Source organism: Capra hircus, chromosome 10 (assembly GCF_001704415.2).
Source record: "Capra hircus breed San Clemente chromosome 10, ASM170441v1, whole genome shotgun sequence".
In the NCBI taxonomy this organism is placed as follows: domain Eukaryota; kingdom Metazoa; phylum Chordata; class Mammalia; order Artiodactyla; family Bovidae; genus Capra; species Capra hircus.
Genome location: NC_030817.1, coordinates 19,836,351 through 20,383,558, shown reverse-complemented (window position 1 = coordinate 20,383,558; position 547,208 = coordinate 19,836,351). Strand labels below are relative to the sequence as shown.

Here is a 547,208-nt window from a genome sequence, read left to right as displayed (position 1 = left end):
CCACAGTCAACTCCAGGTCTTATTTTTGCTGACTGTATGGAGCTTCTCCATCCTCAGCTGCAAAGAATATAATCAGTCTGATTTCAGTACTGACTATCTGGTGATGTCCACGTGTAATCTCTTGTGTTGCTGGAAGAGGGTGTTTGCTATGACCAGTGTGTTCTCTTGACAAAGTGCTGTTAGATTTTGCCCTGCTTCATTTTGTACTCCCAAGGCCAAACTTTCCTGTTACTCCAGGTATCTCTTGACTTCCTACTTTTGCATTCCAGCCCCCTATGTTGAAAAAGACGTCTGATGTTAGTTCTAGAAGGTCTTGTAGGTTTTCATAGACCCATTCAAGTTCAGTTTCTTTGACATCAGTGGTTGGGGCATACACTTGGATTACTGAGATGTTGAATGGTTTGACTTGGAAATAAACTGAGATCATTCTGTCGTTTTTGAGATTGCACCCAAGTACTGCGTTTCAAACTCTCATTGACTATGAGGGGTACTGCATTCCTTCTAAGGGGTTCTTGCCCACAGTAGTAGATATAATGGTCATGTAAATTAAATGCACCCATTCCTGTCCATTTTATTTTACTGATTCATAAGATGTTGATGTTCACTCTTGCTATCTCCTGCTTGACCACTTGCAATTGACCTTGATTCATGGACCTAACAGCCCGGATTCCTAGGCAATATTGTTCTTTATACCATTGGACTTTACTTTCACCAGCAGACACATTCACAACTGAGTGTTATTTCCGCTTTGGCCCAGCCACTTCATTCTTTCTGATTGTTGCTCAGTCATGTCCAACTCTTTTTGACCCCATGGACTGCAGCATGCCAAGCTTCCTTGTCATCCACCATCTCCTGGAGCCTACTCAAACTCATGTCCATTGAGTCAGTGATGCCATCCAACCATCTCATCCTCTGTCATCCCCTTCTCCTTCCACCTTCACTCTTTCTCAGCATCAGGGTCTTTTCTAATGAGTCAGCTCTTCACATCAGGTGACCAAAGTATTGGAGCTTCAGCTTCAGCCCCAGTCCTTCCAGTGAATATTCAGGACTGATTTCCTTTAGGATTGACTGGTTTGATCTCCTTGCAATCCAAGGACTCTATCCACTCTTCCCCAGCAGCATATTGGACACCTTCTGACCTGAGGGGCTCATCTTCCTGTGTCTTTTTGCCTTTTCATACTGTTCGTGGGCTTTTCATAGCAAGAATACTGAGGTGGTTTGCCATTTCCTCTTCCAGTGAATCACCTATTTTCAGAACTCTCCACTGACCCGTCTGTCTTGGGTGGCCCTACACTGCGTGGCTTATAGCTTCATTGAGTTACTCAAGCCCCTTCACCACGACAAAGCTGTGATCCACGAAGGGGGTTTTGGAATACTATGACATTAAAAAAAATTGAATCCCCCTGCCCCCCACCAAAGAACTTTTCTTTTTGTAAAAAATACTTATTGATGCTTATTACATTAGAACTTAAAGCATCCAATACTAAGGACATTATTTCTAAATGAATTAATAAACTCATTACATGTTAACACATTTTTATTTAAAATGGCGCTTTCAAATTTTAAAAGTTGAATAAAACGTGAACTGTCTGCTTCTGCGTACCATGTGTTGTATTGCATTATTTTGATTGAAGTATATGAAGAAAATCTGACTTCTTACATATATGTAGCTAAAAAAGAGGAGTATTTGAATAGCCTTTTCAGATAATTGTTAATATTTTTGTTTCAGTGCTTCACTAAAATGTGTTAAGTGGTAAGTTCTTAAAGGTTAATCTCTTCTGAGCCAAGTGAGATGAGTGTTGATAAAGTGGTTTATCAGCTGAAAACCATCCAGTCCAGAGGCTTATGACTCATTTTCTAAGACCTTAGACTTTTTTCTTTTTTTCTATTTTTGCAAATATGGGGCGGGAGGACAGGAGGCAGAAAATACTTCACTTGGATAATATCTTTCGCTTTCTGAAAACTAAAAAGGTATCCAATGCCACGAGTTCTGACATGTTCTAGTTAACATCTCTTTCTCAACCTGTATTAGGTCACCCTCTGGGAATGCAGGTCAGAAAGAAAACCTATAGGTTATGTAGGCCATGGGTGAGAGGGCCAAAAAAAAAAAATTGGTAAGTACTGAAGCAGGGAAAGCTCTGGTGTCTCCAGGAATTAGGCAAGCGTTGACTCATCTGCCTGTGGCCAACATAGCAAGCATAATTGGGCCTAAAAAATGGAACATCCTCAGCCCGTGTACTTCTGCAGAGCATGAAGAATAAAGTCAAATTTAGGGTGCTTTTTTTTTCATAATGAAGTTTTCACGAGCATCACTTTATAGCTAAAGCTGCACAGAGTATGTTTTAGATAAAAGTGTAAGATGCCTTGTGAGCTAGAATTAATGTGGAGAGAGGCTCTGAAGAGAGGCAGATTGCCTATTCAAATATGTGTGGGTTTGGAGTTTGTTAGGAGTTGATATTGTCAGGACGTAAGTTTTTTAGGAACTTGATTTTTTTCTCAGAATCTGAAATAACCTCAGAAAGCAGCTAATGATAATGAAAGTAGTAGAAGGCCAATATGTTGATGAAAATGCCAATGTATTGATTTACAGTTCTAGAGACGGGCATTCTCAGCCTCGCATCAGAAGGTTCGGTCATCAGAAGTTAGTTTATGGACATAGAGCACAAGGACCTGTCTAATTCTGGACATCGTGTTTTTCCTGGCTTGGGATAGCACACTGTATATTTCTTTCTGCTTTTCTAACGATGGAATGTTTATGTCCATCAGTGTTAGTGTCCTCACTCTGCAGTAAACACTGTCAAATTTTGGTCTTTGGCTTCCTTTTTCTAGGCTCCAAGCAGACCACGTTTCTTCTATTGTCACATTCTTGCTTCATTCAGGTGTGTTAACACGACTGTGCCAGGTCCCAGCTTTCTCACACTCAGTGGATTACTCAACACCTTGCCCTTCCTGCTTTGATTGTGGAGAACTAGTCTTACCCACTGGTGTGAAGTTTACTAGTTCGAACATGGGCAAGTCGCTTTACCTTACAGTTCAGAAGACATAACTTTACTACACCTCCTACTTCATTACATTTCCAACTAAGAATAATTATCTTCTCCAAATACACCATTAATTTGGGGAAGGGAAAATTGTCTGCCTCATGACTTTTAGACTAGGAGCAAACATGTTTTAAGAGATTAAAAGCAAAATCTAATTTTTTAAAAAATTGAAGTTCAGACTCTGTTTAGCTTGAAAGGGACAGTTGTAAGTTGATCTTGGATAGTCAATGTTCCAAGAATGTGGAAGATAAATGACACAAACTGATTAAACACAATCTAATAGTGAAAAATTAAAACGATGCTGACATGTCTGTGGCAAAGAGCTGGAATATTGGCATACTCTTGCCAAACTAAAGATTCTGGAAAGTAAATTATATTTCCATTGCAGATTTTAGCAAAAGGACTCTATATAAAGCTGTAATGACTTTCTTTGAAAAGTGTTTATTGAAGTAAGCATGTGAGCCCCCATTGCGTGCCAGATAAATTCACAAGAAATCCGCCGAGTGTTTTTATCATCTTGTAAATGTGGAAATTGAGGGTTAAAAGATAGTTTTCATTCTTTTAGAAGTGGTTGACCAGTTTTCCCAGCACCACTTGTTAAAGAGATTGTCTTTAATCCATTGTATATTCTTGCCTCCTTTGTCAAAGATAAGGTGTCCATATGTGTGTGGATTTATCTCTGGGCTTTCTGTTTTGTTCCATTGATCTATATGTCTGTCTTTGTGCCAGTACCATACTGTTTTGATGACTGTGGCTTTGTAGTAGAGCCTGAAGTCAGGCAAGTTGATTCCTCCAGTTCCATTCTTATTTCTCAAGATTGCTTTGGCAATTCGAGGTTTTTTGTATTTCTATACAAATCTTGAAATTATTTGTTCTAGTTCTGTGAAAAATATGGCTGGTAGCTTGATAGGGATTGCATTGAATTTGTAAATTGCTTTGGGTAGTATACTCATTTTCACTATATTGATTGTTCTGATCCATGAACATGGTATATTTCTCCATCTATTAGTGTCCTCTTTGATTTCTTTCATCAGTGTTTTATAGTTTTCTATATATAGGTCTTTAGTTTCTTTAGGTAGATATATTCCTAAGTATTTTATTCTTTTCGTTGCAATGGTGAATGGAATTGTTTCCTTAATTTCTTTTTCTACTTTCTCATTATTAGTGTATAGGAATGCAAGGGATTTCTATGTGTTGATTTTATATCCTGTAACTTTACTATATTCATTGATGAGCTCTAGTAATTTTCTGGTGGAGTCTTTAGGGTTTTCCATGTAGAGGATCATGTCATCTGCAAACAGTGAGAGTTTTACTTCTTCTTTTCCAATTTGGATTCCTTTTATTTCTTTTTCTGCTCTGATTGCTGTGGCCAAAACTTCCAGAACTATGTTAAATAGTAGCGGTAACACCGCACACAAAAATAAACTAAAAATGGATTAAAGATCTAAATGTAAGACCAGAAACTATAAAACTCCTAGAGGAGAACATAGGCAAAACACTCTCAGACATAAATCACAGCAGGATCCTCTATGATCCACCTCCCAGAATACTGGAAATAAAAGCAAAAATAAATGGGATCTAATTAAAATTAAAAGCTTCTGCACAACAAAGGAAAATATAAGCAAGGTGAAAAGACAGCCTTCTGAATGGGAGAAAATAATAGCAAATGAAGCAACTGACAAACAACTAATCTCAAAAATATACAAGCAACTTATGCAGCTCAATTCCAGAAAAATAAACGACTCATTCAAAAAATGGGCCAAAGAACTAAACAGACATTTCTCCAAAGAAGACATACGGATGGCTAACAAACACATGAAAAGATGCTCAACATCACTCATTATCAGAGAAATGCAAATCAAAACCACAATGAGGTACCACTTCACACCAGTCAGAATGGCTGCGATCCAAAAATCTGCAAGCAATAAATGCTGGAGAGGGTGTGGAGAAAAGGGAACCCTCCTACACTGTTGGTGGGAATGCAAACTAGTACAGCCACTATGGAGAACAGTGTGGAGATTCCTTAAAAAATTGCAAATAGAACTACCTTATGACCCAGCAATCCCACTGCTGGGCATACACACCGAGGAAACCAGAATTGAAAGAGACACATGTACCCCAATGTTCATCGCAGCACTGTTTATAATAGCCAGGACATGGAAACAACCTAGATGTCCATCAGCAGATGAATGGATAAGAAAGCTGTGGTACATATACACAATGGAGTATTACTCAGCTGTTAAAAAGAATTCATTTGAATCAGTTCTGATGAGATGGATGAAACTGGAGCCGATTATACAGAGTGAAGTAAGCCAGAAAGAAAAATACCAATACAGTATACTAACACATATATATGGAATTTAGAAAGATGGCAATGACGACCCTGTATGCAAGACAGGCAAAAAGACACAGCTGTGTATAACGGACTTTTGGACTCAGAGGGAGAGGGCGAGGGTGGGATGATTTGGGAGAATGGCATTCTAACATGTATACTATCATGTAAGAATTGAATCACCAGTCTATGTCTGACGCAGGGTGCAGCATGCTTGGGGCTGGTGCATGGGGATGACCCAGAGAGATGTTATGGGGAGGGAGGTGGGAGGGGGGTTCATGTTTGGGAACACATGTAAGAATTAAAGATTTTAAAAAAATAAATAAAATGTGAAAACTTTGAAAAAAAATAAAATGTCAAGTCTCTTAAAGAAAAAAAAAAAGATAGTTTTCAGGAAAAGATTAAATCATGGTCCTCAGATATAAAAATGTACACATGTTCAAGACTTTATCTGGTGCATTAATCTGGAGAACTAACTGCATGTTGTAACACATTCAAATTTAAAATGTTTTAAAAAGAGCACAAATAAAGGAATAAAGGAGTAAAAGAATGTTGAATTGTAAAACAGAGACCTTTTTTTTGGTTTTGTTTTGAGAAGGAGTTCATTGAACCTCCACTAGACTGGATAGAATTTACATATCTTATTATCAAATAAGACCTACATTTTATAAAGTTATAAACTAACTCCCAGAGTCAAAACCTGGTACGACAGCAAAAGTGCTATGGGTGATGCAGTTTTCCATTGATGTTCATGTTTTCTCTACCTTATTTTCAGTAATTGGCCTGAGATAATACACTTAATAAGTGGCATGATGGAGGTAAGATTGGGGAAAATTCCTGGCGAGCGGGGGGAGTTGTCCAGGACATTCAAATTGCAAGGGAATCCCTGAGGAAATCCTCAGTGATTCAGTCTTGAGGCAGTGTTGACTGTGGCAGTAGCTTTTGTGGAAGCAGACCCACGCCTGGTGTCTGTGCATAGGGAGTTTATTGAGAGTGCTCTTCAGGAACAGTACAGGTGAGGGAACCAGAAGCTGGCTTGATGAACTGTTGATGTAATTACAACCAAGGAAGGCCTTAGTTAAAATCCATGGGAAGACCTGGAGCTGGGGTGGCCCTTCTGAGATGTAAGGAGGATACGTCTTGGGGTGGCAAAACTCCTGACAGTGGGGGGAGTCATCATCTCCATCCTGAAGTGGAATTCAGGCAAGCACCACAGTGCCCACCTCAGTGCTTGGCCGGCTCCTATCCACGCGTCTCCCTCCTCGACCACCCTCCTGACCAGCACCTCTGCTAGTCTAGTCTAAGGATAACCCCGACTCCCTCATTCTTGAGAGCCCTGAGTCTCGGTCTCGGTCACCATGCTCTTCCCCAGCAGTGACGGCTGTACCTGACTGACCATTTTTCATGTAAGTTGGGTGAGGGATTACCAAGAGACCCCAGTGCATCACCCGGGTGCCAGGTGTGTCTTTTCGGCTCCCATTGCATGGAGGAGGAGCCCTGCCTCTCCTGATTTCCTTTCCACCAAGGGAAGAACATGATGGTGATTTCTTGCTCATTGACTTCTTAGCACAAAGGACCCAAAGTGACTGGGTGATAGCCATAGCTTAAAACTGAATGGGATTCTTGCTGAATCCTCTGATGGACGATTTCCACCCTCAGAAACCAGGTACTTTAGATCCACTGAGCCTAAAGTTGTGGAAGCAGGAAGCACAAATTCTCCAGGTGGGTCATCAGTAAAGATGGTTAGCAGGGCCATTCCCATTTCTATTTGTTGGTTCCAAGTCTGGTGTATTCCACCAACTGGGGTCACTAGAATGGTCATGAATTTAGGATATACCCTGCATCCTAAAGGGTGGTGCCCCATCCTCACAGGATGTCATTTCCAAGCTGGCACCTCAGTTGCACCTTTAAAAGGTCGCTCAGTTGTTCTATCAGACCAGCATCTTCTCCAGTAGATGACAGGGCCAGTGGACTGTGGCCATGTGCCCGCTGTTTCGCTCTCTTTGGCATAAAATCTCGTGGTCCTATTCAGTGCCATGTGAATCTGACACTCTGCAAGCACTCATTCAACCATCATGCTGATGCCCTGCAAGCAGGAGAGGCAAAATCAATGCCCATAACATGTCAGTGCTGGTCAAGGTAAAGAGTAATAACTGCCCCATTTAGAGTAAAGGGGCGCAACGTAAACAACTTGCCGCCAGGTGGATGCTTGTTCTCTCCAGACTGAGCGACTGGACTGAGCTGAGCTGAGCTGCCATCATGGCTGCTCATTTCATGCACACATCTTGCCAGCTCAGCGCAGCTCAGTTCAGTTCGGTCGCTCAGTCATGTCCAACTCTTTGTGACCCCATGGAATGCAGCATGCCAGGCTTCCCTGTCCATCGCCAACTCCCAGAGTTTACTCAAACTCATGTCCACTGAGTCAGCGCTGCCATCCAACCATCTCATCCTCTGTCGTCCCCTTCTCCTCCTGCCCTCAATCTTTCCCAGCATCAGGGTCTTTTCCAGTGAGTCAGTTCTCCGCATCAGGTGGCCAAAGTATTGGAGTTTCAGCTTCAACGTCAGTTCTTTGCCAGCTCAGGAGTGACTAATGAAGAAGGTGGTAGATACCAGCTGGCTAGATCACTTGTGCCACTTGTTGGTTGAGTGTCTCATCCACAGTGGAGGCGCTCTGGTGGCTGTTGACACTGTTAAAGGCCTTTATGCTCCTGCCCTTTCTCATAGAATACCCTTGTGCCCTCGTGCTTGTCCCTAACCACTTTTATCTTTCTCCTAAATTTCTGACCGATCAGTCAAGCCGTTTGCTACTCCCATCAATTCATGATTTTTTTTTCTGGCTTTGGACTTATTCTATTTCCACACAAAGTAGAGGATTGGATAGCCTAATTTTTGCCTTGCAGTGGTTTTTCTTCATCCCTGTTAAAGGACCACCGTTGCAGCAACAGTCTGCTGTTGGCTTGCATCTACCTACCAAATGGACTCATCCGTGAACCAAACTTGGCTTTTTTCCTTTTGTAAGTCTGTTAAAAGGGACACGTTTCCATACCACCAGCCATAGGTCTGAACTGAGGGAAAGGCACTCACGCAGCAGTAGTGAACGGTGTGGCAGGGAGTCTGGACCACCTGCTCGTGAAGCCCACCCATGCCCTCTCTCCCTGCTCCGGTCCAAAGCCCTGTGTACCACTTCCATCTTCAAATGGGTTGCTGCTGGACCTACTCAGACTTATGTCTGACAAGTCACATGGCCAAACAGTCTCTACCAAGGCCAGCAGCAAACCAGGAGCTGGTACAAGTGCCATGGCCTTACTCCAGAACCCTATGTGTCTACATTGTGCCTCTCCAGTCAGGTCTACCATAAACCCTATACAGCATCTTGTCCCATCACAGGTACTTTGAATATCGTAAGATCTACCAAGCTGTGTGGACCAAGTGGCAAGACTGCTCACATCACATCCTGGCCTGCCTGTGGAGTCACTGTGCTTTGGGCCCACTCAGAGCTTTCCATGTGACTTGAAGCCAAGTTTGGTTCACAGAGCAGTATTCCCACAATTGGACTTTAGAATCCACATTGATCTGTGGGCATTTTGAGTCTTGTTTAGTGATGGGAAAAATGAGTTCTTTATGTCAAAGGGGGTGTTCCAGCAGGTTCCTGAATTTTTATAGGCTTTATCTCCTATAACACTTGCTCCTTCTTGCTCATCCAGTCTGACTGACATCGATGTGGACCAATGTGATTTTCTGCAGCATGTCTACACAGACAGCTTCCTTCAGACAATCTTTAAGATGGTGTACAGTGTTACCCACCTCCTGTGGATGCATACTCCTTCTGGCATTCATCTGCAATAGCGATGGATAAGAATACATGTGCCAGAGTGACCGTATTCCAAGTGTTTGCATTTGTCTGTGTTTTGTAGGGACTTGACTAGTGACTCAGTTGGGAAAGTGAGAGCCACTACCCTCTCTTTTATATCTCTTCTCATCCCCACAGGTCAGCTGTGTCTTGGGTGGAGGGATGGATCGGGGGGAGTTTCATGGGTTTCTAGCTGGCCTCTCCCAGTGTGGTTGACTAGTTTGTTTCCCTGACTGCCAACTCTGTCCACTCTGATTATACATTCAGGGACAAGGGGAAAGCCCTAGGCAGGTCTCAGAACCTACTGGGCCCACTCTAAGTCAGACCTTCACTAGGACTCTATTTGTATTTTATTTACATGATCCCCATTTGTCTCCCTGACCTGCAATCTTTAATTATTTTTATTTTAAATTGGAGGATAATCGCTTTACAATGTTGTGCTGATTTCTGCCATACAATAATATGAATCAGCTATAAGTATATACCCCCTCCCTCTTGAACCTCCCTCCACCTCCCTCCCCATCCCACCCCTCTAGGTCATCACAGAGCACCAGGCTGAGCCAGCTCTTTTGCCCGTGGTAACGTGTGCATGCGTGGTAACGTGTGCGTGCATGGTAATATGTGCGTGCGTGGTGACGTGCATGCGTGGTAACGTGTGCGTGCATGGTAATATGTGCGTGCGTGGTGACGTGCATGCGTGGTAACGTGTGCGTGCGTGGTAATATGTGCGTGCGTGGTGACGTGCATGCGTGGTAACGTGTGCGTGCGTGGTAATATGTGCGTGCGTGGTGACGTGCATGCGTGGTAACGTGTGCGTGCATGGTAATATGTGCGTGCGTGGTGACGTGCATGCGTGGTAACGTGTGCGTGCGTGGTAATATGTGCGTGCGTGGTGACGTGCATGCGTGGTAACGTGTGCACGTGGTGACGTGCATGCGTGGTAACATGCATATGTCAATGCTGCCCTCTCAATTCGTCCCACCCGCTCCTCTCCCCACCCTCTCCTCTCCCCACCCTCTCCTCTCCCCGTTGTATCCACAAGTCCATTCTCTCTTTGTCTCTATTCCTGCCCTGATGATGGTTCATCAGTACCATTTTTCTAGATTCCACTGCTGCTGCTAAGTTGCATCAGTCAGGTCTGGCTCTGTGCGACCCCATAGACAGTAGCCCACCAGGCTCCCCCGTCCCTGGGATTCTCCAGGCAAGAACACTGGAGTGGGTTGCCATTTCCTTCTCCAGTGCATGAAAGTGAAAAGTGAAAGTGAAGTCGCTCAGTCATGTTCGACCCTTAGCAACACCATGGACTGCAGCCCACCAGGCTCCCCTGTCCCTGGGATGCTCCAGGCAAGAATACTGGAGTGGGGTGCCGTTTCCTTCTCCAACACATGCATGCATGCTAAGTCGCTTCAGTCGTGTCCGACTCTGAGCAACCCTATGGACAGCAGCCCAGCAGGCTCCTCTGTCCACGGGATTCTCTAGGCAAGAATATTGGAGTGGGTTGCCATTTCCTTCTCCCTAGATTCCACATATATGTGTTAATACATGACACTTGTTTTCCTGACTGACTTCACTCTGTATGACAGACTGTAGGCCTGACCTGCATTCTGACAGGGATCACAAAGATACTTTGGGTGCCCAACATCAGTATCAACTCGGATTCTGTTTCTGTGTCCAGCCGGTCCTTAGAATCTCTAGTTTTTCACCTTGGCCCTCAGGGGAGGACAGGGAGTCATCCTGAATGTGCTGTTGTGCTGTTGCAGGACGCTTCCTCCTGAGGGTCTGGCTTTTCCTGCTCTGAAAGCTGACGCAGATGCAGAAACTGCACAACAGATTTTAAGTTCTTACTGAGGTACTTCCCTCAGTCCCCTTAAGTTCATTTGACTGTATAGACTGAATGATAACCTCGTTGCCTGCCTGCCTAGACTCTTGCCCTTCTGAATGCCATGTTCTCCAGCCGTTTCCATGTTCCCTCTGGGTCAGGCTCTGCAGCCGCCATGCTGGCTCTGCTCCTTGTCACAATCATTGCAGCCACCTTGCTTCTGATCTGTGCCCTTTGGCCTCTCTTAATCCGAGACTCTGTCATCCCACTGCTATCAAGGAATCTTGCTCTATAGCAGTGTCCCCTGGCCTCAGCCCTGGCCGCAGAGAACCACCTGCACTGACCTTCTCAGTTGTGCTGGTGCCTCTCTCACCAGCATGTCTTACTCTTGCTAAACAAAGTGCCCTCCCGGCCCTCCTTCCCGTGGAATATAGCTGGTGGGTTCTCTGACCCTTTGTAATAGACCCATTTTAGCATGCTCACTTCTCTGGGCCTTGGGTCCCTTCTCTACCACTTGCCATGGCAATCCTGGCATTTCTCTTTCACTTAGGATGGATTATTGCTTTTTCCAGACTTTGGGGAACCAACCTAGCAGCATATTTGAATAATCTTTCAGGGGCTTTGCCAGGGTATCAATCTTCTGTCAAGGAGCATGTTCTCACGTTGATGACGTCTCTCTCTGCCAACTTCATATTCGGTTTCCCTTGATTCGGCAGCCCCCAGGCCCAGTCCCATCTATATTCTCCTAGCTTCTGTCAGGCCACACTGGCGGGGCTCACAGCTCCTTCATCCCATAGTCCTTTCTTCCCTTAGCAGCCTCAGCACATCCCTGGCCAGGTGATGTTGTGACCTCACCAGTTACTGACCAGGCAGGGGAGGGCTGTGACTTGACCAGTTATGAGCCCAGGAGGGGAGGAGGGAACAGATTGTCTTCAAGCGGCAGAGACAGACTCACACCTGCAGGCCAGTATTTGGGGGTCTGGCAGGGTTGCAGGGTTGTCAAGAACATCAAGTTGAACTGCCGTGCAGGTACAGCAGGGCCATCATCCGGCCCCACAGGGAGCTCCAGACACATCATGATCCCTCTCTAAGTCTCGCCTGTTTCCCTGCCAGGCCCTTGTCCTTGGCTTGCACACCTGCCAAATCAAGAATTCAGTCTGCTCTGGAGCTCTGTTCCTCCTGCTGCTGCCCTGGGCCAGGCCTCAGCTGCTCTGCCCTCTGGCTGAAGGAGATGGAATCTACGTGCTACCAAGCATACCCCTCTAACGTGTCTCTTTGCCTTAAATAGGCAAGTAATTGTCCTCAGCCTCTTGCTGTCTTCGGTTGTCGAGACGGCTCATCCTTGGAGGGGTGAGGGTGCATGCTGGGCAGAGAGAATTGTGATGCAATCCCAGCGAGGCCTCAGCCCGTCCCACAGGAAGCTCTGGGGCTTCGATGGTCCTTCTGAATTAGCTCAAATTGAGGGACAGAGGGCCACCCCTGCCAGCACTGATTCATTCCTGCTTGTGCATTACCTCCAGGAGCTGACTTAACCTTGGTTAGTTACTTCCTGTGGAAGCAGGGCAGTTCCTGGGGAGAGCTTTAGGTTTGGGCATCCACTGACCTTGAGTATAAAGAGAAGAGCTACCGACAAGAGAATGGCTCCTGGAAGATGAATTGACAGGATCTGCTGACCCGAGAGCATGGAGGGCTTTCATTGAAGAAACATTCAGCATTGCCTCTGTGCTCAGCCTTGTGCTAGATATAGATTAAGGACGTGAAATGTCCTTGACCTTGAGATTGAAAACAGACACCAATGGAGGAGTCAGGATGTGCCAGAATTTCAGTCTGCTGCCTGAGCGGAGGAATGTGGCTAAGCAGTAAAGGAACCCTTTGGTGTAGTTGGAGCTTTCTCATTAGCTTCAGAGCTTGTATTTTTCCTCCCTCAAGAGACGCTCAGATCCCCGACAGAAACAGAGACAGATTTCCTGGAGCGCTGGGAAGGACAGAGCTGCTGTGTTGGAACCTGACCCATCAATGGCCACACACACACAGTCCACTCCCCTGCTGGTATGTCCTGTCTCCCTGAATTGCACCACGTGTGGGGACCGGACATCTCAATGGTGCCCTGCAGGGACAGTACGTCCCGGCAGAGGTAAGGCCCTCCCAAGTGATAGGGATGGGCTGAGAGGCCTCATCCTCTGTCCATGAAGGAAATGCCAAGGAAGCCCCGGTGTGTGCTAAGTCACTTCAGTCACGTCCAACTCTCTGCGACCCCATGGACTGTAGCCTGCCAGGCTCCTCTGTCCATGGGATTCTCCAGGCAAGAATACTGAGTGGGTTTCCATGCCCTCCTCCAGGTATCTTCCAGACCCAGGGATGGAACCCGTGTCTCTAATATCTCCTGCATTGGCAGGTGGGGTCTTTACTACTAGCATCACCTGGGAAGCCTGAGGAAGCCCCCAGTCTCTGTAGACACAATGTAGGAAGCGTCCCCACGTAAGCTGCCACCAGATGGCAGCAGGTGCTCAGCCCAGGCTAGGGAGAGGGTAAGTACCTCGGTGTGTTGGGGTCCCAGAAGAGGGACCAGAAGAGGTAGGAGGAGCAAAGAACAACTAAAGACAACGCTCTTGGAGTCTGTGAAACCAGGGGATCGACGTGTGGGTAGTTGCCCTGGCTACGTGCTCCTGGATTCACACATTTCCTGCTTGACGTCTGTGCCTCTCGCGCGGTCCCCTTGAGTCCCTGCCTGTGGCTCAGTGTGGACTCTGCAGTCACAAACCTTAACGTCATGACTGCCCCTTAGAGCATCCCATGTCTTGCTGAGTCTTGCTTTCTCTCCGTCCTTTCGCTGAGCCTCACAGGAGCTGTCCCTTCAGCTGTGAAGTTGGACCTTCTCCCAGGACCCATGGGGACACTGTCTCAGCCCCTCAGTCTCTCGTCTCAGGAGAGAGCAGAGGGGGGCCTCACCCTGATTCCACCTTGGCAGGCAGGAACAGGTGACCGTGATAAGTTCAGGTGGCTTCCTGCTGAGCACTGTGTGCTTCCTACACCTCAAAGTCCTGGGCGGTTTCCTGGTGATGACACAGGAGCAGCCTCTGGGCCAGGGAGGAGCCTCGGTGGTCCACCCCCACCCCCACCCCCACCGCCATCTAGAAGCCCAGAGGGAAACCACGCTCAGTGACTGGATGGAGTGTAATGTCAGGCACTGATGCAATAATGAGGGGAGCAGGGTGGACATGGCCCAGGGGCACAGGGCCAGGGCCAGGGGAAGCCCGCACCCCAGGCAGGGAGCCACGCAAGAAGTGGGCGCTCAGACCTAGCGGCTGGAGCTCAGGCTGGCCTCCTGGAGCTTTTGTGGCCCTGCCGGGGCATGACCACACGTATGATGCCAAGAAACAGCTGCTGAAGGAACAGATTCAAAGTCAGGAACTGTCCTTCCCCCAACTCCTACCATCCTGTCTCCCCCTGGCCCTTCTTGTCAGAGCCTAGGACAGAGGAGAAAGGTCATATGTGGAGCGGGGAGAGGGGTTAGCTCAGAGATGACCCACGAGCCACCAGCTCTGCCCCGCATTGCTCAAGATAGGCCCAGGGTGCGTTATGCCAGGAAAGAGGGGCGTCCCCCACAAGGAGAAGGGGGTGGAGGTTTGCAGGCTCCTCACAGTAGTGAGCAGGGGTGTGCAGGAGAAGAGCGTGTCTTCATGGAGGTGTGGGGAGGCTGGAGCCCCAACCCTGCCCTCCTGACCACAAGCCAAGATCTGAGGGCTTCTCAGCGATCACACGGGCTGGATGGGGGCCTCCCCCAGGGAAACCCTGGACTGTTTGCAGCCAGAGGAGCCTGCTGGGACGTCTGACCCCAAGTAAGACCCCAGATTCTCTGCTCATCTTTGGGGGATCAGGGTTTGTGATCCAAATTCATTTGATTGAAGGAAAATAAAGTAATATGAAATAGTTAACAAACCCAGGTTTGCGAGGAAAGATCCTTCTGGCTCAACTGATGGCCATCCACTGACGTGTGTCCGCGACACGTGGACCTCACCCTCAAGCCCTTTGCTGCGTGAGTGGTCATCTGGGTGCTTCTGCGTCAGTAACCGCCTTCTTTGGCGAGGTGTCGGGAATTCAGGGCATGATAAATCCTCTCCAAACTACATAAAAACCACAGCTGCTATTTATCAAGAGCTTCTCTGTGCCAAGTGCTTACTCCTGGGCTCCTCAGCCTCAGCACTGTGACTTTTGGGCCCAATATATTGTTGTGATGAAGGCTGAGAGCAGCCTGGTAGAGAACCATTGATTTATACTAACTCATTTTACCCTCACCACCCTGCACTGTTACCCCTCCTCATTAAAAAAAATAATAAATTACTTAAAAACATTGTGGTGGCATACACAATACATAAACTTTATCATCTTAGCCATTTTTCAGGGCACGGTTCAGTGGCATTAAATGCATTCATCTGTGACGCAGCAGCCGCCACCATCCATCTCTAGACCTCCTCCATCGTGCAAAACTGAGACTTTACCCATTGAACACAGACTCCTCATCCTCTCCCAGCCAGCCCCTGGCCACCGCCCCTGGGCTTTCTGTCTCTATGAATCTGACTGCTCTAGGTACCTCATGTAAGTGGAATCATACAGGATTCATCCTTTCACCTAGGATGGTGTCTTCAGGGTTGATCCATGCAGTAGCATGTGTTACAATTCCCTTTCTTTTTAAATCTGCATGATCTCTGTTGGATGGATACATCACATTTTGTTTATCTGCACATCCCCCAGGAGACCCTTGGCTTGTTTCCACCTTTTGGCTATGATGAGTAATGTTGCCATTATTACCCCCTTTGACAGAAGCAGAAATGGAGGCAGAAGGGGTGAAGAAAGTTGCCAGAAGTTCCACAGCTGGTAAGTAGCAAAGCCGGGACCACAGCCAGGCCGTCAGCTTCAGGGACGGTGCTGTTGACCACGATGAGCCCAGCTCGATGCATGCGGTCAGCCACCGGGAAACACACCTGCTTCCGTTGTCATCTGATCAGCTCAGACCCATTACTCTTTGCTGGGAACTGACTCGGGCTGAAAATTTGGAGAGATGGAAGGGTGTTGGGAGTTGGAAAATGATAATTTTTCTGGCTTCCGCATCAGACTTTGAGTCTTATTTTATCCTTGTAAAGCCTAGGTCAAATCAAGAGGTAGAGAGAATTCTTCAGTAATGAATCCTGTACAAGAAGTTCCCAACATCTCTAGGCTCCCACTGTCAGTAACCACACAATTCCCACTCAGTTGCCTGATAGGGGATGAGGACTGGGGCTCATATACTTCCAGGTACAAAGAGAACACCTACCCTGCATTCCTGTAAGGTCTTCCATTTGAAAAAAATCCCTAAACAGGCTCATTAATAAATTCTTCCTTGCAGGTTGATTCCATGGCATGAGCATATTATAAAAGATGCATGCGCTCTCTGTAGGGAGGGAATAGAAATAAGGCATCCTGTTGTTTCACCCAGTGCTTAACAAAAGTGTCTAACAAAGTTTACAGAATTTAGAAGTGAAACACTAGTGGTTTGGGTTTTTACGTAGAAGTCCACCACCTTTCTGGGTGAGTCAGCTCTTTGTCTGGATGGCCCCTGTGTATCAGAGCTTCATAAGAAGCCCCTGACTTCTTCAGGTCTGCAGATTTCCAGACACCAGGTTTCTAAAGCATAGAACAGCCCATGGTTTTACCACTTCCCTCGGTGTCCGTACATTTTATTCTGGGTGAAGACAGGAAAAGGCCCCTATGAAATCTCACCACCACCAAAAGCAGGAAATGTATGAGCCGAGTCCGCAGTCCCTTCGTCTTTGTGCCCACGGCTGAGAAGACTGGCCTGGTGGGCTGGCTTCCTGCCTTCTCTGCTGGATTCTGGAAGATGTAAATGACACAACAAGAGAAGACAGGCTCCTACCCTCCCTCCCTCCACTCGGTGTCCACATGGCAGTTTGCAGAGAGAAAGCAAACAGTTGTTCTTTCTGTCTGCAAATCGTCTGGTTGCAAGGCGAGAAAGTAAAAACTGCAGTTTGCTGTGTCATCTCTGCAACTCTTACAAAGCCCGGCATCTGGAAAATCTGGTAGCCTGGTTGCAGCATCATGAGTTAATGGAGGCCCCCATACCACCTACATCCTGTGAAATATGAGGGCCCCCTAACCACACAAGACACCTTGTGCTGGTGGGCTCTTGTCTCCTGACTCAAAAAATCTTCCCCTTCAGCCCAGGACATGTAGGGCCTACAGTTAACCTGTTGTGGGAACATACGGAATAAATATGTGGTTTTCGTCCCCAGTGCCTGACAGATCCTCAGAACCCTTGGAACTTGCTGTCTTATATGCTAATGAGATGATTCATGGTGGTGGGGGTGGGGGCGGCGGGGATGATGGCTTCGGAATATGGTCTGGTCACCAGAAAAGTCAACCATGTGATTAGAGGGTTAGAAATTTCAGCCCCACCCCTCACTCCCAATCCGAGGGAAAGGAAATGAGCTGGAGATTGTGTTCAATCACCAGTGGCCAATGAGTTCATCAATCATGCCTGTGTAACACCACCTTCATTAAAAACCCTAAATGATGGGGTTTGGAGAGATTCCAGGTTGGTGAGCACACCAATGGGCTGGGGAGGGGTGGGGGGCAGCGTGCCCAGGGCGGGCGTAGACGCTCTTCACAGCCCCCATCTTGCCCTGTATGTCTCTTCCATTACATTTGGCAGTTCCTGGGTTGTAGCCTTTTATAAGAAACTGGTAAATGTAAGTCAAGTGTGTTTTTGTGTTCTGTGAATTTTTCTAGTGGATTATTGAAGCTGAGGGGAGAATTGTGAGACCCTCTGAACTTAGAGCTAGGGGATCGAAAGTACAGGTGGCCCCTGGGACATGTGAATGGCATCTGATGTAGGAGCCGTCTTGTGGGCCTGAGCCCTTCCCTTGTGGGCTAACTCCAGGTAGTTACTGTCAGAATGAAACTGAGCTATTGGACACCCGGTTGGTGCCAGAGGTTTGCTTGTTGGTGTGGAAAAACCCCTCACTGTTTCCTATTAAACTGTAATCTGTTTCTACTCCTGTTTCCCCTCCGCGTTGCATGTTTCCTGGAGGCCTGGGTGGTCAGCCTGTTACCTGCACCCACTGACAGCCAACCACACTGACACTCGAGGCGTGATGGCTCTTTGCCTGGTATTTAGCGAATTATATTTAGCAGCATCCCTGATCTCTACCCACTGGGTGCTGGTAGCGCTAACCCACCCACAAGTCTCTGACTTTCTGAACAAATGTGATCTTTCCCTCCTCCTGAAGCTGGATCTTAAGAAAGGGTCATCGAGTCACAAGGAGAGACCTAGGATCTGGTCCTGGCTCTGTTCCTAACTCCCTCCGTGACTTTGGACCTCACCTCTGAGGTGGCCTCAACTGTAAAGTGAGGGTCTGGCCAGATCAACCCAAGTTGTGTTCAGCAGTTTGAAATGTGACACTGCTGGGCATGTTTCCTCCGGAACATGGAAATTCAGCTCGTTAAAGGTAGTAAGTCAGGCTTTGACCTGTTTCTTGTTCCATTAAGGCCTGAATTCCCCTCTGTATGAATGACTTGACCCCCGATCTTCCATTTCACATCCTGAGGTCTTCAGGGGCCTGACAGGGGGTCTGTGTTGGGGTCAGATGCCACTGACAACCTGAGGAGAAGCCACCCTGTGACTCTGGAGTTAACTGCAGTAAAGAGTCTCGTGGGCTGAGTGAGGGCACTTTTCTCTGCCCAGAATGGTGCCTTTGCAGGATGTACATGCACGTGTGCGTGTGTGTGCGGGGTGGGGGGAGTAATATGGGAGCCCAGAGTCACCGCAGGTGAACACCCAGGCAGGGTGGCCTGAAGCCTGGCCTCGCTGCCTGCTTGGTCCCTGTGGGGTCAGCAGCCTCACGGTCCAGCCTGCTCTGGGTGACCACATTCTGGAGGCAGCGGTCACCAGGCGCTCACCTTTCTGGGGTTCTGTCCTTCAAAGAGAGGCTTCTATCCTTTTCAAAGATAGAAAATCTGAGCTCAGCAGGCAAGAATAACACTTCAAGGAAATTCCATTCTCTGAATTAGACAGTACAACACAGAAAGTAGAAGGAATTAGAGTCAGTTGCAACGGTGTCTTGTGCTGCCTGTAATGGGGGTAATGAGGATGGAAACACTCGTTAAGAACTGAGGAAAAAAAAAAAGCTTGGTGCTTAGAACTAGTCTCAGCCGTTTATATGAAGCATTTCATTTAATTCAGAAGATAGTTGTTAAGAACTGAGGGAAAAAAAAAAAGCTTGGTGCTTAGAACTAGTCTCAGCCGTTTATATGAAGCATTTCATTTAATTCAGAAGATATTGTAATATTTACTCCCATTTTACAGATTGGGAAACTGAGGTTTTAGACTTGGAACATCTTTCCCAAACATGCTTTCAGTCAGTTCAGTTCAGTCACTCAGCCGTGTCCGACTCTTTGCGACCCCACGGACTGCATGTAGCACGCCAGGCCTCCCTGTCCATCACCAACTCCCGGAGCTTACTCAAACTCATGTCTATCTAGTCAGTGATGCCATCCAACCATCTCATCCTCTGTTGTCCCCTTCTCCTCCTGCCATCAGTCTTTCCCAGTGTCAGGGTCTTTTCAAATGAGTCAGTTCTTCACATCAGGTGGCCAAAGTATTGGAGTTTCAGCTTCAGCATCAGTCCTTCCAATGAAACATGCTTTAATGATGCTTTAATGATGAATAGATCTTCCCTGGTGGCTCAGAGGTTAAAGCATCTGCCTCCAATGCGGGAGACCTGGGTTCGATCCCTGGGTCGGGAAGATTCCCCTGGAGAAGGAAATGGTAACCCACTCTAGTATTCTTGCCAGGAGAATCCCATGGACGGAGAAGCCTGGTAGGCTACAGTCCACGGGGTCGCAAAGAGTCGGACACGACTGAGCGACTTCACTTTCACTTTTCAATGATAAATAAGCTTTCATGATTTCATCCTCCCAGGCCTGCAAACCCTCCCCTATAAACTCCCCTATCTTCGGCAGCAGGCTCACTGCAGGAGCATGAAGGTAGCCTTGTTCCCCTGTGTTGGGCCCTTTCATCCCCATCCTTAGTTACTCTTTACCTAGAATCTAGGCTAGACCAGGCCCAGATGCACAGATGAATCAGACACATCCCTGCCCTCGAGGAACTCTCAAGGCTGGTGGAGGGCCTGTCTGGGTTTAGGAACACCTGCCATAGAGCTGAGAATTGAGAAGACCAGAGGGACAGTGGCCAGGAGAAGGTGATGCTGGAGACCAAGGGCAAGGAAGGGGACTGGAACATTCTCCGTGATGAGGAGCACCTGGGACAGCAGCTCAGGGTGGTGGGAAGCCTGCTGTCCTAGGGGAGGCATAGGAATTCACCCAGCTGCCAGGATTCAAGGTTCACCTCCACCGCTCACTGCCTTCAGGGTGGGGCTGCTTACCGGCCCCCTGAATTCAGATCCCCCCTACCAGCTGCACAGTGGGGAGTCTCTGGCTTAGGGCTGTGGTGGTGAGATGAAGTGAGAGGGCAGAACAGTGCCTGCCCAGAGTAAGCGTTATGCGCACACTCCTGATGTTGTGACTGTTATTCCCTGGTGTCCCCAAAGAAGCCAACACCAGGCAGCAGACTTTCTGAATGAATGAGTCACTGAGGCTGGAAAACAGGATCAATATGCAGGTGTATACGTCACAGGCTTGTGAGCTGCAAGAGTGAGTGGGATGGAGCAGAGCCCCAATAATAAAAATATAGGTATAATTTATGGAATTTCTCCTATATGCCAAGGACTTTGCATTTATTATTTCTCCTCTCTCCCTCTCATACACACACTCCCCTCAAAGATTCTAAGCTGTCATTAGGGAAGGGGTGGCCCAGGGAAGTGGTTAAGAATTTGCCTGCCAGTGCGTGGGACACAGGTTCGGTCCCTGGTCGGAGAACTCGGACTCTGCACACCTTGGAGCAACTAAGCCTGTACATCAGAACTACTGAGCCCAGAGCCCTTGCGCTTGAACAAGGCAGTCCAGGGTTCTCTCTGCAACTAGAGAAAGCCTGTGTGCCACAACAAAGACCCAGAGCAGCCAGAGAAAGGAAGCGTAATTATTCTCTAAAGATGAGGCAACTGAAGCCAAAAGATACCTCTTCTTTCCGTCAGGATGTTGTCCTCTTTGCCTAGAATGTTGGATATTGATGGTGATGCTATAACTGTTATTTAGGAAGATAATGTTCTCTGCTGCTGCTGCTGCTAAGTCGCTTCAGTCTCTGTGCAACCCCATAGACGGCAGCCCACCGGGCCCCCCTGTCTCTCAGATTCTCCAGGCAAAAATACTGGAGTGGGTTGCTGTTTCCTTCTCCAAAAATGTTCTCTATGGGGGTTTAATAAAATAAACCAAACCAAAGGGAAAGTAACTTTCTTTTGAAGATGCTCATGAGAAGGTCAGGTGGGGGTGCTCCAGAGGGCCCAGGCAAACTTGCCCATAGAGGCCGATTTGGCTGCCTGGACCCCCAAGTACTTGTTCAGGTGGTGAGGGGTGGGGAGGAAGAAGCTCTGTCAAGCGCTAAGGTATGAGGCAGGAAAGAGAGTCTGGTTTCTTTTCTAGAGTGAGTCCAGCCTGAATTCAAGGCTGGCTCCATCACTTACCAACTGTGCCATCTTGAACAAGTTACTTAATATTTCAGTTCAGTTCAGTTGCTCAGTTGTGTCCGACTCTTTGCGACCCCATGAATTGCAGCACGCCAGGCCTCCCTGTCCATCACCATCTCCCGGAGTTCACTCAGACTCACGTCCATCGAGTCCGTGATGCCATCCAACCATCTCATCCTGGGTTGTCCCCTTCTCCTCCTGCCCCCAATCCCTCCCAGCATCAGAGTCTTTTCCAATGAGTCAACTCTTCCCATGAGGTGGCCAAAGTACTGGAGCTTCAGCTTTAGCATCATTCCTTCCAAAGAAATCCCAGGACTGATCTCCTTCAGAATGGACTGGTTGGATCTCCTTGCAGTCCAAGGGACTCTCAAGAGTCTTCTCCAACACCACAGTTCAAAAGCATCAATTCTTTGGCGCTCAGCCTTCTTCACAGTCCAACTCTCACATCCATACATGACCACTTAATATTTCAGAGGTAACCTAAATGGAGATAATGATACCAATCCCTAGAATTTAGATAAAGATTGAAGATAATGTATAAAAAGGCTAATCAACATAGGCAAAGGTTAACTTTCCATCATCATTAATGCAAATTTTTAAATTATGAAAATTTTAAATTCTTGGGCAAATATTTTAAGCTTAGTAATGGACAGTATTGGCAAGGGTATGATCAAGCAGGCACCTTCATATAGTTTTGGTAGGAGTATAATTAGTACAATAGCTGCAAAAGACAGCTAGGCATTAAAAAACAGTTTTTTAATGCATATACCTTTTGATATAGCAATTCTACTGCTCTGAATTAATCTTATGAATATATCAATTTTAATTAGGATACTGGATTGATTGCTATAGTACCCAAAATAACAGTGGCTTAAATACGGTAGAGACGTATTTCTTTCTGGAACATAACAGCTCAGCTTATCTAAGGCCGGGATGATGTGTGTAGGAGAACAGGAGGTTGTGATTCTGCGGTGTTGAGAGGTCTAGGTTCCATATTTTTTGCTCTACCATCTTAGAATGCTGCCCTCAACTGCATGGCAGAAGGCAGTGCCCCACTACATGGGAAAAGAATGGGGGACATACCCCTTCTCTTTAAGCCACAACCCTAGAGTCCAATTCATCACTTCTGTCATATCCCACCACCTAGAACTTAATCATGTTCATACTTAAATGCAGGGGTGTTGGAAAATGTACTCTTTATTCTGGCTAGTCATGTGCTACTAAAATCCAGGGGCTATATGACTAAAGAAAGCAGAGGAGTTTGGTTAACAGGGACCACTGAACAATCTCCAATACAACACTCATATACGTAGGCCTAGATGTAGGCATAAGAGTATTCATTGCAGCATTTTTTATAATTGAAAAACCCTAGAAACAGTCTAAATGACATCTACAAGTGCAAGATTGATTGGAGAATGATACATTTATTCAGTGGAATATTATACAGCTATTAAAAACGAAAGCAGCAGATATTTATCTACTAACGAGGAAGGACGTCCAAGGTATAGAAAGTGAAAAAAGGGAGTTGCAAGACTATATAAAATATGAAGATACATATGTGTGAATGAGGTGTTCACAATTAATGGAAGTATATATTTCAGAGCAAAATGAAAAGGGCAGTTGGGCAAATTTCATGTTCCATTTCTCATCCTTCCGACTAAAGTTCTTACCATGTGTATATAAAGTGGTTTACCAGTTGGGGTACAAATACGTAGATTTTTTTCATTTCCAGTATGTCATGCAGGTGCCCACCTGCTGGAAGCCCAACACCTTCTTCTTGAGGCCTCAAGTTGTCCTGTGGACTTAGGGATTCAGTTCGAAGGGCCAGCCTCCTTCCCAGTGTCAGGCAGAGACTGGAGTGTGGGTGCTGCCTCTATGACTAACACGGCATCGTCGTGACACAAGAAGGTCCTGTGCCGCCCAGTGTGACCTGCTCCGGGCCCTGCTGGGATGATATCCAGCCTGTGCAGGTCTGGACATACGGTCCCCAAGGTTCCAGCCTTTCTACGTTACAGTCATGTATTTTGCTGTTGTTTCCTAAGCATGAGTGTTTTACGCCAACTTTCGCAAGTTGTGGGATTTTCTAGCCCAAGACACACACGAGAGAAATGGTCTCAGGCCTCCTGTAGAAAGATACTGAATTAGAGTATATCAGCTCTTTTTTTCTGATGAACTTCTCCTTGGGTCTGTGATTCCTTTTGTCAACAGGGAACCTGGGTAATGACCACCCTAGTCCATTAAAAAGTTCTAATACTATAGTGAAGTGAAACGAAGTGAAAGTCGCTCAGTCGTGCCCGACTCTTTGTGACCCCCATGGACTATACAGTCCATGGAATTCTCCAGGCCAGTTCTGGAGTGGGTAGCCTTTCCCTTCTCCAGGGCATCTTCCCAACCCAAGGGTCGAACCCAGGTCTCCCGCATTGCAGACAGATTCTTTACCATCTGAGTCACAAGGGAAGCTGATCCCTTCTTCTCCAGTGGATCTTCCCGACCCAGAAATCGAACCAGGATCTCCTGCATTGCAGGTGGATTCTTTATCAACGGAGCTATCAGGGAAGTCCAATACTATGAAGCATTATCAAGCCACATGTTTTTGTCTGTCATAATACTTAGAGCCCCAGTTTTTTAGCTGCATGATAATGTTCAAAAATTAAAAGCATGACTTTCTTACAAATACAGGATAAACCCATGTCCAAAACTTCATTTAGTTCACTCATTAAGAGGGGAAACAACAAAACTGTGAGGCAGGTTCTCAGAGCTCTGGAGTCATTGGGGTTTACATAATTGCACTGAAGAAGGAATATTGGCTACATAGGTTGGATACAAATCTCATTAACATCCTCCAGGCAATTAGTCTTCGCCTTTGAGGTTATCTTTTCTTCTAGACAGGAATCATTTGCTACACAACTCTACAAAACAACTTTTAGCTTCAGGTTCTGAACCCTTAATTAATAGGAAATAGAGCAGTCAAGCAAATAGGACGTTCTCCTAGAATGTTCAATAATTCTTGGGTGAGCCGATTAAACAGTATTTCGGTGTGGTATTGAAAGGACACACAGATAACCCCTTAGCCTTGTTTTCAGGTTCTGGGTTGCTTTTCTTAATGCTGGTCAGGTAACCCTTACAGCCACAGTACCTAGTCAAGGGCACAGCCTCGTTGCCCTGGGGCAATGACTAAACATACCCACCATTGTCAGGAAGCCCTCGAGAAGGCACCGAACGTGGGGGTAGGGTACCAGTGGAGAAGGGCCAAACTTTCCAGTCCTGTCCACAAGGTCCAGTGCTTTGACCACAAGGCCGTGCGTGCGTGCTAAGTCGCTTCTGCCATGTCCGACTCTTTGGAACCCTACGGACTGTAGCCTGCCAGGCTCCTCTTTCCGTGGGATTCTCCAGGCAAGAATACTGGAGTGGGTTGCCATTTCCTCCTCCAGGGGATCTTCCTGACCCAGGGATGAACCCACTTCCCTTGCAGTTCCTGCATTGCAGGCAGTTTCTTCACCACCAAGCCACCAAGGAAGCCCCGACCACAAGGCCCTTCCCGGTTAATCAGACAGTCCTCCTGCCGGTCTGCTCTGCAGGTTCCCCACGTTCTCCCAGCTCAGGGCCCAGAAGAGCGGGTCCCTTCTCTAAACCCCTTCATGGCTCTGGATGTTCCTTGTGGCCCTTTCTGCCAGTGACTTCTCTATAATTAGGATGCACAAATGTGCTGTCATTTAAGAGTATTGGCTTTTTTTGTTATTTCCTGCCACCTCTACGGCATCCACAAGGTGCCCGGCATGTAGCAAATGACTAGCAGACGTGATTAATACACACCTCCGTGTAGCATCAGAGGCCCCAGGTGCCTTCTGCAGACGTGCTCTTCCCTCCCTCTCTGCCTTTCCTCCCCTCCTCGACTGCCCTTCTTGTCGCAGCTCTTCTCCAACCAGCCTTTGAGACTCCATCCTAGGCTGCATCCTCCAGCGAAGTTTATTCTCCAAACTCACAAGGCATTTTCCTTTCCCAGAGTTTTCTCTGTACCTGGGCCTCCCCATCCCTCTGCACTGTCACAGCTCACTGACACTTCATGCTGCCAGCCCAAGGGTCTTGGGCTCCCAGAAGCACGGGCCAGGTCTTAATCACCTCTGTGCTCATCGCAGTGCTTTGCACCTAGTGATGCTAAGCGAATGCTCCTGGGCTTAAAGAATAGCTGTGTGAGTTCAGGGGTGGCTGCTCCTGACTTTGGCAGCAAATTCTTCCTGGTTTGTTGTTGGCAGTGCTCCAGGGTCCTTCCATCACCTGCAGGAGTTGGGCCTCAGAGGGGTTTTGGGGGGGCACCTGTTGTCTGTCCTCTCTTGCATTCATGGGGGGCCTGTGGTCAATGGTCAACCTCAGCTGGAGCAGGTCCCTTCCTGCTCAGTCAGCAGCTCGTCTCTTTCTCGGCTGGGGGAGGGGGTTGGGTAAGGCAGCTGCTGCCTTTGCTGTGGGGCCATCCTGCAGCCGCACAGGACACGGAGCCTGGACCTGATGCAGAGGAAAGCGTCCCTCAGTGTACTTTTGGAAAGCACATTGACGCCGCTGAGCTTCTGCTCAACAAAGGCCCCCCTGCCCTTCCCCTGCAGCTGGCCTCTCCAGGGGAGGCAGCAGGGCTTTGCGGCAGAGGAGCCCTAGATACAAGTTACTCAGCATGTGGTCCATGGACCGGCAGCATCAGCATAGCCCAGAGCTGCTGAGAGATGCAGAATCTAGGGCAATACCAGGCATCCTGAATCAGAAGCTGCAGTGAGGGAGATCCCTGAGTCTTGGCAAAGGCCAAGAAAGTGTGAGAAGCAGGCTCTGGCCAGCCCTCGGGCTCATCAGTGAGTGATGAGCCCCGCTGGCCCAGGCCCAGGAGCTGAACTTGTGACACCTGCCGTGGAAGGTCCTGACCATTCGATCGGGAGTGCTCTAAGGTCCTAACACTGCAGCTTGGACGGTATTTTGATTGCTTTATGGCAGGAGACCGGAAATGCTCAAATGCTGTTCTCTTCTTTATATGCAGGGAAGAGTAATCAATACCCTACTTTATTAATAGTTGGGCTGTAACCCAGTATCCTCTTTGCAGAGCTGCAAAGGTTAGGAGCCTGCAGCCACCATCCCTCATCCCACTCCTGAGTCCCCATCTCAGGATGCACAGGAAGACAAAGCTGAGGGCAGAGCTGAACACCAAGGACCGTCATAAACTGATGAGGATGTGGGTTCGGTGAGCCACAGCCCTCCCTTGGAGCACGGGTGGGGGTGGGCTGGGCGCGACAGTGCACCCACACCTCCAGGCAGTCCCTTGGTGCCTGCCGGCAGAGCACTGAGTCCTCAGTGAATGTCTTGTCCTTGTCTGTTCAACTGTCCATAGAAACTTTCTTTTGAGATACTTTCATTTTCCTGAGCTACTTTCGTTCTGCCGGCAGAGTGCTGAGTCCTCAGTGAATGTCTTGTCCTTGTCTGTTCAACTGTCCATAGAAACTTTCTTTTGAGATACTTTCATTTTCCTGAACTACTTTCGTGTCCGACTCTTCACGACTCCATGGACTGTAGCCCACCAAGCCCCTCCACCCACGGGATTTTCCAGGCAAGAGTACTGGAGTGGGTTGCCATTTCCTTCTCCATGAACTACTTTACTGAGGTATAATTGACATACCATGAAATTCACCCATTTTAATTGTACAATTCAGTGACTGTCAGAATCTTCACAGGCTTGTGCACCGTCCCACAGTCTAATGTCAGAACATCCCCACTACCCCAGAGAGGAACCTGATGCCCGTGGCAGTCACTCCCCTTTCCCACCCCTGGCTCCTGGCACCACTAATCTCTTTCTCTCTCCCCTTCTCTCTCATCTCCTTCCCTAAATGTCCACAATAGTCTGGGTTCAGTCACTTTTCTCACCCAGATTTCCCAATTTCCCCCACAGGGCTCAGCACGGGATGCTTTCTCCTATCAGGGGAAGGAATGATTTAGAAATACCTGGAATTTAGATTTCGAAGATAATTTAGAAGTTCTTGGCACGTAGTAGACATGTCATACATATTTTAGAAGGAAAACAAAATATCTGCCTTTTAAGTGTTTTCTGTGCATTTTGTGAGCATTTTTGTGCATTAAATGTTTCAAGTGTGTGTTGTAAGAAGGGGGAGCGGTGAGCTCAAAGGAATGAGACCTTGAGTGGGGATGTTTCAGACCCGGTGGCCTCCACTAACCACCATCAAGCATGCGAGAGCTGATGAGCTCGTTGCTCACCAGGACATGGAGCCTCCTCAAACCCATCAGCAAGTCATCAGAGCTAGAAACATGCCACTCAGCTTCCACCCCTGACTCCGGGCCAGGGCAGTGATGGGGGTGGGGGTGGTCATAGAAGGAGCTCCTGCCTTGCCTGGGCCTCCTGCTGTCACCAGCCTCTCTCTGGCTCCACAGTTTCCCTGTTTCTGCAGCCTTCCGGGCCCTCTGCTGTGGAAGTTTATTGCTCCGATTGTCAGGCATCTGCTTCAGCCCTTTATTCAGAAGTCAGAAACCTCCTCCTCCCTTTGGGGAGCACTCACCTCCCTGTGACATGTATTAAGTGATTGCCTTTCTGCTTCAGTCTCACCCTTTACTATGATGCCTTGGGACTTCATGCTTTCCCTGCTCACCTATGCAGAGAGGAGGCATTAAAAGGACTCTAAGAAGGTAAAAACCTGCCTAGGGCTTTCTGTCTCCTTGCTTCCCCTACCCTCAGCTTTCTTGAGATATAATTGATATTCAACATTGTGTAAGTTTAATGTGTATGACGTGTTGATTTAATACACTCATATCTTGCAAAAGAATTACTACCATAGTATTGGCAAGCACCAGTATCATCGTTGTTATTTTTTAAAACTTTATAGAGGTATAATTTACATGCCATAAAATTCACATATGTAAATTGTACCTTTCAATAATTGCTAGTATTATTGACAGTTGTGCAACCATGCCACAATCTTATCTTACCACATTTCCATCTGCCCATAAAAAAACCAGAGCCGGTGAGCAATCGCTCCCCATCTGAGACAACCACCAGTCTCCTTTCTGTCTCTGGATTTATCTTTTCTGGACTTTCATAAAAATAGAAGCACGCAATCTTTGTCCTCGTGCGTCTGGCTTCTTTCACTTAGTGTAATATTTTTGACGTTGTTTCATGTATAAGCAGGCATCAGGACTTTGTTCCTTTTTTACTGTTGAATAGTATGCACTCCAGGTGGAAATACCACATTTGTTTATCTATCAGCAGCAACACAGTCCCTATTCAGCCGCAGCTGAATCCATTAGCAGTTTTTCCAACCCTAGTTGAACCAGCTGAATTGTATCCCCCTCAGAGATACCAGGGCTTCCCAGGTGGTTCAGTGGTAAAGAATTCACCTGCAGTGGAGGGGACATGAGTTTGATCCCTGGGTTGGGAACATCCCCTGGAGAAGGAAATGGCAACTCACTCCAGTATTCTTGCCTGGGAAATCCCATGGACAGAGGAGCCTGGTGGGCTGTAATGCACAGGGTCACAAAGAGTTGTAGAGGTCGCAAAGATACCAACGGCTGAGTGACTAACCAGCAACAGGGATACCAACCAGCTGGCGGCCCCTCCTCAGAAGTCTGGTTCCCAGAACCCAGGATCCCTTCTTTCAATTTCTAAGCTTAAATAATTTCAATATCTTCATTTTCTTCCCCAGTCCTAGGGTTTAGTGGCTGTTTCAGGCAGTTGCTAACTCCGCAACCCATTAGAATTCTCTTTTTATCTTCCTGGGTCCTCAATTAACAAATTTATAAGAGTTGAATTCTAAAGAAAGCTGAGCACCAAAGAATTGATGCTTTTGAACTATGGTGTTGGACAAGACTCTTGAGAGTCCCTTGGACAGCAAGGAAATCCAACCAGTCTATCCTATAGGACATCAACCCTGAATATTCATTGGAAGGACTGACGCTAAAGATGAAGCTCCAATACTTTGGCCACCTTATGTGAAGAGCCCATTCATTAGAAAAGACCCTGATGCTGGGAAAGATTGAAGGTGGGAGGAGAAGGGAACGACAGAGGATGAGATGGTTGGATAGCATCACCAACGCGATGGACATGAGTTTGAACAAGCTCCAGGAGTTGGTGATGGACAGGGAAGCCTGGCATGCTGCAGTCCATGGGGCTGCATAGAGTCAGACACAACTGAGCAACTGAACTGACTGACGCATAGAAACTCTTTCTCGAAATTCCTCACCATTCATGGAACTGCAGCTGTTGTGATTTCAACCTGTGGTCCGAGTGGGAACAAACAGCCCTGCTGCCTCCTGCCTCCTCGGTGCCTGTCCGTCCAGAGGTGAGCGTGGCCGTCAGGTGGACCAGTCAGAGTCCTTCCCTGTGGTTTTGTTTAATTGAAGCTTCGCTAAAGGAGGGAGTGCTGTCTTCTCTATTGGTGATGTGGGTGATGGTCAGCCTGGGAGCTGTCTGAGCCTGGACAGAGCAGGCCTGAAAGGACACAACTGGCAACAGGGGTGGAGGGGTGCAGATCTGAGAACCTGCAGAAAATGCCTCCTCTGAATCCTGGAACCCCAGTTCCAAAGGGTGATCCATGGAGCGGCCCTGATTCTGCTTCTCAAGCCTGACTGTGTGAGCCAACCTCAGTGTCTTTCTACTGAACTCCACCCCCTCCCTTCATGCCCCTAACCTAGCCAAGCTGGAAGGAATTTACCAGGCACAGTCTATGCCTCCTTGAAGGCACAGCATTCCTATAAATTATTTTGAAATGCTTCTGCATGGAAGGTATGTCCCTCCTCACCCATTTATTTATGTTTCTAATCATTTATTTTTGGTGTTACTTTGCAGTCTGTTTTTTTGAATTTATTGAAGTATAGTTGATTTATAATGTGTTAGTTTCTGGTATACAGCAAAGTGATTCAGATACATATATATATTCCTTTTCTTATTCTTTTGCATTATGTTTTATCACAGGATATTGAATATAGTTCCCTGCGCTACACAGTAGGTCCTTGCTGTTTATCCACCATTCTCTATATAATAGCTTGCATCTGCTAATACTAAACTCCCAATTAATCCCTCCACTACCCCTTCCCCTGGCAACCACAAATCTGTTCTCTAATCATTTCTTTATATCAATATGGACTCATGGAAATTTATTTCATACCTTGGGTTATAATCTAGCCCTATATTTTTTGTTGTCAAGTTGTACCAGCTTTGCTCATTGGGAGTTCTTTCACTTCCCCGCTCTGTCCCTTTTATAGAACCCCTCATCTCCACCCTACCCCCATCATTGTGAGTTGGGTAATTTTTGCTTTATTTTGCTTTTTCAGTACTTCCTTACTTTCTGGCACTACAAGCTACTTCAGGCTTATCTTGGAAATTTCCTGCTGCAGTCCTGGGATCAGCCCTTTTTCTCCTAGGAGCCCTTGTTCCTTTTATTAGAGACTAGTTCTAGCCTCCAAGATCAAGGGGCCAGGTGTGCTCAGGTAGTTAGCATTTATCCCTACATTATAGAGAAAGAAACTGCGGCTTGGCGAAACAAAATAATTAGCTCAGAGTCACGTGGCTACTTTACTCCTGCCTCTCATTGGAAAGCATCTGTCCGCCTCCCCTTCCTAATTATTAATCTCGAACTAAGCACTGTGTGTCCAGGGGGATTGCAGGCGAAGAGAGGTCATACCCGTGCTGTTTCTGCTTCTTGTACATGGTAAAGTGCTGCGCTCACATGGGTGTGGTTACTGTTATTGCTGCCTCATGTTGTTCTCTTACGAAAGAGTCTCTGTGTGTGTCTGCTCTGGAGCCCCAGGCACATGCCATGGGCTGTTAGGATTTTTTTCCAGCCTCCTCTGTGTTTATCCCCAGCTGGACCCAAGGTGCTCAGAGAGTCTCCGGCAGGCGCCAGTAGCCCTGGGGTCACAGTGGGTCAGCACCACCGCCTGCCATCTGGCCTTTCTCTTCCACCTGGGCTGCAACCCCCTGCCGGGGTGGGAGGTGGGGCTAACGCCTGGAAAGTGCTAGAAGGCTGTGCCCCATGATGAAGTGAAGACAGGAGACTTGAGAAATGAGAAGCCAACCAGAGAGAGGAAGTGGGAGAGCTGCGGGCCCACAGGCAGGGCTGGGGTCTCTGCTCCCGGCTCGCTGACACCTGCCCAGGGCGGGCTGCCTACTCAGGGAAGCCTGGACACCCCTAAGTACAGCCTTGCAGCCCCTGAGCTCATCACTCCTCCGTGGGCCCCTCAGGGCTGGGCAACCCCTCTCCCAGTAATTCATTCCCTTCCAGCCAGGGCTTTCCTTGGCTTCTCGTGTTTTACATAGAAGAAAGGCTGTGTCTAAGCCCTGCAGCCTTTGAGAGGCTCCCAGACTCAGACCAGCTCTCCGCATCCATCACAGCCATGGCCCTGCCCTCAGCCCAGAAGGTGGCCAGAGGACTGAGTACCACAGCACAGAGCCAGGGGTGGGCAGAGATGGCGCACACACTGGGCGTCCGGAGCCCAGAGCTCTGGGTTGGCTGCTGTGAGCAACATGGAGACCAAACCCCTGCAGGATGGGCATGCACTAGGCAGGTGGCACCACAGAAGTGTCCTTTCTCTGCTCAAGCCTTCTGTAGTATGGGACCACCTTTCTCTTCCTTCCCTAGTGTCTCAGCTGGTAAAGAATCTGCCTGCACTGTGGGAGACCTGGGTTTGATCCCTGGGTTGGGAAGATCCCCTAGAGAAGGGTTCAGTTCCTGGGTTGGGAAGATCCTCTGGAGAAGGGAAAGGCTACCCACTCCAGTATTCTGGCCTGGAGAATTCCATGGGCTGTATAGTTCATGGGGTCGCAAAGAGTAAGACACGACTGAGTGACTTTCACTTTCTCTTCATACCAAGGGGATACTCCAACAGAAAGAGAGCCAGGGACTCATCAGGCATGGGGGAGACAGACCAATTTTCAAGCAAAGTTTTGCCAAGAAGATGGGGAGCTGGAGGCCAGTGGAAGCAGCAGCTGCAGAAGCCTCTTGGCAGAAAGCAGTGTGGAATAGTTCACCCCCTCCCAGCAAGAGGCCCTGACCTGGGCTCAGCGGCTCTGAGAGGGGGTCCCAGGGCTCTGGCTGAAGGCGCAGCTCTCCTCCCCTCCCCCTTTGGGGGTGGAGCCACCTCCTTGGCTCAGAGCGGCCTGAAGAGCATCTCCTGCAAGCCCGAGGTCGGGTGCAGAGACTGCATCGGCACCCACCCAGGGCGCATGCCGAGCCAGCCCCCTGTGTTCTCTCTCCTTCTCCAGGACATGTATGGTTTCATCCACATGTTCTTCCTTCTCCAACCATTTGCCAAGAGCCTGCTGTGTGCCGGGCACAAAGTCAGGTGCAAAAGCACCGTCCTTTCCCAATCATGCAGGAGTGCCACTTGCCACTAAAACAGGTGGTTCTCAAGGGCGCTTGGTGTGGACTTCCTCATCTTTGAGCTTTGGCTTCTCTGGTGGTCCCTGTCCCCCAGCCCTTATCTCACAGCACTACGCCAGGGACTGACTTTTCACGTCGCAGGGTATAAGCAGGGGCAGAGGAGAGTCTGCTGTGACCAGCCGCCAGCATCTGTGGGGCTGGGAATAACAGAGCCGGGCAGTCCCATTCTCGCTCGCCGTATGGCCCCGGCTGCTACCTTCCAAGTACCCTATACCTCATAGCACTGAGATGCAGCTGGGACAATAAGGAGGGGTCCTGGGGATGGAGACCAGGGCGAAGTTCAAGCCAGAGGAAGAGTGAGTTAGGATGGAGGGAGGGGTGTTGTCTGTCCCTCAGGTGTCAGGGTGGGAGCTGTCTTCTTGGACACTGAGGACAGCATCCTTATGTCTAGGCCCACTCCCTGTCCGAGCTGGGCAACCATGCGTATGGAACAGAGGCCCTGCAGGGAAAGCTCACACATTCAACACACAGCACGAGGAATGAGCAAGCATCTGGGGACAGAAGAATCCCATGTCTGGAACCCTCTTCTATCCACCCTGTTAAGTTCCCAAGTATCACCTCCTCAGAGAAGGTGTCCTCAAGCCTGTGGTCTGTCTTTCCTTTCGTCACACAACTTCAGAGATGACTCTGTGTTCCTCTCCTCCATGGAACTGATCTGTTTTTTAATTATAAACGTTTAGTGTGATTATTTGACGGCAAGTGCCAAGAGAGCAGACCTCTCTGTGTTTGCTCATCCCTGCACGTAGCAAGCGGAATTTCTCGGCAGTTAATAAAGGGCACACTTCAGGCCCCCCTGCTGCATGGTCCCCCGTAAGGGCTGGGAGTTTCAGAACGTTCTAGTGGAGCAGGATGCAAAGAGGCAAGCATTTCTATTCAAACACGGCATGCCATTGCCCATGGAAGCCTCAGAATAAAGGAGCTCAGTGTCCGAGACACCGAGAATATGTTGTAATTTCTCATTATAAATATTCATTTTGTACTTGATTTTTATTTGTAAGTTTTCTTACAGAAGGTTCCCAAGCCAGTGACCCCACAAAAAGCTAGATTTGCCTTTGAGAGAATTCAGTAGCATTTTATTGAGTGAATAAATGATTGAATCAAAAATAATTAGAATAAAATACTGGTGTAGGATAAAACAGTTCACATGCATCTGCTCCCCTCCTAGCCTCGAGGACTGCCTGGACATTCCAAATTTAGCCTGACAGCTCAGCTGGAGGGGTCATCCACCCTGCCGGATGCTCTGAGCTTTGAAATCTTAGGAACCGGAGTCCATGAGGAGCCCGGGGACTGGGACCTGGCTTCCCAGCTTGCCCTGCCAGCTCTCCTGCCACACTGCTAATTGTATGACGTGGCTTGAAAGAGAGTGGTGAGGATCTGAGTTGGCTGCTCCTCCCAGGGACATTCAGACCCTGGGGGAACAGTAACTGGCAGTATCCTGGACCAGTCTCAGTTTTCCTCTCTCTGAAATGGGTCAAGAATCCTACTTTTTATGGGGCTATTGTAAGGATCAGAGTCTCTCTTGAAATCCCATGCAGTTAATATGTAGCAAATGCCAAGTAACGTCCACGCCTCTCCCAATATTCCTTGGAACCTCTCAATTGCCACCTGATGGAGGCAAAGTTTGATCCCATGGAACCAAAGAGTTGGCTCAGTGTGGGGTGGTTGCCCACCTGGCTCACCACTCAAAAAATAGCTTGCCTACAGATTGGAACTCGCTTGCCCACGTGCCTGAGGTGGGTCAGTCCAGCTGCCCTTCTTTCTGTTCCTGCTAGAGTCTAAACAATGGAGAAGGAACCGTGTATCTCACCCAGAGAACTTGTCATAATTAGGGAACGCTGCAGAGTTGCAAAAGCCCCTGTTTCTCCAGGTGGAACGTTGCTCTGCAAGTTACAACACAGAGGAATTCTGCCGGTAGGGTTGTCAAGGAACTGGGCTTTTGTTTGAGGCTCATGGCGCCGTTTCTGCAGTGCCAAGAACTTGGCTAGCCAGGGTCCTGAAACGAGAGAAAAGAGAAGAATACAGGTCCAAGAGTTTTCTGGGCAGCAGAGGGAACAAATGTGTTTTATGGTTATTCATTGAATAAATGATGGATTTTCACTCTTGCAAAAGCATTTTAACGTAGCTGGCTATTTAGGCTATTTCCAAATTTTGTTTTTTGTAGATATTGCTGCCACCAATATTCTTATATATATATTTTGACTCTATCTCTGACTATCATTGGACTATATTTCTAGAAATGTCTTTCTGGTTCAAAAGATATGGATATCTTGCTAAGTATTGCTGCTTCCACCTTTTGGAGGCCCATTATTAAGAGAATACCCGCAACAAAATAGCAGGCTTGCCAACATTGTAAATCATTGTTTTGTGATCACTGTTGATCTGCTGGGTCCCAAATTCTTTTTTCCAAAACGTCATTTGGTGAAAGCTTTTAGAATCAGCTTATACTTTCTGCTTTATTATTTCTAATGACATTTTTCTCAGAAGCCTCACTCTTTTGATTTTCCTGACCCCTTACTCATTTGTCCTGGAAATATACCCCAATTTGAGCTGGAGTCCTGTGCTCAAAGTTCACCCCAACATGTTCGTCCAGAGCTAGTTTTTCTAAGGGCAAATTTCAGCCAGGTGACATTTACTAGGTGCCCTCAGCCTGAGCAAGACATCACTATCCAATGTTGACCTGGGCCATGTCCAGGGGAAGCTGGGCATCCTGAATCCCATGGGAGGCAGGTAGATACCCATGATGGGGGCTGGGCAGGCCAAGACAGGCAGGGTCTGGGAGACACTTGGTTGAATAGATGATGGCAGGAACTGGGAAACTGAATGTCAAAGGCAGGACTCCAGGCATGAACGAAGTCAGGAAGCTATTTCCCGTAACAAGCAGGCTATTGCAGTGAGTGAGAAATGCAATAGCTATGATTTATTGTTTACTGTTTGCCAGACATTTTTATATGTATTTTAGGTATATTATTTTCCTCAATTCTTACAGCAGCTGCAGGGGATGTATACTACAGATGGCCCTGACTTAAGATCGTTTGACTTACCAATGTTTCGACTTTACTGTGATGCAAAAGTGATACGCGTTCAGTAGGAACCGTACTTTGAATTTTAAGTTTTGATCTTTTTCTGGGCTACTGACACGAGGTTTGATCCCCTCTCCTGATTCTGGGCGGTTGTGGCAAGCTGCATCTCCCAGACAGCCATGTGGTCACGAGGGTAAACTACTCAGAACCTACCACCATTCTGGACCCAGATAACCATTCTGCTTTTCACTTTCAGTACGGCAGTCGGTAAATCACATGAGGTATTCAACACTTTAATGCCAAATAGGCTTTACTGTTAGATGATTTTGCCCCAAATGTAGGGTAGTGAGTTTGGAGTATGCTTAAGGTAGGCTGAGCTAAGCGATGATGTTTAGTAGGTTAAGGGTACTGTATGCTTTTTCAACTTGAGGATATTTTCAACGTACAGTGGGTTTACTGACCATAACCCCATTTCTCAGTATAGAAAGATCTGTATTTATATCCCCATTGTACAGAAAATGAGGCCGAGAGAGGTGAGATCACTTTCCTGATGATGTCACCCAGTGAGTAAGGAGCCAACATGGGGTTTGAACTTGTAGAGACATTCCACCCGTCTCTCCCGAGGCAGGAGCAATGGCTGAATGAAGCTGCAATTAGTGGCAAGCACAGAGGCCACTGTGTCAAGTGTGTAGGGCAGAGCCATCCCCCAGAGCTCTTCAGGGTGGACTCTCCAGGGTTTATAAGAAGTAGGTCCTACAACTGTGCAAGCAAAGTTATTCCAAAATCCTCATGATCTTTACTTACATTCTTCTAGCCCAATGATAAGGACTACAGGTCTGCCTTCAAAGCCCTTGGGAAAACTCCTACCTTCCTAGTTCTGTTCTCTTTTCCCTTCTATCAGACTTTTATCAGGTACATTGACACACCCTCTCAATAAAGTCTTCCTTGCTTTTCCCATCTAATTTGCTCCCCTTTGCCCATTACAGAATGGGTTCCTTTGCCCAAGACAACAATCATTTTGTCTGGGCAGGTTCATTCTTTGGAGAGCTGGGGGCAGGAGCAGGGGAGGGAGTGAAAACTCACAGGTGGAACTCAGATCCACTGGAATGCTGAGGGGGTTGGGTACAGCCCAGGAACATTCACATCCCCTTGCATTACAAAACCGGGAAATGTGCCCGAAGTCAGTGGCTCCGCGCTGCGCACGCAATTAGCAGCCAAGCCAGTAGCTATTTCCTCACCTCTTTTCCTTGCAAATACAACCCTGATTTGATTTAACCAAGGGACCAGATTCAGATGGTGAAAGCCAAATTCAGTGATTGTGCTGTGTTTAGTCACTCAGTCGTGTCCGACGCTTTGTGAACCCAAAGACTGGAGCCTGCCAGGCGCCTCTGTCCATGAGGATTCTCCAGGCAGGAATACTGGAGTGGGTTGCCGTGCCCTCCTCCAGGGGATCTTCCCAACCCGGGGATCGAACTCAGGTCTCCCCCACTGCAGGCAAATTCTTTACCGTTTGAACCAAATGTGGTTAGTCTTAGCCAATAATGATCTTCTGCTCTCTTTCACAGGCTAATTGATTTATCAGTCTCCTTTGCAACTGGTGGAGCCCTGGGATCTGGTTTGGCCAAGGATGCGGTGGTAGGCAAAATAACAACCTCAGAAAGATGTCTGCATCCTGATCCTCGGAAATTGAGAATATGATTCTTGATAAAGGGGACTTAAGGTTGTAGAGGGAGTTAAGACTGCTAATCAGCTGACCTTTACATCGAGAAAGTATCCTGGGTTATCCAAGTGGGCCCAGTGTAGCCACATGTGTCCTTTAACATGGAAGGAGGAAGCCGAAGAGTCAGTATCAGTGTGATGCAGTGGGAGAATGGTTCAGCCAGGCATTGCTGAATTTGGAGATGGAAACAGGCCACAGTTGCCCCTAAAAGCTAGAAAAGGTAAGCAAATGGATCCTGCCCTCGAGCCTGCTGAAGGAATGCCGTTCTGCTGACACCTTGGTTTTAGCCCAGCAAAAGGCATTTCAGACTTCTAGTCTCTAGAACTAGAAGGTAAATATGTTGTTTGAAGTCACTAAATTTGGGATAATTTGTTGCAGAAGTCTTATGAAACTACTACAGCCACAGAAAAGAAACTCTGTTGAGGGGTTTCTGCAAAAACTTTTGCTTTTCTGATTAAAAAAAAAAATGACTGGTTCCATTCTTTCTGCTTGAAAATAGACATGATAGCAGGGGCTGTGGCAGCCCTCTTGTAACCATTAGGTCACAGCATGAAGATGAAAAGACATGTTTAGCTGAGAGTCAAAACAAACAAACCTGGGATCTTGATTACACTGTTGAGTTACCAAAATAATCTGAGAACTGTGAACTTCCACACTCTTTGTTGTGTGAGAATGACACTGTTTAAGCCTTGTCAGTTGGATCCTGTTACTTACACAGTCCATCAAAATTTTTATTGTAGCAGAAAATGGGAATGAATCAAAAGAAAAAGGAAATACCATATTCTGAGCACTTACTGTCTGTTATGCATTATAGAAAGTACTTATCTGATCTCACTTATATGACCTAAGCTGGAGGGGAGACAAGGAGGTGGAGGATACAGAGCCCATTCCCAGCCCCAAGGCTTTAGGGAAAAAGCTAGGTAGGCCCCAGATCTCAGCCCCTCCTTGGAAAGCCTGATCCTTACCTCTGGAGTCTGGAGAGGAAGTGGGGACTTCTGGAAACCCTCACGCCTGAGGAAACAGCCAGACCATCCTGGGCAGGGGCTGAAATATGGACTCCCGCCACCTGACCTCAGCTTGAAGCCATAGACTGATTTCTGAAGGGCTCCCTGAAGCCGCTGAAAATCTAGAGAAGCAGAACTAGGGTGTCTCTGTGACCTTCTCCAGAGACTGGGGAGCAGGGAGGGAGGGTGGGTCTTGTTCTCTCCAGGCTGAGCAGAAGGCTGCAGTTCAGGGCAGGGTTATGGTGACGGAGACACAGGGCTGCAGCTCCCAAGGCTGCTTCCGCAGATGCTAGGGGAGCCCTTTCACACTGTGTACCCCCCGGAGGGGCAGGCGGTACTGAGACTGCCCCCGCCTCAATGCTGGCCAGCAGTGCGGTTGGTAATAACAAAGCAGTCACTCTCCCTTGAGTGCCTGGCAGCTGTAGGTCATAGCTAAGTGCAAAGTAATTAAATAGGAGCCCCAGAGTCCCTTCCTGCCGGGCAGGATGGGAGCAGGACAGAGATCAGAGAACAAACCTAACACCTGTTTAACACTGTGATACATGATTTATAAGAAAGGTACATATTCTTTGCTGTTTATCCTCATTTCTGGCCCAAAGCTCCTAAAACCCTTGAAGTTTTCTGTGAAGAGAGACATAAAGGTGTCTCTTGTTATGTTAGTGAGGTGATGTTTGGACCTGAGGATGGTGCTGCTGGTTGCTGGGAGATCCGATCACTTTCAGCCCCATCCCCCTGACCGTGGGGGAAGGCAGAGAGGCTGGAGGCTGAATCAGTCGGTCTTGGCAAATGATTTCATCCAGCGTGCCTATGTAATGAAGCCTCCAAAGAACCCTGAAAGGATGAGGTTCGGGGAGCTTCCTGGGTTAGTGACCATGTGGAGATACAGGGGGACTCTCTATTTTTGAAGACATGGAAGTCCTTCCCCCATCCCCTCCCCTACTCGCTGCTTCCATCTGACGGCTGCTGAGCTGTAACCCTTTACAACGAATAGGTGATATGGTGAGTAGAATATTCTGAGTTCTGTGAACTGCTCTAGCAAATTATTTGAACCCAAAGAGAGGGTCGTTGGAACCTCCAATCTATAGCTGGTCAGTCAGGAACATAGGTGACAACCTGGAATTGTGATTGGCGTCTGAAGTGTGTGTGTGTGATGGGGAGGGCAGTCTTGTAGGACTGCCCTTAACCTGTGGAATCTGATGCCACCAGTGGGTTGAATGTCAGAATTGAATTCAACTGTAGCACTCCCAGCTGGTGTGGGGCAATTGCTAGGATGTGTGGGACTCCGCCCCACTCCCGCAACAACACACGTGTTGAAAATTGGTGGCTAGAATCTTCAGTTGGTGATCAGAAGTGGGATCACAGTGAGAACACTTTAAATACTCTTGTTAAGGGTCTGCTGTGTGCCAAGTATTTGAAATTACAAAGAAGAATGAGAAAAGTCCTGGCCTTAAGGACCAACAGTAGATGGTTTCTACTACTAAACAGTAGCACTGTTTCTACTGTGGAGAAGCAGTAGATATGAGTGAATCCAGCCGGGCAGAAGGTGCACAGCACCATGAGGAAGACAAAATAAATTCCTGAGGGGACAGAAAGGGTTACAAGCTCGCTTCAACCGAGAGGTCCTGGAGAGCTTCCTGGAGGAGGTGCTATGAGGAGGAGGCCACAGGGAAGCCACTCTAAGTGGAAAGGATTGGCACAAGAAGAGGGAACATGGGAACCCAAGGGCAATCTGACTGCAGCGCAAGGCCCAGGTAGGGTGGCAGCTGATTGTTGAGCTGAGGGGACAGCATAGAGCCAGATGCTAGTCTGGAACGCTGTGTGACAAGCCATGGAGAGCCATTAATAGGGAAATAACCTGAATAGAACTATGTTTGGGGGATTTAACCTGGCTGGAGAAGACGAGGGAGATCCGAGAGCCTTCCCGAAAGACAGGAATGCCTTGCGATCTTCTAGCCAGAGACGGAGAACGCAAACAACTCAGGGGCAAGGGGCAGAGGGGACGATGAGGGCCGACGCTAGCCCTAAGGCGCCCACCATGCCCGCCAGACTCTCTGGTCCCAACAAGTAGGGACCAAAAGAGCTTACTTTGCTGCACAGAAAGTCATACCTTCGTTCATCACCAAGCAGCGCTTTCTTTGACAAGACAAAACAAAGTTTAAAGTTCTGGAAAGTTAAAGCAACATAAAATATAAAGAAGAATTCTGTCATTAAAAGAGATGTTTCTGCTTTAGACAGACCCAGAGTGATCTGTACTAGGATTGAGCATTGAATGCAGGGGGTGGACATAGAGCCATGTCCCCCCAACCCCTCTCCACTTCAAGTCTCAGAATGCCTGAGTGCTCTCTCTTCAGGCGTGCACATCCAGCTGGGAGGTGCCCTTGACTCTGTTCACGCATGTGTAGACTCAGCTCTGACGCAGCTCTGAGTGTGACACAGCTCTCACACTCAGCTCTGACACCCTTCCTCAGGGGGCCATTGGTGGAAACACATCCTCTGATGGACGGATAGTGATAGGTGACCAGCACTGCCACCTCTGAGACTAGCAACCAGCGGATGCTAGGGTGTGTGAAGCTGAGCTTTTGCAGGCATTTTTCTCTCTCTTGGCTATTTCAGGTCTTCGTTGTGGCACATGAAATCTTATTGCTTTATGCAAGGTCTTTTCATTTGCAGCGCACAGAATTGTGGCGTCTGGGCTTTGTAGCTCTGCAGCATGTGGGTACTTAGTTCTCAGACCAGGGATCAAACCCGCATCGCCTGCATTGCAAGATGGATTCTTACTACCAGACTACCACGGAAGTCCCCTGCAGGCATCTTTTGTTGAGCTAAATGACCCAGGGTTACCAGAGTCTGAGCTCATACCACTAGTCACATGACAGGCCAATAAACTGAGAGATGGGTTAGCGGGGCAAGGAATAGCAACTTATTTGGAAAGCCAGAAAACTGAGAGGTGGTGGACTGGCATCCCAAGGAACCATCTTCCCTAAGTTAGAATTCAGGCTTCTTATGGACTAAAAAAGGGTGGGATAAGGTCCTGGTTTTGGCCAGACTCAGAGGAGATGTTTTTCGTACACAGGTGGGCTTGGTCAGGATGTTTCCTGTGAGCTAAACAGAAGTATTTTAGCTTAACGCTCATTACCTGGGAGGCAGAATTCTAGAGATGGGCCATTATGTATAATTTAAGCTTATACACAACATCCCTCTAATGATTAGCCTGTAATAGAGGTCAAAGTTCTTCCCTGTTACACTCCCACTTAAAATGGACAACTAAATGGTTTTTGGTGTATTCATAACTTGCACAACCACTGCCTCAATCAACTTTAGAAGCTTTTATCACCCAAACTGAAACTCTGTACCTACTCAGTTCAGTCACTCAGTAGTGTCTGATTCTTTGCGACCCCATGGACTGCAGCACACCAGGCCTCCCTGTCCATCACCAACTCCTGGAGTTTGCTCAAACTCATGTCCACTGAGTCAGTGGTGCCATCCAACCATCTCATCCTCTGTCATCCCCTTCTCCTCCCACCTTCAATCTTTCCCAGCATCAGGGTCATTTCAAATGAGTCAGCTCTTTGCATCAGGTGGCCAAAGGATTGGAGTTTCAGCTTCAGCATCAGTCCTTCCAATGAATATTCAGGACTATTCTCCTTTAGGATGGACTGGTTTGGTCTCCTTACTGTCCAAGGGACTCTCAAGAGTCTTCTCCAACACCACAGTTCAAAAGCATCACTTTTTCAGAGCTCAGCTTTGTTTAGTGTCCAACTCACACATCCATACATGACTACTGGAAAAATCATAACTTTGACTAGACAGACCTTTGTCAGCAAAGTAATGTCTCTTCTTTTTAATATGCCGTCCAGGTTGGTCATAGCTTTTCTTCCAAGGAGCAAGCATCTTTTAATTTCATGGCTGCAATCACCATCTGCAATGATTTTGGAGGCCCCCAAAATAAAGTATGTCACTGTTTCCATTGTTTCCCCATCTATTTGCCATGAAGTGATGGCAAACTGATTCATGTACCCACTAGCTGGTCCCCGTTTCTCCTTCCCTCCAGCCCTAGGCAGCCAGTCTACTTTCTGTCCGCAGATCTGTTGATTCTTAGCACGTCGTATAAATGAAACGAAACGGTGCTATCTGCGGCCTTTAGTCACTGGCTTCTTTTGGGCAACTGCGCTCTCCAGCTGTATCCACATGCAGCATGAGTTGGTAGCCTCTGTAGCCTAATGCTCTACTGGGTGAAATCAGCACATTTTTATCCATTCACCTGGTGATGGATGTGGGTTGCTTCCATTTTTCAGCAGTTGTGGACAGTGCTGCTGTGAACATTTGTGAACATGTATTTTAAGCAAAGATGTGAAGGGGATGAAGGCATTAACCACACACAGCTGTGCAAAGGCCCTAAGTCAGGAGCCTGCTCGGTGTGTTTGAGGAAAAGCGAGGAGGCCGAGATGGAGGGAGATGAGGCTAAGAGAAGCAGGTGGTGAGTCAAGGGAGGTGCTGGGGGCTGCTGTAAGAATATGAGTAACGTGAGGATTGCTGGGTGGCCTTGAGCTGACATCTGGTTAGTCCTCTGTGCTGTATCAGTGTGTTTTCTGAGTTCAGGGGAGGATGAGGCTGGACTAAAGGGGAAGAAAGTGAGGAGAGCTCCGAACATGCCAGGAAGGCCCAGGGGGCAGAGGGGAGAGGCCACAGTCCCCGACACACAGGAGGTGAAGCCTGGTCGACGCTGGGATGTGCCTGAGGCAAGACTGGGCACCTTTGAGTTGGACAGGCTTCCCCATTGCCATCCTCCCTGGATGAACGCTGATGTTTCTCTATCCAGAGTGTGCCTCTGAGAAGCGCATCCTTCTGTCATCCGAGGTGGGCTGCTACTGTCGCTCACTCAGGAGGCCCACACCTTCTGACATCTGCCCGCCCTCCCTCTGACAACTGCCACCCCCTCCCTCCCTCCCTCACTGTAGCTTGGCTTTCAGCCCAGGAACTCTTCGAAACAGTTGTTTTGAAGGCAATCTGCTAAGATGGTTTGAGAAGCCCCGTTTTCTCTGCCCATCTTGAGGGGGGACGACTCCTTCTGCCACTTGGTCAAATTAAGAAGCGGGGCTGCTGTCCTTTGACATGACTAGCTTCCCCGTCCTTGGCCTCAGTGACTGTTGAGCAATGCGTACAATTAAAGTCAAAACCCTGGGTTTTCCCTCTCCAGCATCCACAGGCTGGAGAGAGTGGAGCCTGGGTCTCTCTGCGCCTAAATGATTCGGTGGAGTAAGTGTTGCTGTCCAAGCGAGAGAACGTGAAACCTGGAGTACCAAGCGTCAGTGCTGTTAGCTGGATACTCAACCAGACACTGAGTCGGGGCACTGTGCCTTTAAGACAGATGAAAACACATGGGGGGGTGGGGGTGGAGCCCGGCCCAATTATCCAGGTGCTGGGAAGTTGCTGGGGCCTGCCTTTTTTGGGATCAGGTCTTGGTGGTTCTGGTTTGCAGTTCTGGCAGCACCAGCCCTGCTTCCCTCCTTCCCTGCCGCCACACGGTGAAGCTTTGGCAGCGGTGAGCACCCTCCCACCCACACACCCACAAGCTCTCTGTCTTTCCAAGCCCAGTGTTGACAGCTATCATTTTCAAACTCCTCTTCAGGCCTTTTTTCATCTTCAAGTTCAGGCTCTTCTGTGGTTAAAATTATCTCTTCTACATTCTCCCTTTCCTACCTGTCAGCCTGTGCTAGGGGAGCAGCCGAAAGTAAGGAAGAAGGCTGACCTTTGGGGGTGAAGGTGAGGTCACCCAGTCTGTTGGCTGAGCAAGTGTTTCGAATCCTGTGTATGTGTGTGTGTCTGTCTGTTTGTCCTGAGCTAGAATTGGTGACTCTCTGAAAAGAGAGTCCAGGCTTCCCATGCCTCCAACCCCAACCTGGTATTCCAGCTGCACACAGTAGGTCCTTGATAATAATGGGCAAAGATTGAGAAAGGCAGAGTATTAGCAGGAGAACTGGCCAGGGAAGTTAAGACACTTGGGTTCTAGCTCCGACTTCAGCTGAAGCATTTTCAAAGCTCCTTAACTTCCCCAGCTTATCCACTTTCTATCAAAGAAGTCAATAATTCCACCCTCACCTCCTCTGGCTACTGTGAGACCGATGAGATAATTGAGCAGACATTTTCTTCCAAGGACCAAAGAATAGAACCAGCTGGGCAAAAGTCATAAGGGGGCAGATTTTAGGTCAAAATCAGGAAGAAGTTTCTATTAACCAAAGTGCCCTCTAGAGGTCCCCTAATTGAACAAAGACACTTCTGTTCTGGGAACTGCTCAAGCCAGACAGATGGATCCGCTGACGGATGTCTGCAAGAAGGGGGCTGACCCCTGGGCTGTAAGGTCCCTTTGAAATGTGAGTGGCTCCATTTTGGTGGACGTAGAAGGGCTTCGGAAAGAATCCGCATGAGGCTGGAAGTCTGTTGGCTTTTCTGCACATTTCCCAGGAGCCTGGCCAAGTTCAGGTATGGAGGGTGGGCACCAAAAGCCAGGGGAGAAGAAACTGCCAGCCTGGGCTCTGGTGTCACAGAATGGCCTTGCCGTTCTAGCAGGAACCCGGAGTCCAGAGCTTCTGCGTCTCCCGAGTGCCCTGAGCAGACGCAGGCCCTTTCTGCTGGGGTCCCGGCCGTGGGCCCACTCTGGTGCGAACCACCTCTCTGGACTTTCAGAGCCCAGGCTCCTCTGGCTGGGCCACATGCTCCCAAGGGAGGCGGCCGATGCTAGGACTGGCCCCTCAGGGGATGCCAGTGTCCAGAAAGGGAGGCCTGATACCCTCCACTCTGAAATCAGACCCTGTAAAGCTGGTACAGGAGGGGCCTCCCCAGGAGACAAACCCATCCTTCCTCCCTGGTGTTTCTTGGCTATAAATTTTGATCAAAGAAAACATTATCTTTCACATCTTTCCAAGCCTACCCTTCAGCTCCAAGACTAAGAATTAGACCCTCTCCTTTTACCTAATAAGGGTCCTGTGGGGAGGATTCTCTTCCATCCCACAAGAATTGACTCAGTGTGACTGGGTGGACAGCTCCTGCCGTCAACGCCCCTGAAGGAGCCCGGTCGTCTTTTCCCTACCATACACACAGAGGGTCTCTGCTCGCCCATCTGCCACGCAATGGAAATTTTCTTCTGTAACTTGGGGAGGATAAAATATTTTTGGTAGGGAAAGGTTCAGAGAAGATGAAGGGGTATCCGACATCCCTTCTCTTGGTTGGTCCTGTGGACTGGCATACAGTCCAATTTGGGAGTTGGGGGTGGGTAGGGATGTTACGCGGAGAAGGCAATGGCAACCCACTCCAGTACTCTTGCCTGGAAAATCCCATGGATGGAGGTGCCTGGTAGGGTGCAGTCAATGGGGTCGCTAAGAGTCGGACACAACTGAGCGAGTTCACTTTCACTTTTCACTTTCATGATTGAGGAAGGAAATGGCAACCCACTCCAGTGTTGTTGCCTGGAGAATCCCAGGGACAGGGGAGCCTGGTGGGCTGCTGTCTGTGGGGTCGCACAGAGTCGGACACGACTGAAGCGACTTAGCAGCAGCAGCAGCAGGGATGTTACGAACAAGGGCTGTTGGCCTTTCCCAGTCAATAGAAATTGATGAGAGGCCAGACCAGAAATTCAAGCAAGCCTCTACTGGGGCCCCTGCTGCAGCAGGAGGGAAAGCACAAACAACAGATTCCCTTGCTTGCTCACTCCAAGAGGGGAAGGCGAACTTGTTCCTTATATGGGGTGAGGGTAGGGATGTGTCCAGGGGTCGGGCAGAGGCTTTCGTCCACCCTTTAGGTGTTGGTGTGTGCAAGGGGTATGCTTAGTACCCTGCTTTTGCTCCAGACTCCTCAAAAGTAGCAGTTGAGTTGTTGGAACTTTTTCTATCCTTGGGGGCCGGAATTTGCCCTGACTGTGCGTGCACACAGTCATTTTTAGTCCCATACAATTTCTTTGTATTTTGTTGCTTTAGGAGTGGTGTTTCGGGTGCAAGCGCTGCAGCAAAGGGCCCTGGGGCTCAGCTTGTCTCGCGGAGGGCAAAGGTTGAAGTTGAGGAAACCTTGAACACAAGTACAAGGGCTCTGGGGCTCAAGAGGTGTGCAGCTGGGACTGCCCTACTTGAAGTCCAGCTCCCTCTGGTGCCCAGAGGACTAGACGTGTGAGAACACCTGAGATAGTCACAGGTGTTGATGTGCACACGGTGGATACCAGCAAGGGGGAACTGAGTGGAGAGTAGAGATGCTGGGCAACATAGGGAGGGATCTGGACCCCTTGGGAAGTAAGAAAGGAGAGAGAAAAAGTGCAAGCTGCTCAGAGAAGAAGCTTTGCCATGAGGGAAGGAGAGTAACTAGAGTGGAACACATGTTTGGTTTAGATGTTTGTTTGTTTGTTTTTTCAAATATGGGAGAGACAGAAACATGGTTATAGTCTGAGGAGGAGAAGCTCACAGGGAAGCAGAAGATGAACCATTAGGAGAAGGGAGATAATTAGTGGATTAAAGACAGGTGAGGGGAGGGAAGGGATCTTGAATGCAGAAGGGATTTTCCTGAAACAGGACAAGGGAGGAGGAAGACAGGAAGGAGGTAGAGATCTGCCCAGGAGCCTTCATCTCAGGCATGAAATGGGAAAGTCCCTCACTGTGTCCTCTGCAGGCAAGGGGCATGAGGAAGGGCCAGGTCCGAAGAGGCCGCAGTGGGGCGCGAGGGGGGTTCAGGGACCTTGGGGCTTGAGGATGTGCCAAAGCCACCACAGCCAGGTGTGAGCCTCAGCTGGGGACTCCATAGATGGGACAAGGGGAAATGGCCCGAGAATCACCAGGTAGCACCAGTGAGTGCAGACATCCAGCACCCAGGGACGGCTGGCCTAAAGACTCCAGAGGCCCACTTCCAGCTCTATTCCCAGGAAGCCATAATGGATGGATGTTGGGGAAACTGGAAACTCCTGGGGTTTCCACTGTCTGATTGGTGGATCACCTGGCTTAGAGGTTGATGAAGGCGGGGAAAGCTGGCTAAAGACTCGCTGTGGCTCTTGGGGAGAGCAGAGTATGTCTTATTGTTTTCTTTATTTTTGGCTGCCCTGGGTCTTCACTGCTGCGTGCAGGCTTTCCTGAGTTGTGAGCAAGGGCTGTACTCTAGATGAGGTGCTCGGGCTTCTCATTGCTGTGGCTTCTCTCGTTGCAGGGCATCGGCTCTAGGGTGCTGGCTTCAGTAGTTGTGGCCCACGGGCTTAATTGCCCTGGGGCATGTGGGATTTTCCCAGGCCAGGGGTCAAACCCATGCCCCCTGCATTGGCAAGTGGATTCTTAACCACTGGACCACCAGGGAAGCCCCAGAGTATGTTATTAATTGCACCACCCACTGCCCCAGAGAGCAGATATTGAAGGCAAAGCCAGTTGCTCAAGACTCATCAAATTGTTTCCTTGAGACGCAGCTGCTGCTGCTAAGTTGCAGTCTAGTAGAAAAACGATGAGGGATTAGTGCCCAGGATATTAGGAGGCCAGCCTGACTCTCGCGTCTGAAAACTGTGGGACTTTGCTTAGGTCATTGGCCTCAGTTTCCTCTTCTTCTTGGGGTGTATTTGTGGTGTATTTGTGGTCATGTTGTGTGGTGAGGGAGCAGCTTCATAGAATTAGAGCAAGAAGAGTGAAGAGTCAGGTTCTCGTCTCTTCTCTCCACCCCACCAGTAAGCACAGATTTCCCTCCTCCCAGATTTAGGAGGAGGACCTGCATGGACTGGTCCACCTAGAGCCCAAGGGCCCTGTGTGCCCCCTGACAACCCCTCAACCCTGCTGCTACCATCAGACACAGGCAGCAGGGGTGGGGAGTCTGTCACCCCTTGCTGTCTGCTCAGGTAGCTGTATCTACTTCTTTGCTGCTGGTCTCCAGCTGGCTCCATGACCAGCACAGCTCAGGCTGCTCACCGACCGGGTTTCTGAACCCAGAAGCATTCCCAGCTCCCTGGTGGCGGGCAGCTTGTTCTCTGCCCCTCCAGGGATCTGGGATCGATTTAGCCTGTTTCCGTGGCAGCGTGGGTTGCAGTGGCAGCCTCTGCCTCCCCGCGAGGCTGGTTGAGTCACGGCTGCCCACGCTCACCCTCCGCAAGCCTGCCGGGAGCCTGGAGAAATCGGCAGGGGGTTGCCAGAGCACTCTGCAGGGCTGGTGGCTTCCTGCCCTGGGTCTCAGGCCCAGTACAAATAGAGCGCTGGGCACAGGGCCCTGGACCGGGCTCACCCACCCAGAAACCTGGCAGGCTCTGCCCTCGAGAGCTGTCAGATCTGCTCTGACTGACTTCAGAGTGGATACTTTCTTGGCTGCTGCCAGCAGCTGCAAGGCCTCATGGGAGAGACCTGCAGGTGTTTGGACTCCAAGTCCAGTGTTCTTTTCACCGCCCAACAATCGGCTCTCAAACTTGTCTTCCTCTGCCCACCTCAGCACCCAGGTTCCTTCCGGCTCTCCTCCCACGACCTCCCTTTGTGATACCCATCAGCCTTCTCCTCTGAACAACAGGCCTCATATTGCATTCTCTCCCAGGTCTTCTCCTCCCTGAAACTTACCTTTTCTTCCTCCTTTCCCCTTTTCTGATCTGGGTAAGCTGAAAAAAACAAAACACAAAAAACAAACCCGAGATCATTTTGTATCATTAAGGCTAATAGCAGTTACAGGGCTCATCTCAAAAGTATTGCTTTTTATCCTTGGCTTTGAGAAGCCGAACATCTGTCTAAGGCAATAGTTTCTCAGAATATAATCCTTGGACCGGCGGTATCTCTGGGGAGCTTGTTAGAAAGGCAGAGGCCCCACCCCAGTGCCCTGTGTCACAAACTCTGGGAATGAGGGCTGACAGTCTGTTTGACAAGCCCTCTAGCTGACTCAGACATCTGCTGGAATTTGAAAACCCTGGTGTAAGGAAGTGGATCTGTAGCCATGGGGTTGGAGTGTTTTGGTCCACACCTCTGTCTGTGGTCACACCACAGCTGCCAGTGTCTCGGTTTTGTTTTGAATTCATTTTATTATAGGTCTTTGGCTGCGTTCTGGGTCTTCGCTGCTGCACACTGAGTTTTCTCTAGTTCCGACGAGCTGGGGCTTCTCCCTAATTGTGGGGTGCAGGCTTCTCATTGTGGTGGCTTCTGTGATTGTGGAGCCCAGGCTCAATAGCTGTGGCACATGGGTTTAGTTGCTCTGTGGCATGTGGGATCTTCCCGGACCAGGGATTGAACCTGTTTCCCCTGCACTGGCGGGTGGATTCTTAACCTCCAGACCACCAGGGAAGTCCAAGTGTCTCTGTTTTGTGTGAGCCATACTGAGGGGATTGGGTTAGGCAAAGACCCCAGTTGCCCAACGCTGGGGGCCCAGAGTTTTCCTTAATGACGTCCTTCATCCAGATAGTTTGCATCAATGGAGAGAAGCTGGTGTGTCTTTTCCTATGTGGAAAGGGCACCATTACCCTGCCTACCACAGAGAGGGCGTGGAGGCGGTGAAAGGAAGCCCGCTCATTGGAAACAAACAATCCAGCCATTGTGGCCAGGGACGAGAGGCCCTTAAGCACATTTCTCAAGACCTAAAGAATTCCAGCAGAGGAAAAAGTGCTGGTGATGCTTGTTAATCAATGCACATTCCTCTTCCGTCTCTCAGTTCTTGGGCACCTCGGGTCTTAGCTGCATTATGTGGAATCTTTCGATGTGCACATGGACCCTTCGCTTTTGGTGCAGGAGCTCTGGAGTGTGCAGGCTCAGTAGTTGTGGCACTCGGGCTTAGTTGTTCCACAGCATGTGGGATCCTAGTTCCCCGACCAGGGATCAGACCCAAGTCCCCTGTATTACAAAGCAAACCCTGTATTACAAAGCAGATTCTTAAGCACTGGACCACCAGCGAAGTCCCAAGCATGAGGTCACTTTGACCCAAGTTGGGTCAGGGAAGCTATCCTGGTTATGCCCAGGGAAATACTCAGATCCAAAGTTGATGGACCTCTCTGAAACACGGGATGATATGCAAAACAGCTGAAGGACCTTGTTAAAGTTCCTGGTCTGGTGTGTCTTTCTTCTCCCCACACTGCTGCTGCTGCTAAGTTTCTTCAGTCGTGTCCGACTCTGTGCGACCCCATATTTGGCAGCCCACCAGGCTCCGCCGTCCCTGGGATTCTCCAGGCAAGAACACTGGAGTGGATTGCAATTTCCTTCTCCAGTGCATGCATGCATGCTAAGTCACTTCAGTTGTGTCCAATTCTGTGCAACCCCATGGACAGCAGCCCACCAGGCTCCTCTGTCCACAGGATTCTCCAGGCAAGAATACTGGAGTGGGTTGCCATTTCCTTCTCCACTTCCCACACTATTAACTAACAAATCTTTGTATTTGTGCAACATTGCAGTTTTCCAGTAGCTTTCCTGTGTGGCTAAGACCTAAAAGCCCTCCAGGCACCCAGCCTGAGGACTTGGTTAGCTTCTGGTGCTATGTTCACTTCCGGTAGGGGGTGTGGGATGAATCTTTTGTTATAAGGCTAGAACATCTAGTTCTCTGTGCCTACTCTACCTGGCAGCACATTCCCCCACCCAGCTGCCCCAGGACTGCCTTGCAGGGCAGGTAGCGCTTCCAAAAGGCATCTGCAGAGAGGATGGGAAGGCTCTGCTACAGCAATGATGGACACAGAGCGGTGGAGGATGCCTACCTTCCCCCGCAGGCAGGAACGGGACCCATTATTTTGAGCTTGCAAGGGAACACAATGACATAAGCTTCCCATCTGGCTCCCCAAACACTTTGGAAACAATTCCATCACAAGTCCGTTAGTTTTATGGGGACTCTAGAGACAGGCCAAAGTTACCATTTATCCTCTGGAATCTCCATCACTCTCACTCAGGCTTTGTCACTCTGTGTGCCCTTCACCCCTGCCAGCTGCCTCACTCCTGACTCTGTCCTTTTCTCTCTCACCTGCCTCCCTTCCCCTTTTGCAAACCTCTCCCTAACGTGGGTCCAGCTAGGGCACCATTCAGTCTAACCAACATTTTCAGAGTGTCCGCTCTGTGCAAGATCCACACCGGGGGCTGGAGATTCAAGGACAAGCAGGACAAAGCTAGAACCTAAGGAGCTTGCTCTCAGTGGTTTTAGACCAGTGCTGACACCTTCCTCAGATACCTGCTTTCATTCTGTTCCACCTTGCACCCTCTTCCTTTCACAGAACACTTGTCCTCAGATTCTCCTGTGTGCCAAGAATGTAAGAATTTCTATGCATTCTTTCACTTACACTTTCACATCAGGCAGGTTCTAGTATGTCTATTTTCCAGATAAGGACATGAAAGCTTAAGAGGTTATATGAATTGTCCAAGCTCACACAAGAAAGGGCCAGCTGGGATCCCTTCAAGATGGACTGCCTTCAAGACCCAGCTTCCTCCTATGCTGCTGCATTGTAGCCACCAAAACTCACGCAGTTGGTTATCCACAATCAAAACAGAAAGAACAAAGAAATGTCCAGGGCTGTAGCTCTCTACTTCTCTTCCTTTTGACAGTTGCGGGGGAGGGTTTGTTGTTTTGTTTTAAGTCTAGGGATTTGGAGATCATTGTCTCATATTCTTCAGTCAGTTCAGTTTAGTTCAGTCGCTCAGTCGTGTCCGACTCTTTGCGACCCCATGAATCGCAGCACGCCAGGCCTCCCTGTCCATCACCAACTCCTGGAGTTCACTCAGACTCGTGTCCATCGAGTCAGTGATGCCATCCAGCCATCTCATCCTCTGTCGTCCCCTTCTCCTGCCCCCAATCCCTCCCAGCATCAAAGTCTTTTCCAATGAGTCAACTCTTCTCATGAGGTGGCCAAAGTACTGGAGTTTCAGCTTTAGCATCATTCTTTCCAAAGAAATCCCAGGGTTGATCTCCTTCAGAATGGACTGGTTGGATCTCCTTGCAGTCCAAGGGACTCTCAAGAGTCTTCTCCAGCACCACAGTTCAAAAGCATCAATTCTTTGGCGCTCAGCCTTCTTCATAGTCCAACTCTCACATCCATACATGACTACTGGAAAAACCATAGCCTTGACTAGACGGACCTTATATTCTCAGAGTTTTAAAAACTGGATGTTTTGATCATTTCTTCACTCTCTAGGGGGCTTCCCTGATAGCTCAGTTGGTAAAGAATCCACCTGCAATGCAGGAGACCCCAGTTCAATTCCTGGGTCGGGAAGCTCCGCCGGAGAAGGGAAAGGCTACCCATTCCAGTATTCTTGGGCTTCCCTTGTGGCTCAGCTGGTAAAGAATCTTCTCACAATGCGGGAGACCTGGGTTCGATCCCAGGGTTGGGACGATTCCCTGGAGAAGGGAAAAGCTACCCAATCCAGTATTCTGGCCTGGAGAATTCCGTGGACTGTATAGTCCATGGGGTTTCAAAGAGTAGGACACGAATGAGAGACTTTGACTTTCACTCTCCAGAGCGCAGCGGAAACCTCTTCTGACACACCACTTGAGCACCGTGGTCTGGCCTCTGTCTCCAAAGTCATCTCTAGGAGTCCTGGAAACAGCATGGATGCTGAGCTGTCTTTTCGCATCATTGGAAAGGGGTGTTCAGGGGTCGAAGAAATGGTTCACGCTGTCAGGCTACTCTCAGTCTTCACTCACGGCCCTCTCTCACTCTGACCCCCTTGGAAGGGCAGGAGACGTCGCAGACCCCCATGGAGATTTCCGAAGGGTCCCACCCCTCCAGGGCTGTCTGTTGGGTGTTGTGTGATTTGCATGTTGTGTGTGGTTTTCAAGCATTCTTGTAAACTGGCCAAATATCTACGGCAGGATCCACAGTAAGATTTTCTTATCCTGGTGTTTAAAACTGTCAAGTCTTAACTACTTTTGAAGCTTCATGTTGTGTTAGTCTCTCAGTTGTGTCTACTCTTTGTGATCCCATGGACTGTAGTCTGCCAGGCTCCTCTGTCTATGGGATTCTCCAGGCAAGAATACTAGGGTGGGTTGCCATTCCTTTCTCTAGAGGATCTTCCCTACCCAGGGATCAAACCCAGGTTTCCTGCATTGCAGGCAGATTCTTTACTGTCTGAGCCGCCAGGGAAGGCACCATGGCAGCCACTCGCCTCCCAACTCAAATCCCCTGTGCCTCTGTATGGACAGACAAGGAAGTCAGGAAAAATGTAAGCACTCCCTGAAAAATCACTTGGGGTCACTCTGCTTTCCCAGGCAACTTTGGTGCCAACTGTCTCCAAGAACAGTGACTCAGACTCTATCACATCACTCACCACCAAGGCTCTGCAAAGCCCTCACACTGAACTTGGTTTCAAAGGCAGCCTTGGTGAGGTAGTGATCCTGACTCCGTTAACCGCAGCAGGAAGAGGGCAGATGCAGAGCTTAAGGGGTGGCAGCTGGGGATCCAGGAAAAGGCTGGAAGTCACATGTTGACATCAGGAAAGTCTCCCAGAAGATAGTGAAGCTTAGGACATAAGCCCAGGTTCAGAATAAGGACCTCTGCCCCAAGAAGTCCAGTTCTGGAAAGACTGAGTTACCGGGGAGGTTACAAGAGTGGGAACTCATAACGTGCAGGGTGAAGAACCATGCTCAGTATCAACAATCCAGGTGGAGATTTGTTTTCTCATCCACAGCTTACTTTTTAGAACTGGGGCTTAATACCCAAGTCATAGGAACTGCAAGAGTAACTCAATGCTGAGTGTCAGGACCTGAAGTTGTGCTACTGAAATCTCTCCAGCTAAAGGCAGAAATACTGAACACAGGTTTTTGTCTGTCCTGTTCTTCCCCAGCCCCACCCACCCCCTGAGAGTACCTAATTCACAAAATTACCTTCCCCACACAGCTACTACAAAATCAGCAGCTATTTTGTGTGACTTAACTCGCCCCTCTTGGCCCTGATTGACTGGCCCAAGGGTGACCTCTGACCAAGGCCCTTTCCAGGGATGTTTAAACTTGGGACCCAGCACCTTGAGACACCTTCTCGGTGGTGACTCTAGCAGACCCCTATCAGAGCCCAGCACATGTCCCCTCACTCGTCTCTGTCCAGACTTCATATGACTCGTCTCCTATAACGGATTCTCTGCTGACCAGCGCATTCTCCAAATGGCTAACGTCCCTTTGAAAATCTGACATTCCTGCTTCTTTTCCGCATATGCCTTGCTCTAAAGCCAAAAGATTGAGAATTGACTTAGTAATTTTCTTCATTGGGTTTCACACAGCTTCTTTCAGAGGAGTCAAAGATTCTGATTTCACTCTGAAGCTAAAGGATTCCTTTCAACACCATGGCTCTCTTGCCAACCTCTGGAATCTTTCCTGGTACCCAGATTCTGAGTGGCCCTTTTTATACCAGATACCTGAGCCAAACCTTAGCTAATTTCAGTTAAACTCTTCAAGTTGGGAGCTAGGTGAACTTAAACTGTCTTTTTAAAGAAACAGACTGATTCTGTAATAGAATCATGTTGAGTTATTTTTGTGCTATGCACTTATTTCATCTAGTAGATTATAAACATTTGGGGGAGACGTAAGTGTTAAACATCTTTGCATCCCTTGGCTCGTAACCAAGCACTTATTATATATTCAGTAAATACAAGTTTAATACGTAAATGAATCATTCAATTTGATTTATGTTGAATATAAAATTAATGATTTGAATGTCATTAATCACATAGATAATCCCACTAGGATACATTTTAAGGTATACTGTTATATATTAGAATGGCTTTATTTATTTTTATTTTTTATTGAAGAATAGCTGATGTGTAATGTTATTAGTTTCTGGTACATATTATTTTTCATATTCTTTTCCATTATGGTTTATGACAGGATATTGAATATAGCTCCCTGTGCTGTATAACAGTGCCTTGTGGACTGCAGCCTGCCATGTATCTCTTATGCCTCCCACATTGGCAGGAAGGTTCTTTACCACAAGCACTACCTGGGAAGCCCCATTTGTGCCATATTTTAGAATCAGCATGTAAGATGTCATATGGAATTTGTCTCTTTCTTTCTGACTTACTTCACTTAGTACAATACTCTCTAGGTCTATCCATGTTGCTGAAAATGGCATTATTTCATTCTTTTTTATGACTAAGTAATACTCTTTTGTATATATTTACCACATTTTTTAATCCATTTATCGGTAGATGGACATTTAGGTTTTTTTCCCATGTCTTGGCTATTGTAAACAGTGCTGCTATGAACATTGGGCTGCATATATTTTTTTGAATTATAGTTTTGGCTGGATATATGCCGAGGAGTGGGATTTCTGGATCATATGGTGACTCTATTTTTAGTTTTTTGAGGGAACTCCTTACTGTTTTCCATAGTAGCTGTACCAATTTACATTCCCACCGGTGGTATAAGAGTGTTCCCTTTTCTCCACACCCTTTCCAGCGCTTGTTATTTGTAAACTTTTCAGTGATGGGTGTTCTGACTGGTGTGAGATAGTACCTCATTATAATATTAATATGCATTTTAGAGTGATTTTATAATAGACCCAATATTAATAAAATTGGGTAAAACTAATTGGCACTTTCCTTTTACATATAGCATACCCCTCTGCTAAGAGACCAGTTTCCAACATGTGTCCTACATCAGGAAGATCTGCTATCTTCCCAGTCAAAAGCTGTTTAACCCTTTGATGGAACAGGGAAATCTCACTGGCAAAGCAGAAATGGACGTTGTTGAAGGGAGTGGGGTTGAAGTGGGGGGCATACCTTGAACTGTCACTGAGTATTTGCTCTGTCTGCTGTGGGCTGGGGCTCAGTTAGAAGCAACTTATGAGGGCTGTCCCCCTGCCCCAGTCCAGAAAGCAGGGGTCATGGCACCCCCGACAGATGCTCAAGGAAGACCCCATTGGAAGTGGGCCCAGAAAGGTCCTACAGAAAGGTGGTGGGTCTGGTAGGTCAAGAGTGGGGACAGAGCAACCCCGTGGAGAGACGTCATAGCCCCAGTATCAGTGTGAGCCCCAAAGCCTGGGACACAGGGTTCCCCCAGCCTCCGCTTTGCTGCAGCTAGACTCCTACACGTGGCAGGACAGATCTCCAGTGTGAAGTCTTCGTGTGGTCCCCAGATCTTCTGTGTATCAGGAAGGAAAGGCAGTCTACTCTCAGAGGAACAGAGGTATAAGGGCATAGAAATTTCCACTGCCTTATAGCCAAGAGAGGAAATTAGAAGGCCCAGAGCGGAGCAGAACGTGTTACAAATTTACGCCTTGACTCTGCTTCTTGCTGGTGACCTGGGTGAAAGGCACACACACGCACAGATGACCCTATAGGATTGCAGGTGGCTCAGGGGAAGCATAGAGACGCAGAGAGACACCGCGCTCCCGATTGCCTCTCCAGGTCCCAAATACCCCGCATTAGAGTAGGTCAGACGGCAAGGTGGCGAGGACATTGGTTGTCCTGGCCTGCCCACTGTTCATTCCACCCTCTTCTGGTGACACTTGATTATTTTCTGGGAATCCATTCTTCCCCCACCCCCTCAAGTCCTGTGGCCTCATACTCCTGTTCTGGAAGTGGATACCTGCCCTTCCTAGCCAAACAATGGGTTTTGTCTCCTGGCCATGGTAATGATTTAGGAGAGTGGTGTGTGACCCAGCCCCAACCAGTCAGCCCAAGGTAGATGGCTGAAGTTGGAGAAAGAGGCACCCTTTTCCTGTGAGGGCAAGCCCAGAGATTTGAGGGTGAGTGGAGAAGAGACAGGTGCTGTGTGGGGAGCTGGGGCCCGAGAATAGAACCAACATGGCGGAGATGGGAGTCAAACGAGCAGCCCAACCCTTATTCAACAGATTTCCAAGCCAAGAAATTCCCTATTCTTAAACCCCTGGAGAAGGTAACGGCTACCCACTCCAATATTCTGGCCTGGAGAATTCCATGGACTGTATAGCCCATGGGGTTGCAAAGAGTCGGACACGACTGAGCGACTTTGTTTTCAAGCCAGACAGAGTCGGCTCTTGATGCAGTCAAGAATCCCCTTGGTGACTACAACAGCCACTGGTCCCATCAATCAGAAAAGGAAACAAAAGGAGAGACCATTACTGAGGTGCCAGCCTGGAAGGGCTTCACTTTCAGGCCTTTTCCATTTTCTCCCCTGAGATCAGTTCACACAAGGCAATTCTCCTTGAGAGGCTGCCTGCAAATCCCCAAAACCAGAGGGCCCTCGGTTCTTTCCCTACCTCCCTGCCCCTGCGTCCTTGTTGAGGGAAGCCACCCCTCCCTCCACAACGTCACAGGAGATGGGTGGGTTTCCATGTGTGCCCTTCACCTGCAGAGCCATTTTTAGACCTTGTTTTCTATCGACCAGGAAACTGCTGAAATTAGAAGACATTTGAAGTGGCTCTTCATCAAGCCCCGAGGAGATTTCTGCAGTTGCTATATTTGAAAGCCCGGCAGCAGGTTGTTTGGGCTTACGTCCTGCTGTTATGTAATAAACATAATGTTAAGCTTTAGAAGCCTGGAACACGGGGTGGGAGGGAGGAGACCAGTAGCCTCACAATGATGTGTGCCCTGCAGATGCTTTGTAGAGGTTGAAGAGAAGATAATATAGTTTCTGCGTTAAATGGTGTTAAAATCACAATGTGTGCACAGCAGGCTTGAATTACTATGTAAATTCCTGAAGGAAACATTAGGGGGGAAAAGACAGAAGAAAGAAAAGAGGTTGCGTATTAATATATGGGAAAGTGTAATCAACAGCCAACTAGAAGCTGTTTTTAGTAAGATAAAAAGACTCAGAGATGTAGGCTGATCTGCAGAAAGGAGATTGTATTGGTTTTCCAGGCCTTGTAACAGATCACCATACATGTAGTGGGTGAAAACACTATGAATTTATCATCAGAGCGTTCTAAATCAGAAGTCTGATCATGGTATGGCTGGGTTCTCTGATTAGGGTCTCACGAGGTGAAATCAAAGTGTCCTCCAGGCTGGGACCTCACTTGAAGTGTGAGGTTCTCTTCCAAGCTCACATAGCTTTAGGCAGAACTTACTTACTTTTCAGTGTAGGGTTAAGGGTCCCTTCTCTTTTCAGCTGTTGCTGGGAACTGTTCTTAGCTCTTAGAATCCTCCTACATTTCCTCACCGTGTGATCCCTTCCATGAAAGTTGCTCAGTCATGTCTGACTCTTTGTGACCCCATGGACTGTACTGCTGCTGCTACTGCTAAGTCGCTTCAGTCATGTCATGTCCGACTGTGCGACCCCACAGACGGCAGCCCACCAGGCTCCCCCGTCCCTGGGATTCTCCAGGCAAGAACACTGGAGTGGGTTGCCATTTCCTTCTCCAGTGCATGAGAGTGAAAAGTGGAAGTGAAGTCGCTCAGTCGTGTCCGACTCTTAGCAACCCCATGGACTGTAGCCCACCAGGCTCCTCCATCCATGGGATTTTCCAGGCAAGAGTACTGGAGTGGGTGCCATTGCCTTCTCCACATGGACTGTACAGTCCATGGAATTCTCCAGGCCAGAATACTGGAGTGGGTAGCCTTACCCTCCTCCAGGGGATCTTCCCAACCTAGGGATCAAACCCAGGTCTCCCACATTGCAGGTGGATTCTTTACCAGCTGAACTACAAGAGAAGCCCCTCCATAGGCCCTCTTGAAACATAGCTGTTAGCTCCTGCAAGGCCCCAGAAAAATCTCTCTCACATTTCCAATCTCTCTGACTTCTTCCATCTGTGGCTGCTAGACCCTCTTCAAAGGCTTACCTGATTAGGTCAGGCCCACTCACCTCAAGGAAGGGGTTCACACAGAGTATGCACACTAGGGGGTGGGAGTCTTGGGAACCATCTGAGAATTCTGTCTATCTTAGTGATCAAATTTCCGTACAGAAGCAGAGACCCCCAAACATGTAATCTCTTCTTTTTTGCATTTATTATTTATTTGGCTGGGGTGGGTCTTAGTTGTGGCACGCGCGATCTTCATTGTGCCATGAGGGGTCTTTCCTGGCAGTGCAGGGACTCTAATTAGGCGCTCGGGCTCAGGAGTGTGGCACGCGCTCAGAGTGTGGGCTTGGTGATTGTGGCACGTGCCGAGAGTGTGAGCTTGGTAGTTACAGCACATGGCCTCAGTTGCTCCGCGGCATGTGGGATCTTAGTTCCCCAACCAGGAATTGAACCCATGTCCCCTGGATTGTCTTAACCACTGGACCACCAGGCAAGTCCCCAAAACATGTAATCTTAATATGCTACTGACATGGACTAAATGTTTACATCTCACCAGAATTCATATGTTGAAGGCTTAACTCCCCAACATGATGATGTTCAGAGGGGAAGCCTTTGGGAGGCAATTAGGATTATTTGAGGTCACAGAGTTAAAGCCCTCCATAATGGGATTGGTGTCCTTGTAAGAAGAGGAGGATAGACCAGAGCTCTCTCTCTCTGCCAAGTGAGGATATAGTAAGAAGGCAGACATCTATAGGCCAGGAAGAGGCCCTCTCCAGCACCTGAACTTGCTGGCACCTCAATTGTGAACGTCCAGCCTCCAGGACTGTGAGAAATAAATGTCTGTCTGTAGTATTTTGTTAGAGCAGTCCGAGCTGACTAGGATGACCGCAACACTAAAGGTCGCACTAATTTACCTCCACATGAGTCTTCTGAAAACAAAGTATTCACAGGCTGGGAAAACATTCAGGATCTAGAGCCTTCCCAGGACGTTCCTTCTTCGACACCTCATTTGTTGTGCCTTTATTCATTCAGTGACTGAGGGCCTCCTCTCCCCCTTGGCACTGTGCTTGATCCCAGGGCTGTGTCTGGGGTGAGACCAGTGAGGTACCTGAGGACAAGCTGCAAGGGGTGCCCGTTTGCACAACCCTGAGGGTAACTGCCCCCTGAGATTCAGCAGACTAGCTTCACAAGGACACAAAATTTCCCCTAAAGAACACAGTTAAGTACAACTGGAAAATTGACCCCTTCTGCCCTTAAATGAGTCCATAAAGGTGCAGAGTCATTTCTAACACTATCAAGATAAAATCTGATGCTAGGATAAATTCAGTGCTCCATTTCATTGAATCATAACTCTGATGAAAAACCACCACCACCTGATGCTCCATCAAAATGTTTGTGCAGTTTTCTCACATCCTGGGGAGACGCCATGGGTCCTAGGAGCATCCTTGTGTCTTTTTCACCTCTTGTTCAAGTTTTCTTTCTCTTATTTGCTGTTTCATCACCAGCTGGAGCGCCTGTTGGAAGACTTGCATGAACCTCCATTTTTCCCCTTACTTCCATCCACAATGGCTCATCTGCTGAGCCAGTCATCAGAATCTGACTTGCCGTCCTGTAGGTTGTCCAGAATTTCATCTGACTTAGAAGCCCCTGGCTCTGTTCTGAGTGCCCTGGGAGCCTGGCCAGTCTATGGCACAAAGGCTAGCTGAACCCCATGACCTCAGCCCTGAAGAGAGCACAGGAGAGGAGAACACCCCCACAGCATCTTGCCTAGGACCTTTCAGACTCTTTGGTGAACCATCCTCTACTCACTATTCTCTGCTCCTCAGCGGGGAGGGAAAACAAGCCACCTGATTACAGTCTTGGGGCTGGGAGCCCTGCATGTCCTTGTTTAGATAAACTTCCTTAAAGAGCCAAGAACAGCCCTGAGTTTAATTTCCTAGGGTGTTTCTCTGTGCTGAGTGCTTAACTAGAGAGAAGGTTAAACAGAGTACTGAGCTGATGGCAAATACGCAAGACTGATTCCCCAACCTCAGCCATGGAAGGGATTTGAGGGGCTGGATCTTGGGGCCCCGTGTGCTGCCACAACCCAGATCTACATCCTCTGGAATTCTTGCACAACAGCAGACCTATTGTGAGGACTTTCTTTCCTCCTACCCTCATGCCCCAAGCAAGGCAGATGTTTACTTCCAGCACTAAAAGAAGGAGGGCGTGTGGGCAGACATGGGAGGAATGCTAACCAGAGCTAACCCAAGTCAGATCAGCAGACTGGCCACTAGCCAGCCTCTGCCTTGCCCTCTGGGGACAAGCTGGGTCTCTGTGCCCTGGTCTGTAGGTTAAGGTTCTGATTCAAGGCTCCGTCACTTCCCCTCTGATGCTTTTAATATTATTAATCATCCTTTTGCTGAAAAGGTAACTCATACAACAAAAGAAACCTGAGACGGACCCTTACCTAGAGGCTGCCAGAACCAAAGGAGTTTCATGCATTTCTCTTCACCTCAGTTTCTTCATTCAAAAGAGGAGCGGTAATTGTATTCGGTTTGCAGGATTTTGTTTTTAATTAAAAGTAATGTATACCAGGCACAGTGCTTGGAAACTACTACCCCCTTAAGAAAGGGTTGCTACTGCTATTACTGTTACCCCCCCCTCACAGTATGTGTTGTTGATCTGGGCTGTGAGTTTGAGAACTAAGATTGCGTGTAGGGTTGATACCAGTGATAGTACGTGGCATGGCAGAGGTGTGCGATCAATGAATAAGTCTGGAATTTGAGCAAGGGGCAGTAGCCACCAGGAAGTACAGAGCAATTTTCTGCTCTATTTCCTGGGTCAATGGTTCTTTAATTATTTGTGTTCCAGACACATCTGATGGGACTGACATATTCAGACAACTATGAGTCAGCGATAATTGCTACTCAATCCCTGTTATGAAAGAACCGTGTCTACCAGTATCTGTAAAAGTAACCACCGTGGTCCCACCGTTTATTTGGATACCCTTTGGCACTGCGGTTGGGGGTAGAATGCTTACTGCCCTGACCTCCCTGACTAACGTACACAAGAAGAATTCTCACATGTTCATTTAGCCACCATATTTCTTGGCGACTAGTCTGACAACATACCTTGTACCTTTTCCCAGCACAACAGGCCATTGCCGGGGCTTCCCCAGTGGCTCAGCAGTAAAGAATCCACCCGCAATGCAGGGGATGCCAGTTTGATCCCTGGATTCGGAAGATCCCCTGGAGTAGGAAATGGCAACCCACCTTTAGTACGGACACAGGAGCCTGGCGGGCTATAGTCCATGGGGTCACAAAGAGTCGGACACGATTGGGCGCCTGAGCGTGCTTGCACAGGCTGTAGCCGTGGTGTGTTGGTCCGCAGATCTCAGGAAAGCATGGAACATTGCCCTTGGAATTCCAAGATATAGCTTTGCAGTCTCTATTCATCAATAATCAACAATCCTGAAGGTCCTTGACATGTAGTCATTTGTAATTTTACTAAGCAGTCAATTTTCAAAAATTAGCTATTATACGAGTAATATATGAGTATATATATTGCAAACTGCTTATACAGTAGAGAAATATACAATGGAAACCTGTAGAGGTAGTCTTTACTTGTATCAGTCAAAGTAGGACGTGTTACACTGCAGTAACACACACACACACCCCGCCACCCAAACTCTCAGTGGCTTATTGCAATAAATGTTTATTTCTTATTCACAGCACATGTTTTTCACAAGTTGGCTACAAGCTCTGCTTCTTGCTTTTTTCACTCCAGAACCAAAGCTGATGGGAACACCTAGCCTCTATCTGGAACACTGTCAATCTGGTGGCAGATGACAAGACAAATGAGGCTCTGACTTCTAAAACTTTGCACAAAAGTGACCAACATCACTTCTTTGGCCAAAGCAAGTCACATGCCATTCCCGAGGTCGACAGTGTGGGACTATATCTTCCTGCAGAGAGGAGCACAGCTGGGAAAGAAAGTGGAAAGTTTGGGGAATGAGATGACATCTCCTTCTACCTCCTCTTAGGATGACTTTCCGCCCAGAGGTAACTGCTCTCAACGCTTCAGTTCCCTTTCTGATAAATTTGCCTGCGTGTGTGTGTGTGAATGAAAATATATATGCACATAAGCATAGAATGTTCGCATCTTGTTCTGCAACTTGCTCTGCTCCCTTAGTCTGCCTCAGAAACCTTTACATGCAGTGTATATAAGCCTATCCCACTCCTTCTAACAACTATACGGTACTTCATGCCATAATATGTTTAAATTCTTGGTGTATTTTTGAATGTCTTCAAAATGTTTTTCTATTACAATTAATGTTGTGATATTTATCCTTATGCACATGTCTTTGCACATATGTGTATTTCTGAATAATAGGTTTCTAGAAATTAACTGTTAAAGCAGAGCACATGTACCTTACAATTTCTGATAGATACTGCCAATTTACCTTGAAAAATGCCTTCATCAGGGTAGACAGATGTCAGCAGTGTGCCTGATCTTCCAAATCCTCAACAACTCTTAATATTATTTTTAAGCTTTGTTTTTTTCTTTGTTGATCTGGTGAATTTTCAAAATGTAGTTCGTCTTTTTAATGCATTTTCTTGTTTATTGGTGAGGTCAAGTGTTTGTATTTATTGGCTAATTTCACAGTATTTTCTTTTAGAGTTGTCTATTTCCACTCTTTGCTCATTTTCTAGTGGTTGTTTTTTCCTTCACATTAGAATATGTTGAACTATACTTTTTCTCAGTATTAATCCATTCATCTTGTAGCTGGAATGTGTATCCTCATTTCCCCCTTATTTGCCCCTGGCAATCACCTTTCTACTCTCTGCTTCTCTGAGTTTGGCTTTTGAAGATCCTACATGTAAGTGAGATCATATAGTATTTGTCTTTCTCTGTCTGACTTATTTCCCTTAGCATAATGCCCTCAGGGTCCACCCATGTTTTTGCAAATGGCAGGGTTCCTTCTTTTTTGTGACCAAAGAATATATATACCATATTTCATTTCTCTATCCATCCCTCAAAGAAGCTTAGGTTATTTCCATACCTTGGCTATTGTGAATATTGCTGCCGTAACTGGGAGTGCAGACATCTCCTGGAGATGATAATTTCGTTTTACTTAAATATATACCCAGAGATGGAATTGCTGGATTATAGGAAGTTCTATTTTTAATTTTGGGGGGGGGGGAACTCTACACTTTTCCACACTGGCTGCGCCATTGTTTTTAATTTTGTTCATGGCATCTTTTTGTTGCAAAGTTTGCCATTTTCACATCATCGAATCTCTGCTTATTTAAAGTTTCCAGGTTGGAAGTCTTGTTAAGACTTTCCTTAACTCAGAAATTCTCCTCTATATACAGATATTTTAAAGTTGATGGTTTTGTTTTATGTTTAGCTCTTTACTCATAAGGAATTTATTATTGGATCAAGTGTGAGGTAGGGTAGTAGAGGCTCAATTTTCTCTGCCCTAAAGCAGGTAGCTTATCACCCCAATACCATTTATTGGATATTTCCTCCTTTCTCCAATTGGTTTGAAATGTACCATGAATTAAATTCTTAGCATTTAAAAAGTGTGTTCTGTATCTTAAGGCATCAGATTTTATGGTGGAGCTGGTGTACAGGTGTGCACACCTCAGGGAGTGTGAGGTTAATTATAGCACCCATGGATTGACACAAACATTTCCTGCTCATTGTAATTATGCTCACAAACATAAAGACTTCCTTATATGTAATGAATGATTCTGATAGCCTGACAACTGCTGATGATGCTTGTCAAGGTACTACCGACCTAGGTCCCTGGACTGTTTAATCAATAGAAATTGGTAAGAGGCCAGACTAGGAATTCAAGCAAGACTTTATTAGAAGTGAAAACAAAGACCAGCTTCCCTTGCTCACTCTCTGTGGAGGGCAGGCTGGTTCTTTAAAGGGGACGAGGCTAGGGGTGGACCTGTGTGTTGAGCCCAGGGAGGTTTAGGCGGTCTGCCCACCGGGTTGGTGGTGCCATGTGCAGGGACCATGTGCAGAGCCCCGCTTTTGCTCTCTGCACCTCAGAAATGGCAGTCGGTTTGGGGCAGCAGGTTGCACCTTATTGTTGATAATTTGTCCCAGCTGCGCATGTGTGCAGTTATTTTTAGTCCTCTATAGTTTCTTTGTGTTCTGTTGCTGGAGGAGATGTTACCCAGAGGCAAGCCCTCCAGTAAAGGGCCTCAGGTGCCAGGTCCCAGGCTATCTCAAAGGGATCTAAAGAAGTGAGCGACCATCACAGTTAACTGGAGTCTTATAGTAATAGACGGGCTTCCCAGATGGCGCTAGTGGAAAACAAACTGCCTGCCAGTGCAAGATATGCAGGAGACGCAGGCTCAGTCCCTGGGCTGGGAAGATCCCCCGGAGGAGGGCATCGCAACCACTCCAGTACTCTTGCCTGGAGAAACCCATGGACAGAGGAGCCTGGCGGGCTACAGTCCATGGGGTCACAGAGAGTCAGACACGACTGAAGAAACCTTAGCACGCATGCCAAGTAATAGAATTATTACAGTTTTTAAGGGGTCATTTTCATTTTTCAGTTATTCTTCAATACATTTTACTTAGGGTCTGTTTGGGTTTGGCGATCCTCAGGAATTCAGGGATTCAGTAGTTCTGGGGTGAGTCCCTAGAAGCATTTGGGCTCTACTGTGCCGGGAGCTTTCCTGGTGCCCAAGATTTCTCCTGCAACTGATTTTACCTTGAGGACAGGAGTGGGTGAGATTTTTCCAAGTGTTTCCATACCACACAGTTAGTGAAAGAAAAAGCTGCCCTCTGTGCATCCATTTTCCTCACCGCCGGTAGCTCTTGATCCAACGGCAACCTGAGTGGCCCTTCTCCACATTTCAGAAATGCCTCACGCCGGTCTGGCCAGAGGCATCTGAAGATGCCAGGCTGGGGGCAGAGGAGTGTGGGTAGTGTTCAGAGAATGGCTGACCTCAGAAGGCAGACGCTTTGAGCCTCCCGTGCCCTGGGGGGTGGACTTAGAACAGACAAGTAGCTGATAAGTTGACAATTGCCAGTAGGAAAGGGGAATGGGTCAGAGGCCCCACATCCCGCTCTCCTCCCACTTCACCCGCCCTGGCTGCTTGGTGTCCCAGGACGAGCCACTTCATCTACACCCTGAAGGAAGATCAGATGATAACTTGAAGCAAGGCGAGCTGCCTGGGCTGAGGACACAAAACTGAAAACTGCGTGGAGAATGTGGAGAACGCCTCACAGGTAAAGGAACTGCTGGCTGCCAGTCTGGGCCAGGGATCTCCCAGCCCTGGGCTGCCTTCCAGCCAGCCAGTAGGTGTCTTCTGCTTTCTCTAGAGAGCTTTCACCTCTGGAGGGCTCCACGCCTGGAGCCCAGGCCTGCTGTGCCCCAGCCAGGGTTTCTCAAACTCTTCCTACTAAACCAGCATCCCCCCCCCCCCGCCCAAGGCCAATGTGATTTCTCTGGCGTCTCCACCTTGATCTTTAACACTGAAGCAAGGGTGTCTTCTACATCAAGTGTCTATGCTTGTTTTGATATCAAAATTGCATTTTCAATTTCATGCCTGACCTCCCCTCCCCCTTCCCATCAGGTCCCAGTATAAAACTCAAGGCTGCTCTGTACTTCACAGGGCTCATCATGGTTGTAATTAGTTTATGATGTTTGCCCAATCATGTATTTGCTGTCTTTCCCACTAGAGTGTAAGCTCCAGGAGGGTAGTGGCTGTGTCTGTCTTGGTGGGAGCATTCTCAGGGGTTGGCTGTGCCTGTTTGTGGCCTTTAGCCTTGGTGGTTAGAGCCTTCTTACGATTAAGCTCCTGCTTCCTTTCACCAGAAGAAAGGCCTGATACCTCACAAAGGGGTTATTGTTCTCGGAGGGTCCAGGTGAGAGGAGCCATCCATCATTGCTGGGGCCCAGCCCGATCACAATTCCTGGCCCCCTCCCAATGAGACAATGACATCATCTCAGAATATATACAAAGGACAGCCTATTCTGTCAGTCTGTCTGTGGAGAATTACTTTAAGCTCATTCCTGCTGTATTAGGTACATAATATAACTCAGAGTTTCCCAGATTTAGTTCAAGGGCATAGATGATTTGGTTAGACATTTGATTTTTAGAAATGTCATTTCCAGGAAGAATTTGAAATATGTCTTCCTGAGGGTACAAAATTACCTCGATTGGGGAGAGGAGCTGATTTCTCAGATAAGTAATTGTAAATTGTGTCAACCTCCCTCATCTATGGGTCTAGTTCTCCCATCTCTTACACAGGGATTTTCTGCAACAACACTTATCTTTATTGCTCTTGATATCCACAGAGCACTGTTAAAAAGATTTATTGGTTAAGAAATGCAAATTCCTTAAAACAGCAAAGTGCTCGCTCTAAGTTTCATGTGAAGGTGTGATTAAACAAACGAGTCAGCATTTGAAGACAGTGCTAATGAAAAGTAGTCTGAAATCTGAATTGTGGAGTAGCTATTTTTATCATAATTGCTTACATTTATTTGCACATATATTATGTCACTAAACTGAGTTCTTTGTGTGAATCAGCTCATTTAATTCTCACAGAAACCATCTGATAGAGGGAGAATTTGATGCCCGTTTCATAGATGAGTAAACTGATATTAATAATTGGGAGGGAATACGTAACTCTCCCAGGATCATGCCTAGTGGGGAACTGGGCCAGAGCTCTGGTTCTGATTTATACTGTTCTGTGGTCCAGGCTGTTACCACTGGACAGGAATAAGTGTTACCCAGTCGTGTCTGGCTGCTCACAGCTTGAAAATCAACATGCAAGAGAGAGAATTTGGTAGAAAGGAAAGTTGCTTTTAATCAGAGTGCCAGCAACCTGGAGAGATAGTTGATTCAGGGGCTCCCAAAACCCAACTCTGGAGACTGCTTGGCTATGAAAGTTTTTAAAGTGAAAAGGGGACGCAATCTCAGTTAATCATTGAGATGGGAGGTCATAGTTGTTGCCATCCCCCACTGTGTGCAGGCTTCTGTGTAGGTTTGTTGACTTCTTGCAATTTTCTTCATATGCTATTGTGTTCACAGTTTGTTTGTGGGCTTACTGAAGGGAAAGCTAGGGAGGAGATCTGGTCACCTGATAATTATTTATTCTTAATTTCTATTTCTTTGATTTGTGGAAAGAACCAACAAATTAGGTGAGGTGCTTCCCTGGCGGCTCAGACAGTAAAGAATCTGCCTGCAATGCAGGAGACCTGGGTTTGATCCCTGGGTTGGAAAGATCCCCTGGAGAAGAGAATGGCAACCCACTCCAGTATTTTCGCCTGGAGAATCTCTATGGACGGAGGAGCCTGGTGGGCTATAGTCCGTGGTGTCAACTGAGCGACTAACACTGATTGTGTGATCAAAATATTTGAAAGATGTGTGAGGGCCAGAGATGAGGAGAGCATGGGGGTGCCTGGTTTAAGGGTGGTGGCAAAACAGAAGTGTGCCTCCTGTAAAGAGTTCTTTTCGGGCAAAAGCTCCTGACACAAGCAGTGGACATTTGTGTCTAAGAAAGAAAAAATTTTCACCACTCCAAGTTCAAGTGCTGGTTAAACCTGTGTTGCTCAATCCAGGGCCTTACAGGTTTGTTTCAATTATCCAGTTCATAATGATCCTGTCTAAGTGGCTCATTGGTTCATTCACTTTTTTTAGGTGATGGAAAACCTGTTTTTCCTCTTTAAAATCTTATGTTTATTACAACTTAACAACCTCCAACTTTGTTACAATTTCACAAATACAATTTTCAGAAGTGAGTTTGGCCCATTTTTAAAATGCTTCAAGATCCAAATTTCCATTTGACCAGTCATCAGATAGGAAGTTCTGACTAGTGGTACTCTTATTTTTAAAAAAATTTTTAATTGGAGGATGATTGCTTTATAGTGTTGTGTTGGTTTCTGTACCACAGACGTGAATCAGCTGTAAGTATACATATGTCCCCTCCCTCCTGCGCCTCCCTCTCACCCCCTCTGCCCTCTCTATGTCGTCACAGAGCAGCAGGCTGAACTCCCTGCGTTCCGCAGCAGCCCCCACTAGCTGGCTGTTTTACGCATGGCGGTGTGCATGTCCCAATGCTGCTCTCTCAATTTGTCCACCCTCTTCCTCTCCCGCTGCGTCCACAAGTGCATTCTCTTCATCTGCATCTCTGTTCCTGCCCTGCAAATAGGTTCATAGGTACCATTTTCCATGTGTTGATATTCAAAGTACTTGTTCAAATTCCTGGTCCAGTAGTTATCTTGCTGCAAGCATTTATCTCATTTTATTCTTCCAGTCACCCTCTTGGTCCCATTTTTTTCAGAGAAGGAAACTGAGGCTCAGACTAGAGAAGCCCGAGGTCACACAGCTAGTGGACTAAGGATAAGGGTTGACTGCAGATCTGACATCACAGCCTGAGCTTTTAATCCCCATTCTTTAGTATCTTTCCAGTGAGGGCCAGGGAGTCTGGAGATAGGGGCTGTAGTAATTCAGGAAGATTCCATGGAGGAAGTGGAGGATGAGTTGGATTTTGAAGATTACATCAGACAGATGAGAATTACACTGGGGAGGGAGTAAGGCAGAAAAGCAAGCAGAGCAGGCTCCCTTGCTTTTGTGGAGGAGGTGAATTAGGCCATTTTGCGGTTGACATTGCCAATTAATTTTCAATTCAACACCTGCCTTGCCATTAGAGTGTAATCTTATTATAGCAGATCTCTTTGCTTTCCTTTTGTTTGTGCAGATTTTACATGCAGGGGTTTTAAGTCAATCAATGAGCATCTGTGCTGAAAGGAATTATATTGTGTGCATAAAAATAGTTGCTCAATTCCTCTCTGAACCAAGAAAAACCTATCTAATTCCTGTCTTAGAGGTAGAGTGATGTAATAGAGGAATAAAAGCAATTACCTAACTACCTCTCCTCTATTTTCTAGTCCATTCCACAATGTCCAGGAAAATGAATTTATACTGTTTGGAGGAAAAGCTGAGATCAGCATAACTAGTCTGAATTCAGCATAGAGACAGTGTCCTTGACAGTCACGCTCAGTGTGCATAACCGTGCAAGGTATTCCAACAGCAGAGAGGAACCAGCTGAGAAACAGGTTTGAACTTTAATTTTCCACATGTGACATCAAGATATACTACTGTCCTTTTTTTTTTTTTTTTTTTTTCTGCTGCTTTATCATCCCACCATGGAAATGCCTCATACAAAATATTCTTTCTGAAATATCTGGACATTTTTTCCAAGTCACTTAATTTTCCCCAGGTTGTTGACTCTGTGTTCTTGTCTTTAAATCATCTACTTCATTCACCGTTTCCATCTTTCTTGTCGTTTTTGCAGAAAGTAATTTTTTCAAAGACATTTCAATGCACAGTAGGGGGAAATTACTTCATTTTTATTAACATCTCCAAAAACTTTCCCCGTTTCAGAGAAAGCTGGAGTCAACTGATTTTCTCCTCCGTATATCTGGGCAACTCAGTTTCTCTATTTCTATACAAAGATAAACTTCACTGGTAGCAGCCACCTAGCCATCATTGCTGCTGCTGCTGCTAAGTCACTTCAGTCGTGTCCGACTCTGTGCAACCCCATAGACGGCAGCCCACCAAGCTCCCCCGTCTCTGGGATTCTCCAGGCAAGAACACTGGAGTGGGTTGCCATTGCCATCTCCAATGCATGAAAGTGAAAAGTGAAAGTGATGTCGCTCAGTTGTGTCCAACCCTCAGCGACCCCATGGACTGCAGCCTACCAGGCTCCTCCGTCCATGGGATTTTCCAGGCAAGAGTACTGGAGTGGGGTGCCATTGGGTGGGGCCAAACCTACCCTCAGCTCCAACAGATAGCCCTGCCTGGCCGAGGCTCCTGGAAGTCCAGTTGTCATGGTCACAAGATTTGGCTCAGAGACGAGCCAGTCAGTGCAAAGCTTTGAGCTGCTGTTGGTTGGTTGGGAGAGACAAGCTTTCCTATTACATGAGAATAAGCGTGAATTCCTCCTACAGTCATTAGGAAGCTAGCCCTAAGAGGCAACAAACATTGAGTATAGAAAAGAGAGGTAGAAAGAACTTGAGTCCTCACATCATTATAGTCATCAAAATAGTCCCTTTACCTCTGGGCTCTCACTTAGCCATTAAATCTCTTCTTGTTTGTGAGTTCCAGTTAGGTTTTGTTACTTACAACCAAAAACCTTTTATCTAATATACCTGACTATTGGATTGAACAGAAACATTGTATTACACCTCAAAATGCTAGACTTCTGTGCTTCCACTGCAGGAAGCACATGGTTTGATCCCTGAGCAGGGACGTTCAGCAGGCCACGTGATACAGCAAAAAATAAAGCAGGTTATCCAGTCTACCCATCTAACAATAGAATATTGGGTAATTAAATTGCATCTGCTGATAATGTATTAGCTAGAACAGATGAGGCTGTTGTAACAATGTCATAACAATTGGAAACAATTGTGTGCCTGATCAGCAGCTGGCTTTGTTCTACATGGTTTCATTGGCTTTTCAGGAACCTGGGTTCCTTCCATCTTTTGGGTCCCCCATCCCTTAGGGCCTCTCATCACCCTCATGGATCTGGCAGAAGGAAGAGGAAGAAGAAGAGGACAACCCTGCTTCTTTAAAGACTTGGCCCAGAAATGGGACAAACTCTTTCCACTATCCCTTGATGAAAACTGGTCACACGGGCACATCTAACTGCAAAGAAGCCCAGGAAGAGGAGATGGATTTTGGGTAACTAGTTCCTAGTCTTGGCCCAGTTAGGATATTTTAGGGGATTTCCCTGGTGGCTCAGTGATAAAGAATCTGCCTACCAATTCAGGAGACATAGGAGATACTGGTTTGATCCCTGGGTCAGGAAGATCCGTTGAAGAAGGGAATGGCAACCCACTCCAGTATTTTCGCTTTGGAAATCCTATGGACAGAGAAGCCTGGCGGGTTACAGTCCATGGGGTCGCAAAAGAGTCGGACACAACTGAGCGGCTAAACAACAAGGAGATTAATAAATATGTAGGAAAAAGCCACAGAGCATTGTGCATAGTCAGCCCACGCTTTCTAAGGTCCCACGTCTCTAATGCTTAAGCCCTGTCTCCTTCTGTTCTTGCTCTTTTCCAGGCATGTCGGTTCATTCATGATGTTCTCAAATGCAAATACACCCCACCATCCCCTGACGAGTGAGGTGGATGTCATCTGAAGTTCTTGGAGGGAGACAGAAATGTAATCAAATTCCTCCATGGACATCAGTTCTTTCCTCCGAAATTATCTTCCCTGGTAGTAGGCTCACCTTACTCGCTACTCTTCTCTATCACAGGCTTCTTTTTCACCATCTCCAGTCCCTGAAAATGTCTTCATTGCCTGAGCAATTCTACTCTTGCCCTTTGTTATATGTTACATGTTTGTTATATGTCCACTCAGCAAAACACAAACCTGATATTAACCCTAAAACCAAACAATATATTTTTTCTTTCAGCATACCCCTCAGGGAAGTTGACAAATCCATTCACTGAACAAGAAAGGTTCTCTTCTTGGGGCAGGGCTGGGTGGAGAGTTGCCAAATAAGAAACGGAATTCTATGTAAAAATTCATTTTCATAGAAAGACTGGAAGGATATTTCCAAAATGTTGACAGTGTTTATTTCTAGGTAACTGGATTGCTACTAGTCTTTTCCCTCATGTGTGTTCTTATACTTTAATTTTTGTTTCCCTACCTTTCAAATTTTCTATTGTACATGATGTATTTCTTTAAGCTAAAAAAAATAATAAAGAAAATTTTGTTTTGTTCAGTTTTGTTTATCAGGAGGGAAATGCAAATTAAAAGCACAATGAGATACCACTTCACCCCAATTAGGATGGGAATTCTGGGAAAAAAAATAGAACAGAAAATAACAAGTGTTGGCAAGAATAGAGTGAAATTAGAACCCTTGTGCATGTTGATAGGAGTGTAAAGCGGTGCAGCCACTGTAGAAAATAGTATGATGGTTTCTCAAAAAAAAAATGAAATATAGTATTACCGTATGATCCAGCAACCCTATTTCTCCCCACACAGAAGAATTGAAAGCAAGGTCTTGAAGAGACAGTTGTACGCCCATGTTCATAGCAGCACTGTTCACAATAGCCAAGAGATGAAAGCAACTACATGTCCATAAATAAATGAATAAGTAAAATGTGGCATAGATGTATGATAAAACATTATGCAGCTTTAAAAGGAAGGAATTCTGACATGTGAACACAGATGATCCTTGAGGATATTGTGCCAAGTGAAATAAGTCACAAAAAGACGTTGTAAAATTCCATCTCTGTGAGATAACTCTGTGTGGGTGCTAAGTCACTTCCTTCACGTCTGACTCTTTGTGACCCTGTGGACTGTAGCCTGTCAGGCTCCTCTGTCCAAGGGATTCTCCAGGCAAGAATGCTGGAGTGGGTTGCCCTGCCTGCCTCCAGGGGATTTTCCTGACCCAGGGATTGAACCCACATCTCTTGTGTCTCCTGCATCAGCAGGTGGGTTCTTTACCACTAGCACCACCTGGGAAACCCATACGAGGTACCTAGGGGTGGTCAAATTCACAGAAACAGAAAGCAATATGGTTGTTGCCAGGCACTGGGGGAATCAGGGATGGGTTGTTAGTGTTTAATGGGAACAGAGTTTTAGATGGAAAAGGTGAAAATGTTCTGGAGATGGATGGTGGGGATGGTTGCACAACAGCATAAATGTACTTAATGTCACTGAACTGTACACTTAAAAATGATTAACATGGTAAATTTTCTGTTACATATATTTTTCACAATTTTTTAAGAGATGAATTTATGTTTCCATAGGCAATTTTACAAGAATTCTTGACTTGGATGGCTTGTGATCTCTTGAAAACCAAATAGTTCCCTTGTTTGGGTTTTCCACCTACACAGTATGCCTTTTTAAATGCATTTGTAAAAGAAGAAATACTTATTATACCCATATTACATAAGGCTCGTTAATAAGATATGACTTCTCCAAAGTTTTGCTATCTAATAAGTGGGCAAGACTGGTGAGCAACTAACTACAATCCACAGGGAAATGCAATAGTGGCCAAGTGTAGACAGGTGCTGTGCTAAGTCGCTTCAGTCGTTTTGACCCTATGGACTGAAGCCCACCAGGCTCCTCTGTCCATGGGCTTCTTCAGGCAAGAATACTAGTCTAGAGTGGGTTGCCATGCCCTCCTCCAGGGCACCTTCCTGACCCAGGGATCAAGCCTGTGGCTCCTGCATTGCAGGCGGATTCTTTACCACTGAGCCATCAGGGAAGCCCAAGGATGGAGGTACAGGCAGTGAACTCTGCCTGGGTAGTTAAAGAGGCTTTTCAGAGAAAGATGTGTTTAAACTGGACCTTGAAGAACTCCTAGGAATTTCCTAAAGGAGAAGAAGGGATGGACGTAGGAGGCACTTTGAAAAGTGACCTAGAGGTGGGGGACAGCATGGGACAGAAGGAAATCAATCACCCCAGTCTTAGGGCATCAGGGGACCCTGAACATGCCTGGCTGAACACTTGCAGTGGGGCAAGCTCAGGCCTGGACCTGGCAGTGTTGTTTTTCCTGGAGAGATGACCCAGGATGTGGACTGAACTCAGAAAGCAAAGTCCAAGCCAGCCATGTGTCAGGGCCTGAGCTGAGACTCTGGCTGTGTGGTATGATTCTAGAGGGACATGGAGCAAGCCATGGCTTCCAGAGCAGAGAAATGCTCCCCAGCTGTTGGTGCCTGATTGCATGCCACTGTTGGCTTTGCAGTCTGAGAAGGAAAGGAGTAGAAGTGCTTTTCATTGAACGTAAAAGCTTATGTAACGTTTCCTGTTGGCATCTTGAACTTGGCCAATCTACTGCGTGTCGCCCCCCAATACCCATGTATGTGGACGATGCAGGGCGATGGTGTGCAGGTGATGCGCAGCTGGCCCAGGCGGGGGTGAACAGAGCGTGAACTGGAAATCCACGGGTGCCACGTCAGTCATTCTGAGTCGTGGGATGTGGCTGGGTTTGGGGGAGGAGACCGGTTTGTGAAAAGGAGACAGAGGGCTTGTAGAACTATGTCTTGGGCCTGAGAGGTGGTCAAGGTCCATTCATTCACTAGTTCATTGTCAGCCGATGTGGGTCATTCTTGTCACTGCAGCTGCTTCTGCTCTTTGAAGCCTCTGCCATGTGTTGGTCCTGCCTGCTGCTGGGTACTCCTATTTCAGGCAACCATAATGATGGTTGTCACACCTCTTCTCTGCATACGCAGACTCCCCTAAGAGGAATTTTAACCCTCCTCCCAAGGCCACAAGAGTGTCCAGGATCCATGAACATTCACAGCCAGCTCTCATCTGGCCATGGCGGAGGCACGTGTAGGGGACAAGTCATGTGGAGAATCCTACAAACATACCCGATCTCATTTTTCAAGTTCCCAGAATCCTATCACTTCCCTGGGGTCAGACCTTGACTCTCTTACCCAAGTAGCGCATAAACCTCCACCCCCTTCCCTTCTTGGAAGCCTCCTTAATTCCCCAGGTGGGCCTGACTCACAAGCAGTTGGAAATTCCCTGCCTGGGGACACCCAGGTCTGGGAGCACGAAGCCCTGGCTGCCTTTCCTGGAAGGGAAAGGGAGAAGTTATCTTTCCATTGTTTTTGCTGATATAGGTCAGAGGAGCACCAAAGATAAGTTATAACTAATTTCTCAATATCTCACTTTGTTCACATGGATGGTCTCACTTGCCTGAACACCTGGAGACAGGTGAGCTGTGTTGCTCAGTCAGGTGGAGCCACGGCCCTCCCACTTGTTAGCCTGTTCCTAAGTCTTTGTTGACTCCCCAGGATGTAACTCGTGGATACTTTTTGGTGGGCCGTGGATGGCTACTTCATTTCCTTTTATTTAGATTCACTGCTGCTCCTGTATAGCACCTCCCATCTCATCCCAGCTCTCTCTTGTCCTCTCCTAGTCATTCTGTATCCTCAGGCACAGAGCCCCAGGGCATCTGATCTGATTTTAGGGCAGAGTGCCACTGATGGAACAGGACCTAACATTAGCAAAGCAATGACTGAGGGTTGGGAATCTAAAGTATGGACCTCCTTTTGATTTTGTTGTTTAGTCACTCAGTCGTGTCCAGCTCTTTGAGACCCCATGGACTGTAGCCCACTAGGCTCCTCTGTCCATGGGGTTTCCCAGGCAAGAATACTGGAGTGGGTTGCCATTTCCTTCTCCAGGGGGATCTTCCTGACCCAGGGATCAAACCTGAGTCTCCTGCATTGTAGGCAGATTCTTTAAAGCCGAGCTGCCAGGGACTCTCCTTACACTCAAACAATTCTAAAACTAGTTTTGAACTAGGAATCCTGGCACACCTGACCCAGAGGAGTACTGTCATTTGTGACAAGCCAGCTGTCCCCAAGCCCCGGTCAAGAACCCCTGGGATCAAATGGCCTGAACTCTGCTAAAGGGACAAGGTCCTTCTTTTCTGGGCTCTGATTAAGTGGCTCAACGGAAGCACTTATCTTTGTTCACTGAAGGAAGGGCCTTGTTGGTTAGCTTTTTATAGAGTGTCCTTTAAGGAAGTTCGCAACCTGCCAGATGCTCTCTGTCTGATTTTCCATCTTGTCTGGGTTATTAGTGAAGCTGAAGCCAATCTTCCCCCTGATGTCCAAATGCAGGGAATTGATGAGCTCTTTACAATGGAAGATTTGTTAACATCAGGGCCATTCCTTCGGCGTCATTTTCCAGCCACTCCCAGCAATCTTTGAGCCTGAACTCCACGTCTGGTGTCTGGGATGTACGTCAACAGTTTTAAGGCCTCTTCTGCTTGTCAGATCCTGCCCTCCTTGCCCACCTTTCCCAGGTTTGGAGGCTCTGCCCTTTCGCCTCCTCCTGGCTGTAGCCCCCGGAGAGTTTGCGGGCATGTCACCGTGCTTGCTGCAGCAGCCTATGTGCAGAACAGATACAGCATCCCACAGTCTGATTTATGCTTCCCAGATCTATCACATCAACCGCATACCCAGGCAGGCTGATATTTTAGGAGCGTGAATCAGAGTGTCTGGCAGGGTGCCCTCTGCAGCCGAGCTCCGGCTGCAGGCATAATGAAGTTGGTGGGGAGGGGGAAGAACTCAACTTATCGGGGAGGAAATGTGTGTCAGTAACAAGTCTGCCTGGCAACAGCACCAGGAGAGATCCCAGGACCAGAGTTAGCATTTCCACATTGGTGGAGCAACATCACACAGCGCAATTTTCCTCCTTAGTGGGCTGACAATTCTCTTAAAAAAAAAAAAAAGAAGAAGAAGGAAAGTAGGTATTTTGGAGAATGCATTCTCCAAAAGATATTCTCTAACCTGCCACCAAACGGGAAGACTGTGATAAACTGAAATGTCACCCAGCTGAGGCTGTCCACGCAGATGTTATATGAATAGTAAGAGATGAGCTTCTGTGATGGAATGAGAGGCAAGAAGATGAAGCTGAAAGAGGCAGAACTGACTGACTCTGTGAGACTCAGTGTAGGACTCTGCTTGGGGATAGGGCTCAAGACTAGGGACGTAGGGAAATATTCCTTTATTTTTTCCCAATCTCTTAGGTATGTGCTGCTACATATAGTTTCCTATTTCTCAAGGAGTCTATTCAGAATGAGGGAAAAAATGGAACAAGGACTGATCTGGACATCTGGACATGTGTGACTATGTCAAGAGCAGTGGTTCTTTTTTTTTTTTTTTGCCTCGACATTCCAAAGCCTGGAGCATCCATAGACACCTGATAGCAGCTTCCTACAGGTGTGTTGAACCAAAAACAGAGGCTCTGTACTTTGAGTGCCCTTGAGTGTATCTCTTCTCCACTCCAGGCATCCTTTTTACCATCAGGAAGATGAACCGATGATCTCTTAGGGATCATCCCTGGTCCAACACTTTAGGCCCCCAAGGTCAAAATGAGTTTTACAGTTTTTTAAAAGCAGGGACTTAAACATATTTCCATAAATGTTTATATCTCAAATGCCTGATCTTCAGGTTCAGCTTTATTATCAGTGTGTGCATACAAGTCTTCAGGCTTGAATGTTCCCATGAATACATCATTCAGTGGTATCTGGGATACATTTACATTTTTAGCATCAGTGTAATTCTATTTGGTTTTATGCCATAGGAAATTCAAGCCTGATTCAATTAAGGGGTTTCATAAAATGAGTTTTTAAAAAGGAAGGACAATACATTGCACATGTTATACCATTGTAGTGTGTGTTGTTATCCAATCAGACATGTTGGGGGGTGGCTCGTGCTTTGGTCCAAGAATCTGTTAGCAATACGTAAAGTTGAATATTTTACCATCTTATTTGGAAGCATGGAATTTAAGAGCTGGAATGAATCTTTGAGGTAGGCAGGCATCACCTACTAAAATAAGGGAAGAGAACTTTGGGTGCGTTTTTGCATACCTCTCACCTCCTAATGTAACTTTCATATTGTTGGCCTTAAAAACATCAGAAGAGCCCTGGTTGCTAACCTGGGAACGAGGCAAGGGTCGGGAGCATCAATGAGAATTGCATCCAATCTGAGCATGCGTCCCTTTCATAGCAAGATTGCAATTCCTGTCTGTCAGAGAAGGGGCAGAGGTAACCGTGCAGATCTGCACAAAGGGAGAATTCTTCCCAGGGAACAGCTGCAGCCGCCTGGTTTCGCAAAGCACGCGCTGAAGAGAAGCAACCTTCCATGGAAATAGAGTTGAAGTCAATCCAGACTTAACGCTGGGGAACATTGAGTCAGTTCAGACAGACTGGGGAGTTAGAGCAATGAGCTAAAACATCTGGTCTGAGTAAGCAGGTGTGGTAGCAGTAGAACCCAGAAGGGAAACTCAAACCAAAAAGGATGAGAAGCCAAAGTTCTGAGATCACCCAAGAGAGGTATGAGGCGAGAGCAGAAATCACAGGGACACTTTCCTAAGTTCTCCCGAGGTTGTGTAGTTGCAGGGAGGCCCCTAGTCTTACCCAGTCAGAAGTGTAAGCTGTAATGGAGAAGGCAGGACTCACCATCAAACCTGAGGACCAGGGGAAGTTGAATCCTGGGGACTGAAAAGAGAAGCTAGAGGCAACTGGGGGAATGGAGGAAAGGGAAGGGTCAAGGCAGCAGATTCAGAACAAAGGCAGTTAGCCTTAAATTCCTGGAGTTCTTTTGTGTGATGTTTGATCCATGGCTAGGGGGACCATTCAAAGGAGCTACATCAAAGTTTGGACAAATAAAAGGACTCACACAGGATTACGACAGAATTATTTCCTTTAGACAATGTCCTTAAATATTAGAAGTTAATACCAGAACCACAACTGTATGTATCTTCATTTTATTTTGTCTACAGCAATGATACCCCAAAACTGGGCCCATCTCTTGGTGGGTGTCATGCCAAGAGACAAAACAGAGCCAAGATTTGGAGAAGGAAGAATTGATTATTCACAGCAAGTAAGAACACCAGCTAAGTTTTAAGCTTAGGGTACATGCCTGTTTGGGGCTTCCCGGGCACTCAGTGGTAAAGAATCTGCCTGCAATGCAGGAGCTGCAGGACATGTGGGTTCAATCCCTGGATCAGGGAGATCCTCTGGAGGAGGGCATGACAACCTGCTCTTGTATTCTTGCCTGGAGAATCCCATGGACAGAGGAGCCTGATGGGCTACAGTCCATAGGGTCACGAAGAGTCAGACAGGCCTGAAGTGACTGAGCACGCACGCGCACACACTTGCATATTGATGAAGGGGCTTGAGCAGAGAGAATTCAACATTGAACTCGGACAAAGGTTGACAGAGTCCAAGGTTTACTTGACTGAAGTCACAACTGTCAGAAAAGGTCATTGTCACCATTCCTTAGGTTCTGCCCTAAGGAGTCTTAAGTCAGTAGTTACTTTGTTCCACCTAAGCAGGGTCCTGAGTTTGTACAGAACTCAAAGATGTGTATTAGATTGTGATACATATCCCTTGAGAAGAAGCTTGGACTCTGTTTTATTGCTGAGCCATTGCTTCTTGAGTGCTTTTCATTTCTTTGTTCCCCAGAGATCATTAAGTACTGAGACCTGCTCAAGGGCAAGCATTGTAGCAAGGCTCAGATCACAAAATGGCTTCTCTTATGTCAAGAAAGCCATGCCTGATTCTCTTTCTCTGGGGACCACCCCACCCTATCTACCAACAGTAACAGAAAACCCAGCAGAAAGGAAGTTTAACCGTAAGAAATGTTCGTTATCTGATAAAACAGGAAGCTAGGTGAGATATGGCAATTCCAGGGTTCTCCCAATCAGGGTCCCCTAGCCTCTGCAAGAACCTAATTCACTCCATCCATCCTCTCATCCTCAGAGTGGTGTTCTCTTAGGATGGCTCTTCTCACGGCTTCTGCAGTTTCAGGCATCCATGTAGACAATACTGTCCAAGACAGAAAAAAAAAAAGAAAGTCCCGCATTTGTGTAATTTCTTAAGAGCAAGGAATCCCTTCCCAGAAGTATCTCTCACAATTTTTCCTCACATCTTTTCAACCATAATTGCAGTACATTCCTATGCAATTGCCAAAGCAATCTTTTGGCAAGAGAAGCTAGATAAACAGGCTAGCTGAGACTGATGAAGATTCATTCGTTAGGGCCTTCCCCTTACTACTTTGAATGGGATTTTTTTTTTTCACTTTCTCTTTCAGATATTTCATTGTTAATGTATAGAAACACAACTGATTTTTGTATGTTGATTTTGTATACTGTTCAGTTCAGTTCAGTTGCTCAGTCGTGTCTGACTCTTTGCAATCCCATGAATGGCAGCACGCCAGGCTTCCCTGTCCATCACCAACTCCCGGAGCTTACTCAAACTCATGTCCATCGAGTCGGAATGCCATCCAACCATCTCATCCTCTGTCATCCCCTTCTTTCCTGCCTTCAATCTTTCCCAGCATCAGGGTCTTTTCCAATGAGTCAGTTATTTGCATCACGTGGCCAAAATATTGGAGTTTCAGCTTCAGCATCAGTCTTTCCAATGAATATTCAGGGCTGATTTCCTTTAGGTTAGACTGATTTGATCTCCTTGCAGTCCAAAGGACTCTCAAGAATCTTCTCCAACACCACAGTTCAAAAGCATCAGTTCTTTGGTCCTCAGCTTTCTTTATGGTCCAACTCTCACATCTATACATAACTACTGGAAAAACCATAGCTTTGACTAGATATACTTTTGTTGGCAAAGTAATGTCTCTGCTGTTTAATATGCTGTCTAGGTTGGTCATAACTTTTCTTCCAAGGAGCAAGCGTCTTTTATTTTCATGGCTATAGTCACCATCCACAGTGATTTTGGAGCCCAAGAAAATAAAGTCTGTCACTGTTTCCATTGTTTCCCCATCTATTTGCCATAAATTCTGGGATTGGATGCTGTGATCTTCATTTTTTGAATGTTGAGCTTTAAGCCAGCTTTTTCACTCTCCTCTTTCACTTTCATCAAGAGGCTTTTTAGTACCTCTTCCTTTTATGACATAAGGGTGGTGACATCTGCAAATCTGAGGTTATTGTTATTTCTCCCAGCAATCTTGATTCCAGCTCGTGTTTCATCCAGCCTGGCATTTTGGGTGATGCACTCTGCATATAAGTTAAATAAGCAGGGTGACAATACACAGCCTTGATGTACTTCTTTCCCAATTTGGAACCAGCCCATTGTTCCATGTCCAGTTCTAACTGTTGCTCCTTGACCTTCATACAGATTTCTCTGGAGGCAGTTCAGCTGGTCTGGTATTCCCATCTCTCTCAGAATTTTCCACAGTTAGTTGTGATCCACACAATCTAAGGCTTTGGCGTAGTCAATAAAGCAGAAGTAGATGTTTTTCTGCAACTCTCTTGCCTTTTCTATGATGCATCGGATGTTGGAAATTTGATCTCTGGTTGCTCTGCCTTTTCTAAATCCAGCTTGAACATCTGGAAGTTCTTGGTTCATGTACTGTTGAAGCCTGGCTTGGAGAATTTTGAGCATTACTTTGCTAGTGTGTGAAATGAGTGCAGTTGTGTGGTAGTTTGAACATTCTTTGGCATTGCCTTTCTTTGGGATTGGAATGAAAACTGACCTATTCCAGTCCTGTGGCCACTGCTGAGTTTTCCAAATTTGCTGGCATATTGAGTGCAGCACTTTCACAGCATCATCTTTCAGGATTTGAAATAGCTCTACTGGGATTCCATCACTTCCACTAGCTTTGTTCATAGTGATGCTTTCTAAGGCCCACTTGACTTCACATTCCAGGATGTCTGGCTCTAGTTGAGTGATCACACCATCGTGATTATCTTGGTTGTGAAGATACACGTTGTACAGTTCTTCTGTGTATTCTTGCCACCTCTTCTTAATATCTTCTGCTTCTGTTAGGTCCATACCATTTCTGTCCTTTATCGAGCCCATCTTTGCATGAAATGTTCCCTTGGTATCTCTAATCTTCTTGAAGAGGTCTCTAGTCTTTCCCATTCTGTTGTTTTCCTCTATTTCTCTGCACTGATCACTGAGGAAGGCTTTCTTATCTCTCCTTGCTATTCTTTGGAACTCTGCATTCAGATGCTTATATCTTTCCTTTTCTCCTTTGTTTTTGGGTTCTCTTCTATCACAGCTATTTGTAAGGCCTCCTCAGACAGCCATTTTGCTTTTTTGCACTTTTTCATGGGGATGATCTTGATCCCTGTCTCCTGTACAATGTCACAAACCTCCGTCCATAGTTCATCAGGCACTCTGTCTATCAGATCTAGTCCCTTAAATCTATTTCTCACTTCCACTGTATGAAGACCTACAAGACCTTTTAGAACTAACACCCCAAAAGATGTCCTTTTCATTATAGGGGACTGGAATCCAAAAGTAGGAAGTCAAGAAACACCTGGAGTAACAGGAAAATTTAGCCTAGGAATACAGAATGAAGCAGGGCAAAGGATAATAGAGTTTTGCCAAGAGAACGCACTGGTCATAGCAAACACCGTCTTCCAACAACACAAGAGAAGACTCTACACATGGACATCACCAGATGGTCAACACCAAAATGAGATTGATTATATTCCTTGCTGCCAAAGATGGAGAAGCTCTATACAGTCAGCAAAAACAAGACCAGGAGCTGACTGTGGCTCAGATCATGAACTCCTTATTGCCAAATTCAGACTTAAATTGAAGAAAATAGGGAAAACCACTAGACCATTCAGGTATGGCCTAAAGCAAATCCCTTATGATTATACAGTGGAAGTGAGAAATAGATTTAAAGGACTAGATCTGATAAATAGAGTGCCTGATACATATTAATAAATGTATACCTATAAATGAATGTGCTTAGTCACTCAGTCATGTCTGACTCTTTGCGACCCCATGGACTGTAGCCCACCAGACTCCTTTGTCCATGGGGATTCTCCAGGCAAGAATACTGGAGTGGGTTGCCATGCCCTCCACCAGGGGATCTTTCCAACCCAGGGATCAAACCGGGGTCTCCTGCATTGCAGGTGGATTCTTTACCAGCTGAGATACTATTTTTATTTTAATAATCTTGAAGTCAATTTTGGAAAAAAGTCAAATTTCCCATGTATAAGGAACAAGCTTGGTGCCCTAGACTGTGTGTTAGGAAGGCAGCTATGCTCAGCCCTATATCACCAACACCATACTAGACTTTATGTTAGGGACCATGGCTCCCAACCTTCTGACTCTCACTGGTCTCATCACAGATCAAGGCACACTAAAGGAAAACTAGTATCTACTGAGTTCCAGCTCTTCGAGAAGAGTCGTGAGGAGTGCATTTCGAACAGTTTCAGCCCACGTAAACGCACTGTGGTTCCCCCTCTCAGACTGGCTCTCTGAGTTTCTCCCCTCTAACTAAGCTGACCTGGCAGTGGAAGCAGACACTCGATAAACACATCTGACAGAAGCTGCAGGAAAACAACAGAGAAGGCCCTCTGTCTTTGGCTGTTATGACAGCGTCAATAGCGCGTGCATCTTGAATAGTTTTCCCTGAAGTGATGGTGATTCTAGCCGCCCGTTCGGTACAGCTCCTCTCTCTCCTCTGTTCTCATCAGTGACCAGTGAGTGATGACAGGTCACTATTCCATTTGAAACTCAAGAGCCAGACTTCTGTAGCCCAATGCTGTTTTCTCCTAGCTCAAAGATGAGTCAGTGTCAATGAATTACAAGGGGGATCTGATGAGTATGGAGCTTTAAAGGCCCACCCTTCTCATATCTCCAGTTCCCACCCACTTTACCTTTCTTCCTTTTTCCGCACTGCCTCAAATTTTTGCCTTCTTCATCCTCCTTACTCTGTGCCCCCTGTCTGTGAATTTGGGTAGGATGAATTCACGCAGCCAACCAGACTTCCCTACCTCAGAGGGGTGGAGCGCATTTCCCAGCCACAGAAGAAAACCAGCTTAGTTTTCACAATACATCAGTTTTCCTCACTCTAAATTACCTTGAGACAGTAACCAATATGGCCTCCAATTTTTATTATTTACAACCTTGGATGCCATTCTTGGTTGTTTATTCCACAAGCTACACTCTCTGCTGGTTGACTCATCACGGGGATGCCAGGTACTCACCAAGTTTGTTCCAAGGGAACTAACATGTGAATCCAACCCTTGCTCACCCCTTACTCAACTGCTGAATGAGCCAAAGAGAAAGTTTTTTGTTTTGTTTTGGCCTTGAGCGGCATGTGGCATCTTAGTTTCCCCTAAACATGTATTGGAAGCACTGAGCTTTAACCACTAGACTGGCAGGGAAGTCCCAAGAGAAAGGATTTTTAATTGGGTCCTGTTTTGATGAGATTTTACATGTTACCTTTAAAATAAACACATAAAAACCTTCCTCTTCTACTCTCCCAATTTGTAGCAAAATAAATAAAAGAAAAGAACACTGCAGGGAGGGAGACAAGGGGAGAAGAGTTTCTCTCAGCAGCTACGCATTAACTTGGAAATTTATAGATAATTTCAAAGAGGGGGAAATTTAGAACAAATTATGTTTCCTGTAAAAGCAGCCATCGCCTGTATTTAATGGATATGTGGAAGAACTTTTTGTCTTCTGTGCCTGGATTTATTTGTTTCAATTATCTTCATGGATGTCAATTTCAATTTTTCCTCATCCCTTGAAAGAGAGGACATTGTTTATTAAAAAGGAGATCCAATTCCTTTCTAAAGTATGAGGTGCCTGTCATGTCACTAAAGAAAAGTGTCTGTAAGCAGCCCTCTCTGCAGGGGTGGACATAGGATCTTCGCTCAGATAAGATGATTAGATCTCAGCATCACATCTGATGGGTACAAACTTGAGTGTCATACCCTTAGAGCAACATTTCTCAATCCAGTTTGCACATTCAAATCACCTCTGTGTGTGTGTGTGTATAGAGACACATACACACAGATTTCCTGGGCCTCACCCTGGAGACTCTGATTCAATTGGCCTGAGGGCCAGGCATTGGTAGGTTTGAAAAGCTCCCTAGTGAATCTCCTGTGCATGCAGGTTGAGAACCATTAGCTCAGAGTTTTGAGAAGGAGTTTTCTCCGATGCCCCTACCTGGATTTGTTGCCCTGTGAATTAGATAACTTTCTTCTAAAATTCTAAAGGAGATTCTTGAAGTTGGTTACCTGTTTGCAGGTGATAACAACCAACAACAAAAGAGAAAGGAAGTATAACACCTAAAGATGATAGGAAGGACTCTCCTGGTGGTCCAGTGGTTAAGAAGCCACGTGCCAATGCAGGGGACACAGGTTTGATTCTTGGTCTGGGAAGACCCCACATGCTGCAGGGCAACTAAGCCCATGCCCCACAGCTACTGAAGCCTGCTCACTCTAGAGCCCGCACTCTGCAACAAGGGAAGCCGCCACAGTGAGAAGCCCATGAACTGCAGCTAGACAGCAGCCTCTGCTCGCAGCAAGGAGAGGAAGTCTGCGCCCAACAGTGAAGACCCAGGGCAGCCAAAAATAAATTCAGTTCAGTTCAGTCGCTCAGTCGTGTCCGACTCTTTGCGACCCCATGAGTCGCAGCACGCCAGGCCTCCCTGTCCATCACCAACTCCCGGAGTTCACTCAGACTCACGTCCATCGAGTCCGTGATGCCATCTAGCCATCTCATCCTCTGTCATCCCCTTCTCCTCCTGCCCCCAATCCCTCCCAGCATCAGTCTTTTCCAATGAGTCAACTCTTCGCATAAGGTGGCCAAAGTTCCTTCCAAAGAAATCCCAGGACTGATCTCCTTTAGAATGGACTGGTTAGATCTCCTTGCAACCAAGGAGGGGACTCTCAAGAGTCTTCTCCAACACCGCAGTTCAGAAGCATCAATTCTTTGGCACTCAGCTTTCTTCACAGTCCAACTCTCACATCCATACATGACCACTGGAAAAACCATAGCCTTGATCAGATGGACCTTTGTTGGCAAAGTAATTTTTCTTCTTTTTAATATGCTGTCTAGGTTGGTCATAACTTTCCTTCCAAGCAGTAAGCGTCTTTTCATTTCATGGTTGCAGTCACCATCTGCAGTGATTTTGGAGCCCAAAAAGATAAAGTCTGACACTGTTTCCACTGTTTCCCCATCTATTTCCCATGAAGTGATGGGACCAGATGCCATGATCTTTCTGAATGTTGAGCTTTAAGCCAACTTTTTCACTCTCCTCTTTCACTTTCATCAAGAGGCTTTTTAGTTCCTCTTCACTTTCTCCCATAAGGGTGGTGTCATCTGCATATCTGAGGTGATTGATATTTCTCCTGGCAATCTTGATTCCAGCTTGTGCTTCTTCCAGCCCAGCGTTTCTCATGATGTACTCTGCATAGAAGTTAAATAAGCAGGGTGACAATATACAGCCTTGACGTACTCCTTTTCCTATTTGGAACCAGTCTGTCCATGTCCAGTCATGTCCAGTTCTAACTGTTGCTTCCTGACCTGCATACAGATTTCTCAAGAGGCAGGTCAGGTGGTCTGGTACTCCCATATCTTTCAGAATTTTCCACAGTTGATTGTGATCCACACAGTCAAAGGCTTTAGCATAGTCAATCAAGCAGAATTAGATGTTTTTCTGGAACTCTCTTGCTTTTTCCATGATCCAGCAGATGTTGGCAATTGGATCTCTGGTTCCTCTGCCTTTTCGAAAACCAGTTTGAACATCAGGGAGTCCACGGTTCACGTATTGCTGAAGCCTGGCTTGGAGAATTTTGAGCATTACTTTACTAGCGTGTGTGATGAGTGCAGTTGTGCGGGAGTTTGAGCATTCTTTGGCATTTCTTTTCTTTGGGGTTGGAATGAAAACTGACCTTTTCTAGTCCTGCAGTCACTGCTGAGTTTTCCAAACTTGCTGGCATATTGAGTGCAGCACTTTCACAGCATTATCTTTCAGGATTTGAAATAGCTCAACTGGAATGCCATCACCTACACGAGCTTTGTTGTTAGTGATGCTTTCTAAGGCCCACTTGGCTTCACATTCCAGGATGTCTAGCTCTAGGTGAGTGATCACACCATCATGATTATCTTGGTCATGAAGATCTTTTTTGTACAGTTCTTCTGTGTATTCTTTGCCACCTCTTAAATAAGGGTGATAAAGAAGTAAGTTCTGGAAAGTTAAAATATTAGAATTTGAACGCTGGGTAAACTATGATGCTTGTCTCTCCTTCCCTGCCCATCCCTACACGCATGCATGCTTGCATGCACATACAACACACCCGTGAGCGAACACACCCAGAGTGACATACTGTAGCTCTATACGCAAAACCCTAGCTTTGGCCAACCTGACACAAAGCACTGAAGCAGCTGATGTCTGTTTGTCAAAATCCTCTTCCTGCTCTTACTGGGCTGCTGGTGGCCTCTACTTACTGACAAGTTCTATTCCATCCTAAGTTTGGAATTCCAACACATGTTCTCAGAGAAATGGTGTGATTGCAGTGATGAAGTTCCTTAGTCAGCTCAGTACAGCTTGTTAAGCCATAATACATCTGAACCAAAGTGCACAAAAAATTCTAGGGCAATCATTGTGGATTTAGAGCACTGACAATATGTGTCAACCCTGCTCAGTCCTGCGATACCAAGGTGTTCCCTGAAAGAATAACGACAGAGGCAGGAATAGTGACATGAAATGGTAATGATACAGGGAAAGAGCAGAACCTTGAGACCTAAGGGACGGATTTCAACACAATCCCAGGCAAAATTCCAGCAAGTTATTTTGCAGGTATCAATAAGCCAATTCTCAATTTTATAAGGAAAGGCAAAAGACCCAGAATAGCCAACACAGTACTAAAGAAGAACAAAGTCAGAGGACTGACACATCCCAACTTCAAGACTTACTACAAGCTACAGTAATCAAGGCAGAGGGGTATCGGTAAAACAACTGACCAATAGTCCAGCGAGACAAATCAAGAGCACAGAAATAGAACCATATAAATAGAGCCAACTGATCTCTGACTAACAACCAAAGGCAATTCAATGGGAAAGAAGAATCTTTTTGATAAATGATGCTAGGTAACTTCTCTCATGATCCGCTGGTTAAGACTTCACCTTTCAATGCAGGGGGTTTGGGTTCAATTTCTGGTCGGGAAGCTAAGCTCCCACATGCTTGGTAGCCAGAAAATCAGAACATAAAACAAGCAATATTGTAAAAAATTCAATAAAGATTTAAAAAATGGTCCACATCAGAAAAAAACTTAAAAGTAAATGATGCTGGAACAACTGCACATCCACGCGCGCACACACAGAAATTAACACGGATCTGGAGCTGAGAACTTTCACAAAATGAAGTCAAAGTGGATCGTGTTGCTGCTTTCAGTCACCCAGTTGTGTCCTACTCTTCGCGACCCCATGGACTGCAGCAGGCCAGGCCTCCCTGTCTCTCACGATCTCATGGAGTTTGCCCAAGTTCATGTTCATTGCATTGGTGATGCCGTCCAGCCATCTCATCCTCTGATGCCCTCTTCTCCTTCCCTCAATCTTTCCCAGCATCAGGGACTTTCCCAGTGAGTTATCTGTTTGCATCAGATGACCAAAATAGTGTAGCTTCAGCTTCAGCATCAGTCCTTCCAGTGAATATTCAGGATTGATCTCCCATAAGATTGACTGGTTTGATCTCCTTGCTGTCCAAGGAACTTTCAGGAGTCTTCTCCAGCATCCAGTTTGGAGGCATCAATTCTTTGGTGTTCTGCCTTCTTTACAGTCTAGCTCTCACAATCGTATATGACCACTGGGAAGACCTTGACCATGCAGAAGTTTGTTGGCAGAGTGATGTCTCTGCTTTTCAACACACTGTCTAGGTTTGTCATCACTTTCCTGCCAAGAAGCAATCGTCTTCTGATTTCATGGCTGCAGTCACTGTCCGCAGTGATTTTGGAGCCCAAGAAGAGGAAATCTGTCACTACTTCCACCTTTCCCCTTCTATTTGCCATGCAGTAATGGGGCCGGATGCCATGATGTTAGTTTTTTTTAATATTTAGTCTTAAGCTGGCTCTTTCACTCTCCTGCGTCACCCTCATCAAGAGGTTCTTTAGTTCCTTTTTGCTTTCTGCCATTAGAGTGGTATCATCTACATATCTGAGATTGTTGATGTTTCTCCCGCCTATCTTGATTCCAGCTTGTAACTCATCCATCCTGGCCTTTCTCATGATATGCTCATCATGCAGTTTAAACAAACAGGGTGACCACAGACAGCCTTCTTTCTCAATCTTGAACCTATTAGTTATTTCATACGGGGTTTTAACTGTTGCTTCTTGACCCGCATACAGGTTTCTCAGGAGACACGTAAGATGGTCTGGTATTCCCATCTCTCTAAGAGCTTTCCACAGTTTGTCATGATCCACACTGTCAAAGGCTTTAGTGTAATCAATGAAACAAATAGATGTTTTTCTGAAATTCCCTTGCTTTCTCTATAATCCAGCGAATGTTGACAATTTGATCTCTAGTTTCTCTTCCTTTTCTAAACCCAGCTTGTATGTCTGGAATTTCTTGGTTCGCATAATGCTGAAGTCTAGCATGCAAGATTTAAAGCATGACCTTACTAGCCTGGGAGATGAATGCAACTGTCTGATGGTTAACTCATTCTTTGGTAATACCCTTCTTGGGAGTTGGGACGAGAACTGACCTTTTCCAGTCCTGTGGCCACTGCTGGGTCTTCCAGATTTGCTGGCATAATGAATGCAAAACCTTGTTGGCATCATCCTTTAGGGATTTGAATAGTTCTGCTGGAATTTCATCACATCCGCTAGCTTTATTAACAGCAGTGCTTGTTAAGGCCCACTGACTTTGCACTCCAGAAAGTCTGGCTCTGGGTGACTAACCACATCATTGTAGTAACTGGTTCATTAAGATCTTTTTAATACAGTTCTTCTGTGTATTCTTTCCATCTCTTCTTGATCTATTCAGTATCTACTAGGTCTCTACAATTTTTATCTTTTATTGTGCCCATCTTTGGGTGGAAAGCTCCCTTGATGTTTCCAATTTTCCTGAAGAGATCTCTCCTGCCCCTTTTGTTGTTTTCTTCTTTTATTAAACACTGTTTATTGAAGAAGGCCTCCTTGTCTTCCCTAGCTGTTCTTTGGAACTCTGCATTTAATTGCATGTTCCTTTCCCTCTCTCCCTTGCTTTTCACTTCTCTTCATTCGTCCACTATTTGTAAGACCTCCTCAGATAACCGCTTTGCCTTCTTGCTCTTCTTTTTTGGGGGATGGTTTTGTGTGCCACCTCCCCCAGAGGTCAGTATTATGGACCTCTGTCCATAGTTCTTCAGGCACACTCTTAACTAGATCTAGTCCCTTGAATCCATTCATTACCCCTACTGTGAATTTACACAGGATTTGATTTAAGTCATACCTGGCTGGCCTAGTGTTTTTCTCGGCTTTCTTTAGTTTAAGCCTGAATTTTGCTTTGAGAAGCTGATGATCTGAGTTACAGCCAGCTCCAGATCTTGTTTTTGCTGACTGTATACAGCTTCTCCAACATAGGCTACAGAGAATGTAATCAATTTGATTTGGGTACTGACCAATTGGTGACGTCCATGTGTAAAGTCATGTCTTGTGTTGTTGAAAAGGATATTTGCCATGACTAGCGCATTCTCTTGGCAGAATTCAGTTAGTCTTTGCCCTGCTTCATTTGGATCATAGTCCAAAATGGATCATAGTCTGAAGTTTAAAATATAATAGGAAATTCAGGTGAGCTTGATGACTTTTTTGATAAGACACCAAAAAGATAAAATCCCTGAAAGAAAAAAATGATAAGCTGGGTTTCATTAAAATGAAAATGTTTTGCTCTGTGAAAGATACTGTTAGGAGAATGAAAAGACAATCCACAGACTTGGAGATAAGTTTTGCAAAACATACATTTTGTGGGATTGCATCCAAAATATACAAAGAGCTCTTAAAACTCAATAATAAAACAAATGACCCAGTTTTAAGTAGACAAAAGACCTGAACAAACACTTCACCAAAGAAGAAATGCACGTGGCAAATATGGTATGAGAAGATGCTCTATGTATGTGTGTGCATTTAGTTTGCAAATGAACTGCAAACTAAAATAATGAGACATCACTGTATATCTATTCAAATGGATAAAATGCAAAGCACATGCAACCCAAACGCTAGTGGGGATGTGGAGCAACAGAAAATCTCATTCATTACTGCTTTAGAAGACAATTCAGCCGTTTCTTACAAAGCTAAACAAAGTCTTACCATATAATCTACCAACGGTACCCTTTGGTATTTACACAAGAGTTGAAAACTTGTGTCCATACAAAAACCTCCACACAAATGTTTATAGCAGCTTTACTCATAATTCCTAAAAACCTAGATCAACCAAGATATCCTTCAGGAGGTGAATGGATTAAAAAAAACCCTGATACATCCAAACAGTGGAATAGTATTTAGCACTAAAGAGAAGTGAGTTATTAAGCCAAGAAAAGACAGCAGAACCTTAAATGCACATTGCTAAGTGAGAAAAGCTGGTCTGAAAAGGCTCTACGCATTGTATGATCTCAACCATATAACATTTTGGAAAGGACAAAACTATTGAGACTTTAAAAAGATCAGTGGTCACCAGAGGGAGGGATGTCAAGGAGGACTACAGGGGATTTTTAGGGTGATGAAACTACTCTATATGATATTATAGTGGCGGATGCAGGACATTATCCATTTGTCAAAACCCATAGAACTACACAATATAAAGAATGAACCCTAATATAAACTGTGAGAGTGAGAGTGCTAGTTGCTTGGTCATGTCCGACTCTTTGCAACCCCATGGACTGTAGCCTGCCAGGCTCCTCTGTCCATGGAATTCTCCAGGCAAGAATACTGGAGTGGGTAGCCATTCCCTTCTCTGAGGGATCTTCCCCACCCAAGGAGCAAACCTGGGTCTCCCACATAGCAGGCAGACTCTTTACTCTCTGAGCCACCAGGGACTTCAGTTAATAAAAATGTATCGGAATTTTAAAAAATGTTGGTTACCTGTGTGTCTTTCTAAATTTGATACACATCAACACTGAGTAGGCCAAACAAACATATTCAAGTCCAGTTACCTCTTTGAGGTTCTGGGCTTTTCCCCTGAGTCAACAAAATTCTAAAGTGAGTACCAAACAACAAAGCTTTGTTGAAGTATGGCGGGTGGTCAGCTAGGTATGCCCATCTTCAAGTGACTTACTCGCTCACATGAGGCAGCTCTTATAAATCCAGGTTCCTGGAATATCATGAATTATAACACGTCATTGACCTTTTAGGCCATTCATGAGTGGTCAAAACTATGGTGAGACTAGTTTGCTATGTTAGTAATCCACGTTAAATGCCTGTTTGAAGATGAGCCATCAGCAGTAGGAGATGGAAGAACAACTCTCCATGGGACCAAGCTGTGGGTCAGTCAGAAAAAAGACAGATCTGCCTGGCTGAAAAGAGAAAAAAAAAGTTGTGTGTACAGTTTTAAATATGTGTATAGTTTACAGATAGAATGAGGGTGGTTTTTTGAGAAGGAGGTCGCTGCATTGCCAGGTAAGGTCCTCATCAGTCCACTCCAGATCAGCTGAAAGCATTTCACCTTCCATGCACTGGGTTCTAGGAGACAAAATGGTCCATGACATTTGCAGAAAGTACATAGATAGCTAGTGTTAGTCGCTCCGTCGTGTCCGGCTCTTTGCGACCCCATGGACTGCAACCTGCCAGGATCCTCGGTCCATGGGATTTTCCAGGCAAGAATACCGGAATGGGCTGCCCTTCCCTTCTCCAGGGGATCTTCCCTACCCAGGGGTTGAACCCGGGTCTCCCACATTGTGGGCAGATTCTTTACCATCTGAGCCACCAGGGAAGCCCAGATAAAAGTCACAGAAGAGGATTCTCTGCAAAGAGAGAGAGCAGGGCATCCACTGGAGGAAATAAAGCTTTCAAGGAAGAGGGATGTTTTGGAGGAGCCTTGAAAGACTGGTAGAATTTTTATAGAAGGAAATCAGAGTGAGGGGGACAGTCCAGATCAAAAGGGCATTGTGAGCAATGATCCAGATCAACAAGGACGAATGTGAGTGATGTAGTTTGGCTGAAGGAGGGCACACACAGAAGGATAATGGAAAATGTGGCTGAAGGGCGAGATCTAGATGTTAAATGGAGATTTCTGAATGTCAGGCTAGAGTATTTGCATTTAATTCAGTAGGCACTTAAGCATTAAGCACTAGATAGGATGCTAAAATTTTCCTTCTCTTCTCTGTCCTTGGACCCAATACTTACGGAAAATTTCCTTCTTCTCCTTTATGTTTTTCTTTCTATCCTTGTTGTCTTCGGCCACCCTTATTCTTCCCTTGCTTCTCTTCTTTCTTACTCTATTTCTGATAAATTTCAGGTCTCCTTCCATCCTACTCCTCTCCTCTAGGCAAGCAGCGATGGCTGCAGCCAAATCTAATTCCATTCTCCTTGGGCCTATTCTTTTTTCTTTTCATCTAAAATTTATTTACCAATGAAGAGGTGTGGGATGCATGTCATCACTATTTTCAATGATTTCTGTAAACTTTGAGAATAGGAGTTGTAGTCTTATTCCAATATATTTTAATTCAGCAGACTGCATTGTTTTAGTTGTGTAGATAAGTATTTTTAATTGATCTGCTTGTATTTGTTTTATAAAATCCAATTACAAAATTGAATGAAGCATTAAAAATTATTAGTATAAGAGAAAATATATAGTGTAAAGAAATACTAAATAAACATCAGTTCAGTTCAGTTCATTTCAGTCGCTCAGTCGTGTCTGACTCTTTGCGACCCCATGAATCGCAGCACGCCAGGCCTCCCTGTCCATCACCAACTCCCGGAGTTCACTGAGATTCACACCCATTGAGTCAGTGATGCCATCCAGCCATCTCATCCTCAGTCGTCCCCTCCTCCTCTTGCCCCCAATCCCTCCCAGCATCAGAATATTTTTCCAATGAGTCAACTCTTCTCATGAGGTGGCCAAAGTACTGGAGTTTCAGCTTTAGCATCATTCCTTCCAAAGAAATCCCAGGGCTGATCTCCTTCAGAATGGACTGGCTGGATCTCCTTGCAATCAAGGAGGGGACTCTCAAGAGTCTTCTCCAACACCACAGTTCAAAAGCATCAATTCTTTGGCGCTCAGCTTTCTTCACAGTCCAACTCTCACATCCATACGTGACCACTGGAAAAACCATAGCCTTGACTAGACGGACCTTAGTCGGCAAAGTAATGTCTCTGCTTTTGAATATGCTATCTAGGTTGGTCATAACTTTTCTTCCAAGGAGTAAGCGTCTTTTCATTTCATGGTTGCAGTCACCATCTGCAGTGATTTTGGAGCCCAAAAAGATAAAGTCTGACACTGTTTCCACTGTTTCCCCATCTATTTCCCATGAAGTGATGGGACCAGATGCCATGATTTTCATTTTCTGAATGTTGAGCTTTAAGCCAACTTTTTCACTCTCCTCTTTCACTTTCATCAAGAGGCTTTTTAGTTCCTCTTCACTTTCTGCCATAAGGGTGGTGTCATCTGCATATCTGAGGTGATTGATATTTCTCCCAGCAATCTTGATTCCAGCTTGTGCTTCTTCCAGTCCAGCATTTCTCATGATGTACTCTGCATATAAGTTAAATAAGCAGGGTGACAATATACAGCCTTGACGTACTCCTTTTCCTATTTGAAACCAGTCTGTTGTTCCATGTCCAGTTCTAACTGTTGCTTCCTGACCTGCATACAGATTTCTCAAGAGGCAGGTCAGGTGGTCTGGTATTCCCATCTCTTTCAGAATTTTCCACAGTTGATTGTGATCCACACAGTCAAAGGCTTTAGCATAGTCAATCAAGCAGAAATAGATGTTTTTCTGGAACTCTCTTGCTTTTTCATGATCCAGCAGATGTTGGCAATTTGATCTCTGGTTCCTCTGCCTTTTCGAAAACCAGCTTGAATGTCAGGGAGTTCATGGTTCACGTATTGCTGAAGGCTGGCTTGGAGAATTTTGAGCATTACTTTACTAGCATGTGAGATGAGTGCAATTGTGTGGTAGTTTGAGCATTCTTTGGCATTTCCTTTCTTTGGGATTGGAATGAAAACTGACCTTTTCCAGTCTTGTGGCCACTGCTGAATTTTTCCAAATTTGCTGGCATATTGAGTGCAGCACTTTCACAGCATCATCTTTCAGGATTTGAAATAGCTCAACTGGAATTCCATCACCTCCACTAGCTTTGTTCGTAGTGATGCTTTCTAAGGCCCTCTTGACTTCACATTCCAGGATGTCTGGCTCTAGATGAGTGATCACACCATCGTGATTATCTGGGTCATGAAGATCTTTTTTGTACAGTTCTTCTGTGTATTCTTGCCACCTCTTCTTAATATCTTCTGCTTCTGTTAGGTCCATACCATTTCTGTCCTTTATCGAGCCCACTGCTGCTCAAAAATTTGGGTTGTATTAACAAACACTGAAATTTAGAGAATGAATAAAAGAGGTATATTTGTAGGCTTACTCCTTTTCAAAAAATTTTAAAAAAAGATTTTTATTGGAATACAATTGTGTTGCAATGCTGTGTTAATTTCTGCTGTACAACAAAACGAATCAGCTGCATGTATACATTTATTCCTCCCTCTTGCGCTTCCCTCCCACCCACCCCCATCTCATCCCGCTAGGTCCTCAGAGCACCTAGCTGATTTCCCCGTGCTGTGCAGAAGCTTCCCACTAGCTAGCTGTTTCACACATGGTAGTGTATCCCGTGCTCTCGCCTGGAAAATCCCATAGACAGAGGAACCTGGTGGGCTGCAGTCCATGGGGTTGCTAAGAGTCGGACAAGACTGAGCAACTTCACTTTCACTTTTCACTTCCATGCATTGGAGAAGGAAATGGCAACCCACTGCAGTGTTCTTGCCTGGAGAATCCCAGGGACGGGGGAGCCTGGTGGGCTACCATCTATGGGGTCGCAAGAATCGGACACGACGGACGTGACTCAGCAGCAGCAGCAGCAGTGTATCCATATCAGTGCTATTCTCCCAACTCATCCCACCCTCCCCTTATCCCAATGAGTCTGTGTGTCTGTTCCTGTCCTTGGGTGTATTTTTTAAGGACTTTTTCTGGATATTTCTAATAGTCTAACCTAACATATGCCACCAAATAAACAGCTCTCTGATCTCTGACTTGAAAAAATCTTTCTTAAATCCGCCAAATTAGCAGCTCCATTAAGAAATAAAAGAACTTTTGCTTTGTGGTTATGAGATGACATATCAGTTTGGTGGGCCCAAGTTGGATTTGTTCCTTTTATTTTCTAGCTGCTGTTGCTGCTGCTAAGTTGCTTCAGTCGTGTCCGACTCTGTGCGACCCCATAGATGGCAGCCCACCAGGCTCCCCCATCCCTGGGATTCTCCAGGCAAGAACACTGGAGTGGGTTGCCATTTCCTTTTCAAGAGGGTGACAGAAATATAAACTTCAGAAAGAAACCCAGCATCCAGCCGTTAGGTGTAGCCCTCACCAAAAGCAAACAGCCTCTTAGTGGGAATGTTATTATCTTTATTTTATTCTAAGCATTTATTGGGCATCCAGTCTGTACCACTGCTCTACAGGTTTAAGGGATAGAATTTTATGTATATATATAAATGTTTCTACCATGGCTTCCCTGGTGGCTCAGAGGTTAAAGCATCTGCCTCCAATGCAGGAGACCTGGGTTCGATCCCTGGGTCGGGAAGATCCCCTGGAGAAGGAAATGGCAACCCACTCCAGTATTCTTGCCTGGAGAATCCCATCAACGGAGGAGCCTGGTAGGCTACAGTCCATGGGGTCGCAGAGAGTCGGATATGACTGAGCGACTTCACCTCACCTCATAAATGTTTCTATGTAGCTCACCTTCTAGCGGGAGATAAGAAGAAAACATCACAATGGTATGATGATGTCTGGGATAGTACTTCTCAAGTTTAATGTGTATGCAAAATTACCCAAAGATCTTGTTAAAAGTATTTTTTCTTTTAGTAGGTCTGGGGTTGGGCCAGCCTGCATTTCTAATATTTAGTTAAGAATTTACCCATGTGCCATATGTAACTGTTAATGCATACTATTTATGTTCTTTGACCTTAATGTGTTTATTTTTTCTTTACTGATGTGTAGAGACTCTATATGACATACATCATTTCAAATTTTCACCGTTTATCACTGGTATTTAGATAATTTATAATGTTTTTAACATGAGGAATTGTTTTTAAAATTTGTGTAATTGTAATTAATAATCTTTTAAAGTGGCCTGTATGTTTTATGTCATATATTCAAAGATTTTTTACCAATACAAGATTATTTTTTAATCCTCTTACCTTTTAATCCCCTGGGAACTTATTATGATGCATGGATTGAGGTAGAGATCAAACTTTATTTTTATCCCAAATAACTAAAAGTCTCCCCAAGCTGCTTATTCTATGATGCTCATAGTCAGGGTCACAGGTGATGAAGGTGCTCTGGCTAAGCAATGAGGGAAAATGCTGATATCTTCCTGAAAAAGATCATACCTGGGCTGAATCTGAAGAATATGTAGGAGCTAGCCAGACAAAGACTGGAGAATTGAAGTAATTCATTCCAGCTACAGATTAGAATTTAAGAGAGGAAATGACTAGAGACAAGTCTCAAGGGATAAGCAGGGTGGTCTTCAATGCCATGCTTAGAAATTTGAACTTTATTTTGAAAACAAAAGGATACTATTAAAGTTTTTAAAAGAGAAAAGGTAACATGCAGAAATTTGCATCTTAGAAAGATTAGTCAGGCAGCAGCTTGAAAATGAATCAGAATGGGGCAAACCTGAAGACAGCAGAGCCCATTTCAGAGAAAGCTGGCTTTTTGTGAAGGTCTCTGCAGCATATCCCTTGATTAATAAAAGGTTGGACCAGGTGTGAAACCTATGTATTCTGCATTTAATTATTTATTCATAGCTTATACAATGGAGAAGGAAATGGCAACCCACTCCAGTATTCTTGCCTGGAGAATCCCAGGGACGGGGGAGCCTGGTGGGCTGCCATCTATGGGGTCGCACAGAGTCCGACATGACTGAAGCAACTTAGCAGCAGCAGCAGCTTATACAAAACCAACAGACAATGTACAGGGAAGTATGAAACCTGCCAATAAGTGGTTTTAATAAGTAACTATTTTAAAGCCCAAATCTAGCGAGCATACTTGAAGTCCAATAAGCTCCTCTGAAACCTGAGTGTGCAGTGATTTCTGTCAGTTCAACTATTGACCCACATAGTTAGAGGAAGTCCGGAGGTCCTTCTCCCACCCAGGACAGGAATCTCTTCCAAAGCACACCCAACAGATGGCCTAAAGAGCCCCTGTGTGAATGCTCTTCACCTTCAAAGGGAGCTCCCTGGCCTCCTGTTTTTCTGTTGCAGATCTAAACATAGAAAGTTCTTTCTCATGCTGAGCCAAATTCTTCCTCTCTGTAACTTTCACCAGCAAGGTCTTCTCCCTGAGTCTTTTCTTCCTCAAGGAGACACCATTAGTCTTATAGAGACTAGGCATTAGGAAATGTTATCATAATGCCATCATAAAGGCTGAAATGTTTAAAATATAGGGCTTCCCAGGTGGTGGTAATGGTATACCAATGATTGCACAGTGGTGTAGATAACGCCACTGAACTGTGCACTTAAAAATAGTTAAGATGATAGATTTTGTGTTATATGTGTTTTGTATGAATTTTTAAAATTTTTAAACAATTTAAAAAAATTTTTAATGATTTTTAAAAAATACTAGTAATACCTGACCAGTTAAAAGACCTTAAACTTGAAATGTTGATGTTTTGAACGTGAAATGTGGGAGGTTCTTCAGAATGGTACTGAATTTTTCTTTGGCCTCCTTCTAACTAACTCTCTTATTTCCCTCTCCTACTATTGTCATGGTCTACCCTCATCTCTTCTGTCTTTTAGCCAGGATCTCAGTTTAGCTTTAGAACCAGGTCTTTCTGTCTTTGGTTCCCCCTTAATTCTGATGGTTCATTGGATCATGTGAACTTGCTTTAGGAAAAAAAAATCTAAATTAGACTCATTAGCTCTATTATTTCACAGCAAAAATTATACTTTAAACTCAGTTGTCCTCATGTTGCTGTAACACAGCTCTAGAGGAGGAAGGACGTTCTTTAATGTTTTCATTCCAAAATAACAGGAGGAGTTTCATTTTTAAAAGAGGAATCTGAGAGAACACGCATGACCTGAGGGAACCAGTTATAATACAGGAGTTTCTAACCAGCCCACCTTGTTGTTCAGTCACTAAGTCGTGTCCAACGCTTTGCGACTCCATGGACTGCAGCACCCTAGACTCCTCTGTCCTTAAATTCATGCCCGTTGAATCGGTGATGCCCAGCTTGCTAATCCATGAACCAGTTATCTGGTTGTAAGACCAGCTTCAATTATGTAACTTAAAAATTTTTGGTCTGCATGAGATGTTTACTATACAATTTTCTTGCCAAAGAGTAAGCCTGAGTTTTTCCATGGGGATGGAATTTGTCATGGCCTCTGCTCATGCGGCAAGCCAGTCCCCGATGCGCTGCTGTTCCCCCAGCAGCTAGGACCTTGAGTCTGCGAGGTCACCCTGTACCCACCACATTCAGCCTCACAGGCTCTGCGGCAGCTGCGTCGGCCACAGCCTCAGGAATGCTTGTCATTTACAGCCGTAGATAATTTGAGTGTGAGGGGGTCAACTAGAAGACATCTAACATAGCAGTTGACCGCAATTTGACAGAGCGCATTTAAAATTTAAGGCTCTGAATGACATACAATCATGCTTCTATCTCTTCAATGTTAGATTCCTTTATGAAAAATACCAATTTTTAAGTTTAATACAATAGTTTGACTGCTTATTCCTTTTTCCATTTTTTTTCTCTTTTAAAGATTAATGTAAACACCTCAGAGAGATGCATGCTATTTTCCCACAAAGACATACATTACCTTAATTTTTATATTCTCAGGAAGTCTTGATTAATTCTTTTCAAAACCACGCTCTCAAGATCCATCATATGTATATCCCTTTCCTATCTTATGATCTTTGCAAGTGGTATGCTTTTCAAAAAAATTGTTTGAAAGCAAAGTTCAACTTCTAATAATGGTACAGCAACTTGGTTGGACTAACTCTTGCGTGAGCAATAATTATAATACCTGAACAAAATGTTTTAAAAAGCAATTTTTATTACACTGGAGACTGGTCAAAAGTAAATGGAGAGCAGTCTGCCCTTAAAAACAGAAAATATACCTATGAGATTTGCAAGTTTACAACTTTTTACCTGAACATATTCATCAATTCTCTGTCTTGGGTTGTCAGGGAGAGAGCTTAGCTGGCAGAGCCAGAACTAAGGGGGAAATCCTAGAAGAGAGTGAACTGCAGGTGTGAAACCCCAAATCTGTCTAAAACATCCACCCAACTTCTTGATGAAAAGAAAAGAAGGAATGGAGGCAGGGAGGAAAGAAAAGGGAAAAGAAAAGAATAAAAAGAAAAAAGGAAAAGAAAGAAAAGGCATCGGCTGGAAGCTGAAATAACTGGCAGAGAATTCAACTGTTGTTGAGGGCAGGAAAACAGTGTTTGGAATTTGAGTCTAGCCAAGTTGATAAAGATTACTCTTCAAAAGAACATAACAGAATCAAGTTTCCACATTGTACATTCCTTTATAATCAGCATCCTATTATAAATCACTAGATATGCAAAGTAACAGAAACGTGTGACCTATACTTAGGGGGGAAAAAGGAACTCTGAGATTATCTAGATGCTCTTGTAATAAATAGATAGGACTGAGGCAACCACTGTAAAAATGTTCAAGGAGTTAAGAAAAAAATGGTCACAGTAAATAAACAATATAGGATTATTACAGCAGAGAACTTGAAACTAAAAAACAGAACAAAATGGAAATTTTAGAGCTGGAAATTACAGTAATTGAAATGAAAAATTCATTGGATATTTTTAACAGCATTTTGGATGTAGCTGAAGAAACAATGAACATGAAGATAGATCTTAGGTATTATTCAATATACAGGACAAAAGTCCCAAACATTTGGAAATTAATCAATATATTTATAAACACCCATGATTTATTTCATAAGGGAAATTTCAAAATATTTTGAACAGAAATATAATGAAAATATAAGATCTCAAAGTTCATATGGTACAGATAAAGAAGTACTCAGAGGGAATTTTGCATCTTTAAGTTCATATATTAGAAATTAAGAGAAAATTAAAATCAATCATCTATTCATATACTGATTAATGGATATATAAAACGTAGTGAGTCAATACAATAAATATTATTTGGTGGTTAAAAGGAATAAAGTGCTGACACGTGCTACAACATGGATAAACCTTGAAAACATGTTTAGTGAAAGAAGCTGATCATAAAAGACTGCATACTGTTGACTTCGTTTATGGGAAGTGTCCTAAATAGGCAAATTATACAGGTAGAAATTAGGCTACTGGTTCTTTAGTGCTGAGGGAAGGGCTAGCAATGGGAGAGGTGACCAACAAAGGTAGGATTTCTTTTGGGGGTGGTTAAAATACTATAAATTTTTTTAAAATACTGTAAAATTTACTTGACTTTGGTTGTACAACTTGGTGAATATATTTAGAACCATCGTACTGTACACTTTCAGTGGATGAATTGTATGTAAATTCTCAATAAAGCTGTTACCAAAAAAAAAAAAACTAAATCTTCAAACATAAGAAACTAAAAACAAAGTGAGCAAATTAAACCCAAAGTAAGTAAAAATTAGGAAATAATAAAGATAAGAGCACATGTCAATGAAGAGATGAACAATAAAGAAAATAAGGCCGAAATCTGGTTCTTTGAAATGATTAGTAAAAGTGGCAAACACCTAGCAGGACTGATAAAGAAAAAAAGAGAAAATATAAATTACCTATATGAGGAATGGAAGAGAGACATATAAGTCCTGTAGACATTGGGTGGCTGCATAACTGTATATGTATAGGTGCCAAAATTCATTAAACTGTATTCTTAAAATGGGTAAATTTGATTGGAAGCAAGTTAAAAATTCATTAAACTGTATTCTTAAAATGGGTAAATTTGATTGGAAGCAAGTTAGACTCCAATAAAGCTGTAAAAGAATCAATAGATTAATAGAACAAAGAGGAAAAGCCATGGGATTCTATCAGTTGATGACAGTTCTCCAGACTTCAAGAGAGAGGACCCTTACATTGGTTATTTGGCCGTTGCTTGTTAGGACTGCCCCCATCCATCTCCATCATGAGGGGCTGCATGTCTTGCAAAGGCCATGTTGTCTCCTCCCATCAAGGCACCCCATGATTTGTATTACAATCATCATCTCCCCCCTGCCTCTGTCCTTTTTGTTACTTACAAAGGTCCAGGCGGGGACATCCCTGGCTGCACAGAGACTTGGCTTTCCAGGGCGTGCAGGGCGTGCGTGTTCAGTCCCTGGCCAGAGAGCTGAGATGCCACCTGATTCACGGCCAAAAACAAGACGTAAAACAGAAGCAACATTGTAACAAATTCAGTAAAAGGGCCCCCATTCACTTTCAAAAGGGCCCCCGTCAGTAAAAAGGCCCAGGTGAGCCAAGGCCCAGGTGAGCCTGAAGATTTGCTTGTGCCGTCCACTTCCGTCTTAGCAGGATTCCAAGAACTGATCACTGACTACAGCTACTATAGTTTATTGACCTTGTGGCAACAAAACCACCCCATCCCGTCCCATTCAGGGGCTTCGTTTTCCTCCTGTGGCGGTGACATGCTATAACAAGACAAAGTCCAGTGTCTGCCTCTGTGAGTGAACACCTATCCAAAGAGGATCAAACAGGCAGAGATGGCCCTGTGGGAACCTCACCACAGGTCCATGACAAACAATAGGAAAAGTCTGAGATTTTCTTCAAAAATATAACCGGAAGTCACAGTTAGTTCCTACTGAATAACAGGAAGAAAAGGTGAAAATGAGTTTCCTTTATTCCTATGTTATTTAAACTGTTGAAAACCATGAAAGAGAAGCCTCTTCATGTATGATTCTTAAAGGGTTTCTTAGAGCATAATACTGCTCTGTGTGGCTTGGTGGTATCTCACCTTATCCTGGAAGATACTGCTTCTACCAAATTCTAGCCTTTGCAATGTTACAGATTCTGGACAGAATCTTGAGGCACAATAAGCAAGTCTTTCCACATTTTCCCATGTTAGACTAAAGCCCCAGTGGGAAGAAATTGTAAGGCAGTGGCGTCCAGGGTTTAAGACAATGGACTTGGTGTCAGACAAACGTGTATTCCAGGCTGTTTGGTGAATGATGAAGTGACTGGCCTTGGGCAAGCTGTTTGATCTTTCTGAGCTTCAGTTCTGTATTTCTAGGGTGGATATAATCTACCTGCCTCATAGGGTAGCCAGGAAAATCACAGATAAAGTGAATTTAAGGGCATATGATGGTGTCTGACAAAGAATAAAAGACCTCATGATGCTATTTTTTTCCTTCGTGTTTATATTTTCTGCTAGGCAAATTGGCACTCTAGAACATTGCTGGTAGGAATGTAAATTGATACAGCCATTCTGGAGGACCATTTCTGTTTCCGTTTTTAAATCTCATGGGCTTCAACTCTGCAATTGCAGTTCTGGTGTCTGCATTAGAGAACTCTCTATAAGTGCATATTTAACTGAAAACTTCAATTTGGTGTACTAATAGGCTTTATTAAATGTACTTATAAGAAACATTTTTCTTAGGTCCTACACTGTGTCATCCTGAACTGAAAGAATGCTTAGATTTATTAAAGAATCAACAAGTTTCTCAAGCTTCCAGGAAAGTCAATCACAGTCTCCTGCTATTGTAAAAATGGAATTTTTAATAAGCTCTTAGAATCATAGATTGGAGAATTTTTTAAATCTTAAAAATAATATGGCTTAAGCATCTCCCCTTATGAGTAAGCAAACTGTGGGACTCACTGAGATAAGACAACTGCCCCCAGCTATCCAGCTAGCTGATAATGGAAGCCCAATACAAACTAGTGCCGTCACAGGTCTTGGCTCTCAACGCCCGCATTGTCCTTTACATCTCGCCCGAGCACTCATTCCTCCTTACTGTCAGTGCCGCAGGCATAGCTAGGTGTCTATTTAATATCTCATTTTTCCTTCCGAAGATTAAAAGCACTAACTAACCAAAGGTTCTTGCAGCCAGACCTAGTTCTGGCCAGTGAAATACAAATGGAATCGACTATTAGTAGACGGCTCGAGTACTAGTAGAGAGTTTTCAGGAAAGTTATTATTTTCCTGATTAAAAAAGAGCAGGATATATAGCTGGGATGCCATTTCTTTGCCCTTCTCCATATTTCCTCCAGAAACAAAGATATGCTATCTGGTGTCACCTGACATCTTGTCCCTATGATGGTAGAGAAAGAATATAGACAGAATCTAGGCAGAAAGTGAAGAGAAACTAAAAAGCCACTTGATGAGAGTGAAAGTGGAGAGTGAAAAAGTTGGCTTAAAGCTCAACATTCAGAAAACTAAGATCATGGCATCTGGTCCCATCACTTCATGGCAAATAGATGGGGAAACAGTGGAAAGAGTGTCAGACTTTATTTTGGGGGGCCTCCAAAATCACTGCAGATGGTGACTGCAGCCATGAAATTAAAAGACGATTACTCCTTGGAAGGAAAGTTATGACCAACCTAGATAGCATATTAAAAAGCAGAAAAATTACTTTGCCAACAAAGGTCCGTCTGGTCAAGGCTATGGTTTTTTCAGTGGTCATGTATGGATGTGAGAGTTGGACTATGAAGAAAGCTGAGCACCGAAGAATTGATGCTTTTGAACTGTGGTGTTGGAGAAGACTCTTGAGAGTCCCTTGGACTGAAAGGAGATTCAACCAGTCCATCCTAAAGGAGACCAGTCCTGGGTGTTCATAGGAAGGACTGATGCTGAGGCTGAATGTCCAATACTTTGGCCACCTCATGCTAAGAGCTGACTCATTGGAAAAGACTCTGATGCTGGGAGGGATTGAGGGCAGGAGGAGAAGGGGAGAACAGAGGATGAGATGGCTGGATGGCATCACTGACTTGATGGACATGAGTTTGGGTAAACTTCGGGAGTTGGTGATGGACAGGGAGGCCAGGCGTGCTGCTATTCAAGGGGTCACAAAGAGTCGGACACGACTGAGCGACTGAACTGAACTGACTGAACTGAGACGTTGGTGACACTGAGAACCCCCTCACCAGCCTCAGATTGGCTCCTCCTGTTGTCTCTTGTTTGGTTGCTTCTGCTGCTGCTAAATCACTCCAGTCCAATTCTGTGCAACCCCATAGACAGCAGCCCACCAGGCTCTGCCATCCCTGGGATTCTCCAGGCAAGAACACTGGAGTGGGTTGCCATTTCTTCTCCAATGCATGAAAGTGAAAAGTGAAAGTGAAGTCGCTCAGTCGTGTCTGACTCTTAGCGACCCCATGGACTGCAGCCTACCAGGCTCCTCTGTCCATGGGATTTTCCAGGCAAGAGTACTGGAGTGGGGTGCCATTGCCTTCTCCGTCTTGTTTGGTTAAGCTGCTGCAATCCTATTTTCACAATTCCTTTGCTTCTGAAGGAAAACACAGATTGTGGAATATAAATTCTACCATACCTAAATTCACTTTGCCTTATTCACTCTTGTCTCAGAGGAGGAAGGGACCATTTTTCTTTCCAAATGTAACCATTTCCATCTCTTTCTGTCTCCTTTCATGTTCTTAAGTCCCCCTGTCTCTTTTAATCTCTACTCCTCACTCTAAAAACATCTTTTAAATTTTCCTTCATCTTTGGCTCCCTTACAAAATACCATTCTTTTGCTTCACTTCACAGCTAAAAATCTTGGGAAAAGAGACTTCCAAAGCCTGCCATCTCTATGGCTAAAAATGAATTATGGGGGTACTTCCCTGGTAGTCCGGTAGCTAAGACTGTGTATTCCCAGTGCAGGGGCCCAGGTTTAATCCCTGGTCAGGGAACTAGGGGCTTCCCCTGTGGATCAGCTGGTAAAGAATCCACCTGCAATGTGGGAGACCTGTTTTTGATCCCTGGGTTGGGAAGGTCCTCTGGAGAAGGGAAAGGCTACCCACTCCAGGATTCTGGCCTGGAGAATTCCATGGACTGTATAGTCCAGGGGTCGCAAAGAGTTAGACACGACTGAGCGACCTTCACCAGGGAACTAGATCCCACATCCACAACTGAAGTCCCTCATGTTGCAGTGGGGACTGAAGATACCACGTGCCACAGCCAAGACCCAGCACAGCCAAATAAATAAGCAAATTTAAAAAGTTAGTTATGAATACCTGGATCCAACCCACACCTTTCACTATGCCTCCTACCTGAACTTTGGTAACACTGGACATTGTCGGCCCACCTTCCCCACCTTGGACTCTGGTCTCTCCTGACTTGCTGACATCACACTCCCCCATCTCTCTGACCCTGTCGCCGCCCAGACTCTTCCCTGGCCCCTCCTTCCCTGTCTTGCCTTGGATGCTGGTGCCTTCAGGTGTCCTCGTAGACTCTCTCCACCTTTCTTTGGGAAATCTCTCTCACTTACATGGCTTCCATTACCTGCTATTTGCTAACTGTCTACAAAACCACTTACATGACACCCAGTTGTTTTTTTCCCTGAACTTTTAGTCATCTTTTGGATGCCCTCCAATACAGGAACTTCCAGCTCAGTATGTCCAAAGCCAAAGCCACAATTGCCCCCATCCCCCTGACCAAATTCCCTTTCAGTAAAGTGCATCGTCATAAATCCAGGTATTTGAAGAAGAACTTTAAACATATGGTCAATTCTATTATAAGCCTAAACTTTTGAAATAATTCTTAAAAATTTTGTTGTACAAAATTAGGCAATGAAAACCATGGAGAAAATGAACACAACATTCAAAGTTTCCATTGCTGCTAAGTCACTCTAGTCGTGTCCGACTCTGTGTGACCCCATAAACGGCAGCCCACCAGACGCCCCCATCCCTGGGTTTCTCCAGGCAAAAACACTGGAGTGGGTTGCCATTTCCTTCTCCAGTGCATGAAAGTGAAAAGTGAAAGTGAAGTCGCTCAGTCGTGTCCAACTCTTAGCGACCCCATGGACTGCAGCCTACCAGGCTCCTCCTTCCATGGGATTTTCCAGGCGAGAGTACTGGAGTGGGTTGCCATTGCCTTCTCCGAAAGTCTTCATTAGTGACATTTTAAAAAGAGATAGAAACATAATAAAAATCATAGCATGTTCTTAAACATGTTCAGCGGTTGCAAAACACATAAATAATAGAATAAATGTACTTTCCAAAGACCTAAAGTTTCCTTGTGGACATGGCCTTCAGAAGGCTGCAGTTTGTAGGTTATTGTGAAGTGGTAGACGGATGCTTACTGGAAATCGGGCAGAAGGTTGTACTCAGATATGGACGAGTGTGGCTCCTAACCCATATGGTGAAATGAAGCAGCTGGTAGATGCTTGAGGGTACGAGTGTGTGTGCATACGTGTGTATCATGTGTTTATTCCTAAACTAGATGCAATTTTCTGCTTTCACCTACTGTTTCCTGAGGGACAAGTATGCTCAAAATGTTCCCTAATATCTCAGTAGGGTCAAAACAAATTTGAATTTTCAAACTGAAGACTATAGTTGAACTACTGTGTCCTAATAAACTCTATCTTTTCATCCACAAAGACACCTGGTCGCCAGTTCCCATGCATTTAGCTCCTAATCGCACCTGTTTCTTCTCCATCCCTGCTGCTCTAATCCAGATGTTCGTCACCTCCCATGGCAACAGCCGCGCGTGTTCTTTGCGCTGCACGGCCCCATCCTGCCCCCGTCAAAGGCCTGGGAACTGCCACACCTGCAGTCGCATATCTGAGCAAACATCAGTCGGTCAGGGCTTCTGTTACCTAGGCCACGGTCCTGATCCGCGAGCCATTTGTTCGTTGTAAGATGCGACGATGATAGCTTTCCGGTAGAGTTGCGCTGAGGATTAAAGGGGGAATCTATATAAACAGCACCAAGCATATAGAAGACATTCAGCAAGTGATTCTTCTTCTGCCCCTTTCCTATTTCTCCATTTACAAATAGAATTTAGGAAATTGCCAGGTGGTCCGGTGACTAGGGTTCTACACTTCCACTGCCAAGGGCCTAGGTTTGATCCCCGGTTGGGGAATTAAGGAGAGGTGGCAAGAATACACAGAAGAACTGTACAAAAAATATCTTCACCACCCGGATATTCACGATGGTGTGATCACTCAGCTAGAGCCAGACATCCTGGAATGTGAAGTCAAGTGGGCCTTGGAAAGCATCACTATGAACAGTACAGACAAAAATAAAATAAAATAGAAAAATAGGACTCAAAAATATTAAGAATATGTGTAATGACTACACTTCCTGTAGCATTTAGCCAAATCCTTTGAGAAGGGCTTAGAAGGCCCTCTCAACCTGGATCTGGTAGGCACAGCTTTTAGTCTTGTATTCTTTATCGCCAGTCCAGCTCCCAAGTCACCTCCTTTTTGAAATCCCAGCTGCCTCCCTCACCCAGAAAAAAATTTTGTCTTGCCCTACGAACCCCGCCATGCAGTGTACACACACCTCTGGAATGGCGTCTCCTTAGATGTGTGTAATAGATGCTATGTGTCACCTCCTAATTACCCAGAGCTCTCACCCCATTCTCCTTTACTAACAGAAATATTCAGCTATCTACTCCTGCCTCCACGAGACTCAGGGATGGTAACACCATTCTCAGCATTCAAGGTAGAACCTGACTAGTGTGTGCCTATAAAATTTATCATTCCCTTTGCCTGTGATGAAGTTTGAAATGGGCACATGACCCAGTTCAGTGAACTAAGACATGAAGGTGGAGAAGGCAATGGCTCCCCACTCCAGTGCTCTTGCCTGGAGAATCCCATGGACGGAGGAGCCTGGTATTTTGCAGTCCATGGGGTCACAAAGAGTCAGACACGACTGAGCGACTTCACTCTCACTTTTCACTTCCATGCAGTGGAGAAGGAAATGGCAACCCACTCCAGTGTTCTTGCCTGGAGAATCCCAGGGACAGGGGAGCCTGGTGGACTGCCGTCTCTGGGGTCGCACAGAGTCAGACATGACTGAAACGACTTAGCAGCAACAGCAGCAGCAAGACATGAAGGCACATCTGCTAGGGAATTTGTGAGAAGTGTTCTCTTTTCTTTAAAAAAAAAAAAGGATACAGGAAGAAACAGTTTCTTTCTTCCTTTGGATGTTGTGATATCTGATGTTATGGCTGGAACTGTTGCATTCATATTGTCTCTAGCCTGGTTTGGACACGAAAACACATAAAGCAGGGCAAATCCAAGAGTATTACAGAGAAGAGGAACTGAAATTCACCTGCTGTACTTCTGAACTATTTAACAGTTGATAAAATAAATATCTTCGCTGTTCAAGCCAATCTGAGTTAGGTTTTCTGTCGCTTATAGTGCAACATACCTCGATAAAAATTGACATTAGAATTATTTATGAGTCTCTCTCCCCAGTGATGTTGAGAACCCCAAAGAACTTCTTTGATTTTATATCCCCAGCACTCGGAAGCACATGCCACATACTGGATGCTTAGCAAATATTTCTTAGATATATGTATGGACAGATGGATGGATGGTTGGATAAATGAATCTCCTTGCATCCTGCCTGTTTTGTTTTCCAGTGTCTGCTTCCTTCTCAAATATTCTGCTAATTATGGAAACTTGACATTAGACAAAAGATGTAGGAGAGATAAGGTGTTTTGGCAGGAAGTCCAGAAAGCCATAAACAGAAAGGCAGCCAAGATTGGTATCCTGGGCATGCCTCAAGGTTATCCAGGTTCTCGTCAATGTCCTATAGCTGCTTCCATTCTCAACTCTGGCAACAGCCTAGAGAAGATAAGCTATATATAGGAAGTTGCCCATGCATTTAATCCAAGTAGCAAGGTCAACTCTTTAACAAAATTGGAGAATGATGACCTATATTCCCAAACCAAGTATCAACAAGCAGTCGCTGAAGGGTCTGAAACACCAGCCAAAATTTCCTTGCAGACAGTAGTGTGCTGTGAACCAGCTCTATGGAAGAAAAGCTGTGAATGGTAATGTTTGTCCTCTATGTGTAAATTCACCCCCCATAGCTGATTTTAAGTAACCAAATGCTGAGCAGCTGGCTTGAGGGTATAAACTGGCTCCAGCACACTCTATCTACAGGGCAGCAGCAGCTCTGCTCAAGGGGCAAAATAAGCATTGGCCGGGGCCCTTGAATTGCAAACCACGTGGGGCTCTGGTTCCCTCTCAGGAATGGCACCCCCATCTACCCAGGTACCCAAGGGCAAGAGTCAGAGCTACTCAAAGGGCCCCTCTGCCCACTTCTAAACAGTGACCAGATCTGCTCTCTTCCAAAATATCCTTCAAACCCACCTGTTGACTTCCATCCCCTCCACTCCTGCCAAATCCAGGTTTTTATCATCTCTGGCCCACACCTGATCTTTTTTCTTTTTTTGTAAATTAATTAATTTATTTTAATTGGAGGCTAATTACTTTGCAACATTGTAGTGGTTTTTGCCATACATTGATATGAATCAGCCATGGGTGTACATGTGTTCCCCATCCTGAACCCCTCTCCCACCTCCCTCCCCATCCCATTCCTCAGGGTCATCCCAGTGCACCAGCCCCGAGTGCCCTGTCTCATGCATCGAACCTGGACTGGAGATCTGTTTCACATATGATAATATACGTTTCGATGCTATTCTCTCAAATCATCCCACCCTCATCTTCTCCCACAGAGTCCAAAAGTCTGTTCCTAACATCTGTGTCTCTTTTGCTGTCTCACATAGAGCTTCATCGTTACCATCTTTCTAAATTCCATATATCTGCATTAATATACTGTATTGGTGTTTTTCTTTCTGACTTACTTCACTCTGTATAATAGGCTCCAGTTTCATCCACCTCATTAGAACTGATTCAAATGTATTCTTTTTAATGCCTGAGTAATATTCCTTTGCGTATATGTACCACAGCTTTCTTATCCATTCATCTGCCAATGGACATCTAGGTTGCTTCCATATCCTAGCTATTGTAAACAGAGCTGCGATGAACATTGGGGTACATGTGTCTCTTTCAATTCTGGTTTCCTAGCACACCTGATCTTGTTCTCACTTCATCCACTCTTGCTCCCCTGAGTAAGTGTAGTCATCATGTAGTGCCTAACTCATCCTCTGAAAATGCAAATCTGATTGTGCTGGTCCATTGAAGAGAACTTCCAATGGCTCATGTAGCTTTAGGGCTACGCCCAATCCTCAGCACTCTAGATGCAGCCCCACAGGCATGGCCCCTCTTTCACCAGCATTAACCCAATACCCTGGCCCTAGCCTACTAGGCTTCAGCCTCTTTTGTGTTGTTATGTTCCCTGCAATGAGTCTGCGCTTTTTCATGCCTAGATTTATGCCTGGAGCCTGTTGTGTGTGTATGCTGGGTCTTCGCTGCTGTACACAGGCTTTCTCTAGTTGTGGCAAGCAGGGGCAACCCTCTAGTTCCAATTCGCAGGCTTCTCATGCTGGTGGCTTGTTGCAGAGCACAAGGTCTAGGCACACGGGCTTCAGCAGTTGCAGCATCTGGGCTCAGTAGTTGGGGCATGCAGGCTCTAAAGTACAGAGGCTTAGGTAGTTGTGGCACATAGGCGTAGCTGCCCTGCAGCATGAGGAATTTTCCCAGCCCAGGGCTCAAGCCCATGTCCCCTTCACTGGCAGGCAGATTCTTCACCAGTGGATCATCCAGGAAGTCTGCCTAGAGTTGTTATATGTGTTTTTTGCCTTCCCTGGAAAGCTCTTCCCCTCCTTTCTTTATCTCCTCTATTCCTACTCATCCCCTAAGCCTTAGCTTAAAATCACCTCCTCCAGGAAGCCCGCCCGTAGATTCTCAGACGAGGGTCAGATCCTCCTGTTACAGATTCCAAAATATCCTGCATTTCTGCTTTCCAGTTATCCATTACCTGTCTTCCCCACTGGGCCATCAGCTTTCCCACTGCTTATAGTGAAAAATGCTTGACTCTGAAGATGGCATTTTCCACAGAGCAGCCAGAGTGGTCCTTCTAAAAGGCAAGTCGGTTCTTGTCACTCCTCTGTTCAAAATTTTGAATGACTTTGCAGCTCTCTCAGCATAAACTTCAAAGTCTGCACCAGAGTCCGACATCTTCTGTCTGTCTCGTCATCTCTTGCTCTGCTCCAGCCACACTGGCCTCCTTGCTTTCTTGACTGTGGTAAACGTAACCCTGCCACAGGACCTTTGCATATGCTGTTTCTTCTGCAAGAAAACCACAAGGCTCACGCCCTCATTTCCTTCAGATCTCTGCTCACATGTTACCTTATCAGAGGCACCTTAGGGGCTTAACTTACTCAACTCTGATATGTGTTTTCCAACACCAACAAGGAATCTCTGATTCTTAGCAGACACTGATTGGGTGTCCTACAAATTAAATTAAGTTCTGATACCATCTAACTGGAGATGGTGTTATAACCCACAGGTTAAGGGCTCAATCCCACAAGACTGATTCCACTTCACAAGCCAATCACAAGTTCAGATGGTTACCTGTGCTTCTGACTGAATGGCTATAAACTGGAGCTTCCTACAGCTCCCTCCTCAGTTATAATTAATTTGCTAGGGTGGCTCCCAGAAGGCAGCAAAAACACTTACCTACATTTACCAGTTTATTATAACAGATATTATAAAGAATAAAAATGAACTGCAGATGAAGTGATACATGAGGTGAGGGCTGGAAACATCCCAAGTGCAGGAGCTTCTGTCCCCATGTAACTGGAATGAGCAGCCTCCTGGCATGTGAATGCATTCACCAACTCCTAAACCCATCAAATCTCTCTCTCTCTCTCTCTTTTATTGAAGTATAGTTGATTTACAGCATTGTGTTTGTTTCAAGTACACAGCAAAGTGATTCAGTTCACACACGCACACACACATAGATGTCTTTTCAGCTTCTTTTCCTATATAGACTATTACATAATATTGGGTATTGACCTGAGCTCCTCACTAGCTTCCAAATCTCATTGTTCAAGTGTTTTTATAGAGCTTAACCTACAGCTCCCTTCTTCCTAGTCCCAGAAGTCAGTGGGAGGGGTTGAAAGTTACATACCTTCCAATCTTACCGTCTTTCTGGTGACCATCCCCATCCTGAGGGCCTATCTAGGGGCCCCACACTAAGTCACCTCATTAGCATAAACTCAGGTGGGCACAAGAGGTCTGCCTTTTGAATACAAGGGAAACTCCCATCACTCATGACATTCCAGGGATTTTAGGAGATTTGTGACAGGTCTTGGGAACCAAGACTAAATATATCTCTAAGTATACCACATCCCAACTCATCAGTGTCACTCCCCCTCGCCCTGCTTTTTATACCTTCTTAGCCTTTATCATGCCTGTGCACTCAATTGCTCAATCACGTCTGACTCTTTGTGACCCCGTGGACTGTAGCCCACCAGGCTCTTCTGTCCATGGGATTTCCCAGCAAAGAAAATTGGAGTGGGGTGCCGTTTCCTACTACAGGGGATCTGCCAGACCCAGGGACTGAACCCATATCTCTTTCATCTCTTGCACTGGCAGGTGGATTCTTTTTCCCTAAGCCACTTGGGAAGCCTTTATCACCCCATGACAAATGATTTACTCATTGGCTCATTTGTTTATTGCTGGCTCTTCCCTTCTAGGAGATGAGCTCCAGGAGCGCAAGGACGTCCATCTATTTCTGATCACTGTTGTGGCCCTGCCATCCAGAACAGCACCTGGCTTAACAGTACTTCCTTATAATGATGTGTGCAATTGCTGCATCCTGGAAAGATTCATGGGAGAATCTCAGAATGGCTCTGGTACACTGCTGTTTATTTTTAGTTACGCAGCCCTCGGGTGATAATTTACTTGTATTTTCTGGTAAAATCCTTCCAGCATTGGTCATTCTGCTTTTCCACTGTTTCTTCTTTGTGTGGAAAGAGAGTTCCCCCGGGTCATAGTTCTAGCACTTACCATGCACAGTTAGGAGCAGCTTTTGAGAAGAGAAAATGGAAAGGTTCAGGGGCCCTGGAAAACCTGCCTGTGGTTTGCCAGCCACTGAGAAAGAAGAAAACAGTTCAGTACCAAAGGTCAGAGGCACAGTTTATTTTATCTTCTTTCCCTCAGAAGAAATTACTTTTAAAGAACAGGCCCAGGTAATTTCTATCAGTGCATGCGTGCTAAGTTGGTTTAGTCGTGTCCGAATCTTTGTGACTCTATGGACTGTAGCCCGCCAGGCTCTTCTGTCCATGGAATTCTCCAGGCAAGAATACTGGAGTGGGTTGCTACTCCCTTCTCCAGGGGATCTTCCTGACCCAGGGATCTAACCCCACATCTCCTGAGGCTCCTGCATTGCTTCAGATTCTTTACCAAGCCACCAGGGAAGCCCATCAGGGGAATTTGAAAGTGAATAGAGTAACACTCCTGTTTTTCTCAGGATGAGCCAATCAAAAGAGTTTCCTTTTTTTCCTTCTTATCTTAAGGAAAGGAGAGTATCCAAGGGTAGGTGCGGCTTTCCGGGGTTCCTTTGAAAGGACTTGAAAGAAGCAGATCAGATTTGGAGACGGAGGTGGTTCCTGTCCATTAGGAAGGGGGAGAAATCCAGTCAAAGATGGAAACAGAGGTGCATCTGATTTCTAACATTTCCAGGAGAAATGCCAACTCCTGGCTTGCCTAGAGCAGAACCGCTGCCTGTACAGAGGCTGACTGGGTGCTTCTTGGGCCAATTCTACTGCCCTTGTCCTTGTCAAACTTTGGTTCTGTTCTGACTTGCTGCTTTGGCTGGAGAAGTCCTTGAATGTCCTTCAGGCTCTGCTTTCCAATTTGTAAAGTGCAGCCTGGACTCTGTAGAGTGGAATGCTCAAGTGCACAGGCTCTAGAACTCAACAGCTGGGGTTCTAATCCTGCCTCTGTCAGGTACCAGATTGCTGAATGAGGCATGTTATTCAACTCTCTCACGTATAAAATGAGGAAGAGATGTGCCCATCATTTAAGGTTGTTAGAAGGATTAAGTGATGCCTCAGAACTGTGTCTGGACTTCCAGACTCCTCGGGCAGACTTGGGACAGACAATGTCAGGACAGGCAGGGTCTGGATCCTGGAAGCTATGTGTGTGGTTCTTGTCACCAACTCACGTGTCCCTGGATGAGCTTCTTATCCAGAATCTTTACTTTCTGTCTTTACAAAATGATGGGCAACCATTGCCAACACACCTGCTCAGCGGCTTGTCTGGGTGGGAACGAATCAGTGGGAGCAGAGAAGGGCCTTCCCAGGCAGGTGTAGGGACCAACAGAGAAGCTTGACAATGGCGTGCAAGCTCGCCCTTGGCCTGACTGCGCGTTTAGTCCTAGCGTGGGGACAGGGACAGTAGTGCCACATGACGATGTCAGGAGATAGGCACACATGTCAGAGATGAAGATTCCCAGACTACAGCCAGGATATGTGCACTCTGGAGACAAAAAGGAAAAAGCAACAAACTCCCAAGCATGCTGTCCTATGGCACCAACGCATGTTCTCCAACCACCTGAAGAATTTGCTCGCAGGATAGCAATGAAAACAGTGGCCTTCCTTGTTGGGCAAGGACTGGACAATGTTTGTGAATAAAGAAAAAAAAAAAAAGAGCAGGGAGAAAAGAAAGCTTACAGGTTCCATCGGAAAATGCCATATGTCTCATGAAGGCAGCAGAAGCTCTGGCTGTTGTTCAATGGGAGGGGCTGGTTGCAGAGCATCAGGGAGTGCTCAGGGCCCCTCAGAGTGCCAGCTGTGGTCCCAGAGGGCAGCATGAACTAGAGCCAAGGGAACGAGTGATGCTAGGCTGCGTTCCAGGAAGACCCCAGCTCTGCGGCAGGAGGGAAACACATGCTGAGCCTCTGCTGCTCCTTACAGCTGGCAGGTTACATCCCCCTGCCATGGGCGCACAGCTGGCCTCTCCTGCACCTACTACAGGCAGAGCCTGTAAACACAACCGCTGAAGCCATCACGCTGTCCACTTGGGGAAGAGACTTGGATTTTAATCAGAGATGGTTGGAGTACATTAGTCACTCAGTTGTACCTGACTGTTCGCAACCCCATGGACTGTAGCCTGCCAGGCTCCTCTGTCCACGGAATTCTCTGGGCAAGGATACTGGAGTGGGAAAAAAAAGAGGAATACTGGCATGGGTTGCCATTCCCTTCTCCAGGGGATATTCCCAACCCAGGGATCAAACCCAGGTCTCCTGTTTTACAGGCAGATTCTTTACCATCTGAGCCACCAAGGAGGCCTGATGGTTGAAAGACCCATAAATAAATGTGAGGAAAAGGACTCAGAACAAAAGTCCAATGAAGGAGAAGAGGGAAAGGATGGGGATAAAGATAGAAGGAGGCTGCATGCAATTCACAATGGGAACAACTTGTGCTGGTCGCTGAGGTGGAAGCAACTCAGTCCTGCATGAATTAGCAACTCAGGGAAGCTGAGGACACAAGTACAAAATAATGCCAAGACAGCTGTAAAGCAAAATCAACTAGCACAAAATAATGAAAAACTCCAAAGAGGGATTACACAGAAGGAAGAATATTTTAAGCAGTTAGGGAAGGCTGCTAGAAGAAGTGAGCTCTGAGCAAGGCGGAGTTGAGAAGGAGATGAGAAATGTACACTGAGAGAGACAGAAGGTTAAGGCAACATTTCAAAGGAGGTCGACTTTCTTCTTTTAACTGAAGTATAGATGCCTGAGCGCTAAAGAATTGATGGTTTTGAATTGTGGTGTTAGAGAAGACTCTTGAGAGTCTCTTGGACTGCAAAGAGATAAAACCAGTCAATCCTTAAGAAATCAACCCTGAAATATTCATTGGAAGGACTGATGCTGAAGCTCCAATACTTTAGCCAGCTGACGTGAAGAGCTGACTCATTGGAAAAGACCTTGATGATGGGAAAGATTGAAGGCAAAAGGAGAAGAGGGCAACAGAGGATGAGATGGTTAGATAGCATCACTGACTCAATGGACATGAATTTGAGCAAACTCCAGAGATAGTGAAAGACAGGGAAGGCTGACATGCAGTAATCCCTGAGGTTGCAAACAGCTGGACATGACTTAGCGACTGAACAGCAGCAACGTAGTTGATTTACAATGTTGTGTTAATTTCTACTGTAGAACAAAGATTCAGTTATACATGTATATACATCTTTTATATGTTTTCCATTAAAGCTCATCACAGAGTATTGAACACAGTTCCCTGTGCTTGTAGGAGCTTGTTCTTTACTTCATTGTTTGAATCTGCTAACCCCAAATTCCTGCTCCATACCTCCCTCACACTGCCTCAAAAGGAGGCTGAGTTCTGCAATATGATGAATGGGAGAGACAAACTTGGATGTGAATCCCAAAGCTTGATTTACAGCTCTGTGTCCTGTGGGTTCTCTCAATTTGACTTCCCTGCATCGCAAAGTAAACATTATAATACCTTCTTCTCGGGTATTGTGAAGAATAAATAAGATAATGTATACTCGAGGGGACAGCATTATGCTCAGTATGCAGTAGGCACTTAATACCTGCTAATTCCCTTTCTCTTTCAAGACTTTCATATAAGCCCATTGTTCAGGCTTCAAGCAGCATAAAGTCGTGCTCTTTCGCAACTGGTAGAGGTCATTACTTGCTCCAGAGTTATCCTAAGGTCTCAGGTTCTAAAAAGAAAGTAGCTAAAAAGAGAGTGAAAATATAAAAAATGGAGTTGTGACAAAGCAATCATTGTACTGGAACTTCCTGCTTGTCTATTTCCTCCAGCTTCTTGAGAATGGAAACCATGTGTTATACGCCCAGCATTCAGCCCAGTGTCTGGCACACAGTTAAACCTCCATAAATATTTTCTAAATGAATGGAGACAGGTGAGGAAAAACGGAGAGATGACCAAAGAATTCGATGTGATTATCTGGAAAGCATTTTGAGAAACTGAGTATAAGAACAAAAAAACAAAAGCATATAAGCAAGGGAGAGAAGAATGTCTTTAAAAACTAAAGAGGATTAGAAAGACCACCATAAATACATGGTAAATAACAAAAGAAGAGAGCGAGGATGGAAATGAGAGAGACAAGGAGAGAGAAAGAGAGAAATTGAGAAATCACCCCCAACTGGTAAAACCCACAGGGATTCTGCGACCTAGAGCAGCTGGGTCCTGTGTAAAAGTTTAGAGAAGGCAAAGGACTTTTTCAGTTATAGGAGGAAGAACAAGGAAGACACATCCTTTTGTTTGCTTGGGGCAAGATGTGTAATGATATCAGAAGATAGAGAAAACAGAGCTACGGGGCCTTGCAAGCCTCCTGCCTCCTGCGCAGAGAGGAAGTTCTTTGTCCTGGAAGGGGAGCTGCACGAGGTGGGGAGCCAGGAGTCCAGAGCTCTGAGCATCTCAGGTCGATCTGCGTCTCTCAACCCAAGTAAGCTATGTCATCCCAGATGTCAGAAGGAACTCATTGTAGATAAACTTGCTGCCCTCATCTTGTCATCTTTGACAGGCCCCAAAGACCTGGAATGCTGCTTTTTAAAAAAATGATGTATCTGCTTATTCTTGATTGCACTGGGTCTCCATTGCTGCGAGGGCTTTTTCTAGCTGCGGTGAGCAGGGGCTACTCTTCATTGTGCTGCGTGGGCTTCTCATTGCAAGGGCTTCTCTTGTTGTGGAGCACAAGCTCTAGGTACTCGGGCTTGAGTTGCTGCAGCAGGCAGGCTCGGTAGTTGCGGCTCTCAGACTCTAGAGCTTGTACTCAGTAGTTGCAACACAGGTTTAGTTGGTCCGTGGCATGTCGAATCCCCCTGGACCAGGGATAGAGCCCGTGTCCCCTGCATTGGCCCGCAAATTCCTATCCGCTGTACCACCAGGGAAGTTCTGGAATGCTGCTGTTAAACTCAAGAGGAGCAAAGAATAAAAATATGAGATCTCAATATAGCTCACTCCAGTTGTTTGCAAATTATGTTTCTCAGATCCCTCCTGAGGCTTTTTTTTTTTTAATGCAGTCTGAAATTACAGAAATCAAATATAGAAAATGAGTCCAAGCAAAGATACCCTGGGTGTCATAGGGAAAGGAAACTAGGAACACCTCCATTTTGTCCCCCTCTTTCCCTGGAAACGGAGCACACCCCCAAGGCACTCTAATGAACCCTAGAGTGAAAACCACCTCTTTAGATCAGGAACGTAGACATTTGCTGAATAAATCATTTGTTAGCTCCTTTAGAGGAAGCAGCAGGCCCTGGAGGCTAGCCAGCAAGGGTTGCCTAGGAGAAAATAAGGACAGACTAGCCTCACTTCCTTTTCCATAGGCTACGGGTGGAATGCTACAGCAGATTTCATCTTGATTTGAGCAATAAGCATCTCAGCATCTCTCATGATAATCTTACAAAGTGAAGTCTCTGTGATGACGCCACTGGGTGGATGCTACACTATTAAGACCATCCTCCAAAGCTTGTTGGTTAATGGGTTAATACAAACCTTGGGGGAATTTCTTTCTTTCTTTCTTTCTTTTTTGATTTTGACTTAAAATTTTTTTTATACTTGAAGGGTAATTGCTTTATAGAATTTTGTGGTTTTCTGTCATACATCAATAAGAATCAGCCATAGGTACACCCATGTACACCCATGTAAAATGTACAGTTAGTTTGTTCAACGTCACATTGCTAGCAAGTGGAAGAGTGAGGACTATGCCTAATGATTGCCAAAAACTTGGCTATTAGCCAGATGAGGATATTGGTGACACTCATGACGTGAAACTATCAATGATAAGTAATAAGTCAGATAATACAATTGTCATTCAGAAGGTCAACAGCTCAAAATGATAGACCACATTTAAAATAATAAATGTAAACAGAGTGAATAACTGAAGGTCTGAAACAAAACAAAACAACAGCAAAACAAACTCAGTTACATAAATCCAAGATGAGGAAGATATGGCTTAACAACCGTGCGTGTACAAGAATAACGGGTTTTAATTAAAGACGGACTTGTTATGAGTAAATGGTGAAATACAGCAGCCAAAAATGTTAACATGAACTTGAGTCACATTAATAGGCTTAGAGGGTCCCCAACCAAGGCACGTCCAAGTCTGCTGGGACCTGCAGTGTTCGTTGCCGTATCTATAGGATTCTGTGCTGGGAATCACATTATAAGAGGGATGGTGTTAGAAATTCAGCTGAGATGGTTAAAAGTGTGGAAGTAATCTGGGAATACTTATCTTAGAAAGAAGTAGGCAGTGGGGATAGGAGAGCTATTTTCAAGCATATAAAGGACCACTTGCTCAGGTTGCTACTTACAACAGGAGTGTTCTGTGCTTTAGTAGAGAGAACCAGCCTTAGAGACACTTTGGTTTTGTATGTTTTCAACACTTATGACCAATAAGAGCCCCAGGACCTGGCTACTAGATGGAGTTTCCAAAGCTAGACTTTGAACAAGTCTTTGGAGAGTTTCAGGTAAAGATGGCAAGAAGAGCTAATTCCCTGATTAATATGCAATAGTAAGCAAATAATAAAACCTACCGTTCCAAACAAAACCAACCAATGAAACAATAAACATACAATCAAGCTTCACGAACAGCAGCAAAACAAGGAGCCATGCAACTTCTTGCCAGAAATTTTTTAAAGGCTTAAGAATAAAATCCAGTTAGCCAGGGGATGAATAGCTAAACTAGTAAAAACACACACAAAACCCCTGCACAGAACTCAAAGCTAAGTGACAATAGAACAGTGTTTACCATGTTCTCTGAAAAAAAAATTGTGATTTAACAATTTTATCCAGGTTATCCTTCAACAACAAAGACAGTAGGCAAATAGTCTTAAGCATGCAAGAGCTCAATATACTTTACCATGGGTTCTTCTTGAATAATTACTGATCAATAAAGTTGAAACGCAAGACACTAGAAGAGGACTCAAAATAAAGTTTAAAAAGGAAAAAGAATCAGAAATTAGCATTGAATCCTATGGATTTATTCTATAAATGTCAATGTAAATGTTAAAACCTTGACAGGATAAATTTAATATAATCAAAATTCAGCAGCATTCAGAGGGGAACTGGGAACAAGCTATGAATGTATACTAGGAAATCAAAAATATCTAAAATTAAAACAGTTTAAGAGCACTTTAACCTGTTAAGTTTTGTTTTGAATAATATTTTCATCTCAATTGTAGGGATTCTTTGAGGAAGCAAGATCTTGAGTGGTGAAGATACATTTGTCTGAAGTTTGGCGCTTTTCTCTTTTCACTTCAATTTCATTTATTTCCTTTTTTTGAGTAATATTAAATTCAATGCTTTGCTAAAAATAGCATGGATAGTGTGGTAGATACAGCAGCTTGGACTATTACATCGCTTCAGTTTCACTCTACTCCGTCTTCTCGTTCTTCAGGGGTTGGAATGATACAGTGAATCTGTATTTGCAGACCCTTTCTCTCTCTCTTTTTTTTTCCACATCATGTGGCATGTAGAATCTTAGTTCCCGGACTAGGGATTGAACCCGTAACCCCCTCTGTTGAAAGCACAGAGTCTTAACTACTGGACTGCCAGGGAAATCCCTCTTCAGACACTCTTGCAGCTCCTGTTCCAGCAAAATTTAGGAGTCACAAATCAGATGCACTTCTGTAGGATGAATTCAGGACAGAGTTCAGTGAGGATGGGTGGTGACACTGGAGCTTCAGCAGTTGCATTATGGCTGTGGAGCCCACAATTCCGGTGGGGCTCTGACTCCTGCGTTATAGCTAAGGCAACCCCGTGGTTCCTGGAACCAAAACTGAGAAGCAAAGTAATCACTTCCTAGTGGCTGGATTGCACTGGGATAGTATATTAATTTCCTGTGGCTCCTGTAACAAATTGCCACAAATTTGGTGCCTTAAAACAAAAGAAAATGATTGTATTATAGTTCTAGAGGCCAAAAGTCTGAAATTAGTATCCTTGAGCTGAAATCGAGATAGTGGCAGGTTATTCCTTGCTTCTTCCATCTTCTGGTGGCAGACAGCCTTCCTTGGCTTGTGGCCACATCACTCTAATCTCAGCCTCTGTCTTCAGTTGCCTTCTTTCGGTCGGTGTTAAATCTCTCTCTCCTTCTGCTTATAAGGATACATTCACTTGTATCCATGTCTTTAGGGTCCACCCTAATAATCCTGAATAATCCTCTCTCAAGATCACATCTGTGGAGTCTATTTCAAATAAGGTGATATTGACAGGTTCCAAGGATTAGGATGTGAATATATTTTAGGACTGTCTTTTAGTATACAATAAATGGCATGATCCTGGAGCCTGAATTTGGGGCAGAACCTTCCTGGTTCTCCAGACTCCTAATTGTGGCAGAAGTCGACACTGCCTGACACACCAGGTCTAAAGCATTGTTCTGGAGGTCATACTTGAGAGTCCCAAGCCTGCAGCCTGCTCCCAGGGTCTTTCCTGAATTCTCTTTTTACCCAACTCCCTGTACGCTTAAACCACAAGAGCTTTGTATTACATGCAACTGCTAATATGATTGTTTACATATTGTTTATGTATGATTGTATACTTTTATCTATATATCTATACAGATGAGCTAATCATTCACTCTACTCCAATGCACAAAGAAAAGACACCACTTTGTTTTATTTTTAAATTTTTTTATAAAGTAATTTTATTTATTTATTTATTGGTCATACCATGAGACATGTGGGCTCTTAGTTCTCCAACCAGGGATCGAACCCACACCCCCTGTATTGGAAACATGGAGTGTTAACCACTGGGCCACCAGGGAATTCCCCCACCTTGTTTTAAATAAATGCTCTGGTGTTGGTTGTAAGCTCCTTCAGTTAGGTAGTAATGGTTGTTGTGGTGGAGGGAATACAAAGAAGGAGGCATTGAAATTTTACTCCAGTCTAGTAAACAATATAATGAACAAGTTTATGGAGTTCACTGAGGAAACGTCTCAGTCACTCAAGTACTTCTCGTTCCTCTCCAGGGTGGAGTCTGTGGATTGTATGGTTTCATGGTGGCATCAGCAGGGAGGGAAAGACAAAAGTCCTCCAGTCCACACTCAGCTCTTTGGCTACCAGGGATCTCTGCTTTGCACTGGCAGTTGTAAGCTCTTTCCTAGACGGTGGTTTCTGAGACATCCACCACTGGCATTTGTGGTACTGGCCTGTAGCCTCTGCTCTTGAAGTCCCACACAACTAGACTTCTGTCTACTGACTCCAGTCCACAGGTCTTCTGTATTCCTGCCCTCAGACATGTAGGAACTTCTGGGCCCCTTGCAGGACACACCAGGCTACGAGGGAGGAGCATGTCTTCAGGCTGAACTATCCACCTGGGCCCCACTGGAGGTGGGGGCGTGCGATGCTGCTCTAGAGACTGACAATGTCTTTGTAGGACGGATGGGGAAGCCCGCTGGTTCTTGGACTTCTGTTAGCTATCTAGATACTTTAAGATTCCCTCTGTGTACACAAGTTTGGTTCTAAGGCAGGTTGAAAACCAGAACCTTGTGTCTGACCTCTCATTCTGTCTGACCCTTCTCCTAAAATTCCTGGAGTGAGAATTGGGCAGGTTTGGGAGTTTCTTTTTTATCTGCAGCACGTCTGTCTACTGACATATTCTTCCCAGGGTAGCCATTGCATAATGGAGAGAAGTCCCCTGCAGGCCAGAGAAGAAGCTCTGTGATCTAGTACTCATGTTAAAGGGGGAGATGACATGGCTTAAAAATCCTTTTCTCTCTTGATTACCTCTGACTTTCTTGAATATTTTCTTGTTTGAACTCAAGAGGTCAGGAAAGTTAGCTGTCATCAATTCTCCCTGATCCAGGTTGTACATGTTCTTCCCCAGAAGCAATAAGTTATTGGAACTCAACAACTGAACTCTGATGAGGGAAGCCTACTGGGGAATCAATTAAGAAGAAAATTAGAATGGATTAATCTCATATTTTAAAATATTGGCAGTTAATCTATGCACTCAGATATGCCTGTAACATCCACTAAATTTTCATTATGGTTACTTTTAGATTGAAGCAATTGGTAATTACTTTATTCTTTGTACTTTCAGTTATTGCTAGGATTTTAAAAAATGCTTTAATAAAAATATTCATAACAATTTGGTTTGAATCCTTTCTCTGCAACACTATATCAAGAACTGGCATCATATTGACCCTCCATAATTCAGTAGTCACAAATTCATTAACTGGTGGGACTTCTGCTATGCTCCCGGTTATACATTAGGCATTAAAAATGAAATAAATAAACATCATGTTTGTCTTCTGGGAAATCACAGTTTCAAAAAGAATTCTAAGTACACAGCTCTAGCACAATCTGATAAGTATGATGACACTATTTCTTGACTTTACGTGTCATGAAGACCTGACTCAATTTCATAACACATTTCATTAAACATCCACATACAAGCCGAGCTCTAAGCAAGGCCTGGGGACAGAAGCACATCATTTCAGCTGGAGAGCTTTCCACCAGGAGGTCTCAGGGCTTTCATGTTTCCCCTGAAAGTCTGCAGGACAGAGTTCATAGGCTGGAACTCTCTTCACCTTCAACCTCTTGCCGATTGGTCTACCTGCAGGAAGCAAGAGCTGTTGTAAGAAGTCAGCAGCAATGGGTTCTGTGTCATGGATCAAAGAGAACAGGTGGCAGGATGGGTGGCTGTGTGTAGCTTGGTAGGATCTCCAGCCACCAGGGAGGAAGTGACTAAGGCAGGGAGTCCGAGTTCTGCTCAGTTCTACACAAGATGATTCTCTTCAAACCTGGTCTCCACGTTGAGCTGACTCACCAACTTCCTCCTCCCACGGAGTTAGAGCTGCCCCTCTCCCAACTGCAGTGCTGAGCTCTTGTTTCAAGGTAGATTGTCAGAAACCTGTTTCATTTCTCCCTTCTATTTCTAGGCCTGTCACTGACTTGTTGAGTCATATTTGGCAAGCTCAGAATCTCTCATTTCCCATTTTATCCATCTGGATAATACAGTTTATAAAGAGTTCTAGGCATTTTGTTTCAAAAAAGGTATAAGCATGTACAAATAATAGTGTTGTTTACCAGAAGGTTTTTATCGGTACATAGTTCAATTAAAATATGATCTTACTGCAATAAAAATATTTTTGTCTATTTTATTCTTCACTGGTGTGAAAGCTCTTTGAAAACAAGGACCATGTGTTTATATATTTCTATTCCCAGCACTCGGCACAGTACTGTATAATGAAGCGTATTATTCTCTGCCTGATCCTTGAACCCAATGGGAAATCCATGCATGTTGATGAGTAGCCTGGAAGTGCGGTGAAGCCTTGTGATACATTTGGACCCCTTTTGAGATGTAAGTCTAGAGCTCTCATCTGTTTTTTAATGGTATAAGCCAAAAAACAGAACCCCCCCCCAAAAAAAGCAAACAAAAACAGTTAAAAACCATAAAGGAGGCCCTTTAATATCTCTTTATTGAATGAATGTACAGCTGAAACTCTTCTGTCTCAACATTAGACAATTAATTCATTCCTAAGGAGTGCCAGAGTTCTGGAGAAATCGACACCATCTCACAGTATCTGCAATGGTCCATTTAATACCAAATGCAAAGGGAGAAAATAGAAAGAAAAGAAAAAGGTAAACACCATGACCATCTTACTGACAAGGAAGAGTATCACTTAATACCATGCTCTTGCCCCAGCTCAGGGTAAACATGCCCAGGCTGTCTATTTAAATCACAGCAGACCAACTACTGTAAAAGCCTCAACATGGTATCTTACAAACAGAAGATACTGTATTTATATTTGATGGTAGCAAGAAGGAAGCAAGATGAAATAAAAGTAAGATACTGTAAGGATGTCACCATAAAAGTTTTGCTAGAACTTAATTGTTTCATAAATATTTAGGGACTTGGATTATAAATGTGATTTCTAAATTTATACTCATAAGCTTTTTTTTTTAATCAAATGTATTGAAGAGGGCAACCAAAAGTATAATCAATGTTTCTAATTTTATGCAGCTTTATTTGTAACTTTTAAAAAAATGTGCTTCTCCTTAATAGACTGAAAGTGCCTTAAGGCTAGATACATGTTTTGTTTTGATGTGTTCCTTTTTTGCTCTCAATAATTTATACTGACCACAGGGGTTTACTTTCACTGATGCTTTAATATCAGTAATTTAAATATTACTAATACAGATGAAGGAGAAGTATCTAATTATGAATAAGTTATCAAATGCCTCTCATATATGAGATTGTTCCATTTTTCAGTGATTTATCTAATCTCTGTAGTAAAGCACATCATAATCTGTATTGTCTTTTTTTATTGTATAATTTTTTTAGTGACTAAACAACAGCAGTTTATTAATAGAGTATAATGATTTAAATATGTTTCAGGTATACAGCAAAGTGAATAGTTATACATGTATCAACTCTTTTTTAGATTCTTTTCCCATATTTGTCATTACAGAGTATTAAGTGGAGTCCCCTATGCTATACAGAAGATCTGTATTAGTTATCTATTTCATATAGAGTATATTGAGTCTTGAACTAGAATATAGACTATGCAAAATAAGAGACAGACATGTCACACCTACTTTCTGGTTTTGGAATGTAAGGAAATCACTCAATTGGACAGTGAAGATTAGAAGTCTATATATTTGTTTAATTTTGCAGAATTTTAATTTTTAACTATTTTTAAAAAGTTGCCAAAGAGCTGCCTTAAAATGTATAGTTTAATGAATTATTATATGGCTGACATTCTTATATCCAACACTAAAGTCAAGAAATATAACTTGACCAGCCACCTCAGAAACCCTTCTACGTATCCTATCCTAATTATAGTTTCTTCATTCTTTCTCACTTTCCTATCCCAAGTAATCACTGTCCTGAATTTTACAGCAGTGCTTTTCTAAAAGTGGTCTCTGGACCAGAGGTTTCATCACTACCTGGGGAATTGATAGAAATGAAAATTCTTAGGCCCCACCAGACCTACTAACTCAGAAACTCTGAAGGTGGAAACCAGTAATCTGTTTTATGAGAAATCTTCTAAGTGATTCTGTTGTGTTTTTAGAGTTTGAATTGTAGCAGGGTACAAGATTAACATACAGAAATTGGTTGTATTTCTTTACGTGCATGGGTGTGTGCTAAGTTGCTTCAGTCACGTCATGTCCGACTCTGTGCTACCCTATGGACTATAGCCTTCCAGGCTCCTCTATCCATGGGATTCTCCAGGCAAGAATACTGGAGTGGGTTGCTGTGCCCTCCTCCAGGGGATCTTCCTGACCCAGGGATTGAACCAGAGCCTCATGTCTCCTGAATTGGCAGGCAGGTTCTTTACTACTAGTGCCACCTGGGAAGCATTTCTTTACACTAACAAGAAATTATCACAAAGGAAACGTAAAAATAAATCCCTTTTACAATCACATAAAGAAAAAAAACTTCAGAATAAACCTGAATAAGGAAGTGAAAGATTTATATGCTTCAAACTATGAAACATGAATAAAGGAAATTGAAGATGATTCAGGAAGTGAAAGATTTATATGCTGAAGACTATAAAACATTAATAAAAGCAATTGAAATAGAAAGCTATCCCATGCTTCCAATTGGGTTGGAAGAATTAATATTGTTAAAGTGGTCATATTACCAAAGGCAATCTACAGATTTAACACTGCTGCTGCTGCTGCCAAGTCACTTCAGTCATGTCCAACTCTGTGCGACCCCATAAACTGCAGCCCACAGGGCTCCCCCATCCCTGGGATTTTACAGGCAAGAACACTGGAATGGGTTGCCATTTCCTTCTCCAATGCATGAAAGTGAAAAGTGAAAGTGAAGTTGCTCAGTCATGTCTGACTCTTAGCGACCCCATGGACTGCAGCCTACCAGGCTCCTCCATCCATGGGATTTTCCAGGCAAGAGTACTGGAGTGGGGTGCCATTGCCTTCTCCACAAGCGCTATCAAATCACCCACGACTTTTTAAAAATAATCCTAAAATTCATACAGTGTGGTACTGGCACAAAAGGGCTTCCTTGGTGGCTCAGTGGTAAAGAATCCACCTGTCAAAGTAGGAGATGCAGGTTCAGCCCCTGAGTTGGGAAGATCTCCTAGAGAAGGAAACGGCAACCCATTCCAGTATTCTTGCCTGAGAAATCCCATAGACAGAGGAGCCTGGTTGGGTGACAGTCCATGGGGTCACAAGAGTCAGACATGACTTAGCAACTAAACAGCAACAACAACAATTGGCACAATTGGATATGTGGACATATGGATCAATGGGACAGAATAGAGAGCCCAGAATAATCCACATACTTACTGTCAGTTGATCTTTAACATAAGAGGCAAAAATATACAATAGGAAAAAATACAATCTCTTCAGCAAGTGGTGATTGGTAAGTTGGACAACTGCATGTAAATCAGTGACATTGGAATATACCCTCACATCATATACACCATACAGTAAAATAAATTCAAAACGGCTTAAAGACTGAAATAGAAGATATATGATATCATAAAAATCATAAAGAACATAGGCAAAACATTCTGACATAAATCCTACCAATGTTTTCTTCAATCAGTCCCCCCAGGCAATAGAAATAGAAGCAAAAATAAACAAATGGGACCTAATCAAAATGACAAGCTTTTGCAGAGCAAAGGAAACCATAAACAAAATGAAAAGACAACGAATGGACTGGGAGAAAATATTTGCAAATGACACAATGGACAAGGGGTTGATTTCCAAAATATACAAATAGCTCATTCAATCAACAACAACAACAAAATAACTCAATCAAAAAATGGGCAGAAGACCTAAATAGACAGTTCTCCAAAGACCAGATGGTCAACAGGCATATGAAAAGATGCTCATTATCACTAATTATTAGAGAAATGAAAACCAAAGCTATAATGAAATAGGTAACAGCTCACAGTGGTCAGAATGGCCATCCTTTAAAAATCTACAAATAACAAATCCAGGAGAGAGTGTGGAGAAAAGGGAATCCTTTTTCCTATGAACCACCCTACACTGTTGATAGGAACGTAAACTGGTATAGCCACTATGGAAACCAGTATGGACATTCCTCAAAAAACTAAAAATAGAATTACCAAATAATCCAGCAATCCCACTCCTGGGCATGTATCCAGACAAAATCATAATTAAAAAAGATACAGGCACTGCTTCATAGCAGCAGTACTCACAATAGCCAAGACATGAAAACAGTTCAGATGTTCACAGACAGATGAATGGATAAAGATGTGGTACATGTATACAATGGAATACTACTCAGCCATTAAAAAAGAATAATGCCATTTGCAGCAATATGGATGGACCTAGAGACTGTCATACTGAGCAAAGTAAGTCAAAGAGGAAATATTGGGATGGACATGTACTCACTGCTATGTTTAAAATAGATAGCAGACAAGGACCTAATGGATAGCACATGGAACTCTGCTCAATGCTGTGTGGCAGCCTGGATGGAAGGGGAGTTTGAGGAAGAGGAACACATGTGTATGTATGGCTGGGTCCCTTCACTGTTCACCTGAAACTGTCATAATATTGTTTGTTAATTGGCTATACCCCAATATAAAAGTTTTTTTAAAATGAAAGACAAACACCACATATTACTTATATGTGGAATCTAAAATATTACACAAATGAACTTCTCTGTGAAACAGAAACAGACTCATAGACATAGAGAACAGACTCGTGGGGGAAAGGGGGATTGGGAGTTTGCGGTTAGCAGCACCAAACTATTCTATAAAGAGTGGGTAAGCAACGAAGTCCTACTGTATAGCACTGGGGAATGATATTCAATATCCTGTGATAAACCCAATGGAAAAGAATATGAAAAAGAATGTGTGTGAACACATATATATGTTTACATATATGTATGTATGTATATGTGTATGTATGTATATATATGTATACATATATATATGGATAACTGAATTACTTTGCTGTACAGCAGAAATTAGCACAACATTATAAATCAACTATACTTCAATAAATAAATTTTTAAAAGAAGCTTGAGAACCACAGTTTTACAGTAATCCCTTCCTTGTTTCTCTTGATAGTTTCATAAACAAACATGCACCCCCAATACTGTCCTTTATTCGCACCCATCTAAAAAGTGATTCACTTATTTCTGACTGTGTTGGGTCTCTGTTGCTGCGTGGCTTTTCTCTGCATGGGCTTCTGATTGCTATGGCTGCTCTTGTTGGGGACTAGGGGCTCTAGGCGATTGGGCCTCAGTAGCTGAGGCATCTGGACTCAGTAGTTGCGTCTCATGTGCTCTAGAGCACAAGCTCAGTATTTGTGGTGCACGGGATAAGCGGCTCCGCGGCATGTAGGATCTTCCCAGACCAGGGATCAAATCCGTGTCTCCTGCCTTGGCAGGTGGATTCTCCACCACTGAATCACCAGGGAGGCCCCTAGTCATGCCCATTTTTAAGATGTAATATGTCTTTTACATCTCTTTTAATCTAAGTGCTTCCCCTTTAGCCCTTTACTTTCAATCCCAAGATTTCTTTTCCTTACAATTTGAGTGTTAAAGAACTCAAGCCATCTGACCTGTAACATTTTCCAGGGTTTGGACTTTGCTGATGAAATACATGAATTTGAATTTGAATACATGAATTTGCTGATAAATACATGAATACTCACGCTTCAGTGCAGCATACACAACCTGTCCTCTGTATTTCCTTCGAATTGGCAGCTGGATCTAGGAGCTTAACTGGACTTCAGTTTGATCTCATTGGCAAGCTTATAGGGAGTGTTCTCTTCTTTCATCAGGAGTCATATGAAGTCTGGTTGTCCCTCCTTTTGTGATGTTGGAAGCTGATGATAATGTCTAGCTCCATTAATTTATCAGGGTCTGAAAAATGCTATCATTTCTTTATTTATTAGCTAGAATACTTTTACATAGATATTTCTGTCATCTATTAATCTGAAGGTATAATTTATATAGAAAAGGCAATAAATGTTTGATTCTTTCCCATTTTTTAAATTATATTTGAGGATAGTAAGTTTGTTCTCCACTATTCTCCAAAGTGATCAATTATTTTTTAATATCATTATGGCTCATGGATTTCCACATATTTGATAGGTTTAAATGCATTATGATTACAATCATTTTTGAAACACAAATCGTCCCAACCTGAGCCAGTGTGAGTCACTTTAAGTTGACTCCTGAATCCTTCTGTGAGGGCCTAATAGACTTTGATACTTTCCTTACTATCTGGAATAATAAGATGTTCTAGATCCATCTTGTATCTTTCCTACCCTGGACCTGAAATCCCTTATTAAGAAGCCCTGGCTCCTTTTAGTAAAACAGTATTTCATGACCATACCCGGAGCACTAGAGGAGCTCACTAGAGTGAGACATTGTTTTTAGAACTTTACAGTAAACGGAGAAAGTTATAAAATATGTGTGTGTGTGTGTGTTAGTTATCTAATGCTGTATAACAAGCTATTCCCAAACACAAATGCTTAAAACAATAAGCATTTCTTATTTCAAATAGTTTCTCTGGATCAGGAATCTAAGAGGAGCTGACCTGAGTGGGTCTGACTTAGGATCTCTAATGAGGTTGCAGTCAAAATGCTGGCAGGCCTGCAGTCATCTGAAGGCTTGACTAGACTAGAAGATTCACTTCTAAGGGAGGGCATTCCAGACTAGAAAATTGGGGCTGGCTGTTGGCAGGAGGCCCCACTTCCTCACCACATGGTCCTCTCAAAGGGCTGCTTCAATGTCCTCAAGACATGGCAGCTGACTTCCCTCAGAGTAAATGATCTAAGAGAATGAAGCAGAAACCACTATATCATTTATGATCTAGCCTTGAAAGTCGCATTCTGTCCTCACAAGTTATTCTCCTAGTGACACAGGAAGAGTCAGGGGAGCAGAACCGAGGACAGAATCGCTGGGGACCATGGTTGATATTTGAAGATAAAATACCTCATATACTAACAGTGACACTTCCATTTCACATTTTAGACTCAGGGTTTTTTTTTTTTTTTTATGCTATATTATATCTCCTTTCTTTCACACTGAGAATCCTAGCAATTAGAGCTATTTCATAATTGCTCTTTTGTTTCTAGGTTAGTTCAGGTCTTTCAAGAGCAAAATACTAAGGTAGGATTAGACATGTAAAAGATTTTGGAGAAGAAACGCCTGGAAAGAAGGAAGGGGAGGAAATAAGAGTAACAGGGACAAGCTCCAGATAATGCAAGTCTAGGACCTGGGAAAGGGACTGGGAAAGGAAGGAGGACGGGTAGGAAGAGCCTCAGACAACAGCTCAGTCTAAGAGAGTTTGGGGCAAGCAGATGGGGAGTCCTTAAGCCAAAAATGTGAGTTGGAGTCCTGCATTCAAGCAGAAAAAGGCCTACGCTAATATGCCACCACGCCCTCCTCTGCAGTGCTCATTCATTGGCTGAGAGGAGGGGGCGCGGCGGTGAGAGGGCCAGAGGGTGGAAGCTGGGGCTGTCAATCAACTGTATCCAGGAAGTAGGAGATCTGAAAAAGTAGCTCGATTTCATGGATGATACAGCTTTATCCCACATTACACACAATGGACTCAGAATAATAATATGTATATTCTCACTGCTGATATCATCACTGAAAAGAGTTTTGTAAAATGCTTTTGTACGTGTGTTGCAGGAAGGGCGACTGCTTCCAGGGCCTGTGAGTGGGCTCTTTTCTAACACTTAGAAATGAATTGTTCGAGGAGACAGTTGTTCGAGGGGACAAAGCAAGAAACTTCATTGGGAAGGGACGCCCGGGCAGAGAGCAGTGGGGTAAGGCGATCCAAGAGAACTGCTCTGCCACATGGTTTGCACTCTTGGGGTTTAAGGTGGTGGGATTAGCTTCCCCGCTGTCTCTGGCCAGTCATTCTGACTCAAGAGTCCTTCGTGGTGGAGCACTCATCGCTCAGCCAAGATAGACTCCAGCCAGAAGGATTCTGGGAGGACATATGGATTGGCATCTCCTCTCTACTGTTGACCTTTCCCGAATTCTTCCTGTTGACCTTTCCCGAATTCTTCCTGTTGGAGGTAGCTTGTTAGGTCTGCATTCCTTACTGGGACTTTCCGTTATAAGAAAACTCATACAAGTGGCTATTAGCTTCCTTTCCAGGATGGGCAATTTCAGTATTTCCCTTAACACATGCTCATTCCAAAATCCCTCTTGAAAATTATATCTGTGCTTATGATTCAGAATATAGTCATTGCATCCTCTTCTAACCCTCATTTAAGATGCTTATATATTTACAAATCCTTCTGCCAGACTAAATTTACAGACAGCCTCTTCTTTTACTATTTCCTCTGTCCTTAACCATAATCAGTAAAGTTAACCTGATTTCAGTGTATCCTTTTGTATCTGGAGATCTGGTGGCTCAGTTGTAAAGAATCAGCCTGCAATGCTTGGAGACCCAGATTCAGTCTCTGGGTCAGGAAGATCCCCTGGAAAAGGGAATGGCAGCCCACTCCAGTATACTTACCTGGAGAATCCCACGCACAGAGGAGCCTTGGGTGACAGTCCATGGGATCGCAAAGAGTTAGACACGACTGAGGGACTAACACTTCTGTATCTGAGCAAGAATCTGAAATTCTGACTGTAGCACAGTCTGGTTATTTACACTGTTCTAAGTAAAATGTAAATAGGTCTATGATGCTTGGTCACAAATGTGACCTCAAAGCCCAAACTGGATGATCCAGAGCTGATCTGATGGCTCAGTGGGTAGGTGCCTGACCTGTACCCATTCCTATGCTGAAATAACTCGCACCCCCAGGGTCAAAGCAGGAATACAAAACCTATGTGAATTTTTTAGCTAAAACATGAGATCTTGAGGAGGATGTGCTTTCAAACAGGCTCCACCCAGGACACCTCGCTATCAGGAGAGTATGGGGGCCGAGACAGAGCATGGGTTCAACCCTTCTGCTGTTGGAAGTACTTCAGTTGAAAAAGTTTGAGAAGCACTGATCTATATATAGCTCAGGTATTATGGGGAATCTTTCAGCTCTTTAAACATCATTTAAATAACAATAAATGAAGATTCATAATGAAGCTGGTGCAGCAGAGCATTTATTCTGGGATCACAGGTTTTAATCTGGGTATTTTGTCTTCCTTCCCCTTTCTTATTCATGGCCCCAGAGTTTTCACAATTCAAAATGGCTCTGTAAATCAGTTAAGTACACCAAGACAAATCCAGACAAACTCACATTCGTGATGAGAATCCCATTAACATCCCTAAGATGAGGGCTTTCTGCAAGAAACTGCCATTGAAGTAACTTTCGGAGAGTTCACCCTTAGATGTAAATATGGAAGTTAACAAAGGATCTCTGGCCTTCAGTATGAGAATGACTGATGCGCGTTTTTCTCTCATTTCCTTCATCTTCACCAAGAATTGAATGAGGCTGGCCTTCCAGGTGCTGGTGGTCTGGTCCAGTGTGATCACTAGGCTGCTGTGGAGTCCACTGTGGGGCGTCTTGCTGGGCAAGGTGGCTGTCCCTTGGCATGAGGGCAGCAGCTCCCCAGGCAGAGGAATTCATGTCCAGGGCAACCATGCTCACTCCCAGTACCTTTGTGTTCAGAAGAATAAGAATTTTTTTTTTTTTTTTCTAAAAGCAAGTGGACTTCTGGCGTTGGCTCCTGATTTCTCCTCTGGGCTAAATTCTTCCCACTCAAACTGAACGCCTCCCACCTGCCAAGAAAGAAAAAAATATTCTAGTGTTTAACAAAAAAAAAATTCAGACTTGTAAACTGGAACATGGAGTGATTATTTTCAATACAAGAAGTTTTTTTTCATTTTTCAAGGAGAGAATTTGCCAGTAGTTTCCTTCAAATAAGCGATTTCCTTGGCATGTTTGAAAGGAGATATGATTGACAATGGCATGGTGCAAGTGGAGCTTTGGGGCAACACAGCCCATACATGTCATCGGAGTGGCCTTGCCAGACAAGAACAACAGAGATCCAGGTGAATCAAGGTTGCATTAAAATAACGTTTCTAGAATCACAGTGGAGAGAGAGAATCTTTGAATACCCAATGTCTGACTCAAATGTTATGCAACCAAGTTTTGTCCTTGGGCTCATCTGTTCAGTGAATACTTCTTTAATTCCATTTGGCCTGCAGTTGCAGTCAACTGTAGGAGTTTAGAGTATAAACCTTGGAGGTTGACTGCCTGGCTTTAAGTCCCAGCTGTGCCTCTTACTCTTTCTGTGACCCTGGGAAAGTTTATATAACCTCTTTGAGCCTCTGTTTTTTCATCTGGAAAATGGTTCACCTGAGGATTAAGTGTGATAATATATTTAATATGATAATATATGTAAAACCCAATCTGCCAGGTATATACTAAGTTATTAAATACTATTAATAACTGTTAGATTAGTAGGATGCCATTTCCTCAAGCTCAGCAAAGAAGTATTCTGTTCTGTTCTGATTATGTGATCCATGAACAAAGAGAGGGCTTAATATGAAGTTTCTCCTGATACTGAATTAGCACTGAGAGAACAATACTATGTTAGCCAGTTCAGTTCAGTTCAGTCACTCAGTCGTGTCTGACTCTTTGTGACCCCATGGACTGCAGCAGGCCAGGCTTCTCTGTCCATCACCAGCTCACTGAGCTTGCTCAAACTCATGTCCATCGAGTCAGTGATACCATCCAACTGTCTCATCCTCTGTCATCCCCTTCCCCTCTCTCCTTCAGTCTTTCCCAGCATCAGGGTCTTTTCCAATGAGTCAGTTCTTTGCATCAGGTGGCCAAAGTATTGAAGTTTCAGCTTCAGCATCAGTCCTTCCAATGAATATTCAGGACTGATTTCCTTTAGGATGGACTTGTTTGATCACCTTGCAGTCCAAGGGACTCTCAAGAGTCTTCTCCAACACCACAGTTCAAAAGCATCAGTTCTTCAGCACTCAGATTTCTTTATAGTTCAACTCTCACATCCATACATGACTAATGGAAAAACCATAGCTTTGACTAGACAGACCTTTGTCAGCAAAGTTAGTTAGATGACACTCCAAACTGCTATCTTCAGCTAATACCTCCTTAAAGTTCAAATGATCAATATTAAGCAGCTCATCCAGAACATCACTTCTGCAAGGAACAAAGGGCCATTGACTCCCCCAGGGGACTTTATGGAGATGCTTGTTAATTAAAATTAGAAAATCTTCAAGTGGTGTATCAAGATTTTTCTATGATCAAGACAGCTGGAAACAATGGTAGGTTTTTAGATATCCTGGGGAAAGTTATTTCTGTTGTAACCTATACAAGTGGTTCTCAAAGAGTGGTCCCTAGATTAGAACCAGCACCATCAACAGGGAACCTGTTAGAAATGCACAATTTTGGACCCCATCCTAGATTTATGGCTTAACAAAGGCTCAGGTGACACTGATCTATAGCATGGATGGCATATAGAGGCATAGTCCCCATTGTGCTCTTTAAAAAGTACTATTTTTATTTTAGTCTTTGGCTGCGCTGGGTCTTTGTTGTAGCATACACAATCTTTGATCTTCACTGTGGCACTCGAGATCTTTAGTTGCAGCATATGGGATCTAGTTTCCTGATCAGGGCTTGACTCCTTGCGTTAGGAGTGTGGAGTCTTAGCTACTGGATCACCAGGGAAGTCCTTAAGCATTCGTTCAATTATTTGAATTCCCTGGAGGGAAAATTGGGGCTCTGCCTTAGGAGATCTGAAGACCCTCAGGACAACAAGAAAATAAGTTTTGAGCTTTCATAATCAGCTATCCTCTCTGACATACGCATGCTCAATAACCACAACATAAGAAATTTCCCCCAATGAGCAACACAGGCACAGTGTCTGTAGCCAGAAAGCTCAGCCTTGGTGTAATTGCCATTCAACTCCTTTCAGACCATGTTAAAATGTCCAATGGACACAGCATGAAAGTCACATGCTATCTACTTATTTATCTAGTTATTCTACCATGCTACATTTCCTGAAAAGTAGATGACCAAAAATTTGTATACCATGGCCTGATTAGCTTCGATCCCTTTGGGTTGCTGTCAAAAAATCCTTGGGAAAAAAAATCCTATCTTTAGAAAAAAGACTTTGAGATGGCTTTCAGTAGGCCATATATATGATAAACCAATTAAAGAAAAAAATAGAAAATCAAAAACTCTGTAGAATTTCAGGCCTATGCAAATACTAGGACCCTAGGATTATGTGGTTGTTGTGGTTATGCATTATTCTTGCCTCTGAGCTGTGGAGAAATATGGTAGTTTAAATAATTCACATTATCAGTATAAAGCACAATATTTCCACTCTTCAGAGGAGATGCTTTCCTGGAATATAAGTATCAGAATTCACACATGATGTTACCCGATTGCTATACTCTGTGATTCTTTAATATTTCTGACAGAAATTTCTCTCTTTACTTCTTTAAAGTAAACCTGAAAGCTTAGTCATCAATATTCAGTGTAGATGGCCATACAGCGCGAGATCAACCCATGTTACGATTTGTCCTATTTTATCACTGTTGTGGCATTATTCAGTGTATGAAACTTGGAAAAGTTTCCTTTTTAAAAATGGAACTTCGTTTACCTTTGACCACATTGCCTAATAAATTGAAGTTAGCTCACTACAAATCTTCATTGAATGAGGTCATTTCCTTAATAGCATTTCTGACAGATGGCTATTGCTGTTAGTAACAGCCATTGACATCCTGGGAATTTAAATAGTCAAAGCAATTCAACGTGAATTTATTTAGCAATCTATTGTGTGTCATAAATGGCATGGCTTGAGCTTCAGTGCATTCTGGGCGTTCCCAGATGGAAAGAGGATTTGAGCTAAAAGTAGGCCAAGACCAAAACACAGTCCTGGTCCAAGTTCCAAAATCAAAAAGTCTGATTTGGAAAGGTAGAATGATGCAGACCTTCATGAGCAACAGACAGCACTAGTTCTTAAGGGTCAAGTCTGAGTCCGAGATCAGGCCATCTGTTCAGATTGCTGGAAGTTATAACTGGTGCAATGTTCAGAGAGATTAGCCGGAATTAGCTGAGTTCACAGCTTCTATTCATAGTTGGATTTCAGTTCTAGCAGGAAACTGGTTTAGAAACTAGTAAGGTAGGGAGGAAGGCTATAGCTGGATGTATCTATTGCTGCCCAAGGACTAATTTCATCGCCAAGCAAATTAGTCATTGGATACATCCCCAAACAAATTAGACGTGGGCCATAGATGACTTTCATGCTCCATGTGGCAGACACTGTTACATGCCTCTCTGGTATCCAGGATCTTTTTATTCCTTCTTCCTTGTCCTGGCCAGCAATGAACCCAGCCCCAGACAGCGGATTTTGAAAGGTCTAAGAAGCGAGTTAGAGCAGTCATGTTCCCAGTTTTCCTAGACTCCCTTGCAGCAGTTTGTCATGTGGCCCAGTCATAGCCAATGAGACAGAGGAGAAATTTATTTAAGATGCTGTGGGGAAAACTTTTGCTTTTCTTTTGGAAGGAACAGGACTGGCACAGCGCTTCTTCCTGATTTGCCTGCAACTTGCAACTTAGAATAAAAGGCAAAAAGAATCATAGGAAGCCCAGCCCTGCCAAAATTGAGCCAGTAAACTAATGCCAACACCCATTTTTGTCCAGACTGCTGTGATGTAAGAATTATAAACTCCTTTGTACAAACTATTGATAGATATTCTGTTTTTCACAATGGAAAACATTCCTAATGGATACCGCACTCACTATGGAGATGGAAATCCTAATCACTATCACATTCAGAGACTGGAGTTGAGCATACGTGTGGCAGAAGATGGGTACAGACATGGCACACTGAGCTTGGGGCCAGGGCCATGGAAAGGAGAATAGCAGTGATTCTGGTTTAAGAACCTTGTAATAGGGCTTGGGAGACCAAATTTGTTACATAGTCTGATCAGATCCCATCTGAAATATCTGCTCTAGTTCAGAGGACCATGCCTTAAGATGGTCATTATCTAAGATTAACCTTGGATAATCAAGATATAGGGAAATATATCATAATAAAAAAGATTGAAATAAGAAAATTCTAGCAACAAAGATCTTGATAAGTGGAAGGCATTCTTGCCTTAGGTGAAGCATGTGATGTACTTCACCTTTATGATACTTACCGACAATTTAGCAATCTCTAGACTCACTCATCACTGGTCACAATTCTGGTTACAGCCCCTAATAGCCATATGATCTTGACAAGGCTGTTAAATCTCACTACCTCTCTAACAGAAACATGAACTATAGTTGAAAACGTTATACTTAGCATATTGGATTGGCCAAAAAGTTTGTTCAGGTTTGTCATATGTTGTTGCAGGAAATTCTAAATGAACTTTCCGTCCAACCCAGTATAACTGCAATTTGCTGAGAGAGTAGAACTCAGATGCTCTCACAAAAACAAACAAGAAAACCTCACAGTCTCACACCCCAAAACCTCAATATCCTCATCCTTAAAATGAAGACAATAGTAGTACCAACCTCATAGATATGTGTGAAAAAGAAATGAAATAATCCATGTCATACATTTAACTCAATGCCTGGAACACAGTGAATATTCAAGAAATATTGTTGGTATTATTTTCAGAAGTAGTTAAGTACATGGACTCGAGTCAGAATACGTGTGTTCAAACCCTAAACTCATCATTTTGTGGTCACAGGTAAGTCTGTTTCCTTATCTGTTAAATGGGGATAATAAGAGCCACAACCATCAGAGGAAGATTATAAGAATTAAATAGTGGAAATGAAGTTTTGGGCACAGTTAAATGCCTGATAAACGTTGGCTCTTATTATTAGCTATATCTTGAGCAATATAAAAACTGGATTGAATTCTTGTTCTCAAAATGCTCATCATTTTACTTTCTAAAAACTAATGAGAGAATTCAGTAGTGGTGCATGTGCAAGAAGAGATCAGGCAGGGGAGTAATCAGCTGAGGTTGGCCAGGTTGGAGGGAACCACGGAGGAAGGGAGATTTCAGGTGGGTCTTCTGTGATGGGCAGAGTGGATGTGGAGGGAATGGAGAGAGGATGGGGAATTACCAGCAGTCTTCATTTTCAGGAGACTACTTTATATACGTAATTCATTTTTTCCTTCCCCTGGCCTCATCTTTCTGGAATAAACAATGTTTTAATAATGTGCCTTAGAAAAACACAGCATGTGAAATAGTTTCTTATTTCACAATTGCTCATCTAAGCACAGCCAGTGATTTTTTTTTAAGTCATCATACAACACACAGTTCAGATCATGTCTAGCCTAAGAAACATAAGAACAAGGAGTCACAGAGCTCAGGGATGGTGTGGAGAACCAATTGGACTTTGACAACATGTGTAAATGATGTTTAACGCCGACGATAACAGAGAAACGCGAAGCATACAGCTGCTCTTCTTTTTTCTGTGAAGTATGGGTTATAACTTTGGAAAGGAATCTATCAAGAGTTCTTTGAACCAAACAAAGAAATTTCCACTTCTGGAATAAGGAGTACTGGCTACAAGACTTTGGTAGAGGACTCAAGGACTTCCTAACTTGGCCATGCCTATCTGGCTAACCTGATCTCCCAACTTCCTTCAAACACTCATAGATGCCAGGACTGGGTTAGTCTCTTGGTCCCATGCTTTGCTCATTAGTAGCCAATGCCTGCCCTTGAGAAGGTGCCACTGGCAGGAACCACACCCATTTTTTTCCATGTGCTGTTTTGCCAGCTTGGACTCCTCTTCTTGGACATCTCTATTTTGCTAAAACTTAAAAACCCTGTAAGAGGACTTTTCCTTCCCTAAGAGTCATCACTGACTTCTCTCTTCTCCAAACAACAGCATCTCTGTCATGATTGGGAATACATGTCTTCCAAATAATGGGCTTCAGGACTGATGCTGAGGCTGAAACTCCAATACTTAGGCCACCTCATGAGAAGAGTTGACTCATTGGAAAAGACCCTGATGCTGGGAGGGATTGGGGGCAGGAGGAGAAGGGGATGACAGAGGATGAGATGGCTGGATGGCATCATCAACTCGATGGACATGAGTTTGGGTGGACTCCGGGAGTTGGTGATGGACAGGGAGGCCTGGCATGCTGCGATTCATGACTCGCAAAGAGTCGGACACGACTGAGTGACTGAACTGAACTGAACTGAACTGAGGACCCACTTCTCTGGCCCCAACTCCTTTCTCATGTTTTCCTTTTCCTTTTCTGTATGAGACAGTTGCATCAGAGAAGAACAATGCAGGCAAAGCCCAGAGGCCCTAAAGAATCTGGAATTCAGGTTTGTGGGTTAATGACTTGATGGTTGTGTCCACCAGGAAACAACCCTAAAAAGCAGAGTGTAAACCAGTTTCTCCATGATCAGAATGATAGCCATACTTTTGCTCCATGAATACAATATCCTATTACAGTGTGACTATCTTTTCCTGCTCTTGCTAGACATCTCAAACCTTAACTGATTTTGACATATCAGTCTATTAAGCTAAGTGCCTAAATGCCTAACTTGTCTGCTTCAGGGTGAGGCAGCCTCCTAGCTGTAAGACAGCTGAACCAGAAACGTTCTCTTCCCTCTTCCCCCTAGAAGATGATGGATGATGGCTGTGCCTTTCCTTTATGATCCTAACACGCCGTTACATCGGGAAGCCTTCTCTGATTTGTGATTGACAGGTTTGCTCAGGGAGATAGCTGGCCTAATGGCTGCCTTACAGATGAGAACAGAAGTCGTTTGGAATTTATCCCACTATCACTGAGCTCTGGATCACAATTTCTTCTTAGCATATGCAAGATCTGTTGCTCAAAGAAGTCATCTCTGCTATTTATTTTCCCCTCAAACACTTCAAGCTTCAGTTCCACATCACGATTTATTTGTATGCCAGGAGTTGTGAGATAAACAGACATTTGAATTATGAGCAACTGGAGATTATTAGGCAGTGAATTTTCCTCTTTCTTTCATTGTGAGTTATCTCCTCCTAAAACGTATACCTGGTTTACTATCGCAGAGAGTTCCTGAAAGGCTGGGAGGAGGAACTATTCAACACATCAGCTTCCCCTGTAGGTTGTGGGCTTATTAATGGCAGGGAGCGTGTTAACTTTCTTCTATATTCCCAGAGTTTTACACTGGCCCTGGGCTCTACAGATGTTTGCTGTATAATCTCTGGGATGGATTAAGATGGCACATACTCTTTGCTATCCCTCTCCTCTACTGCATAGGCAAGTGACATGACTTCTTGATCAATAGAATATGGCAGAAGTGACATCATGCCAAGTCCAGGCCCAGGCCTTCAGGGGTTTCCGCTTCTTGTCCCCCAGAACACACTGAAAGCCTTGTCAGGGAAGTCCCACTACCCTGAGACAGCTTTGCTGAAGAAGCCAGTTGGCAGTCCCAGCAAAGTTCAGCCTCCCAGCCATCCCTGCCGAGGTACAAACTTGTGAATGAACACTCCAGACTACCGGTTGGGTACCATTTGCAGCAGAGAATAGCCTGGCTAGGCTCTGTCAGAATTCCCTGACCCACAAAATCATGGGATATTTTTTAAAATGGTTGTTTTAAGCCTTTACATTTTAGGATAATAACTTGTTATACCATAGTAACCAGAGCAGAATCCTGGAGGAAGCTCCACAGAGTTTATTCAGCTCCCCACACATCAACTCGTGTCTTTATAGATGTCATTCACCTGGCTAGAGCAGGGTGGCATATATCCGAGAAGAGTTGGGCTGATTCACTCCAGCTACTTACATGGTTCAATAAATGTTGCTTCTTATCTTGTGGGCTGCTGGACAATGTGGAACAGAGAACCAGACCAACCTTAGGATACAGAGATTGCAAATAGGATTATATCTGACATTTGGAACCCAAGAGGACTCAGTCATCCTAGGTTTTTCTTTTAAGTGTTGGAAGAGATAGCCACTGAATAGAAATAACATTTCTATCAGGATGGGATAGATGGAAATTAGGCAGAAGACCCAGGCTATTCATGTGATGATGGACTGAGAGCCTCTGGACTAAATGGACATAATGACAGAAGGCAGATGCCTTTCCTTTCTCATCTTAAAGGTAGGTCCAGAGAAAGATGGTTGCAAATATCCACTGGGGATGGGCTGAAGAATAAGAGAAATTTGAGCAGAAAATGAAGAGGATCTAGTCATTCTCTGTGTACTTGGAATCTCTGGTTCAAGTAACAGGAAAACATTTTACCAGCATTTAAAATCTTTCTGAAAACAACTCAAGGGTAAAATACTGACAGGATAGTGGCTTAATAAGAAAACCCTTGGGCAAGGTATTAAGAAATCTCCATTTCTGTCCCAAAACCTTGCAAATGATTTGACTTATTCTACACTCTATTTTCTTCTTGTAAGATAGGGCCTTAAGGGAACTTATGAGGGCTAAATTGTGGGAGAGGCAATTAAGAAGTGGCTTAGAAAGAAAAAGAAATAAGGTAGGATTAAGAAATATCTATCAACTTTTGAGAAGTCTGGAATACACACTCTTCAATAACCTCTTTAAAAAAAAAAAAAGATAAATCACTCTCTTACTATTACATAACGCCAATAGTCATGTATGGATGTGAGAGTTGGACTATAAAGAAAGCTGAGCGCTGAAGAATTGATGCTTTTGAACTGTGGTGTTGGAGAAGACTCCTGAGAGTCCCTTGGACTGCAAGGAGATCCAACCAGTCCATCCTAAAGGACATCAGTCCTGAATATTCATTGGAAGGACTGATGTTGAAGCTGAAACTCCAATACTGTGGCCTGATGTGAAGAATTGACTCATTTGAAAAGACCCTGATGCTGGGAAAGATTGAAGGCAGGAGGAGAAGGGGACGACAGAGGATGAGATGGTTGGATGGCATTACTGGCTCTATGGGCATGAGTCTGAGTAAGCTCCGGGAGTTGGTGATGGACAAGGAAACCTGGTATGCTGTAGTCCATGGGGTCGCAAAGTATTGGACATGACTGAGCGACTGAACTGAACTGAATGCTAATTATTAAGTTTATGTAAGATATTAACTGTGGGGTCTTCCCTGACTATCCAGTGGTCTTCCACTGCAAGGGGCATGGGTTCAATCCCTGGTCAGGGGAACAGCCCACATGCCATGAGATGGTTGGAAGTCATCTACCCAATAGACATGAGTTTAAGCAAACTCTGGGAGATAGTGAGGGACAGGGAAGCCTGGTGTGCTGCAGCCCATGGGGTCTCAAAGAATTGGACAAGACTAAGCAACTCAACAACAATAATGTCATGAGAGATGGCCAAAAAAAAAGAAAAAAAAAAACTGTGGTTAGATAATGAAAGACAGTAAATGAATCGGAGAGACACATAAACCACAATATTGTCTAAGAAGAATTCAACAGTCAGACTGTTTCTGCTGTATCTCGGACTGGGTGTAATCGCCTTACAACAAGATGAAGGTCAGGCCAGCTGCCCCTCTGGGGTTTGGGGACACAAAGGAGCCCCAGGAAGTGGCCACAGTGGCACTGGTTGAGAGCAGCTTTCCTGGGCTGGTAGGCAGCTATTGTCACTGAGCTCAGATTCCTAAGTACATCCTCAAAAGAAGTCATTTCTTTCACCTTGCAGGCAGTGCCTGTGGATACAGCAGTGAGTCTCAGACTGCACTCTGTCTAGCTTGTAGGGTGCTAAGCATGTCCAATCCTGGGGGCCACCCAGGTCACCTAAGTCAGAATCTCTGACCCCGGGGCCTGGGAACCTACATTTAACAGGCACTCTGGGTGCTGCCTCTGTGCATCCCACAGTGTCAGGCCTGCTGCTCTGAGCTCCGTTCATGGGTCTGTCCCCACACACACTGCACGCACTCTAGCTCGGTTCATCAGTTTGCAGTTCCTTCCTCCAGGAACTTCCCATCCTTCACTTCCTCCATCCACTTGTTCACCACGTGGGCCAAGATCCATTGACTTCATGAAGCTATCCCCAGCTTCTTGTTCTCTTTTCCATAAATTCTAATTATGCTACTGTTTTATCTTATTTGGTAACCTGTTTGATATGGATAGCAAATTGCCCTTTATGGCCTAATTCCATTAATTCATGCCCAGGGAAGAAAGATCTCACCTTAAATAGTTCCCCTTCTCTGACAAGACCTGCCTCCCAGCCATCTTTTATTTTGCGTAAGTGCTTTTACTTTTTGTCTTCCAAGACAGAGGAAGGATGGGCCTACATGCCACCCCCACCATGGCACTGGGTTTCATTGATTGGACTTCAAGAAGTACAAGCTTTCTTCCATCACTATTGATTGTTCTGGAGGGCTTTTTATCCCTACCTTATCCTCCTCAGCATGAAAATCAATTGAAACTGAAGACTTAATGTTTCTGTTTTCTCCCCAAGTACATAATAATGTGTTTAAAGGCTGAAACTTAGACTTAACACTTCTTACAAAACTCTTCTATCCTGAATATTTATTGTTGCCTAAGGACCTCTTCAACAGGAACTGCCACCTCTACAAGCTTGTCATGGCCCCTCTATGACAATTTGAGCAACATGACCCTGGGCTCCTGGTCACACCTGATTGGGTTAGAGGCAGGCACCAGATCCAAAGCTGGGTCAGCCAGATCCTTCTCTCTCCAGGCATTTTGTAAACTCAGGAGATGCTTGAATTCTGAATTTACCCAGAAGGTACTTCCCTATGTGGACCAAAGAAGTTGAGGAACCAACCCACAGAAAGAGGGCAGGAGGCTCTAGAGGGAGATGCAGAGAGAGAAGCACGTGAGTGATGGAGAGAGCATGGATGACACTGTACAGCTGACCCCTGAACAGGACAGAGGTTAAGGGTGCAGGCCCTCTGAGCAGTTGAAAATTCAAGTGTAGTTTATAGTCACCCATTGATATCTGCAATTGCTCCTTATCTCTCGGATCCAACCAACTACAGATGGAGTAGTCCTGTAGTATCTACTACAAATAAACCCACATGTAAGTGAATCCCTGTAATTCAAACCCGGTTTTTCAAGGGTCAACTGTATTACTACCCCTGGGTTATCTTCTGGAACACAGAGTTTTTGGAATAAAGTTCTTATTTTGTTAGCTAGTTCTGGAGGCTTCACGACCCAGATAGTCATGATGATGTGATCACTAACCTCAAACCAGACATCTTGGAATGTGAAGTCAAGTGGGCCTTAGAAAGCATCACTACGAACAAAGCTAGTGGAGGTGATGGAATTCCAGTTGAGCTATTTCAAATCCTGAAAGATGATGCTGTGAAAGTGCTGCACTCAATATGCCAGCAAATTGGGAAAACTCAGCAGTGGCCACAGGACTGGAAAAGGTCAGTTTGCATTCCAATTCCAAAGAAAGGCAATGCCAAAGAATGTTCAAATTACCGCACAATTGCACTCATCTCACATGCTAGTAAAGTAATGCTCAAAATTCTCCAATCCAGGCTTCAGCAATACATGAACCATGAACTCCCTGACGTTCAAGCTGGTTTTAGAAAAGGCAGAGGAACCAGAGATCCAATTGCGAACATCCACTGGATCATGGAAAAAGCAAGAGAGTTCCAGAAAAACATCTACTTCTGCTTGATTGACTATGCCAAAGCCTTTGACTGTGTGGACCACAATAAACTGTGGAAAATTCTGAAAGAGATGGGAATACCAGACCACCTGACCTGCCTCTTGAGAAATTTGTATGCAGGTCAGGAAGCAACAGTTAGAATTGGACATGGAACAACAGACTGGTTCCAAATAGGTAAAGGAGTACGTCAAAGCTGTATATTGTCACCCTGCTTATTTAACTTATATGCAGAGTACATCATGAGAAATGCTGGACTGGAAGAAACACAAGCTGGAATCAAGATTGCTGGGAGAAATATCAGTAACCTCAGATATGCAGATGACACCACCCTTATGGCAGAAAGTGAAGAGGAGCTAAAAAGCCTCTTGATGAAAGTAAAAGTGGAGAGCGAAAAAGTTGGCCTAAAGCTCAACATTCAGAAAACAAAGATCATGGCATCCGGTCCCATCACTTCATGGGAAATAGATGGGGAAACAGTGGAAACAGTGTCAGACTTTATCTTTTTGGGCTCCAAAATGACTGCAGATGGCGACTGCAGCCATGAAATTAAAAGACGCTTACTCCTTGGAAGAAAAGTTATGACCAACCTAGATAGCATATTCAAAAGCAGAGACATTACTTTGCCGACTAAGGTCTGTCTAGTCAAGGCTATGGTTTTTCCTGTGGTCATGTATGGATGTGAGAGCTGGACTTTGAAGAAGGCTGAGAGCCGAAGAATTGATGCCTTTGAACTGTGGTGTTGGAGAAGACTCTTGAGAGTCCCTTGGACTGCAAGGAGATCCAACTAGTCCATTCTGAAGGAGATCAACCCTGGGATTTCTTTGGAAGGAATGATGCTAAAGCTGAAACTCCAGTACTTTGGCCACGTCATTAGAAGAGTTGACTCACTGGAAAAAACTCTGATGCTGGGAGGGATTGGGGGCAGGAGGAGAAGGAGGCGACTGAGGATGAGATGGCTGGATGGCATCACAGACTCGATGGACGTGAGTCTGAGTGAACTCTGGGAGATGGTGATGAACAGGGAGGCCTGGCGTGCTGTGATTCATGGGGTCGCAAAGAGTCGGACATGGCTGAGCGACTGAACTGAACTGAACTGAACTGGAGGCTTCAGGAAGTCTGGAAAAACAAGGAGGACAAGGGAAAAGGGATTTGTGGAAGGTTTTTAGGTAGCCAATCCATAAGCTCTAACAAAATGCATATTGTCTCATTTAATCCCACAAACAATCATGTGATTTTTTTTTAATCCACCCTTATTACTACTCCTGTTTTAAAGGTAAGAAAACAAAGGCTTAGAGGCTTTATCCCAAAGCCACTTGATTACTGAGGGTGGAGGTGGAGGTGGGATTCAGGCTAGATCCTTCTGTCTCCACTAGGCTGAAGTGCCTTTAGGTGGGAACCAATGGGTGCGACACTTTCATTTTTGCTCCCCTAATGTCATTCTGGGCTAGGGGAATGTGAATGAATTCTACAGATCAATCCTGAATCTTTGAGTTATCCCCAGGGCTTCCCTTGCGGCTCAACTGGTAAAGAATCCGCCTGCAATGTGGGAGACGTGGGTTCGATTCCTGGGTTGGGAAGATCCCCTGGAGAAGGGAAAGGCTACCCACTCCAGGATTCTGGCCTGGAGAATTCCATGGACTGTGTGGTTCACTGGGTGGCAAAGAGTCAGAGGTGACTGAGTGACTCTCACTTCACTTCACTTGGCAGGGACTGTGATTTGTACTGCCCTCTAGAGGAAGTACGAAGGAATGCATAACTTCCCAGCACCGCTAGGGGATGGAGCCAATTGTTCTGAGAGGCAGAAGCAGCTTGGGGGCAGCAGTCCTGAGAGTTCCACTGCCAGCAGGAGCCCCTCAAGTCGGGTGGCCAGTGCCACGTGCTATGATCAGGATCCACTCTAACAGTGCCAACATCAGCCACCATGAATGTGCAGCAGGAGATGACTGTGAGAAGTGTCTGCCCTACCAGAGGAATTAGCGTTGCCTTAGCAACCCACTCCAGTGTTCTTGCCTGGAGAATCCCAGGGATGGGGGAGCCTGGTGGGCTGCTGTCTATGGGGTCGCACAGAGTCGGTGACGACTGAAGCGACTTAGTAGCAGCAGCAGCAGATATCTGAGATGGGGCTGTGGAATGGGGGTGACGGTAGGAGACAGGAGAGATGAGGGGAAGGTGGAGACCACACTTAAAAGGGCAAAACCAGTGGGAATGAAGAGAGTTTCAGGAAGTTTTTTCTTTCTCAGAAACAAAAGATTCTCGTCAAGGAGTATAGAGACTCCTGAAAGAGGATAATGCATCAACACATAAACATTTAGTCCAAAGGGATGGGCCCTTAGCCCTCTCCTTTTGAATTTAATTAAATAATACTAGAGTTGAGTTTGAGTCCAGAAATCTACACCAGAATCCAAGGTCTAGTAGATCTTCCTCTCCTTCACGGGGTGATAATTTCTTTGCGGATCTACAGAATAAAAAACAAATTACAAGGATTATCCTCAGCCATTTCTCATACTTGAGTAAATGTACTAATCACTACTCCTCACCCCACCTTCCCATCGATGAAAAGAATCAGTGGAATGGAAAGAGACTTTTAAAAGCTTCATCACTAAAAAGTGATTTGGGAAATTCAGGGTGAGCGCCGAGCTGTCTTTCTGTTGTTCAGTTTCAGTTGCATTCTACTCCTTGTGACCCCATGGACTGCAGCACACCAGGCTTCCCTGTCCTTCCCTATCTCCCTGAGTTTGCTCAAACTCATGTCCATTGAGTAGATGACGCCATCGAGCCATCTCATCCTCTGTCATCCCCTTTCCCTCCTGGCTTCAATCTTTCCAGGTATTGGGGTCTTTACCAATGATTTGACTCTTTGCATCGGTGGCCAAAGTATTGGAGCTTCAGCTTCAGCATCAGTCCTTCCAATGAATATGCAGGGTTGATTTCCTTTAGGCTTGACTGGTTTGATCTCCTTGCAGTCCAGTTCAGTTCAATCGCTCAGTTGTGTCTGACTCTTTGCGACCCCATAAATCGCAGCACGCCAGGCCTCCCTGTTCATCACCATCTCCCAGAGTTCACTCAGACTCACGTCCATCGAGTCTGTGATGCCATCCAGCCATCTCATCCTCCGTCATCCCCTATTCCTCCTGCCCCCAATCCCTCCCAACATCAGAGTTTTTTCCAATGAGTCATCTCTTCTAATGACGTGGCCAAAGTACTGGAGTTTCAGCTTTAGCATCATTCCTTCCAAAGAAATCCCAGGGTTGATCTCCTTCAGAATGGACTGGTTGGATCTCCTTGCAGTCCAAGGGACTCTCAAGAGTCTTCTCCAACACCACAGTTCAAAAGCATCAATTCTTTGGTGCTCAGCCTTCTTCACAGTCCAACTCTCACATCCATACATGACCACAGGAAAAACCATAGCCTTGACTAGACGGACCTTAGTCGGCAAAGTAATGTCTCTGCTTTTGAATATGCTATCTAGGTTGGTCATAACTTTTCTTCCAAGGAGTAAGCGTCTTTTCATTTCATGCCTTGCAGTCACCATCTGCAGTCATTTTGGAGCCCAGAAAAATAAAGTCTGACACTGTTTCCACTGTTTCCCCATCTATTTCCCATGAAGTGATGGGACCGGATGCCATGATCTTCGTTTTCTGAATATTGAGCTTTAAGCCAACTTTTTCACTCTCCACTTTCATCAAGAGGCTTTTTAGCTCCTCTTCACTTTCTGCCATAAGGGTGGTGTCATCTGCATATCTGAGGTTATTGATGTTTCTTCCGGCAATCTTGATTCCAGCTTGTGTTTCTTCCAGTCCAGCATTTCTCATGATGTACTCTGCATATAAGTTAAATAAGCAGGGTGACAATATACAGCTTTGACGTACTCCTTTTTGTATTTGGAACCAGTCTGTTGTTCCATGTCCAGTTCTAACTGTTGCTTCCTGACCTGCATACAGATTTCTCAAGAGGCAGGTCAGGTGGTCTGGTATTCCCATCTCTTTCAGAATTTTCCACAGTTTATTGTGGTCCACACAGTCAAAGGCTTTGGCATAGTCAATCAAGCAGAAGTAGATGTTTTTCTGGAACTCTCTTGCTTTTTCCATGATCCAGTGGATGTTCGCAATTGGATCTCTGGTTCCTCTGCCTTTTCTAAAACCAGCTTGAACGTCAGGGAGTTCACAGTTCACGTATTGCTGAAGCCTGTATTGGAGAATTTTGAGCATTACTTTACTAGCATGTGAGATGAGTGCAATTGTGCGGTAGTTTGAACATTCTTTGGCATTGCCTTTCTTTGGAATTGGAATGCAAACTGACCTTTTCCAGTCCTGTGGCCACTGCTGAGTTTTCCCAATTTGCTGGCATATTGAGTGCAGCACTTTCACAGCATCATCTTTCAGGATTTGAAATAGCTCAACTGGAATTCCATCACCTCCACTAGCTTTGTTCGTAGTGATGCTTTCTAAGGCCCACTTGACTTCACATTCCAGGATGTCTGGCTCTAGATGAGTGATCACATCATCATGATTATCTGGGTCATGAAGATCTTTTTTGTACAGTTCTTCTGTGTATTCTTGCCACCTCTTCTTAATATCTTCTGCTTCTGTTAGGTCCATACCATTTCTGTCCTTTATCGAGCCCATCTTTGCATGAAATGTTCCCTTGGCATCTCTAATTTTCTTAAAGAGATCTCTAGTCTTTCCCATTCTGTTCTTTTCCTCTATTTCTTTGCATTGATCGCTGAAGAAGGCTTTCTTATCTCTTCTTGCTATTCTTTGGAACTCTGCATTCAGATGCTTTTATCTTTCCTTTTCTGCTTTGCTTTTCGCCTCTCTTCTTTTCACAGCTATTTGTAAGGCCTCCTCAGACAGCCATTTTGCTCTTTTGCATTTCTTTCCCATGGGGATGGTCTTGATCCCTGTCTCCTGTACGTCATGAACCTCATTCCATAGTTCATCAGGCACTTTATCTATCAGATCTAGGCCCTTAAATCTATTTCTCACTTCCAATGTATAATCATAAGGGATTTGATTTATGTCATACCTGAACAGTCTAGCGGTTTTCCCTACTTTCTTCAATTTGAGTCTGAATTTGGTAATAAGGAGTTCATGATCTGAGCCACAGTCAGCTCCTGGTCTTGTTTTTGTTGACTGTATAGAGCTTCTCCATCTTTGGCTGCAAAGAATATAATCAATCTGATTTTGGTGTTGACCATCTGGTGATGTCCATGTGTAGAGTCTTCTCTTGTGTTGTTGGAAGAGGGTGTTTGCTATGACCAGTGCATTTTCTTGGCAAACTCTATTAGTCTTTGCCCTGCTTCATTCTGCATCCCAAGGCCAAATTTTCCTGTTACTCCAGGTGTTTCTTGACTTCCTACTTTTGCATTCCAGTCCCCTATAATGAAAAGGACATCTTCAAGAATCTTCTCCAGCACCACAGTCCAAAAGCAGCAATTCTTTGGTGCTCAGCCTTTATGGTCCGACTCTCACATCCTTACATGACTACTGGAAAAACCACAGCTTAGACTATAGGGACCTTTGTTGGCAAAGTGATGTCTCTGCTTTTTAATATGCTGTCTAGGTTGGCCATAGCTTTCCTTTCAAGGAGCAAGTGTCTTTTAATTTCATGGCTGCAGTCATCATCTGCAGTGATTTTGGAGTCCAAGAAAATAAAGCTGTTTTAAGGTCCTGGGTACATATGAGCTAGCAGTGTTGCTCTTTCTTACCTCTTTGCTCTTCGGTAAAGGCTAGATGACTTTATGATCCAGCTGTCCTGCTTGGTGTGCCCACTGGGGGACATGCTCCTCACACGCGTCCCCTGCACTCAGAAACACATCAGGTGTGATCCCTCCTGCAGAATCTCGCTGTGCTCTCCTTGCAAGCCTTGAGGCAGCTGCAAGCTCAAGAGACCCTGCAGTTCCTGGGTCCTTGTGAATGCTGCTTCAGCTCAGGCTGGCAAGGGAACAAGCCAGATGGTTCTAGGAGGCCTCAGCCTACCACTTCCAAGTTATGAGCAAGGCTCTTTTCATTTCTAGGGATTTAAAAAAGACACAGGAGTGGAGAGAGACCTTTTTTCCCCCCACCTTCTTCCTCTGACACATCCTCAACCATGAAATCTGATGAAAGGACTAAAGAGACAAGGGTGAGTGAAAGGAAATTTCCAGCTCCTAAGAGAATATTCAAGTTATTTAAAAGAGCAAAGAGTTCCCTGAAAGAAGATGCAATTGGAGAGGTGAATAAAAACATTTCAAATGATCCAGAGATGATTTCTTTTACAAATGACTGCTGGAGTCATATGTGTTGATGTCTATACAGAAAAGGGTCAAAAGGATGGAGGAACTAGGACTTTGAGTTCTCCTGGGATTTTTACCGAGCCATGGTAACAACAACAACAAAATCAGAAAACCAGGAATGGTGTGAACAGCCCAGTGGAGTATGTTTCAAAGGAAGATACCTATGAGAGGGATGAGAATATTTGTGAGGGTAATTTTAATTAAAATGTGATTTAATATGAGATATCAGCAATTATAAGCCACTGCCCCATTTATGACTCTATTTCTGACCTCTTCTCTGACCCTTGGATTTCTAAATCTCAAGCTTTAAGCATGCTATAATCTTCTGGTACAAATTTGAATATGTCTCTGCCTTGATGAAAATCCTTCAATGGCTCCCTGTTGCCTACAGAATAAAGCACAAGCTCCTGAACATGTCACACAGAGCCCCTTGTGACTAGCCTTTCTTTTCTCTCGCTCACACGGGTGCCTAAACCCTAGATTGTCTCCATACCACAGGCCCCAGTATCTTCATGGGTCAAAAATCTCAAGGAAGCTTCCTAACAGCAAGATGCTTTTTTCCCTAATATCAGGTAAAGTCACTTAGCAATTTGGCCTTTCCATCAGGATGCAGCCCTAATTCACCTTTGCTGTTAAACCTGTTCATTTATTCCATAAACATTTATTAAATGCCTTGCTTGTCTTAGAAACTACGCTAGAAAGTGGGGATTTAAGAGTAACCAAGACAAGACACGTAGCCTTCCTAAGAGTTTATACACTGAGAAGACTCTGTGTATTAGTTTCCTGTTGCTGCTGTACCAAATTACCACAATTTTCCTGGCTTAAAACAACACAAACGTATTGTCTTGCTGTTATAGAGGTCAGAAGTCCAAAGTGGGTTTCACTGGGCTAAACCCAAGCTGTCACCAGGGCTTTTCACTTTCATGCATTGGAGAAGGAAATGGTAACCCACTCCAGTGTTCTTGCCTGGAGAGTCCCAGTGACGACGGAGCCTGGTGGGCTGCTGTCTGTGGGGTCGCACAGAGTCGGACATGGCTGAAGCGACTTAGCAGCAGCAGCAGCAGGGCTATAATCATTCTGGAGGCCCTAGGGAACAAGTCATTTCCTTTGCCTTTTTCTTGCTTCTAGAGGCTGCCTATACTCCTTGGCTCATGGCGCCATCCTCCCACGTGGAGTGTGATCACCTCTCTCTGCTGACTGTTTCCACGATCGATTGGTACACCTCTGATTCTGATTCTCCGCCTTCCTCTTAGGATTGTATTAGAGCCACTTGGATAATCCAGGATAATCTCCCCATTGTGAGATCTTTAACCACATCTGTAAAGTAGCTTTCTTTTTAAGATTTATTTAATTTTTTGGCTGTGGGGGGTCTTCGTTGCTGTGTTGGGCTTTCTCTCGTTGCGGCAGGTAGGGTGTGACTAGAGAAAACCCACACAGTTCTAGCTGTGGTGCGAGGTCTTCTCATTGTGGTGGCTTCTCTTGTTGCGGAGCAACACGGCTTTAGGGCACCTGGGCTTCAGTAGAGGTGGCAAGCGGGCTCAGTCGTGGCTCACAGGTTCCAGGGCACAGGCTCAGCAGTTGTGGTGCCCGGGTTCAGCTGCTCCACAAAATGTGAGATCCTCCTGAAGCAGGGACTGAACAGGTGTCCCCTGCATTGAGGTCGATTCTCAACTGCAGGACCACTGGGGAAGCCCTGTAAAGTAACTTTTGCCATGGAAGGTAACCCAGTCACAGGTTCCAGGCATTCCGACATGGAGAACTAGTTTGCCTACCTTACTCTGTTAGCCCTTTTACTTTGTCTTTACAACAGCACTATTTGCTCATTCAGGAGCATGCATTGAGTGCCTACTATGTGGCAGACACTGTTCTAGGTGCTTGAAACACAGCAGTAACAAAGCAGACTTTCTAGATGAGAGATAGACAGTAAACTAGCAAACAATTAAATGTGGCTGGGAGTGATAAGGACTCCAGAGAAGAAGAAAGTTGAGCGAGGAGCCTAGGAAGTGTGAGATTGGAGTGGCTGCTATTTCATAAAGGGTGAGTGAGTGTAACAGTCAAGTACCAGTTAGGAGAATGGAAACCAGGATTGATAGTTCAAAAAAAAAAAAAAAAAAGGAATTTAACATTGGGGAACTGTTATACAGGTGATAGGAGGGCTGAAAGGCCAACCAGGATGATGAGGCAATGCAGAGATTCTTAACTAGAAGGTTGTTGTCACCTTTAGGCTAAAGATATCACCAGAGCCAGGGATAGTTCTTACCCAGTACAACCTGGGGCCAAAGAAGAGATACATTAATATCTGCTACTAAGACACTGCCTGAGGCAGACAAAGAGGAGAAAGTTCTGCCCTTTCCATGTTCTTACATTCCTCTCCTGCTTCTCAGTGGATGAACCCAGCCAGCTGAAGGGCCCAGACAAGGAAGCCTGCGAGAGACAACCCAGCGGTAGGGGGGTCCACTCCCAGCAAGATATCACAGGAGGAAAGACAGTAGCCAAGAGCAAGACAGCCAATGACCAAGCAGGTTACCTTGGAACAGACACCTAAAGGAACTCAGAAAGTGAGTCAAGCAGACACCTGGGGAAACAGTGTTCCAGGCAGAGGGAAGAGCAAAGGCTAGTTTGGCATTAGGGTGCCTGGTGAATTCAAAGAACAGAGATGCGGGTGTGGCTGACATGGGGTTGCTGGGGGTGGGAGGAAGGAGTTGAGGTCAGAGCTCTAGATGGGAGAATAAACAGCTCTCCAGGCCAGAACAGGAACTTTGACCTTTTCTCTGAGTGTGATGAGAAAATCTAGAAGGCTTTTGAGCAGAGAAATGATCTGATCTGAGTTGCTTATGCTCCACATTCTGGTCCTGTGTATCAAATGAAATATTGAGAGAAAGGGTAGGAATCGAGAGATCAGTGAGGGAGACTCTTGTGATAATCCAAGTGAGAAATGACTTGAATCAGAGAGGGAGTGTGGCAGAGGAAGATGATTGCATTCTACACACATTTTGAAGGAAGAGCCAACAGAATTCGCTGCAGGTCTAATGTGTGCTCTGAGAGCCAGAGTAGAGTCAAGATGACTCTTAGACTTTTGCTCTGAACAAAACCCTCTGAATCTCTGGAAGGCTGCCCTTAAGTGAGGTGGGGAACCTGTAGGAGGGCACCGGTGTGGGAGGAATGTCTGGAGCTTCCAAGTTTTAGGCATGTGAAGCTGGAGATACCAACGGCACAACCGATCTGAGATGTTGGGTTAGAGGTGCATGTTCAACTCCAGAGTCTGGGAAGGTCTCTGAACTGGAGATGTGAGTGGAAATTTCTGGATTGGAAATTTGGGAGGTGTCAGTATATAGATGGTTTTTAAGCTATAGGACTGGTAAGATTGCCATGAATTATTAAGAGACCACAATGAGAAGCTGTCTAAGGACTGAGTTCTGGGGACTTCTATGTTTAGAGGTTCAATACTGAGAAGGCCAGAAAGGTAGGAGAAAAATAAAGACAAACTCTTTTTTAAAAAAATTAAATTTATTTGTTATGTAGAAAAGACTATTTTTAAAAAATTTATTGGCTTATAGTTGATACACAATGTTGTGTTAGTTTCAGTGTATAGCAAAGTGATTCCGTTATATGTTCACATGTATTCATTCTTTTTGAGGCTCCCCAGGTGGCGTTAGTGGCAAAGAACCCACCTGCCAATGCAGGAGACATAAGAGACTTGGGTTCCATCCCTGGGTTAGGAAGATCCCCTAGAGGAGGGCAAGACAAACCATTCCAGTATTTTTGCCTGGAGAATCCCATGGATGGACAAGACTGATGGGCTACAGTCCATAGGGTTGCAAAGAGTTGGACACGACTGAAGCAACTTAGCATGCACACACTCTTTCAGATTCTTCACTCATATAAGTTATTAAAGAATATTGAGTCCCCTATGCTATACAGCAGATCTTTGCTGGTTATCTAGTTTATATATAGTAGTGTATATAATCCCAGGATCCTAATTTATCCCTCCCCTCACATTATTATTTTTTACAATTTAAGTATAGTTGATTTACAATGTTGTGTTAGTTTCAGGTATCCAGCAAAGTGAATCAGTTATATATATTCATATGTTCATTTTCAGATTCATTTCCCATGTGGGTTATTCCAGAATATTGATTAAAGTTCCCTGTGCCATACAGTAGGTCCTTGTTGGTTATCTAATTTACATATAGTAGTGTGTATACGTCACTGATGACAATCACTCATGACAAACTTAATCCAGAAGCCATGTGAAATGTTTCAAGGATAAGCGTGATCAACTTCTCCCCATAGGATGAGAAGTCAAATGAGGTGAGGATAGGAATTGCCTACTGGATTTAGCAATGAGGCAGTCACCAGGGACCCTGCGAAGATCTGTTTTTCCTGGAGTGGTGAATGAGTAAGGCTGCTCAAGAGAGGATTCCAGACAACGGGAGGAGAGGAATAGCAAGTGTGAGAAAAACTTTTGACGACTCCAGTGGCAAACTGAAGCAGTGGAAAGATACGGAATCTAGGACATGTTTTATTTTTTACCAGGCAGCATGTTTATAAGCACTCAGAAATGATTCTACAGAGGGAAATTTTCCTGATGCAGGACACAGAGGTGACAGTTGCTGAATCAATGTCCTGGAGTCAAAGAACGGGTATATAGGTGGTGAGGTTAGCCTTGGCTAAGAATATTGAGAATTTATCCTAGGTACCAGAGGACAGAGATTACATGCAGACAGATACAGGTGGGTTGGTAGATAGGGAGGGATGGAGTGTGTGCTAAATTCTCTTCTGATTGCCTCTATTATACTAAGAAAAGAAGCATGGCTGGGGAGTTCCCTGGCAGTCCAGTGGTTAAGACTCTGCTGTGCTTCCACTGCAGAAGGTGAGGGTTAGATTCCTGGTCAGGGAATTAAGATCTCACAAGCTGTGCTACTTGGCCAAAATGTGGAGAAAAAAAAAAAAAGAAGCAGCGTGGCAGTTATCTGTAAGTAATAAGCCAGACATTTGAAGGAGGAGGAGAAAGTGTGAAACGATCCTTTAGAAGAGTAAGAGAGTGGACAGGAAGTGTAGTAGTTTTGCTAAGGAATGTTCATTGATTATAAAGTAGTTGATGTTTCAAACATGTAATAAATACTTTATCTGAATGGGAGAATGAGGTGTTCTAGTTCAGTTCAGTTGCTCAGTTGTGTCCAACTCTTTGCGACCCCATGAACTGCAGCACACCAGGCTTCCCTGTTCATCACCAACTCCTGGAGCTTGCTCAAACTCATGTCCATCAAGCTGGTGATACCATCCAACCATCTCATCCTGTCGTCCCTTTCTCCTCCTGCTTTCAAACTTTCCCAGCATCGGGGTCTTTTTCAATGAGTCAGTTCTTTGCATCAGGTGGCCAAAGTATTGGAGCTTCAGCATCAGTCCTGACTGGTTGGATCTCCTTGCAGTCCAAGGGACTCTCAAGAGTTTTCTCCAATGCCACAGTTCAAAAGCATCAATTCTTTGGTGCTCAGCTTTCTTTATGGTCCAACTCACACATCTATACATGACTACTGGAAAAACCATAGCTTTGGCTAGATGGACCTTTGTTGGCAAAGTAATGTCTCTCCTTTTTAATATGCTGTCTAGGTTGGTCATAGCTTTTCTTCCAAGGAGCAAGCACCTTTAATTTCGTGGCTGCAGTCACCATCTGTAGTGATTTTGGAGCCCAAGAAAATAAAGTCTATCACTGTTTCCATTGTTTGCCCATCTATTTGCCATAATGTGATGGGACCAAATGCCATGATCTTAGTTTTTCAAATGTTGAGTTTTAAGCCAGCTTTTTCACTCTCCTCTTTTACTTTCAAGAGGCTCTTTAGTTCCTCTTTGTTTTCTGTCATAAAGGTGGTACCATCTGCATATATGAGGTTATTGATATTTCTCACTGGCAATCTTGATTCCAGCTTGTGCTTCATCTAGCGTGACATTTCGCATGATGTTCTCTGCATATAAGTTAAATAAGCAGGGTGACAATATACAGCCTTGACATACTCCTTTTACAATTTGGAACCAGTCCACTGTTCCATGTCCAGTTCTGACTGTTGCTCCTTGACCTGCATACAGATTTCTCAGGAGGCAGGTCAGGTGGTCTAGTATTCCCATCTCTTGAAGAATTTTCCACAGTTTGTTGTGATGCACACAGTCAAAGGCTTTAGCGTAGTCAATGAAGCAGAAGATGTTTTTCTGGAATTCCCTTGCTTAGATGTTCTAAGACACCTAGTATTCAGGTCAATAGAGTTATATCACCTAGGCTGAAACAATTAAACCCTAAGAGTGAAATAGCATTAGATATAATTTAATCTTGAGTGATTTGAGGGACACTTTGGTCCTTCTTTATGCGTGAGTCATTTCTCTGAATATCAGTTAGTAATACCTTGTAGATGTATAACCAGTAACAGAGGTTATCATGTGAAATGATAATAGGCTGGATAAACTACATTTTAACTGTAAAACATACAAATGTGAATCCATGTTTATAATATTAAAAAGATATATTTTCCTTGCTTGGTAAGACTTTTGTGTTAAAATTCATTCCATATTTGGTATATTAGGGCATGTTGTTGGGTAGAAGTGAATAACCAGAGGAAATGAATTCAACTGTCCATAGAGTTGAAACAAACTAAGAAATGAACAGGGAGAGAGTTCTTATCAGAGGAAAGGTTACACATCCCTGGAGCATGTCAGGGAGGGGGCTGGGCAGAGGTGGATAGAGAGCCAACGGAAGGAGTGGACAGGGAGTGACTGAGCTCTAACCTGTGCTTGACAAACTCTCTTTTCCTTTCCCTCTCCTGCTGCCCCTTATCTGTCATTTGGAGACTCCAGGAAGGTCAGGGAAGATGCAGACGGAGTGCCTGATCCAGAGAGCCATGAAGCTGGAACCTCAGCTTTGGTGGATTTTGCCTTTTATCTTTCTCAGAAATACTGGTGAAAGTTTTGCCGCGAACTATTTAGGGGTAAATAGTTGCCTAGGGTCTCGAAAGAGTAGTTTCTGGTCCCTAGGACAATCTCTACTATTCCACCATGCATGAAGGTTAGGGAAATTATCTTTGTAATTTGACTCTAATACCTATCTCTTGAGCCTGGTAAGAAACATTGAAAAAAGTTAATAGATTTGGCTAGCACTTGGGTCAGTTATTTCAAAAGTATCAAATGGCTATCCGGGAGTCATAAAACAGGTGGCCTTGAAATTGTACTGTGTTTGTGGATTCAGATTGGCAGCCATCCTTTAAGGGCAAAATTATGTTGAAAGTTGAGCCAGGGTGAATGAACAACAGCCTATTTACGATACAGTGCTATGTTATGAAAGACAGTTCCTGAAAACAGATCAAGGGGATTGATGGTAATACTCCAATGTGTTTCTTTGTAAAAATTTGATGTTGAAAATACTGGTCTGTGAATTTAAGACTCACTCTTCTTTCCTTTCTTCCTTCGATTTTTCCTTCCTGGGTTCCTTCCTTCTTCCCTTCCTTCCCTCCATCTTTCCTTCTTCTGGTTACTTTTGGAGGGGGTGTGGATGTATTTAGTTTGGGTTTTTGTTTTGAGTTGGCATATTTATTAAATAACAAGAAATAACTATCTGTTTTCAGTTAGTGTAAAAGCAAATAAAGAACAATGGATCCCCTTTGAAATTATTGTAACATGGTTAATATTTTTTTTTAATACTTGAGAAAAGAGAACTTTAAAAGTAACCTGTCAGCATGTAGCTGAACTTGGTGAAACTCAGCTACTTTAAAATGAAACACTTATTTTAAAAACTGTTTGACATAAATGGAAAATATCTTTTGTTACTGAAAATTTGTATAGGTCTAAGAGCCATAGAATTTTAAACTGTAATGACCTAACATGTAGACTACATCTCATTTTAGAGATGAAGAATCAGAAAGATTAAATAACTTCTCTAGGAGACTCAATTATTAGCAACATAGAAAAGTTCAAATCCTAGTTTCCTGTCTTTGTCCAGTACTTTTTTTATCACTATATCACTAGGTTTCTAATATAAAAGCTTTCAGTGACATAACATTAAAGTTTGCACCTAACCTAAAAGAATCTTTATGGGTTTCTAGTTCTAAGGGACTGATTTAAATAATGGTTTAAAAATTATTAAAAAATAATGGTTTTCCCATATTTATGTAAATAGTGATGAACTTTTTAAATTGAGCTATAATTCACATACCATGAAATCTATTTTTACTCATTCATTTTGATATAAAAGTTTAAGCTTAACTTCTAGTTACAGTATCCATTTTACTTAGGAGTGAGTATATAAAATCCCCTGGAGAGGTAAACAGCATTTTCAATATTCTTGCCTGGAAACTTCCATAGATTGAGGAGCCTGCCAGGGGCTATAGTCCATGGGGGTCGAAAAGAGTTGGGACAGACTGAGCGCGTGTGTGCACAGACACACACACACAGACACAGACACACACACAGACACTCTTATACTCCCCTAAAGAAAAATTTCTACATTTTGGAGTAGGGATGATGGCGTCTGAAGAAGCTTCATGATTCCCCCTCTCCATGGTGAATAGGGTTTTTTTTTTTTTTTGAGACAAAGATGGAAAAAGAGAAAGGAGTGATTATAAATACTGAAAAACAGATAATTCTGTGTAACAGAAAGAGGAGGACAGTTTAACAAAGTCAAAAACAAAACTATGCAGCAGAAACACAGTCTAGGCCCAAATACTTTCCAGGGAAGGTGAGGGTACTGAGGTACCTAGGACAAGCATAGCTTTTTGCGTTCATTCCCGCGCCCCCGACATTAAATACTTATGTACCGAGCCTGTGGAAGCGCTGAGGATAAACACAAAGATGGATAAGGCAGATCCTCGAGGAGCTCAGCCTGGTCGTGGCAGTGGCGAAAAGGAGTTAGGGTGGGGTAGTGGGGTGAAGAGGTGCGGCGGGGAAGAGTGTATGGAGTGGTTGGAGTAGGGTATGGAGTCGGTGGAGGTTGGGGGCTGAGGTTAAGACAGGAAGGTTGAAAAACTGAATATATGGTAGGAAATTGGGGGTTCACAGATGTGCTGACTTCTGTGGCAGAAATCTGTCCCAGGACCTCTTAAATAATTAGCCTCATTTGCCAAATTTGGCCAGATGTCATGATGCAGGTAACCCTCTCGAAGAGGTTTAAAAGTCCTTTTCCCGCTTCCAGCCCTTGCTTTCGGCACCATTATTAGGGCGTCGGGCAAGGGAAGGTGCAAACCTGCACCCACGTTTGCAGCCTGGGCTCTCTGCAGGAGACAGGAATCCAGGGCTTTGCCGTCGTCATAGCAACTAGGAGTTCCGCGCTCCCCTGCCCCCCCCCATCTTCTAACTCGTTCTTCTTCCCCCGCCGTCTGGGCTGAGTTGTCACTTATCTCGCGAGATTTGAGCGCAGCTCTGAACAGCACAGCGGTGATCTCACCCGAGACTTGGGGAGCGACGGTGGGAGGGAGCGAAGGAGGGGAAGGAATGGGGCGGGGGAGCCGGGAGGGAAGGGGAGGGGAAGGGCGAGTGCGGCGCTGCCACCGCCGGCAACTTTGTGAGCGAGTTCACTGTATGCGTGAGCAAGTGAGCGAAAGTCAGAGCGCCGCTGAGTCCCCGGGAGGAGGGTCCCCGGGGAGGGCCAGGTCTGGGCTTCAAAGGCCGTCCACCCCTCCACCCTGGCCCCCCACAGGCCGCTCCATCCTCTCCCGCCTTCGTGGCTCCCTCCCCATTTCCTCCCCCACCAACCCTCCCGGGCCTTCTCGCCCCCCGTCTTGCACTTACCTGTCCCCTCCCCCCCACTTGGCACGCACTTCCCCTTTCCCCAGCGTCCACCTCGGACCTCCCCCCCACCAGCCACTCTGCACTCACTTTCCGCGCCGGCCGCCCCCTCGGCTGTTTCTTTTTTGGGGGTTAGGCGGGCGGGATGGGGGGCGCTGGACCTCGGAGGCGGCGCGAGCGGGGCCCCAAGCGCCCAAACAATAGTTGATGCCCAGGGACTTGGGGGGTGCGCCTCCGGCACCACCCCCCCCCCCATTACGCCGAGAGCGCAGTCCCCCGCCGGCTTTTCTCCAGCCTGCATTCCGGGTCCCCTTCTGATCAAGGCTCGGGAGTTGGGCTGATTGCGCCTCCACCTCCCCGATCCCCACCCCCCCCTCCGCGCGGCGCCCGACCTGGCCTCGCAGCCTGCGGTTATCCGCAGAGGAGGCGGCGAGTGAGCGCGCGCCGACCGTCTACACGGTTTCTCTCTCTTTTTTCCCCCCAAGGAGAGCGCGCGGCGGACGCGCCCGGACGCGCGGCGGCACCGGGAGGCCGGGCCGAGCGGTAAGTGGCTCCGGCGCCCGGAATTCGGGGAGGGGAGTTGGGGGGTGCAAGACTCTTGACAGCCCCTACCCCATTTCTGGCTAGGACGCGGGTCCAGGGCACGGAGCAGTACACCGGGAGGCCGGTCAAAGTTTTTAATTTCCGATTTGGTGGCGTGCTGATAGCGCAACCCGGCGGGGGCGAGTCCGAGCTGCACCGCGCCCGGCGCGCGCGCGCGCGCGCACCTCGGAATCTGAATCTGCACAACTCTCCGCCAGGCGCCTGTGCGAGAGGCCGGGAGACCCGCGCCCCGGTACGGGCGGCTGCGCCCACTCAGCCGCTCTCGTTTCCTCCCGGCTGACCCTTCCCCTTCAGTCACCTGGGTGAGCGCTTTGCACGCTGTGCTGGAGGGACAGGCCCAGAGGTTTGATCGTGAGAAAGGGGGAAGAGCAGCTCGGTGCCCGTGGGTGGTTCATTTCTCTCCCGGGGGTCTGGTGGGGAGCGAAATCCTAGGATGCTCTAACCTGCTTTTTCTTGGAGCAAGTAAACCACGAGAGGGCTGAGGCGTTGTGAAGGTACTGCAAAAAAGAACTTTTTCTTCTTTGCCCCATCTGTTTCCAACTTCGATCCTGACCTTAAAAGAAATTTGCCAAGCTCCCTATCGCTCCACGGCATTTCTAGGTGGACAAGTAATCTTGTTGGGCAGGTTGAAATTTCATCGGTTCACCATTTGGAGAACATAGAGACGAGGAAAGTGGCTCACTTTCAAGGAAGATGTTTAATTGAGTTGTTGGTATTCGTTTTGAAGAGAAGCAAAGCTAATGGACCCTAAGATGCATTTATCTTACAAATTTTATTTTTCTTGACGGGTATTTTAGAGGCAGCACTCAGTGAAATTCTTACTACCTGCTAAACGATTACGTTTGTAAACTGGGAGCCTGTGATGCGATGCAAATTTCAGAGTAGAGGTGTCGACTTTCATCAGGTTCCAGGTCTGTCTGGATGAACTGGAGTTGGCGTTTCCTCTATAAAGCAAACCTTTCATGTTGAAACTCTGACTCAGACTCTTAAAGCCATTGTTTTTATACTCGTACTCTGTGGGAGTTAAGTGTCAACTTTCTCTCATTTTCTCATATGGAATATTCATCCCAGGCAAAGATTCTCTCACTTAATATTTTGGGAAAGTACAGGATAAAGTCCTGTAGAATCATTGCCTGCACCCAGTTTAGTAACAGTGTTAATTTTCTGTATAATCCGGATTTAATGACCTTCACTTTCCTCTTTTTCATTTTTTCCAAAGCTACGATTAAGCCACCTTTACCAGAATTAAAAAAAAAAAATCTGATGGAAATAATATAGAACAGTGGTAACAGGAGTAGTCTCAAATAAAAGGTTTTCATAAAGCAGTTTATGGTCACCGAAGTGTGTTAGATGACGTGCCAGTTCTTAAGGAGAAAATTAATGTTAAAATATTTTTCCCATGAAATAAATTATTTATACTTAGGCATTAGCAATTAACAGTGCATTTAAAATACTTTGGGTGATGATTTGCACATAAATGGTTAGGAGCAAAATAAGAGATTTTGAGGGGTGAATGGTATTTATGGCTGTTAACTTATTTTCTTATCCCATTATGCTTAAGTAAAGGACTCCTGAAGTTGACTATATCATTATTCTCTAGTCGAGTGAGGGAACAAGTTTGGCAGGTGGCTCGAGACAGTCAGCAGGTGTTGCTGTTAGCTTCTCTGTGGTTGCTGGTACTGCTCCTTGAGTTTGAAATTGCTGTTCTGGTGCAGTGAACTTTTTAGATCTGAAGTGTCAGGCAGAATTAATTGTGACTTCATCATAGGATTCTGTGATGAGGTGGATGAACTCCTGGTAATAATTGCAATACTAATTGCAAAGCAGCTCACTCAATTTTATAGTAAGAGTCTTTTAACTCTGTCCTTTCACTGTGATTTCCTGGTTTTCTTACTTTGCTTTTGCATTGAATTAGATGTGTAATTTTGGTGTAGGTCTCTCCACCCCTATCCCTGGCCACATCTTGAATTTTTTTTAAAAGAACTATTGAGAAATACCTTTTAGTAACTCTATTGAAGCCATAGATTGAAGATTGCTGGAGATAAGCGATTTTGCAGAGACTTTGGAGGACCTTGGTTGACTGTGAGTTGGGCCGTGTATCTGTTCTATCAGTTAGAGTTTTTCAGTGAATGGCTGTTTTCTCTCTTTGAGCTGTGAAACAGGAGCATGAGGAGAGGCGGAGCATGTTTAAGAGTACAGATCCTCTCAATCTTTGCAGTTTAGGGGAATGTATGTAGTGATTGATGATAAATGAATATATGCTTCCTATTGGTCCTCACTGTCCTGCCATCATTTCTGTTGGTCCATGTCAGTGTACATATGAAGTATACCTAGCCCGAAGATCTTCAGGTGACAGTGCAGATTTGAGCCTTTTGGTAAACTGATGAAATTGGACTTTCTCTAAAGAAGACAGACTAACTCATCCCCATAACGTAGAGCTTTGTTGTTCAGTTGCTAAGTCTGGAGTAGAGCTAGTCCTCTGATATAGAATGCATCTTTCTTCTTGTCAACTCAGATCACAGAATTTTATATCTCCAATTCAGAAAAAAAAATTTATCTCCATAATATCACTGTATTCCTAATCTTTCGAGGTTTGTAGTAAGTCAAACAGTATTTATTGAGTGCCTCTGTCTGGGAGGCATGCTGTTGAGTTCTGTGATTCCAGTGGTGGGTAAAACTGTTCTGGGGCTCGAGAAACAGTGCAGTGGAGCATTTATAGTGACCTTCCCTGGTTTGATGTTCTGATACCCTGAGACCCCTATAAAAGTGTTGCATAGCTGGCAATTATTTTTGAATTATAACATATTTGAATTAATTTTGGAAATAATGGGGCCCAGTATTTGTCTTTAGGCTTCCCTGGTGGCTCAGACGGTAAAGTGTCTGCCTACACTGCGGGAGACCTGGGTTTGATCCCTGGTTCGGGAAGATCCTCTAGAGAAGAAAATGGCAACCCACTCCAGTATTCTTGCCTGGGGAAATCCCATGGACAGAGGAACCTGGGGGGCTACAGTCCATGGGGTCACAAGAACGTTTGGGCTTCAAATTTTCCAGCTATGGGATAATAAAAAGTAATCAAACCTTTTCCTGAACTAACTTTCTGAGAAAAAATGTATTTTTTTTCCCCCCGCAGTGAAGCTTCATCTGTTTGCTGCAGAAATTATTGAGAATATGTGCATGAAAGAAACTTGTAAACCATAGTTTTATTTGCAATCACATGTTCGTTCTTTCTGACGAACAGATTCGTAGATTGTTAGAAGGAATTTTGAGCGTAAATCATTTAGCTCTTCTCCATTTTCCAGATGAGGAAACAAGCCCAGAAAGTTGAAGTGATTTTTTTGAAGAGTATAGGAGAACTGGTCAGTGGTCACACAGTGACTGGAAGACAGGTCTTCAGATTTAACTATTCTTTTGTTTGCTGTTGTTCACCCCCCCCATCTTAGAGTCTATCATGTTAAAATTTATTTACTACTTTTTCCCTCCACTCAAGCATTCAGTATTTATTAAATGTCTAAAATGAGAAGAAGCAAAAGTTAATGAGACAAAATGCACATGAAGGTTGAAAAGCCATGAAACACTGCATTGATGTAGTGTTTGGTAACTAAGCTTTGCTGCTACTGCTGCTGAGTCGCCTCAGCCGTGTCCGACTCTGTGCGACCCCATCCCTGGGATTCTCCAGGCAAGAACACTGGAGTGGGTTGCCATTTCCTTCTCCATTGCATGAAAGTGAAAAGTGGAAGTGAAGTTGTTCAGTCGTGTCCAACTCTCAGGACCCCATGGACTGCAGCCACCAGGCTCCTCCGTCCATAGGAGTTTCCAGGCAAGAGTACTGGAGTGGGGTTACTCAAATTACGAAGTTGTGGAGAAAGAAATTATGAGTTGGTTAAAAATATTTACATCATAGCGCCTGTAGTTTTTTTTTTCTTTTTTAACTCAGAGGATAATATACTTGTATACACTTTAGAGAAGCCAGATTTAATTTGTAGTTGACCATTTTTTCTTTAAACTCATTTTTCATTTGTAAAAAAAGTTGTTGTGACCCCCTTATTTTTGTAACCATGGCAACTTCAGGCCTTGTCTCTCAGCTACAGGTAAGGGTTATTGGGAGGTGAGGCTAGGGAGGATTTGTTAGGTGGAGGTGTAATTGCACATAAAACAGGAAAATGTTGTAGAAGCTTCCTGTTGAAAATGTGAGTGATATATATATATATATATAGCCCCACCCAGCTTCCACTGGGGTAATCTGAGCCAGGAGAGAAGAAACATCCCTGCCACTTGGGTGACTGCCCTTTTGATGAGGGACTCTCCCTTCCCCCAGGAGGGTAGAGCGTTGTGTTATTGCTTCATCGCTCACACAAAAATTTGTATCTGTTCCACATTCAGGGCTATTTAAAATAGGGGTGTTCCACTATCACTTGAGATTGACAATCTAACAACTTTCTATCTATTGCACTTGTACAGTTTGGGTCTGGGAAATAAATTGGCCTAATTGGATTTTTGTGTTTTTTTCTATGCTTAGCTAATTGAAAGAAAAAGAAAAAAAAGCCAAACAAAACCCACACACTTTAATAGCACTTTGTTTTTGAAGGGTTTTATACAGACTAGGTTAATTACTCTTAGATGATAGCTCATTTATTCGTTCGGTGGGTTTTTGATGAGCACTGGAGCGAGCTGTAGAAACATGGAAAAGATCCCCTTTACCTTGGATCTCTTAAACACAGATGGTTTGAGTGAGGATAAATAACACAAGTGTGCCTGGGCTCGTAATCACCTGGGTAAGAGAATGCATAGGGAGTATCTTTTGAGGTTAGGGACTGGTCCACATCCACTTTCTCGTTTTATTTCTGCCTGGGAGGAGTGATGTAACTCCAGCTGTGAAGAGGACGTGAGTGTTTTCTTGAGGATCTAGGGAGATGACACCAAATGACACGGAGGAACGTCAGGGGCTTCTTCTGTTGGATTTTAGTCAATAGCAGTGCCTTGAGAGGGGTGTGCCACCGGGGCAGGTGAAGCTGTTTCTCTCGGCCTCTGCAGGTCGGGATGAGAATTTTCAGCCTTTGGCTTCCTAATTTGTTACTTGTCATGTTGCACCAAGTTCTCCCTCTAATTAGAATTGTAGTATGCCTAACTTTAAATTGTGGGAAACGGGCAATTACATAATGTTAGATTTCCCTTTTTTTTCAGTTCAGGAGAGGCATGGGGAGAATGTTTGCTTGTTGGAGAATGCTGACCTGGAGATGGAGAGTTACTGATTTGCACAAACACAGGGATCACTTAGAGGCGACTGGAGCTGACTGACCAGCCAGCTGTGGTGGCCACTGGCTTCCTTTTTTTCTTTCTCCTCCCCTAGAGTAGGTCCAGGTTAAATGATTTTCAGAGACACGAGGGTGAATTTTGGTTATTCCTCTTTTCTCTATTTTTTTCCAGAAAGCCTTTTACCAAAGCTGTAAGTATAGTCTGTAGCCATTGATTGTTCCTTTGCGGCTCAACGTCTTGCTCCCTTTTAGAATAAGGTCCAGACGTCTCAGAATGAAGCTATTAAGAAGTGAAAAGCAAAGGGCTGTGTGCTGAATGACCACATTCCTATAGTTAAGACTTGACTCTGATCAGTATCATTTATGTTGGGTCCTATATTATTTTTTTCTAATTCATTTTTTTATATTCTCAATTATTTGCCTAGATAGAAATTATAGTTTGATATATTCTGAGATCTTTGCATTTCCTTTTACAGTCTTAGTTCTCACAATTGACTGACTATTGGTTTTTATAAGTTTCTTTTTCTTTTTTGATGCTTTCAGAGAAACAACTGATGACTAAACTGTGATGTTTCATGTTTTTAAGAACAGAGGGTACTTATATGGAGATACTTATAGGAGGTATATATAATTATACATTAATAGAATGTTGTAAAATTTTCACCCAGTTTGGCTGTGATTCCTTGTTTCTCCTGTACATACTTAGGGAAATAAATAGAAAGGAGTATCTTCCATATTTTTGCAAGAAATGTAAATATGTGACTTGTGAGAACCATACTGCCTTTTCTTTCAGAGACTGAAAATGAGTTGTTCTTCCTCTTGAAATGAGGGCTAGTGTGTAGTCTATTTAAGTCCTCCCTTTCCCTTGACCATACTTCTGGCTGCCCCAACGAAGACCTCAGAAGCTTCTGTCAATATATTTTGCTAGAGTCTAATTTCTGAGTAGCTGGAATTTCACGTGTAAAGAGAGCGTGCTCTGTGTGCATAGATATGTTTGGGATGGGGTTTGACTCCTGGCTCAGAATGTGCCCTTGGGAAACCCGTTAGGAGGCTTAAGACTAAATGTGGTTCCTGACCCTCATCTCTTTTCTGGTTTGAGAAGTGCCTGCGATTCTTCCAAGAGCCTCAGTGTTACTTTATTTATTTATTTTAATTAGGATCTTAGCACTGATATTTTGCAATAGGAAATGGGATATAATAATGGCATGACAAAATAATGTTTCAGTAGGTACATGATAGGTTTTGGAGAGCTATAGGATTCACAGAAAAGGCTTATTAAGAGAGACTCAACCTAATAATCACTTTCAAAGGGATTGTTCTGAAGGCTGTCTTCAAGGGAGCATTTAAAAACAGTGATTTTTCAAGGGTTTGGATCAGGTGTGTAGGGGAGGGTGGCGGCTCGCAGTGGGCTGTGGGGTATTTCTCAGGGTGGATGGGTGGTTTGAAGAAACTCAACAGGTGACTCTTTTATGCTCCTCCCCCACTCAGTTGAGAACACAATGACTTTTATATCATGTTTGGATTTATGCTTGACAATAAGGTGCATGTGGAAGCTTCAGTTTGGATGGGTATAGGAGAGCCTCCGATCATGTGTACTGTCCCCTTGGTTGAAAAAGACAACTTGGAAGAAATTTGGAAATGACTGCCAGCAGCTGAAAGGATCAGGCTGCTTAGAACTCCTGCAGTGGTGCTCGAACAAGTAAATCCAATTTGGTGGTTGCCTGTGGCACTTACTTTTATTACTGGGGTAAAGAACACATAGCCTAAAATTTACCATCTCAGCTGTTGTTAATACAGTTTAGTCTTGTTAAGTATATTCACGTTGTTGTGAAACAGAAGTTCCGACTGCTTTCATCTCACAAATTGGGAACTATACCCCTTATACAACTTCTCCTTTCCCTTCCCCCATCCCTGGCCATCACTGGTCTACTTTCTGTTTCTATGAATTTGACCTTTTTGATACCTCATACAAGTGGTATCGTGTGGTATTTATCTTTTTGTGACTGGTTTATTTCTCTCAGCATAGTGTCCTCCAGGTTCATTCCTGTTGCCACGTGGTAGGGTTTCCTTCCCTTTTAAGGCTGAATAATATTGTGCTTTGTGCTCAGGCGTGTCCAACTCTTTGCGACCCTGTGGACTGTAGCCCACCAGGCTCCTCTCTCCATGGGGATTCTCCAGGCAAGAGTACTGGAGTGGGTTGCCATGCCCACTTCTAGGGAATCTTCCCAACCCAGGGATCTAACCCAGCTTGCCTGCAGTGCAGGCGGATTCTTTACCATCTGAGCCACCAGGGAAGCCCCAAAATACCAGAGTGGGTAGCCCATCCTTTCTCCAGGGAGCTTTGTGACCCAGGAATCGAACTGGGGTCTCCTGCATTGCAGGTGGATTCTTTACCAGCTGAGCCACCGCCAGCTGAGCCACCAGGGAATATTACATTGTATGTGTGTATCATTTTGTTTACCTGTCCATTCATAGGTGTACACTTGGGTTGCTTCTACCTCTTGGCTATTGTGAATAGTGCTGCTATGAACATGATGCTCACGTATCTCTTTGAGACCCTGTTTTCAGTTCCTTTGGCGATATACTCAAAAGTGGGATTTCTGTATGATATAATAGTTCTATTTTTAATTTTTTTGAATAACCTCCGTACTCATTTTCATAGTGGTTATACCATCTTACACTCCCACCAGCAGTGTTTCAATGTTATTGCCCTTCTTTGCCAACACTTGTTATTTTTTTATTATTTTTTGATAGTAGCCATTCTAATGGGCAGGAAGTAATGTCTCACTGTGGTTCTGATTTGCATTTCTCTATTGATAAGTTATGTTGAGCATCTTTCATGTGCTTGTTGGCCATTTGCATATCATCTTTGTAGAAATGTCGTAAGTCCGCTCATTTTTTGATTAGGTTATTTGAGTTTTTGTTGTTGAGTTGTAGGAGTTCTTTATATATTCTGAATATTAGCCCCTTGTCAGGTGCATGATTTGCATATATTATCTCCCCTTTCGTACACCTCCTTTTTACTATGTTGTGTCAGTTAATGCATAAGAGTTTACAATTTTGATGTAATCCCATCAAAAAGCAATCCCTTTTGCTTTTAGCATCGTATCCAAGAAGTCTTTGCCAAGTCCAACGTCATGGAGTTTTCTGTGTTTTTGTCTAGAAGTTTTTTAGTTGTACTTCCTACATTTCAGTCTTTAATCCATTTTGAGTTAATTTATTTATATAGTGTAAGAAGAGGATCTAACTTCCTTCTTTTGTGTGCAGATATCAGGTTTTCTCAGCTGAATATGTTGAAGAGACTGTGCTTTTCCCTTTCAGTGGTCTTACTATCCTTGTTGAAGACCAGTTGGCCACATTCTTGATGGTTTATTTCCGGACTGACTTCTGTTTCATTGATCTATTTGTCTGTCTCTATAGTACCAGGGCTCCCTCGTAGCTCAATTGGTAAAGAATCTACCTGTAATACAGGAGACCCAGGTTCAATTCCTGGGTCAGGAAGATCCTTTGGAGAAGGAAATGGCTATTACTCACTCCAGTATTCTTGCTTGGAGAATCCCGTGGACAGAGGAACCTGGCAGACTACAATCCATGAGATTGCAAGAGTTGGATATAACTTAGCGACTAAACCACCATGTCAGTACCACTTTTAGCTTTTTAGATTAGTTTTGTAACATATATTGAAGTCAGGAAGTTTGAGTGATACTTATTTTTAACCTACGCTGTTGTAGGTGTTGAGAAATAGAGATGTAATAGAGAAATTGGGAAAACAATTCAAATAATTCTTCATTTTTGGGGAGGAGACGAGACCCACTTGAAGAATTAAGTAAGATGATTTAAATTGCAGAATGTAGGTGAGGCTGTCAATTGGCAACTAGTATAATAAGACCTATAGTCTAGCACTTCCTAGTTTACAAAGTGTTTGCACAGATCCTATGATTTGGGAAAGCTTCAAAAAGGTGATGAACCTTGAACTGATCTTGAATATTGAATGTGTTACCTCAATGGGTATAAATACTCAAACCATCTGTGTCAGTTCTAGCATTGTGCTAAAGAAAATTACCACCAGAGTCTTTTTAATGAAAGCCTCTGATAGTAATCTCAAGATTTTCAAAGGGGGTCAGTTATTATGAGACCTTTCACTATGTAGTATTTTCTTCATTGACACTCTTTTGCCTTTCCCATTCCAGTCCAGTAATTGCTGATTTTCCGTATCTGCTCAACGAATAGCAGTGGGCCACACAAAAATAGAATACTTAGCCACAGTATTGTTGTATTTTCTAGGATGTACAAAGAACATAAAATTAACCTGGCTGAGTTGTATAGGCTGAATTGAAGGAGAGAGACTGGATCCAGAACAGCAAACTCAGTGGCTACTTTAATAATTTAGGCTGCGTAAGACATACTTTCTCACCTTCTTAATAAAAGTATAAGGATATTTTGGATAAGTGTATTACTTGAGGGGACAATTGGTAGAATTTCTATGGAGGAAAGATGTACTATGCTTGCATATACAAGGCAAAGCATTGTTTGGGCATCCCCGATGGTGCTAGTGGTAAAGAACCTGCCTGCCAATACAAGGGACATAAAAGACGCGGTTTTGATCCCTGGGTCGGGAAGATCCTCTGGAGGAGATCATGACAGCCCACTCCAGTATTGCCTGGAGAATCGCATGGACAGAGGAGCCTGGCAGGCTACAGTACACAGGGCTGCAAAGAGTTGAACACAACTGAAGTGACTTAGCATGCACTCATGCACGCACAAGGTATTATTTAGTGGTGACCAAATTAATCTAAGTCTGCATGGGTGGGTCTGGAAGGAGTAATTTACTTACTAATTAACTCATAAGTATTTATTGACTCCTACTACATGCCAGGTCTTCCCCTATGGCTCAGCTGGTAAAGAATCCATCTGCAATGCTGGAGACCTGGGTTCTATCCCTGGGTTGGGAAGATCCCCTGGAGAAAGGAAAGGCTACCCACTCCAGTATTCTGGCCTAGAGAATTCCAAGAGTCAGACATGACTGGATGACTTTCACTCACTCATTCACTCACATGCCAGGGGCCAGTGGGTGCTTCTAGTGGAGAAAGGATGCACAGCTCCTGCCCTCATGTGGCTGATAATCTTCCAGTGATTGATATGGTCCTTCTCAGTGATCCATTCCTCTCATCTGATTGGATTTTTCCTTTTTGCCAAAAGCCACCTGTTTTACTTTTGATGCAAAACAATTGTAGCTGTTTATTATGAAAATAGTCCTACATTAAATATTCTTTGTGTGGAGGAAGAAAAAAACACTAGACAGTTCTGCCTCTTGGTTTCCAAGGAGATCTGTCTTGGCTAAATTTATTTTATCCAGTGCTTTTCTAAGTAACAGAACTAAAGGAAACAGGCTTTAATGAATTTTGCTTAAGGTTTTCCTGAGGACCCAGATAAGGTTTTCAAATCTTGTTTTTTTTCCCCCCTACCTCCAAGCCCACTCCAAGGAAATCTAAACACTTAGTTTTGGCTACTTCTAGGTTTTTCCACCAATTGTCAGGTCTTTAAAGAGTCATAAACCCCTTTTGGGCTTCCCTTGTAGCTCAGTCAGTAAAGAATCTGCCTGCAATTCAGGAGACCTGGGTTTGGTTCCTGGGTCGGGAAGTTCCCCTGGAGAAGGAAATGGCAATCCACTCCAATATTCTTGCCTGGGGAATCCCATGGACAGAGGAGCCTGGTGGGCTATAGTCCTTGGGGTTGCAAGAGTCGAACACGACGTAGCGACTAAACTACTGTACACCTTTTGGATCTTCAGTCATTTGTTCATTCATTTAACAAATCTTCATTGTTCATTTATTGTGAACCAGGTAACCGTTTCATTTGTAGTAGGAAAGTTGAGGGTTGAATTAAACTTCCTTTGAGGTCAAATGTTAAAATTCTGTGAACATATTATGTGAAAGTGAAGTTGCTCAGTCATGTCCGACTCTTTGTGACCGCATGGACTGTAGCCTACCAGGCTCCTCCACCCATGGGATTTTCCAGGCAAGAGTACTGGAGTGGGGTGCCATTTTCTTCTCGGGGGGGACCTTCCTGACCCAGGGATTGAACCTGGGTCTCCCGCATTACAGGCAGACGCTTTACCATCTGAGCCACCAAGGAAGACTGTATTATTATGAGTTAGTGAGATTAGGGCTTTTTTGCAGATAGTAGACATATTTTTCAAAGAGCTAACAAGAAATTTAGCATTTTTGTTTTTAACTCAAACATTTTAGTGAGAAAATGCTATAACGGTGAATAATTTTAGTATTAGTTTCACTCTGAAAATAATCAACATTTTAACTCAGCTGAGAGTCTGTCTTCATCATTTTGGCAAGAGACAATCCGGAAGCTAGTCTTTCTGATGTTACTGGTAACACACTAGAAAGTTAATTCCAGTTTCAGATGACTGGTGTAGTGCCAGCGTGTAGAGATTTAGGAACGCTTAGCACCTCTTCTCTTAAGTGCTCCCTTCTGAGTCTTTTGGAGCCCTGGTCGCTTTTGAGTGAGGTGGTCTTGAGATATGGTGGCATCATGTCCCTGAACGCAGAAGAGTCACGCAGGTCTCCTGACCAGTGCTGCAGTAATAAGCTGGCAGTTGCCCTTGCTGCCAGATCTATAGTGTTCAGATAACCTAGTGTGAGATGTCATGGCTTTCTACAATGATCTTTTCGTTTTAATTTGTTGTTGGAAATGCAGCATAGGACTGATGATGTGTTATAAGATTGAGTTTGGGTGTGTGCGCGCTTTGTTGTGTCCAACCCTTTGCGACTCAATGGACTGTAGCCTGCCAGGCTCCTCTGTCCATGGAACTTTTCAGGCAAGAGTGCTGGAGTGAGTTGCCATGCCCTCCTCCAGGGGATCTTCCCAACACAGGGATCGAACCCAATAAGATTGAGTTATGCAGATTAAAATTTAAGAGTTTTCTCTCATGTGGGATTGTGGGCTATTATAAATCTGGTCTCCATCTTACCGAAGAACATTGGAAGATTTGTGTCGCCCTGGCACTGTGAGTTTGGCCATTTTCCCTTCACTTACGAATCAGCAGTGTTCAATGAACACCTTCTAGATGGCAGATACTGTTCTCATCCCAGAATATAAGGGAAGCCACCAGAGGGTTTTGTCCAAAGGGATTTGATCTGACATGTTTTTAAGAGACAGAACGCTAATGTGTAGAGAATGGAATGAGGGGTGGGGGCAAAGGTGGAGACAGGGAGAAGGTCTAGCAGTGACCTGGGTGAGATACGATGGTGCAGTAGCAGAGGCGATGAGAGGTGGCTGGATTTTGGACTCATCTCAGGTGAGGCTAACATAGTTTGGTTCACAGAAGGGTGAATGATGTGGAGTGAGAGAGAGTGGAGTCAAGGGTAACACCAGGGTTTGGGGCCTGAGCAACTGGGATAATGGAGGTGCCATGTATTGAAATGGGGAAGGCTGGAGGAGCGGGTTTGGGTGGGGAATCGAGCTGAGTGGTACATATTAGGTATGAGATAGTGTGGACCAAGTCAAGTTGGCAGCTGGGCAGGCCTATTAATCCTCACAAGCTTCACTTTTCTCTTCGGTATGAAAAAGGGAAAGTGTTTGCCTGTCTCAGAATTCTTGAGATCAAGTGAGAGAAAAAAAGAAAGTTCAGACTGCTGAAGTAATGTCCTTTGGTGGTGGTATTATTTCTGGAAAGTAGACTGGTTCCCATCTTATATACTTTGTGGAACTACTTATGTCATAGGCCAGAATGTAATTGGGGAAAGTTGGCATTTTCCCTCCGAAGGCTGGCTTTCTCTGTGGATAGGTGGAAAAGCATTCTCTTTGATCCTGTGATTCCTGATCCTTTGATCTTGTGATCTCTTTGATTCTGTGATTCCTGAGCAGCTCTTGGGAGAACTTGGTGTCAGGGGGCTTCATTTTGTGTAGAGCCGCTGGGGTGGTAAATGGGCGTGTGGTACCAGACTTGCCCCTTAGTTAACAGAGCTTTCTGCAAAAGTGACTTTACTTAATATGTGGGAGGATGTTGTAGGGGAAAAGAACCCCAGCTCCTTCCTTTCTCAAAGTCTTCATTGTTTTATGCTTTCTATAACTTTGAACAGTTAATGAATTGGGTCTAATAGACCCGATTTATAAGGGGGACCATTCTCTGTGTTTCTTTCAGAATGCCTGTTTATGTAATCATATATTTTTGGTTGCTTAAAATTTTCTTACAGTCACATAAAATATGTTAAATGTATATTTGAATCCACTGAATTAAAATTTGTTTAGGATCTAAGTAAAAGTGTTGAATGTGGCTCATGCTGAAGCTCCAATACTTTGGCCACCTGATTTGAACAACCAACTCATTGGAAAAGACCTTGTGCTGGGAAAGATTGAAGGCAGAAGGCGAAGAGGGTGACAGAGGATGAGATTGTTGGATGGCATCATTGATTCAATGAACATGAACTTGGGGAAACTTTGGGAGTTTGGGAGGGATTCCCATTGGAGAGGGACTCTCTCCATTCGGGGGCTGGTGAGGAGCGGGTTTGGGTGGGGAATCGAGCTGAGTGGCACAGGGAAGCCTGGTGTGTTGCAGTCCATCGGGTCTCAAGGAGATACAACTTGGGGACTGAGCAACAGCAACAAAAAGACCATCAGTCTTATATTTCAGTGAGAGGTATTCTGAATGTATTACGCATCTTTCTTGAGAGGTAGTAGTAAATAGTTGTAGGTTTGAAATACAGTATTTGCTGATAATTGATATTTTCCCAACAGTTAGGGTGTTGTTTAGGAACATCTTCATTTGAGAGATATGATGGTGGTTCTTGGTTCTTTTGATCCATAAGGCAGTTTGAGCAGTAATGCTACTGCTGTTTCTTCACTGCCCTCCTGGTATACACACTGCATTTGGCATCAGCGGTGTGTGCTTGTACAGCCATTTTAAAAGGGTGCCTTTGAGAGCCTGACACATGTAGCAAATATAACTTGATGAGTAACTGACAGTCTTTGGGAACGTGGTCTAAAAAATATTCTAGGTGTTCCACAGAAAGGGGGTAGTAATGGGTTTAACAGTGAAGCAAGGCATCAGGCGAAAGAGGAGAATGAAAAAGCTGGTTTAAAACTCAACATTCAAAAAACTAAGATCATGGCATCCATCCCATCGCATCATGGCAAATAGATGGGGAAAAAGTGGAAACTGATGGGTTTTATTTTCTTAGGCTCCAGAATCTCTGCGGACAGTGAAATTAAAAGATGGTTGCTCCTTGGAAGAAAAGCTATGACACACTTATTATATTAATGAGCAGACATCACTTTGGCAACAAATATCTGTTATAGTCAAAGCTATGGTTTTTTCCCAGTAGTCATGTTCTGATGTAAGAGTTGGTCTGTAAGGAAGGCTGAGAGCCAAAGAATTGATGCTTTTGAACTATGGAGCTGGAGAAGACAAGGAGATCAAACCAGTCAGTCCTAAAGGAAATCAAATTGGAAGGACTGCTGCTGAAGCTGAAACTCCAATATTTTGCCTACCTGCTGCAAAGAGCCAACTCACCGGAAAAGACCCTGATGCTGGGAAAGATTGAGGGCAGGAGGAGAAGACAGAGGTTGAAATGGTTGGATGGCATCATCGACTCAATGGACATGAGTTTGAGCCGTCTCCCGGAGATAGTGGAGCACAGGGAAGCCTGGCGTGCTACAGTCCATGGGGTTGCAAAGAACCGGACATGACTTCGTAACTGAACAGCCAAGGCATCAGGGGCCAAGCACTGTTTTTCGGTAGGTACTGTGGAGGCAGAGATTATTTGGGTAGTTCTCTGGTTATCTTTCAAGCAAGAGGACATCTCTCCATGTTAGAGTTTTTATCAGGTCTTCAGATTTATAACATAAGTTGACCCATCTGCTCAATAATTGTTAAGTTATGTAATCTTTTTTGCTTTTCCTAGCATCTGCTTACTATACATTATTTGAGCATCTGAGAAACTGAACTATAGGTATTCAGTACAGAATCACTTGACATAATTGTCTCATAAAACCTTCAGTCTTTGTCTTTCCTTTTGAAGTACATTTTAGAAAGCTTGGACTTCCCTGGTAGCTCAGACAGTAAAGCATCTGTCTATGATGTGGGAGACCCGGGTTCGATCCCTGGGTTGGGAAGATCCCTTGGAGAAGGAAATGGCAATATACTCTAGTACTATTGCCTGGAAAATCCCATGGACAGAGGAGCCTGGTAGACTACAGTCCATGGGGTTGCAAAGAAGCGGACACGACTGAGCGACTTCACATTCACGTTAGAAAGCTTAGATCAATTGTAAGAAATAATTTAAATAGTATTTGTATATTTAGTTCTGTATCTTTTCCATGCTTAATTTTTTTCTCCTAGAAGGAACATGACTTCCTTAAGACTTTCTCAGAACTTTTGGGATTTCCAAATCATATATAATGGCTTTTTATTTGGACCCTAGTTTCAAAATCATTTTTACTGGGGAGGTAATCTCTAAGCTTCTGAAGTCACAGTACCTATGTATGCACTACTAAGGTTTTTTTTTTTTTTTTTTTTAATAACCTTTATTGTGTTATAATTCACTTACTGTACAGTTTTCCCACTTGAAGTGTACAGGTCAGTCAGTTTTTTTGTAAGGTAACCCCCACCGTAAGCAACTTGAGAGGATCTTTCTCACCCCGGAAGAAGCTCTAGCCCCATTTCTCCGCAGTCCCGCCCACCGCCCCGCGCATCCCTAGGCTGCCACTCACGCGCTGTCCGTTTTCCTAGATGTGCCTTTCCCGGACGTTTTCTATCACACAACGTGTAGTCCCACGTGCCTGGCTGCTTTCACCTCGCTTCATCAAAGCTCTTTAGCTTTGGTGGCAGTGGTACAGGTTTCAGATCTACAGAAACGACAGCCTGTGCTGGGACCAGGGAAAATAGCAAAGCCTCCCTTAGCTGTGTGTGTCTGTGGAGTGAGGAGTGAGCTTTGACGCTTCTGTGAACAAAGCCGCCCTGTGCTAACTCAGCACTGCGCTCACTGCCCTCCCTTCCCTGCCTCTGCCTGACCGCTGCCTGCCTCTTTCATGACCTTTCCCGACACCTCTTAGGAGCCATCTTGGATTCTGGCCTGCCTTTTGCCTTGGGTCTGGTCCGGGACCAAGCCTTGCCTTGGCCTTTTTTCCCCCTTTTGAACTGACTGTTTCCTACTTGTCCTTTTTGTTTTATTGCCACCATCTTATGCAGACCCGTGACCTTTTTTCAACAGTTAATTTATTTTGGCCACAGTGCACGCATGCGGGCTGTTCCCCAGCGAGGGACTGAACCCGCAAATCCTGCACTGGAAGCCCAGAGTATTAACCAGCAGACTGCCAGGAGGCCCCTCAGGCCCTTGACCTTCACACCTGGGTGGCTGTAGCAGGCTCCTCTCTGACCGGCTTGACTCTTGCTGCCCCAGACTCCCGGCATCTTGCCTGATTATTCTTTCTAATGGACCGCTCAGGTACACGTGCCACCCTGGAGGAATTTAAGTGGTTCCAGTACATCAAACATACTGTCCTGCCTGCTTTATGACCTTTCTCTTGGGTCGCTCCTTCCCTGTTCATCTGATTTCTTTGCCCTCTCCAGGACTCTGTCTCTGCCGTCACACACGGGACCTCTACCTTCTCCACTTCCCAGCTACCCTGACTTCCTTTGAGCCTTTGTCACTTTCGATTTTAGTTCCATTCAATTCACAAGGTAGGTGAAATCAGTGTGCTGAGGTGACTTAGCATGCAGGTTTATTTATCCATAGCTTTATCTCTACCCACTCCCTGCATATCTTGCCCCTCACCATTATCTTACCCTCCTGTCCCCTCAGGCAGTTCTACCCTCTGAACAATTTTATCTGCGATTTTCTCGTTCTTCAGAGCCACCTCCTTCTTTGCCGTCTGTCTGGTTGCTGTTGCCTTGCCGTCTGTCTGGTTGCTGTTGCCTTGCCGTCTGTCTGGTTGCTGTTGCCTTGCTGTCTCCCTTGTCTGGAATGCTGCTCTACTGTATTGTACACTTAACGAGCTTACAGTTTAATTATTAACGCATACACCCAGAGAAGACTCATCCCTGAAGAAGGAGTCATCCCTGTCTCAGGGATTCAAAATGAGTCATAGGGTAGGGGGAGAGTTTACCCTTGTCTTCTCAGACCCCAGACAGTGGAACAGTGAGTTAATACAGGTGTTTGAATGAGTATCAGAATAGACTCGTAGTTCCTAGTGGAACTGCGTGCGAGTGGGCCAGGCTGTCTGTACACCGTTGCGTGTATAGGTGGGATCATTCAGGATAGGGTCATTGTAAAGGCTTTCACACATTTCACAGGGGCTCAGTGAGATGCATGTTCTGTCTCCCTTGAGGATCAGAGTCATCTGGACAGCATTTTAAGTGCATGGATTCTCAGCCTTTGGAAAGTTCAGATTGAGCTGTGAAGCCAGGCTTAGAAACCTTTGAGGTAGTTAACAGCTTTAGGCCTAAGAGCCAACAAGTGTTACATTTGTTGACCAAATTTTTATTGAATGCACGCTTTGTGTGGCAGGGTAAAATTGTGAGTTTTGCCTTTATTGGACATTGGGTCAAGGGATGTGTGCAGACAGACACTGAAAAACACTGCCTTCTCAGGTAAGTGTAGATTCTTTGAAGGTAGGGACCATTTCTCATTTTGTTTGTTTATATGTCCCAGGGCCCATTGAGATTCATTCTCAGGTGGTAAACGGATTCACCTGCTGTTTCCTGATTTACTCCCCTGTTGTAAAATTTGTTATGTTCTTTTAACCAGTAGTTTCCGTTCAGCTTAACTCTTCTGATGACAAGGAACCCCTCTGTTCCCAGTTGCCTCATGGCAGGTTCGGCCTTTTGATTTCGTTGCATCCCAGTAATGCAGGCTACATTGTCTACCATTTATTGAGTACCCAGTGTGCCAGATGCTTCGTGTCACGCTATTGCTACTCTTTATAACAAGCCTGCAAGATAGATATTAGGACTCTGAGTGGGAGCCAAGATGTTGAGTTCTTGTTACAGAATTTTTTCCTACACATATCAACAGACACTGCAGCATCCGCTGAACTGAGGAATTGTCTCGTATAGTCATCTTTTGGGACCAGGTCGTTGTAGTCATGATTTGGCTGTGTGAGTAGCAAGCATCTTATTGTTGGAATGCCAGAAAGCCTGTCTGCATGTAATAGGGTTGTTGTGACCATCACTCTGTGAGTTAAACTTGTAATTTGTTTTAAACACTGTGCCCCGCTGATGATGGAATCTGCCTACCCCTGTCTCTGAAGAAAGGCTGGTTTTTCTCATGTAATTAAAAAAAAAAAAAAATCACGTAGTTTTGGCTGTGCTGGGTCTTTATTGCTGCGTGGGCTTCTTGTGCTGAGTGGGGCTGCTCTCTAGCTGTGGGGTGCGGGCTTCTCATTGTGGCAGCTGCTGCTGCTGCTGCTGTGGGGCGTGGGTTCTAAGTGCGCAGGCTTCAGTGGTTGTGGCACGTGGGCTCAGTAGTTATGGGGCTCAGGCTTAGTTGCTCCGTGGCCTGTGGGATCTTCCCAGACCAGGGATCAAACACATCTCCTACGTTGGCAGATGGATTCTTAGCCACTGGACCACCAGGGAATCCCCGCTGGTGTAATTTTTAAGTATGGTAGGTAGTTTATAGTTTATCATTCATCTGTGGTAGAGAGTCAGGGATAGTTCTTTGTATCTTAAGCAGTGGTCTGGGTTTGCTCGACCTGGCATGTGACCCATTTGGTGGTCTCTTTCCCTGTATCCGTTGTAGGACGTTAGCCTGTCAAGGGCACCTCCACAGTGCTCCATTAACAGTGGTTATGAATATCTCCATGGCTTTCCTGGTGGCTCAGAGGGTAAAGCATCTGCCTGCAATGCGGGAGACAGGGGTTCAATCCCTGGGTCGGGAAGATCCCCTGGAGAAGGCAATGGCAGCCCACTCCAGTACTCTTGCCTGGAAAATCCCATGGAGGGAGGAGCCTGGTAGGCTACAGTCCATGGGGTCGCAAAGAGTCGGACACGACTGAGCGACTTCACTTCACTTCATGAATATCTTTAGCTGAAATCTGCCCATGAACTGGTTTTATGGTGGGTTCTTTACTGATACCATATCATTTTATCCTCTTGGAATTCCTTTGAGGCAGGTATTATCAGTATTTAACAGATGATGAAGCTGGAGCTTAGAATGTTTAAATAACTTGTATTGTTTGAGACTCTCCTCTGTTTGCACTTTTCTAAGTGACTTGGGCATGGTTTACATAGGAGTTACACCATTTCTTTCCATTTCTCTCACTTCCTCCTGTTGCTTCATCAAGAAAACTTGGGTGGTGCATGAGTGAACTTTTAGCAGTTGAAAAAGAGCGAACATCTCCAACTCCTGTCCAAATTCTCTCCCTTCTAGTGGAGTCAAGATAATAGTTGTCATTGAATATTCTCTCTTTGGACAGTTTCCTGAGATGTGGGAAGCCACCTCACAAGGGCCTCCCACCTGCCAGAGAAGTTGCAGGCTCAGGGTTCCTTCTATGTCTAGTACAAGTTGCTGGAGGAAATGTAAATATTTATAGTTGTGGCGAAATAAATATAAATCTGCCCAGAGTTCGTAATCACACATGTTTTTTTTTTTCTAGTTAGAAGACTTTCACTTTACTTCCCAACTTGAAGGCATGACCAGAAAAAGTGAGAAATGTATTTTCTGGGTGAAATGCTTTCATTCATCTTTCAGCATGAGTTCTGCTGGGAAGTCATCATCTTGTCATTGACTTCCGCCTGTTTCCCTAAAATTATCATGCTATCATCACGTCGGCATCTGTTTTGTTTTGAAATACGTGTCCTTTAAGAGGCTGGAGACATATTAGAAATACATAGATTAAAGAGAGGTTAATGGAACTGAAGTTAATTGAAAACACAGAAACAGATGTAAGATCAATCTTAGCAATCAAGTGTGTTTCTGAGAAACACACGTTCAATTGATCAAACAATTGAAGTCACTAGTAGAAGTTAATTTAGTTAACTTAGGTCATGGTGAAAGGGGGGAACATTTTCACTGCCCTGCTATAACTTTTCTGTTGAGTTGTGGGCTTTGTATGTGTATTGAATCCAACATACCTTTAAACTTTGCGTTCAGGTCATTTCTCCAAACCAAATATTTGATATTTCTCTTTCATGTTAAATCAGTCTGCAAGATTTTCTGCTTTGGTTTATTAGATAAGGATTTGGGGTGGTATAATAAGGTGGTTGGGTTGAGTTTATCTTAATCCCCTGTTTGCTTTTGTATTTAGGCTTATTATTTAATCTTAAGGACAAAGATTCATTTTAAAGAGTGTTATTGAGCTTTGGTTCTACCAGGGCCATAATATGCTTACCAAGTGGATCACAGAGCCCCAAGGATGTTTAGTGAGCTCGGTTTCTGGTGCTCTGATTCATAGCAGGATGCCCAGGGATCTTAGGTCTGTTCACCATCCCCGTCTTGGCTTACCGCTGCTGCAGTGAATCACCTGCAGTAGTTCCCCTTGTCTTCAGGTTACAGACTTTTCATGTTTAACCGCTTTGACTTTAACTGCTTTAACTACCTTTAAAATAATGATACACGACTGCAGTAATCCAAGTTCACTAAGGACGTGTCGCATTCACACCTTGATTTGCTCACCATCAGTTGACAGAGTCTGTTTCTAACTATTACCCAAATATTCACCATTCACTCCACGACTGCTGCTTAAGCTTTTTTTGTGTGTCAGGCACCTGCCGTGGACAGGCACTGTGGTGAGTGTTATGCAAATAACTTATCAGTCCTGTTCTCAAGATGCTGCCAGTTTGTTGGGGAGCTCAGAAAGAATAAAAGAAAATGTCCAGCAGGAGACGAAGGAAATCATTTCAATGTGTGGTCTTCCTTTTTTATTTTGAAAGCTTAGTAGAAAATTGGGAGAGTACGAGAAAGTTTGAAGAAGAGGAAAGTCATCCATCATTCTGCCACCCAGGAAGAACCACTGTTAACTTTTTCTTGGTCCCTGTCTTTTAAAAAGTGGCTTCTGAAAACAAGTAAAACAGAGATTTTTCCAGTAAAAGAGGGCTTTTGGGTGCAGTTTGATGGGGAGTAGGAAAAGAGGCTTTGGGAAAACCACAGGATTTCCAGCGTTGGGGCTGTGACATGGAACACAGCAGCCTTGGAGAGGGGTGTCTGGGAGTCCTCATGAAGAAAACACTGGGGAGCAAAATCAGAGCTGCTTTGACCTTAAATTTCTTTTTGAATGGTTTCCAGGTATAAGCGTGTTGGGTTCTGACATTTTGTAAGGTGGTAGTTGGCATTCCAGAAGCTTTTCTCCCAACATTTTCATTTTAATCTGTTCTACACCTGGCAAGCCTAGATAGCATATTCAAAAGCAGAGACATTACTTTGCCGACTAAGGTCCGTCTAGTCAAGGCTATGGTTTTTCTAGTAGTCATGTATGGATGTGAGAGTTGGACTGTGAAAAAGGCTGAGCGCCAAAGAATTGATGCTTTTGAACTGTGGGTGTTGGAGAAGACTCTTGAGAGTCCCTTGGACTGCAAGGAGATCCAACCAGTCCATTCTGAAGGAGATCAGCCCTGGAATTTCTTTGGAAGGAATGATGCTAAAGCTGAAACTCCAGTACTTTGGCCACTTCATGCGAAGAGTTGACTCATTGGAAAAGACTCTGATGGTGGGAGAGATTGGGGGCAGGAGGAGAAGGGGACGACAGAGGATGAGATGGCTGGATGGCATCACCGACCCGATAGACATGAGTCTGAATGAACTCCGGGAGATGGTGATGAACAGGGAGGCCTGGCGTGCTGCGATTCATGGGGTCGCAAGGAGTCGGACACGACTGAGCAACTGAACTGAACTGAACACCCGGCAAGGCAGAACTTACTCTCTAGAACGGGATGTGAGAGATGATTTACAAATTACAGTGTGTCCACTGCCTGCCCAGGGTTTAAGGCTGAGAGAGTTTATAACAGGAGAAGCAAAGAAAGAAACAGTGTTCTTTTCCAGGGTCATTTATGTAGTAGGTCTTCTTTTGGATATATTGTCTCATTGAATTTCCTAGTTAAGGTTTGAGGAAGGAGTTTTCCTCATTTTTATAGTTGAGATTTAGAAAATTCAGAGGCTCAGGCACTGGTCTGTGATACACAGTGTTTCATAGTAAGTGGCAGTGGTTCATATAGGCTTTGGGAGCAGATATTGGGTTCCATCCTACCAGTGTGACCACTGGTAATTTCTCAACCTCTTCCTTTTTTTTCCCCCCTACTTTTATTTGCATATATATATATATATATATATATATATTTTAGTGTCATTTACTTCCCAGGCCATAAGTTCTTGTTTCTTCTGGGATATCTTTCTCTTCTGTGCAACTTCCTCTCTGTTTTAGAAGCAATCTGCTTTTTCAGTAAGGATCATCTCAGTGTGGCAGGGTGAGCTCAAGAATAGCAAACCATTTTTGGAGGTCATTTAGGGCTGCTTCTCAGCCTCTTTCTTCCTGTTTGAAAAGGGGACAGTGCTGATGCTTAACTCACAAGGTCAAGATGAGATGAGACGCTTTATGTAACACCCTTCCCAGAGGTGGGATTTAGTACCAACAGTTGGGAGCTCTTAGGAGGGCAGTGGGGTGGCAGAACACACAGCGCCTGGCACATAATAGATATCCAGAGATGTTAGTTACCCACCCTTTCTTAGAACCCTCCCAGCCTTTCTGTTTCACTGGTCAGTTTCCCTTGGATTTTTAAAGACCCTGTGGAAAGATACATTTCACTTGGGTTGTAATGGTGGGTTCTTGGATTTATAAAATATAATTAATTTCATGTGCATTACACAGGAAAATCCCATTTCATCAGTGAAAGTGAAAGTGAAGTCACTCAGTCGTGTCCGACTATTTGTGACCCCATGGACTGTAGGCTACCAGGCTTCTCCCTCCATGGGATTCTCCAGGCAAGAGTACTGGAGTGGGTTGCCATTTCCTTCTCCAGGGGATCTTCCCAACCCAGGGATCGAACCTGGGTCTCCTGCATTCCAGGCAGACGCTTTAACCTCTGAGCCACCAGTAGTTGTCTTTTTTTTTTTTTTTTTTTTAAATATTTATTTGGCTGCACTGGATCTTAGTTATGAAGCATGGGATCTTTGGTTAAGACATACAAACAGCATATGGGATCTAATTCCCTGACCGGAATCAGACCGAGTCTTGGCACAGAGTCCTAGCCTCTGGATCAGCTGGGAAGTCCCCAGTAGTCTTTGAAAGGTCATCCTGAACATTTCTCCTTGGTGTCAGATGTGGGGAGGTTAGGGTTAGGAAAGCTAAGAGCTCAGGTCGGCGGGGAGGGGAGTGTGAACAGAGGGAGGAATCAGCTTGCTTATTTTCTCAGTTTAATTTGCTCCTTGCCAGCCTCAGCAAGGTCTGTCTTGTAGCCACGTGTGGCTGGGATTTCTGACAGTGAGCTGAGTGTGAGAGGGCAGGATGGGAACTTGGGACATACTTGGTTCTCCTTGCACACTCATGCTTCACTCACATCGTCAGTCAACAAACACTTGGTTGAAACTAGCATGTATTAGGGCACTGTCTGTGCTTGGGTTCAAAGGTAGCATCCGTTTTCATGAGAGCAAGTTAGGCTAACCGATGAGTAACAGAAAATTACAAGTCTCTCTCTTTTTTAAGTATTCTGTAGTTTTTTAAAAAAATTGTCTCTTTTGACTGCCCTGGGTCTTCACTGCTGCACGTGGGCTTGCAGGGCTTCTCGTTGCGGTGGCTTCTGCTGCTGTGCAGCACTGGCTCTAGGTGCACGGGCTTCGGTAACTGCTTCTCATGGGCTTAGTTGCTCCTTGGCATATGGAATCTTCTTGGATCAGGGATCGAACCTGTGTCCCCTGCATTTGCAGATGGACCCCCATCCACTGCGCCACTAGGGCAGTCCACAGGTTTTAAGTGCCAGGATAGAGGGAGCTTTGTCAAAACATTTTAACATTTTTCTGTGTTTGCTTCTTTTGCTAAACCTTGAAGGCCAGGGCTGTGTGTTTTGTGATTTTGCATTCCCAGAACCTAAATGCATGCCTGAATAAATAAATGTAAGTTCAAAGCTGACACTGGGGTAAGATAGTTTATAATGGTGCATTTCAACTGTCTGTATATTCGTGGAAATCTCAACCCTATGAATAAGTACTTGACTTATCGGTAGTTCTTTTTTTAGAAGATAGAAGATAAAAATTGTCACTGATTCATACTTTCGGTGAAAGTGGCTATTTTGTCTTGGGGTTTTGCCATGATGAAGAGAATATTATGGCCTGGATTTTTAGGAAGAGATTTCACAAAGCTCAGAGAACAGATAGTATACCTCTAAGGCCAGTAGAACTATAAAAAGGAGTATGGTTACATCCAGATGGGTGGGGAGCTCCAGGAAACAAAAGTTGTGATTGTAGGATTTCAAATCCTGCTGATAAGCCAAAATGAGACCCGCCTCACAAGTCAGCACATCTGTTTAAGGCCGTTGCAGAAGAAACCAGATTAAAAACAAAACAAAACCAGCTTTATTGATATATAATTCACATACCATACAATTAGCCCATGTAAAGTATACAATTCAGTGGTTTTTAGTGTATTCATAGCTATGTGCAGCCATTGCCACAGTCAATTTTAGAACCTTTTCATTGCTTCGAAAAGAAACCTCCTGCCCTTCAGTAATCATCCAGCCACCTCTCCCACTCCCCTGCCCCTGACCTAAGGAGCTTGCTAATCTACTTTCTGTTTCTATAGATCTGTCTGTTCTGAATGTTTCCTATAAATGAAATCATACGTGATCTTTTGTGACTTCTTTCACTTACCATAATGTTTTCAGGATTCATTCACCTTGTAGCATGAATCAGTACTTTATTGCTCAATAATATTCCATTGTGTGGATATATAACACTTTGTGTATCCATCAGTTAATGGACATTTGGATTATTTCCACCTTTAAGGTATTAAAAATAATGCTGATATTCATGTGTAAGCTTTTGTGTGAACATATGTTTTCATTTCTTTTGGGTCTATACCTAGGAGTAGAATTTCCGTATCATATGGTAACTGTTTAACCTTTTGAGGAATTGCTAAGACTGTTTTCCAAAGTAGCTGTACCCTTTTACATTCCCACCAGCATGCATGAGGGTTCCAGTTTACCCGCATCCTTGCCAGCACTCGTTGCTATATTTACTGTTTGGCTTTTTTAATGTTAGGTGGCACTAGTCGTAAAGACTCCACTTCCAGTGCAGGAGATTAAGAGATGTGGGTTTGATCCCTGGGTCAGGAAGATCCCCTGGAGTGGGAAATGGCAACCTACTCCAGTATTCTTGCCTGGAGAATTCCATGGACAGAGGAGCCTGGCAGGCTGCAGTTCATAAGGTTGCAAAGAGTTGGACATGACCGAGTGACTAAATTTTCACTTTTTCACTTCAGCCAGAGTGAGAATGGTTTCTGTCCTTTCAAAAATATTGGGCTTTCAGTTCCCATAGGGTTGTGGCATTCTTGGTGCCAGGGGCACAAAGTTGAATGTCAAGTTCCCAGTTTAGGAGGTCAGCTTGCAGCAAGTATTCTTTGTACACACACACACACAGACATAAACATATATATATATACATTTTTTATTAAAGTATAGGTGATTTACAGTGTTGTGTTAGTTTCAGGTGTACAGCAGAGTGATTCAGATATATATGTATATATTCCTTTTCAGATTCTTTTCCATTATACGAGATGGTGAATATAGTTGCAAGATAGTGAATGTAGTTCTCTGTGTTATACAGTAGGACCTTGGTATTTATCTGTGTTTTAGTGTATATATGTTAATCATAACCTCCTAATTTATCTCTCTCCACCCTTAACTTTATTTTCTGTGCCTGAGAATCTGTTTTGTAAATAAATTCATTTGTATTTCTCTTTTTTTTAGATTCCACTTATAAGTGATGGCACGTGATTATGTCTTTCTGTTACTTCATTTAGTATGATAATCTGTAGGTCTATCCATTTGCTGCAGATTTCTCCCATCGTTTTTGAATGGCTCAATTGTGGAGGAAACAGTCTGATAAGTAATTGTCAGCTGTATGGAGAGTGCCTCTAAAGCTGGTTGTGAGATGCTTTGTGACATTGTGATGGAGAGTGGAGGACATCTTTGAGGAGGTGGTACTGCTTCTCAGATCTGCACAGACTGAGGGGAAGTGGACGGGGTGGGGAGGGCAGGTGCTGAGACTTGGGTGTAAGAGAATTTCTGCTGTACAGAATGAAATGATTATGAAAAAGCTTTCTGGAAGTGGGAAGGTGTTGCCAGTGTTCGGCCTCATAGTGGAAAGCTTTGCATATCATGCTGAAGAGTTGGGAATTTAACTGTCAGAAGAAAGTCTGGAAAGATTTTGAATATCCAGGAAGCAGAATGGTCAGATTTGCATTTAAAACATTTGCCAACACATAATGTGGAAAAGGGCTTCCCTGGTGGCTCAGATGGTAAAGACTCTGCTAGCAGTGTGGGAGACTCTGGTTCGATTCCTGGGTTGGAAGGATCCCCTGGAGAAGGGAATGGCTACCTGCTACTTTATTATTGCCTGGAGAATTCCATGGGACAGAATTCCATAGCCTGGAGGGCTACAGTCCATGGGGTCATAAAGAGTCAAGCACGACTGAGCGAGTAACTCTTCATATGTGGAAAATAAAAGTACTCATCTGAACCTTGGGAGACAGTCAGTTCTTAGAAGAGTGAGGTTAGGGATTAGCTGGACCAGAAGACCAAGGAAAGGAGCAGATTTTTGAGGAATTTGGAGAGACTGAAGCAAGTCATTCTGTGCTAATCTTGTTTTCTCTCTAAAATAGATTTTAGGAAGGTTTGATAGGTTATTAGTCAAGGGACTGCAGTCTTTTGATTGCAGCAGAGTGTTCAGTTTAACAAAATGCTGTCCTGGTGAAAAAGATGGAGAATATGAAGTGGCTATTTGATGGGTTTGCAGCTCACTGAATGCTGCTGCTGCTGCTGCTAAGCCGCTCAGTCGTGTCCGACTCTGTGCGACCCCATAGACGGCAGCCCACCAGGCTCCCCCGTCCCTGGGATTCTCCAGGCAAGAACACTGGAGTGGGTTGCCATTTCCTTCTCCAGTGCATGAAAGTGAAAAGGGAAAGTGAAGTCACTCAGTCGTGTCCGACTCTGTGCGACCCCATAGGCGGTGGCCCACCAGGCTTCCCCGTCCCTGGGATTTTCCAGGCAAGAGTGCTGGAGTGGGGTGCCATTGCCTTCTCCGAGCTCATTGAATGAGTTGACTTAAAAAACGGTAGATTTAATAGATGTGTTATCAGCTGGGAGGGAGCTTTTCCTTCTGTGATGTTGCAGTCTGTACTTGCCTTTTGTTGGTTTTGACTTTCAGCTTTTTTTTGGCTGCTGCTGGATCTTCGTTGGTGGGTCTTCAGGCTTTCTCTGCTTGGAATGAGCGGGAGCTCCTCTTCGTTGCAGAGCATGGGCTTCCCATTGTGGTGGCTTCTCTTGTTGAGGAGCTCAGGCTCTGGGTGCTCAGGCTTCAGTAGTTGTTGCTTGTAGGCTGTAAAGCACGGGCTCAGTCATGGTGGCACATGGGTTTAGTTGCCCCACTGCATGTGGAATCTTCCCATACCAGGGACTGAACCCATGTCCCCTGCATTGGTGGGTGGATTCTTAACTACTGGACTACCAGGGAAGTCCTCAACTTTCATCTTTGACTAAAACCGTTTTCTTGTTGACAAATATACTCATGAAGTAAAACTAGAAAGGTAGGTAATGTTGTAGTTGACAGAATCAAGGTTTTCAAGTATGCATATTCAAAGGAGTGACATCGGTGGGAGGAGGGCAGAAGTTTTATCCTTTAATGTTTAAAGCACACAATACATAAGAACATAACAGATACACAGTATAATAGATATATTATATCTATTATAGTCTATCTGTCGGAGAAGGCAATGGCACCCCACTCCAGTGCTCCTGCCTGGAAAATCACATGGACAGAGGAGCCTGGAAGGCTGCAGTCCATGGGGTCACTGAGGGTCGGACACGACTGAGCGACTTCACTTTCCCTTTTCACTTTCATGCATTGAAGAGGGAAATGGCAGCCCACTCCAGTGTTCTTGCCTGGAGAATCCAAGGGACGGGGGTGCCTGGTGGGCTGCCGTCTTTGGGGTCACACGGAATTGGACACGACTGAAGCAACTTAGCAGCAGTAGCAGCAGCAGTCTGTGATATTAAAAGTTTCATGTGGGAGAATGATTAGGAAAAAAATGTCTAAAAAAACCTCTTTTGTCAGTGACAGTGGAAAAGGTTGAGAAACACTGCTTCAGAGAGAATTCGAGGTTTGGAATGGTAAGCAAAATCTTACAGAGAAGGATATGTAGAGATACCCTAGAATTTGTACATTTAGTAACAGAAACTTGAAGACCTCATTATAGGATGGGAATATTTCTTGATGTATATGTTTATGTGAAGGGAGAAAAATTAGAGTTAAGTTTCTTTGGTAATCTTATTTTACCTTAAACTCGGTATAAGTTGAGTTTATAGGCTGATATCGTAAGACAAAAGCTGATGTTAGCCTTAGGCTTCATGTGTAAAAACAGATGTTATGGGTTCAGTGTTCTGTTGTACTTAACACTGGCTGGAACCTGATCTGGAGATGTAAAAAACTTGAACATCCAGAGGGTGATCAGAAAGATGGGAGGTCTCGAAACCAGGTTGAGAAGTACGCAACTAGAGCAGCAGCTGGTTTGTTGCTTAAGTATACCATGACGACTGTAAGAATTTATGGCTTGAATCCACAAGCATAATTAAATTGGGCAAGGCCGTATCATTAATATATTAATTAAATCAGTGTTTATTGAGTGTCTGCTCTCTGCCAGGCCTTGTTTTAGGCAGTGGGGGCTCAGTACTCAGTAAAAAGCACAAAATGCCTTTGTACTTACGAAATTTGTAGTTTAATGAGTAGAGACAGACAGTAAACAAGGTAGACCTGGTATGTAAGATAGTGTGTTAGATACGGACAAGTCCTAAAGGAGAAAAAAAAGAGAGAGGGAGGAGGATGTGAAATATTGGGGAGTGGTGGAAATTCTAGATAGAGAAGTCAGGCTGGGGAAGGCCTTATTGGGAAGGTGACTGAAAAGAAAAACTTCTCTATTGTAGTATGAACAAGCATAGAGAAAAGTGGAAAAACAACAAGCTTGCAGTGGGGTGAATTTTTACAAAGTGGATACAGCAATGCAGCCAATGCTCACATTAAGAGCAGACTATTATTCGTCTCTCAGAAGTCCTGGTTTCCCTTTCCCAATCAAAGCATTACCCCCTGACTGCTAACACTGTAGCTTACTTTGTTGGGGCCAGTTTCTGCGCTTTATTCTATTCATTTGTTTGAATATTTGTTTGGCCGCACTGGCTCTCGGTTGCAGCAGAATCTTCTGTCTTCGGCTGCAGCCTGCAGGCTCTTGGTTGTGGCAGGTGGTCCTAGTTACCTGACCAGGGACCAAACCTGGGCCCCCTGCACTGGGAAAGAGAAGTCTTAGCCAGTCCCTGGACCACCAGGGACGTCCCCGGGGCTTTATGTTAATATGATCATGCATAATACATTCTTTTGTTTCTTGCTTCTGTCCCTCAACATTGTGTTTGTGAAACGCATCCATGCAAGTATGAGCAGTTCATTCATTTTGGTTGCTGTGGAGCGTTCCTTTGTGTGACGTTACCTCGTTTGTTTTCCTGTCTTCGGCTAGTACGGCCATGTACATTCCCGTATGTGTCTGTCTGTCAAGACCTCCATGGGGATGTAATAGGAGTGGAATTGTTGGGTCATGGGGTATGAGTATATTCACTTTCCTTGATACCGAGAGCAGTTTTCCCCTAGTTTGTATGTCTCATCGGCGGAGGCCGAGAGCTCCACATTCTTGGCAGCACTTGATATTTCCTGCCATTTAACTTGAGCTGTTCTGGTGGATGTGTAAAACTATTTCGTTGTGGCTTTAATTTGCATTTCCCCAGAGACTAAAGCAGCTGAGGACTTTTTCATGTGTTGTTTGACCATTTTGATGTCACTTTTAGGGGTGATGGGAACTGTGTCTTCATTGTGATGGTGAGAAGTGGTTGAATAAGGACCAGTGGGGAAGTCCTCCCCTGAGTTTTGATACCTCCCATCAGCCCCTATTTCCATGATCACCAATCAGTCTCCAATCTCACTGACTTTTTTTTTTCTTATTTTCACCAACCTTGGTAAAGAATCTGCCTACAATGCCAGAGACCTAGGTTCGACCCCTGGGTTGGGAAGATGCCCTGAAGAAGGGAATGGCAGCCCACTCCAGTATTCTTGCCTGGAGAAATCCATGGACAGAGGAGCCTGATGGCTATAGTCCATGGGGTCGCAAAGAGTCAGACATGACTGAGCAACTTTTCAAGGACACATTTTATGATCAAGACTGATAGGCTTATGCTCGTGGCCTAGATGTGGAGTGTGAGGGAGGAGTCAGGAATGCCATTGGGTTTTATTTTCTTTACTTTTCACCTGAGCAGCTGGAAGAAGGGGAGTTGCGATGTTGGAGATGGGAAAGGTGTGTATCTGAAGCAGTTGGTACCTAGACTTTGACATTTTACGCATGTAATGGACGTGAGTTTGAGCAAGCTTCAGATGACGAAGGACAGGGAAGCCCGGCGTGTTGCAGCCTGTGGGGTTGCAAAGAGCCGAACGTGACCGAGCGACTGAACAACAACAATTAGGATTTTATTTTTAGCATTTTATAAAGAAAGGCCATTTATATACAAAAAGAATAGGAAGGACATAACTTCAGAATAAAGGGCAACCCTTTAAATAAGATAGATTATGTAAGACTCATGAACAAGTTCTTTTTTTATCCCCTCATTTCTCTGAGGACTTATAAATGCCAGTATTGTTTTGCAGGCCAGCTTTGGGAATCACTGATTTGTGGTATTAGGTTCCCATCCCTTGATTTTGATAGTGCTACTAACTGAACATTGTATCTCTGTCCTTAAATTTGCAGTAAAGATTAAATGGGGTTAGACTCTAAATGAACTTCCCAGGTGGCACTAGTGGTAAAGAACCCATCTGCCAGTGCAGGAGGCATAAGAGATGTGGGCTCTATCCCTGGGTTGGGAAGATTCCCTGGAGGAGGGCTTGGCAACCCACTTCAGAACTTTTGCCTGGAAAATCTCATGGAGCCTGGTGGGCTGTATAGTCCATGGGGTCGCAAAGAATCAGTCATGACTGAAGTGACTTAGCACGCACGCATGCAGACTCTAAATATGAGAAATCATAAAAAACATCAAAGTAGGCCATGTGTCATTTCTAGCCCAGAAAGACTTTCTTTTTTTTTGCTTTAAAGAGGGAGAACCAGATGCATCCAGAAGACACATATGGCTCATGTGTAATCATAGTAAAGCTTGGTACTCATCATAGTAACTTCTTTGCTCATAGACTATGAAACGATTGTTTCAAAGATTTTGTTGTGAAGTAGCCTAACTCTTAAGGTTTGTAGTTTTAATTTTTTTTTTTTTAAAGCAAATTGATTTGCCTTGTCCTGAGGGAATATTAGACTTACATTTTAACTTTTCTATATTCCCATTCTCCCTGAAGTGAAGTGAAAGCAATAGTTGCTGAGTCATGTCCCATGTTTTGTGACCCCATGGACTGTAGCCCACCAGGCTCCTCTGTGCATGGAATTCTCCAGGCAAAAATACTAGTGTGGGTTGCCATTCCCTTCTCCAGGGGACCTTGCTGACCTAGGGATCGAACCTAGGTCTCCTGCATTGCAGGCAGATTCTTTGCTGTCTGAGCCACCAGAGAAGCCACCCATTCCTCCTCCCAGCAGTGTTAAAAAAGTGCACTATAAGGTATTTGATGAAAGCAGTTTGGGGCAGCGGGAGGGGGATGTGGCCCTGTAGTAACAGAGCTGAAGCTAGCTGCTCTGAGCGCCTGTGTACCTCTGCTCCAGAGCCATGTTGGCATTGACTTTGGTGGACTGTCTCGAATCTTGTGCTTTGCTTTGAATTGAATGCATGTCAAGTTGCTTCAGTCATGTTCAACTCTTTGCAACCCTGTGGACTTTAGCCCACCAGACTCCTCATCCATGGGGTTCTCTAGGCAAGCATACTGAGGTGGCCATGCTCTCCTCCAGGGAATCTTCCTGACCCAAGGCTTGAACCTGGGTCTCCTGCACTGCAGGCAGATTGTTTAGCATCTGAGCCACCAGGGAAGCCCACTTTCTATTTGGCAGAGTGTTGAGACACCTTGTGAATAGTATCAGTGTGTAAGTGATCTTTTATATGAAAGTTTTGCCTGTGACTCTTACCTGAGAAAGATTTTGTGCACTCTCATATACAGAGTTATTTGATTATTCAAGGATATTGAATGTCCTTTGTGAGATCCCGTGGCCATCTTAAAGAACAGTATTAATAACAACTGATTACATTTCCCCTCTTTGCTAACTGATTTTATGGGACTTAATGTCTTTCTACCAGGAAGAGAATTTTAGCATGCATGATCACTTCTGAGCATTTCCATTCTGCTTTTGGTGTTAGGTAATAATGTATTTTAGTTAGTTGATGTGCCTGTGGTTTTAACATGATTATCTGGCCCTCTGAGGGATGGGAGAAAATAAGTGAAAAGCTCATTGTTGCTCTGTGAGTTGTTCCTTGGCATCAAGTGCTGATCGCTTTGGCATTCAAACACAGCATTGGATCACCTGTCTGCAGTTTAGGAATGTTCTCAAAGTGCTACCTAACCCTACAGGATGCTCCATAAACTTGAGCTGATATAGGAAGTGATGTTTATTATATTTTTTTCTCAAATAGCTGGCCAGGTTACTGTCATCAGACTCTTTATTGATAGAAAATTAGTTAGGTAAATCATTTTCCTCTTTTTGCATGGCAGAGGTGATGAAATTTAAGAGAAAGTACATATAAGGAAAGGTTGGAGGTGTTGATTGTGGATTTGAGCCTTGGCTCAGAGCAAAGTTCTTTTTGATTTATAGTGGAATATTCTGTGGATTCCTTGTGTCCCTCAGTCTCAGCTCTTGTATGGGGAAATAATGAAAGGAATATGTGCCGTGTGAATTGGTCAGGGTTTTTAGTTACAGAGTCTGAGATCTATTCTAGTTCGTGTTAAGCAGAAAGGGGTTGATGAAGGGTGCTCGGTAACTTAGAAAATCATCAGGCAAGCTGAAGAAAGAGACTGGGTATGGCTGGCTGTCCGTCCTGCACTGTGAAACCCGTCCTCCCAGGAGGCCCCCGCTTGAGTCAGTTCAGTGCAGTCGCTCAGTCGTGTCCGACTCTTTGCGACCCCATGAATCGCAGCACGCCAGGCCTCCCTGTCCATCACCAACTCCCGGAGTTCACTCAGACTCACGTGCATCGAGTCGGTGATGCCATCCAGCCATCTCATCCTCTGTCATCCCCTTCTCCTCCTGCCCCCAATCCCTCCCAGCATCAGGGTCTTTTCCAATGAGTCACCTCTTTGCATGAGGTGGCCAAAGTATTGGAGTTTCAGCTTTAGCATCAGTCCTTCCAATGAACACCCAGGACTGATCTCCTTTTCTCCCCATATTACTCCGAAACACCATTCTGAAGGAGCCCCATGTGGTGTGGTTGATGGAATGGTTACTGACTTGAGTCTTTGGACTCTTTAATCAGTATAAGTTGAAAAGAGGCCAGAAGAGAAATTCAGGCATGGCTTTGTTGGGACTTGTGAAGGTGCAGAAACAAGGAAAAGGTTCCCTTGGTTGCTGTCCAAGGAGGGCAGGGGTGAGGGTAGGGGTGGAGCAGTGTCAGGCCGGAGGGCTGTCTCAGGCGGTCTGCTCACTCCCTTGGTGGCACTGTATGCAGGGAGCCTGCAGGGCCCTGCTTTTGCTCCTTGCACCTCAGAAATAGCAGTTGGTTTGTGGCTTTTTGTATTATTGTTCATAATTGCCCCAACTGCACATATGTGCAGTTATTTTTAGTTATAGTTTCTTTGTATGCTCTTGCTGGAGGAGACTTCTGTCCAGGTTTAAGTATATCCCAGCCTGTCTCAGAACTAATTAGTAAGTCCGCCTGTACCAGGGGAAGAGGATGCAGGAAACAGTGCTCCATTCCCAGGATTGTTTATTTGCTTTTTAAAATTCTGCAGTGAGAAGGTGGGCTCTTCAGGGAACTATTAAACTGTGGTGAGAATGGACCAGAGATTTCACCCCTCCTGAATAACAAATGCTCATTACAGCACCTATTTGAAATAATATCATAGCAACTAGACTAATGGGTTCCAAATAACTTTCAAGGAAGCCTACTATTTAAAAACATAACTTTTTGTTTAATTGGAGGAAAATTGCTTGACAGTGTTGCATTGGTTTCTGCCGTACAGCAGTGCAGATCAGCTGTAATTATGCACATATCCCCTCCCTGTTGAGCCTCCCTCCCCCCACCCCACCCTTCGAGGTCATCACAGAGCACCAGGCCAGGCTCCCTGCGTCATACAGCAGCTTCTCACCAGCTATCCATTTTACACACTACAGTGTAAATATGCTGATGCTGCTTTCTGTGTCAGTCACACTCTCCTCCACAAGTCTGTTCTCTGCATCTGCATTCCTTCCCTGCAAATTGGTTCATCAGTCCCATTTTTCTCGATTCCATATATATGTGTTAATATATGATATTTGTTTTTCTTACTGACTTACTTTACTCTGTGTAATTTGGGTTTATCCACCGCACTAGAACTGACTCAGATTCGTCCCTTTTTAATGGCTGAGTAATATTCTAGTATGTGTGTGTGTGCATACCACATCTTTATCCGTTCATCTATTGATGGACATTTAGGTGCTTCCATGTCCTGGCTATTTTAAATGGTGCTGCACTGAACATGTGTCTTTTAGAATTGTGGTAAGAACCTGCTTTTAAAAATTGAGGGTAGTGATGCATCAAGAGTGCATAAGACGCACGGTTTCACTCTTGTGTTACTTTAGAATTTCTTTATTAGTCTGGTCTAACAAGAATCTGTAGATAAGTAAACTCGGGATGAGTATATTATCTTTTTACAGATTCTTTTGCTCTTGGTGACCTAGTCAAGACCCATTCTTGTAGATATTTTGATCAGAAAGGGAGAGTGGAGATTTTATACACAGGTCAGTATGAATTGACTGTTGTTACTAGGGGCTTCCCAGGTGGTGCTAGTGGATAAAGAACCTGCCTGCCAACCAGCAGACTTGGGTTCAATCCCTGGGTTGGGAAGATCTCCTGGGGAGAAAATGGCTACCCACTCCAGTATTCTTGCCTGAAAAATTCCATGGACATGGGAGCCTGGCGGGCTACAGTCCATGGGGTCCCGAAGAGTCAGATACGACGGAAGTGATTTAGCACACACTGTAACTAGAGGACCAAATTAAAGTGTATGGATCTGTGATAGTGGGTTAACAGAGTCACAAAGCATAGCATTATTATACTTTTTGATATAGGGTTCTTTACCAAATGTTTGTTTTCCTAAAATGGACTTATGGACTTATCCCTAGAGGGGACTTAGAAATGATTTGGATCGGTTGAGAAAACCACGTGCAGAGCCTTGCTCAAGGTGGAAGAGCAGGGGTCCCACCATGGTAGGACAAGCTCAGTACCTCCTGGGTTCCTGCACTGAAGTTTAAGTCCTGGCTTGAAGCCAGGCCATCTCAGTGGGGTTGTTGGGTTGATTAACATTGGTGCTTTTTTATGTGTCAAATGAGTACTTGGAAATTTCTTCTTGAGTTTTGAGGAATATGAATCACAGAGATAAGCATTTCGTTCAGAACAGCCCTTGTGAGGGAGGGGAGCACACAGCGAACAGGCCTAACTGAAGATGTCAGTTTCGCTTGTAGAATGAGCTGCAAAAGTGAAGGGGGTTTACAAATAGCTGTCTTCTGCTTATTCTTCTGTGTAAGTTTGCTCATACACAACTCTCTGATAAGGAGCTTATTTCATACATCATTTTTACAGGGTGAAAGTTACTAGTAAAATGGAATATGGTTCACTTCTCAGCTCCTTCAAGTCTTGGCTCAGAGATGTCTGTGTAATGAGTCTTACCCTGACCCATCCTATTTAAGGTTGCAACACATCCTCCCTCCCTTCATTCACTCCTGAATCCCTATTCGGCTATCCTGGCCTTTTTCTTTTTAAGACTACAGATCCCCTCTGATAGTAAATGTATATCTCCCATATAATTTGTCTCTGTGTTGTGTTTATTGCCTGTTGTGTATTTCCTCCATTAGACTACAAGCTCTGCAAAGGCAGACTTTATATATCCCCCGTATACAATCCAAAGGCAGATTATATATCCCCAGTAGGAAGAGTCAGTAGTGCCTGGTAGGAGACAGAAGTTCAATCCCTGAGTCGGAAAGATCCCTTGGAGAAGGAACTGGCAACCCACTCCAGTATTTCTTGCCTGGGAAATTCCATGGATGGAGCAGCCTGGTGGGCTATAGTCTGTGCGTAATAAGTTGCTTCAGTCGTATCTGACTCTGTGCTACCCTATGGACTATAGCCCACCAGGCTCCACTATTTATGGGATTCTCCAGGCAAGAATACTCGAGTGGATTGCCATGCTCTCCTCCAGGGGATCTTCCCGGGCTGTAGTCTGTGGGGTTGCAAAAGAGTGGGACACAACTTAGCGAGTAAACAACAACAGACCATAGTATATATTCAGTATATATGTATTGAATGAATGAATTTGGCAAAAGCAGCTACTCTTTAGGATTCCTACTAGTAAAATGACAGAGCCTCAATCCCAGTGATTATTTTATTTGTGAACTCATTGGGAATGGCAACATCTTCAGTTGATATATAAAGAAAATAGATTATTTTAAGTGTGTGAGTTGTGTTACATACAGTGTTCTGAAGCCTTCTTGCTTATTTGGCAGTAAACAAGGAGCTTAGATTCAGATGAAAAAAATCATTACATTTTCAGCTTGAATCAGTGGAACAAATTCTTTACATGTTAGAATCTAGATAACTGATAAAACTGCACACAGAAATTCTCAATTGTAGGTTTGAACAGTAGCTGGTTTTAAACATGATTAACTTAAAAGGTTTTCATTTTCAACACTGAGACCAGAAAAAGGGGGGCAGGTTTCAGAGTCTCAGGTAGCCTAGTAATTGCTGGTAGCCTCCTGGGAATTTTTAGGACATTGTGTCATTTATAAATGCTCATTTTTGTTATTTGAAGAGATATTTGACTTTAGAAATTCAAGAGAAATAACGATGTTAATTAGGGAACTCAAACGGGGGTTCTGTAATAACCTAGAGAAGTGGGAGTGGGTGGGAAATGGGAGGGTAGACTCAAGAGGGAGGGGACATATGTACACCTGTGGTTAATTTATGTTGATATATGACAAATCAAACCAATATTGTAAAGCAATCATCAGTCAATTTAAAATAAATATTAAAGATGGTAATTAATATCTCAGGAAGTTGTTAAGGAACCTAGAAAATACCTTAGAGATCGAGTATTCTGACTTTTTATATAAGCTTAAGGCCAAAGGCTGAATTATTTGCCCAATATCATACAACTTATGAGTGGCAGAATTGGTATAATTTTTGTCAACAGTTTTCACTGAAGTATCTTTAATAAGAGAGGAGTGTATAAATCTTTCTTTGGAGGTAACCCAGGAAACACTATTATGGATTTATTTAGAGATTTATATTTTTTTCTTAAAAATTTCAAAAATTTATGCAGGCATTTTAACTTACACAAATTATTTTCTCTTAATGTGTGTAGGCTTTGTGTGTATGTGCATGTGTGCAAAAATGTGCTTATTTGAGGAATCGACATTTGGAATTTGAGCATATGAACAGAATGAAAGAACACCTTAGATTATTATTGTCTTAGAAGTGTTAAAAAATCAGAGTTTTAAAGAAAACTAACAGGGAAGTAGCTCTACTTGATCTGTTCTGAAGGTAAATATATGGGGAAATTAATTATAGTGCAGTGGAAATATTTTATTTAGAAAATATTTTAAACCTTAACTTGAGAAGATCGGATTGCTATTTTTGTCGTTTCAACATTCTGTGTAAGTGCAGTCAGATACGATTTGTATCTTTGTGCTAAAGATACTGGTTTGGAAGGGATCAGTTTTTAAAAAGAGAGAGATGATTTGTATATAGAATTTGAACATATTTTTTCCCTGACCATAAAATTAGACTGCACTTATATAGAAAAAGACAGCCGATCCCACCCTACCGTTCCCCAGCAGGGAATACTCTGAAGGTTTTTAGTTCTTGATCTGTAATGTTAATTGTTTCTTTTGTAACACAAGGTTAAATGAGATATTTATTATGCAGCCAAATTGTAACTTGATTTTAATATGCTCTAAAATATTGTTTCCACAACTAATTAGATAGCAGGATGTAAAAGAAAGATCACAGGGCTGGCATTCAGGAGGTAGTGACTTAATTTTACAGGTAAAAGGAGAGTTTTACAGTGATGGTAGGATATTGGGGTCTCTTCCGGCTCCCAAGAGTTTATGAGCTCTATTAGCTTGTAAGATGCTTAGTATCTCCAAAAACGTTCTTTCTAAAATTTAAATGTACAGATAGCATGCACATTTCAAATTGTTCATTGTCTCCACACAAAACAGTTCTCTCAAGATGAGTATTTTGAGAGCCAGTGCCCCCTGGTTTCATCTGGTCAGGGGGTTTTCCTATCTGACTTCCGGAGGCATCACCATGCCAGAACTTGCTGATTGGTCACTGGTGGCTTGTAGCAAATTTGTCTCTGCGAAGCAAGGTGGATTCTGTGAGCCTCTTGGCAATTTTTAGGCCACCTCCTGAAACACAAAGAACTTTCAGACTGGCCTGCAATCTCAAGGAACTGGAACTTGGGAGTCTCTGAATTTTTATTTGATTTTCATTAATTGCAGGTGTTGGTGTCTGGAGGCCTGTGTGACAAGTGTGTACACGATGGTCTTGCCATGCTAGTACCACCTGAAAGACGTGTTGTTGTGTGGGTTTGCAGTTAAGTCTGTGTCACACTAGAGAGTTTACTAGTGCTAGATGGAATGGCAGCAGTCCCCTACAGAATTACGAATTCACATCCCATTCTGGCAGAGGTATATGTTTAGAAGTTCAAATATGGTATCTGTTGGCAGGCATGACTCGACAGCTAGTGAGTGAGTGGGCAAGAATCGCACTTCGAGTGCAGATAACCAGGCTGTGGTCCCTATCCCAAATACGCAATTACGGCTTGGTACCCAGGAGAGTCACTTTTCAGAAATCATAGCTCTGAAGTGAGAGAGAGCTATACAGCCCCCGAATTATTTTGTGATCTCGTTTTCATTTTTCACATCTTCTTGATTTGAAGTTTTGAAGAACTTGGCAGAGTGCTAAAATATAGTCTGGACAGAATAAGTCCAGGGTTCCCCAAAGGCTGACTTTGAGGCTGAAGAAAGCCCTTATTCCCCCTTTCATTTCACTAAGGTATGACTGTATTAGAGCAGATGGGAGTGAGCATTTGAGCTTAAGTTGTGTGAAAACTTCAGCAGCCAATTGGCTGACTCTTAGGGTAAGGCAGGAAGAACCACCCACGTTTTCCATTTTGGATTTGAGTCACAGAGAACAGGTTTCTTGCAGAAACCATTTGGCTTTAACAAGTGTACGGAAATTTCATCTTCGATCAAATTGATGTTTTTATCTTCATGGTGCATGTTTCACGTTAATTATTTCCCCTTTACACTCCATAGGTTCAGTGTTAAATTTGAATCTCCTGTAGAACTGACTATAAACTGACTAATTTCCCAGGATTTTTGTCTAAGAGGTAGATGAAAAAGAGTGTACTTTCAGGTAAGGATTAGTTTTACTTTATCTTAATAATACACAGCTCCTTTGACTGAGGTTTAGTTTTCTCCTACCTACCCTCCTCACATGAATAAAAGTGTAGGTGAACTTTTTTAAAGGTGGCGAATTGAGTTCTACAGACAGGTTTCCACCTGTTTGTGATGACCTAAGAGGTGTCAGTCGGCTGACTACTTAGAGCAATTAGAGAAGCAGTATGTAATGGTGATTAAAACACACACGTGTGTTCATTTAAAAAGGCTTGTAAAACTGTTTTAATTTTTTTTAGGGGGAGGAAACCATCTTTCTGCTACTTACCACTTCCTTCCTCGGATTGATGGATCAATCTATCGTCTGTCTTCTATTTTAAAGCTTAAAGACATGGATGGTTTTAAGATTAATTTTTCTATCTCTGTGGCATCCCAAAGTACTATTATAGTTCTGGGCATGAGAATAGTATTGAAAAAGATAAATAATTTGGAATTTATAAGGCTAGTATTTAGGACTGAGTGTTCCCTAGGAAGAAAGAGAATTGTGCAGACCGAAACAACCCCTCTGACCCTCCCAACCCAAATCCAAAAAAGTCACATGGCCTAGAAAAAATATGCTTCGTTGGGATTGTCTTAGTGGTTCTGGATGCAAAGTGAAGTGAAACGAAAGTCACTCAGTTGTGCCCGACTTTTTGTGACCCCATGGACTGTACAGTCCATGGAATTTTCCAGGCCAGAATACTGGAGTGGATAGCCTTTGAGAATCTTCCCAACCCAGAGATCGAACCCAGGTCTTCCGCATTACAGGCAGATTCTTTACCAGCTGAGCCACAGTGAAAGTGCATTTCTGAGATCAATAATTTGGCTTTTTAATCTGTTACTTAATTTACCTAATTGATTTTGAGGTATGGAATCACTTCTAAATTAATTTTTGTACCTATTTAGAACGGTTACTTTACGTTTAAAATATTTAAAACTCACCTTTAAGTTGTTGGCATCATTTAAAGAGGAACAAGACAATTGAGTGAATAATGCAAAAATCACTTAGTAATGCATTGTAGGGTGGCTTTTGGTCCAGGTTCAGTTTCCTAACTATATTACCAGTTAAAAGAAAGTTTGCAAAACATTAACATACCAACAAAGCAGCAGCTCAGTAGAAAGACGCTGGCTTGGGATTTAAAACAAGCTGCGGATGACATGTGGATAACATTTCTTTCAAGTGCATCCTGGGATCAGCCTCCCCTAGACCTTCATAGTAAGTTCTTATTTATATATGGCTGTGCTGGATCTTTGTCACTGCGTGGGCTTTCTCAAGTTGTGGTTAGCAGGGGTTACTCTCTAGTTGTGATGTGCGGACTTTTCATTGCACTGGTTTCTCTTGTTGCAGATCCAGGCTCTAGGTCCTGCGGGCTTTAGTAGTTGTGGCTCCCGGGCTCTAGAGCACAGGCTCAGTAGTTGTGGCTCAAGGACTTAGTTGCATCTCCTGCACTGGGAGAAAGATTCTTTACCACTGAGCCACAAGGGAAGGCCTGTAGTAACTTCTTAAGTAATTTCCCTGCACTGCTCTTTGTAAAGTTGGATCTTGTTACTGTCTGCTTAAAACACTCTGCTGCTGCTGCTGCTTCTAAGTCGCCTCAGTCATGTCTGACTCTGCAACCCCATAGATGGTAGCCCACCAGGCTCCCCTGTCCCTGGGATTCTCCAGGCAAGAACACTGGAATGGATTGCCATTTCTTTCTCCAGTGCATGAAAGTGAAAAGTGAAAGTGAAGTCGCTCAGTCGTGTCCAACTCTTAGCGACCCCATGGACTGCAGCCCACCAGGCTCCTCCATCCATGGGATTTTCCAGGCAACAGTACTGGAGTGGGTTGCCATTTAGAACATTCTAGGGCCTCCCTATTACCTATAGCAGTGATTTTCAAACTCAAGACATCTTTTATACTATTAAAAATTGTTAAAGACCCCAGGAAACTTTTGTTTCTGTTGATTATATCTCTTCTTATATACTGTATTAGAAATTAAAATGGAGAAAAGTTTAAAACACAAGAATGTACAAGCTTACATTCTCATTGTGATTCTCACAAGTGATGACATCATCAAGTCATGCCGCTTCTGGGAAATGCTCGAGAGAGAGGGAGAGTGAAACAGCATGGTATCATTGTTTGAAAGTGTGATTTATAGAGATATAATTGTGGCGCTGGAGAGTCTTGAGAGTCCCTTGGAGTACAAGGAGATAAAGCTAGTCAATCCTAAAAGAAATCAACCTTGAATATTTATTGGAAGGACTGGTGCTGAAGCTGAAGCTCCAATACTTTGGTCACCTGATGAGAAGAGCTGACTGATTGGAAGAGACCCTGATGCTGGGAAAGATTGAGGGCAGGAGGAGAAGGGGACGACAGAGGATGAGATGGTTGGATGGCATCCCCGACTCAATGGACATGAGTTTGAGCAAGCTCTGGGAGATGGTGAAGGACAGGAAGCCTGGCATGCTGCTTGCAGTCCTTGGGTTTGCGAAGAATCGGGCACAACTTGGCGCCTAAACAACAAAGAAGCTTACAGTGTAGGCCACCCTTTTTAGTATACAGTTCTCTGAGTTTTGACAAATTAGTATGGCTGTATAACCACAGTGAAGATAAAGAACATTTCTGTCACCCCCAAATGTTCCGCTACTGTTAGCCACAGCTCCCTCTGACCTGTTTTCTAGCTCTGTGGTTTTGCTTTTGCCTAAATATCGTGTAAATGGAATCATACAGTCTGTAACCTTTTGAATCTGGCTTCTTTCATTTAACATAATGCATTTGAGATTCATCCATGCTGTTGTGTGTATCACTAATTTGTTCCTTTTTATGACTGTCTTACTCCAGTGTATGAATATTTATGTTCATACATAGACAAACATTTGAGTATGTTTGTCTACTTAACAGTTGGAGGACATTTGGGTTGTTTCTAGTTTTTTGGTGGTGGTATGTCTTAGTATTGTTACTAAGATAGTTTTAACCCCGCCGACTCCCTGAAAGGATCTCTAGGATGTCCCGGGGCCCAAGACCTCTCTCTGAGGACCTCTGGCTCCCCTGAACCACTTGCTTGCTGGGTGCAGCGTGCTCTCTGTTTGGAATGTCAGGATCTTGCTCAAGGGTCTGTCCTGTACTGCTCTTTCTAAGCCCGCTTCCCACCATTACCCCTTCATGCCCCAGGGCTGGGCTGGTCACCACCACCTTCTTGGCTGCCATTTGAGGACATGCCAGCTGCTCAGCTTCTTGAGGATGATGTCTTTCCTCTACATCCTAGCACATGCTGAGTACACAGAAGATGTGCTGTTTGTTGGAAGGAATAAATATTGTAACAGTCCCTTACAGGTATAAAGCATTTTATTGTTTATATGAGGCTTTCCCAGGTATGATGACTTTCATCCCTCATTTCAACTCCACTGAAGCACATAACACATGAGCTTTTTTTTTTCCTAGACAAGAATATTAAGTCTTAAAGCTCTAGTCTTAACCAAACTGCACCTTGGAGGAGCTTTTAATAAATGTACCAGTGCCTGGAGAATCCCATGGACAGAGGGGCATGGGGGCCTATGGTCCACAGGGTCACAAAGAGTTGGACACAACTGAAGCAACTGAGCACGCACTAATGCTCCAGACCAATTAAGTTCTGATTTCTGGAGGTGAGGCCTATTAGTATTTTTTCAACAGTGTCATTGTTGAATCTCATGTGTAGCCACGGTAGAAGAGTTTGACTCACTGTGTAGTCTTAGTGGTGATGTAGTCGAGAGTAGAACCCAGGTTGACTCCCATTCTAATGCCTTTTCCTCCACATAATGAACTCTCACATGAAGGGAAGCACTGCAGAGGTTTAGGGAGCCTCAGGATAGACGCCAGCGTTTCAATTTATGGAGAGACTGTAGTGCAGGAGGGCTTCCCTGAGAGCTCAGTGAGTAAAGAATCTGCCTGTGATGCAGGCGATGCGGCCTTGATTCCTGGGTCGAGAAGATCCCCTGGGAAAGGAACTGGCAACCCTCTCCAGTATTCTTGCCTGGAAAACCCCCCGGACAGAGGAGCCTGGCAGGCTACAGTCCATGGGGTCGCAAAGAGCCAGACACGAATGAGTGACTAAACCCACACACATGTCGCCCAAGAAGCTCAGGATTTAGTTTAGTCAGGGAACCATGTTTCTGTTTTGACTCTGCATTTATTAACTGTAGATTAGCCAATACTTGAATCTGTTCTCACTTGTAAATGAAAGATACTACCTTAAGTTCTAGAAGCTATGGTGGGGATCAAATTAGACAGTGTGTTAAAGGATTTTAAAGGATTTATTTAAAGGACTATAAAATCCTTTTGTAAACTATGAAGTGCTGTCTAATACTAATTTTTACTTGATTTTAGCCTAGTGTATTTATTGGCTAGCTTTCCTAGGGGTTCATAAATTGTACAAGTTATATATAAATAGGGTCTCACTGAAATAGTCAAATAACAGAATTATGCAGAGTAAAACCAAGAGGTCATTCTTGGTCGCATACTTTCAATCCTTGGTGTACACAATTAAGTGCATAAATATGTATGTATGTAACGTAAGTTATTTTTTCAGTTGTCTTAACATAACTAGAGTCTTACTTTATATGTTTTTCTTTTCTAAAATCTTGACAACATGTCTTAGATCATTCCATATTAGGATATATAAATCCTTCTCCTTTTTATAGCTGCATATTTTTTTCATACATTTCCAAGTTGATGGACATTTGGCCTGCTTTCCACTTTTTTGCATTTATAAAAATGCTAATTAACATTCTGAGCTCTTATTAAAACATTAGTTTATTATTATTCAAAGATTTATTCTGTTTTTGATATTGGGAGATGAAGTAGTGAGTTTTTATGTATGAGATCTTAGACCTTACCTACTCAAGTCAAACTAGGACTAAAGGGACTTCTCTGGTGGTCCTCACTCTCAATGCAGGGAGCCTGGGTTTGACCCCTGGTCAGGGGACTAGATTCCACATGTCACAGATAAGAGATCCTGCATGCCACAGCTAAAGGTACCATGTCACAACGAAAATCAGAGCTCTCATGTGCCATAGCTAAGACATGACACAGCCAAATAAATACATGAATATTATTTTAAAAAAGAATAGAACTAAGCTTCTAAAAAACCATCATGGTAAAGTATACTAGATCTTGGGGAATTTTTTGTGTGTTCTTGTATATTTTATTTTTATGATATTCTTATTTCACTATTTGGATAGACTTTTAAAGTCTAGTATGTGTATCACTTAAATTTTAACTCCTTTGGTTATGATTTCTCGATACTTCCAGCTGTGATTTCAGAAGTGCTTTGTATCTATGACATCATAGTTTACTTTCTAAATGACTTACATATATATATTTTAATACCAGTAATCATTTACATATATAGAAATAGTTTGTACTCAGCAGTATCCCATTTTGTAGAAAGTATGTATCAATAAAAATAGTCTATTAATGCAACAAGACAAATGCTTATTGATGGTATTTTGGAGTGAAAAATACTGCTAAATGGGAAGTGGATCTTGAATTCTATTTATTATCTAACAGTGACCTTGATAAAATAATGCTTTTCCTCACTGGTAAAATAGGTCACTTTATGCTTAATCAGCCATCATTCTTGAGGAACATTAGTATGAATAAGAAATACTTGGGAGAACATTTGGCACAGTGATCTAGATGAGTTGCAAAATGAAATTCTAGTAATACTTCCTTTACGTTGAGTAATCAGGAGAACATTTCCGGAAAGGTTTGGTTATTCATGACAAATTAAAGATTAACATGATCTGTCTCTATTGATGAAAGTACCAGAAGGCATCTTTCAAGTTTTTTCATACACACTGAATATATTTATGTGCTTATAAATTTATTCTAGGCATAATTGAATGTTAATTTAAGGGGCCCCGAGAGGTTATTTCTCAGTGGTGGTTATTATAAACGGACTTTTAGCAGAGATACAATTTTACCTACAGTCTTTGTGTGCTCTTGTGTCTCATCTTACTTGAATGATAAAGCGGAACAGGTCTAGGTGCATAGTCTGGAGCCCACTGATGGTGTCAGCTCCTTATTCCCTCCTGGGTCTCCTTAATTTGTCTCTCCTGTTCAAATCTGAAATTTGGTGACCAAATGGTGGAAACAGATCTTTTGGTGAACTCTTGGCCTTACAGACTGAAATCTGTATTTTATTAAGAAGTGAGAAAACATGATAAATCACAGTGACGACACTGTCATACTGTCTCATTCCTGGTTTTTCATTTATAAGCCTTTTTCTAAAAGAAATATATTTGATGATTGACTGACAGAAAGAGTGCATTGGCTCACTCTCCCGTGAGGACTTACTCCCTAAAAATTAGCCTGGCACCCCAAAGTGGGTTTAGACCACAGGAAGCAGCTGAGTGGCGGTGACTTTTGGTTGCTATTGATCATGCAAGCAGTTTCAAATCAATAACCCTAGTGTAATCTACTCAGAGCAATACCTTTAAAAAAATGTTCTCAGATTCCTCTTTTCCTCCTGTTTCTAGACTTTCCAATTTGTTTGTCTAGATCCAGAAACAACATTGTCCTTTATTGCCGCCTACTTGGAGCTGCTTTCTGAGATAACACACTCCACCCTTCAGAGGAATTCATTTCTTCTTCCAAAATTAGGGATGTGTTATTTTTATCCATGCCCCGTATTTGGATTTCCAGCTTTTAGAATTTGAATACTCATGTACATTCTGCCCTCGGGACTGAGCAGCACTGTCTAAGGAGTTCCCTTCTCACCCCCCTGCTTTTCAGTATGGGAACATCGCATTCCTGGTCTCGCATTTGTTCTGCGTGTGTATTTCAGTGTGATCTTAGCAAGTTCATTCAAGCAGTGGTTGAACTGAGGTTAAGTGTATTACGGTTGTTTGGCAGGATATGGCCATAAACACTTCTCTTAAAACACAGAATGGCCTGGGGTGACTGTAATGTTCAATTGCATAATCACAGATTACAAACACAGGAATGAGCACGTGGGCTGCATACATCTTCAGTGAGGAATTGCCCCACAGGATGGAGTCTACTTTAGAAACTATCTGTAGAGTTCCCTTAAGTGTTTTCTCAAGACAGTTATATGAATATTATGCATTTAATTGGAATGCTTCTGATTGGGTAGAACTATGAATAGTTTCCAGGGTTGCCAGAAAGTCTTCTACTTAACATCTATAGGAATATTGTACATATTTTTCTAAATTTTATCAAAATTTCTCCTATCCCCTTTTTCCTTCCCCTCCTGATGTTTTTTTGCAAAAGATACCCTCAAAAGTAATTCATGCTCTACTGAGTGGATGGAGGGGAGTCCTCAAATATTGATAATGTGTCCATTCAATGCATTTCTGCTGTGAATGCCAGTAACTGGTCTTTGGAGCTCTTAGGGACTATAGGAAAATACTCCAGGTTATTGTGGGCAGCTGAAGAACTGAAAGATAGGCAGCAAGGCCTTTTTGGGCATATTATATATTTTTGGAAGCTGATGGGAGTATATTGAGAAAGTTTTTTTTTTTTTTACTTCCTTAATTACCACTTGTATTTATAGGAAACTGAATGTATTTGGTATGGACTTGGTGTTTCTGTAGTCTTAACTTTTACTAAATGTTTTTATTGAACTACTTATTATTCTTCAGTTTATAAGTAGTTTTTAATTATTTGTAACTGCTTACATACATTTCTTATGTGTTTTATTCAAACTGATTTTTGTCTCTAAACTTGTTTACAGAAACCAAATTCAGTTAAAAATATTTCCTTGCTAGTGGCCCCAGGGTTGGACACTCTAGGTTTTTATTTCAAGTGTTTATTTTAACTTAATTTTAATTTTTAGTAAATAAGTAATATGCCTGGTTTAAATAGTAAAATAGTTAATAGTAATACAACCTTGGAAGAAAAAGTTCTGTCCTCCAACCTTTCTGCCTCTCTTCAAAGGCAATCATTTTCAAGTTTTTGTTTTTGTTTTTTAAGCTAGTTCTTTTTGGCATTTATTGCCATATATCTAAATAACTTATTTTTACTCTTTTCTGCTTGAGTTTTCAATTCCTTTGGGGATCTTTTATTTTCTGGATTCTGTGTTGTCATCTTTCCTCGTTCATTTCCTCACTTTGGGAGGGAGATATGTGTGTGTGTGTGTGTGTGTGTGTGTGTGTGTGTGTGTGTGTATCCCAATATATACCACTATTCTTATACCCACAAATAGGGCTTAAAAATAAAAGTTTATTTTCTAGATTTTTTACATCAATTTTGTATTCTGCAATCTTGCTAAGCTCATTTATTAGTTTTAGTAGTTGTTTTGTGGATTCCTTGGAATTTTCTATTAAAAATGGTCATAGAATCTTCAAATAAATTTTACTTCTTTTTGGTCTTTATGCCTATTATTTATTTTTCTTGCCTTATTGCGATGGCTGGGATCTCTGGTATAGGATTGACTAGAAAGGGCTAAATGTGAGCATTCTTGCTTAATCTTGAGTGAAGACAGTTCAGTCTTTCACTTCTGCTGTTTTGGGCCATGGCTCATACTTCTGTTGCTAATGAGCAAACCTGCTCAGTTTTCTGGTTAAGCAAACTTGCTTTCTAGAGTGATCATTAACTTACAGGGGTCTCTCATACTTTTTTATTAAAATCCCCTAATAGGATTAATTGTTTAATAACCTACTTTGTCCCTTTACTGCTGAGTCACTTCAGTCGTGTCCAACTCTGTGCAACCCCACAGACGTCAGCCCACCAGGCTCCCCAGTCCCTGGGATTCTCCAGGCAAGAACACTGGAGTGGGTTGCCATTTCCTTCTCCAATGCATAAAAGTGAAAAGTGAAAGTGAAGTCGCTCAGTCGTGTCTGACTCTTCGCGACCCCATGGACTGCAGCCCACCAGGCTCCTCCATCCATGGGATTTTCCAGGCAAGAGTATTGGAGTGGGGTGCCATTGCCTTCTCCACTTTACTGTGTCCCTAATATTGGATCTGGTGTTTCTAATGTTCTCCTATGAAGGGTGAGCGTGGTCTGTAACATTTCATTGAGAGTTCTCAGATGACAGTTTCTATTGATCTTTACTTTCATTATGTTTCTCCCTTAAAGAATTTTCTAGTCCTTAAAGAATTTTCTAGTCTATAAGTTTGAAGGAGGCTGGCTGTCTGCTATTAACTTGATGACCCATATTTTTAATACAGAGATTCATTCCTATTTTCGGTTATGCCTAATCAAATCCTCTCATTGAATAAACTTTAGGCTCAAGCTGGTAAATTGCCCAGTTACTGGGTTTAAGAATTAATTCTTTATAAAGACTCTAAAACCAATTCCTTTTGTTTGCAGCTTCACTCCTTATGTAGTAATCCTTTGTTGAGTTCTGTGGCTTGAATAGTCTTTCTTCTTCCCAGCCTATTCCTGTATTTTCTCCTTATCCCCAGTAGTTAGGTTTCAGCTTTCTCCAGTTTGCTAAGTCAGTTTTTTAGTTATGCATTGGTTTTCCGTCTTTCAAATTTTTGTTGGCATCTCTCTTAAATTATTGTTTCTTCTCCCATTTCGCTTTTATTGTTATTTCTTGAGGGAATGGAGGTAAGCATATATCTGGTCATACATTTTTATCCTTTAGGGACTTTTTGGTTTTAATACAGTAAGTCTTTTGATTGGTATATATTATTTTTAACCTGATCTTTAGGTTGTAAAATACTAATTCAGTGTTATCTTTTGCTGTCGGTGGGGAAAAAAAAGTGTGTAGGTGGATCCATCATGTATGAGCTACTGACTTGAAAACTAACGTATTTCCTTCTGTGGATTTCATTTACATTAGAATGTCTTAGTGGTGTTTACTTTGTGCTTGGTTTGGTAGACATTGAGTAGTAATTTGTGCATTTTCCTTTTTCTGGTTTTCATTGTCATTTTTTGTTGAATGGCTAACAATTGCATAAAATGTTATAAATGATTATCTTCTGGTTTTTTTGAGAATTGTTGCCATATTCTTTCAAGTGCCTTCTTTTTTGAAAATGAACACATTAGGTCTGTTATGTAAAATAAAGAGTTCATAGACTTAAGATTCAAAAGTCACTGAATTTCTGGCTTAATCTGGGTAAACCATTTACATACATTTTCAGTTTCTTCAATTGTACATGGGAAATGTAAACTTCATATGGTTGTTGACAAGGAAGTATTCAAAAAATTACAAAGTAGAATATCTGTCAGGGCTTTCCAGGTGGCTCAGTGGTAAAGAACCCACCTGCAATGGAAGAGATGTAAGGAGACACGAGTTTGACCCCTGGGACAGGAAGATCCCCTGGAGGAGGAAATGGCAACCCACTCCAGTATTCTTCCTGGGAAATCCCACAGGCAGAGGAGCTTGGCGGCCTACAGTCCACAGAGGTTGCAAAGAGTCGGACTCGACTTAGTGACTGAGCATGCACCCAGGACAATTACCTAAAGTGGTGTATTGAGTGTAACTGATGTGTTTTGGGGTAGTTAGGAATTAAACTGTTTGTTTTTATACTCTCTGGTAGATGAATGCTTCTTGCCGATAACTTTTAGTTGAATATTTTTCACAGTGTAAAACTTATGTTTTCATAATACTCATTTCGTAATATCTCCATGCCCAGATCCAGTCTTGCATGAAAACAGAATAGACAGCTACCTAGATGCTATTTTTGTTATTACTTACAGGATGCTCAGAAACTCATAGGCCTCTAACTTGCTCCGTGTTCAGCCTGGTACTTTGGGGTGCTTTCCAAAGACCACTGTTCAGAAGAAATCTCTCAGTATCTTGAGAGATGCTGTTTGCCAGTGGTGTGCTAGCTCACTGTAGTTTATCTGGAGGACAGGACTTTAAGGGAGTAAGATATAGGTCTGTTAAGTTTCTTGGAAGGAAGAGTAGAACAAATCTAAAACCTTAAGCTGTGTCATAAATTATAGGCCTCGATAGAGAGCCGTAGCTGTTACCTTGGGAAGCAAGGACATGATCTCAAGCGCAGTGGGGATAATGTGACTATTTTGTAGTACTTTTAGATCTAACCCTGTCTGATCTTTTAAGCCTCATCATGCTTCTATGGTTATGGCCATGAAAAGAAGTGAAAAGTCGCTGAGTCGTGTCTGACTCTTTGCGACCCCCATGGACTATACAGTCTATGGAATTCTCCAGGCCAGAATACTGGAGAGGGTAGCCATTCTCAAGGGATCTTCCCAACCCAGGGATCAAACCTAGGTCTCCTGCATTGCAGGTGCATTGCAAGCAGATTCTTTACCAGCTGAATCACAAGGGAAGCCCAAGAATACTGGAGTGGATAGCCTATCTTTTCTCCAGTGGATCTTCCGGACCCAGGGATAGAACTGGGGCCTCCTGCATTGGAGGCACATTCTTTACCAACTGAGCTATCAGGGAAGCACATAAAATATATGGCACTTGAAGACCAAAGATGTAAATACTAGTGGCTTGGCAATACTTACACATGCTGCTTATGTAAGCCATTTCAGGTGTGTTTCACATGTGAGGAAAAAATGGAAGTTTTCCCAGTCTTAATTAGGAGAACTGGGAAAAAAAAAGTTAATAATTGGCTATTACTGTAGCACAATTGGCCTTTGGACAAAGTATAAAGCATTCATCCGTGTGTCACTTATTTAATAAGTTTCGAATCCTCCCCACTCCCCCACCCCAGCACTTTTGTTCAGTGTATTTAGAAGCAGCTGCCTTATAGAGGAAATGGTAAATTTATAGTGATTTTGTTGATTTTGGGTTAATGGTGATCAATATATTAGAAATAGGTTTGATTCTTTTTTTTAATAGAAAATATAGCTATGTCATATATATATATATAACACAGTCATGTAGCGATGAACTTTTATATTTGTTGACATAAGGTCCTGTGGCTAAGATACCATGCTCCCAATGCAGGCGGTGTGGGTTTAATACCTGGTCAAGGAACTAGATCCCACATACTGAAACTGCATTCCCATGCTGCAGTGAAGATGCAGCTAAGACCTGGCATAGCCAAATAAATGAATACATATTTTTTTAAAAAGGTGTAAACAACTTTAGTGCTTGAAAAGTCATGAAGATACTGGTTTTAGAAGCTGTCTAAATTCATTGCATTGCTTTTGCTTATGGGCTTTTTGGTCCTAGAAATATTCAAAATAACCTGTATTATAAAGTAGCATAACCTTTATTATAAAGTAGCATAATTATTATTTTAAAAAGTAACATTGCTTTTGATTAAACAGACTTACTTTGGTGGCCATGTGATTGTATGGATTTCTGATGGACTTTGTGTTTGCTAGTCTGGTTGCTCCTTCTTGGTACCCTCATCTCTGTGCATGAATTTCTGGAATGACCACCTCACTTCTGTCCTGTGCCTAATTCCTTCTTTTTGAATCCATGATATCCAGTGGTTTACTGTGGAAAATCATTGCATATATATTTTAAAGACCAGGCAGTATTGAATTCTGTTTTATTATCTTCTCCTTTTTTTTTTTTTGGTTTGTCTTAATTGTTTAAGGCTCTTCTTTTTGAAAAGTCAAAGTAAATGAAAAAAGAAAAGCATAGTCTTTGAAGATTGTCTTTGAATTGCTTGAATGTGCTTCACTGTCAAAATGTTCTTATTTTAAGAGGAAACCCATCCTAGTTAACTTTTTCCTCTGTTAATTAAGCAGGATTTTAGTCAAGGTACACTTAGCAGTAATTATGTTTTTGAGTTGGGTGGGTGTTGGAGGAGAGTGGTGGTTCTGTCTTCGAGGGTAATGTCACTAGAGATAAGGGGCACCAGAGACAGGAGGTGTGCATAATGAGCAGACACTGTTATTATGGAAGTCAAGTGTTCTGGGTGGTTTCAGCTAGCCTTCCTTTGCATGGGTGGAAGAAAGCAGCAGAACTCGGACAGAATAGGCTATAGAATTTGGAGAAGCAGTGAAAATGACGTTGCTCTGAAGGCTTTGTCCCACCTTTTGTCAACATGTAACAGAGAAGCTACAATGGCCTAAACAAATTTACCTTAGAACTTGTTCAGAGAGTGAAGGAAGGAGGGAAATGTGCTTACCCAGCAGCCATCCAAAGGTGACTCCGTTTTGTTTGTGGTCAGTCACTCTAAGAACACCATCTTTTATTGACTTTTCTTTAGGATTCACGAACAAAAGAGCTATGTAGAATTGCATCAAGTTTCTCTCTGGATGAGGGTTTTTATTAAGAAGAATGAGTTGGTAGATGTTTTAGCAATTTTAAAAGTTCTTGTCTGTTCTTGACTTAATTAAAGGGGAGAGTGTTTTAATTTGTTCGACAACAAACATTGAGTGCCTGGATGTGAAAAGGACCATGCCAGTTCTCCGGGGAAGACGACCAGTGAGATGCAGTCTGAGTTCTTAAAGAGCTATAGCCTTACAGGGGAATCAGACGTGGGCAGCATGGTAATAGTGATGAACACCCCAAGAGAGACTGTCTGAAAACTACAGGGCCTCAGAGGAGGGAGAGAGACACACATTTCTTCAGTGAGTGAGGGGGTAACAGGCTCACTGAAGCTCCGGATAGGCCGTGGTACTTAAGCAGTGTCTTGCTGGGTGGGACTGGGACATCCTAAGAATTCTGTAGACTGAGGTATGGGCACATGTTGAGGATAAGACTTTCAGACTTGCCGCAATGTCTAGCATGGAAAAGTAAATAATAATGATAATGGAGATACTGGTGTAGACATGCCCATCCCCCTTTCCCCAGTCCATTTCCTGGTTTTCGGTTCTTCTGTATACCTTTTCTGTGAGGCTTTCCTCCATCACCAGGAGGAAGAGCCCTCCTCTGGGCTCCCTGGGCTCTTTGTTCACGTCAGTTTTTCCTCATACAGACTGATAATTCCTTGAAGATTATCCTTCTTGCATCCCTGGTGTTAGGCTCATCTTTGTTGCTGAATAAAACTCAGCTAAATCTGATTGAAAGGGAGGGTGGTAAATTCTCAGATGTCATGCTAACTTTGTTTTCATCGCTCTCCTGAGTTACAGGTATTAGAAATACCAAGAGAAAGAGAAAAAGTAATATGTGAGATGATACTTCGGTTGGTTGGGTTTCTGTGAGAATGAAGGAGAAAGATGATTCTGGATTTGGGTTACTGGGATGATTTCTGTGAGAGCTGGGCTTGGGGCCTGGCCCTTCTGGAGATGTCACATGTAAGTTGACCAAGGGGACAGGGCAGGCTGGCTGAAAGAACAGCATGAGCTGAGGACACAGATGGGGTCAGATGGAAAGTAACACTGTCAGCTGTGAAACGTGAGCCTCTCAGCTTCCTGCTGTACCCAGCAGTGCATTTTACAGCACAGAAAACCTCTTGAAAGCCCTGGTTTTCCTTACAATCTGCCAGAAAGATGTATGAGCAGGCAAAACATTTGCCCTCTTGTGGTTTGAATTGAAGGTACGTTCCTAACATATGAAATGGAAAATTCAAATGCTCAAGATACCTTTTTTGGTAGGAAAAGTGCTATTGAAGGGTAGACCCATTTGATCTAAATTAAACTTACCCTCCAGAAATTCTTTAAAATCTTAGAACAAGGAATCTCACATGTAACGGGCAGTTAGCCAGCCTGACTTGAGTTTCCTTTGCCGGTCTCCTTAGCCCAGTAGAGACTTTGAGATTGCTGTCTCAACACAAGCAATTGTGTTGTTGAGTTCAGCTTCTTGCTTTTATCTGGGAACATTCTGCTTGTGATGTGGGGATCCAAAGGTATTGAGGGGAGGCAGGGTTAATCGGACCCATGGAGAAGAAAATGCTAAAGAACTCTTATTGTAAAGGAGGGCTGTGGAATCCAGGGAGAGAGAGTCTTCGTTGAGAAACGTCTTCCAAATTGGAAACTCTTTAAAGTGCTTTAGAGGCACAACCCCAAGTACTAAAACATGATGACTTGAAACTGCTGATGCTCAAGACTGAAAGCTTTTCTCCCTCATTAAGTTCAGATTATAAGTAGTCGTGTTTCTCAGAAGCACCCAGCAGGGGAGGGGCAGTCTTCCCCAAGATGGTCAGGTCATGGTCACTGTTTTACTGGCTGATTATCCTGGGGACCAGAGGCCCCAGCTTCGACGGAAGGAAGGACTAAAGGGGAGGTATGCCTAGCTGTCGTGCGTGTAGCTTCCATCCCAGAGTCTTCTCTATGCAAAAGTTTTCTACGGATTCCCTAAGATTTTAGGGCTATGGATGTTTAAACATAACCTCCATGAGGTTAGGGATATGATCTTATTCCCTCATATATGCCCAGGGTCTAGAATAGTGTGCTGTCAAATAGAAAATATAATGTAAGCCCCCATATATTTAAATGTTCTAACCACCATGTTAAAAGAAAGAGATGTTTAATGTTAACAATGTGTTTAACTCAAGTATCCAAAATATTATCATCTGAGCATGAAATCCACATACAAAATCGAGATATTTTATATTCTTTTGTCCACACTGAGTCTTCAAAATCAAATGTCTAGCAGACCTAGAAGACAGACTTGTGGACACAGATGGGGAAGGGGAGGATGGGACAAATGGAGAGAGTAGCGTTGACATATATACACTGCCATGTGTAAAACAGACAGCTAGTGGGAGCTCAGCCCTGAGCTCTGTGATGACCTAGAGGGGTGGGATGGGGGTGGGCAGGAGCGTGGTCCAAGAGGGAGGGGTACGTGTATGGATATAGCTGATTCACGTAGTTGTACAGCAGAAACTAACACAACATTGTAAAGCGATTATACTCCAATTAAGAAATAAATGTTAAGAATCCGGTTGTCTGTGTGTACAGCATGGATCAATTTAGACTAGAGCTGTTTTGACACATTGATCCATGTGTCACGTGTTTTGACACATGGAGTGTTTATGACAAGGTATGTGTCTGCCTGCAGTGTGGGAGACCTGGCTTTGATCCCTGGGTTGGAAAGATCTCCTGGAGAAGGAAATGGCAACCCATTCCAGGATTCTTGCCTGGAGAACCCCATGGACTGAGAAGCCTGGTGGGCTACAGTCCATGGGGTCGCAAAGAGTCAAACACGACTGAGTGACTTCACTTACTTATGCGAACATATGTTTGAAATGATTGTTTTGTATGTAACCATTCTCCCTCTCCAGACATTATTCTTTAGTAGGAATGAGTCATCATTTTCTACTCTAGTGCACAGAAAAGAGTCTTATCTCTTATACAGAGGGAGAGTGACTTAACCAATGTAATAACCCTTCAGTGCATACGTTATTGAAATTAGCGGCTTTCTTGTTTCTCAAGCTATTAAAATAGTTGGTTTTATTGTGCTTTGCATGGAAATAAAACCCTAAAGCAGATACTTTGGGTATGATTCAGTGTGTTATGGTTGAAATGCTGGAGAGGAATTGAAGTTAATTATCAATAAGATTTTATGGAAACTTTGCATTTCAGCACCCTTTTGGAGAGAGGCCACTGCTGATCACTTTTGTTCCCAAATCCTACTCTGCAAAGTGTTAATGAGATATCAGTGCACAGTACATACTTTATCCAAAGTGTTCAAATATTTGAATTTGTGAGAAATACTTTTAGTTTGCAGAAAATGGCATTTCTTGAGAAAAAGACCAGCCTAAAATATATAAAGCTTTCCCCAGAATCAAAAGATACATGCAAAGTATTTTGTTTACTGTTAATCAATTTAAGATGATATACCAAGAATTTGAAAAAAGTAATGTGAAAGTTATTCAGTAAGAAAGTGTCTCTGCAGGTCTTTGTCACAACAAAATCCACTGCCTTGATTTTAATTGACCCAAGCTGTGAGCAAAGACGTTAATTCTAATTTGTGTTGCATATTTGGGAGATTATTCACAAGGAATTTTCTACGAAACCACATGATTATCATCTACCCTCTGCCTAAGAATTTGAGAGTAGCTCCTACGCATACTTTGCCTTCTCTGTTCATAGTCTGGGAACGCTGTGAATTCACAGAAGTAGACTTTTAAAGTGACTGAAGCTTACCCTTGCCGTGCCGCATTCCGGACTCCAGAGGCACTTCAGTGGAGAGTCACACCCGCTCTGCACCACTTCAGGGTGCAGAGTCACCCCCGCTCTTCTTTCCTAGAAGGGAGACTTAGAACCTGAATGAATGGGGAACCTGGAGGTCCTCTCTGCAGAAGGTGGTGGGCTCCTGACGACACTCGAGTGCAAGGATGACAGGTGACCGAGGGTCTGGGACAGCAGCGCCCAGCCCTGGACGCACATCAGAACCTCCCCGAGGTGCTCTTAGGACCTCACAGCTGCCCAGACCCATCGGTTTCACATCAAAGTTTCCCTCATGCTGCCTACATTTCAGCCAGGATTTAAATTTCTCATCAGATAGCTTTCTTGAATCTGTAATCACTTGTTTATTAGTAGTGATTTCTGATGAGTCTCCAAACTAGTCAGGAAGGTTGGTTGGTTTATTTTCAAGGCAGGGATACTCAGTACAGGATAAAATAATGAAATAAGCTGGCTCCTCTGCAAGAAGTCTTGAGGCAAAGGGACCCTGAGGATGTGGGAAGGTGGTGGCAGCTGGGAAGAAGAGGCCATGTAGGCAGAGCTTAGAGGCAGTCAGGGTGCAGAAAGAGATGGGTTGTACAAGGGGTCTTTCTGAGATGGCTCGTGGACTGTGTGTGGCTTTACACCATCTGGACACTGTGCACTTGCGCATAATTTATGTGCTTCCCTCTAGCCATTCTTTGAATAAGGAAGAGACATGATTGATGACCGTTGCTTAGAGAACCTTTTACTTCTATTTGGACAGCTTTTAAGACAGTACCATTTGTAGGAGATCTGAAATTTATTTATAAAGTGGTAGCTTTTTCCATCACTGTTTTATGTTGGCTGAGATACAGAAAGGTACTTTAAAACTCCCATTTCACATTTCCAGTAGATGGCAGGGCACAAGCTAGACACCTTGTGTTTCAGAATACTTAATGGCATTTCCTTTTTTTGTTTTAGTAAAGAACAGTATTTTGTGGTATTCTTAACTTGTTAACCATAGATGAAGGCATCTGTTGATTCAGAGAAAGACCTTTGTTTATGTTCTTAATGTTAAACTGAGATATGTTATCAGGAGCCCTTCCATCCCTCAGTTTGATACGCAGCATGGTGATGCTCATAGTTCATTGTTCAAAGGGCCCAACTGAGAGTATGGAAAGGAACTGATGTTCTGTGGACCAGCGTGGTCAACGATACTAGCTTCTGGTTTTTAGTACTACGTGCAAATATAAGTCCTTTCACAGCATTTGTCAAGACTCGAAAAAGTAGATTGGAAAATAAGTGCAATTTAAAGGTGTGTAGAGGGATTATTTGTAATATTTCTTAGGGACCGAGGTTTCTTATCCAGCACTCCTTCTGCTATACCACGTTTGTATGAAGCATGACACTGAAAAAAACAGTCCAGAAACTTTCTGTGATAAAGCCTGAAGATTTAAAATTGCTATAGCACTTTCTTCTGCAATAGTTAAAAAAAAATGTAAATATTTCTCTCCAGATGATGAAGACCTTTACTATAGAAAACTTAGAGACTGCAATAAAGTGTAAAAAAGAAAATAAAGATCATGTAATTCTATAATGCAGCAATAGCTACTATTAAAAATTTTAACTATTTACTTTTAGGGGTGTGTGGGATGGGAACATAGTGTTTTGTGTCCTGTTCATTAATTTATTATGAGAAATTTCCCATATAAAATTATGTTCTACAGAAACATGATTTTCATGGTTATTTTGTTGCCCAAATATTTTCTTTATTTTCGAGTTTTGATTGAAACACCATTTAGAAATTGACTCGGATGCCTTTTCCCCTCCATGACACCTTTCCTTCACAAAGGAAGTTGAAAGATCTCCATTGGGCATCCACGGAATGTTGATTTTGACATCCCTGTTTCATTGAACGAGTCACTAGAAAAGATTCTGATGCTGGAAAATGGATGGCATCACCGTCTCAATGGACATGAGTTTGAGCAAACTCCGGGAGATGGAAGGACACGGCCTGGCGAGCTGCAGTTCATGGGTCACAAAGAGTCGGACACGACTTAGCAGCTGAACAGCAACAAAATCATACTGACTGTAACTTGCCTCATGTGATATTTTGTCTACATCTAATTCTTTAACATTTATTGAACCAGTCCTTTGGAACAGGTACTATGCTAAGACCCCACAATACCGTGGTACTGGAAAGGAAATAAGAAGCAGAACATCAAAAGACAATTTTGTACCTTCGTGCAGGTGTGTTAGTCTGTGGGCTGGAGAGATGCAGACTTGACTCAGATAGTCCCACAAATAAATGTTAACTTACAACTGTGATATGTGATTTGAGGGAGAGTTGAATGGTGCTTACTTTTTGACAACAGGTTTAATAGGACCGAGGTCCTTTTGTAAAGGCTGGTGCAACCAAGAGATTCCTGGTCCACTTGAAAACCTCGCGTGCTTTTGATCCTCTACCATGGGTGGAGGGCACATGTGGTGTTTTGTGCCCAGCTCTGACCAAGTGGACAACGCTCTAAGGAGAGGCCCACTCAGGAGAAGATTTTGGAAGGGATTTCAGTAATATCTGACTAGAACTCTAGCAAGTGTTGAGGGGAAATGAAGACCCAGAGCAGACATTGTAGCCGTTGTCTGGTATGTTGCCATTTATCAAGGCTGGTACAAAGGATGCTGGTAATTGATGGGTTTCCTTTTCATTCTAAGGTTTCACACTGTTTAAGGTTATCTGAAGTCATTCGATACCTGCTGGGGACCCAGAGGACCCCGAGGCGGGTGTGCAGCTCATGGGAATGTCGTTGTCCACTCCTCTCCCCTCCAGTGGCCCATCCCGTCTCCAGGCATGAGGAAGCCACAGAGGCTGGAGGACCTGAGGGCAGGCTGGGACTCCCAGTGGCCCGTGTCCTCCTGCCGATGCTTCAGGAATCCTCAGAACCCGTAGGCTGAAGTCTGGATGCCTCACTGTGGCAGACGGCCATCTCGCCTCCTCTCTGTTAACCTCTCCTCACTCTTTGTCACTGCGCCTCATCTGTCCCAGGGGTGTAGAAATTCCTCATGTGCTGTGACTTCTTGTCTTTTGCTCCTCTTTCCTTTTTCTTAACTCACTTTGTCTTTTTCTTAAACACTTCTCTTTACTGCTGAGTAAGTTCTTAGCTGCTGCTGCTGCTAAGTCGCTTCAGTCGTGTCCGACTCTGTGCGACCCCATAGACGGTAGCCCACCAGGCTCCCCTGTCCCTGGGATTCTCCAGCAAGAACACTGGAGTGGGTTGCCATTTCCTTCTCCAATCCATGAAAGTGAAAAGTGAAAGTGAAGTCGCTCAGTCGTGTCTGACTCTTAGCGACCCCATGGATGGAGCCTACCAGGCTCCTCCATCCGTGGGATTTTCCAGGCAAGAGTACTGGAGTGGGTTGCCATTGCCTTCTCCTGAGTAAGTTCTTTAGGACCACTTAAAAGTTAGTGTCTGTAGCATTGTCTTGGCTTCCTGGAGTGAGCTTGGGGCTTCCCAGGTGGCTCAGTGGTAAAGAATCCACCTGCCAGTACTGGAGACCCAGGAGACCTGGGTTTGATCCCTGGGTTGGTAAGATTCCCCTGGAGAGGGAAATGGCAACCCACTTCAGTATTCTTGCCTGGAAAATTCCATGGACAGAGGAGCCTAGCGAGCTACAGTCCACGTGGTCACAGAGTGGGACATGACTGAGCGGCTGATCGCACGTGAATAAGTTACTTACTATATAGCATGTGCCTGTGTTACAGTGCTTCTGAGATGTTTTTTGTTCAGTTGTTTAGCTTGTGGCAGATGACCATCTTGCCTCCTCTAGACTGCAAAGTCCTTGGAGACCGGGACTGTGAATTCTACTGTATTTGACTTTTCATTGCCAAAAAAGGCACTCAGTAAATGACACATCCTGGGCATTCACCAATTTTTGAGCGGATGAATTTGATTCTAATTTGCTTTACCGTATTGATGCCTGCCATATTGTGGCTAAGGCACTTAACATCCGTGAGGTAAATAGTTGAGATTTTGATTGGTTGAGTAAAACTTTGAGAAGTGCAAGAGTCTGGATTTCTTGAATCCTTTATTATAAAGATGCTAGTAGAGAGGCTATTATTATATTGTGAGACATTCCTAGTTTTGACAAGACCACTTTGTGTTTTGGGTGACTTTCTTTAAAGTCAAGAGTTATCAAATTATTATAATCATGTTTTCAGGAATGACCACATTTTAATCAGGACTGAAAAAGGGTGAAATGGGGCTAAGAGAAAATTGAAATTCTTTTTTTTTAAGGTAATTGTGGTTAAAAAGTGATAGACATTTATAGAAAGATACTAGCATTTGGGAATGAAGGAAATCAGTAGTAAGAAATGTTCCAAATTAAATTGGGTTATGCTATGGACAATTAAAGAGCAGCCTGTATTCTAATATGGTGTGGAGCTCATACTTTGCTAAAGCTAATTTTAAGATGCTATCAGACCACATTTAGGCTTGCAGGATTTGCTTTAAAAAGAGCTTCTTAGTTCAACACCAGTGGTCTGCTTAAGCTAGGGTTGATCAGACTCTGGAAAATCTGATACGCTTAAAAAAATTTTTGAACATTGATGTCTACTAAAAAATCAGTTGTTAAGTGCAGACAAGAATTTTATAGTGTGATAAATGAAACCTGTTCCTAGTGGCAGATTTCTAGGGCAGTTATATCTTCAGAAAGCTTCTTGGTGCCTCTGTGGATCAAGACTGGTAATGGTGAAACTGATCAGATATTCCCACAGGTGGAGCTTAAGATTTGCTACCCAAGTTGTGTTCTTTGTTCCCTGCCATCCTAGATTTCTTCACGAAGTTTTTCTGCTGGACACTGATCCTTTTTCTCTCATAGCTTCTGGCTGATTCTAAGCAAAACAGGGTGAACCTCTCCTGCTGCCCTATGTAGCTTCAGGTCCTCTGTTCACCAAATTGCATCATATTCATTTCTAAATGTTGATTCATTAACAACTATTATTTTGTAGATAGAGATTTTATAAATGGGTTTAAATTCTTAGATTATCATAGTATTGATCTCTTGTTCTATTAATGCATTCTCTGGACTTGGAAGATCGATATCCAGATTTTTGTTTATAAGCAAAAACATTTGACTTTTCTTACCTCAGAAACTCTCTGGTTTGATGGTCCCCCCTTTTCCAAATCTACTCTCAAAGTATATATTACATATCCTATGTAAAATGTTCAGTTAAAATCAGCAGTGAATAGAATGACAGTCATCCAAAAGCAGATACTTTAGTTGAATATTTGAGTTTAATGACTTAGATTCATTTTTTGGATAAAGTATTATTTATTTGTTTGTTTATTTTGTCTGTGTTGGGTCTTCATTGTGGTGCACGGGCTTCTCACTGTGTTGGCTTCTCTTGTTGCTGAGCACAGGTTCTAGGCACGTGGGCTCAGTAGTTGTGGTTCTTCACAACTGAGTTGTGTCTTAGTTGCTCCAATGCATGTGAGATCTTCCCAGACCAGGGATAAAACCCATGTCTTCTGCATTGGCAGGTGAATTCTCAGCCACTGGACCACCAGGCAAGTCCCTGGATTCATATTTGAATTTAGTGATGTGGATTCATATTGCAAACAAACCTAACATTTTAGATATTTCTGAAGCTTATAGTTGAATAATATGCTCAAAGCACCTTCTAAAGTTAAGGTACCTTCCTTTCTGACCTCTGAAGAGAGGTCACCTGTTATTGACTTCACCTGATAAGTAGTAACTGGAAAGTTAGTTAAGAAAATTTGTCCGATTTTTTCCAACTGACTTAAAACGAGGAAATTTATGTTAGAACTTGTTAAAAAATGGTTTTCACCTTTTCAATTATGTATTAAAGGTTTGGGAGGTTTCATCATGTTTTGTAATTGGACTGATTGTATGATATGATGCTATAAAGTATGCAAGAGAAACCACACGAGGGCATAATTATAGCCAAATGTGTGGTTATCTTGGTCTTTTTTAGAGGTGGAGCCTTAGGAAATTTTTCTCAAAAAGGATCCTTAATGATATGTAATTTCATCAAATTAATAATACTTCAGATATTATCAATAAAGTAGCTTTGACCGAATAGCAGAGAAAAGCATGCCTGATTTTGGCAAGTGTGAAATTCCCGCTCACGGAGCACATGCTAGTGGTTTTGTATTTGCTTGCACTGTCCCGTTCCCTTTCTTAATCCTATGTGGCTCATTTGTTGTTAAGTCGCTAAGTTGTGTCTGACTTTCGTGACCCCATGGACTGAGGGATTCCTAGGCAGCTCAGTGGTAAAGAATCCGCCTGCCAATGCAGGAGAGATGCAGATTTGACTCCTGAGTCAGGAAGATTCCCTGGAGGAGGAAATGGCAACCCATTCCAGTATTCTTGCCTGGAAAATTCCATGGATAGGAGGAGCCTGGTGGACTGCTGTCCGTGGGGTTGCAAAGAGTCAGACACGACTGCGTGACTGAGCATGTATGCCTGTGTTCAAAGAAGCATGCTGTGTGCTCTTGAAAAAGCACTGTCAGAGTCCTTTTCCCTTTTTGAATTCTGTGTAGCTCATTTGTTGTTGTTGTTCAGTTGCTAAGTCAAGTTTGACTTGGCGAAACCATGGACTGTAGCCGGCCAGGCTCCTCTGTCCGTGGGATTTCCCAGGTAAGAATGCTGGAGTGGGTTGCCATTCCCTTCTCCAGCAGATCTTCCCTACTCAGGGACTGAACCTTTGTCTCTTGCATTGGCAGATGGATTAGCCTGCCCAGAGTCACCAGGGAATTCCCCATGTAGCTCATGCTGTGACTGTTAATTCCTCTAATGTGAGCTGTGCCTTTGGATTGATAGTTGACAATGACTCCAGAGCTGTCCCGCTGTGGACTACATTAGGATTCCTTTTACTGAGACCCCTCCTTTGGACTTTATCCTTAAGGCCAAGACTGTGTCCTCCTGCCCCTTCCAGTTGTTCCAGAGTAAACTACTTTTCCCAGTAAATTGAGAGGTTTATATTTAATAAGTGCTGCTACTACTCATGTGCTAGGTACTTGCCAGGCACACTTTGTGTGTTATTTCAGTAAAGCCTTTTTACAACTTTAAGATTAAAGAATTAGTCTGTGTATTTCCATCATGGAGTAGTAATCTGTCCAGGGACACACTAAAGGTAAGCCTGAATCTTGGCTTCCTGTCCAGGTGTGATGACGAAGCTCATGCTTTCCCCACTGTCCCATGATATCCTGTATGTGGAGAAAGGAGCGCAGTGGCTAGGAGACCATTTCTTGCTCCCTCCCTCCTAAGCTGCCAGGATCACTTTGGTCTCAGTGGGTAGGCGAACATTGTTATTAAAAATATCTACTCATAATCCACCATCTCTCCATTCACCTCGTAAATATTTATGGAGTACGTGTAGTGTGCAACGTGCTGGTTGAAAACTTGGAGATCTGCTGGTTACCAAGCCCTCTCTGCCTTTATAAAGTGTTAGTCGCCCAGTCATGTCCAACTCTTTGTGACCCTGTGGGCTATAGCCCACCAGGCTCCTCTGTCCATGGAATTCTCCAGGCAGGCATACTGGAGTGGTAGCTGTTCCCTTCTCCGCAGGATCTTCCTGATCCAGGGACTGAACCCTGGTCTCCCACATTGCAGGCAGATTCTCTACCAGCTGAGCCACCAGGGAAGCCCCTGCCTTCATAATGCTTATATCAGTTACTCAAAAAACCACTCTACACTGGGTGTGGGGTGGGAGAGCATGTCTGCACTTCTTAGCCCAGTGCCTGACTTAGAGGAAGCTCTCAACAAGTGTTTGCTCTTTTGCTCCTTTTAACGTAAGTTTTATGCCTTCAGCCAACTATTGTCCTTTGTTCATTTCTGGTTGTGCTTTGAATTGTTGACTTGGATCTTTGTGTGTGTGTGTGTGTTTTCCCAGTTCAAGATCAGTCTCTTAATCTTTAGAAACGAGCATGTTCCACAAAGAGATTTGGTCTAAGTGATCAGTTACTCTGATTTTGAATATTAAACAGGTGGTATGGGCTACAAACTTTCAGTTAAAAGGTGAATAAATTCTGAGGATAAAATGTATAATGTGGTGGCTATAGTTAATAGCACTGTATGGTACAGAATTTCAATAATTGAATTTTTTAAAAAAGTTCTACTTTCAGGAAGAAAAAAAGCTAAATATGTGACGTGACAGCTAATGAACACAATGGAAGGAATCCTTTCGCAGTGTATATAAAACTACCACATCGTACACTTTAAATATCTTACAATTTTAGTTGTTGATTATACCCTCTTGAGTTAGAAAGAAAAGATGGTATGGTAAAAATAGAGTGATATTTTTGCTAAAAAGTTGTCTTTTTAGTTCTTGTATTAGGCATTAATCCTAATTACATTGTATAGGTAGGTATACCTTTGTGTTGTTTTGAGTAGCATTGTCAGTGATTTGCCTTATATTAAATGTGTGTTTTTTAAATGGTTTACTCTCTTTGAAAATGTGATGTAATGAGTTAATACTGAAACTCCTAAACTAGAGCATGAGCCTTTTAGATTCTGTTATGAAACTCATTGTTTGTTGTTGTTGTTGAGTTGCTAAGTCATGTCTGACTCTTTGCGACCCCATAGACTCAGCACACTAGGCTCCTCTGTCTTCCACTCTCTCCTGGAGTTTGCTCAGATTCATGTCCATTGAGTCAGCTTTGCTATCTAACTATAGCATCTATTTTTCATGATGGAGAATTTTGAGTTAGTCCTAGGTTTGGAGTGTTTCTTCTGTAGGATATCTCATATCTTTTTGATAAATTCAAGCTATTTCCTGATAGATTTTCAAGGTAAACTCAATTGACAAATTTCAAAATGCCCATTTAGAGCCAAGTCTGTTTCTTGAACCAGTCTTTCTATGGCTAATGAATGATTTCAGACCATATTGAAGAGAACTAAATCACAGCAGGATCCTCTATGATCCACCTCCCAGAATTCTGGAAATAAAAGCAAAAATAAACAAATGGGATCTAATTAAAATTAAAAGCTTCTGCACAACAAAGGAAAATATAAGCAAGGTGAAAAGACAGCCTTCTGAATGGGAGAAAATAATAGCAAATGAAGTAACTGACAAACAACTAATCTCAAAAATATACAAGCAACTTATGCAGCTCAATTCCAGAAAAATAAACGACCCAATCAAAAAATGGGCCAAAGAACTAAATAGACATTTCTCCAAAGAAGACATACGGATAGCTAACAAACACATGAAAAGATGCTCAACATCACTCATTATCAGAGAAATGCAAATCAAAACCACAATGAGGTACCACTTCACACCAGTCAGAATGGCTGCGATCCAAAAATCTGCAAGCAATAAATGCTGGAGAGGGTGTGGAGAAAAGGGAACCCTCCTACACTGTTGGTGGGAATGCAAACTAGTACAGCCACTATGGAGAACAGTGTGGCGATTCCTTAAAAAATTGCAAATAGAACTACCTTATGACCCAGCAATCCCACTGCTGGGCATACACACTGAGGAAACCAGAATTGAAAGAGACACAGTGTACCCCAATGTTCATCGCAGCACTGTTTATAATAGCCAGGACATGGAAACAACCTAGATGTCCATCAGCAGATGAATGGATAAGACAGCTGTGGTACATATACACAATGGAGTATTACTCAGCTGTTAAAAAGAATTCATTTGAATCAGTTCTGATGAGATGGGTGAAACTGGAGCCAATTATACAGAGTGAAGTAAGCCAGAAAGAAAAACACCAATACAGTATACTAACACATATATATGGAATTTAGGAAGATGGCAATGACGACCCTGTATGCAAGACAGGAAAAAAGACACAGATGTGTATACCAGACTTTTGGACTCAGAGGGAGAGGGAGAGGGTGGGATGATTTGGGAGAATGGCATTCTAACATGTATACTATCATGTAAGAATTGAATCGCCAGTCTATGTCTGACGCAGGGTGCAGCATGCTTGGGGCTGGTGCATGGGGATGACCCAGAGAGATGTTGTGGGGAGGGAGGTGGGAGGGGGGTTCATGTTTGGGAACGCATGTAAGAATTAAAGATTTTAAAATTAAAAATAAAATAAAATAAAATAAAATAAAATGCATAACCAACAAAAAAAAAAAAAAGAAAAAAAACATCAGAGATGCATTAAATGTTACCTTGGTAGAAATATTCATTTTGAGAGTAGTGTATGATTCATTTTATGGCAGCGCAATTTCCTACTTGGACAAGTACCACTGACCTCTCCAGTCCTTCAAGTCAGAGATTTTAGTTGACTTTGATTTTATTTTTCTCAGTGACCCCATGTGGTTATACCTATCCTACTAGAAAGTAAAGTGAATTTTCTTTCTGTTCATTTCCTATTTTTCTCCTCGTTTTGTTTTCTTCAGTGGACTTGAGTGTAATAGATATGACTGTTTAGAGTTCTAGGAATATTACCCATCCGTGTGTTGTCAGGGTTCTAAGTCCCTCAGATTCCCCCTTTTCCCTGTGCCACTCGGCTAGTTCAGGTCCCAGGCGTTTCTTACCGAGAAAATTCTAGCAGTTTTGTTATTAGCATTTCTGTATTCACTGCCTGCTCTCTTGCAGGCTGTATTCCATTCACTGTTGAAGTTTTCTTGGGGAAAAATATATATGTGCCCGTGTGTGTCTGTGTTTGCACACGTCTATAGGTACATGTTTGCTTCTGATTACGACACTCCCTAATAAACCTTTGGTCCTTCCGTTGCCTCTAGGGTAACGTAGGCTCTGTAGCAGGTTGTTGGAAACTTTGTGGAGTGGTTCTAGCCTCTCATCATGAGCAACCCCTCAGTCCTCCCGCCCCTTCCAGTTGGTTCCAGAGCATGAACCACTTTCTCTGCAGTTCGTTGGTAGTGTTGCTTTGTTGGCATTCTTTGCCAGGTGTGGTATTCAGACTTGGTTTGATGTAGGCAGCCTTTTAAAGGTATAAGCCACTGTTTCATCTTGTTTGAACATCTTGTCTGAGTAAATGATGAGGCAGTTCTACTATCTAAGGTGCAAAGTTTGTTTTCTGCTTTACAAGGTGTGAAAAATTCCCCCAAAGAATATATATATATTTTTTCTTGAAAGGCTTTTGGCATTAACGGAATTAAATGACTAAAATTCAGTTCTTTAGATTAATTTGTTGAAGGTTATTATTTTCCAATTTAGGTAGTATCTGAACGTTCTGAACTATTTTTGTATATAAAATTAAGTTTTCTAATTCATCCTTAGAATGGTAACATTCTCTTTTGCTGTGATAAATGTTCATTTATTTGTAACCATGTGAAGTGATGGATGGTAACCAAACTTAACTGTGGTAATCATTTCACAATGTATACATATATCAAATTATTACATTGTACATCCTAAACTAATACAATGAAAAAGTGAAAAAATTAAGATGTTAGTCCACCTCTTTGCAACCCCATGGATTGTAGCCTGCCAGGCTCTTCTGTCCATGGAATTCTCTAGGCAAGAATCCTGGTATGGGTAGCCATTCCCTTCTCCAGGGGATCTTACTGACCCAGGGACTGAACTCGGGTCTCCTGCACTGCAAGAGGATTCTTTACCGTCTGAGCCACCAGGGAAGCCCCAAACTAATACAGTATCATATGTCAGTTATGTTTCGGTAAAACTGGGAACACACACACACACACACACTCTCTCACTCCGCTGACCTGCCTTTCTCTGTACAATGAACAGATCACAAAGCTTCGTAAGGAATTAATATCATCATAAGTTAAAAACAATAGTCACTTATATTTCAACTGCCTGATACAATAACAGGTCCTCCAAGTTTGATTTGAATGCTTACTTTTCTGTATTTAAAAGCAAATGTCCACAACACAACAGTAACTTTGAATGACATGCCATGTGATAATAACTAGCACAGTTTATAGGGTGATGAGATTCAGTGGTCATCTCTGTAATCATTTGATAATTGATCCCACACAAGTTCATGGATGCCAGAAACGATGTTGAAGTAGGCATCTGGCCCCCTGGCTTTGTAAAGGACGAGGCCAGGGCTAGAAGACAGCCATTGAACGGACAGTAAAGCCAGTTCATCTCCTGTGGCTCTTGGGGAAAATTTCCAGCAGCCTGGAGAGTTTAAGTGTTTCTCTGTATGTTTGATGTTTAAAATGTGTTGCCACGTTTTTGTTTACTGAGATGCCATGTGCACAGCAGCCTTTCCTGTCCTTATTTTCCCCCTGATTTCTTTTATTCTGCCTCTTCTTTGCCCATTGGAAACTAATTCGGTGTTCTTGCCATTGAGTTGGCCTTTGACCTACATGTTCTTTTGCCGTCTTTGAATTTGTACCTGCCAGCGCTTTGGTTTATATTACTGCTGTTTTTACATCCTCTGCCCTGCCCCATGATTTAGGTTGTGAACTTTTTGAAAAGAAAGTCTGTATTTGTACTTACTATCGTGAAAGTGTGGTTAACGAGGCCTGTGTGAATAGTTTGGTAACTACTGCTGTCTCCTTTTTCCCAGATCTGGAATAAGTAGCCATCTTTAAAATACATAACATGTAAGGAGGCATTTTTGAGAGACCTTCACATGTGTGATGAAAAGTGACTGAATATAACTCTGTGTGTGTGTGTGTGTGTGTGTGTGTGTGTGTGTGTATAGATGTATGTATCTCTGTTTGATGTTTCTCATCTGTACACTGTGGATCATCTGTCTGCATCCCTCTTATCCTGGATTTCTTAGTTCCGGAGAGCATTCCCATGGACTTCTCTCCATCATTTTCATATTTTCTTCTTGATTTTAATTTTTAGAAGCACCCTCTTTACCAGCATGATGTACCTGCTGTTGTGTATATGTATATTGAATTTGAAAAATATTATCCAAAAGTAATCTTAGTCATAGGGATCTCACACCCCACTTCACCTCTTTTCTAAAGAAAGTTGCATAAGTCTTCACCTTTATCAGTTTATGCTTCATTTTATATCATGGAAGCAATATCATTTTAATTTTGCATAATTTTATGGAGATCATAGAAGATGAGTTTACTGGTGAACCCTCCCCAGCTGTGTGGCGTGTTTGCCCTGACTGTCCCTGTTTGCAGTCAAGCTGCCCCTCTGCTCACACCATCATTTTTTCCTGTTGACCACCTGAGATGGTGACTCTGAAGCTGCCCTTTTTATTCTAAGTGAAGCTTATATTCCCTTCATTATACACACATACCCCCCGCATGTTGCAGTGAAGAGACTGTTTGGTTTCATATGAAGTCAGTAAAAGGAGACAAAAGTGATATATTTCTAACTTTGTCAGAAGGCCAAAAATTCCTGTTTGGGAGGTTGGCTTTTAGGGATGTAAAGATAGTCTAAAATTTTTCTAAATTGACATTTGAATGGCTTACTTAAATATCATTTAAGCGCACTGCAGCACTGTTTATGGAAGCAACCTAAGTGTCCACTGACAGATGAACAGGTAAAGCAGATTTGGTGCAGATACGTACAGTGGAGTATTACGCAGCCATCAAAGAGTGAGGTCATGCTGTTTGCAGCAATATGGATGCACCTGGAGATCGTCATACTGAGTGAAGTCAGGCAGAAAAAGACAAATGTCATATGATATTTATACGTAGAGTCTAAAACACAATGAACAGACAAAACAGAAATAGACCCACAGACAGAGAAGAAAAACTCATTTTTTCCCCAAAGGGGAAAGAGGGGAGGTTAAAGTAGGAGGTTTGAGGTTAACATATACACCCTCCATGTGCTTAGTCACTTCAGTCATGTCCAGCTCTTGTGACCCTATGGACTGTAGCCCACCAGGCTCCTCTGTCCATGGGATTCTCCAGGCATGAATACTGGAGTGGGTTGCCAGGACCCCTCCTCCGGGGGATCTTCCTGACCCAGGGGTGAAACCTGTGTGTCCTGCGACTCCTGCATTGCAGGTGGATTCTTCACCACTTAGCCACCAGAGAAGCCCAACATATACACCCTACTATATAAAATACCTGGAGGAGGAAATGGCAACCCACTCCAGTATCTTTGCCTAGAGAATCCCATGGACAGAGAAGCCTGGTGGGCTACAGTCCAATGGGGTCGCAAAAAGTCAGACACAACTAAGTGACTAATGCTATATATAAAACAGATAACCAGCAAGGACCTACTACTTTATAATACACGGAATTTTACTCAGTATTTTATAATGACCTATAAGGGAAAAGAATCTGAAAAAGTATGTGTGTGTGTATATATATATATATACACACACGAAAAGTGAAAGTGAAGTCACTCAGTCGTATCCGACTCTGCGACCCGTGGACTGTAGCCCACCAGGCTCCTCAGTCCATGGGATTCTCCAGGCAAGAATACTGGAGTGGGTTGCCATTTCCTTCTCCGAGGGATCTTCCCGACACAGGGATTGAATCCAGATCTCTTGCGTTGCAGGCAGACGCTTTAACCTCTGAACCACCAGGGAAGCCCTGTCTACACACATATACATATATATATTCTGGGATCAGGGACAGGTAAAGGTGACTCACCTTTTATCTGAAAGCGTTTAAGGTGTGTTCACAGGGCATTTAAAGGGGGGAAAATGATTCCCCTTCAAGTTTATTAAGCAACAAAACATTGTTTAATTTCATTTTAGGTTAAACACTTTCATTATAAATTTCCATAATAGAGTCACCCTCAATAGTAGGGGCCTAATATATTCTTGTTAAATGACTATCTAATAACTGTAAACTGTCAAATGGTTACTTGTTTTAAACTATATTTAGTGTTGCAAGGGCTTCCAAAAAGATTGCATTATTTGATCCTCATGTAATCTTATGGGTTAAGTGGAAGAGGGATTTTCTTCGTTTTACAGAAACCTATTAGAATTGCTTACATGTCACTGAAAGATGACTCCAGGGTTTGACTTTAGGACTTTCACTTCTAATTCCATGACTTTTATTCAACGCTCTGTTATTTTCCTATGTTTATCTGGAAATATTTCAGTACTTCATATTATGATAGTTATTCATTTATTCAGCAGAGTTTTATTGAGGGCACAGTTCTAGGCCTTTGGCTGTATCTAAAGACAAGGTTTCTACTCTAAAGGAAGACTGTTAATAAATAAGTTGCTGAGGTAATTATCATTCCTGTAATAATAATGATTAGCACGTGGTAGGTGCTCAATAAATGTTTATTGAATGAATGAGTGAGCAGAGTGATCAAAAGGAAATAAATGAGTGTTGCATTATATATGGATAGATTAATGAAGGAAGGTCTTTCTGGGACATGACATCCAAACCAGGGAAAGAGCATTTCAGATAAAAAGAGCAACACAGGCAAAGACCCTGAGACAGCAGAGAGCTTGTTTTTTTTTTTTTTTTTTAAATTAATAATTTATTTTATTTTTGGTTGCACTGGGTCTCTGTTGCACACAGGCTTTCTCTGGTTGCGGCAGGCGGGGGCTCCTCTTCAGTGAGGTTCGGAGGCTTCTCATTACTGTGGCTTCCTTGTTGCAGATCACATGCTCTGGGGTGCGTGGACTTCAGTAGCTGTGGCACACAGGCCCAGTAGCTGTGGTGCCCGGGCTTAGTTGCTCCACGGCATATCTTCCCAGACCAGGGATGGAACCCACGTGCCCTGCTATGGCAGGGAAATTCTTATCCATTGCACTGCCAGGATAGTCCAAGCTTGGCTTATTTACGAGGATGCCAAAGATGGCCACATGAAATCAAAGAGAAAGGGATTAGTTACGTAGGGCCTGGTAGACCATGGTGAGCAACTTGAGTTGTACTGTCGTGTCGGGAGATAGCTTTCCACGCGTCTCGTGTTTCTGCACTGTCTACCCTTGTTCTGGATGGCCTTTTCAAGGATGGTTTGTATGGGCATCAGCCTTGGAAGATAGAGAGTGTCTCTGTCCAGAGCAATAATCAAGCACACTGTTGCCTAGTGTAGTAAAGACACCGTTTCCTCCTAGGGTAAAGGTCAGATGGGCTTACTGCCCATTGTTAAAGACTTAGGTTCATTAAAATCAGGGTTCCTCTCCTGCTAAACAACCCACTGCTGTGCAGCTGCTCTCTGGCCTTCTTTGTGTTAGCCGCCTTGTGGGAAGCTGATCCCCGAAATGCTGAAACTCTGGCTATTTGCGTTGCTATGGGTAAGGAAGTCTTGTCTCTGACCCAGGAGTCTCCTGTCTTCTGCCAGCATCCGCACAACTGTGGCAGGCTAACTCGTTAACTTGAAATTAGGGCAAAATCTTACACCCTTCACATTTCTTAGCATCTCAGAACATGAAAAGTCCTGGGGGATTTTCAGCAGAGGAATCAAATATAGTTCAAGTTTTTAAAAAGTCAGTGTGACCACTGTGGAAAGTAATAATGGGTAGAAAGATGAATGAGGAATCTGGGGCAGCTGTCTTGAGAGAACAGTGGCTGAGACCGGTGTGGTGACCGAGGAATTCTAGGTGGTCTTCAGGAGTTGGAATTTATAGGTCTTGACAGAATGGATATGGGATGTGAAAGAAAGGGGTGGAGAATAAATTTCAGGTTTTTGCTTTGAGGAAATGAATAAATAGATAGAGGTAACTTGAACTGAGATGGAGAAGCTTCATGATGATAATAAGCCTGTAAAAGGACTTATTTCTCTTGGCATCACCCCTTTAGCCTTTTTTTCCAATCACTTTATTTGCTTGACTCTGTTTAGAAGTTTTATGCTTACAGTTACAGGGAAAGGAAGAATAAGAACTTGTTTGAACAACTTAGGATCAAAGAACTACTGGTATGTACGTTCCTGGGAAGAACATTTTTCTTGTGTCTTCACCAATTGTCAAGTTTGTTAATATTAAAAAATTCAAGTTCTGTAGTCCCTGAATAAGTGGGTTGTCTCAGTAACAAGAAATTAGGTTAGCTTGGGAGGATTTATTTTTCAAATAGGCGTATTGATTTTTACCCAAAATTCATTATCTTCGAGTTTACAATGAAACTCTTTAGTGGGTTTCAAGGTTTTCTCTTTTTGACATTAAAGTAACACAGTTTTTTCTTATGTATTTTGGGCTTTTCTCTTTTAATTCTCAAGGATAATGACTGCTCGCCTTGTGATCACAGAAACTTAATACAATAGGATGGGAGAAACAAGTGCCTGTGGATTAATTTATTCAGTTTGTCATTCTCACTGAAAAATTCCTTGGGATAACGTCTTGTCTCTTTAATGTCAAATGTGGATTTCAACAGCACCTGATTGCTTTTCATAAAGAAACTTAAAAAAAGCCTTGGCCCTAAAGAGTTCTTTTAAATGCCTTTCCTTTTCCTCTAGTGGGATTTATCTTTGTGTGTGTGCTTTTCACATGCTTATTGTATTTACAAGGTGATTTTACATTTCTTAACCTTTTTGTATGGTGCACAGTTTTAAGCTGCAACATAGAACTTGACTGAGTTTTGAATTATCTTTGTATCATCCACCACATGTCCTCCTGGGCTTCCCTGGTGGCTTAGCTGGTGAGGAATCCGCCTGCATTGTGGGAGACCTGGGTTCAGTCCCTGGGTTAGGAAGATCCCCTGGAGAAGGGAACGGCTACGCACTCTAGTTTTCTGGCTTGGAGAATTCCATGGACTGTATGTATAGTCCATGGGGTTGCAAAGAGTCGGACACGACTGAGTGACTGAACAACAACAATTTATACTCTACGTTGGAAAAACTTACTGCAGTTTAAAGATAAACTTAGAAAACGTGAGCTAAGATCACAAAATCATTAGTGATAATCATAAGACTTCTTCAGGCAGTGTGACTTGTTATTAAAGACCTCAGTAGACTCTGGAAATGCAGTTACAATGTAGTTATTTCTGACTTTTTGAGAAGATAAATACAGTATCTTTCGTTTGTTTTCTTTTTAGGGATACCCATCTTTTGAGGTTTATACTATTTTAACTCCCCCGCCCCCCACCTCCCCCACCCCTCACCATGGCTGATCCCAGGAAGTAGAGTGGTATTTAAGCTTCCCAGGATGTCTTGGTCCTTCCTTTTGGAATAGTATTATTCTCCTTTCCTATCCTGTGATATAAATTCTTTAAAAGGATTTGACATTTTATCACTGATTTGACGTTTCATGCCATGCACTAAGTCATGTACAGTTGCACCATATTTAGGCTGTGGTTGGAATTTCATGAATAGATTGCTGGTCTTCTCTCTCTTGTCCTCTGATTTCAGAACAAAACCAAATGTCAGTTAGTAGTAAGACTTTACCGGAGCCCTCTGAGGGCAGGTTTTACTGGTGACTGAATTGAACCAGCATTTGTAAGCCTATGGAATGTGATGGAAACTCTTCCCTTAAGGATTGCATTACTCTGGCAGTTGAAGTCTCAAGTATGGCCCAGGTTTGTGCCTCTGCCCTCTGTCCTTTCCTTTAGGAAGATTTTTAATACCTCTGGTTTTGGGCCTCTGTTCCTCCTATACCCTGGAAACCATTCTGGAAATGGTTCAGAGGCACAGAAGGAAGGAGTCTTTCCCTCAGAATCATTAACTCCATCTCTCCTCCCCGTGTTCTCTCATCTGTCTGAGGAATAGTAGAGGGCTCTGTCTGAAGCATCCGAGTCAGACCTGGCTTTGCGTTTGAGCCCCTGTTTGTTAGTTGTGTGACCATAGGCAACATGCTTAACCTTTTTATGCCTCAAAACTCAAATGTACAGTTGAGGCTGAGCTAAACCATTGGGCTTTGTGGTTTGGTGAAGCACCGTGGTGTCTATCAAGAAACTTGTGTGCAACGTTGCAAGTTCACGCTAAGCACTGGAGCTGGGTCAGTACTCGAAGCTGCTGTGTGTCCCTCTGGGATCCCACCCTCCTACCTCCTCTGGAGGGGACTGCTATCCAGAATTTTATGTTCAGCACTCCCTTGCTTTTAAAAATAAGTGTATCTAAAATAAATAAATAAATAAATAAAAAATAAAATAAAATAAAAATAAGTGTATCTGTACACAATATAGTAGTCCCCCCTTATCTGAAGTTTCTCTTCTTATGGTTCTAGTTACCTCTGATTGGCTGTGCTCTGAAAATATTAAATGGAAAATTCCAGAAATAAACATTAAATGGAAAATTCCTTTAAATGGTGAAGTTCATCAGTTTTAAATTGAACACTGTTTTGAGTAACGTGATGAGATCTGGTGCCGTCTCGCCCTGGATGTGAACCATCCCTCTGTCCAGCATATCCCTGCCTGTTAAAGTCGCTTGGTGGTCATCCCAGTTATGAGATTGACTCTTGTGAAACTGCAGTGCTGTTAAAGGGTCTCTTATTTTACTTGATAATGGTCTCCAAAGTACAGGAACAGCGATGCTGGCAATTTGGATGTGCCAGAGATGAAGGGCTTGCTTTACGTAAAAAGGTGAAAGTTCTTGATGTTAAAAGGAAAGAAATACAAATTGAAGTTTTGTGGCAACCCCATGTCAGGCATTTGCTTACTTCGAGTCTCTGTGTCATATTTTGACAAATCATAAAATTTCAAGGCTTCCACCAGCAAAGAAAGGATTATGATTCCCTGAAGACTCAGATGATGGTTAGCATTTTTTAGCAATATTTTAAAATTAAGCTATGGTAATACATGGTTTTTTTTAGACATAACACTGCTGCTGCTGCTAAGTCACTTCAGTCCTGTTCGACTCTGGGCGGCCCCAGAGACGGCAGCCCACCAGGCTCCCCATCCCTGGGATTCTCCAGGCAAGAACACTGGAGTGGGTTGCCATTTCCTTCTCCAATAGACATAATGTTATTGCTCACTTAACAGACAACAGTATGGCACAGATCTAACTTTTATACGCACTAGGAACCCAAAATGTATATGGCTCCTTTACTGAGATGCTCAGCTTGCTGCCGGGGTCTGGAGCTGAATCTGCAGTGTCAGATGTATCTGTGTAGGGGTCGGTGCTATCCATGGTTTCAGGCAGCCACTGGGGGATGTAAATAGAGAATAGAAAGAGAATAGAAAGAGACTACTGTGTGTTTTTAGCTTTGCCTGTTTGGGCTCTGTGAAAATGTTGTCTCTGAAGAGTGCTTTATCACTGCCAGTGAGTGTAGAACTCTTGGATCTCCGCCCATCTTTGCTGATGGGCATGGAGTTGGGGTTACAGGTTTTGTTTTGTTTTTTTTTTTTTTGGTGGTGGTGTCTGGCTGGTGTAGGGTGATTTTTTTTATCTATGATTTTTTTTCCTTTTTTGTCTATCCTAGGCTTCCCTTTTACTGGTCCTTTAGAGCAAGGCTTCTGATACTGGGTCAGAGGTAGGGACAGTGTGTGACATCCCTGGGGGATGAATCCAGTAAGGAAATAGAAATTGATAGGAACCAGATATACCATTTTATAGGAAGGCAAAGGGGGGAACCAGGACAAATCTTACAATATTGGATTGGAATTCAGGGTGTCTGTATGAACTCATGGTTTTCAGTAGACACGGATATAGAAAGAAATGAAGAAGTAAGTGTGTGTGTGCATTTAAGTGTGTGTTTCCATTCAGTTAGATGACCTTGAAATAGTGATAACACAATTGCAGTGTGCACACCCTGATCTTGGTTTCCAAATACCATTTTTCCCCACTAAAATGGTTGAAATTATCAGACCTAAAAATACACTTTTTGGTAACTATCATCAAATAATTAATTTGGCCAAGAATTTTCAATGGACAGCAATCAAGTATTGGGTAAAAGTTTGTTGAGAATTAAGATATATTTATATAGTCTGAAAATACCACTTCAAAAAATACTTATTAATTACAAAGAGGAAAAGAGTCACTTTACAGTGGGGAAATATGGCACATAGCACCCTAATCAAGTAATTTAAGTTTGCACTATCAGTCAGGGGAAAAAAAAATGGAAATAGCATACCACCTGGTAGGGTACAACAAGAAGAAGGAACTCTTCTCTGGTATTCCTGCTGAAAAGTCATAACTTGAAACTAGTCATCAGGAAGTTATCAGACAAACCCAAAGGAAGGGACATGCTACAAAACTGGCCTGACATCCTCAAAATTGTGGAGGTCATGAAAGTCAAGGATAGTGTGAGGAATTCTCGATTGAAACAGAGTATCGAGCTTTGAAAAGTCAGTGCAGTGTGACATCCTGGATTGGATCCTTTTACTAAAATGGACACTATGGGGTGGCTGGAGAAAGTCAAGGCTGGTCTGTGGATTAGGTGACCGTACTGTGGATTTGGTGACTGTACTGTTAATTTCTGGGTCTTGATGGTTGTAGTTATTGCAGATTTGGAGGAGAATGTCCTTGTTTATAGAAATGACTCAGCAAACTCTGTAGGGGTGATAGACCCATGATGTTCACTGTTAACTCTCAAGTGGGCTTCCCTGATGGGTCAGACAGTAAAACGTCTGCCTGCAATGCAGGAGACCCGGGTTCGATCCCTGGGTCGGGATGATCCCCTGGAGAAGGAAATGGCAGCCAGCTCCATAACTCTTGCCTGGAAAATCCCACGAACGGAGGAGCCTGGTGGGCTACCGTCCATAGGGTCGCCAAGAGTTGGACATGACTGAGTGACTTCACTTTCTTTCTCAATTAGTTTAGGGAAATTAAGTTATTCTCATCTTGCAGCCTTTTAAAAAATTTTTTGGTAGGTTGACCTGAGATTATTAAAGAGAACAAAGAAGACTTCTCCTGTGAGCTTACTTTTTCAAAACTGTTGGCTTATCAAGCCAGTCACATGTAAGGCTGAAGAGATTTCCTTTCTTGTGCTGTCTTGTCTGGCAACTGCCCTTCCTGTGCGGCTTCCTGTTATATCTCGATTTGTCTTTTGGTATTCCGGTTTATATTCACCATCATCTCCTTACTATGTTCTTTTCCCGGTTCATTATTTATTTCTCTTCACCTGTGTTTTGCTTTTGTGACAAAAAGCAAAACACTCCTTTCCAGGGAAAGTATGATTTACAGAAACTTTGCACTTTACTGTGTTGTAATTCAATGATAATGCTGTATTTAATTTCAACTTATTTTCTGTGTACTGTTCTTTTCTCCTCAATTCTCTGGTGAGCTGTTTAAACTTTTTGCTTCTTCTTTTTTTACCATACTGCCTCTGCCTTAGTGCTGAGCATGTTCATGTTCAGACTTTTAACAAAATATATTGGGCTGGTTGATTGCTGTCTTAGAATTTAAGTATTCAGAAAGTTTAAGCAGGTTTAGGGGAAATTGACGAATTCAGTGCTCTACTGATCCACAATCTAGCCGTCTTGTGACTGTGTGTGGTAATGGTTAGACCCCAGAGGTTTAGGATAAAGGCCCTAGTCTACAAATTTGTGTGGTTCTAGATAGGAGTAGGATGCTGTGGGGGAGAGGGTTTATTGTCAGAGCAGCCTTTTAGCTCAGAGAACATTCCATATAAGTTATCTATTTGATAGAATCTGCCCTTCCTCCTTAGTACAAAGAATCACAGTGTAAGGCCTTGAATTGTGCACACACCGCACCCCCCACCCCAGCCCACCCCCTGCTTTCTTTGATGGAACTAAATCCGTCATAGGGCTTGTTTTCCTTAGATAGGTTGGAGGACAAGCTTTTCTTCAGCAGTTACACTAATTTTCATATTTCTCAGAATGATCGAGGAAAAAAGCTTTTAAAACCCAGAGTGGTAGTTACATTGCACTTAGAACACTCCCACACATACAGGCTTTTCTTCAGCATTTTTTTTTTTTTCTTGCTGCTTTTACAGTGTAGGTGGCCTTCTCTGGATTGCTTTGACAGGAAATTGAGCAACCTTTCGTTTTTGGAACAGAATATATTTTACTGCTGAGAGAGAAAGAAAAAAAAAGGAAATGTTTATGTTTTGAAATTTAATTATGAATTTTTGTTTAAAGGCCGATTTAAATCTAGAAAAATGAAAGGAGGGCTTAAATTTAAGATTGTGCACTAATATTTCTGAACCTTCCTATTCATTTTTGGATTTTCCTTTCTTCCTTCCCTGGAGAAAGAAAGGAAGACCCCCAAATTACTTTGCTTCATAAAGCTGGAGCCATGGATGGATGTTAAGAGGTTTATCACTGCTGTTCTGCTTTTGTCTGAAGCTCTCTTCCTTCCCCAGGGGTCTTCTTTTTGTAGGGGAGGTAGGATGGGCTCTACATTGAGTTAACAGGCATCTTGAATCTAGACTGTGTGTGAGCCCTGCCTTTGGGAAAGCATGTCATTCAGCAAACCTTCCTCATCATTTGGCTTGTTTTTGGATGCTCAGGGCTGGGTGGGAAGCTCCAGATTGGAACCCTGCCTTGGGCACACTTTCTACCTGGACCCCTGAACCCCCTGGTGCTTTGAGTTAGGAATGTGAGTCCACCCATCAGCTACCCAGGTGCTCGCTGCCTGGGGTGATTTGGGTGAGTTTGAGTGGTTCCTTGATAGCACTGGGGACTCAGGGGAAGAAATCAGACTGTAATTAGAATATAAGGAAATGTCGTCCAGTTGGAATGCAGCAATCCTGGTGGAATCTTTCTAAGTGTGTTTGGAAATCACCTCCTTTCACTTGAGTTTGAGGTTGGCATGTTTGTTCATGTAGCTAAGTAAGTTATAAGTGTCAGCTATGTTTTGTTTATGTAATTAGCTGGTTATAGCTTATTAATTAAGATTAAAAAAACAGAATACATATTTCAAATATTCCAGGCTTCCTTTCCCATTCTGTATGTGCAGTTTATAGGGCAGGCATGTGAAAACTGCAGGTTTTATTATCTGGGGTATCTGGTGCTCAGAATATTCTTTATAGGTTCTTTTTCCCACAGTCTTTGTCTGACGTTTATACCACTGGTTATGGTAGGGTAGGAAGGACCCGTTGCAGGGTTTTCTGGAACTCTGTTCTGCTGTATTATGTAAGACCATAGTGCCGGGACTTGGTAAGCCCTCATTGAGTGTTGTTTTGAATGCAGTTAACATAAGTTTTGAAGTCCCTTTATATTTGGCGGAATGAGTGATGGGAGTCCAAGGTGACAGGTTTGGAAGAGAAACTTACCACCTTGTCTTCAACAGGAATTGGAAATATCTGTGAGTGAAATTAAGTTTTGATTCTTCTTACTCTTCTAGTCTTCCACTTTATATGTTAAGGAACAGGGTTTGGAAATTAACCCAGTTTGAAATAGTGTTCACTTCCCCAAACATTAAAAAACGGATTTCTTGGAAGCTCTTTTGGACATGTGTAGTCTGACTTATTTTAATATTTTTAGAAATAGGTACATGTACTGGGACTTCCCTGGTGGCTCATACTGTAAAGAATCTGCCTGTAATGCAAGAGATGTGGGTTCGATCCCTGGGTTGGGAAGATCCTCTGGAGAAGGGAATGGCTACCTACCCTAGTATTCCTGCCTGGAGAATCCCATGGACAGAGGAGCCTGGTGGGCTACAATCCATGGGGTTGCAACAGACACCACTGAGTGATTAACACTTTTCACTTTTTTCACCGTGGGTTTTAATGTTGGGTATGTTAAAGTGCCACATTCAATGTGCCAGCAAATTTGGAAAACTCAGCAGTGGCCACAGGACTGGAAGAGGTCAGTTTTCATTCCAATCCCAAAGAAAGGCAATGCCCAAGAATGTTCAGACTACCACACAGCTGTACTCATCTCATACGCTTGTAAAGTAATGCTCCAAATTCTTCAAGCTAGGCTTTAACAGTATGTGAACCGAGAACTCCCAGATGTTCAAACTGAATTTAGAAAGGGCAGAAGAACCAGAGATCAAATTCCTAACATCCACTGGATCATAGAAAAAGCGAGAGAATTCCAGAAAAATATCAACTTCTGCTTCATTGACTACCCTAAAGCCTTTGACTGTGTGGATCACAACAAACTATGGAAAATTCTTCCAGAGATAAGAATACCAGACCACCATATCTGCCTCCTGACAAACCTGTATGAAGGTCACGAACCAACAGTTAGAACCGGACATGGAACAATAGACTGGTTCCAAATTGGAAAAGGAGAATGTCAAGGCTATATACTGTCACTCTGCTTATTTAGCTTCTATTGCAGAGTACATCATGCAAAATGCTGGGCTAGATGAATCACAAACTAGAATCAAGATTGCAGGGAGGAAATATCAATAACCTCAGATATGCAGATGACACCACCCTTATGGCAGAAAGTGGAGAGGAACTAAAAAGCCTCTTGATGAAAGTGAAAGAGGAGAGTGAAAAAGTTGGCTTAAAGCCCAACATTCAGAAAACGAAGATCATGGCATCTGGTCCCATCACATCATGGGAAATAGATGGGGAAACAATGGAAACAGTGGCAGACTTTATTTTCTTGGGCTCCAAAATCACTGCAGGTGGTGACTGCAGCCATGAAATCAAAAGACGCTTACTCCTTGGAAGAAAAGCTATGACCAACCTAGACAGCATATTAAAAAGCAGAGACATTACTTTGCTGACAAAGGTCCGTCTAGTCAGAGCTATGGTTTTCTAGTAGTCATGTATGGATGTGAGAGGTGGACCATAAAGAAGGCTAAGCACTGAAGTTTTGATGCTTTTGAACTGTGGTGTTGGAGAAGACTGTTGAGAATCCTTTGGACTACAAAGAGATCCATCCAGTCCATTCTGAAGGAAATCAACCCTGAATATTCATTGGAAGGACTGATGATGAAACTGAAACTCCAATATTTTGGCCACCTGATGGAAAGAGCTTAATCATTAGAAAAGATCCTGATGCTGGGAAAGAATGCAGGCATGTGCTACAGTCCATGGGGTCGCAAAGAGTCAGACACGACCGAGCAGCTGAACAACAATGTATGCCTGATGCCTGCAGCCAGAGGAAATGTCTTATGATTCTAGTAGAGTTTATATATAACTTATATGAAAGGACCAGTGAGAGGACTGTGGAATTTCTAAATCATCAGAGTATTTGGTTGCTTTGGAACAGATTTCTCTGTCTCATCACTGTTGACATTTTGGGCTGATAAGTGTACTGTCCTGAACCTTATAGATTGTTTAGCAGCAGACCCTGGCTTCTACCGATTAAATCTGGTAGTGTATATCCCCTTCCTCTGTTGTGAAACCAAAAATATTTTCAGATATTGCAGGGTGTGCCTCAGGGTATAGAACTGCCCCTTGTAGAGAACTGCTAGGCAAGTCTATCACCAGCTACATCAGAGTCACCTTATTGGGGGCACTTCTTAGTCATACAGTTTCCTGGGTTTCTCCCCAGACTCCCTGATCAGATTATGTGGGGTGAGGTCCTGGATTGGCAATCTATGTAGAGATTGAATAGTCAGGTTTAAGAATTTGTTATGCAAAATGACACAAAGGAACTTACTTACAATACAGAAAGAAAACAGAAAGAGACTCTCAGACATAGAAAATGAATTTATGGGTTGCTGGGTTGGGGCGCGGGGCATGGGATGGTTAGGGAGTTTGGGATGGTCATGTACAAACTGCTGTATTTAAAATGGATAACCAACAAGGACCTGTTGTATAGCACATGGAACTCTCTCTGCTCAATGTTAATGTGGCAGTGTGGACAGGAGGGGAGTTTGAGGGCGAATGAGTACATGTATATGTATGGCTGAGTCCCTTCACTGTTCACCTGAAGCCATCACAGCATTGTTAATGGATTATACCCCGATTTTGTGGTATATAAATGTAAATTTTATATTATACAGTACAAAAAGTTCAAGAAAAAGAATGTGTAAATTTAAGTGGCTATTGGTTGGCTTAAATTTAGATATATGTTGGCTACACGTAAAGAGATTACAAATTAAAGAGGGTTTTAGAGGGAAAGTATAACATTTCACAGTTACGACTTGATTGGTAGCTATGATTTCCCCCTTTATTACTATTTTCAAAATTTGAGAATAATCTGATCATACTGAAGTTCATAATTATTTTACTCTAGGTTTTGTGAGAATACCTCAAGTTGGAGTTGGAAGGAAGATTTACCACGACTTTGAAGTGGAATCAGGTGAGTTGGTAGATTAGTTACAAAGGATCACTGAACTCAGAGTTTATTGTTAGAAAACCTGCCACTTACAGCAAAATTTTGATTTGGTAAGTGTGGATTCTGTATCTTTCCCCATTGTTTTTTCCTCCTCTGTTGTTCTATAGCTGAGAGGCAGAAACGAGGAAGACAGGAGATTCTTGGGCAGTTTTTAGTCATTGATTTCTGAATTCAACATTTTCCTCATTATAGAGTAAATTATTTTTCTGGCAACTTAGTAATATTTTTGTTACATGACTATTTTCATTCCATCAGCATTTCAGAACATCTGTGTTTCCTAAAATTTGATGGGAGGTTGTACCCTAACCTGTGTCTAAATAAGAATCGTGTTAACCCTGATGCATTAGTTTATAATTTGAAACACCAAGCTCCTGAAACATTAAGAGATGGCTGGATGAGCTGTTGGATTGACATTCGCCATTGATTCAGAGTGATTGCCTTTGTTTACTGCTGGGTAGAGACCCAGTTCTGTCCTGGGTTTATCCCAAAGTTTAGTGGATATTTTTTGAACGCTTTATTTCAGTTGTCAAGGGACATTCTCATTGAACAAAATAACAGTTTAATTTGATAGAAAGAGACTTTTCTATAGGCTGAAATGCTGTAATATGCTAAGCTCCTATATTCAGATAAAACAAGTGATTTGGCATTAGGTAGGTTGCTTTGGTTTTGTTACTTTGTACTTAACCACCTTCTTAGCCAGATGCTGAAACAGTGAATTTGGAATTTTTTTATCCACTGCTTTGTCATAGCATATTGCCTAAGGAGCCAGCTTTTCTGGAGTACTGCTTTCTATGAAGGACTGTCGAGGTTATCTGAGCATCTCACCTCTGCAAACCTTTGTGCAGAGCTGAGGGCTTCTTTTCAGATGCCTGCTGGGTAATTGGAGCACTGATTTCAAAGTGGCTTGCTATTTCTGACCTTCTTCAAATTTCAGGAAGAGAAAGGGGAAAATGATTATCTCTGAAAATGTTTTTCAAGTACATTAGGACACTTTCCTGTTAGCATTGATTTGACCATTCCCAGAATCATTCTTTAAGAGGTGGGAATCCAAGAAAGATTTTTAGATCTCTGTGATTTTTAACTGTTTGAAGAGCTCGAGTTTTTTTTTTTTTTTTTTAATCAGTAACAAAACTGAATAACTACTTTTGAGAATGTAGCTCTTTGGAACCATCAAAAACTGCTGAATGGTGAAGCAAACAGCCTGCAGGGCTGCTCCACGTAGGGAGCTGTAGCTCATGTACTTTGCAAAGGACAAAAAAAATCAGAGCATGTTGTCGAGCGCCCTCTGGTCCTCGCCTCAATCTTGGAAGTTCTTTTTCAAGATTTACTTTCTTTTCCCTCCTCAGTACCTGTGTACTATTGAAATGTGCACCTTCAGTGCATCCCTGTATGTCTTAAAGTATTTTAAACACTCTTAAATAAGGATCAGTTCCTGGTTGGTACACTTGAATATGACAGTTAGTGAAAGTGTTAAGTTTGAGAGTTACTGTGAGGCCAAGCTTGTGTAGCTTTTATGGTGGAACAGCCACACCCTGTCTTTTGATTTCGGTTGAATTTTTAATGGTGGTCATATCTGATGATGCTGGTACAGGACATCTGTTAGGTGAGGTGGGAGAGTCTTCGCTTATGCATTCATACACGCTGGAGCTACTCAGACGGCAGCGGGGAAGAAGCCGTGATGGAACAGCTCTCCAGACCTGCTGGTGGCCTGACTGTGGCTTTCGAAATCCATACTCCTTTCTTAACTTCTGTTTAAGGAATATCCAAACCATTCCCTTCCTGCAAGATAAAAATCCAGAAAGGCAGAAAATACCCAAGAAAACCCAAACTCACAATACCTTGTACTGTACTTTATATGTGGTCCTGTGTGTATCTTGGAGAAGGAAAATGGCAACCCACTCCAGTATTTTTGCCTGGAGAGAACCCCATGGACAGAGGAGCCTGGCAGGCTGCAGTCGATGGGTCACAAGAGTCAGACACGACTTGGCGACTAAATCACCACCATGTATATCTTATTAAGTGCATCATTTTTATACTTTTTATTTATGCTTCGAGTAGTGTTGTTCTGGAATAGAACTGGGAAAGCATACTTTTTTCCTTTCCTTAAATTAAAGAAAAAAAAATGCTGTGTTTTTTCTAAATACCCAATGAGAAACAGTAATGTTAATCGAAAGTGATCTCTTTACGCTAAAAACATTTGAAACATTCGAATAATTTTCTCCAGTATATTTTTCTTTGGATTTTTCCATTCTTGTATGGACAGTTATTTACTCATAGCTGAGTGAGATAGTACTTACATTTTTTCCCTTTGTTGCAGTGTGGTTATTGGATGCTGGGCTTCTGCTTTTCATGAGAGAATCACTAAGGACGTTTTTCAAAAAAATAATTTGTTTATTTTTAACCTTGCTGGGTCTTCGCTGTTGCATGGGCTCTTCCCTCACAGTGAGCAGGGGCTGCTCTCTCGTTGCAGTGCGTGGACTTCTTGTTGCAGTGGCTTCTTTTGTTGTGGAGCAGAGGCTGTAGGGTGCCTGGGCTTCGGTAGTTGCAGCACGTGGGGCTCAGTTACAGGCTCAATAGACGTGGCACACAGGCCCAGTTGCTGCGTGGCATGTGGGATCCTCCCAGGTCAGAGATCAGACTTGTGTCTCCTGCGTTGGACAGGCGGGTTCTTTACCACTGAGCCTCCAGGGAAGCCCCTGAGAAAATTTTATAAAGTTCTCCACTTCTTTTTTTTTTTTTTTTCTTCAAAATAAAAAGAACACTGGTCACATTTACTTAGACTAATAGCTTGTGGATATCAAACACAAAAGTAAAGACATCCATTTTGTTGTTTTATGGGAAGTCCCAACCTTTTCGTAAGTGTAAAAAGGAAAGAAAAAAAAGTTAGTGATTCTCCTAGACTTTCCTCGGTGTTCTGTGGAGTGGTAGCAAGAAATGTAATAATCAGAATGCCTTACATTGGTCATCAGGATGATTAGACTGTTGATAGCAGATTCACAAATGAGTTAAAAAATGGAAGCTGGGAAAACATTTTCTCCCTGGCTGTCTGTCCTGTAGATTCCTGTCTCATCCACTGAGCACCCTGTTTTCTCATTATTTCTACAAATTATGTCTACCTTAAAACATGAGAGAACTGCTCTTCAGATCCAGTACAGTTTCCTCTTTAAACATAGCCCAGAGACAGACGGTAGATTAACTAATGACAGGAGTTTGAATATATTAATGCAAAGAAGAGCTCAAATATTTACCTGAGTAGATTTGTTAGATTCTGAGGCTCATCCTGAATTGGAGTTTCACAGTGGGATTGAGGGTACAAAAGGGAATCAATATTTTCAAATATATGCCAGCTTAAATTTTATTTTTTAAATCTTTATCTTTTTCTGAATTTTTACTTTGTATTGGAGTATGTACATGCATGCTTATCACTTCAGTCACGTCCAGATGTTGGTGACCTCATGGACTGTAGCCCACCAGGCTCATCTGTCCATGGGATTCTGCAGACAAGGATACTGGAATGGGTTTCCACGCCCTCAATCCCAATCTCCTAATTGATCCGTCCCCCATACCGCTCCCTTTTAGTAACCATAGGTTTGTTTTTTAAGTCTGTGAGTCTGCTTCTGTTTTGTAAACAAGTCATTTGTATCATTTTTTTAGATTTTTTTCAGAGAAATACTAGCTGAAATTTTATTAACTAAAAGTGCAAGTCGCTCAGTCATGTCCGACTCTTTGCGACCCCATGGACTATACAGCCTGTGGAATTCTCCAGGCCAGAATACTGGAGTGGGTAGCCTTTCCCTTCTGCAGGGGATCTTCCCAACCCAGGGGTTGAACCCAGGTCTCGAACCCAGGTCTCCTGCATTGTAGGTGGATTCTTTACCAGCTGAGCCACCGGGGAAGCGCATTAACTGAAAGCTAACTATAATGTAATACGAAGGTAATAAAAATTTAGAGTAGCATAGGAATGAGTGCAGAGTTTTCCTTTTATCTTTGGCCATGACTAATTTGACTTGAATTTTGTATGCCCAGGCATCACTTCAACATTATTTGATTATGCTAATTTGTTATTTAAAGGCTTCTTCTTTGTTCTTAAAAAAGAAAACATTTTAACAGCCTGTAGAACTGTTGTGTGACCCCTTCACATTTGCTAATCCTAGCATCACCTTTTTCTTTTCAGTCCAAAAAAGTTTTCGCTGAATTCTTGACCTTTATCTTTAGAACCTGAGAATACAGTGTCCACATCTAATGGAGCATTGCCTCTTCTGAATTCATTCTAGGGATGAATAGAACCCATGGGAATAGGAATTAAGTTATCTTTGGAGCTGTGTCTTATTTCTTAGTACCTGCTCATATTCTCAAGGCCCTGGATTTGTATGGATTCGATTCTTTACAATGATACCATGTTACCCACTTTGTTGACTGTCTAATAAATTAAAATTTGCTCATAAAGATTTGAGCTTCTTACATAAAGAATCAGAGAATAGAGAAGCAAGAACACGAACTGTGTGTGAGCGTGAGTGGAGGTCAGGGTAGGAAGTATGCAGAGCTCTGCTCCGTTCCTGCCTCCCCTTCCAGGCTTGAAAACTAGGGGTGAAAGTGTTCTTGAACACCTGGCTTCTGGGAGTGGATCACAGGATGGAATGGGAGGTAAAGCTTGGGGAGAGCTTGCACCTGCCATTTCTTCATGATACCCTGATGCTTCTCAAAGGGCTTTGGAAACTCTTAGGTGGTGGAGTCTTAATTTAAAACCTGGGCTTTGTTTTAATGTTTGTCAGGGAAGCCTGGTGTGCCGCAGTCCATGGGGTCGCAAAGAGTCTGACACGACTGAGGGACTGAACTGAAGAATCTTTTAGATATAAAAGGAAATCGTAAATGTCTTACCAGTGTTTGAGTGGCTTTTGTCAAAATCCCATAAAAGCCAAATTCATATCGTATCACAGGTGAAGTCTTATGTGTAGCGATATCCAGTAATGCTGTGCTTTGGGCATTTTGGTACTCCTCCTGGGAGGAGGGCTTTATTATGTCTTTTTGAAAATGGCTTTTAAGCATTGAAGGCTTGAAGAACTACCATGTTCTGTGCAGTTCACATCTGCGTAGAACATGCTAGAGTTTCTAGTGAGTCTATGAGAGGTTTGGGTGTACAGTCCTTCCAAATAACATCACCCTTTTCAGAGCAGGGGATGTTTCTCAAACTGTTGTTTGTCTCTGCACATGGCTAGCTCTGTGTTCTTCCCGTAATGGTTTCCTTAATGAAAATGGACCGATCAGTGCTCTGGAGGCATCTTCAGTAGGTAAATAATGAATGGTTGCTCAAAAACTAATAGACTTTGATTTTTTTTTTTCATGGAGTCATTTAAAAAAAAAATCTAACTCAATTCAGTGACTGACTGCTTTCTGCTACCGACTGATGTTTTTCTCCCCAGTCAATTGGAAAATTAATGGTTTGAGAAATGGACCAGGTAACATTTGATGGGTAGAGGGACCTCTGGGCGTGTTCTGACCTTAAAGCTTTCATGGTTACAAGCAGTAGGATATTTATTCTACTGCTATTGCCACTTTTTTTCTCTCTGAATTTATTAGTGGAAAAGTTAATTAAGTGTATACCTATTTAATGCCTAATATATAGAGAGAGCTTTTTGCTTCGTGTTGACCAGGAAAAAAACACACACACAAAAAGAAACGCTTTGTGTTTTTCTGGAGGGGGAGATAAGATATAATGAAAAATTGTCATACTAAATAATCAAATGTAATTAGGCCTTTAGTGGAAGTAAATGTAAAATGCATTTAGGTGTCAGCAGAGGGAGAATTAAAATCCACAGAGGTGGCATCATTAGAACTGGCATTGAGAGACCTGTCCATCTTTCCATCCATCCATCCGTCCATTTACCATCCGTCAATACATCTCCCCAAAGAGTAACATTTGTTTCTTCAAATAATCAAAGTAATTCATATTTACTGTGTAAAATCTGGATGTTTGTAAAAGGCCCAGATGTCAAAGTAAAAATCGCCCAGTTCCTACCAGCTCACTCATCTGCTTCCACCAGAGACAGCTATGCTGCTGCTGCTAAGTCGCTTCAGTCGTGTCCGACTCTGTGCGACCCCATAGACAGCAGCCCACTAGGCTCCCCTGCCCCTGGGATTCTCCAGGCAAGAACACTGGAGTGGGTTGCTATTTCCTTCTCCAATGCATGAAAGTGAAAAGTGAAAGTGATGTCACTCAGTCATGTCCAACTCCTAGCGACCCCATGGACTGCAGCCTACCAGGCTCCTCCATCCATGGGATTTTCCAGGCAAGAGTACTGGAGTGGGCTGCCATTGCCTTCTCCGAGAGACAGCGATATCTGCAAGCATTTTCACTTTTTATTTGTGAGCTTTTTCAAACATTCACAAAAACAGGACAGCACAGCAAGCTCCCGTATACCCGTCAATCTAGCTTCAACAAGTACAGGCATCTTACCTTTCTCATTCACTTATCTTCTTCCTGTTTTTATGGTTTAAAAACTTTTTGTGTGTGTATTTTAAAGCACAGACCGAATATTGTACCATTCAACCTACAAAAATATCACTAAGTTTTTTTTTAACAGAAAATGACTTTAAAGTGAGTCACAATATCATTTCCCTTAATGAAATGAATGATTATGATTTAATACCATTTACGTCTAGTCTGTCCTAGAGTCCATGTTCACCTTCCTCCTTTGTCTCAGAATTGTCATCTTACAGTTTGTTGGGATCAGGATCCCAGCCTGAGGAACGCATTGCACCTGTCACTTTAAAGACTTTCTTAATCTGTAACACTGTCCCTTGTTTCCTTCTTGTTCGTGTAATTTATTGTAGAAGAAACTGGGTCATTTGCTTTTTAGGATTGCTAGCATTTTAAGAATTTTCTTTCATTTTTGTCCTACGTGGCTGTATGTTTTAAAAGCAAAGCTGGGATCATGTTTTGCATGCTGTTTTTAACAGTAATATAAGGAGGATATTTTGTTAATTTTTACTCTGTGATTATTTTTTCTTTTCTGTTAAATCTTATGGCATTAAAATAACTAAAAATGAGAAAGATGCATTCGATTGTATTTAAAGTAAATCTTACTTTGATTATATGTAGTTTTACAACAAATTGGTTATTTCTCTTTTTCCTTCCCCTCCCTCCCCCCTTTCTCCCTGCCTCCATCTTTCCTCACTTTAGCAGCAGTTACAGATAGATATAACATTGGTGAGGTGGTTCCCTAAATTTAGAGCCATTTTATTTTCCCTGAGGAATAGAAATGCATGGTTGTATAAATGAGATGGTTCACTGACAGGGTCGCAAATAAAGAAAGTAAGAGGTGCCCATGCAAGGCCCTGATGTTCTGGAGAGTCCCCACCAGAGGGGGACCCTCTTTGTTATTGTTAGTGTAAGCTGATCTTTATTAAAAGTTAGGTTTGCATTCTCACATTAATGTTTGTCACTGGTGGGAAAGGATTCTTAGTGGTTAAAAGGGAGCATGACTGTTTTCATTTAGTGATGTTAACATAATTTTGTCATTTCTACATTAGGTCCTTTTTCAGTTACTGCCAAAAGTTTTTAAGCTGGGAAAAGAGTATGTATACAGGCTCCCACCAGTAATAATGTGTTATACCAGCTGAAGCTTCATGTGGCCATTAAGTTGACAGTCTTCTGTTCTTCATCAGATAAAACCCCAGCTTTATTTATGATGTTTTGGTTGCTCCTGGTAGTTTGTCTTCTTTTATACTTAATTAGATTTTAATTTAGCAGTGTTTGTGGAGATATCTGCAACACAGAGATATTGTGCCTTATTCTATAATCCTGCTATTTGATAACCCAGTAACATCCTTGCAAGGTGTTTTTTTAAAATTAACTTTTTAATAAAAGTAATAAATGAGTTTATAAGATTTATTCCCTGTCTACTCTTGCTGGTTCCCCAGAGGCAAACACTTTGTTGATTTGGTATTTATAATATAAATGTATTTTGTGTTTTTCACATTAACATGTTTCAGGGGATCTGTCCGTGCTGGTTGAAATAATCTAGTTCATCGTTTTAAACTGCTGCTTATGTCATGTGGACTAATCATGGGAAAATACCATAGTTTTTCTGCCATTTTCCTATTGCTGATCTTCTATATTGTTTCCAGTAGTTTCTGATTACAAATGAGGTTGCAAAGAATATCCTTGTCCTTGGCACTGTGTACGTGGGCATATGTTTCTCTAGGCAGTTGTCAGGTCATGGGGTATTGTAATAGATACTCCCAAATTGTTTTAGTACCAGAGTGGCTCCCATCAGTAGAGAGGGTTTAATCTAAATATATGTTCTTTAATTTCACATATTTATCTAGAGAAATGGGATGGGGCAGGGGCTAAATTTGAAGAGCTGACTTACTTACAAATAAGTAGACCTCATTAACTTCTACATTTGGTTATAAAGTTTTAAGGGTAGTTTTATTTATTGGACTCTCTTGCTGCCAGATGTGAATTTATACATACGGAATTCTACAGTTAAATAATGACAGGTAAATTGTCATAATGGCTGTTGAGCTTCTGTATAGAAATAACAGCTCATTTTAGAATCTGCATTGAGGACTACGTTCAGTGCTTCTGAGGATGGATGGCTCCTTCAGTTTACTGCTCACCCTAGTTCTAACTGCTAAGGAATGTGTTGAATGTTCAGGGTAACACCTACCTCGTAATGGACTCTGCAGGAATGCATAATTGAAGAGAGCCGCTGCTGCCACAGGAAGACATAGCATTCTTTGTCCTGTGGTTTCCCTTGAAGGACTTCTTAGAGAACACTCTTCAGAGTAAAGAACTTCTATGCCCTTTCCTTTCCTTTGTCTGGCATGACAGGGAAGATAGATTCAGTTCCTTTATTCCTTTGCTCTCTTAAGAAAAGAATATAGCCATTATTTTATTAGGTGGTTATGTTCAGGAACTCGGATTTTTTAAGTCAGTTTTAATATTGTTGTTGTTTAGTTGCTAAGTCATGTCTGACTCTTTGCGACCCCATGGGCTATATCGCCTGCCAGGCTCCTCTGCCCATGGGATTTCCCAGGCAAGAATACTGGAGCAGGTTTTCATTTCCTTCTTGCTCCGGGGGATCTTCCCAATTCAGGGATTGAACTCAGAGCTCCTGCATTGGCAGGCAGATTCTCTACCGCTGAGCCACCTGGGAAGCCCGTCTTAGTATCATGCCCCCTCTTTTTCCACAGTAGTTGTCATGCATATTCTTTTTAATGTCTAAAAAGCCCTGTAACCAGAGGTCCCATCGGGATGCTGAGCCTCTCTCTCTTCATCTATCAAATGGGCTCCTAAGACACGCACCTCGAAGGGTTATAGGGTGTTCGGTGCCAGCACAGTGCCTCCGAGGAAGTGAGCTGTCCAAATCACGTGGTCTGCCCTTCCCCTGAAACATACGAGGAAACCAAGCCTCAGAGTGTGAAGTGACGTACATTCTCCCCTTCAGTTTGTCTTAATGGCTAAGATAATCTCTGCCGCACATTGCGTCACACTGTGTCTCTGCTTCTTGAGGAAGTACAGTGGTAGCTCCCACGCACATCTTGCTTCTTGCCTGGCATTTCCTTTTCTTCTCTCCACCTGTCAGGCATCTTTCCCTCCTCTGAGACGTGTTCAAGTTCCTCTACTGAGGGAGGCTGTTCCGGCTCACCTGGCAGATGGATATTATCTCATGTCCTCATCCCCTGAGATGTGTCTTTCACTGTGGACATTTGAGCTCATTTGAAGGTTTCTTGGAAAACTCGTCTCTCTCCCCATATTATGTAGAAAGCACCTGTACCATAAATGCTGGTTATTTAGGGGGAAATAACTGCTTTAGAAGACAGCTATATTTGTTAGCAGCACAATGTTATTTCTGTGTTTTGAATGGGAAAATTTCAGTGGAAAGAGATAAGCTCTGAATGTGCATCACACCATGCTTTTATCATGCTGCTGCTGCTCACAGACCTCTGTTCTGCCTTTTACACAATCATCTTTCAGCCCAGTCAGTTTGAACTAAGGATTTTATGTTAAATAAACAAGAACAAAACTCTCCTCTGATCGATCATGTATCATTGCCTATGGATAAGTTTGCCTGTGACTTTCCCCCAGTGTTCCCATCTTTTTTTCTGTGCTGTAAAAAGTGGTCAACAAAATAAGAGCAAAATAAAAAGATCAAGTAGAAATATGCACCTGTAAGGATAGCTTGCAGATGTTATATGTGGACTAACCAGTACATAAAAGTGCACGTGAAAGCCAAGTTAGAAACTTTTTTAGTCTTGAATATGAATGAAGGCACAATTCAGCGAATGTTTCATTGTACAGCATACATATTTTAATTTCATTTCAACAAGTTGAATAAATCCTTTTCTCCTTGACTTGAGAACTACTCATATATGACGCTGGCTCATATGTAGGCCACTCTGGAAATAGGGAGAAAGTAATGTGGGTAAGCTTCTTCTCCCAGTGCACAGACCACATGGGTCTGTTGATGTGTGAGTTTGTGTGAAAAGACTGCAGTGCCTTAGTTTATATTTGGGGTGTGAAGAGATCCAGAAGGAGCTCTAACTGTCATCTGTGCATTTTGCACCTTAAAAAATAGGGGTTCACAGAGATCAGTGTCTGCCCCGTGTTCTATTGCTTTATGGTGTGGAGTGTAGACTTAAGGCTCTGAGTTGGTGGAAATGGAACAGCACTCCTCATGCTCTGGGGACAAATTCATTAGCGTTCCTTTACTCGTTCAAGGACCTCAGAATATTTCCTAAGTCTTTTGTCTTTTGAATGTTTGGAAAATTAGATGTTGATGGGGTTGGAGACTAGGATGTTTTTCTTTGGACACTCTGTTTTAAAAAAATTTTATTGAAGTATAGTTGACTTACAGTGTTATATTAATTTCTTCTGTACAGAAAAGTGATTCAGTTTTTTGTGTGTGTGTTTATATATATATATATTTTTTTCCATTATGGTTTGTGATAGAATATTGACTGGAGTTCCCTATGCTACACAATAGGACCTTGTTGTTTATCCATCCTATTATGTATAGTAGTTGATTTCTGCTAACCCCAAACTTGCATTCCTCTCCCCTCCCTCTTGGCAACCACAAGTTTGTTCTCTATATATAAATCTATTTTTGCTTTGTAGATATGTTGATTTGTCTTGTGTTTTTGATTCCACATATAAGTGACACCATCTGGTGTTTTTCTTTCTCTTTCTGACTTCATTTAGTATGATAATCTCCAGGTCCATTTGTGTTGCTGCAGATGGCATTATTTCATTGTTTTTGATGACTGAGTAATATTCCAGTGTGTGTGTGTGTGTGTGTGTGTGTGTGTGTGTGTGCGTGTGCGTGCGTGCACGTTTATGTACATACATTTTTCTCTGGATATATGCCCAACAGTGGGATTACTTGATCATATAACAACCCTATTTTTAGTTTTTTGAGGAACCTCCATACAGTTTTCCATAGTGCCCGTACCAATTTACATTCCCACCAACAGTGTAAATAAGTGATATTTATCTCTGAAAAGCATTTCACGGCCATTCTGGAAAACATTTTTGAAAATCCAGGGGTGTTTCACCTTTTCAAGTCTTGACATTAATTATGCCTAACTTTTACCGTAAGGGCTTCATTTTATCTTTATAGTCCCTGCAGCTCCAGCACAGAGCAAAATGTTGGAGGGTCATTTATCTAACACGCCTCCATGTTCCTAACCAAATCGCCAGTGAGCAGCACTTCACCCATCTCTGCTCCTTGCTTCCCTTTTCCATATCATTATGAACTAAGGATCAGAGGAAACTCCTAGAACTGTTTGGATATTTGAAATACAAAATTCCATACTAATGAAAAATTGAGCCTCATCATTTCAGTCTCATGGATTGAACTCTTACCGTGTGGCAAATACTCTCCAGATTCCTTGAGGACAGAGCTGAGCTGGCTTGGCCTCCACCTTTAAGGACCTAAAACCTAGCAGGTGAGGCAGGTATGCGTTTAGGTGCAGTAATGGAAGTATTAGAAGTGCTGAAGCAATACGTGTACCCTTGGTGTTTCTCATTAGCAGTATGTAGAAGGATATGGATGCCATGAATGATGAAAGTACAATCACAAAGTAATTAGGTTTTTTAAAATTAAATCTTATGTTTCAAATAATTATTACATGCCCATAGAGTAAAATCCAAAAAGGTTACACAGTGAAGCTAAAGTGTGTAGATTTTATTTGGATTTCATCAGTTTTTCTGCTGATGTCCTTTTTCTCTTCCCGGATCCAATCCAGAAATGTCATATTGCATTTAGTATGTATGCTTTTTAAAGTTTGAAGTGACGTTGCTCAGTCGTGTCCTGCTCTTTGTGACCTCGCATTGTAGTGGCTGCAGTCACCATCTACAGTGATTTGGGAGCCCCCCAAAAATAAAGTCCCTGCAGATGGTGACTGCAGTCATGAAATTAAAAGATGCTTACTCCTTGGAAGGAAAGTTATGACCAACCTAGATAGCATATTAAAAAGCAGAGGCATTACTTTGCCAACAAAGGTCCATCTAGTCAAGGCTATGATTTTTCCAGTGGTCATGTATGGATGTGAGAGTTGGACCGTGAAAAAAGCTGAGTGCCGAAGAATTGATGCTTTTGAACTGTGGTGTTGGAGAAGACTCTTGTGAGTCCCTTGGAGTGCAAGGAGATCCAACTAGTCCATTCTGAAGGAGATCAGCCCTGGGTGTTCTTTGGAGGGAATGATGCTGAAGCTGAAACTCTAGTACTTTGGCCGCCTCATGCGAAGAGTTGACTCATTGGAAAAGACTCTGATGCTATGAGGGATTGGGGGCAGGAGGAGAAGGGGACGACAGAGGATGAGATGGCTGGATGGCATCACTGACTCAATGGATGTGAGTTTGAGTGAACTCTGGGAGTTGGTGATGGACAGGGAGGCCTGGCGTGCTGCAATTCACGGGGTCGCAAAGAGTCGGGCATGACTGAGAGACTGAACTGAACTGAACTGAAAAAATAAAGTCAGCTACTGTTTCCAGTGTTTCCCCATCTATTTGCCATGAAGTGATGGGACCAGATGCCATGATCTTAGTTTTCTAAATGTTGCGTTTTAAGCCAACTTTTTCACTCTCCTCTTTCACTTTCATCAAGAGGCTTTTGAGTTCTTCACTTTCTGCCATAAGGATGGTGTCATCTGCATATCTGAGGTTATTGATATTTCTCCTGGCAATTTTGATTCCAGCTTATGCTTCATCCTGCCCAGTGTTTCTCATGATGTACTCTGCATGTAAGTTAAATAAGCAGGGTGGCAATATACAGCCTTGATGTAATCCTTTCCCAATTTGGAACCAGTCTTTTGTACCATGTCCAGTTCTAACGGTTGCTTCCTGACCTGCATACAGATTTCTCAGGAGGCAGGTCAGGTGGTCTGGTATTCCCATCTCATTAAGAATATTTCACAGTTTGTTGTGATCCACACAGTCAAAGGCTTTAGTGTAGGAAGTGAAGCAGAGTAGATGTTTTTTGGGTATTGAAGAATATGAATCCTTATACTGGTGTAGCCACTGTGGAAAACAGTATGGCGTTTCCTTAAAAAACTGAAAATAGAACTCCTCCATGATCCAGCAGTCCCATTTACTGGTATCTATTGGAAGAAAGCAAAAGCACTAATTTGAAAAGATATATATTCACCCCTGTGTTATCGCATTGTTATTTACGGTAGGCAAGATATGGAAACAACCTAAGTGTTCATCAATAGAAGAATGGATAAAGAAGATATGGTATAGATACACAATGGACTGTTACTCAACCGTGGAAAGATGAAGCTTTGCCATTTGCCATAACTTGGATGGGCCTTAAGGGCATTATGCTAAGTGAAATAATTCAAAGACAGATACCTCATGCTTTCACTTATATGTGAAATCTAAAACACAAAACAAAACAAACAAGAAAAACCGAACAAAATCCAGACTCATAGAGAACAGACTGGCAGTTGTCAGAGGGGAGGGGATTTGGGTTGGGCAGATTGGGTAAAGGAGGTCAAGAGGTACACGCTTCTGTGTATAGAATAAGTCATGGGAATGTAATGTCCGGCATAGGAATATGGTCAATAATACTGTATTAACTTAGTATGGTGACAGATGGTATCTAAACCTTTTGTGGGGATTATCTCATAATAAATACAAATGTCGAGTGACTATGTTGTACACATGTGACGAATATAGTATTGTATGTCAACTATAATTCAGTTAAAAAAAAAAAAACGCAAATGCCATTCAGCTAAAACGGGACCCTGCCAAGAATAGAAAGAAAAAAAAAGCACTACCATCTGTCACACATTTATGTCTTTTTGGTATAAAATTATTTCCCCCACTAAAAGCCACCTCAACATGTCTTCACATCTTTGATAAGTATTCCTAAACTATCCTCCATAGATGTATAAATTTACATTCCCATCAGCAATATATGCCTACCTTCCTCTTTCCTCTTTCTGGTAGTGTGTGAATAAACCTTTTGATCCTTGTCAGTTTCATAGCTGAACAAGGGGATCTCGTTGTGGTTTTCCTGTGAATTTTTCTCGTTATACATGGGGTTACACATACTGTTGGGTATTTAAGAGTGGTTTTTCTTTCTGTGAATTGACTCTTGTGATCTTTTGCCCATTTATCTAATGAGATAAACTCTTTATGTAAAAAAAAAAAAAATTAGCTCTTTGTGATAGGACCTGCTGATTTTTTCGCCTGGGTTTATATTTTGTCATTTATTGTAGCTTTTGCCACATGGCAAACTTATTACTTTTGGATAATCAAAATTTGTTCATCTTTTATTTTATGGGTTTTGGATTTCATGTCCTACTTAGAAGGGCTTTACACTCTCAAAGAGGATAAACAATATCTCCTGGTTTCTTTTAATATATTGTAATTTTCTGAATGTTTACATTTTTTGATCAATTTGGGGTGAGTTGTGAGTTGATACCCCATTCTCTTGTCTGTACCATTTATTCAGCAATTTATCCTTTTTGCCTTGATTTTGAATGTCACGTTTTTTCCTATATCAAACTCTGTGAAGTATTTTTAGAATTTTTATTTTATCCTTGGTTTTATGGTCTATTCATGAACCAACTTCACACTTTCGTTACATATTTATAAGATATTTTACTATCTGGCAAGAATTAAAGCTGGTTTCCTTTATTACTCTTGTTTTTAATTACTCTCATTATTCTTGCTCATTTATTTTCCCATATGAACCTTAGATTCAGATTCTGAACTTTCATTTGTGATACATTTACACACTCATTTAGATTTTTCTAAAGCATTGATCCTCTAGGAATTTTTTGGTATAGTGCAAGTATTTCTTGTCTTCTTCATTTTTTCAGTTGAAGTAAAATTGACATATGACGTATTACTTTCAAGTGTACAACATAGTGATTTGACATTTACATGCACTGCAGAATTATCACCACAGTGTGTATAGTTAACGCCTGTTACCATACATAGTTCCTTTTGTTTTTTCTCTTGTGATGAGGACTTTGAGGATCTCTCTTAGCAACTTTCAGGTTTGCCATATAGTGTTATTAACTATAGTTATGTTGTATGTTACATCCCCTCACTTGGTTATTTTATAAGTAGATGTTTGTGCCTTTTGACCCTCTTCGCCCATATGACTCTGCCCTTGCCCCCTGCCTCTGGCAACCACCAATCTGTTCTCTGTACTTAGGAGCTTGGTATGTTTGTTTTTGTCTTACATTCCATGTATAAGTGAGATCATATGTTATTTGTCTTTCTCTGACTTACTTCACTTAGCACGATGCTCTCAAGGTCCATCCGTTTTGTTGCCAATGGCAGTATTTTGTTTTTATGGCAGATTAATATCACACACACACACACACAAACACACACGCGCGCGTGCATGCGCCTCATCATCTTTATCCATTCATGTATTGATGGGCAGTTTGGTTGCTTCCGTATCTTGGCTATTGTAAATAATGCTGCAGTGAACATATCTTTTCGAATTAGTGCTTTTGCTTTCTTCAAGTAAATACCTGGATGTGGAATTGCTGGATCACACGGTAGTTCTCTTTTCAGTCTTTTTGAGGAATCTCCATACAATTTTTCCATAGTGACTACACCAATTAACAGTCCCACGAGCAGCGCACAGGGTTCCTTTTTCTCCACATTCTTGCCAGCACTTGTTATTTGTTGTCTTTTTGTTAACAGCCGTTTCTGATAGGTGTGAGATGATACCTCATTGTGGTTTTGATTTTCATTGCTGTGATGATTAGCAATGTTGAGTATCTTTTCACATGTCTCTTGGCTATCTGTATGTCTTCTTTGGAAAAATGTCTATTCAAATCCTCTGCTCACTTTTTAATCGGGTTGGTTTTTTTTTTTTTCATGTTGAGTTGTAAGAGTTCTTTGTATATTTTGGATATTAACCCCTTATTGGGTATATTCTTTGCAAATATCCTCTCCCATTCAGTAGGCTGCCTTTCATTTTGTTGATAGTTTCCTTTGCTGTGCAGAGGCTTTTTAGTTTGATGTGGTTCCATTCTGCTTTTTTAAAAAGCGTATTTTAAAAAGATTAATTAGTGATAATATAAAGGGCAGTCACTCATAATCTTATATTCCTTCCTATCAGGACAGACTACTGTTCTCATGTATTTTCTTCCGTTTCCCCTACAGTCTTGATGATGATGAGTCATGTTTAGCGTCTTTGTTTCATTATACTGTGCATTCTGCAAACCGTAGCTAAACATTTTAAAGAACTCACCCAGGTGCTGGGACTTCCTTGGTGGTCCAGTGGCTGAGACTCCATGCTCCCAGTGCGGGGGGCTCCCAATGCTCCCGGGCCGGGGAACTAGATCCTGTATGCCGTTACCAGGATGGAAGATCCCAGGTGCTGCAACCAAGATCTAATGCAGCCAAAAAATAAATAAATAAATAAATAAATAAATAAATAAATATTAAGATGTAGGCATGCCTACCTAGAACCTTCCACCTGCATCACTTAGCATCTCCCCTATGGAAAACAAGTGACTGTTCACAGTGAGGCGCTGACTCCAGGGGCAACGGCAAGCACTGCTTTTTGCGGTACGTCTGTCGCCCTCGTTCTTTCTTTCCCTTTCAGTCGTTAAGTTCTGTTGACCATGTACACTCTTGCAGGACTGGGTCACAGCCCATGCTGAACTCTTTTAATTTGACTCTCCACCTTTGTAATTAAAAAAAATCTTTGCAACTTAGTCATTCTTTAGATCAGAGAAGGCAATGGCACCCCACGCCAGTACTCTTGCCTGGAAAATCCTGTAGATTGAGGAGCCTGGTAGGTTGCAGTCCATGGGGTCTCGAAGAGTTGGACACGACTGAGCGACTTCACTTTCACGCATTGGAGAAGGAAATGGCAACCCGCTCCAGTGTTCTTGCCTGGAGAATCCCAGGGAAGGGGAGCCTGGTGGGCTGCCATCTATGGGGTCGCACAGGGTCGGACACAACTGAAGTGACTTAGCAGCTTAGCAGCATTCTTTAGATGAACGTGTTAGAACTGACTCTTGACCCTTTCTGTGCTGAAAGTCACCGTCCCAGGTGCTGTTGCTGATGGTGGGTCCTTTGATGAGTGTGTTGGGTACGGAAATGCTTTCTGCCCTTGTGGTCCTCCTCCTGTTCCCTGTCCTGCTCAATCAGCCTGAGGAGTCCTCTTCACAAAAACAAGTCGGTCTCCATCCACTTCAGCCCTCTTTTCTTCTGCTCTTCATTCCTTTTGGGAATGCAGTTTCTTCATCCTTACCTTGGATCTCAAATCTGTACCCGTGTATCTTTGAAACCTCTCTTTCTATACCAGAGGAGTCCTTCATTCAGCAAACATTTATGCACAGTGTGGTGGGGAGACATGATTGCTTTAGTACCAAATAACTTGAATCAAAATTGCAAAGGAACACAGAATATTGTTTTGTGCAGAGCCCTAGGAAAAAAGTCCCCTTCATTATCTCAGCATCAAATTGAAGGGAGAAGGGAGAGAACCGCCTGGTAACCTGGGAGTTAAGGGAAGCTAGGAGGTAGACTTGGAGTGTTTAAGCCACCCAGCAGTGATCACATTGGGTCACACTCTGTGTGTCTCTGTCTGCAGCACACGTGCCTCCCTTGCGGACCAGCTAGAAAGAAAACTGTGGGCTGGTTACTATGGGAATTGATGGGTGCTGCTGGCAGTGGGAAGTGGAAAGTTCTTAGAATTGATCCAGAAATCCCAAGAGGGCAGAATTTCCCCACCTCTGGCTTCCCTACGTACTTTTCTTTGATTTGATCAGCTCACTCACTTTTAGCTTAGGGAGGACATTTCCAGCAGCTTGTCCCTGGTGTCCTAGGGAGAGTTTGAAGGGGGCTGTCCCAGGCAGACTGCAAAGAGAAAGAGGGCTACACAAAGGCCTGCTGGTTTCCCGTGAGTTTCTGTTACAGCACTTGGCTCCTTGGGCTGCAGTGAACTCAGGATTGAATTGACGCTTCTGTTTCATTTTACACTGTCAAGGAATGTGCTCCAGAGAAGGAGAGAGGAACGTCAGTATGTAATTCCAGAATCCCAGTCTTTTCCTCTGTACTGCCACCAGCCCTCACTAGAAAAGGGGGTAGGATGGGTAGCATTCTGTTTCTGGTGTAGGTTTGCCGATTCTGAAATGTTAGAGATAGAAAACAGATGTTTTAATGAGGTGATACCCATATTGGAAAGGAGTGAATTCAAAGTGTATTTTGTAAGTCAACTTTCATTAATTTGATTAATCAATAACTTTAAAAAGCTCTACCAGAGTGTATGCCAGCTTGTTTTTATAACTCCTCATGAATACGGAATGCAAAGCATTGATTTATTTTTCTAAGAAAAGCATTTGGCTTGAGGAGAGAAGAATGTTAAAGGATTGTGAACATTATAAAGTTCGAAAGGACAGTTTTTTCCCCTTGACATTTCTGGTTTCAGTTCACTGTTTTCTATTGTTTCTGATTCTTTTACTACTAATGAAAACCATATCCAGGAAGCATGTTTTCATCTGATTTTAAGAGATGTTGTTGACTTCCTTCCCGAAAGGTGAGAAGGAGGTCTAGATCTCTTCAGACCTTGACTTTGGGGTCTTGGAGGGGAGGAATCACTTGAATTACCTTGTGATTTGGATGATATATTTCTAGAGGCTGTGACACTCCCTTTTCGTTCATTCAGTTCACGTTCTTTGGTGGGGAGGAAGGACTGGAAAGAAAGACCAGTCACACACAGGCCTTGCCCTCCTCAAGCTCCTGATCAGGGAGGTAAGATGATGGGAAAAATAAAGTCCAGGGAAGGGAAGGGAGTTGTGTATGAGAGGTGAATTGGTGGCAAGTGAGGATGCCTCCAGAGTTAAGCACCTTTTTTGGGGAAGGTGCAGAAACCATCGTAGAGGAGGTCACAGCCAAGGGCTAGGGCTGCACTCCACTGCCAGGATTTGGGGAAGCTCCAGCTATTATGACGTGAGCTGGAGCTTAAAGAACAAGCAGCATTTCAGCAGGTGTTTTCCTTTGTTTTTCAGCCTTGGAATCTCCCAGTGCTTTGATTTTATCTGTGTGCTGTGATTTACACTGATGAAGCACTTCATATTAAAAATGCTAGGGAGTCTAGGCTTAGGCCATAAAGCTGTCATGGGAGGGGGAGCATCCGATGGCGGAGACAGGCAGTAGTGACAGAGGGGAGCACAGGTGCAGTGGAGCCTGGAGAGAGGAAGGGTCGCTAATCCCATGGAAGGGACATGGGGGCTGAAGACCCAGGGCCCAGGAGCCAGGGTTCTGCAGCAACTTCCGTATTTGTGTTATTCTGCTGTGAAATTGGTGCAGCTCCTCCCCCTTGACCAGTGAGAAAGCCAAGGCTCATGGCATGTCAGTTCGTTTCCCAAGGTCAGCACATCCCCACTTGTTAGCACAGAGATTGGATGCACATCAGCGAATGTTGGTTAGAACCCCAAACCTTGCAAAGTAGCTTTAGGGCCCCAGTGTTGTTCAGAGTGAGGTTAGTGAGGCAGGTGACCTTGCTTGAGGCCTGACTTGTACGTGACAGAATTGAGATTTCTTTTTTTTTTTTTTTTGTCTCGTACAGACTTTATTTCAGGATAAACAGATGGCCATGACTGATAAAATTTTTAACAGAAAAATTCTACTTAATAATTAAGGATGACGACTTAAACATCCACCGTTTTGTAACCTCTGATGCAGTAGATGGTTTAAGCAGAGATTGTCAATGGATAAAACCGTTAGATGAATCCCTGAAGCCTATGAATACATTAGCTTATTTGGCAAAAGGAACTTTGAGGATGTGATCAAAGATCTTGAGGTGGGAGATGATCCTGAGTCAGGTGGGTTCAGTCTAATCCCATGAGCCTTTAAAAGAGAAGTGGTTCCACTGAAGTCAGAGAGAGTTGGCTAAAGAAAAGATAGGCAAGGCGTCTGAGCTGCTGTTGCGGCTTAAAGGCCAGGAGTCAGGGAATGTGCCAGGCTTCCAGGAGCTGACGGCCGGCAAGGAAATAGGGCCCTCTGTCCTATAGTCGAGTGGAACCAGACTCAGCCAGCCAGAAAAGAGTGACCACATGGGCAGACTCTCCCCAACGCCTCCAGGTTGGAACACAGCCAGGCCAACACCTTGATTTTGGCCTTGGGGGGCCCAGAGCAGGGAAACCAGCCAGTCTTGCTGGGCCTCTGACCACGGAACAGTGAGATAATGAACTTGCATGGTTTTGAGCTGCTAAATGTGTGCCAACTTGTTTGGGCAGCCGCTGCTTCATGGGCACAGTGGTGGTAAGCAGTCTGGGCCCTGGGGCCTTAGGGGGGACTAGGCCTTCTGCTACTCGTGGCCCAGTCACTCCATCCTGCCCAGCCTGTGTCCAGGAAAGGCACAGACTTGAGATTTCAATGGTGTTTTTTCCCAAAGCACATATCTGTGCACATAAGGAGCCCACCCTGTGGACATTCAGCAGATGGGCACTAACAAAGACTCAAAAGAGACCACACTTTTAACTAGGCACAGTAGCATGGATGCAGTTTGCAATTATAAAGGGTCAGTTCAGTTCAGTCGCTCAGTCATGTCCGACTCTTTGCAACCCCATGGACTGCAGCACACCAGGCTTCCCTGCCCATCACCAACTCCCGGAGCTTATTCAAACTTATGTCCATTGAGTCGGTGATGCCATCCAACCATCTCATCCTCTGTCGTCCCCTTCTCCTCCTGCCTTCAATCTTTCCCAGCATTAGGGTCTTTTCCAGTGAGTCAGTTCTTCACATCAGGTGGCCAAACTATTGGAGATTCAGCTTCAGGATCATTCCTTCCAATGAACACCCAGGACTGATCTCCTTTAGGATGGACTGGTTGGATCTCCTTGCAGTCCAAGGGACTCTCAAGAGTCTTCTCTAACACCACAGTTCAAAAGCTTCAGTTCTTCGGCACTCAGCTTTCTTTATTGTCCAACTCTCACACCCATACATGATATGAAAAACCATAGCCTTGACTAGATGGACCTTGTTGGCAAAGTAATGTCTCTGCTTTTTAATATGCTGTCTAGGTTGATCATAACTTTTCTTCCAAGGAGCAAGCATCTTTTAATTTCATGGCTGTAGTCACCATCTGCAGTGATTTTGGACCTCCCAAAAATAAAACAAGTGTCAGTGGGAATTTAAAGTAGATGGAAGATATGAGAAAAGGCATGGAAAAAGGTATAGTGAAGAGTGTGTTTGGTAAGAGAGTAGTTTAGTTTGCCTGGAATGATGGCTGGGTGAAGACATATAGAGAGAAATGAGTTGGAAAATTAGCTTGGAACTAACTTGTCTAGGACTTGGTATAGCTAGATAAAGAATTTGGACTCTTTTTCACATGAGATACTGAGAAACCATTGATGGATTTGGGGCAGGTGAAGATGGCTGCCCCAGAGGTGAAGAATATGAGTTTTTTTTTCACAGTGAATTTGAATTTTATCTTTAGTTATATCTTTGAATGAAATTGAATGCCTTTTAAATTATTTAAAGATAGAGCTAGGGGAAGTTAAAATTCAGTAGGAAAAGAATGTAAGTTTTACTATCTGGGAAAGCGGGCTTCCCTGGTGGTTCAGCTGGTAATCTGCCTGCAATGCAGGATCGGGAGGATCCCTTGGAGAAGTGATAGGCTACCCACTCCAGTATTCTTGGGCTTCCGTGGTGGCTCATATGGTAAAGAATCTGCCTGCAATGCAGGAGGCCTGGGTTGGGAAGATCCCCTGGAGGAGGTCATGGCAACCCACTCCAGTATTCTTGCCTGGAGAATCCCCAAAAACAGAGGAGCCTGGTGGGCTACAGTCCGTGGGGTTGCAAAGAGTCAGACATGACTGAGTGACTAAAAGGGCTTCTCAGGTAGTGCTAAAGGTAAAGAACCGTCTCCCAAAGCAGGAGAAGTAAGAGACGCAAGTTCAGTCCCTGGATTGGGAAGAGACTTAGCGTGCGTGTAGGAAAGATTGTAAAACCTGGTTGTATTTTTTTTGAACTCTAGTTCTGATTGTATAAATTTTCATAATCTTGTCAGCTTGGTGGGCTCATGGCTATGAGATGACCGGAAATGTGATATAGATCGATTTGAAATAATGGTGTTTTTGTGACTGACTTTATATACACAGAAACTAAGTCTGCTGCAGGTGAAGGTTATTTATGGGTCTGTTTCAGATCCAAAGTCTTGTATAGGGAGTCTTTCCCATGGGGCCTAACTCTGGCCAAAGCATTCAAATGAGACCCCTGTATGGCCTTCCCTGGGCTGGCTTTTCTGGTCCCAGAAGAGTCAGTTCCAGCCAGCTCTCTGGGGGCTGCTGTGCTTGTGTTACTGCCCAGAAGTTCCCAAAGGACTCTGGTTAAATCTTTAGCCAGCTAGATTATTTATAAAGATAGAGCCATTATACTGCCGTTTGGAAAGGGTAATACTTTTATACTTATTCGTAAACATTTCCTGATTTACTAGTATTAGTGCAAGGAGAAAATTTGTTTAAATGAGCTAGGGCTGATTGTAAAGCACAGTTTTTCATTGCATCTAGGAGGTGGTGGCACAGGAGGGTGTAGTCCCTAAGATTTCTCCAGTCAGGTACATGTTTTGTTCATCATTTTGAGTAGATAATGGTCTGTGGGATACAGTAAGTCCTAAATCAATGCCTGTTGAATGAATGTTGGATGAATCTTGGGCAGTTATGCCAGTAGAGTCATTGTAGGGAAAACTGCTTAAGTTTTTAATTAAGACTCTACTCTTGGGTTCTGTGGGTTTTGCTAGTGATACAGATTTTTAAATATCCTTTTGATATGTTGCTTCAAAATGTGAGTAACACTTTAAACTTCTTTTTAGATAAAGTAACCAAATAGAATCAAAGTTACTAAAAATATAAAATCTTTTAGGTTAAATTAAACAACATAGAGCATTTAGTATTGGCATTCTCTTCCATTCTCTTTAGAAAGGGTCACTACCCTAAATTAAGATATCTCCTTTCTAGCCAAGATTTCATTTACTTGACTCAGAGCCCAGAGTAGAGATGGAAATGCAAGAAGGTTTGCCAGAGCATAGAAAAGTTATGGGATTTTTTTTCTTTTCCCCTAGCAACTTGAAATTTATTTTTGTAATTCTAGTAATTAATTATGAAAAAGTGCTATTTCGTTAACATTTAATAATGAGAAATTTAAAATAAATATGTACAAGTATTAACTGATTTCTTTTTCTGATAGAGTGATAATAACACAGTAAGAGGGGAATGTATTTACTTGGGGATTTGGCCATCCTAAGAGAGCCGCTTCTGACTTTGACATTTTCTTCAAGATAATGTAGCATTGTAATATGGTATGTTGCATATGGAGATGATTATTGCAATATTCTTGGGAAGCTTCTGGACATGATCCCTCTGGGAGCCAGTTTATAGCAGCAGGTAGGGAGATAAATTTTGTGCTTACAGCTCTGGAGTTCAAAGAAAGAGTTCTGAAATTTTATTTTTGTACTATAAGGGATGTCACAGTGTCATCTGCCTCTGAAAACCTTTAGCCTTTTGAAATTCCATTTTATAATTTTAATTTTATAATTATAATCCTTTGTGTCCATAGAGAGGTGGGAAGCACTGTAACACCACACTTTGTGAACGCTCTGGGTACCTAAGAGTTGGTTGTGGGTATTACTTTCTGGCACATGAATGGTTTTAATTGATGCATTATACAGAAGACCTTAGTCGTATTGTGGGTTCTGTCCGTTTTTAGTATTTTTCATAAGGAAAGAATTTTTTAGGCTAATCAATACATTGGTTTTGAATCTGGTTAAATTTAATTATTGATGAAGAATTTTGCTTTTTGATACTCACTCCTTATAGTCCTCCTGATGGGCTTTTGCTGGGTAAACATGACATTGGCTTTTACATGGAAGCCCCTTGTCAAATTGAAGCAGAGGACGTTGCAGACATTTCATGTGCTTGAGATGATATATGCAGCAGAACCTTTGGAAAACCAACAAATATACTTGCAGAATTCCTTTTTGGACATTCTGTCATGACTAAACAGTTTCTCTTGATGGTTACAGTCTTGTTATGCTAAGCAGCTTAAGCAGAATAACTTCTGTTAAGTAGAATTCAGACTTTAAATACCAAAGTAAACTCAGAATCTTAAATGGTGTTTACAGATATCTGTAGCCGTAGTTACCCATACACTGGCGCCACTCTCTCCCACCGGAGACCCACTGTCATCCTCCTGATGCTGAAAAGAACTTTGGGACAAGACCACCACTTCCCTGGTAGTCTGGTGGCTAAGACACCATTCTCCCCATGCAGGGGCCCTTGAGTTCCATCCTTGGTCAGGGAACTAGGTCCCATATGCTGCAAATAAGACCCGGCGCAGCCGAGTAAATTGAAAAAAAAACAAAAAACAAAAACAGAACTGTGCAGGGACCCCCTCCTCCATGAGCTCTATGGAATCCATCCTTCCTTTGGCAGCTGCTGAAGTGCTGGCAGGGGGAAGAGGAAGAGCCTAGAGTTACAGTTTCTATCTCTTGGACCCATAGGAGATAAGTTACGTGAAATCCAGACAATCTTGGAATCGTGTTTCTTTGGTTATCAGTTTCTGTCCTGGCAATCCTGCTATAGTCGTTAAAACACAACAGAACAAGACATTTTAGATGTCAGTGGTATTAGAACGATTCATTTTTTTTGCATTCAGATACTCAGAACCAAGGGGTCTAGTTTCTGTGTATACTTAGCAGGTGCATTAGGGATAGAACCAGGCAATTCATGTCCCGGAAAGTAATACCCTCGACCACCTCTTGGGTGCCCAGAGTGTTCACAATAGTGTAGAGCTACAGAGCTTCCTGCCTCCCTGTGGATGCAAAGAATGACTTCATTCACTTCAGTGGGACCAGTATAAAATTCCCAATCAAATTAGCATTCATTTGGAAAAAAATGAAGTATGCCATTCAGTACTTTTCCTTGGGGTGGAGGGAGAATGCCCTGAAATCAGAGCAACTTGAGAAGACAGCAGTTTAAAAAATTCCCAGCCTCCTGATTCACAATTCTTGGGACAGGGAGTGGATATGCATCAGACGTTTTCAATGCCTGAGACTATTTCCCACTCACAGTTCCCAGGTTAGTATTTCTTTCGCTCATCCTGAAAGATCAGGAGATGTGTTTATTTATTTATTTATTTGCAAATAGTTCATGTACAATACTTAGCAGAACTGTGAGAAACCAGAGTGACCTCTTTTCCTTTGGTTCCTGGAGAATGGTGTTGACGTGAGGCCCCATTGAGCCAAGCCCAGGATGTGTGTGCCGGTCACTCCTCCTTTTGCACTGAGAGAGCAGGGTTGCCATCTTTAGAGCAGTGATCCCCAACCTTTTTGGCACCAGAGACTGGTCTCGTGGAAGACAGTTTTTCCACAGACCAGAATCAGAGGGATGATTTTGGGATTATTCAAGCAAAATACATTTATTGTGCACTTTTTTTTCTATTATTATTACATCAGGTCCATCTTAGATCATCAGGCATTGATTAGATCCTGGAGGTTGGGGACCCCTGCTTTAAACTTTACCCCAACACACCGTCAAGTCGCAGTGTTTGTTTTGCATAAGGGGATCTTGAATAATACTGGACACTTTGGAAAAATTTAAAGAACTGATGATGTGGTCCTCACCACTACATAATGGGATGCGGTGCTACGGGCCCTTATTCTGTGCCCCTAATAGCATCACCAGCCCAGCCAGCACCTGTTGATGCCCAGGGTTGTAAGGCTGAGCAAAAGCTGGCAGACACCAAGTTTAAGTGTAGCATAATTTATGATGCAAACTTTAAAATATGAGCTTTTACTCTATCTGGGGAGAGAAAACTTGCTCGTTGTTGCAGTCAGTAGAAGACAACGTACAATCTACTTGCTTCGTTGACAGGTTTTCCTTATTCCAAAGCTAGAAGGAAAATCCACTGGGGACTGGAACCAAAGGAACTGTTCCATTAACAGTTGGATGACAGATATTTCTTATCTGAATTGCTATTGCAAATACATTTTCCTTCCTGGTTATTATAGTTGTATCAAACAAAATAAGTCCTATAGATATTAGGTAAACATAAACAGAATTTTCAATTAAAATCAAATAGGTTTTCATGCCTTATTTTAAAAAGGAGTCCTTTTTGCTAAGTAGAAAATAGATGCCAATTTTAGCTCATTTGGAAAATAAAAAGGGACAAAAAGAAACCCTCATTTATATTTCTAATGTTCTTAATTAAAATTATTAAAATATGCAGGCCATATGAGAAAGTACATTGACCATTACTGAGCTGATCATTTAGATAAAGAGGCATGGCTTATATTCAGAAAACTTCAGAGGACAGAAGATGTCTGTTTGGTATTAGTGCTCTCCCAACGCTGACCACAAGGTGAAAATAGTCCCAGAAGCTTTTGTGTTTGTGTGTTTAAAGTTGCAGAAGCCTGAATTGGAAGCTTTTACCTTCTGTTAACTTTTATGTTAGCATGTAGGTAAAAGGAAACTTTGTAGGACATGATAATAGGAAGAGTAATCAGGTGACTCAGTGGTAAGGAATCCTCCTTCTAGTTCCAGGAGATGCAGAAGACTAGGGTTTGATCCTTGGGTCGGGAAGATCCCCCAGAGAAGGAAATGGCAACCCACTCCAATATTCTTGCCTGGAAAATCCCATGGACTGAGGAGCCTGGCGGGCTATAGTCAGTGGGATCGCAAGGTGTCAGACATGAATGAATGACTGAGCATGTATGCAGTGCTTGAAAATTGCTTTATTTCAGTGTTCATAGTTGAAATAAAATGCAATTTAAATCTGCTGTACTCTGTTTGCTTGTAATACCTAAAACGAGCCTGTGGTGCCTTGATGCAGTTGGGTTTTTTTTTGTTTTTTTTTTAAAAGCACTTCGAGATTGCCTTCAGAATGTCGGATACCTCCCTCAAAGTTTTGATGATTCTGCTGGTCTAAGGCTCCAGGTATGGTGTTTGGTGTTACTGGGTAGTGGAAAATTACTGTGCTTTTTCCCTTTTACCCAGCTGTTGTGGGATTTTTAAAAAAACTATACTTTGGATTTTGTTATTGTTGTTGCTGCTGCTAAATCGCTTCAGTCGTGTCCGACTCTGTGCAACCCCATAGACGGCAGCCCACAAGGCTCCCCCATCCCTGGGATTCTCCAGGCAAGAATACTGGAGTGGGTTGCCATTTCCTTCTCCAATGCATGAAAGTGAAAAGTGAAAGTGAAGTTGCTCAGTTGTATCCAACTCCTAGTGACCTCATGGACTGCAGCCTACCAGGCTCCTCCGTCCATGGGATTTTCCAGGCAAGAGTACTGGAGTGAGTTGTCATTGCCTTCTTCTAGTTGTTGTTGTTAGGATAGTAATTTAATGTCTGTTTACAGCTCACTGCAAAAGTCCATTGTTTTCCGTGTTTGTGGAGGCCCTCTGGTCAATGACGGTATATGGTATTAGTTTTGTGTTCTGTGGCTAAAGATGCTTTTGTGTGGCCTCCAGGACAGCCTTAGCAGGAGGAGGGTGGAACAGGTGGCCTCATCCCAGTTTTCAGGTGGCTGAAGGAGGTTGTCTGATGCCCTTTGGCTGTTATATGGTGGCTGCCATTCTTGTTTCTTTAAGTACTCTTTCCTTTGTTTTATTTTTATTTTCCTGATTGTTTTCCCAATGATAATAACAACAACCGCATAAATGGTTAAAATAGTGTAAGAGCTGATCTTTATTGGTCCATTGCCACGTGGCAACCAGTGTTTTAAGTGCTTCAAGTGTGTTGACCTTCACTTCAGTCCTGTGGAGTAGGTATTACCCTCTTTTTTTAGGGATGATGGAACTGAGAAATAAGTTGTAACACTTACTTTGTGGGGTGACTGAAGATCTTAAGTGTGTACAATTCTGAGTAAGGACTAAGCACTCACTAAATGACAGTTATGTCATTACAGTGTGTACCCAGTGTCACTCCTGCATATACATCGTCTTCATTAGCCATTGAGCTCATTGAGGGCAGTGCGTGTGCTATGTTACTGTTACTGCTGAGTAATCTATTAGATGTATGTCGGACTAGATTCTGGGTTTTAGTATTTGGTATCAGTTATGTAAGCGACTGAACTGAACTGATGCTTAGGTTGGAGATGTATTTAGCCCCACAAGACTGGTTGTGTTCTGAGACCTTGACACACTGAAAATGGTCTTTGTGCTACTCTAGCTGCTGGAATTCTGTATTGTGACGGTCCTGACATTTACAGCAAGAAGAACATGAACTTTCTAGATGAAATAGAGAACTTTCTGAACTTGGCTGAAGTGGAATTTGAGAAAGCTGAAAATGTTGTTGTATTAGGATGTTCTGTTTCCCTTGAACTGTAGCCCAGAGACACTCTCTACTTGCCTGCATTTCAAATTCAATTGTTAAAAAAAAAAAAAGTGACAACAGTATAAATGTAGCTGTTCACTCTCCTGATTTTCTCTTGTTTGAAGTTAGGCTGGGAGAATAAGGCCATTAGTATCAGTGGAATATTTACTCTTTGAGTCAGTCCTTTTCTTCCAAGGTGGGGAGTTCCTGATTGATTCAAGACTGTGGGCAACCTTCATGGAGGTGGAGGTCCAAGCGATAACAAAAAAGCTGCTGCTATTTTGATCCTAGGGGTTTGATGTTTAGTTTGCCATGGCCATGTTTTTAATTACCATTAATAAATAAGACTTTACCTGGAAGGAAGGGATAGGGAAATTTAGAATTCTAATTGTTTGATTACTATAGCTCAATGTGGACGTGATTAGCTGGGAGAGTAAGCTCTGTTTAGCTTTTTTCCCCTCTGGTCAAATGAAGTGATGTTAATTCTCTTGGGAAAGGTGGGTGAGATAATGGATGGAACTCTACCTGGTGAGTAGCTGACTCCCTTGTCCCTAGGGAGCTGAGTCAGTTCTTCCAGGTCTCTAGGACGTAACTAACGTAGACCTGGGGCTACAGTTCCGGCAGTGGGAAGTCTTTTGCTCAGATACAGGGCTCTGGGAGGTTGTGGTGATTTTAATAGGCAGACATGAAATATCGATATCCTTAATTCTATCTTAGGAACTAAGAATAGCTTAACTAGCAGAAAATGACAGCCCCTGGGATGTGGAGTCACCACCGCTGACTCTGGTTTGAAGGTGGGGTCGGAGCGGTCTCAAATAAGCACGATCTGCTGGGGCTGCCAGTTTCCTGCCACTGTCGTTTCCTCGTTTGTTCTGCTATATGTGCTTTATTGCTATTTGCCGACAGAAACCCTGTGGCAGTTGCTAGAAGATTGATGAAAAATATGTGGGAGAAGATGCTCATCAATTTAATTTGTTTTTGAACAGGGAAGAAAGTATCTATTATCCTGTTTAACAGAAGACTTCCATATCTTCTACTTAACTTTTTAATCTTAAAAGGGTATATGTTTACTGTAAATAATGTAAGCAACAAAACTAAAAAGGCAAAATAAAAATTACCCAAATCCTAAACCCAGCAATGTATTTTACCATTTTGTTAAATATCCTTATGTATTTTTTCTGTACACATATAAAAATACATATACATATAAACGTTTTTATTTGGTTTTATATTCTGTTATATTTTTGTTTTGAGTCATGATTGATTTTTGATCATTCCTACACTGATGTCATAGATTTGATTTATTTCTCAGGGTACCCATTTCTAGCTGTAGAGTGTTTTCTCTAAGACTCTGAACTCATTTATACAAAATCCTCAATAATCTTTGTAAGAAGAGGAGTGAGTCTATTAATTAAGCAAAACTTCAAAGAAATTACTTATTCTGGGTAGCTAAGTTTTCCATGTAGTTTAAGTGTTCATCTAGCTAATGATTACTAAGATTGCTTAAGCAATGTTGATGAAAAAATTTCTGGAGTTGTACACTTTTAGCATTGTTAAGTGTATGCTTTCGCCCTGGGAATTTATTTCTAGGAATGTTTTAATGAAATACAGACATGTGCAAACATGTCTGAAACATGGTGTTTATTCATTGCAACATTACTTATGAAGACAGAAATTTGAAAATAATACGAATGATTTATGGCTATATACAAAACTGTATCCAATAATGTAACCATAAAGCTTTCATTCTAAATATTTGAGAGAAAAGAAAATAGTTACAGTATAATAAGGGGAAATTATGGTATAATAAGGAGAAAATGCCTGTTGGGAATTGTACACAGTGCCAGTTCTATGAAGAAAAACCACTTTATTCTCTCAAATATATTTGTGTTTTTTTATAGTTAAATAAATAGGCACATGCGCTTATAATTACCTTGATGTTTGTCCTATAAAAAAATAAGGTGTAACATTAATATAGAAAAGCACACAGATTATAAGTTTTCATCTTTGATAAATTTTTGTAAACAATACACGTGTAAATATCACTGAACTTGAACATGAGAATATTGCCAACATTCCATAAACTCATTCATATTTTCTCCCATTTCACTACCCTTCCTCATCCACCAGAACTACCAGAGGTAATCGTTACACTAACTCACATCACCATAGATGAGTTTTCTCTGATTTGGAACTTTATAGAAAACTCTTTGTATTCGTTTTTTGGGCACATATATGTACATTGTTGTTGGGTGTCTCTACCTAGGACTGGGATTTCTGAGGTTGCATATGTGTCTGTTCAGCTTTGGTAGATAATACAGAACCTTTTCCTGAAGTAGTTGTACCAGTTCACTGTCATTAGCAGTGTTTGAGAATTCCAGGGGCTCCACGTCTTCATCAGCATTAGTTTTTAGTGTTTAGTTTTAGCCATTCTAGTGGGTACAGAGTGAGACCCATTGTTACTTAGATTGCATTCTCCTGATGACTAGTGAGAGTTAGCACTTTGACCTGAAGGCCCTCGGTCCTCAGGAAATTTTTTGTTAGCTATTAGATCTTATACTAGTTCAACATCATTTCCATATTAACAGAAACTGTTCATCTTCTGGTGTGAAGGACGTGTTGCTCTCCAAGTTCCAAGTTCCCAAATCAGCAGACTGAAGGCTGAGTCTTCTGCCATTTAAGTGGAGCAGTCATTAATAACCACAGCTTGTCCTGATCCTGTCCGTCAAGATTTTCCTGCTTGATGATCGGTTTAATGTGACTTTCCATTCTGTATTAAGTGAATGTTTGAAATTGTGAAATATTTCTAGTTATCTATTCTTGCCATGTGATTGATTAAAATATGGATCAAAGAGTTCAGTGTAAGAAATTTAAAGGAAAAACTTCCTGGCCCTAGTGCAGTGGTTTTCTTTAGACCAGTATATCAAGAATGACTCACCTCCTCCTTTTTTTCTCAGTAACTTTGAAAACAGTCTCACTCTACAATAGAAAATTAAAAGTAAATTTAGTAAAGATGGAGAGGCATCTGAGACTGAAGTCTGAGTCTAATTCCGACATAGAATATTTTTAGGAGAATTGTAATCCTGGAATCCAGTTCCTAGCTTTTAATATTTTCTCGGATCATGAAATGAAACTGAGAGATCCATCAAATTGTTGGTCTTAAACAAAGAGGCTTTGTGGTAAAACTGCCATCTGCCATTTTGAACTATGGGGATTGAGCAGATTCTTTGTCCTGGGCTTGGGACCAGGCATTGTCATACAGCTTTTCACATTTAATCCTATCAATACTGTGAGGTAATGTCATACCCATTTTATGTATGAGCAAGTTGAGGTTGAAAAGGTTAATGGAGGCTATATAATGAGTAAAGGTAAGTGGAAATTCCCTTAGCTTTGATTTTTATGATTATACTGATGGAAACTTTTAGTATTTAGGACCTTTGGTTTAAACTCAACAACTCTCTGTCAACTCTGTATATGTCCTGGGATACCAGTAATGTATAAAAATGGAGTGGTAGTGGTTGGATCGCAGATGAAGGCTAAGTAGAGTATTTTATGGAGACATCTGTTCTAGCTTCACTCATCCTTTCCTTATACTATTGTGTAAAGGTTTCCAAGCATCCCTCTAGATTAAAGATACATATATCAGTAAAGGTAACACCACCAGCAGCAGTGATGAAGTTAGAGAAGTTTATGGCTGAACGTCAATCTTAAAAAGAATGCATTTATTGCAATTTATTTTGAGCCCTGCAGCTCCTGTAGTGTTTTGTCTTAGGTAAGTCATATATGAACTTGGTCTCAAGAGACCTGAATTATGGTCCCTATGGAGATCTAAGATGTATTGGAGGATAACCTCAATAGGAGATCGAAAGGGAAACCCGGGAGAGGTAAGTTCAGGCAAAGTGCTATAGGAATTCATGGCAACAGGACATAACTTTTAGCTCAAGCCCATCAAGAAATGCTTTCTGGAGAAGGTGGTCTTGGAAATGTCCTCAAAGTTTGGATAGAATGCGGTTACTTAGAAATTGATATCTGATTGGGGTAAAACCACTATAGACTTAATCTTTTTTATACCTCTGAATGAACATGCTGGTCGAATGAATACTGTAAATAAAATTTAGACAGAAACTTACCTATCAGCAATAAAATGGTATGTGTTGTAAAGCCACAGTGTATTGGATGAAGATCAGGCAAAGCCCTTTTTAGCTCTGGCCTTGTCTACTTATGGCATTCCCAGGTGGCTCAGTGGTAAAGAATCTGTCTGCCAGGGCAAGAGACTTGGGTGTGATCTCTGGGTGGAGAAGATCCCCTGGAGGAGGGAATGGCAGCCCTCTCCCGTATTCTTGCCTGGGAAATCCTATGGGCGGAGGAGCCAGGAGGGCTATGGGGTCACAAGGGTTCACAACAGTTGGACACCACTGAGCGACTAACACTTTTCATGTTTTTTCAGAAGTGTATGCTGTGTGAGACAGGCCACCTAAGCCACATTTTCATACTTTTCAAGGATGCGTTTCTCCTTGCAAGGTTAATGTTATTACTGTGTTAATATTTGACTGAGTTTGGTAGGGAGCAAGAAGTAGATAGATCCTTCATGAGTGAATGCATACATGAACTGTATGAAATATGTATGAAATACTGTATAAAATATAATGTGGTACCTCTTTGCTAAGTTCATATTTTCATCATGCACAGGTGCTTGTTTAGTTAGTTACAACCTGCCCCAGAAAATCATTGTGGAGTGACTGCAACAAGTTGATATAAAGCCAAGAGGAACTGAGTATGCAGATTTGTGACTTTACATGGAAATCTTTAGCACACACAAATGATTGTGTGCCATTGTTTATGTGAATGATTGTTTACAGTGGTTGATCGTGAATGATTGTTCTTGTTCCCCTTCCCCCACGCCCACTCCTTTGCTCAAATTATTTGGACCAGGAAAAAGAAGGGCTCATTCCCACTGCCTATATTGCTAGTTTAAAATTTAAAGTTCTCTTGGTTTCCACAAAGTTCTTGGGATCATGAGATAAATTTCTAAACTAGAAATCTTTAATTGGTATTTTTTAAAAATTAAATCTGGTTGTTTTACATTATATCTTTTAGTAATTCTGAATCTTTATTGAAAAAATTTTAAATTAACTGTAATACCATTAGTGTATTTAATGTGTACTCAGAACTTTGCTAAAGATTTTCCCTTTCATTGTTTCTTTTAATCCTCATATTCATCCTATGAGATGTTAACAGATATCCTCATGTTCAGTTCAGTTCAGTCGCTCAGTTATGTCTGACTCTTTGCGACTCCATGAATCGCAGCATGCCAGGCCTCCCTGTCCATCACCAACTCCCGGAGTTCACACAGATTCACGTCCATCGAGTCTGTGATACCATCCAGCCATCTCATCCTCTGTTGTCCCCTTCTCCTCCTGCCCCCAACCCCTCGCAGCATCAGAGTCTTTTCCAATGAGTCAACTCTTTGCATCCTCATGCTACTAAGGACTAAATGATTTCTGTAAATCACATAGCTTGAAAGTGGCTGAGCTGGGATGAACCCAAATCGGTCTGTCTTTAGTGCCTGAGCCACTATAGTGAATTGTTCTTGCCTGTTTTCTCTAAGTATTTATGCCTCTTTCCTCACATATTGTGGTGGTAGGATGCATTCTTGTTTTAGTTTAAAACAACATGCTTTTGGTTGTCAGGAGTCCTTTATAAAGTAGCAGTTTTTGTTGGTTTGACATCTTTGCAATTATCAAAACTCTTTCATTTACTATTGTTTTAATGATACTTAGAAATTGTTTTCATTTTAACAGCTAAAAGGAAAAACTTACTTTGTTTTCAGATTAGCAGTTCAGTCTAAACAGATTCTAACAGTCCTCTGGGACAGAACTCTGGTGTTTAGATATTTATCCTCCTGATTTGTGTAGAGCAGCATCTCAAGTTGTCATGCGGTGTAACTGCAAGGGCTCAGGGTGCAGATGGCAACAGAACAACCCGTTTACACTTGAGGTCGGATAGCAGAGAGAATGAATGAGTGAGGAAGTGTGAGGGCACATTACCTTACCTGTCACTTACAGTTTTGCACCTGAAAAACTTGCAGTAAATGTCAAAAAAGCCTTATTGTTGTAAGTCGTTAACGTCTCCATGTTAGAAACAAAACTATCAATTTCATGTCCTGTAATACTACAGTGGATAACTGTTTATTATATGTCGGTCTGCCAGCACTTGTGGGGTTGGGTGGTGTGCTTTACGAATCCAACTGAATGATATGTCTAGACAGAACCAAATGTATAATTGTGTAAAATCACAGCTCAGAAATTGCGGCTGAAAAGCTTTAATAATTATTGGCGACTCTGTGCCATTTTAGATCACTCTGTATCCTTATTTTCTTGGTGTATTGCAGAAGAATTAAAGTTTATTTTTAGACAAAACAAATGTTTGCAAAGTGGTATGATACAAATCCAGTTTTTTTTTTTAACTGAAATGTATTTCCCATGCAAATATATTTTTCTTGATCTGGAGAATTGGATAAACCCAAGTAAGAATTATACTTTAAGCATTAAATTTGGGTCATTGGAAAAGACTCTGATGCTGGGAGGGATCGGGGGCAGGAGGAGAAGGGGACGACCCAGGATGAGATGGCTGGATGGCATCACGGACTTGATGGACGTGAGTCTGAGTGGACTCCGGGAGTTGGTGATGGACAGGGAGGCCTGGCGTGCTGCAATTCATGGGGTCTCAAAGAGTCGGACACAACTGAGCGACTGAACTGAACTGAACCGAGAAGCTTTTAGAAACCAACTTAACAGTACAAAGCTGCCACTTTTCAAAAACCATATTTCTTTTATTTAAAAAATTGTTTTGGGCTTCCCTGGTAGTCTAGTGGTTAAGAATCCCCCTGCCAATGCAGGGGACCTGGGTTCGAGCCCTGGTCCGGGAAGATCCCACGTGCTGTGGAGCAGCTAAGCCCATGTACTGCAACTATTGAGCCTGTGCTCTATCCCACAAGCTGCAACTGCTGGGCCCCCATGCTTGCAACTCTGGACGCCTGCATGCCTAGAGCCCACGATCCACTAGAGAAGCCACAGCAACGGCTCATACACTGCAATGAAGAGCAGCCTCTGCTTGCCACAACTAGAGAACGCCTGCATGCAGCAACAAGACCCAGCACAGCCAAAAATAAAATGCATAAAAATAAATACAGAAAATTTTTTATTTTTGGACTTTTAATATAACTGTTTTATTTAAAAGCTTTCTAAAATTTTATATTGGCATATAGTTGATCTGTAGCATTGTGTGAGTTTCAGGTGTACAGCAAAGTGATTCAGTTATAGACACACACACACATTCAGATTCTTTCCCCACATAGGTTATTATAGAATATTGAGTAGAGATCTCTATGCTATATAGTAGACCTGTTTTATATATAGTATCAATAGCATGTATATGTTAATCCTAAACATTTATCCCTCCACCCAAATCCATATTTCTTTTAAACTAAGACTTCTTGGCATTCTGAAAGCTTTATTTTAAAATAGCTCGAACTGCCCTGTCATCTATCTAATTTGTATTTTTTGTCTTTTTCCTCAAGCGGTTTGTTAGGCAGTCTACTTTCCTCCAGCTACCTAACCCTTAATTCTGTTTTTATTTTTAATTAATTAATTAATTGGCTCCTTGGCATGTGGGATCTTAGTTCCACTGGAAGCATAGAGTCCTAACCAGTGGACCACCAGGGAAATCCCCTCTAATTCTTGACAGGAAAGAAATCTCCTCTTCCTCTGTTGAGTTGTCCCCTCCAAAACAGGCCATTGTGTATATACTGCAGTGAACATTTTATTACTGAGTTTCACAAGTTCCTCAGATAGCCTGGGTATCAGTCTTCTTTGTTTTAGATTTGTATTTTGCATTGATTTCTCCTCAGTTTTTTAAAAAGTGTCACCTCATAATCAGAAGTTTTTAACGATAATTAAATCTATTAATTTTTTTCTTTTATGGTTATTACTTTCAGTGTCTTAGAAAGCCTTTCCCTACTGTCCAATCTTGAAAATATTCTCCTATGTTTTGTTCTGAAAACTGTGATCCATCTTGAATTAATTTGTCCACATGCTGTATTATTGACATTTCAATCTTTAAAAAGATATTACCTCCATTTTTAAACAAAGAATTTGGCACTTATAATAGTAAACATGAGTTAGAATTTTGGAATATTTTGAATATGATCATGGTGAAGCTAGGTTAGGAGATACATACAGCATTTCGGTCAAAACCTTTTTTGTGATGCATCACAACTGTTGTTTATAAAAAAATTGTTATTGAAAAATGAACATTTCTTTTGGTAACTGGATTTATCCCCATAATGAAACCAGTATTAAATGCAGATTAAGACTGAAACCTTGGCATGCATTTATTTTATCAGATGGAGATGTTGTGTTTATGTACAAGTGTTCTATGAAGCTGGCCCAGTGGGATTTGCTTGTTAAGTCAAGATATTTTATCATATTGCGACAAGAAAGAGTGAAACTGGTTTAGCTGCTTAACCTGGCCTAATTAATTGGCTTTCGAAGACACAGGATGGGGCTCAAAATTGCTGTCAGTTCCCTCAGGCTCATCTCTCCTCTTAGTATTTAAAGTTTCTTCTGACATTTCAGTAACGTCATCAATACTAGCATCTAAGTCCAAAGGAGATTCTCAAGAACTGATGTTGTTTTGTTAGTATATATCAAATTGGCCCAAAAGTTTGTTCAGGGTTTTTAGTAAGATGGTACAAAAACCTGAATGGATGAACTTTTTGGCCTACCCGATATTTTGTGTGTTTGCCGTGTTAGCATGCTGCAAGCATTGTATTTCTCAGAACAGTCTCATTTTAAAGAGGAAGTTAAGAAAGATTTTCACAGCCACAGACTTGGGAGTGGTATGTGGGGAAATACACTGAGGTGCTCTGGTAAATTTCCTGAATGGTGGCTTCTCATAAGTCCTTACAAGAGTCTTGAGTCCAAATAGGTAATAGGACAATAGACTGGTAACTCAGTTCTGAGATGGGTGTGGAGTCTTTTGAGGGAAGAGGAGGGGCTCCATGCATTGGCTGTGTGTCCAAGGTACTGTGCTGAGGTGGGTGTTCAAAGATGAGCAGGACAGGAAGAAGCTAATGTTACCCCTGAGGGGAGCTCCATTCAGTTACTGGGCTGCTGCCCATCAGTATGTACACTCAAACTCATTTTAAACTTCCTGTTTACTAGGAGACGGGAGGCTGCCCTTTTGTCTTTAGCTGAACAAGTGAACACAGTGAGGACTATTGAGAGGCATCACTTGAGGATACAGAGATTCCCGCGCAAGGCTAATGTTGCCCCGCTGCAGATGGGCTTGCGTCCATGTAAATAGCAGAGGAAACGGGCCAGGTTCATAGTACCCTTTCAGAGTGGCCTTCTCATTAAGGAAACATTAGCTTCAGTTGATAGCTCTCAAAGAAACTAGGACAGTTCCCAGGCTGCTCTTTATTTGTATAGATAAACAACAGGCATTAAGAGAACCATGATGAAAGCCACGCTAATAAAATTCACTGTGTTCTAATTGTGTCCTCTTGGCAAGATGATATTTTTTTAATCCAAGCATGGTGCCTAAAGTGGTGATTTGTATGTATGATGAACTAAATTAAATGATTTTTCTTAAAAAGTAATTGTTTTGCTTAGTGTTTGCTACTCTTTGGATTAAAATGGGTGTTTATAGTCTAAGGCATGTTGGTTGGTTTTTATGAACTCCTTCATATCATGCACAGGAACCCAATTTAATGGCCTTAGTTATTCTTTCAATATATTTTGATGCCAGTTTTCTCTGTCATATTTATTCTCTCCATTTTGATCATTGTAGTTATGCTGTGTAAATGCTTTTGATCTATTAATTCATTATTAGTATATGTAGTAGTTAGTGATTTGGTTTGGGGTATAAGTCAAACTAGCTTGGTCTTATAATTCATAGGCAAGATTTCAGGAAACTTCTACTGAAAAATTTTCTGTTTCAAACAACACTTAGCCGACAGCTTGAGCAGCTACACGAGGGGGTCTTCTGGAGTCCGCAGATGGTCTGCCCCATCAGGCAGGGTCTTGCCCCCCAGAACCCCCAGCCCCTCCACCCAAAGTGCAGACACCACCACCCTCAGCTAGCTTCTTAGATGAAGTCTGTGTGTATTTATCTAGACTCCAGATTCTATGGGTAATAAAGTCTTATTTCTGGGGGTGGGGGGAGGAAGAACACTTAACTGTCATGTGAAATCAGCTATTCCAGTCATCACCAACTTACTGTCCTGATTTATGTCAACACTGATTACTATTGGTGGGGGATTGTTTGAGTCAAAATTTTGTGTAGATATTTACAGGTAACCCATTGGATGCTAACCCACTCCAGTACTCACCTGGAAAATCCCATGGATGGAGGAGCCTGGTAGGCTGCAGTCCATGGGGTTGCTAAGAGTCGGACACGCCTTGACTTTCACTTGTCACTTTCATGCACTGGAGAAGGAAATGGCAACCCACTCCAGTATTCTTGCCTGGAGAATCCCAGGGATGGGGGAGCCTGGTGGGCTGCCGTCTGTGGGGTCACACAGAGTCAGACACGACTGAGGCGACTTAGCCGCAGCCGCAGCATCAGATGCTGCCTTGTCCGAGTGTGTGTTGACTTATTCACAGGTAAAGGACTCTCTTGTCTTTGTAGATAGCAAGTTGTTTGAATCAAGTAATAATTTGCTTAGCTATTTATACATTAATTATATTTAGAAAGAAATCCAAGGAGAAGCATTAATCATTCACTATTTGTTTGATCAGGCGATGGCATTGACATTCTTATTGTGTAATCACCAAATAGCTAATTTTGTTATATTCGATTCCAAGAACAGATGTACTTCTTAGAATAAACAGTATGCAAGGCCCACATCTAAGTGCATTATTTAGAAGCACATTAAAATCTTTGTATTTTTTATGATTTAAGAGTGATTGCACTTTGCAGTGTGTCAAATTTTCAAAATAAAATATGTGATAACTGCCACAGTGCAAAAACGGAAGAAGCAGCAAAACTTGGCCCATACATTTTCAAGTGTAATGTGTTATTTTGAAAGAGGTGTTTTCGTGTGTAGAGATTTAGTGTGTTAACTCTAGAACCAGCCTGTCTGGCTTTAGACCTATCTACTACTTGCCAGCTTTGTGATGTTGGGCAAGTTACCTAACCTCTCTGTGCTTTAGTTTCCTCTTTAGTAGGGCGGTAATAATCGTGATAATGGCATGTGTCTCATAGGATTGTTAGGAGGATCATATACGCTAATAGAAATTAAGTGCTTAGAACAGTGCCTGACAATAGTAAGGACAAATAAACAGAACTATGAAGACTAACAGATGGATGGGTTTGTTACAGAGGCTTCTCCTACAATCACTTCTTATTCTTTTAAAAAAGAATTATTAAAAGATGATTTTCTGATCAGTCAAATGATATTTGTAGGGTGACTTTCATGGTAGATATTATTTTAGAATTTGCAGGCCCTATAAAAGGAATAAAAGGCCTAGACCCACTCTGCAAGCTTGTACCCTATTTAAATAGGTACCCAAATACAGATACATACAAATGAAATTGTAATATAGCAACATGTAAATGAAAAGATATGAATCTTTTTCAACTGAAAACAGAGGCAATGAAGAAGTATAAAAGATGGATTTGGGTCTTGGAGGACAGGAACTCTAAAATTCTATCGTGAATAGTCTCAGCTTTGTGACTCTGAGGAACAAAAATCAGACACCTCACTGTGTTCATTGTTCTCTTGCAGAGCTGGTCATTGGTTTTAGTTGAGTCCCCCTGTTTTTGTGTAAACATTTCCCTGGTTTTCATTGGTAGCACTTGTTATTCCATAGTGAAAACCTGGCACTCCAGCCTGGAGTCCTGGCTCTTCAGGTCTTTTCCCATTTTCAGGCCCTTGTGGAATGCTCTGGAATGCCCATCTCTTTCACCCCAGCCTCCCTGTGACCTTATCCCAGGCTTCAAAGTCTCAGCTCCAAGATACCTCTTCCAGCCACCTGAACTGGGTCCCATGATCCCCAGCTTCAGCCTTCAGTTCAGTTCAGTCGCTCAGTCGTGTCCGACTCTTTGCGACCCCATGAATCGCAGCACGCCAGGCCTCCCTGTTCATCACCATCTCCTGGAGTTCACTCAGACTCACATCCATCGAGTCCATGATGCCATCCAGCCATCTCATCCTGGGTCGTCTCCTTCTCCTCCTGCCCCCAGTCCCTCCCAGCATCAGAGTCTTTTCCAATGAGCCAACTCTTCGCATGAGGTGGCCAAAGCACTGGAGTTTCAGCTTTAGCATCATTCCTTCCAAAGAACACCCAGGACTGATCTCCTTCAGAATGGACTGGTTGGATCTCCTTGCAGTCCAAGGGATGCTCAAGAGTCTTCTCCAACACCACAGTTCAAAGGCATCAATTCTTTGGTGCTCAGCTTTCTTCACAGTCCAACTCTCACATCCATACATGACCACTGGAAAAACCATAGCCTTGACTAGATGGACCTTTGTTGGCAAAGTAATGTCTCTGCTTTTGAATATGCTATCTAGGTTGGTCATAACTTTCCTTCCAAGGAGTAAGCGTCTTTTAATTTCATGGCTGCAGTCACCATCTGCAGTGATTTTGGAGCCCCACAAAATTAAATCTGTCACTGTTTCCACTGTTTCACCATCTATTTCCCATGAAGTGATGGGGCCAGATGCCATGATCTTCGTTTTCTGAATGTTGAGCTTTAAGCCAAATTTTCACTCTCCTCTTTCACTTTCATCAAGACGCTTTTTAGTTCCTCTTCACTTTCTGCCATAAGGGTGGTGTCATCTGCATATCTGAGGTTATTGATATTTTTCCCGGCAATCTTGATTCCAGCTTGTGCTTCCTCCAGTCCAGCGTTTCTCATGATGTACTCTGCATTAAGTTAAATAAGCAGGGTGACAATATACGGCCTTGATGTACTCCTTTTCCTATTTGGAACCAGTCTATTGTTCCATGTCCAGTTCTAGCTGTTGCTTCCTGACCTGCATATAGGTTTCTCAAGAGGCAGGTCAGGTGGTCTGGTATTCCCATCTCTTTCAGAATTTTCCACAGTTTCTTGTGATCCACACAGTCAAAGGCTTTGGCATAGTCAATCAAGCAGAAATAGATGTTTTTCTGGAACTCTCTTGCTTTTTTGATGATCCAGCAGATGTTGGCAATTTGATCTCTGGTTCCTCTGCCTTTTCTAAAACCAGCTTGAACATCTGGAAGTTCATGGTTCACGTATTGCTGAAGCCTGGCTTGGAGAATTTTGAGCATTACTTGGCTAACGTGTGAGATGAGTGCAATTGTGTGGTAGTTTGAACATTGTTTGGTATTGCCTTTCTTTGGGATTGGAATGAAAACTGACAGCTTTAGTGCTTAGTTAGCTATTAATCTGGTAGGCACTCAATCTATGTGAAATCTCTTTGCAAACTGAAGTATGGTACAGACAGAGGGAGCAACTTTGCTCTCTTTTTCTTGCATCATTTTTCACCTGTTCTGTTTGTCTTGTCATTCCTCTGTACACACTCCTCGACGTTAACTGAGAGCTCCAAGAAGTCAGAAGTTTTATGTGAATCTATCTTAGCCTGTGAAACAAACAAGAACAATACAACAGAAACAAAGCAGGGCAGCAGGAAGCTGTAATGAATGAGGAGTGAACTGAAGGATGCTCGGCCAGGGGTGGGTAACATTGGCGAGGGGTAACATGGTTCTCACAAGAGGCCCTGTGGTTAGTGCAGGCAGAGAAGCGAGCAGGACTTCAGTGTAGGTCTGGCCTGGGCACTGGTCATCTTTCTGAACCGCTTTGATGATCCACATTCTCATGCGAAAAATGAGGAAGGCAGTATTACCTTACACTTTAAGGGGTGATGTTTATGAGGGCAGATAAAGGGATGCTTGTGGAAAACCTGTCATGTGAGTTTTAAGGTACTTACTGGTTGGTGTTTCCAATAAAAACAAATGCCGGGGGAACCTCTGGACCACGTATTAGATACGTTCACGCGTCACACGTAGCTGTGGCCAGGAGGTTGATGCAGTTGGCAGGTAGGCGCTGGAGCTGAGGGGGAACCTGGCTGATTTGACAGCTTCAAGGTTTGGGGGCAACAGCCTGGGTGCCTGATAGGCCCCTGCCAGCATGAGCTTAATGAAGTGATACCTGAATCTTTGTAAGCACTAGGGTCTTCAGATTGGGGCAGGGAAATTAAATGATAAAATCGGTGAGGTAACATTACTACACTTCTGTGGGGAGTTTACCTTGGGGAGCTTTCTGGGTGGGGCCTTCCATGACTGCGTTTGTGATGAACCTTTGAACTATATATATTAAACCACTTGAGCTACCAAATTACAGACACCCCGCTACTGTCTCTTTCTGTCTCTGCCCTGGAAGTTTGCAGTAGATTCTGATAGGTCAGGATTAGTAGAAGGAGGAAGCCACGTGTGCAGCAGTAGCTTCCTGGAGCAACTTCCAGGATTTTGAATCTTTGCATTTTCTGACTGCTGAGAATCTTGGACATTTTAGCTGCCTCCAAAGTAGGCAGGTGGGCTTTCAGGTGACTGTGAGGTTGGAGACATGGCAGGAAGTCTCTTGCTGAAAGTTTTCTTACATACCCCAAGCGTAAAAAGTACACATCTCTGATATTAACTCCAGATGAAAAAAGTACACGTGTCTGATATTAACTCAGTCAGGTTCTCCAAACACTTGCAAGAGATATGTTGTATATAAATAAAAGAAGAAGGGACCCAGGAGGTGACTGTTTGGTGGGTCTGCTTATACAGCGTTAGACATTTACGTTAGGGGCTGTGTTCTCATGGTCTTGGTTAAGTTACATAAACTTTTGGGATCTTAAAGTTCGCATCTGTAAAATAAAGCTGTTGGGGGTAGTGGCCTGTTGTCATTCCCCAGCTGTGAGTATTGTATTTTCTTAAAATAAATTTACTTATTTATTTATTTGGCTGTGCTGGGTCTTCATTGCTTTGTGAGGGCTTTCTCTAGTTGTGAGGAGTTGGGGGCTACTTTCTGGTTGCGGTACGTGGGTTTCTCACTACTGCGGCTTCTCTTGTTGTGGAGTATGGGCTCTAGGGTGTGTGGACTCAGTAGTCGGGGCCTGTGGGCTCTAGACCACAGGATCAGTACTTGTGGTGCATGAGCTTAGTTGCTTCACAGCGTATAGGATCTTCCTGGACCAGGGGTTGAACCTATGTCCCCTGCATTGGCAGGCGGATTCCTATCCACTGTGCCCGCCAGGGAAGTCCAGGTTATATAGAGTTGTAAATTTGTGGGTCTTCACTACATACATGATATTTGAAGCTTTGAGTCGGGATGAAATCAACTGTTGACTGAATTTAGATAGAAAAGGGAAGAGGGGTGGAGACCAAGCCTGAGATCTGCACTTGGGTGGAAGAGGGGAAATAGGAGAGAGACCATGGCCTGTTGCCCTTGGCCTCCATTGAGCAAGGCTGTGCCTGTGCACTGCTCTTCCTTTAAGTTCAGGGGCAGTCTGTGTTGTGTGAATTTATTCCGCATCTACATATAATACATCAGCGTTGATAAATGGCTTTTGAAACATAATGCTCATTCTGTCAAGGTGCTGAGAGATGAGAGCTCTCTTTGGTGACCTCTGCTTCCCTGCTTCCTTCTGCTGCCAAGTTCATGGTTGTCTGCAACGCCAACACCTTCAAGTGGCAGCCACCCTCTAGACCCCCACATTCTTTGGGGTAGGCTGGTCGTGTTGAATGTTGATCATGAACCAGTTTTGTTTATAACAAGAACCTGTTTTTGTCTATGGTACTTGTTATTGTAATTGCATAATTAAAATGTTATGTAATCTGATTAAATGTGAGCATTATTTTTCTATAGAAATATGCTAAATACTTTGGAAAGCCTCCAAAGGCAAGCCTCCAAGAAGAATGTTGTTAAGTTAGATATGGTCATGGCAATCTAAAGGATTGCAGGATTAAACTTCTATAAGGATTTTTTAGCTTGCGTCTTGAGAGTCTTTGAGTTCGTAGTCCACTCTAATAAAAAAGGGTAATTGGAAGTTGAGGATGATGGTTTTTTTTTTTTTTTGGTGGGGGGTATGGTTTGTGTGAGAATGATAGCCTAACCGTCAATCTGGAGACTGTTCATGAAAAAGACACTGACCCTACATCAGGAAGTTGATAAATGAAAATGCATCATGTTAATGTCAAATGAAATGGCCAAGGTGGGGTGTGTGTGTGTTTATGGGCTGCTGCTTAAATCAGCCTTGTTAATTTCTAAACCAATTATTAACCTGTTACGTTGGTTAAGTGGGGTTTTACTGCATGAACTTCATAAACATCAGTTTTACAGTATGTGCCAAAAAACTTCAAACTGGTTATGTCCTACCGTCTAGGACTTGGTTCCCCCCAAAACAGTTTTATGATAACTTCAAGGATATTTATTGCTTTAGGATTTATAACATAAAAATTTGGTGCAGTCTACATGTCATATAGTGAAAAAGTGGTTAAATTGTGACACGTACACGTAGAAGACTTGTCATACTGTGATTAGGCCTCCGAGTTTCGAAGAACATCAAATGACAGAAATTTGCACCGGATAATGTTAAATTACAGAGGATAGAAAGCACTTTACATAATATCTCAATTTTAAAAGCTATTCAATACTAGCAGTTTATCTCTGGGTGATAGGATTGTGGGTGACTTTGAGTTTATATTTTATACTTATTTTGAATTTTGTAATTTTCTACTTAAAGGGGTATAATTCTTGTAATTGCATAATAACTTTATTACAGTAATGGATGACTTGAAACTTTATAAAGAGGTCTTTTGAATTTGTTGCTTTTGAGAGTTAGTGCTTCATAGAATGACTTACTAAGGAGAGAACATGAATGAGAACAGTAAAAACTATTTTTAGTCTTTAAAATAATAATTATTTGCAATTAAGTAATTAACAAGTAAAATTGCCTTTCTTTCTAAAATTAATTCCATGCAAAGTGCATATACATAAATCAAATTACTATTCATTTGTATAATAAAGATTATAATATATTGATACTTATAGAAATAAAGCCACTTTGATCTTCATAATTGCTGTTAATCTTTCATAATAATCTTTATAATAACCAAGATAGTCAAAATAGAATTTTCCTCATTTTGAAAATAAACAGTCTCGGAAATGGTTGTTTCCCTGGCCCCAAATTACACGGTTGGTAATGGTAGATTTTGAACCCAGATTTTCTGATTCTGAATCTCTTGGTCTTTCTGCTCCTGAAACTACTTCCTAGTGTTTTCTTAGTCCAGTTACATATGGAAAGAAGGGGTGGTGGGAATCTGGCTTGAAAGTCCTGCTTGTTGGTAGAAGGTGGGATAAACTGGGTGAGGAATAGGTTTCTCTTTGAAACAGAAACTTGAGAGTGTGTTTTCCCAAATGGGTGTGTATGTGGGGTGCAGGAAGTAAATATTAGAACTGTTAATAAGCTATTGGGGCTTCCCAGGTGTCTCAGTGGTAAAGAATCCGCCTGCCAGGGCACATTGGGTTGGGAAGATCCCCTGGAGTAGGAAATGACAACCTGCTCCAGTGTTTTTGCTGGGATAATCCCACGGACACAGGAGCCTGGCAGGCTACAGTCCATGGGTTTGCAAAGAGTCAGACATGACTGAAACGACTGCGCATGTAAGCACGCATGTTAATAAGCTATGAAGAAATAAACTGAAATTTACTAATGTTAAGCATTGGGGTTGAAACTAGGGCCCTTGCCTGGGGTCCTGGGTCTGAGCATGTGTCCCGCTAAGAACCCAGCCCTCCTGGGGATTGTGGGAGCCTTCCACAGCCCAGAATGTGGGGCGGGGCTGTCACACCTGTTTGCTTTCCCCCTATTGTGACATTCTGTGTTTACTTAGTAGACTTACAGATTAGGTTAACTAGTTTTAATTAAAGCAGCAGCTACAGACTTGACACTTGGTTTGGAAAGATGCCTAAAGAACTGTGGTATGAAGGTGACATTGGTAATACAAACACAAATGGGCTGCTAAGGATTGGCAAGAGTGAAGGCTTTTCTCTGCACATGCTACTGTCAACTTAGAAATGAGCTGAAAAGTGAATTTTGTGTGAGAAAGTTCAGTTATCTTTCTGTGGACTCAGTGTGCAGCTCCACAGACCCCTGAAGTGGAGGAGATGGTGCTGATGGCCAACACTAGGAGTGTTCTGAGTACCTAAAGGGAGCAGTGGATAGTGTCCACTGGGGGTTAATGGTCATTTACATGCGATTCAGTTTCTCTTGTAATTTTTTCTATTCAGCAACCATTTATGCGATATCTCTCATGTACCAGGTACATGCTACTGTGATGAAAATGGCAGTTCCCTTAAGCAACTCAACTGTCTAAAAAGGTCTCAGTCTTGCTCTAAAATTATAGAATGAGAGTTTTTTTTTAGTTGACAAGGATTCATGGAGTATCTCTTGCAATCCTGTTACTGTTCAGGTGAGGACATCTCTGCTGTGCTTTCCACGGTCAGAACCTAGGAACCATCAGAGTCCCTCCCCTGACACGGCATCACTAGTCTTCACGTATGACGTCCGGTTTTTCCTTTTTCATTTGTCTCTTTGGAATGACCTTCTCAAGCCTGCTTCTCTAACTGGCTTTTTTGCCAGTCGCCATAGCTAATACACTCCAGCCTGAAAAAACCTTTCACTTTAGGCTTCAAATCATATAAAATGGGAAATTTTTCTCAAAAGACTTTGTGAGTGAGGGTGAACTTCTCTTTATTGCTTTTAGTTTGAAAGCGGATGTCTTTGCTGGCTAATGAGACTAATAGAAATCATAGCATCGTAGGCAACAGAAAGAAGAGTGCCAGCGTGGTGGTGTCATCGGACATCACCTTTCCCTTCTGACATCTAGCAGAGAGCCGCACTGCCTGTGCGTGAGTCAGGCTTCAGTCATACACAGTCCGGTGGTTATTTTTAAGAACCTGCCTGAAAGAACCCTAAGAAGTCCCACTTTGTAAATATTAAGAACATAGTGTATAGTTTAGGCTCGAATTGTCAGAAAGATCTCCTGGAGGAGGAAATGGCAGTGCACTCCAGTATTCTTGCCTGGAGAATCCCACGGACAAAGGAGCCTGGCGGGCTACAGTCCATGGGGTCTGTTCTTGCTCAGACACAACAGAGCAACTAAGCACACATTATAATCAAAGCAGGCTTATTAAATGTTTTATCTGTTCCTGTGCAGTGTTCTCGAGCAAGTGAAACAGATCAAAGAGGAGGCTCTCCCATTTAAAAATCAGCAGACTCTCCTTATGTTTGTAACTGAATTATTTTTGTAATAATTGGTGAGAGCAATGTGATCTGAAAGTTTACTGTATCTCAACCACCCCCACCCTCGGTTTTAGTGGTGATGGTGGGATATTATATAGATAGAGCTGCTAAAGAGTAGGGTTTCTCTAAAAGTATTGAAAGTGAAGTCATAATGTTCACAGTCATCATTTATGGCAAATTAGGAGTAAAAGAAGAGTTCCACTGTTTTCACATTTCTGTGTAGGGAACCTTCAAGAAGTAAAGAAAAATAGGAAGAAAAAAGTTATCCATAGCTTCATCATTAAAATAAAAATTCTGTTTTAAGAATACCTTTTAAAGCAACACATTGGTGATTATTGTATGCAGTCGAATGGCCAGTGCTAAATCATATAGAGCATATTGAACAGGAGCATCCATGCGAGTGGGGAGGGCTGACACCTGCGTTACCCTTTTGCTGCTGCTGCTGCTAAGGCGCTTCAGTCGTGTCCAGCTCTGTGCGACCCCATAGACGGCAGCCCACCAGGCTCCCCCACCCCTGGGATTTTCCAGGCAACAACACTGGAGTGGGTTGCCATTTCCTTCTGCAATGCATAAAAGTGAAAAGTGAAAGTGAAGTCGCTCAGTTGTGTCCGACTCTTAGCGACCCCATGGACTGCAGCCTGCCAGGCTCCTCCGTCCATGGGATTTTCCAGGCAAGAGTGCTGGAGTGGGGTGCCATTGCCTTCTCCTGCGTTACCCTTTTAGTGGTTGTTACTTTCTTTAACATGAAGTCACTCAGTCGTGTCCGACGCTTTGCGATTGCATGGGCTGTATAGTCCATGGGATTCTCCAGGCCAGAATACTGCAGTGGGTAGCCTTTCCCTTCTCCAGGGGATCTTCCCAACCCAGGGATCGAACCCAGGTCTCCCGCATTGCAGGCAGATTCTTTACCAGCTGAGCCACCAGAGTTATTTTCTTGGAAATAGGCAAAAATGACTCTGTAAAAAAAAATGCTTTGAGAAAATGGAAAGCTAACACAGTGATAAAAATAGTGCAGAGACATGTATTAGGAAGATGATTTCACCACAGTGTTTTGAAACTGGGGTGGATCATTTCTGTTTAGCAGTGCAGATTAGAGCTGTTCCTCCCCTCTGCTCGCTCCACTGAGAAGAGCCTCAGTTGTAACATGAGGCTTATAGAAATGAGGCTCAGTTGCTGGCAGGTTGGGGAGGCACCAACCAGTTGTAGTGGTTGTGGTGACAGAGTGCAGACGTTCTCAATGGAACTGGTTTCCTTGACCTTTTCCTTTTGTATACACGGCTCTTCAGGTTTTCAAGCAAGTGGTGTGTGCATTAAGTACTTCCTGTTGAGGAAATGGAGGCGGTGTGGCAAGCCCTGTGGGGATAGAGAGGAGACCCGATTGTAGCAAGCAAACTTCAGATGATTTCACGATCAACGTCTGTGTCCCTGTTGGTTTACGTGCTTTGTAACATCAACAGCTCAAAAGCCAGATGCTTATGTGAGTAGCTCCGTTGGGCTCTACTGAGTACTGGCTTTTGGGGTGTTTAACAATCATACTCATTGTGGCTCAGCAGTTTATTTTGAAAAGAGATGATTTTGTGGTGTCTTTTAAAATGTTTTATAAATAAACTTGATTTAAATCATAATATGACATTATTCCATTGTCCCATTGTCTGTAAAACCCATCTCTTTGGCAATGTGCACTACAATATTTACATAATTTAGTTATATAAAATGTTATTGTAAATTTGAGGTATTTTTATGTTGGTTAAAAAAATTAACAAGAAACAAGAGTTAAGTTGCCTTTTTTTTTTTTAATGTCACACAGTTCTTTGGGTTTTAACATGTGTAGATTTGTGTAACTGTTCCCCCAACCTCAGAATGTTCCCTCATTCCCTCCCTACATGTGAATCCTGGCAACCATTGATATGTTGTTCATCCCTGTAGTTTTGTCTTTGCAAAGATGTCATTTAAATGGAAGCATTGTTGTTGTTGAGTCACTCAGGTGTGTCCGACTCTTTGTGACCCCACAGACTGTAGCCTACCAGGTGTCTCTGTCCATGGAATTCTCCAGGCAGGAATACTGGAGTGGGTAGCCATTCTCTTCTCCAGGGGTCTTCCTGACCCTTGAATTGAACTTGGATCTCCTGCATTGCAGGCATGCTCTTTGCCACCTGAACCACGAGGGAAGCCCAAATGAAGGCATGTAGCATGTCTTTTGATGCTGGCTTCGTTTGTGCAATAGAATGCCTTTGAAGTTGTCATCCAAGTTGTTGTGGGTATTGTTAGTATGTTTCTTTTTAATAGCTAAGTAGGATTCCAGCTATTAAGAGCATTTGGGTTATGCTAGTTTTCAGGTTTTACAAGTAAAGCTGCTCCGAATTTTTGTGTCTTTACATGGACATACACTTTCCTTTCTTTTTGATAAACATCTAGGAGTAAAATGGCTGTATTATTTTGTAGGTGTCTATTTAACTTTCTAAGGAAATTCCAAGCCATTTTCCAGAGTTAACTGTGTCAGTTCGCATTTGCTCCAGCAGTGCAGGGGAGAGAGTTTCAGGTGCAGCATCTTTGGCAGCACTTAGAATTGTCAGTACTTTTGTTTTAGCCATTTTAGTAGATGTGTATTGTGTCTCTGATTTTAATTTGCATTTTTGTAATGTTGAGCATTTTTTCTTGTGCTTCCTTGAAGCTTACCTGCAGCCTTGGTCATGTGCTTACTTGTAACCATTTGTATGTTCATTCTGGTGAAGGGTCTGTTCAAGTCTTTTTTGCCCATTTTTAATTGGGTTGTTTCTTTTCTTTGCTTAGTTTTGGAGGGTTTTTTTTTTTTTTTTTTTTTTTACAAAATACAAATCCTTCGTTGAACATGTGATTTGCAAATTTTTCCCCAGTCTGTACCTTATTTTTTCATTCTTTATTAATAGTATCTTTTTCAGAGCAAGAATTTTTAATTTTTAAGAAGTGCAATCTATCTTTTAAATTTTTTTGGTGGATCATTCTTATGAATTGCCTTTGCATCGTAGTCAAAAATCAACTGGCTCTATTTGCACGGGTCATTTTCTTCATTACTTCCTGTTTCCTTTAGGTTCCCTTTCTTAAAGTCCTCCAGACACAAAGGTGGGACTGTAGAATGGGCATTGTGTTTCTCATGTTGCCTTCATTCTGAAACAAGAGGCATGAAGACAGAATGCAGACAGCAATAGATGTTTTACCTATACATCTCCAGAGCCATTGGTCCTCAGATTAGAGAGGAAGAAAGGTTCTTTCCTCAGAGGTTTAGTGACTGTGGTCCCTTCTGCCTGCCACGACCTTATAACTGCCAAGAAGCAAGAAAATGGAAGCAAAGAAGAAAATTGGGAAATTTCCCTATTCTCTCCGGGGTTAGGAATCCCCTTTCCTGCTTCTTAAGGTGGAACATAAAAGGATTTGCAGATTTGCTTCCTCTGTCTACATCCTGGTGATCACTTCCAGGTGTCTGGTTGCCTTGAGTCCAGGCTGGGGTGTTTTGGAAGAAAATACAGAGAAACTCCATCGGTGGTTTGGTGATATTTTGAGTTTAGCACTTCTCCCCCATTCTGCCATCATCGTGTATTTTTCAGAGCCCTCAAATATCTGCTTCATGTATTCTGTCCAGGTGTTAGAGCTGCATTCAGGGGAGAGAATGAGAGGCATGTGCTTCAGTCATCTTACCTGGAACCATTGCCCCTCTATGTTGTTTTTTAAATACAGAATTTGAAGTAATGTTTTACACAAGTTGCATAAATCTTGAAACAATAGCTATTGTCTAGACAAAAGTTTTTGTAGACTTTTTTTCTTAAGTCTTTGTCTTGGCTGAGTTGATTTGCATTTGTAAATATGAGAACAAAGTGGAAACCTTCCAGTTTTTTGGAAATTCTGTGTTAAGATTGCAGTGGGCTCTTTCTGTTGCTCCTTTTCCCTACTGAAAAATTGACAGTTGAGGGTAAACCTTTCAGTTCCATATGCCAGTTTACGTTTAGTGTCATTTGATTTTTGTTACAGGAAAACACCTTGATGCACCTGGGAAGCCTGGAGTCATTCACTGATCTGTTTACCTTGTAGCTCTTACCTTTGTTACATCAAGAATTGATTTTAAGTCCTCAATGAGCCAGTAGTCAACTCTGAGCCCTTGCATAAGCTTTAAGAGGATTTAGGGAAGTCCGAAAAAGAGGGGCTAATTATTAACATATTCATTCTCTACTGACTTTAAAAAAATGTGGACTAAATATAATTATCTAGACAGCTGGTGAAAAACAAATATAGCTCAGTGGATTCCTAGTGGAAACAACTACATGGTCTGGAAATTAGCTAATTTATTTAAAGTAATTATTTATCAGTAGAAATTCATTAAAAATTAGGGAGGAATCAACTGTAGGTGATCATAAATATCTTGAAATCAACCTCAAGGGGCCATGTTAATGGGGTCACAGCGGGATATAGAAGTAGACAATTAGAATGGCCAAGTTGAAGGTAATTAAGATTAACTCATGTGGCATTTAAATTATAGAATAACAGTAGTGTATGAAGATGAAAGATAGCTGAAAAATTGTATGATATCCCTTTATAGATATATCACATTGGTTATTATCAAGTAAGTGAGTAAAGTGTTGGTTGCTCAGTTGTGCCTGACTCTTTGCGACCCCATGGACTGTAGCCCACCAGGCTCCACTGTCCATGAGATTTTCCAGGCGAGGATACTAGAGTGGGTTGCCATTTCCTTCTCCAGGGGATCTTCCCTACCCAGGGATCGAACCCCAGTGTCCTGCACTGCAGGTAGGTTCTTTACCAACTGAGGTACAAGGGAAGCCATTACTGGTGTCTTTATGCTTTTAGCATCTGCTTTCCACAAAATGGTCAAGTCTTAAAGCTGGATCTTGAATATTGCCTCCCTTAGTGCTTGCATTAAACTCGGCCCATGATTTTTATAGCTCCTACATACCTAGCAAAAATGCTCTTTACCACTTATAAAATACAGTTAATTTTTAGTATTTAATTTGGACTTCTCAAGTCCTTTCCTTCTGAGAATTGAGTCCCTTTCGATGAGGCAGTATTAGAGCTGAAAGGTTAAGAGCAAAGCAAGACTCAGTAGCTAGACCACATGAATTGAAGCCTAAGCACGGGTCTCCTCTGTGCCTGTCTGAACACCTTGCATGGATTATCCCATGTCATCCTTGGTAGGACCCTGTGAAGTTGGTCCTCATTTGGAGGGCGGGGAGCCTTGCTTTACTCTTAACCTTTCACCTCTAAGATTGCCTCGTCGAATGGGACAAAATTCTCAGGAGGGGATAGAGAAGTCCGACTTAAATACTAAAAATTAACTATACATTTTTTATAAGTGATAAAGATCAATTTTCCTAGGCATGTAGGAGTGTTAATCATGGGCTGGGTTTAATGATCAGCCAGCTTAAACCAAAGTAAGAATCAGAACAGTCTCGGCTTTATGATTCATTATGTCGTCAGGACATTTCTTCTGCCAATTTTCCCCCTGTCAGCTTGATGTAAGTGACCACTTTTTATCACCACCCTTTTCCTGAGTACGTGTCTTCAATAGAATTGTGCCATTAATCCAGTGCCAGAGGACTGAACCGAAAGGAAGATTTAGAAGAGTTGAGAGGAAGCAAGAATTTGGTGCTTTTTTCATATGGGACAGTTAGGGTCCTGATTGCTTAATCTTTTAAACTTCTTGAATGATATTATGGAGATGGGTCCTTATTGTATTCAAAAGAGATGATTCTTTCTCTCCATCTTCCTTCCCTCTCACCCAAATTAAGTGTCATACACCAGTTGGTTGAGTTTATACTTCTAAGAGAGAATAAGACCCTTAGGGATTGAGGAATGGTGTTAACATCCTGTCCAGATGGATATTTGTGCCTGAGTGTTCATGTTTATACATATTTTTCTTTGTGAATGTACAGGCAGCAGCCAACTCAGAGTTAGCCAGACAACTTGTGTGGTATTCTTCCTTTTTATGAACAGTTTCAGTTGATAACTAAGCACAGATAAGAGCCCTCTTCAGTGCCCACAGAGTTGTTTTGCTCTTTTTTGGTAAGTGACTTCATAGTTACACATGAACGACACACTAAATCTTTGGAGATGGGGGAAGTCTTAAAAGAGGTCGAAATTTAGGGGCTGTCAGAGTTTTCTTCTTCTTGACTTGAAGTCTAAACACTTATTTAAATAGTATTTTATCCACATTGCATAGGCAAAGGGTGAACAGTTGAGATTCGGTTTTTATTTCCGTTACAAGCAGTTGATCTTAAGTAGAGGCATTTGGCTGTGGAACTGAGAAAGGGGAATGCTCTCTGTGGCATCTTTTAGTGACGGTGAAAATGTCCCACATTCACCTTTCATTCACATTGTACCATTAGTGAGAATTTCTGAGTAATTCTCAGAAAACCAGGCCAGCCACGTGATTCCTGTTCTTTTGGAACCATTGATATCGTTGAGAGATACATATTAAAAAAATATATATATAATATACAAAACACATATATGCAAAATCTATGCAGAAACCAAGGAAGGTGCAGCTTAATTATAATTCCTTGGAAAATCTTGTAACAGCTTCAGTTCAGTTCAGTCGCTTAGTTATGTGCGACTCTTTGTGACCCCATGAACCTCATCACGCCAGGCCTCCTTGTCCATTACCAGCTCCCGGAGTCCACCCAAACCTATGTCCGTTGAGTCTGTGATGCCATCCAACTATTTCATCCTGTCATCCCCTTCTCCTCCTGCCCTCAATCTTTCCCAGCATCAGGGTCTTTTCTAGTGAGTCAGCTCTTTGCATCAGGTGGCCAAAGTATTGGAGTTTCAGCTTTAGTATCCGTCCTTCCAATGAATATTCAGGACTGATCTTTAGGATGGACTGGTTGGTTCTCCTTGCAGTCCAAGGGACTCTCAAGAGTCTTCTCCAACACCACAGTTCAAAAGCATCAATTATTTGGTGCTCAGCTTTCTTTATAGTTCAACTCTCACATCCACACATGACTACTGGAAAAATCATAGCCTTGACTAGACAGACCTTTGTGGACAAAGTAATGTCTCTGCTTTTCAACATGCTGTCTAGGTTGGTCACAACTTTACTTCCAAGGAGTAAGCATCTTTTAATTTCATGGCTGCAATCACCATCTGCAGTGATTTTGGAACCCAGAAAAATAAAGTCAGCTTAGCTGAGCTCAAAATGTGAATTCTGACTCTGTAGCCTTTTTCTTGCTCACTTGGACTGCTGGTTTACCATCCCATTCTACCCTTCCCATACATGGTTCATTTTACACATTACTCCCATGATTTCTGTACCAAAAAAAGCACATGAAAATGTGTCCCACTTAAAACATCCAAGGCTCCTCACAGCCTGTGGGAGAAAGTCCAGCATTATTCATTTGGTCTTCCAGCCCTCTGATGGGAATCTGGACAACCACATCCTCTACTGCTTCCGGGTTTGAACCTGGTACTTCTTATTTTCCCTTTAACTTTTTTTTTTTTTTTTTTAATTGGAGGGAAATCGCTTTAGAATGTTGTGTTGGTTTCTGCCCAGTTGGCAGTAAGTATACTTATGTCCCCTCCCTCTTGAACGTTTCTCCCACCTCTACCCAGTTCTACCCCTCCGGCTGTCACAGAGCCCTGGGCTGAGCTCCCTGTGTTATACAGCAACTTCTCACTAGCTATCTGTGTTACATACGGTAATGTGTATGTTTCAATGCTATTCTCTCAATTTGTCTGCCTTCTCCTCCCCGCGCTGTGCCCCAAAGTCTTGAACCCAGTACTTCTGACATACCACGCTGTCGGTCTCTCCTCAGGGTGCTGTTCCCTTTTGGCACTTTTCTGCCTCCTTGTTCTGTAAGATTGTACCCAGGAGACGACTTCCTTCTGACGCCCTAGCTTGGGTGGTGTGTCCTACCGCTGCTCTCCTGTAGCACTCTCTGCTTTTTTTCCCTCATTGCCTGCCACGAATTGAATTTGTCTGTTCATGAGAGGGAGCTATGAATTCCTTGAGAGCAGGAGAAAGAAAGAAAGAAAGTGAAGTAGCTTAGTCGTGTCCGACTCTTTGCAACCCCATGGACTGTAGCCTACCAGGCTCCTCCATCCATGGGATTTTCCTGGCAAGAATACTGGAGTGGGGTGCCATTTCCTTCTCCAGGAGATCTTCTCGACCCAGGGATTGAACCCGGACCTCCTGCATTGTAGGCAGACGCTTTACCGTCTGAGCCACCAAACAAAGTCTTAATGTTATCTGTTTCCTCAAGCCTGATACAGAACGTGACCCATGGTAGATACCATCCTCAGTTCTCTGGTGTGTGTTAAGGCAGCACTGCGTGAATGATGGAGTTGCCTTTTTAGGTAATGGGCTGCCATCACTGAAAGTGTGCTAGGCAGGAGCTGAGAGGGCACTATTACGCTCTCATTTTGGCATTTTCCTTGTTAGCTTTTTTTTTTTGATTTAATTTTTCATCTTTTATTTATCTTTGGTAGTTAAATAAGTAAAACCTTTCTAGTAACTGTTGTTGTTTAGTGGCTAAGTCACGTCTGACTGTTTGTGACCCCATGGACTGTAACCTGCCAGGCTCCTCTGTCCGTGAGGTTTTCCAGGCAATAATACTGGAGTGGGTGGCCATTTCCTTCTCCAGGGAATCTTCCGGAACCAGGAACGGAACCCACAGTTCCTGCACTGGCAGGCAGACTTTACCACTGAGCCACCAGCGAGGTACTTGTAGTAATTAGCATTATAGTAATGGCTACAAAATGCCTAATGTGTACATTAGCACTAATTTTTCCAGCAATGCTAGAAAGAGAACGCTAGTATTGCTTTCATCTTACAGGTGTAGGAACCGACATCAGAGTGAAGGAAATTAGTCTGCCGGAGGTTTTACCTCCAGTTAGTAATTCTTAGAACCAAGATTCAGATCTAGGTTTGAATGTAGACGTTATGTGCATTTCACTATGCCGTTTTGCCCATAAAGAAAACGGATGTTTGTGTAATGATTCAGCATAGAGCAGGGAGTCAATAGTTGTCTGGTCGTGGTGGCTTGACAATAGGCTTGTTGTTAGCTTGGCAAAAGTGTTCTAAATAGAAAGAAATACTTTTTTTTTTTAAAGAAGTGAGCAGAGATAAAAGTGGAAATACATTATATTCTGTTTGGTTTCTTCATTTGGATTTCATTTCTAGCTTCAAACAAAAGCTGTACCTTGAGTTAAGATGGAGAAGGTAATCCTGACTTTTCTGTAGTCAAGACAGGAGTCCCCTCCCCCACAGCATCCCAGCTCCATGGAATTATTCTGTTTTTGTTAGACATAATCCATGGTACATTATGCTAGCTATTTTGGTGGTTGGGGAGGAGGTAGGGGGCAATACTGTTTCCACAAGAATAATGTAATGTGTCTCACCTATGTCAAGCAAGTCACTGTAAAGCAACTATACCTTTTAAAAAAATGACAGCGGTATCAAGGAAAATAAGAATGCTGTTACAGTTAAATCTCTGTGTGATTCTCTGATTGTCGACAGTGGCTGCCAGAGATTAGTTTAGATCAAAGACCTCCAAATTGAATCTTACCTAACAATTCACCAGCTTACAAAACACAATGAAGCTTTTTACAAACAGCTTGTGTTGTGCCATGTTATCGATGTGTAGCTTTCCAGTCCCCCTTGCACACCGCCCCACATGTCTGCTCTCTGTGGCTTATTCTGGTAGCCCCTCTCACTCTCCCCACTCAGCTTCCAGAGTAGACCAGAAATTTCAAGAGCCAGATGTCTTGTGTCCAAAGAGAAGAAATTTAGAAAAGATTTACTTTGATTTTAAAAGGTTATTTAATAAGAAAATAGAATGTGTGACTTAGATGAAAAAAGAGAGAATCAGGAAATATGGTTTAATACTGTACATCTAGTTGAAATGGCTTTTTTTTGGCCAAATCTTACCATGTACGCTTTAAATATTCACTAGCATCTGCAGTGAAATTTGTGTTTGTCTAGTAGAAACAGGAATCTAATTAAACAGGGCTTGATTTTCTCACATAAAATGTGTGTAGGGGAGCTGCTTGGATCTGGGGAGGTTTCTACCATGTCCCATGTCACTGGGCGAGTCTTGGGCTCCTTCCAGTTTTTAGCATCCTCAGGATGAGGCCTCTGTCCACGCAACCTCAGGGCACTGCTGGTGCTCCAGCTGCCATGTCTGCAAGAGCAGGGGAAGCAAAAACTGCAGAGGGGCTTTCTGGAATCTCCTCTCTGACTTGTACTTGGAATTCCTTGGCCACCACTGTCTTCATGGAGACTCCCGTGTGGTGTTTAAGTGGGCACATTGCCAGGCCAAATAAAACCAAATTTCTATGACTAAAGCAGAAGGGGAGGGGAGTGGAAATTAGGTTTGAAAGAATTGACTCTGCCGCCAAAGGCAAACTTTATTTTTTAAGACTTGAATCTGCCTAACCATCTTTTTCAAAGTTGAAAGGGAAACATATTATTATTGGGATATTTTAAAGAAGTATTTCAGTTTGGGCGAAATTTTATTCCCCCAGTCCTCTGCTATGCTTTTGTAAAATTCCTAATATCCTTTTATTACTCTCCAATAAGTAACTTTTAAAATTATAAATATTAATAACCTGGGCTTAAAAATAGAGGAGGATTGATATTGTGTCCTTGAGATTAGGAGATACTTTCATGCCTTTCCTAAAGCCACATGATTTAGAAATAGTTATGAAAAGTCACCAGGTCTTTCTTTCAAAGCCTCTCATTTATTTATATATGTTTTTGATTCTAACAGACCTTTTATTTTTTTTCCCCTTATTGGTTATCCAATTTAAATATAGCCATGTTTACATGTCTGGAAAAGACCCTGATGCTCGGAAAGACTGAAGGCAGGAGGAATGAGGGACAACAGAGGATGAGATGGTTGGATAGTGTCATCAACTCAATGGACATTAGTTTGAGCAAACTCAGAGACGGTGAAACACAGGGAAACCTGGGTGCTGCAGTCCATGGGGTCACAAAGAATCAGACACAACTTAGCGACTCAACTAAGCTGTACTGAACATGTCTGTCCCAAACATCCTTACCATCCGTTCCCCTATCCTTCCCCTTGGCAACCTTAAGCTCATTCTCAGAACCTCTCCTTCAGATATTAGTTGTGAAAGCTCAGTCCCTCAGATGTTTAAAACTACTTAGGGTCGCTGTGTTCACTGATCTGGTAGCAGATTCTGCCATGCTCTTCTGATGAACTGTGTGTGGTCTTTCTTGTTGCTGGATGTTTTTGCCTGGTTAATTCCCTGCATGAAACCTTCCACCTACACCTCTCAATCCGGGAAAATTCTGTTGATTGTTTAACATGCACTTCACTGCTCAGCCTTTTCTGCCATCTGTGCCATCACCTCCTGACTGGTCTCTGCTGTTCATATCACCGAGAGGAAGTCCAGCAGTGATGGCTGTGGAATAAACGGGATCCTCGGAATGAAGCACTCCAGACTGCACCCGGCCTCCCCACGGGAAGCACGCATCGCATATACGCATTGTTTTTTCACGTTGCGTTGTAATTGCTTCTGTGCTTCTCTCTTGTTTGTCCATTCCTTGAGGATGGTTCCTATGTTTTGGTCATTAAAGTTATTCCTGGCATTCCTGCACAGTGTGTGGTGCTCAGCAGACATGTAATGAGGGTGGGTGGGTGAGCAAGAAGAGACAGAAAGGCGGGAGCTCCCCAGTGCCCACTAGCTCAGCCCATGGAAATACGGGATAATGAGGTCTATATATCCCAGAGGTAAGGAGCAGGACTGCTGAGCTGGCCAGGGAGCAGCAGTATTTCCATGGCTCTTTGTTTTACTGAGTGAGCTGGCCCTCTGGCAGATACCAGGGTATCATTCAGAACTATGGAATTATCTATCACTTATTCAGTTGTTCAGTCACGTCCAGCTCTTTGCGACCCAATGGACTGCAGCACGCCAGGCCTCCCTGTCCCTCACCATCTCCCAGAACTTGCTCAAACTCATGTCCATTGAGTAGGTGATGTCATCCAACCATCTCATTCTCTCTCGTCCCCTTCTCCTCCCACCTTAAATCTTTCCCAGCATTTTTTCCAATGAGTTGGCTCTTTGCATTAGGTCTCCAAAGTATTGGAGCTTCAGCCTCAGCATCAGTCCCTCCAGTGAGTATTCAGAATTGATTTCCTTTAGGATTGACTGGTTTGATCTCTTTGCAGTCCAAGGGACTCTCAAGAGTCTTCTCCAACACCACAGTTCAAAAGCATCAATTCTTCAGTGCTCAGCTTTCTTTGTGGTCCAACTCACATCCGTACATGACTACTGGAAAAACCATAGCTTCGACTAGACGGACCTTTGTTGGCAAAGTAATGTCTCTGCTTTTTAATATGCTGTCTCGGTTGGTCATAGCTTTTCTTCCAAGGAGCAAGTGTCTTTTAATTTCATGGCTGCAGTCACCATCTGCAGTGATTTTGGAGCCCAAGAAAATAAAGTCTGTCACTGTTTCCATTGTTTCCCCATCTGTTTGCCATGAAGTGATGGGACCAGATGCCATGATCTTAGTTTTTTGAATGTTGAGTTTTAAGCCAGCTTTTTCACTCTCCTCTCTCACTTTCATCAAGAGACTCTTTAGTTCCTCTTTGTTTTCTGCCATTAGGGTGGTGTCATCTGCATATCTGAGGTTATTGATATTTCTCCTGGCAATCTTGATTCCAGCTTGTGCTTCATCCAGCCTGGCATTTCTCATGATGTACTCTGCATAGAAGTTAAATAAGCAGGCTGACAATATATAGCCTTGACGTACTCCTTTCCTGATTTGGAAAATTGGGAAAGTCCATTGTTCTGTGTCTGGTTCTAAACAGTTGGCTCCCCCCCCCCCTTTTTTTTTTTTTTGCTTAATTTTCTCAGAACCTGTATGCTTATGTCTCATTGGCCTAAACTGTGAAAGTGGACTCATCTAGCTGTAAGGAGGCAATGAAAGATAGTTCTTTAATTAGTTGTCTTGCTTTCATCAGGTTAATTAGGGGTTCTGTTAGGAACGAGGAGAGTGGACACTGAGTAGCAACAAGCAGCCTCAGCTGCATTACTAGATAAAGTATTATTTGACTGAATGAATGAAAACGAAGGTGACTTGATGGAGTCAAGGCTTCTGGTGCAGATTCTGCACATTTACTTTTCAGGTTCTGTATTTTTGAACCTTAAAATCAGATTGGTCATCTATGGGTCTAGAAAATGAAATACTTGAATCTGCTTTGTTCTGTAAATCACAGTGTTAGTCTATCTTTAAGCGTGGTGGACTGGCCAGAATGGTAGGCTAATGAGATAGGTTTTGGTTGTTACGTGTGTGTGTATGTAGATGTGCAATGGGTATGTTTGGTATTTTACTTCCATCTATGATTAGCAGTCTTTTATTTTACTGAATTCCTGTGATTTTGGTTTAAAGGAATAGGTATATAACTTAGTACTTTCATATTTATAGATTTTTATTTTCCCAGAGATTTATCTGTTTTGATTTTTCACCTCTGCCCTGGTGGTGATTCTCCTAATGTGAATACTAAAATTGACAAGACATCATTTCCTAAGTGATACATATACATATACTAGTGCTACCCTTTTTCACTATAATACTCTTGAAATACAATTTTTAAAAATTATAAAAGTTCTGTTTTGAAGCTTGCTTTGAGAATGGTGCCAATTTCCAAAATTATCATCAATTGGTGCCATAATTATTTAACTGATACTTTGATAGGATATTCATGGTTTTCTTTTTATCTTTTGGTCTCTGAAAGAAAACTCTTTCTTCATTCTCAGTGAGGCCATTTTGGAAGGGATTGCCTTGTGAACGTTCTGAAGAAAAATAATGCTGTGAGAAACCTTAAAAATAGGCTTTTGTTGGCTGCTTCTTTGGAACGATGTTCAGGTACTCTGCACACCTTTGAAAATATGCTCTATTCCTTCATTCTGTTGCGCTGAGCATTCAGAAATTGGTTTCCCCCAATTATCTCAACGTGAAGAATGGCCTGCTTTTATTGGTTATGTGAAGCAGTACATTCCAGGGACCCTCAGCTGCAGGATGGCCCTTGCTTCACAGCTGCTGCTCTTCCTTTGTGGAGGCTGCCAGTTGCTAAGAGAAGGCTTTGTCTGTTGCGTATAAAATGAACTTTGTTTGGACCTCCCTCAAGCAACTTAAAGTGTGTTAGAGTCCAGCTGGACATTCCTTACCAGATGATGATTTAAATGCAGGTCAAATTTAGAACTCAACTTATATTAGTTTAAAAATAGATGTGGCCTTTAGAAAGATGACCTCTGGTACATTTGGGGCTTTTGGATCTGCTCGGCCATTTCTTGTGAATCACACAGCTGTTTTAGACTCTGAAAGGCAGTGCACAGTTAGGCTAGATCAAGCCAGTGTCCTTCTAACTTGGGATCCCACTCTTCCTGCCACACTGGTCTCTTCAGCCAATACGCATGACTTCCAGTAAATTCATGGCAAGATGAGAATATGTAGCATAGAACAGAATCTGTCTTCTGTACATTAATTTTGTTAGAGGTTTTCTAGTTTGACTCTGCAAGCTCAAGAAGACAGAAAGAAAATCTGAAAGGTTAATTTTAAGGTAATAAGACTGTTCATTATATAGTGTATCCGTCAGTTTTATTTAGTTGAGTCAGACATTTCCCTCAGGGGACAGGGTAAACGTCAGCAACCCTACAGATGAGAAAGATATGACTACTGGCAGCTTTTCTCTGGGGCTGAAAGACAGTATATCAAATGATGTTATGTACCATTTATGACATGCAAGTGAATTATTGGTTATGTAGAATATGGAGTCATTTTTTTATGTCTCATTCATCACCCCCAGGTCTAAAAGTTTACATGAAATGTGTTCAGCAGAAAAGTTAATAGGGTAGGGCTGGGGTTAGGGAGGCATTTGGTGCTAGCTTTTTTAATTATCAGAGAAGCAGATATATTACATGAATATATTTGAATTATTGCCTAAATTTTTTTGTCCAAAAAATCAAAATGGTAAGGTTAAAGTTTTAAATACTTGAGTTGTTTAGACTTTATTAAAAAATAACCATTAAGAGGAATTTTTTTAATTATGATTTAAACAGGCAAAAATCAGCATTTTTTTTAATACAGTTAAGATTTTTGTTTGTGGACATCTCTTTTCATATAGCCTTAATGGTTATCTTCTCTACTGACACCTTCGTATGATAAAGTGCAGTTTGTTTAGACCTCCCTCAAGCAGCTTAAAGATCCCAACTGGACATTGCTCACAGAATGGTAATTTAAATATTCTTTGAGGCTGATAAACCCCTTTTTAACGAATTAGTATTCAACATTGAACCTTTCGGTACATTTAGCAACATAAAATTATATATTATTTTGTGATCCACCTGTGTTAGTAATGTTATTATTTACATCAAAGCAAGTGTCTTTTAAAAAGAGGAAATGTGCTTGCTTTTTATTTAGAAAAGGGCAGAGTATATTGCATATACTCTGTGTGTGTGTGTGTGTGTGTGTGTGTGTGTGTGTAGTCCATGTTATTGTATTGATAGTAATTTACATATTTCTAATAGAGAGCTACGGTGAATATATTTTTGCATTGCACAAGTAATGTTTGGACATTTCAAAGATTACTATGTCATGCTAGCTAGGGTAGAAATGTCATACAGTGACAATGTTGAACACATTTGTGGAGGCATTTATAATTTTTTCTTTGTTGTGCACCTATTTGGACAAAAGGAAAGCACTTACTTGCTGTAGTCATTTTTCATTATAACATAGCTGAAACCAAAACAGTAGTGTTTCTTTCAAATAAGCAATATAAGGTATGAGTATCTACCTAATAATTCATCACAGGAAACCTTTTCGAAGTCAGTATTTTAATAGGAGTCAAGACGCCTGTTGCTCATACTAGGAATTTTGTTCATTTAAATTAGTAGCGATAATATTTATGTATTTTTAAATAATTCTCTGAGTGCTTAAGTAATAAACACTCCTTTTGATCCTTAGTATCATTCTTTCAAATAGACAGGGTATCCACATTTAAAAAGGAAAAGGAACCAAATCCACATGTTGGATACATTTCTAACCAACTGGGGAAAAAAGTGTCCACTACAAGATTCTCAGCAGTCTCTTATCCAGTCGGGATTTTGTTTTCCTAGTAAAGTCTTCATTACAACAGAAACTCAAGCAAAATGAAATGTGGCTCTGGGAAGCTGAGCTGTCTCTGGGAGCAGTTCTCTGAAGGTTAAATTTCAGTTGTTCCCGTTGGTGGTGATCATAATTCATTTGCTTTTCTCCCTGAGTACCTTCTTTGTGTTAGTCATCATCCTGCGAGGCTCTGGGGACCTTGTATTTCCACAAACTGACACCACACTTGTCTTCATGGAACTTAGGGCTTAGTGGAAGACACATGAGCAAATAGTATGGTCACACAAGTAAATACATTCGTGTAAACCAGTGGATGCTCTAGAAGTAAGATACCCATGTATTTCCAGTAGTATAAAGAAAACCTGATGTTTTATTTAAACACAGACAAACACACGCACGAAGCAAGAGATGGGGTTTGTGGGCTACATTTCTAGCAAATTGTACATGAACGCAAATTACTTGGAAACAGGGAAAATGTACCTGACATCCTCATTTAGCTCAGCGTGTGTATGGGGTGAAGTGGGAGAGGAGGCGGAAGAGGCATGGGAGAAAATGCTTCCAGCACAGATGAGTGGGAATTATCCAGAGTAGAACTTGGGAGGCAGGAAAATATTTCAGACAAACCCCAACCCTAGACAGGAAAGCTGAGTGTGTTTGATAAGCTTAAAGATTAATGTGGCTGGAGCATGTAATTGGGAACACAGTGGCTTCAAAGTTGGAAAGATCTGCTGGATTATCACACAAGGGCTTTTAGACCATGTCAAGGATTTTTAGGTTCACACCCAGGGTAATGAGAAGCTGTTGAATGGCTTTAGGCAAGGGTGTATCGTATTTTGCAAAGCCCACTTGGTTGCTGTGTTGAGAGTACAGTAGTTGGTGGCAAGGGTAGAGGGGGCAAAATCAAAAATTAAAAATTATTTTACTGTAGTAAGGATTTACAGTGTGTGCTCATTTCTACCATACAACAACGTGATTCTGTTACATATAGACACACACACATATAGTCTTTTTCATATTTTTTCCATTATGGTTCATCACAGGGTATTGAGTATATTCATGGGGTCGCAAAGAGTCGGACACGACTGAGCGACTGAACTGAACTGAATTGATTGAGTATATTTCTCTGTGTTATACAGTAGGACCTTATTGTCTATTCTATTTATAACAGTTTGCTGATGCAGTTTTTCTTACTGATATTATCCTGGGATGTAAGGGAGTTGACTACTTTAAAGAAAAAAGATCCTCCCTAACTAAAGCTGGAATTTTTGCTTTTTGTGTTTGGATGACCTCTAGTGCTCTTCCCCAGCAGAGTGTGAGCTCCTTAGGTCCTGAAGTTTGCTCTTATTCCCTGTGATGTGCCTATAACCTTGAGCAGGGCCTAACATGGAGAACATTCTCAGTAGATATTTCTGAACTGACCAATCGATGGCCTGAGAAAAATGCATTTCTGTTTTCTGCTCATCTGAGTCCGTCAGCGCCTTCTCTGCCACCTGGCAGTTCGGGCTGTATTTAAATCTGTTTAATGCCCACAGGCATTGCAGCCAGGTCCACATGGACCTTGTCCTTGACAACGGGCCTTTGTTTGGATACTTTGGGAATTACTGGCTACCACCAGGGCTGAAAGTGAAAAGAAATGGTATATTAGTTTAATTTTCCGGCTAGCAGCCTGATGGCACAGCGACAAAAAAGACTTGGCAGTAGGAACAAATGTGGATTGCTGGAAGTTTCAGGGGAGGTCAGGCATGCCAGAGTATAGGAACATGGTGTTGGTTTTATTAGTTCAGAAGTTTTAAATTTCAGAATAACCATTTTTTTTCCCCAACAGTATAAAGGTTCAACTTGATGTTTTATTAAGAAGAAGTGAGAAGTGGGGTTGAAGGCTACATTTTTAATGTGTAATTGAGGATTCCTTTTACTTAGGATAAACCTTTGACTTTGAAACAACTTGACAGACAAAGCTGTTTATTGGCGTGAGCATCGTTGAGGCAGATAGAAGTTTTATTCTGGGATATAGATCATGTTGATATCAGCTCTGGTATAAATGATTTCTCTTCTCTGGTTCAGCCTTGTGGACTGTGTGACAGAGCCTGGCTCCTGCATTTGGTCTTTCTTCTAAGGGGGGATTTGAGGAAGCTATGGTGCCTCTGCCCTTCAGGTCAACAATTGTGGGATAAATCCTGAAATGTGCTTTTCCCTTGCCTTTCATTACTAAGCTTCACCAAGATGGATCTGACCGTGGCTTTAATTGTACTTGTAAAGCTTGAGATACGTTTCTTCATTTTCTGTCTGATTGAAGTAGGCGTTTTCATACGTCTTCTCCCTCTTTGTTGTCCCAGATGACTGGGACTGGGATTCTTTTTACTTCTGTGCCCTTCTCCAGTTTGCAACTTAATTCTCGTTAAAAGAGCACGTCTATGATGCCTGCCCCGTGAACTCTTCCAGCAGAAATAATTACTGAACAACTACTTGTCTGGGTACTGGGTATTGTTCTAGTCCTGTGTTTGAACAATAGAAAATTATATATTTTATGTGACTATGGACTTGTGAAATTAAACTGATTGATCAGAGTGACTGAGGAGACCTTTATTTTTATCTGTCCAGGGACAGAGTCTTAACAGATGTAAAAAGGGAGTATTTCATTAAAGTGTCACTGTGAAAAGAACCCTCATCACAATATAGCTCGAGTTCATACGGGAAACTTACATTATTGCTTTCTTTCTAAAACAGTGGGAAAAAATTTATGCACGTTATTGTCAGGAGATAAGCTGATATTATAAAGCCTATATAATTTAATTCCAAAGGGTTAAGATAAAATTAAAATGTATTAACAATTCAAAAATGTTAATACATCTTTAAAAAGCATCAGCTATTTTAAGATGAATATATTTCAGTTCAACAGTTTTTTTTTTTAATATTGTAGTCTTTAATATATTCAGTTCCTTGCTTGTGTGTGTTAATTCCGCTGAAAAACTTTCATACTCTTGATTACTGATAATGTTGACAAGCTAAGCTAAGGGAAATCCATGGTTTAATATTTACCACACTATAAAGCACACTGGCTCTTGTTTTTAGGCATGAGTTGTCAATTTGGGTACTATGTGTGTCGGGGGCGGGGGTGTTGAAAATCTAGAGAATTACAGCGTTGAAAGCGATCAGTTTTAAGCCTTCCTAGTTTGGGTACCTTTACTTTTTTGTTTGTTAGCTTTTTTGCCTTACTGTTCTAGCTAGAATCTCCAGTTGTCGTTCAGTCACTAAGTCGTGTCCAGCTCTTTGTGACTCCATGGACTGCAGGATACCAGGCTTCCCTGTCCTCCACCATTTCCTGGAATTTGCTGAAATTCATGCCCATTGGGTCAGTGATGCCATCCAACCATCTCATCCTCTGTTGCCCTTTTTTCCTCCTGCCTTCAGTCTTTCCCAGCATCAGGGTCTTTTCCAGTGAGTTGGCTCTTCACATCAGGTGGCCAAAATATTGGAGCTTCAGCTTCAGCATCAGTCTTTCCAGTGAATATTAAGGGTTGATTTCCTTTGGGATTGGCTGTTTTGATCTCCTTGCAGTCCAAGAGAGTGATTTCCAGCACCACAGTTCAAAAGCATCATTTCTTCAGTACTCAACCTTCTTTATAATCCAACTCTCACATCCATATATGACTACTGAAAAAACCACATCTTTGCCTATATGGACCTTTGTCGGCAAAGTGATATCTTTGCTTTTTATTACGCTGTCTAGGTTTGTCATAGCTTTTCTTCCAAGGAGCAAATGTCTTTTAATTTCATGGCTGCAGTCACTGGCCCCAGTGATTTTGGAGCCCAAGAAAAATTTCCATTTTTTCCCTATCTTTTTGCCACGACATGATGGAATTGGATGCCATGATCTTACTTTTTTGAATGTTGAGCTTTAAGCCAGCTTTTCACTCTCTTTCACCCTCATAAAGAGGCACTTTAGTTCCTCTTTGCTCTCCTTCATTAGAGTGGCATCATCTGCATATCTGAGGTTGTTGATATTTCTCCCTTCATTCCAGCTTGTAATTAATTCATCAACTCTGGCATTTTTCATGATGTACTTCGCATATAGGATTCCCTGGTGCCTTAGATGGTAAAGAGTCTGCCTGCAACGTGGGAAACATGGGTTTGATCCCTGTGTCGGGAAGATCCCCTGGAGAAGGAAATGGCAACCCATTCCAATATGCTTGCCTGGAGAATCCTGTGGACAGAGAAACCTGGCAGGCTACAGTCCATGGGGTTGCGAAGAGTCAGACACAACTGAGCGACTTCACTTTAAGTAAGCAGGATTTTTGAATAGAAATGGTGAGCGTGGACATGCTTATCTTGTTCCTGATGTTGTGGAAACACTTTCAGTTTTTTAACATCAAGTATGATGTTAGCTGTAGGTTTTGTACAAATATCCTTTACAGGTTGAGAATGCTCCCTTCTGTTCCTATTGTACTGAGGTTTTTTTTGTTAAATCATGAGTGAGTGTTGTGTGTATTGATGTGATCATGTGGCTTTTTGTCCTTTATTGGTATATTAAATTAATGTTTTAAATATTGTTACATTAATTGATTTTCAGATATTAAATCAAGCTTGCATTCCTGGGATGAATCTCATTTGATGATAGTATCTAATCTTTTTTAGGTTGCTGGATTTCGTTTACTAATTGAATTTGTGTGTGTGTGTGTATATATATATACATATATATATATTCAAGAGGGATATTGATCTGTTTTCTATTTTTGTGATATCTTTGGCTTTGGTATCAAGATAATATTGAATTTATAGAAGGAGTTGGGAACAAAAACAAAAGAATGAGTTGGGAAGCATTCTCTTTTCTTTTTTCTGTTTTCTGGAAGAGTTTGTTAAGAGTTGGCTTTGTTCTTTAAATATGTGATGGAATTCAGCAGTGAAGCCATCTGGGCCTGGGATTCTTTTTGTGGGAAGATTTGTAATTGCTAGTTGAATTTCTTGTTACAGGTCTGTTCAGATCTTCTGTTTCTTCTTGAGTTGGTTTTACTACTTTATATCTTTCTAAGATTTTGTCCATTTCACTTAAATTATCTGATTTGGTGGTATACTACACTGTGCTTAGTAGCTCAATCGTGTCTGACTCTTTGCAACCCCATGAACTGTAGCCCTCCAGGCTCCTCTGTCAATGGGGGATTCTCCAAGCAAGAACACTGGAGTGGGTTGCCATGTCCTCTTCCAGGGTATCTTGCCAAGCAAGGGATTGAACCCAGGTCTCCTGCATTGCGGGCCAATTCTTTACCGTCTAGGCCACGAGGGAAGCCCAAGAATACTAGAGTGGGTGGCCTGTCCCTTCTCCAGGGGGAACTTCCTGCCCCAGGAATCCAACTGGGTTCTCCTGCATTGCCGGCAAATTCTTTCTTATAATCAGTTCAGTTCAGTTCCTTTATAATCTTTTTCTATAGGGTCAATAGTGATGCCTCCTCTCTCAATCCTGATTTTGTTAACTGATGTCTTTTTCATTTTTTTTTGGTCAGTCTAAGTAAAAGTTTGTCAGTTTTATTGACCTTTTAAAAGAATCGACTCCAGTTTCATTGTTTTTCCCTCTGTTTTTTCTGTTTTCAGTTTCAGTGATTTTTGCTCTGAACTGTAATTTCCTTCATTTTCATTCTGTGGGGTTTAGTTTACTCTTTATGTAAAGTGGAAGAGAATTGAAAATTTTATTTTCTAATGTAGGCCTAAGTTTAAAACCTATAAAATGGTGTCTTTAGATACATTCTCTACAGTTTCACTTTTTTTTTTTGTTTTCATTCACTTCAAAGTATTAATTGCTTGAGAAAAATTTATTTTCTTTGACCCACAGGTTGTTTACAAATTATTGTTTGATTTCCAATTATTTGGAGATTTCCTAGATTACTTTTGTTTTGATTTAATTCTTTGGAGTCTCAAATGTATTTTATTTTATTTCAGTCCTTTTAAATTTATTAAGACATGTTTTATGACATTGCAAATGATCTATCTTGCATCTTGAAAACGATGTGTATTCTAGAGTATTTTGTAGATACCAGTTAGGTCACTATGGTAAACAGTGCTGTTCAAATGTTTATATCCTTTATGATTTTTGTCTAGTTGTTCTATGACTTAGAGGGGGGTATTGAAATGTCTTATTATTTTTGAATGGTCTCTTTCTCCTTTTGGTTCTGTCCAGTTTTGTTTCATTTGTTTTGGGGCTCTGTTGTTAGATTGCATATACGTTTATAATTATTATATCTCCCTAATTAATCAACCCTTTGTCATTTTAAACTTTCTTTTTCTTCAGTAATATCTTGTCTTAAAGTCCACTTTGTCTAACAGTAATAAAGTTGGCTCCAGCTTTCTTATGATTACCGTTTATGGTATGTGTTTTTCTGTCTTTGAAGGCTTTTAGAATCAGTCATGTGTCAACATGAGAATGTTGCAAAGTCATCCTTTCTTAAAATCTGCTACATTTTCCTAGCATTTTATTTATATATATGTGAGCTACAGGAGGACCCTCTTAAAATTATCACAAAGTTTTGAACACGTGTCCAGTTCTACAAATCTCTAAACACTTTTGGATTTCCTGTAACTTCCACCCCCGTCAGGATTGAGAACAGTTTTGTGACCCTCAAACACACCATCCCTTTGTGTATAGTCACCTCTCCTCTCCCTACCCCTCCATGTCCTCTGGCAGCCACTGGTCTGTACTCTCATCCTAGAGTTTTGTCTTTTTGAGAATGTCATCTAACTTAATAAATTAGAATGTCGTGTAAATAGAGTCATACAGTATTTAGCTTTCTCAGACTGGCTTCCCTTCACTTAGCATGGCTTTGAGCTTCATTTGAATTGTTGCACGTGTCAGTGGTTCCTTCTTACTGCCGAGTCTCCCATCGTGTGGATGTGCCGGTTTGTTTATACAGTCACCCATTGCCGGCACTTGGGTTGCTTCCAGTTTGGATAATTATTAGTAGAGAGCTGCTATAAACATTTTTGTTCAGGATTTTCTGTTAATGTAAGTTTTCATTTCTCTTGGGTAGATACTTAGATGTGTGATTTCTTGATCATAGTGTATGTTTAAACTTAAGAGAAGCTTTCAAGCTGTTTTCAAGAGCAGTTGTATCATTTTGCATCCCCAGCAGCAGTGTTTGAGAGTTCTCCTTGCCTCACATCCTCCCTAGCACTAATTGCCAGCATTTTCATTTTAGCTATTCTAACAAGTTTGCAGTCGTCATGGCTTTAATTTGCATTTCCCTATCAGTGAACAATTTTGAACGTCTTTCATGTATCTGCCATCTTTGTATCTTCTTAGGTTAAGTGTCCTCTTTAAGCTTTAAATTTCCTATGTTAAGGACTTCTGAGAAAAATTGTTTTAAGTACCCTGAATATAATCATTTCTTGATAGTGGAGTTCATTGTCGTGGACTCTAATTACAAGATGGATTTGGAATTACTGAGAAGCTTTGGAGGACTGTTGAGCCGTGTTGTACTACTTCTGTCTCTTTCAGGCTTTACTTTTCTGCTGTTGGTGTGCCTGATTCTGGCGGCAGTCCCACTTCCCATCCCCTTTCTGGTTTTCTGCTTTTATGAAATGATCACGAGGAAGTCTGTTAGAATAGTGTTTGGAAAAGAGTAGTGGAGTGCCTCTCAGTGAATGTTACAGGAGCTCTTCTCTAAGCAAAGTACATAAACTCTGTAACATCTGTTTAGTGCCTTTCAAACTGGAGCCGTGAAATTAAGACAAGGGGTTTGTGAACGTGTCTTTCTATGTGCACCAAGTGTTGTTTATAAGTTGAATAAATAACTTGGAATATCTAGTCTACTGTCTTTTAGAAATACTGTGGATGCTTCTGGGCAACTCTGGATTCATTACAATCTTCTTTTTTCTCCTAGAGTAGCTGCTCTCCCATCTTTTCCTTTTTTTTCCTTTTTATTGGCCATTGTGGAATTAGTAGAGGTTGTCATAGGGAGCTTTCCTGATAAGTTAGATCCTGATGTTCATGTCTAGCCAGGACAGGATGAAGTGTGCTTTTAGTTTTCAGTTTAACCCTAGGTGAGTAGATAACCAAATATTCTACCAGGCTTATATCAATTTTTGATGATGTGATACGGCATACTTTTTGTTGAAAGGCTTCTTGTGAAAGTTAAGATACTGGCAAGCTCTTTGAATTCTTCAAATAAGAGGACCTATATGAATTGTTATTAATATCAACCTAAACTAAAAAGTGAGAAGAAAATGTGTATTCTTCAAGTGATTGTTGCATAAATGAGATGCTTATATCATGGGTTCCAGGACTGATTATTTTTCCATATTTATGTCATTTTGATGTACTTATTATTAAAAAAACTTGATTAGTGGCTTGGTGGATCAATATAAAGATAGCAAAGGAAGCTGTGCTTGTGTACGTAGTTTATATAAACGTGCATATTCTTGAGCAGATTCTCAAGTCTCTGAAGTACTTTGTTGTTTTGCATGTCAAGAAAGTTCTTGTTCGGAGAATATGTAATTATATCATGATATGACTAGTTATACAGATATTATATCTTTAAATTATCAAACACCTTTATTTTCCTCAGTTATTCTTGGTTTTCATTTCAGGATGTGAAATGGCATAGTAATTTCTTCTACGTTGCTAGAGATTTTCTAAGCAAATGTATAAACAAAAAAAGTTGCTATACTAAATTATCAGCACCGTCCTTTTATTTAAGAGACATTTAGGTCAGGGATATAATGTATTTTGGGCATCCTTTTTGTCACATTTACTTAGATTCCCAAATTTCTTTGAGGCATTCAAGTAAAACTTGTTTTTCAGAACCATTGTTCAGAATTATTTGAATGAGACTAGAAATTTAAAATTTGGACAGACTAGAAATTTAAAATTTGACTGAAGTGGAGGTTAGTAATCTGGGCTGTGCCCCACCAGAAACCTGGGATCCAGTTTCTAATCATTTTATATTAAAATGACCCTTACATTTTTTATTGGTGTAATCAGCTATCCTAAGTTTGTTGCAAATGAAAATCTGTTTAGGAACTTACTTGAAGTGATTCACTTTCTAAAAAATACTTCTTTTTGGCTGTCCTGGCTCTTTGTTGCCGCACCGGCTTCTCTCTAGTGGCGGTGAGTGGGAGCTGCTGTCTAGTTGCAGCGTGAGGGCCTCTCTGATTGCAGAGCATGGGCTGTAGGGCGCACGGGCTTCCGTAGTTGTAGCCTGCGGGCTCAGTTGCGATTCCCAGGCTCCATAGCACGGGCCCAGTAGTTGTGGTGCATGGGCTCAGTTGCTCCGTGGAATGTGGGATCTTCCCAGATTAGGGATCAAACCCATGTCTCCTGTGTTGGCAGGCGGATTCTTTGCTACTGAGCCTTCAGGGAAGCCCAAAGTAATTCACTTTTTAAAAAATGAAGAAGCCAGTATATTAGTTGAAGGTAGCCAAAATGTGTCTGTTTTTGCGTTTGAATTCCATCGAGATTAACCATAAATGGAAAAATGGATACATCCAATTAGTCTGAAGTTAAGAATTTCTTTTCATCATAAAACATTGTCAAGAGTGAAAAGGCAAGACATATAGTCAAAGGATGTTTATGTCAAACAGAGGATTCATACCCAGAATGGATAAAGAACTATGAATCAATAAAAGCCAGACCCTCCTTTCCAATTTTTACCTTCCTCTTGGCCAAGACTTAAATTTTGAATAGACAGCTTAAGAAAGATGCAAAATCATTTCTTAAAAGAAAAATGCAAATTAAAACCATAATGATGCACTGTTACATTCTCACCAGGATGATAGAAGAAAAAGACCGCTAATCCTGAGTGGAGAGCGCTGGAACTCATCCACACTGTGGTGGCTGTGCTGTGCTCAGTTGTGTCCAACTCTTTGCAACCCCCCAAACTGTAGCCCACTAGGATCCTCTGTCCACGGAATTTTCCAGGCAAAAACACTGGAGTGGGTTGCCATTTCCTCCTCCAGGGGATCTTCCTGTCCCAGCGATCAAACCTGTGTCTTTTTGCATTGGTAGGCAGATTCTTTTCCTGCTGCAACCCCAGAGGAGCCCACTACTAGTGGCAGTATAAATTGGTACCACCTTTGGATCCAGCACTTCCACGCCCAGATGTGTACAAACCCAACAGAAATGCACGCATTTGGGCCCCAGAGAATGTGTCCAACTGTATTCATAGCAGCATTATTTGTACTCATGCCAAAGTAGAAAAAATAGAAATGTTCTTTGGTAGTAAGTGGAGAAGCGTATTGTGGTGTGTTCATGTAACACTCCTAATGCTTCCTGTTTCAACATAGATGAGATTCACAATGCTGAAGGAAAGAAAACAGCATACTCCATGGCCTCATTTAAATAAGTTACTTTCCAACCTCATATTTTCTTGTGCTATAAAATGTTCAATTTGAAAACAGGCAGAACCAGTGTGTGGTGTTTGAGGTTATAATGGTTGCTGGCTTTGGAAGCCTTGAAGGTGGCTTTTGAGGTGTTGGTAATGTTCTTTCTTGTTTGAATACTGTTTACATAGATGATTTCACTATATGTTAAAGGTGTACACTTAAGATTTATATATTTATATGTGTATTTTAATTTTTAAAAAAGTTTAATTCAGAAAATCCATTGAGCATAACTGATTTTTCTTCTACACATTGCATCCTGAAATGGGAATGAGGAATTAGAATTTTTTGGTGTTAGCCATAACAGTTCCTAAAAATTGTTTTGCCTTCAAGGGCTGATGCTCTTGTTTGCCAATTTTGGTTTTACTGCTTTAAGAATTTCTATGAAATCTGAATGGTTGGAAGGGTCAGAAACAACATTCCTTAGTTATTGTTCAGTTGCTCAGTTGTGTCCGACTTTCTGAGACCCCACGGACTGCTGCACACCAGGCTTCCCTATCCTTCACTATCTCTCAGAGTTTGCTCAAACCCATGTCCATTGAGTTGATGATGCCATCCCACCATCTCATCCTCTGTCATTTTCTTCTCCTCCTGTCCTCAGTCTTTTCCAGCATCAGGGTCTTTTCCAATGAGTTGGCTCTTCACATCAGGTGGCCAATGTATTGGAGTTTCAGCTTTTGCATCAGTCCTTCCAGTGAACATTCAGCATTGTTTTCCCTTAGGATTGACTGGTTTGATATCCTTGCAGTCCAATGGACTCTCAAGAGTCTTCTCCAACACCACAGTTCACAAGCATCAGTTCTTCAGCCCTCAGCCTTCTTTATGGTCCAACTCTCACACCTGTATGTGACTACTGGAAAAACCATAGCTCTGACTATACGGACCTTTGTTGGCAAAGTGATGTCTCTGCTTTTTAATATACTCTCTAGGTTGGTCATAGCTTCTCTTCTGAGGAGCAAGCGTCTTTTAATTTTACGGCTGCATTCACCGTCCGCATTGATTTTGGAGCCCAAGAAAATAAAGTCTGTCACTGTTTGCATTTTTCCCCCCATCTATTTGCCATGAAGTGATGGGATTGGATGCCACAATGTTAGTTTTTGAATGTTGTTTTTTTTTTTTTAATCTATTTGTTTTTAATTGGAGGATAATTGCTTTACAGTATTGTGTTGGTTGTTGAGCCAGATTTTTCACTCTCCTCTTTCACCTTCATCAATATGCTGTTTAGTTCCTATTCAGTTTCTGCCATTAGGGTCATATCATCTGCATATCTGAGGTTATTGACATTTCTCCTGGCAATCTTGAACCTAACTTGTGCTTCACACAGTCCAACATTTCACATGATGTACTCTGCATACAATTTAAATATGCAGGGTGACAATATATAGCCTTGTCGTACTCCTCTCCCAATTTTGGAATAAACTATAGTGTATTTATTAATATGAAAATGTATCTGTGTTTAAAAATTTTTACAGAGAACTGAAGTCAGGTGCTGATAAAGCCTTCTTAGTCCAGAGACATCTCTGTTAGCCCAGAGAAAATATTTTTCACTTGCAATGATGCAAATCTAATTATGGTCTAACACAGTTCTCAGTTAATGGTATGTTTTTTATAAAATTCCTCTAATGCTTATTATATTGTGCCACATTATAGGTCTTTATATTTATTTCCCCTGTATACTGTAATTTTCTTGAGGACAGGAACTGTTTTATGTCTTCTAACATAATGCATTGCTTATACTAAACAGAAAATGTTGATTGTCTTTATATTTTATTGAAGAGTGATAAAATACTACAGGTTTTGAATTCTGCTGCATATTCCCCTTTTCTCAGGCAGAATTAGTTGCAATTTCTTGTATGATGATGTTGTAACATCTGTCCTGGTCAGTGGTCTTGAAATTTTATAGCCATCATAGCCTCTGACCACCAGTGAAAAACATGTGCTTTATATATATATATATCAGAGTGATGAACTTTGCCATAGTTTAACCACAAGCAGTGTAAATAATAATATTTTAAAATGGTAAGATCTGGATTTACTGTTAGTTTGATAGCATAGCTTATGTTATCCTAAGAACAATGCTGTGTGAAAGTGCTTGGCAAGTTACAAAGTTAGTACAACTAGAAAGTCTGAAGAAATTTTCTGGCAAGGTTCCTATTTTGGCTTTGATTCAGAGCCCCTATTTATATTCAGAATCACTTTAAAATGTTTTGTGAGTAAATCACTGGCCCCACGTAAGTTGATTATGCAGAAGAAACATTTTAAGATGCTAATTTCATTGATTTGGTTATCTTTTGCATGTCCAATAGAATATCAGTTCACTTCAGTTCAGTTGTGTCCTACTCTTTGCAACCCCATGAATTGCTGCATGCCAGGTCTCCCTGTCCAATCACCAGCTCCCGGAGTTTACCCAAGCTCATGTCATCCCCTTCTCCTCCTGCCCCCAGTCCCTCCCAGCATCAGAGTGTCTTCCAATGAGTCAACACTTTGCATGAGGTGGCCAAAGGATTGGAGTTTCAGCTTCAGCATCAGTCCTTCCAATGAACACCCAGGACTGATCTCCTTTAGAATGGACTGGTTGGATCTCCTTGCAGTCCAAGGGACTCTCAAGAGTCTTCTCCAACACCACAGTTCAAAAGCATCAATTCTTTGGCACTCAGCTTTCTTCACAGTCCAACTCTCACATCCATACATGACCACTGGAAAAACCATGGCCTTCACTGGACAGACCTTTGTTGGCAAAGTAATGGCTCTGCTTTTTAATATGCTATCTAGGTTGGTTGTAACTTTCCTTCCAAGGAGTAAGCGTTAGGGTATAATAAATCTATTAGCTGACAAGTTTGGTTTACTGAAAATATAAAAAAGTTTGTAGTGTATGTCAATTTGGACTGGTTTATTGTTGTGATTAGGGTAACTGCCTAAGAAGCTTGATACTATTAAATGTCTCATTAAGTATTTTTCTTAAACTTTGCTTTTATCTTTTCATATAAGCTATTTGTTGAAGTTAAAACACAATGAAATTACTAGCAAAAATTGTTGCTATCAGTTTAACAAATATGTATACTTGTTTAATCATAGAGTCCTTATTTTAAAATAATTTTAGGTTTACGGAAAATTGCAAAGATGTGAAAACTTTTAAATGCCTAACTGGTAGTTCCTTTAATTAGCATTACTATTAAAATTTAACATCTTTAATAAAATATTCTTGCCTCTGATTTTCGTTGATTAGAAAATTTTGTTTGCATGAAAATTTTGCACATTGTTATCTGTCCCTGGCATCTGGTCCTATCACTTCATGGGAAATAGATGGGGAAACAGTGGAAACAGTGTCAGACTTTATATTTTGGGGCTCCAAAATCACTGCAGATGGTGATTGCAGCCATGAAATTAAAAGATGCTTACTCCTTGGAAGGAAAGTTATGACCAACCTAGACAGCATATTCAAAAGCAGAGACATTACTTTGCCAGCAAAGATCCGTCTAGTCAAGGCTATGGTTTTTCCTATGATCATGTATGGGTATGAGAGTTGGACTCTGGAGAAAGCTGAGCCCTGAAGAATTGATGCTTTTGAACTGTGGTGTTGGAGAAGACTCTTGAGAATCCCTTGGACTGCAAGGAGATCCAACCAGTCCATTCTAAAGGAGATCAGTCCTGGGTGTTCATTGGAAGGACTGATGCTGAAGCTGAAACTCCGGTACTTTGGCCACCTCATGCGAAGAGTTGGCTCATTGGAAAAGACTCTGATGCTGGGAGGGATTGGGGGCAGGAGGAGAAGGGGATGACAGAGGATGAGATGGCTGGATGGCATTGCTGACTCGATGGACGTGAGTCTGAGTGAACTCCGGGAGTTGGTGATGGACAGGGAGGCCTGGCGTGCTGTGATTCATGGGGTCGCAAAGAGTCGGACACGACTGAGCGACTGAACTGAACTGATCTGTCCCTGGATGTGTCCATTTTCTCCTGGTTTTCAGTCTGTGGTAACTAGAATAGAATTTGTATCCTATTGTGTGAAAAAGAATTTATTTATTGTGTGAAAATTATATACATGTTAATTATGTTGACTTGGTTCACAGAGCTTTTCAGGTCTTCTGTATCTTTCTACTTCTCTGTATATTCATTATATTAATTTTTGAAAGTTTGATATTGAAACTCCAGTTAAATATCTTAACTTATCCTAAATTATCCTTAAATAAATTTTAGGATTATTAAGGATTATCTTAAAAATCCGTAATTTTTAACTAAAAATAATTGTAATATGTAGTGGAACTATGTGTAAGCTTGTTGTATATTTTCCAAGTCTCCTGTAAATATATTATTATACTTTCATAATTAAAAAAGTACTAAAAAATTGTTTTAATGTAGATTATTTCTAAGTGCAAGTGTGTTATTTTGTTGTCCTTTCCCCTAAAATATCACTTTTCCCATGCTGTAAAATGGCTATCAATCACATAGAGAGCTGTAGAACATATATGTATGTGATTTAGGCTCTATATTTATGAGCATGAATAAACTTTATTGAATCAGGACCACAGGGATCATTTAATTATAGAAACAGAAATCTACCTGGTAGAATGTTTGCAGTTTTATATTTTTATAAAGGAAAAGTAGTTTAAAATTGCATATGCCAAGTTTCTCTTCCCCTCTCCTCTTTTCTCTTGTAGTTATATAATAATGCGAGAGAGTAGTTTGTAAGGACAGAGAGGTACCACATTTTCTTGAATTTAAGATGCCTTCAATTGTAAGACATATCATTATTCTAGTATCTTGAAGGAAGAGACCTTGGGTTTTAAAACTAGTGGTATGATGCCAGTAATTATTAGATGCATCCTGATTTCAGCAATATAGAAATGAATAAAAATGTGAATTTTAGATCCATGCAAAACATTCATCACTCTACACGATTATTTTGTTTGGGGTTTAACTTAGGACCACTAGCATGTTTAGAAGTTAATGTGACAATCATTTATTTAAATTGTATTGCTTGCTTTTATCCCTAAGTACTGTTTGGTGACATGTTCTAAACAGTGTCTCTTGTTTTAAGAAGGTATTAAAATTTTCATTTAAGTATTTTCTATAGACAAGTTTGAGTACTTTTCAGGGACATAATATTAATAAAAAGCCAGATTCCTTTCATATAAGTTTAGTACTTGTACCATGTGACCTCCAAAAGCTATTTCATCATATTCCTTTCGACTCTCCTGAATTTTCAATTTTTTTCTCTACTGGTTATTCACTCTTCTTCTAGTTTATAAGCTATACAAATTGTTCTCAAGCATGGTTATTCCCCAAACCACTATGTTTTTTTTTCCCCCAATGTTACTGCTTATTTCTTCTTTCCTAGCATTCTCTGATTTACAAACTGCCTCACCTCCATCATATATTAAACAATTCTCTGTGTAAGATTTATGTCTCTAAATCTTTCTTGCTGAGGCTCTTCTAGATTTTAAGGTACCCAGGACTTTTTTCATTTTCTGAAGCTGTTTTTTTTTTTTTTTAAGTTTAGCTGTTAAACCCCGTCTTTCTCTGTACTCTATGGCTGCAGTTTTTGTCTCTGTCACTTTTATAAAATCGTCAACGCCAGATTCTCTTCTGATTTCACCTACTCTATTATTAAGAGAATATTGAAATGTAAAAGAAAAATGCTGTATTGACCTGTCTTTCCAGTATATATATAAATTTAGAGATTATAGTATGGATGCACTTTGATTCTCTGCATAGTGTATCTGTTATTTGACAGTTTACTTGTTTCCAGAGTCTTTATTTTGTTTCACTTTGTATCAGAGAGTATTTCCATTCATGTAACCTTTTGCTACTCTTGTATTATTTACGGAAGATCTGTTTCTAGGAGTACCACTGATGACTTAGCCATCAATCACAAGGGTTATGAGCATTTCGCTGAACATTAACTATTTTTCTAGGTGCCATCCCAATTTACAGGGCTGCAAGGCATTTAAATTCAGGCTTATTAGTGTCAAATCTACAAAAACAGTTTTACTAAATACTGAACCACGGTGCTGTCTGCCTGAGATTAATGTAATAGTGTAAATCAGCCATACTTCAATCAAAAATTTTCAGTGAGGTTAAATTAAAAAATAATTTTGCTAATTTAATAGTTATAGAAGTATAAAATATTACCTTGCTAATTTATTAGTTATAAAATGATGGCTACTTCATTTTTGTCTTAATGTTTATTTCTTGATTTTTAATGAGGGTGAGCATTTTCACGTCTGTTTTATGCTGAATTTCTTTTTCCTTATGAATTCTGCCCATACATTCTATCCTGTTTATCTAGTAATCTCGTACAAAAATTATTACAGAGCAGCCTGTCTTAGATTGCAGGATTTCTAAATTATCCTCTTTTTAAACTAAATGTACAGAGATATTCCTCCATATTCAGAGCCTGATGGCTTTTGCCAGTGTGATGCTTGAAGCTCTTGTATGTCTTTAAATGTTAAATGGACTTTTTTCCCCCTTCTCTCGTTACATAGAGATTTGGAGGAAAGCCTAGTAACTTTTTCCTTTTATTAATTGACCTGTTTCATTATTATGATAATACAAATTATCCTCTGGAAACAGTTCGTTGTTGAACTGTGCCTAATGCATTTTTCTGCTGCTGCTCTTTACTTAAAAAATGCTTTTCATGAGTAAGATGCAACTTAATTTAGATTGCATATGATAACTCTGGCAAATGAAAAATGGCTAAATACATGGACTGTCACCTCTTTCTTTCTTAGTTATTTATGGCTGCACCAGGTCTTTGCTGCGTGCGGGCTTTCTCTACTTGTGGCAAGCGGGGGTACTCTCTAGCTTGGTGCACGGGCTTTCCATCACAGTACCTTCTCTTGTGGAGCATGGGCCCGAGGTGCACTAGCATCCATAGTTGCGGCTCGTGGGCTTCGTTGCCCTGCGGCCTGTGGGATCTTCCTGGAACAGGGACTGAACCCATGTCCCTTGCATTGGCAGGTGAATTCTTAACCATTGGACCACCAGAAAAGGTCTCACCTCTTTCTATAGTGCTGGTCTCGTGCTGGTCTCACAACCTGACAGAATTTTTGCTGTAATCTGTGCACCATCAACTCAATTCATTTTGAACTCCTACTTGAACCGCTCACTCTTTGAACTTGCACTTCACTATGGTTAGCACATCTTATCAGTTGCTAAGTCATGTTCATCTCTTTGCAATCCATGGACTGTAGCATGCCAGGCTTCTCTGTCCTCCACTGTCTCCCAGTGTTTGCTCAAATTCCTTGCAGTCCAAGGTACTCTCAAGAGTCTTCTCCAGCAACACAAAATCCACAGTGATTTTGGAGCCCAAGAAAATAAAATCTGTCCCTGCTTCCACTTTTCCCCCATCTACTGGCCATGAAGTGATGGGACCAGATGCCATGATTATAGTTTTTTTAATGTTGAGTTTCAAGCCAGCTTTTTCACTCTCCTCTTTCGTCCTCATTAAGAGGCTCTTTAGGTATTCTTCATTTTCTGCCATTAAATAGTATCATCAACATATCTGAGGTTGTTGATATTTCTCCTGGCTGTCTTGATTCCAGCTTGTGAGTCATCCAGCCCAGCATTTCACATGATGTACTCTGCATGTAAGTTAAATAAGCAGGGTGACAGTATACAGCCTTGACATACTTTCCCAATTTGTAACCAGTCTGTCGTTCCATGTCCGGTTCTAACTGTTGCTTCTTGACTTGCATACAGGTTTTGCAGGAGGCAGGTTAGGTGGTCTGGTATTCCCATCTCTTTAAGAATTTTCCACAACTTATTGTGATCCACACAGTCAAAGGCTCGGCATAGTCAATGAAGCAGAAGTGATGTTTCTCTGGTATTCCCTTGCTTTCTCCATGATCCAGTGAATATTGGCAATTTGATCTCTGGCTCCTTTGCCTCTTTGAAGCCCAGCTTGTACATCTGGAAGTTCTCAGGTCATGAACTGTTGACGCCAAGCTTGACGGATTTTCAGCATTACCTTGCTAGCATGTAAAATGAGCATAATTGTATGATAGTTTGAACATTCTTTGACATTGCCCTTCTTTGGGATTAGAGTGAAAACTGACCTTTTCCAGTCTTGCAGCCACTGCTGAGTTTCCAAATTTGCTGACATATATTTGTGTGTGTGTGTGTGTGTGTGTGTGTGTGTGTGCGCGCGCGCGCGCGTATGTGTGTATAGTACATCACTTTAACAGCATCATCTTTTAGAATTTTAAATAGCTCAGCTGGAATTCCATCACCTCCACTAGCTTTGTTCGTAGTAATGCTTTGTAAGGCCGCTTGACTTAATACTCCCAGATGTCTGGCTCTAGGTGAGTGACCACATCATCATGGTTATCCCGGTCATTAAGACCTTTTTTGTATAGTTTCTCTGTGTGTTCTTGCCACCTCTTTTTAATTTCTTCTGCTTCTGTTAGGTACTTGCTGTTTCTGTCCTTCATTGTGTCCATTCTTGCGTGAAATGTTTCCTTGATATCTTCAGTTTTCTTTTAAGAGATCTCAAATCTTTCCCATTCTATTTTGTTTCCCTGTATTTGTTACTATTATCCTTTCTTTTACTGACTTGAATTATGGGCATTTCCTAAAGTTCCATCCACAGTTACTATCCCCTTTTATACATTCTCTTTTGTGAGCGCAGCCTTTTTCCATGTTCAGTTCAGTTCAGTCGCTCAGTGGTGTCCGACTCTTTGTAACCCCATGAATCACAGCACACCAGGCCTCCCGGTCCATCACCAACTCCCAGAGTTCACTCAAACTCATGTCCATCGAGTCAGTGATGCCATCCAGCCACCCATTTCAAACCCAGCTTAAACCCCAGCTGTAGCCCTATCTTCTCTTACCTTTCAACTCTTTTTTGACTCTGTTGTGTTACAGCAGATTCACCAGCTTAAGAGCCTGGGCAACAATGTAAATGAGTAAAAAGCAGGTCTTTGAGTAAGAAAAAAAAATGTTTTTCTACACTAAGAGAAACAGTAGTGTTATTGGGGTGATAAGTGGCCGCTGACATAGACTCAGGGTCAGGAAGGCAGTCTCGGAGATGGTGGAAAGCAGGAGCCTGCAGACCCCATGCAGGCTGTTTGGCTCTGGCCTTTATTGCTGTCGGGAATGTTGGGCCCAAAGTTACCAGACTCCCAGTTGCTCAAGAGAAGCTGTAAATCAGGATTTCCATGGTAAATACCGTAATTTTTCAAGGATGGGTTGAATTTTTGTTAAGTACTGCATGGGCCAAAGAAAATAGGCCGATGGACCAAGTTCAGTACGCAGGCTGTTAGTTTATAACAGTGTCTTTCTGTAAAGACTCTTTAAATGTTGTATGTCCTCATTAGGTTCCCCCCCACCCCGTGCCACATTCTTTTTTATTTCATTGTTCATTTAATAGGAGAACCATCCATTTGGTTATTTAAGCCAGGAACTTCAGAGTCACCATGGACATCTTCTTACCTCATTACTTCTTTATTTTGGAGGAGTGTTTTGGGTCAAGAGATGAATAAGCTTTTTATAAATTAATGGAGTTTGGAGCATGTTTCTTAGCAGAAAGGAAGAGGATAATGGGCAGAGCCCAGAATGTCCACTGGGATGGGATCCAAGGTATAGAATCCAGCTACAGAGTTCCATGATCTGATACTGATCACACTTCATACTTTTGTTTCTCAGTTTATCAGATTGGTAAGGAATCCACCTGCAATGCAGGAGACCCTGGTTTAATTCCTGGGTCGGGAAGATCCACTGGAGAAGGGAAAGGCTACCCACTCCAGTATTCTGGCCTGGAGAATTCCATGGACTGTATAGTCCATGGGGTTGCAGAGTCAGACACAACTGAGTGACTTTCACATTCTTATTTTAACCCCAAGTAATCATTTTATCTTTGACTTTTTTTAAAATGGATATCATATTTTCTTGAATTTTTTGAGGAACTTTAGTCTTTTGAAAACATGTTGGTTTTCTCGTGGTAACTTTTTCTTCAGGTTCTTGAATTTAGTATGTTTTTCCATGTTGCTGCTTTCCTTAGAGTGATCATTGTGTAGGGGAGCTAAAATAGGGGGAAAGATTATAAAAAAAAATTTTTAACATGTACGTGGGGATTTTCATAGGAAAATAAAGACCCAGAGAACCAATAGGCCTAATGTTTATATATCAAGTTGAACAATGAGTACCGATTGTGAAAAAATAACAAAGATTTGCAGGGGGAGGTTAAGGGAAGATAAGGTTAAGTTTTAAAATATTTGATTATGCAGGTTCTTCTCAACCTCGACTCCCTGTCTCTTGTGATCCCTCCACTCCCTGTCTCTGGTGATCAAAATGTTCTTTTCCTCCAGGTGCAGGGAGAGCATGTTTCACACGGGAGTTTTTTTGTCTCCTGTTTTCAGGAAGAAAAGGGGAGGTCAGAGTGCCTTTCTTGCACCTGTTGATTTTAGTGCCTCTAGCTCAGAATAGTCAGTATGCCAAAATGGTATGTTTTGGAGTAGAAAATTCTAACCCCCTGCAGTTGCTCAGGGTAGACTTGTTTGCAGTAAGTGAGGGGACCAGAAGGTTGGATTCAGCATTACAGACAGTCTCTCCACCTGTGCCTGTGGGCTCCAGTTTATGGGTGCCATTGTGGGTGGGCCAGCCACATGGGGTAGAGTGGACTTCCCCAGAAGATGTGTGGGTTCCTTGCCTTCAGAGTGCTGGTAAACCGCAGGTTATCTGGAATGGTTGTCTGTAAGGCTGTTCTCCCCCATTCTGAGTAGCTAAATATGATTACAATTTGAGTCTGTTTCCTTCCTACTTATTTTGAGTGAAAAGATCTGTATGTTGGCTGACTTTCAAGAATTTCGTAAAGAACCTGGTTATTTAGCGTTCAGGCCAGATGCACGGTTGCCACTGTGGAGAGGAAAGCAAACATTGCCTTCTGATGATCCACTGTGCTCTGAAGGAAAGAATGGAGAATTCGTGTGGCAAAATTATGGCTTAATAAATTGGTTATTGTTAGACTGACACACGTAGTATATACCCCTGAGAGTGGAAGTTTCTCTTGACGTGTCTGTAGTGGATTCGATTGCATTTCACGTCTTCTGCTAACTTGTATAGTTTGTTCTTACGTAAGTAAAGATTGTCACCTCTGCTTAAAATAGAAATCTTTTCTGCGGGCTCTGGGATTGCTCTTTTTCGAAGAGCGTTGTTAGAAAGCACACAAAATGAATTAGAGCTGAATCAGTTAGAACTGCCACTTGATGTCTCTGTGGAACTTACCATCTGTTTTAAAGGTTTTGTGCATACACCCACCTGTATAAAATGTGGACCAAGATATTCTAAATTCTGAACACTATTATATAACATTTAAAATCATGGAGAATAGATTGTATCTTAGACGCCAAATTTAAATGCATAGCTTGTGATTTTTCCAAATTGTTCAAGTTGGTTAATTTTATAAGGTATGAAAAATCTTTTGGTTTGAGGATACTTAAGAGGTTCCTGGGCACACCTTGGCTGAGTCGGCTTAGAACATGGTGTCATCAGAGATCATTGCTATCAGAGGATTGCAGATATAACTCAGAGTGTTTTACTTACATGAGTGTTTTGTTTTTAAATGTATTGTACTGATTTGAAAAGATGGAGTTTTTTTGTTTGTTTGTGTGTTTGGACAGGAGGAGGTAGAAAGTTGTTCTGTTTCTAATATATAGTTTTAAATGAATTCATAGTCTAATTGGTTTAAGTTCTTAGAAGTAATCTCACTCATCTTGGTAGTGGAGTAACAGAGTAACATTTTTTTTTCTTTAAATACATAAAGAAAAAATTTGGAAACCCATAATATAGATGGTGCCTTGGCAAGTGTTTTCAACAGACTTTAGGAATTTAAGTATGGTCTTCTTTCAATAACTAAATGACATATACACAATGGAGTATTACTCAGCCGTTAAAAAGAATTCATTTGAATCAGTTCTGATGAGATGGATGAAACTGGAGCCGATTATACAGAGTGAAGTAAGCCAGAAAGAAAAACACCGATACAGTATACTAACACATATATATGGAATTTAGAAAGATGGCAATGACGACCCTATATGCAAGACAGGAAAAAAGACACAGATGTGTATAACGGAATTTTGGACTCAGAGGGAGAGGGAAAGGGTGGGATGATTTGGGAGAATGGCATTCTAACATGTATACCATCATGTAAGAATTGAATCGCCAGTCTATGTCTGACGCAGGATATAGCATGCTTGGGGCTGGTGCATGGGGATGACCCAGAGAGATGTTATGGGGAGGGAGGTGGGAGGGGGGTTCATGTTTGGGAACGCATGTAAGAATTAAAGATTTTAAAATTAAAAAAATTTAAAAAAAAAATAAAACTACAAAAAAAAAGAAATTAAAAAAAAAGAACTAAATGAGATCTGTGGTTTTGTTAATCTGGTGTTTGCCGTGGACTCAGTATTGTGTTCAAAACTATAGAAAGTTATACTGTTATCTCTTGGAGGACTTAATTGTTTGTATCTTGGAAACATTCAACAGTTGTAAGGAAAAAAACTATGGGAAGGTTTTAATGACTATTAATGAGTATTGATCCAGCCTTCTGTGAGCTTGTAATATAATTCCTAAAAATTAGGTTTATCACTAATCTTTTTCTGAAGTGTTTAAGGATATTACTCCCTTGACTTTTTCTCTGCTGGTGCATTTAGCATTACAGTTCACTGATACTATTGCAAAGTCATACTTTGTTTGGTTTCCCTGGTGACTCAGACAGTAAAGAGTCTGCCTGTAGTGTGGGAGACCCAGGTTCGATCCCTGGGTTGGGAAGATCCCCTGGAGAAGGAAATGGCAACCCACTCCAGTATTCTTGCCTGGAAAATCCCATGGGTGGAGGAACCTGGTAGGTTACAGTCCGTGGGGGTTGCAAAGAGTCAGACACGACTGAGCGTCTTCACTATACTTTGTTTTCCTATTTATTCTACTGTTGAAATTTGGGGTGTTTGCAGTTTTCTGTGGTTGTGAATAATTGTATTTGTCTCTGAGTGACAGTTCTCCGGGTGACCATAAACTCAGGAGTGAAATTTGCTTGCTGATTGAGTATGTCCATGCTGGACAGTTTTCAAAGTGATTGTTCCAGCACATGACTCCCAGTGGATTCTGAATATTTCCATTGCTCCCCATCTTTGTCACACCCTTGACATTGTCTGACTTCTTAAATTTAGTCAAACTGATAGGTGTGTAAAGATGTTTTTGTCTTCCTTTAATTACTAAAGGCATAAAGCATTATTTATTTAAGGAGCTTTTCTATTTCCTTTTTTTTTATAATTTTTTGTCTACTTTTCTATTGGATTGTCTCTCTTTCTTACAAATTTTTAAGAGGTATATTCTAGATACTTATGTTTTGCTGGTTATGTGTTTTCTAACTTGTGGTTTATCCTTATATTTTCTTTATGATCTTTTTTTAATGAACCTAAGTTCTTTACCGTGATGCAGAACAAATTTACTATTTTTCTTTACAGTTTTTCTTTCTTATGTTGTTAACCTATTCTGAGACCATAAAATCTACATTTATTGTCTCTTAAAGTTTTTATAATCTTGCCTTTTACGCACATGTCTTCAGTTAAATTGGAAATGACTTTAACACAGAGAGTGGAATCGGTATTCAATTTAATTTTCCCCCATGTGGATAAACGTGTGCAAGTACCAATATTAAATAATTCAACCTTTCTGTGGTTATTTGTAATTACTGCTGTGTTGTAATTGATCGTTGGTAGGGTAAGTCCCTTACTACTGTTGTCTTATGGAGTGTCTTGATTCTTCTCAAGACCTTCAAAAAGACCTTTGGCTTTTCATGTAAACTTTATGTATAATCACTTTATTGAGTTCCTTAAAGAAGCCTATGGATGTAGACATGTGTATATGCATATATGTAGAAACACATACATACATCTGTCCCTCAGCATCTTGTGGGACCTTCACAGATACAAAATCTGAGGATGCTCAAGTCCCTTATATAACAAAGCATATTTGAATGTAACCTGTGCACATCCTTCCTCCCTTAAACTTTTCATTTCTAGTTTACTTGTAATACCTGCTGCTGCTGCTGCTGCTGTTAAGTCACTTCAGTCGTGTCCAACTCTGTGCATTCGGACTCTCTGAGCCCACCAGGCTCCCCGGTCCCTGGGATTCTCCAGGCAAGAACACTGGAGTGGGTTGCCATTTCCTTCTCCAATGCATGAAAGTGAAAAGTGGAAGTGAAGTCGCTCAGTCGTGTCCGACTCTTAGCGACCCCATGGACTGTAGCCCACCAGGCTCCTCCATCCATGGGATTTTCCAGGCAAGAGCACTGGAGTGGGGTGCCATTGCCTTCTGCTGTAATACGTAATGCAATGTAAATGCTATATAGTTGTGAATAACATGTACATGCTGTGGAGGGCAAATTCACATTTTGCTTTTGGAACTTTCTGGACTTTGCCCTCCAATATTTTCCATCCATGTTTGGCTGAATCTGGGTTGGATGTGTAACCCATGGCTATGGAGGGTCCACTGTATTCCCTAGCTCTGTCACTAAGAGTTCTTGAGAGTAGTCCATGAGAGCAATAAACACGTCTAACATCTGGTCTTGAATTCTTTATGTTTTTAATTGAAGTATAATTAATATACAGTTATACTATTTATTTCAAGTGTACAGCATAGTGATACTACATTTATGTACTTTATGAGTGATCACTGTAAGTTACCATCTGTCACCATTTAAAGTTACTATGGTATTATTCACTATATTCCCAATTCTGTACATTCCATCGTTATGACTTACTTATTTTATAGCTGGATGTTTGTACTGCTTGGTCACCTTCCCTTATGAGTATTGGCCTATAATTTTTTTTCTGTGGCAGGGGGTAGTGTCTTAGGCTGTTGTGGGTATCAGGGTAATGCTAGCTTTGTAGAATGAGTTTAAAAACTTTCTTTCCTCATCAATTTTTCAGAATAGTTTGAGAAGGATAGGTTTTAACTCTGCTTAAAATGTTTGGTAGAGTTCGCTTTAGAAAGTCATCTAGTCTGCTTCTAGACTATTGGGCTTCTATTTATTGGAAGGTTTTAAAATTGCTAATTCAGTTTCATTACTAATAATTTGGTCTGCTCGAGTTTTCTATTTCTTCCTGGTTTTTGGAATATTGTTTTAAAAATTTTATCAATATCTTTTCAGTTTTCCAGTTTGATGGCATATGATTGTTTGTAGGAGTCTCTTATGAGCCTTTATATTTCTGTGGTATCAGTTTAAACATCTCTTTCCTTTCTGATTTTATTTGGAGCCTTTTTCTTTTTTTCTTGGTGAGTCTGACTAAAGGTTTGTCCATTTTGTTTATATTTTCCAAGAGTCATCTCTTATGTTGATCTTTTCTATTTTTTTGGTCTCTGTTTTTATTCCCACTCTGATCTTTGTTATCTCCTTCATTCTAGTAACTTTGCCTATCTCACTGTAAACTTCAGTCTTAAAATTGGTTTTACTCTATCCCATAGTTAAACACAGCTTTGCAACATTTAGTTTGTCTCAGGGTGTTTTTTTATGTCTTTGTTGCCCCATTGATTGTTCAGTTGCCATGTGTTTGCTTTTTTTCCGGTTTTCTTCTTACTTAGTTCTAGCTTCTCGCTGTTGTCTTTGTAAAAGATACTTGATGGGATTTCACTGGTCATAAATTTGTTGAGACTTCTTTGTGGCCTTTTTCGGATTCTTTTCTTAGAAAGGTTATTACAAAACACCTTTTGTATATTTTCATTTCTAGTTATGACCTTTTATCCTTTTAAATTTAAGTCTCTTTAACATTTGTTCAGTGACAGATTAAGTGGTGATGGGCTCCTTTCGCTTCTGCGTGTCTGAGAAGCTTTTAACCTGAATGATGGCCTTGCCAGCTGAAGTATTCTCTTTTTTCCTTGCAGCACTTTGAACATATTGTACCACTTTCTTGTGCCTGTAAAGTGTCTGCTAAAAAATCAGCTGATAGTCTTATGGGGATTCCCTTGTACATAACTAGTTATTTTCTCTTGCTACTTTTAAGATTCTCTTTTATCTTTACCTTTTGACATTTTAATTATAATGTGTCTTGGGGTTTGATCTCTTTAAGTTCATCTTTTTTGGTACTCTCGTTTGCTTTTTGAATTTGGATGTCTGTTTCCTTTGTCAGGTTAGGAAAGTTTTCAGGTAAGTGCAGAAGTATGTTCTCTCTTTGGCTTCTTGGACCTGTATGAGTGTTACGGTGTTTGATGTTCCAGAGAGTCCTTTAGCTGTCCTCATTAAAAAAAAAATTCTTTTCTGTTTTTGCTCTTCCATTTTGATGATTTCTGCTACCCTGTTTTCCAGATCATTGACTTATTTTTCTGCATCATCTAATCTGTTGATTTCATCTAGTATAGTTTTCGTTTCAGTTATTATATTCTTCATTTCTGATTGGTTCTTTTTTGTATTTTCTCTTTGTTGAAGTTCTTACTGTAGTCACACATTCTTCTCTCAAGTTCAGTGAGCATTTTTGTGACCACTGCTTTGAACTCTTTATTTAGATAAGCTAATATCTTGTATAACTATAGTAAACTTACCAAAATCAGGAAATTAACATTTATACAGAAATGTTAATTGAGCTACAAACCTTATTCATATTTTGTCACCTATCTTAATAATACTTACGTCTGGACCATGATCCTATTTAGGATCCATCATTGCATTTAGTTGTTATATTTCCTTTGTTTTCTGTCATCTGTGCTGTTTGTCAAATGGTGATTTTTCTCATTCCATCATTTTCCTCTACACTTAATTAATTGAAATTCTCTTGCAAGAATGAGCTTGACTTTCTCACACATTTATTTTTGTATTCAGTTACTTGCTTTTATTAACATGGACTCATGGGTATTTGTTTTATCCTGTGAGTTATAAGGTCTTAATTTAATCTTTTATATTTTTGCTCAGTTTATCCCAAATTTGTCCCCTTCAGATTAGTTCCAAAGTCCTTTCGATAAATCCATTATCTTTTTTGAGCACGTTTTTTACACTTTGTTGTATTACAGAATGTTCTAGGTTCATCTGATACATTTCCTACCCTGTCTTTGCAGCCAAACATTTCTCTAAGTAGTCTTGGTTCCACTTATTGGAGGATGGTGTTTAGAAGCCAATATTTGAATGCTGTGTGTCCTCATTGCTACAGGGTTATCATTGCTCCTAGTCTTTGTCAGAGCACAGAGCTAGGAAATATATATGTATACACATCTCTATCTCTATCAATATTTATTATCTACTGAAATGTATATTTCAGTTCAGTTCAGTCGCTCAGTCGTGTCAGACTCTTTGTGACCCCATGAATTTTAGCACGCCAGGCCTCCCTGTCCATCACCAACTCCCGGAGTTCACTCAGACTCACGTCCATCGAGTCAGCGATGCCATCCAGACATCTCATCCTCTGTCATCCCCTTCTCCTCCTGCCCCCAATCCCTCCCAGCATCAGAGTCTTTTCCAATGAGTCAACTCTTTGCATGAGGTGGCCAAAGTACTGGAGTTTCAGCTTCAGCATCCTTCCAAAGAAATCCCAGGGCTGATCTCCTTCAGAATGGACTGGTTGGATCTCCTTGCAGTCCAAGGGACTCTCAAGAGTCTTCTCCAACACCACAGTTCAAAAGCATCAATTCTACCATGATATCTCTGATTCTAGTCTAACACCATACAGTTCATTCTGACTTTTCCCCTTTCTTTGTTTATTCTGTAGTCTCAGAGTATATAGTCAGGATACTAGTTTCCAAGGTAGCTAGGTTAATTCTTCTGTACTCCCTTAGTGTGATTACTTATACCTTTGTAATGCAGTTCACTCATTACTGATTGTGTTTCATTTTGAGTTACCTTCACATACTGTTTGATTTTGATTATTTACCTTTTTGTTTTGTTTAACATTACTGTTGTTACAAACATGAAAACTGTGCCAAAAGATATATCCAGGGACCTGTTACTCCCCCTCTGTTCTTTGTATTCCATTCTCATTCCCCAGTTCCCACCTTGGTGGTTCCATAATGCCTGTAAGATAAAACTAGTTACACCAAGTTCATAAAGTGAAAGTGAAGTCGCTCAGTTGTGTCCAACTCTTTGCGACCCCATGGACTGTAGCCTACCAGGCTCCTCCCTCCATGGGATTCTCTAGGCAAGAGTACTGGAGTGGGTTGCCATTTTAATTGAGAAGTCCCTCCATCATCTCAGCCTTAGTTTGTCCTACATCGTGTTCTGGCAGCCTCAGATTTCCTGGTATTTCTCGAGAATGACTGGCTCATTCATGCCTCTGCATATTCTAGCTCCCTGCCTGGAAGGATGCTCTATTCCTCTTCTTGTCTTGCCCATATTTAATTGTTCAAAACCCGTTTATTTCAGTTTTTCCTACTATATAAAGACTTGTTTTCCTCACCCTCCTCTCCTATTTTCATTTCATCTCTCTTACATTTAATAATTCTCTTCTGTTAAGTCATGGCACTTGTAAATATTGTGAAACTTTTGTGACATCTGATTTAAATTATTGATGTACAGGCTTTTCATCTTTTTTGTATCTGTGAGCTCCTTAAAGGCAGGAACTTTGTCTTTGGATTTTTAGCATCTAGTTTGTTTTCTTCCCTGATAGCTCAGTTGGTAAAGAATCTGCCTGCAATGCAAAAAATGGTAAAGAATCATAGGGCTTCCCTAATAGCTAGCTTAGTTGGTAAAGAATCCATCTGTGATGCAGAAGACCCTGGTTCAGTTCCTGGGTTGCAATGATCCGCTGGAGAAGGGGTGAGCTACCCACCCCAATATTCTTGGGGTCCTCTTGGACTCAGCTAGTAAAGAATCTGCCTCCAATGCCTGGAGAAGGCAAAGGCTACCCACTCTGGTATTCTGGCCTGGACAATTCCGTGGACCGTATAGTTGCAAAGAGTCGGATACAACTGAGTGACTTTCACTTCACTCATTTTCTTTCGCATGTCAGTTATACAGTGAATATGGTACAGTGAGTGGATTTCAGTTCTTTTCATTTTTTCTTTACTCTTTATTTCACTCAGGATATAATGCTGTATTGACAGAATGTGGTGCCCATGATCTTGTTATCTCTGGCATTTTTGTATTCTCGGCCTCTCCTCATGTTATTTGGGCAAAACCTTAGTAATTTAATGGCTTCCTGTGATTGCTGGGGAGTCAACAATATCTAATGACATTTTCTAACACAGTATAGAGGGGTAGTATGAAATCAAGGTACAGAAATTGTTTAAAATATGCAGACCTAAAAAGTGCAAGACCGTATTATCTGTCAGATCTGCCTCTTCACTTGAAAATCTGAAACCTTCTGCCCCTTTAACCTATTAGATTGGAATAAATTGTTATGCTGGACACAAAATCATTTTAACAGTCTTTTAAGAGCCCTGGTCAGCTTTTAAAATGTCATTATTTTTGTCCAGAGTACCAGTTCAGTAACCTTGCAAATTGTGTTTCTGAGCTGCTGCCTTTACTTTCTATTCTGTATAGATTATTCAACAGATTATGTTAAAACGTAGGGGCTTATTTCCATCAGTGTCTTGATCCACCATCTGTTACTTTCCTCTCTCCCTCTGCTTTGCATTCTCTTCTTGCCACTCATGTGTGTTCCATTTCATCATAGTTCATTCTCCAGAGTTCTGCCTGGGACTCAAAACTGAGCCAACTTTGCGACCCCATGGACTATAGTCCACCAGGCTCCTCTGTCCATGGAATTTTCCAGGCAAGAGTACTGGAGTGGGTTGCCATTTTGTACTCCAGGGGATCAAATCTTCCTGACTCAGGGATCAAACTCGTGTCTCTTGCATGTCCTGCATTGGCAGACAGATTCTTTACCACTGAGCCAGACATCCCACTAAACAAAGGGGTATTGCTTCAGGGCTGTAGTCAGTGAGAGAGAGTGCAAGGTTAACCACTGCACCCAGAGTGTTTGATGTCCTGGCAAGTGAGCTATGACAAAGCATTCACTTTACTGACCTATATGCTTTTTAAAAGAAAATTAAAATATTTCACTTTTAATTCAGGTATAACACATATAAAGACAAATGAATTATAAATGAGCACTTTGATGAGTTTTCCTAATTGAGTATAACCGGAAAACCACCATTCAAACCAGAGAATCCAGTATTTAATTAGACTGCCAGAATTTCTCCTTATTCCTCCCCCGCCAGGCTTACTGCCCCCCTCCAAAAGGTAACTACTATTCTGATTTGCATAGTTTTACCTACTTTTGAACTTGAGTCATGTAGTATACTCCCTCATATATCTGGCTTCTTTGTCTTAATATTATGTTTATGAGATTCATCTGTGTTATTTTTATTAGTTATAGTTCATTTATGTTCATTACTGTATAGCATGCAAACTGTCTGTTTTTGTAAATAGTTATATTGAACACAGCCACACCTTTTCATTTACATACTATCTCTGGCTACTTTTCTACTCCAAAGGCAGAATTGAGTGGTTGTAAGAGGAAACAGAGACCATATGGCCTGCAAACCCTAAAATATTTACTGTCTGATCCTTTGCAGGGAAAAGTTGACTGATCCCTGTGGTATAGTATGCATTATATGAATGTTCCACAAGCTGCTACCGAGTTTTGGCATTGCAAGTAAGGCTTCATTGAAAATATGTGTCTTTAGGACCTATATATGTGCATTCTTAGTAAATATTTCCCTAGAAGTGAAATTTCTGGGCCACAGTTTATATTCTGCTTTATTAGAGATTGCTAAACAGTTTTCCAGTTCACACAAGTAGTTTATGAGAGTTGAACTGCTCTACAGCCTCAGACTTGGTGTTATCTGATATTTGCATATTGGCCATTTGGATCGATATGTAATTTTGTCTCATTGTTTTAATTTGTATTTTTGTGGTAATGAATGATGTAGGACACCTTTTCATATGCTTATTGGCCATTTTTTTTATATCATTTTTAGATAATCTATCATTTTGTTGGGCTTCCCAGGTGGCACTAGTGGTAAAGAACCTCGTTGCCAATGCAGGAGACATAAGAGATGAGGGTTCAATCCCTAGGTCAGGAAGACCCCCTGGAGGAGGGCATGGCATTCCACTCTAGTGTTCTTGCCTGGAGAATCCCACTGACAAAGGAGCCTGGCAGGCCATCTGTGGTCCATAGGGTTGCAAAGAGTTGGGACACGACTGAAGCTACTTATTAGCACACACATCTTTTTCTTATTTTGTTGGAGTTTTTATATATTCTAAATGAGTCTTATATGTATTTAATACATCAGCAAATATCTTCCCTTCTGATTCTTATAATAATGCTTTTGTTGTATTTTAATGGGGGGATTGGAATATGTTACCCCAAAATTTGCCTCTGTCTTTAAAATTATTTTGGACTGAAAGAAGTCAAGATACAGCAGATACAAGAAGAGCTTTTTGTCCTCCTCACTTGTGAATGCAGGGCATGAATTTCCATTTGTGATGGTGCACCCATGTCCCATACCAGGGAGAAGAGAATGATTCTTCTAACTCCAGACACTTGAGTCTATGTAACAAATCTTACTAAACAAGTTTTATCCACCATATATTTCCTAGTCACCTTCCCACAATTTACCATCCTTAGGCATCTAACCCCCCTTTTTCCTTTGTATAGTCACTTCTTCACTGTTTATTACCCTTTGTTAAAGTGGTATATACTGCCTCTTTAGGTTTTCATTTTCTGTGGCATCCCCATTCATGTAAAAGTATTAACATCAAATGACTCTCAAGAGTCTTCTCCAACATCACAATTCAGAAACATCAATTCTGTGATCCATGAAGGGGTTCTTCTACAAACCATAACTAATGCCAGCAACATGGCAGAATCTTATATAAACTGAGAAAAGTGAAATTAGGCATGGTATTGTAGATAGATGAGAGTGGCTATCCTCAGTCTTGTCAAAGCACATCATCCCCAGGAAAACCCACAGCATCATTAGAGTTTTACCTTTTTAAAGCCCTTCTGAATTGAATGTGACTTGCTATATTGTTACTTGTCCTGAGGTCTGGATAGGGACAGATTTCTTACCTTTCAGTTTTGAATATTAAAAGACGTTCCAGGGTCTTAAAGTCCCCAGTTCTGTGGCTGTGTTTCTTTAGCATTTCAAGGTATCTGAATATTCAAAGATTTTACTAAGATGCAGTGTCAGATATCTGAATAGATATGTGCATTTACCAACCCGCACCACCCCCCAAGACCACTTCCTTAGATCCCTGAGTGTAGAAATTTAGAAATTGAAGCTGGTTTATCTAGCTTTCAATTACATTGGACTCAGTAGATTGGATGTGTATTGTAGGGGTTAGACAACATGATTTTTGAGGGTCATTTAATAGTTGCTTTTGTTTCAGTGTTACAAGTAGCAGTCCAGGGCAGTGTTAATTTGTTTAAATGCATTTGTTTGTTGGTGTTCAGATCTACAAAAGATGCAGATAGTTTTAACTTGAAGATACCTAGAGGAATTCTAATACCACAGATGTTTTTTTCTAATCTTTAAGTTCAGCTATTTACTTTTATTTTATTTTATTTTTTTAAATTTTTTATTTTTTTTAAATTTTAAAATCTTTAATTCTTACATGTGTTCCCAAACATGAACCCCCCTCCCACCTCCTTCCCCACAAATCTCTCTGGGTCATCCCCTCGCACCAGCCCCAAGCATGCTGCACCCTGCGTCAGACATAGACTGGCGATTCAATTCTTACATGATAGTATACATGTTAGAATGCCATTCTCCCAAATCATCCCACCCTCTCCCTCTCCCTCTGAGTCCAAAAGTCCGTTATACACATCTGTGTCTTTTTTCCTGTCTTGCATACAGGGTCGTCATTGCCATCTTCCTAAATTCCATATATATGTGTTAGTATACTGTATTGGTGTTTTTCTTTCTGGCTTACTTCACTCTGTATAATTGGCTCCAGTTTCATCCATCTCATCAGAACTGATTCAAATGAATTCTTTTTAACGGCTGAGTAATACTCCATTGTGTATATGTACCACAGCTTTCTTATCCATTCATCTGCTGATGGTTTTCCATGTCCTGGCTATTATAAACAGTGCTGCGATGAACATTGGGGTACACGTGTCTCTTTCAATTCTGGTTTCCTTGGTGTGTATGCCCAGCAGTGGGATTGCTGGGTCATAAGGTAGTTCTATTTGCAATTTTTTAAGGAATCTCCACACTGTTCTCCATAGTGGCTGTACTAGTTTGCATTCCCACCAACAGTGTAGGAGGGTTCCCTTTTCTCCACACCCTCTCCAGCATTTATTGCTTGTAGATTTTTGGATCACAGCCATTCTGACTGGTGTGAAGTGGTACCTCATTGTGGTTTTGATTTGCATTTCTCTGATAATGAGTGATGTTGAGCATCTTTTCATGTGTTTGTTAGCCATCCGTATGTCTTCTTTGGAGAAATGTCTATTTAGTTCTTTGGCCCATTTTTTGATTGGGTCGTTTATTTTTCTGGAATTGAGCTGCATAAGTTGCTTGTATATTTTTGAGATTAGTTGTTTGTCAGTTGCTTCATTTGCTATTATTTTCTCCCATTCAGAAGGCTGTCTTTTCACCTTGCTTATATTTTCCTTTGTTGTGCAGAAGCTTTTAATTTTAATTAGATCCCATTTATTTTTGCTTTTATTTCCAGTATTCTGGGAGGTGGATCATAGAGGATCCTGCTGTGATTTATGTCTGAGAGTGTTTTGCCTATGTTCTCCTCTAGGAGTTTTATAGTTTCTGGTCTTACATTTAGATCTTTAATCCATTTTTAGTTTATTTTTGTGTGCGGTGTTACCGCTACTATTCAACATAGTTCTGGAAGTTTTGGCCACAGCAATCAGAGCAGAAAAAGAAATAAAAGGAATCCAAATTGGAAAAGAAGAAGTAGAACTCTCACTGTTTGCAGATGACATGATCCTCTACATGGAAAACCCTAAAGACTCCACCAGAAAATTACTAGAGCTCATCAATGAATATAGTAAAGTTACAGGATATAAAATTAACACACAGAAATCCCGTGCATTCCTATACACTAATAATGAGAAAGTAGAAAAAGAAATTAAGGAAACAATTCCATTCACCATTGCAACGAAAAGAATAAAATACTTAGGAATATATCTACCTAAAGAAACTAAAGACCTATATATAGAAAACTATAAAACACTGATGAAAGAAATCAAAGAGGACACTAATAGATGGAGAAATATACCATGTTCATGGATCAGAAGAATCAATATAGTGAAAATGAGTATACTACCCAAAGCAATTTACAAATTCAATGCAATCCCTATCAAGCTACCAGCCATATTTTTCACAGAACTAGAACAAATAATTTCAAGATTTGTATGGAAATACAAAAAACCTCGAATTGCCAAAGCAATCTTGAGAAATAAGAATGGAACTGGAGGAATCAACTTGCCTGACTTCAGGCTCTACTACAAAGCCACAGTCATCAAGACAGTATGCAAAGCCACAGTCATCAAGACAGTATGGTACTGGCACAAAGACAGACATATAGATCAATGGAACAAAATAGAAAGCCCAGAGATAAATCCACACACATATGGACACCTTATCTTTGACAAAGGAGGCAAGAATATACAATGGAGTAAAGACAATCTCTTTAACAAGTGGTGCTGGGAAAACTGGTCAACCACTTGTAAAAGAATGAAACTAGATCACTTTCTAACACCGTACACAAAAATAAACTAAAAATGGATTAAAGATCTAAATGTAAGACCAGAAACTATAAAACTCCTAGAGGAGAACATAGGCAAAACACTGTCAGACATAAATCACAGCAGGATCCTCTATGATCCACCTCCCAGAATTCTGGAAATAAAAGCAAAAATAAACAAATGGGATCTAATGAAAATTAAAAGCTTCTGTACAACAAAGGAAAATATAAGCAAGGTGAAAAGACAGCCTTCTGAATGGGAGAAAATAATAGCAAATGAAACAACTGACAAACAACTAATCTCAAAAATATACAAGCAACTTCTGCAGCTCAATTCCAGAAAAATAAACGACCCAATCAAAAAATGGGCCAAAGAACTAAATAGACATTTCTCCAAAGAAGACATACGGATGGCTAACAGACACATGAAAAGATGCTCAACATCACTCATTATTAGAGAAATGCAAATCAGCTATTTACTTTTAAAAGGCTGGTTTACTTCTTTCCAGGAAAAAAAAAAAAAAAAAGACTTTTGTAAAAGTTATACAACTATTTTTAATGAAATTTCTTGTGTACTTAACCATTTTTTTCTTTTCCTGTTTTTTTTTTTTAGGTTATATATTGTTAATGTGGATGCTGTTGTCCAACTTTCTGTAGCTATGGCAGAAAAATATAGTAAGTATTGTACCATACTTCCTATGACCTACATGCTTTATAAAATTTTGACTTCTGTCTTTTAAGTTTCTCATTGGAACAGTGGGAGTATTGAAAGAAGTTTTTAAAAACTTTACCTTTCCATTTGGTCATCTGATTTTTATGTCTCTAGCTTTTATATATGTATAAATGCATCATGATTATGATATGTTAATCTTCTGCTAAACACAGAATGATCAGCTAATACTAGCAATCAGATATTAGAGCTGAGTCCATATTATGCATCCCATCTACCACCCATATTTGGGGTTGGCGAACTGACCAGCTCCAGGGTAGGCCCTGATTAGGAGCAAGCCCATCCCTGTTATGTCCATGCACGACTCACTCCTTGGGGAGGAGGCATCAGCCAGTGCTGGGCATTAACTGGGCTGAAGGCTGGCTTCAGCAATGGTCTTGTAATCTGGCTCTAGCCAAGGAGACTCCAGAGTAAGTTTGGCAAGCGCTTCTGGCAGAAGTCTTCTCATACTTAAAACACAGCTACCAGAAACGCCTGCCTCTTTCTGTCTTCTTCTGGATGTTGTTATGTACTGGTGTGAGGTCTGGTGTGGCTCCAGGCTGAGCAAGAAGTCACACAGGGTGGAAGACAGAGAAAGCAGCCCTGAAGCCTGTTTCTCCTCCAGGAGTCCAAGCATTTGAGCCAGCAACATTTCCTTTTTGTTTAAGCCAGTTTGAGTTGGGAGCCAAACATCCTAAGTGATTCACTTCGTCTCCATTTTATTTTTAGTAGTCCATTAGTTTCTCCTTGGGAAATGTGGGAGTAATTGCGAAGGGAGGCAGAATATTGCCGTCAGACTCGACTGGCAGGGTATGTTGGTGTTGACTGGCACCCTCTTCACTCTGAACAGTTCACAGGTAGTGGTTTTGTATTCAAAGACATGAGAATGAAATACACTGCTTTCAGATTTTCTCTTTTCTTTCCCCAGAGGTTTTCCCTTTTAATCAAACCATTTGGGCTGTGAACACTGTAAAGGGTCATGGACTTCTGGTCAGAAGACCATCCCTTTGTATTGGTGTATGTTTGACAGTGTGGGGCTGTCCCTGGTGTTTTCTTAGAATAGTCTATATTCAGATTTCTAATTGCTTGCTTTTGTTCTTCAAAAATTACTGTGAATCTCAAACATAAGAACTCTTTAAAGGATGGCATAACAGATATTTGTATATATCCTCCCACACCGTTCTAGGGAAATGGACTGTTTACCAATTCCATGGAACAGTTAAAACAGTGTGATCATCCTCTCTCAAAGCAGTGCCCTTTCTCCACCTTCGAAGAATTACTTTCCTGGTTTACATCTGTATTCTTCCCTTGCGTTTGTTTCTGCTTTTACTACATATAGATAGGATGACTTTTGTATAATGATTTTTGCTTTTTCACTTCAGGTATACATAGATACTGTGTGTTTTGTTGTTGAAAATCACAAGGAAGTTGAGAAGAAATTCAGGATCATGGAAAGAAGCTATAAATGCATTTTTAGACACTTGTGCAAAGACCTATTACAAGGCATTTGGGGACCCATAATGAAATGCGTTAGATTTTTATTTATTTATTTTGGCCCCACCATGCGGCATGTGGGGTCTTAATTTCCTGACCAGGCTTTGAACCCATGCCCCTGCAGTGGAAGCACGGAGCCCTAACCCCTGGACCTCCTGGGGGATGCCCCAAAATGTGTTTGATTTTAAATGGCCAGTGAGTTTAATCAACATGCTCATCTCCTCGAGTCTCATGCTTGTTCTGCTGTTGAGTTCACTGTCTCCCCCCGTGCCTGCACTCCTTTAAAGGTTTGGCAAGTGCAGGCCCTACTGAGTCATCAGTGAGCTTTTCAGAGTGTATAGGTTACGTTTTCATTTAAATTCCTCCATTCATCCTGTGTTCAGAATGCATGCTTTTGGCAAACTTGGGTAAATTTTTGCGTTCTTCTGCACTCTGACAATTAGCCATCTTCCTGACAAAACTGACTTCTCTGCTTTCTAAATTTGTCAGCTTGTCAGTTTCCACCTTGCACTGGTGGCAGCAGCTATGAAGCAAGGCGCTTTGAATCATGGTATGACATTATTTCCCATTGTGCCCCAGCATGAGTCTTGGTGGGCTTCCCAGGCAGTTCAGGTTGTAAAGAATCTGCCTGCCAGTGCAGTAGACGCAAGAGGCCTGGTGAGTTCATACTGGGTCGGGAAGATCCCCTGGAGGAGGGCATGGCAGCCCACTCCAGTATCCTTGCCTGGAGAATCCCATGGACAGAGGAGCCTGGTGGGCTACAGTCCCTGGGGTTGCAAAGAGCTGGACGTGACTGAAGCGACTTAATAACGCACACGTGTGCATGAGTCTTGGAGATGATTTCATAGCATCCTGTCTGAAACGTTTCTCAAGTCATTTAACTTCTGCATTCAAAAAACCCGTTCTTCACCCTTGGTTCTTGTTTGGGATATTGCTTCCACAGGACTGAACAGCCACTGCCCCTCAGAGATCATTAATCCTTTCAACTTGGTAGCATAGTTGCTGATAAAATGTCAGAGAAAGATTTATGACAATCAGAAGAGGATTTCCATTTTCTTTTCCTGAACAGAGTAAACTGAAAAGGTTTTTCCCCTTTAATTCATATAGATTGTATTCTCACTACAGAAAGGGAAACAATAACCTCTTTTGTAGAAATCCAATTTTATGTTTTTGTGCTTTGTAGCTGTATTTTTTTGTTGTTAAAAATGGATCCTTATTTTAATTTTATTTAAATATAACTGTGTTTAGCTTGTTTCCTCATTTGTGGGCCTAAAATCCTGAATTAAAATGTTGCCAATGCTAGAAGATTATAGCTTTCAAATGGAAACAATCAGTGAGGCCCCTAGGAAAAGAGGGAGTAAATCTCTTCCACTGAGAGATGACCAGCCTTCAAATGGAATGCCATTTGAATAGCAGGCCAGATATAGACAGGAAATGCAAGATATTTAAGCTACAGTCCCACAATATATTTTATATCCATTTTTTTGTTTGTTTGTTTAAAAAACTTGTTTCTTAAGGGGAAAAAAAATGTTATTGACATCAGTTCAGTGAACTGATATTTTTGTTTCTTGTAGAAGGACGTCTTTGTATTTATTTCTTATGTAAAGGAATCTGTAGACTTGGCTTGTTTTTATGCCTCAAAATGAAATGGTGCCTTTGTGGGGGATGCTCCACCGGGCTGAGGGAACTTCTAGACAGTGACTCAGATCTGTAATTAGGTCTTACTTTCCGCACCCTTGTTGACTTAAAAGCTCTGGCCATAGACCATTTAGTCTGGGGAAGCCATACGTGAATCATCTAAATTGGCACAAATTATCCAGAATGCTACTAAATGTTTTCTACTCTTTATTGTGATTGAGGGAACTAGAAAGGGAGACTTGTTTGAGTTTGAAGGTATTCTCAAATGTATGTATACACATTTGTGAAAGCAGATCTCATCCTTAGAGTGAAAAGCAATAGAATATTTGACAGTTGTAGGCAGTTCTCATTTTGCGGGTCTGTCCTCCAGGCTTTGTAGCCTTTCCTTTGGGAAGAAGATAGCAACAGTTGCCTATTTCCCAGCTCCAATTTGTTCTCGTTCCCTTGTCTTTCAGGAAGGGAGATCCGGTGGCCGTCTTGCTGCCAATGGTCTCAGCTTAACTCCCACAGCATGGTTGACATAGTTTAGTTTATATTATGTTTGTATTTAGTTTATGTTATGTCCGTTTTGCATCTTTTAACTTGAACCCCCTCATCAATATCTTTTATATTTAGGATGGAATTTGATATCCTTTTCTTCTCTTTCTTTTCTTTTTTTTTTTTAAAGGATAAATCAGCAGACTTACTTAGACCTGTGTCAGTTACCTGGCAGTGAAGTGGGTGAAAGTCATTTTTTTGTCTTCACTGAATAAGTTGACTTTGTTTCAGCTTATTTTAGTGAAAAACATTAAAATAATCAAATTAATTCTACAGTGCAGGACATTTAAATGTAAGTCATTTAGGAATAAAGATAAAATGAGGGCTTTTCTTAGATAGAAAGTAAGCCTTTTAATTAGTTTTTTCTCTCTCTATGGGTTTTCTCTGATGGTGCATTAAGGATCTTGTCCAGCACTTATTACCTGATTGTTTCTGCCCTAAAGAGAAAAAACAAGCACATTTAGCCAGTCAGTAGCTAAAAGAGCAGATTTTCAACTTGTAATGTGAGTTGACTTTTTAATACATAGATAAATCTTTGTTTTCATGTTGAAATATCTGTGATTGGGCCTTTCAGAGGAATGTATCTTTTGACATGAAGTAGAAGAAAGCCATGGCTCGTTGTGTAATTTTGTGTTTTGCAGGCCTTAGTACTGTTCTGCGTCTGTGGGGTCACGTGAGTTGGGCTATCTTTGTTGGTCTAGGGCATTGCTGTTTGTTATATACTGTCATAGTCATTTTGGAAAGTCAGGTGTTCAAATTATAAAATTATGGTTAGCAAATCTGCTGAGTTAAGTTGGAAGATTTTAAAGTGAGTCTCTAAGAAACTGGTTGGTAAAGTATTCCTAATTACATGGTTACTTAAGCTCTTTCCCATGATATAAATCACCAAGGACCTTCATATTAGCAATTTAGGCTGTGTTTATAAAGGATGCCTGTTCACTAAAAACTGCAATCCTGTTTGTCATAAGGACTTGTTTAGTACCCAATTAACCTTTCACTTAATCTCTTTTTAGAATTAGGAGCCAAGAGACCATGCTTCAGTACCAAATACAAGCACCCCGCCTTATGGCCCTTAATTTGCACAGTGTGTAAATGATTGGGTCATGAGCTTTTGCCTCCTGTGGGACTTCAGCATCACCTTATGGCTTCCAGGTTACATTGTGTGAATTATTTCTTCTGTGGCATTCAGTATCTCTAGTCAACAGGTAGAGTGACAGGCCAGGTCAAGAATTCAAGAGTTCTTAATGAGTATAGACATACACGGAGTTTTATGTTGATGATATCTTATCCCCACAGTAGCAGATGCCTTCTAACTCTGGAATGAAATCTCAATCTTATAAATGAATGCTAATCCCTGGCAAAAGCTTTACACCATCTTTGTTTTTTTTTGTTTTTTTGTTTTTTGTTTTTCCTCTCCCTCTTTTCAAATTAGTTAAACAGAATTAGTCTGATCTGTAGGGTTAGATGCCCTCTCTGTACTCTGCAAAACTCTGCTAAACAACGTATGAAGATATATATCGCCTTCCTCTTGAGCCTCCCTCCCACTTGGTAATCCTATTTTATTAGTGCATAGTGGCTTCAGTGGCTCAGACAGTGAAGTGTCTGTCTACAGTGCGGCAGACCAGGGTTCAGTCCCTGGTTTGGGAAGATACCCTGGAGAAGGAAATAGAATATCCCCTGGAGAAGGAAATATCAGTGGATATCCATCCACTCTGCAAGTGTATAGAGCTTGTTGGTTATAAAAATTCAAGCCAAGGCCCGGCATTCATCATGACTAAAATTCTGTGCTTTCATGATATTCTGCTAATCATTTTGGAGTCATGTCCATTTAGTTGTATTTGTTTGAAAGTGAAAGTTGCTCAGCCATTTCTGACTCTGTGTGACCCTATGGACTATACAGTCCATGGTATTCTCCAGTCCAGAATACTGGAGTGGGTGGCTTTTCCCTTCTCGTGGGGATCTTCCCAAAGGGATCAAACCCAGGTCTCCCACATTGCAGATGGATTCTTTACCAGCTGAGCCACAAGGGAAGCCCAAGAATACTGGAGTGGGTAGCCTATCCCTTCTTCAGCGTATCTTCCTGACCCAGGAACCAACCTGGGGTCCACTGCATTGCAGACGGATTCTTTACTATCTGAGCTATTGTTTGAAGCATCTAGAAAATCTGGGCAGAGGATGAGATGGTTAGATAGCATCACCAATTCAATAGACATGAATTTGAGCAAAAACTTCACTAATAGCACAGTCAGTAAAGAGTCTGCTTATAATGTAGGAGACCTGGGTTTGATTCCTGGGTTGGGAGGATCCCCTGGAGAAGGAAATGGCAACGCACTCCAGTGTTCTTGCCTGGAGAATCCCATGGACAGAGGAGTGTGGCAGGCTACAGTCCATGGGGTTGCAAGAGTCGGACAGGACTTAGTGACTAAACCACCACCACTGGGGGATAGTGAAGGACAGGAGAGCCTGGTGTGCTGCAGTTCATGGGATCACAAAAAGACAGAACTTAGCAATGGAACAGCAGCAACTCCAGCAAATTAAAAAAATAACTTTTCCAAAAATAATATGTACCTACAAGAATGCAGGAAGTATATCTGAACATAAAATGAAAATAACCGTCTTGTAGTTGTGAACAACAGGCACTAATAATGTGCTCTCATAGAACACAGAGCACCCCATTAAAAGCGGGGGTGCCCCATACCAATGGTTATTGAAGGACTGACATGCATGGTGGCACCCAGAAATTCTTAAACACCTGTAATGCCATGTGTTAAACACAATATCACCTAAACTGATGCCAAAGCTGAAACTCCAGCACTTTGGCCACCTCATGCAAAGAGTTGACTCACTGGAAAAGACTCTGATGCTGGGAGGGATTGGGGTCAAGAGGAGAAGGGGACGACAGAGGATGAGATGGCTGGATGGCATCACCGACTCGATGGATGTGAGTTTGAGTGAACTCCGGGAGTTGGTGATGGACAGGGAGGCCTGGCGTGCTGCAATTCATGGGGTCGCAAAGAGTCGGACGTGACTGAGTGACTGAACTGAAACTGCAAGTATTTATATGAACAGGTTGTTGACATTTCATTGTAGGATAAAGAGAGAGCCTCTTTAAAGACAAGCTGGGCTCTGGCCTATCCTGGTTAACTTTTGTTTTTAATGATTTTAGGGAGAGAGTTTTGGTGTCGGGTGTATTTCTCTGTGTAGGCCTGTGACTTGTTTTTGTTTGATTTGTTTAAGTGAAGGAGCCTTGTAAAGTAAGCTAACAATATAGGAACAGTAGGAGAACACTGTTTTTAAAGGAAATGTCTGTTCCCTGATAGAGAGGAAAGGCAAGAGACTAGGCTGCATATGGTAATTCTCCAAGGGTAATTGAGCTCAGGGTCCCTCCTGGACTTGTTTTTAATATGGTGTATCTCTCCTCTGCCACATTCTGTCCCATGTACCCCTTCTCTTGGCTCCCTCCCCCATCCTGTAAGGTAAACAATGCAGATTGCAGAACCCTGCACTGACTCACAGCTCCAGTATCCCGCTTCATGCTTTAGTTTACAATAAGTCCGGCTATTGTCTGGTTTTCAAATCACCACACCACAAGGAAACAACAGACATCTCCCTGGATCTGAAAGTATTTGCCCTTTGTGATGTTTTCATCATTTCTGAGGATTTGTTTGCTGGCCTGTTTCTCTGAGGCTGAAAATAACTTGGTATGTATGCCACAGCCCTCTTAGCTTCCAGAGGGCTTCTTTTAAGTGCCTGTCCTTAACAGAAGCATTCTCTCTGAGCAGTGATGCACTTCAACCAGTTGGCCAGTAATGAGCCCCAGAGTTTCTTGTCCTGAAGCCTTTGTGGTGTAAATAGAGCAAATGATGAGAGCTTTGTCCTTTGTCCTCTCTTCCAAGTACAGAGTGTAAAAGTTGTTTTAAAGTTGTCTGCATTTTGTGGTATCACTTGGTTTTGGTCCTGTGTCCCTTTAGATTTTAGCCTGGAATTCTTTGGGAAACTCCACCCCTGGAAGAAAAGGAGGATTTTTAAAAGAATTGTGTCAGCAGCTGTTAATGTTGGTAAGAACACAGTACTGTCTTTGCAGATTTTTTTAGTTATACAGCAACAGCTTGTGGCATTTTACTTTTGCGATGGCAGTTGCTTGCACTGAGAGGCTGATTTGAATTGTATTAGTCAAATAGCTTCATTTTAAATTGTTTTATAACTTTGTATTGTTGTAAAACACTCAAACTTTGATTCCCTGATGTTATAAGTGTGTTTTTAGTTTGACATCAGATTAAGATCTTTGCATTTAAATGGTTGAAGAAAGCAAATTTTAATTTGTTTTCAAAATATTTTTATTAACAAATAGTAATCCTGTCTTTCTACCAATTTTACTTATGGGTGGCTTCATATGACATTTCGATTTTGCATGACTTTTTAATATTCTGAACTATTGTCTTTTTATTCACAATCTTAGGGTTGTATATATCATTTGATTTTCTTGCATAACGCTCATTAGATTTATTTCAAATTTGTTTATTTTCAAGTCCAGTGCTAAAGCTATAAATAAATAACCCTCCTTATTTTTAATTTGCATTTTGACTCTTAACAAGTTATAACACAATCTCTCTCTGAGTGGGTTCCTGATTCTGTTAAATTTACTCCTCCCTGGTGGCTCAGAGGTTAAAGCATCTGCCTGCAATGCAGGAGACCTGGGTTCGATCTCTGGGTCGGGAAGATCCCCTGGAGAAGGAAATGGCAACCCATTCCAGTATTCTTACCTGGAGAATCCCATGGACGGAGGAGCCTGGTGGGCTACAGTCCACGGGGTTGCAAAGAGTCAGACACGACTGAGCAACTTCACTTTCTTTCACAAAGATAGCTTGATAGGTATTTGTTTGTTTCACATAAGATTTCAATGTAATCTCTTCTTGAAAAGGATTTGGATTAAGCCATTTATTATTGGTTTCCCAGTCCTCATTTTCATTCCTTTAAAATGGGTTATCTTTTCACTTCTCCTTCCACATTTCCTTCCTCGTTTTTTGATATGAAAGACATGAGGTGGACCGTAAGAAGAGATTCTGACTTTGTTCTAAGTGAAAGATGGGAATGAAGTCAAGTTCAGGTAGAGAATGAAGGGTCAACCTTACGTGGGAAGAAAATTAGAAAAGAATTCAGGTGAGAAATTTGTTGACTTAAAACTTAACCCATCGCGGAATTGCTACTTTGCCATTATTTCTTTATCTGCGTCTTTGTTGACCCAGATCATACCAGACAGCTTCCATCTTCTGAGCTAAGGTCTTTGTTTTTTCTTAGTAGATGGTCAGTTAACAGAAAGTCTGACTGACTTGCTGACTTATTAACTGCAAGAAAAAGGCTCACTCTTCTTAAAACTGCCATTCTAGTTTCCTACCAGTGGATTCCTCCTTCATGGATTCTGGGAGGAAGCCATGATATAAGTTGAATACCCCTCCCTTTTTTTTTTCAGTTGAATCTTATTCCCTGATATTATGTAGTAGATCCCTTTTTTTCTAGAGAAGTGTGAGATGTTATTTTCTCTTCAGTTTTCAAAGTAAAAGGCTCCCCTGTTGCCTCGTTTCCAGAGAGGTGATTTCCAACCATTCCTACATTGAGTTTTTGTGGAACATTAGTCCTCCGTAAATTGGTGGGATTAAAATTGTGTCCTGACATTTTGCTGCATCCTTTGAGATTCTTGGAGTCTCCAAGTGGTCGTATGAAACCACAGTCGGGAGTCACTGCGTGGGCGTCCATCCTCTCAGCTGGCACGTGGCAGGAAAGGCAGCTCATCCCTTACATCTGGCAGAGTGGGATCTGGGCTTCAGTGTTTCTCTTCTGCGTCCTCTAGTTGGCTGCTTCAGATCTTTTTGTCTTCATTCAGTTCAGTTTAGTCGCTCAGTTGTGTCCAACTCTGCGACCCCATGAATCGCAGCACGCCAGGCCTCCCTGTCCATCACCAACTCCCGGAATTCACTCAGACTCACATCCGTCGAGTCAGTGATGCCATCCAGCCATCTCATCCTCTGTCGTCCCCTTCTCCTGCCCCTAATCCCTCCCAACATCAGAGTCTTCTCCAATGAGTCAACTCTTTGCATGAGGTGGCCAAAGTACTTACTAGTTCTCTAAATTTCATTGTCAAGTCCGCTTTCTTCCAAATGTTACAAAATAGAACCAGAGCCATGATGCATTTGGGTTTGTGTCTGTTTTTGGCATTTCTGGATACTGAAAGGGCAGGGTAGGCCCCTTCTTACACGTTTTGATGCTTGAAGAACAATAAAAAATGAAAGAATAAAGAGTCTAGTTTCTTTATGTTGATATATGGCAGAAACTAACACTGTTGTAAAGCAGTTATCCTCCAGTTAAAAATGAATAACTAAGAAAATAATAACCACCAAACTGTAATATCTGTTTTGGATGGAAAATAGTGTTAAAAGTGTATACTTCTTAAAAAGAAAGACGTCTAGCTTCTTGATAAGTAGTTGCTGTCCTTTCCAGACTCCTCCTGTTTTGGTGTGTTGATTGCATGTAACCCACCACTAACTGCAGTCGTGGGATGTTGCTTTCACATCTCATCTGCAGGATAGTTTCAGATGGTTTCTTAGTGACTGTTGTTCGGCACAGAAGACGATGCACTTATTTCAGTTTTTTGAGTTTTTCCCTCCAAGTCCACAGGGCCACGTGCTCTTTGGTGCCAGGACGCTTCCTTACAGTTCTGAGAGGACTTGGCCTGTTTTCCCAAATGAGATAATGAACACAAAAATGCTCTCTAGTACGCTACAAAATGTCATAAATGGGAGAGGATACCGTTGTTACCGTTCTTCTCTGCTTGAGTGGCCAACTATAAATACTCTCTGTTCATTTCATGACCTCCATCTGAGATCTGGTTGCGTCTGACATTGCTGTTTCCAGGGAATAGCTATTTTTTGATTAGGCCGACTTTTACCTTCTTAGACCTTTTGCAGAAGAAAAAGCTCCACACATTGAATAAATGTAGTTTAACAAATATACATTCAACCAAGTGGCTAGTATTTCATAATGTTTACAAAGAAAGGAGTCCCTGCCCTTTATATACAGAATAAGTTTCTATTGGCAATGACCCTGAAGTTCTGGCCCCGTGAAAAATAACTGGTTCTGGGAGTCATGATATCTGGGTGCCCGTCTCACTCCTTACTCAGCAAGAGGACAGTTTCTCTGACAGATGGACTTGCAGTTTTTTTGAGCTTTCATACAGAATACAGCATGTGTGTGATTTAACTCCTTGCCCTCGAGCTTTTCAGTTTGTGCACGTCGATGTTCTTGTGGAGAGGGGTGTGACCTGGACCGCAGAGAACTTATAAGAATAAAGGTTGGTGGGAGGCGGGGCGGGCATTTTCTTCCTCTGCCTCCCATCGTAGCTGGAAAGTGGAAGTGTTGTGGTGAGATGCTTCTTCTGCCGCAGATATCATCTGAGCGGGTGTCTTATTCATGGGCCGATGCCAGCTCGCATGTGGAAGCTGGCCTAAAATGCTTCTTCACTGGCAGCAGCTCCTCATCAGCAATGCTTTCCTGCATTTCATAGTAAACCAGTGCTGACTCTAATGGGGAATTCTAAAAAGACCGTGTCATGGAGATTTGACATTCCTTGAAGCTGGTCAATAGTTTACCTCAACAAGCCTTTTGGAATTGTTTCAAAACACTAATCGCACGCTGACAGCAGCTTGCCCTGTTGAGGGGAAGAGTTGGGCTGATTATTGCACGTATTCTAAGACTGCTTGATTAGAGGGGCATTTCTTAGCTTACCCTGTCTGTCCTTTCCTTTCCACTGTAAATGGAACTTAAATTCCATGAAAGACTGTATTGTAAGTCTTAGAATCTGCTTTTCAGAATTTTGGATTTTGTAAAGTACAGTGTTAGCGAGGGCAGACCAGAAAAGTTGTGTCAGTTATCCTGGAAGTGATGTCTTTGTTGAATGAGGAAAAGAAGGATACAGTAGCAGTGGAAACACTTGATTAGGTCCAAGGAAAACATTTTAGCTCTTCTTAGGATACCATTCTCCGCCTTCAAAGGAGAGATATTTAAACTTGCCAGTTACTTAGGCATTTAAAAAAATTCAGTTCTCTCTTGAATTTGTTACAGTATTTCTGCTGTTTCAGGTTTTGTTTTTTTGTCCATGAAGCACGTGGGATCTCAGCTCCCCGACCAGGGATCGAACACACACCCCCTGCTTTGGAAGGTGAAGTCTTGACTGCTGGATTGCCAGGGAAGTCCCTACGTGGGCATTTTAAGTTGTTTGAAATTAGGGTAAAGTCAAGTAGTGTTCAAAAAAGAGGACTGAAATCGGCAGAGCATAGAAAGTCCAAGTTGTCGCTTCCGCAGAAACCAGACCTTGTTCGTGTTATATGGACTATAACTTCTTATCTCCATCTCTAGCAAGAATAATTCATACTCCACATGAGGTAAATTATCGCCTTTATTGGGCCATTTGTGAAAAGTTCCACCTACTGGTGAGTAAATTAACCTAGAGAGCACGCTCTGTATTTAGAATGTTTGACTAATGTAAGGAATCCAGTGTTTATTAGTCTTTGACATACATTTTAAGGATAAGTAAATAAAGGCCCAAATGCATAGTTATTTGTTAAAAATAACAAAATGAGTTATTTGGAGAGCAGGAAACAGATGGGCTCTCGCATCCTTCTTTCTAGAAAAGCTAATCCATGTTGACACAAGGCATACATCATTCAAAAGAGAGATTCTAGTCTTTTGCCAGAGATTCTTTCTTTATTTTAGGCAAGTATGGTACCGATCACAACAGCTGTCAACTCAGGTCTCTCTGTTCAGTACATTTTCCATAAGGTACCACAGAGGAATTAAGGTTCCTTCCTTGAATTAGGAACCGTAAAGGTTAGGGGAGAGGAAGGCGTTACAGGCAGCTTTAAGCAGGCCCATGGATGCGCTGTGCTGGAGGATGAGCCTACTTCCCAGCACCCAGCGCCTTCTTTTGCTTTGCCCTCCAGGCTTAATGAGCTCCTGTGCCTTCCCACAGTGAACTCTTCACCCCGTCTGTCTTGTGGACCCCTCGCCTTCTCCAGATGTGAATCCTCTAGTCCTGGCATTCCCGTCTTCCCCCTGCCCATCTCTTCATGCATTTTCTTTGCCTGTAAACATTCTTCAACTCTCTTTCTCCAGCACAAATGTTCCCACCCTCTCTCAGATCTCTCATTCTCTCTTTCTTGTTTCCAGTGCAGGAAAAACAAGAAGTGGGGCAAGGGGAAGAACTAGTCCATCAGTCTAAATCCCTTAATTCTTCTAGTGTTTTGGGAGTTGTTTGAAGGACGCTGATTTTTAATACACATGCAGTAAAATGTATAGATCTTAAGTGGCCTAAGATTTGGGATGTTTTTAGTTATTATTGGCTGTTATGAATAAGGCTGCTAGAAACATTTTTATAAAGTCATCTTACAGACATCTTATTTTCATACCTCTTGGGTAAATACCTAGGAATAGAATTGTTGAATCATAGACTAGATGTTTGTTTGACGGTGTAAGAAGCTTCTAAACATTTTTCCAAAGTGGTTGTGCCATTTTATGCTTGAGCGAGTAATAATTTGTGAGCCTTCCAGTTGCATCACATTTTTGCTAGTGTTTAATACTTAGCTTTTTGTGTGTGTGTTGGAAGGTAGAGATACTGACTAATATTCTCTGAGCTGAGATGGAACTTTGAGACTCTAAAACAAAACAGGCAGCTCCAAAACGTGCAATTACAAAGTTTCTTGTCAATTACTGGGGGGCTTCCCTGGTGGCTCAGACAGTAAAGAATCTGCCTGCAGTGTGGGAGACCTGGATTCGATCCCTGGGTTGGAAAGATTCCCCTGAAAAGGAAATGGCAACCCACTCCAGTATTCTTGCCTGGAAAATCCCATGAATGGAGGAGCCTGGCAGGCTACAGTACATGGGGTCCCAAAGGTCGGACACAACTGAGTGACTTCATTTTGTCAATAACTTACATACCTAGAGAGAAGCAAGACCACACCTCTAGGAACCAAGGTGGTTCTGTGTGGGCAGCAGACATTCTTCCAGTTTTCATATCAGACAAAGGCAAGGGTAGAGCAGTAGGGCACCAGCCTGGCTCGGGTGCCTTCACTGGGAAGACTAAAGCTACATCACCCAGAAATAAGAGGGCAGGTGGGACTGCAGACATGGGGAGCTGGCAAAATGGAGTCTGTGTTTCAGCCACACAATTGTTGGTTTTTTTGTTTTCTTTTGGTTTGCTTTGTTTTGTTTAATTTTAGCTAATTCTGGTAGGATGAGTCCTCCTGCAATGTGGGAGACCTGGGTTCAGTCCCTGAGTTGGAAGGATCCCTTGGAGGAGGGCATGGCAACCCACTCCAGTATTCTTGCCTGGAGAATCCCACGGACAGAGGAGGCTGATGGGCTATAGTCTGTGGGGACGCAGGGTTGCACACGACTGTGCATAGCACAGTAGGATGGGTATCTCATTGTGATTTTTAATTTGTGTTTTCCTGATGATTAATAATTTTTGTTTGTGTTTTCCTGATGATTAGTGATTTTGAATATCTTCATATGGTTATTAGCTAGTCATCTTTTTTTTGCATACTCTTGATTTTCTAAAATATTATTGAATTACTGTTATTGATTTGTGAGGTTTCTAAATATGTATTGCCTATACATATTTAAATAATGTATAAATGTGTGCAGATATATAACATAGACATATGTATGCAAGCATATATTTATATTCTTTTTTGATTTTTAATTGAAGTATAGTTCAATATTATATGTTTCAGATGTGTAACATGGTGATTGATAATTTTTAAAAATTGTACTCCTTTTATAGTTATTATAAAATATTGACTGTATTTCCTGTGCTGTATAGTATATCTTTATAGCTTATTTGTTTTATATATAATAGTTGGTGCCTCTTAATCCTCTACTCCTGTCTCACCCCTCTCCTCTTCCATCTTCCCACTGGTACCCACTAGTTTGTTCTCTGTATCTCTGAGTCTGCTACTTTTTTGTTACAGTCACCAGTTTGTTGTATTTTTTAGATTTCACATATGATACCACATAGTATTTGTCTTTCTCTGGCTTATTTCATTTGGCGTAAGTCCATCCATGTTGTTGCAAATGGGAAAATTTCTTTGTTTTTTTTTTTTAAATGTCTGAATAGTATTCCATAGTGTGTGTGTGTATATGTGTGTGTGTGTGTATGTATACATATATATGTATAATATACCATATCCTTTCTATTCATTCCTCTGTTGATAAGACATTAGGGTTGTTTCCATATCTTGGCAACTGTAAATAGTGCTGCTATGAAAACTGACATACATGTATCATTTTGAATCAGTGTTTTCTCCCCCCGCTACCCCCCAGTTATATACCCAAGAGTCGACTTGCTGAGTCATATCCTAGTTTTTTAGCTTTTTGTGAAACCTCCATACTGTTTTCCACAGTGGCTGTGCCAATTTACATTGCCACCAACAGTGTATGAGGATTCCTGTGTCTCTGCATCCGGACCAACATTTGTTATTTATATTCTTTTTGATGGTAGCCATCCTGACAGGTATGAGATGAAATCTCATTGTGATTTTAATTTGTGTTTCTCCAATGATTAATGATATTTAGCATCTTTTCATGTGCCTGTTGGCCATCTACAATTTCTCTTTGCAAAAATGTCTATTCAAGCCGTCTGCCAATTATTTAATTGTGTTGTTTGTTTTTTAATATTGAGTTGTATGAGCTATTTATGTATTTTGGATATTACCCTTTATTGGTCATTTGCAAATATATTCTCCCATTCAATATGTTGACTTTTCATTTTGTTGATGATTTCCTTTGCTGTGTGAAAGTTTTTAAGTTTATCTAGGTACTATTTATTTTTGTTTTTATTTCTTTTGCTTTAGGAGAGAGATATTTTTTATTCTTAATGGTGTCTGTTCATAAGCAGAAAGTTTAACCCAATTTATTTTTCATGGTTAGTACTTGGCTATGAGTTATCCAAGAAGTCTTTCCCTATTCAGTAGTGGGAAGGTGTTTTTTTGTGTTTACTTAAAAATGCCTTAGGGTTTTATCTTTACATTTAGGTTGATAACCTATCTTTAATTTTTTATCTATGAAATAACATAATTATTAAGGTGTTGTTCCCCTCCCCCCCCCCACCTCCCGTCTGTATATCGATTAGCATTTGTTTGCTAAAAGATTTTTTTCCTCTTATAGTGAGTTGTTGTCTTGGTTGATAATTCCTGGACTGTTTTTTGTTCCACTGGTCTATTTGTCTGTTCTTAGGCCAATTATATGCTGTCTTGAGTATAGTAGCTGTATTATAAGTTTTTAAATCAAGTAATTAAGCCCTCCAACTTTGCTCTTGCTTTTCATAATTGTTTTAACTATTGTAGATACTTTGTATTTTAGAAATTTTAGAATGAACTTGTCATTGTTTTTTGTTTGATTCATAAAAGCCTGCTAGATTTTGATTGGGATTTCATTGAACCTGTTTTTTAATTTGTGGAGAACAGACATTTTGATGATACTGAGTCTGCTTTCCACAAACCTCTCTACTTAATTCTCTCAACAATGTTTTCTAGTTTTCAATATAGAAAATTTTCACTTCCTTCATTTGGTATATTATGAATTTTCATTGAATTTTTTCTCATTCACTTATTCTCATATCAAATATTTATTAAGTAGATATTATGTGACTGATCTTCTTATGCTCCTCAAAATGATAGTGTTTTAAAGTTTTACGATTTTTAAAAAATTTTTCTGCCTTTCACTTGCCAGAATAGAAACCTACAGTTGCTGTTTGTAAATTGACCTTATATTCTACAAGACTCCTAAATTCACATGCTAGTTCTAATACTTTGTGTGTGTGTGTGTTACTGACATACATAGTCATTGCTAGATGTCTGTGAACAATGACAGTTTTACTTCTTCCGTTTCTATGTTTATACCTTTTAAAATTGCTTTTCCTGGTCTGACTGAACTAGTCAGAGCTTTGAGCTCAAGGTTGACTGAAAGTATTGAGAACAGATTCCTTGCCTTATTCCTAATCTTAGGGGGAAAAGTACTGTATTACTCTGTGGCTTTTGCTCTTAAAGTATTGTCATTCTGTGGTCTCCTTATTTCCAGATTCCCAATTCTCAAGATTCTCAGCCTGCATATTCCTGGCCTTTCTTCTACTTGTGACGTAGCTTCTCTGTTTTCTGCCTCATTTCCCAAGGAGTGACTTTTTTTTTTTTTTTAATTCTTCATCTTGATTCTCCTTACATCCTTCCATGAAAAATAGCTTCTTTTTTTTAACTGACTTCTCATCTTCTCATTCATTCTTTTTTAAAATAAATTTTATTTATTTGTTTACTTTTGGCTGTGCTGGGTCTTCATTGCTCTGCACAGGCTTTTCTCTGGTTGTGGCAAGCAGGGGCTATTCTTTGTTGCAGTGTGTCGGCTTCTCATTCAAGTGGCTTCTGCTGTTCAGAGCACAGGCTCTCGGCGCGTGACATTCAGTGGCAGGCTCTGTAGTTGTGGCTCACGGGCTCTAGAGCTTGGGCTCACTAGTTGTGATACACGCATTTAGTTGCTCTGCGACGTGTGGGATCTTGCCAGACCAGGAATGAAACCTGTGTCGCCTGCATTGGCAGGTGAATTCTTTTTTTTTTTAATTTATTTTTAATTGAAGGATAATGGCGTCACAATATTGCTTTAGTTTCTGCCATATGTCAACATGAATTAGCCATGGATATATAAATACGTGTGTGTGTATATATGTGTATATACACACATACACGTATATATCCCTCTGTCTTGAACCTCCCTCCCACCTCCCACCCGTCCCCACCCCTCTGGGTTGTTACAGAGCCTTGATTTGGGTTCCCTGAGTCATACAGTAAATTGCCATTGGCTGTCTGTGTTACATATGGTACAGTATATGCTTCCAAGCTACTCTCTCCATTCCCCTCACCCTTTCCTTCTCCCCGCCACCCCCCCGCCACCTGTGTCCTGAAGTCTGTTTTCTGTGTCTGCATCTCTGTTGCTGGCAGGCGGATTCTTATCCACTGTACTACCAGGGAAGTCCACTCATTCATTTCTGTATCACACATTTATTAAGTGGGTGCTTTGTGACTCAGCTGGTATCTGGGGCTGGACGTTGATGAGACCTGACTTCTGCCCCAAAGGAACTCACCACGAAGCACAGGAAGTGCTTTGAAAGATTGGGCTCCTTGGAATTCCCTGGTAGGCCTGGCTGTCTCACCTGGTCTGGTGCTCAGAGAGAAGGCCTGCTGGGGGCAATGGCGGTGCTGCCTCTTGTTGTCCTTCCTGTGCAGAGGCCCAGGACTAGGGACTGGTTTTCCTTTGCTCCTCCTCAGCATGTCCTCACTCCTATTCTCGGTTGTTGCGATGTCATCTCTCTGGGCACTGTTTCCAAGTCCAGCCAAAAGAATCAGTTCAGGTCAGTTGCTCAGTCGTGTCTGACTCTTTGCGACCCCATGAATTGCAGCACGCCAGGCCTCCCTGTCCATCACCAACTCCCGGAGTTCACTCAAACTCATGTCCATCGAGTTGGTGATGCCATCCAGCTATCTTATCCTCGGTCTTCCCCTTCTCCTCCTGCCCCCAATCCCTCCCAGCATCAGAGTCTTTTCCAATGAGTCAACTCTTTGCATGAGGTGGCCAAAGTACTGGAGCTTCAGCTTCAGATCATTCCTTCCAAAGAAATCCCAGGACTGATCTCTTTCAGAATGGACTGGTTGGATCTCCTTGCAGTCCAAGGAACTCTCAAGAGTCTTCTCCAACACCACAGTTCAAAAGCATCAATTCTTCGGCACTCAGCCTTCTTCACAGTCCAACTCTTACATCTATACATGACCACTGGAAAAACCGTAGCCTTGACTAGACGAACCTTTGTTGGCAAAGTAATATCTCTGCTTTTGAATATGCTATCTAGGTTGGTCATAACTTTTCTTTCAAGGAGTAAGCGTCTTTTAATTTCATGGCTGCAATCACCATCTGCAGTGATTTTGGAGCCCCCCAAAATAAAATCTGACACTGTTTCCACTGTTTCCCTATCTATTTCCCATGAAGTGATGGGACTGGATGCCATGATCTTCGTTTTCTGGATGTTGAGCTTTAAGCCAACTTTTTCACTCTCCTCTTTCACTTTCATCAAGAGGCTTTTTAGTTCCTCTTCACTTTCTGCCATAAGGGTGGTGTCATCTGCATATCTGAGGTTATTGATATTTCTCCCGGCAATCTTGATTCCAGCTTGTGCTTCTTCCAGTCCAGCGTTTCTCATGATGTACTCTGCATATAAGTTAAATAAGCAGGTGACAATGTATACCCTTGACGTACTCCTTTTCCTAATTGAAACCAGTCTGTTGTTCCATGTCCAGTTCTAACTGTTGCTTCCTGACCTGCATATAGGTTTCTCAAGAGGCAGGTCAGGTGGTCTGGTATTCCCATCTCTTTCAGAATTTTCCACAGTTTCTTGTGATCCACACAGTCAAAGGCTTTGGCATAGTCAGTCAAGCAGAAATAGATGTTTTTCTGGAACTCTCTTCCTTTTTCCATGATCCAGCAGATGTTGGCAATTTGATCTCTGGTTCCTCTGCCTTTTCTAAAACCAGCTTGAATGTCTGGAAGTTCATGGTTCATGTATTGCTGAAGCCTGGCTTGGAGAATTTTGAGCATTACTTTACTAGCATGTGAGATGAGTGCAATTGTGTGGTAGTTTGAGCATTCTTTGGCATTGCCTTTCTTTGGGATTGGAATGGAAACTGACCTTTTCCAGTCCTGTGGCCACTGCTGAGTTTTCCAAACTTGCTGGCATATTGAGTGCAGCACTTTCACAGCATCATCTTTCAGGATTTGAAATAGCTCAATTGAAATTCCATCACCTCCACTAGCTTTGTTCGTAGTGATGCTTTCTAAGGCCCACTTGACTTCACATTCCAGGATGTCTGGCTCTAGGTGAGTGATCACACCATCGTGATTATCTGGGTCGTGAAGATCTTTTTGTACAGTTCTTCTGCTTATTCTTGCCACCTCTTCTTGATATCTTCTGCTTCTGTTAGGTCCATACCATTTCTGTCCTTTATCGAACCCATCTTTGCATGAAATGTTCCCTTGGTATCTCTAATTTTCTTGAAGAGATCGCTAGTCTTTCCCATTCTGTTCTTTTCCTCTATTTTTTTGCATTGATCGCTGTGGAAGGCTTTCTTATCTCTCCTTGCTATTCTTTGGAACTCTGCATTCAGATGCTTCTATCTTTCCTTTTATCCTTTGCTTTTCACTTCTCTTCTTTTCATAGCTATTTGTAAAGCACCCCTAGACAGCCATTTTGCTTTTTTGCATTTCTTTTCTATGGGGATGGTCTTGATCCCTGTCTCCTGGACAGTGTCACGAACCTCAGTCCATAGTTCATCAGGCACTCTGTCTATCAGATCTAATCCCTGAATCTATTTCTCACTTCCACTGTATAATCATAAGGGATTTGATTTAGGTCATACCTGAATGATCTAGTGGTTTTCCCTGCTTTCTTCAATTTAAGTCTGAATTTGGCAATAAGGAACTCATAATCTGAGCCATAGTCAGCTCCTGGTCTTGTTTTTGGTGACTGTATAGAGCTTCTTCATCTTTGGCTGCAAGGAATATAATCAGTCTGATTTCGGTGCTTATCTGGTGGTGTCCATGTGAATAGTTGTCAGAATTATCATGTGGCACTCACTGCTTTGTGGTTTTATGTGAAGTGTTGTTTTATGTGAAGTGTTCCCTAACAGCCTTCAGCGCTGGACGGTAGTAACATGTTTGTCTCGATCTTTAGAGATGCTGTAGAATTTTATATGCATCAGAAGCTTAAAAATGGTTTTGAAATAAGGAGCTCAGTGAAAAATGTTTTTGTTGATTTGTATCTTATATTTCATTGCTGGATAGATTCTTTTTTAATTAATTACGAAAATACCTTCAAGGTGTATTGATGTCCCAGCATAATTTTTTTGTTGAAATACTCACATGGAGGCCTCTTTTCCTCTGAGGATCTGAGCAGTGGGTGGCTCTCTGCCTTGTGACTGGTCACAGCAGGCTCTGTCTTTGAAGAACACATGTCTTTGAGTGCCCTGTCTTCAAGATTCCTACCTGGAGTTTTTCATTTTGTTTTTTTCACCCAGTGTCTGCTTTTCTCTTTTTGTCAGAATGCCTCTTATTAAAAAGCTCTGCATATTTTACAAAGCCATCATGACATCTCAGAACTTATTTTTTTAAAACGAGGTACAGACTAAAGATAACATATTTTCAGATCATTAAATTTTAAAGCTATAAATGGTATCTTAATGCTAATGGAATAGATACGTGAAACATCGTTCAGTGATTTCACTGGAATGAAGGTGAAGCAATTAAATGTACTTAAAAATATATAAATTAAATTATGTATTTCTTGTTTCAGGCAATTGTATTTGCCTTAGTACCCATTAAATGTATCTGTGTAGTTTTACCGTCCTTACGCATAATGTCAGAAGTCTATAAACCCAATTATGCCATAGGAAATCTGCTATGAGCATTTTGCTCAGTGAATTTCTATCATTTACAAAATTTAAATTTCTTTGAAAGATAAATGAAATTTTATTAGATTGATTTTTAAAACTTATATCCTTCTAGAGAGGAATGTGGTGATCATAGAAGGTGTTTATATAGCAGATAAAATCATTGTATATGAGTATGTTTTATACATATATAAAAATGATATTTCTAAGTGCCCTGAAAATGTAGTTATCAGCAGTCAGTCAACAGGAGAATCAATGTTTTAAGGATGTTTTACATTAGGATGTTTGCATTTCTAATATTGTTAGTTTAAAAATAAAATTCATATTCAGTGTAAAAGTGAAATGAAAAGGCATAATTACATAATGAGACATTGCTTATCCTATCTGATCATAAGCCTTTGAGCCTTACTTTTTTGAGGTTTTTATCATTGTTTTTATTTTTAGATTCAAGTATGCTTCTTTTTTTCTTTATATCTAGTTTAAAATGCTTCACTTCTGTTAAACTTAAGAGTTCAAGGTGAATCTGCATGTGTTTTTAAGTGCTCGAGAAAGATTTGGGAAGTCCTTTGGAAGGGTGACTGTGCTGGCTCCCTTGGCCTTATAGAGAGCCCCACTGTGGAGAGGGTCCGTTTATCAGTAGATTAGGATTTACTAGATATAACTTATTCCCATTAATTGCTTCTTTCTGAAATTATAGATTTCAATTATCTTTTATGCAGAGTGTTTTTTGGTGAGAGAGCATCTTTTAAAGATGTCTTTAATATATATATTTTAAATGTCCTGCATCGTCTTGCTCTCTCTAGCCAGGTTGCTTGCCCTTATAGGTATAGAGCTGTCCACAGGGGAGCCAGGTAATTCTGCTGTGACCGTTCCAAGCCCCAAGATCACTTTTGATATTTCTCATGTTTCATTCTCTTACTGTCTCTGCCTAGATTGGATAAATAGGGCTAGATTTTACAAGGTCTGCTGCAAACATTTGATATTTTCAGTCACAAGTTGGCCAATTGGGAGGCTTCTATTTAGTTACTTGAACTAGGTCACCAGACACATTGTATTAATCCCATCGTTTCAATGGGCCATCTATTGAGTCACTCTGGTAATTGTTCCTTTTCTAAATACCAATGTACCCAAGTTCAGTTGTAGCCAAGAGTGTTAGGAGTCATTTCACAGAGACTAATGCACTGAGCTCTGGTCCTCTCGCAAGTGAAACTTGACCTTAGAGAGTTTTTATTGTCACCTTACTTCTTTCTGTGTTCCTTTTCCTCATTGTGAGTTTTTGGTTATGGTAGTTGAGGGTAATGTTTTTTGAAGATAATTAGAAAAAGAGAGGGGTGGGTTTGGAAGTAGGAAAAAGAGGTCAGACATTTGTGAGTAGCAGCCGTAGGATTGCTTCGTGATGAAGCTTTGGGGAAGAGAAGGGAAAGGATGGTCAATAAACAAACCTACTCTGTATATTTGGGCTCTTCTGTGATGCCTGGGAAGGATCTGACATGGCTGTCAAAGCTGAGGCTTTAAGCTAAATGGCTGTTCATGCAGAGCATCTGAAATGTACATTTTACTTTGTGTTTCTAATTTTCTGGCAAGATCTAGAAAGTAAGAGTCTTAATTCTGAAAGGCAAAGGCAGTGTAGATGGGGAACTGATGCAGGCATTTTTTATGTTATCCGTGAAAAAGAGAAATGCTGACTGTGTCCTGGGCTCTCTTCTCTTCTCCCCCATGGTGATACCATCTAGTTCTGTGACTTTAAATGCCACCCATATATCTCTGCGATTCCCAGTTCTGTGCCTGCAGCTCAAAGTTGCTTTTAGATTAGTGTTTCAAACTGCCTTTCTGATAGCTCTACATAGATCTCCAATAGATAGGCTCAGTATAAACTCTTGGTTTATATCTGGGATGATCAACTTATCCTGGTTTCCCAGGGCATTCTTGATTTTAACACTGAAAGTGCTACATTTTAGGAAGCCTCTCAGCCCCAGACAAAATGAGGATGCTTGGTCATCCTGTTTATAAAATGCTTCTTGCCCTCTCTGAATGTCTCTGCAGAATCATCCCCCCAGTTGCTCAAGCTAGTCATTCATGAGTTATCCTTGTTGCTTTCTCGATCCATCAGCATGTCATGTTTCTAAACCATGTGTAATCCATCTGTGTTCCTTGCTGTCTCTACCTTCAAAAGTACCCAACTCTGTCCATTTCTCTCCGTCTCTGCTGATCCTAACTTAGAGCAAATCATTTGTATTTTCTGCTGGCTCATGTGCATAGCAAGCCCATGGCATCCTGTGACCACTTGAAATTGTTCTTACCAAGGTCTCCAAGCTTCCTTACAGTCTGAAGCCTTCTGTCTTTTCTACCCTATGTCACCCTTCTGCCCCCTCCAGCCACACTGGCTCTCTTCACCTTGGACGTGTGAAGTTTGTTCCTGTTTTTTTTTTTTTTTTAAATTTTAAAATCTTTAATTCTTACATGTGTTCCCAAACATGCACCCCCCTCCCACCTCCCTCCCCATAACATCTCTGTGGGTCATCCCCATGCACCAGCCCCAAGCATGCTGTATCCTGCGTCAGACATAGACTGGCGATTCAATTCTTACATGATAGTATACATGTTAGAATGCCATTCTCCCAAATCATCCCACCCTCGCCCTCTCCCTCTGAGTCCAAAAGTCCGTTATACACAGCTGTGTCTTTTTTCCTGTCTTGCATACAGGGTCGTCATTGCCATCTTTCTAAATTCCATATATGTGTGTTAGTATACTGTATCGGTGTTTTTCTTTCTGGCTTACTTCACTCTGTATAATCGGCTCCAGTTTCATCCATCTCATCAGAACTGATTCAAATGAATTCCTGTTTTAAGATCTTTCTACTAGCTTTTCCTTCTGCCTGGTGTGTCCTTTCTTTGTGTAGCTGATTTCTTCTGGACATTTAGGTCTTATCTTAAATAACTTTCTTCAGAGAGGCCTTCCTTGACCAACCAGTTGATAAAAGTATGCAGCCAGCCATCTCAGGCATATTACTTTCTAACTTTGTTTTTCTGCATAACACTTTTCACTCTCTTATCTTTGCATTATTTATTGATTGGCGTGTTCTTGCGCTCCCCTGCTAGGATGTAGGGGAGTGACGGCTTTTCTGCTACATTCACCATTCTAGCCCCAGGCTTTAGAACAGTTCACAGGGTGGGTGTTCAGGAAATATTATTAGTTGAAGTAAAGAATAATTACCTCAAGCCATGTTAAAGGTGGCACTGGTGGTAAAGACGCTAGCAAAGTAATGCTCAAAATTCTCCAAGCCAGGCTTCAACAGTACATGAACCGTGAACTTCAGATGTTCAAACTGGATTTAGGAAAGGCAGAGGAACCAGAGATCAAATTGCCAACATCCGCTGGAACATGGGAAAAGCAAGAGAGTCCAGAAAAACATCTACTTCTGCTTCATTGACTATGCCAAACCTTTGACTGTGTGGATCACTGCTGCTAAGTCACTTCAATCATGTCTGATTCTATGTGACCCCGTAGACGGCAGCCCACCAGGCTCCCTTCATCCCTGGGATTCTCCAAGCAAGAACACTGGAGTGGGTTGCCATTTCCTTCTCCAGTGCATGAAAGTGAAAAGTGAAAGGGAAGTCACTCAGTCGTGTCAGATTCTTAGGGATCCCATGGACTGCAGCCTACCAGGCTCCTCTGTCCATGGGGTTTTCCAGGCAAGGGTACTGGAGCGGGGTGCCGTTGCCTTCTCCATGTGGATCACAACAAACTGGAAAATTCTGAAAGCGATGGGAATACCAGACCACCTGACCTGCCTCCTGAGAAATCTATATGTGGGTCAAGAAGCAACAGTTAGAACTAGACATGGAACAACAGACTGGTTCCAAATCAGGAAAGGAGTACATCAAGGCTGTATATTGTCACCCTGCTTATTTAACTTATATGCAGAGAACATCATGAGAAATGCTGGACTGGATGAAGCACAAGCTGAAATCAAGATTGCCGGGAGAAATATCAATAACCTCAGATATGCAGATGACACCACCCTTACGGTAGAAAGCGAAGAACTAAAGAGCCTCTTGATGAAAGTGAAGGAGGAAGGTGAAAAAGCTGGCTTAAAACATAACATTCAGAAAACTAAGATCATGGTATCTGTTCCCATCACTTCGTGGCAAATAGATGGGAAAACAATGGAAACAGTGACAGACTTTTATTTTTGGGGGCTCCCAAATCACTGCAGATGATGACGCAGCCATGAAATTAAAGGACACTTATTCCTTGGAAGAAAAGCTTTGACCAACCTAGACAGCATATTAAAAAGCAGAGATATTACTTTACCAACAAAGGTCCGTCTAGTCAAAGTTGTGGTTTTCCAGTAGTCATGTATGGATGTGAGTTGGACTATAAAGAAAGCTGAGCGCCAAGGAATTGATGCTTTTGAAATGTGGTATTAGAGAAGACTCTTGAGAGTCCCTTGGACTGCAGGGGATCCAACCAGTCCATCCTAAAGGAAGTCAGTCCTAAATATTCATTGGAAGGACTGATGCTGAAGCTGAAACTCCAATACTTTGGCCACTTGATGCAAAGAACTGACTCATTTGAAAAGACCCTGATGCTGGGAAAGATTGAAGGAAGGAGGTGAAAGGGATGATAGAGGATGAGATGGTTGGATGGCATCACCAACTCCATGGACTTGAGTTTGGGTAAGCTCCGGGAGTTGGTGATGGACAGGGAGGCCTGGCGTGTTGTGGTCCATGGGTCGCAAAGAGTCAGACACGACTGAGCTACTAAACTGAACTGAACCGATCATTATAGAACATTTAGCAGTGTCCCAAGCCTCAGCTCACTTGGATGCCAACATTCCTTACCAAGAGGTGACAAGCAGACACTGCCACATGTCCTCTTGGGGGAAAATGAAAACCATTATTTTAAGCAATTATGTTCTTTACACCGGGAAATTACTAATGCAAAAAAAACAAGTAAAAGGCTGGTGGGTTTCTTTTTTTTTTGGCTGGGGGAGGGGGGATGTATCTGATTTTTAGAAAACTATTACAGAGAAAGAATGTTCATCTTGCATCATTACTAAGTCATAAGAATCTATTTTCAACTTGTATGCCTCTGTAATTAAGCTTTGCGCTAGAAACCCTAAAATATTCTGAGGGAATTTGTTCTTTCAGGGTTTCTATATTTTTCGCCTGCTCCCATCACCATGGAGCTAAAACACTTTGAGAGACATGTTAGGTTAAAAAAAGTCATGACAGAAGAGGAAAAAATGTTTTTCTTCAGCTTTTTTCTCTTTTCCTTTTCAGTTCTTCCTTACCCCTCAGTCAACTGAGTAGGATGATCAGTTTGAATGTTCTTAAACGGGGGCATCAGGGTAGGAAAGGTATCTTTTCCAGAGCATTTTTTTCTCCTGGAAAATGCCAACATAATTTGATTTGTGAAATAATATGCTAAGATCAGGGAAAATGTACCAGAACTATGTAGGTGGGCAAGCCTTTTTACTTGGCCTACACCCATTTTATAGATTTATGTGGTTAGGGCTCCTGTACCTCTTGTAGTTTTTTTTTTTTTTTTTTTCATCTGGAAGTCAAATACCAGAATGTGTTCTAGTTTTCAATGTAGAACTGATTGATTCTTGGAATAAATGAAGTTCTTACCAGCTTTCTTAAAGTATGACCTTTGCACACTATTGTGTAAGAAATGTAAAGTTACCAGTGATAATCTGTTAACGGAAGGATCTGAGTTTCTCATCTCTTTAGTGGAGAGTGCATGGGCTTCAGAGGTTGCAGCACAGGGGCTCAACAGTGCGGTTTCTGGGCTCTAGAGCACAGGCTCAGTAATTGTGGCACCTGGCTGAGGTGCCTTGCAGCATGCGGAATCTTCCTGGAGCAGAGATCAAACCTATGTTCTGCATTGGGAGGAAAATTCCTAGCCACTGGACCACCAGGGAAGCCCCAGTCCTTTCAGATATACCAAGAATTAATATCAAATAATGAGAGGAGATTTTCACCCTAATATTTATGAGCAGTAGCATCTTCTGTTAGCTTGTAGGAGCATATCCTAGTATGTTATTTCTGTTCAGCAAGCGTGGTTTGGAGAGTTCTTCTCTTTAAAATGCTGCATTTTTCTAAACAATTAATATGTTTTGATATTAATTATCAGTCTAATTGTGATTTCACTGTGTTGAAACCCTCAGACAATTTCAGGAAGTTCAGATGCCTTGTTTCCTTTTAAGCAGTATTACTGTTTCTTTCTGCACAGATGAAGACATGATACTGAAATTTAAATGGATGGCCTTAAAGTAAATTGTAGAATTTAAACATCAGAGACTTAAAAATAATTGCAGTGATTAAAAAACAGTTTAAAAACATATCTGCTTTTGTGATACGGGCTAATGAGAAAAGAAAGTCTTTTTCTGTTGTATTAAGTGTTGAGCTCCTTATCAGTTAACCCCCAATTTATAACATAAGGAGAGAGTCTTTGCATTCTCGAGTAAACTCACCACAGAGGACCCTCTGTATAAAGAGCTAGAGAGTTCTTTTCTCTGTGCATTTGTATATTGATAAGAACAAAGCTTATAAATTATAACATCTTCTGATTTTATTCTTATAAAAAAATTTTAACAACTTTTTGGGTGTTTTATTTCTTGCTCCCCTTAGCTGCTGTACCCAGATTACCCTACTTTTTACAATATTAAGAATAATAAACATAGATGCTGAAAAGTTCCTGCCTCCCTCTCTAAGTTTCAATATCGGTACTCTGGATGTGTGTATACATATATGCATATCTACGCACATACATGTGTATTTATGAGTGTATATCTCTGTGTGTTTGTTAATTTTTCTATATAATGTTTGTTGTTGACCTCCCCCCCCTTGGCTTTAAATTTTGTCAACAAGTATTTCTAAATACCTACTCTGGGCCAGGCTCAATGCTGGGAGCACAGTGATGATTGGGTAAAGACCTTGTCTTCCTAGAACCTGTAGAAAACCTGGAATTTATAGTAGCGTACACAGAGAAAGATAATCATCACTGTCAACATTGTAGCACTAAAATACTACTTATTGGTGGTATTCTCCCCATCCGTGTATGTGTTATTGTTAGGTTTTTTCCCCTCTTTTCATTGTTGAGGTCCTGTTGTTCATAGTTTTTGAACTTAACATTATGTTCAGTCACAAAGGCACCAGTTTTTGTGAGTATATAGTACTTGTGGACATTCCGTAATTTATATGGCACAGGGGTGTTTAGGTAGTTGACAGTTATTTTTTATTGTAAATACTGTTGTGATGAACACCTTCTGCATACAGTTGTGTCTTTGGGATTTATTTCCTTTAGAAGTTTCAGGAGTGAGATGACCTGGTAAAGCTACGTAAGCACTTTAGAGGCTCCTGATGCATGTCCCTAAAAGTTGTTTTTTGTGTTTCTTTTTTTCAATAACTTGTTTTCACTCCTCCCAGTACCCAATGAGTACATTTTGTAAAAAAGAAAAAAACAACACCTCACCCCACAAAAACCCCACTTCTTTTCATTTGTATTTATTTATCAGATAGAAACATTTTTCAGATGTTCAGCCAAATGTTTATTGCTTTCTTTCGTGAATTGTCTATTAATACTTATTTTCCCACTTTTCTTTTGAAGTCTTAGCTTAGTATTTCATCTTGATTGACAGCGACTGTTTAAATTCAGTATTTTACAGAGTATTATGCATATACTTATTATGTATATTCAGTGCATTAAACCTCTGTTGTAGTTTTCTTACTGGTTTTTAGTTTGCCTTTTAATATAAAGATATTTTAAACTTTCATATAAGCAAATCTATCGGCCTTCTCTTTTATAATTTTTTTATTGCTTTTACACATGGAAAATCTTTCTCGTTTTTGTATCATATTTTCCTCTTGACATTTGATTAACTTTTTGGCTAAGTTCTTTGCACTCATTAATTCTGTAAGAAAGAAAGTCTACTACTGACGAGCCAGCAGGACTTTGCTGCCAAAGGTAGCTGCTGCAGGTTGTGTTTTTTTACTTCTCTGCATGGAGGGGCTGCTTACCCTATTTATTCTTCTGACTTTGCTCTGACACTCGGTACTGGTGGACCTGTGTGACTCATTGGACTATGGTTCTGTTAATCTTGGGTCCATGTGAAAGTACTTTGTTGAATATAAAGGATGGAAGTGAACAAAGTAAAATTAAATTAAACCAAAGGCATAATTGACTCTCAGTCAAGGTCATACTGTGTTTTAAGAGGCCCAGAAATGAAAATTGACTTTTTCTAGGTTGTAGCAGATATAAAGAAAGCTACCTCACTCACTTTTCCATGCTAGAAATACTATGGATTGTAATGTTAGGCTAGAATTGACTGCCAAAAAGAATGTAAAATATTATTTCTGGCTTATTTTATGATGATAACTACCAATTTTCTAATTTGTACAAGTTGTTATTTTAAAATATGTAACTCAGTTGAAAGGAAAATACTTCCAACTTGCTGGAAAATGAATAGTGCTAAACTGTATCATAGGTGGTTCTTAAAAGTATTGGTTTGTGATATGTAGATAAGTTGTCTTACATGATTTTTAAACCAAAACCCCACTTTTAGAACTAATATTCTTGATGGCATTCCAGGTGGAATAAGTTTAACCATATTTCACTGAATTCAAAGCCTGGGTACTGTATGTTGCTTTTACATCATATTTGTCCATTTTCTCTCCCACTAAATGCAAATGTTTTTAGGGCAGTAACTTCAACATGTAGAACAGTCATCAGTTATTTGTTGAGTAACAGATGCTTGCTGAGTGAGTATCAGGGCCTAGTCTGAGAAAGAGGGGAGAGAGCAGTGGTTTTGCTTGAGTGCCCACACTGTACCAGGCATTGTCCTAGATGCTCACTGTTCTTATAACCATATAGAGAGCCTTGCTTTTCTAGAGACGAACCTGATTTTTACCTTTTTTGGTGTTTTCTGGAGACATTATGAGCACTAGATTATTACAGGACTGCAGAAAACTGCCCAAGCAGACACATGGGGAGCTCCAACATGTTTGGAGGTAGAAGTGTGTCAGGAGCCTCAGTGAACCACTCCCCATGTTTTCATTTAACCAACTGTAATCAGAAGTGATGTGGATGGCTGGTGAAAGCCATGGATGCCTTGGAACTAGCTTGCACATGCTTGGAGGTGATTTGCTTATGAAGGTTTAGTTTGTGCTAAGTCACCTCTCTGAATTTTCTGAATCATTTTTTTGGGGAGATTTTTTTTTTTGGATGTGGATCAGAGTCCACTTTTTAAAAGTCTTTATTGAATTTGTTACAGTATTGGTCCTATTGTTTTTTATGTTCTGTTTTTCTGGCTGTGAGACATGTAGGATTTTAGCTCCCCGACCAGGGCTTGAACCTGCACCTCCTGCATTTAAAGGCAAAGTCTTAACCACTAGCCTGCCAAGGAAGTCCCTAAAGCATTTTGTATGTATGCAAACTAGCAGCAGACATAAATATTTTCATTTTCTATTTAATCTTAACTGCAGCTTTACTTTTTGTAGAGAGAGTCACAGTAGGACAAAAAAAATTTCATAGTTTTTCTTAATAATATACACTGTTTATAGTCTCCCCCCGCCCCGCCAGTGGCAAAGGACTCCCCATGAAAAATTTTATACCAAGATTGTGTTAGAGCATCAAAAAGATTCAAGGTTTTATAATTTAGGGCAGTAATGATCTTATAGAAATATCAGTGTAAAATACTGTGAGCTTAGTTTATCTGACAGGTTAATATAGAGTAATAAAGAGAAAATTTTGTGTTTTTTTTTTTTTTTAAACCAAAGGATTTAGACCTAGTTACTGATTCATCTCTAGAGTACTTTGAATCTGATCTGTCTTTAAAAACAAAATAGAGTTTTCTGCATTTTCCCCCTGCTGCTGCTGCTGCTGCTGCTGCTAAGTCGCTTCAGTCGTGTCCGACTCTGTGCGACCCCATAGACGGTAGCCCATCAGGTTCCCCCGTCCCTGCGATTCTCCAGGCAACAACACTGGAGTGGGTTGCCATTTCCTTCTCCAATGCATGAAAGTGAAAAGTGAAAGTGAAGTCGCTCAGTCGTGTCCGACTCTTAGCGACCCCATGGACTGCAGCCCACCAGGTTCCGCCATCCATGGGATTTTCCAGGCAAGAGTACTGGAGTGGGGTGCCATTGCCTTCTCCTATTTTCCCCCTACCAAATGTAAAATTAAATTTTGAAATTTCCAAAAGCAAGTTTCTTAACTGTTGAGAAAATGAGACGCCAACTCCCATTGAAGTGGGAAAACTGTGCAAAACTTGTAAATTTGTTTTTTGTGTGAAGATTCACTTCCTTTTCCTGAGCCAGATTTGATGTGGAGAACTTTTCCTTGAATACTCATTAAAATATGGGCTGAAAGAATAAGAGTTCTTTAACACCCAAAACTTATTCTTCATGTGAAGATTGTAAAATAATTTTTAGTGGACTCTGATTTCTGTAGGAACTAGATTTAGAGATGCATCTCAAACATCTTGTCATCTACCATTTATGTTTTCATTTGTTTCTTCAACACTTTATTCTTCCTACGACCTCTTGTTTAAATATCTTTGATTAAAATGTTGTCTACTTTTGGTAAAAAGTTAAATAGCAAGTATTTGTGAATAACAGTGTCATTAACCGGGGCTTCCCTGCTGGCTCAGTGGTAAAGAATCCTCATGCCAATGCAGGAGACACAGGTTTGATCCCTAATTTGGGAGGAGTCCACAAACCATGGACCAAGTAAGCCCATGCACCACAACTATTGAGCCTGTGCTCTGGAATTCAGGAACCCCAACTACACACTGCAACTACTGATGCCTCCACGCCCTAGAGCCTGTACTGCCCAACAGGAGAAGCCCCTACATTGCAACTAGAGAAGAGCCCACACAGCAACAAAGACCCGGCACAGCCAAAAATAATAAATAAAAATCACGTTTGCCTAGTCACATTTATTTGCTATGCTATGAATGCCAGCCACAGACATTAGAAATCTAGTCCAGTGACTTAAGCAGATGGAAAGAAATAACCCCAGAAGTCAACACTTCAGGGCAGGTGCGTGTGCGGCTCAAGGATGCCCGAGGGGACCTGGATCTTTGCCCTTCGTTCCCTTAGTGTCTTCCCTCAAGCTGGCCTCAGTAGTGTAATGGGCCATTGCTCTTCCAGGTCTCTTGTACTCCGGGAGGAAGAAGCAGGAAGCAGAAGCTGGCAGGCCTAAGGGCTTGCTAACCCAGTCTTTTACTTTTTATCAAGAGAGCTAAAGTGACCTGAGAAGTATGTTACAGACATCTGCTTCCTTCTCATTAGTCAAAACTACATTAGATCGTTATCCCTAGACCAGTCACTGGCCAAGGCACCTGAGAGTCCGCAACTGCTGTGGAGAATTCCTGATTTCTTCCCTGGGGTAGTGGAGAGGATCCCTGCCAGGGTGCTCCATGACTACCTGAACAAATTGAGAATCTCCAGTTTGGGAAGAACTGGGAGGCATGAATCGGAGAAGGCGATCGCACCCCACTCCAGTACTCTGGCCTGGAAAATCCCATGGACGGAGGAGCCTGGTAGGCTGCAGTCCATGGGGTCGCGAAGAGTCGGACACGACTGAGCGACTTCCCTTTCACTTTTCGCTTTCATTGCATTGGAGAAGGCAATGGCAGCCCACTCCAGTGTTCTTGCCTGGAGAATCCCAGGGACGGGGGAACCTGGTGGGCTGCCGTCTATGGGGTTGCACAGAGTTGGACACGACTGAAGGGACTTAGCAGCAGCAGCAGCAGCAGCAGGGAGGGATGACTGTGGGGTAGATAATGTAGTGTCTGCCACAGCTGCTGAAATGAGCACAGTGTGGAACAGGTGAGTTTAGAAGCCCTATGCATTGTCAGTTTCCTCAACCCCTCAAATTTCCTGTAATAAATTATAGTTTTTTCAAAAGTGTATTTCAAATATTCTTCTTTAGTCAGAGTCCATCCTGTTTGTGAATGATTAGTGTCCTCCTTAATATTATGATGAGAAAATTGGGAGCTTAGTCATAATACTCTAAATTTTGGAATTTTTTTGAAGAATTTTTACTTTTGGATTTCTTTTCAGTAGCCATCTAAAAGATTAATTTTGTTTTATTTATAAGTAAAGCACCTTGAAGGTGATTCTTCTTCAAGGTGCATGGATGAAAAGACCCAAAATGCATAGACAATGATCATATATATATAGATAGATAGAGATGTTCTTTTTTGTTTTTATTTTATTTATTTATTTATTTTTTAAAAAATTTAATTTTATTTTATTTTTTTACTTTATTTTACTTTACAATACTGTATTGGTTTTGCCATACATTGACATGAATCCACCACGGGTGTACATGCGTTCCCAAACATGAACCCCCCTCCCACCTCCCTCCCCATAACATCTCTCTGGGTCATCACCGTGCACCAGCCCCAAGCATGCTATATCCTGTGTCGGACATAGACTGGTGATTCGATTCTTACATGATAGTGTACATGTTAGAATGCCATTCTCCCAAATCATCCCACCCTCTCCCTCTCCCTCTGAGTCCAAAAGTCCGTTATACACATCTGTGTCTTGTTTTTATTTTTTTTTTTAATTTTTTGTTTTTTTAAAGCTTTTGTTGGAGTGTAGTTGCTTTACAGTGTTGTGTTCGTTTCTACTGTACGGCAAAGTGAATCAGCTGTGTGTGTGTATATCCCCTCTGTTTTGTATTTCCTTCCTATTTAGGTCACCACCGAGCACTGAGTAGAGTTCCCTGTGCTATGTAGTAGGTTCCCATTAGTTTTCCATTTTGTACACAGTGTCAATAGTGTATATATGTCAGTCCCAATCTCCCAATTCACCCCACCCTCCATTGCCCGCCTTGGTGGATGTCTGTGTGCATGCCCAGTTGCTTCAGTCGTGTCCGACTCTTTGAGACCCCATGGACTGTAGCCACCAGACTCCTCTGTCCATGGGATTCTCCAGGCAAGAATACTGGAGTGGGTTGCCATGCCCTCCTCCAGGGGATCTTCCCAACCCAGGGATTGAACCTGCGTCTCCTGCACTTCATGTGGGTTCTTTACCCACCAAGCCACCTGGAAAGCCCAGGCATCGGTACATCTCTGTGTGTGTGTCTCTATTTCTGCTTTGTAAATAAGATCATCTGAAGCTTAACATTATATTATAAAATATTTCTCATGAAGTTTTATGCTGTTTTTTAAAATTGCTTCAATGTCTTCATTTGCTTAACCATTTTCCAGTTGTACATTTGGTTTACTTCCATTTTGTGTTGCTATTTAAAATGCTGTAATTTACATCTTTATTTGTATGGGTTAATTTTAATGTTTTTTTTTTAAAATAATTCTCACTTTAAAATTTTTAAAATTTATTTATTTTTAATTGAAGGATAGTTGGTTTACAGTACTGCATTGATGTGAAGTTGCTCAGTTGTGTATGACTCTTTGTGACCCCATGGACAGTAGCCTACCAAGCTCCTCCGTCCATGGGATTTTCCAGGCAAGGGTACTGGAATGGATTGCCATTTCCTTCTTCAGGGGATCTTCCCAACACAGGGATCAAACACAGGTCTCCCGCATTGTGGACAGACGCTTTACCGTCTGAGTCACTAGAGAAGGCCCACAGTATTGCATTGGTTTCTACCAAATACCAGCATGAATCAGCCATAGGTTTACCCATGTCCCCAGCTATTTCCCTCCCCATCCCACGTCTCTACGCTGTTACTGAGCCCCAGTCTGAGTTTCCTGAGTCATACAGCAAATTCCCTTTGGCCATTTATTTTACTTATGGTAATATATGTTTCCATGTTACTCTCTCCGCCCCTCCCACCCTCTCCTTCTCCTGGCTCAGCTGTGTTCCTAAGTCTGTAGAACCCCCATATTTTAATGGCTTTTGAAGCAGTTAGCTAATTGTATCCTAGTGGCATTGTAGTAAAGAATTGATATTTCATTTTTTTATGATAGTAAGGTAAAATTTCCTATCATATTTTCTTTCTCTTATAAGCCAGCTCTTCCTGTTTTTTTTCCAGTTACTTTTCTAAATAAGAAAATATGTTTTGTACATTGTAAAATGATAAATTTTCACTAACATTTGTTAGCCATAGTTGTCACTTCACAAAAAAAGTTTATTAACATTTTTTGAACAATTTTGTGCAAGCTCTTTATGTAAGTAATTATATACTTTATCCCTAATGTATAGTATTCAGCCCAGCTGACAAAGAATCCATCTGCAATGTAGGAGACTCTGATTCGATTTCTGGATCAAGAAGTTACCCTGGAGAAGGGATAGGCTACCCACTCCAGTATTCTTGGGCTTCTCTGGTGGCTCAGATGGTAAGGAATCTGCCTGCAATGTGGGAGATCTGGGTTGAATCCCTGGGTTGGGAAGATCCCCTAGAGGAGGGCATGGCAACGCACGCCAGTGTTCTTGCCTGGAGAATCCCCATGGACAGAGAAGCATGGCGGGCTACAGCCCATGGGCTTGCAAAGAGTCAGACATGATTGAGTGATTTTATTTCTTTGTGTGCCTGATAATGTGCTAGACCCTGGGGGTACAATAATCAATATAACAGCTATCATGTCCATGATATCAGAAAAATAATTGTTCTTTGTCTCATTTTTTTCCCTAACATTTATGTCATTTTAAGTTGTAGAGAATTATCTAATCTTTAATAGTCAATTGATTTTCTTTTTGATTCTTTAAAATGTGTACCCAAAGCAGAAACCATTCTTACAGAAATTTGTGTAGAATTTTAAATGCCTGCTTTGTGTCTGTTTGGTAATCTTATATGTTTGTTCTTGTTTCAGTTATTTATGTGGAATGCTAACGGTTTTAATTGTACCGCCCAAATTTTCACTTGTGTATGTTGATAAAATGTACGTTATTATAATATGTGAGAAATAGTAATTTCTCAATATGTAAGTTATAACAGTTAAGTTTTCTTTAAAGAATGTTGAGAGTGAAACACTGTTCAACTTAGGGGTAGCTGGGCTAGTTGAGCTTCCCTGGTGGCTCAGAAGGCAAAGAATCTGCTTGCAGTGCAGGAGACCTGCGTTCCATCCCTGGGTTGGGAAGATCCCCTGGAGAAGGAAATGACAACCTGCTCCAGTATTCTTGCCTGGGAAATCCCTGTTGGGCTATAGTCCATGGGGTTGCAAAGAGTTGGATACGACTGAGGGACTAACACTACTTAATTGGGTTAGATGCCCAGCTGGTTTTTACTTCACGTTTTGTTTATTTTGCTTATTTTTTTCATATGCAAATGGAACACATGATTTATTACTTTAATTAAGAAATTAAAATTTCTTCAAATTAGACAGAATTACCAGCAATCCCTGTGTCTCCTGTGTTTGGGATGTATTTTATTGATAATTTTTTTTGTTTCTTCATTAGCTATCTTTTGTTCTGCGTAGGCTATTGTGTTTTTAATAGAAAATCATCTATGTCAGTGTTCATCTTTCATTTTCAGATTTTTAAAAGTATTCACTGATATATATATTTAATGTCCAGTTTTTTCCTCATATATGCCAGTGTAATTTCTGGGGACAGATTTTGCTGTCTTTATCAAAGAATAATGTTTGAGATACCTTCACTTATTCTATTATTAACAGTCTGTTTGTAATTTATTAAATTTTACTTTTTTCTTTGTTAGCATTTTCCTGTACTTTTCTGAGCTTTTGAGTTGATTTCTCAGTTTATAGATTATACTAAAAACTACACATTTATCTCAGTTTGTGATTTTGGCTTAACTCAACAGGCTAGAAGTTTTGCTTTTCATTTTTCAGCGTTGTACATGATTTCAATATGTTGTGTTTCAATATGCTCTTAGATGTAGTGATTTTGTTCTTAGTGAACACTCCTAAAATTTCAACTGTGGTCCAAGAATATAGACTATGTGTTATAAAATACAGTTGAGGTCTTTTAAATGGAAAACCTTCATGTCCGCTCAGTTTGTGTACACATCCCATAGAGAACTGGCTAGCCGGTTGGCCCCATTTTCAGGGTGCAGAGGTCAGGGCTTAATCCCACCCTCTGCTCTCGTCTGTCGTCGCTGTGTGTGCTCTGGGTCTGTATCACCTTGTGTGACTGCTCTGCTGCTTTCCCTCATCATGCTAAGGCAGGACTGTTGACTTCTTAATTCATGTCTTTCCTGATGTTTTTAAAACTGAGACTCCCCGCATTTGTCCCTTTCCTGCTTCGTTACTCTTTATAGCACTTTTCGGCATGTCGAAAATAAGTAAATTTGTTTGTTTGCTGTTGGTCTTTGTCCCTAGAATGTAACTTCAAGAAAGGCAGAGACTTTTGTTACTTCTCTTTAGAGCTTGGGTGTGATGAATAATACCTGATATAGAGTAGACACGCTGTTAATATTTGTCTCACTAATAACTAGATATGAGTATTTTCAGCTTATTTCTCCTGTATCTTAGTTTTTGCCTTGATTTCATGTGTTAGTCAGAGAAGGCAATGGCACCCCACTCCAGTACTCTGGCCTGGAAAATCCCGTGGATGGCGGAGCCTGGCAGGCTGCAGTCCATGGGGTCGCCAGGAGTCCGAAACGACTGAGCGCCTTCACTTTCACTTTTCACTTTCATGCATTGGAGAAGGAAATGGCAACCCACTCCAGTGTTCTTGCCTGGAGAATCCCAGGGACGGGGGAGCCTGGTGGGCTGCCGTCTCTGGGGTCACACAGAGTCGGACACGACTAAAGCGACTTAGCAGCAGCAGCAGCAGCAGCAGCATGTGTTAGTACTTTTTTATATAAATTGAACGATACTTTGTTTTTGAAGTTTTATTCATTTACCTGTTGGTCTGGGTCCTTGTTCCTGCTTTCTGGAGCTGTGTTGAGCCAGGACTACTCTTCAGTGCAGTGCATGGGCGTCCCATTGCGGCTTCTTATCGCGGAGCACAGGCTCTAGGTGCATGGCTTCAGCCGTTGCCTCACGTGGGCTCAGTAGTTAAGGCTCCCAGGCCTTAGAGCACAGGTTTAGTAGTGGTCATGCACGAGCTTAGTTGCTTCTCAGGATGTGGAATCTTCCCGGACCAGGGATCGAACCTGTGTCTCCTACCTTGACAGGCAGGTTGTTTACCCCTGCGCTACCAGGGAAGCCTCATTTGTTAGTACATGATATAAAATGTCATTTTATTACAAATATTTCTTTCTTTCCTTCTGGGCTCGCTTCGTGACTTGAGGAATCTTAGTTCCCTAATATAGGAGACCTGGGTTTGATCCCTGGGTTGGGAAGATCCCCTGGAGAAGAGAATGGCTGCACACTCCAGTATTCTTGCCTGGAGAATTCCATGAACAGGATAATTCATGGGGTTGCAAAGAGTTAGACACCACTGAGTGACTAACACTTTCACTTTCAACCAGGGATTCAACTCACACCCTTGGCAGTGAAAAAGCATGGAGTCTTAACCACTGGACCACCAGGGAATTCCCTACAGATATTTCTTTTCCCATAGCACCTAGCTTGATATTTTTTGTAATCGTGATACCCAATAATATTGCTTCCTCTGTTTTTTTTTTAATAGTTTTTTGTTAGTATCTCCTTTAAATTTTTTTTCTGTCTTCTTTTGATGTATACATCTTCAGAGTAACTTGTTGGATTCTGGGGATTTTTGTTGTATTACCAAATGAGGTTCTTTCAATAAAGTGAGGTAATTTGCCTTTGCTTCCACGCACGTATTACTAAGTTTTCTTTTTTCCAAATCTGAGAACCTGAGTGATGGTTTTAGAGCTGTGACTCCTTAAGAATTATAATCTGCTCTTCCTGACACATGGGTCATGATTTGTTTCCTTTTGTATCTTTATATGATTCGGAGTACAATTGCAGAATTAAACTATTTCTCATGACCTTGGATCCACATTTCTTAATCCCATTATTACGATTCTGTATGCTTCATAGTGCAGTGTGTTGGGGGTTGTTTTAGAATTTTTAAAAAGGTTAATTTACTTTTTTGACTGCACATCTTTGTTGCTATACTCAGGCTCGCTTAAATTGCAGCCCAGTGGGGGTTGCTTCTTGTTGCGGTGCACTGGCTGCGCTTTGCAGCGGAGCACAGGCTCTCAGGTGTGCCGGCTTTAGTAGCTGTAGGGCGTGGGCTCTGTAGTTGCAGCGCTCACTCAGTTGGTCCACGCATGTGGGATCTTCTCAGACCAAGGATCGAACCCAAGTCTCCTGCATTGGCAGGCGTATTCTTCGCTGCTGAGCCACCAGGGAAGCCCTGTGCCGTGAGTTTTCGTTTAGTCCTGTCTTCAGTAGCGCATGCTCCTTTTCCGCTCAACTGCTCTTTCCAAGCTCTGCATCCAGTTCCATCCTATTTTGCCTGCCAGGCTCAGCTCATCTGTTTGCTTGGTGCAGCCTGCCCTAACTCCACAGCAAATCTTAGGTACTTGTCCTCTCTACCTTTACTGCCCTCTGTGTGTTTCTAGTTACTTTCGTCTTACAATGCACCATGATTTTTAGTCTCTGACATACAGTCGGTGCTCAATAAATATTGCTATCTGTGTACTCTTTTCATTCCCTTCTTCTTCCTTAATACTATTTTCTTTGATAACTTATAGTGTCTTTGCACTTTTTTCTTCTCTATACTCCAGACCCACTTTTCTGTGGTTTCATGTGAATAAATGATTTAATTTTTATGAGTCTTTTTTAAAAATACACAGGCCTGCTTTGTTCCAACACATACTCTGCATAGAAATACAAGCAGTATTTCTTCCTCTTCCTTGTTGTCACCAGTTCTTGTCTTTAGTTTCCCTGTTCTCCTCCTCACCCCTCTCTCCACTCAATGTAGTCGTTTAACTCTAAAATAAGTACTAGTTAACTTTCACAGGTTTCTATCCCTACTATTCTATGCTTTAGTTCTTCAGTTAAAGGCACCATTTTTATTGTTTTCCTTTCATTCCCTCAATCATACCCTCTATCTCTCACTATTTAGAAAGAGTATTTAGATTTCACATTAGCAGATCTGTAAAAATGAAAATTTGTGGAACAGAATGTGGAGAAATGGGCTGTCTCTGGGAGAACATTGATTCTTTGCTACTTGTTTGTAATTTCTCTTTTGGAGTTTCTACCTGAAAATTTTCGTTTTTATCCTGGCGTCTTTCACTTTCCCAGTAACCCTACTGTCTTTCATTTTTATTTCTTTGACAGTTTTGCTTTCATTTTATTTCTCAGTTTTCGTTTCAGTTGTACCACACAACTTTCTCAGTTGGATCAGGATGTTATTTTTGTCTGTTCTCTTACTAATTCACTAGATATTGGAGACCTAGTCTTAAAGGAGACTTTCTGAAGTCATTTTCTTTGTGTGCTCTTAGGTAGAAAGATCCCTGAATACAGTTTTGGGAAGACAGTGGGTAGGCCTGCCTTATGGTTTTACTGAAGGTTCCATCATTCATTTATTTCGTAACCAAATCCAAATTAACAGCATTTTTAAAATGCTCTTGAAAATAAAACCCATCTTTTTTTCCTACTAAAATCATGCTATAGGGAGTATAAGAACACCCTAAAGAGACTTCTTGCCATTTGTTTTAGTGAATATGGTAGACTGGGGGGATGGGGTGGGTAGAGCCCTTTAGGTTGTCATTTAATTGCTATCTGACTCTTTTGTGACCCCATGGACTGTAGCCCGTGAAGCTCCTTTGTCAATGGGATTTCCCAGGCAAGAATACTGGAGTGGGTTGCCATTTCATTCTCCAGGAAATCTTCCCAACCCAGGAATCAAACCCAAGTCTTCCTGCTTTGCAGGCAGATTCTTACTGCTGAGCCATCATTGCCCAAATAAATTACCACATATGGTAAGATTTATTTCTCCTTTAATTATTCTGGCATATTTTCATGACTTTCTAACTAATCTGTCACTGCTGCTGCTGCTGCTAAGTCACTTCAGTCGTGTCTGACTCTGTGTGACCCCATAGACGGCAGCCCACCAGGCTCCCCCGTCCCTGGGATTCTCCAGGCAGGAACACTGGAGTGGATTGCCATTTCCTTCTCCAATGCGTGAAGGTGAAGTCGCTCAGTCGTGTCGGACTCTTCACGACCCCATGGACCACAGCCTACTAGGCTCCTCTGTCCATGTGATTTTCCAGGCCAGAGTACTGGAGTGGGGTGCCATCGCCTTCTCCAGTCTGTCATTACTTTTAATAAAAATTATGGAGTGTATATATTTTCTTGCATATTACTTCCAAAATCATATGTGGTTTTTTTTAATTACTATGGAACATATTTATAAAGGAGAAAAACCTTCCTTCCAAAAAATCAACCATTTTTATTTTTCCAAAGTCCTTATCCTTTTGCAAAGAATATAGCCTTCAAAAAGTGAACTTGTTACATCTTAAAATTAAGCCGTATTAACTACTATCCAACTCAATAAGGAAAAAAAGGGAAAAGTTATTTTGCCAATGATATGATTGTGTAACTAAAAAAATTAGAATCATTGAACTTTTATTAATGCTAATAAGGGTTCAGTAAGATTACTGGATATGAAATACATTTTTAAAATCTATGGCTTTTTAATACACTAGTAACAATATATTAGATAAGGTGATTACATGAATGATCCTAGTCAGAATAATAAAATATTAAAATGTACCTCAAATAATTGTAACAAAAGATATGCAATGACTTTATGGATTAATAGATTTTAAAGAAGATCTAAATAAAGAGGCTCTATATATGTTACTGAATGAGAAGACTCAATACTATAAAGAATTTAAAGTTCTCTAAATTACTTGATGAATTTGATGTAGTTCAAAATGGAACAAAGCAGCGAAACCAAGAGAGTTTGCCGTGGAACATGACAGAATGATTCTAAAATTAGTTGAAGGAGTAGAATTAACGGGGTCAGTAGGATTTATTATAATGCTAATATTTGGATTGGTAGTGAATTGGCATACAGATAGAGAATAGACCATTCAAACAGAAAAGAGACTTTACAAAGAGACCTTTCTGTCTTTGTGGTATTGATGAACCTCTGCAAGGCAGCAGTGGAGACAGGCGTAGAGAACAGACTTAGGGACACAGTGGGGGCTGGAGAAGGTGGGATGAATTGAAAGAGGAGCACTGAAGCATATACATTACCATATTAAAATTAGACAACCAGTGGGAATTTGCTGAATGACGCAGGGGGCTCAAAGCCAGTGTTCCGTGACAACCTAGACAGGCAGGATGGGACGGTAGGTGGGAGGGAGTTTTAAGAGGGAAGGTATGTGTGTATACCCGTGGCTGATTCACGTTGACGTATGGCAGAAACCAACACAGCACTGTAAAGCAATCATCCTCCAAGTAAAAGTAAATACATTAAAAAAAAACAGAGACCTTCATGTTAAAAAATTTAAATGCATGTATAAGAAAGTATGGCTTCCTGGGTGGGTACGCAGTAAAGAATCCACCTGCCGATGTAAGGGAGATACAGGAGATGCGGGTTCCATCCCTGGGTCAGGAAGATCCACTGGAGTAAGAAATGGCAACCCACTCTAGCATTCTTGCCTTGAGAATCCCATGGATAGAGGAACCTGGTGGGCTATAGTCCATAGATTCGCAGAGTCAAACATGACTGAGCAATTGAACGTGTGTGTGCACAGACACGCACACACAAGAAAGTATACCTTAAATAAAGGTAAAAGACAAGCTTTAGAATGAGGATGCTTTCAGACGTGTATGTCTCATGAAGGATTAATATCCACAGTATGTAATGTGTGCATGCGTGTATCTGTGTGCTTAGTTATGTCTGACTCTTTGCGACCCCATGAACTAGACAGCCCACCAGGCTTCTCCGTCCATGGGATTTCCCAGGCAAGAATACTGGAGTGGATTGCCATTTCCTACTCAGTTCAGTTCAGTCGCTCAGTCGTGTCCAACTCTTTGAGACCCCATGAATTGCAGCACACCAGGCCTCCCTGTCCATCACCAACTCATGGAGTTCACTCAAACTCACTTCCATCGAGTCGGTGATGCCATCCAGACATCTCATCCTCTGTCATCCCCTTCTCCTCCTGCCCCCAGTCCCTCCCAGCATCAGAGTCTTTTCCAATGAGTCACCTCTTTGCATGAGGTAGCCAACGTACTGGAGTTTCAGCTTCAGCATCATTCCTTCCAAAGGACACCCAGGACTGATCTCCTTTAGAATGGACTGGTTGGATCTCCTTACAGTCCAAGGGACTCTCAAGAGTCTTCTCCAACACCACAGTTCAAAAGCATCAATTCTTCAGCGCTCAGCTTTCTTCATAGTCCAACTCTCACATCCATACATGACCACTGGAAAAACCATAGCCTTGACTAGACAGACCTTTGTTGGCAAAGTAATATCTCTGCTTTTGAATATGCATTATCTAGGTTGGTCATAACTTTTCTTCTAAGGAGTAAGCATCTTTTAATTTCATGGCTGCAGTCACCATCTGTAGTGATTTTGGAACCCCAAAAAATAAAATCTGACACTGTTTCCACATCTATTTCCCATGAAGTGATGGATGTAATGAAATCCTACAAATCAGCAACAAGACAGAGATCTATCAGAAAAATGGGCAAAACATAAGTAGGTAAGACCAATATGAATTTGTTTATTTAGGTTGTATTTATTTATTTATGGCTGTGCTGGGTCTTTGTTCCATTGCAGGCTTTTCTTTCATTGTGCAGAGGAGGGGCATTGTCCAGTCACAGCGTGCAGGCTTCTCATTGTGGTAGCTTGTCCCATGGCAGAGGCTCTAGGGCCCACGGGCCTCAGCGGTTGAGGCACATGGACTCAGCAGTTGTGGCTCCCAGGCTCCAGAAGACAGGCTCAACAGTTGGGCATGTGGGATTTTCCCAGGCCAGGGATCAAACCCATGTCTCCGGCACCGATAGGTGTAGTCTTCACCAGTGAGCCACCAGGATGAATTTAAATTGTTATAATAGTGATCAGGGAAATGCCAGTGGAAGAGGAGCAACAGGATAACACTGGATGTGATCCTGCTGATAATTTAAAGGTGAAAATGTGGCAGCAAACGTTGTTTTACGTGTGACTGTTGGACTATAAAATTGTTACAGCCACTTTGGAGAGTAGTTTGATAGTATCCAGTAATGTTGAAAAACCACTACAGTCTAAGGTTTCAGCAGTTCCCATTCTAGAGTTCTCTAGAGAGCCTTTAACCCATGTTCACAAAGAAGATGTGAAAGGAATGGCCTCTGTAACAGCAAGAATCTGAAAGTAACCTAGGTTTCAGTCAACAAACCCAAGTATGTACACAGAGTGTAAAGCATACAAAAGTTGTTATAAAGGATCTATATCTTTTCGTAGCACCATGATGAATAAATCTGGAAGACTATTTTGTTTGAAAAAATCAAAGTTGTGAAAGGATGTGTTCCCAATGGTATCATCTGCTTAGATTTCATAAATATATGAATACTTGAGGGAAGGGTGCCTTACATCTTTCAGAGAGAAGTTGCCCTGGAGAGACTGAGAGGAGAATGGGATTGAAAGTTGATATTTTAGCTACATTTATAGACCATCTTATTTCTTTGTAAGATGAAGCAAATTTGGCAGAATCTTAACATTTGTTAAATCCGGATGAGCAGTACTCATTCCCCTTTGGGAGGGGAAGAATCTAACTGCAGCATGTATTTAACTGGGGGCTGCAATGCTATTAGCCTGAACTGGAAACTGTCAATTATGAAATATTTCCCAAACCCTCTGCCAGTGTTACTGAAAGAATAGAAAAAGATACGAACATGCAAGGTCAAATGTGAGCTGCAGAAATAGGAGCCGATTAGCATTATCTACATTGTTTTGGTCAGCAGAGAGAGAGAGGTGTATTGAAACTGAGTAACGTGGAGAGAGCTGCAGGTGAAGACCTTTCCAGAGGAATTCTACAAAAATTGAACCCGTTACAATCCCAGGGTTAGAGCCTCCAAGTAGCTGGTAAGATTGCACTTGGAGGTAGAGCTGGTTGTAGGTATGTAGTCAGGTCCCTTCCATAAACTGTTGTAATTGTAAAGACTTTGGAAACAGGAGAAATTATTCAAAACTTTTTGGCTGAGCTTGGTTCCCAGAGTGCTGGAAGCCAGGCGGAAAATGGAACCATTCTTCTGTAGAGAGAGTGAAGCGCATTCTAAAAATGACTTGTAAGTAGTAGCATCTTTGGGTCCCCCCAGTATAGGGGGAAAACCGTCTGTCTGATTTCAGTAGAAAAGGAATTTTTGGAAATAGTATTTAGTAACTTGCTGAATCACTTGGAAGGCTATATAACTAGGTTTGGGAAATGGGTAAGCACAAGGGAAGCCAAGTGGCCAAGACGATGCTCAGATCACTCTAGAAGGCGGAGGGGTGCTGCCCCCGAGAATGGCGTGTCCAGCTTTGCTTCATCACCACCAGCGCTTTCATGAGGGTGCCAGTGCATTGTGGCTGCCACTGACGCCACCAGCTTTCATGTAAATGGATTCACAGCCTCCTCGCTCTCTGCAGACACTGCCTTTCAATTCAGAGTCCAGGGTGTGCATATCTCATTGGCCGAGAGGCAAGTTATGTTTGTACCCTGTCTGTAAGAATGACTTGATTAATTGCAGTATAGCACTTCTGAGCTTCTGTTGTGGAAGGCAGACTTGGCATAAGGCAAGGAATTTCCCTGGATATAGGAGAAGATTACTCAGATGCTGCTGCTGCTGCTGCTGCTGCTAAGTCACTTCAGTCGTGTCTGACTCTGTGCGACCCCATAGACGTCAGCCCACCAGGCTCCCCCATCCCTGGGATTCTCCAGGCAAGAACACTGGAGTGGGTTGCCATTGCCTTCTCCAATGCATGGAAGTGAAAAGTGAAAGTCAAGTCGCTCAGTCGTGTCCCACTGTTAGCGACCCTGTGGACTGCAGCCTACCAGGCTCCTCTGCCCATGGGATTTTCCAGGCAAGAACACTGGAGTGGGGTGCCATCACCTTCTCCGACTCAGATGCTAGGCAGGCATAATTATAGTTCCCCTTATGTCCAGTTTCCCCAGGTGAACCTGGGTCCCCATCCAGTCCGCTCCAGGAAGGTCTGCTTAGTAGTCACCAGGCCCTGCCCTCACACAGACCGTAAATGTAAAAGGATAGCCAGTGATAGCAGATAGGAGACAGAGCCTTCCACGTGAGGACTAAGCTCACAACAAACAGAGGAAAAGGCAATTGGGGAAATACAGACAATGAATATGAAAAGAACACTTTAAAATTAGTCTAACGTTAGCAGGGGTGAGACAACGTATCATAGTCATTAAACAGGTTTTTTTTTTTAAAACAGAAGAAATAGAGGACACAAATTTTTTTCAAATTTGAGTCCAAAAATCAATATGAAAAGTTAAATAGTCTTGTTGGAAAATGAAGTTAAAAACTTACCAAAGTACCTAAATGAAAAGAAATGGGGCAGAGTGTGAGAGAAAAGATAAACTGTTGAGAAAGTACAGTATCCTTTAAGTAGAATATTTACAAAATGAAAGCAAAAAAGAAAGAAAAGAAATTATTACACATCAAATAATAAGATTTCACTTCACTGAAAGAGATGTGTTTTAATACTGAAAAGGCCTGTTGGATATCCAATACAAGGACTATAAAAGGACTTGCTTTCCAAAGGCCACTCCAGTATTGAAAAGATGATCCTAAAAAATCACTGGAAAAGAGATTGTATAAAAGATCAGGAATCAGAATATCATTGGACTTTTCAATTCCAACAGTTGAAGCTGGAAGTTAATGAAATAATACCTTAAAAATTCTAATGGTAAACATTTTACTGTCTAGAATTTTGTTGTTGCTTAGTTGATAAGTTGTGTCTGACTCTTTGCAGCCCCATCGACTGCACCATGCCAGGCTTCCCTGTCCTTCACCATCTCCTGGAGTTTGCTCAGACTGATGTCTGTTGAGTTGGTGAGGCCATCCAACCATCTCATCCTCTGTCACCCGCTTCTCCTCCTGCCCTCAATCTTTCCAAGCATCAGGGTCTTTTCCAGTGAGTCAGCGCTTCGCATCAGGTAGTCAGAGTATTGGAGCTTCAGCATCAGTCCTTCCAAGGAATGTTCAGGGTTGATTTCCTCTAGGATTGACTGATTTGAACTCCTTGCAGTCCAAGGGACTCTGAAGAGTCTTCTCCAACACCAGAGTTCAAAAGTATCAGTTCTTCAGTGCTCAGCTTTCTTTATGGTGCAACTCTCAGATCTGTACATGACTACCAAACCACCAGTCATATTAAGGCTGGACATGCCAGGACACAAAACTCCTAACACTTAAGTACTTCTTAGGCAGTTGCTGAATGAGGATAGGGTCCATCAAAATGAGCGAGTAGAGAAGGTAATGAGATCTGGGAAGCATGGAATTCATCCCAAGAGAGGAGAGAGGGAACTGTCAGGACGATGATGGTGATGGTATGTTTCTGGAGATGCCCGAGCAGTAGCCCTAGAGATCAGCAGGGCTGGAGTGGAGTGTGAAGATGGAGAACTCTAGGAGGGTCTAGATACAAACATGCAAGGTCTCCAGCTCTAGGAGGGTCTCCAGGAAAGAGACGTGGAATCGATAGGGCACTTGTGGCTTTTGACCATGTGAGAAACAGTTATGAGAAGAAGGGGGTTTTTCTTAGTTTTTGTTTTTTGGCGGATGGTGTGGTTTTGTTTTGTTTTGTTTCTTGTTGAGTTTTGAAAGAACTAAGGGTAGGTATATAGAAACTAAGCAAATGGAAAAAAAGAAAAAAAAGCCATCATTAACTCCAGGAAAAACAAAGTAAGCAATTGAGCAAACATAGCTATAGTGAAGTAAATACTGGTGTATAAGTGTGATATAACTATGATACACACATAAACACATATTCATCTCTACATGCATGTTTACATAATATAGAGCAAGGGAAGGGGGAGCACACTTTCTGGAAGCATGCTTATTTCTCATCTTCCAAAACAGAGCTCCAACAGAGAATATCTAATGTCAGTTAATCAAGAAATAGCACCTGAGTCTGTGATTTAGGAACATGGAGACACTGGAGGAAGTGGTACTATAAATTGAAAGTGATTGCTCTTAGGGGTAAAGACGATGGAGGACTACGGTTTGGTTTTTGTTTTTACCTTAAATGCCTGAAGTTCTGTTTGCCTATAACTAGTATGTGTATTACTTTGTTTAAAATGTAAGTGAAAAAATACTAAGTAAATAGTGTAGTAGTAACTAGGTAGCACAGGTTTTCCTTCTTACAGAGGGTAAAGTCACTTCGTGGTTTTTGCTGTACCACTTGTTTTCCTGTATCTTTAAGCCTCTATTGAAGGCTTAGATACATAAAGTTAAATAAGGTGCAGTCCCTGGCTTGAGATACTTGTGGCTTAGGGGGTGTTGTATCAGGAAACTTCAAAAAAAACAGCAGGATGTTCTCTGGGGACCAAAGATATGGGGGGAGTGTTGGGGAGTTTAAGAGGAAGAGTGGATGCTCGTAGCTCCCAGGAATGGGAAATACCTGGGGCTTGTGGAAGGAACAAAGGTTAGAGAGGCTGGTATGAGTGTGAGGAGGAGTCCTGAGTACAGCAGAGGAATATCTCTTAAGATGCTGAGCAGCAAATCCATTTGCAGATGTTAAAAGAGACGTTACAGAGCCCTGCAATATGACTGTTCCCTGGTTTACTCACCGTTTTTTCTTTTCCTGAAAGGGTTCTACCAGTTTCCATTGTTTCTAGCAACACAAGGACATCTCTTAACTGTAGCTCCAATAACAGTGGGAGGATGCACATTCCTAGAATTTTTCCTAATAGGTATGAAATGATGCAGTGTTGTTTTGATTTCTATGTCTTTTGTAGCTTATTATAACCCATGATGATTATAACACTAGTTAGGCTCTTTTCATGTAATTGTGCTCTGTTAAGAGATTTTTTTGTTTTACTCCAACATATTCTTTCTTTTAAGCCTGCTTTTATGATAGTTTTGTCTAAAAAATCCTTCGAAATCAGTTGTTTTGTCAAAAAAACTTCAAACTGACAGTCCTTTGATTTTTTTTTTTTAATTGCTAACAGAGCTGGTATTAGAAAGGTGAGTGCAGAGTGAAATCATACTTTCATTAAAGTAGAGGATCCCTCTCTTGATTTTTAATCATCCATAAATTACCTGCAGTCCTCTCAAGGGATACTGTTTAAAAAACAAAAGGGTAACATGTCAGGGGATGGGACAGAGTGTGAACAACTTCCTGGAAGAGATGATACCCAAATGCAACCTTGATGGAGGAGAGAGTTAAAACAGCACACAGAGGGACGGGTAAGCCCAAGAAAAGAAAGAATTGTGTCCAGTTGTGTTTCAGCAGAAGTTGCGACTTGGTTTCTCCCGAAGGCATTCAAGGTGTATTCAAATACTTACCCTTTTACTGGAGCTGCAGGTTCACAGAGTGCAGAGAGGCTGCACTGTTAACCACGAAGTTCCAAAATGCCTTTGGAAATTTAGAGGGAAGTTATTGTGACGTTTTGAGCAAGAGAGTAGTGTGTTGGGCTTGCCTGCATGCACTTTAGAAACAATCCTGCATAGGCAAAGTGATCACATTTTAAAGTGTTATAACGCAGACATACAGGACTACATTTTCAGATTAAATTTATCGTGTCGAGCTAGGGGATTATATTTCACTTTGCCACAAAAATGAAAAAGGGTGGCCAAGAAACAAAAAAAGACTTCTGCCACAAAGTTTTATCTTTGAACATTTGGTCAGTTTGCATTTTACTGAGCTTTTTTTTTTAAGTTTGTCAATGAACATTTAAGTGATAAAGTTAATAGGTTTGTGAGTAAACTCTCATTTAGAAATCAGGGGGTTTTAAGTTTGGAGGCAGAAGTAAAAATAATTTTATTTGAATGTTTTATATATAAAGTGTGTGTAGATCTGTGTATGTACATAATTACTAAAACATTACTAAAATTTTTAAATAATTAGAGAAAAAAATTTACGTAGTTAAAATGAAGCTTGGAGGATTGTGGTGTGCATTGAATTAAAGTTACTTCATTCGCTCTTGCCTTAATTTTTGTTGACTAGTTGCCAGAAACATTTGTAGAGGGCTCCTATTTTCAGAACCAGGATCAGTACATAACAGATTGAAAATGTGTCAGCTGTGAAGGGATTCATCCAGTACTTTATGTCAGGTTGGCAGGGGAGGTCCTCTGCCTCTCCTGAGCGGAAGTAGATTCTTTCGCTCTTGTTTTCTGAACAAGTACTGGAGTAAGTCTCCTCGGCAGTGAGCTGCTCCCTGGGCTGCTTCCCTTCTCCCCTTCTTCTTCTTCAATGCTTGTCTTAGTGTGTGTGCTCCCAGCACCCACACGGAGTCTGGAAGAATTCATAAACTTTTAGGAGTGGCTGCCTTTGGGGTTGGGATTGGGATGTCTTGAAGGAAGACATGTTTTTTTCACTTTTTCAGCACCATTTCAGTTCTTTATTTTTTTTTAAACAAGCATATGCATTTATTTAAAAAAAAAAACTTTGAAAAGAGGGGGCAGCAAAGAGGAGACTTCTGTATGGGAGAAGAATTATTTGAGGGTGAAACAGAAACATTAGTTTGACCATCATTAATTTGGTGACAGCTTTTAACCTCTGGTTTCTCTTGTCTTTCCCATGCATGCTGTGGTGAACACCCTCCTTCTGTTTTCCTGTGGATTAATTTCCTTGCTACAATTATTAATAGCAAATTCTGTCGTGCATCAGTATTTCATGTGATTGTGCCTTATCTCATTCTAACTGATTCGCTTCTTTTAAGAGATTTGCTCATTTTTATGGTTATTTTTCATGCACTTTGATGAGGAATGGATTGAAAGGAGGAAGGTCAAACTGCTGTTATTTTTCATTCACTACTGCTGTGAAGGTTAATCTTTAGACAGAATGATGAAGCTGAAATCTTTATTAAATTTCAGTGGTGTGAGGTTTTTTTTTTTGTTTTGTCTTCCTTAACACAGTATTTATGAGCTAACCATAATTACATTTTAGATTACAATATAAATTCTGTTAATGTACCAAGTAATTTCTAGTTCATCTTAGCTGGGAGCATGTGGCTTTTGTTGCAAAAAATTCCATTTCAAGGATACTGAGCTTAGGTGCTTTGGAGATAAGGATTGGATGGCTCTCTGTCCTCCAGAACCTAATATCCACTTGGGGAGAAAAAGCCCAACCATGTGTAGAGTTAATTGCAGAAAGTAGTATTAACAGCAGGAGAGGCATTTTAATAAGAGGGTGGATGCTTTGGTGCCAGGAGCAGGGCTTAGGGGTCAGACCCAGCAGTGACCCAGTCTCTTATGAGCAGCCCTGGATGGTGGTGGATGATACCTGCCTGCAGAGGGATGTGGGGAGTAAGCCAGGTAGTTAGCGCACAGTAGCTAGTACAGATGGATGCTCAGATGTAGTTACAGCTGGTGGCAGGAGATTATTGAAAAAGCAAGTTCTGGAAGGACAGCCCAGTATAGCAACCAGGGCAGAAGTCAGGGCACGGAGACCTGACTGCACACATGGGCTCTGCCGTGGTGGACTTAACAGTTTCTGGCCCTGAGATGCCTTGTGTGGAAAATGAAAGGATCAGACAAGCTATTCATTCTCATAACTCACAATTCTAGGTGCTGAATGTAAGGTCAAGAGGGACACCCTCGATTCAGCTTCAGCCATTGTGGAGCTTTATAAAAAGGTGCTGGTTTGTGGAGGGCAGACCTGTTCCTGCTCTTAGAAAGAAACCAGAGCAGGTGCCGCTTAAGTCTGAACTCCAGGCCCAATTCAGATGGCAACGGGGTTGCAGTTGAGGGACCTCTGAAGGCGCGTGGAAGGCAAGTGACCTGACTGCTGCAGCACTTTTTCCCCCACTGGGTGTTGAGATTCATGTCTGGATTGGACTTCAGAAGTAATACTCAGGCTATAAATGGAGGCTTTTTTTCTTTTATAATGTGTTTTCAAAGTAGTTTTTCTGCTGTAATTCCTCTAACTGCCAGCTCAGATTTATTAGAGAGAGAGCCCTCCACGTTTTCATGTCAGCGTGCTTTCCCTCTCTGAAAGGGAGATGTTCGCCTCCCGGGGGGCTTATGAGGACTCAGCGGAGGCTCACGGGTCACGGAGTGGACAGGATGGCAGAGTCCTGTGCTCTCTGAGCACCGTGGGGAGAGAGTTTATCCTTAGAAGTAAGCATAGAGTGAAGCAGACGAATAACCCACCAGCAACTGTATTTAAGGAAACACTAAGGCAAGGTGGACTGATTTTGTGTTTTAATTTTTTCCTTTTAAGCTCTCTGTCCTTGGGTGTGATATTTTAAAATCCGCTAAGTGAAACATGGTTACTGGTGAAACTGTGGTTAACAGTGATTAGGGTATTAGGGTTGTGCTTAGAAGGAACTTTCTGCTCACCCATTGTTCTTAGTGGTGAAGAATCTGCCTGCCAGTGCAGGAGACCCAGGAGACGTGGGTTCGATCCCTGTGCTGGGAGAATGCCCCTGGAGTAGGAAATGGCAATCCATTGCAGTATGCTTGCTTGGAAAATTCCACGGACAGAGGAGACTGCAGGGCTACGGTCCGTGGGTCACAAAGCATCGGACACGACTGAGCACACACACAGACACCCGTTGTTCTCACTGATGGGACTTTATCTGCTTTTTCTGTGTCTCAAATGCACTTTCCTAAATTCTTTTTGGATTTTAAATACTCAAGTGAGAAAACCTTGATGTCTTTGACAAAGCTAGTTGTGACATTCTGTCTTACTGAACCCTCTGGTCCTCTTCCAGTTACATTATAGGGACTTGAGGGTGGAAGTGTTCCCTCTTTGCTTTCTCTTTTGATAGTGACTGGCTTATGTAGAACACCAATAGCTGGTGCTCCCATAGCCCATATTGGCAGCCTGAAAAGCTGTCCTTACTGATGCAGATCCTCAGCTGCGGTTCGTCATATGTGGATCAGAGGCAATTTTCACGGCTTATCTAGTTTAAATCTAGCTTAATGCAGTTTAGACTGTCTCTTTCCCTCCTGCCTTCAGAGAAAGTCAATAGATTCTTCCTTTCCGGGTTAAATATACAGTTTCCTCGAGCCATCGATACCTCAGGACAATATGATAATACTCTCCAGAGTGTTGGTCTGCAGTCCGAATGGTGACCTTCTTCCAGTTTAGCCTGAATGTCTGCAGGAGGAGGGTTGGAAGGTCAAAAGCTGAGAAGCATGGAGTAGGGAAAGGCTATCCACTCCGTTATTCTGACCTGGAGAATTTCATGGACTGTCTAGTCCATGGGGTTGCAAAGAGTCTGACATGACTGGGAGCAACTTTCACTTCACTCATGTGTACGTGGGAAAGTAGAGGTATTCCAGGAAAGGGCAGCAAGTGATGACGATTCAGTCTGTGCTTTGTTTAGGCAGCCTCACCTGATTACCCAGGACACTGCAACCTTGCAAAAGGGTGAAATGGAGACTCTTGGGTAGGAGGGGGCTTTTGTGTCAATACTAAATATAAAGAAAGCGTTAAATACACACAAAAAAATGAGGAATGCAAGCAATTGTATTAATCTTCTGTATGGAGTAATTATTTAAATCTAGTAAATACTGCTAGATCTTATAATCTTCAGTACTTTCTATTTTATGTAGCCCTCCTTTGATTCCATTTTAATCAGAGGATTTAGCAGAAGATCATCTTATTGGAAGGACTTGACATCTGTTGCATTTTGACTTGTTTGATGATTTGAATGGTTTGAGGTTTTACATGGTGCTGTATTTAATGATTAGTATTCAAGTGTGAGTTCATCATACAACATTCTCAGATAGTTTATTGTTTTTAGTAACAGAATGAGTTGTTTTTTTTCTTCTAAACTTTTTCTTCTGTTACAGAAGTTATGCATGCTCATTTTAGAAAATAGATAATATAGTTAAATACTTTAAAAAGGAATTATTTACAATCTGTCTATAGACAAGTATTATAACTCCCTTGGTGAATTTCCTTTGGGTTGTTTATATACCTATACGTAACTAAAAAGTAACTAAATTTATAGTGTATAAACCATTTAGTTTGTATCCTGAGTTCTGAAACTGGGCTTGTTTGTCCTCAGTTGCATTCAATAGAATGCACAATATAAAAATATTCTTAAAAAAATAAGTCCATGGTCAAATCAGTTAAGAAATATCTAGTTTAATAGTTGTGTTGGGTTTTTTTTTTTCAACTGTATATTTCTGTATTATCAAATCCTAATGCAGGTGATGATGTGTCCCTTCCTTATTTAATTATGGAACCCTTTTTTATGAATTAATAACTTGAAGGATTTGAAACACAATTTAGGGAAAGTTGAGAAGCCTTTCTTCCCGAATAGTAGACATTTATTGGTTGTCTCTCTGCTCCTTGTCCATTTCTTATATCCCCCTTCCCCAGATCCTACTTGGTAATTAGATGATCAGTACTAGATCACAATTTGCAGGATTGATGAGTAACTTTCTAATAGATTTTAAATGAATATTAATGGACAAATTATTTTTTTTAAAAACACTCAGCTCCTTCATGGATCTAGTCTGCTCTCTTAATACCCTGGGTGCCAGCCACAGAATCTGCATGCCCCTGATGAGCTCTGATTTCTTTTCCTTGAAAGTATTCATTTCAGTTCAGTCGCTCAGTCGTGTCTGACTCTTTGCAACCTCATGAACTGCAGCGCGCCAGGCCTCCCTGTCCATCACCAACTCCCGGAGTTTACCCAAACTCATGTCCATTGAGTCGGTGATGCCAACCAGCCATCTCATCCTCTGTCGTCCCCTTCTCCTCCCGCCCTCAAGTATTCATTTGCTGTACCTCAAATGCTATTTGTCCTCTAATAATTCTGGTATGGTTACCTTTCTATTTACTACATTTTACCTTTTACCTCTTTACTTTAAGCTCCTCCCGATAAGCTCCTCCTCTTGGCATTATATTAATTGCTTATTGCCTGAGTTTTCTCATATTCAAATATAAGATAAATGTTCACATTTATTTCTGTTATCCTTTATTTTGCCAGCTGTTGAATCATTTTCTTACCCATCAGTAATTCTTACCATGTGTCTGGCTCCAAACCTTTTAAATTTTATTAAAAAAATATTTTTTTTCAAATCCTTATATTTTATCATCCCTCTTCTGCCGTCAAGCTTGCTGCCGAATTTTCATGTTGTTTCCTTCACCTGCAGCTACACAAAGTATGTTCAAGTCTTACTAGACCTATGAAATGTAACCTTCTTCGTCAAACTTTTTGCTTGGAGGGTAGTTGGGAGGCAAATGTTATTCTTTCTTTTGCTCCTTACTCTGTCAAAACAAGCACATTTTAAATTGTTTTCTTATCTCTAAACTCAAATGTAAATTCATCTGTTTAGGTATGTTTTGTATCTATAACTTCTTTATTCACTTTGGTAATTTGAGGGCAAATTATTTGAATCTACTTTGTCTCCATCAGTGTTGTCTTTTTTAGATAGTGAACATTTGGAGAGCAGGAACTAGACTTATCAACTCATCTCTTCCCAATCCTTCCTGATTTTTGTTGAGGAGATAAAACGGAAATGAAAGATGGGGGAAATTCCAATCTAAAAAGTTAAATGCTGATTCATAAAGCTTAAATTATCCAGGACATTGCATGGGGATGTTTGTACATGTTTCAAGGCTGATTTGAAAGAGACGTCCCTTCTATCTGAGATGTTACTTTTATGTAATGTGGCTGTAATTCAGGAAAGCGAAGAAGGGAAGTAAAGGAAATCATTGGCTTTATTTGGTTATCGTAGCTAATCTAATGTCCAAACACTGTGATGTAATATTTCTGTTTTAAAATAGTTTCCTGTTATATTCTAAAGAATATTTATGGATATTTTAAGTCTGTGTATATAGCTTAATAAACTATTTACAGTGACACTTTATAAATATTCACATTGTTTATCTGTGTAATCTCAGGATATTTGTATAGTTATTCCTCATCAAAATTTCTTCTATTGCCTGGAATCATTGAGAGTTGGCCCTGTATCTGAGGCTGTGTCAGTTAAGGGACCTACCAACACCCCATTTTGAAATACAGAGGTAATTGATAGAGAATGCTACATCTTTTCATGGGCTTTCCAGGTTGCTCAGTGGTTAAAAAAATCTGCCTGCCAGTTCAAGAGATGCAAGTTCCATCCCTGGGTCAAGAAGATCCCCTGGAGGAGGAAATGACAACCTACTCCAGTATTCTTCCCTGGAAAATCCCATGGACAGGGAAGCTTGGCAGGCCGCAGTCTGTAGGGTCCCAAAGAGTTGGACACAACGAAGCATGCACACTGCATCTTTTTAGTGAATGTACCATATCGTACTGTAGATTATTTCAGAGCAGGAGCTGTAAGTGGTTGTTAGTTTTTTGTTTTCTTTCCTTCCCACATCTTCTTGTGTAACCTTTAAACTATTTTTATGCCCTTGGCACCAAGAAAGTTTCCCATGTTGTTCTTTTCCTTTGGTTCCTCCAATTATTTATTGTTCTCACTTCCTTATCACTCATTTATTTCTTGGAAAAACTTTATTTTTCTGCTTAATAATTCATGTTGAAATGGATAAATAAGGAAGATATCAAATGAGCACTTGCATATATTTTACCTGTAATTTAAGGGAAAGGGTCATGAGAAGAGATTTGGAGATAACTGCATAGAGGTAATATATTTAAAGCTGTGGGTATCTATGACATCTCCAGACAGTACTGGCTACCATGCAGCTATCTCTCCCAAGCAGTTTCCTAATTCTGCTTCATTCAGTTGCACAGGCAACTGATCCAGCTAAGTCAACACCCTGGTTTCCAGAGTAATATTTTTACTCCAGTATCCCCAGACCTGCGATCTCATCCTAATGCACTCGGTGCTCAAATGCATCCTAATACTAACACCCTTTACAGCACATTCAAAAACTCTAGTAAGAGAAGTAAGCCGAGGGTACCACCCTGGAATCACTTGCTTTTAAATGGAGCCACCAGTGATCCTGAGGAGGGAGCCAAAAGAAAGAGGCAAAAGAAAGCGGAAATTAAGAGGAATGTGTTCATCATGAAGGCCTAGAGAAGACAGCATTTCAGGAGAGAGAGGGGTCAAGAATGTAAAGGTTGTTGAGCGTGTGGGCACTCTCCCCTATGTGCCCATGTATATTTTGAAATTAAAAGACAACACAGAGTTATCATAATCAAGATGTAGTAGGAGTCTTGGCAGGTTTTTTTAGTTACAAAGAAGTATATCTCTGTAAGAGTTTAAAGTAATTTTATCTATTTTTGGTTGTGCCGAGTCTTCCTTGATAAGAGCACTTTTCTCTAGTTGCAGCGAGGGGGGCCCACTCTGGTTTCCGGAGGGCTTCTCATTGCATTGGCTTCTCCTGTTGTGGAGCCTGGGCTTTAAAGCGCACGGGCTTCAGGAGTTGTAGCACGGGGGCTCAGTATTCGGCTTCCACGCTCCAGGTCGCTGGCTCAATCATCGTGGCACACAGACTGAGCTGTTCCACGGCATGTAGGATCGTCTCAGACCAGGGATCGAACCTGTGTCTCCTGCATTGGCAGGCGGATTCTTTACTGCTGAGCCACCAGGGAAGCCCACTTGTGTAAGATTTTTAAAAACCTGTTAAAAAGACCCAGGAAGCATATGCGATGCTTCTGAACAGGAGTCCTGTAGTAGTGACCACCAAGAGCAGGCATTTCCAAGTCAGCGTTACTTACTGTGTTTTAGTGCTGACCTACAACTTCACAGATACTAAAACAAGACAGTCCTGCAGTCAGCTCTGTTCTAAGGGAAGTGAAATGTGGCACGAATGAGTCTTTACCCTGGGGGATTGGTGCACTGGCCTTTTAGAGAATGTCAGTTCTGGGAACGATAGGTGATTTATTTGGATTTCTGTGTAAGTTTGTGAGAGACATTGAAAACATCTGATTTTCATAAGAATCTATTGAGAATTATTTTGTATGTCAGTATATTCTTTCTTTGAAAGCTGTCTCACTGAAATAAACAGCTTCTTTTTTCCCTAGTTACAAAATAGCTCATAAATTGTGGTTTGGGGCTGTCAAAAGACTTTTTTTTTTCTTTCTTTGAGATGGGCTAGTGTTTACTTTGCATTTTGGTTCAGTTGCCCAGTTTCCTTCCATTTTATAAGGAGCACTTCTTGAACCTTGGCTGTGTCCACATGGTCTCTTTCAGACGCAACAGTTAGCACATTATTCCACTTGAAGGTTTACAGTTCAAGAGGAGCCTGGACAGTTCCCAGATATACAGTCACATTATAGCAATCTGACGGTAGAAGTATCTAGAGAGGTCGAAAGTCAGGTTTCATTGGGTAGCGGTGTGAAACCCTTATCCCTTTCACAAAAGATGGTGAAGAGGAGCCAGAGGGAAAACAATTGGCGCTTTTGTGTGGGGCTGGTCTAGGCAGCCGTGCGAGCCCAGCTGGAGCTCGTTTGGCCCTATGTTCCGCAGGCGGCGTGCATTTTTGAAACACCCCTAAATGTTCCAGCCTTTAAATAGCAGCGAGTCTTCTAAAATGATGCTGCAGAGCGCAGGAGAAATTAAAGCGGCTGCCTGGGAGGCAGGAAGCCGACTAGCGAGATGCTTAATTATCGTGGAAGTAAGTGCTTGTTGCTGGGGAGCGGAGCGCAGCGAGCCCGGGTCGGCCTGGGTGTCAGCCGTGATTTGTAGACAATGCGGCCCCGGCAGCGCAGTGCTGGATCAGCAGCATCTTTGCAAACATGCATTTGGCAGGGATTTAAAGGCCACCTCTTGTGTCATTTGTGGAGCCTTGGAAAAGGGTCCTCTGCCTTTATTTTCAGGATGTACGCAACCATGCAGGATTTTGTGCTCAGAATTTGTGCCTCTTGCCTCCTGATTGACGAGCTCCTGAGGAAGTTGGTTTTCTTTGCCCGTCACCTGGAAGGATGTTAGCAGTTCTCTGTCGTCAACTGGGCGCTATGGAAAGGTCTGCCCACAGCAGCTTTTGGTTTCTGCTGTCTTCATAAATTAGCACCGAAGGGTGGAGTGGATTGCAATGCGTAAGGAAATGCAGGCATTTTGCTAATTAGTGAAACGTTGGTAGCTTTAAGGGTAGATAGAAGGAAAGAGAGCTCGGGAAGAGGTGGTGGAAAATGCTGGATGCATTCTGAAATTCTGCTCTTTGGGGTAAGTAAGAAACTAGAGGGAGTTACAGAAGCATGCTAATGGGTAGAATGGCTTGGAGAAAACCGTGTTTATTTTCTCTCTATTGTATTTGCTCTTGCCAACTCTGTTAAGCCTCTGCAAAGAAACAGAAAACTAAGTTTGAATTTTAAAATACAGAAGAGGTTAAAAAGTAAGTGTTGTGACATATTCAGTAACATGATTTTTCAATTTTTAGTCTTGTTAAAAAGCTGTATGTTGCTCTAATTATCGAACTCTGCTGGTTATGCCGTGAACTTCCGGCCAGCACAGCGGTTCCTGATACTCTACATTGTTAGAGGTCACTGGAGTCTGTTCGTGGTCTGTACTTGGGCTAATGTCCTGGAACAAGATCCCTCACCACCTTCTAATGATATGAAACAGTTCAATTAAGCTGAAGTATTCATAGTCTTTTAAAATATATGTAATTTAAATGATGGATATTGTTAAATGCTTTCAAATCTGCTTTACTAAAAATATGGGTTGTAAACTGTGAGTCACAATCTGTTAGTGAATCTTTTATTTGGATGTGTCTGGTTTTGGCAATTGCATATTTATTTTTAGATGTATTTATTAAATGCTAATCCAAATTGTCCTTCTCTCTTTTAGAGAAAGCATGGGATTATGGCAGTCACAGAGTCCCAGTAATACAAGTTCCATTCAGTTCTTTCTGAAAGACAGCCATCTATCAAAGTAAAGCAAAGGAACTCTTGTGGATTATAATGCTCTAAAGATCTGGATTTTCAGAGATTTGAAAATAAGGAGTTATTTTAACCTTTTAAATGAAAAAGATTAAGATCTCGTGCAACTGCTGTATTTTCTGGAAGCCATTCTCCAAAAGGGAAGTGCACATTTAAAACTTAGGTATGATGGTCCTTTCTGTGGGGATTTAAGTCAGATTGCTTCTGCATCATGACCAGCCTGAAACGGTCACAGACAGAGAGGCCGGTTGCCACTGAAAGGGCGTCCGTTGTGGGTGCAGATGGCACCCCCAAAGTCCACACAGATGACTTCTACATGCGACGTTTCAGGTCCCAGAATGGCAGCTTAGGGTCATCTGTCATGGCCCCCGTAGGGCCCCCCCGAAGTGAAGGTTCTCACCATATAACTTCGACCCCCGGAGTCCCAAAGATGGGAGTTCGGGCAAGGATTGCGGATTGGCCCCCCAGAAAGGAAAACGTAAAAGAATCTAGCCGTTCAAGCCAGGAAATAGAAACCTCAAGTTGCCTTGAGAGCATGTCCTCCAAAAGCAGTCCTGTGAGTCAGGGAAGTTCTGTAAGCCTCAATTCCAGTGACTCAGCCATGTTAAAAAGCATACAGAACACGCTGAAGAACAAGACGCGGCCATCGGAGAACATGGACTCCAGATTTCTCATGCCGGAAGCCTACCCCAGCTCCCCCAGGAAGGCTCTGCGCCGGATACGGCAGCGCAGCAACAGCGACATCACCATAAGTGAACTTGACGTGGATAGCTTTGATGAATGTATCTCGCCCACCTACAAGGCGGGGCCATCGCTGCACAGGGAATACGGTAGCACATCCTCAATCGATAAGCAGGGAACGTCCGGAGAAAGCTTCTTTGACTTGTTAAAGGGCTACAAAGACGACAAGTCTGATCGAGGTCCCACTCCGACCAAGCTCAGTGACTTTCTCATCGCCGGTGGGGGCAAGGGTTCTGGTTTCTCCTTGGATGTTATAGACGGGCCCATCTCACAGAGGGAGAACCTCAGGCTCTTTAAGGAAAGGGAAAAACCACTCAAGCGGCGCTCCAAGTCGGAAACCGGAGACTCGTCCATTTTTCGTAAATTACGCAATGCCAAAGGTGAGGAACTTGGGAAGTCGTCGGATCTCGAAGATAACCGATCGGAAGACTCTGTCAGGCCCTGGACATGCCCGAAGTGCTTTGCCCACTACGATGTCCAGAGTATCTTATTTGACTTGAACGAGGCGATTATGAACAGGCACAATGTGATTAAGAGGAGAAACACCACCACAGGCGCTTCGGCAGCTGCGGCGGCATCCTTGGTCTCGGGGCCTTTGTCTCACTCCGCCAGCTTCAGCTCCCCAATGGGCAGCACAGAGGACCTGAATTCCAAGGGAAGCCTCAGCATGGACCAGGGAGATGATAAAAGCAATGAGCTGGTGATGAGCTGTCCGTATTTTCGGAATGAGATTGGTGGAGAAGGGGAAAGGAAGATCAGCCTGTCCAAATCAAATTCTGGTTCCTTTAGTGGATGTGAAAGTGCCTCCTTTGAGTCTACGCTCAGTTCCCATTGTACAAACGCAGGCGTGGCAGTACTTGAAGTGCCCAAGGAAAACTTGGTGTTACACCTGGATCGGGTGAAAAGATACATTGTAGAACACGTGGATCTCGGCGCCTACTATTACCGGAAGTTCTTCTATCAGAAGGGTGAGTAGAGATCTTTAATTTTCTTTTGCCATGCTTTCTGAAAAGGAGTACTGTCTGTCAGGTTTTATAAGGCAGTGTGATGTAAGATTTGCATGAATGCCTTCTCTTGATGGTGAAAGAGTTAGCTGTTGGCTGCAGTGTATTTTCGTTTGCATCTTGGGAGTTACTTTTTCCTTTTAGATATATTAAATATCTTGAATACAGAATATTAATGTTTTTAAGTAAAAAGCCTTTGATTCAGTGGATGAAATTGTAACGTTTATGTAGAAGACTTGCTATGTCACCTTTAGGGATAAATGTCACATAAAGTTAAAAATATTTTAAATACAGCTTTTAAAGGGTTTCAAAAGCAGTCTTAATGCTGGTTTTTTATTTGTTCAGTACTTTTACAATTGGTACCGGGTCATTTCTTTTCTCCCTCAATGTTCTCATCACTAAATGACAATTATAATACATTCCCATTCATTTCACAGGTATTTTAGTGAGAATTTTATTATTTGACAAAAATCTCAGAGTTGGGAATCAAACCTTGGTCTTCTAGATTTGAGTATAAAAGGCACTGGAGTGAGAGGTACCATTAACATGTTGATGACCTCTTTTTCTGCTTTGGGGGGAAACATATCTATATTGTTGGATTGTACTGTATATATACAGTTTTATCTCATGCTTTTAAGAAAACTCTGTGAATTCACTGACAGGTAGTTTAAATGAACTCTTAGGAGCTTTCTAATAGTGTTTTTGAGCAGCATTATTAATTGAAGAATGAGTTTGTCATTCAAGTACCTGAGCTAGGAGACAAGATGCTCACCGAGAAAGAACGCACACCCGTGGTCCACAAGCTAGCTCAGTAATCTCTGCGTTGAGACCAAGTGAGAGGCCCCCTGTATACAAGCTACTAGAGTGGCCTTTCAATTCCCCACCTACTGTTTAGGGGTTTTGAGTCCTTTTGAGATTTATTCTTCCAAAGGAAGTTTGATTTCTAGTACTTTATTCTAGTGCTCTTGTTGTATGACATTGCTAACTTTAAAATCAAATTTATTGTAAGGTTATTGCATGATCGGCCATATTCACAAGGGTTTATTGACCAAAGGAGCCTTGTCTCAGTGCTTAGCATCCACGTCTCTTAAACATCTATGGCAAAGGTCCTGGAACTAATATGATAATGAAAATCCTGACTTCATTGGTCAGCCATCTTTATTTTCTCAGAAAACTTTGTGGAGTTCAGATTTTAGAAATCACTTCTTTCTTATTCTGTCCTTAAGGCTACAGAGTATTTTGACCTTGCCTTCTTGGTATTTGGGGCCAGATAAATTCTTTGTTGGTTATATTCTATAGTCTTACGCATTCTGGGATATAAGATGTTTCGCAGTGTCCCTGACCTCTACATCCCAGATGCCGATAGGTACCCCAACTTGTGATGACCTAAAATGTCTCTGTTTGGATACTGCCAGATGTCCTCTAGGAAATTGCCCCTTGCTGAAAATCCCTGTTTTACTGAGCCTGGAGAAGTTTTCCACAGGTGTTTGTGAGCTGTCTGTAGAGGAAGCCATCTTCCTAAAGAACTGACATTCCAACACAGGAGACAACATGTTACTTATAATCTTACATAGGTATTAATAGTAGTTGGCTCTTTTCCCTAGTTCAGTTCAATCACTTAGTCATGTCTGACTCTTTGCGACCCCATGAACGCTAGGCCTCCCTGTCCATCACCAACTGCTGGAGCCTACCCAAACCCATGTCCATTGAGTCGGTGATGCCATCCAGCCATCTCATCCTCTGTTGTCCCCTTCTCCTCCTGCCCCCAATCCCTCCCAGCATCGGGGTTTTTTCAAATGAGTCAGCTCTTTGCATCAGGTGGCCAAAGTATTGGAGTCTTCCGGGTGAACACCCAGGACTAATCTGCTTTAGGATGGACTGGTTGGATCTCCTTGCAGTCCAAAGGACTCTCAGGAGTCTTCTCCAGCACCACAGTTGAAACACATCAATTCTTCGGTGCTCAGCTTTCTTTATAGTCCAACTCTCACATCCATACATGACTACTGGAAAATCCATAGCCTAGACTAGACGGACCTTTGTGGACAAAGTAATGTCGCTGCTTTTTACTATGCTGTCTAGGTTGGTCATAACTTTGCTTCCAAGGAGTAAGTGTCTTTTAATTTCATGGCTGCAATCACCATCTGCAGTGATTTTGGAGCCCAGAAAAATAAAGTCTGACACTGTTTCCACTGCTTCCCCATCTATTTGCCATGAAGTGATGGGGCCAGATGCCATGATCTTCGTTTTCTGAATGTTGAGCTTTAAGCCAACTTTTTCACTCTCCTCTTTCACTTTCATCAAGAGGCTTTTTAGTTCCTCTTCACTTTCTGCCATAAGGATGGTGTCATCCGCATATCTGAGGTTATTGATATTTCACCAGGCAATCTTGATTCCAGCTTGTGCTTCCTCTAGCCCAGCGTTTCTCATGATGTACTCTGCATAAGCAGGGTGACAATATACAGCCTTGACGTACTCCTTTTCCTATTTGGAACCAGTCTGTTGTTTCATGTCCAGTTCTAACTGTTGCTTCCTGACCTGCATATAGGTTTCTCAAGAGGCAGGTCAGGTGGTCTGGTATTCATCTCTTTCAGAATTTTCCACAGTTGATTGTGATCCACACAGTCAAAGGCTTTGGCATAGTCAATCAAGCAGAAATAGATGTTTTTCTGGAACTCTCTTGCTTTTTCCATGATCCAGCAGATGTTGGCAATTTGATCTCTGGTTCCTTTGCCTTTTCTAAAACCAGCTTGAACATCTGGAAGTTCACGGTTCACGTATTGCTGAAGCCTGGCTTGGAGAATTTTGAGCATTACTTTACTAGCGTGTGCAATGAGTGCAATTGCGTGGAAGTTTGAGCATTCTTTGGCATTGCCTTTCTTTGGGATTGGAATGAAAACTGACCTTTTCTACTCCTGTGGCCACTGCTGAGTTTTCCAAATTTGCTGACATATTGAGTGCAACACTTTCACAGCATCATCTTTCAGGATTTGAAATAGCTCAACTGGAATTCCATCACCTCCACTAGCTTTGTTCGTAGTGATGCTTCCTAAGGCCCACTTGACTTCACATTCCAGGATGTCTGGCTCTAGGTAATATAATCACATTAATGATGAACATTTTGAACACTTACTGTGTACTAGAAACTTACCATGTGGTCTCCATGCCCCCTATGGTATAGATATAATTATTGAAGGCATTTTCCAGATGAGAAAACTGGGGTTTGCGTGGCTGGTTTCAGTGGTTAAGCTGTCACTGAAGTTAATAGTATTTGAGCCAGGATTTCACATTTGGGGTGTCCGACCAGAGTCATGTTCTTGACGGCTTTGCTCTGCTCTCTACTATATTAAACTAAAGGAAGGCGAATGTTTTTATCTTTAAATCGGTAGAATTTTGTTCAAAGTACTTAGTCTTTCAAAAGTAAGCAACAAAAATTTGAACACCTGTATTCCACAGTAATCCAGTCTAGGTCATAACACTTCATAAATTTAAGAGCAACTAATTCAAAGAAATTTCTTCTTTAAACCCTCTTTCTATTTATAGACAGACCATACCCTCTTAGCTAACATAATTGGAACTGTTTAGTTGAAAAAATCACTAAGATAGGGAGTCTTGCAAAAGTATACGTACTCAAAATATCTTATTTTCACTAAACTGTGTAATAATAATAAATATATATTTGCTAAATTTTGGTGAGGCCAAGGGTGCTTCTTTGACACTGATTCTGCTATTTTGAATTCTACATTGAATGAACAGTGTAAACATAGACAGTAGCAAAACACTCTGAATCTTACAGAATCTTAGATTTAAAATTTTTTTCTCCTTTTTTTTATAGGTCTTGCCCACATCTAATCCAATAGCTTTCCTTTTAATGACTTGCTTTTATGAAGTCTTTCCAAAGCCTTCAATTTAGTTTTTAATAAGAAACAAGATTTATCTCTTGTGCTCATATTCCATCAACTTTCATAATATTTAATTAAATTTCGTAATTACAGTAACAAGTCCACTGGCATAAACTGGTTTGGGAAGACACAGTTTGACTCTTAGTCAGCATGGAGTCCGGCTGGTGGGAGCAGAAAGTGTGTGTGGCTCCAGATATTGCCTGCTAGAGCCATTGGGCATTTATCATCAGGTTTACAGAGGAAACGCAGAACAATAGGTAATACATGAAACTGGTACAGCAAGGCAGTGTCAGAGGCACCTGCTGTGTGTTCTTGGGCCATACAAACTTTCAGATCAGGTAGAAACTTTGTTACAAAGAAGATACAACAGATTGTGGATCTGAATAACTTGAAGTGGAAATTAACCCCCGTAAACTATAACTGTGTATTATAAACTTTATGTAGTATCTGTACTTTTTGTAAAATTTTAGTGAAGTATAGTTGATTTGCGAAGTATTAATTTCTGCTGTGCAGAAAAGTGAATCGTTTACACACATACGCATTTTTTTCATATTCTTTTCCATTATGCTTTATCACAGGATATTGAATATACCCTGTGCTATACAGTAGGAACCTGTTGTTTATCCATTCAGTATATAACAGTTTGCGTCTGCTAATCCCAGACTTTGGCTCCATCCCTCCGCCACCCCCTTCCCTGGGCAACTACAAGTCAGTTCTCTATGCTGTACGTCTATTTCTGTTTTAGATAAGTTCGTTGGTGTCATATTTTAGATTCCATGTGTATGTGATTGCTGTCCTTTTCATCACAGTGTAAAATATAGTTAGACAGATAATTCTGTCATGATTTTTAATACATAGCTTGATTCACTGAAATTAGTACACTAACTCGTTCTTCCTAATCAGAACCTGGAAGAGAGTCATCTTGTTGACGGAGTACATCCATGAAAGGTGTAATTTCTCTTCCAGCAACAGGGAGAAGCACTTCTGACCTGATTGTCAGTCCAGCCTCTTAATCACCAGATACTGGGTTTAATGAATTCCTGATTTCACTGAGGCTAAGTCTCTAGGGTAAAAATTCACATTACTGAAGTGTGTATTGTTGACCTGATATGTAAAACTTAACTGCCTTTGACTGATAAAGCTGCCATTACTTTCTAAATATTACATTATTTTTATGAACTTCATTAATTTGCAAATTTAGACTTTAGAGGGTATTTGTCTCCATCTCATGAGCCCAGTCCATTGCTGCCTCAGCAGAGCAGTCCTCCCATTGTATGCATCTGTTGAAATAAGCAACAAACCATCAATTTCTTGTTTCTGGTCCTTCCTCTTCCCCACTTCTCTTCGCTGTTTTGCCAGTGCATGTGATGGTTCTAACTTGCCGAGGATTAAATGACGGTAATAACATAGCTAACATTTATTGTGTTATTACTTTGTGCTTTATGCAGAGCTCCTCACATAATGCTCATAGGACCCCAAGGCAAAGTTGTGATAAGTGCAAATGACGCAACCACATCCTTCCTAGAGAGGCACAAACGAGGCAGGACAGTAACATCAGAATTAATCTGGGCCTCTCCCTTTGAGTGCATATGTATTTTTTGTTGAGTTTTTACTTAGTCACCATGATTCAAGTAGCAGGACAGGACTTTTTCAGTTCTGCACTGCGTATACAAGGGTCTGAGACACATCCTCCCTGAATCCCACTGGAACAGCATACTAATGGAAAAGAGAGGAGCCCAAGGGTTGCTTTCGTTGTGTTCTTTGTTGCTCCATCGGTCAACAGTGTTGATAGGCTCATCTGATCCCAGATGGGATGTCACTCTCAAAGTCAGGTTACTGAAGATGCTGTGATGGGGCCAGGCCTTCCCCTCCTGCCCAGTGGCCAGAAGCAGCTGCCATGATCAGGTCTAAAGAGCATCTAAGAATATTTTCTCCTTCCTGGAAAGGATGGACACTAATGCTCTGCACTTGCTTCCTCTTCTGATAACTTGAAACCACCAGATTTGACTGTTCTGCAGTTCACCTTCCTCCTCCTGTACACCACCGCCTCACCCCACCTCACCACACGTGTGTTCGTACACGCACACTCACATGTATACAAGTCAAGTTGAATAGTATGCTGGGCTCCCGGATTATTAATTTGAAGCTAGTTGGATTTCGGTCGCTACTGTAATGTCCAGTTTTATTTCCCTTTCACTCTCTTCTAATCATCCATCTTTACCATTTCTTTAGAAGATATACCCTGAACTGCATTTGTACTTGAAGTGACAGCTTTAGTGCTCTGATGTATTCTCCAGTTTTGTTACTAGGCAGTATTCTGCAAGCTCAGGTTTTTAAATGTGTATCATTACCTGTCGTAAGTTTTAGTGGATTATTGTATGGTACATATAGAACATCAGAGGACACCTTAAAGCTAAACCTGTTTGTAAAACTCCGTGCTTATTTTGTCTCTTCTGTAGCTGTAGCAACATTAAGCTTGAGTATAGTGCTATGGAATGCCTTGTAGCTCCGAGTTCTGAAAGGATAACTAGTCTATGGTTAGTTTTTTGTGAACAGTCGTATTTCAAGTATGTGATAAAACTCCAGAGTCAGCAAGTCTGTTCTCCTAAAGCATGTTGTGCTCTGTGTCCTTGAACTTAACAGTTTATTTCTGCCAAAACTAATAGGGAAAGATTTTATTCATGTGTAATAACTTACGGTTTCATGCCCGTGTCTTTCATTTTTTATTGAGAGCATATAAACGGTGTTTTATTTGTTTGAAGGCAGCTCTCTAGTTATGTAATCCTTTTCAGGGAGATTTGAGGCACTAAACAACTTCCTGAGAAACTCATCTAGGAGTGTTTTGCTGCTGTTTCTTTACCTGCTTGGGGCTTCTGGTAGCAAGAAGGCCATTAGGTAGGAAGGTGTGTATGTTAGCTCTTTGGAAAACAAGCGTCCTCTGCTTTCTCAGCCGTGATCTCCCAAGCCCCGTCACTGATTGAACTTTGATCTGGGAGGCATCCAGGAGTTCATATTCCCTGGGCCGTCTCAGTTCAGAGGCTTGTGAAAGCTGATTAAAAGGGCATGTGCCTCTCAACTGCTCCTCTCTGTTTAGTTTTTAAAATCAAGCTGGATGGTCCAAAGGCCACCTTTGCCCAGACACTTGACTTTATTCAAGGTCATCTTATAAAGATCCAATCATACAACAACAGAGTGTGCTTTTGCAATGAACTGATGATGGAAATACTGGCCTTTTTGAAAGTTCCACGTGAGAAATTTATTTTAGAATTTGATGCCAGGAATTATTTTCTGGTAGCTACCAAATGCCTGCCTTTCTGATGATAGGTGTGTTTTATTTGTTTGCTTGTTTTATTTTATTTATTTATTTTTTTCCTGTATCTCCTGTTTTACTTCACCTTCCAGAAGAAAATTTGATGCTCAACTGTGCCACCTTCATTCATAACATATTTATAGCCACTTGGCTTTTATTTTCCTGTTTCTGTTTGATTAGCACAGTTTACGTATTTCCTTTATAATGAATGACTTCAGAACATTCTTTTTAGAAAAAGTAATTAGTCTACGTTTATATCCAAATAAAAGACCTCTGTTCCCAGGCTTTTTCTTCAGTTCTGGCGACATTCCTCACCAGCCTTTACCTGCTTCCACTTGGTTGGTTATCTAGCCAGCAGCTTGAAACCTGGGACACAAATTTTGGCTGCTTCTCCGTTTTTCCCCCTGAGCAAGCCTACCCTCATCGTTGCCCTCATGCTGTAAATGCCACCATTATTATCAGTCTCTTGGATTTGAAACACTGAAGCCTCTTTGATGCCTCTCTTCATTGATGTTAACCTCCAGTCAGTTGGGAAGGCGTCTTGCATCTCCCTCCACACTGTCGCTGATTTCCTGTTCTCTGTGTCCTGGTCCCAGGTCTGTCACTTCAAGCCCTCGTTGCCTTTTGACGCAATTCTTGGCCATTGTCCTAATCTCTTCATCTCCGGTCCTCCCTGCTCAAAATTCATCCTCTTGTCTTTGCCAAATACACCAGTTTAATCACAGAGCAATTTGCATCTTACATGATTGTGTTAATATGATTTAATCATGTAACAGATACCTTATTGATCAAGTCCTCTGAGAAGCAGATGCTGGGACAGTATTGGCATGCAAATGGTTTGTTAGGGACCTGGGGCCATGCCTGTGAAAAAAGAGGGGAGAGGAAGCAGACTTTATCAGGAAAGGTCTTCAGTCCACAGTACAGGTCTGACACTATGAAAGGGAGAGGAAAAAGGGAGAAGAAACCAAAGTGGGCAGGAGGAGCCTCAGCTCACTGTGACATGTGACAAAACTCAGCCAATGCCATGAAACAAAAAGGAGCAATAGAGCAGCTCCTTGTTGGGCAGTCAGTTCCCCTCCAGGCACACTCAGTCCTGGGGCTGCCCAGGAAGAGTGTGTCTGGGCTAGAAAACTACAGAAGATCCGAAGATACTACAGCCGGAGACTCTCAGCTAATTGCATTTCTTGTGGCTGAATTTGTTGTGAGCCATTTCTGAAAGGGAGATACTAAGTATTGCACGTCTGGGACCGCGACGTATGCATGAGTGCCTTCATCATACTCGGCATGGTTTAGGACGCTTGGAGTGAGAAATAAAATGAAACACCTTGATGGAGCTTACATTCTGGTGGAGGGAAACGGACGATAAACAAATCAAACAAAAGGATATACATGCTTAGTATGAAAGTTAACAATGCAGAGTTGGAGGTAGTAATCAGTCTCCTAAACTCAGTATTTGATTGTAATCTTCCTTTACTTTTTTGTTGTCATTCTTGTTTTTAAATTCAAGATAGTTAATTTACATTGTTGTGTTGGTTTCAAGTGTACAGCAAAGTGATTCAGGTATACATACATTTATAAGGATAGATACACTTTTTTAGATTCTTTTCTATTATAGGTTATTACAAGATATTGGGTATAGTTCCCTGTGCTATAGAATAGATCTTTATTGTTTGCTTATTTATATATAGTACTTTGTGTATTTCTCACATTCAGATTTATTACCCAACTTCCTATTAATCAGTGCCCTTAATATTTTTAAGTAGTTTAAAAAATTAACAACTGCACATTCATACATTTATTCATTTATCGCATGATATTTTTAAAGCATCTAATCTGGGTCAGCTACGGTGCTTGGAGGAGAACAAAAGCAAATAAGCCTGCCTTCATGGGGTTTGTAGCTTGCCCTGAGTACTGTTGAGACAAATGAGAAACTTTAGAACATTAATGTTTTTCCTGATCTTTTTCTTGGTGGTGGGGGGTGGTTGTGCCATGAAGCCTGCAGGATCTTAGTTACTCAACCAGGGACTGAACCCAGTCCCCAGCAGTGAAAGCATCAACTATCCTAACCACTGGACTCCCTGGGGAAAAAGTTTTCCTTATTTTTAAAAACCATTTAACAAAATCTTTTATAATTTCTTTATTTCCGCTACCTGGAACTCCATTTTGATAGATGACGGATTTATCTGGTTTTATCCTCCATTTTTTTCTTTCATAATTTCAATTTCTTTTTATTTTATATATTAATTTTATCTTTTGGTTCAGAAATTGATGTGTACCTCTGTATACTCTACTCTCCAGCCCTTTCATTTTATTTTAATAATCGTCGTTTTATTTGCCAGGAATTCATTATTTTTGTTTTCCTGTAGTTACTGTTCTACTAGTTTACCCTTATTTTATATACCCCACATTTCTCCATTGGTATTCATTTAAATAATTTCTTCTCATTTTTTTCCCTTGCATGATCTGTATCTTCTGAGTTGTATTCTCTGTTTGTCTTTTTTTTTCCTTTGATGGTGCAGGTTTTCCTTGGTCCATTGGTCTTTGCCGCAAAGGCCAAGGCAGACAGGTATAGGTGGCAGGCTTCCCTGCAGGGCTATGTGTCTTTTTCCCCGAGCTGGTCTCACCTTCCGGGGGGAAGTGAGGGCTGGCACTGGAAAAGTAGGTGAGACCCTAACAGGGAGGAGGGTATGGAGCAAGAGGGTAGTGAACGCAGTGCTCAGTACCAGCCCACGTGGGTGACAGGTTGGGAGAGGTTTAGCCTACTCCCCTCCTGCATGGAGCTGCCTTTTCTCCTGTCCATGCATCAGGATGGGTGGTCTTTCTGCCTCTCCTGGGCTTCTGAGTAACCCCCTTCTTCCTAAAGGTGCAGGTGCTTTCCCACCACTGTTCCCAGTCACCCTGTGTCCCAGTTTCTGCCCAGCACTTTGTATGGTGCCCTGGTTTATAACCAGTCTAAGCAATCGTTGAAGGCAAGGACCGCAACAGATTAGGCTAGGCTCAGCAATTATTTCATAATTGAAATGTTTGGTACTGATGCAAAGCACAAAGTTTATTGAGTTGGGGAGCCAGTGTATCTTGTATTCATAGCATCAGGTAGACGCAGGGAGGGCCCTCTGTGTATATGACCTTGTGTTACAGTCTGGACACTGAATAATATGTTGCAGTTCCGTTTCCTCTCTTTTCAGGAAATGAGACCACCGACAAGTCTGTGTGTGGTCATGGTGGTTTTGTGGAAATTAACCAAGACCACCAATTGATTCCCATAAACCCAAAACATCATTCTGGAGACTGATTTTTACTGTTGCAAACCTTCTTAGACACACCGTGTTATATGCTGAAGTCAGTGGATGACACCTTGAGAAGAAACAAGAGTAGAAAGAAGCGGGATTTACATCATCTCAAAGTATCTCCCACCAAAATATTTGTAAATCATAAGAAGAATGAGAGTGACTTTACAGTGAACAAACTGGTACATGTCACCTTAATAGAAGGAACTCTATCATGGTCTCTATCACAAACCTTATGAAATGATGCCCTGAGGTTACATCGTTTCTGTGATTCTCTTCCCCAGAATGCGTAAGTGTTAGTTGCTCAGTCGTGCCTGACTCTTTGCTACCCCATGGACTGCAGCCTACTAGGCTCCTGTGTCCATGAGATTTTCCAGGCAAGGATACTGGAGTGGATTGCCATTTCCTTCTCCAGGGAATCTTCCCAACCCAGGGATCAAACCCAGGTCTCCTGCACTGCAGGCAGATTCTTTACCAACTGAGCTAACCTTGGTTTAATTACCTGAAACCACCAGACATACACAACCAAGTTGAGTGGTAAATACTATTCAAAAGTGTCAAGGTCACAAAAAAGTAAGGAATTGTAACAGACTGCAAGGGGACTAAGAAGGAGTAATAACAGTTAAATACAATGTGGGATAATGAGTAAGATTTCAGAACAAAAAGGGCATAGTGGAAAAACTAGAGAAATTTGAGTATTAGAATATTAGTTTCCTGATTTCTGATTAATTAAGATTGTACTGTATGTAGTTATATAAGATGTTAACATTGGGGGAGACTTGGTTAGGGATCAGTTCAGTTCAGTCGCTCAGTCGTGTCTGGCTCTTTGTGACCCCTTGGACTGCAGCACGCCAGGCCTTCCTGTCCATCACCAACTCCCGGAGTCTACCCAAAATCATGTCCATTGATTCGGTGATGCCATCCAACCATCTCATCTTCTGGCATCTCCTTCTCCTCCCGCCTTCAATCTTTCCCAGCATCAGGGTCTTTTCAAATGAGTCAGCTCTTTGCATCACGTGGTCAAAATATTGGAGTTTCAGCTTCAACATCAGGCCTTCCAATGAACGGCCAGGACTGATCTGCTTTAGGATGGACTGGTTTGATCTCCTTGCAGTGCAAGGGACTCAAGAGTCTCCTTCATCACCACAGTTCAAAAGCATCAATTCTTCGGCACTCAGCTTTCTTTATAGTCCAACTCTCACATGCGTACATGACCACTGGAAAAACCATAGCCTTGACGAGATGGACCTTTGTTGGCAAAGTAACGTCTCTGCTTTTTAGTAAACTGTCTAGGTTGGTCATAAATTTCTTTCCAAGGAGTAAGTGTAAGGAAACTCCTTGTACTATATTTACAACTTTTCTGTCAGTCCAGAAGAAGTCAAGATAAAATATGAAAAAGAAAACCTTCAGGTACATCAGTAACAGGAGCTAACATAGGAACCATCCACATGGAAATGGGAATGCTTCCTCAGCTTTCTGTGTCAAAGTACATCAGAACGAGTGCCATGCTACTGATTTCTGTATCCCAAAGAATTTCTATTCTTTTGTTTTGCAGTTTCAAGGACATAAGGGCCCTTTAGATCTGTTATTTCAGTACAAGCTGATAATATGATAAAGCTCATCACCTGTTTTTCAAATGCATACCTCATTGTTAATTTCAACCAAAAAAGTTGGTGCTCAGCAAACATTTCTTTTATCCTACCAATTCCTTTGCTCATCTTCTCATGGAGCCCCCTCCTCTGTATGGAGAGGCCATGCACCTAAACCTCAGGACAGCAAGAGGGGGGACTTGCATAACTGCATTCTCAACAAGTAGAAGCATTCAGTAATGGTGAAGCATCAGCAGAAGCAGGCTCAACAGCTCAGAGACAGTTAGTCCAGAAGCAGGTGGGCGCTACTGAGTTTTTGAGACACATTGCATGGTCTCGCCCTCGGGAGCTACGGTGACTTCTACCTTGACTGAACTTCTGACTGTTTCTGGGGGACTTCCTTTCAAATATTTCAGAAGCATTTTACACAGACATCTTGCTGCAGTGTCCCTGATAAGGAGGTACAAAAGGTTTGGGTTTGTTGTTGTTGTTAATATATAAAGACATTGAGTTAGAAACAGGTATTTCATTGTAGTTTCTTTCGCTTGGATATTAAATACTTTTTTTTCCCCCTGAGCTGACTTTTAAATTAGTATGAACTAACGATAAGCCTGAAGAGTTATAATAATATGCTACCTTTTAAAGTATTCTTTTTACTCAGTGACCATTTGTAAACCATTTTTGTAAAAATTGCCATATTTGTAGAAATACTTTTTTTATGCTTTTAAAAATCTTCCTATTATAAAAGATATATATTCATTACAGAAAAATTAGCAACTATAGAAACCAAGGCAATTAATCATGTGTGATTACTAGTTACTTTACTTCTTTTTTAATACATGTATACTCATTAATTAAACAAGATAAGGATCATTAAATAGTTTTATATATTTTTTCATGGTTCCATGATTGGCTTTGCCATTGTTTATTTAAAGTCTTCCAGCTGTTATTAAATTCAAGTTTTCTACTTCCTTTTTATAAATAATTCTTACATCACATCATCCTAAGTGTTTTGGTACTTAGGATGACCTTTGGGCACTTAAGATGGCACTTAACCCCTTTGGCAATTTGGTGAAACCTATGGACTCTCCTTAGACTAATGTTTTTAAGTGCATAAAAGTACAAAGCAAACTAGGCATATTAAATTACAGTTGCAAGAGTATTAAAAATTTTGCAATATACTAACATAGATGCTTATTTTTTATTATATTAGCAAAAGGATCTAGCATCAGTTCTGATAACTACCATAATTTCAAAGTTGTGATGAGAATAATTGATATTTTGATATGTCTACAACAACCGTAATATGATATGAAAACACCTCTTGATTTCTGTAGGTGTCAAAGTCACATGTGCAGCTGATGTTACTGTAGTTGGTTGACTCCATTTATAATTGATGGAAATGCTACATTTCTTTAGAAGGTAGTGAAAATAAAGATAAAATTTTTTTCATTCAAGTTCATGAACCCCCTAATTTTTTTCCATAGACAAGTTTAAAAGCTGCTGACCTTACATAATGCTCTTGTTATGTTACTTTCCCCCAACATGTCCAATTATTTATGTAAGGTAGAGTCCTGTAAGTGAAATGGTGTGAATTTTATGGGAACCTAGATTTTTATTGCCAAATTGTTCTTAAGAAAGCTTAGGCCAGAAAGGTTCTACTCCTATTTTAAGACTGTGTAGTGTTTAACATTTTCTTGGCTACCTTGAGTATTTGCAGTTTTTATTTTAGAATATTTATTGTAGGTCCAAAACGTTTCAATTTCATTGATCACAAGTAAGACTGAATTATTTAAGTAGAATTATTGGCCATTTGTCATAGATAATAGTCAATTAAAAATCTCCCCATTTAACAGTGATAATGTTTTTCCTTTGTTTCAAACAGAGTTTTCTTTGTACTTTTTCCTTTCATCATTTGAATGCAATTCGTTAGTGTCAGCCTTACTTCTGTTAAAGTCTACTTTTTATTGGCAGGTTGGGGGGCTTCTGAGGGCTGCTTAGTCATGTGAGGCTTTAAGCCTAACAACATAATATAATTTTGTCAAATAGACCACCCTAATTTTTAAGAGCTACCTATGGAAAGAAGAATTGGAACTTCAGAGAACTGTGCACTTTGTAAATGTGGACAATTACTCTTATGCAACCATAATTACAAGTTAGTGGAATGCTTTGGGACAGAATTCTGGACTGTGGCCAGTCCTGTGTAAATGTCCCCATCCGTTACTCTGACCTGCTTTTGATTACGATGCAGTCCTAGGCTATTTAGTTCTCATGGAACCTCCACCCTTATAATTAGGATGAGCCCTTTGGGGACCAGAGACGGAACCTCTGAGTGGTGCTCTTCTCAGAAAGAGCCATTCTTCAAACACATGAATCCTTATTACCTCCACTTTGGCAAATCTGTGTTTTCATTTTTAAAGAAGAATATACTGTTGTTGGCTTGTGTTTTCTTTTTCATTTAATTCTTATAGATCTGTTCTTTCTAACCTAGTTGTCAGTCATATTTAGATGTTGTAAGTTGCACGAAAACAAAGCATATGAACAAATTGAACTCAATAGGCAAAGATAAGTACCTTATAGAAGCATGTGCTGTGGTGAGTGGTTTTCCCAGTTGCATCTAGATTCTCTGTCTAATGGAAATATTGAGGGTAGAATTTATGATGTTGATTGCACTGATGCTGACATACTTGTAGCCCACCAGGTAGACTATTTTAAGGAAAAAAGAATTTAAAATACTCAAAGTGGTGAAATAATTTTGATTCCAGCTAGTAAAGCCGTTGTCATTCCATTCTTTGACCTGCTAATAGATGAGGCCCATGCGTGTCTGCTTAGTAGTATCTTTAGGACCCCTGCCGTACAGGGAGTTAAGATGCCTTTTTTAGAGGAAATGGAAGAGTTTTCATTTCTCCTTCTACATAGTCATTTAGGGTAATTAATATTAACACGGGACCATTTTGATGACTTTAACGTATGTTGCTATAATGCTTTCTAAAGTGGTTGGTACCAATTCGTGGTGTCACCAGCAGTGAAGGAATATATTCCAGCCCTACCAAGGACCATTTTTCCATTTAGAAGTGTTGTTGCTAAGTTTTTGAGGCCTGAGATAGTTGCTGTTTATTTGCTTTCTGTTTCTTTGATTTCTGTGTATCAGTCTATTTCCCCTATTTAAATTTCTAAATTGACAATTCTAAAGAAATATTTTAAGCCATGCACCTTGTGGCTCAGCTGGTAAAGAATCCGCCTGCAATGTGGGAGACCTGGGTTTGATCCCTGGGTTGGGAAGATGCCCTGGTGAAGGGAAAGGCTACCCACTCCAGTATTCTGGCCTGGAGAATTCCATGGACTGTATAGTCCATGGGGTTGCAGAGACTCAGACACAACTGAGCGACTTTCACTTTATAATTGTAAAAATTATATATAAAAAAGATTTATTTTTGTCCATAATTACAAACAGTCCATATTATGCTGGTCTCTGGAAATGTACAACTGAAATGCTGATGTGAAATCTGCAAATATTATGAAAACCAGTATAAGCAATCCAAAAATTGTTGGTTAAAGCCCTGTAACTCTTGTGACTTTATTTTTGTTTCCTTCTTTGCAATTAAAATGCCAGGCTTTTTAAATTTTTTATGCCTTGTGCACACATCCTTATCTGCAGCTCATAACTGGGTAATGTGACTGTACTTGATCTAATCATTTGGAGCTTTGAACTATTGACTATGTTCCCTCTCTAAGAATGTGAAAGTGTTATTATTTGTTATTGTGACTGTGTCAGCCAGAAATATGGCTATTTGTGTGGAATGTTCTAGTAATAGAACTCATTGGTGTTCTTTGTACCATCCTTGTTTAAATGTAAGAACCAGAACTAATAAAAACTAAAGTTAAAAATTTGTTTAGGTGCTAAAGATGAAAACTAAAACTGAAGGTGAGGGGAATCAGCACTATGTGGATAAAACATGAATATTTCTCCCTTGAAACACAGTGAAACCTTGGCAATATAGTACATCGGGAACTAAAGCCTTCTGTGTGATCTGGCTAGTCAGTCCCTTTAGACATCACAGTTTATTTAACTATTTTTATTCATAATACGGTTTTAAAAATGTTTGGGAAGATAACATTATATGTAATGCTAAGCAAATGAGCTTTGGAATTGATACTTAATATGTTTGAGTTCTGGTGTTGCTGTGTACTGGTTGTGGCTGGCAAGTGACTTATTTTCTCTAAATCATAATTGCCACATCTGTGAAAAAGAAGGCAATGTCTATATTTTCATAGTTGACATGAATATTAGAGTGCTTGGCAAAGTGCCTCACCTCACTGCATTGTATCATTCTAATGTGATTGCAGTACTGGGTTTTGGCATTCCAGTATGCTGGCACAGAAATACCATTAATTTTGGTAGTGTAATCCCCGTATTTCAATTCATCCATCAGCAGATTTATCCACCCTACTCGAGTCTCCAGCCCCTCTTTCCTCCCCTTTCCTTCCTCTGTCTTTCATCATCAGCGGCTTCCTGGCCTTTCTTGAGCACTTATCATCTGCATCTCCCCCATACTTGAACCCTCTGTCCCGCTTCCGTCCCTCCACCCCACAAAAGACAAAGCTGATTGTAGGTATGACTGGAAGAGCTCTCTGCGTTCGATGGAAACCATGGCGCTAGCAGAGGGTGGCGGTGCTTCGCACGCAGGGCTGATGGGAAATAGGCATGCTGCGGCGTGGAGCCAGGGCAGCGTGCTACCCCGAGACTGTGGTCCCAAGAGGGAAGCAGTGGAGTCCAGTGAACCTGAAGGACAGGCAGCAGCAAGAGTGGCCTGAAGGACCAGACTGAGGATCCTAAAAGGCTAGCTTTTAGTTACAAAAAAGTCATTTGTCTTGAGATCAAAGTTAAAGACTTAAAAACTGAGTTGAAGGTAATTTGTTGAACCAAACTTCTCTGTTGGCAAATTACACTTTGCATTCGAATTTTGAAGTGAAAAAGTTGTATTCACATCAGAAGGATTTTTTTTTCTATAGTTTTGTAATCCTCAGGAACAGGGAAAAAAAAAAAAAGGATGGTGGACCAAAAAACAAGGCATTTATTGTAAGGATAATTCTTACTTAAGTTGAAAGACTTTTTGAACAAGCAGAGTCTGATCGTGACAGTAGTGAATTTAACACAGGAAACCAGGGCAGTATCTCCATCTCTGTTGATGGAGCTGAAATAGATGAAGGCCAAATGGAAATGCTTGCTTGGAAATAACAGCCAGAGCTCTTTTTCAATAAAAGAAGATTGATGTTCCTGAACAAACACACATATAAATTTTTAAAAGATCTTCTCAGAGTTATCAAACCAGAGATGGATTTTTTGAACACAGAGTCTGAAGAAAGTGTTAAAAGTTAGTTTATAAATGGTCTCATCAGCATTCCCGCAGCTCAGAAATGGACTTCTTCACCAGCTAGGAAAAAGCACACAAAGATCTAGCCAGGGTTTGATGATGACACACACGAGAGTTTAAGTGATTCATTTTTTTAAATCAACCTTCTTCATTTTTAGGTAGGATTAGTTTCTTTTTAAATAACTGTATTATCTGCCAATTTATACTAAAATGATTGTGTTCAATATTTGTATTTTTATAAATTCATGTTTTTCTGTAGTAACCTTTCTAAATTTTTGCAGTTACAATGTATTATTTGGTTTCCCTAATTTGTATTTCTCTTACCAGTCTTAAAATAAAGTATTATCATTACTATGCAAAGTACACACTTTCATTTTGGTCCATTGTTCAAGCACTCTTTGAGAAGATGTCTAAATAATATTTCAGATGCAACCCTAAAGGATGCAAGGACTTAGTCAAATAAGGAGGAGTTAGTTGGTGGAATGTCCTAGACAGGGTGTTTCAGGTGAGACAAGCACCATGAGTTGACAAGTTCAGGGTGGTTGGTTCTCAGAGTTTAGACGGATGAAAGGTCCAGGTTGAAACTGGAATGACAGGCTGGTGACAGGCCACGAGGACCCTTGAGAAGGCTTGAGTAGTATCCAAGGACTGGTGGGAAAGCAGAGGAGGGTTTGAAACTTAATAGTGACGGTCAGGCTTGCATCTGAGAAGCCAGTCATGAAAGGCTAATCTGTCAGAAAACTCACAAACATCCGGGTGAATGATGATGTGGATAAACCAGTGGCAGTGGGATGGAGGTGGATTTCAGAGCTCTTTAGGAGCTGGAATTCAGCGGGCGTGACGGGGTCAGGCATAAGCAGCTAGAGGAATGTGGTAGCAGTTACTCGAACCAGGGTTGCAGGGAGAGCTGTATCGGTTTGTGTGGAAGGTGATAGATTCACTTTTACAGATGCCATGGGACAAAGAAATCACGAGTTTTATTTGGTAAAGAATGGGACATCTTTTAAATGTGAAGATCTAGGGCTCACAGATGTCTGGAGTGGACACGTGGATTCTTGAGAGTAATCAGCATTGGGAGAGGACAGAAGATTCTAGATGGGAAGAGAAAGATAAATTGAGTAAGAAGAGCCAGGGCCAGTGGAAGAAAAACCAAGAGAGGCTGGTTTCGGAGAAGCCACTTTCCAGAAGAGTGTTTTTAGGAGGGGGAAACAAAAGGAAATGCCATTGGCAAGTTATGAGGAGTTTGCACAAGATAAGGACCCAGAGTTTCTGTTTGTTTCAACTTTGTGGCTGACTGGTAACGATGCAGTGGCAGTCAGATGATAGGAATCCTAAAGTGAAGAATCAGGCATCTCATTCAGGAAGTTTCCAGTGGAAGAAAAGAGAAGGGAGGTAACCCGGAGGCTGGTAAGGAACTGAGGGCGAGTGTTGCGGTTAAAGATAAAGGAGGCCTGAGCCTGATTGAATGGTGATGGGAATGAGCAGGCAGAGAGGTCAAGTTGCAGATACAGGGAGGGTGATTGGGCATCAGTGTCCCTGGGAAGGTGGAATTGAGCGGAGGCTAGAATTTCAGGAGAGACTGGGTTTACATTATAAAGCAAAGGAAGTAAAAGTCAGGATCCAGGTAAGTGTCTTTGAGTGATGGTGGAAAGTGAGGCAGTTGCTTCTGAAAGGGCTCTTTATTTTCTTTGTGATGTGGACAGCATTATCTGCCAAGATTGAGAGAAGGTAGATGAGGGGGAGGTTGAAGGAGAACAGAGAATATTTTAAATACCTGCAGTAGAGAAGGGGAGCGAGAGCTGACCAGGGACAGCTTGAGGAGGAGTGGAGGTTACTGACGGTAATTGGTATTGGCCCCGTGTCTTTGTGAATTTCTCCACCAGCAAAGACTAGCAGTCTCACCTGCCCTTCCTGAGCTTTGTGGGATGTGTTTGAGGAGTTTCTGGTGAGTCAGGGGTAGAGTCCCTGAACAGGATATAATGAATTGACATTATATTAAAGGTCCTCTTTGACATGTCCATCGGTGTTCTGTGCTGCAGGGTTAAAATAGTCTCTGAAGTTCTGAAGCGTGCGAAGCCCTTTGCTCCTTCAGTAAATGTCCCCAGACTGCTGTCTTGTTGCTCTTCCAGTTCGCATCCGCTTTTTTATCCTGTTTCTGTCTCGTCCCTTTTTGTTTTCTTCCTTATTGTCAGTTGTCTGTCATATTGCTATCTGCATGCAAGTTTCTATCAGCCCTGCACTCTGGTCTTTGTCAACATCTGGAATTATCACACCTCTGAAACCAAGCTGTGGGCTTGAAAACCAGACAACCACGCTTATTAAAATTATGTGCAAAGCAAGAGTAAATAACCTCTGAGTGTGATTCTCACGTGCTATGCTTTGAGGGTGTACATAAGTGTTTGTACATGGATTTTGTGATGTTTATTGGGTTGTTTATCAGCTGTCCATATATGAGATGCTTGTTGCCTGCGTTCCCATTGTGTTTCCCGTATTTTGAATTTCCATGGATTGTGATAATATTCTTAGGTAGCTCATGGTATTAATGATTTTTTAAAATAATTATTCTCTGGTACTTGCAAAGCACTTTCATATGTATTACCTAAATTTAGAACTATATGATTAGATATTTTATGCTGTTATTTCTTATTATTCTCATGGATTTTCAAATATATATTATGTATGAGAATAACATGTATTTTCAAATATTGATGTATTTTGTATGAGAATAACCTACCATGTCACAACTCAGTCATTTAATCATATCACATGTAAATGAAATAGGGCAATGTAAATAAGTATTTTGGATGTTTGAAAAGTAAATTATCTACTCTAACTTTTCATGTATTTGGTTTTTTTTTTTCTTTTTTTTTCACTTTCTCATCTGTGAACATCTTTTGTCTTTATCAACAAGTTTAATTTTTAGGTGTACAGTAAGTAAATAGCACTTTTTAACTTTTCTGTAAATTAATTTACTTATGACCCCAGCGTTCCTTCTTGTTAGGAGGAAGATAAAGTCAACACCAGTCATTTGGACACTTGCCCCCACCCCCAAGGTTGTTCTAAAGTTTGGAGTCTGGAGAAATGCCAGACATTGAGGAGAGGGCCCTGAGTGGCCATTAGTCACCTGGCCACACTGGTGGCCTAGGAAAGGCCCTTATCCCAGCCCTCACATCCCTCCAGACCCAGCTGCTCTGCTGGATGCCTCTGATCCTTACTATGCAGGAACCATTGGTGAGGCCCAAAGCCCTGGGTGTGGGCTTCTGCCTCCCAGGGGCACTTTGAAGCTCTTTCCTCTGAGCTAAGATTCTGTCTTAACCTGGGCAATGTGGGAGCAGAACGCTGCCAAGTAACACTCAGACCTCTTTCCTCTCTCTAGTCCGGGGAGATCTGTTTTATTTATCTATTTAGGCCGTGCTGCGCAGCATGCAGGGTCTTCCCTTACACAGGGATTGAACCTGTGTCTCCTGCATTGGGATCCTGGAGTCTTAACCATTGGACCACCAGGGAAGTCCCTAGGGAAATCTTTTTTAATCTGCAGGAAATCCATCTATCCTCGAACTTTGTTCTCACTAGGTTTGGGGAGGGGGCGGTTGGTTGATGTGGTTTTTAGTTGATGCAGTTTTTATAAAAGCTAGGAAGCCCTGATACAGTATAGCCTGTTTATAGGGCAATAACACAAATTTCTTTTTTAAAGTAAAGTAGTGAGTCGCAGAGTAGTAAAAAAAAAAAACTCAGCAGGCCACCTCTGTTGTCTGACCACCTCCGAGACTAAACCTACATTGATTGCTGTCTCTACTTTTATAATTCAGTGAAGGATATTAATTTTTGTTAAATATGTTTATATTTTATTGATATAATTTCTGAGTGATATAAATAGTAAGCAGCATATGACATTTTTTAGTGTGCTGTAAATATTCTAATTTTGTTTTGTCTTATTGTATCTAAGAACACTGGAACTATTTTGGGGCCGATGAGAATCTTGGTCCAGTGGCTGTGAGCATTCGAAGGGAAAAACCAGAAGAAACGAAAGAAAATGGATCTCCCTACAACTATCGAATAATTTTTAGAACTAGTGAGGTAAGTCACACATGAGAAAGACTTGAGGCTTAATTTAAGTGAGAAAAAAATAGAGTCGTAGCAGTAACAAAGCAATTAAATTTAATAGCACATGGTTACAAATGTCTGTAGAATAAACAAAGAGCCCTTTCATTCATTCCGATGGTGACAGGGGTGGACATCATGATTAGATCTGGACCCTTTCTTCCCATCTAGCTTTGGGTAGATGCAATAAATGAATGGGAATTTTGATTCACAGAAAGATATGTTCATTAAGTGTGACCCAAGGAAATTGGAGTCATCAGAATCCCAAACTGGATATTTCATATCCTGCTTGGGCAGCCGGAAGGCAGCGAGCCAGCTTGAGGAGCCAGAGGGGGTCAACTAAAACTTAACTCACATTTTCAAACTATTATTGAGGAAGTTTCTTGACCCAGGAAAAAGGAAAGGGATTCTTCTTGGATTTTTTTTCTTTGCCATCTTGGACCTATTCACAGAGGCTTAAAATAAAGATTTTTGAACTAGAGGCTGTCCAATTGTGGGTAAAATGGGTCCGTGGAGTTTTTTTATGCAACTAAGTACACATGATATGTGAGTTTCTATTTTAAAGTGAAATTCAGGTAAAAAAGAGAAAGTGAAAGAAAGTGAAAGTGAAGTTGCACAGTCGTGTCCGACTCTTTGTGACCCCATGGACTGTAGCCTACCAGGCTCCTCCGTCCATGGGATTTTCTAGGCAAGAATACTGGAGTGGGTCTCCTGCATTATAGGCAGATGCTTTACCGTCTGAGTCACCAGGGAAGTCTAAAAGGAAACATAAAAGCAAATAGCCAACAGAGCATTAAAAAAAACTCTGGTGGCAGAAGTGGTGAAGAATCTGCCTGCAATGCAGGTTCGATCCCTGGGCCGCAAAGATCCCCTGGAGAAGGGAATGTCTACCCACTCCAGTATTCTTGCCTGGAGAATCTTGTAGACAGATGAGCCTGGCAGGCTATAGTCCATGGCATCACAAGAGTGGGATGTGACTAAGCAACCAAATACATATACATAGCATTCAAATATTTATATATATAATATATATGTATATTTATTTTCAAAAGTAAAATAAAAGCAAGCACTAGAGTTTGTCATGTAGAGACTGTTAAAGCGCTGCCTGATTTCCAGATTCAAAAAATGACCTCATGACTATCAGGGACTATGAGGGATTTTTTTGTTTTCTTTCTAAACATGTGTATAGTTATGCCAGCTATCAATTTATTGCCTCTCTGAGCCAAATCACTTTAGGATTGTTGTCATGCATTAATGCCTAATACCCCCTTGAGGTAGGTGGAAAAAAATGGTTTTGAAACTAGTTTAAATAGGACATTTGGCTTCATTTCCCCCATCGAATACAAGACAGGTTGTAGGGGTTGGCTTCACTTAGTAATTGCTTCTCAGCTTCAGCTCTTGGGAAATTAAAAATAGGATTTTTAAAGGCATGGCTTTAATATCTAACGTGTTATGTTGAGTGGCCCGAGAGGAATGAAGAACGCACATACTCTAGGGTCCTTTTTCTCCAAGCCAAAGCTGATCATTAAGCAGGGTCAGGTCTTTCTTTTGTTGAACAGGAAAAGCACGGGGAACACAGTATGTTTTTGAAGTTGGATGTAGGTAGCTGTTCCTCAGACCCCACCAGCTTCCTGAGAGCCGCTTACCACCTCCCACCTGTTTCTGTCCTTGTGTGCTTAACCTTTTCCCCACCTCCTAAGGCCGCTCTGATTTGAGTCGTCCTCATCCTTTTGCTTTTCTGTGTTTTTTGTTTCATTTCAGTTCCTCCTTGCCCCTATCCTGTCATTCTTCATGCTGGAGGTTGAGGCTTTCCAAGGTGGCCCTTTCTTTCTTTCTCAGATCCTGTCTCTGCTGTCCACGATCGTCCCTTCCCGCTTGCCTTGCCTGCATGCTGTGGCTGGTCACAGCCTCTCTCTCCAGGTCAACCGCTGACCCAGGTGAACGTGGTTCCTCTGCCGAGGTTGGGGAGCCACGCTCGCCTTCATCTCTTTTCTTGCCTCTCCATGCCTCAGCCTCAAATGCTCCACCTACACCTCCCTCCTGCAATTACAGTTAAATCGCGCGTAAGAATCCCCTGGTCCTTTTCCTGCCAACCCATTGGATGGGCCCCGGGGCCACTTCCTTACCCTTTGATTGAAATATCCAAGTCAAATGTTTATGGTTCATTAACACCTGCTCTCATGTTCAAATTAATGGTTAACCGATGACAGCCCTTTTGTTAGAGTTGTTCAGGCCAGAGACCTGGAGGTCCTGTTCGACTTCTCTCTCCCACCCCCACCCCGCCCCCAGAGCTGGTCTCACCACAGAACTGGTTGACTCTGTCTTCAGAATGTGTCCAGAATTGAGCCGCTCCTCCCAGCCCACTGCTTCTGCCTGGGCCCAGACCCCCACCGTCTTCTCTTCTTCCTGCATCTTCCTTTAGGTCTGCATCCTCTCAAGCCCAGCAGGGATCCTTTAGAAACGTAGTACAGATCTGTGATTCCTCAGTTCAGAATCCTTCTAGGGTTTTCCAGCTTCCAGGAAAAAGCCCTTCTCCTCCCTCGCCGGGGAGTCCAGGCACATCTGTCTCTGACCTTGACCTCGCTTCGTGTTTTCCAGCCGCAGTGGCCTCCTTTCTTCCGGGCAATGTGAGGACAGCCCTGCTTCAGGGCGCCAATGGCCCCTATTCCTCTGTAATCCGTGTTCTCCCCCAGGTGTCCTTGTGGGCATCGCTCTTTTCCCTCTGGCCTTTATTGTTAAGCCACAGGGGCCTTCTCGGCCAGTAGATCTAAAATTTCTACTGTCTCATATCCCACTTCCAGGCTTTATTTATGTATTCATTTTTTCCAGGAACACCACTGTCTCACACATTGTACTTAACGTATTGTATTCATTTTGTGTCTTCCCCCTGCTTGAATATAAGCTCAGGGATGTTGAGGACTCCGAGTTGTTGATGGTGGTGGTAGTTTAGTTGCTAAGTCATGTCCACCTCTTGTGATCCTATGGACTGTAGCCCGCCAGGCTCTCTGTCCATGGGATTTATGACTACACATCCAACAGCTAAAATAGTCCTCCGCCACGTCATTCCTTTCTTCCTCCCTCATGTTTATTTAATTCGTTACCACTGTCTTAGTGTCATTTTTTTTTCTTTCCAATAGAAATAATCCTTAAGTGTGGTTTAATTGTAATATCTTTATGAGACTTTTCAAAGAAATACACTAATGAAAGTTCTTTGATAGAAATATCTCTAGATGTTGATCCTGATCCAGTCAGAGCTCTTGCACTTTGTAGGATGGACAGTTGACTGACTATTTAATAAAGCAGGACTTCATTCTTATGCCTTGGTAGAGGTTTCTCGTGCTATTAATTTCCCTTCAAGAAAAAAGAAAGCAGTCTCCAAAGTGACATTCCACTTGCTTCATAAATGGCGTCAAGATAACAGAAATACAAACAGATATTTTTCATTTTAATAGAAACAATCATTGCACAGTATAAAGAAATCAAAAAAGGATTTTATACGTATTTGTAAGTGTGGCTGTTTGTTTATGAACAAAGTCTCTGGCTTGAGTGCTTTTAAGCTAGGTGCACGGGCATATAGGAGGATTCTCTGCTTGTTTCTGGAAGTCATTAGCAAAGCATACCGGTAACACTGGTGGTTCAGGTATAAAAATGAGTCATTCTTTTTCTCATCTGCTCAGACTTTTCTTGAGGTGGCCTGCTATTTTCCTGCTTCCTTAGCATTCCTGGTCTGGGGCTCTCTCAGTTGGAAATCCGGCCAGCCTTTGTAACTTCCTGACCCTCGACAGGCATTATCTCATGAAAGTAGGAGCACAGGAGTTATGCAGCTACTTCTCATGATGTAAGAAATGAAACAAAAATCAGTTCTGTCAAATTAGATATTAAGTCACAGAAAAGGATTTTTTTTTTTACCCAAGTGTTATTTGCAAACAGACTATAAATGAAAGAAAAGATACTAATCAAATGAATAGACTACAAATAACCTCAAGCACCTTCTTCTTGTCTTGAGAGTCAGAGGTTGGTGAACTTGGCTTTCCCTACACTCATCTCTCTCTTCCTTCAGTTGGCACCTGTTACAGGTTTTACGTCCCTGGTGATTCTTCCTCTGGTTTCCAGTTTCCCTGGTAATTCTCTGTCACACCATCTTGCCTGTTTCTTGAACAGTACAGCTTCTTTGTATTCTCTGCCTGTAGTTTCTTCCTTGGGCAGTGGCAACTGAATTTTCTTACGTCATCATCCCCATGCAAACAGTGTCTGAGATGACCTGTAGGTTCTGGGTGAGATGATCACCCCTCGAGGTACACTCTGCTGGGGACTCTGGCCCACCCACAGCCCTCTCCGGCTCACTTAGATCCCGCTTAGCTACACTGGTCTCTCTTTCCTGCTCATACCCTGCGGTTTCTCATCTCCACACCTTTGCTCTCTGACACTGTCTTTTTGTACAGTTTTTCCTTGAAGACCCCTTTTTAGTGCTACACTTTTCCATGAGGGCCTTTCCTTATGCCCTGAGCCATAGCGGTCCTTTTTCTGCTTTTGTTATAGAATCTGACTTTGTTAGGTTTCTCTTAGTACATATATCCTCCTGGATGGATATTTCTTACCTCTCACCCTCTTTTCACACCACACTTGGTCTTCAGCATTTACTCCTTTTGCAGTATAAAGCCTTATAACCTACATGCTTAGTGGAAATTCACTCAACTTAATGGTTTTGTCTTTAAGTCACCATAGAGTGTTTAAATTGTACTGTCAACTTTGCCACATGAAAATTCTTGAACATGAAAGCTACTTTGCTTCAACAGATCATCACTGCTTAAGGAAATGTCTTTGCTTATGTTTATATTTCATAATAATAGCAGAGTTCTTAAGACAGAGGGGGAAAGCACAAGTCAGTTTGAATGCTGTAGACAGTGGCTGCTGTACTGACTATACTTGTTGTCCTATCATAGCAGCATTTGGGGTTGGGAATAGTTTAAGCTGGTCAACAGTGCATTATGAAATTTAAAACTCTTCCCCTGCCCTTGCCTCTTACAGTTCAAAATGGTATGACATCCAAATTCTAAGCATTTCGTCTTCAGATAGTCTCTGGGATCTCTCCTTAATTTCCTGGTATTTGTGTAAGTGACATTGTATAGCTATATGGAGACCTTGGTCTTACTGAGCTCTTCAAGGAAACGTGTACTCTTTGGTGTTTAAGGACATGTCCTCAGAAAGCTTGATGATGAGTTTCATTGGACTTGCCTGGGTCTTCTTGAAAGTATTGGGCTCGTTTTTCATGCATAAAGTATCTTACATCACTCCCCTCATCCTTTCTCCCTCACTGGCTCAGCTGATCAACTGCACCTCCAGCTCCCTAAGGGGGGGACCTCACACTGGTTGTGTTTACTCATCTCCCTGGACATGTGTCTCTCTTTCAGCTCATGACACTGAGAGGGTCAGTGCTGGAGGATGCCATTCCCTCAACGGCAAAGCACTCAACGGCGCGGGGGCTGCCGCTGAAGGAGGTACTGGAGCACGTGATTCCTGAGCTCAATGTTCAGTGCCTGCGGTTGGCTTTCAACACCCCCAAAGTCACAGAACAGCTCATGAAGCTGGATGAGCAGGGGGTAAGTGTGGCCTCCAGGGGAGGACATTGCTGCTGCTCAGGCTTCCCACTAAGCTTCCAGAATCAGACCTGAGGAGTTCTTTTTTGACAGGAAAAACTGATACCATTTATCATGAAGGATCTTCTCTTTGCAGTTACTCGTTTTCTTTTTTCTTAACTCACTGAACATTTCCATCTGATGAAATTCTCTATGTCAGGCTTGACTGATATGGTACTTAAACAATGTTCAACTCTTTTGGCAATCTTCCATTAATGCAATGAATTTTTCAGATACTCCAGGAATAAGTAAGAGCAATAACAGTAGCTGATACTAATGAACATATTCACCAGGCTCTGTTTTAAGTACCTTAATATATTATCCCAACTGATGTCCCAGCCTCAGGAGAATGGTACCATTTTTATCCCCACTTTTAGGATGAGGAATCTGAGACACAGACAGGTTAAGTAATAAGTCCAGGATCACACAGTTAATAAGTTCAAAGCATGTACTGGGAACCACTATACCATACTGTTCTTAAAAGCTTTAATTTTTAGTCTATTAGTACCACCAGAGATGTATTTTCATTGAGATTTTTAATTACAAAATCAGAATTTTAAAAACCTGGATCCTGATATGTAACAAAATGAAAATACTCAAGATTTTCTTACCTCCATACTTCCTAACCCTTAATGTGAGGTCATTGATCCAGATACAAGTGAGTGATAGGATAATTCATACAGAGGGGGCAGAAGAGTAGAGAACACAGAACTGGAATCCGCTAACTGGAGAGTGTATCCACATTCTAGCTGGAATCATTTGAGCATATGGGCTAGTTTTGTTAGACGTTGTATTTATATACTCTTATTTTAACTCTTTCTTTGAATATTTTAGCCATAATGTGTCTTGACTGGTGATTCCACTGCAATTTTTTTTTAAAGAGTCTTCCAAAAGTAAAATTAGTCCAGTTATTGAATTCCATTCTATGAACAAATTTTGATAGAATTTTCTTAATTAGGCAAAAATTTGAATTTTATTAAAATGAATTATGGTGCAGAGTAACTGTTGAAAGGTATGATTCAGTCTTTTAACTCAGCCGACAGGAATATATTATTAGATATTAGATGTAACTTTTCTAATTGCTCCTTTTGTTCATTCCTCTTAAGCACAGCTAATGTCTATTCCATATGTATATTTCAAGTAGACTGTGAGTATCCATATTTATAACATGTAAATTTGAGCACTTTGAATGCTTGGGGCTTCCTGGTGGCTCAGATAGTAAAGAATCTGCCTGTAATGTAGGAGACCCGGGTTCAATCTGTTGGTCAGGAAGATCCTCTGGAGAAGGGAATGGCTACCCACTCTAGCACACTTGCCTGGAAAATTCCATGGATAGAGGAGCCTGGCAGGCTGTAGTCCATGGAGTCACAAAGAGATGGACACAACTGAGTGACTAACACTTTCAGAAGACTACTGATACATAAATTTAATTATTTTGGGTGCTGTGTTGCAGTAAATATTTTGAGCATTTATTCTCACAAGAGTAGAAAAATGACGATTAGATTCAATTTTACAGGTTCAAGGGAAACAACATTTAGACATTGAAAATACAAGGGATGAGATTTTGGGGCTTCCCAGTGGTGCTAATGGTAAAGAACCTGGCTGCAAATGCAGAAGACACAAAAGGCACAGGTTCAAGCCTCTGGATTCGGAAGATCCCCTGGAAGAGGGCATTGCAACCCACTCCAGTAGGTGGGGTTCTCTTGCCTAGAGAATCCCATGGACAGAGGAGCCTGGTGGGCTACAGTCCATGGGGTCACAAAGAGTCACATATGACTAAAGCTACTTAGCATGCACACCATCAGTATAATCATACACTGAACATTCTAATTTCAACATACTAAACAGATTATTTTGTGTAAAGGATGAATTTTTTTTCCTTTTCACCCTAGGTTTTACTTAAATTAAAAAATGATTGCCCCAAGTATAGATATTTTATGGGATCCCTGGCACGTTTCATGCCTCTCTTAGTCTTTACAAAATATTAGACCACAGGTAGTACTGCTCTGTGATAAATGCTTTATGGTTCCATCCACAGGACTTCCCTGATAGCTCAGTTGGTAAAGAATCTACCTGTAATGCAGGAGACCCCGGCTCAGTTCCTGGGTCAGAAAGATCCACTGGAGAAGAGATAGGCTACCCACTCCAGTATTCGTGGGCTTCCCTTGTGGCTCAGCTGGTAACGAACCCATCTGCAGTGTGGGAGACCTGGGTTTGGTCCCTGGTTTGGGAAGATCCCCTGAAGAAGGGAAAGGCTACCCACTAGAGTATTCTGGCCTAGAGAATTCCATGAACTATCTAGTCCGTGGGGTCACAAAGAGTCGGACACAACTGAGCAGCTTTCACTTCCACAAAGAAAGATGAAAGCACTGTAATGAATTTAGCTTAAAGGAACATTTATTTAATTCATAAAACTGCCCATTATTCTGAAATGATGGGCTTCTTATTTTTGTTGTTCAGTCACTAATAAGTCATTCCAACTTTTTGCCACCCCATGAACTGCAGCATGCCAGGCTTCCCTGTCCTTCACTGTCTCCCAGTTTGCTCAAACTCATGTCCATTAAGTCAGTGATGCCATCCAGCCATCTCATCCTCTGTCGACCCCTTCTCCTCCTGCCCTCATCTTGGGGGATATTAAACTGTTTATCCCTTCCTTCCTAAATTATTGATGACCATATGTATTAAATGTTTTCTATAATGCTTTCTCAGTGAAACTACAGTTTGGCAGTCTAGATAAGTCTCCCCAATTTTATTTTGGAAATTTTACTAGGCAGTAGAATCTGGAAGTTTAAAACATGCTATTCTGTGTGAGCAGCGCTGTATCTGAACTAAGGGGTACCACTACTTGGCCTCTCTTTCTGTGTATGTATTCATAGCATTTAAAGCCCAGGATTATACTGATAAAAGACACAGGACACACATACTTAGGGGCTTAGTCTGGGGAGTTGTATTTTTGGTAAGGAAATTTTATTAATGCCTTGGAATCCTTTTGAGAAATTGATTATTCTGGTGACTCTACAGATAACAGATTTTGAAAAAGGAATGCTTCTAGGTGCTCATAATGTATTTGAATCACTGCAAAATATTGTTAGTTTCCATCTGTGTCATCATTTTTTGACATTTCATGCTTTGTACATCCTTAAAGAGATTCATAGTTTGAATTGTGTGTTAGTTGCTCAGTCGTGTCCATCTCTTTGCAACCTCATGGACTGTAGCCGATGACTGAAGCAACTTAGCACAAAAAAAACTGAACTCACTGAAAGGAGCCTCTACATCTCCCTTTAAATTTTATTTAAATAATTCCTTTAAAATCTTTTCTACTTTAACAGCTCACATAAGTATTCTCAGATAAAGAAAACGCTATTGGCTTGCTATATTGTGGCATTTTGCCTTTCAGATCTTTATTACTTTTTTTTTCATTTACCATTTTTAAAAGCTAAAATGAACAAAAGAACAGATGTAAGTTATATCTATATGATATAAAAGATAGCATTTCACAAAAATACAAAAATTTGTTTCTCATCTGACTAGACTCTGATATTTATGTGGGAACTGAAGTTGACATTGTGATTCCCCAAGTTCTAGGAAATGATCATGTGCTTTGTGGCTTACCCGTGCTTTCACATTCACCTTCCTCACAACTTCCTGGGCCTTTCACTATTGATTGATGTCCATTTCTGTTATCATCTAAAGGGCAAGCAAAAGATGAAACAACTCGCCAATGGTTGCACATTGTCATGAATGTAGAACAGCTTGTGACTTAGCAAATTTGAATTAACTTGGGATTTAGTTTTCCCATCATGGTCCTGGATCTTCACTTATGAGATAATTTGAAAGCATCTCTTATGATGAAGACACTTTAGATAAGTATATATGTTTACTTATTACACTGTTCTAAGCTCTTTACCAGCATCATCTGCTTTAACCCTCACGGCACCCCTGGATGGCAGGTTCCAGTTACTGGCCTTTTACACTTGAGAGGAGTGAGGCTTCAGAGGCAGTACTGTTTTGCCTTAGGAGCCCTGAATGCTGGATATGCATTTGCAGGGTACTCACTTTGGCTTTTAAGATTTGTAAGTTTTCTTCTCTGGCTCAGATGGTAAAGAATCTGCCTGCAAAGTGGGAGACCTGGGTTCGATCCCTGGGTCAGAAAGATTCCCTGGAGAGGGGAATGGCAATCAACCCCAGTATTCTTGCCTGAAGAATTCCATGAACAGAGGACCCTGGCAAGCTATAGTCCATGGTGTTGCAGAGTCAGACATGACTGAGCTACTAACACTTTCACTATTACTTTTTGCACATATCAAATTATTTTGATCTTCCAAACTACACTGTGAAGTATTAGGAATTTCATTATATATGGCCAACTTTTTAATACTACGGGTAATTCAGTTACTTTTAGGTTTGCCATATCAATGCTGTTTTTCTTCATTGGTCATTAAAAAGCACCTTTATCTCACCTACTCCATGCAACGGAGTGAAAAGATCATTCTGCCAGCAGTGAAAGTGACATTGAAAGTGAAAAGAAAGTGAAAGATCATTATTCCAGGCCCTGTTTCAAGAATATCACACGTGCAGAGCACTTAATGCAATGAATGCCAGGCACGTGGTGAACACTGAATGATGATAAAATAATCACTCGTTATTAGCCGTTTACATCAGAGAAGACAGTGGCACCCCACTCCAATACTCTTGCCTGGAAAATCCCATGGACGGAGGAGCCTGGTGGGCTGCAGTCCATGGGGTCGCTAAGAGTCGGACACGACTGAGCGAATTCACTTTGACTTTTCACTTTCATGCATTGGAGAAGGCAATGGCAACCCACTCCAGTGTTCTTGGCTGGAGAATCCCAGGGACAGGGAAGCCTGGTGGGCTGCGTCTATGGGGTCACACAGAGTCAGACACGACTGAAGTGTCTTAGCAGCAGTAGCAGCAGCAGCCATTTACATGCTTTATCTCATTTCATCTTTATAAGCATCTTGCTGTTATAGATAGTATAATGTATCGTGCTTACTTTTATAAGTAAAAAGCATAACTTTTCAAATCCAGTAAATGTTCATTAACCACTCTTTGCAGATTTTTATTAATAAATACTGTATGCTAGTAAGACACAGTCTTTACCTATGAAGGAAACAAAGTCATAAATTGCTATAATAAAAGGTGGGTTTAATATAATGAGTGTAATAACAGAACTGTTAACAAACAAGCCAGTGGGGCCAAGTCACAATTAATCAGATGGGTCAGGATGAAATGGACCTTTCATCGGTCCAGAAAATAAGCAATGTGGTGGTCTAGACTCAGAACAATGAGAACAAAGCACAGCAGGATAGGAGCTTGGCATGTGGGTATGGGACAGCGAGCAATCCCGCTGAGCAGGAGTGTCAGGCAGTTATAAAAATAGATATTTTTTTTATTGAGCAGTGACTAAGCCAGGAACTGTGAAGCAATTTACATGAATTATTTTAATTAATCCTTAGAATCCTTTGATATATATGCTGTATTCTTGCTTTGCTGATAAGAGTACTGAGGCACAAAGAGGGTAAAGGACCCCCCCCCCCCCAGATCACAGTTAGGATATGCTGGAGGCAGGTCTTAAATCCAAACATTTCAGACTCCAGCGTCTGCTTTCTTACCCAATACACTCTACACCCCATCTTCCCCTTCTCTCCCCTTGAGTAGGAGAAGAAACTGGAAATATGGCTCCAGGTTTTATTGCTACCGGCTGCAGAGCCTAATATTAAGTATAACATGCAAAACCCAAGATCAGAATAGAACTTACAGTAAAATTGCCAGTCTGCAGTAGAGAAAATTGGAAGACCTGTTTTCATTAGGAAATGTCAAGTTTCATGTACATAGTAGTGATTTTATCTAAACCAATATCTCCACTGTTTTTCTAGATACTTATTGAAAATACAAAGAAATGAAAACATTTATTGGATTCTCTGTTCTTTAAAATGTTGCCCTTCAAATTATTGAAGTTAAAGGGGTAAAATAATCATATCTAATTAGGTCTGCAATATACATCTCAAGAATAGATATAAGGAAAAAAAGCAATCTTTATTTGATAATGAATAGTGCTGTTCTTTTGGTTTAGGGAATAAATGAAATTCTTTGCTGACTTAGCCTGTTCATTGCCCTGGTGCATTATTTTATTGATGATAAATGAGTTTGACCAGCCACTTCTGTCTTTGATTCAGGCATCTGGAGTTAAAGAATGAGCCGTAGGGAAAACAACATTGTCTATGAATGAAGCTTTGGCAAAACAACAAACACTCCTGGAATTTTGATCTTCTCCTAGGTTACGATATCAGTTAATGCCTGTGTAAAGTTCAGACGGCCACCAGGTTGGTTCCATATGTACATTATCAGGAAGAAATATACGTAACAGTCATCAGATCAGGGAAAGAAGCCCATGGCATTGGTCTCTTTCTCTTGTCTGCACACAAGTAATGATTACTCTGCATGGGTTCATCCATGCTATTTGCCTGGCTGAGGCTCATAGGTGCGTGACTGAATGGAGTCCTCTCTAGAGGTAAGGTTTATGATTAATATGACTGAAAGCAGTAGTGTTTGGAAGACGTTTGGCTTAGTAGGACTGTAGTTTATAGTGAAGGAACTCAGCATGGCTAAGACCTGCAGTAAGGACTCTGGTTCACAGTCCAAAAAGACTGAGGAACTGATTGTAGATATTTCAGTTGTCTTGATTTTAAACTGAATTGTGCTTTAAATTCAGCTTTAAAATAAAAAGCTAGTTTCGCTATTAATAATACCTTCACATGAGCCAAAAATGAAAGTGTTTACATCGAAGGATCCCATTTCTACCCTGTTCCTATCTCTCAGCTCTCTTCTCCCCTCTGGTTTCCACTTTTATTAGTTTCTTATGTATTCTGATGTTTCTTTATACAGATACACCAAAAATGCATATGTAGTCTTATTTCCCTTTTTCTTAAACAAAATATAGCGCATTTCCATTTTCACTTAGTAATATATTTTGAAGATCTTTCCATGTCAGTACACAGGAAGTTTTCCCGTTGTTTTTATGGCTGCATAATATTCTGTTTAGTTGCTGTACCAAAGTTTATCTAATCAGTTTCTCTATTAATAGACATTTAGATGGATTCCAGTCTTACTGTTACAAACAGTGCTGCAATGAAGAGCCTATTCCTATATAACCGAAATTCATCTTAATATCAAATCAATACAAGTACATAAATCATCAATTTAATAGCAGTATGAAGCTTTCTATTTTTGTGAGAACTTTTACAAAACATATTATTATAGAATATTTATATAGAATGTGTTTATTGAATATACCTTTATATGTGTATAGAAGATAAAATGTGTCTAGAATATTTCCTTTACATTATGTCAAAGATAAAAATAGAATCTGTGCACATGTATATAAATAATTTTGACAGCATTTCAGACAGATTTTTTAAAAAACGATTTTCCTTCCCAGTATCCATATGTCATTTTTTTAAAGCAGTTTGATTTTTGTTGGTAAATTCCAATGAGGATAAAGTTTCTAATTAGCATGTTTTTCACTCCCAACACTGAATTTTTGTAATCTCTTTGTCATTCTTTTGGAGGACACTACAGTGATAAATCTTTAGGAAGTAGTTAAAACAGTTATCATGTTTATGAAGAACAAACCAAAGTAAATGCTGTCGATATGAATGGTGAGGATTTAAAGAATGAGTAAGGTCTTCATATCTAATGGCAGAATAACTTGCCTCAGATAAGTCTACCCGCTAAGAATAATCAGTGCTTTTAAAAAATAGATTTAGACTTTTGCTTCTAGAAGCATGGAATAGATGCATTTGCTAAGTACAACTACTGTATGTGACGCCAACGTGAATCTGAAAGGTGGAAAAGAAGGAAGCAGACTGGCTGGGGATCTTGGGATGAGGAAAGCCATAATGGCCACAAACAATATAAACTGAAATAAGAGGAACTTCTTCCACTGGATTAGAAAGCAAAGCACAACCTATAAAACCCCTGCAGCGTACATCACAGTTGATTAAGGACTTAAAGGTAAAGACAAAGATGTATACAGCCACCGTTGCTGTTCAGCGTAGTGCTAGAAGGTCTAGTCAGTACAATAAGGCGAGAAGAGGAAGGCATGTGGATAGAGGGAAGGAAAACGCGAACGCGTACCTATGCCAGGTACCGTGATAGTCTGTGTCCAAAACCCCAGGAAATCTACTGAGACGTGTTAGAACTGCAGGCTGTGTCCAGCATGGCTGTGTGATTCAGCATCAACTCCCAGACATCGGTTGGATCTCTTTTGATGAACATGGGGAAACGGAAAATAAAATACAGTACCATTTATCATCCTTCAATAAAAAGTGAAATAGAGAAACCGAAAACAGCCCCACACAAATATATCCAACTGATTTTTGACAAAGGGATAAAAATATTCAGTGGAGGAAAGGCAGGCTTTTCAAACAAAGGTGCTGAAACAATTACATAGACAAAATAATGAGCTTAACCTCACACACTATACAGAAATTTATTTAAATGAATCATAGGTTGAAATGTAGAACTTTAAGAATTAAAGATTTTAAAATTAAATAAATAAATAATTAATTTTAAAAAAAATCTGTGACAAAAACATAGAAGAAAATCTGTCACCTAAGGGTTAGTGAAGCGTTCTTAGATATAATATCAAAATCTTGGTTTAGAAAAGAAATAATTGAGAAATTTGGATTCATCAAAATTAAATCATTCTGCAGCAGTTTTTTCTTGGGGCATTTGCTGATTTGTAAGAGGCTTGGGGCTAAAGTGTGGCCAAAGTACAGATTAAAAGTTAGGTGGCTACTGTTTAGAGTTTTCATTGATTTCATGGGACCTGCAGAAATAAAAAACAGAGGTCAAGGATCACTGCAGAACTTGGATTTGCTTTTTTAAAAATCAAATTGAAATTCTAGAACTGGAGGGGGAAAAAAGAAAACCCCAGAAGCTAAAAATTGCAGCAAATGTTTTACAGAGCACATTAGACACAACAGAAGAGAAAAATGGTGAATTGAAGTTACCAGAAAATGTTTAATTGAATAATGTAGATAAGAAAACATGAGAAATACAGGAAAGTGCCTGAAAGACATGTGGGCCACAGTGAATACATATGTGTAATGGAATTCCCAGAAAAGAGGAAGAGAAATTAAAGCAGTATTTCAAGACATAATCAATGTCTGAAGAAATACCCCTAGAGAAGTTTCCAAAACTGATGAAACACACACAAAACAGAGTCAAGGAACTCTGCCTCTGGTAAGCAGGGTAGACACAAAGTCAGATATAGGTCCATTGTAGTAAAAATTGCTGAAATTAAATGAAAAAGAGAACAATCTAAAAATAGCCGGAGGAAAAAGTACATTCAAAGAACAATTAAGACAATTGGATTAAAATTAACCATTTCCTGAGCTGTAAAACATAAAAGGTAGAAGCCACATTTCTAGAATGCTGAAAAGTCTTTAAAAATGTAGACGGACAAATTTACAGTGGGAAAAAAATGGAACAGTGATCGTCTGAGGCAGTGATTGTCAGTTGATACAGGCATATACAGCAAATGGGAACCGGGGGGCTTGGGGTAAAAGAAATGTTCTGTATTTTGACTGAGTGTGGGTTTGTTAGAAATCATTAAACCGTATGCCTCAAACAGATGCAGTTTACTGTCCAGAAATTATATGACTTGAAAATGGAGGCAGATTTCTATTTCCAGCCAAGATTAAAAGAGAAGAACTAGATTTACTTTCCCATCTGAAACAATTTTTACAAACTAGGCAAACCAATGAAACATTGGTTTTTATGATGTTGGAGTCAGGCAACAAAGGACAATAGGAACCAAATGAACAGTAAAAATCACACCAGCTTTCAGCCTGAGTTCCCAGGCTGCTCAGCCAGGAGGGGCCACCCAGTCAAAGCCCAGAGGTCTCCCTGAGTGAAGACTGAGATGTGAGTCCAGGGAGATAAGGATTTGCTGAGCTGGATACTGGTGCTTTACTCACCCAGTCATGTCCAACACTTTGTGACCCCATAGACTGTAGCCTGCCAGGCTCCTCTGTCCATGGGGATTCTCCAGGCAAGAATACTGGAGTGGGTTGCCATGACCTCCTCCAGGGGATCTTCCTGACCCAGGGATCAAACCCAGGTCTCCCACATTGCAGACAGTTTCTTTACCATCTGAGCCACCAGAGTAAATGTGAGTATTTAAGGAAAGTATTTGCAGCCGGGGTAGGAACCACCCTAAGACTGAGTGAGGCAAATCCTCAGACCTCTGCGTGGCTGAGAACAGTGTCTGCTCTCAACAGGCAGCCTGGAAAACCTCATAGTTCCCATGGCATTGGGTAAAATCTTAGAATGACTTTCCCTCAATAATGGGACAGGATTATCCTCAAATTAAACAGTACTCTGATAAGACCTGTGAGTTTAAAAGGAAAAACTGAAAGGATTGGATTATTTCCAATTAACTGCCCCAGAGCAAAGCTCAAGCACCCCTCAAGGGTTCCTGACCCACGCTTTGAGCACTGCTAGATGATGAGACAGTTCACAGGGGAAGTTTTAAATCCCCCTATTAGAGCAGACAATTTAAAAAGGTCTTGTAAGAAGGGACGACATGGGGGGTTTTCTCATGATCTGTGCCACCCCCAGTGCTGCCTTCTGGTTGTGACGTCAGGAAGGAGAGGTGAAAGTTCAGAACTTCTTAAGAGGTCTCTGAGAACTTGGTAATTCAAACCTGTTTCTATTGATGGAGGGCCCTGACTATATCATGCATATTCCCAGGAACTCTGGGCTGTATAAGCCAGATTTTGCAGTACCTGCTTCTATGATTCTGTGTTAAAGTGCCTGTTTTATGAGAAGACAGCAACCCTGAATACTGCTGCTCCCAGCTGTGGGAGTCCATATCACTTTTGGTGGCTGTTGAAAGACATTTTCATCTCAAACAGAACCTTAGTCCTGTTGGATTGACCATAATCGCTTTTTACAATACAAACACTTCCCTCAGTGCTCCATGTAAACAGTTGATATGGAGTTGATAGGCAAGCATGGAACTGTAGAGCATGACTCCATGAACATCCGAAAGCAAAATCCTAAACAGTTGGATAAACCCAGCCTGTTTCCAAGATGGCTTCTGGCATCATCATAACTATTCTAATCGTTGCAGGAAAGTATTATCTATTCATAGATGTGTTTGTGTCTCAAAAAAATCCTGTTTTATATAACATCATAACAATTCAAGCCCTCCCCAAACCATAGCTCTAACTCCATTTCCAGTTGCTATTTGTCTTGAAATGTTCCTTATTATACTTATATAACTCCTCCTTTACAACTACTCATGTTCTGGGCAGGGAACAAGGTTGCTAACTAAGGATTCCTGGAACCTGAGTTCAGAGAATGACACCTACCTTGATTCCATTGCAACAGAAATCAAGGGTACAGTCATAGTGTCACCTTCAAGGATGGAGCACTGACATTCGGCACCATTTCAAATTGGAGGAAATTTGACATTCTAACAAATTTCCAAATCCTTCTAAAGGAGCTTTCCTTTGACAACAAGCAACTATCAGTCTGTTCTGTCTGTGGGTGGAGTCACCGGAATATGAGAAACCCACCTAAAGAAGGCAGCACACTGTCTCATTGTGTTTGCCTTCTGCTCCTGCAGTGGTTTGGGGGAAGTTTCCTTGCTTATCTTCTCTCCAAAGTGAGCTCTTTTGTATATATAAATAAGTGAGTCCTTTTGAATGTGGCACAGTGAAATCCTAGACCTTTATCTAAGAAGTTTAAAAAGCCACCCACAAATCCAGGGTCACTGAGATGCTTTCCACTGAACAAGTTTTACATTGTTGCATGAGAAGGCTGATCTGGGAGGCACAGAGCCAAATAGCAAATAACTCCAAGCTCCTTCCTTTCTCCAGATTGCTTCCTTTCTTTGGTAGCTCTCCCTGCAGGGAGAGAGTAAGGAGCTGGCTGTGTTAAGTACTTCTTTTGTAACAGACATAGAGCCTACCGCTACTGTTGAGACTTAATAGGATACTCAGCTTAATTGGAAAGCCAAGATGAAGGCTCCACCTGTGGGAGTTCCCTTCTATTAGTCACATTCAGACCTTTGAAGGAGCCCAACTACCAGTGGCATGTGGCAGGTTTTACTCTTTTCTTCTTCTTCTTTTTTTAATTGCATGTGGCATACCAAAAAAATGAACTAAATCCTAAAAGTGTTTCTGTTAATAATTAAAATGAAGCAGCAATAATGCAAGGTTGTATGCTATTTTTTAAAAATTCCAACATCGGTAGACACAGTTACTTGGAGGTTTCAGATCTGGAACTTTGCCCTGCACTCACTGGACTAGGCAGAGGAGAGTCAATTCTGCACAATTACAGAACTCCTAAGCAGCTCTCCAAACATGTCCACGGGTCATGTAAAACTTCCGAACCTTCCTTGTCAACTAGTTAGTGAGGAGAGGCCAAAGCAAGCAGGAGTTCCCTGATAACGTTTTCTAGTTAACCACCATTCTGAACCATTTGATTTGGAAAGTTGAAAAGAATTGTTTAGGTTCACAGTCCTCTGTGTAAAACAGTAGGAGCAGATATGTTTCCGCATTCAGAAAGGTCCAGATTTAGAAGGGTAATAAAATGCTTGCACTTAGAGCAAGTTCCATTGGAATCTGGGGCAGCACCCCACCATCAAACACGTTAATATTTCCAAAGATATGAATATTCACAGGAAGGAGTAAGTTGAATAGCATTCATTGTCAGCTCATAGGAAATTTTGCTGCCAGATATGTTTGCTTAAGTTTGGTTTATACCTTTCAACTTTGGAATTGCAAATAAGGCGCTGTGGACGTATGTTGGAGTGACAGAAATACAGCAAAACAAGCCTGATTGAATCCTGGTTATATTAAGTAGAGCCAAATCACAGGGTTGACAGTTCATGATCTTGTGTGTCTCTTACTGTTCCCTTTTCTGAACTTCTCTTTGCCTATTGGTCATATGGGGTAATATTTGCAGGCTTTTGTGAGGAAAGCTAATGTAATTTAGTCGCTAAACAGTGATTGGCAGATAGTGGCTGTTCAGTAAATGTTCGCTATTAAAATTTTGCCTCTTCCCCCTTTCCTTTTCTGAGATAAAAATTTATTGATAACAGTAGTCGCAGTGCTAGTCTGTAAATAGGCTTCACGAATATGGATTACCCTGATTTCACTGGAGAATTAAATGTCTAAATTTTAATATAAAAATTCATTTCTTAAATGACTAATACAATTTTAAAATTTGTTTATAGGATGACTAAACGTTTCAATGATGAATACATGTTTTGATTAATGTTATATTGAAATTTCTTGAATGCTTTGTTTTCATTGTGATTTGCCATATGAGGGCCCCTTTTAAAATTTCTATTTAGAGACTCATCGTTTAGAAAAATAACTTGAAAAGTACAGTGTTGATGATGCTCATGCTGTCACAAAGGTATAACCAAGGTTTATAACTTAGTGTATTGGAAAAATGGCCTTGGGAGATAAGCCTTTTCCAATTTTACCTCCCAAAATTTTAAAAGAACTTTCATGGGCTTTTAGTGCAAAACAGTTTAAAGTATATTTTTGTAAAAGAAAGAAACCCACAGACAAAGAAAATAAACTTGGTTGTTTGTTTGGTAAACTTATGGTGACCAAAGAGGGACGTATACACAGGACCATATAAAATAGATGACCAAGGAGGACCTACTGTATAGCACAGTGTACCCAATGCTTTGTAATAACCTATAGGGGAAAGGAACCTAAAAAAGAGCGTGTGTGCATAAGTGTGTGTAATTGAATCACTTTGCTACACACATGAAACTAACACAGTGTTGTAAAACAAGGTTTTTTTTCCCAAAGGCATCTTTTGTAAAATAGACCTTTACTATTAAATTCATAAGGCCTCCTTTTTTTTAAAAGGGGAAGAACAAAAGCAGAAGGGTTTCAAGAGAAGAAAGAGGTTAGCTACTTGATGGGCATATGGCCTACAGGACTTACTAGCATTTAAGTGGGCAGAGTGGATCTGCCTATATTTATATGCATTGTATCACCTGCCTTCACAGCTGAACTATCAGCAGAAAGTAGGCATCATGTACTGCAAAGCTGGACAGAGCACGGAAGAAGAGATGTACAACAATGAATCAGCCGGCCCAGCCTTTGAGGAATTCCTCCAGCTGTTGGGAGAACGCGTTCGGCTCAAAGGATTTGAGAAGTATCGCGCGCAGCTTGACACCAAAAGTAAGAAATACTTATACCCTCCTACCAGGCTTATTGTCCTCCTGCTGTGTTGATGTTCGCCTGCTAAGTTACCCGTAAAACAACACTGCCACTAACTGTAGAATACTGCTGGTGATGGGGGAGAGGAAGCCAGTCTCGGACAATTGGCTTTAAGACAATTGAAGACCATAATCAAAGCATTTAGGACTGGAATGTAAAAACAAGTAGTGTTATCAGAAGTGTGAAAGATAGGAAGCAATGGATGGAGATGATGCAGAATTCCTCCTGGATAGTGTTACATAAGCTTCACTGTATTTAGCTGAACATTAGAGTGACTAAAAACTCCTGCAACTTAACAACCATCTGATCCTAAGCCCCAGAAGTCTTGACTTTCATTAACGCGTTTCATAATCCTTGTCCATATCTGTGTAGTCAGCCATTGTAGGGTTTTCTTAATCACTTTTATATTTTACTGTCTTGAGATGTTTTTGTTTATTTTCTGTTTTTACTGTTGCTAGTCTAACTTAATCTCCAAGCAAACAGGCTTCTTAGCTTTGGTATTAGTTTGGCTCATAAAATGTGTTGATTAAAATCACACTAGTGCAGCAGTCTGTTTATCGACAGCTCATAAATATAGAGGTTTGTCCATTCCGTTTTCCCAGGTGGTTAATAAAAGAGTTAGGTTCTCAAATATCTAGAATATGTTGACTTCTGCTGTGTGTCTGTGTGGAAGCAAATTTTAAATTTTATCTCAATATCCATCCATAGACACCTGTGACCTGTTTTTCTTTGAGAGGGTCTTTGGATTAGCACATCTGTATTGCAGTCTATAGTAATCACTCTGATTTTCTGTACAGGAAATTAAATAAGGAGTCAAGTCATGAAAACAGAAAAGCATTCATAAACTCCACTGCAGGGAAGAATTTCCTGTTGCCATGGTTTTGCTGTTGCCAACTTGGAAACGACATGCAAGAGAGCCTATGAAAAACCATAAATAGCCTAGACTCTTAAATATTATTTTAACGTTCCATACTCTGCTTGCGACTGCAGAAAATATTAAATCTCAATATGCCCTTAAATTCTATCAAGATATTCTGACATTTACTCTGTAATTCATTCACATTGTCCCAGTTTGTTGTGTTATGTAAATTATAATTACCACAAAGAGCTATTAAAAGGGTCTGGGAAGAAAATGTAATAAGAGCCTTGATTCTGTCAATGAATGGTCAGAATTGGAGTTGGTAAGATTATTTATCATTTCCTGGTCCTTCACTATCTCCTGGATTTTGCTCAAACTCATGTCCATTGAGTCCGTTTATTATTTGTGTATTTACACGTTCCTAGCCATCTCCCTCTCTCTTCGGAGAAGGCAATGGTACCCCACTCCAGTACTCTTGCCTGGAAAATCCCATGGGTGGAGGAGCCTGGTGGGCTGCAGTCCATGGGGTCGCTAAGAGTTGGACACGACTGAGCGACTTCACTTTCACTTTTCACTTTCCATGCACTGGAGAAAGAAATGGCAATCCATTCCAGTGTTCTTGCCTGGAGAATCCCAGAGACGGGGGAGCCTGGTGGGCTGCTGTCTATGGGGTCGCACAGAGTCGGACACGACTGAAGCGACTTAGCAGCAGCCATCTCTTGATGAAAGGACAATATGAGAAAGGTAGATAGCAGGGCCATTCCTAAGCAATGTGGCATCATGTAAGGGAGTGGAATAAGCAAAATAAGCACTTTGCACATTTTGCCCCAATAACTGCAAAGATCTTGATTAGTAAACTGCCTCTAGTGACACATTTTACAGTTACGCAATACATTAGTCAAGGGCAGGTTCCTTTTCACTGAGCTACTCTCCTTTATTGCCCCCGGTAACCTTCTGAGGCATAGCTCCTGAAAAGGAGGGTTCACAGGTTCCTTTTCTGTCCTTTCAGAGGGTCATTCCCTGAAGTCATTGAAAAGTAGGAAAGTGTTTCCACTCTAAAGCTTGAAGAAGACGGTATGCATATTTATCTCTTACTCCCAGCTGAGAAGGACTATTGACATCATAACTGAAGGGGGTATTAAACAATAATAGACCAAAAGACATAGGGATCAACCAGCCCCTGCACACCCCAGCAGCCTTCTGCTGGCCATGACACACCCAGAGATGAGACTTTGTTTGGTGTGCTGTGAGATGATCTCGCCACACCTTACCTGATCTTAAATTGTGCTAAACTCTTTCAATATAATGCTTAAAAAGAGAATTTCCAGAACATGTGTTCCTAAAGGATCTCTCCCTCTCTATGTGACAGTGTAGTTGCCACTTGGATCTGTGGATTTGTAGTCTTAATCAAATTCAAACATTCTTTGCCAAGCTCATTTTATTTTTCTGCACCTCATCTTCTGAATCTCCAATTATATATATATTAAGTCACTTACTAGTTGTGATTTAATTTTCAATATTTCCCCCTCCCCTGCCCCCGTGCTTATATTTGGAAAATTTCTGTTAATGTTTTTAAGTTCACTGTGTTTTCTTTTCTTCCCGTGTTTCTTAATCTGCTATTAGTCAATCTAGTGAAATTTTTATTTCAGATATTATGATTTTCAAGTCTAGAAGTTGCATTTGGGCTTTCTCTCTCTTTTTTTTTTTTCTTTTCTCTGCCCCCTCCCCCCCTTTTTTTTGGAGTAATCTTATATTTTCCATATTCTTTTCATTAGGTTCATGTCCTTTAAAGCCTTGAATGTATTTATAATAGCTGTTTCAAACTATTTGCATGCTAGTTCCATCATCTCTGTCATTTGGGGTTTCCTTTTAACAGATTTTCTCATGCTTTTGAGTTACATTTTATTTCTTCATATGTCTGGTTATTTTTGATTGGATACTGGATATTGTGAATGTTTCATCATTGAGGATCTGGATTTTGTCCTTTTCTTTAAATAGTGTTGTTTTATTTTGGTAGGCAATTAAGTTAGTTACAGAACAGTTTGATCTTTATTTGCTCTTACACTTTTTTAAAGCATGCTGCTGCTGCTGCTGCTGCTGCTGCTGCTGCTGCTGCTGCTGCTGCTGCTGCTGCTAAGTCGCTTCAGTCGTGTCTGACTGTGCAACCCCATGGCTCCTCCAGGCCATGGGATTTTCCAGGCAAGAGTACTGGAGTGAGGTGCCATTGCCTTCTCCGTTTTTAAAGCATAGTTTAAAAAAAAAAGAGTAGTTGTTGTTGTTCAGTCACTAAGTTGTGTCTGACTCTTGGCAACACACCAGGCTTCCTGGTCCTTCACTGTCTCCTGGAGTTTGCTCAAACTCTTGTTCACTGAGTAAGATGTGCCCTCCAACCATCTCATCCTCTACCACCCCTTCTCCTTTGGTCATCATCTTTCTCAGCATCAGGGTCTTTTCCAGCCAGTCAGCTCTTCACATCAGGTATGAGGTGAATATTCGGGCTCTTTAGTTCCTCTTCACTCTCTGCCATTAGAGTGGTATTAAGTGCATATCTGAGATTGTTGATATTTCTCCCAGCAGCCTTGACTCCAGTTCGTGAGTAGTCTATACTCTCTGGCTAATTTACTGCTCTTACTAAGGCATGACTTCTCTTGCACCTGAATACCAGCATATTCAGCAAAGTATCTCTGCTATGGCTGGTCACAACTTCAGTGTCTTCCAGGCCTGTGTGAACTGTGAGAATTGTTTGGCTGACAATTCTCTGGTAATTATTTCCCCAATAGTTTCTCTTTCCTTTCTTTTTTTGAAATTGAGGTATAATTGACATACAACATTATATTAGCTTCGGGTGTACAACATAATGGCTCCGTGTTTTTGTATATTCCAAAATGGTCATCATAATAAGTCTAGTTATGTACCTGGTGGGCTGCCGTCCATGGGGTCGAGAAGAGTCGGACACGACTGAGCGACTTCCCTTTCACTTTTCACTTTCATGCATTGGAGAAGGAAATGGCAACCCACTCCAGTGTTCTTGCCTGGAGAATCCCAGGGACGGGGGAGCTTGGTGGGTTGCCGTCTATGGGGTCACACAGAGTCAGACACGACTGAAGTGACTTAGCAGTAGCAGCAGTTTTTTTTTTTTCTTGTGATGAAAACTTTTAAGATCTACTCTCTCAGCAACTTTCAGCTATTCTGTATAGTGTTATTTACTATAGCCACCATGGTGTACCATGATGCACCCTGATGTTTTTTCTTTCCCTGGCTTTTGGAACCCCACTCTATGCCTGTGCAGCTTAATATTCAGCCCAAGACTCAGGGGAACCCCTGTGCAGATTTCTGGGCGTCTTTCACTGTGTCGTTTCCTCCTCTTCAGTATAGTGCCCAGCAGATATCAGCCACACCTCAGCCTTCCAGACCTCCAGCATGTTTTGGCTTCTCTCTTCAAATCCCTACTCTGTGTGATTGTTTTGAAAGTACCTTCCGGTAGAAAGCTGGGTAGGATCATAAGGCTCATCTCCTTTGATACTTCTTCCTCCAAGATCACTATCCAGTGCTGCCTATTGTAAGATGTCTTGAGGGGAGAAAAGTTGTTTCAGATATTTTGTTTATTTTTCTGTTTATTTACAGTAGGAGAGCAGGTCCTGTACCAAGTGCCAAAGTCCTAGATAGTTTCCATATGTCATCTCATTTAATCTCCGCAAACTCTGCTAGATGCCAGTCATCCCCATTTTACAGACGAGGCGTCTTTGGATTAACTAGGGTGCCCGAGGTTAAGTATTAATGGGAGAGGCCATATCCTGGTGTTATGGTTAGTGATGTATTCAGAGAAAGCATAAAAGTCGAAATAAGGACAGTGAAGCCCAGAGCTGTGCTTTGTGGCTGTGTCATCCCCTCTCTTGAGCCCTTGGGCTAAAATTACTCCAACAATCTAAAGAGATAGCTCCACTTGTCACGTATTCAGATTTTAGTGTTTTGGTAAAAGAAAGAGAGGCTCAAGGAAAGGAAGGTCTGGTGAAACTGTTGAACCATTTCTTCTTATTCCCAATTTTCTGTACGAAGTCGCAATTTCCCATTCCATAAATAAGGACTTCCAGCAAGCAAGCTACATTTGTGTCAGGGGTTGGAACAGTTCTGCAGTGAAAAATCTTTCCAGAGTGAATTTTTTTCTCCTTTTTTGTTTCCTTATTGGGATGGCATAACCTCTAGATAATTGCCATCCCCTCCCACTACAGTAAGTACAAAAACAAGCTTCCCACCAAGCAGTTTGTTATTTGAAAGCTGGAGACCACCCTGATTTTTAGTTGTGTATGTGGACTATTATTTGGGAAATTATTTCCTGAATAAGGTGCGTTTGTCAAGTCAGCATGCAGGAGACTTAGAAACTCTTCAAAAGCATTCCTTCAGAGCTCTGCCTTCATTCATTTGCCACAATTTTAGTGAATGCATGTGGCTTCCCCCATTTTTCAGCAAAGTTATAATGATCACTGAGTTTCAGGGTCTTAGAATAGATTTAAGACTTTCCATAAAGAAGATAAATCCTGTATTTCTGATATTTAACCTTTGATAAATAAAAGAATAAAACTGGCATTATTTAAATGCTTTGCACATTTAAAGGACCGTTTGGAGTTGTAGAGACTGATGAATGAAGAAAAGTTTTTTTCCCTCCTTAACTTTGAACTGTGTTATAGTATCAAGTTTTTCTCTTGAGTGTTACTGAGATGCAGTTGGCCAAGAAATTGAAATATGTAAAAGGCCCTGTTTAAGGCAGCTATTTATCTCAACTGCAGAAAATTCTGAACTCCAATCAGCATGTTTCTTAAGCATCTTTTATGGGCTACTAAAAGTCCTCACAACAGTGAGAATATTGAGGGGCAGAGAAGTAAAGTGACTTGTCTGTGGTTATTTAGCAAATGATGCTGGAGGTGTTGGAATTCAGATCGTCTTACTTCCAAGTTGGAATCCAGATAATTGCAGGTATTTTGCAAAGTGCTCTGTATGTAGAAAACAGACTGATTCCTTAAGTACCCACCCCACATCATTGCTTATCTTTTCCTCACAGGATGTTAGTGGTTTTAAGAAGCCTTCGGTCCCAGGCATGTACACGTGCACACATGCACATCCCTTGAACTGACACAGTGTGACTTCTCCTGTCACGGCAAAGGGTGGTATTACAGACTATTCCCATCCTCGGTGAAGTAAGCCACCTCCTGATGATGGTTAAAGATAACACTGAAGAAAATGCAAGTAAATATGGTAGATGCCAGAGCAGATGGGATTCTTGCTTTTCCCAAATACTTGGTGAGGAGATGAAACAGTAGTGAAGGGCAGATGCATGTCTCATCTAAAATGCGTGCCAGTGTTCCAGGCGTCAGTACTTGCTCCTGACTGTGCTCCTTCCAAGCACTGACCTCTGCATCCCCAAGCCCTGAGGCAAGCTTACGTACTAGGGAGAGCTGGAGTCTTTAAATGGATGGTCCTTAGCAGCCAGCTGATGATTACGCTATTGGTATTTCAAACTATGGATGATGATCAGTCCCACTGCCTGTCTGAGATTTCGTCTTGTGCACTGTTTGTGTTCTACAGGGGCGAGGACCTTCACAAATTAAGCCTAAGCTTTCTTCATTCTGTTGACTTTCTTAGTCTGCCTGCATTTAGTTCATGAGATTTATTTTCTCCTGGTAGTCGTAAATATTTTAAAACTAGGAACTTGCACAAAATCAAATGTCTTAGGCTTGTTTTCCTTTATCTAGCTTTTCTCAACTCAAATCTGTTGGTGACCAGGAAGTGATTATGTCAAAGTCGAATTATTTTCCTGATTCAGATTTGTACGCATCCACCTTTATCATCCAAATTTTATCCCCCTTAAAGCAAAAGACTTTCACCAAGAGAAGTCAAGAATGAATACGACATTAACCATATCTGAAACTGCTTCTACAAACTTATTAACCTATACATACCATCTTTAAATAGAAGTGCCTACTGTAGGATATTCTCACTTATCTACACCTTTTCAAAGCAGCTGAAAGGAATATTGTTATCATTCCTCAATTACTCAGTGCCTTCTTATCATCTAGTTTGAATATTAGAAATTTTACTTTCTATGACTTAGTGTAGAGGGCTGACCTTATTAGTGGATACACGCCAGTCACTGGTAGTATAATTTGGAGGCAAATCACGTGATTATCAAGATGACCTACAAGATGCCTGAATTTATTTTTTAATTTTTAAAGCTCCATACACATATGAAGGAGCGTTATCTTCTTTTTAGCCCTCTTCTGTAAGCATATTTTCCCTTTAGAAATTACTCAGTACATATTCTTTTCAACCAGAGGAAAAAAGATTTTTGTCGCAGTGATCATCTTCTGTGATTTTCTTTCCTTTTCATTCTGTTTAATTCTGATGCCTTATTCTTCAGAGAATATAACAAACCTTCATTTTCCATTTTCTCTGATAAAGTTTAGCAATGCTGTTGTATACATAGTAATTTCAAGATTTTTGAATTCCTTTCTTCTCAGAGAAGAAAATTTCATTGTTTTGACCCTAGTTTCCATCACTGAAAGTTTTGAAACAGCTTCCAAACTGTTTAAAATTATCAGCAAGGCTGGGATTTTCAAAGCTCCCCAGAAGAAGACTGGTCATATAGCATCTGTTGTATAAAATGCACCAAGTGTAGGAAAGAGAGAAAGGACAATAAATATGAAACAAATTATCTTCAGGGTCATCTTCAATCTTCTTTCATGACAGTAATGCCTTTAGAATTAGAAAGACATATCAAACAAAATGTAATAAAAAATCTTTTTTTTTTAGTTCATTAATTTTGCTTAAAATTGATTTGAGACACACGAAAGTATTCGTCAGGTTGACACATGGACTTGAAAGTTGCAAAATGTGCCTCTGAGTTCTGAAGCTATTTATATCAAGAGTCTTTAACAATGGATACCTTCTTCATACTCAAGACCTGTCTTAAGTTGGGCAGTGATTTATTGTAGTTAATTTGTAGTTTTTTGTGGTAGTGGTTATTAACATTTAGAAGATATTTTTCTTGGGGAGTTAGGTTTTGGTGCATATTTTTGCAGTTTTTCAAAAGTAGTCCTTGCTTTATTCTACATTATCTTGATTTTAAAACTGTTGGCATTTTATGCCCTCTTCAAAATTAAGATCCTCTAAGAAGCTCAAGGTTGAAACTCAGGGCCCTAGAATATCTTAGCAAATCTCTGCAAACTGCTGTTACGGTCTATTCTTGGAACAGTGCCTAAGGTCGGTGCAGCTACTGCGTTAAAGTCCCCTAAGGGTATTTATTAAAATAGATCATTCTGCCCAGCCCCACACCTACGGAGCAGTATTTCTGGACATGGGGGATGGGAGGCTGCCTTTCAAGCAGCCCCTCAGGTGACTCCAGGTACACTCCAGTTTGAGAACTGCTGCTTTATGGTACATGCCAGAGGCTTTGACTTGCTGCATCATTCTCAAAATGCTCCTCAACAGTATGGTTGATGGAGGATTGAGTTTACCCAGAATGAACGCACTTCCGTTCATTTTGCCTGTAAGTCCAGGTCCTTCAAGGCTAAAGAGACTTCCCTTCAACTGGACAGTTAATAATTCTCTTTGGTTTCCAAGTGTTTACAGATGCATTGATTTGATAACAGTCAAGGAGGTCAAGGTTTTTTTTTTAATAAGGAAAGTGAGCACAGACACACGCAGTCTTAAACTATTAGACATCGCTATAAAACCTTTGTTACTCTGTGTTACAGTCTTGTTAAGTTTCCATCTATTTGTTAAGAGCAAAACAATGGTTCTCCTGCTTGAGTCAGAAGTATTGGAAAACAGGTCCTGAACTTGAAGTCTGTGGGCAGAATTCAGGGGTCTGTGAACTTGGGTGAGAAATAATTTTATATTATTTCACTGATCTCTAGTTGAAATTTAGCATTACCTTCAATAATGAATCTAGGCAACAAATCAGAGCAGTATAGGCTCCACCTGTGATTTTACCAATCGAAAGTATAGGTATTTTCATACCATATTGTTGTTGGAGGTATCTCAAGATACTGCTTATGCACTTCACTAGGTCAAAATTATAGTATTTATTAGATTTACTGCTAAAACTTGTTACAGAAATCTTATGCTATTACATCATTTTAAAATTATTTTGATAGCAGTATTTTTTAATCCATTGATTTCTGTTGAAATTTATGTATTTTGTCTTTGTTGTTGTTTAGTTGCTAAGATGTGTCCAACTCTTTTGTGACCCTATGGACAGTAGCCCACCAGGCTCCTCTGTCCATGGAATTTTGCCGGCAAGAATATTGGGGTGTGTTGCCATTTTCTTCTCCAGGGACTCTTTCCCACCCAGGCATCGAACCCATGTCTGCTGCATTGGCAGACAGATTCTTTACCACTGAGCCCACCTGGGAAGCCCATATTTTATCATACCTATGCATTTACAAATATTTTTCTAAGAAGAAATCCATAGGCCTCACTAGACTGCCAAAGGGGGTCATGGATAAAAACTCCTATACCAGATCTTGTCTAGGATCTTTTCATCCTAAACCATCTTATGTCCCCACCCCCCTTTTGAGATGTCTCTCTTAAATGAGCTGTTTTTTCCTATTCTTACAATTGTCTCTCTCTCTCTCTCTCTCTCTTTTTTTTTTTTACTGTAGCTGACTCCACTGGAACCCATTCTCTGTACACAACATACAAAGACTATGAGATCATGTTCCATGTTTCTACCATGCTGCCATACACACCTAACAACAAGCAACAGGTAAGAGATCCTTGTGTTTTCTGTGTTTTTTTTCACCCTTCTTTCATTTCCCCCAGAAGGCAAAGTGGCAAGTTTGTAAAATCTTAAACCAGAATTTAATGTTGCACCTGTCACAGCAGCAGGAAGCTTTGTACTTGTGTGGAAGTACTGAAAACAAATGAAGAGACACAAACTCTAGGTTAACAGCCACCTGGATGGCTTTGTGAATTAATCATTTGCTTTTCACCCAGGAGGACTGAGGTTTTTCTGAAATCTGAAAAGAGCAAGTTGAAGTCATGGTGATTAGATGACTCTGCAGGGTTACAGAGAACACGTATGAGTAGTTGAAGTTTCACCTCAAGAGGCCAGTGTACAAGGCAGGAAAGTGCTGCCTTGTTTCATTTCAGATTTCAAAGGAGGTTTCCTCTACTTACTTGGAGAAAAATTCAAAATAAATGTCAGTGGGATCTCAGAGAAATAGTTTTTGGTTTTTTTTTTAAACATATCCTTCAGGGAACAGCATAAGTAACAATTGCATTTGTGTACCTCATATGCAGATTTCTTTTGAAAAGATCTAAAAGCACCATGCCTATTACTAAAATGTAGTCAGTGAGATGATAAAATGTGGAAACTAAGAAATGGCTGATGGTTACAGAGCAAGATGGAAACTGGCAGTATCGTTTCAAAGAGTATGTGGTGGTAGTTGGTTTTTAAAATGTTTTAAAACAAATGATACCAAGTTGAAACTTAAAAGACCCAGAGAACTAATAGACTCTACTTTCAATAGCTCTTATAAACACAGCAGTCTTAAATCACTTCTGACCTTCAAACGGACATAGATTTTATTATTGTCAATTGTTGTACTAACAGAACACAGGCCAGCTGCAGAATGAATCACATCCTCTTTCATAGAATTTAACAAAACAGGGATCAAACCTAACATGTTGTCACATAAATTTGATTACATCACACATGTCAATAACAAAATCTTACCTCTCTTGATTCTCAAAGTAATCAAGAGTAGGAAACAAAGCAGTGAGTCAGCTATAAATCTGAAATAAACCTATTTTAAGATAAAGTCCCTGATCTAGAGTTTGTTGACTGTTCTATGCACATTCCAAATGATAGATTTCTTAGAGGAAAATACCGTGCTAAGAAAAATATACTAAACTCATTCTGACCAGACAGTAGAGAGATTTTAAAAACATTAGCAAATGATCTTTAAAGGGAAGATGAAGCCTTATTCTACCTGATTACTCAGTGGAGAAGGGCTTCCTAAGTGGCTCAGTGGTGAAGAATCCACCTGCCAATGCAGGAGATAAAAGTTCCACCCCTGGGTCAGGAAGATCCCCTGGAAAAGGAAGCACTCCAATATGCTTGTCTGGAAAAACTCACGGACAGAGGAGCCTAGAGGGCTACAGTCCATGGGGTCGCAGAGTCAGACAGGACTTAGGGACTAACCAGTGTTCAGCAGAGGAAAGTAATGTGGGGGAGGAGAGGTAAAACATTCAGTAACAAGATGCAGTTGTTTATATCCAGCTATTTATAAACTTATTTAAGTTAAAGTGCTGAGCTGAGTTAGTGGACATTTAAGTGAACAGCTATCTAAATGATTCAGTTTGAGGTCCAGTCAAAACAAAAGTATTATGATCCTAAATCAGAATGAAAGAAATAATTGGTAGTCTGCATATTAAGAAATTTTAATTCTCTAGTTAAAGAATTTATTGTAATCTACATAGATCACATTATGGTTAGAAAAACCAGAAAGAATGTGTCTTAAAATCTTTTTGCAGGTATTGATTTATAAACCTTGTCTTTTTTTTCATTATATATATTGCAAGATGGATAGATGGATTTATTTCTGTGTGGGTCGTTTAGTAAGTAAGATAACATATTAAGCCATATTTTGAAGTAAGGATGACAATACATCAAAAAGCAATGACCTCCATGTATGAATGACATATACATAGATAGATTGTATTTGAGTTAGATGTGTTCAAGATCCTGAATAGATTAATAATCTTTGATAACAGGTATATTTTATTTAGCAGTCAATAGGGAGTAGCCTTTATGTCACATCTGATAATATAGCATGTTTAGAAATGAAGTAAACAGCCTCATTAAAAGATAATTTGGGATGCTTTAAAATTCCTAAGGTAAAAGTACATTTCACAAACTTCCTAACTCCCAATTCTCAACCCTAATCTAATGCTGTTGTTTCTCCAATATCGGCCGACAGCCAATACTTGATCATTGATTTTACTGGTATGTAATCTGTATAAGTTAAAGTCACTGGAGAAATTTTTCTTTAAGATTTATAAATATAAGTTTTTCTCTAATGAATAGTTATGTAAAGGCCTTGTTTAGCTGTTCTCCTCCTGGTAGGAGCTTTCGTGTAATAAATACGAATAATACAAATTTTGTTCAGTTTTTCTTCACATGATTGAGCTAACCTGCTTAAGGACCCCTCCCAGAGAGGCACTGACCTGGGATGATTCATTCGGAGGGTCTGAAATTGAAAGCCACCTTCCCTGAACACCTTTTAATGTGAAACAGAAGGTGGTCTTAAGCAGCATTCACTGTAATTAAAACAGTTATTTAAACCTGAAATTTGACCTGCTATAAAACTGTTAGAACTGTTAGAATATTATTAATTTCTGCATCCTCAGCTTGTGCCACAAAAAGTATTATCAGAAAACATCTTAGCCCCGTTTCTTTAAATGAAGCTAATGGAATCAGAACATAAATTGTGTTGTAATTACTTCAGCCGTTCTCATCTTTTAAAAAAATCTTCCCCGTGGCAAGTTTCTTTCTTATACAAAAATGGAACAAAACTGTTGTTATGGAAACTGAGGATTTGGAGACGCTAGGACTTGGCGTAATATGCTAGAGATTGGTTAGATCTATTTGAATGGACTATGTATTTTATGCAAATTTCTGAATATTCATTTCTATAGTCTTCCTTGGAGGAGATGGTAAGACATGCTAAAATATTGACAATAGCTGTGTAGATTTCCTTGCCTAATATGAATGTTTTAAATACAATTGCAGAAGGGAATCGAAGAGGAAAAAGCAGACCTTCATCATTTATGTTGTTTGCTTATGTTTTCTTTTAGCTCCTAAGGAAGCGGCACATTGGAAATGATATTGTAACAATTGTTTTCCAAGAGCCGGGAGCACAGCCATTCAGCCCGAAAAACATCCGATCCCACTTTCAGCATGTTTTCGTCATTGTCAGGGTTCACAACCCCTGCACTGACAGTGTCTGTTACAGGTAATGGCTCCAGAGGTGGCTGGATGGGCATTGGTGGGTGGTCACATCGAAGGCCCCATCCAGCTCTTCGGAAGCGGCAATGGGAAATCTATCGCTATTTATTTCTGCCTTTAAACTATGCATGTGGATGGCCAAATTCACAGGATGACGTAACCTGGTGGCACTGACATTCCCTAGACATGTTGGTTAGACACCTGCTGTTTCCATTCGCACCTCCTCCTTAGGTGGTGTCCCTCATCCACACCATCTGGTCATCAGCTAATTACTCATACTGCTAATTATATTTTGCTTTTGCTATGGCAGAAGCAGAGAAGAATGATCATAATAAGTAGGAAATAGTGAAAGTGAAAGTCGCTCAGTCATGTCCAACTCTTTGAACCCCATGGACTGTGGACTATACAGTCCATGGAATTCTCCAGGCCAGAATACTGGAGTAGGTAGCCTTTCCCTTCTCCAGGGTGTCTTCCCAACCCAGGGATCAAACCCAGGTCTCCCACTTTGCAGGCAGATTCTTTACCAGCTGAGCCACAAGGAAAACCAAATAAGTAGGGAAGAGAAGTTTAATTTTTTTTTAATTATTGCTATTATTTTAAAAAATCCAAACCTTTGCTTCAGGCTGACTTGATTCACTGTAACATTTCTGACTTCAGTCTTAGAGGCTTTGTTAAGTGTTTGGTGGAATTGTTTCCATGTCCCTCATTGATATAGTCTCATGAGTTACAGAATTCAAGGTCTACCTGCAGTGGCCTCTGCAGGAATCCTGGAGGGGATTAGTGCTGAAGAGAGTAAGAACCTGTGATGCTGGATTGACATGAGTGTCATGCCAAGAAGATGTTTTGAGGATGTTCTGGCATGAGTAAAATGTCCTAAGAGGAATCTGTCCTTTTAAAATATGAAAGTTTATTGTAGTTTTGCATCCCTAAAATTTGGGAGACAAGGCTTTGTTAATTTTGAATAGTTCTTTTTTACTTAATGTAGCCATCTATACAGAAACTGGCCAACCTAGGCTGCTAATTGGTTTGTTGTGAAATCTACAACTGTCTAATCCTAGGGGTAAGGCAGGTTAATTATAGGAGAACAAGCAAGTTCAGGGAACAGAACAAGTCAAGGTTACTTCTACTGACTGCCGTCATCCCTCCCTATTCCGCAGTAACTATGTCTGATGAGCCCCCGTTATAAGCCCAGCTCTAGTTTAGGTATCTTATTTGTATTATTACCTCATTCAATTTTTAAAATCTATGAGGTGGCTTCCCTGGTGGCTCAGATGGTAAAGAGTCTACCTGCCATGTGGTAGACCCAGGTTCAATCCCTGGGTCGAGAAGATTCCCTGGAGGAGGAAATAGCAAACCACTCCGGTATTCTTGTCTGGGAAATCACATGGACAGAGGAACCTAGTGGGCTACAGTCCACGGAATCACACAGAGTCAGACACGACTGAGCGACTTAACACTTTCATGAGGTGGGTACTGTTTTAATCCCCATTTTCACATGAGAAAACTTGAGCGCATGGGAATAGGTAACTTGCCTGAGGTCAGCTGGTACTGGGCAGAGTGTAGGTTTGAATGCACCAAGTCTGATTTTAGAGTTTTGTCTCTTAACCACTCTACCCTGCTGCCTCACTCCATGCCATGTGAAATAGGGTCTTTGCTGCCCCTACTACCAACCTGCAGGCTGTTCCAGAATTTCTCGGATGCTGAGTCTATGTGAAAACTCCAAACCAAGGAGGTCTGTAGTTTCCTAGACTCAGTGGGTAGAAACTCAAGCAAAGGAAGCCTAGATCTAAAGCCCCTTAGCAAGACCATGGTCTCCAAAAGCTACGTTAGTTAGGTGTAGAAGGAAAGAATTAATGTAGAACATTTGACTGTAATTAGGATGGATAGCTGAGTTTAGAAACTACACCCAAGCGATGGAAACGTGCTGTGTACTGGATTCCTGCAAAGGATTTCATACAACTTTGTGGACAGAAAGCTAAATCCTGTTTTGAATCATCTCTAGGATGTTGGGGAATGGAAAGCTATGTACTTCTTTTAAAAAGAGATTCTTCTTTTAAAGGTCTTTGTCTTAGTGAATTGCTGTCCAGTAGAAATACAGTGCAAGTCACATATTCATTTTGTATTTTCCAATAGCCATATTTTTTAAAGTAACAAGAAACAGGTAAAATTAATTTTAACAGTAGGTTTTTGCCCAGTGTAAAGTGAAAGTCCCTCAGTCGTGTCCAACTCTTTGCGACCCCATGGACTGTATTTTGACCCAATAATATATATTATTTACCTGTGGTATCCAAATATTATAATTTCAACATATAATTTTAAAATTTTAAAAATTATTGAGAAATTTTACATATTTTTGGACCAAGACAAATCTCAAGTGCGTTTTTGACTTACAGCTCACCTCAGTTAGGATGCTCAATTTTCATTGGAAATAATATGTATTTAGATGTCATAAAATTTTGCAGTTGGAAAAGTATATTCATGATAGCTTATTCCAAACATACTTTTAAAAGACTTTTGGAAAACTGAATCAAGTGACAGTTTTTAAAATTTAATATGATTTAGTACTCCTTGACTATACCAGCCACATTTTCAGTGCTTAATAGCCACTGAAGTGTGTCCAGTGCAAGGCTAAATACACTGATATAAGGAGGAAAGATGTCTGAGCCTTCTTCAATACTTGACGGGTAGAGGAAGTGGTATCTATTTTATTCTTTTCAAACTCTCCTCCCCAGCCTGAGAATCATGATTTTTGCTTGCTCTTTTTTTTCTCTCTCTCATTTTTAATCTCTTACCTGGAGACCGCATATTCTTAGCCTACCTTGTGATGCTGGATGCCTTTGCAGGAGGACCCTGAACACCCCAGCTCACAAGACATGGGCTAGTCTGGAATTCCCTAGTTGCCAAGCTTGCTTGAAGACCCAGTACACTGAATTTTGGAACTACAGTAGTGATCTTTTCCTGTAAAAAACTTTAGGTACCTGGGTTTTTCTCCGTCCTTCTCAAATTCGGGTCGACATGTTTCCTGAAGTATGTGGTGATGCCAGATGTTTATAGGCCCAGAATAACTAGGGTACCTCGCTTGTAGTCTTTAATGCTTGGGAAAAGGATGTGGTTTATTTTCTCATGAAAACGTATTAGGAAATAGAATGGAAAATTTGTACCAATTTTAAGATAAAATGTGGATCTTCAAAGAGTTTTCATACATGTGGGGTTTTCTTATACCCCAGTCCCTCCCCCAAACTACTAGGGATATGAATTCATAGACCTCTTTCATTAGGGATACTCTGGTAGGAAAGGTTGGAGATACATTTAATTTATACAAATTTTATTTAAATCTACTTTTAATTTTATCTGTAAGAGATGTACTTAGAATATTCAAATGCTGTTCCTCGTTTACAGTCTCTTGTTGCAGGCTTTCTCCACTGTGAACACTCAACGTTTATTTACTGACATCTACTTGGTGCCCAGAGTGTGGACAGTTAGTTCCTCGAAGGAGTGTCTTGCTGTAATTGTGTAGAGAAATGTGGGGTCAATACAGGCTAAGGATACAAAGAATGTTTAGCCGGGAAAATAGGATTCAGTGTATGTTGTGTAGCACAGATGGTGGAATTCAGTGGCAAATTAGAAATAATTCTATGAGTCAGGGTGTGGATAGCGGTGCAGATGGACACATAAACAGAGGAAGAACACTGGTAAGTACAGTAAGAAGGCTGTGTTGTTGGAGAGATTAGTGGGCTGTAGAGGCCCTAGGATTCTAGGCCTTCAGACAACAGTATATAAAGTATATAAATAGACTTTTAGGAAAACTTACTCACTGTCAACATGCAAAGTAATTTATATACAGAAATGTAAAATTTAGAGTTTATTGTTACTCATTTATTTTTTCACTGGTTCTTTGCAGCCCTAATCAAAATATGCTAGGCAGTATTCTAGGCTCTAGGATTCAACAGGAGAGCAGAGAGGGGGGAAAAAAAGTCCCTATAGTGAATATGGAAATAAGACTCTGAAATAATGTGTGCTGTACCACCCTGGGAACTATAATAGACTGTTTATACTGGAAAAACTGACTAATCCAAGTTAATTCCAGAGTCTAGTTAACCTTGAATAGTAGGCATAGCCAAGAACTCAAGTTAATCACTAAGTCTGAGTACTAAAGCTTATCCTCATAGCTGATAAGAGAGCCCCTTGGTCTCTATTATTTCACTTGTGTCATTACACAGAGCTTGATTGTCTGATTTCAGTTGACAGAATAGATTAGAAGCAACAAATCAGAAAGATGAACCATTTAGTGACAAGGATGTACTGAAAGCATCAATAAGTGATGACTGATAAGGGAGATACAGAAAAATGAGTCATGTTTAATGTACAGATTTAATAAGCATAGCAATCCAAGGTCATTTGACTTGGGACCAAACAACCAAATGTGCGCCATTCACCCCAAGGGCCTCAATTTATAAAAACACAGTGCAGAAATTTTACGACCATTTTTTTAAACAGCTAATGAATGGATGGATCTAGACATTGATCATCAAAGGTTGCAAATATCATAAAAAGAGACAAATGTGTGTCTCATAATGGAAGAACACAACCCCCTCTAGGAATCAGTCTTATCCCTCTTTCTAAAATTGAATGTGAATCTGATCAAACATCTAGAGAAGCCAAGTTGCAAGAAATATAAAAGACTATAGAACATGTTTTTATTCAGGAAAATTCAGGCTCTGGACAACTCTGGAACACATAGCCCAGTTTCTTCAACAAATATGTTGCAAGAAATAAAGAAGGTGAAGTGAGAAAAGTAGAGGAGCGTTAACAAAATTCAAAATTTTAAGATTAATTAATTGCAATGTATGAGCCTTATTTGGATCCATTTCAGGCAGACTGTTTAAAAATTTTAGAACATCTTTAACAGTTGAAAGTTGCTTTTTGATGAAATTAAAGAATTACTGTTAACTTTAAAACTACTGTTGTAATAAGTAGTTTTAATAAATACTCATCTTCAAAACAGATGTTAAATTGTGGTCAGGAGCTATGTTTAGGAAGTGTATATATATATATATTATTCCTCTTAGGAAGATTTCCATATTCAGTGGTTAAGATGTAGTAAATGTTGAAATGAGTTAGTATGATGTAGTGCAGAAAGCACTTTGAACCAGACCAGACTGTTAAACATCTCAGATCTTAAATTTCCCTTTCTGTGCAGTAGAAGACTGCTTGACCCCTACCTAAAAATCCCCTAAGTATCTGGTGTAGGCAGGGAAGTGTGGTATATGCACATTAAATGACCATACCTTTCTTCTTTCCTTCTCTTGAATAAAAATACATAAATATGCAAGCTTCAACTGTGTGTCTCACAGTTGAAAAATCAACTGTGTCTCAAAAGAAAAATCAAAGTGGGTCAAGTGGTGAGATTCTTTCAGAAAGTCTATTCCCAGCCATCATTAATCAGCATCCTTCTTGTCCCGTATGGCTGCCTTTTCTATGACAAGATTCTGAAAATGTCACTCTTGGTGCTGAAAACCATTTAGGCAGTGTTGAGACTCCCTGGCATAGCCTACCACATGGAGTCCTTCAGGTCTGGCCTCTCTTATCCCTCAGCGTCCGCTGGCCCCTCTCCCAGTCCTCCCATTCCCACCCCCTACCTCCCCATCATGGGGCTACTTAACAGCCCTTTCTCTCTGCACATGCCACTCTCTGGGCAAGAGTGCCTCCTCTCACACACACCCTGGCCCGCCTTCATCCAGGAATGCCTGCTCTTCTTTTCTCTGGGAGGGCTTCCCTGACCTCCCAGGACTGGATAAAGTATCTTTCCTGGTGTTCCAGTAGCATGCCAAACTCTCTCCAGGAGAGTGCTCAGCCCAGGAGAGGTAGCCCCACACCAGGCTTTGACCTTCTGGAAGACTGAGCCTGTGACATCCGCCCTTGGTCCTGGCATATAGTCAGGTGTTGGTGATTGAAGACTGTTAGCAGTAGAGATCCCCCAGGGAGGGGACGGTGGGTACCCATTTGTTCTGCTGCTCATCTTTCCTGTCCTTTGCTAGGGTCTGCTTTCTTGGAAAGCTCCCCAAGTTGGCAGTCTGATCTGAGCTTCTAAACTCGACAGTTTTGATGCTAAGTCCCCTTCCTTTTAAATGTCATTCTTTATTGCTGTTGCCATGGTGCTTCAGAAGTCTTACTCTTCTCACTCTTTCATTGAGACCTCTGTTGAGATGTCTCTGCAGCATTCCCATGTATCAGCTTGCGACTTCATCCAAGGTCTTTGATGCCAGCAAAGGCCCAGGCCCGCTGGCAGTGGCCTAATGGTGATCTCTTTGGCTGTGTGACTCTTGTAGATGGTCCCTTTCGCAAGCACCTTAAGAGTGGGAAATTTAAAAACATAGCCCCAGGGAAATTTAAGAACATAGCAGGGAGTAAATGTGGTCTTGTCACACTGCCGGTTATCCAGAAGCTCAGATTCCCATCCTGGCTCACTCTAACAAGCTCTGGAAAAATTGTTGTTGTACTTCTCCGAGGCTGTTTCCTGGAGAAGTGAAGAATGTGCACCAGCTGTTCAAACGGAGGTTCAGGGATGTGTCAAATGACAGAGTGAAAGAAAACACCTTCCTGGTCCCTCAGTGGCTTGAAGATGAGGGGAACAGAACAGATTTTTGTGTTAAAATGAATATAGATACTCTTCAGTGGAATGTAAAATCAAGATGAATGTTAAGATGAAACTCAAGATTCTGTTGACAAGAGTTTGAGGAACCCTGACTTCGCTTAAGTATCCTCCCCTCACCCACTGCTAACTTTCCATAACCCTTTCAGCTTTTGATCTTCTGTCTGTCATCCAGATAACCCACTTGAGTAGATAACCCTCCTAGTCCTTGACAGTGCTGAGCATGTAAGGCATGGCTATGATTTTAAAGAATGTATTATTTCTCAAGAGATACAGTATTGCATACTAGGCTAAGTATGGCCAAGTAGCTCTTTGGAATGTGCTTTTTAAAATAGCAAAAGCCATTTATAATTAATTCATCTCAAGTATCTATATATAGCACACTGAAATTCTAGAAAGGCTTCTTTTCTTACGAAGGCAAGAAAAAAAATTTCTTTATACTTAGCTTAAAACAGACCTTATTATCAAGAGTTCAGAATTGGTGGCATCTAAATTAATGAGCTTTTAACCTTGCAGAAAACCTTGAAAGTTAGATTTATCCAACATAAAGCCCTTTGTTTGAAAAGAGCATTCTAGGGTATCATCTTCCTCATCTTCTTCTGTAAGGATTCTATTTCTAATGATGCAAAGCTGATTTTAGTGTCTGTATCATTTACCTCCCTACTGTGATGAATCACTGATAATTATATGTTAAGGGTTCAGGTTTCTTTCCTCATAGTTCATTCTTGAGTCTTCTAATTATTGGAGGGTGTTCAATAAATGTTTGTCTAACGTTCTATTAGCTAATAAATAGATCTATTAGGCAACCCATGAATTTAAGGGGCAAGTGGATGGATGGTGCCCATATCAACACCTTCTGCTAAGCATTTTTCTCTCCTTGTTTAAAATAAAATCTCTGCTGTTTCTTGAGAATAATGATATGAAATTAGCAAGAGAAGAAATTGTCCATTTAAAAAGGAAAGATATTAAGTATTTCTGGGTCCTTCTGGGATTCCTCTTAGAAAAGCAAGTGAATCTGGATTTTCGCATCATCTGCTTGACTTGGAAAAAAAAAAAGATCAAATTAAAATTATACAGCTGTCAGCATTCAAGCCAGACAGTTCACATTAGACAGGAAAAACTGCCTTTCTAATACTGATGTAATTAGCTATCGTACAGATGGAGGTTTCTGTGAATTCTCATCTCCAGTTAGAAAATGGAATGTTGCCTGCCACCTTTCTTTGTCATGAAATGAACTAGGTAGTCTTTTTTTTTTTTAATAAATTTGTAAAAAGCCATTTTCAGAAATAGGCCATCTTGTGGCATATTCTGACAAAATATATAATTTGTCTCCTGAGGATGCTGATTTTTATTTATTTATCCTACTTTCACGAGCAATAATCATTTTTGGAAAAGCAAAGCCAAGTATCTTCAAGCCCTTGAGATAAAGAAAAAATTGTGCAAGTTTAATTTGAAAGTTGTATGCCCTTTGGTTATGTCCTTTCGATTCTGAGAATTCTAGAGAAACAGATTTTGTATTCTTTGTACAATTGCATAATTGATTCTCTTTTAAATAATTGGATAATTTGAAAAGAGGATGTTTGATCTGTTAGAATCATCATTTCCAGTCCTCTCAAACTTTGCTCAGGTCCTGGAAGGAGATCTTGAAATACGATATAAAACACACAACCGCCCCACTTTCATTTAATTCCTGTTGTTGTTTTAGAAAAAACTTGAGTCTTTTTCCTTTTGAGATTAAAAGTAATAGATTAGTATAGATACTTGTAGACCCTTGTCTTGCACCCAATTTCAGCAATACAGATGCAAAGGAAGTGACTGGAACAGGCTTTCTCAACTCAATCTTGCTTAAAGGAATGGGGAAAGGAACATATTTTCCTTACAAATTGTCAGAATCAAATACCAAAAGTAGAGAATTTAGACCAGAGAATAGCTTCATTTAAAAATATGATTGTAAAGCACTGTTGGTATTACCACCTAAAAATTATAATCCTTTTCTGTTATCCAAATTTCAAGTTTCATTTTAAAATTATGCTTTTGGGAGAATTCCTTGGTGGTCCAGTGGTTAGGACTTGGCACTTTCACTGCTGAGGCCCAGGTTCAGTCCCTGCTTGGGGAGCTAAGATCCAGCAAGCTATTTGGTGTAGCCAAAGCAGTTTAATAACAGAGAATTTAAAAAAAAAAAAAAAAAAAAAAAAACTCATGCTTTTTGATCTGGTTGCTTAAGGCCTGACACATAGGAAAAAATAATATGGTTAATTTTTTTTAATCCATTCCTCTTCTTTGTATACATATCTTTGGATGTTTGCATTAGAAGATGACTTCTGTGGTCGTCCTGTCTAAAATGGGGACTGCATTTGTGTTCCTACAGAATCTGCATTGTTGTTTAGTCGCCAAGTCATATCTGACTCTTTTGTGACCCCGTGGACTGTAGCTCACCAGGCCTCTATGTCCATGGGTTTTCCCAGGCAAGAATACTGGAATGGGTTGCCATTTCCTTCTCCAGGGGATCTTCCCAACCCAGGGATCAAACCCGTGTCTTGTGCATTGCCAGGTGGATTCTTTACCACTCAGCCACCTGGGAAGCCCCTATAAAACCTATACTTGTTCTGAAAGGTGTTTATAGTAACCACCCCTCCCCACTTGGGAATAATCACTAAGTATTTTAATGTTGTCTCTTGTAAAGAATATTACAGTTAAATCTTTTCTTCTTGGAGTTATGGTTGATTTACTACCTGTTAATGAAAGTTTTTACCTTAAGTTTTTGGGTATCTTGACCTAGGAAAAAATGTTGTTTCCTAAGTCCTAAATATGATTGAATGGAAAAGTATGCTCATGTTAAGCAGAAGGGTATGTTGTTTCCTGTGGGAAGATGACAGTTATTTTCCTTTTGAAAGATATCTTTGTCATTGAGAAAGTGTATTTTATTCTCCTGCTGTGAGTCTGAGAAATATTGACCAGCCTCTTTCTCATTGATCTTCGTCTCTTTAGTGTGGCTGTCACCAGGTCCAGAGATGTGCCTTCTTTCGGACCTCCCATCCCGAAAGGGGTCACCTTCCCTAAGTCAAATGTGTTCAGGGACTTCCTTTTGGCCAAAGTGATCAATGCAGAAAATGCTGCTCATAAGTCGGAAAAGTTCCGGGCCATGGCGACGCGGACCCGCCAGGAGTACCTGAAAGACCTGGCAGAAAAGAACGTCACCAACACCCCCATCGACCCCTCCGGCAAGTTTCCGTTCATCTCTCTGGCCTCCAAAAAGAAGGAAAAGTCCAAGCCATACCCAGGAGCTGAGCTCAGTAGCATGGGAGCCATCGTGTGGGCCGTCCGGGCCAAGGACTACAACAAGGCGATGGAGATAGACTGCCTCCTCGGGGTCTCCAGTGAGTTCATCGTCCTCATCGAGCAGGAAACAAAGAGTGTGGTTTTCAACTGTTCCTGCAGAGATGTGATAGGGTGGACTTCAACCGACGCCAGCCTCAAAATCTTCTACGAGCGAGGCGAATGTGTGTCCGTGGAGAGTTTTGTTAACAATGATGACATCAAAGAGATTGTCAAAAGGCTTCAGGTCAGTGATTTTCTTCCGCTTCCCTTTCATCAAGCTTTCCATGCAGGCGAGAGCCAAGTTATAGAAGCCTGTCCTGTTTTATTATTAGGTCCTCTGAAAACTCCCTTCATGGTGGGAAGGAACCCAGAGTTTATGGGTCATAACTTCCCATCATTTTTTTCAGCTGGACAAGTAGCAGAACAAGTGGGGGAAGACACATTGACTGTGCATCTTTGTTGGAAACTCATTTGCATGTGACCTGATCCCATTGCCGTGGTAACTGATGATGTAGCCCAGCCAGTCTGCTTCAGCTGGTGAAAACAGTTGTTGGATTGAGTATCTGCTGCTTTGAATGTCTTAAGGGCAAAATGAACAGCAGAACACCCATTTTTCTTCACTGCCAGCTCCCTGTAGGTCTCTGTTAGAGGTTTCCTTGTAACTTCAGAGAAGCCATTGAGTTCTTTGGACGCAACAAGTGTGTTCCTTTGGGCCTAATGAATGGAGATTAGTGAAGGCAAAATAACCAGCCTGCTCTTCAGCTGGCATTAGGGTATTCAGAAATAACCCTGGCTGTCCACGCATACCACTTAAGACCCTAGTGGGTTCATCAGACTGTGATGTCTTTTGTGTCTTTGTCTAGTTCGTGTCAAAAGGCTGTGAATCGGTGGAGATGACTCTGCGAAGGAATGGGCTGGGACAGCTTGGCTTCCACGTCAACTATGAGGGCATCGTGGCAGATGTGGAGCCCTACGGCTATGCCTGGCAGGCAGGGCTGAGGCAGGGCAGCCGGCTGGTGGAGATCTGCAAGGTGGCCGTGGCCACCCTGAGCCATGAGCAGATGATCGACCTCCTGAGAACATCGGTCACAGTGAAGGTCGTCATCATCCCCCCACATGATGACTGCACCCCGCGGAGGTAGGTCTGAGAGTCGAGGGCCATTGATGTACCATGGAGAACATTCCCCAACTGGGTGGGAGTGTAGGGGGGCGTGTGAAGAGCGCTCGGTTACAGGCGATGCTGAAAGTTCCCTCCACGGAAGGTCTGTCTCAGAACACAGCTCCCTTTAAGCATGTGGCAACAGCAGCTGGAAAGAATCACCAGCTTGGACCATTCCCAGGATTTACACCTCTGGGTATATAAAGTCACTGTCACAGACAGAGAAGTCTGGTAAATATACCCTTTAAATATCTTGCACCAGTAGCTGAGAAACATGGAATATTTGATGTTAAGAGACACTCAGCATGACAAACTGTCAAACGCATTTCTTTTGTGTTCCGTGACCCTGATTTTCCTGCATCTCCCATGTAGCCAGTTGCTGTCCCGGACTCTTGAAGTACTGTTTTTGACCCCTGCTGTCTCAGCCTGGAGGGCTGAATGTGACTTCCAAGCTTTTTCTTAAGTGCATCTGCGTGTCTCAGAAGTCGACGTCAGACAAGCTGGTCCTGCTCATGATGCCGGGGCAGTGTAGTTCCCCGACTTTACAAAGGGGAGCCCGGGAGCTCCCCGCCCCTCCCAGCTTCTGCCAAGCCTGCAGCACTCCTGAAAATTTAATTTCTCTGTCTCCGGGGAGGTTTCCTGATGGAACAGATTTAATCAACTGTTTCTTTTCTCCTTTGAGCATGCACATGCTATTTTTGCTAGTGTTTTTTTTTTTTTTTCAATCTGTTAATTTGGTTTAAACGCGTTATTTTCTAAGAGTTTCTCTTAAGCTTTGGTAATTAATGCCTAGGCTTCCTGAGGCCAAGACAATATTCTTATGTTATTTTTTCCCCAAAAAACACGACCAGTCCTGCACCTGAGCTTTTATGGACTCACGAATGTCAGATGGTAGAATGTGTAGACAGTTAGGATGGGTTATTTGCGCCCTTTAAAAGGGAAAAGTAAGCAGCGATGGCAGTATTGGTGTGCTGCAGTTCTTCAGACCAAGTGTTACAGAACAGACTGTGCTGAGGATAGTGTTTAGTACTGCTTACCTCCTAGGTGGATGCGCTGATGTCAGAATGCGATGAAAATCCCCTTCTTTCATAGTTTTAAGAACTGCTCCCTTTCTGATGACTAGATTTCCCTGGAAACCAAAATTTTATCCAGAGCTTTTTGTTTTAGCTATTTCGAGGGCAGGAGGGTTTATTCTGAAACTACCTTCATTTCCTCAAGTACATAATATTAAGTATTTTGCTTAACTGTAATTCAAGAATGACTCTTGAGTGCAATCGGAAAGGCAACCAGGTCCTTGCAGCACTCCCCAAGTGCTCTGTGATCCTCTTCCTCTTTCTTTGGCCTGTCTTCCATCCCATTGTCTCTCCTGTGAATTGTCTACTTAATAGTGTATATGTCTAAACAGGCACTTATAAACTGGAGAAAATAACCAAGCTATGTAACTTGCCTGGGCTTCCCTGGCAGTTCAGCTGGTAAAGAATCCACCTACAATGCGGGAGATCCCGGTTCGATTCCTGGGTCGGGAAGATCTGCTGGAGGCGTGATAGGCTGCCTACTCCAGTATTCTTGGGCTTCCCTGGTGGTTCCGTTGTTAAAGAATCCATCTGCAATGCGGGAGGCCTGGGTTGGGAAGATCCCCTGGAGAAAGGAATAGCTACCCACCCTAGTACTCTGGCCTGGAGAATTCCAAGGACTAAATAGTTCATGGGGTCACAAAGAGTCAGACACGACTGAGCGACTTTCACTTTTCATGTAACTTGACAGCCTTAGGTACACACAGTACAGAGCTACAGAGGCTGGTCTAAGGACTGATCTACTCAAAAGGAAGCCTGTTGATCGTCAGACGCCATCTGTCTGCTCAGGGGTCTTTCCCCGTGTCTCTAGGCTCTTCGGTTCATGGGGAGAGCGAAATAGATGTGTATGTGAGAGGAAATGGGATGGAATGGCAACATTACTGACATTGAACTGTGAATAGTAGTTACTAGAAAGATGGGTCCGTCTGAGCCACAAGTCTGGGCATAGAAAGATGGGTCCATGACAGGAGGTGGTTTGTCTACAGCAAAATACTAGACTAGATATATTTGCTGTGGTGTATTGGTAAAAACAAATAATATTTGCTGAGTTATTTTAATATGCCAGGCCCTAGAAAAAAGTACTTTTATATGGATTAGCAAATTTAATCCATGTAACAACCCTGTGGTATTAATATTACTCCTAGTTAAAGGAAACCCACAGTCAGAAAGGCTAGTAACTCCGCAGCGTCATCTGGCAAATCCAGGTCTAACTTGAGAATCCAGTCTCTTAGCTTTGTATGCTTGGGACAGAAATCCTTTCCCTGTGTACCAGTGGAAGCAGGGATATGCTGGTAAACTGGCTTTCTGGGGGAAGGAACCTTGGTTTGTAGCATTTGCTGATTCCCATGGTGCAGATATTCCCGCTGTGGCTGATATCAAGTGACCAGTATGTTACCCCTGAAGGCACACCCAGGATAGATGCTCAGAGTCTGATCCTGCAAACCAAGGCCGACCAGCTCCAGCACAGCCTTTGTGGATGAGCTGTATTTTCCTTCATCTCCCCTTACGGCTTCTGGAGCATCATTGTCATCCTCTAGTAGCCGTGGAGCCGGCAGTGATGGGACAGAAGAGTGTTAGGAACCTGCCTTGGCTTGGGAAGGTGTGGGCTGGGGGACTGATTAGCGCACTGCACAGCCCCGCGGGCCTCAGAGATTCACTCTGGCCCTTTCACTAGAGTTTCCACCTGAGACGCCACGACTGACCTATGTGGGTCTGAAATGATGCCCTGCATGCCTCCGGAGGACCAGAAGCCCGCTCTCCCCTTCCCTCCCTTAGAGACAACTTCAAAGGAACAGCTGAAGCATTAATACCTTGCTACAGTTTTCAGCAAAATAAGATAATGCTCTTCTGTCACTTTTTTCCCCTCTCCTCCGCACTTCACACGCCCACGACTGTTTTGCTCGCAGCTAATTACTCTGCTCTTTGACTAGTCACTCTCCCCCCTGTCAGCTTGTGCTGCCGCTCCAGGGCCAGGAAGAGCGGGCCTCCTGGAAGCACGCTGCCCACCCTTCCCACACGCGTTTCTCAGGGTGCTCTGGACCTGAGGGTCACAGGGCCCAGGCTCTCACGTGGGGATTGTATGTAATCACCAACATCCATGTATGCTCACATGGAGGCATCACTAGTTTTAGAAAGGCTAAGTTTTTTGTTTTTTAATGAAAAGGCCAGTTTAACAACAATAAAATGGGGCTTCAGCAACACCTATAAAGTCCAACTCTTCTCCCTGTCCTCAGGAAATAAGCAGACCCTCCATGATTTCTCCCGTAGGAAAGTGTATTAAAAAGAAGATGGGACAGGGGAAGTAAAGCAAAATTCCTGAGGCCCTACTATGTACTGGATTTTTTTTTTTAAAGTCATCATGGCAGCCTCATTTCCATTGAAACTGTGAGCAGAATAAGGGTTGCAGAGGTTTAGTAACTGTGCAGAGTGAGCGTGGGCAACTAGGGTGATGGCATGATGGAAGCAGTCCTGGCAGAAACAAGTTTGGGATTTAGCTGTGGACTTCACCGGAAGGCTCCCCCCAGGAGGTGAGATGTCGCACTGCTGGAGGGACCTCCCACCCTGTCCATCACCAGTGGGAGTGTATAACCAGCTGTATGTCTCAGTGTCCGTGACTGCTGACTCGAGCCGTCATTCTTGTGGCAAGATGAGAAATACCTAGATAGTGGATTCAGTTGTGATGCTCTGAATGGTATTGCATGGGAGTGGTGGGCCTTCATTCTGCTGAGGGCCACCAGCCTTGGGATTTATTTTTTTAATTGAAATATAGTACTCTTGCCTGGAATATCCCAGGGACAGAGGAGCCTGGTAGGCTGCAGTCCACAGAGTCACTAAGAGTCGGTCATGACTGAGCGACTTCACTTTCACTTTTCACTTTCATGCATTGGAGAAGGAAATGGCAACCGACTCCAGTGTTCTTGCCTGGAGAATCCCAGAGACGGGGGAGCCTGGTGGGCTGCCGTCTGTGGGGTCTCACAGAGTCGGACACAACTGAAGTGACTTAGCAGCAGCAGCAGCATAGCTGATTTACATTGAATGTTATTTTCAGATGTACAGCACCATGATTCAGTTAATATATACATATATATATTCTTTTTCAGATTCTTTTCCCTCATAGATTACTACAAAATAATTGAGTATATAGTTCCCTGAGGAAAGCAATCAAGGGCCATTCAAGTGGAAAAGCTAAAAACAAGTTACCTAAAGGGACCAAATTATTTTTTAAGTAAGAATCGATTACAAAGGTTTTTCCTCATTTTAAAAAACAAGTATTGCAAAGTGCAGCAGCATCCTGCTTTAGAGTGAGAAGGGCTTTTAGAAACCATCTGGTTCAATCTCTCGGTTTTTTAGATGAGGAACTTTGGTTCAAAGAAATTGTTGGGGTTTTTTTCCCCAAGCCAAAATCACATGGTTTATTAGAGACATAGCTGTCTCCAAGCACCAAACTTTTCTGATTCAAGAGTCCAGTATTGTGACGTTCTATTCAGAACTCAGACCTGAGAGTTGTTATAGCGGAGCCAGATTAGTGCTAGCCAGTCATGAGCTGTAAGCATCAAGAGTTTTTGTTGTTCAACGCCAGATTTTACTTGGAGTAATACAACACAAATCCCTTTGGGAATTTTCATGCATGTCATGAAAAGCCAGCTTTTATCTCTGTCCTCCAGTGTACTGCCCACTTCTGCAGTCCACATATCATTCTTATATCTTTCAGAGATTAGTAAGGGAGCAGAAGCTAGTGGTGGCCTGCTGCCTTGGAGGGCAGTCAGAAGTGGCAGGATGGCAAGGGTTTAGCTCTGTGGAATCTTTGCTTTTCAGGCTCTGTAAATGCATCTTCTCTCCCTGCTTTGGCCTTATCAGACTTGATTCTATAATTATGGAATATGCAGAAGGTTTCTAGTAACATGCTAAGAGCGGTGGGGATGAAGTACAGACTCCAGAGGAGATAAAATCTCCGGCTTAATGGGATCTTTTGACCAGTTTTAGTTTTAAATGTGATGCAGCTTAAAGAGTACTTGAACTAGAAGAAAATAAAGTAATTATCAACTGCAAGTCTTTCATTTTACAAAGAAGCTACAGCCCCAAAGCTGATATTGTCTGTTTGGTATTGTTGTTCCTATTTTATTTATTTACTTACTTTTCTATCCTGATGCAGTATGGGCTGCAGTCAGCCTATGAAGGTATAGAATTAAAATTTAGTGAGGGGACCTCTGTATGTGTGGTAGGGGGGTGGGGAAATGGGGAAGGTACATTGGAAACATGGCCTAGGGGAAAATTTTTGAAAAGTTAACACCCCAGGATACGTGGTAAAGTTCGGTACATATTCTGTACTTGTGTTGGTTCCTAGCAGCCGACAGAAAGGGGCGTAGATGGTATGGTCCATTGAGTTTATAAGTTAAATAGACCATAGCAGAGGAGAAGCAAAGCTTGCCATGATTTTGAGGTGGAGAGAAACTTTTCCATGCATTATCATAAATTTGTATTAATATTCTTTTGGCAGGCTACAACATTCTTGCATTATATTTCCTGATCCAGAACCCTAGATAATATACGATCAAAAATGAAAAGATTCATATATACTACAGTAGCACCTGAGTTAACAGCCAACCACATGGCGATGGCATATTTTTGTCAGAAATACTGAATCAAAGCTGGATACTTACCAGAGCCTAGGGTGATAATCCCTCATTTCAGAGAAAAGGGTTCATTATGTAAGAAGTCAGAACTTCTGAAAGTAATGTCAAGTGGGCCATACAGTGTTCTCCAAACTGCAGGGCATAACTCTTAAGTAGATCATGAGACCCGTTTAGGAGGTTGTACCCAGTGTATTTTTTTCTTTAATGAAATGGATTAACACGGAATATACCAGAATGGAAGCTATCAGAGGAGGGTTGTGAGTAATTATGGTTGTGTAAAATGTACTTGTTACCCAGATTGTGGTCCAAAAAGTTCAAAAGCCATTGTCATCCAAGCATAAAAGGGGCACAGCAGAGTCTTGGGCATAGGGTCAGATTAGGGTTGACCTAGGCTTTGGCGGGAGTTGGAGGGAGTGGCAAAGAAGCTGCAAGCAGAGGTGCCCGTTGGAGGCTTGGGCTGAGACTGAGGAGGGCAAAGTGACTTCGCTCAGTCGTGTCCGACTCTTTGTGACCCCATGGGCTGTAGCCCACCAGGCTTCTCCGTCCATGGGATTTTCCAGGCAAGAGTACTGGAGTGGGTTGCCATTTCCTTCTCCAGGGGATCTTGCCGACCCAGGGATCGAACCTGGGTCTCCTGCATTGCAGGCAGACGCTTTACTCTCTGAGCCACCAGGGAAGCCCAAGGACCTCAGCAAATCCATGTGCTCCAGAAGCAGCACTTTTCAAAACCTGTGGCTGTCATGGGGATGAGGGAGAGTACGTTTGTGGTTGTTGGGAGTCTTACCCTGAAATACACAGGCAAGGTCATGAGAAGGGGGGACCGTTCCATCTCACTCATTTTCCCACCAACAGGAGCCCCTTCCCCAGATCAAAACCAGGCCTTCAGCTGGAGGCTCTATGGACGTGCTTGTCCAGTACAAGAGCCGTGAGTCACCTGTAGCTACAGAGCCATTGTAATGTGGCTGGTCCCAAAGGAGCTGTGCTCTTAGGTGTAAAATACACTCCAAATTTACAAGGATGTAAAATGTCTCGTTAATTTTTTAAATACTGATTTATCGCTTGTTGAAGTGATAGCATTTTGGATATATTGAGTTAAATAAAATGTATTGTTGAATTGACTTCACCCGTTTCATTTTGCTTTTGTAACGTGTCTGCTGGACATTTAAAAATTACATACTTGGCTTATGCTGCCTCTAAATTTCCTCTTAAAGGACTGTTTTGCTATTACTCTTAACCTTTCCTTTCGAGATTTTTCCACATGCTTCTCAATCTTCAAAACATCTTTAAGAAAAAAAGTCTTTTTTTTTTTCACTTTGTGATGAAATTCGAATGCACAGTTTGAGTTAATGCTTTGGTGAGAATAGATGTTTTTTCCCAGTAATTTGCCTATCAGTCAAGTCAGTAATGAATTGAACCTTCCTTGGTTGTTTGGGGAAAGGGACTAGAAAATGGGTTCTTCCTTTCTTAAGGTTTGGGGGTTGGGGTGATGGCACAAAAAGAGGGTAAAATGACGGGAAACAGCTGTGTGCCTACCATTCATTTCACTCAGGCTGCTGCCTGGGCACGGCCTTGCTCTGAGAGATTTTTGGCTTTCTGGGGGGTGGGAGGGAGGCCTGATTTTAGAGTATGCTTTGTTCCCTGGCAGTTTGATAATTTTTGATTTGATAATTGCTAATTTCAATAAGTGGCACTTTTTTTTTTTCTCCTCCTGAGCTAAATTTGGCTCTCGGTTTGGATTTCAAGATTTCTCCCTACTTATTTTTGACTGTCGGGATCCCAAGAAATTTGAAACCCTTTTCAATCCTTAATCATAAGGGAAGGATCTAAAGCTTCCTTGTGATTAAGGATGGAAAGCCGCCTGTTTCCTCCGAGGCCCCATCTTAGAAGTCTGCTCCCCCCACCCAGATACTGTCCCGGAACCTTCCCTCCTCAGGTCTCAGTGCTGACTCTAGCCCTGCTCCACCCATACCCCCACCCCCGCCAGGGTGACCATAGGTCTCATTGTCTGTCCAAGATTCCATACCTTAGGTCCAGTATTTGGAACTGAGCAAAGGAAAATACGGGTATAATGCTTCCGAGGATTCTGGTTTTTGAAAGGAAAATGATTGTAAGGCCTCATGATTGAAAGATGGTTTGAAACCGAAATTGAAGCATTTGCGGCATTTTAACTGTTCGTGAGAATCCGTGTGGTTCTGCCAACAAGCAGAAGCGATGTTGACGTGTCTTCTCTCTGTGCCCTCGCCCTAGGAGTTGCTCTGAGACCTACCGCATGCCAGTGATGGAGTACAAAATGAACGAAGGGGTTTCCTATGAATTCAAGTTTCCCTTTCGAAATAACAACAAGTGGCAAAGGAATGCCAACAAGGGGCCTCATTCGCCTCAAGTCCCGTCCCAGGTGCAGAGTCCCATGACCTCAAGGCTGAACGCCGGGAAGGCGGACGGGAAGATACCTCCTCCGGAAAGAGCCGCCAACATCCCCCGCAGCATCTCTAGCGATGGGCGCCCACTGGAGAGGCGGTGAGTGTGTCTTCCTAGGTTTGCCCTGAATCTCTGCCCCAGATTTAAATATCTCCAGGCCCAGAAGTACCAGTGTTGGAGCTGCCCGTATTTTACTAGAAATCAAAAGTTAAAACTGCGATGCATGCACTAGTGGTCTTCAAAGCATGGTAGCGTTCCAAAGCCAGCAGGATAAATGAAGATATGTTCCAGCAAAGCATTCGGCCCTGTGTAATGGCATCTGGGCTTTGCTCTTCCATTTTGCTGTGGTACCAATGGAAATCATCATTGCACACTTAGGAGCCATATGAACTAGAACTTGGCAGTCTCTTTGAGGTGACATTGACCTTATCATCATCTTTGACAGTCTTTGACTTGTAGGGGATTAGTGATATGATTGTAGCAACACTGAAGGTTTTTGGTTGGGTGTCTGTGTTTGTGTTACTTTGTTATAAAGAATTGTGAGAAGGGAAAGCCGCTGCTGCTGCTACTGCTGCTGCTGCTGCTGCTGCTGCTAAGTCACTTCAATCGTGTCCAACTTTGTGCAACCCCACAGACAGCAGCCCATTAGGCCCCCCTGTCCCTGGGATTCTCCAGGCAAGAACACTGGAGTGGGTTGCCATTTCCTTCTCCAGTGCATAAAAGTGAAAAGTGGAAGTGAAGTCGCTCAGTCGTGTCCAACTCTTCACGACCGCCTGGAATGCAGCCTACCAGGCTCCTCCGTCCATGGGATTTTCCAGGCAAGAGTGCTGGAGTGGGGTGCCATGTGTTACTTTGTTATAAAGAATTGTGAGAAGGGAAAGCCGCTAGTATACTACAAACATACTTTCCACTGCTATGAATGCAGAAGAAAATAGTGCATGTTAGAACACTCAGTCCTGAGTAATTAAAAGGAGTGGGGATTGAGGGATCCCCTAACATTTTTGTCTCAAATTCACTATAAAATGCAGCACCGTGAACTAAGAACCTAGGGCAAATATTAAAATAGAGTAAGTACTCTTAAAATGTGAATACAAATGGACGGCATAATTTTAAGTCATTGTACTATAAATTCAGATACTCCAAATTGCCTCGACTGCAGTTTGGCTCAGTGACCTGGTCCTCTGCTAGAAGAAGCTGGCTTCCGTCTGCACGCACTGCCTTTTTCCCATCATTGTGCTTGTCTTGATCACATCTCTGCGTGTTTTTGTGGTCCCCACACTACAGAGGGGATCAGGAACCCTCAGAGCTGGCAGGGAGAAGTCTCTGTTCCAGAAGCTGCTGTGGGAAGAAGAAAGGTCCCTGTGGAGCCAAAATGTGAGCCTGACTCCAGCCAGAACAGGGCGCCAAGGAAAACGTCCCAGCGATGCTTCAGAAGTCATTGGTTCAGGCTGAGAGCAGAAAGTTGGAGGTTTTCAAAACCACACTATGATGGCTTTTATCTTAAAAAGCATAAAACATTGTCATTTAACTATTTCAGAAATACTAGAATACCATGTAGAAATAATCTGATCAAAACAGACAACCAAAAAAAAACTATAGTTGTCTTTCTAAAATTCCTCATGTAATCCTGGGGATTTATTTACAGAGCCTTGCTATTTATCTCAATAAAAGATTCCTCTCCCAGAGTGGCTACATTCCCATCTGGACTCCTCTTGCTTTCATTATTTTCGGGAAGGAAAAGCATCCAAGTGATCGCTGAATAAATTCTTTGTTCTGCACATTCCAAACTTGGCTCCCTCTGAGGTGTGTGTTAACTGGAATTCAAGATTTGGCCCACATTTTGAAAGATGAACCTCGGAAACTGTTGTTTAGAGAAGGACCTTTTGTTCCTCTCGATGCTATTTTCTTTCTTTCAGAGACAATCATCAGGATTTTATGAGTGAAATCACTCTCACGTTATTTTATATGATATCCCATATAATAAAACAGCAGAATGTATTTTGATTCCATGTTGAATTTAATTTCTGCAACAGAAACTAAAGCTTATGGCTGAATGTTCTGACCTCTGAAAGTGAAAATATTTTTTGTAGCTTATTATCCTCTTAGGATGCAGGCAAGTGCTGTAGAATGCATCAGTCCATTTATAGAAGTTCTCTCTGTGGGTGTTGGTGTGTACCTTTCCCATAACTCTACCCAAAGGATAGGGAATTCTCATGCTCCCCCTGTAAGATTGAAGTAATAGCCCTGTGGCTCTCCAAGGCATAAGATCAAAGTGGCAGAAGTGAGGCTACCAATGGTTTTTGGAAAATTTAACCTCTACTAAGTCCTCTTAGTGTCAGATATCCTTTAAGACACTGGACTAGGATTTCAGATCTAACGATGGAGGATTTGTAAACGCTAAGCTCTAAATTTTCGGATTATTTGTCTCCTCTTCATTTTAAAGGGTGTGGAATTAGATGGCTGTTCTTCTCTTGTGAAAATTTAAGAGTTTGGTGTCCTATCCCATCATTCCTAACTTTCAGTAAAGCACTATTTCTTATTTAAGTTTTAACTTTGAGACATACACAGAAGGTGGTGTTTGAGAAACTGTATATTGCTACTGTTTGCTGAATGAGTGTTCAGTAGACTCCGAACGTTCACCAGGAATACTTCCCAAGTCCTCCATTAAGACCTAGAGTCATAAAATAGACCTGAGAATATCATTTCCTCCATGAAACATAGTAAAATAAAACTGAAGAACGTAAGCATTCCCTTCTTAGTTCTACTGAGAACAAGTTACCTTACTGCAACATGAACGTGATGCTCCTAGCTGGCCATACCTCCCCATCTGACTCTCCCCCTTCATCCCAGCCCTGACTCTGGGTACCACCATTTGCCTTTGTACCTGGCCCATCTGTAGAGTGATACGGACCTTTCAGATGAATCACAAGTGGTCAAAACTGATGCCGTGGTCTGCCATTCCTTGAATCTTACCTTGCCAATAGTGGCATAAGCCTGATACTGAGACTAAAGGATGGTCCCTTGGTATCAGTATAGGATTGGTTCCAGAACCTCCCTGGATACCAAAACCTGCAGCTACTCAAGTCCTGTAATTAACCCTCATATCCTCGGCAGGTCCGCAGGTCATGAACATAGTAGTCTACGTAATGAAAAAAATTTCCTGTAGAAGTGAGCCTATGCAATTCAAACCCGTATTGTTCGAGGGTCAGCTGTGTTGCCTTTACGTGGTGGTTTGTTTCATTTATTCTTCTCCCCCAGGCCAGGCAGCTTGTATTAAACTGTAAAGAACCAGCTTATTTAGGATGAAGTGTGCAGCCACCTCAAGCCTCGTCTGCACATGCTGCACAAATCTGCCTGCTTCATTCACCACGACTGGACACGGCGCGATTCATTTTAAATGAAAACTGAATATACTGCTTGTAGAAACCTAGTTTACTGCTTGTAGAAGCATGAATGAAGTCGCTTAGTCGTGTCCGACTCTTTGCGACCCCATGGACTGTAGCCTATCAGGCTCCTCCGTCCATGGGATTTTCCAGGCAAGAGTGCTAGAGTGGATTGCCATTTCCTTCTCCAGGGGATCTTCCCAACCCAGGAATCGAACCCAGGTCTCCTGCATTGCAGGCAGACGCTTTACCATCTGGGCCACCAGGGAAGCCCTGTAGAAGCATAGTTTTCTTGAATTGTATGCAAGTTCCCAGAATTAAAGGTCATTAGAAACAATTAAAAAAAAATACTTGTGAAACAGATTATCCTTTTTCACAATTTTTATGACCAACTCAAAGGTGGTGTTATTTGGAGTTTCTAACATGAATTATTTAACTGAATTTTGCTCTCTATACATTGATTAGAAAAACTGATACAATAGGAGTAGATGACCCATTTGCCATCTAAGTAGAATAAAGTCTGATTAGATTTGGTTTAAATATAGGAGCTTTATGCTATCTAGGTGGCCTTTCACGTATAGAATTTTATGGTATTTGTGGGAGAAGTTCTTATGGACAGAATTATTATTTTTGTTCAGTAGCTAAATTGTGTCTGCTTCTTTTTGACCCCATGGACTGTAGCATGCCAGGCTTCTCTGTCCATCTTCAGCTCCCAGAGTTTGCTCAGACTTATGTCCATTGAGTTGATGATGACATCCAACTATCTCTTCCTCTGCTGCCCCCTTCTCCTGCCCTCAGTCTTTGCCAGCATCAGGGTCTTTTCCATTGAGTTGGCTCCTTTCATCAGGTGGCCAAAGTATTGGAGCCTCAGCATCAGTCCTTCCAATGAATATTCATGGTTGATCTCCTTTGGAACTGGCTGTTTTGATTTCCTTGCTGTCCAAGGGACTTTCAAGAGTCTTCTCCAGCACCACAATTCAAAAGCATCAAGAATTGATAAAATTAATGTTTAACAAAAACAGGTGATATGGTGCAATCTCTATTTTGGCCTCAAATTCATCTTGAGTGTAAGGACAGTACTGAAATTAAGTTAGCTGGCTGTAGTACACTGAATTTAACACATTACTGTGTTTAAACATAATATGGAATTAGTAATAAAACCCTGATCTGTGTTAATGTGCTCAGAAAAGCTTATGTATATCAGGGGCTTTGCATAAACAATAGGCATGTTGGCATATAAAAGAATTTTCCTTTCTCCTTTTTGTAGATGAAGTATTGCCAAGCTTTCTATAAATATTTAATGTCAGATCATACTGAACCAATGCTCCTTTTGCATTTTACCTGGATGCCATCCTCTCCGCCTTTTTCCACTGCATTTAGCTTTCAGCAGCTGGATGGAGTGTTGCTTCGTAAACAGAGTTACAGCTGGCTACACTTGCAGCCTCCCTGATACCCTCCTCTGCAGATGTCTGCACTGTGCAGGGCATAAAGATCGTGCCTAGAGGATATTGTTGAAACAAACGCAGATAGTTCTATTTCTGTTTCAGTATCCATTAAACAAAAACTCCCCTTCCCCCACCCCTAGGCCCTTACCATTCTACTTTCTGTGAATTTGAGTGTCTTGGTACCTCACATAAATAGAAAATTTACGTTAGTGGAATCATCCACTGTTTGTCCTTTTGGGACTGGTTTATTTCACTTTAGCATAATGTATTCAGGCTTCATTCATGTTGTAGCATATGTTGAGTTTTCCTTCTTGCTTATTAGCTCAGGCTACTGTAACAAAATGCCATAGATTCAGTGGCTTATACAATAGACATTTACTTGTGGAATCTGGAATTTCCAAAATCAAGGTTCCAAAAGGTGTGGTTCTTGGTGAGGACCCTCTTCTTGGCTTGTAAAAATGCAGCTTCTTGCTGTGTCCTCACATGACAAAGAGAAGAGGCTCTGGTTTCTTGCTCCTCTTATAAGGGCACTAATTGCGTCATGGGGGCTCCACCCTTATGACCTCATCTTAACCTGATTACCTCCCAAAGGCCCCACCTCCTAATGTCATTACACTGGGGTTAGGATTTCAACACATGAATTCCATGAGGAGTGAGGGTGGGAGGATCCCCAGGTGGCACAGTGGTAAAGAATCCACCTGCCAGTGCAGAAGCCACAGGAGACAGAGGTTTGTTTCCTGGGTCAGGAAGATGCCCTGGAGGAGGGCATGGCAACCCACTGCAGTATTCTTGCCTGGATAATCCCACAGACAGAGGAGCCTGGTGGGCAGAGAGTCAGACACAACTGAGCTCACATGCTCGCGGGTGTGGGGAGGGGCACATGCAGTCCATAGCCTTCCCCTTTTCAAGACTGAGTACTGTTCCACTGTGTGTATGTACCACATTGTTCATCCATTCATCCGTTAATGGACACTGGGTAAATCAGTTTATTTTTATAAAATAAAAAGCAGGTAAAAGTGAAACACTATAATCTGATAAAGCCATAGAACTGAAGCTTAGATTTAAGTAGAATTTTTGCTTTTTATTGACTAAGTTTAGAATACTGGTATTTTTAAAAGGTATATTGTGAGTAAAGCTATCTACTGTTGACTCAAAGTGAAAGGCGAGTTGTTCTTGATGGAATTTCCTATCATTGGTTTCAGTTAGGTTGGAGCTGAATTATACCTATTTTATTTGTCAGCCAAGATAAGGTAGAAAGCAGAGAGCTAGCTATACTCAACTTAAACTCACCAGACTCTTAACCCTCCTTTGCCCCAGCTCTTCAAAGGAGTGAGTGCACTCTGGCATCCCCACTGGCCTCACTTTAGATGATTTGCAAGTTCACACTTTCAGAGAGGGCTTTCCAGGTGGCACTAGTGGTGAAGAACCCGTCTCCCAGTACTGGAGACCCAAGAGATGCAGATTCAGTTTCTGGGTCAGAAAGATCCCTTGGTGGAGGGCATGGCAACAGAGCCTGGCGGGCTACAGCGCATGGAATCCCAAAGAGTCAGACACGACTGAAGCAACTTAGCACGCACTCACGCACTTTTAGATTAGAGTATGAAGGTGCTTTCTATTCAGGCATTCAGGAAAGGGATGCAGTGGCCTGAGCCTGGCACACCTCCCAGCTCCCTTTCTTTTACAAACCGTAGAGTGACCCAGGGAACAAGCCCAGGGTACTGTAAAGCCGAGGTACTGTAGTTACTCTGTTCAATCTGAGCTCGTCGGACAGGCCTGACCCGGCACATAGTGAGTCTTAGAAAGTGGTGGTTGCTGTCTTCCTTGGTGGTGTTTTGTGGGTGCTCTTCTAAACACAGCTGCCTGGGGGTGAAAGGGGGCTCTAGTTCCAGTTGGGGACTTATGGGTGAGGGTAGAGCCAGCCAGAGCGGGCTCCTGAGTCAGTCTGCCGATTGGCCTGCATCCAGGCCATGCATGTGGTGAGTCAGTGTGTTTCCAAGGAGCGGGTTGTGCCATCTTCAGCACCGGTTAACCTGGGTGAGACAGAGGATGAGTTCACGAGGCCTGCTGTGCTGGGAACAGTCGTGGCGAACTGTGCAGCTGTGGAAGGAAGTGCTGCAAAAACCCTCCGGTGAGTTGGAATAGCCTGAGAGATGAGCTTGAAAAAAGTGGTGTGCTCTGGGAAGAGCAGTGAGGTGACCGGTGGGCGTATTGTTCTGTGTGTCAGAGAGTTGTTCTTCTGAATGTGTCCAGCAGTCGGGTCTTGCGCTCTTATCCTTTTTAAGGGAGTTCTGCCTTAGGAACCACCCAGGGAGGCCTGGCCTGCTCACACCTTATGGGAAGGGCCTGAAAGGCCCTGAGGCTTCCTCCAGAAGCACCCCTTTTCCACCCCCACAGCTGACAAGGGGCAGGCCTTCCCCAGAAGCCAGATGTGGCCCATGTCCTGCCGTGGCCCTCACTGTTGTGAGAAGGCAGCAGGAGTCCTACCTAGGCCCTTTGTCCGATGAGGGCACATACCCCACACAGACACATTTACCATCAGGAACTTAGATGACTCAGGGGTGAAAACAGTGTATCCTGCTCCCTTATATCTGAAATAGCTTACATTTTTCTTTAGGATTTGTCGATTGCACCGCACATGTATAAATATGTGGAAATTAGTGATACTGAAGACAGGTGAGCTACCTAGACCCCCCCGCCCCCGCCCCCGCGGTCATCAGTGTGACATTTTCAGTAAGCCTCTTGTTGAGAACCTGGGATAATGGCCAGTCTGGCTGAGGTCTGCCTCCACTCGTGGAGATCCCTCAGTCTGCCATCCGCCTGGTGTTAAAATATTGGCCGTTCCAATATTCTTACATGGAAAATTCCACGGACAAAGGAGCCTGGTGGACTATAGCCAGTGGGGTCGCAGAGAGTCAGACGTGACTGAGTGAGCGTGAACAGAGAAGCTTAGGGCAGTTGTACAGAGCAGGTGGGGGTCTTAGAGACCCCTTGAGGAAGGTGCACAGCAGCACAGAGGCCATCACTGCATGCTGTATTTTGGCTTCTGCATCCCTTTTCTTGTGTAATGCAATGGGATTGAGTTTATTTTTAGTTTCTTCCAGTTTTTAAAAGCCTAGTATGCTCCAGGAGACCACTTAATTTATTCTCACCAAAGGATTTGGTCGTGACTCTCTTCATGAAGTATTTGAACATCGGTGGAGGGAAGAACCAATTAAAATTAAAGAGGCTAGTATTTGTGGTGGGCTAATAGATTCTTTCTATATGAAATCTCATTAATTTTAGGCTCATTTCATCAGTTCTCTTGGGCCTTGGTAAAAAAGAAAAGACAGTATTTGGTCATTGCCCGCCATCTCAGGGGCTGCAGGGCCAGCTCTGACCACACTACTGCTTTGCTGCAGAACCTTCTAGGCTGCCCTGTTGCCTAATAGATGAAGTTTGTGCTCCCTCAGTTTACCAAACGTGGGCCCACCCTCCCAGACACATTTGTCCTCCTGGTCACAGCCTGCACCAATATCCTACCTGTGTCAACTGTTCCAGCCAAAGATACTGCTGTGGTGGCCACATACGCCCTCCTGTTCCTGTGTCCTAACTCTGGACTTCTGTGAAAATCCTTTGTTTCCTACAAAATGAATCTCAAGTGCATTTCCTCACAAAGCTTGCTTTTCCCATAGGATCTGACCTCTAACCTGCCTGAGCTGCCTCTGCATTCAGTTTGAACTGCCCTCATGACAATAACATTCTACTTGCATTTTGCTTAAGAGCTATAGGCAGCTGTTTTTTTTTACCAAGTTCATATTCTGTGCCACGCTCTGATCAAAGTCCCTCATGTTGAGTTTTCTCAGTTGATCTGCCCAACCACCCAGTAAGTTGGTTGCTGTTTACTCCTTTTACAGATAAGAATGCCCAGGGATTGAGAAATGAAATCATTTGTGCAGGGTCCTGGCTGATTTATAGTGAAGCTGAGATGAGCACCATCAGAGCCCGTATCTTAGCCACCATGTCACAAGAATGAAATCTACCACCATATATAAGTGGTGCTGAAGAAATACTTGACAAGTTTGAAAGTGAGAATTAGTAAAAAGTGACAAAGAGAATGAGTGAAATGAGTAATCACCAGTATTTGTAAGCTAATAGAAGTTGATTTTGTTGTAGATTATTAACGTGCATTTCATGTAAAGCATTCATAGCTCAGTTGGTAAAGAATCCTGTAGTACAGGAGACCCTGGTTTGATTGCTAGGTCGGGAAGATCCTCTGAAGAAGGGATAGGCTACCCACTCCAGTATTCTTGAGTTTCCCTTGTGGCTTAGCTGGTAAAGAATCTGCCTGCAATGCAGGAGACCTGGGTTCAACCCCTGGATTGGGAAGATCCCCTGGAGAAGGAAAAGGCTACCCACTCTGGTATTCTGGTCTGGAGAATTTCATGGGCTATATATATAGTCCATGGGGTTGCAAAAAGTCAGACACAACTGAGCGACGTTCACTTTCACTACTAAAAATATATCATTAAAAAAAAAACCTAGGTCTTAAAAAAAAAAAGAAATACTTGCTAGATAAATGCATTCATGTTTACACGCTAAGGGGGCCCAGCCACATGCAGTCAGGGGCAGCTTCAGGTATGTGCACAGGGCCCCACACTTAGAAGGGTCCATGCTGGGTTTAATGCTCTGCTGTTGCTGTCTTGGAAGTTTTAGTATGTTTGAACAAGGAGACCTGAAGTTTTGTTTGCACTGGGCCCCACAAATGGTGTAGCTGGTACTGTCTGCAGCCCGTTTTTATCTTCTGTTCTGTAGAGTCACCCTTAGATATAAAATTGACTCATCTCAGGAGGCACCCATGATGTGTGCTGGGCTGTGAACCTCTGAAGGCTTGCCAGCAACTGGGAAGTGATGATCCGTTTATCTCAGTGTGATGAACCGTGGTACTTTCCTAACTGTATGAGAGTTACTCGTGGTTGTAAACTGATCTTGTCCCAGGAGGCTCATCAGAACAGGATTTCAGTGGTCAAGTCTGAATAGCTGGTAGGAACTGTATGGTCAGAAAGCCAGGGATAGCTCTGGTTCACAAAGTTAGGAAGAGACGAAAAGACGGAGGGGTGAGTTGCTCGGATTCGAACACAACTTGTTCAAACTCTAGTCTGAATACAGCAGCCAAGTGATGTTACGTTGAATCATTTTAGAGACTTTTTTTTAACAGAATTCTGGGGAGAATCCCGGTTGATATGCATTGCTAAAGACAGACTTGAACCGAATCCTGTTCTCTGGGTGAATAGCGTTTTAATTGCTAAGTTATGGTAAAATGCTGTGCTTAATTATGGACTCGGATATCTAATTTGTCAGTCATTGCTGCTATTTGAAACTCTCTTGGTGGTTCTTGCCATCATTCCGCTGTTTGCACTTGAGATACAGAGGGCCTTATCTCCCTGGACACATCCAAACACTGCTATCCCTTTGGAGTAAAAGGCAGGAAACGGGCATAATTGAACCCATACATAACTATGCAAGGAAAAAAACTTAGCATCAATTACACAGATACTGAGTTCCTTATCCATAAATTGGTAAATCACAGTCTCAAGAGATCAATTTAATAAGAGCCTATCAATATTAACATCATATGTGTAGTCCTGTGAGTTGATTCATGGGGAGGGTGTGGTGAGATGTGGGTTATTTCATTAGATAGCTGGAATTTTTTTTTTTTTTTTTTGGCAATTCCCTTCTCCCTTTTATCTTGACGTGAGAAGGCTTCTGGAAAAATGAAGAACTGATATTGATCTTGGACCATTTCTTCCTAAATGTCCGTTCCAGTCAACTGTCTGCTTTCATTGCAATGAAATGTACTGCATATAAATGGAAAGCTGGCGTTGAGTGTAGTCCTGCAGACTATGGGAGTATTGTCTGTCGGTCTGATGATCATGACTTTTTCAATTGCTGCATTCTTTGAACAGTCCAAAAGCCCCCAGTGTTTTATTTCTGCAGAGGAAAGCCGTAGCCATAGAGAAAATTTAAGATTGGTTACTTTAAAAACATTTAGTTATTTCTCAGCTAAGTTGATAAAAATATAGGGAAGAGAATCTACTGAAATAAATGCTAAAAAGGTTTTTAGATACTTCCTTTCTAACTGTGAACATAGCATTCTCAAAGATTATTTCTTTAATTCCACAAAATCAAAAGATGTCACAGCAAGTGACAGATATATTCAGCTTAGTCCTGTAACCCTATTCAGACATTAATAGGGGCTCGTTAAGACTGAGAGAAAGTAGAAAGATCTATGTTTATCTCAAAAGAAAAGAAAAGACTTGTGATCCCCTCAGGTAGAGTTGGGGGCAGGGGCTTGGAGGTTCAAGAGGCTAGCATGGTGACTTCCTCTGTGAGCCAGTTTGGGGGTTACTCTTTTTCAAAGCATCAAGACAGCAACCAGCCAAAATTTCAGTAATGATCAGCCGTGGTCTCTGGCAGTAGACTGCCAATGCCAGGCAGGCAGGAACCTCCCACTCCCTGAACGAGATCTGTTTTCCAGTAATATTTGCGAGCTGGTATCAAATTCAGAGTATTTGGAAAGAATACTAAGTCATCAGAATAAGGGCTAATTCTGTTTTTGTTTGTTTGTTTGTTTGTTTGTTTTGCCTGCCCTACATACATCTAGAGTCATAAAAACATTTGGGTGGCATTCCATCAGTTGCTATATGTGTGTTCTGTGTGTGTTGACGGTCCAAAACAATGCCACTATTGAGTTACGTAAGTGCAGAAAAGGCCTGGGAATGAATGCTGGCCTTCTGGAAATGCTGTTTGTTCGCTTTGGGATAACTCCAGTAACCAAGTAGAATTTTCTGATACATCTGCCAAATAAAAGAGCTGAGGTTGAGAAGTAGCACAAGATATTTTAATGTATGTTTTGGAGAGCAGGGTAAGAAAAGCAAGCTCTAAATATAAATGTGAAAGTTACATCTTGACTTTGGCTATGGAATCTTGTTGTTACTTCCTTGTAGAAGCAAAAACACTCACCATGAATATAATTCAGTGGTGGTACTTGTTCATCCCAAAAAGAGGTAAGAAATCTTCAGGCCCCCAGACATTGCATTGGCCCCAACGGCGTTCGCATCTCTGCTGTCATCCCCCTTCTTTCCATCTTTATGCAACGCCTCCTCTTCGCATTAAGAAAGGCAAAGCAGCAGCAAAATGTGACTGTTCTTGAAGTCTCTCTGTATTGTGCACGCGTGCCGAGTTGCTTCAGTCATGTCCGACCCTTTGTGACCTCATGGACTGTAGCCACCAGACTCCTCTGTCCGTGGAATTCTCCAGACAAGAATACTGGAGCAGGTTGCCATGCCCTCCTCCAGGGGATCTCCTGACCCAGGGATGGAACTCCTGCCTCTCAGGCCTCCTGCATTGGCGGGTGGATTCTTGACCACTAGCGCCACCTGGGAAGCCCTTCTCTGAATTAGGCGCATCTTCCGGGATTTCTCTGGAAGGAGTGATGCTAAAGCTGAAACGCCAGTACTTTGGCCACCTCATGCGAAGAGTTTACTCATTGGAAAAGACTCTGAAGCTGGGAGGGATTGGGGGCAGGAGGAGAAGGGGACGACAGAGGATGAGATGGCTGGATGGCATCACGGGCTCGATGGACGTGAGTCTGGGTGAACTCCAGGAGTTGGTGATGGACAGGGAGGCCTGGCGTGCTGCGATTCATGGGGTCGCAAAGAGTCGGACATGACTGAGCGACTGAACTGAACTGAACTGAAAAACCAAACTCTTCAGGCAGAAGTGGTTCACGCTGTCCTAGTTTTCTTCTTGGTAACCTCCTCCTTCCCTTCTTCCCCCCACTCCAGTCCCTTTCCAGTCACTTACGGATAAACAGTGAGAGATTGGGAGATGTTTTAATGGAAAAGAAGGCATAGCAGAATCACACCTGATAACAAGTTTGTCACTGAGGAGAGAGTTGGGGCTCCCCAAGAGAGATCTGCCTCTTGGACATAGACCAACTTTGGGAGTCACATTTTGGGGTATCTGTCCTTATTCTTTTTCTGCTAGAAAAGCTTCTGAGTGTGATTCTGTTATCCCTTCTGGCAGTTTCCTGTACCTGGAGCCCTCTGCTCTGTTTCAGAAGGTACATAGGTTCCCTATAGGAAACTGCCGTGCTTCAGTGAAGAAGGTCCCAGGGCTTCAAAACTTTTGTCTTCAGTGTTAGACTCCTTTATGTGCAAAATCATCTGACCCTGCAGACCCCTTGCAGGCTGTCTTATTAAGCACAGAAAACCCATCTTTCTCTAGAGAATAGCAATAGCCTGACGCAGAGTGCAGTGGACTCAGAAATTCAAGAGGCCTGGCTTAGTGAAAAAATGACTTTGATTCCCCTCCCTCAACTATAAAATGAAAGTGACCTGCCCTGCTGCCCCTTTATAAGAGCCAATGATCTGGATCAGCATTTACTTCTGAAATAAAATATCATTGTGTTAGCTGATGTTGTGATTTAGCTGACAGATTGTCACAGGCTTCAGCCTCACTTATTAATATCCTGCAGTTGCCCCAGTGCCTCCTTGAATAGAGCAAGTAGAGGGCAAAAATCACGTCTCTCCTGACCACAGAGCTGTTTTCTGCATCAAGCCAGTCTGCGGGGTGAGGGACCCACAATTTTAGAAAGAGCTGTACTGGCGGCTAGGCACAGCACACCTCAGCTGTGTTATCAACCCAGTCATCCCAATGAAATTCAGCAAGCTGCACTTCTAGGCATGTTTCCATGGAGGTATTTGTACGGTGATGCTACTATCAACTAAATTTATACATGCTAAATAGCAATATCTGGATATTCATTCCAGACCTTTAGTAATAAAATTGGAAAACAAAGAAGCATACAAAGAATGTACTGGTCTCACTGTGGTCATATACTCTGGGAGAGCCAGTGGGGAAATTGAATTAATTGCCATGTTAATGTCACCGGGATTCATTATATTCTCTGGGCTGCCATACTGCAAAATTGCATAAGCATTTCAGCCCTTGAATTCTGGCAGCTTTTGGAAACATACATGTTTTCTGTTTTCCCCCCTGTTATTTTTTGACGCCCCCGCCCCCTTCAAGGCCCTTTTCCAGCTGTCCCCTTAAGGGAGTAGTTTTATGGGGAAGTTTCTTTTGTGGGCTTCCAGCTGGCTTTATTTTCACTATCTCCGCAGAGTGGCTGTGTTTGTCGCATTCATATGCTATTACCCATCACATTGCCTTGGGATTTTCCCTTTGAGTTGCTGACTTCACGTTTTCTGTTTGCACACACACAGGCTGTCTCCTGGTTCGGACATCTATGTGACGGTCTCATCCATGGCGTTAGCAAGATCCCAGCCATGCCGCAACTCCCCTAGCAGTCTGTCTTCATCCAGCGAGACTGGCTCTGGAGGGGGCACCTACAGACAGAAGTCCATGCCCGAAGGGTAGGTAGAGTCGGCATCACTGTCTCTCCTCCCATGTGTAACTCAGGTGTGCAAAATAGTTTCCGTTCAGCCGGACTCAGTTCACAAAAGAGCGAAAGGGGAAATACAGTTAGTACTCTGCATTAAAAAATGTTTTCATGGCTAGTTCCAACCACTGCTTAGAAAGTTTATCATTCTGCAGTCTCTAAGGACTCAATGGCAAAGAAATCAAATTACATCAATTCCTCCATTGTGTGTGTTGATCTTGTTTCATCGTATGGATTTTGCCACTTCTTAAAATTTCCTCCAAAGTGAACTTAGGAGTATACTGCTTATGCTGGGTAGAGTTTGTATTGATGTTAAAGTAGGAAAAATGTTCATTCTGTCCAAAGCTTAAAAGGATTTTTCTCACCCTCTAGAAATCTGTGATTTCAGCCTGTGGGTTGTTTGGGAGCTTCTCTCTCCATCTTATTTGAAAACACTATAAACACCCAAAAGTAACTGTTTGCTTCTGACAAGACTCACAAAGGAAAAAGCTAAGTGTACGTGATTGTAAAGGCTACTAAAAAGGGGGGGGAGAAAATTGGCTTGTCTGAAGCTGGAAAGGAATTAGCAGAAAACATCTCATGACACGCAGAAACTAACTTTGCTCAGAAGGAGAGTAAAAGAACCATCACAAGGCCTCCTGCCGGTCACCTCTGAAGAACTTGAAACCACTTGAAATTCAAAAATGGCGTGTTGGGGAAAAAAAGGATGTTTCTGTTCCAAGTTTTCTCCAAATTATTTTTAACAGATGCACATATGATTTGTTTACTTTCTTGAGATCTTACCATGTTATAAAACAATTCTGCTTATGAGAATAGTTTCATAATGGATATTTTTTTTATCCTATGGTCTTTTGTTGGTTTTTACAGCTGTTAAGAATAATTTTGTTGATATTTTTGCTAAATGTTTATGTTAGCAGAAAGTAAGTAATAAAAAACTACAGTGGAACATACTTCCCTCCCCAGCTCTCTCCCCAAGGAGTCTGTTGGTAGCGTATCTAACTCTAATTACTTCAGTGACAATTAGTAAAAAATTCTAGCTCTTATTGCAGGCCCCTGCAAAAGATTTTATGAGTTAAGTAGTATTATTATCCCATACCCACAAGCCCAACTGATTATTTTTTGTTTTGATTAGTAGATTTTAAATGGCCTTGTTGACTTCAAAAGTAAGAATTCACTGCAACTTCAGTGTATTTAATACAGTAATAAAATATAAGTGAGCTAACAACAACAAAATCCTGTTTGCTTCTTCTCTACATTTGATAGATACTCTCAAGGCATACTAGAATGTAATTTGAAACAGTGATTTTTGGTGATTATTAATGGTAGAAGCCAGGCTCCAATGTTCGTGCTTTACCACTTTTTTAATAAGGTGGTAATTATTTGACTTGATGTTCGATACTAAGTGTCCCACAGCTGGTACAGAGGGTTTCCCCCGTCACTTTTAAGGTTAACTGGTGACTGGTTACTGTGCTGTGTACCGTCAGTTTTATCTGCAGTGAACTTTTACAGGAAGATGCTGGTACAGTGTTTTCCTTTAGATCCCAAGTGACCTGTTGTCTGTGTCAGTGATGCAAGAGACTTTAGTATTCGTTGTCTGATTGACACACGTTCCTCATGAGCCAGGTTTGATTCTGAAGTTAAGCTTACCAAGGGAACAATTGTTAGATCTACTCTGTAACTTAGCCCAGTAAAAATAAATAGGTCCAGGGTGACAGTGAAGCAGGAGTGTATGGAGTCTGCTGTGAACTCACTAATGTTAAACTTGGACAAGCTCCAAGGTGTGAGATAGAAACCGCAGGTCCATATGCACTGGTTGTCTGTAAATGTAGTCCGCCCCTTTGTCACCCTCCCTGCACTTCAGCAGACTCAGTGTCTGCTTGTGTGTGGAGTGTGCCACCGCTTGCTGGAGTAAGGATGTGGAGAGCATCCAGATCAGTTGAGAGGCGCAGTTTCACGGGCTAGTTAATAAAACTGCTCTACTTGGGTGAAGGGGGAAAGGGCACTTGAACGGTTTAGGATGGGAATAAGAGAGAGTTAAAAAGCAAGTGATAAAAAGACGTAGGACAGGGTCTGTTCTACCACCCTTGGAGATGTGTTTTGGGGCCACATACCCTAAGGAATGTGGGCAAAACGGCACGTGCAGAGGGACGGACTGGGCAGATATGGAGTTGGAGGATCGTGATGTGAGAAACGTAACCAAGGCTGTGCAACCTGCAGGTGGGCATCGGGGAGTCAGGGAGGCCACGATAGCTTTCTCCCAGTGCTCTTCGATGAGGGATTAAACTTGACTCTGGTTGTAACTGAGATCAGTGAGTGAAAAGTCATAGAGAAGAAGTTTCCAGCCCCTTGTAAGGAAGATATTTCAAAGCTGTCAGCCTGCCCTGGGGACTATAGACTGACTCATGAGGGAGAAGGTTCTTGGTCATTGAGTGCATTTCATGTACCAGCCAAATGATTACTTAAAAACTGCTTCACATCAGAACTGCAACTCCTAGAGTATTATAAAGTGCTCCTCCAAACAAAGAGACAATTGGGTTCTTCAAAAAGAGGCACAGTGTAAAAGTTAGAACAGGTTTTGTCTGAGCTCCTCAAGGATGGGGCCTTCGTAGCCCTGATGGCCTGGCACACAGTGAAAGAGGCGAGTGTGTGAGAACTAAATCCAAAAGTTCATTGGGTGAAACTTTTTTCAAGGCAGAGTTGAAAGACAGACAGGCTTACTTTATCATTTCTTTAAAAGCAGACAGCCAGAAAAGCATTTGGCTTTCCGTTTATAGAGGTTTAAAAAGTTGTCTTGAGTTTCCACTGCTACCAAAAAGTAAAACTAAGATTCCAATTCACTTCTTTCTTTGATCTCTGTGCCTTTTTGAAAAAAAAAAGTTAATTTAGTGTACTTAAAATAGGATCATTGGAGCCAACTGGAGGATATTCACGATGCTAAACAAGGACCTGATTTAGGAAGTGACAAAGATTATAATTAGTGAATTCTTTTTTTTTTTTTTTTGATGAGCCCTTTCACTAAAATTTTCATCAATTCAAATTTTCATTTGTTTTTAATAATGGAGGTAACTGTTTAGTGATGCTTATGAGTTAAGCTTGTAAATAACTGTCATTTGTGCAAAAAGTAATGAGGGAGATATTAGAGTAGGAATTTTACTAAAATATTTCATAGTCTCCCCTACGTTGCAGAGGCTTTTATATAAGTTTTTCTCCCTGGATCCTTATGAGAGTTGCCATTTTAAAAATAAATAAAGACAGAACTTGAGTGACTCCAGGTGGGGAAGCTGAACTTAGCTGCTGATCTTCCTCCTCCTAATCTCCTTCTCTTTGCAACACCCCGATTGGTGGTTCTCCCCACACATTTATCAGTTTGTAACAAAGACACCTGTCACATGCATCAGTTAATTCAGGTCCTGTATTGTGATTTATTGTACCGATTACTTATAAGTTCATTAGTACCCACAGACAGATTTGTAAATTTCCATGTGAATCTTTGAGTATTATACCCTGGCCCTTTTTCCTGGACTCTGTCAGCGTTTACTTTGCTGATGTTACTAATCAAGGCATATACTTTAATGAAGCATATATTATATTATTATTCTACACAGGAAAAGTTATTAGTAAAATGGTCTCGCTAAATAGATAAATGTTCTTTCCAGAAATAGACGTTTACCTTAATATATGCCAGCTCACCCACTTCCAAATTGCTCTTCCAAAGGCAGTTTGAAATTCATACATCTGGAAAGTGGTCCCTATGTAATGTAAATGATAGCAATCTTTGTCTTTCAGACCTTAGAGTAAGAGCTTCAGAAAATACTTGTTCCAAGAATGAGTGCCTTAGTGGTGTAGCAGATTACTGAGTTAAGAGAAACCGCTGGAATGTGCCAGCTGGACGGCACAGAGAAGGAACACTAGGATGGTGACGTTTTCTCTTGGCTGTGAATGACCGTCAGAGCTTACCTTCACAAGGGCCAGGAGGCTTTGGTTTTTTACCATGTCTATTTTAGGTTGGCTCAGTGCTCATGACTCCTGCCCTTGTTCACAGTTTACACGCTTAGCATACACACTCTGCTGAACAGAGGGGTGTATCCCGACCACAACATCCACAGTTCTGGCATCCACGTATGCGTGCACAAGACTGAGTACAGGCCTGTGAGCAAAACTAGAACCTATCATTAGAGTTCAGTGCGTTACACCCAGGACTGCCTTCCCGTTTGGGCAAGGTCCCTGACGTTGTCTTTGCCTTTGGGGAAACCCCCCCAGGTTTGGAATCAGCCGCAGATCCCCCGCCTCCATCGACAGGCAGAACACCCAGTCAGACATTGGAGGCAGCGGGAAATCCACACCCAGCTGGCAAAGAAGTGAAGACAGCATCGCTGACCAGATGGGTAAGTAACTAATTCCTACAATAAGCAAGTTGCCTTTATACCCAGGTGACTTTGGTGACCCCGGTTGATGTCATCAGTGCATTCTCTTCTCTGGTACGGCTCTGGGTCATAAATAGGAATGATCATTAAGTCTGTTACTGTGTGTATAAGTCAAAGCAGCAGTTAAGACCTGGGAGAAAAGTCAAGGAATTCTATTCATAAGTGACCCTGACTTTGAAGACAGAAAGTACATAGGTATTATTTTCATCACTAAGGTTGAAATGCCAGAGTCCTAAGACACTTACAGGCTGTCTCCCTCCCCCACCTTGTTTATTTATCTGTTTTTGCCTAGTATAAAGGCCCTGGGAGATTAGTTGATATTCTTAACATTGAGTTTTAAAACATTTAAAAGCTGTGTACAAAATGGGAAAGAGATATAATTGTTCTCTAGTCATCTCTTGAGGATGCCTTTCTTCCCTTTATAGGCTTTTTCTTCCCCCTACTCTTCTATGAAGCTGTCAGCTAAGGAAACGTCTTAGGATAAAACCAGCTGGAAGGGAAAAAGATTTGCATGAGTGAGCCTTCCTTTGGGTTTTTGGCACATGGCCCATTCCCTCTCCCTGTCTCTCTACACAGTTCTCTGATGACATCTAAATACTAGTTGATACAATAACATTTTGCCATGAAACAGGATTGAGTTTCAACACAGTAGCACCAGGGATTTAGTATCAACACAGTTGATACATCAGGGACTTGAATCTGGACTGTTAAAGGTTTTTCCCTTTGCCTCTATCTAGTAGCTTTCCCATCAAGGTGGAATAAAAAGAAGTAAATTTCAGGGCTGAAAACAGATCAGCGTTCGCAGCAAAGACCTCATCGTTTTATCCTCTCTGCAAACACATCCTTTTGTTCGGTTTTAGTGACTGTGCCCACGTTTCCGTACCTGGCGGGGGAGGGCATCCTTAGTGCAGAGGTGGGGTCCATGCTGGGACTCTAAAAACCCACGAACATGGAAGGGAGTGGAGATGCATTCAATTAAGACAGGAGCTGAAGAAGAGAAGCAAAAGCCTCAGGTTCTGAAGACAGGCTTTGTTCCACCCCTTCAGTGCGCCGTGTTCCTCGTTATTGAAACCATCTGTCATTCCCTACTCTCGTCCCGCTCCCCACCCCCCACCGAAAACCTGAGCATATTCGGATCCACTGTTCCGCTCTTGACAGAACGTTTCGAATCCCATATGTTTTGATACCGTTGAGATGGTAACGACACATGTGAACAGGATCCCTCCTTCAGCACGACTTTAGCAGCTTTTTTTTGGCTCCTAGTTGCAGGCTTTGAACAAAGCTGCCAAGCGGGCCTTTGTGCACAGTTCAGGGTCACGCTTCCCACTCATGTGAAGTCATACAGGGAATGAAACAGTATCTTGGGACTGGAGAGGGTAATTACAAGGTTTGTCCTAGGCCCATAGTCATTCTTTCGCATAAACTTTCCTCTAGGCTTTTCTCCCCCTTGTATCCACTTTAGTTTGGTGGCATCTCACACTTCATAGATAAGGTTCTGAAATGAATACCAGTGAATCTTTTTAACACATTGGTTCATCCTTTTAGTAAGGTTATACCTTTTCTTTTTAAAAGAAGAAAATACTCCTAGAGCCTGCCAGAGAAGCCTTTTGTTTTTTTAAAACCAAGACCTTTCTCGATTCAAAATCTAAGGCTACAAAGAAAATGTTCAAATAAATTTTTAAAACTTTTGATATTCTATCATCCCAGAAGGATAACCCAGCCCTTTCTGCCTGGCACTTCAGAAGGAATCTGGGGCTTAGCTGACACAAACCGTGCTAGGGAGGAATCAAGACAAATAATTGTTATGTTCTCATTCCTCAGTACACCGTATTGTGTGGACAAGGGACTGACCTTCCTACACTCGATTTGTAAGAACACAATTCTCTAACGACCTTCAGGTCACTGGTTGAAAATGTCAAGCAGAGTCTTACTCATTAGCCAGGCTTTCCCCGTCTTTGTCCATCAGCAGATGATAAGCTGATTCCCAGGGGAGACCCAGAGCTTAGCTTGTTGAGTTGGCTCACTCATCTCAGTTTGTTTTTCCTGCCTCTCCACTTTTGGACACGATTGAGAGTCAAAGAGTACACTGCTCAGTCCTGTGCGTGTTAGGAATGGCCTTGCACGATTGTTGCCATCAGCTCTTAGGTGTGTTAAAGAGGCAAAGTCGCTTACCTTTCACTTTTGGAACAGCCCCATCCTGAACGCCAGCGGAGTCCTACAGGAAGCAATTGTTTTAAGTAAACTAGTCGCTGTGTGTCTTTTCTGTTGTGCTTAGCTTACAGTTATAGAGGACCTCAGGAATTCAATTCTTTTGTCCTCGAGCAGCATGAATATACAGGTAAAATATGTCCAAAGTGTCATGGTAAGTAACGCGCGATTGCATCCATGCCTGTCTAGGTAACGTAGACCAAGCGAGGTTAGCCACACATTGCAATGAATGGATTTCATAAATTTAATCCATATATTTGAGACTTCCCTGCCTCCCCAAGCCGAAAATCGATTCCTGACTTTGCCGCATTGTTCATGGCCTCTGGTTTGGTGGCACTTGGCTCTGCTCATGTGTATGGTGTTACACACTGTCACCAGCTGCAAGCTTTACCCATCAGCCACTTAGCTCTTGACATGCTGTCTATCGTGTAAACTCTCAACAAGCTTCCCGCTGAAATTCCAAGTTTGCTGGCCAGTGAACTGAGAGGCGCAGGGGCAAGCCGTCCTCATTTGTCAGCCTGTGCCCGCATCTGTTTAGTGCCTGCACCGTAATGTCCTGTGCTGTGTTCCAGAGCCGACCTGCCACCTCCCAGCAGTATCCAAGGTACTGCCAGCTTTCCGAGAGAGCCCCAGTGGGAGATTAATGCGTCAAGATCCGGTGGTTCACTTGTCTCCAAACAAACAAGGGCACGTAAGTTAACGATAAAGTAATAAAAATGGTGCAATAAAAACTGATGCAAGGGATAGGAACTTGGGCAGACTTTGGGAGCTGGTGAGGGACAGAGAGGCCTGGTGTGCTGCAGTCCATGAGTCACAAAGAGCTGGACACAACTGGGAGACTGAACAACAACAAATAAAAATGGTAGATTCCTAGCCCTGTGCCTTTCTTGCAAAGTGAAAATTGTACCGGTCTGCTCTTTCATTCTTCCGCAGTGTCAGAGGGGAAGTCATCCTGGTAGAAAGTGGGCATTGGCTGCCATAGCCCTGAAATTTCTACCGCAGTGGCCTTAAGCTTTTTGTTGTTGTTTAGTTGCTGAGTTGTGTCCAACTGTTCATGACCCCATGGACTGTAGCCTGCCAAGCTCCTCTGTCCAGGGCATTTCCCAGGCAAGATGCTAGAGAGGGTTGCCATTTCCATCTCCAGGGCATCTTCCCGACCCAGGGATTGAACCAGAATCTCTTGCAATGATGGCAGAATCTTTACCCCCTAGCCACCTGGGAAGCCTGGTCTTAAGCTTGTTTTGAGATTAAATTGAAATTCCTCGTTGGGATGCACCTGCTACCCCCATGGATTTGGATGGAAGGCCATGTGATGCAATCACAGACAATCCTAGTGTCGGGAATAGAAATGTACTTGATTAAGATTTTATTTGCTCACACAGTTGCCAGCATGAGATATGAATGGTTGGAACATCAGTCAAGGAGACAGACAGCATCCTGACAACTCGTCCTACTGCTTCTCTTTCCTTCCAGGGTTGCACTGATTGTTGTCTCTTTACCATAATTATACTCAGTCCCCCATCACTTACAGGTAGAATTGGGAATAAGAGACTCTCATTTTCTCCCTCTTTAAATGCAGTGGATTTCCTTGGTCTGTCTGTTCACTGGAATGTGTATGTTTATATTTATGTCATTTTATAGAATGAGGACATAACTAAATTTAATATTCACTGATTTAATGAGGGGGCTCAATTTTTTTTTTTTTTAATTGAAATGAGTTTTGAGTGTAGACTTCACAGGTTCATGAGCAAGCATCCTGTACTGGGCTGTGGAAGAGATATTTACTGGTGAAATGTGATGCTGTCTCAGTTCCATTTGTAAATGTGAGATTACCCTAGTCCACCTGTCAATTTCCCCTCCTTCATTAACACTGTTTATATTGATTACATGGTCAAATAGTATTTTGGTTAGATTTGGTTAGATAAAAAATATTCTCAAAGTTAATTACACCTGTTTCTTTTTCTAAAATTTGGCTAGAGCACTTAAAATTCCAAATGTGGTTTGAGTTATGTCTACATATAAATCCGTCACATACTCTACACTCTCAACACATCTGAATGTGGGCTGGCCACATTTTAGTGGCCCAGTAACCGTACATGGCCTGGGCTTAGCAAATTCTGTAGCCCAGGTCCAGGTGCTACAGGGGTTCTGCCCTGTAGCAACTGGGCAAAATAAATGATGGCCTTGTAATGCAAGTAGGTATTGAGAGAAACTAGAGTAGCACCAGTGAAGTACCTGGGAAATCCACTGTCAAGGGGAGATCTTTCACTTTGAGGTTTGCCCTCCTTCAGCCCCCTTCCCGCACCCAGTAAAGACGCACACACATCTTTCCTCTTCTTTTCTCTCAATCTCCACCAAGTATCTGAACTCTCAGCCCTCTGATTTAAATACTGTTTTACTCAGATATCCTTTGAACTCATATTTCTTTGATAAACTGTAAAATCTTTCTGAGCAACCAAGCCACTATCCAACAAGCATTCTGCCCACATTTTTAAAATTTGCGATATGATTCACATTATTCACATTTCGAAACATTCACACGTTTAAAGTGTACTGTTTCATGGTGTTTGGTATATTCACAGAGTTGTGCAACCAGTACCATGATTTAACTCCAGAACATTTTCATCACCCTGAAAAGAAAGCCTAACTCTTCCATCCCCTCCAAGCCATTGACAACCACGAACTTACTTTCTGTCCCTGTGGATGTGGCACAGAATGTCCACATTTTGACATTTCATATGAATGGAGTCATGTAGTGTGTGGCCTTCTGTGTCTGGCTTCTTTCACGCAGCATGTTTTCAAGGTTCATCTGTTGTAGCATGTGTTAGTACTTCACATCTTTTTATGACTGAATAATACGCCATTGTATGGATATAACATTTTTTTCATCCATTGATAGACATGTGAGTGATGTCTACTTTTTTGGCTATTAAGAATAATGCTGCTTTAAAATTCATGTGGAAGTTTTTCTTGTTGACATAGGTTTTCATTTCCCTTGAGTATATAATTGCAGCTGTTTTCCCCTAGCAGCTGCCCTGTTTTACATCCTACCCACAGTGCCCACCATCCTTATTGTTTGCCTTTATCCCAGTGTGTATGAAGTGTTACTTCATTGTGGTTTGATTTGCATTTCCCTGATGACTAATGATACTGAGCATCTTTTCATATGCTTGTTGACCATTTGTATATCTTCTTTGGATGAATGACTGTTCAAATCCCTTGCCCTTTTCTATTGGGTTATTTGAAGCACGGAAGTTTTTAATTTTGGTGAAGCCCAGTTTATCTGTTTTCTCTTCATTTTTTTTACTTTTGGTGTCCTATTTAAGAAACCATTGCATAGTCCAATCGTTTGTATACCTATATTTTCTTCTAAGAGTTCTATAGTTTTAGCCCTGACGCTTAGGTCTTTGACCTTTTTGAGTTTATTTTTCTATGTGGTAAAGACCCAACTTCATTCTTTCTTGTATGTAGATATCTAGTTTCTCAACACATCTGTATAAATTTTACCTCTTAGCACTCCTTAAAAAAGCTGTCTCCTAAATAGATGCTATCTGAAGAAAGAAAAGATATCTTTTCTTTCTAAGAAAAAGTCTTATATTCTGCCTTCTGTTAACTCTGATCAATACGGTCTTTCTAATTAAAAGCCCCTTGAAGTATCACTTTCTATTTTAAAACTGAGATATTAGAAGACTCTAATGACAGTTTTGACTTCGCTGGTGGCACAGATGGTAAAGTTCCACCTGCAGTGCAGGAGACCCAGATTCGATCCCTGGGTCGGGAAGATCCCCTGGAGAAGGGAATGGCAACCCACGCCAGTGTTCTTGCCTGGAGAATCCCATGGACAGAGGAGCCTGGCAGGCTACAGTCCATAGTGTTGCAAAGAGTCAAATACAGCTGAGCAACTGACTAGGCACACATCCACTGACAGTTTAGGGTGGTTTTATTTTTTTCCCGTGATTAAGACTCCCTCAATGCTATAGTTGCTTCAGCATAAGCTAAGCAAATGAAATAATGAAAAGTGGATTATAAAACAGCAAAGTTTCCAGCACGTCCTGCCGTGAAATCTTCTGAATAGGTTTTTCCAGGTACCCCCGCCTTGCTTTTAGTCATCAGAGAGGCGTTTTTGTGTCTCTCGAACCCCCTAGGAAGACACGTTTCACAGTCATTCCCCCGGTATTTGTTTCCCGCTCTTCAAGAAGCCCAGCCTGTCGTTAAGGAACCCTGCTTTCCTTGCAGTCCGACAGCCACTACTCGAGCCACTCCAGCAGCAATACCCTGTCCAGCAATGCGTCGAGCGCCCACAGCGATGAGAAGTGGTACGACGGGGACCGCACCGAGGCCGAGCTCAACAGCTACAACTACCTGCAGGGCACCTCCGCGGACAGCGGCATCGACACCACCTCGTACGGCCCCAGCCACGGCAGCACAGCCTCCCTGGGGGCGGCCACCTCGTCGCCGCGCTCGGGGCCGGGCAAGGAGAAAGTGGCCCCGCTGTGGCACAGTTCCAGCGAAGTCATCTCCCTGGCAGATCGGACTTTAGAGGCAGAGAGCCACGGCCTGGACCGGAAAACCGAGTCCTCCTTGAGCTTGGACATCCACACCAAGAGCCAGGCCGGCTCAAGCCCTCTGAGCAGGGAGAACCCCACGTTCAGTATCAACGATGCTGCTTCCCACACCAGGTAACCGCCCCACCCACTCCCCGCCTCTTGTGTCCAGTTTCTGGCCTCTTCTCACTTTCCTTCCATCAAGAGTATATTTTTTTTAAAAAAAGGAGGGAGGGCCATCTTTTGCACAATGGTGGTTAATTTTTATATATTTATTTACCATCCATACGCTTTATTTCTACCATCCTAGTGCATTATTTTAAACTGTGAGAAAAGTTTGCAGATCTGCTTTTTTGGTAGCTGTATTTGATTTTATAAAAGTGTGCCTAACTGCATACCAGAATAAGAGGAGAATTTTGTCCTGTGGCTTCGTGCTAGTGATAGAGAAGGTAGAATGAGACAGTCTTTTAAAGACAGTAAGAAAATCTGAACCATATTTTTGAAAGGGAGGGGTCTTTTCCAAGACTAACAGGGCATAACGCTCTCTATCAGAGGACATCGCTTATCCAATGTTTGCACAGCAATCTGTTTTCAGTAATTGGCTCCCGACAGTGATGTGTTGAGGGCGAGGGGTGTCCAACAGGAAAGCATGGCTAAAATTAGACGCAGCCCATCTACCTTTCAGAATAGAAACGTACATATTCCTCTGTATCCTCAGCGATCACACTGATAGGCAGGATAAATACTGTTTTTCATTTCCTCTTTGGCGTTTGGGCCTACAGTCCAATATATGACAAGATATTTGTCCTTTTAGGGAGGAAACATTCATCACCATCTTTGGGGGCCTGTTAATCTCTGTGGTGGTTTCTCCTTTTACCTTCTTTTGTTGTCAGTCATTGATCAGCCTGTGTGATAGCGTCTAACCTTGCCGTCTTCCAGTCCTCTCTTACACCCTAAAGAAAAGCATCAGGGAAGTTGAGTTTAGTTTTGCTTTTCCAGTGGGAATCCAGGCACATAATCTGTCAGGAAACCCCGGGTAATCTTCACGAGAGAGGACATCCTTGACTTAATTTGGGTTTGTTTCACTTGATCAGTTAAATAGTCAACTTCTTCTGTTGTCTGTATTGCTACTGATAAGATGCACACACTTCCCATCTTTTAAAACATTGATGGTATGAAGCATTTCCTGACTTTTATCTCTGTTTACCACTACCACGTTGCAGTATAAAAGGGATTGTGACAGGCCTGGTAACTGCATGGTCCCCTAAGCAGAAAAGCAGTTGGGAAAGTCATCTCAGGATTCTTGGGTAACATGCATCCAATTTCCTGTCCATAATACAGAAAACAGAACGTTTGGTACAGATGGATTAAGGAAGTGTTTGGAAAACAGAAAGCCAGGCATCAAACACCATGATAGTATAATATAGACGTAGAGTCGCTCAACTCAGGTATGTGACTGGCTTGTTTCTGGCACACCCACTGTCTCATTAAGCACAGCCTGTGCACTGACTCAGAACATTTCACAATAGTCCCTCTGTGGTTTTCAGGTTCACTTGACTCCTAGATTCGGTTTTCAGTTCTTCATTCTGAAAAGACAGTCTTTTTTGAAATAGTCCTCTATCTGGGGAATGTATCTCTGATCTAATTGGATGGCAGGAGAAAGTCACAGGTCTTGTCTAGAATGGCATCACTCTGGAATAAAGTTAAAAAGTGCTGGGCCTCTGAAGCCAAAGCATAGAACGTGGGCTGTCCGATCTAACAGATCTACCAAATCCCAGGGGAGGTACGAAACACCCTCTGGAAAGTCGGCACCTGGGTTAGCATCGTCTGAATGTGCTGACTGCGGCTGCCTGAAGGTCTTAAACGATTAGCTGCGTTTTCTGCTTCCAACTGACCATGCAGAAATCATTGAAATCATCATTTAGAAATAGCTCTTCTGTTGAAAGTCAAGGTTGCTCGGGAAGAATGTGGCCTTTCAGGGAGGATGGCAGGGCTTCCCACCCACTGGTAGGTTGAGTCACATTCATTTGCGACTCCGGTAAATATGGATGCTTTGTGACTCCAGTTTGTTGATCTTGGCAGAGGGAGCTGGATAATCAGAGCTTTAGCAGACTTCCTTTGCTGGAGGAAAGGGGGGACTTAGCCACCAAATGCACATTGCTTGAGAAACTAAAATCACTGCAAATTAGAGTGTTTGTGTCCTCGGAAGACAGGAAGAGCAATTAATGTGGAGATCTCTTGACAGTGCATAAAAGAGCTTGTACCTGGGACTTGGTGACAAAATCTAAATTACAGTGATTAAGCTCCACTGCACATTTCTGCCTGGGCTGTGTTCCTACTGCCTCTGTCCTCCAGTCTGCCTGTTGAAGGCTGTGCAGGTTTTGTGTGGCCCTCCCATGAGAACTGCTTATAATGTAGGTTGGTAATTACATAGGGTTATTCTATCTGGATGTCATTGAGAGGAGCCATACACATTGCAAGCTTTCTACAATTAAAAAGTATTAATTGCTCTTAAGTGTTACTGCTATAATATACATTGTCTATGAAGCTTGGAAATTTAGGGAGAGATCTTTTAAAACGAAATTTGTTTTTGTAATGGGTGTTTCACTTACAGGTCTTAAACAACTCAGAAAAATGATTCATGGTGAGCATAGGAAAGGTGAAGATAGTGTCAGGTTTAGTATACTCTTATCAGCTGGGTTTGCTTTGTCTTAGAGTTCTGGTCTTGGAAGTAGGCAGTGTCTGTGTGGTGACTGAAGACTTCCTTAGTTTACAGAACTCATCCTGCTGACCACCGGCCACTGCTGATGGCAGAACTAAGTTCATGACCACGTATTATAATGCTAAAGCGAATTCCCTGGCAGTCCCCAGTGGTTAAGACTCTGCGCTTCCACTGTAGGGGGATTCCATCCCTGGTTGGGGAACTAATATCCCAAATGCTGCACAATGTGGCAAAAAAAAAAAAAAAAATTGTTAAAAACCCCACCTTGGACTTGCACACGTCTCGTTTGTAACATCCTGACCTGACCTGTTTTGAGTGTCCAGACTTCTGTTCCCCACCCCTTATTACCAGCTGTCCTGCTTCCCATAGACCTCCTCAGAGCACTCACGCCAATTAGTATCCACTTATGTGACTACGCATTGTGGGTGGTGTGTCAGCCAGAGCCAGGCATTCTGGGGTGTGAAGTCAAGTGGGCCTTAGGAAGCACTGCTGTTAATAAAGCTAGTAGATGCAATGGAATTCCAAGAGAGCTGTTCAGAACCCGAAAGGATGATGCTGTCAAGGTGTTGCACACACTTATGTCAGCAAATCTGGAAGACCCAGCAGTGGCCACAGGAATACTAGTAAGGTCGTGCTTAACATCTTGCATGTTAGGCTTCAGCATTATGTGAACCAAGAACTTCCAGATGTCCAAGCGTCCAAGCTGGGTTTAGAAAAGACAGGAATCAGAGATCAAATTGCCAACATTTGCTGAATCATAGAGAAAGCAAGAGAATTCCAGAAGAGCATCTGCTGCTGTTTCATCAACTACACTAAAACCTTTGACTATGTGGATCATAACAAACTGTGGAAAGCTCTTAAAGAGATGGGAATACCAATCCCTCTTACCTGTCTCCTGAGGAACTGTATGCAGGTCAAGAAGCAACAGTTAGAACCCTGTATGGAACAACTGATTGGTTCAAGATTGAGAAAGGATTATGACAGGGCTGTCTGCTGTCACCCTGTTTGTTTAACCGATATGCGGAGCACATCATGAGAAATGCTGGACTGGATGAGTTACAAGCTGGAATCAAGATAGGCGGGAGAAACATCAACAATCTCAGATATGCAGATGATACCACTCTAATGACAGAAAGCAAAGAGGAGCTAAAGAGTCTCTTGATGAGGGTGAAGGAGGAATGAAAGAGCCGGGTTAAGACTAAATATTAAAAAACTAAGATCGTGGCATCCAGCCCCATTACTGCACTTCAAGTAGAAGGGAAAAAGGTGGAAGCAGTGACAGACTTCCTCTTCTTGGGCTCCAGAATCACTGCAAAAACCGTGAAATCAGAGGACAGTTGCTTCTTGGCAGGAAAACGATGACAAACCTAGTCAGTATATTGAGAAGCAGATAGTACTCTGCCAACAAAGGTCCCTATAGTCAAGGCTGTGGTCTTCCCAGTGATCACATATGATTATGAGAGCTGGACTGTAAAGAAAGCAGAGCGCCAAATAATATGCCCTTGAACTGTGTTGCTGGGGAAGACTCCTGAAAGTCCCTTGGACAGCAGGGAGTTCAAACCAGTCAGTCTTAAGGGAAATCAACCCTGAATACTTGTTGGAAGAACTGATGCTGAAGCTGAAGCTCCAGTACTTTGGTCATCTGATGCCAACAGCCGACTCATTGGAAAAGTCCTTGACGCTGGGAAAGATTGAGTGTAGGAAAAGAGATCGTCAAAGGAAGAGATGGCTGGATGGCATCACCGATGCAATGGACACGAACCTAGGCAAACTTCGGGGAGATGGTGAGGGACAGGGAAGCCTGGTGTGCTGCAGTCCATGGGGTCCCAGAGTCGGACATGACTGTGTGACTGAAAAACAACATGTGATCACATATACATTTGGGGAGAGGCTTCGGAAGGTTTATTAATTACAAATTCAAAGTTTGTTTTTTTTTTTTAATTGGAGTGTAATTGCTTTACAATGTTTTGTTAGTTTCTGCTGTGCAACAGAATGGATCAGCCCTTTGTATAACGTGTGTGCCCCTCCCTCTGAGACCTCCCTCCCACTCCCCAGTCCCACCCATTTAGGTCATCACAGGGCACTGAACTGAGCTCCCTGTGCCATGCCACAGCGGCCACGTGCTTCCTGTTCTCACGGGCTTCCCAGGTGGCTCAGCGGTGAAGAATCTGCCTGTCAATGCAGGAGACACAGGTTCAATCCCTGGGTCAGGAAGATCCCCTGGAGAGAGGGGATGGCAACTCACTCCAGCATTCTTGCCTGGAAAATCCCATTGTCAGAGTATCCTGGAGGGCTATAGTCCTGGGATCGCAGAGTCAGGTGTGACTGAGCACAGCACAGCGTATGCATGTCAACCTCATCGCCCAGTTCATCCCACTCTCTCCTTCCCCGCTGTGTCCACGCCTACGTTATCTACTTCTGTGTCTCCATCCCTGCCCTGGAACTAGAGTCATGTTCCATTTTTCTTGATTCCACATGCATGTGTTAATATACAATAATTTGTTTTACTCTTTCTGGGTTACTTCACTCTGCATGACCAACTCTAGGTCCATCCACATCTCTACAAATGACCCAATTTCATTTTGCTCCTTTTTACGGCTGGTAATATTCCATTGTATAAGATGTTCAGTTCAGTTCAGTTCAGTCACTCAGTCGTGTCTGACTCTTTGTGACCCCATGAATCGCAGCACGCCAGGCCTCCCTGTCCATCACCAACTCCTGGAGTTCACTCAGACTCACGTCCATCGAGTCCGTGATGCCATCCAGCCATCTCATCCTCCGTCGTCCCGTTCTCCTGCTCAGTTCAGTTCAGTTCAGTCACTCAGTCGTGTCCAACTCTTTGTGACCCCATGGACTGCAGCATGCCAAGTCTCCCTGTCAATCACCAACTCCCAGAGTTTACTCAAACTCATGTCCATAAAGTTGGTGATGCCATCCAACCATCTCATCCTGTCATCCCCTTCTCCTGCCTTTAGTCTTTCCCAGCATCAGGGTCTTTTCAGATGAGTCAGTTCTTTGCATCAGGTAGCCAAAGTATTGGAGCTTCAGCTTCAGCATCAGTCCTTCCAGTACTGATATTCAGGACTGATTTCCTTTAGGATTGACTAGTTTGATCTCCTTGCAGTCCAAGGGACTCTCAAGAATCTCCAACACCACAGTTCAAAAGCATCAGTTCTTCAGCACTCATCTTTCTTTATGGTCCAACTCTCACATCCATACATGACTACTAGAAAAACCATAGCTTTGACTAGACAGACCTTTGTCGGCAAACTAATGTCTCTGTTTTTTAATATGCTGTCTAGGTTGATCTTAGCTTTTCTTCCAAGGAGCAAGGATCTTTTAATTTCATGGCTGCAGTCACCATCTGCAGTGATTTTGGAGCCCAAGAAAATAAAGTCCGCATCTTACTTATGCATTCATCTGTCAGTAGACACAGGTTGTTTCCATGTCCTGGCTGTTGTAAATAGTGCTACAGTGAATGTTGGGAGATATGTATCTTTTTGAATTATGATTTTCTCAGGGCATATGCCAGTAGTGTGATTGCTGGGTTATATTTTTAACTTTTTAAAGTTCTATTTGTAATTTTTTAAGGAACTCCATACAGTTCTCTAAAATGGCTGTATGCATTTACATTCCCACCAAAGTGCAAGAGAGTTTCCCTTTTCTCCACACCCTCTCCAGCATTTATTCTTTGTAAGTTTTTTGATGATGGCCATTCTGACCATTTTGATTTGTATTTCTGTAACAATTAATTGGGCTTTGTAGGTGGCTCAGTTGGTAAAGAATCCACCTGCAAATGGAAAAGATGCAGGTTCTATCCCTGAGCTGGGAAGATCCCTTGGAGGAGGAAATGGCAACCCACTCCAGTATTCTTGCCTGGAAGATTCCAAGGAGGTAGGAGCCTGGCGAGTTACAGTCCAGGGGGTTGCAAAGAGTTGGACATGACTGAGCATGAATAAGGAGGGATAAATGAATGACGTGGAGCATCTTTTCAAATACCTCTTGGCCATCTCACACACATTTTTACTGCCCTCCAGTATAAGCGGATTTCTTACCCAGTGTGTTCATTCTGAGCACCTTTGCATAGTATGTGCCACACTATACTATGAGCATAAAAGATAGATGCTCAATGCACCAGCATTATGGATGCTCAGTACATTTTGATGAGCAAATTAGTTTCTTCCTTAGTCTTCCCACTTTTTCCTGATGTCTCAAGGTCCTTACAAATAAACCAGTTTGAAAATAGCATAAATCCTTAACTCCTGACTCCTCTGGAAAACGACTACTGTGTTCCAAAGCTTACTGTATAAATGTGTCAGTATTTGCCCAGAGCTACAGTGCTTTTATATGTAAGTGCGTATTTAAGAGTGACCATAAAGTCCTTGTGGGAGAAGGCAGTGGCACCCCACTCGAGTACTCTTGCCAGGAAAATCCAAGGGACGGAGGAGCCTGGTAGGCTGCAGTCCAGGGGGTCCCTAGGAGTCGGACACGACTGAGAGACTTCACTTTCACTTTCATGCATTGGAGAAGGACATGGCAACTCACTCCAGTATTCTTGCCTGGAGAATCCTAGGCACGGAGGAGCCTGGTGGGCTGCTGTCTATGGGGTCGCACAGAGTCGGACACTTCTGAAGCGACTTAGCAGCAGCATGAAGTCCTTGTATGGCATGAGTTTTTCAGTAAAGTCACGTCTACATAAGATTTTTTATCCTGCAGAATATAACATGGGGATCCTTTATAACAGCTCATCTACAAATATCATTCAAAATCTGGATATAAGTTGGTCAGTATCTTACCTTCACTAGAGCCAGTGATTAAAGGCCAGGAAAAATGGCTGCCCACAGATGTTAGTACAGTTTAATTTCATGAATGAGTTTTTTCTTCTGGTTGACCTAATAAGTTATCTATTCATGCCAGAACAGGTGTATGTTTCTTGAGAGTAGGGTAAAGAAGGACTCCTTATACGCAGTTTACGTGGAAGATTAAGAAGTGCCTCCAATTACCCTAGCATAGCAACAATCTATGTATGAGTGCTTTTGTGTGATATGTTAGAGCTTATGAGTTTAAATTTTGTTTTCTGCCTTCTTGGCACCCTGGGTGAAAAATGGGCCTTCCTTCTTTGTTTAGAGATTATTCTGTTGTCTTTATCTGTAATGTTTCCCTCTTAAACCTCTTCTGCCTGGAATCTCTTTAAATTACTAACAATTAATGTCTCTCTCCTACATTTTTTTCTTAGAGTCAGACTGAATTATTTTTCTAAGTTTAATGGACTTAGGCTTTAAAGTGAAGCCTCTAAAATTCCCCAGGACTCCTCTCCAACACATAGTTGGCTCTACTTAGCATGTTTATGAATCATTTTCTTTGATAATTGTTGCTTTGTGGTCCCACACACCATGAACATCAGGGTTCTATTTTATTTTGCTTCAACACATCAGAACTCCGGGTGATCTGGCCTGTCTTGCCCCATTTCCATTTCTTATGAAAGCTTATGAGAGTGGGTGATTATTTTAGCCAGAACATTGGTGATATTCAGCTTACCTCAAAGACTGTGAAAATCAGAACCACTGTGGCTGAAATTTCAACATTGAGAAAATGAGAGCTCTCATCAAGCCCCAGATATTGGATTTCTTGATGCAGAGGTCATTAATAGCAAGGAGAGAGATTCCATAATCTTTCAGAGTAATCTGTCAGTCCCCTCACTCGTCAAAATTTTGTCCTGTATCTGCCTATCTGAAATTCCTCTGGCTGCAGGTTTTTCTGAGCTGTCTTTTCTAAAGATTGAGGATTTTTCAAGTCTAAGATTATGAAACATGTTTGTGCCAATAAGAGACAGTTTGAAAATAATGTAACACCATATATATGGTAATAGCCCTTCACCTCCAGGCAAGTCCAGAGAGAAATGTAGGGGAAATAGATTTGGATCCTGAGATTCAGGTTCAAGGCTCAGTTCTGTCATTGACCAGCCATAGGGCCTTTGGCAGTCCTACTGTTTCACCAAGCTTGTCCCTTAGATTCATATGCTCATTTGCTCAGTTGTGTCCGACTCTTCGTGACCCCCATGGACAGAGGAGCCTGGCATGGGATTTTTAGGCAAGAATACTGGAGTGGGTTTCCATTCCTTTCTCCAGGGGATCTTCCCAACCCAGGGATTGAGCCCATATCTCTTGGGACTCTTGAACTGGCAGGCAGACTCTTTACCACCACTGCCACCTATCTGTAACTGATTAATACCTAGTCCCCTTACTAAATGGTTATTTCTGTGTTTGTTGAGGGTTTGAAAAAAAAAAAGGTTATCAAAGGTATTGCAAACTATAGATGTACTTTTAAGATGAAAGGGTTTCTGTTGTTTCCTTCTTAAAGAGCTTTCTATCATTGAGTGTACTCATCTTGCTACTTTTCCTTCAGTAAACATGTATCTCCCAAGAAACTTTGCTCCTCGAGTTTCCTGCTTTTTCTTTATCCTTTTTAGATGCCAATTCTGGACATGACACTCTTCTCAGCTATGCTTGATAAAATAATAATATTCATAGTTACATCTTGTTCGCTCCCTATTTGGAGAAGGCAGTGGCACCCCACTCCAGTACTCTTGCCTGGAAAATTCCATGGACGGAGGAGCCTGGTGGGCTGCAGTCCATGGGGTCACTAAGAGTCGGACATGACTGAGCGTCTTCACTTTCACTTTTCACTTTCATGCATTGGAGAAGGAAATGGCAACCCACTCCAGTGTTCTTGCCTGGAGAATCTCAGGGACGGGGAAGCCTGGTGGGCTTCTGTCTGTGGGGTCACACAGAGTTGGACACAACTGAAGCGACTTAGCAGCAGCAGCAGCAGCAGCTCCCTATTAACTAGTTCAACATTGTAGACTTATTCAGCTTGGGGTCCACCATGACCCCTGAGGTCTCATCTGCTGGGTAGGCCTAACCAGTCATTTCCCAAATGGCACCCCATTCCATTATTCTTGCCTGGAGAATCCCATGGACGGAGGAGCTTGGTGGGCTACAGTCCACGGGTTGCGAAGAGTCGGACACAACTGAGCAACTTCACTTTCACTTATGTGTCCATGTGTTCTTGCCCTTATTCACTATCTCCCTCCTATAGGTGAACAGTTTTCTTTACAGCAGTCACTTGGATATCCCCTTTGCCAACTTCATCATTCCTGCTGCACTTCTTTTCCCCTCAGTCCTTTATAATTAGTGTCTTCGGAGCCCTCCTAAAGTGCAGGGCCAGTATCAGACAGAATCGGCTAGTGCTGCACACAGTGAGGGGAGTCCTCCCTAATCGTTATCCTCCACATCATCTGTCACCCAAAAGATTGTTTGTTATCTGTACAAGTAATCAGAAGAAACCCAATCAGCTTCCCTCCCCTTGGTATCAGGCCAGCTTCCAGCCTTTGGGCAGATATTGCCATAGCCGCTTGACAAGTGACTAATTGCTGTTCTCCCCCTCCTGAAAATACCTTCCCAGGCTCTATAAAATCCACCCCTCTCTGTCATGCCTGGGTAGTAGGGGACTCCAAGTGTTTTCTTCAGCAGCTCTCAGTGGTACAGAGTGGCCGACAGATGTTTTCTGTAGGAGGTGGTGGCCTCGTTCATGACCCAGAAATTGCAGAACGGTTTCCCAGGCCCTCATAGCTTCACGAGTTGGGGTGTTGACTTCTAATCTGCAGGGTACCCTGTCCTGTAGGGGTCATCCCTTCCCAAGATCAACAAGCAGATATAGCTCCTCCTCTGCAGAGTGGCGCCCACCGTAACTAGTGCCCTTTTTGGAAACGAGTCATCTAGCATCGTCTCCTGTCAAGCTTGACCGCAGCTGGGAATGTGAATAGCCAGGTTGCAGCACATTTGTTCGTGGTTTCCTTTGGGCAGCAGGTCAAGATGAGAAGTTTGTACAGATTCAGACTGTCTCAGATTCTGCGACACCCGGTTGCCTCTTCTCCTCTCTTTATGAGGCGAATCTTGCGTGTGTGTCTGTCCTCTCTTCCATTTCAAAATACATGTGCTGTGCTCCCCTAGTTCATAGTAGCACTGTTTACACCAGCCAAGACGTGAAGCAACCTAAAAGCCCACTGACAAAGGCATGCATAAAAAAGATGTGGTATATTACACAATTGGATATTACTCAGCCATAAAAAGAAAATGAAATGATGCCGTTTGCAGCAACACGGATGGACCTATGATCATACTAAGTGAAGTCAGTCTGACAGAGAAAGACAAATATTATATGATATCACTTATATGTGTATCTTTAAGAATGCTACTAGTGAACTTGCTTATAAAACAGAAAGAGACTCACAGACAAGAAAATAATATTACAGTTACCAAAGGGGAAAGGATGGGGAGGGATAAGGTAGGAGTTTGGGATTAATTCACTACTATATGTAAGCTAGATAAACAAGGACATTCTATGTAGCACAGGGAACTGTAGTCAATATCTTGTAATACCCTATAGTGTAAAAGAACCTAAAAAAGATACATATATATATGAATCACTTTGATGGACACTTGAACTAACACAGCATTTTAAATCAACTATATCAGTTGAAAAAAATTTTTTTAATTCATGTCCTAGAATGACCAAATAAATCAAATATTGATCCATTTTTAAGAAAGGGAAAATGCCCTATACTTCATGTAAGAAAGAAAGCTAGTGTCTCTTCATGTGTGATCCAAGAGCACCCTGACTACATTCTTGGGCTTCTGTGATAGCTCAGTTGGTAAAGAATCCGCCTGCAGTGCAGGAGACCCCAGTTTGATTTCTGGGTCAGGAAGATCCACTGGAGAATGGATAGGTCACCCACTCCAGTATTCTTGAGCTTCCCTTGTGGCTCAGCTGGTAAAGAATCTGCCTATAGTGCGAGAGACCTGGGTTTGATCCCTGGGTTGGGAAGATCTCCTGGAAAAGGGAAAGGCTACTCACTCCAATATTCTGGCCTGGAGAATTCCTTGAACTCTATAGTCCATAGGATTGCAAAGAGTCGGACATGACTGAGTGACTTTCATTTTCACTTCTTCCAGTTTAGCCATACACACAGCTAGACTCACGTTTTTCTACAGACAGAAAAATAGTAGATACTGCACTTACCACTTTTAATGTATCTTCTCTTTTTATTCCATATTATTGGCTCATTACCCTCTTACACAGTTCCTGGGGAGAGATCTAATTTGCCATGGGTACAACTAGATTGCAGCATATTGAATTAATACGAAATCTCCAGGAAAATGAAACAGCTCAGCCACACAGTTCCCCTTTGAAAGTATGAAGCTGACAGCTTCATTTCAGTTGTTTGTAATTAAAGCCACTTTAGATTACTTGGGGAAGTGTGTGGAGGCAGGTCCCTCTGAGTGGTTCAAGGCCAGGAGGGTCGGTCAACTTCAAGGAGTCCCACTACCCCCACCCCCACCCCCCACACACACACACATGCACACGCGCACACATGCACACACACACACACACAGCTGGGCCTGGAGAGGGGGCCACAGATGAGGGAGGAGACAACCGACTTGTGGGGTGGGAAGAGAGCTGTGGGCTAATGGAATTGTTCTTTAGCTCTTTGGAACATGGGTGTCCTTTGGGGGTTGTTAGAATACACATTTTTGGGGTTCAGTGAGATGGGACATGAACCAAGGAATCATTATTAATATCCACACTTGCAGAGGGCCAAAGTTCACAGCTGCAGAAACACTATTTGGGTGCCTTTTCCCTCTTGCTCTTGACTGTGTGAAGCTGGATTTTGATGAAGTCATAATAATATGATAATTCAGCTGGATTCGAGCAGTTCTCAGTGAGGGTGCACACTTGGGGGAGATTTTTGCCAACACACACAACTCAGGCATCACCCCAATTCTGTTAAATTAAAACCTTTGGAATTAGGGCCTCAGTTCAGTTCAGTCACTCTGTTGTGTCCGACTGCAACCCCATGGACTGCAGCAGGCCAGGCTTCCCTGTCCATCACCAACTCCCAGAGCTTACTCAGACTCATGTCCATTGAGTCAGTGATACCATCCAACCATCTCATCTTCTGTCATCCCCTTCTCCTCCCGCCTTGAATCTTTCCTAGCATCAGGGTCTTTTCCAATGAGTCAGTTCTTCACATCAGGTAACCAAAGAATTGGAGTTTCAGCTTCAACATCAGTCCCTCCAATGAATATTCAGGACTGGTTTCCTTTAGGATGGATTGGTTGGATCTCCTTGCTGTCCAGGGGACTCTCAAGAGTCTTCTCCAATGCCACAGTTCAAAAGCATCAATTCTTTGGCGCTCAGCTTTCTTTATAGTCCAACTTTCACATCCGTACATGACTACTGGAAGAACCAACGTTTTGGCTCGATGGACCTCTGTTGGCAAAGTAATGTCTCTGCTTTTTAATATGCTGTCTAGATTGGTCAAAACTTTACTTCCAAGGAGCAAGGGTCTTTTAATTTCATGGCTGCAGTCACCATCTGCAGTCATTTTGGAACCTAAGAAAATAAAGTCTGTCACTGTTTCCATTGTTTCCCCATCTATTTGCCATGAAGCGATGGGACCAGATGCCATGATCTTCGTTTTCTGAATGTCGAGTTTTCAGCCAACTTTTTCACTCTCCACTTTCACTTTCATCAAGAGGCTTTTTAGTTCCTCTTCCCTTTCTGCCATAATGGTGGTGTCATCCACATATCTGAGGTTACTGATGTTTCTCCCTGCAATCTTGATTCCAGCTTGTGCTTCATTCTGTCCAGCATTTCTCATGATGTACTCTGCATATAAGTTAAATAAGCAAAGCGACAATATACAGCCTTGATGTACTCCTTTTCCTATTTGGAACCAGTCTGTTGTTCCATGTCCAGTTCTAGCTGTTGCTTCTTGACCTGCATACAGATTTCTCAGGAGGCAGGTCAGGTGGTCTGGTATTCCCATCTCTTGAAGAATTTTCCACAGTTTGCTGTGAATTAAGGCCTAAGAATGTGTATTTTTAAGGCTTCCAAGCGATCCTCCTGTGATGATAAATTAGAGGACAAATGAACTTAAGTGCTTACCTTCATGCTGTGAGTTATACGTAGTTAAGGAAGAACCACCAATGCATCAGTTGTTTTTGCTTTTACCGTTGTTCCCAAGTCTAATCAGTTGTTAAGTAGGGCAGTCCTTGATTATAACCATTAGTGAACAAAAGTGTGCTGGCATTTCACACCTGGGAGCTAGTGTCAGTTGTCCTGTTCACAAATAAAACCAATAATCAGGGCCTGTGGTCACAAATAAAACCAATAATCAGGGTTTATGGATAATTAAGCCGTTATCCTTTTAATAATACACTTATAAACAGATACATACTCTGTAGAGAAAAAAGCAACATCTAGTTTTAAATAGTAAGTAAAATACACTATCTTTATGCAAAAATATCCCATGTATTTAAAATAGGTGGCTAATTTGTGGTTTATTCAACAGTTTCCTTAAACAAATATTGACTACCTATAATGGTCAGGGACTATTCCCAACAGATAGAATAGTGAACAAATCAAACAAAAATTTCAGCCCTCGTGGAATTTACATTTAAACAGGGGCAGACTGTCCTGACCCTGTCCACTTGTGAATGGTTATAAGAAGAATGAACACATTCTCTCCCCAGTGCTGGCCATTCCAGGAGATTTGTAAGATTAATGATCTTTTTACTTTACTTCCTCACACCCCCACCTCTATTCTGTAAAAGACACTGGCATCCAGACTTCACTAAGACACCTTTTTTTGAGACACTATTCTGCCATCTTTGCAGCCAGGCAGACTATAAACAAGATAAAGAAATTAACTATATAGTGTGCTCTGTAGATACTAAAGAGAATCCCTCTGTGCAATTAGTATTTTACTGGGAGTCTGTTGCATTCTGGCACTGTTAAATATATTTACAAAGATATCCCTGCCTTCAAAGAGTTTATCATCTAGTACAGCGACTTATTAAATGCTTCTCAGAGAGATTATGGTAGTAATTTAATTTATATAGTGCAGGACAGAGCTCCAAAAACTGTATGTGCTGTACACATTACTCTTGCCTTTGAAGTTCCTTAGCCTTTTCTATAACACTCCCATTTATGCAATACATTCATTATGGCTAAAAACAGCATAGCTGTGTCATGAAACGTGGGGGAAAGTTGTATAAATTAACAGACTGTGCAATTTACATTCTTTTCCCATGGCTCATTATTTCTATTTCTGCCATACATTTAGTCTTTGAAAGCCCCAGGGCTTTGAATACCGATGTTATCAGATCAACATACTTGTTGCTGAGAAACGTAAAATAAGGGCAATCAAATGTGCTTGTGGTATAATGGTTTTCAGGGTATGAGATCAGGGCCACCACATCATCCTGGGAACAAGTTAGAAGTACAAATTCTTGTGTCCCCCACCCCACCCAAGCTCCCAAGTCAGAATCTCTGGGGTGAGGCCCTCCAGTCTGTATCTTAACATGGTGATGAGAAAGAATGGCTCAAGTCATTCAAACACATGTCACTCACTGGTGGATACTGATCAAAGCAGGTGAAGCAAGTGTGTGATTATCCAAAGGTGACTGCACTAGATCCTGATTTCATGGTTTTGTACTTTTTTGGAATATGCTTCAGACACTAACCAGGGTTAAGGCTTGAGACATCTCCACATCTGGGTTAGGAGTGTATATGAGGTGGGTATTTCTGCTTAATTGACTATGCCAAAGCCTTTGACTGTGTGGATCACAATAAACTGTGGAAAATTCTGAAAGAGATGGGAATACCAGACCACCTAACCTGCCTCTTGAGAAATCTGTATGCAGGCCAGGAAGCAACAGTTAGAACTGGACATGGAACAACAGACTGGTTCCAAATAGGAAAAGGAGTACGTCAAGGCTGTCTATTGTCACCCTGCTTATTTAATTTATATGCAGAGTGCATCATGAGAAACGCTGGACTGGAAGAAACACAAGCTGGAATCAAAATTGCTGGGAGAAATATCAATAACCTCAGATATGTAGCTGACACCACCCTTATGGCAGAAAGTGAAGAGGAACTAAAAAGCCTCTTGATGAAAGTGAAAGAGGAGAGTGAAAAAGTTGGCTTAAAGCTCAACATTCAGAAAATGAAGATCATGGCATCTGGTCCCATCACTTCATGGGAAATAGATGGGGAAACAGTGGAAACAGTGTCAGACTTTATTTTTTTGGGGCTCCAAAATCACTGCAGATAGTGATTGCAGCCATGAAATTAAAAGACGCTTACTCCTTGGAAGAAAAGTTATGAGCAACCTAGATAGTATATTCAAAAGCAGAGACATTACTTTGCCAATTAAGGTCCGTCTAGTTAAGGCTATGATTTTTCCAGTGGTCATGTATAGATGTGAGAGTTGGACTGTGAAGAAGGCTGAGTGCCAAAGAATTGATGCTTTTGAACTGTGGTGTTGGAGAAGACTCTTGAGAGTCCCTTGGACTACAAGGAGATCCAACCAGTCCATTCTGAAGGAGATCAACCCTGGGATTTCTTTGGAAGGAATGATGCTAAAGCTGAAACTCCAGTACTTTGGCCACCTCATGAGAAGAGTTGACTCATTGGAAAAGACTTTGATGCTGGGAGGGATTGGGGGCAGGAGGAGAAGGGGACGACAGAGGATGAGATGGCTGAATGGCATCACTGACTTGATGGACGTGGGTCTGGGTGAACTCTGGGAGTTGGTGATGGACAGGGAGGCCTGGCGTGCTGCAATTCATGGGGTCGCAAAGAGTTGGACACGACTGAGCGACTGAACTGAACTGAACTGATAGTCAGCTGTATATGAAGTTAGGCTTCCCTTGTGGCTCAGCTGGTAAAGAATCTGCCTGCAATGTGGGAGACCTGGGTTCGATCCCTAGATTGGGAAGATCCCCTGGAGAAGGGAAAGGCTACCCACTTCAGTATTCTGGCCTGGAGAATTCCATGGACTGTATAGTCCTTGGGGTCGCAAAGAGTCAGACACGACTGAGTGACTTTGGCGTTCACTGTCATAGTCAGATGAAAGAAATCTGCTAACCAAAGATTAGACCTTGTTGCTATGTAACTAACAAATAGTGGCACACCTGTCACTTGATTTTACAGTACCCCAAAGGCTACGTTCTCTTACTATTTCAGAAACTTTTCTGGTTGCTGCTCCCTGTGTGGATAATGCATTTGCAGTTAACCTAGATTTCTGGTGTTATTATCGATGGGTTTGCCTGCCTATATCTTTATGTGTCTTTCACCGTCCCCTTGTTTCATCTTTCCACTTTTTTCTCTTTTGCATAACAGAGTCCTACGCTTACTCTTCTGTTCTCACTGGCTTAATATATTGCACTTGTGGAAGAGTTCTGCATTTCTTTAATTCTTAAAGCAGACAAATGGAGTATCTGTTATCAGGAGGTAAAAACTAAATGAAATTGCATTGCTTTTAAAGTTATGTTGCCCTTGGAGGTTTTATAAAGGGTTTTCTCTTTCCCCTTCTCCCTAAATAAATAGAAAAATCTTTGGGGGGAAAGTTGTTAGAAGGATTGTTAGAGTATGGCTAGGCTATTTTTAAGTCTCTGTTGAATTAGTTACAGTTTTGCTTCTGTTTTATGTTTGATTTTTTTGGCCAAGAGGCACTTAGGACCTTAGCTTCCTGACGAGGAATCGAACCCATGCTCCCTGCACTAGAAGGCCTACCAAGGAAGTCCCCTTCAGTACTCATTTCTAAGATGATATTTTTTTGTAACGTTTGGACCTGGTTCCTCCTTTTTAGTTGCAGAAATAAAGGAAATGGTTGTATTTAATCTGATGTTTTAAGGCCCAGTTAGTGTGGAAAACCCTTGAGATCACCTTTGCCCTGTATCCCGTTCCTCCCCACCGCCCCCCAGGTTTGTCCTGCCCTCTCCAGTCTGTTGCAGAGCCTCAGGGCCTGATTCAGCCTTCTCCTTTCAGGTCACCTATTTTTGCTTTGTTTTTGTGGACGTGTTTTCATTAAAGTGTAACAGACATACAGAAAAAGGCACAGACCATCAGTGCACATCAGAGTGGGTTTTCCCAAAGTGCACTTACCCACGTCATCACTACCCAGATCAAGAACTAGTTGGCGCTTGACCAGCATCCAGACACCCTTCCTCCCACATGTCCCCCTCCCCGTCACCTCCCCTTCCTCCCCAGCTGAACACCATCCTGAATCCTAAAGTCACACACTCACTATGCCTATCTAGGGGCTTCATGTCAGTGAAATCATCTCACTGGTAAAATCTGGTGTCTTTAAGTCAACATTATGTTGGTGAGATCTGTCTGAGTTGCAAAGTGTTCGTTTATTTTCATTGCTGTATTATATATCCGTTGTGAGAACACACCAGTTTGTTTATCTATTCTATTATTGAGCTTTTGGAGTATTTCTGTTTTGAGGATATTACAGGTTCTTGTACATGTCCTCTGATTCATGTACATATGTACTTCTTTTCAGTATATACCTATGAGTGGAATGGCTAGAGTAGGATTTACATATATTCAGCTTCAGCAGAGGCTGTGAACTGGTTTGCCAAAGTGGTTGTAACAAGTACCTCCTGCGGTATGAGACTGTGCTGGTTGCTTCACATCCTTTCTAGCATTTGATACTGTCTTTTTAATTTTAGCCACTCTAGTGGGTGGTCCCTCTTTGTGGAGTTAATTTGCATTTTCCTGATAACTGATGATGTTGAGCGCCCATATTTAATGGCTTTTAGATAGCTTCTTTTGTGAAATTCCTTTTCAGATCTTTGCCCATTTTTCTGTTGGTTTGTCTCTCGTTAATTTTTAGGAGTTAATTATGTATGGAAAAGAGCCCACTGTTGGATATGTGTTTTATGTATATTCTCCTGCTCTGTGTCTTTGGATGAATAGAGGTTCTTAATTTTAATGAGTTCCAATCATTTCGTTTATGATCCTGTTAAAGAAACCTCTGACTCTGTCATAAGATATTCTTCCATGATACAGTCTAGACTCTTTGGATATACATTTAAACATAAGTCCAGTTGGAATTGATTTTTATGCAAGTTTTGAGGTGAAGTTCAGGAATCATTTTCATACATGTATGTGTGTGTATATCACACACATACATGTATGAAAATAAATATATGTGTGTATGTGTGTGTGTATGTGCACACACTTTATATATATATAAAATCTCTGGACCATTAGGGTTTTACTTTTTGTTGTATTTTGTTGTGCTTTTTGCTTAGTTTTTATAGTGAATGTGTTTTATTTTAGAGTCATTTTTAATTTGCAGTCAAGTTGCAAAGAGAGTCCAAAGAATTCCCATGTACCCTTTGCCCATTTTCACCTGTTCTCATTATCTTTCATCACTATCATACATTTGGCACAGCTAAGGCGCCAGTGCCAATGCGTTCTTATTAGCTAAAGTCCGTGCTTTATTCAGAGCAGGACCATTAGGCTTTGACCAGTGTGAGTGCGGTTGAGGAATGCTTTGACACCACATCCTGTTAACTAAACCTTCAGTAACCAGCTCCACTGGAGTGGCTTGTCTTAGATCTCAGCCTAAGCCGAACAACTCAGCTGGGCTCAAGAGAGATGAACGTAGGTCCCATGAGACCACTAGGAAGGAGCTATGGAAATCCTGCAGTCAGAGGCCCTCCAGGTCTGACATTTGGAGAAGGAAATGGCAGCCCACTCCAGTACTCTTGTCTGGAGAATCCCATGGACGGAGGAGCCTGGTAGGACACAGTCCATGGGGTCATGAAGAGTTGGACACGACTGAGCGACTTCACTTTCACTTTTCATTGTCATGCACTGGAGAAGGAAATGGCAACCCACTCCAGTGTTCTTGCCTGGAGAATCCCAGGGACGGGGGAGCCTGGTGGGCTGCCGTCTATGGGGTCGCACAGAGTCGGAAACGACTGAAGCGATTTAGCAGCAGCAGCAGGTCTGACATCACCTTAAACTTTTCATCTCCAGTTTTGAAAGTCCTGCCTGAGTTTTAGAAGTACAGTAAGCAGTCTTCTCCTTGAGTCCTTCAGAACTTGAATTTTGTAACTTCTAACCAAAGTTTTAAATACACCAGTGATGAGCAGTTTTTCATTTTTAGTCATCATGCCTAATATTACATCCCTAGGATTTATTTATAACTAGAAGTTTGTACCTTTTGAACTTTTTAACCGTTTCACCCACCACTCTCCAGCCTCTACCTTTGACACCTACTCTGTTTCTAGGAGTTTGGTTTTCTAATTTTTAGAGGAACCTCCATACTGGTTTCCCCAGTGTCTGCACCAGTTTACGTTGCTGCCAACAGCAATGCAAGGCACAAGGGCTCCCTTTTCTCCAGATCTTCACTCTCACTTATTTCTTAGCTGCTGATGATAGCCATTCTAACGGGTGAGTTCTCATTGCAGTTTAGGCTTGCATTTCCTTGGCGGCTAGTGACGCTAGTGAGCGTCTTTTCCTATGCCTGTCGGCCATCTGTATGTCTTCTTTGGAAAACTGTCTATTCAGATTTTCTTCCCATTTTTAAAAATTCAGATTGTTTGCTTTTTTTGTTCTTGAGTTGTATAAGTTCTCTATATTTTTTTGGATATTAACCCCTTATCAGATACATGGTTTGTAGATATTTTCTCCTGTTCAGTAGGTTGCCTTTTCTCTCTGTGGGTGATTTCCTTTGCTGCCCAGAAGCCTTTTGGTTTGGTGTAGTCCCTCTTGTTTAGTTTGGCTTTCGTTGCCTTTGCTTTTTGTGTCAGATTCAAAACCTGACTGTCAGGAAGCTTACTGCCCATATTTTCTTCTAGGAGTTTTACTGTTTCAGGTCCTGCATTCGAGTCTTTAATCCATTGTGAGTTAACTTGTGTGTGTGATGTAAGGTGGGGGTATGGTCTGATCTGATAAACAGCTTTTTAGAGAGTGTTACTACCAGGTTCCGGGGAGGGAAGGAGACCTTGGGATGCCCCTTTGGCCTCGGGCGTGAGCATGTGGGGAGCTCTGTGTCTGGCTCAGTCTTCTCTACACTCTTGAGCTCGGGCTTGGGGAATGTCACTGTGCCCCTGAGTTCTGAGGAAAGGAGGACAGGGAGCTCTTGATACTGCCAGGCCTTCTATCGCCAGCTCCCCCGGCCGCCCACACACACACACTTCTCTGTACCACACTTCAGCGGTGCTGGTGTGCTTCAGAGTGTCCCTGACAGTCTTAAATATTTTTACTTTTCAACTGAAAGTGCAGAAGAAGCCCCCATCACCATGTTTTACTTTGACAGTGGACATTTAAAATGAAGCAAAAAGGCGAAGGCAGGCCAGCCAGCCCCATTAATATTTTATGAAATACTCATTGTTCTGTAACCAGCCGTAACCCCTGTCCTGGCCGACGCTTTTATGGCTGACAGGCCGACCCCAGGAGGCCCGCACACACCCGCGCCGTTTTGTCTCTGTCCTGCCTCTCCCCAGTACCATGAGCTCGCGACACTCCGCCAGCCCGGTGGTCTTCACCAGCGCCAGAAGTTCACCGAAAGAAGAACTTCACCCGGCCGCCCCCTCGCAGCTCGCTCCTTCCTTCTCATCCTCTTCGTCCTCCTCCTCCGGTCCTCGGACTTTCTACCCCCGCCAGGGCGCTACCAGCAAGTACCTGATTGGATGGAAGAAACCCGAAGGAACCATAAACTCCGTGGGATTTATGGACACCAGAAAGTAAGGACTCTGTTGCTGCTCTTGCTGGTGTTTTGCTTTTTATATGACAGTGAACAGAAAAGCCTGGGGCAATTTCCTGCAAGAGAGGAGGCTGGGCTCAAGGCTGGGGAGAGGGTGGTTTGGTAGGGAAGTTATTTTTCTTCCCACGTGAAACGTGTCTTAAATCGTTTCTCTGCCACATTCCTTAAACAAGATGTATTGCAAAACCTTCAGATTTGAGAATCTCAAAGTCTCCTAGGAAAGTCTGTCTGAAGAACAAACTTCATAATAATTGCCCCTTGGGTGTTAAGACCACACTTGTCCCTTTGATGCTGTTAATCACAGCCTTCCTGTGTAATTCCTAACTGGCCCAGGAGGGACTATTAGAAAGTAAGTGACCACCTCTGAACATAAAGAACTTTTGACAAAATAGTACAGCAAAAAATAAAGCATTCAGTCAGTGACATTGGTTTTATTTCTATAGAGATTGCATTTGGGATTCATACCCTGTGGTCTTTTTTATTAGTAAGTCTGTTGCTAATTTTGGCTTAGTGGAGTTTATAGTTTCCTGTGAAAGAGTGATTTATTCATCAGGCTTTTTATTTTGTATTTCAAACTGGTCTTGCTTCTCTTTACAAGCACTTACCCAAATAGATTCTTAATATAATTGAACAGAAGTAATTCTCCTTTTCTCTCTTTTAATAGCTCTCCATTGACTTACCTCTTTCAGACCCCATCACACCCTTGAGTCCACCTCATCAAATTAATTTCTCCCCTCTCTTCCCCTTCTTTCAAGGCGTCATCAGAGTGACGGCAATGAAATAGCCCACCCCAGGCTGCGTGCCTCCACCAGGGACCTCCGGGCATCCCCAAAGCCAGCCTCCAAGTCCACCATTGAGGAGGATCTCAAGAAGCTCATTGACCTGGAAAGCCCAACCCCTGACTCCCAGAAGAATTTTAAGGTACAGGGCAGGTCTTAGGGTGTACGGCAGTCAGGGAGAAGCTGGACAGGGCAGTTACATTCTCCAGGAAGTGGTGGTTCCCAGCTCCTCCTCATCGGACCCCGCCTTCCCACCATCACCCAACTGTCTCAATATTTAGTTCATGTCTTTTCCAAATGTCCTGTCCCTGCAGCCGCATCTGTTGAGTCTGGGTTTATAGTAACCTGTCCCCACCCCCAAGGCTCCTTTTCTTCCACTGTATCCTGCTTACAATGCACAAGCTATACTTTCTTGACATCATCACTCAGACGACATTGCTTCTCGGAACTCTGCAGACACACCCTTGGCTCCATTGTCGGATGGAAAGTTTTCTGAAAGGGCTGTAGTGCCTTCTGTCCAAAGGGTCCTCCTCCTACAATAGCCCCCAGGGTGTCTCCTGCCCTGCGCACGCCCATAGCACCTGCACTCTGGCCTCACGTCTGCCCCCTGCCCCTGGCCAGCAAACCTACCAGCCGTACGCTGCTCGCTGTTGAGTCCAGCAGACTTACTCGGCACATTTACCTGCAGAACTTTCCAGACTCTCTTCAGAAAGCCTTCTCTCCGCTCTCAGAATTCCAGACTAGAAATGCCTTCTCTAGAACCCAGCCTCCCTCCCCATCAAGTCCTGAACACTTGCTCAGAGTTTGTGGGTATGTCAGTGGCCAAACATTTGCATGACCACATGGATAGATTTTTTTTCTGCCCACCTCACCTTGGGTGGACCCTTCAAGCCCACCTCAGGCTCTGCTTTCTTGTGTCTAAAGTGTGCCATCTCACTCCCAAATGAGCCAGCAGCTGGTGCTGGCTGAGCTGGGCCCAAACATATTATATTTCACACTTAGCATAAGGTGTTCCTGTCTGGAGTGTACTGGGTGGCCCCACAAGAAGAGAGTCCACCACTCCAGACGGTCATGGGTGCACACTTTGATGTTTTCTGTTCTCTGTATTCTCAGTTAAATGATTTGCAGTCTGTTTGAAGTGACTAAAAAGCTTAGTTTAAGAGGGCCTTTGAGAATTGATGCAGAGTGGAAGCTGACATATTTCCTTAACCACTCACCGTCCTCAGAGGGCGAGAGACATGCCCAGCGTGATGAGCCGTGTGGCCTGGTCTCATCCAGGCTTCCCCGTCACTATCCTAGTTTCTGTGCACACACACGTTCCTCTTTGTGTGCTTGTGCCACACGTGTGTGTGCATTCCTCCAGATAGGTCAGGTGTACATCTGAAACTGACAGGTCAGCGTCTCCAGAGATGAAGTGTACTCCAAAGATCATTCTGGAGTTTTGCAGAGAAATCACTGAGTTATTAACATAAGCATTAACATCATAAATCATTTTAAAGACTTAACATTCTGGATTTCTATCATTTCTGTTTTATAAGCCAGCACTTAACAGTTCTGACTCATCACCCAGGGCACAAATGGTTTCCTTAGCAACCCCGCAAAAGATAGTACTTGAAACTTCTTTCTTTATCCATCAAAAACCAAAGAGGTGTATTAAAATTTTTAACTACCAGTTTCCAAATTATTTCAGATTTTTCCTGAGGTTAAAGGAAAATAAAATCTGCCCTGAAAGGAATCTTTCCTCCAATCCTTAGTTTTAACATATTTGGAAAGGAGTAAGCTCAGAGCTTTCTTTCTTTTGATTTACTCCTGCAGTGAAAATAATTGAAAGCAAATGTCTGTCTTGCCCTTATTCCAGGTCTTGGCTTTTATTTCCAAAGTGAATTACTTTAACATTCCTATTTGAAACAGGAATGCATATGCTGTATGTGGTGACTATATTACCATGAGACCCTCTGCAAAGAAAGCGCTTCTGCTACTTGAACTATTATGGGGAAAAGGCTGGGAGCAGGAGCTGGAAAAGTGCTGTTTTCTCTCTCGTGTCATCTTCTTTCATTTGGCTTCAGATGAGTTCAGCTAAGTAGCTCCTGAGACTCATCCGCGCGATGTGCCTCTTGAGGCCATCGCGTCCTTGAGAGGTCTCCCCGGCCACGCCTGGCTCAGGGCTCCAAGCCACTGCGTCAGGCTTCAGGGTACAAGGAGTAGCTTACTCTGGGCGGTGATCCTTGGAACCCACTCACGCCACATTGGCAAGGGCTACCTGTGAGCCACCATGAAGGTCAAATGACAGATTGTTCCCAGGCTCGTCTGCCAGCAGAGGGAGACGGCTGCTGCAGGACGTGGCCAGGCTCTGCTGGGCAGGCTGGAGCTGGGAGGTGGGTGGCTGCGAACCTCCAGGCAGCTGCTGTGAAACTCCTATCTCAAGGAAGACGGCAGAGCTGTAACGTTCTGAGAAACCTCATCGGCAGGCAGAGCTGGGATCACCGTATTCTCCCCGAGGGCTGAATGCAGTCCGGCGAGTAAACAGAACGGTAGTGCAAACCAAGAGCCCTGCTCTCCAGCCAGCACTCTCAGATACAGACCAAAGGAAGAGGTGTCACGCGGGCGCCCAGTGTTTAGGAAGAGATGGTACTTGTTTACTGCAAGTGCAAGAGTGATCCATTTCACTGAGAGCCGGGGCGCATGAAAAGAGTGAGGAGAGGGAGGAGATGGACCCTGATGCAAGAGGCCACCTCTCTAGGCCTGGCTCGATCAGATTGATCAGTGGTCCCCAAATGATTTTAAAGTTTAAGAATCCTTTTGTTTCCTACCAACAGTTACACACGGAAGCACAGTACATGGAACTGAGACGGCAGAACTTCTCCAATAGCAAGGGTGGGGTGTCTTGGGCTCCTGGGTCCCTCCTGAACACCTCATTTCCCCAGGCAGTGATGCCGGGAGGAACCCTTAGGGCTTCTTGGGACAGAGTTGAAATCTCCCTTCTTAGATGCTGTCTATAATCCTTTCTGAGTCTGCCACCCCCTGCGCTGTGGTTCTTTCCTGGCAGCACAGGGAAGCACCACTCAGCGATATCAGTATGACCTCCCGGGAAGGCAGAGGGTGCCCTAGGGAACTGGGTAGGTGCACACACCTTTGAGGCTAGAATTAAAGGGGACTGAGGGCGGGAGCCATTGAACATGCTTGGACCAGACTAGTCCTGCTATTTTTCAATAGAAAGCATCTAGGCAGACTGCTTCCTTCCCTCTCCTCCCTTTAGTGCAAGATGTTATAACTTAATAAATCATGCTGTCCAAAGGATCTCTTCAAGTAGCTGTTTACCTTGAAGTATATTAATATTTCCCAAAGAGGCTGAAATTAGAACTGATGAAAATTCTCTCCTCTGTAAATTTATCAGGGTGGGGATATTCACTGGAAAAGGAAATCCCTTGGCCAAACCCAAAGGTGCCAAAAAAGATGGAAAGCGGTTTTTTTTAATAGATCTGAAATCTGGGCTGGTAGGCAGGAGCTTTATGTGACAGTTCTGGAACCTCGGGCAGGTAGAGCGAGATGGTCTGCTTCCTCTCTTAATTTACAGTTGGCAAGCCATTTAGCCTCTCTAACGCCCACTCTTCTGGGTGAAATGAGAAAAGAAATCATTTCCGCACCAAGTCCCTGCCCTCTTACAGACCCACATAGCATTTATCACAGCAGCTTAGTTTTCAAGGTAAGCACATATGTACTTTGGGTTTAGCTCACCATGAATTTTCAAAAGTGAACACAATCGGCTACACTTGGAGCTCGTTTACAATGCATTTGGTTAATAACCTTTTCATTTGGATGTTGCAGCTATGCCTGCTGCATTGTGGACAGCTTTGACTTGATCAGCCCTTGGCTTGGTGGATGGAAGTGTGTTAGACCCCAGAGCCCATTGAATGAGTCTGAGCATCAGCTCTGTTCTCAGCCTCCTAGATGGAGCCGTTGCCATATCGTTCTCTCTGTCCCTTCAAAGCGGCATGGAAAGTTTCATGGTGGCTTCCTGCCAGCAGTGACTCAGCCCTCCTACTCACATCCTCACCTGTTCCCCACATTGCTCTCCTTGCCAAGGTGAACAGTCGACTAAGAGGAGCTGAATAAGGATAACTCCGTTAACAGACCACATACTCTGTTGGCTTGCAGGATGCTGGATATTTCAACATTGTTAACGTGCCTGTTTTTTCCTTCATGAATGGGTTTCTCAGAAGCTTGCTGTTTGCACAAAAATCTGAAATAAAAATCGAATCTGGTCACAGAGGCAAAAGACGTTAACAAGAGATACAGCCATCCGGAGCTTTTGTCATTTTTATATAACTGTATATATACTTGTCTTTTATAAAGATAACTTCCCTATTTTTATTTCACCAATAGAAATCAATCTCAAAAAATAATCTCCCAAATTCATTTAAAATAATATTAGTCGTTTGAGCTTTCAAGAGCCACCTATTATTTGAGTGACTGTATTGTGAAGATCAGAGGTTCTTGTTGCCTGGCAAACACGCATCACTTGACAAGCTTCTGAGGATACCTTCCGGCGTCGTGGCTGTTTCCTTGGGGACCATGACATAATTTCAGAACACCACTGATATGATGTTCTGATCACCACTGATCACCGTTGTGATCAGTCCAGCATTGCTTGGAATCCTCAGAATAAGCCCGAGCACTTCCATGCCCCCATTTCATAGATGAGGAATTGGGTTTCAAGCGATAACATGATTTGGTCACTGACATGGGATTCAAATAAAACCGGTATTTGTCTGTTCTTAAAGTCTTGCTGTAAGCATGACACAATAGTGATGAACCCACTGCATCCCATATCTGAAGCTTGTACTGAGCACTCTTCGGCTGCAGCTGACGTGCTGGGCGGTGAGGCTGTCGACCAGGAACTGTGATTTTGCCCTTGGGGGTGTAGAGATGGGGGACCCTGAGGCCTCCTTTCTGGGCTCCAGGGTTTGAAGGGTTGTGTCTTTGAGAGTGATCTTGTTAACCCACCCATCTCACACCCCGGGTCGTGGGTGTGTGACCCAGAAGGTTGATCTGTGCTGTCCTGACGCTGTTTTTCAGTTCCACGCGCTCTCCTCCCCTCAGTCTCCCTTTCCCGCCACCCCTACATCAAGGCGGGCCTTGCACAGAACGCTGTCCGACGAGAGTATCTACAGCGGCCAGAGAGAGCACTTTTTCACCTCGAGGGCTTCACTTCTGGACCAGGCCTTGCCCAACGACGTCCTCTTCAGTAGCACGTACCCTTCTCTCCCCACATCTCTTCCTTTGCGGAGGCCTTCATACACCTTGGGAATGAAGTCCTTACACGGTAAGCCTGTCTTCAGCGGCAGCTAGCAGCCCTGCTGATGGTGACCCATGTCCCCCAAAACACCTGCCACTCACTTTGCTCAAGGATGGTAATTAGAGGAAGACCTGCTTGCTTGCCCAGATTATCTGGGCTCCCTACCCCGCCATTCAGCCTCTCACCTCGAATCCCAGCCACAGGGTACAGACCCTGAGCCTCACCAGACCACAAGACTCATCTTGGATTAGTTTCAGGTGTCCCACACAATGATCTGATATTTGTATATTGCAAAATGATTGCAAGATTAACGTCCGCCACCATACATAGTTTAAAAGTGTTTTTAAACTAAAAGTGTTTAAAAGTTTTAAAAACTTAAATTTTAACAATTTAAAAAGTTTTTTTTCTTTCTTTCTGATGAAAACTTTTAAAATTTACTTTTGTAGTCGCTTTTAAATATGCAATACAGTATTAGCAGTTGTCATCATGCTGTGGATTATATCCCCATGAATTCCTTATTTTATAACTGGAAAGCTGTACTTTTGAGTCCCTCCAGCAGTTTCTACTACCCCCATCCCTCCTCCTGGCAACCACCAACCTATTCTCTGTTAACTATGAGCTCACATTTTTTCAGATTCCACTCATAACCACACATAAGTGAGACGGATCATACAGTATTTATCTTTCTCTGACTTTTTTCATTGGCACAGTGCCCTCAATGTTCATCCGTGTTATTGCAGATGACAAAATTTCATTTTTTAAGAAGTTTTTATTGGAGTATACTTGATTTACAACATTGTGTTAATTTCTGCTACATAGCAAAGTGATTCTGTCATATATATATTCTTAAATTCCATCATGGTTTATCACAGAATATTGAAAGTAGTTCCTGTGCTGTACAGTAGGACCTTGTTTTGATCCATTCTATATGTAACAGTTTGCCCTGGAGCAGTATTTTAAATCTCCTGCCTTCCCAGTTTGCTTTCTCCCTGCACCCCTAACCCACGTCCATGACTGTTCCTCTTCATCTTGGTCCTGTTCCCCGCACAGTCCCCTTCTCCGGGGCAGACATCCCTCAAGGGTTACACCAGCCTCTCTCTCCTCCCTCTTTATAGGAGGTCCACCTACAGTGTGAGCCTGGTTTCTCTTTGCTCTAAAAGGCCACCCTCAATGGACCAAAGTAGACACATGAACTGACCCCGTTTTACCATCTGGACACGAGGAAGCGCCTCCTCGTGGCGACCTAAATAGTAACCTTATTTTCTCCCCTCCTCTCCCTGCACTCCATTCCTCATACAGCTTCCTGCCTGCGTCAAATACTTCCTTCACTTCCCCACTTTTTTTTGTTTTAACCTTGTAGTGAAGAAAGTCCTCTGGGAAGCATTTATCTGCACCTGTCATGCCACAGTAGGTCCACCCTGTCCTCTAGAAGCTCACGTGCTGAGAGAGCAGCCTGGACCCTGCCTCCCACCCGTCCTTACTGTCCCGCGGAGGATGCCTGGAGTTGAAGGGCTGGCCCTGAGGAAGGGAAGGGGCAGCCCACCCTCCACAGCCCCTTCCATCACCTCTTGTTGCTTTCCCGACAGTTAGGCAGCAGCCTCAGTGATCCCATGCCTTAATCGGAGTGGTCCTTGGTGGGCTGCCGTCCTTGACCTCATGGGTGTGACCACCACCGAGATGCATTTGGGGAATAGGAAACTTTTTTTTTTCCAAATGGAAATTTAGGACCCAGAGATAAAAAGCAGAAAGATTGTGTGTGACATAACAAAACTGTATTCCAAAGAAGCTGAAAAATGTGTGTGTGTGTGTGTATATATATATATATAACCACTTTGCTGCACACCAGAAACACAACATTGTATATCAACTTTACTTCAATTTTTTTTTTAGTTAAAAAATTATTCCAGCTTCTTACACTTGGTGGGAGCAAGTTTAAATAGAACTGAGCCTTTAATATCAGGCAGTATTTGTTGATTTCCATTTTCTCATAATTTTGGTAATTTTAAGCACATTAATAACTAGCAGCTGCACTGCAGAGCAGTCCTTTATGTAATTTGCAAGGGAAAGCAAGCACTAAATATACTCCGGTTTATAGACTATCATAATTGGCAAAACTTTTTAACTCCTTGTAAACAGTTACTTCCAGAGTCGCTTACAGATTTTAACTGAGAGCCTCGCTTTTGGCCCCATGTCTGAGTGGGTTATAGTGTCACGGTCACATTGTGAGGCGGCCCTTCCCATGGAGGCACCCGCTCTGACCTCACAGCTTCTGCCCCAATGAGAGCATCTGCATTTCCTGAGCCCTGTGCCCGTCTCCTCCCCCTGTATGAACCTGAACGGTGGCAGTGTGCCCTCCACTGCACAGAGGGACTCATTGCACTCATTCTGCCCATCCCCAGGCTAAGCAGAGACTGGGTGTTACTATAGGTTAATATTTGTGTTTTTAAAAATTGCCACCTTAGAAGGGGTTTGGGATGTGGGACTGCTGTAAATCGAAGACTGATGCCAAGAGTTGCTTAGTGTGTCCTTGGGAAAGAAAAGGATGCCAACACCAGTGAACCGACGTTAACGCCACTGAGCGACCCAGTGCCCGCTCTCACCTGCTCTTATTTGATCCTCACACTATCCTGGATACATCCAACTGCAGAAACCAGTGGACCATCCCTGGGACACAAGGCAGACACGAGCCAGGGAGATATCTGTCCCCAGCAGTCCCAGGGACGCAGAGAGTCTACATGGAGGGAGTCAGATCCTAGGTTCCAAGGCAGATAAAAATCACCCTTACAGTCCCCTCAAATATGCATCACCAAGCCTCTGTGGTCTGGCTGCAAAATCCAGCTCTCTGATGAAGTAGGTCCCTTCACCCCAGCCTGAATCCCTGACTCTGAGAGGAAGTGAGGCACCGAAGCTGCCCTGGGTCTCTCTGTTAGACAAGCAGCTCCTGAAAAAGCAGACACATTACCTCAGTGCAGAACTAATTTTTCCCAGACCCACACCATTAGAAAATGGGACACTGGGAGGTTACACAAAAAGGAATTAAGATTGGAGGAAGTCAGTTCCTAGTTCTGCCCAGCTTTACAGTGACTGCTAATGGTCTGTTAGACTAGAAACTGATTCCAGGTAACAAATGACTTATCTGCTGTGGTCACAGAGAATGGGTAAAACTTTGAGTGGGTCTCCAGTGGGCCTGAAGCCTCTTATCCCTCATCCATCCCTGCAGGAGAGTTCTCGGCCTCGGACAGCTCCCTCACCGATGTCCAGGAGACCCGCAGGCCGCCCATGCCCGACCCTGGCCTGATGCCCCTGCCCGACGCTGCTGCGGACTTGGATTGGTCCAACCTGGTGGACGCCGCCAAGGCCTACGAGGGTGAGTCTGCAGACCGTCCCGGCTGGGTCACGTGCAGGTCGGGAGCAGTGTCAGTGCTCAGGACTCGCTGACAACACACGCATTTCAGCACAGCCAGAAAGCAGTTGAGCTAGCAGTTTTCAAACACTCAGGACCCACACTGTTGATTTTAACCAGATGGAATCCAGGGTTTCCTTTAAGTGGGAATTCGTAACACGGATGCCTCACCTCCCCATATCTGGGAAGGGCAGAGCTCAGCGGCATCCCAGCTATCACTTAACTGAAAATAACACCTGTCCAGGGAGCGTTTTTCATCACATCGTGAAGACATTGCTCAGTGCACAGTTGCATCTCTTAGGATGCTTGTCCCGGCCCCTCTGCCCTTCTCACTCATCTCTCAGGGGAGTGATGGCGTATATACTTTCCGCCTACATCAGCCCACTGGCAAGTGCTTGCGTTAAGCCAGTGGCCCTTTAAATGCAGGCCCTTATTAGACAAGTGCTGGCCTGCTCTGCTGAAATAGAAAAAACTCAAAGTAATGCTGTCTGTGTGGACGTAACAGTTGTCATTGTTGTTAGTCTCTCAGTCATGTCCAACTCTTTGTGACCCCATGGACAGTATAGCCCACCAGGCGCCTCTGTCCATGGAGTTTTTCCAGGCAAGAATACTGGAGTGGGTTGCCATGCCCTCCTCCGAGGGATCTTCCTGACCCAGGGATCAAACCCAGGTCTCTTGGATCTCCTGCGTTGGCAGGCAAGTTCCTTAGCACTTGGTCACCTGGGAAGCCCAGCGTAACAATCTCTAGGTCCATCCATGTTGCTGCAAAGAAGTTTTGGTTTTTTAATGAGAGATTCTTTTAAAACTTGATTTTGTTTCTTGGCTCAGGCTTAAAGTGAGTGTTTTTTGAAACAGAGGTGGTGTGAACCTAAGCTGAAGCCCACCAAGGTGGCCAGGAGTCTTTTTGGAAAACACACTTCAAGACGCTCAGTACTAGCTCTTTGATATATTTTTGTTGTCACCGAGCGGAAAGCATTGGTCTGCAAATTTGGCGCAAGGCCTGTTTCCAGGGAAACAATAGAATGCAACTGTTATAAGCAAGGGTAAAGCTAGAATAGAAATCAAGTCACAGCAACTATTTTTAAAAGAGAAATAATGTTACTATCCTCTTCCAGCTAAAACAGTAAAAAAAAAAAAAAAAATTTCCTACAAGGGAAAAATAAAGTTTCCAATGCATTCTTGCCCCGTGATTAGGTTTGACTATGCGTGTCAGTCATTTCTTGACTTTTGATAGAGAGGGCCCAGGATGTGGGTCCACAGTGCTGAATGGTTTCTCCTCTCCTTTCTAGTCCAGAGAGCCTCATTCTTTGCTGCTAGTGATGAAAACCATCGGCCTCTGAGTGCTGCATCCAACAGTGACCAGCTTGAGGATCAGGCCCTTGTCCAGATGAAGTCATACAGCAGGTTAGTCACCCGGTGGTGAGGGTACCTCTCTACACCATGTATCACCTCCGCTAGTGACAGAACAGGTGTGGGGAAGGGGCGATGGAGGTCACACCGATTACCTGAGTGAAGCTCATCACTGCAGTGCCAGACATTTCACTTTTTAGTTAGAATGCTTTGTAGCCAAGTAATCTAAACACCCTTAAACTGTTCTCGATGACTTAAAGTCATCATTATGAATATTCATTATTTAATGCCATAATACAGTTATGCTCTCAGGGTTTATTAAGGAAGAGAAATCGTTTGTGCTAAATATCCTTGGGCTCCTATGCGTTTAGTCTTAGTCTGTCCATTTTGAAGCTGTCAGTAGGTCATGCTTGTAAATGAGCCTGCATCTTAGCGACTCCCAACATTCCGCTTTAGACCTACGCTAGAAGTGGGTCACCAGGATCAGTAAGATTTATGTAAAATAAGTAAGAAAAGCCATAGCTGAATTAAGAATATGGACTCTGGCTTCTCCTAACTGTGTAGAGCCTGACTTTTTCACTTCCCCGTCAGTTTGCAAATGGTGAGGCTGTTGGATAAATGTGTGATGTTTCTATATATAAAAGCATCCCAACAGTCATAGTAAGTCCTCCTTGATGCAGGATGATTTCATCAGTTTGAAATCTCTTAAAACCTTTTGAGGATGATTAAGAATCCAGGTGTGGGCTTCCCAGGTGGCTCAGTGGTAAAGAATTCGTCTGACAAGCAGGAGACACGGGTTCTCTCCCTGGGTTGGGAAGATCCCCTGGAGAAAGAAATGGCAACCCACTCCAGTATTCTTGCTTGGGAAATCCCAGGGACAGAGGACCCTGGTGGGCTACAGTTCGTGGAGTCACAAAGAGTCAGACACGACATAGGAACTAAACAACAAGAATCCAGGTATCTATAAAAACTTGGTCAGAAACAACCAGTAACAGGAAGAGTGAGGTTGGCATAGATTGCACAGATATACTGGGGACTTGTGCCTGAAGACTTCTTAAGCAAGTCTGTAAGGAAACCCTCTTCACAGAGAAAGTGTCAGAGTAATGGATTTTCTGTTGTGAGTGTGACAGGCAGATGCTTCATTTATCCTATTGTTGGGACAGTTAGGGAGGTAAAATGGTGATTAGTTTGGCTGTTGGGAACTTTTTAGAAAAATGTGCAGAGTCCAGAGGAGAGCCCTAAATGCCCCTTCTTAGGGTGAAGAGAAGTCTGAGTGAGCAAAGCCTTCTCGTGAGAAAGGATTATTAAACAGTTCTTAAAGCTTTGTAGGATCTGTAGAAGCCTAAGATGAGGGTGATTACTGGGTCTTTGTTCAGTGTGGATGAGCAAATGCAAATCAAGTTACGTGTTTTTAAAGATGATCAGTTCAGTCACAGAACTTATCTTTGCAAACCTTCAGAAGTCAAGATAGGCTACTGAGAGTTACTGACAACCTGCTGTGGCTGCATCAGCCCTCCCAAAAGGCGGGGGGAGAGTGGACTCAGTGGCTTGTGAAGAACAGTCGTGCCCCAGCATCAGTGTTTTCTGTTCAGAACCACTCTTATTCTGTCCCATCTGTGGCCTTCAGTGCATCCAGACCGGCCTGTGAGGTTGTGGATTTCAGCTGACCACTTCCCTTTTAAAATCCATTCATGGCCAGGTTTCAGTTGGTCATCCTGCCTTAAAAGTTGGGAGGTCATTATCATTCCATTTCATTTACAGCCTTGTGACATCCATGCCGGGCCTGCTGATCTAGAATAAGCAGAAGACGTGGACACAGTTTATTTTAGTTCAGGGAATTCTAACTTAAACTTTTGGTTTTTAAAGTAAATTTACTTTAAATAAGCTGTGTCCGTGTCTTCTGCTAATTCTAGACCTACAGCAGGTGCATGGTGGCATGCAATGTTTTTGGTGTTAAAAAAAAAAGTACCTCTTGTATCATGATGCCAAGCGTTCGTTCAGTCACCACCTCTTACCCCCTTGACCTCTGGAAAGAGGCAGTTGCCTCTTGTCTCCATGGGAGCCTTCAGATTCTTGGTTTGTGGGAGGCTGAGGTGGTATCTTTGGCTAGAATTCACCCAGAAACTTTTGGAGGCTTGTGAAGAAGAGTTGATAGGTCTCCCGGCCCTTGCCCAGCTATGTGGTCTATCCAGCCAGTTACACGTTTCTTTTCCTCTAGCCTCCTCTCCTTTTGGTGATGACTGGCTTAGAAGCATTTTTAGCACCAAAATGAAATGGGAGAAAGTTGTGAGCTTTAGAGTTTGCTGATAATAATAGTGAAGAGCTTAACACTAGTAATAAAGAATTTGCCTCCCAATGCAGGAGACCCAGGTTCAATCCCTGGGTGGGGAAAATCCCCTGGAGGAGAGAATGGCAACCCATGCCAGAACTCTTGCCTGGGAAAATCCTGTGGACAGAGGAGCCTGGCAGGCTATAGTCCGTGGGGTTGGAAAGAGTCGACACAGCTGAGCAGTTGAGCATACGTGCATGTGACAAACTTCTGAAAGATGTAGTCTTATGTTTTAAATATTTAAAGATAGTTAGTCTTAAGAGATGGACGCAATAACATAGCTGCCACTGGGTTGAGTGGCCACAGGCTTTACCTACCTGGGTTGCCCCAAGATAAGGGCCTGTACTGAACTTGCACCACCCAATAGGTACACACAGAGGAGTAACTCTCTTCTTAAAGCCACTAAGGAGGTTCATTTCACTGTTTGACAGTTGTATCTGCCAGAATGCCCCTCTTGTGCTGCCAAAGAGACCATTTTCACGGGTTGCCCTGTATTCTTTTTGTCACAGAGATGCAGAATCTTTAAGGAAGCTATCGATTGGCTGTAGTTCACGCTTGTATTACCTTTTGTTAAAACTGCCATTTCCCTGTTTTAAAAATGAAAATGTACATTGTGTCACCATACTGAGTAATTTGACATTGAAAACCAGTTTATAAATATAGCCAACTCCTTTAAAAAAAAAAAAGAAAAGAAACACCAAACAAACCCAGCCATGGAGAACTCCTGCCTACATGGTCTTTTATCTCTTGTTCCCAGCAGTAAAGATTCCTCTCCCACTCTGGCTTCTAAAGTGGACCAGCTGGAAGGTATGCTGAAGATGCTTCGAGAAGATCTGAAAAAGGTAAACCTATTCTCCAAGCAGGTTATCGTGTCCACGCAAGCTGCCCTGAACTGAGAGAGCCCTTTGTCAACAGTTTCAGTGGAATAAGATGTGGGCGTTCTCCCTGCTTTCTCAATACACGCGTTTTAGGGGTCTGCTTGGAGCTTGGTTCCCACTGACATGCATAGTGCAAGAAGGCTTTCATTGTCATGTGTATACAGAAAAAGCCTTCCCTTTTTTGTAAAATGCCTTTAAACCTCAGCCAGCCCCCTCTGGCCCCTATCCCAACCTCCTCACCCCTAATCCACAGCCCAGATGCACACCCACATCCTCAGTGTTATTCAGGCTCTTGCACCAAAAGAGCCAGTTGCTGTTAGTTTCTTGAGTAACATTATTAAGACAGCAGCCCCTAGATCACCTAGAATGTAAGACAGCCCTTATAACTCAACAGTCATTAAACTATGCATTCATGTATTTACATTCTCTGGAAGTCCTATTCCCTGGGTGAGGACATCGTAACATATTCTTGACCAGAGATGTGTATCTTTTAAAGTGATACAGTTACCATCACTGTATACAAGTTATGATTGTCATTATCATTCACATTTTGCTCTGTTAGGTTTTTGTTCCAACCTTGTGTATATTATAAATGCAAGTTTATTTCCATAAAATTTTCAAAAATGATGCACTGTGAAATTGAATGAGGAAGAATTTTTCAGTGAATTTTATGCCAATAACGTTCATTGTCCTAGCGACATATATACTAGCGTCTCAGAAGATAGTAGTTCTTCAAAATATAGTTCTGATTCAGACGATGTGACTATTAGACCAGCAAAAAGACGAAAAACCTTAGTGATTGATTCTGATATGAAACATGAAAATGAAACTCACGGTGCTGGAGAAGACTTGACAGGTGTATCAGGTGTAACTACTGAATGTAATAACCTGCAGAGTGTCAGTGAAATAATTTGGGGCCGGCCAAAATAAAAATCGCCAGCCATAGGTTTTAGTTCCTGCAGAAATCCGCCAGTCAATAATGAAGACCTAACGCCAGGCCCTGTGTCAGCTGTTTCGTGGCGTGAAGGGTGCACGCAGATCCACAGCCACGCATAGCAGCTGGGCAGAGTGGGACCACCCTCTTAGTTCTCTTGCTCTGCTCACCCTCCCAGGAAAAAGAAGACAAAGCTCACCTTCAGGCGGAGGTTCAGCACTTGCGAGAGGACAACCTGAGGCTTCAGGAGGAGTCCCAGAATGCCTCTGACAAGCTGAAGAAGTTCACGGAGTGGGTCTTCAACACCATCGACATGAGCTAGGCTGGAAGAGGCAGCCGCGGGGCTGCCTTCCCCTTAGTCCCGCCGTTGGAGGCATCCTCTGAGCTCCCGCCCCAGCTTCCGACTTTGCCCCCTTTCGAGGCGTGCACAACCTGACGATTGCAGACCAACAATCATTATCTGCCTTTTGTAGAAAAGAAAATGAAAAAGGTAAATAAAAATTTTAAAAAAGTAAAATAAAAGTTTAACTGCTAAAATGTGAATGTCTTTATTTTTTTGCACAATGTCTATCTGTTATGTATTTAAAAAGAAGCTGGGCCTAGGACCCTCCCTGCCCCCCGACACTGGCCCATCTGCCTCTATTTCCATCAGCTCTTTCTTATCTATTTCAGGTAACCCAAGCTTTCCTTTGTTATCCTGACAAATGTCATTGTTCCTAGGAAAATAAAGTTTTTTAAAACTGCTTATTTGGGGATGGGGATTTCCTTACCTTTGTTCCTAAAAATGCCTGGGGAGGGAGGTGCTTTCAGAAAATGCCTGCCTCCCTCAGATGGCTTGTGCATGAGCTAGTGATGTCTGTCCCTGTCTTACAGAGATCAGCAGGACTGGGGTTACTTAACAAATCAGTGAACCAGAGAGAGGCAGAGACGGAGCCTGCGGGCCACGCCCCTTTTCCATCTTGCATTATGACATCACTGCTTCCTCCTACCTTTCCCTGGGATAATGGTCCCAGGCGCTGTGTGCTCCTCTGAGCCAGAACCCTTTGTTTGGCTTAAGTGAGTCCCTCTGTATTGGAATCAGCCTTTCTGTCGCTTCCTGGGTCCAAACAGTAATTGGTTTCAGAATTCCTCCAAACTAAAAAAATCTTAAGATTTGTATGCATTTTGGTCAAAAGGATAGTTTCTGTTTGAGATTTTTAAAGTTATTAATGTGGCAAAATTGTATTTTTAGCTCGTTCAAAATGCTCTTACTGATGAATTAGTAAATCCTTCTCTCCAAAGCAAGGCTTTACCAGTATTTGTAACTAGGAAAAAAAATGAATGTTGAATTGTGAACTTTAATCCTTACTTGTTAGGAGCAATGACTGTGGTGATGGAATGGCCTTTTGAGACCTGCATGTCCCATGTACAATTTCTGCCCAGCATTTCCTGCATCCTTGTGTGGCCAGCTGCAGGATTCTGCTGCAGAAGTGATTGATGCGCTGCTTTTCTTGTCTAGTGATGCAGCTGCTTTGGGCCCCTGGCCGTTGTTCCAAGGCTCTTGGTCCTGCACAGAACAGAGACACTGGGTCACTAGTGTTGAGAGGCCCCGGGGGAGCCCCTGGTGGCCTTGTTTCTTGCCTTCACAGTTGTCACCAAATAGTCACCTGCGCCCTTCAGTGGTGACTCTGGTCTAAGGGAATGTTCAGCAGTCCAGTGGTATCTGCTTGGAAGTTCCCTGCCCCAAATAATCTCCACCCATTCCTCTCTCCATCCCTGAAAAAACATGGAGTGGAGTTTCCCTCTTCTCCCCCAACCCGCATCACCAGATTTTTATGCTACAGTTTCATTCATAATTGTTACTTCTTCGGGGGATTTTTTTTCTTTCTGGTGACATTTCTCTCATGGAAATAGGAAGATTTCGGAGTGCTTTGTAAAGATCTCAATTGTCTGTCTCTTTCTCTCTTAGACTTGTATGAAGGAGATTGTACATTGCCTGATATCTCTTTGTAAATGAGAAATAGCACTAACATCCAAGCATTCTGAAGTCTTGCTTATCCTTCTGAATTAGTTTTTATTTTGTCTTACATTTTGTTTGGGGACTTGGGGCAAGCTATTTATTAGAGTTTTGCAACAGAGTTCTTGTTTGAAGCCTTTAAAGACTACTTGTAAAATTCAAATAATAAAATTCATTTTAAACGCTCTTTTAAAACGTTTTGGTATTATTGCTTGAGGCATTCTTATTTGAAAGACCACCCAGTGTATCTCACTCACCCTCCTTGTATCCATATTTTTCCCTCACACTCCATATCACCCAAGATGATTCTTGAAAGTCTGTCCCTTTTAGAATTTTAAGAAGGTTTTTTTTACTCTCTATTCACACATCCACAGAAAATTCCTGATTTGCCTTTTCTGCTTATGATTTAATATTTGCAGAGCACTTTATAATTAGTTCCCTCTTCATTATCCATATGTGGAATTTCCATACCAACATTGTCATTCCCTAAGACCAACACATTTTTGGACTCGTCTTCTGCATCTCCCAGCTCTCAATGTTAGACGTTATATGCTCAGGGAATACAAATGCCTGTTAATATTAGACTGTGCAAAATATAATTAGGAAAGTTAATCTACTGAAAAAATC

At 42.2% G+C, this 547,208-nt stretch overlaps 1 protein-coding gene across 6 annotated transcripts; it reads left to right on the top strand.

The window, feature by feature from the left end:
* SIPA1L1 (signal induced proliferation associated 1 like 1) lies at window positions 163,570–546,776 on the top strand. Of its 6 annotated transcripts, none has more exons than XM_018054010.1 (24): window positions 163,570–163,671; window positions 247,467–247,532; window positions 347,429–347,490; window positions 407,379–409,179; window positions 430,622–430,752; window positions 436,188–436,376; window positions 450,481–450,655; window positions 460,211–460,314; window positions 463,410–463,567; window positions 473,201–473,774; window positions 474,394–474,668; window positions 482,644–482,913; window positions 496,906–497,055; window positions 501,342–501,466; window positions 503,781–503,843; window positions 504,286–504,404; window positions 507,950–508,392; window positions 529,357–529,596; window positions 530,372–530,537; window positions 535,472–535,718; window positions 538,912–539,058; window positions 540,384–540,498; window positions 543,531–543,615; window positions 544,764–546,776. In XM_018054010.1, exons 4-24 carry the CDS (start codon window positions 407,682–407,684, stop codon window positions 544,905–544,907), a joined length of 5,418 nt encoding a protein of 1,805 aa, XP_017909499.1. In that variant the 5' UTR covers window positions 163,570–163,671; window positions 247,467–247,532; window positions 347,429–347,490; window positions 407,379–407,681; the 3' UTR covers window positions 544,908–546,776. The 6 variants fall into 6 exon arrangements, with proteins under 6 accessions (XP_017909499.1, XP_013822719.1, XP_013822717.1 ...); XM_013967265.2 differs by lacking the exon at window positions 163,570–163,671 and adding an exon at window positions 163,926–164,033 and having other exon boundaries at window positions 543,534–543,615; XM_013967263.2 differs by lacking the exon at window positions 163,570–163,671 and adding an exon at window positions 163,926–164,033.

Coding starts and splice junctions, on each gene's coding strand:
- SIPA1L1 (XM_018054010.1), top strand. CDS start 407,682: ATGACCAGCCTGAAACGGTCACAGACAGAGAGGCCGGTTGCCACTGAA. Junction 497,056..501,341: donor CAGAAGTCCATGCCCGAAGG/GTAGGTAGAGTC, acceptor AAACCCCCCCAG/GTTTGGAATCAGCCGCAGAT. Junction 508,393..529,356: donor GATGCTGCTTCCCACACCAG/GTAACCGCCCCA, acceptor GCCTCTCCCCAG/TACCATGAGCTCGCGACACT.